This window comes from Scyliorhinus canicula, chromosome 16 (assembly GCF_902713615.1).
Source record: "Scyliorhinus canicula chromosome 16, sScyCan1.1, whole genome shotgun sequence".
Classification (NCBI taxonomy): Eukaryota; Metazoa; Chordata; class Chondrichthyes; order Carcharhiniformes; family Scyliorhinidae; genus Scyliorhinus; species Scyliorhinus canicula.
The window spans coordinates 16,378,284-16,907,122 of NC_052161.1; the positions used below are offsets into that span (position 1 = coordinate 16,378,284).

The window sequence follows — 528,839 nt, forward strand, 5'->3', positions numbered from 1 at the left end:
CAACAACACCTCCTCAATACCGGGGCCCTGCAAGGCTGCATACTTAGCCCCCTACTCTACTCCCTGTACACACACGACTGCGTGGCAAAACTTCATCTACAAGTTTGCTGACGATACGACCATAGTGGGCCGGATCTTGAATAACGACGAGTCAGAATACAGGAGGGAGATAGAGAACCTAGTGGAGTGGTGTCGCGACAACAATCTCTCCCTCAATGCCAGCAAAACTAAAGAGCTGGTCATTGACTTCAGGAAGCAAAGTACTGTGCACACCCCTGTCAGCAGCAATGGGCTGAGGTGGAGATGGTTAGCAGTTTCAAATTCCTAGGGGTGCACATCTCCAAAAATCTGTCCTGGTCCACCCACGTCGATGCTACTACCAAGAAAGCACAACAGCGCCTATACGTCCTCAGGAAACTAAGGAAATTCGGCCACATTAACCCTTACCAACTTTTACAGATGCACCATAGAAAGCATCCTATCGGGCTGCATCACAGCCTGGTATGGCAACTGCTCAGCCCAAGACCGCAAGAAACTTCAGAGAGTCGTGAACACCGACCGCCCAGTCCATCACACGAACGTGCCTCCCATCCATTGACTCCATCTACACCTCCCACTGCCTGGGGAAAGCGGGCAGCATAATCAAAGATCCGTCCCACCCGGCTTACTCACTCTTTCAACTTCTTCCATCAGGCAGGAGATACAGAAATCTGCGAACACGCACAAACAGACTCAAAAACAGCTTCTTCCCCGCTGTCACCAGACTCCTAAATGACCCTCTTATTGACTGACCTCATTAACACTACACTCCTGTATACTTCATCCTGCCAGTGCTTATGTAGTTATATTGGAAATGTTGTGTTGCCCTATTATGTATTTTCTCTTATTCCCTTTTCTTCCCATGTATTTAATGATCTGCTGAGCTGCTCGCAGAAAAATACTTTTCACTGTACCTCGGTACACGTGACAATTAGCAAATCCAATCCAATTCCAGGAGAATCCCTTGCAGAGTTTCTATCCAGGCTACGCAGGATTGTGGAGTACTGTGACTATGATGAGACATTGTCAGAAATGTTACAAGACCGTTTGGTTTGCGGTATTAACAACGCGGCCACCCAGAGAAAGTTGTTAGCCGAGTCAACATTGACTTTTCAACAGGCCATTCAAATAGTATTGCCCCGAAAGAGCACAGAACGGGGAGTGCAGGAACTACAGGGAATGGAGGTGCACACCTTGGGGCGCAACCCCTTCTGTCCAAAAGTGTGCCCCCACTCCCCTGCCGCACCTTGGGCGGGGCAGCATCCGGATCGACGCCAGTGGCCGCCGGACGTTCCTCCCCAAAGGGAGTCTTCTCCAGAACCGATGGATGAGGAGCCATGTCAGTGTCGGACTTGTGGGCGCCGACCCCATCGCGGACGGCGGTCCTGGGGCGCCAAAGGCGCCGTCGTTCCGACAGAAACTGGGGCCAGCCCAGGGGCCGTACCTTCCATTTGGATGAACCAGCGCCGACTACTCCAGAGGATGTGGAGCCGGAGGATGACTGCTTGCAGCTGCATTGTGTGGCAGCTCCTCATGTGGCCCCCATTAAAGTGACAGTACGGGTCAATGGTCACCCACTTGAGATGGAGTTGGACACTGGTGCAGCGGCACATGATTGCCGAGAGGACAGTCCACCACATCAATCAGGGTATACAGACCCTTACATTAACCGATACACAGGTCAGGTTGCCCACCTACCCGGGGGAACCATTGGATATTGCTGGAACTACGATGACCCCTGTTGTTTATGGACGCCAGGAGGGGCATTTTCCGCTTATCGTGGTGCGCGGCCACAGGCCCAGTCTGTTGGGTCGGCACTGGTTGCGCCATTTGCAGCTGCAGTGCCGGCACATCCTCCACCCAGGTTCTGGAGGGTTGACGCAGGTACTAGGACGGTACCCAGATGTATTCCAGCCCGGTTTGGGGAAGATAAAAGGGGCCGTAGCCCATATCCAGGTCGAACCAGGAGCCACGCCGCGCTATTTCCAGGCGCGCCCGGTGCCTTACACCTTACTCAAGAAGGTTGATGGGGAGCTCACTCAGTTGGAGTCCGCCTGTCCGCTTTGCCGATAATGCACTATCAATTACTACGAGACGAGAATAGAGAATAATCGAGGCTTTATTAAGCAGGGATGTGTGGCCTCCTGCAGCTGCTACCAGAATGTGAGCAGCTCTGGTGTGCACACACATTTATACTACGCCTCCTGGGTGGAGCCAGCAGGCATGGACCTACCCCCGTTCCTCTAGTACAGGAGCCTTACCGTATTACATCTACTACATCTACTATACATCTATTATACAGTCAGTGGTGACTACCACAGCTGACTGGGCAGCACCAATTGTACCTGTAATGAAGTCAGATGCCACAGTTCGCTTATGCGGCGACTATAAACTTACAGTGAATACAGCTTCCCGGCTCAATGCCCCACATAGAAGATCTCTAAGCAAAGCTTGCAGGCGGACTCTCGTTCACGAAATTAGATATGTCACGCCTACCTAGAGTTGGAGCTGGACCCAGCTTCACACAGGGGCCTGTATGAATATACACGGTTGCCCTTTGGGGTATCCTCTGCCTGCGCTATCTTTCAACTTGTCATGGAGGGCATCTTGAGAGGTTTACCGCATGTCGCTGCCTACTTAGACGACGTTTTGATTACAGGGATGTCGGAGCAAGAACATTTGGAAAATTTGGAGGTTGTCCTTCGACGCTTCTCAGAGGCTGGAGTCCATTTACGTTGTACAAAGTGCGCCTTTCAGCTGAAGAAAGTGGTCTACCTGGGTTATCGGGAGAGAAGGTGCGCGCAATTCAACAGGCGCCCGCCCGACTGACACTTAGTATCTTCATTCTTCTCTCGGCCTCGTAAACTATTACGGGATGATTCACCCCGATCTGGCAACTACGCTGGCCCCATTGCACCTTCTGCTAAAGAAGAATCACACCTGGGTTTGGGGTCAGCCGCAAGAAACCGCTTTCCAGTGGGTAAAACAGCAATTATCGTTGTCTGGGTTACTAACCCACTATGATCCTCAAAAGCATTTGCTCATCACATGTGATGCATCCCCATATGGTATTGAGGCCGTCCAGTCCCATATGATGGAGAACGGTGCCGAGCGGCCGATAGCTTTCGCCTCCCGCACAATGACTGCAGCGGAAAAGAAATACGCGCAGATCAAGAAGGATGGCCTGGCGGTGGTCTTTGCGGTGAAATGCTTCCACCAGTATGTGTACGGCCGCCACTTCACTATTGTGACTGATCATAAGCCTCTGCTGGGACTTTTCAGAGAGGATAAGCCAATACTACCCATTGCTTCCGCACGGATCCAGCGCTGGGCTTTGTTGCTCGATGCCTCTGAGTATTCTCTGGAATATAAACCAGGGACCCAGATAGTGAATGCCGACACACTGAGCCGATTGCCTTTGTCGACCGGCCCCATGTCGACCCCCATGACCGGTGAGGTGGTTGCAACCCTAAATTCTATGGACTGCTTGCCTGTCACGGCATCACAGATCCGTGACTGGACCCGGACGGAGCCAGTCCTGTCAAAGGTTCGGCACATGGTCCTATATGGTGGGCAACATAGACAGCTCCCAGGCAGGTTGCGGGCATTTTCCTCCAAGCTGTCAGAATTTAGCGTGGAAGACGGTATCCTCTTGTGTGGGACGTGTGTGGTCCCGGAAAAAGGACAGGAGCTGATACTACAGACTTGCACAATGGGCATCCAGGTGTGACCATAATGAAAATGTTGGCCCGGAGTTATGTCTGGTGGCCAGGCCTCGACGCCGACATTGAGAAGGTGGCCCAAAACTGCTCCATTTGACAGCAGCATCAGAAGCTTCCGCTGGCCGCGCCCTTACATCACCGGGAATGGTCAGGGTGGCCTTGGGCGTGCATGCATGCGGATTTCACCGGCCCTTTTCAGGATCCATGTTCCTTCTATTAATCGATGCCCAGTCTAGATGGTTAGAGGTGCATAAGGTGGTAGGCACAACGGCCTGCGCAATGATCATGAAGATGCGTTTGTCTTTCAGTACTCATAGTCTCCCTGAGGTGCTCGTCACGGACAACGGCACTCCATTCACAAGTGAGGAGTTTGTGAGGTTCATGAAGATGAACGGCATACGCCATATCTGCATTGCTCTATACCACCCGGCTTCCAATGGGTTGGCGGAGAGTACAGTACAGACGTTCAAACGGGGCCTAAAGAAACAGTCTTCTGCCTCTATGGACACTAGACTGGCTCGTGTTTTGTTTTCGTATAGGACCACTCCATATGCGGTGACTGGGATAGCTCCCGCGGAACATCTAATGGGCTGGAGACTTCGCACCCACCTTAGCATGGGTTTCCTGGACATTAGCGCAAACGTACGCAGCAATCAAGTACTCGGCATCAGGCGATTCGGCAGTTTGCGCCCGGTGACCCAATGTTCGTTTGAAATTTTGCTGGTGGTCGTTACCATTATCCTTTACTGAACGGGCCCAATCTCTTACCAGGTGCAAGCCCAGGGTTGTCTCCAGCGCAAGCATGTAGACCACATTCGGTTCAGAAGGCCGCCTCTTCCAAAAATTCATTGCCCCCGGAACTCACTTCTACAGCCGCAGAGACCAGACACAGTGAAGAGTATTCCTCACGTTCTTCCTCTGGCGCCGCACTCAAAGCCTGCGCAGGTCGTTGCGGAACCGCTGGAGGTAGGGATACCGAGATCATGGAGGCAGTGACTCCGACTCCGAAATGGAGACACAGGACGCCTCAGGGGGGAGTCCTCAGTCCCACGGCCCGTGGATGTACAACGCCGTTCATCATGGAAACACCGTTCTCCGTCTCATTACATTGTGGTGAATGTATTATGCCAATAATCCACCATTGTATTTGTATCTGTGCTGTTGCCCTTGTATTTGTATCTGTGCTATGCTGTTGCCCTTGTGGGCTTCTCCTATGGGCCATTGTATGGCATTATCCATAGGGGAACATGTTGGGGCATGTATGGGCTCCGCCCATGGCTCCTCCCCTTGAAGGGAGGTATAAAGAGCAGTCGACCTGTCGGCGGTTCTCAGTATTGGATCAGTCGCAGGCATGCACTGTTCTAAATTGATTAAAGCCACGGTTTACTTCTACTCTTATCTCGAGTGAATTGATGGTCGCATCATACATACCGCCCGATCCAGCGCCTCATGCATATGGTGTCCAGCCTGCGGCAAAATGAGTCCGATGCCCTCCTTCGCCAGGGTCTTCGGTGGATTCCTTGGACTTTGGTGGGGGGAGGGATGTTATAACCTGCCTGCTTACCACTGGCTGGGGAACTAATGGCAATCCCACAATCCTTAGGGAGTATGAGCTTCACCAATGAGAGGGGCGGAGAATCATTAGCAGAGACCCTGCATAAATAGAGCTAGTCGGTATGGAACCAGCTAGAGAGGAGTGAGCAGCAAGGGAGTACTGCTGCTGTTGTGTATATATGTAATTGTAAATAAAGTTATTTCTTTCTGTTGTACAAACTCGTGCTGGATTCTTTGTGGCTCTCACAAAAAGTACCAAATCACAGTGACAATTACCCAATTATTACCCAATAGCCAGATAAAGTTATTTGACCTTTATATTAAGTGGATTACATTTAATCACCAATTTGACATAATGCTGTTGACAATTCTAATCTCTCATATCAGCATCAGATTGGCTGACTTGGTACATTCTAAATCAGAAGATTATGGGTTCAAGTCCCACTCCAAAGTAACACTTAATGTGTACCAAAACTTAAATGCTGTGCTGAGTAAGTGCTGCATTGTCAACAGTGCCATCCTTCACAGGAGACATTAAACTGAGAACCCCATCTGTGTCCTGATGGTTCAGACTAGTTGTAAAAAATCCTGCGGCAAAATTTGAAGAAAAGCTGAGAGGCCAAGTATCTGGCTAGCCTTCCTCCCTCAACCAACAGCACCCAAAAACTAAGCTGCCAAGCAGTTCCAAGCATTGCCATTTGTGGAACTGTTTACCTACGGCAACAGTAGCTGCAGTTCATTGTAAGGGACTTTTGGATATTTCTATCTGCCATAACCATTATCGATCTCCCTGTGGGGCATGTGGAGTACAAGCTTCAACAAGCATTGAAAGGGGTGGAGGCCACCCAGCTGAACATAAAAGCCGGCCCAAGCAGAGACCGGCATGTTGGTTATACCAGCAGGGGCTGTGATCATGGATATTTACTGCCGTGGGCAGATTATTATTAATAGCAAAATAAAACCAGGGTAGATGGATTGGTCACGCTAAATTGCCCATTAATTGGAAAAAAATGAATTGGGTTCTCTAAATTTATTTTTTAAAATAGTAAAATAAATCTTTTGCTTCCTACCACTAGTTTCCTTGGTTATTAAACTGGCAACAAAAACAAAAGAGACTCCAGACTCTCACCCCCCCCCCCCCCCCCCCCCACTGGATGACTACCGTGAAGGAACATAGGAACATGAGGATGTAATGATTGAATGTGCCGCTATATTATAAGCTAGAGGCCTTCAACATGGGCCTGGAAGATTGGGGCTAAATCACAGAACATATGAGGTGTTTCTTTCAGGCCAAAGGTATCTTGGGGTAAGATCATCAAAAAGTGATCCTCTTAACCTGTGGAGTCACGACTTTTGGAATCAGAAAGAATCTTACTTATCCAGCTGCACCGGACTCCAAATCATTTGATGAGTTGGTTGAACTAGTGGCTGAACATTATGATCAGAAACGTTTCGTTATAACGCAACGTTATAGGTTCGACACGGTTGTGTGGTCTCCGGGTCGGTCACAGACTTTTTGACCCGTTTAGTCGGCTGGCGGAGCACTGCAAGTTTCGGCTATCCCTCTCGAAGATTTTGAGGGATAGGCTTGTTTGTGGAATAAACAACATTGCCACACAGAGGAAGCTATTGGCGGAGCCCAGGTTAGACTTGAAAAGGGCCATCGAGTTGTCACTATCCTTGAAAATGCAGAGAAGGGAGTGCAGGAGCAATAGGGGTCCATGGACTACAGCATCCACACTTAGGTCCACCCTCCATTTTGGGCTCCCGCTGCATCATGGGACAGTGCCGCACTGGCCAGATCACCTTCCAAGAGGCAACCCAAGGCGCAATTCAGCAGTCGGGCTCAATACTCGGGAGCCACTGCAGACCTGCGGGATACCTCGGCCAAGAATGAAGGGGAGGGCTGGCCACTTTGCCAGATGTGTGGTCGGAGAGCATGTGGTGGTCAGAGCCGCCATCGAGGGCAGCCAGCAAGATCATCATGAGCCAGGTCACATGGCAAGTGAAGGAGCATCCTTTGGTGATGGAGAAGGACACGGGAGCTGCTGTCCCTATAGTAGATCGACAGACCTTTCGCTGGCTTCGTACAGAGATCTTACTGCTGGCATTGCGAGACACCAAGGTAAAGTTGGCAATCTATACTGGCAAACCGTTGAGCATCATGAGGGCCACTGTGACTCCAGTGACACATGGACAGCAATCAATCAGGGTTCCCTTGGTTGTGAGACAGGCACCAGGACCCAATCTGCTTGTGTGTGACTAGTTGTGAGTCTTCCATTTTGACTGGCAGTAAATTTTCCAGATGGGTATCAGAAATCTATATGACACTCTGGAGAAATACCCTGAAGTGTCCCAGGAGGGTCTGGGGAGGATAAAGCCGGTATTTATGTGAACCCAGAGGCTTAACCCAGATACTTTAGGGCAAGGCCTGTTTCCTGCACCTTGCTCACCAAAGTTGAAAAAGAAATACAGCGCCTAAAGGATCAGGGAATCATAGATACATAGAATTTACAGTGCAGAAGGAGGCCATTCGGCCCATCAAATCTGCACCAGCTCTTGGAAAGAGCACCCTACCCAAGGTCAACACCTCCACCTTATCTCCATAACCCAGTAACCCCACCCAACACTAAGGGCAATTTTGGACACTAAGGCAATTTATCATGGCCAATCCACCTAAACTGCACATCTTTGGACTGTGGGAGGAAACCGGAGCACCCAGAGGAAACCCACGCACACACGGGGAGGATGTGCAGACTCCACACAGACAGTGACCCAAGCCGGAATCGAACCTGGGACCCTGGAGCTGTGAAACAATTGTGCTAGCCACAAGGCTGCCGTGCTGCCCCAGTCATACGCCCAGTACAGTTTGCGGAGTGGGGGGTACCCATGGTGTCGGTAATTAAGCCCGACAAGTCTGTCCAGCTCTGCGAGGACTACAAGCTCTTGCTGAACAGAGTTCTGCGCCTGGACCATTACCCAATTCCCAGGGTGGAAGATTTATATGCAAAGTGGCTGGGGGGGTGTTCCTTTACGAAGCTCGATATAAACCATTGCTATTTATAGGTGGAATTGGACCCCGCATCCAGAAAATACGCAACTATAAATATCCATAGAGGGTTATTTGAGTACACCTGCCTCTCATTCAAGGTCTTGTCTGTTCTGGCAATCTTCCAACGAATGATGGAGGGTATTCTTCAGGGTCTGCCGAATGTAGCTGTATACTTAGATGACATGCTCCTCACGGGTGCCACTGATTAGGAGCACATGGACAAGCTGCAAGAAGTGCTCAGCTGGTTCTCCTAAGTATACGCCCAGCTGAAGAGGAGCAAGTGCGTGTTTAGAGCAAAGGCGGTAACATACTTGGGTACATGGTGATCAGGGATTGTCTGCACCCTGTGGAGGAGAAAGTTCAGGCCATAAAAGGGGCCTCAACTCCAAGGAATGCCTTTGAGTTCCGGTCACTTTTAGGCCTAATGAATTATTATGGGAAGTTCAATTCCAACTTGGCCACCCTAATGGCGCCCCTCCACATACTGCTAAAGAAGGACGAGAAGTGGCTAGGGGTGCCTTACAGGTGGTAATATCTGGGGTCAAAGTTCCATCAGTACAACACAGGTGGCACTTCTCCATTGTGACTGATTACAAGCCTCTGCTGGGCCTCTTTAGAGAGGATAAGGAAATTCCCCCATTCAGCCCGGATTCAGCATTGGCCGCTTCTGCTCGATGCATATGAGTACTCGTTCCAACACTATCCGGGTGCACAGATAGCACACGCTGACGCCCTTAGTCGAACCCGTCCCCACCAATGGCGGGAAAAGTGGTAGCAACCCCCAAATTTATGGATACTCTGCCAGTGATGGCTGTTCAGGTCCGAACATGGACTCAGCGGGATCCTAAACTGGCAAAACTCCGCCATGTGCTTTTAAATGGTGGATTGCAGGGACCCTTCCTACCCCAGAAGCTATACAGCCTTATGCCCAGAAACTAAACATAGAGGACGGTATCATACTGGGGGGGAGGGGGGGGCTCGCATGGTCATCCCATCGCAGAGTCAGGAGTCCCTCCTGAATGATCTACACGGTGGTCACCTGGGCGTCTCAAAGATGAAGATGCTGGCTCAGAGCTACGTCTGGTGACCTGACTGTCATAATACACATCCAGGTATATAATGGAGTGCAGACAGGCAGTGATTGACACACAGGATGACCAGTGAACACACAGAACACAGCAGCCAATCACCAGACAGGACACGACCACTATAAAGCCAGAGGGCACTAGTTTTCCCGCTCCCTCAGGATCCAACCTCTGAGACAGTCAGAGCTCATGAGCAGCAACTATAACAAACACCATGTGGTAGTAAGATAGTCTGGTCAGGCTCGCCTCAGGTCTCCAGTCAAGTCAGCATAGTGTCAACCCACAGTTAAAGCATGTATTATAGTTAAGTGTTCAATAAAATCAAGTTGCATTTCTTCAAGTGTTGGAAGCCTGTCTCTCTCACCACTGCAGTAAACGCAGTCCTCGTAGACCCAGCTTACCCAACACATCACTGACATCGCTGGAGACACAGAGCGGGTCATAACAATTGTCCGGCATGTCAGGAGCACCAAAAGCTCCCCCGCTGGCAGCCTCCCTTCATCCCTGGGAATGATCAGGACCTTCATGGGTGAGACTGCACGCAGATTTTGAAGGCCTTTCAGGGGGTCCATGTTTCTCATTATCATGGACGCCCACTCAAAATGGCTAGACGTTTATAAAATGGCCTTGATGATGTCATGGGCCACCGTCGGGAAGCTGAGGTATTCGTTCAGAACCCATGGAATTCCGAAGTTTTGGTGACAGACAACAAGATGCCATTCACAAGTGAGGAGTTTGCCACATTCGCTTAACGGAACGCCACTCGGCACATCAGACCCAACCATATCATCCCTCATCTGACCACCTGATAGAAAAGGCAGTCCAGATGTTCAAAAGAGGCATAAAGAAGCAGACTACATGCTCCATAGACACGTGACTGGCACAATACCTTTTTAACTACCGGATGATGCCGCACGCAACGACAGGGCTAGGCTTAGGGCCTGGTTAAGCCTGGCTTTTCCGAAGCTGGGTTGGAAAGTGGAGGTGCAGCAAGAAGCACAGAAGTGGCGCCATGACCGTCCAGGACGGAAGTTTCAAGTGGGGGACGCTGTCTCTGCCACAACTTTGAGATGGGGCACTCTGGCTCCTATAAAGTTCAGATCCAAGGGAAAGTCCAATGAAAACATATGGACCACCTCGAAGCGGCAGCCCGTGCCACACGATGCCCAACCAATGGCGTTGATGCCTCCACTGTGCCAAGAACCGCCCCTCAACTAAGAGACCCAACCGGCCATGGCCCATCAACTAGACCAGCAAGAGGATATGGTTTAGATATGGGCACCGAAACATCCAGTCAGACAGACAATGTCATGTCCGGGGCCAAGGTTCCAGCAATAGTCTTCTGGAGGTTGGCCAGAAAAAGGCAGTTGACAAACTGGTATAAATCACCCGACCCAGAAGTACCGTAGGCAGAAGCTTAGCCACAGAAAAAGCGGCACAGAAGACCCCCACTGATGATGGCAGAGGGGAAATTTTCAGACTTTTTGGAAAGGGGCATAACCCCCATGAGGCCCACAGGGAAACCATTATCGATCTCTCAACTCACCCTCCCATTTCACACTCACCTCACTCAACGGAACTCCGCTGAGAGGGTATGGCCGTATAATTCCCCGACCAAAGACAAAATCCTCTTCAGCAGGGAAGAGGACGGTGCCAAGAGAAAGTTTTTGCCAAGACATGTTTTGTGCGAAAAATCACAAATCTGAGAGTATCTGAAAAGACTGGAACCGGGCAGTTGGAATTTCTCCTTCAGCTCCTTTAAACTGGCAAACCTCCCCTCCAGAAATAGGTCTCCAAACCCTTCCCCTCCCATGATTTAAACGTCGAGTCCAGACCCGCAGGCAGAAAAATGTGGTTATTGCAGATGGGGCTAATGAAGACATGGAACAGAGATTCTCAGGGTGGATACCACCACTGCATTCAGGGAAAACCTTACTGGAGAGAAAGGCAACGATGCAATCATTATTGTACCAAAGCTGGAAACCGTGCAGGAGCTCGCTTCCATTTGTCCTCGTATGGAACCAGGATCACTGAACAACAACAATATGTTCGCAATATTGGCTGCTAAATAGTATAACAATAAATTGAGTAGAGCCAAGCCCCTGACTGCCTATCTCTTTGGAGCAAAGCCCCATGGATCCTTGGAGTCTTACCCACCCAAATAAATGAGGACATTAATTTATTAACTTTGACAAAAAAAGGACAGGGGGAGAAAGATGGTGAGACATTGAAAAATAATGAAAAATTTCGGGAGCACGTTCATTTTAATAGTCTGAACCCTGCCTGCTAAGGACAGGGAAGGTTATCCCACCTCTGTAAGTCGGGCTTGACACCATCAACCAGACTGGTATAATGTAATTTATGAAGCGAGGCCCAATTGTGGGCCAGCCGGACCCCCAGATAATGAAAGCTAGTCTTGGCAAGGCGAAGAAGTAGTGTCCCCAGTTGGGCACCCCTCCCAGAGGGGTTGGCCGGGAAGCCAAAAATATTTAGTCAAAATCAGGACTATTTCAATATTTTGAACAGGCCTAAAGCGATATCCATTTATTTCTTACCTAGCTCATTTTTGTAAGCTTAGGCCAAAGAAATTCTCTCAACCCACAAATATCAGTTCCAAACAGCTGAAAGAAAATCGACATCCTGTTCATGTAACTGAAGTCATGGATAAAGTAAATAAATGATTGTGCCCTTGGAGAGATGACTCACCCGCCATAAACTGTAGCTTCATTCTATGTCTTACACATTAGGTAGGCTGCCTTTACACTGCCCTACTGTTCTAAGACCAGTGGTTGGCAAACAGCAGCACCACATTATCCTATTGGCACTTCATTCCAATTCTACGTGAGGTAACGTCACACACAGAAACATTAAAAAATAATTACATTTATATAACTCCTTTCCCAACCACTGGATGTCTGAAAGCACTTTACAACCAATGACTTTTCAAGTGTAGTTGTTGGTGTGATGAATGCAGGAATTTCAGATGTATTGTATTATATGTATTTGGTGCAGAAAGGGTTAAAATCCTGGGTTAGTGTGTGTGACTGCTGCAGTATTGTTTTTAAAAATTCTGGTTTGCAAGACAGCTAACATTTTTGGAACCAAAGATGCAATCAGAGCATTGTAAAAGTTTGGGCTAATGGACTTTTATTTATATCAAGAGGGTTCCCTGCGGGGTATTTTGGGACATTGGGCTGGATTCTCCAGCTCACAATGCTGGAAATGTGACTCGCGATCAGGTCTCTGGCAGAAATCGAGGTTCAGGCCCGCTGCCGAATCCGGCATGATGCTCCAGGCCCTCCCTGGTGGCAAAAACAAGGTTTGTGCCCCTGGATGCGTTTAAATCTACTTAGTGAGTTGGAGGCAGTATACTCCGCCATTCAACGATGCTTCGCCCCTCTCAGGAGGACATCATGTGGCACACTTTACTGCAAGTATTTACAAATGGACTGAGCTCCACGGATGTTGAGGGGGAGTGAGAAGGTAAGGAAACTTTTAAAAAGTTCAAAATTGTAGCGTTTGCTGGGGGTTGCTGCCTGGGCCAGGGGGAGAAGTGAAAAGTGACTTAGTCACAGGTCCATGGTTTTGGGGTGTCCGCCATTGCTGCAGTATTTGTTTTAAATGTACCCATTTAGTGCAAGTTACAGGCCCCTGGCTGTTTACTATTCTGACTTCACTCTGTCCTGCAAGTGTTTAGGGAGCCTCTGGTCAATTTGGAGCCTACTCAGGCCACCCCTCTGGAAACACTCAGATCCCAGCGACCCAACAATGGGATGGGCTTGGCCAACTCAATCAGTGGCACACCAGGAGCTGCCACTCCACAGTGCACTCATCCGAAGTGCTGCCCACTGCAGGGGAAGCAGGGGCATAGCAGAACTCACCCCAAACAAAGGGCACATGCACCATGGCCTTTGGCACCCTCCCTGGCACACTGCCTCTCTCAGAGCAGAGGTCTCACCAGTGACATTTTAACTAGCATCCATGCCCCCATCAGTGTTTGACATGGGGGGGGCCTGAGATGTGGGGACCCTCTATCCTCACCATCCACCTCTGTCAACAGCCACCTGTATCCGCGATAGGCTCTGTGGCCCCTGTCCTGTTTCAACTAGTCTACCCCTCAGAACCACCAGCTGCCGCCAAGCACTATCTGCCCACCGCGCCCCTGCTCCCATTCATCCTGACCCCGGACAGGTTGACACAACTTCTGTGTTCCATCCAGGACCTACCACACTGCAGCTAAGCTCCCAGCAGATGCACACTTCCCTTGCTCACCCCCATCTGTAAGACCTACCCACACTCAAGCCTGTAAGCATGGAGATGATTGGTGGCACACCGTGACCCTCTCCACCGCACAACCAGCTCCCACACTGCTGGCGGTATAACACATGGCCCACCCAATGAGGACACCCACAGCAGACCCCAGGAGGAAACAGGACAGGGGCCACAGAGGGCCACAGAGCGACGGGATGGAGTGGAGCGCATCGGAGAGGACCTTCTGCCAGCAGGAGACTGGGAGACCTCTAGACCGTAGAGCCAGGAGGACAGCCTTCCAGACCGTCGCGTTCTCCCTCTCCACCTGTCCGTTGCCCCGGGGGTTGTAGCTGATCGTCCTGCTGGAGACAATGCCTTTGCTAAGCAGGAACTGATGCAACTCGTCGCTCATGAATGCGGAACCCCAATCGCTATGGATGTAGGTGAGGAACCCGAACCTGATCAAGGAAAACCCCAAGGCTTTTTACTCTTATGTGAGAAATAAAAGAATGACCAGGATGAGGGTAGGACCGGTCAGGAACAGTAGTGGGAACTTGTGCATGGAGTCAGAAGAAATAGGAGAGGCGTTGAATGAATACTTTTCTTCAGTGTTCAACAAGGAGAGGGGCCATGTTTTTGAGGATGAGAGTGTGATACAGGCAGGTAGGCTTGAGGAGGTAGATGTTCTGAGGAAGGATGTATTAGCAATTTTGAAAAACCTGAGGGTCGACAAGTCCCCTGGACCAGATGGGATATATCTAAGGATTCTTTGGGAGGCAAGGGAGCCATTGGCTTTGATCTTTGGGTCCTCACTGTCCACGGGGATAGTGCCAGAGGACTGGAGAGTGGCGAATGTTGTTCCTCTGTTCAAGAAAGGGAATAGGAATGACCCTGGTAATTATAGGCCAGTTAGTCTTACTTCGGTGGTCGGTAAGTTAATGGAAAAGGTCATGAAGGATAGGATTCACCCACAAGTAGGGGGGACAGCACTAACGGGACTGCCGTTTAAACAAGCCCGACACAAATTCCGCTACCTGGGGATCCAAATAGCCCATGGCTGGAAAGGGATCCACAAATGGAACCTCATCAGTCTGATGGAGGAAATAAAAAAGGACCTGCAAAGATGGAACACACTCCCACTTTCCCTCACGGGGAGAATCCAGACGATCAAAATGAATGCACTGCCCAGGTATCTTTTCCTACTTAGATCCATTCCGATCTACATCCCCAAGGCCTTTTTCAAAGCGCTGGACAAACTCATCGTAGCGTTCGTATGGGGGGTGGGGGGGGGGGGGGGTGGAAAATGCTAGGATCCCAAAGAAGGTCCTACAAAAAACAAAATCCAGGGGGGGGCTAGCCCTCCCAAACCTACAATTCTACCACTGGGCGGCGACGGCCGAGCGAGTAAGGAGATGGATCAAGGAGCCAGAAGCCGAGTGGGTGCGTGCGGAGAAGGCCTCCTGCATGGGGACCTCCCTCCGGGCCCTTGCCATGGCAGCACTCACATCCCCACCTAAAAAACACTCCAGTAGCCCGGTGGTGATAGCCACCCTCCAATCCTGGAACCAACTACAGAAGCAATTTGGCCTGACCAAAATGTTGGACAAAGCTCCCATCTGCAACAACCATAGGTTCACACCAGCACTGACTTGACGCCACCTTCAAAAGGTGGGGGCAGGACGGAGGGACACTGACAGTCAGGGACCTATACACGGACGACAGGATCGCAACACTGGACGAACTGACAGAGAAATTCCAGCTAGCCGGGGGAACGAGCTAAGGTATCTACAGCTTAAAAACCTCCTACGAAAGGAGACAAGGACGTACCCACATCCGCCAAAACAGACACTACTGGAAGAACTACTGGATGTAAGCATACTAGACAAAGGGAACTGTAGTGACATCTATGGCCGACTGATAGAAAGGGCCAACACCATACTGAACGCAACAAGAAAGAAATGGGAGGAAGACCTGGGGATTGAGATAGGGTGGGGACTCTGGAGCGAAGCACTGCATAGGGTCAACTCCACCGCCATGTGCGCAAGGCTCAGCCTGACACAGCTAAAAGTGGTACATAGAGCCCACTTAACAAGAACCCGTATGAGTAGGTTCTTCCCGGAGGTGGAGGATAGATGTGAACGGTGCCAAGTAGGCCCGGCCAACCACGCCCACATGTTCTGGTCTTGCCCCAGACGTGTGGAGTATTGGACAGCCTTCTTTGAGGCAATGTCCAAAGTGGTGGGGGTCAGGGTGGAGCCATGCCCGAAAGTGGCGGTCTTCGGGGTTTCGGACCAGCCAGATCTATTCCTGGGGAGGAGGGCGGACGCCCTTGCCTTTGCCTCCCTGATCGCCCGCCATGGAATCCTGTTCGGCTGGCGGTCAGCAGCACCACCCAAAGCTGCAGACTGGCTGTCCGACCTCTCGGAATCTCTCCAAATGGAGAAAATCAAATTCGCCATCCGAGGGTCAGACGATGGCTTCCACAGAATGTGGGAGCCATTCACGCGACTGTTCCGGGACCTGTTTGTGGCCAACGAACAAGAGGAAGAATAGCCGGGTGGCCAAGAATCAGGGGAAAGTAGCCAAAGCATGAAAGGGAGAGATAGACCGGGAGGGGGGGGGGGGGGGGGGGGGGGGAGAGATAGGGAACAAGAGAGGAGAACCAGGGAGGTGGGGGGAGGCAGGGAAATGAGAGCTGGAAGGAAGTTCAAAAACGAGCATGGCATCTGCATGAGCAAGGAACGAGGAGAATAAAGACGGAAGCCGGGAGGAACGGCAGAAGCGGAGGTGAGCGCGAGAAGGCAGCGAGATCCGTCCGGGAGAAGCAAGCGACAACACCAAACACATCCGAGTATTGCCCACCGTAATTATTTCTCCGGCACCCGAATGTATATTTACCACCCCAATCCACCCCCCCCCCCGCCGCAAACAGTCACCTACTTATGTGTTGTAAATAATTTTGCCAGGTGTACAGAGTTGCTGCTGTTGAGCTGGTGCACAATACCCTACCAGTTATTCTATTTTATTTTTTATTGTATTTTTTTTTACTATGTTCTATTTTATTTTCTTTGGTATGTTTGGGTGTGCCCTTCTCTTCTATATATGTGTATATATAAATATATATATATATGTTTCTTATCCTGTGTACATAACGGTAAATATACCTTGTTCAAAAAACCCAATAAAAAAACATTTATTTTAAAAAATGAAGGATAGGATTTATTTTTATTTTATTTTTTTTAAATTTAGATTACCCAATTATTTTTTCCAATTAAGGGGCAATTTAGTGTGACCAATCCACCTACTCTGCACATTTTTGGGTTGTGGGGGCAAAACCCACGCAGACACGGGGAGAATGTGCAAAGTCCACATGGACAGTGACCCAGAGCCGGGATCGAACCTGGGACCTCAGCGCTGTGAGGCAGCTGTGCTAACCACTAGGCTACCGTACTGCCCGAAGGATAGGATTTATGACTATCTGGATAGATGCAGCTTAATCCGGGATAGTCAACACGGATTCGTGAAGGGTAAGTCTTGCTTCACAAATTTGATTGAATTCTTTGAGGGGGTAACTAACTGTGTAGATGAAGGTAGAGCAGTTGATGTTGTATACATGGATTTTAGTAAGGCATTTGATAAGGTTCCCCATGGTCGGCTCATGAAGAAAGTAAGGAGGTATGAGATAGAGGGAAATTTGGCCAATTGGATAAGTAACTGGCTATCACATAGAAGACAGAGGGTGGTGGTGGATGGAAAAATTTCAGACTGGAGACCAGTTACCAGCGGTGTACCACAGGGATCAGTGCTGGGTCCTCTGCTATTTGTGATTTTTATCAATGACTTGGAGGAGGGGGCTGAAGGATGGGTCAGTAAATTTGCTGATGACACCAAGATTGGTGGAGTAGTGGATGAGGTGGAGGGCTGTTGTAGGCTGCAAAGAGACATTGATAGGATGCAGAGCTGGGCCGAAAAATGGCAGATGGAGTTTAACCCTGATAAGTGTGAGGTGATTCATTTTGGTAGAAAAAATTTGAATGCGGATTACAGGGTCAATGGCAGGGTTCTGAGGAATGTGGAGGAACAGAGAGATCTTGGGGTTCATGTCCACAGATCTCTGAAGGTTGCCACTTAAGTGGATAGAGCCGTGAAGAAGGCTTATAGTGTGTTAGCATTTATTAACAGGGGGCTTGAGTTTAAGAGCCGCGGGGTTATGCTGCAACTATACATGACCCTGGCGAGACCACATTTGAAGTATTGTCTGCAGTTCTGGTCACCTCATTATAGGAAGGATGTGGAAGCATTGGAAAGGGTGCAAAGGAGATTCACCAGGATGCTGTCTGGTTTGCAGGATAGATCTTATGAGCAAAGGTTGATGGAGCTAGGGCTTTTAACTTTGGAGCAGAGGAGGATGAGAGGTGACTTATTAGAGGTTTATAAGATGATGAGGGGGATAGATAGAGTGGCTGTTCAGAGACTATTTCCTCGGGTGGTTGTAGCTGTTACAAGGGGCCATAACTATAAGATTCAGGGTGGGAGATATAGGAGAGATGTCCGAGGTAGGTTCTTTACTCAGAGAGTGGTTAGGGTGTGGAATGGACTGCCTGCTGTGATTGTGGAATCGGACACTTTAGGAACTTTCAAGCGGTTATTGGATAGGCACATGGAGCACACCAGAATGACAGGGAGGGGGATAGCTTGATCTTGGTTTCGGACAATGCTCGGCACAACATCGAAGGCCGAAGGGCCTGTTCTGTGCTGTACTGTTCAATGTTCTATGACTGTGCAGGGCCTTGATGACAGTTGGCAGAGATCATGTCAGGGCATGGGATGGCAAAGGGGAATCTTGAGTATTCGTCAACAATGTTGAGGAAGTACACGTTACGGTCAGTGGAGGGGAGAGGCCCTTTGAAGTCGATGCTGAGGCGCTCAAAGGGGCGAGAGGCATTTACCAGGTGCGCCCTGTCTGGCCAATAGAAGTGCGATTTGGACTCCGCGCAGACCTGGCAGTCCCTGGTCACGGCCCTGACCTCCTCGATGGAGTAAGGCAGGTTGCAAGCCTTGATAAAGTGAAAGAAAACGGGTGACCATCGGGTGACAGAGGTCATTGTGGAGGGCCCGAAGTCAGTCTACTTGTGCGCTGGCACATGGACTGCGGAATAGGGCATCTGGGGGCTTATTGAGCGTCCCAGGTTGATACAAGATATCGTGGTTGTAGGTGGAGAGCTCGATCCTCCACCTCAGAATCTTGTCGTTCTTGATTTTGCCCCGCTGTGTATTGTTACACATGAAGGCAACTGACCGTTGGTCAGTGAGGAGAGTGAATCACCTGCCGGCCAGGTAATGCCTCCAATGTCGCACAGCTTCTACAATGGCTTGGGCTTCCTTTTTGATGGAGGAGTGCCGGATCTCGAAGGCATGGAGGGTACGGGAGAAGAAAGCCACGGGCCTGCCCGCCTAGTTGAGGGTAGCGGCCAGAGCAAAATCCGACGCATTGCTCTCCACCTGAAACGGAATGGACTCGTCCACAGCGTGCATCGCGGCTTTGGCAATATCTGCCTTAATGCGGTTGAAGGCCAGGCGGGCCTCAGCCGTCAGGGGAAAAATGGTGGCTTTAATAAGTGGACGGGCCTTGTCCGTATAATTGTCCTACGAGAGGGGATCATTGAGCATAGTAACAGAAGAACCCCAGGCATCTCTTCAGGGCCTTGGGGCAGTGGGGGAGGGGGAGTTCCAGGAGGGGGCGCATGCAGTCGGGGTCGTGCCCGAGGATTCTGTTTTCCATAACGTAGCCAAGGATGGTTAGGCGGGTTGTGACGAAAATGCATTTTTCCTTATTGTAAGTGAGGTTCAGGGGTTTAGCGGTGTGGAGGAAACGCTGGAGGTTAGCATCATGGTCCTGCTGGTCATGGCCACAGATGGTGACATTATCTAAGTATAGGAATGTGGCCCGCAGCCCGTACTGGTCAACCATTCGGTCCATTTCTCATTGGAAGACCGAGACCCCATTGGTGATGCCGAAGGGAACCTTGAGGAAGTGGTACAGGTGGCCATCTGCCTCGAATGCAGTGTATTGGTGGTCCTCCGGGCGGATAGGGAGCTGGTGATACGCGGACTTCAAGTCAACTGTGGAGAAGACTCGAAACTGGGCAACCTGGCTGACCATGTCAGATATGCGGGGGAACGTGTACGCATCGAGCTGCGTGTACCAGTTGATGGTCTGACTGTAGTCGATGACAATCCGGTGCTTCTCCCCAGTCTTGATGGCCACCACTTGGGCTCTCCAGGGGCTGGTACTCGCCTCAATGATCCCCTCTCGTAGGAGTCGCTGGACCTCCGACCTGATAAAGGCCCTGTCCCGGGCACTGTATCGTCTGCTCCTAGTAGCGACGGGCTTACAGTCCGGGGTGAGGTTAGCGAAGAGCGAGGGTGGGGCGACCTTAAGGGTCACGAGGCTACAGACGATGAGTGGGAGCAGGGGTCCACCGAACTTTAAAGTAAGGCTTTGGAGGTGGCACTGGAAGTCGAGCCCCAGTAATAGGGCAGCACAGAGATGGGGAAGGATGTAGAGCTTAAAGTTAGTGTACTCTCCGCCTTGTACGGTAAGGGTTGCGACACAATACCCCCGGATTTCTACTGAATGTGATCCAGAAGCCAGGGAGATTTTCTGGGTCGCGGGTAAAATTGGGAGGGAGCAGCGTCTTACCGTATCTGGATGTATGAAGCAGTCTGTGCTCCCGGAGTCGAAAAGCCAAGCCGTCTCGTGCCCGTTGATCCGGACGGTCATCGTAGATTTTGCGAGGTGATGAGGAAGGACTGGTCGAGCATGATGGAGGCGAGCTTCGGAAGGTGATGGGTAGGCCGGTCGGAGGTGGCGGCGGCCAGTGTATGACCGGGTGAGCAGGGCTCCCAGGAGGCTGCGGAGTGGTCCCAAGATGGTGGCCCCCATGGGTCGCGCGTGGCAGGTGGCATCGGAGATGGCGTCAAAGATGGCGGCCCCCATGGGTCGTGCATGGCGGGTGGAGTACAAGATGGCGGCGAAGATGGCGTTGCCCACGGGTTGCACATGGCAGGTGGTGTGACAGCTGGGGGCGGCCCCAACAGGCGCTGCTGGGCCTAGGAGTTTTAGGGCGAGATCGGGCCTGGCAGGCTTTCGCAAAGTGGCCCTTCCTCCCACACCCATTGCAAGTCGCGTTCCGTGCAGGGCAGCGTTGTCTGGGATGCTTATCCTGGCCGCAAAAGTAGCACTTCGGGCTTCCGGCATTGGCGGGCTGCTGCGCGGCACAGGCTCGGGCCGCACTTCAGTCGGATGATGGCGGCGCCCACGAGGTCCACGAGGATGCCGCGTGGTCAGAGGTGTAGGCCTCCATGTTCTGGAAGGCCACCTCCAGTGAGTTTGAGAGCTGCACTGTCTCTGGGAGGCCGAGTGTACCACCTTCTAACAATCGCTGGTGGATGTAGGTCGATTTCATGCCTGCAACATAGGTGCCCCTAATCAACAGCTCCGCATGTTGGGTAGCCGATACCGCCAGGCAATCACAGTTCCGGCCGAGTACCTGCAAGGCATGCAGGAATTCTGCTAGTGATTCCCCAGGGCGTTGTCGCCTCGTGGCAAGAAGGTGCCGAGCATACACCTCGTTTACAGACTTTACATATTGTTCCTTCAGCAGCATTATCACCTCCGTATACGAGGGAGCATCCCTGATGAGAAGGAAAACTTGCAGGCTCACCCGTGCGTTGAGGATCTGCTTCTTTTGGAGGTCGGTGAAGTCTTCGGTGGAGGATCCGAGGTACGCTTCAGAGTAGCTTAGCCAGTGCTCGAATGTTGCAGTGGCGTCGGCTGCCTGTGGGTCCAACTCCAGGCGATCAGGCTTGAGCGATGCATTCATCTTAAAAGTTTAGTTTATTAAATTGATATGCCATCAAGGAACACGAAACGAGTAGTGAACATAACTGAGGCTTTAATAAAGTAAACAGAAAGACTCCTGGCCTTGGATACCGAACGGGGTCAGAGGAGGAGACCAGCCACCTTTATACCGGGCCTGAGGGGAGGCGGAGCCATCAGGTAGTGGTTTACCACATTACATGTAACACAGTAGCCGTTTACCACAATACACATAATATATACTAGTGGTTTACCACACCCTCCACCTTTCCTGTACCTCCTCCCATCACCTTCCCTATCCCTCCCCCTTCACTCCACCATCCCTCTCCATCCTCCCTTCACTGCACCTTCCCTGTCCCTCCTCCACTGCACCTTCCCTGTCCCAGTGCCCTTCACTCTATCCCCCATCCCAGCTCCCCCTCCTCTCTCCGAGGGTCCTACCAGCATCACCACAGTGTGTTGGCCCTGGACAGGCATTATCAGTGGGTCTTGTCCATGGGACAGAGATGACCCGCTGTGATATGTGCTCTGGTGCTCCTCATCATTTGATAAAGTTTGTCTTCTGCCTTCAGGATCACATTCCACTTGTTGACCTAGGTGATTCCTGCATGTGTGCTGGCCATTTCATCTCACAGTGGGGTTTGGGGTGGTGGCAGTTATGGAGATGGTGAGCAGTGACGGGTCACTCACTGGGTAGGCTGTCACATAAGATGGCCTCATACCTCTGATCCTGTTCCCTGCAACCTCTGAGGGTGACCCCAGGCGGAACGTTCAAGTGTCCTGGGAGCTCTGCCCCCGTACCACCCTCCACCACCATCCTCCCAAATCCCCCATACTGCACACCCACTCCAGCCCATCCTTAACACCCTTCAGATAGAGGATTGAGACAGGTCAGAATGTTCATAAAAAGGTGTTTATTGGTGACTGTGTATGTTGATGTGCCCTGAACCTTAACTCTAACCTAGATGCTGGTCCCCTGCCAAGTTAACTGGTGTCTTTCTAATTTCCTGTGCTTTAGCACTTCTTCTAGGTGTGACCCCAGACAGAACATCAGACGTGGAGGCGGCCTGCTGCGTTTCTCTCCCTCTGGCCTTTGGCGACCGTCCTCTGGAGGGCCTGGGCCTGGATGGGTCCAACTTTCAGGTGTCACAGATGATGAAGTGCCACCTGTTGTGCCTGCTGCCTATCAGATGGGCCAGTGTCAGGTGGGGGGAATTAGAAGCAGTGAGGTGTTTCCGCATCTCCCCTGCAGGAGACACCGGCATGGGCCCCTTCATCTCCTCCTCCACAGGGGAGCTCGATGGCCACTGGGCTACTCCATGGGGTGGAGGTGAGGCTGGCGTGAGCTCTACAGACTCCACCGTCACTTAGCTTTGCCAGTCCTGGAGGCACAACCTTGTCTGAATCAGGGTCTCGGTGCCCTTAATCATGGAGCTCTGAGACTGCGACATGTCTTTCTGTGAGTGAGTCATATCCCTCACTGCCATGGTCATGTCCCTCTGGGACTGTACCATGTGACTGGCTAAGGTCAGCCACCACCCGGCCAAAGTTCTCGATGCCCTCAGCCATGACCCTTTGCGAATGGGCCAAGCTCTGGATAGCGACAGCAATGTCCATGTGTACCCAGTACATAGCTGCGTATGATTGGGTTTCCCTGTTCTGAGCCTCATCCATTGACCGTACAATGTGCCCCAAGCCTTGGACATCTTGATGGAGATACTCAAAGGCATACTCATACCCTATTAACAATAGGGCCCATTGCTGGATCCTGGCCGACACTATCAGCAGTATCACCTTGTCTTCATTGAAGAGGCCGAGTAACAGTTTGTGATCCATAATGATTGTGAAATGCCACCAATAAATGTATTGATGGAACCTTTTGACTGCGAAGATGACGGTAATCCTTCCTTTTCAATCTGAGTGTACCTGCGCTCTGCGTCAGCCAAAGTTCTCGATGCATAGACTGTCTGCATTTCTGTCCCATCATCCATCAAATAGGACAACACCACCCCGATGCAATATGGGGATGCTCCGCACGTGATTAATGGCAGCCTAGAAGAGTCGTAATGTGTTAACAGCTTAGATGATGACAGTTGTCTTTTACATTGGTAAATGCCTCCTCTCGTGGCACCCTCCATGCCCATTTCTGATGTTTCTTTTTGAGTGCATGTAATGGTGCCAGCATGGTTTTCAGATTCGGAATGAACGTTCCATAATATTTTATGAGCCCTAGAAATTACCGTAGCCCTGTCGCATTCTCCTGCATGGGGGCCTGCTTGATAGCTCGAACCTTCACCTCACCGGGTGTAAACCGTCCTGGTCTACCCAGTACCCCAGTTATACAACCTCTTTCACCTAGAAGACGCACTTGCCCTTTTCAGCTGGACACCTGCCTCCGAGAAACGGCAGAGGATTTCCTCTAAATTATCTAGGTGATCCCTCTCGGTGGCTCCTGTAATCATTGATACATTGTGTCATGTGAAAGTACCTTTAAGAAATGGGTGTTTATAAATGGGTGTGTATATAAATATCTGTAGTGAGATTACCTTTAAGAAATGGTGTTTACTACTGCAGTGATGTCAGAGAGTGGGTGAGCTGGGCTGTCTGTCAGCTTTTTACTTTTGTTTTAGGCTGTTTACTGCAGGGTATGTTTTATTTTCATTTTCAGTGTTGGAGCTGAAGCCAGACCAAACAGATGTACTGCTGTTCTCTCTGCCATCAAAACACTATCTCTTGATCATTTGGTGAATTCAGAATTATAAATGTTTTCAGTAGTGACTTTAACCTGATATGCTTCTGTCAAAGGTTTTGTTTTAAGTCGTATGGATGTTAAAAGCAATCCTTAAAGGATTACTTAGTGTGAAAGTCTTTGGGGGTTGTATTTGAATTGATGTTCACTGTATGTTTTAAAAAGGTTAACTTGAGTTCATAGAATAAACATTGTTTTGCTTTAAAAGTTACTTTTCCATTTCTGATGTACCACATCTGTAGAGTGGGCCGTGTGCTCCCCATACCACAATCTATTAAAAGTTGCGGGTCAGGTGAACTCCATGATACATTTTGGGGCTCTCTAAACCCTGGCCTATAACAATTGTCTCAGTAGAGTGTCACCATTAGGTGCCCTTGAAGGATGCTCTCCATAACCCGCTGGAAGATTGCACAGGCAGATGATACTCCAAATGGGAGCCTGGTATATTCATATAGCCTCCTGTCGGTATTGATAGTCACATTTTTCCTGGATGCCGCCTCCAACTCCAACTGGCTTGGCTCATGTAGCACGGTAGCACAGTGGTTAATACTGTTGCTTCACAGCTCCAGGATGACAGGTTCGATTCCCGATTGGTTCAATGTGCGGAGTCTGCACATTCTCCCCGTATCTGCGTGGGTTTCCTCCGAGTGCTCCAGTTTTCTCCCACAGTCCAAAGATGTGCAGGTGAGGTGGACTGGCCATGCTAAATTGCCCTTAGTGTCCAAAAAAGGTTGGGTGGGGTTACTGGGTTATGGGGATAGGATGGAGGTGTGGGCTTGGATGGGGTGCTCTTTCCAAGGTCCAGTGCAGACTCGATGGGCTGAATGGCCTCCTTCTGCACAGTAAATTCTATGATTCTATATCTAACTTGGAGAAAGAATGACCCCCCCCCTCCCCCAGCCAACTTCGCATAAAGATTGGATTGGATTTGTTTATTGTCACGTGTACCGAGGTGCAGTGAAAAGTATTTTTCTGCAAGCAGCTCAACAGATCATTCAGTACATGGAAGAAAAGGGAATTAAACAAAATTCAAGAAAATACATGAGAATACATAATAGGGCAACACAAGATCCTTAACACGTGGAATTGGGTGCCCGACTAACCGGAAGGACTTGTTCATTGTCATTTTATAATCGCCACAGAGGGGGACGGTCTTGTCTGGCTTCAGTACCAGGACCACTAGTGCTGCTCAGTACATGAACTGAACTGGGCGAATAAGCCACAAGCTTTCCAGACGGCTGAGTTCACCTTCCCATTTCGACTTCAGGGCATATGGAACTGGGTGGGCCTGAAAATACTTAGGTTGGGCTTCTGGGTCCACATAAACATTGGCTCTGGCTCACTTTATTGTCTCCAAACCATCTTCGAAAACCTCTTGGTATTTTCCCAGGACCTCGTACAACCCGCCTGTGCCCATTTAAAAAATGTTCTGCCAGTCCAGGCAAAGCCTCTGTAAACAGCCATGGCAACAGATTAGGTCCGGGCCCATGATGATGGGGTTCAGATGCCTGGACCACTCTGGATGGGCCCTCCTTATGGCGCTGGAAGGGTCACCTGTATCATGGTGGTTTGCTGTGTCCTCACAACATTGAGCAGCAGATGGGTGCTAGAGGAGGACGATGAACGCCCGTCCTTGTCCAACAAGGACGTTGCGGGGAAGGACGAGGGTGGGAAGGACATGGGGCCCAGGCAGGCATGGGAGGTTGCACAACGTGTGCGCCAGGGCTTTAATGCCTAGGACGCTCTGATCGTTCACCGACTAGGGGGGGGACTCGCCAGGTGCACAGACACCGCATCCCACTCCCACCCCCAGCCATGCAGTACAGGGAGTGGACCACCTCCATCTGGTACTGCACCACATCATGCTGAGACTGTTCTCTCACCTTCTGGGTTTGTTCCACTTCAGCCAGCGACTGTGCCATCTTTCTCTGGGACTGGGCCACCTCCCTCTGTGTCAGTGCCATGTTGGCCAGCACCAGGGCATTGCCGCCGATGCTCTCAGTCATGGCCTGCTGTGACAGGGCCACGCTCAGGAGCACCGCTGCAATGTCCAGGTGGCTCTGGAACATGGGAGCATCGGTGTGGTGAGCACCAGAGAGTGTGCCAGGCACTTTTCACTAAAATGGCCAACCAAGGTGAGTGTCTCTGGGATGGTGGAGGGTGTTGGAGACAGCTGTGACAGGAAATCCGTGTCATCCTTGGACTCGAGCTTCAGGATTTCCTGGGTCTCAGGCATATGGGCCCTTCCATGTCGGTGTCTTCATCGCTGCTCGGCACACAGGAGGGGGTGGAGGACACCAGAAGGACCCGCCCCATCACCAGCAGCTCCTGCAAGACACAAGACAAGATGCATATTAGACTGCCAGCATGGGGGTGTGGGGGGAGTGTGGAGTAGAGGGTGGTGTGGAGTCAAGGTGGTTTGGAAGGAAGGGGGGGGAAACATGTCACGGGGAACTGCCACTAAGCGCAGTCTCACTTCCTCACTTGGTTATGGGTAGCCTTGTCCTGAGTGTGGGGCAACAAAAAATCCAGTGTTAGACAGTCCGACGCATGGAGCTCAGGGGGTTGGAAGCTGATGCCTTCAGTGGCCAGGGCACTTGGATATGGAGGCTGGTATAGGTGCTGGCATGTGGTGCAGGGTGGGGAATACGACCACCCTCCTGGTGGGGGCGGAGGAGTAAAGGGTGTCTGGGATGAGGGTTGGTGCCAGGGGCACAGTGCTGCCTACTCATCCTGGCCACCCCGAGTAGGTTGTGCAGTTTGTTACGTCTCAGTAGGCTGATCTGAACGGTGTTGCTGATGGCGCTGACTGCCTCTGCCACCTGCACTCAGTCACAGCGAACAGCGGTGGGTGGTAGCCTCCTTCCCGGACCAGGGAATATACACACTTCATTCCCCACATACACCATCCCAGCCAACAAGATGGCAGCGAAGAGAGCAGCCTGAGATTTTCGCACGCCGAGCTCGAGGCCCTCCTGGATGGCGTGGAGAAGAGGCAGACCACCCTGTGTATTGTTTGTCATCCCAAATGCATTGGCTCACATTTCTCTGGATCGAATTCCATTTGCCACCTTTCTGCCCACCTGACAACTCCTTTGATATCATACAACAGTCCACACCTTTCTTCCTCACTACCAATTACATGCCAGTTTTTGTATCATCTATGAACATTTTAATCATGTCCTGATAATTAAGTGTAAACCCCTGATACATACCAAGAAAATCAAGGGACTTTGTACTTGTAATATCCCACATGGGACTTACGGGGTGGGAATGATTATCTTTCCTGTAGTTCTCGTGGAGTGAGAGCCCCCCCCCGCTGAGGGACGGGGCACTCCGTTTAGCACTGTTAGAAAAGGTCGGCCAGTAAGGCAGAAAGAGACCCAGTAGGGATCTACCAGGAAGTGTATATATCGTAATTATAAATAAAACTAAGTTCTTTATTTTATTCGATGTGGATTCCCCATGTCCTTATTAAAATACTGAGGCCTCGAGAACCCCACTGGAGTCCCCACCCCTCCGCATCACAAAAACATCCATTCCTTCTTGCCACCAAGTCGATTTTAGATCCAAATCTTACCACTTTCCCTTGGATCCTGTGGAATTTTACTTTTCTGAGCTGTCTGACATGTGGGAGCTTATCAAAAGTCTTAATATATTCTGTGTAGATTACATCAAATGTGCTATCTCATCAACTCCCCTTGATACAGCCTCAAAAAAATCAAGTTAATCAACATGACCTTCCCTTAATGAATCCATGCTGATTGTCTTTGATTAATCTGTGCCTTTCTAAATGCCAATTTTGTCTCTCACAATATTTTCCAATAATTAATTCACCACTGAGATTAGGCTAACTGATCTGTAATTATTTGGTATATGCTTTCCTCCCTTTTCAAACACTGTACGTTATTCTCCAGTACTCCAGAACCACAACCGTAGCCAGCGAGGATTTGAAAATGATGGTCAGCGCCTCCATTATTTCCTCCCTTGCTTCTCTAAGTAGCATGCGATGCATTTCTTCTGGCCTTGCCGATTTATCTACTTTCAAAGATGCTAATCCCTCGATATTTCCTCTCACAAAACATTTATACCTTCCAATATTGCACACTCCTCCTCCTTACCTTTACTTTTTAAAACTTGCCCCTATTCTGTGAAAACAGACGTAAAGTATTCATTAAGATCAATGTCCATATTTTCTGCGCCCACTCAGTTGTTCACTTTTTGGTTTAACCAGCCCTACTCTTTCTTTACTTACCCTCTTGTTCACAGCATGCTTATGTGCATCCGTAGAACTTTTGTTCCAGGCATCAGTTAGGAATCCCATAGAGACCAATAACTTATTTTTGAAGAGAGAAGAATGTCCCAGTGACCAGCAGAAATTATTGAAGGGCAAGATTTTATATTTTAAGATTTTACTGTAACAAACAATCTAAAGTCAACCCTGATCAAAAAGTACTCAACAGGCAATTAATACCACAAACTTTAATGGTACTCACATTAACTAATTAGCCTAATCAAGATCCTTCTCTCAACTTTATTTGTTGTGCACAGCATGTCTGGCAGGCGGTTATCAACACAAGATCAAGTCCCAAGGCGACTCCAGCAGACTCACTTCTCCATGCCACACCAGACCAAATCTTTCATTGTCTTTTGAAAATGATGCCACTCAGCTGCAATATTCCAGCACTAACCTTTATCAGCAAGGCTCACGTCAGCAACTGCTTGCTTCGCTAATCCCTACACGTTTCATCAGTTCTGTCCCCATACTTTCAAAAGGAAAACCAACTTTTACTAGTATTCTGCTTAGTTGTTAAGACGAAAACAGTTCATCCAGCTCTTCACAGCAGTAATTCCTTTGTCTCACCTGTTGTCTTTTTCTGTACCTCTCTGTTCAAAAAATGACTGTCGCCTTTTTCTATTTCAGGGTATGAAAATTTCCCGTTGATTTTCAGGTTTCAGTTGGATTTCTTTCCCCATGACATTCAAATCGCATGGTCTGAGTCTAGGCAGAATTAGTACGATCACTATCCACACATTCAGAGCATTTGCTTTCGTCTCAAATTAAAGGAACCATTTTATAATGATCGGCTTGTTAAGTTCAATGTTCGTGACACAATAAATTACCAAGCTATGGAATTGGGCTCCATAGCGTCTCCATTGCCACCATTACAGAAGTTCGGAAGTGAAAAAATGGAGCACAAAACATATCCAACCACTTCACTGCCCCACCTGAGAGGAAGCTAGTACCGATGCATCATGCATATGCTCGAAGCTTTCACAGCTGGCAGATCATGACATCAAACAGCCATTCTACCTTCTTTTGGCGCATGTTCTACAAAACTTAGACTTCATAGGTCCAGTGATTAAATGCCTGTGCCAACCACTCACACTGATCAAGCCTTCAGCTACACAAAGGGCTGCCGAATTACATTGCTTAAAAGGCCAGCGATCCAAGGTGAGTTGCTTTTGATTTATTTTTACTCTTCCAATGTTTATGAAAGTACTGTCGTGTCCTTTTGTGGTGATTTGTTGCCATTGGAATGGAGTGTTACTTCATCCTAACAGGACTGTGGAGGAGTTTTGTGATCAGTCTTTACAAACGCTGTATGGGCTACAGTTGCACTGCTTCCGGGTCTGCTACATGATAGGTAAATGGAACATAGGCTACAGAAAAAAGAAGCTCCGGTGGAATCACTGAACATGTGGGGGGTCAGGTGGAGCATGTGAATGTCAGGCCTTGGTCCTGACTGCTCAGGACTGCTGAAGGGAATGTAGTGCTTTGAGCAGCATGAGTATTGCTGTTGTGGTGCATAGGGTATGTCATCCACTGACTTTGACACACCCACTGAACGTCTGATGGCACCACTGCCAAGTCCATTGGTTGAGAGCTTTGAGCTAACCTCCTTGGTTACCTCTTCCTATTCCCTTCTGAGGTTGCTCCTAACAACCCTGTGGAAATATAGGATCAAATCTTCCAGTCTCCGGATCATCGGTGAGTGGATGTATGACCCAAGATGCGCATCAGAACCCCCTTGAACTCCTGACATGCTGACCTCCATGGGAATTGCCTGGGAAGTTCTAACGCCTGTTCCCATTCAAGTGTGTTCATCTAGTGTATTTGCTGCTTCCCCCTCTACAGTGGGGAGATTAAACGCAAATTGGGTCACCACTTTGCAGAACACCTTTGGTCCGTCTGCAAGCATTTGAACTCCGCATCTTGCTCTCATGCCCATATATCCATTCTTGGTCTGCGGCAATGCTCCTGTGATGCCCAACGCAAACTATTTAAAAAAAATTTAAAGTACCCAATTATTATTTTTTTCCAATGAAGGGGCAATTTAGCAATTCCAATCCATCTAACCTGCACATCTTTGGGTTATGGTGAAACCTACGCAAACACGGGGAGAATGTGCAAAGTCCACATGGACAGTGACCCAGGACCGGGATTCGAACCCCGGTCCTCAGCGCCGTAGTCCCAGTGCTATCCATTGCGCAACCGTGCTGCCCTGCCCAACGCAAACTAGAGGAAAAACATCTCTCTTCCGATTAGGCACGTCACAGCATTCTGGACTAACATTGAATTCAACAACTTTAGACTGCAAATTTTCCCCGCCATCTTCACCCTCCTTTTTGTTTTTATGTCCTTGGTTTGTCCCAATGCAAACACCCGCCTGCACTGCGACAGAGCCATCTGTCACTTGTTTTTCAGTTTTACATTCACTGAGTACTCTGTTTGGGAGACTATGGGCAGGATTCTCCAGTAATGGGGCCATGTCCCCACGCTGGCGTGAAATCCGGCGCCAACCACTCCAGCATCAACAGCCCCCGAAAGAAAGGAATTCTGCCCTTTCTAGGGGGCTAGGTTGCCGCCAGAGTGGATCTCACAGCTCCAGCCGGCGCCGAACGGCCCGCGCGAGTTCGCACGTGTGCGGAATGGCCGGCGTATTTCCGCGCAGGCACGGAACGGCCGGCATATTTCCGCGCATGCGTGGGGGTTCCCTTCTCCGCGCCGGCCCCCAGGCAATATGGCGGAGCCCTACAGGGGCCCGGTGAAGAGTAAAGTAGGCCCCCACAGAACCAGCCCACCCGCCGATCGGTAGGCCCCGATCATAGGCCAGGGCACCGTGGGGGCCACCCCACGGTGGGTCGGACCCCCCCCCGCCCCTCCCTCAGAACGGCCCCCGCACACTTACCTTCCAGGTCCCGCCGTGTGTGCGGTGAGTAATCCATGCCGCCGGAATTGGCCCAAACTAGTCGGCCACTTGACCCATCAGGGCCCGGAGAATTGCCGGGGGGGCCGCAGTCAATGGCCCCCGACCAGCGCGGCAGGAATGCTGCCAGCACCCGAAAAACAGCGCCGGAGAATAGGGAAGCCGGTGTCGGGGCGGTGGGGTGGGTTCGTGCCTCCCCCCGGGGGTTCTCCCACCCGACGCTGGGTCGGAGAATCCCGGCCTATGTTCTCCCGCTGGCGGTGAATTGCAATCCATTTACGATTCCCCTGGGAGTGCAAACCAGCAAGCAATTCAGTGTTCCTGGCCATGCAAATTTATACATGGAGTAGAATACGAGGGGTTCTCGAGGAAATTCCACTATCAGGCCACAAATCAACCCCTCCCCCGCACCGCACAGCAGCCCCCCCCCCCCCACCCCCCACCCTGGAGTGCATGGATTCCCCTCCACCCCCAAGTATGGGGATGACCTGACCTCCACTCCAGGGACCACTGTAATAGGGTGACACCCCACAGGGACTCCTGTAATAGGAAGATCCCCCCCCAGGACCACCCAGGGACCACTGTAATAGGGGGAGGCCCCACAGGGACCCCCTACCTAAACAGCCCACCCCCTACAGAGCAACCCCCACACAGAGCCCCCTCTCCCCAGAACAGAGACCCCTGTCTGGAAGCTAGAGAGCAGTCCAAACATGGGCAGTGAGATGAATTACAACTGTAATACTTACCTTGAAGCTCCACCTGTCCATTCCTGGAAGGAGAGCAGCCATGATCTGCATCTGGTTCCCAAAGATCCATTAGCTGCATGCCATTTAAAGCTTTCTAGTAGTAGTCTCTGATCGGCATCTTCTACAAACCATGCGCAGTTTTGATTCATTCATCCACCTTCATTCATCTTATTTCATGGTTCAGTAGCCTAAGTGATGAAACCCCAATGTTTTCAAACATTGACCACATCAAAGAGAAGTAACTGCATTCCAAGCACTAAGTGCATTCCAATCACTCAAGCATGTGATTGCACTGTATTTACTCTCTTTGGAATGGATTTCTTGGGGGTTATCCCCTTGGCTCATCGCAAGGTCCAGCACGTCAGGGCCATGCTCGTAGAGACCCTCGAGGAAGAGCACCCTTGTGATTCCCAGCCACGGGGACCGGAGAATCATGGAGGGCCAGAGTATAGAGTGCTTGGCCCACTAAGTGGATTCAAATGGGACCTCAATCCCACCACCAGCAGGAGGCCCAGCGTCAATCTCAATTGTGCCCTGACATTGATTCTCTGTCATATCGGGGAACGCGATCAGGGAATCCCGGGATGGAGAATCCCTCCCTGATCTTTGTTCTCCCATGATCATATTCTGCCATATGCCACTTTTAGCACTTCTTTAGTCCTAATTGCTAACATTAACACTCTCTTTGTCTTTGTCAATCTCTCCTTAGCTCTGACCTATCACTGACCTTCTATCCTGCCCCACCTCCTCCAGCCCCTTTCCAACAAATATACATTTCTATCCCTCTTTGGTTGTGTACAAGGGTCATATGGACTCTTGTTTATTTGTGGAATAAACCTTGTTTATTCCACAAATGCTGCCAGACCTGCTCAGTTTATGCAGCAATTTGTCTTTTTATGTCAGCTATACTGCATTTGTGTGTTTTTTTAATTATTAACGAGTAGCTTTGCCCTGGCCAACTTAATTTTGCCATGTCAGCTGGAAACTCACTGTTTCCCACAGTCACTCCTATCTATTATTTGGAGAGCTTTTTTTCATGTGGACTTGGGAGTTTTCAATGGGACTCTTCTTTCTCTCAATTACAACTCTCTGTCAGTGTCCATGCATCAGCTTGACCTTATTGAAAGAGTTAACAGTTTAGAGAAACTTGAGTGACATGGGAACTTGCTCTCGCCCCATATGAGTGAGTGCACAATGAGGTGGTCTCTTCAAATGATTTATTTTTGAGAATTTTCAGAAGTTTTTAGGACGATGTGGTTGAGATTTCAGCTGGTGCTTCAGTGTTCTACTTGGCATATGTGGATTTTCCTGACACCCAGGTATATGAATGTTTTTCGGTTAGTGAAGCTTCTAGCAGTGTTGCATGATGTGGATTCGCAAGCAGTGTCTGCCATCCATTGGCTATCCATGAGAGAGGTACTTAAATCTCCATTCGGAAGCGATTCTCGAGGGGGTGGAAGGTAAATTGACTCCTTCTGTAACTTTCCCCTTACCACCCGAATCGACCTCTTTAGTTCCTGCTCTCAGTGCCAATAGGTAATTCTTTTCACCCTGACTTCAGCCAGCAACAACTCGATGGGTGAACCTGTAATCCTACAAACTCTTCCTGTTGCTGATCTCCTATTCCCTAAGGATACTGCTCTAACAACAATCCGATAGTTGTATTTATGTTACTGAAAAGGTAATGTCCCTTTGTAACTAACTGCAGGCTGGGCTGCACTACAATTGCCACTCCCCACTGCTGGTAATCCAATCTAGCAGAATTGACCCTGAATAACTGCCTCAAGGGAAAATGTCAGAAGATTAGTGGCAGTAATACAGTGGTATTTGGAAGTTTTGACTAACAGCTATCCAGTCAATAGGAGAAGAATTCAAACAAAAAAATTGAAATTTAACTGGCCAAAGCAATTAAAAAACACATTTTATAATGTAAGTAGAGCTGCCTATCAAACATTTATTTTAACAAACATAATTCACAGAACATTTGTATATATATTGAATGCTTTGGACCCACTTGAATACTTGATACATGTTCAGGTAGAATTTAACCACAAATCTGGAGACATCAAATGGATTCTCTACTGCAGCTTCCTATTTACAGAGGGTGAAAACCCAAGCGGGTTCTAGACAGAGGTGAATTGGAAATCAGATCTGTTTGGGTGTGGAGTAGGGGAACTGATCCTTGGCAGGATGAGAGTGAGCTGCTGTAGATTTGTGGGGTCCAGAGGAGCTATAATTGGAAAGATATTTTCAAACATCCTCCAGCATGTGCCTTGATGGACTGTTGGTTAGGCCCCTCTCTCCATCTGTAGATGAAATTGGTGACTGGATGTAAGGTTTAACAATTTACATATTTAATCAGCTTCCCACTTGATTAGGGCAAGAACGTTAGGCACCCAAATTAAAGGTCTGCCTAAAAGTTGATTCAGGCTGACCTTGGGCAACAGAGGAGTTCCCACGGTCCATCCATTTTCCCTCTGCCAGTCACACATTTTAAACTCAAGAAAGAGACAAACCAAATTTTAAAATTGTCTCCAAACTCTTAAATATCTAATGCCATTTCTATTTTATTTGTTTGTTCAGATTATGGCCAGATTGTCTTATTATAGTACATTGTTTTGCTTTTGAATGGTCAATGACGCCAACATCTGTGTAAACGTTTCCTCTTTTGGCACACACATAAGTAGATTATAGTTATATGCTTCCTCTTTTGAGCTCATTAAAATTATTTCCGCAAACTCGAGCTTGCTGACTTCTGCACCTCCCACTGCTTATCGACAAGATCTTTTCTTGTGATTCTTAGGAAGTTTAATCTTACTTTGACGGAATTGTAGGCCATCTCTGCTGTACAATCCTTCAAGCTTTGTCACTTTGTTGAATTCTTCCGGTTTTTGTGTATTCTGTTTATCACTAATTCAAAAATTAGTTGGTTCACTGATACAATTTTCTGTCCAATCTGGCTGCACTTGTAAAATGATGTAGTAGAATGATGTGGGTGGCACAGCGGTTCGCACTTCTGACTCACAGCGCCAGGGACCCAGGTTCGATTCATACCTTGGGTGACTCTGTGTGGAGTTCTCACATTCTCCCCATATGGTTTCCTCCCACAGTCCAAAGAAGTGCAGATTAGGTGGATTGGCTGTGCTAAAATGCCCCTTAGTGTCCAAAGATGTGCAGGTTAGGTGGGTTATGGTGATAGACTCAATGGGTAAAATGGCCTCCGTCTGTATGGATTCTAATCTAAGGCAATGTTCTCTGTATCTGAATGTGACTTGATGCAGGATACAACCTTGGTACTCTGATGCTGCTAGATGAGCTATGGTGTTTTTATCAAATCAGAACTTCTCGTACTGTATAAATACCACTTAAATTCTAAAATGTAAAGCCAAACACTTGTGCAGAGTCAATCATTAGGTGTAAAAGTACTAGTACATGACATACCTGAATAATTACAGGAATACCTGGATTTTTGAAGACGCCAGAGTGTTAAATTGTGCCTCTATTTTCATAGGCCATCTTTTTCACCCAGCAACATACATTCAAATCTATTTACTAACACAGAGGCCTGGTTAGGGATCGGGCAGGGAATGGTCAGAATCATACACATGGGTAGATTGATCCACAACTATATTAGGACCATAGAACCATAGAATTACTACAGTGGGGCAATGTCCAAAGTGCTTAACACACGGGTGGTGCCAAGTCCAGAGATAGCGATCTTTGGAGTGTCAGAAAACCCGGGAGTTCAAGGGGCGAAAGAGGCCGACGTTTTGGCCTTTGCCTCCCTAGTAGCCCGGAGACGGATTTTATTAATGTGGAGGGACTAGGAGCCCCCGAGTGTAGAGACTTGGGTTAGCGACATGGCTGGGTTTCTCAGCCTCGAGAAAATAAAGTTTGCCTTAAGAGGGTCTACGCTAGGGTTCTCTCAGGGGTGGCAGCCGTTCGTCGACTTTCTCGGCAAAATTTAAAATGTCAGCAACAATCCGTAGTGGGGGGGGGGGGGGGGGGGGGGGGGGGGGGTGAGTGCTTCATTGGGATGGTGTGGGAAGACTGAGTCGCGTGGGGTAATGTCTATTTAATTGTTATTGTATATTCTCTTTTTGCACTATGTTAATGTCCACCCTAGTTTGTTTTGTTATTACTGTTACAACTGTTTTATTATGAAAAATTCTGCAAAACCTTAATAAAAATACTTTAAAAAAAAGAATTACTACAGTGTAGAAGGAAGCTAATCGGCCAATCAAGTCTGCACTGACCCTCTGAAAGATCATCTTACCCCCTCCCCTGCCCTATCGTGTAACACTAAGAGGCAATTTAACATGACCAATCCACCTAACCTGCACATCTTTGGATGGTGGGAGGGAGCCAATACAGACATAGGAAGAAAGTGCAAACTCCACAAACAATAACCCAAGGTCGGAATTGAACCCGGGTCCCTGGCGCTGAGAGGCAGCAGTGCTAAACACTGTGACACCCTTGTCACACCATTCAATATTGTATTTGTTTATTGCAAGGGAAATGGAGCATAAAAGTATGGAAGTTTAGCTGCAGCTGTAGGGCATTGGCAAGACCACATCTGGGCCAGAATTCTCTGGCCGTTAACTGGTGGCGGGGTTTGCTGGTCCCAGCAGCAGCGCACCCCGTCCCTGGGTTTCCAGGCAGCATGGGGAGACTTTGGTGGGAATTTCCACTGACAGCGGTGGGAGTAGAGAATCCCACTGCCAGCGAATGGCGTGTCATCTCTGGCCACCAAAAAACATGTGGCTGGGAGTCCGGAGAATCCCGCCCCTAGAATACTGTGTACAGTTTTGGTCTCCTTATTTGAAAAAAGGATATAATTGTGTTCGAAGCAGTTCCAAGGAGGTTCACTCGACTCATTCCTGGGGTGAAGGACTCAACATATAAAGAAAGGTTGAACAAGTTGGGCCTTTCCCACTGGAGTTTAGAAGAATGTGAGATGATCTTGCTGAAATGTACAGTATAAGATCCTGAGGGGACTTGTTGGGAGGATACCAGGAAGATGGGGGAGACTAAGGCACACCATTTATAAAAATACATCTCCCTTTTAAGATGGAGATAAGGAGAATTACTTTCTCTCGGAAGGTTGTCAGGCTGTGGCATTCTCTTCCCCAGAAAGCAGTGAAGACTGGGTCATTGAATTTATTCAAGGCTGAGTTAGAAAGCTTTTGGATGGATAAGGGAGTCGAGGATATGAGGGACAGACAGGAAAGTGGAATTGAGGCCACAATCAGATCAGTCATGGTCTATTGAATGGCAGAACAGGCTCGAAAGGTCAAATGGTCTACTCATGCTCCCAAATTCTATTAATTGTGTGTTAGGTCCAACTGTTATATTGGAATCAGCAAAATGCTACTCCAATGTTGGATCACTAGCCAGTGGTGTTTTCACTGAAGGCAGTCCAGTTATGCTAGCTTTTCAGCACTGAGTTCAGTAAAACGTTCATAGCAGAACACAGCATTCAGGTTCCAAATTGTATGATGTTTCCTGAAGCTGGGTGGATTTCACATTAGTAATTATACCTTTTTGGGGCAGTAAGATCGCAGTGGATGTGCTGCCAGTTCAGAAGATCAACCTAACAAATGAAATTAGAATGATTAAGCAGTAATTAAGCTAAAAATGAAGACGAATGGAAGGAACCACGTTGGACTGCAATAAGCAATAACAAATCCCACCATTAATAGGAAGTACCATTTTTCCCAGGACTCCCTCGATAAGGAGTGTACTTTGCACTTAAGCCTTGCATGCAGCAGGAACTGTTCACCACCAAAAAGATGCTCAAAAGAATGAATCCAAAAAGGGGTGGAAATACCAATTTAAATTGCACCAGTTCAGTGTGACTCTGAATAGTGCCAAAGGCTTGGCAAATAATTCTTGGCTAAATCACGTTAGAAATTACAAAGTGAATGAAAATACCATGGTCAAATTTTCCTGCACTGTCAGTCACACTTAAAACATCAGGGGCTAGATTCTCCATTTCAGGGACAATGTCCCCACGCCGACGTGAAAACTGTGGTCTTTTACACCAGAAAACCTGGCGTCAAAAGGCCACAGATTCACAACCCTGCAGGGGGCTAGCAGGCAGCTGTCGTGGAGCTCGCAACTCTAGCTGCCGATACGGCCCCCCGCACTTCCAGGTCAGAGGCTGCGCATACGCACAGCAGTGGCCTCCAGCGGCCATGCCATGCTCCATGACAAACTCAGACCGCGCAAATAGTGCCCCTGATCGGCCACTTGCCCGGCCTAGACCGCGCGCACAATAAAGGCCCAGTCCTGTATGAGGCCCCCCCCTGCCCTCCGATTGGCCTGCCCCCGACTATGGCGGCCGTGGACTCAGTCCACAGCCGCCATGCGGGTATCACGGACGGTGGGACCACATTAGAAATACACCGTCAGGACTTCGGCCGGGTGGAGGCGGGGAATAGTGGGGCGGTGGCCGCTGGTGGTGGATACGTTCCCCGAGTACACTGCTTCATGGGAGGCGGAGAATCGTGGAACCAGCGCCGGTCCAGATTACATGCGTGAAACTGGATTCTCCGTTCTGGCGGCGAACGCAATTTTGGCGTGGGGGTGCAGAGAATCCACCCCCAGCAGTCAGAAACCTTCTTGTTGCTAGCTTCAGGCAGATGTTCACTAGGTTCTCCGGATGGCTCCATGAGCAAATGAGCCGTGAGTGATCTAGGACTCAGTTAAAAATCCTTGTTTTTTTCCAAATGTTACATCATTCCTTTCAAAAGACATGTCATTATGTTAAGGTGCAGTCGTGTAAATTTTAGTAACCTCATGTAGATGGCTACTCTTCAGGCACTTCACAGTGAATGAAAACAGGTTATTTTGTCACGCAAATACCGTGTTTTCCAGTGTATAAGTCGATGTGGCCTACAAGTCAACTTGTTTAGATTTCCAACTTTTCTGAACTCCATTTATATACAAGGTGAAACTGTGCAGAAGGCCATAACAGACCAGAAAAATTGTCAATTCAAATCTCTTTTATTAGTACTTTTTTCAATGAAAAGGAAAAATCATACAACACTAACACCAATAAACTTGTAACATTTGTGACGTCCCAGTCTTGCTGTCTTCCTCTGGCTGAGTCTCAGGTCTCTCCGGTCTACTAATAATCCCAGTTTTGATTAAACTATTGTGCATTGCTTGGATTTATTTATTCTCACAATTCAAAATGGGTGGGCATCTAAACTCCACTTAGATCCAAGTCAGGTCTGATTAATCAATTACTAATTGATAGATAAGTCGAAGCGGTATTTAAGAAGAGGCCTGATCTTCTGGCGAAAATATCTTGGGACGGTATCATGCCTGCGGGATCTTCTGGTCCCACTGATGGTACAGTGGTACGGCGGCGTGGAAGGGATTCAATGGGAAATCCCATTGACTGTGGCAGAACCAGAAGATCTCGCCGCCGGCAAACGGTGAGCCATCTCCCATTGCCGAGAAACAAGTAGCAGGGAGGCCAGAGACTGTCGTCCATGATCTCTGGTCTCATACACCAGAAAATATGGTAACTGAAATCAAGCCCAGTACAGTTCTTATCTTAATGCACATGAGCTTTCAAGCACAAATCACTGAACACTGATCAGGACCACAATTATTTTGCCTTCATTTCAACCGTAGAACCTTGCTGCCACCATCGCTGACATCAGCTAATCTAGGATTCAGAAATAATCAAACTTGACAACATTCAAGGTCCACATAGTGCTGTACAACATTATACATACATTTATCCAAGAGATAGTCAGGGGAACTCATGAAGATCCTCGATATATTTCTACTGCCAGAATGCATGTATGGGTATTGGGTGACATGGAATTGACTTTTTTCTGATATTCCTATGGTTAAATAGCAACAATCATGATGTAGACTAATATGTCAGAAAAGGAGACTGGCACAAAGTATTGGAAGTTGCATGCCTCTGTGAAGCCATGTCCCATCATGGATAACTGCCCTCAGTGCCGAGTTAACTTAACAATGTTTCATACCTTCAACTATATAGTCTGTACAATTATAAGTCATCCAGTCAGGATGAGAAGAAATTTCTTCCAATTAAATATTGATAAGACTAAAACAATTGCCTTCGGTCCTCGCCACACACGTAGGTTTAAGTGATCTCTACAATGCACTATCAATTATGATGAGACGAGAGTAGAGAGTAATCAAGGCTTTATTACACAGAGATGTAATGGGCAGCATGGTAGCATGGTGGTTAGCATAAATGCTTCACAGCTCCAGGGTCCCAGGTTCGATTCCCGGCTGGGTCACTGTCTGTGTGGAGTCTGCACGTCCTCCCCGTGTGTGTGTGGGTTTCCTCCGGGTGCTCTGGTTTCCTCCCACAGTCCAAAGATGTGCGGGTTAGGTGGATTGGCCATGCTAAATTGCCCGTAGTGTCCTAAAAAGTAAGGTTAAGGGGGGGGGTTGTTGGGTTACGGGTATAGGGTGGATACGTGGGTTTGAGTAGGGTGATCATTGCTCGGCACAACATCGAGGGCCGAAGGGCCTGTTCTGTGCTGTACTGTTCTATGTTCTATGTTCTAGATGTGTGGCCTCCTACAGCTGCTGCCGAAATGGCTGCAGTTCGGAGAGCACACACATTTATACTCCACCTACTGGGCGGAGCCAGCAGGCAGGGATCTACCCCCGTACCTGTAGTACAGGGGCTTTACCATAATACCCTCGTATGCAGTACAGTATATACAATATAATACAACAGTGGTGACTACCACACTCTATTTGTACTGTTAACTATTACAGTAAGAAGTCTTACAACACCAGGTTAAAGTCCAACATGTTTGTTTCAAACACTAGCTTTCGGAGCACTGCTCCTTCCTCAGGTGAATGAAGAGGTATGTTCCAGAAACATATATATAGACAAATTCAAAGATGCCAGACAATGCTTAGAATGCGAGCATTAGCAGGTAATTAAGTCTTTACAGATTCAGAGATAGGGGTAACCCCAGGTTAAAGAGGTGTGAATTGTCTCAAGCCAGGACCTAACCAACTGTAAGAAAGGGTACAACTCTAGTTAGATTCATGATAAACTAATGTGTATGAATTCATGAGGGATTTTGGTTTCAGTTCTAATTGTGTTTCCATTGTGCTGAGAGAGTTTACTACCGGAGAGTAAACACAAACTTCGGGAAGTAAGGAAATGTTGCTTAGCAACCAGAAAACACTTTTAAAGATAAATAGCTTTTTGAGTTTAGTTTTTAACTGGAAGCCAGAGTAAGGAGTTTAGCAGTGAGAGCGAGGGATAATCTCTCACAACTTTTCCAGAAGAAAAGTCATACAATGGATTAAGGGGCTAGGAAGCAAGTGCCAGAAATCTAAAGAACAGCTAGTTAAGGAAACTAAAGAATTTAGAGAGGGTTTCAGGAAGTCAGAAGTTAAAAGATCAGAGGAAACTGGAACAGAGTACTGTTCACTCAAGCCATAGACAGAGCTGAGAAGAAGTTGGCTAGTGAGAACCAGAAAGATATCTGAAGTGATTCTTAAGATTTGGGACATCTTTCTACAGTGTGTGAACTGAAAGATGAAGTAATTGTGGTGCAATCAGTAGCTGGATCTTAGAGTTTATTGTAGCCACCTGGGGTGGCTACGTCCCGATTCCAAAATGGACACTCGCAAAGAGTGCAGGGAAAAATGGACAGCACTAGAGAAAACAAGCAGGTGCAAGGTTTCCTGTGTACTAAGACTTGCAGAACCCAGACAGAACTGAAACCAATAGCCATTAGCATATTAATGAGCTATCTCCGGGGACAAAAAGGAAACATTGAAACAATCGAGACCAGGACAGACTCCCCGGCGCCAGTGGGAGCTAAAACAAAGACAGGCCAACGGTCACATAGGGCCCGCCCAACAATCAGGGAACAACTCCGGTATTGGAGAAAATCAATACGAACAATTGGGACCTGGTCCAATTAATTGGGACCAAGTCCGGGGACTGCCCAGAAGGGCGCGAAACCCCTGGGGGCTATAAAACAGAGTCCCCAAGGTCAGTGCACTCTATTCTCTTACCCTGACTCCTCTCCATCTTCAACTTGGCATTTGGCTCTCAGCGACGAGAGGCCGCCAAGCACCAACCAAGTAAGTCTAATGTCAACGCACGCTACGAGATAGGTGCTCCTAGCTACTATTCCGTATTAGTTCGAAGCCAGCAGTATCAGAACTGGACAACGGCCATTGTTCCTCTGACTGAGTGGGCCACTCGAAGCTAAGTATAGGCTTTTAGTAGTAGTTGTAGTTTAGCGAGTAGAGTTTATGCATGAGTAATAATTGACTGTGTGTGTAAATAAATGTGTATTGATTTCAAACTTAATAACTGGTGTATCGAGTCATAGATCAGTACTCGGCTTTGAACCCTGTGGTGGTATCAGAAAGATACCTGGAGACTCTTGAGCAAAGGTGATTAAAACAGAGCAAATTAAGGGAAAGCATAACGAGCAACATTATGTAAAAAAAAGGAAGGCAAATAGACCAAAGATGTGCAGGTTAAGTGGATTGGTCATGCTAAATTGCCCCTTAGTGTCCAAGGATGTGTGGATTAGGGATGGATGGGCCTGGATGGGATGCTCTTTCGGGGGGTTGGTGCAGACTTTATGGGCCGAATTGCCTGCTTCTGCACCGTACTGTGGGGATTCTGTGTGTTGGCCTTCATTGCAGGAGTAAAAATGGCTTGCTGCGATTGCATAGAGCTTTGGCAAGACAGCATCTGGAGTATTGTGTATAGTTTGGATCTCCTTATCTGTGGAAGGATGTAATTGCCATAGAGACGGTGCAACAAAGGCTCACCAGAAATATCCCTGGGATGGCAGAATTCTTTCCTGAGGAGAGACTGAGGAAGTTGGGGCAAGATTCTCTGGAGTTTTAAAGAATGAGAGGTGATCTCATTGAAACTTACCAAATGCTTACAGGGCATGACGGAGTGGATATGTTTTCTCTGAGAGGTGAGTCCAGAACCAGGGGACATGGGCTCAGAATAAAGGCAGGTTATTTCGTACTGAGATCAGGAGGAATTGCTCCTCAAAAAGGATGGTGAATCTTTGGAATCCTCCACCCCAGAGTGCTGTGGAAGCTCAGTCATTGAGCATGTTCAAGACAGAAATCGAAAGATTTCTGGATACAAATTACGTCAAGAGATATGGGGACAGTGTAGCCATCTGGGATGGCCACTTCCAGATCACAAAATGGATGTTTGCAAAGACTATAGGGAAACACGGACAATGCTAAGAAAGCAGGCAGGCAGAGACTGGATGCGTATTGAGAAGGCAACTCCCAGACGAGACTGAAACTGTAGGTCAATTAGCATACTGATGGCCCATCTCCGGGAACGAAGGAATAACATTCAAGTAACTGATACTAAGGCAGACACCCCGGCGCCAGAAAAGACACAAACAAAGCAAGGCCAACGGCCACCTAAGACACGCCCAGCCGTCAAGGCACCAACCCCTTTATTGGTCGAGATCGATACCGATGATCAAGATGCGGTCCAATTAATTGGGGCCAAGTTCAAGGCCCACCCAAAAGCGCGCAAAGCCCCTTTGAGTATAAGAAGAAGCCCCCGAGAGAGAATTGCTCTCTTGGAATTGGCTCTCGAAGCGGCGTTCACCAGCTGTACCAGAAGCCAGTAAGTCCAAGGTCAACGCTCGCCATCAGACAGATGACCTTAGCTGTTCTCCTGTTACACCTTCGCATCCAACAGCCTCAGATCCGAACAACGGCCATTGTTACTCTGACTGAGTGGGCACCCGAAGTTAAGTATAGGCGTTAGTGTGAGAGATAGTTTAGTTTATGGTATTTGTGCATGAGAAGAGATTATTGTGTGTAAATAAATAGTATTGACTTTGAACTAACTATCTGGTGCATTGGTTCTTTGATCAGTATTCGGGTTTGAACCTTGTGGCGGTATCGAAAGATACCTGGCGACTCTAGAGCAAAACATAATTAGGATTAAGGAAGGTGACCATATTTAGAGCCAGATAAACAGAGCAACAATAGTGAGGAAAATGGCATAAGAGGTAGATAATCAGCCATGATCTTTTAGGCTCGATGGGTCGATTGGCCTCCTCCTGCTGCTATTTCCCATGTTCCTAGATCATATGGTTTTAGTAGAGTGGAGAATGTTTCTATTGTAAAACACGATATATCACAACTGTTTGGAAGAGACTGCATGATTAGGGTTCGAGGGACTTTACCGGTTTGTCAAGGTTTGTATGTTTCTCCAAAGCCTTTCCAAGATCTATAATAAGTCCCGTATGATGCAATACTCTGCAGGTGCTGCAAGCCGGCCGTCACCTCCTTCACTTGTCCCAGGGTCCCTGACTTCATCAGGTCTATGGGTGGGTGTGGGAACGCCAGGAAAATGGGACTTGTCTGGGTAGCAGCTGATTGCTGGGGCCAGGCTGCCCTCGGCCGCTCCTACCTCCACCTGCTGTACCGGGATGGCTGTGTGGTGCGCACCAGTGAATGTAGTAGAAGCCTCATCGCTAAAGTGACCAACCGAGAGGAGTGTCTCTGCGATGGTGGAGGGTGTAGGAGATAGCAGTGGCGTTATGTCGAGGTCCTCATCGGACCCGAAGACGGGCTCCCCTGGGGTGGTGTGTCCTGTCCGTCTGTGCCCTGTCTTTGGGTGCTGTCCGACCCCTGTCCTTAGATGTCCTGTCCGTCCGTCCCCTGTGTCTGGGTGTCCTGTCGGTCCGTCCCCTGTGTCTCGGTGTCCTGGGTGGATCTGTCCTTTGTCTCGGTGACCTGGGTTTGTATGTCCTGTGTGTTGTTGTCATCGGTGTGGGTCCCCTGTGGCGTGGTGTCCTGGATCGACTGGGACGGGGGCCTGTTAGTGTGGCTGCCCTCCTCGTCGCTGGATGTGGCCCTACAGCGTCGCTGCACTGGCACTAGATGGGGGCATCGTACGCCTGATGGCCCAGGTCTATCCCTGGCTCATGCTCACCTCGGAACTGGTTGGGGGTGGCGTACACCTGAGGTCCCGGGTCTGTCCCTGGTGTGTGGTCGCCCTGGCACATCCTGGGGGCGGTCTGCATCTGCAGGGACGGGTGGATCGCCGTGTGGTCCTGCAATACACAATACAGCATGCATGGTTCAACATGCAGAAGGGGGGGCAGGGATGGGGGAGGTGGAAGTTGGGATGGGGGGAGATGGGTGAGGGGAGATGGGGAGGGGGGGGTGGGGAGATGCGCAATGTGGGATGGAGAAGGGGGGATGGGGAGGGGGGATATGGGGGAAGATGGGGATGGGGAAGGGGGGATCAGAGGAGGGGGGAAGGGTGCTGGAAGGAGGGGGGAGGGTGAATCAGGGGAGAGGGGAGGGGGCAGGAGGTGAGGGTTCTCACTTGATGCTGTGCCCCCGATCTCTGTGTCCGCAACCTCCAGCAATACTCCAGGTGTGGCCTCACTAACACCTTATACAATTGCAGCATAACCTCCCTAGTCTTAAACTCCATCCCTCTAGCAATGAAGGACAAAATTCCATTTGCCTTCTTAATCACCTGTTGCACCTGTAAACCAACTTTTTGCGACTCATGCACTAGCACACCCAGGTCTCTCTGCACAACAGCATGTTTTCATATGTTGCCATTTAAATAATAATCCCTTTTGCTGTTATTCCTACCAAAATGGATAACCTCACATTTGCCAACATTGTATTCCATCTGCCAGACCCTAGCCCATTCACGTAACCTCTCCAAATTCCTCTGCAGACTTCCAGTATCCTCTGCACTTTTTGCTTTACCACTCATCTTAGTGTTGTCTGCAAACTTGGACATACTGCCCTTTGTCCCCAACTCCAAATCATCTATGTAAATTGTGAACAATTGTGGGGCCAACACTGATCCCTGAGGGACACCACTAGCTACTGATTGCCAACCAGAGAAACACCCATTAATCCCCAGTCTTTGCTTTCTATTAATTAACCAATCCTCTATCCATGCTACTACTTTACCCTTAATGCAATGCATCTTTATCTTATGCAGCAACCTTTTGTGTGCCACCTTGTCAAAGGCTTTCTGGAAATCCAGACATACCACATCCATTGGCTCCCCGTTATCTACTGCACTGGTAATGTCCTCAAAAAATTCCACTAAATTAGTTGGACTCGACCTGCCCTTTATGAACCCATGCTGCGTCTGCCCAATGGGACAATTTCCATCCAGATGCCTCGCTATTTCTTCCTTTTTTTTTAATAAATGTTTTTTATTCAGTTTTCATGTTTTATATTGAACAAATTACAAATTGTTAGAGAGAGAGAGAAAAAAAAAGGAAAAAAACAACACGCAAAAATTAACATATATATTTTCAGGTAAGCATCTTCGTAATAATAACTGTGGCCTCCCCCCTTTAGCCGGCATACATACTTTACATTCCCCAATATGGCCGAGGCACATGTTTATTGGCATTTATTTACAGTTTGGTTTTGGGCCTTAGCTAGCCATCAAACCCCCATAACCCCCCCCCCCCCCCCCTCCCCGGCAACCTTCCCCCGATTCCCATCCATTTTCCGCTGATTCTTGGCCGCCCGACTATTCTTCCTCTTGTTCGTTGGCCACAAACAGGTCCCGGAACAATTGCATGAATGGCTCCCACGTTCTGTGGAAGCCGTCATCCGACCCTCGGATGGCGAATTTGATTTTCTCCATTTGGAGAGATTCTGAGAGGTCGGACAGCCAGTCTGCAGCTCTGGGCGGTGCTGCTGACCGCCAGCCAAACAGGATTCTACGGCGGGCGATCAGGGAGGCAAAGGCAAGGGCGTCCGCCCTCCTCCCCAGGAATAGATCTGGCTGGTCTGAAACCCCGAAGACCGCCACAATTGGGCATGGCTCCACCCTCACCCCCACCACTTTGGACATAGCCTCGAAGAAGGCTGTCCAGTACTCCACAAGTCTGGGGCAAGACCAGAACATGTGGGCGTGGTTGGCCGGGCCTCTTTGGCACCGTTCACATCTGTCCTCCACCTCCGGGAAGGACCTACTCATACGGTTTCTCGTTAAGTGGGCTCTATGTACCACTTTTAGTTACGTCAGGCTGAGCCTTGCGCACGTGGAGGTGGAGTTGACCCTATGCAGTGCTTCGCTCCAGAGTCCCCACCCTATCTCCATCCCCAGGTCGTCCTCCCATTTCCTTCTTGTTGCGTCCAGTACGGTGTCGTCCCTTTCTACCAGTCGGTCATACATGTCGCTACAGTTCCCTTTCTCTAGGATACTTGTGTCCAGTAGGTCTTCCAGTAGCGTCTGTCGTGGCGGTTGTGGGTACGTCCTTGTCTCCTTTCGTAGGAAGTTTTTGAGCTGCAGGTACCGTAGCTCGTTCCCCCCAGCTAGCTGAAATTTCTCTGTCAGTTCGTCCAGTGTTGCGATCCTGTCGTCCGTGTATAGGTCCCTGACTGTCAGTGTCCCCCCGTCCTGCCTCCACCTTTTGAAGGTGGCGTCAGTCAGTGCTGGTGTGAATCTATGGTTGTTGCAGATGGGAGCCTTGTCCGACATTTTGGTCAGGCCAAATTGCTGCCGCAGTTGGTTCAATGATTAGAGGGTGGCTGTCACCACTGGGCTGCTGCTATTTCTTCCTTGATGATAGATTCCAACATCTTCCCTACGACCGAAGTTAAGCTCACTGGCCTATAATTACCCGCTTTCTGCCTACCTCCTTTTTTAAACAGTGGTGTCACATTTGCTAATTTCCAATCCGCCGGGACCACCCTAGAGTCCAGTGAATTTTGGTAAATTATCACTAGTGCATTTGCAATTTTCCTAGCCATCTCTTTTAGCACTCTGGGATGCATTCCATCAGGGCCAGGAGACTTGTCTACCTTTAGCCCCATTAGCTTGCCCATCACTACCTCCTTAGTGATAACAATCATCTCAAGGTCCTCACCTGTCAAAGCCTCATTTCTATCAGTCACTGGTATGTTATTTGTGTCTTTTCAGTTCCTCAGCCATTTCCTCATCTCCCATTATTAAGTCTCCTTTCTCGCCCTCTAAAGGACCAATATTTACTTTAGCCACTCTTTTTTGTTTTATATATTTGTAGAAACTTTTACTATCTGTTTATATATTCTGAGCAAGTTTACTCTCATAATTGTTAACATGTACTAGATGCTGTGGTATGAAGAGACAAGAGTTCAGCTCCTTTTTCACCAACACACCTTTAATGGTTCAAACTCACTCTGCACAGAACTCTACAGATCATCACAAGCTCCAGAGTCCACCTGAAGCCCCTTTACACATCAGTGTCAATCATTGAACACTTAACATAAATGAGACAACTAATTGCAATGTCTCTTAACCCATTACTTAACAGTCTCCCCTTCCTTGGAGAAAAAAAACAATTAGGTAAAAAATAAAATTTCAAAAACTAAAATTTCAAGAAACTGAAACACACACCTGATTCCCCCTTTTTTTAAGTAGAAGAAAAAAAACATTCACAGAAACAGGCGCCCTTCATTCACGATATCTAAAAGTTTCTGTGAACTAGCCCCTCTTTTCGTGAAACAATCTGACAGTTGATAGCTACTGTAAACCCATTTAATTTTTGTTATTTCCCCTCTGTCCAACATCTGCTTTAAACTTGGGATGTCTATCCGTAACCTCTTTTCATTGACACTTTTTGTAGAGTGCACATTTTCCCACAGAGATTTATTGTCAATGTGACAGTCAATAGGTATATTACTTAAATCCTCTAATCCCCAAATTTCTGTCAATATCTGACTTATATAAAAGGCCATATCCACCGCTTCCACTAAGCTTAATGTCTCAGCAGCCAAAGTGCTTTTGACCACTCTCCTTATTTTCTTTGTTTTCCACACAAGAGGGCAACATTTACCATTGTTCCCCAAAAGAAAAATTATAAAACCTCCTGCGCTTGAAACTCCATCACATAAATTTGCATAGGACGCATCACTATAAACTATGAGTTTCAAATGCCTAGGATCACCTAAAACAGGGAACTTCAAAACACACTCCTGCATTTTTAGTTTGGCCAACACTTTATTTGCTCTTATTATGTCTTCCACTTTGGGATCATTCATCTTTGTACTCAACTCTAAAACATCAAAACTCACGTCCGGTCTAGTCTGTCTTCCTAACCAGTTCAGTTGCCCAATTAAACTTCGCAGTTGCTCTTTTTCTATCTTCGAAACCATTGCGAATTTTTGTGAAACCCGGCCACGACTAATTGCTATTGGACTGATGCTTTCCAAGTAAGATTGCTGACATAAAGTTGCCCCTAACTGAGTCTGTCCGATTTCCAAATCAATATATTTAAATGCACCGGAAGCCTGACTTCCAACCCTGAATTCTTTCCTCAAACCAGAGATTACAATAGCTTCAAAATCACTAGTCCCACCCCACAAAAAATCATCGACATGCATCATGAAGATGCCAGAAAGATTTCCTTTATAGAGCCAGTAAAACATTGCAGGATCTGCTTTCAACTGGCAACAGCCTAACTATAACAAAACTGACCTTACCGAAAAGTACCACACTCTAGATGCATTATTTAATCCATATACACATTTGTTCAACTTCCACAGTACTGTGTTAGCTGCTTCTTTAGGAGGACGGAGAAAAATGTCTCTCTGGAGCTGATGCCCCTGCAAAAAGGCAGCTTTTATATCTATAGATTTGCAGTCCCATACCTTTGTGGCTAATAGAGCCAAGAAGATCTTTAAAATAACCTTTCCTGCTGTAGGTGAATCTACCCTTAAGTCCTGATCGTCTACGTTTTCTTCAAATCCCCTTGCCACAAACCTGGCCTTTGCCTTATAAGTTCAGTCTGGAAGAACCTTTTCTGTACAAATCCATCTGTGGGATAGAGCTTTTTGTCCCCTATCCGGTACTTCCGTGTATACCCCAAATTCACTCCAACTATGCAATTCTTGCTGTTTAGCATCTTTGATAACTTTTTCATCTAATTTATTTGAAGCCACCAAAATCTCACGTGCATGTGGGCTTCTACTTCTATTAGTATTCGTAGTCTTACTCCTGTTCCGAGATCTTGATAAACTACGTCCCCTTTCCTGCCTGGTATCTCGTTCTGTACTGCTACTGCTTGGTCTTTCTTTTCTGTAGCGGGATGTCCTTTCAATAGTTCGCGACCTTTTCCTGCGAACCTGTTCACTATCTGATGTACTATCTGAACTAACACTGCGTTTCTGTGCCCTCCATTTTTGAACTTCGTTTTCCCAATCCATTGTCTTAACTTCCTGCCCTGAATGCTGTACATTCAACCAAAGTTTATACTTTCCAGTGGCCTTCCCTGCTCTACTAATAACAGTTGCATCCTTCCATTGACTAGACCCTTCAGGCAAGTATGTCACTTTTGTACCAACCTTTGGCAGTTGCCCTTTCAGAAAAATGGCCTGATCTAATTTATCAGAAGTGTCGTGTTCCTCTACAGAAACCCTGTCTATATCAGTTAACTGGTCCTCATAGTTCTGTAACACATGCATACCAGATGACTCTGGTTCCTCGCCTTGTCTGTCTGCTCTGTCTAAATTTGAAAATGTGATTACCATGTTGCAAAATAAATGTTTTGCCATCTATGCCTATGATCTTCCCTAGGCCTTTCTATTCATTAGAATTGTCTCTCTTATAGTATACCATTTCTCCTTGTTGAAAAACGGCATCTGATGACCGTACATTATGTCTTAAAGCTCTGCAAATTCTTTCAGAGACTTCTGCTTCCAAAAAAGCTTTTCTACTGCTATGTAACGCGTTTAAATGTTCAGCAAAACCTGAGCTAATTGTAGTCCCTTCCCAAGCTGGAGGCTGATCATCCAAAATGGAGGGAATTTTAGGATTTCTACCAAACACTAATTGATAAGGACTATAGCCCCCAACCATCTGCAATGAATTCTTTGCATACCGCCCATGCTAAAGCTGAATTTAGCGTGCAGTTTGGTCGATCTCCCAAAATTTTCCAAAGCATGTCATCGATAACAGCATGATTTCTTTCGCAGACAGCATTACTAAACAGGCTTTTGGCAGCCGTGTTCATAACTCTGATATTCATGTTTTCACACATATCCCTAAACTCATCATTAGGAAATTCTCCCCCATTGTCCGTAAAGAATTTTGCTGGTGGACCCATTCCTGTCCCGATCCATTTTTCCACAATTTTGTCCAAAATTACTCTCTTTTCTTTACTTCGTACAATTGTTGATTGACTAAATCTGGTAGCTAAATCTACAAAATGCAAAATAAATATATTATTTGCTTTATCCCAGATCTTAAGGTCCATGGCCACAATGTCATTAAAATCCCTGGCCAAAGGTAGGATTACTATCGATCGTGCTGGTGTCCTTCTGTACTTCCTGCAAACTTCACAGCGATCACTAACCTGTTCTATCAGCTTAGAATAGTCATCATCCCTTACCCCTGCATCCTTTAATAACTTTTTCAGCCTCCGAGGAGACGGATGTGCAAATTGCCTATGCAGTTTTACTACAATAAGCTTTTTACCAGCTAAAGTCGCATTATCAACTGTCATTAATACATCCTTAACCACTCTACTTGAAACATTATTTGTCAATAATGGAATACAATAATGTCCCGACTGTGTAAATTGTAAGTCCACCGTCTTTCCAAAAACTGTTGCCTTATCCTGTTCCAGATCCAGCTTCATGTGTGCTTTCTTCATCGACGGTCTGCTCAGAAGCAAAGGTATCTCACTTGATACAACATCCGTGCTAATAAAATGATTCACTCCAGCAATATTGCAAGGGATCACCACTCTTTTCAGCGACTTCAGAGTATTATCATCGCCAAACCTGAAACTTGTGGAACTTTTAAATTCCTTAACCTTGTTACGATTTTCAGCATCCAATGAGTCCAGATAACATTTTAACCAGTCAATCCCACACACAGTAGATGTGCAGCCACTGTCCAATACAGTACAGTTAAAAGATTCTGCAACCAACACCCTCATTACTGGCGTAAAACTACTTGTTAATAGGACAATGCCTTCTTTCTGGTCACTATCTTTTTCCTCTTCTGACTCTTCCGTGTCATGTGTCGCTTCAAATACTCTATCATAACGAGTTGGACAGTTGAAAGCATAATGGTATTGAGAGTCACATCGAAAACATCAATTTATCATGCCCGATGTATTTCTGGGGTTCATCCTCCTATTGTAGGTTCTAACTGGGTTTCTGTCTTCATAATTTCCTTGTCTCGGTCTTCTTTTATAGTTTTGAGGCCTGTTCGTAGCCATACGATTTCGCCATCCTGTTAGTAGTGTATCTTCCATACTCTGCCTTGTAGCAGGCTGACCTATTTGGGTCATCAGAGCCATTGGAATCGAATGTTTCCCCAAAATTTGTTTTAAAGCTGCTGTCATCTGTTCGAATAAAGTATCGTTATCCGCAAACTGAACTCCTGTCAAAACCAGGAGCCTATCCATGTTGCTCACGCTAGCACAGTCAAGTAATTTAAAGGCCAACACAGACTGTGGAAATTCCAGCCTGTGTTTCTGCAGCTTTTTATATAGTCTGTCAAATTCCATTATATAGTCTTCCATAGATAAATCCTCCATTTTCCGTAACTTATCAAAATCCAACCATGCTTCATACGCACTTAACAAGTCATCTTTCTTATAAATCTTGTCCATATAAAGTAATAAAGTCGCCAGACCTTCTTCTGAGTCTAACTCTTCCAACTCCAGCTCAGAAAGCACTTTGTTTCAGATTTTACTGCCATATGGTAAAGAAAGAGCCTATGCCATACTTTGTTTTCTCTTTCCTAAAGCAGTCACCTTAGTCCACATAACTACTGCACTTCTCCATTGGTCGTATGATTCCCTTTCAGAAAATAGGGGAGGATAATCATAACCAGCCATCTTTGTCCTGGGTTCAGCCATGTTTCCCTTTTTTTTTTCACTCCTTGGTTTGATCTGGAAAAATTGTATCTTTCAAGCCTTCACATTTACACAGCACCCATCCTCTGCTACCATTGTTAACATGTACTAGATGCTGTGGTATGAAGAGACAAGAGTTCAGCTCCTTTTTCACCAACACACCTTTAATGGTTCAATCTCACTCTGCACAGAACTCTACAGATCATCACAAGCGCCAGAGTCCACCTGAAGCCCCTTTACATATCAGTGTCAATCATTGAACACTTAACATAAATGAGACAATCATTGAACACTTAACGTAAATGAGACAACTAACTGCAATGTCTCTTAACCCATTACTTAACAATAATCTATCTTACATTTCTTTATAACATTTTTAGTAGCTTTCTGTTGCCCCCTAAAGATTTACCAGCCTCTAGTCTCCCACTAATCTTTGCCACTTTGCATGCTTTTTCCTTCAATTTGATACTCTCCATTATTTCCTTAGATATCCACGGTCGATTTTCCCTCTTTCTACCGTCCTTCCTTTTTGTTGGTATAAACCTTTGCTGAGCACTGTGAAGAATCGCTTGGAAGGTTCTCCACTGTTCCTCAACTGTTTGACCAGAAAATCTTTGCTCCAGTCTACCTTAGCTAGTTCTTCTCTCATCCCGTTGTAATCTCCTTTGTTTAAGCACAAAACACTAGTGTTTGATTTTACCTTCTCACCCTTCATCTGTATATTAAATTCCACCATATTGTGATCGCTCCTTCTGAGAGGATCCCTAACTATGAGATTATTAATCAATCCTGTCTCATTACACAGGACCAGATCTAGGACCGCTTGTTCCCTAGTAGGTTCCATTACATACTGTTCGAGGAATCTATCGCGGATACATTCTATAAACTCCTCCTCAAGGCTGTCTTGATTGACCTGGTTAAACCAATCAACATGTAGATTAAAATCCCTCATGATAACTGCTTTACCATTTCTACATGCATCAGTTATTTCTTTGTTTATTGTCGGCCCCACCATAATGTTACTATTTGGTGGCCTATAGACTACTCCTATCAGTGACTTTTTCACCTTACTATTCCGGATTTCCACCCAAATGGATTCAACCTTATCCTTCATAGCACTGATGTCATCCCTTACTATTGCCCAGATGTCATCCTTAAATAACAGAGCTACACCACCTCTCTTACCATCCACTCTGTCCTTCCAAATAGTTTGATACCCTCGGATATTTAACTCCCAGTCGTCACCATCCTTTAACCATGTTTCAGTAATGGCCACTAAATCATAGTAATTCACAATGATTTGCGCCATCAACTCATTTACCTTATTCCGAATACTACGAGCAGTCAGGTAAAGTACACTTATGATGGCTTTTATACCTCTGTTTTTAATCTTAACACCTTGATCAATAACCTTTCCTAAGTTATATTTCCTCTTAACTTTTCTCCTAATTTTCCTTGTCGTTGAACCCATATCTTCATGTAACAACCTGCCGCGTCGTTTACAATTTATGTTTTTACTTCCCGTTTTATTCCTTTTAGTATTACTGGGCCTATTCACTGAGCGCCCCTCAGTCACTGTACCTTATACTGTCGCTCTTTTTGATTTTTGACTATGTCTTCTCTGCTTTACACTTTCCCCCTTACTACCTTTCTTTTCTGTTCCTGTTTTACTATCTTCCTACTTCCAGCATTGTTTCCCATCCCCCTGCCACATTAGTTTAAACCCTCCCCAACAGCTCTAGCAAACACCACCCCCCCCAGAACATCGGTTCCAGTCCTGCCCAGGTGCAGACCGTCCGGTTTGTACTGGTCCCACTTCCCCCAGAACCGGTTCCAATGCCCCAGGAATTTGAATCCCTCCCTCTTGCACCATCTCTCGAGACACGGATTCATCCTATCTATCCTGACATTCCTACTCTGACTAGCTCGTGGCACTGGTAGCAATCCTGAGATTACTACCTTTGAGGTCCTACTTTTTAGTTTAAATCCTAACTTCCTGAATTCAGCTTGTAGGACCTCGTCCCATTTTTTACCTATATTGTTGGTGCCTATGTGCACCACGACAGCTAGCTGTTCACCTCCCCCACCCCCCACCCCAGAATGTCCTGCAGCCGCTCCAAGACATCCTTGACCCTTGCACCAGGGAGGCAACATACCATCCTGGAGTCACGATTGCGTCCACAGAACCGCCTGTCTATTCCCCTTATGATTGAGTCCCCTATCACTATAGCCCTGCCATTCTACTTCCTGCCCTGCTGCGCAGCAGAGCCAGCCACGGTGCCATGAACCTGGCTGCTGCTGCCTTCCCCTGGTGAGCCATCTCCCTCAACAGTATCCAAAGCGGTACATGCGTTTTGCAGGGAGATGACCACAGGGGCCACCTGCACTGTCTTCCTACCCCCTCCAGTCCTGTCACGCTCCCAGTTGTTATGGCCGTGCTTCTCCTGGGGTGGGGTGGAGGGAGAGGGGAGACAGAGATAAAGGTCAATAGTGTTAGGCAGACATATACTTGCAGACCAGCGGTTGGGTGTATGTTGGCATAGGTTCGCAGCCCATCCTGCCAATGAAGTCTGCATGGGTGGGTGCAGCCATTTTCAGTCTCAGCTTGGGCTGTGCCACCCATCCTGGGTGGGGGGAAGGGGCGGTGTCATATGTGTGGGGGGGGGGGGGGTTGGTGCAATAGGACAGTGGGGGAGTACTCACCCTGGCTGCCTGGCTAGGTCATTGACCTTCTTGTGGCAGTGGCTGCCTGTCCTGGGTGTTACGGCCACGGCGCTGACAGCCTTTGCCACCTCCCTCCACAGGCGCCAGCTGGTGTTCGCTGCGATCCTGCAACCATGTCCGGGGCACAGGGACTCTCTCCTGTTCTCCACAGCATCCAGGAGCGCCTTGATGTCCCGCTCCTGGACCCTCGGCGCTGTGCGGAGGGCGGCCATCTTCCCGCGTTCGCTGTCTCTCCGCTGATGGCGTCTTACAAGAGCAACACCGCATGGCATCAATTACGCTGAGCGCGTCTGTGACTCCGTTCCGGGTCGTATGGTCGCGCTTGGCGTCACGCCGCTGCTAGTCCTTCCAGGGTGGAGAAAATTGGATCTTTTGGTCGGCCCGACGCCGGAGTGGTTCACGCCGCTGTTGACGTTGACATCGGGTCATTTCCTCGAAGATCTGAGAATCCTGGCCATGGATTCCCAATGCCCTCTTCCTTTTCTATCATCCCCTCACTTTCCACTACAACTAACACCTTTTCTGTATTAAACAACTCTTTCAATCCCTGTATCCTTCCCTCGCTGTCACTGTTTTCATTAATATGACACTTGACCTTCCATATACTCACCCCTCACTGCCAATGCATTTTCAAAGTGTGGTTGGTAACATGTCAGATATTTCCTCCCTATTATTGTTTTTTTTCCTACTTTCCTCTCTTGTTTCACATTGGCTTGCTTTCAAAGTTCAATATATTTGTTAGAATTCAGATTAAGATGAGGAAAATCTATCAACATGTTTTTCTATTTAGGACTTCGGATGGTGGTCATGGTATGAGTGGTCGCACATTTGGCAGCTCCTGCTCGAGGTGGTTTTTTTGCTCCTTTTCCCTGGTTGCCGGGTGGATGTTTTGAATGAAAAGGGTGCAGGAGTGATGGAGGAAGACCAAACACCACCGGTGAAGGGATTTGTGGACCAGAAAGTGAGTTCAGAAGAAAGGAACTGCAAGAGCAGTTTCTTTGTGCGACACAGGGAAAGATGGCGGAGAGCAAGGGGCCGACCCTACCAGCCCAATGATCGACGGAGTAGTTGGTGGACATTTTGAATGAAAAGTTCAGTCAACAAAGGAGGGAGGTTCTAGAGGACCTGGCGAAAGTGGTGGACCCACTGAAAGCGGGGATCGAACATGTGAAGCTGAGGCTGGAGACCCAGAGCCAGGTGATCCAGAAGGTGGTGGAAGCAATGGGGGAGCACGAGGAGCAGCTTACCTCGTTGGCGGCCAAAATTTGGGATGTTGAGGAATACCCAGAAGCGGCTCAAGGAGAAAGTGGAGGACCTGGAGAACAGGTCCCGGAGGCAGAATTTGAAAATTGTGGGGATGCCAGAGGGCATCAAAGGAACAGACGCCAAAATGCTGGCGAAGATGTCGGGGAGAGGGCCATTCACTGCCCTTGGAGGTTGATCGGGTGTATAGGTCGCTGATAAGGAGCCACAGGCAAATGAGCCACTGAGGGCGATGGTGGTGAGGTTACATCGATTCCTGGACAAAGAGGTGGGACAGGCAGACGAGGAGATGCATCGGAAGGGTAATGAGCTCTGGGTATACCAGGACCTAGGTGCGGAATTGGCCAAGAGGAGAGCGGGTTTCAACCAAGTGAAGACTGCCCTCTTTAAGAAGTGGGGGAAAGTTTGTGATGTTGAGTGGGAAACTGGAGTGGATGCCAATGGTCCTGGTGAATACCTGTGCCCCAAATTGGGATGACGCGAATTAATGAGGCGGATGATGCAGAAGATTCCGGACCTGGACTTGCACCAGCAGATAATGGGGTGTATTTTAATACGGTTATTGAGCCGAACTTGGACCGGTGAAATCAGCGGTTGGGGAGGGTATCAGCAGTGGCGAGGGAGTTCAAAGGGTTCATGGAGCATGTGGGGGGCCGAGGGCAAAGGTATTTTCGTACTTTTCCCATGTGCATAGGTGTACTCCCAGATTGACTACTTGGTGATGGATAAGACTCTGCTGGCTGGTGGTGGTTGGCTCGGAGTATTCAGCGATTGTGGTCTCGGACCACGCTGGTTAAAAAAAGGAGGCAGGGTTGATGGAGGTTAATGGCGGGGAGGGTGGAGCGATGGAGTGTTAGCTATTTATTTGCTATCTGAATTCCTGTTTGTCTCTTTTTGTTTGTGGTTGTGTTTGATGCATACATAAACATGCTTTAATAAAAACATTTAAAAAAAAACATATTTTTCTATTTATGTCTCTCATTCATGTTGGTAAGAAAGTTTCCAATTTAGACTTGTCAATTTCTCTTACGAGTATCAGTCATTAGAATATTAACATTTTGTAATTTGCAACAAACACATCTGTGATAACAGAATTTTGTTTGATTCAAAATTCAACATGTAATTCTTTAAAACAATGACCTTAGCAAGTAAGGCATGAAACTCTGTAGTTTCCTCTGTTTTATAAACTTTCTGAAGTCTGTAGTATACAAAACAAAAGCTACAGCAGATGTGTAATAATTCTGTCAGTTTTATCATTTTTAATCTTGAAAGTCCTGTTAAACTAGAGGAACCAGTAACAGTTAATTATAGGCAATGTCACATGGAATTTCCATAGGAAATATTTGCACAGCACTTTCCAGTGCAGAACAATTTTTTGTTTATTATTCTTTCACGGAATGTGGGCGTCACTGGCAAGACCAGCATTTTTTTATTGCCCATCCCTAATTGCCCTTGAGAAGGTGATGGTGAGCTGCCTTCTTGAACCACAGCCGGTCATGTGGTGTAGGTACATCCAGAGTGCTGTTTGAAAGAAAGTTCCAGGATTTTGACCCAGCAATAGTGAACAAACGACAATATAGTTCAAAGTCACGTTGATAAGTGGCTTGGAGGGGAACTTGCAGGTTTTGATATTCCCATGCAGCTGCTGCCCTTCCCCTTCTATGATGTGGAGATGCCGGCGTTGGACTGGGGTGAGCACAGTAAGAAGTTTTACAGCACCAGGTTAAAGTCCAACAGGTTCATTTCAAACACTAGCTTTCAGAGCACTGCTTCTTTGGTTCAAATGGGAAAAGTGCTGCTGGAATTCTGGATTCCCATTTTGGGGACACACACATTCTCAACTCTCTGACACACATACACACACACTTACACAGATAAATATACTCACTCCCAACCTCCCTCTCCCACGCACTCGCAATCACCTCTCCTCATTTCTCTTTCACACAATCACCTCTCCTCATTTCTTTCACACACATTCTCATCTCTCTCACACATACACACTCATCTCTCGTACACAGACACCTTCTTCACACACTTACCTCTCACACACTCACTCCTCTCACACACATCTCACATTTCTCACACTCGTATCTCTCACACTCGCATCTCTCACACATACTCATCTCATACTCATCTCACACACAAATACAGCTATCACACAAACAGTCCTATCTCTCTCACACACACTCACCTTTCTCACTCACGCTCACTTTTCACACACACTCACCTCACAGGCGTATCTTTCTTTCAGGCACAAATATGCATGATGCCCCATCAATTACAACGAGACGAGAGTAGAGAGTAATCGAGGCATTATTAAGCAGAGATGTGTAGCCTCCTGCAGCTGCTGCCGAAATGGTTGCAGCTCGGTGAGCACACACATTTATACTCCGCCTACTGGGCGGAGCCAGCAGGCAGGGATCTACCCCGTACCTGTAGTATAGGAGCCTTACCGTATTACATATCATGTACATGATATATTCAAACAATGGTGACTACCACATTCACCCCGTTAAAAGAGTCCAGCAGGGGTGGTGGAAAAACTAGTTACATGTATGTGAGCATTTTTAAAGTATACATTTTTGGAGGATGATCACAAATTCAGCCAGTCGGGTGCCTTGATCCTCCGCTGTGAGCGCCACAGTCCCGGTGGCGATGGAGGCGCCGGCTCAGGCGCCGGTGACTCCGGGAGCATGTAGGCCTCATCTTCATCCCCGGGTGGGACCAAGGGGAGGACGGATCATCCTGGAGCGGGTGCTGTGGTGAGGTGCGCTGGGGAGAGGATGGGTGGCGCCATGGCAGTTGGGGGGGGGGGGGGGGAACCAGCTGGTGCCAGGTCCCTGAGGGAGACTGTGTCTTGTTTGCCGTCGGGGAACAGCACGTACTGCGGGTTTGCATGGAGTAGCTGTACCCTCTCGACCAACGGATCTGCCTTGTGGAGCCGCACATGCTTGCGGAGGAGAACGGGTCCTGGAGCTGCCAGCCACGTTGGGAGTGAAACCCCAGAGGTGGACTTCCTGGGGAAGGCTAGGAAACGTTCATGGGGGGTTTCGTTAGTTGCCGTGCAAGGTAGCGATCGGATGGAGTGGAGCCCGTCGGTGAGGACCTCCTGCCAGTGGGAGACCGGGAGATGTTTACACCGTAGGGCCAGCAGGGCGGCCTTCCAGACCGTCCCGTTCCCCCTCTCCACTTGCCCGTTTCCCCGGGGGTTGTAGCTGGTCGCCCTGCTCGAGGCAATGCCCTTGCTGAGCAGGAATTGCCGCAGCTCATCACTCGTAAAAGGAGGATCCCCGGTCGCTGTGGATGTAAGCAGGGAAGCCGAACAGAATGAAGATGCTAGTGAGGGCTTTGATGACTGTGGCAGACGTCATATCGGGGCATGGGATGGCGAAGGGGAATCTGGACTATTTGTCGACCACGTTAAGGAAGTACGTGTTTCGGTTGGTGGAGGGGCCCTTTGAAATCCATGCTGAGGCATTTAAAGGGACGGGAGGCGTTCACCAGGTGTGCTCTATCTGGCCGGGAGAAGTGCGGTTTGCACTCCGCACAGACCTGGCAGTCTTTGGTGACAGCCCTGACTTCCGCAATGGAGTAAGGTAGGTTGCGGGCCTTTACGAAGTGGAAGAACCGGGTTACCCCTGGGTGACAGAGACCATTGTGTAAGGCCCGGAGCCGGTCCACTTGTGCGCTGGCACATGTACCTCGGGATAGGGCATCGGGGGGCTCGTTGAGCTTACCGGGGCAATACAAAATCTCGTAATTGTAGGTGGAGAGCTCAATCCTCCACCTCAAGATCTTGCCCCACTGTGTGTTATTGAACATGAAGGCAACCAACCCTTTGTCAGTGAGGAGAGTGAATCTCCTGCCGGCCAGGTAATGCCTCCAATGCCACACAGCTTCTATGATGGCTTGGGCCTCCTTCTCGAAGGAGGAGTGCTAAATTTCAGTGGCATGGAGGGTGCGTGAAAAGAATGCCATGGGTCTGTCGGCCTGGTTTGAGGGTGGCGGCTAGAGCGACGTCTGATGCATCGCTCTTGACTTGAAAGGGGAACGTCTCGTCGACCGCGTGCATTGTGGCCTTGGCGATGTCGGCCTTGATACGGTTGAAGGCCTGGTGAGCCTCGACCATCAGGGGGAAAGCGGTGGAGTGAATGAGTGGGCGATCCTTGTCCACATAGATAGGGACCCACTGGGCGTAGTATGAGAAGAGCCCCAGGCATCGGTTGAGGGCCTTGAGGCAGTGGGGGAGGGGGAGTTCCATGAGGGGGCGCATGCGATCGGGGTCAGGCCCTAGAACTCCATTTTGCACCACATAGCCAAGGATGGTTAAGCGGTTGGTGCTGAACACGCACTTCTCCTTGTTATACGTAAGATTCAGGAGTTTGGCGGTGTGGACGAATTTGGAAAGGTTAGCATCGTGGTCCTGCTGGTCATGGCCGCAGATGGTGACGTTATCCCTACGGGAAGGTGGCCCGCAGTCCGTACCAGTCAACAATTTCCATCTCCCGTTGGAAGATCGAGACCCCATTAGTGTCGCCGAAGGGAACCCTAAGGAAGTGGTAAAGGCAGCCGTCTGCTTCGAAAACAGTGTATGGGCTGTCCGCTTTGTGAATGGGGAGCTGGTGGTAGGCAGATTTCAGGTCCACTGTAGAAAAGACCCAGTACTGTGCAATCTGTTTGACCATATCAGATATGCATGGGAGGGGGTATGCTTCGAGCTGCGTGTATCGATTGATGGTCTGACTGTAGTCAACGATCATCCTGTGTTTCTCCCCAGTGGGAGGGCAGCACGGTAGCACAAGTGGATAGCACCATGGCTTCACAGTGCCAGGGTCCCAGGTTCGATTCCCTGCTGGGTCACTGTCTGTGCAGAGTCTGCACGTTCTCTCCATGTCTGCGTGGGTTTCCTCCAGGTGCTCCGTTTCCTCCCACAGTCCAAAGACGTGCAGGTTAGGTGGATTGGCCATGATAAATTGCCCGCAGTGGCCAAAAAGGTTAGGAGGGGTTATTGGGTTAGGGTGGAAGGGAGGGCTTCAGTGGGTCGGTGCAGATTCGATGGGCTGAATGGCCTCCTTCTGCACTGTATGTTCTATGTTCTATGTTCTTCATAACTACCACTTGGGCTCTCCAGGCGCTGTTGCTGGCCTCGTGATGCCTTCCCGCAGTAGCCGCTGGACCTCAGACCTGATGATGGTCCTGTCCTGGACACTGTACCGTCTGCTCCTGGTGGCGACGGGTTTGCAATCCGGGGTGAGGTTTGCAAACAGGGAAGGTGGGTCGACCTTAAGGGTCGTGAGGCCGCATACAGTAAGGGGTGGTAGGGGCCTGCCAAATTTCAGAGTTAGACTTTGGAGGTTGCACTGGAAGTCCAGGCCGAGTAGCAAGGCAGCGCAGAGGTTGGGGAGGACGTAGAGCCGAAAGTTGCTGAACTCTACGCCCTGGATGATGAGGGTGGCCGTGCAGTGCCTCGGATCTCCACGGAGTGGGTTCCGGAGGCCAGGGAGATTCGTTGGGTAATGGGGTGTACCGCGAGGGAGCAGCGCCTTACCGTATCGGGATGGATGAAGCTCTCCGTGCTTCCGGAGTCGAGAAGGCAGGATGTCTTGTGCCCATTGACCTTTACCGTCGTCGACGCGGTTGCGAGGTTGTGCGGCTGGGACTGGTTGAGCGTGATGGAGGCAAGCTGCGGCTGGTGCTGGTAGGCCCTGGGCTGGTCGGCGGCGGTTGAGAGTGATGAGCGGCCTGATGAGGTGCTCAATGAGCAGGGGCCCTGAGGCGAGGAAGATGGCGGCGCCTACAGGGTGCATGTGGCGGGTGGAGTTAAAGATGGCAGCGCCCACGGGCCGCATAAGGTCTGATGGGGGAAGATGGCGGTGCCCACGAGCTGCACGTGTTCTGAAGTGAGGAAGATGGCGGTGCCCATGGGCCGCACGTGTGCTGCTGCAAGGAAGATGGCGGCGCCCACGGGCCGCACGTGTTCTGATGCGAGAAAGATGGCGGCGCCCACGGGCCGCACGTGGGATTCGAGCCGAAAATGACGCCGCCCACGGGTCGCACGTGGGGGGTGCAGGAACAATGGGCCTGGTTACAGCAGCGATCGACCGGGCCTGGCACACCGCTGCAAAATGTCCTTTCTTCCTGCAGGCTTTGCAGATTGTGCTCCGTGCCGGACAGCACTGCCAGAGGGGGGGCTTTGTCTGCCTGCAGAAATAGCACTTGGGCCCCCTGGGGTTGGTTGGCTGGGGGCGGTCGCTTTTGGGGTCCATGATGGGGCGGTCGCTGGTGGGGTCCACGGTGTCCAGGAGCCTTGCGGTCGGGGGCGTATACTTGTACATTGCGGAACGCAACCGTTAGTGAGGTTGCAAGTTTCTTGGCCACCGTGAGGTCGAGGGTAGCCCCTTCTAAGAGGCGCTGGCGGATGTACGCCGACCCTATGCTCGTAACGAAAGCGTCCCTGATTAGGAGTTTGGAATGTTCAACAGCCGAAACTGCCTGGCAATCGCAGTCCCTCGTCAGGGCGTGCAGAGTACGCCAGAAATCTTCCATGACTCACCGGGGAGTTGATGCCGTGTGGACAGGAGGTGCCTGGCGTAGAGTTTGTTGGTCTGCCGGGTGTAGTTCTCTTTCAGAAGAGCCATGGTCTCAGCATAGGTGGGTGTGTCCCGGATAAGGGGAAAGATAGCGGAGCTCAGCCATGTATACAGGATCTGGAGTTTCTGTGCTTCTGAGGGTTGTTCCGTCGCAGATCCGATGTAGGCTTCAAAGCAAGCTAGCCAGTGGGCGAAGGCCGACGCGGCGTTGTCTGCTTGAAGGTTCAGTTGCAGGCGATCTGGATTGATGCAGAGGTCCATTGTTGTAAAATATCTGCTTAATAAATTGATGCACCATCAATTACGACGAGATGAGAGTAGAGAGTAATCAAGGCTTAATTAAGCAGAGATGTGTAGCCTTCTGCAGCTGCTGCTGAAATGGCTGCAGCTCAGTGAGCGCACACATTTATACTCCACCTACTGGGCGGAGCCAGTAGTCAGAGATCTACCCCCATACCTGTAGTACAGGAGCCTTACCGTATTGCATCTCATGTACGTGATATATACAAACAGTGGTGACTACCACACACACTCACCTCTCATCTCTCTCACACACATTCATACGCACTCACCTCCCTCTCTCACACACTCACATCTCTCAAACACACTCACCTCTCTTATACACACACTCATTCGCCTCTCATCTCTCTCACACTCACCTCTTATACACACACTCACTCGCCTCTCATCTCTCTCACACTCACCTCTCTTGTACACACACTCACTCGCCTCTCATCTCTCTCACACACTCACCTCTCATCTCTCTCACACACTCACCTCTCTTATACACACTCACTCGCCTCTCATCTCTCTCACACACACTCACCTCTCTTATACACACTCACTCAGCTCTCATCTCTCACTCACTTCTCTTGTACACACACTCACTCGCCTCTCATCTCTCACACACACTCACCTCTCTTATACACTCACTCGTCTCTCATCTCTCAGACACTCACCTCTCTTGTACACACACTCACTCGCCTCTCATCTCTCTCAGACTCACCTCTCTTGTACACACTCACTCGCCTCTCATCTCTCTCTCACACACTCACCTCTCTTATACACACACTCTCTCACCTCTCATTTCTCTCACACACTCACCTCTCTTATACACGCACTCATGCGCGTCTCATCTCTCTCACACAGTCACTCATGTATCTCACATAAACATTCACTCATCTCTCACACGCAAACTCAGCTCTCTCTCTTACTCACGCAAACCCTCAACTCGCTCTCTTCCACACATGCACACAAACATACATGAACAAACCCAGCCCTCTCTTGCACACACACATGTATACACAGACAATCCCTCAGCCCTCTCTCACACAAATCACTGATCCCTACTCACTCTGCACCCCAAACCTCACCCCATTTTCCCCTTTGCCACCCTCTCCTAGGTTCAATGACCCTCTCACTCAGTGTCCGATGCCCTCTCGCTCCCACTCCAAGGCCAACTCACCCTCTCACTTCCTATCCGAGGCCCACTTTCTGTCTCACTCCCAGTCCGAGGCTTCATTTGTGCTAGGTATGACATCAACCAGTGGAGAGTTTCCCCCGACTCCCATTGATTCCAGTTTTGCTCGGGCTCTTTGATGCCACACTTGGTCAAATACGATTTTGATATCAAATGCAGGCACTCTCACCTCACGTCTGGAGTTCATTCTTTTGTCCACTTTTGAATGAAAGCTGTAGTGCAGTCAGGAGCTGAACGGCCTGGCAGAACACAAACTGAGTGTCATTGAGCTGGCTATTACTGAGTAAGTGCCGCTTGGTAACACTGTCATCGGCCCCTTCCACCACTTCACTGATGATCAAGATAGGTTGATATGGTGGTTATTGGCTGCTTTGGATTTGTCCTGCTTTTCGTGACAGAACATATCTGGGCAATTTTCCACAATGCACTGTAGACACCAGTATTGTAGCTGGACTGGAACAACTTGCTTAATGCTGGAGCACAAGTCTTCATACTATTGCTGGAACATTGTCAGGGCCTTTGCAGTATCCAGTGCCGTTAGCCATTTCTTGATATCAGGTTGAGTGAATTGAATTGGCTTAATGCTGGAACCTGTGATTCTGCCTTGTCTTATGCACTGATGTACTGGCTTCCCCCAACATTGAGGGTGGGGATATTTGTGGAGCCTCGTCCTCCAGTTAGTTGTTTAATCGTGTACCACCATTCACGAGTGGATGTGGCAGGACTGCAGAACTTAGATCTGATCCACTGGTTGTGTGATCACATAACCCTGTCTATTGTATGCTACTTCTGCTATTTGGCACAGAAGTAGTCCTTTGCTGTAGCTTCACCAAATTGATACCTCATCTTTAGGTATGTCTGGTGATGCTGCTGACATGTCCTCCTGCATTCTTGAATGACATGTCTTTTTGCACTCTTCATTGAACCAGGGTTGATCCTGATTTGATGGTATTGGTAAGTGGGGGATATGCCTGGCCATGTGGCTACCAATTGTGACTGTATACAATTTTACTGTTGCTGATGGCTCACAGAGCCTCATGACTGCCCAGTTTTGAGTTCCTAGTTTAGCACTGTTTAGCACTATGCTTGTGCCACACATCACAATGGAGGGTATCCTCAGTGTGAAGATAGGACTTAGTCTTCGCAAAGGGGTGATCATTCATACAATATTATTACAGGTGCATCTGCAACAGGTAGATTTGTGAGGACAAGATCAAGTAGGTTTTTCCCTCTTGTTGGTTCCCTCACCACTTGCCGCAAGCCCAGTCTCGCAGCTATGTCCTTTAGGATTCATCCAACTTGGTCAGTGGTGGTGCTTCCGAGCCACTACTGGCAGTAGTCATTTAACTCTCCTGCCCCAAGTACATTTTGTGCTCTAGCCCCCCTCAGTGCTTACTCCAAGTTTTGTTTAATATAGAGTACTGCTTCACCAGCTGAAGGAGGGCGGAGGGTGGTCATCAGCAGACGGTTTCCGTGCCCATATTTGACCTGGTGCCATGAGACCATGGGGTCCAGAGTTGATATTCACAACTCACAGGCCAACTCCCTCTTTACTGTGCATCACTGTGTCGCCACATCTGGTGGGTATGACCAGTCAGTGAGACAGGACATACCGAGGGATGGCAATGATGGTGTCTGGAACACCATGTCATGACATAATATCAACCCCCATGTCATTTAAATCAAAAGATAAATGCTTACAAGTCCTGGTGAGTATTTCCAACAAATGTTTGTTTTTATGTGTTTTCCAGCATCCACAGTATTTTGTATTTGTAAGATCTATCATTTGACCTACAGTAACCTAAAAGTGACTTGCCAAACCACACCCAACTATAAAACAAACAGTACTAAATCAAAGATGTCTGAATGGATGGTATGACTGGATTGTGTCATGTGAAGTATGATATAATTGGATAAATGATGATTACAGAAGGTAAATAATTGGCAGACAGGCAATCTTACACAATTTAATATACCAATGCTATACCAATTTTGGAAAAGGGAGGTCCTGGCCAGTTTGCTCTTGTTGTCAAAACAGATCAACTCAGTGTATTATAATTGAGATATAATCAATTTAATTACTGTTAATGAAAACCTAAGTGTTATGGATTTGCATTAATTCTTATTGGCCTGAGTGAAGCGCTATTGTATTAATGTGTTCATAAGTCCTAGAGTGGGAAACAGAGAGAGAGAGGAACAGCCATGTAAATAAACCTCTAATGTTTTAAACCTTCGTGCTCCCTGGTGTCACACCTCCAAAACACAACATGAAGAGAAATCATGAAAGTAATACAAAGTAACCCTTGACTGGACCTCAGAAATATAATGGATAAACATGTCAATAAAGAGTGCTATTGTGTTAGCTGTTCATGACCATTTAAGACCAAATTGGGCTGGGTAACATTCTGAAAGAGGGTTAACTGGTGTCCTGATTATAACATCATTAAGTTCCAAGAAATTCCCATGTGGCATGATGTTGCCATGGGGATGAACAGCTCAGAAGAAAATGGTGAAACAAAGCAAATAGCAGTGCAGTTCGGTCAACCAGTTCAGACCACATTGTGAATTTCTGCGAAGAAGAAACAAGCAAGGTTCATTCCGAGTAGAACAGTTTTTTGTTTAGTCGTCTTTGAAAATATCCTGGTGTTGAAGTAGATCTCTGAGAATATAATAGAGAGAACTGTGTTAATGTGTCTGTTACACAGTTCATAGAATCATAGAATTTACAGTGCAGAAGTAGGCCATTCTGCCCATTGAGTCTACACCGGCCCTTGAAAGAGCACCCTACCTTAGGCCACACCTCCACCCTATCCCCATAACCCAGAAACCCCACCTAAAGTTTGGCGCTACAGGACAATTTAGCGTGACCAAACCACCTAAACCAGCACTTCTTTGGACTTTGGCAGGAACCCGGAGGAAACCCGCGAAGACACGGGGAGAACATGCAGACTTCGCACACATAGTGACGCAAGCTGGGAATCAAACCTGGGTCCCTGGCGCTGTGAAGCAACATTACTAATCACTGAAAGGAACAGTGAGCAGAATGCAGGAAGAGCAAATAATTCTGGATTGAAACCATTGCTGTTGTCTCAGTGCTATTTGCACCCACTAGATGGTTTAAACCAGGGGTGGGCAAACTTTTCCGTGCAAGGGCCACATTCAGAAATTCACAATTTTAAAGGGCCGCATAGTATATTAATTAATAGTCCGGGTTGTAACCAATTAGCGTGCGGCATATACCTCAGCGCTTCCCCCGGCGGCATCCTGCCTTTAGCCCTCTTTTTCTCTACTTTTCAAAAACGGCGCTTCAACCGGTTATGATTCTGGGCGCCTCATATAGAACATAGAACACAGAACAGTACAGCATAGAACAGGCCCTTCGGCCCTCGATGTTGTGCCGATCAATGATCACCCTACTCAAGTCAACGTATCCACCCTATACCAGTAACCCAACAGCCCCCCCCCCCCATTAACCTTATTTAAAAAAAAAAAAATTTTTTAATTAAAACATTTTTTTAATTTATTTTTTGACTTGATCTTGGTGGGCCGCATAAAGACCTTTGGCGGGCCGCATGCAGCCCGCGGGCCGTAGTTTGCCCACCCCTGGTTTAAACAAATCAGAGAAGGGAGGCTCTGGGGAAATCTATGCCATCAGGACTCTTGTGTTCCAAGTGAAAGAGGGTTCATAGACATGTGCCCCATCAGTGGTATCCATGTCCGGGGACTTTGGATGGAATACTCGTAAATGCGACTCAAAGGCTAAAACAATTGGACGAGAAGAGAGAAATCCTACAAAACGGAGACTGAGTTGGAAAGACTGTGAAATTTTACATGGGGTCTACAGGGGTTCCAACAAGAGCCAAATCTGTTCTGGAAAGCAAATAGTACTCTGTGCCATTGTAATGTAGGATGATTGAGAGCTGAATGTTATTTTCTTTCTTGTGGTTTAATTGGGAATAGATATAGTAATTAAGGGTATTGTATTTATTGTATAGCTCAGTTGGCTGGACAACTGGTTTCTGATGCAGAACGAGACCAACAACATGGGTTCAATTCCTGTACTGACTGAGATTATTCATGAAGGCCCACCTTCTCAACCTTGCCCACCACCAGAGGTGTGGTGATTCTCAGGTTAAATCACCACCCAGTCAGCTCTCCCCATCAAAGGGGAAAGCAACCTATGGTCATCTGGGACTATGGATACATTACTTTTTTTAAAATTTTGAGTACCCAATTATTTTTGTTTCCAATTAAGGGGCAATTTAGCGTGGGCAATCCACCTAACCTGCACATCTTTGGGTTGTGGGGGTGAGATCTACAGACACGGGGAGAATGTGCAAACTCCACACAGACAGTGACCCGGGGCCAGAATCGAACCCAGGTCCTCAGCGCTACTAACCACTGCACCATCGTGCTGCCCCAACTTTACTTTTTTTTATTCAGTAGTATTGTTTAAGGGGTAATTCTAAACTATTTTTGGGTGTGAGGTTAAAGAATTTAATATTGCATTAATAATAAAGTTTTATTTTAAAATACCAAATCCTTATTTCTTCGTGCAATTACTCCTGGAACTAAGTACTCTTTCCGCACAGTCTTACAAAATAAAATAAAATATTAGGGTTTTGGTCCAGTATCCTAGTCACTGTTGGGGTCTGGTCTGGGATTGCAATACTTTGGGAAGATTCATTTCTTTAAGTTATTGGTCTCTACAGGGGTTGTAACACAGCATGTACAATACAATAACATTCTTACCTTTTTGCATCTGTTTCAGGCAGCTGGTGACACAGCATGTTCATGTTCCAACATGCTATACAGCAGTGCAGCAGTACGTGATGTTTATGCTTACATTTCCCCACACAGTGAGTGTATGATCTCTGGCTAACCATCTGTGAGAGAGGGTGTGTGTTCAAGATGAAAATTACCACAGAGAAAGAAACAAAATGGTAAAGCAGTCAGAAACTATTTTTCACCATGCGCAGTGGCTTGGAGTTTCACAAGGCGTCAATTTTTCTGAAGAGGTTGATGATTTTGGCTGCTGATGCAAGGTCAGGAAATCCCAAAAGAATGGATTTCCTGAACATCCTACAGGATTTAACACCATGGCTCCTTTGAATTTTTTTGTGCAGTTCCTGCCCAAGGACAGCTTGATTGATAGTCTGAATGGGTTTGAGACAGTAAATTAGCTCACAAGCCTGAAATGTACAAGAGCAGATGGATGTATGGACATAAGAAGAGACTCACAAAGAGGACTTAATCATGCTGGGGGCGGGAGGGGGGGGGGGGGGGGGTGTACACCAGAATTTTGATGGTGCTTGAGAGTGTCCTAATTACAGGTGTGGGGATAAAATGTGGCCCTGGTTGTTGGGGATGGGGTTGGGGGGGTAGGTGTTTCAATGGTGGTGTGGGGAGAAACAAATGGCAGAGACTGGGTTTGTTGGGTAGCATTCCTGTTTCTCCTGGCCCCCAAGCAGTGCTGTAAAGACTCAGAAAGCTGAACGGTAAGATGAATGTCGATTTATTTACAGTCACAAAAGTCTGCCTACGGCAACAAATATATTTACAGAGTACAGTCCCTTTGGGACAACCAACATGCCGGTCTCTGTCCAGGCCAGCATTTATACCAAGTTCTTATGAGCCACAGCTGGATGGGCCTCTGCCCACTAGCGGGGAAGCTCATATTCCACAAGTCCCACAGGGAGATCAATCGAGATATCCACATGGGGGTTATTACACCTTCCTTCAGCAATTAAGTTTCCCAAGGTTTGGAAAATATGGCTGCGTGTGGTTGAAAATAATTGACTATTATAATAAAGCTGGTTATAATATTTAAAAGACCAACCCACATCCCAAAAGCAAGCTGGTCATTTGTCCCTTGTCCAGCCTTTTCAAACCAAAAGTGGGAAGGTTCACGAGTGAATCAGGTCCTGTTCCAGATTTTTTGCAATCTCATCTCTGTCAACACCTGTTTTCATCAGAGAATTTACAGTGCTGAAGGAAGCCATTCGGCCCATCGAGTCTGCACCGACCCTTGGAAAGAGCACCCTACCCAAGCCCACACTTCCACCCTATCCCCGTAACCCCACTTAACCTTTATGGACACTAAGGGAAATTTAGAATGGTCAATCCGCCTAACCCGCACATCTTTGGACTGTTTTGGAGTTACTATTCAGCCCATTACTTCACAGAAAATGTGCACATTTCTGAAGTCTGAAAGGATAACAAATGTTTCACTTTTGCACCCCAAAATTTGAGTCCCTTTACAGTTCCCAATGTGGTAAACTCTGTAGTGAGCAATTGAAGATATTTATCGGGAACAGCTTATATCTTAGTCTTAGTGAGACAATGGTGTTTGCGTGAAACATGATGGCTTAATAGACAGTGATGGACAACAGAAAGAATGGGTGAATGAAAAATAGGAAATGAGTAAGATTGCGTTGGATAATGTGCGCTAACAATGGTAGGTAGGATGTCATGTGCGTTCGGGATCCTAATATTAGCTTAAATACCCAAAACAAAGCAAAATAGAGGGATTGCACTTGTTCCTTATGCTATTTCCAAAATATTGTCAGTACTGCTGCCAGATCAATCAAGATGGGACAAGATCTGATGGTTTGTAAAGGATGTCTGGGTGATGAAGAATGTTTTCATTCTGGTGTAATATGTAAATCACTTACTCAGACATGTGTACACTAGCCCTATGTATTTTTTTAAATTACCTTTCTTTCAGTTGGCATCTTGTAAGAAGTAAGAATCCTAATGCACATCAGAATACGAATGGATGCAGTCATAATTGTATAACTATTGGTGCGGTTGAAAGGATGGATTTTTAGGATTTTCAAAGTGGAGAAGGTTCAAAGTGGAGGAGTTTATAGAGAGAGTCCCAATATTTTGAGTCAAGTTGCTGAAAATACTGCAAACAAAGTGAGGGGTATATTTGGGTTAGAAAAGCAAATACATGTACTAGCATGTAGGGTAGCAGTTTGCAAGAGTAGGGGAAGGCATTTACAGACCAAGACTTGGAATTTTCTGAGCCAATATTTCCACTACCAGCCAGTGGGCCGACTTGGCATGTTTTCCCTCCTGGTCCTTTTGGATCTAGCCAATTTGGCTAAAATAAAGTACCTATTAAGGCTACTCCGCCTCTGCTAACTGGAATTTTCAAGCCAGCATGTGGGCCCTCTGCTGAGGTTAAAATATGGTCATGGGATGGTGGCGGCCTCCCAGTGGCAGTGGGTTAGGGGCAAGCCAAACATTCTTCCCTCACAGAAAATACATTGCAGAAGAGGCCCTTCGGCCCATCGAGTCTGAACCAACTGTCCTGCATGGAAAACCACCATCCCACCCCCTAAATAACCACAGGGTTACCGCCTCGTGGAGGGCTTACTTCATCTTGAGGCATCCTCTTTCTCCTGCCTGGATTTGGATTTGCTTATTGTCACGTGTACCTAGGTACAGTGAAATGTATTTTTCTGCGAGCAGCTCAACAGATCATTAAGTACATGGAAAGAAAAGGGAATAAAAGAACATACATAATAGGGCAACACAAGGTATACAATGTAACTACATAAGCTCTGGCATCGGATGAAGCATACAGGAGTGTAGTGTTCATGAGGTCAGTACATAAGAGGGTCAATTAGGAGTCTGGTAACAGTGGGGAAGAAGCTGTTTTTGAGTCCGTTTGTGCATGTTCTCAGACGTCTGTAGGACTGATGTAGCCTACATCAGCAGCTCTCACTTCTGATGGTAGGGAGGCTGATCTTTCAGTACTGGAGGGAATCCTAATCACCATGCATCCTCTGGAGCTCACATCATTCTGAATTAGATGAGGGTCCTGTCCTGGAGGTGGCTAAATAAATCACACTCATATGTAGTTCCTGACTCTAATTTCTTCTCGATGGCAGGATCAGGACCCACAAGTAAGAGTCCATCCCCATGTTAAGAGAGTATCTAATGTAGATTTGATGAGGCAGAGGTGATAGATGAGCAAGAGATGGATCTGGGTGTCATTTTTGACAATTTTAGCTTTTGCATACCCCTTCTCACTGCTCCCTCCCAGACACTGCTATTGGACATTTCATAAAGATTTTCATAGAATTTACAGTGCAGAAGGAGGCCATTTGGCCCATCAAGTCTGCACCGGCTCTTGGAAAGAGCACCCTACCCAAGCCCACACCTCTACCCTATCCCCATAACCTAGTAACCCCACCCAACACCAAGGGCAATTTTGGACACTATGGGCAATTTAGTATGGCCAATCCCCCTAACCGGCACATCTTTGGACTGTGGGAGGAAACCGGAGCACCCGGAGGAAACGCACGCACAACAGGGGGAGAATGTGCACACTCCGCACAGACAGTGACCCAAGCCGGGAATCAAACCTGGGACCCTGGAGCTGTGAAGCAATTGTGCTAACCACTGTGCTACCATGCTGCCCTTACCTCCCCACCAGCATCATGTAAATGATAATAGAATGGACAGGATCGATGTTCCTGGTAGGTTTCCTTTTCATCTACTCCAGCTCCTACTCCTTCTCAAGAGTTTCTAAATCTGATTGACTCTGTGGATGAATTTACAAACCCATTTTTTGCAAAGCTCACCACATGTTATGAAAGGGCTGCAAAAGAACTTCATAAAGAGAGAACTTTACAACATAAAGAACATGCAGTCCATCGTGCCTTTATAATAATAATAATCTTTATTAGTATCACAAGTAAGCTTACATTAACACTGCAATGAAGTTACTGTGAAAATCCCCCAGTCTGTTCAGGTAGAGAGGGAGAATTCAGAATGTCTAAATCATCTAACAAGCACATCTTTCGTGACATGTGGAAGGAAACCGGAGCACCCGGAGGAAACCCACGCAGACATAGGGAGAACGTGCAGACTCCGTACAGACAGTGACCCAAGCTGGGAATCGAACCTGGGATCCTGGGGCTGTGAAGCAACAGTGCTAACCACTGAGCTACCGTGCCGACCAACTAAGGGGGCAGGAAAGGAAAGGAAAGGGTGACTCTAACAAAACAGATAAGGAACATTTATTGCATTTTAAATTTATATGTGAAGTAACTGTAACCCTCAAATCCTTCAAATAGATTTTGAAAGTGTGTACTAAATTGCCTGAAGGGGGTGCTCAAATCTCATTTTAAAATTAATTTCTAAATTTCAAAAACTCTTATGACACCAACAACAGCTTGTATTTAAGCACTGTCAATATTGTTAAACCATTGCAAGCTGCTTCAAAGGAGCATTATTGAACATGTTATTGCCAGATTAGGGCAATTTTCAAAAAAACAGTTTTAAGGAGGAAGGAGAGGTAAAGAGGTTTAGGAAGGCAATTCAGAGTTTTAGGGTTTAGTACCTTAAGGCCAATAGGAGAATGATTGAAATTGGGGATTCTCAAGAGGACAGGAGTGCAGCTATTTTGGACTGTGGCAGCATGATGAAGATGGCACGCCAGCAGCACAGTTCAATTCCCGTACCAGCCTCCCCGAACAGGTGCCGGAATGTGGCGACTGGGGGTTTTCACAGTAACTTCATTTGAAGCCTACTTGTGACAATAAGTGATTTTCATTTCATATCATTTTAGATATAGGTATAGGGAACGGTGAGGCCACGGTGGGTTTTGAAAACAGGGATGAGACTTTTGTTGTGAGGATGTGATTTTACAAGCTTGGATTTTGCACTCCCATTCATTCGAGTGTGAATGGCAGAATGGCAACAGGAGTGCAAAACCTCATGAGAGACCCAAATCGCGTTATGCGTTGGCAGGAAATCCCATTGTGATTTCCCTGCCTCCCCGCCCCGTGACATAACGGGAATCCGGACATTCAATGGTGGCCATGCCATTGGATTAAATTTAAAGTCTAATTGTCAGGCCTCGACGCCTAAAACATCCCCCTTCCCTTGAGGGAAAGCCAATGTGAATTACAACTGGTCTCCCACGGCACGCACCTGGCAGGCAGGCCCATTAGAGGAGATAAGGTGAGCGCATTGCTCAGGGTAGGGTGGAAGAGGGTCATGCCTGAATAGTGCCTGGGTACTGTCCCAGGGCAGTGCCGTGAGGTGGGAGATGGGGGGAGTGGGGTCTCTCCCTTTACTTTTGTGTACTAGGGCTGCCTTTAAAATTTGTGCCCTGATGCACCATCAATTACACGCGAGTCAAGTTGTACAGAACAAAGTAATGGTTTTAATACTCTAAGATGTAGCCTGTCTGCTGCTGAACCCAGACTAGAGGCAGGGCTACAGATCAGCCAACTATATACAACACCCAGTGGGCAGAGCCACGGAAGAACAACAATATATAACACAGTGAGTAAAAATGGAACAAACAGTAACAGAGAATATATACAGCGCTGTAACTAAAAGTGGAACAACAGTGGAACTACAATAACAGTGCTTCACCACATTCACCCCCTGTTAAAAAAAAGGTCCAGTGGGGATGAAGCAAACGTATAGATTAAGGGTGGTATTCTCACCCCCCACCCACGCCGAGTGGGAGAATCGCCGGGGCGCCGCCATGGCAACACCCGCACACGATTCTCCCACCCCCCCCCCCCGAAACCAGTGGCCGCAAGAATCGCGCCGGGCCGCTCGGAGAATCGCCGCAAACGGCGAGCGGCGATTCTCCGGCCCAGATGGGCCGAGCGGCCACTCCGACACGACAGGCTCCCGCTGGCGCCGTCCACCCCGCTGCCGGCGGGAACTGTGCGGGTACGCTGGGGAGGGCGGCTTGTGGGGGGTGGGGGGAAGGAGGCTCCTTCACCGGGGGGGGCCTCCAATGGGGTCTGGCACGCGATCGAGGCCCACCGATTGGCGGGCCGGCCTCTCCCCTCCACGGGCCTATCTCCTTCCGCAGCCGGCCCCAGAACACCGGCGCCATGTTGGTGAGGGGCCGGCGCACGTAAGAAGTTCCCTGCGCATGCGCAGGATGGCCCAACTGCGCATGCGCAGGAATGAGCTGCCCCAACTGCGCATGCGCGGGTTGGCGTGGCACCCATTTGGTGCTGCGTAAGGACGATGGAGTGGCGTGACCTGCCCAGTGCCGTGCTGGCCCCCACCATGCCCAGGCCCAGTTCGCGCCGTCGTGAAACGTGACAGCGTTCACGACGGCGCGGGCACTTAGTCCCGGGAGCAGAGAATCCCGGCCAAAATCTATCAGGAGCTTTAACCTTCCACTGTGACTTCCTCAGTCCCGGCTGTAGTGTGGGCACTGGTGTTGAGACCTGCGACTCCAGAAGCGTGTTGTCCTCTTCTTCTTCTTCCGGAAGCACCGACAGAGAGGGAGACGGTGTCGTTGCGGGGGCGATGGTAATAGAGGTAGACAGTGGAGGGTCGGGTGGGGAACCAGCTGGTGCCAGGTCTCGGAGGGAGACTGTGTCCTGCTGCCCGTCCTGATGTGCCACGTAGGCATATTGTGGATTAGCGTGGAGAAGCATAACCCGCGCGACCAGGAGATCGGATTTGTGGTTCCTCACATGCTTCCGGAGGAGGACAAGCCCTGTGGCTGTCAGCCAGGACGGGAGCGAGACCCCTGAGGTGGACTTCCTGGGGAAGGCAAGCATACGCTCGTGAGGAGTCTCGTTGGTGGCAGTGCACAGAAGCGACCGGATAGAGTGGAGTGCATCGGGAAGGACCTCCTGCCAGTGGGAGACTGGGAGATTTCTAGACCGTAGAGCCAGGAGGACAGCCTTCCAGACCGTCGCGTTCTCCCTCTCCACCTGTCCGTTTCCCCGGGGGTTGTAGCTGGTAGTCCTGCTTGAGGCGATGCTGAGCAGGAACTGACGCAGCTCATCACTCATGAACGAGGAGCCCCGATCACTGTGGATGTAGGTGGGAAAACCGAACAAGGTGAAGGGGCTGTGCAGGACCTTGATGACAGTGGCCGAGGTCATGTCAGGGCATGGGATGGAGAAGGGAAAACATGAGTATTCATCAACGATGTTGAGGAAGTCCACGTTACGGTTGGTGGAGGGGAGGGGCCCTTTTAAGTCGATGCTAAGGCACTCAAAGGGGCGGGAAGCCTTCACCAGGTGCACTCTGGCCGATAGAAGTGCGGTTTGCACTCCACGCAGACCTGGCACTCCCTGGACATGGTCCTGACCTCCTCGATGTAATAAGGCAGATTGCGGGCCTTGACAAAATGAAAAAAATGGGTGACCCCTGGGTGATAGAGGTCATTGTGGAGGGCCCGAAGTCGGTCTACTTGTGCGCTGGCACATGTACTGCAGGATAGGGCATCTGGGGGCTCATTGAGCTTCCCAGGACGATACAAGAAGTCATAATTGTAGGTGGAGAGTTCGATCCTCCACCTCAGAATCTTGTCGTTCTTGATCTTGCCCTGCTGTGTATTATTGAACATGAAGGCTACCGCCATTGGTCAGTGAGGAAAGTGAATCGCCTGCCAGCCAGGTAATGCCTCCAATGTTGCACAGCTTCCACAGTGGCTTGGGCTTCTTTCTCGACGGAGGACTGTCGAATTTCAGAGCCCTGGAGGGTACGGGAAAAGAAGGCCACGGGTCTGCCTGCCTGATTGAGAGTAGCGGCCAGGGCAAAATCAGACGCATCGCTCCCCACCTGGAACTAGATGGACTTGTCCACAGCGTGCATCGTGGCCTTGGCAATGTCTGCCTTGATGCGGTTGAAGTCTAGGCGGGCCTCAGCTGACAGGGGAAAATGGGTGGATTTTATGAGTGGGCGGGCCTTGTTCGCATAGTTGGGGACCCACTGGGCATAGGACGAGAAGAACCCCAGGCATCTCTTCAGGGCCTTGGGGCACTGGGGAAGGGGAAGTTGTAGGAGGCGGCGCATGCGGTCGGGATCAGGCCCTAGGACTCCATTTTCCACAACGTAGTCGAGGATGGCTAGGCGGGTCGTGCGGAAAACGCACTTCTCCTTATTAAACATAAGATTAAGGAGCTTGGTGGTGTGAAGGAAACGCTGGAGGTTAGCGTCATGGTCCTGCTGGTCATGGCCGCAGATGGTGACAATATCTAGATCCGGGAACGTGGCCCGTAGCCCATACTGGTCAACCATTCAGTCCATCTCCCGTTGGAAGACCAAGACCCCATTGGTGACTCCGAAGGGTTCCCTAATGAAGTGGTAGAGGCGCCCATCTGCCTCCAAGGCAGTGTAATGGCGGTCCTCCGGGCGGATAGGGAGCTGGTGGTATGCGGACTTCAAGTCTACCATGGAGAAGGCTCGGTACTACGCAATCTGGTTGACCATGTTAGATATGCGGGGAAGGAGGTACGCATCGAGCTGCATGTACCGGTTGATCATCTGACTGTAGTCGACCACCATCCGGAGCTTCTCCCCAGTCTTGACGACCACCACTTGGGCTCTCCAGGGGCTGGTACTGGCCTCTATGATCCCTTCCTGCAGGATTCGCTGGACCTCTGACCTGATAAAGGCCTTGTCGTGAGCACTGTATCGTCTGCTCCTGGTGGCAATGGGCTTACAGTCCAGGGTGAGGTTAGCGAAGAGCGGGGGTGGGGCGACGTTAAGGGTCGTGAGGCTACAGACGGTGAGAGGGGGCAGGGGTACACCGAACATTAAGGTCAGGCTTCGGATATGGCATTGGAAGTCTAGGCCTAATAAAAGGGGAGCGCAGAGATAGGGGAGAACGTAGAGTTTAAAGTTAACGTACTCTACGCCACGTATTGCAAGAGTTGCAACACAGTACCCCCAGACCTCAACAGAGTGTGATCCGGAAGCCAGGGAGATTGTCTGCGACGCAGGAAAAATTTGGAGGGTGCAGCGCCCTACTGTATCTGGATGTACGAAGCTGTCTGTGCTCCCGGAGTCGAATAAGCAGGTCATGCCCGTTGATCCGGACGGACGGACGGTCATCATGGAGTTTTTGAGATGACTGGGCCGGGACTGGTCAAGGGTAACTGAGGCGAGCTGCGGAAGGTGTCTGGTCTGGTCGGTGGTAGCGGCTTGCGTCGAAGATGGCGGCCCCCACGAGTCGCACGTGGCGGGTCGCATGGAAGATGGCGGCCACCATGAGTCGCACATGGCGGGTCACGTCGGGAGATGGCAAACAAGATGGCAGACTCCACGGGTCACACGAGGCAGATGACGCGTTAGAAGGGGGAAGAAGTCCCGACAGGCAAGATACCACGCAGCGGGATTTGGATGTTTTAGGCCGGGCCTGGCAGACTTTTGCAAAGTGTCCCTTCTTACCGCACTCGCTGCAGGTCGCGTTCCGAGCTGGGCAGCGTTATCTGGAGTGCTGACACTGGCCGCAGAAGTACCAGGACGGTCCCCCGGAGTTGGCGGGCTGCCGCGCGGCACAGGCTTGTGACACCCCCGGATCGGGTGATGGCTGCGCCCAGGACACCCACGAGGATGCCGCGTGGTTGGGCGGGAAGGCATCCATATTCCGGAAGGCCACTTCCAGGTAGTTTGTGAGCCGCACCATGTCGTTTAGGTCAAGGGTACACCCTTCGAACAGGCGCTGATGGATGTAGTCAGACCTAACGCCGGCCACATAGGCGTCCCGGATCGGGAGCTCGGTATGTTGAACTGCCATTGCTGCCTGGCAGTTACAATTCCGGGCAAGTACCCACAGGTCACGCAGGAACTCGGCCAAAGATTCTCCTGGGCGCTGACGCCTCATGGCAAGGAGATGCCGGGTGTACACCTTGTTTACCGCCCTCGCGTACTGCCCTTTGAGGACTGTAATCCCCTCATCATACGTGGCCACGTCTCTGATGAGGGTAAATATTCGGTGGCTCACCCACCCAAGGACCCGAAGCTTGTGCTCCCCTGAGACGGCGTCAGTGGAAGAGTCGTGGTAGGCCTCGAAACAGCTTAGTCAATGCTGGAAGATCGCGGTGGCATCGGCTGCCTCTGGGTCTAGGTCCAATCGCTCAGGCTTGAGTGACTTATCCATCGTACTTTCTTAGAGTATTAAATTGATGCACCATCAATTAAACACGAGGCAAGTTGTAGAGAATGAAGTGATGGTTTTAATACTCTAAGATGTAGCCTGTCTGCTGCTGAACCGAGACTGGAGGAAGGGCTACAGATCAGTCAACTATATACAACACCGAGTGGGGCTGAACCACAGAAGAACAACAATATATAACACAGTGAGTAACAATGGTACAAACAGTAACAGAGAATATATACAGCGCTGTAAATAACAGTGGAACAACAGTGGAACTACAATAACAGTGGTTCACCACATGCCCCGATCTCTAAAAAAACTAAGTTGCTGGCAGGGTCGACGTGGCATTTCGATGTGCAAAGAATATGGAGAATACTGGGTCTGGTGACTTTTATGCCACTTTTCCCACCTGCTGCAACACTCTGCAGAAAAATCAAAACATTTTGCCCACAATTTCTAATGCCTCTTTTTCTCCTCGCTGGATTTGTAATAAACGACAATGCCATCAGGCCACATGTACAACTTGCATTCCACTATGAAGTTGGATGAAAAGTAACAGACTCTCAAACGACCTCCCCACACATTCATCCCCCCCCCCCCCCCCCCCCCCCCCAACAACCGCCAGACTACATCTCTTGTTGACCTTTACACTTACTCATTAAACGTTTCTAAGATGAAATATCAAAGATTAATACATTCTACAACACAATGACCACAGCAGACATAATTAATTCTTCTGAAATATACATGCAGCAAAGCTTAAGAACTGCTATACCAAGTCCGAAGGATATACTGAAAGGTTGCAAGAGTGGTGTGTGTCTCTTCCCTCGTTTAGAAATCTGCTTCATACAGCTAACCCTTGGAAGACAACTGAACAAAACGACTGCAGGGTGGAATCACCGCATTCCCATCAGCCAGAGGACAATGATTGTTTTCTTCACAGATGGGAAAATATCTTTATTGAAAGGCAGCTCGGTGACACAGTGGTTAGCACTGCTGCCTCAAGGCATTGAGGACCCGGATCGATCCCAACCCCAGGTTACTGTTCGTGTGGAGTTTGCAGATTCTCCCCATGTCTGTGTGGGTCTCACGCCCACAGCCCAAAAATGTGCAGGGTAGGTGGATTGGCCACGCTAAATTATCCCTTTAAAAAATATCTTTATTGAACCAGAGTGTGTTTGGCCCAGGATTTGTGTATGAATGAGACTTAGATTTACCCTTTTAAAAAATTTGTTCCAATTAAGGGACAATTTAGCGCAGCCAATCCACCTACCCTGCACATAGAATCATAGAATTTACAGTGCGGAAGGGGCCATTTGGGCCATCAAGTCTGCACCAGCTCTTGGAAAGAGCACCCAACCTAATGCCATGCCTCCACCCGATCCCCGTAACCCCCACCTAACCTTTTTTGGAAACTAAGGACAATTTATCATAGCCAATCCACCTAACCTGCACATATTTGGACTGTGGGAGGAAATTGGAGCATCCGGAGGAAACCCACGCAAACATGGGGAGAACATGCAGACTCCGCACGGACAGTGATCCAAGCCGGGAATCGAACCTGGTACCCTGGAACTGTGAAGCTACTGTGCTAACCACTGTGCTACCCACAATCTTTGGATTGTGGGGGTGAAACCCACGCAGGCATGGAGAGAATGGCAAACTCCATACGGATAGTGATCTGGGGCCGTGATGATCTTGGTCCTCGGCGCCATGAGGCAGCAGTTCGAACCACTGCGCCACCATGCCACCCTACCTTTATATCTAATTCTGAAATGAGGGCCAATAAACTTGCCTCATTCTTTGACTTAAACTCAAAAAATCTGTTTTATTAATTCTTTATAATCTGAAAGTATACACAATGGGACTCCTGCAGTACTGGCAAAGCACATCCTCCCTAAAATCACACAAAACCTTGTTACAACCAGACTTGGTAAACTAGGGGAGTCAATTTTTACCCCTTTGCACGTGGTCATAACAATTTGAAAATTAAGGCACTGCTTAACTGGGAGCCAGTGCAGCTCAGGGCACAGGGCTAATAAGTGCACAGGACTTTGTGTGAGTAAAACCACATACAGTAATTTTTGATGGCCTCAAGTTCACAGAGGGTAGAATATGTGAGGCCAGCCAGGAATGTCAAGTCTGGAGGTAACAAAACATGGATGTCAGCAGAAGATGAGCTTAGACGGGGCAGTGTTGAGCAATGTTACAGAGCTGGAAACAGGCAAGTCTTCATGATATCTGGCCATAAGATCATTTCAGAGTCAAATATGACATGGTGATTGCGAACAGTCTGGTTCAGTCGAAAACAGTTACTAGAGAGAGACCTGGAATTGGTGGCTAGTGCATGGATGGAGTATGTGGTGGAGACAGAAAATAAATGCCTTTGGTCTTCCTAATAATTATTTGGAGGAAATTTATGCTGATCCATAACTGGATGTTAGACAAGCAGTCTGACAATTCAGAGAGTGTAAAGTCGAAAAAGATGATGGTGCAGTAGATCTGGGTGTCATATGCAAAAATATGAGGTGCAGCATGTCAACAAGAAATATGAAGGAGTAAGGATAGATTCCTTGGGGAAAAGCAGAGGTAACAGCATGAGAGCAGGAAAATAAACCATTTCAGGCAATTTCCTGGCTATGACTGGATAGCTAAGAATGGAACCAGCTCACAACTCACAAGAGCAGCATTTAAGAATATACAAAAATTGGTGATTGAATAAACATTTCAAATTCAATTTTGATCTCTGAAATAACATTTTATTTAGGAATTAGGGTGGGTAAGCAGTGGACTTCAGAGGTCAGGGACAATGCAGGACAGCACAATGTTACTTTGCAAAACTGTTTTGCTGAAGAGGTACTGTTAAGCAAGGATGCAACAGCAAGTTCAATAGGATCATTATAACACTTTGAGGTAGTGCTCATAGCTCAATGAAATAAAACAGTAATGTCAAGCATTAGCGGAGTACATTTGGCAGAGGAAATACTGAGCCCCGAAAACATCTCAGGTGAAGTGCTTGAAGACATGTGGTCCAGAGATAGCTGTCTCCTAGCTAAGCTCCTCCAGTATAACTACCCAACAATGTGGAAAATGGCCAAGCTGTCCAATGGTCCAACCAGAGCAAATCATCAATAAAGTTATGCAAAGAGTCATCAAATAATTATTAAACAATAAACTACTTACTAATGCTTAGTTTGGCATTTGTCAGAAATACTCAGCTCCAGACCTCATTACAGGCTTTGTCAAAATATGGGCACAAGAGCTGAATTCAAGAGGTCAGATGAGAACGACTACTTGAATATGCCCAAGTTGTAAGTGACTCCATTGTCTTCTGTGGTCCTCTCATGACTGAAAGTTTGAGGCAAGATCGCCATAGATGTCCGCAGAACTGGCAGCTCATATTTTTGTTGTTGCTACTCGGGGGAACGTCTGCAGCTGCACAAACTTGGCCTTTGTCTGGGCACAATGAATGTTGAGAGTTTGGTATATATAGATAGTGCACAACGCATGTTGAACTGAATTTCAGTGTTTGCCTCCACATTGTCGTTTGCAGTATATTGCAAAAAAAGGTGGTCTGCAATGCAGGTATTTGCAAAGCCTCATTTTTAGAATGTCCTTGCACCTTTTGGACTGACCACCTAAATGTAATTTTACCCTGAAACAGTTCCCCATAGAAGATTTGGTTGAGGATTCTGTAGTCATTTATCCAGGAGATATGGCTGCTCATCGAGGTTGAAGTTTCTGGAGGATGATCTGTATGCTGTGAACCCAAACATGATGAATTACCTCGTTATTTTCATGTTGGGCCTCGGGTGTCTTTGATTCCAAAGGTTTGATGTGACGCCTGTAACAGACAGTGGATTCTGCACCATACTGCAAGATGGTAAGGACAATGGCCAGGTATGATTTTATTTTAGCTTTAAGCTTAATGTCATGCTACATCCAGACATGATCATGAAGGGGCAGCACGGTAGCATAATGGTTAGCATAGAGGTGAGCACCATGGCTTCACTGCGCCAGGGTCCCAGGTTCGATTCCTGCTTGGGTCACTGTCTGTACAGAGTCGGCACATTCTCCCCGTGTCTGCGTGGGTTTCCTCCAGGTGCTCCAGTTTCCTCCCACAGTCTAAAGATGTGCAGGTTAGGTGGATTGGCCATGCTAAATTGCCCTTTAGGTTAGATGGGGTTGCAGGGTTACAAGGATAGGGTGGAGGTGTGAGCTTAACTAGTGTGCTCTTTCCAAGAGCCGGTGCAGACTCGATGGGCCAAGTGGCCTCCTTCTGCACTGTAAATTCTATGAGATGAGATATTCTATGAGAAGTCGGCCACAGGCAGACCTGCATTCTGGATGCATGCAAATTAAAAAGGAACTTAATTCATACTGGACTGTCCTATCATTGTAAGCAGTATATAAAAGAAATTAAAACTTGTATATATGGTGCTTTTCATGACCTCTGCACATCTTAAAGCACTTTATACCCAATTAAGTATTTTGATACATAGCTGCTGTTGTAGTGCAGGATATTTGTATTGCAACATTTTGGTGATTTACTTACAACTTTTAATGATAAAAGCAAAATACTGCAGAGCTGGAAATCTAAAATAAGAACAGAAAATAATGGAAAAACTCAGCAGGTCTGGCAGCATCTGTGTAGAGAGAAGCACATTTTAAACATTTTGTATTTGTTTGCATTTCTCACCATCTTAGAGAGAAACAGTTAACATTTCAAGTCTGTATGAAGAAGATTCCAAGGACTTGAAACAGCGGGCGGAATTTTCCCAAGACATGAGTGTTATTTTCAGTGAGAAAATCAGTGTAATTCCCGCCAGCGCAATCCAGATCACAACCTATTGGCACTTTATATTCCCCCATGTGATAAATGCCACGCTTGAAGCACGCTTGACTCACCTTCACCTAGGATCATCAAAGCACTTCAATGAAGGGGGATTGCATTTAAACGGTTCGGCAGTACTTCCCGCATGAGAACCCCTCCATGCTTAGGTGCAGTGGCACACATGCCAGTTGCCATTGACCTCTGCCCCACCAGATGTCCAGCTCATATTATCCCCATTTGCCTTCCTGCAGGAGATCATCACCCACAACTGCAGAGAGAGAGAGAGAGAGAGAGAGAGAATGGACGGTGGGATGTCCAAGCTGCAGATCCTGACTCCATACTAGGAGAGAGAGAGCCAAGGAGCACACAAGAGAAGAGTAGGAGCAGGCCTGCACTAAGCTTGCGAGAGAAAAGTAAGGAGCCACTGCACCTTCATCCAGTCTCAAGTGAGGTCTGTGTAGTCAAAACCCTTGATCAGGCCATGTACCATAACCATGTCCCTTGCCTTGCAGGAACATCAACCAAAGAGCCTGGACCATCTACCAGCAGTGCCCTACTGCCCACCCATGACAGTGATGAGGGGATCTCAAAGGAGGAAACAGATTAAGTATCACAGCTATTACCCGCACCATCGTCCAGCACAGAGATATAGACCTCAATGGGCAAACGTAGTAGGCAGGCTTCTGGGCCACTATCTGGTAAGCACCGCACTGTTTCTGAAGCACATCAGGTGCGTCGCAGGGATCAGACAGTCAAGGGTGCCATGCCTCTGGACACATTCATCCCTCAGATGCTTGATGCAAAGGCAGAGTTGGGAATATCAGGAGGGGTTGTCAGCGACATTTTTGCAACTACAAGGCTGAATGGAGGACTCCCAAAGCCTTCAGTCGCAGGAGATGGTGCCGGCGATGCATGCCGCCCAGGCCAACACTGCAAGGGTGGCATCTGCAGTGGAAAGCCTGAAACACGATGTCCGATCTATAACTCGAGAACGCCGAAGCCTGGCTGGCTTAGTCCCTGAGAACCATAATTGAGGGGTTCCACACCATAATGCAGACAATACCGGGCCTCCAGGACTGGCAATTCCAGATGATGTTGTGGCTTCTGAAGTTCACTCCAGCTGCCCCTCCAACCCATGGAGGAGCCCAGGGCCCACGAGCACCTGGAGGGATGAGGACCATTGGAGCACCCCCCAGGGCCTTCCACCAGGAGAGTGACCAGCCTATCTGAATCTCCCCTTCCGGATACAGGTGCAACACAACTCGGGGCTCATAGATAACTCATAGAATTTACAGTGCAGGAGAAGGCCATTCGGCCCATTGAAACTGCACCAGCCTTTGGAAAGAGCATGCTAACTAAGCCCATACCTCCATCCTATCTCCACACCTTCACCCTATCCCCGTAATCCCGTAAACCCACCTAACCTTTTTTGGACACTAAGGGCAATTTATCATAGCCAATCCACCTAAACTGCACATCTTTGGACTGTGGGAGGAAACCGGAGCACCAGGAGGAAACCCATGCAAACACGGGGAGAACGTACAGGCTCCGCTCAGACAGTGAGCCACGCCGGGAATCGAATCTGGGAGCATGGAGCTGTGAAGCAACTGTGCTAACCACTGTGTTATCATGGGCAGTGGACAGAACAGGGTCATGCGCAACACGAATGCCTCCTAGTCCGTCCTCCAGAGGATGTCTGCCAAGGGAATCTCATTCAATAGGGCATGGAAGGCAGCAGACTGCCTCCACTTCTGATGTGCATCCTAGGGATATGCCTAGATGTAGTGGGAGGGTTTGCAAGCTGAAGGAATTGTAGAGGCACAGAATGGGCATGGGTGAAGTTCGGCACAGATAGTTAGGGATCTTTATCAAATGTTACAAATGCACATGTTACTATATTAAGAACGCTTGTTCTTCGCAACTTTAAGGCCTCACTCGCGTTAACCCTCCTCCCAGTGGGATAGGGCTTCTCCCCATCCAGACACTCCTCTTCTCACAGGTCCTCAATGTCAAGCAAATGGTTAGGCCCACTCAAAGTAAAAGTTCCATAAATTCTGAAAGGACTCGGGCATCATAAGTGAGCCCTAAATACTCGCTCAGTCCCCCTCTAGTGCTAAGGGACAAAGAGATATTGGAGTGAACCTCACTCACACATGAGCTAGGGAGTCAGTATGCTGGTAATTGACAGGAGTTAGACATAAGCAATAGCTGAGGAGCATCACAGAGGTTTCCTCACTGTGAGTCAACATCACCTTCCTGCATTTAGCAGGCACGATAATAATAATACTCGCTTATTGTCACAAGTAGGCTTCAATGAAGTTACTGTGAGAAGCCCCTAGTCGCCACATTCCGGCGCCTGTTCGGGGAGTCCGGTACGGGGATTGAACCCGCATTGCTGCCTTGTTCTGCGTTACAAATCAGCTGTTTAGCCCACTGTGCTAAACCAGTGCCTGTGTTAAACTAGCCCAGGGACTCCCCAGGTCCAGCACTCTGATGTTAAGGTTTCATATGACTCACCTCCATGGTCCCAGAGGGTTCATGACGGTCTGGGATGGGGCGGTGGTGGGGGGGATGAAATGATTTTAATCTCTCTAAATAGTGCACTGCAAAGCAGGTTTGCACCCTTCCTCAGTATGATCGCATCACCGGGAAGGGCCCGGGAAGATCGCGTTCTGAAATCTCGCAAGTGCAAATCCCTTTAGCCTCTCGCGATATTTTGTGGCCATTATGGAATTTGTGCCCATGGCTAATGGGCCGACTAAATCCCGCCCCAACTCTGTTTCTCTCTCCACAGATGTTGCCCGTTATTTCAGCATTTTCTACTTTTATTTTACTTATATTTTGTGTTTGTTGCCTTAGGTTACTACAGTGGCACCTAACTTCATAACTTCCCATTATAATAATTACACAGGAGAAATAAACAATTGTCCACAGGGACATAAAAAGTTCACAATATGGCTTCCTAAAAAAGTCACGCTGAACAAATTTGATATAGAGTTTTGTCAGCAATTCACTGTGGCAATGGAGGAGGGAAATCCTGCAAATATTGTTGACACGGACTCTCCAAATGTCTTTGATAAGGTACCTCGCACTAGATCACACTTCACAAGATGGAACCTTGTGATATTAGTAGAAACTTGAAATGCAGCTATAGAATTTGTAACAATCCTGCAGCTAAAAGGTTGTGGTTAACAGACGCGGGTGAACTTAATAATTTGTTACTAGTGGTGTCTCACAGGATTTGGTCCCAAGCTTACTATTCTCATCACATTACTTATTATATAATTATACAATTATTATCACATTACTTATTATATAATTATTATTATATTCTTATTAATAAAACTATTATTAATTACCTGGACAGTGATGTTGAGAGTATGGTAAGTTTACAAATGACACCCACTCTATACAAAGGTTAAGATAGGAGAGGAATGCAATCAATTCCAAAATGTTTAAGTTGTGTTTGAGGAGTAAGCACACATTTGAAAATGGCATTTAATTTAGATAAACATAATATGGTATATACAGAATACACATATCATTTTACAGGGAATAAATTAAAAGAGGTCAAGAGAAAAAAAGACCTTGATGTTATGCAGATCGATCACTGAAGGTTCATGACCAAAGCGGTGAGCCTGCACCTAGTTAATGAAAATGAAAAAATGAAATGAAAATCGCTATTGTCACGAGTAGGCTTCAATGAAGTTACTGTGAAAAGCCCCTAGTCGCCACATTCCGGCGCCTGTTCGGGGAGGCTGGCATGGGAATCGAACTGCTGGCTTGCTTGGTCTGCTTTAAAAGCCAGCAATTTAGCTCAGTGAGCTAAACCAGCCCCATAAAAGCCAATGTCAGGAGTGGGATAAGACTGTGTTTTTTTTTTTTAAATTTAGAGTACCCAATTATTTTTTTTTTTTCCAATTTAAGGGGCAATTTAGCGTGGCCAATCCACCTAGCCTGCACATCTTTGGGTTGTGGGGGTGAAACCCACGCAGACATGGGGAGAATGTGCAAACTCCACACGGACAGTGACCCAGGGCCGGGATTCGAACCCGGGTCCTCAGTGCCGCAGTCCCAGTGCTAACCACTGCGCCACATGCCGCCCGATAAGACTGTGTTAACATAACCATTGAATACAAATCAAAGAATACTATTTTGACACTGCACAGTGGTTAAACTATATCTGGAGCATTGTGCCTAGTTTTCGCAGATATCGAGGTCTTGCAATAGGTCCAGAGTGAAGGTAGAAAAATGATTCCACCTAAAGAATCTCAGCTGCTTAGACAGGCTCAAGGACCATTATTTGTTTACTTAGGACTTAGAGATGTCTTAATAAAGGTTGTTGAATTAAAAGGCTGTAAAGCATCCCTATCGATTAATTGAAGGGGGCATGATTTTAAATAAAGTAAAAGCAAACTGGACATCATCAGATAAAAGCAAATTACTGCAGATGCTGGAACCTGAAACAAAAACAGAAAATATTGGACAATCTCAGCAGCACTGACAGCATCTTTGGAGAGAAAAGGGAGCTAGCGTTTTGAGTCTGGATGACTCTTTGTCAAAGCTAGAGAGCTGTAACTGGGGTCAAATTTATACTGTAGTGAAGGGCAGCACGGTGGCGCAGTGGTTAGCACTGCTGCCTCACATCGCCGAGGACCGGGATTCGATCCCGGCTACGGGTCACTATCCGGGGACATTCGCCCCGTGTCTGCATGGGTCTCATCTGCACAACCCAAAGCTGTGCAGTGTAGGTGAATTGGCCACGCTAAATTGCCCCCACGCCTGTCAGTTGGTGTGGATCCTGACTCTCTGCATGCATTCATGAGAGAGCTGGAGTGTTTTTTTGCTGCGCAGAGATTGTATCACATAAAACCTAAGTGGATGAACAGTTAACAAATGCATGGTTAATGCAAACTGCTTTTCAATGCCTGAGGAGCCAGAGGGAAGGTTTCCAGAGATTTTGTTTCTCCTCTTATTGGCCTTGGGGTGTTTTCTTTTGTAATTTTGCAACTAGGAAATTACATGGCTGCAGTAATCAGAGATAAAGAAGACTCTGGTTGTCTTGATGACCATCATTTCATGTTTGTAAATTGGAGGGGAGTGGGCAGCAAGAAGCCGGAAGGAATTTATTGATTAGTAGGAGGCTCTCACAGTTTGCAGTGGAAGCCACAGACCTGAGTTTATAGTAGGAGCAGGGCTGTAAAAAGCTGAGGCAAAAGATAATTATGTAAAAAAGTTTAGAATCCAAAACTCAAACAGAGAAGACTATTTCTTTGCTGAAACTGAAGACGGCTTTCCCAAATAACCCGTGGGTGGTAACCATCTGCTGGATTTAGTTCATAGGTATATAATATTGGATGTTGCTTGGGAAAAGTGGCATTTCTCCGAGTTCAGGAAACATGGGCAGTTGGGAACAAGGGGTAACTTCATGAGATACTGTGTGTGTACAACCATCAGTGTAGTTAAGTGCATTATAGTCCTTCTTGTTATGTGTTTTCTTTTAAGTTAATAAATATTCTTTATTAATTGATCACAAAACGATTGCACTTTTCCTCTCTGGTTTGCATACCTTTTCTCGCATTATACCAAATTGAAAATATACACACTAAGAAACGGTGTTTCAAGATACCCCTCTGGGTTTTGCGATACCCTTGTATGTAACACCAGTGGGGTTCTTAACAGGTGATTATGTTTGGCAGGAAGAATATGGAGAGACAGTATAAATGGAAAAACTTTAAAGGAGGTGCAGGAACAGAGGGATCTCAGTGTATGTGACACATAAGTCATTAAAGATGGCAGGGCAAAAAGAGCAGTTTATAAAGCAAATAGTATTGTCGGCTTTATTAATAGGGGCATTGAAGCCATGTTGAAGTTGTACAAGTTACTAGTTATATCTCATTTAGAGTACTGCATCCAGTTCTGGGTACCATAGGCATGGAAGAACGTGAAGGAATTGGACAGAGTACAGAGAAAATTCACAAGAATCATTCCAGGGATAAGAACTGTAGCTATAAGGTTAGATTGGTGAGGTTGGGACTGTTTTCCTTGGAGAAAAGAAGGCAGAGAGGAGTCTTGATAGCGATATTAAAGATCGTGAGGGATATGGACAGGGTAAATAATGAGAAACTGTTCCCACTCAAAGCATCAGTAACTACAGGGCACAGATTCAAAAGGAGAAAAAGTGATGTGAGGATAATTCTTTTTCACCCAGAGGGGGGTTGGAGTCTGGAACAAACCTCTTGAGAGGGTCGTGAAGGCAAGCTTGATCAAGGCATTCAAAAGGAAACTGAATTGCTATCTCAAACGAAAGAATGTGCAAGGTTAAGGGATAAGGCAGCGAGTGGGATGAGGTGGAACACTCTTTCAGACAGTCATTTAAGACTTAAAGGGCAGAATGGCCTCCTGCAGTGTAACGATTCTGTGATGTTTCTCTAAACCACCACTGCCATGTGGGGCAGTGATTGGGGCCAACTATTACATTTTAAAGTGCTGTTATACAGTATTAACACATAAACGTAGAAAATAGGAACGGGAGTAGGCCATGTGGCCCTTTGAGCCTGTTCCGCCATTCATTATGATCATGGTTGATCATCCAATCTAACTCCTTCTTGAAATCATACAGGCCGGGATTTCCCAGTATCTGGTGGGCAGGCCTACCGGCACAGAGAGTGGCGTGAACCACTCCGGCGTCGGGCCACCCGGAAGGTGCGGAATCCTCCGCACCTTCAGGGGCTAGGCCGGCGCCGGTGGGGTTGGCGCCGCGCCAACTGGTGCCGAAGGGCCTCCGCCAGCCGGTGTGAGTTGGTGCATGCGTGGGAGCGCCAGGAGGATCCAGCATGATCCCAGCGCATGCGCAGGGGGTTTCTTCTCCGCGGCGGCCATGGCGGAGCTTTACAACGGCCGGCGGGAGGGAAAGAGTGCCCCCACAGCACAGGCCAACCCACAGATCGGTGGGCCCCGATCGCGAGCCAGGCCACCATGGCGCTGCCAACGGCCCCCGACCAGTGCGACGCGATTCCCGTCCCCGCCAAAAAAATGCCACTGGAAAATACGGCAGCCGGCGTTGGGGCGGCAGGGTGGGATTCACGCTGCCTCCCTGGCGATTCTCTGGCCCGAGGGGAGGGTCGGAGTATCACGCCCACAATGTTGTGGCCTCAACTGCTTTTTGCAGCAGTGAATTCCACAGGCTCACCATGCTCCAGGTGAAGACATTTCATAGAATCATAGAATTAGGGCAGCCCGGTAGCGCAGTGGTTAGCATTGCTGCCTCACAAAGCCGAGGTCCCAGGTTCGATCCCGGCTCTGGGTCACTGTGCATGTGTAGTTTGCACATTCTCTCTGTGTTTGCATGGGTTATGCTCCCACAACCCAAAGATGTGCAGGGCAGGTGGATTGGCCACGCTAAATTGCCCCTTAATTGGAAAAAATGAATTGGGTACTCTAAAGTTTAGAAAAAAGTATCTAGAATTTACAGTGCAGAAGGATGCCATTCGGCCCATCGAGTCTGCACTGGCCCTTGGAAAGAGCAGCCCACACCTCCACCCTATCCCTGTAACCCAGTAACCCCACCTAACCTTTTTGGCAATTTAGCATGGCTAATCCACCTAACCTGCACATGCTTCGGACTGTGGGAGGAAACCGGAGAACCCGGAGGAAACCCATGCTGACACGGGGAGAAGGTGCAGACTCCGCACAGATAGTGATCCAACCCAGGAATCGAACCTGGCACCTTGCAGATGTGAAGCAACTGTGCTAACCACTGAGCTACCGTGTCATCCAAATTTCTCCTCATCTTAGTTCTAAATGGTTCAGCCCATATCCTTGCACTGTGACTTCTGGTCCAGGACTCCTCCATCATCAGGGACATTCTTCCTGCATCTACCCTAGCTAGTTTTTTTTAGGTATCTATGAAATCCCCCTAATTCTTCTAACCTCCAGTGAATATAATCCATTTTAAAAATAAATTTAGAGTACCAATTTTTTTTTCTAATTAAGGGACAATTTAGCGTGGCCAATCCATCTAACCTGCACATCTTTGGGCTATGGTGGTGAAACCCACACAGACACGGGGAGAATGTGCAAACTCCATACAGACAGTGACCCAGGGCGGAGATCGAACCCAGGTTCTCAGCATGGTAGACAGCAGTGCTAACCACTGCGCCACTGTACAACCCCTGGTGAATATAATCCTAACCATCTCGACCATCCCAGGAATCAGTCTGGTAGCCCTCTACTGCACTCACTCTACAACAAGAACATCCTTCCTCAGATAAGGGAACCAAAACTGCACAAAATATTCCAGATATGGTCTCACCAAGGCCCTGTATAATTGCAGTAGGCCTTCCCTGCTCCTGTGCTCGAATCCTCTTGCCAACATACCATTTGGCTTATTTCCTGCCTGCTGCACCTAATGCTTATTTTCAGTGACTGGTGTACAAGAACACCCAGGTCTTGTTGCACACTTCCCTCTCTATTTTACTTTTGTTTGCTAGATTTTAAAATTTATTTGTTAACTGTTATAACCCGCACGGAGGTCACAGGGTATGGAAAACAGGTTTTAGGTTACCCGTTACCTCAGCAGAATGTGAACTTCCTCGGTAATGGGGAAGGGCTTTCCCTTAGCAAGGGAAGTCTCACCAGTATAAAAACCCCAGACCAGATGTGGGCCAAGGCGGGTTTACCCATTGGGGAATGGAGAGTGTAGTTAATTAATTGATTAAACCTTATATTTCCTCCAAACATGTGTTGTTCCTTGTAGTTACTCTGCTTGGATCCAACATAGCCATTATGGATTTATGTATTAATAATAAACTCTTCAGTGACAGCAAGCTAAAATATTCAGATATATATTTATAGAGCTCCTAAAGTTCCTTCATTGCAGGTCACAATTGATTTAATTTAGTCCAAGGTTTTTGCTTTCAATGGGTTGAGAGACGATTCTATTTCACGTTTCTAAAGAATATCATATCAATTTGTACATAAAATTTAATCATTGGTGGTTGTATCTTCAGTCACTCATGTGCTAAATAGAATTCCTTTCCAAACCTTTGCCTCCCTCTCCTTTAGCTATTCCTTAAAACCTACCTCTTTGACCAAGGTTTGGATTGCTCGTGGTAAAGTATTTTTGGCTCAGTGTCAAACTTTGTCTGATTACATTTCTGTGATCCACCTTGACATATTTTACTACATTAAAGGAAAAGGAACAATACTGCACAGGAACAGGCTCTTTGGCCCGCCAAGCCTGTACCGGTCACGATACCACTCTTGGCCAAAACCTTCAGCACTTCCTGGTGCTGTATCCCTCTATACCCATCCTATCCATGTATTTGTCGAGATTGCTTTGAAAGCCGTTAATGTTTCCACAACTTCCTCTGGCAATGCGTTCCAGGAACTCACCACCCTCTGTGTAAAAAACCTGCCTCCCACATCTCGTCTACACTTTGCCCCCTGGACCTCAAGCCTATGCCCCCTGGTGACTGACTCCTCCACCCTGAGAAAGAGTACCTGCTCATCCATTCTACGCATGCCCCTCATAATCCTGTAGACCTCTAAGGTCACCCCTTAACCTTTGTTTTACTAATGAAAATAGTGTGAGTCTATTCAGCCTCTCCAGATAGCTAAAACCCTCCAAACCAGGCAACATCCTGGTAAACCTCCTCTGCACCCTCTCTAAAGCCTCCACATCCTTCTGGTAGTGTGGCCACCAGAATTGTGTGCAATATTCCAAGTGCAGCTGTACCAAGGTCCGATACAACTGTAGCATGACTTGCCAGTTTTTATATTCGATGCCCCATCCAATTAACCTGTGATTATCCCTCTCTCCAGTCGCCCCGTCTGGACCTGTAAAGACTTAATTAGCTGCAAAGACTCGCATTCAAAGTCCCGTTTTGCATCATTGACTTTGTCTATATATGTTTCTGGAACCCACCTCTTCATTCATCTAAGGAGCTGCGCTCCGAAAGCTAGTGAATCAAAACAAATCTGTTGGTCTTTAACCTGGTGTCATAAGACTTCTTACTGTACCCACCCCAGTCCAATGCCGGCATCTCCACATCATGGCTGTTCAATGAAGGCAAGCATTCCATATGCTTTCTTGACTACCGTGTCCACTTGTGTTGCCACTTTCAAAAATCTGTGGACCTGCACGCCAGATCTCTCTGACTTTCTATATTCCTAAGTGTTTTGCCATTTACAGTATATGGCCCCTCGATGTTAGACCTACCAAAATGCATTACCTCACATTTGTCTGGATTAAACTCCATTTTCCATTTCTCTGCCCAAGTCTCCAACCTATCTATGTCCCGCTGTATCCTCTGACTCTCCTCAACACTATCTGCCACACCAACCTTGGCGTCATCCGTGAACTTACTAATCAGACCAGCTACATTTTCCTCCAAATCGTTTCTGTATACCAGCACAAATCTCTGAGTAACACCTAGTCACAACCTAGGTAATATAAAAATACTTGTAGTTGTTGTACATATTTATAAGCTCACAGAACGCATGTTACCCTTGCATTTCCTCATAACTAAGACCAGGGTCAGCCTCTTGGTTTTCTCTGCATGATGTTTAACAATCTTTGTGTCACTGGCATCTCAGCACCTAGAAGTGGCAGAGAGACACGAGATCCCCATCAGAATGGTTCTTTTGACATATCACAAATACTAAATTCTGCAAAAAAGCAGTAAAAAACCCACTACGTCTGTGACGTTTTCATACATACACAATAATGGAATTGTTTAAAGCCCCGAGTTAATAAAACAAAATAGAGTTTATTAAAAATGCATTGAAAGAACATAAAATGTTTTTAAAATAATAATTTATGTTATAGATATTTTGTGAGGGCAACGAAGAATCCAGCAGGAGTTTGTAGAATCAAAAGAAATAACTTTATTTACAATTATACACACACAACAGCAGCAGTACTCCCTTGCTGCTCACTCCTCTCTAGCTGGTTCCATACTGGCCAGCTCTATTTATGCAGGTGACTCTGCTAACGATTTCTCAGCCCCCACCCACTCCTCATTGGGGAAGCTCATGCTGACTAAGGATTATGGGATTGCAATTAGTCCCCAGCCAGTAGTAATCAGGCAGGTTATAACATCCCTCCCTCACAAAGTCCAAGGAATCCATCGTTTTGCCGCAGGCCTGACACCATTTGCACGAGGCACTGGATCGGGCAGCGTGTAACAAGGAGAACGGCGCTTCGGTGATGAACGGCATAACGGTTGTACATCCACGGGCCGTGAGACCGAGGATTCCCCCTCGGAGGCGTCCTGTGTCTCCATCTCGGAATTCAGTCCACTGCCTCCATCATCTTGGCGTCCCTATCTCCACGTGGTTCTGCAACGACCTGCCCAGGCTTTGAGTGCAGCACCAGAGGAAGATCATGAGGAAGATCCATGTGGCTGTAGAAGTGAGCTCCTGGGGCGGGGAATCTTTGGAAGAGGCGGCCTTCTGGACCGAACGTGGTCTACATGCTTGAGCTGGAGACGACCCTCGGCTTGCACCTTGTAAGAGATTGGGTCCGTTCGTCGAAAGATAACTCCAGGGACCTACTGGGCACCAGCAGCAAAATTTTGAACGAACACCGGGCCACCAGGTGCAAACAGCCGAATTGGCTGATGCCGAGAAAGGACATGCCCCGACCGTTCTTGAGTGCGGCGTACTTTTGCGCCAATGTCCATGAAAACCATGCTAAGGTGGGTGCAAAGTCTTCGGCCCATGGGAGCTACCCCAGTCACATGTGGAGTGGTCCGAAATGAAAAAAAAAAGTGGCCAGTCTAGTGTCCATAGACCCTAGACTGTTTCTTTAGGCCCCGTTTGAAAGTCGGCACTGCGCGCTCCGCTAACCAAATGGAAGCTGGGTAGTATGGAGTGGTGCAGATATGACGAATGCCGTTCATCTTCATGAACCTCACAAACTCCTCACTTGTGAAAGGAGTGCCGTTGTCCGTGACAAGCACCTCGGGGAGGCCATGCGGACTGAAAGATAAACGCATCTTCTCAATCGTTGCGCAGGACGTGTGCCCACCATTTTATGCACTTCTAGCCATTTAGATTGGGCATCGATTAATAAAAGGAACATGGATCCTTGAAAAGGGCCGGTGAAATCCGCATGCAAGCGCACCCAAGGATGTGCTGCCACTGCAGCCACAAATAGTGCAACCAATCCCAACTCAACAGGCTAGGCCCGTAGCCGCACACCACGATAAATGGAAAACACCCCTCTTGGCATCCATAAACAACAGGGGTCATCGTAGTTCCAGCAATGTTCAATGGTTCCCCTGTGCAGGTGGCCAACCTGGCCTGTGTATCGGTTAATGGTGAGGGTCTGTATACCCTGCTTGATGTGGTCAAATGACCTCTCGGCAATCACGGAGACCGCTGCACCAGTGTCCAACTCCATTTCAAGTGGCTGACCATTGACCCATACCATAAATTTAATGGAGGCCACAAGAGGAGCTGCCACACAATGCAGCTGCAAGCAGTCATCCTCCGGCTCCACATCCTCGGGAGTAGTCAGCGCAGGTTCATCCAAATGGAAGGTACGGCCCCTGGACTGGCCCCAGTTTCTGTCGGAACGATGGCGCCTCGGGACCGGCGTCTGCGACGGAATCGGTGCCCACAAGTCCGACATTGACATGGCTCCTCATCCATCGGTTCTGGAGAAGACTCCCTTCGGGGAGGAACATCCGGTGGCCACTGGCGTCGATCCGGATGCTGCCCCACCCAAGGCAGAGCAGGGGTGCGGGGAGATTCTTTTGGACGGAAGGGGTTGCACCCCAAGGCATGCACCTCCATTTCCTGTAGCTCCTACACTCCCCGTTCTGTGTTCTTTCGGGACAGCGCTATCTGAATGGCCTGTTGAAAAGTCAATGTCGGCTCAGCTAACAACTTTCTCTGGGTGACTGCGTTGTTAATACCGCAAACCAAACGGTCTCATAACATTTCTGACAATGTCTCATCATAGTCACAGTACTCCGTAATCCTGCGTATTCTGGATAGAAACTCAGCAATGGATTATCCTGGGGTCCTCTCTGTGGTATTAAACCGGTATCGCTGGACTATTGTGGACGGAGTTGGGTTAAAATGTTCCCCCACCAAGGTCACAAGTTAATCAAACATCTTGGTGTCCGGCGCAGCTGGGTACGTAAGGCTCCTAATCACCCCCAAACGTATTCGGGCCGCAGGCGGTGAGCAAAATAACCACTTGCCGCTCGTTTTCGGTGATGTTGTTTGCCCGGAAATAGTAAGGCATCCGTTGTGCGTACTGGTTCCAACTTTCCAGCGCTGCATCAAAGACATCCAAACGTCCATAAAGTGGCATGGTGTAACAGAAAAAAAACTCCCAACCTGTATCCAACAAAAATCCAGGAAGGTGGTTTCAGCAGCGTACACGTTAGACTACAGCAGCTATCCACTTTAACCCTCGTCGCCAGTTTTGTGAGGGCCACGAAGAATCCAGCACGAGTTTGTAGAATCAAAAGAAATAACTTTATTTACAATTACATATATACATATATATATATATATATATACACACACACAACAGCAGTACTCCACTACTCTCTCTCCTCTCTGGCTGGTTCGATACTGTCCAGCTCTATTAATGCAGGTGACTGCTAATGATTTCTCTGCCCCCCTCATTGGGGAAGCTCATACTCACGAAGGATTTTGAAGTGGGTGCAGCCACTCTCCCTGTCTCTGTTGCTGCTACTGTTTCCAGTGTTGAGCTGCATGGAGGAAGGAGAGAGGAGAGGAAAGTGGGGAGCTGGAGCGGATTTATTGCTGGAAATGGCAGACCCGGTTAAAGCTCAGGCCAAGGATGGAAGGCTTACTTGGTGCTGCATTGGTAAAGATCGTGCCGCGCCACCTGCAACTCGAGGTGCATTGATGGTGGCCTGCTGCTGCTCCTGCTCCTGGAGGTGCCGGGGGTTGGCCCTTTGGACTGTTGAAGTAGACTTCGGGATTTTGGTACCTTTCTACTGATTTTTGTCTGTTTGGAGAGACTATCTGGTATTCCCTAGATGTTGCCATGTCACCGGCTGGCCACTTTCTGGATTATTGGTGAACTTTTCAAGCTGCGACGGGTGTCAGCGAGTTTTCTGTCGGACACTGTTTTGTTGCATTTGGACTAACTTTTTGGACATTTGTTTTTGATCTGTTACTGTTTTTTCTGTTGTTAAATTGCACTTCTTACTAATGGTCCCTTGCCAGTTGGGCAGGTTACCACGGTTCTGTGGAGGAAGGTCCCTCTCTCCTCTGGCTCGCCCTGGATCGGTTCTCTACTGGTGTGGGGGCAGGGCTTCGGTGTGTTCCTTTTCGGTGGTTTGTGCAGCTCGCTTGGGCGCCTTTCTTCCAAGGTGAGGTTACTGGGCTGGGCCAGGGGTGTTGGGGGGTGTGAGCGAAGCGCCCGTTTGCTGGCTTTATGGCTAGCGGCCTGGAACTGTTGTTTTCAATTGAACTGGGAACCCCTTCATGGAAGGGGAGGGTTTTTTCCTCTCACCCTCCTCCCTAATGCTGTGCCCTGAGGCGGTGTGTCTCTTTCCGGGGGTTTGTGCTCCTCGTTTGGGCACCTTTTCTCCGATGTGAAGCTACCGTTGAGGGGGAGCATTGGTGCCCCTTTTCCTGTGGTCTGTGTTGCACCTTTCCGCCATTGTATTCTGCTGTTGGGGGACAGGGGGGTGATTGTGTATGTATGCTGGTGGCTCTCTGTATTTAGTGGATGTTTTTGGCATGTAACTGTTTTCTATTCTCTTTGACATTAGTTTCTATATGTTGATGAATTGTTTAGGTGTTGCTAGACTATATATGTGTCGTAAGGGGAGATCCCCCTCTCTTCGGCCCCCCACCGGGGGGGGCGGGAGAGAATAAATTGGCTATATACCGGCTTGCAGCCGGTGGTTTGTTTCATGACTCATTGTTTTAAGTTGTGTGGTGAACCACTGTGTGCACCTGTATTATGGGATGTAAGGTAGGACCTGCACTACAGGTTCGCCGGTAGCCCCTGCCGGCTAGCTCCGCCCACAAGGAGCCGTATAAATATGCGTGTACTCCTTTTGATCAGCCATTTCACCAGCTGCAGTAGGAGGCCATGCATCTGACTGTAATAAAGCCACAGTTGTACCAATCTGAGTCTTTCGTGCAATTGATCATGCATCAATTTATTACAGTCAGATTTACTAAGAGATGGATATCAGAATCAAACCAGATCGCCTGCAGCTGGATCCGCACTCGCCCGACACCAGAATTACATAGAATTACATAGAATTTACAGTGCAGAAGGAGGCCATTCGGCCCATCGAGTCTGCACCGGCTCTTGGAAAGAGCACCCTACCCCTACCAAGGTCAACACCTCCACCCTATCCCCATAACTCAGTAACCCCACCCAACACTAAGGGAAATTTTGGACACCAAGGGCAATTTATCATGGCCAATCCACCTAACCTGCACATCTTTGGACTGTGGGAGGAAACCGGAGCACCCGGAGGAAACCCACGCACACACGGGGAGGATGTGCAGACTCCGCACAGACAGTGACCCAAGCCGGAATCGAACCTGGGACCCTGGAGCTGTGAAGCGATTGTGCTATCCACAATGCTACCGTGCTGCCCTAAAGGACTTTAGGACTGGCTAGCTTGTTTTGAGGCTTACTTCAACGCTGCGAACCCCACGCCGATGGAAGCTTAGAAGATTCAGGTCTTATACTCCAGGTTGAGCTCCAATATGTTCCCGTTGATCCAGGACGCCCAAGTTACGCGGAAGCGATGGCACTCCTAAAAGAGAACTACGCACAGAAAGCAAACACGCTCTTCGCCAGGCACGTACTCGCCACTCGCGCTCAACTCCCCGGTGAGTCTATCGAAGACTTCTGGCGGGCTCTAATCCCACTCATACGGGACCGAGACTGTCAGGCCGTTACGGCCACTGAACATTCCAATCTCCTCATGCGCGACGCGTTCGTAACGGGGATTGCGTCGACCCCATCTGACGACTGCTGGGAAGGGCCACACTCGACCTAACGGAGACGAAAACTTTAGCGCTCTCCATGATGGTCGCATCTCGTAACGTCCAGGCCCACCCCGCTCACTGCGCGGCCCACCCGTCCTTCCCCTCCTGGACTCCGCAAACGACCCCCCCTGCCTACTCAATATGCCTGCGCCACCCGGGTGTTCCCGCTGCTACTTCTGCGGTCAGCAGAAGCACCCCTGTTAACGCTGCACGGCCCGCGCCGACACTTGCAAGTCCTGCGGTAAAATGGGCCACTTTGCAGCTGTGTGCCAGGCCCGCACAGTCGCTGCTATCGCGCCCGCAATCGCCCCCTCCCCCCTGCCGAACGCACAATGGGCGCGGCTACCTTCTCCTCCCGGGGCCATGTGCGACCAGTGGGCGCCGCCATCTTCTCCTCCCAGGGCCATGTGTGGCCAGTGGGCACCACCATCTTCTCCTCCCAGGGCCAGGTGCTGCCAGTGGGCACCGCCATTCCCCACCCAGTCCACATGCAGCCCATGGGCTCCGCCATCTTGCCCCGCCACCGCAACGTTGGCTCCATGGGAGCCGCCATTTTGTTCCCTACAGGACCCCCGGACGCCGCATCTTGTCTCCCCCACAGGGCTGGAACGCCAGATCTGGGTTGCCAACGCTCTACATCTGAAACCTCGGGCGACCACCCGCAGCTCGCCTCTATGACACTGGACCAGTCTTGTCCTCACAACCTGGCCACCACTTCGACAACAGTGAAAATCAACGGCTACGTGACCTCTTGCCTGCTGGACTCAGAGAGCACCGAAAGCTTCATACACCCAGACACGGTAAGGCGCTGCTCCCTCGCGCTCCACCCCGCCAATCCACGGATCTCCCTGGCCTCCGGATCCCACTCTGTCCCGATCCGAGGGATCTGTGTGGTCAATCTCACTGTCCAGGGTGTAGAATTCAGCGGTTTCCACCTCTACGTCCTCCCCAACCTCTGCGCTGCACTATTGCTGGGTCTGGATTTTTAGTGCAATCTCCAGAGCCTCACCCTCAAATTCGGCAGGTCCCTATCTCCACTCACTGTTTGCGGCCTCGCGACCCTCAAGGTTGACCCCCCTCACTCTTTGCCAATCTAACTGCGGATTGCAAGCCCGTCACCACCAGGAGCAGACGGTACAGCACCCAGGACAAGACCTTCATCAGGTCTGAAGTCCAGCGGCTGCTTCGGGAGGGTATCATCGAGGCCAGCAATAGCCCCTGGAGAGCTCAAGTGGTAGCAGTAAAAACGGGGGAGAAACACAGAATGGTCGTGGACTACAGCCAGACCATCAATCGGTACACGCAGCTCGACGCGTACCCCCTGCCACACATATCTGAGATGGTCAACCAAATTGCGCAGTACCGGGTCTTCTCAACAATTGACCTGAAATCCGCCTACCACCAGCTCCCCATTCGTAAATCGGACCGTCCATACACTGCCTTCGAGGCGGGCGGTCAGCTCTATCAATTCCTTAGGGTTCCCTTCGGCGTCACTAACAGGGTCTCGGTCTTCCAAAGGGAGATGGACCGAATGGTCGACCGGAACGGTTTGCAGGCCACGTTTCTGTACCTAGACAATGTCACCATCTGCAGCCATGACAGCAGGACCACGACGCCAACCTCGCTAAATTCCCCCGCACCGCCACTCTCCTCAACCTTACGTACAAGGAGAAGTGTGTGTTCCGCACGACTCGCCTAGGCATCCTCGGCTATGTAGTCCAGAACGGACTTTTGGGGCCCGATCCCGACCGCATGCGCCCTCTCATGGAGCTTCCCCTCCCCCACTGCCCCAAGGCTCTCAAACGTGCCTGGGGTTCTTCTCCTACTACGCCCAGTGGGTCCCAAACTATGCGGACAAGGCCCGCCCACTCATACAGTCCACTCAATTGCCCCTTGCGGCCGAGGCACAACACGCCTTCGCCCAGATCAGAGCAGACATAGCCAAGGCCGGGATGCATGCAGTAGACGAGGCACTCACTTTTCAGGTTGAAAGCGACGTTTCAGATGTCGCCCTCGCCGCCACTCCAAACTAGGCAGGCAGACCTGTGCCATTATTTTCCCACAGCCTTCATGCCTCTGAAATTCGGCACTCGTCCGTCGAAAAAGAGGCCCAAGCTATCGTTGAAGCTGTGCGGCATTGGAGGCATTACCTGGCCGGCAGGAGATTCACTCTCCTCACTGACCAACGGTCGGTAGCCTTCATGTTCAACAACACGCAGCGGGGCAAGATCAAAAATGATAAAAATCGTGCGGTGGAGAACAAGCTGTACACCTATAATTACAAGATTTTGTATCACCCCGGCAAACTCAATGAGCCCCCCCGACGCCCTTTCCCGAGGTATATGTGCCAGCGCACAAGTAGACCGATTCCGGGCCCTGTATGACAGCCTGTCACCCGGGGATCACACGACTGTACCACCTCGTCAAAGCTCGCAATCTGCCCTATTCCGTCGAGGAAGTACGGGCAGTCACCAGAGACTGCCAGGTCTGTGCGGAGTGCAAGCCGCACTTCTACCGGCCAGACCGTGCGCGCCTGGTGAAAGCCTCCCGCCCCTTTGAACGCCTCAGCGTGGATTTCAAAGGGCCCCTCCCCTCCACCGACCGCAACACATATATCCTCAGTGTGGTCGATGAATACTCCAGATTCCACTTCGCCAAAATGGACATTTTTTTTTCCCCTCCCCACTGTAAATTATTTGCAAAACTGTATATAGTTCCACACCACCCCCGCCGGACTCATTTTTAACAGGGGGTGAATGTGGTGAACCACTGTGTGCACCTGTATTAGGGGATGTAAGGTAGGACCTGTACTACAGGTTCGCCGGTAGCCCCTGCGGCCTAGCTCCGCCCACAAGGAGCCTTATAAATATGCGTCATCCTTCTGATCAGCCATTTTGCCAGCTGCAGTAGAAGGCCATGCATCTGACTGTAATAAAGCCACAGTTGTACCAATCTGAGTCTTTCGTGCAATTGATCGTGCATCAAGTTGCATTGTAGCTCCTTTGTGAGAGAGTGGGGGGTTCTCTTACTCTCTCTCTCTCTCACACCGTGCCCTATGTTGGCGTGCCCCTTTTCGGTGGTCTGCCACCGTCATCGAGGCCCTCAACACAATCTTCGCTCTGTTCGGATTCCCCGCTTACATCCACAATGACAGGAGATCCTCATTCATTTTTTTAAAAATTTAGATTACCCAATTATTTTTTTTCCAATTAAGGGGCAATTTAGCGTGGCCAATCCACCTACACTGCACATTTTTGGGTTTTGGTGGGGGAACCACACACAGACACGGGGAGAATGTGCAAACTCCACACGGACAGTGACCCAGAGGCGGGATCGAACCTGGGACCTCAGCGCTGTGAGGCGGTTGTGCTAACCACTAGGCCACCGTGCTGCCCGAGATCCTCATTCATGAGTGATGAGCTGCGTCAGTTCCTGCTCAGCAGAGGTATCGCCTCCAGCAGAACGACCAGCTTCAACCCTCGGGGAAACGGGCAGGTAGAGAGGGAGAACGGGACGGTTTGGAGGGCCGTCCAGCTGGCCCTACGGTCCAGGAACCTCCCAGCCTCTCGCTGGCAGGAAGTCCTCCCTGATGCACTACACTCCATACGGTCACTGCTGTGCACCGCCACAAATATCACACCCCATGAACGTGTTTTTACCTTCCCTAGGAAGTCCACATCCAGGGTGTCGTTCCGACTTGGCTCGCAGCTCCAGGACCGGTCCTTCTACGTAGGCACGTCCGACTCCACAAGGCGGACCCCTTGGTGGACAGGGTACACTTGCTCCACGCCAACCCCCAGTATGCCTACGTGGAGTTCCCCGCCGGCTACCAAGATACTGTCTCCCTCAGGGACCTGGCTCCCTCAGGTTCCATTCCAACACACTCCCCCACCCACGTGCCATGCTCCCCTCCCCCAGCACTCCCAACATTAACCCCACCAGGTCCATCCCTCCTTCTGCTGTCCACGCAAGAGGACGAGGAAGGTTTTGGCACGCTCTCAGAGTCATCCGACTACTGGCCAGCACCAACACCGACGTCGGCGACACCAGCACCGACATCGCCGTCACCGTTACGTCACTCCCAGCGAACCGTCAAAGCACCAGATCGACTTAACCTCAGACGGGCACCGGACTATCAAAATGGACATTTTTTTTTCCCCTCCCCACTGTAAATTATTTGCAAAACTGTATATAGTTCCACACCACCCCCGCCGGACTCATTTTTAACAGGGGGTGAATGTGGTGAACCACTGTGTGCACCTGTATTAGGGGATGTAAGGTAGGACCTGTACTACAGGTTCGCCGGTAGCCCCTGCGGCCTAGCTCCGCCCACAAGGAGCCTTATAAATATGCGTCATCCTTCTGATCAGCCATTTTGCCAGCTGCAGTAGAAGGCCATGCATCTGACTGTAATAAAGCCACAGTTGTACCAATCTGAGTCTTTCGTGCAATTGATCGTGCATCAAGTTGCATTGTAGCTCCTTTGTGAGAGAGTGGGGGGTTCTCTTACTCTCTCTCTCTCTCACACCGTGCCCTATGTTGGCGTGCCCCTTTTCGGTGGTCTGCGTTTCTCGCTGGAGCTCCTTTCTGCCACTGTGGGGCTGCTACTATTAGGGGCGGGGGTGGTAGTATGTGTGTGTACTGAAGATTTTGTATCTTGTGACTGTTTTTGATATGTAACTGTTGAAGTGTGTTGTGGCTTTGTGCCTTGTGACTGTTTTTGATATGTAACTGTCGAGTTGTTAATAAACCAAAATATTACTCTCTTTGTCTCTGGCTGCTACTGTTTCCAACGTTGAGCTGCATGGAGGAAGGAGAGTGGAGAGGAAGGGGGTGAGTTGGAACGGATTTGCTGCTGGAAATGGCTCCGGGGTTTGGCCCCTCGGAATGTTGATGTGGGACTTCAGGATTCTGACACCCTTTATTAATTTTTTTTCCGGAGAGAATATAATAATAATCTTTTATTGTAACAAGCATGAAGTTACTGTGAAAAGCCACTAGTCGCCACATTCCAGCGTCTGTTCGGGTAAGCTGGTACGGGAATTGAACCCCCGCTGCCGTCCATGTCCTGTATCAGCTGCCCCTTTCCGGTGGTCTGCGCTGCGCATTTGAGTGCCTTTCCACCGATGTGGGGCTGACGGGGGGGGGGGGGGGGGGGGGGGGTTTGAGATAAGTGGCATTTGCTGGCTTTGTAGCTAGAGGCCTGGAACTGTTGCTTTGGATTGAACTGGGGCCCCTTCGTGGGAGAGATGGGATTTTCCCTCTCACGCTGTGCCCTATGGCAATGTGTCCTTTTCCAGTGGTCCGTGCTGCTCGTTAGGCACCTTTCCACCGATGTGGGGCTGCCGTTGGGGTAGGGCATTGGTGTGCCCTGTTCCGGTGGTCTGTGCAGCTCATTGGGCCTCGTCGGGCACCTTTTTGCCGATGTGGGGCTTCCTTTGGGGACAGGGGGTGGTTGTGTATGTGTGCTGGTGGATTTTGTATTCAGTAAATGTTTTTGGCATGTTATTGTTTTTATTTTTCTTTAACTATGCCGTTTCTGTACGTTGCTGTGTTAATGCTATGTTGAGTTGTTAATAAACCAAAATACTACTCTCTCTGTCTGTTAATTTGTTAAGAGACAAAAATATGTTGTCAGGGGAGATCCCTCTCTCTTTTCTGGTAGTTTCCACCGATGTGGGGCTGCCGTTGGGGCAGGGCGTCGGTGTGTCCTTTTCCGGTGGTCTGTGCTCCTGGAGTGTTGTTTTGAATTGAACTGGGGCGTCCTATTGTGGGAGAGGAGGGGTTTTCCCACTCTCTCTCTCACACTGTGCCCTACATTGGTGTGTCCTTTCCCAATTGTCTGTGCTGCTCATTGGAGCACCTTTCCTCCGATGTGGGGCTGCCATTGGGGACAGGGGGTGGTTGTGCATGTGTGTACTGAAGATTTTTGTATCTTGGGAATGCTTTTGATACGTCACTGTTGAGATGTTAATAAACCAAAATACTACTCACTAAGGATTGTGGGATTGTCATTAGTCCCCAGCCAGTAGTAATCAGGCAGGTTATAACAAGATAGATGTTCTTTCCACCACCTCTTTGCAAAGTAATTATTGTATTCAATACAACCATCCTCTAAAAATTCACCACAGTTCCAAAACAGTCCTCTCCAAATTTATCGCTATTCCAATACCACAAAAAATTGTTGGCACAAGCTAGAACTCTATGTTCATGCCAAGAACTTGAGCCTCAATCCAATAAGTTGAAATGAAATACCAGGGCAAACTATATATAACATTTCTATGTGCAATAGAATCCTCTTCGTAAATAGATCTGGAAACCGCTCTTGTTTGCACAATTGCAAGTGCAGGATAAATTATCACTTAACTAACCATAGCTGCAGCACAAAAATGTCTGAGAATAAATGAACCACTTATTAAAGTTACATTTAGCATAAACTGAACTGTATATTGATATTTATATGATAAATGGCACATATTGGTTTTTGCCCTTAATTGTTTGTGCCACCATTCTGCAGGCGGAATAAAGGTCAGCAACCTACTCCCAAAACCATCGCCAACACCACACAGATTCAGTTGATTACTGCAAAAATGCATGAGAACGTCCCACCTAACATCATTGTGTGAATATCGTCACCATGTAGAGTGCAGCAGTTCAAAAAGAAAGTTCACAACACTTTACTCAGGACAACTTGGGAAAGGCAATAAATTAAGGTTTTGTTAGCATTGCTTACATCGTGAAACTAAATATTTAAAATATACTGAATTTACGTAGCAAATTATTTTAAAGGGAGGGGTATGGTGCATACCAATCCAGAAGCTGTTGATGAATACGGAAAGTTTGGAAAAGTGGAGTGTCTGATTCTATACAATTTATGGCCCACAAGGAAACTTATCATTAAACTTAATTGCTTAACTACCTGTGCCTCTTCTGCTCCATCTTCCAACAGATTTAGCCTGACAGAATCCCATCAATTTTCTCCTGTTCAGGTCTCCAACTAAAATTGCAGATCTGGTCCTGATGACATTATTGGGCCCTTATCTGGATATTTAAAGAGAATCCTGCCTCATCCTTCTGAATGTCTTGCTTGTTGAGCAGGTTGAAATGAGGATACAACGGGAAGACAGAAGAATCTCGGTGGGTAAGTGCCTTCATTTAAAATGCTCTTCCACTTGGCTTCCACCAGATGAGGAGAGCCAAAATTGGGCCCATTGTGTCCTCAGCATGTCCCAAAGTGTTTCATAATCCATTCATTGCTTCTGAACTGCAGGCGAATGGAGCAGCTGAATTATACAACAGCTGAATTCCCTGTGTATTTGGCCTATTTTGCTTGATGATAGAATGATGGCCACAATATGGGAGAACCCTTTACTCTTCGTCATATTGGCATTAGATCTTTTACTTTCCTGATTGGGGTCTTTGCTTACGCCAGCAAAGATGGCACCTCAGATCATGCATCATGGGTGGCACGGTGGTTAGCAGGGACCATGGTTCAAATCCGACCTTGGGTGACTGTCTCTGTGGAGTTCTCCCAGTATCTGCGTGGGTTTCCTCTGGGTGCTTCGGTTTCCTCCCACAGTCCAAAGATGTACAGGTTAAGTGGATTGGCTATGCTAAATTGCCCCTTAGTGTCCAAAGGTTAGGTGGTGTTATGGGGTTAGAGCGAGGGAACAGGCCTAGGTAGGGGTTCTTTCAGAGGATCAGTGCAAACCCGATGGGCCGAGTGGCCTCCTTCTGCATTGTAGGGATTCTATTATCATTGTTAGCGACATCATACACTGGAATAACAGTCTGGTGTGACGGCAATAATCTCTCCCTCAATGTCAACAAAACGAAGGAGATTGTCATCGACTTCAGGAAGCGTTGTGGAGAACATGCCCCTGTCTACATCAATGGGAACGAAGTAGAAAGGGTCGAGAGTTTCAAGTTTTTAGGTGTCCAGATCACCAACAACCTGTCCTGGTGCCCCCATGCTGACACTATAGTTAAGAAAGCCCACTAACTACTCTACTTTCTCAGAAGACTAAGGAAATTTGGCATGTCAGCTACGACTATCACCAACTTCTACAGATGCACCATAGAACATAGAACAGTACAGCACAGAACAGGCCCTTCGGCCCTCGATGTTGTGCTGAGCAATGATCACCCTACTCAAACCCACGTATCCACCCTATACCCGTAACCCAACACCCCCCCCCCCCCCCCCTTAACCTTACTTTTTAGGACACTACGGGCAATTTAGCATGGCCAATCCACCTAACCCGCACATCTTTGGACTGTGGGAGAAAACCGGAGCACCCGGAGGAAACCCACGCACACACGGGGAGGACGTGCAGACTCCACACAGACAGTGACCCAGCCGGGAATCGAACCTGGGACCCTGGAGCTGTGAAGCATTTATGCTAACCACCATGCTACCGTGCTGCCCTCTTTCTGGTTGTATCACAGCTTGGTATGGATCCTGCTCTGCCCAAGACCGCAGGAAACTACAAAAGGTCGTGAATGTAGCCCAGTCCATCACACAAACCAGCCTCCCAACCATTGACTCTATCTATAATTCCCGCTGCCTCGGAAAGGCAGCCAGCATAATTAAGGACCCCACGCACCCCAGACATACTTTCTTCCACCTTCTTCCATCAGGAAAAAGATACCAAAGTTTGAGGTCATGTACCAACCGACTCAAGAACAGCTTCTTCCCTACTGTCATCAGACCTTTGAATGGACCTATCTCGTATTAAGTTAATCTTTTCTCGACACCTTGCTATAACTGTAACATTATATTCTGTAGTCTCTCCTTCCTTCCCTACGTACGGTATGCGTTGTTTGTCCAGCACGCAAGAAACAATACTTCTCACTGTATACTAATACATGTGACAATAATAAATCAAATCAAATCAATGAACTAAATGTTTAAATTCTGGAGTCGGTTTTGAACCCACAAGTCTCCGATTTAGATCAATTGAGCCGAGCTCACATTTTGAAAAGCGGTTTTGAATGTGATTTTTATAAGGCGGTCAGTAATGAAATTTCAAAACCATGTTATTATAGTTTTAACTGGGTAACTTCTCAGAAACAAATCTATGAACCATAACCCACTTTTTTTGAAGAGTCATCAGATTATTTTGCTCTTGCAAATGTACATGTGCGTTTTACATATTTTCTCTAAGGGCATTCATAGCCCTGACTATTATCCTATTTATATCGTACCACTGATTTAACCATCACTGTTATTTTCAAGTTCAATGTTTCCAGACTTTATATATCTCATTTATACTGAGAGAATAACAAGGATATTAACAATTTATATGATGAATAGTATATACTGGGCACTATTCTCCGGAAAGATTTCTAAGTGTGGTAGCGAGCAGGAACTGCTGCGAGATTCCCGGCGTTTGGCCAGCAGCGTAATGCAACTTCAATTGGTCCACTTAACGATGCCCCATGGGCTTCACGCCACAAATGAACACGCACCAGCCGATTCGCCAGGATCGCACTCGCCAGTCCCACGCTAACAAGGTCAAGCAGCACTTAAACAGCTCTTCACATGCAGCCCCACTCAGCTCGCAGCCATGGCGCCAAGACGACCAGCCCTAAGTTTTGGAGACCCGGTCCTGGGGAGGCTCCGAGATTTGGTCGAGGCCAGAAGGGATGTCCTGTTCCCCTGAGGGTTCTAGAAGGTGAGCCACATGGCAGCCAGTGCCACCTGGGTATCACTGGCAGCAGCCGTCAGCTTGGGCAGCATGTCCAGGAGGACTGGCCTCCAGTGCTGCAAGAAGGTCAATGACCTACATTGGCCCACATGTGTGGGTTGCCACACACCTCCGCCCCCCCGGACACCTTCCCGACCCCACGCGAACAGCCGTCCAACTGTGGTAGTATGACTAGAGGTACTACGGTAACTGGGAGTGTGAGCTACCATTGGTGGAGAAGGCTCGCTGCTCATTGGCGCAAGTGTTTGCATTTCATTGGTCGGAACGTAAGGTAGCTCCGCCCAGTCAGGGGGGGTATAAGAACCCGTGTTTCCCAGCAGCCGGCCTTCTTTCTGTACTCGAGCTGCTGGGGAAAAATCTTGTTGATTAAAGCCTTCAATTCGGACTACATCCTCGTTTCAGTAGTTATTGATCGCACATCACCAACCCTCCCTTCATTCCCCCCCCCCGCCCAATTGTCCCTTCAGCCCCCAACCACCCCCCCGCCCAATTGTCCCTTCAGCCCCCAACCCTCCCTTCACCCCTCTAGCCCTCCCTTCAACCCTTCCTCCCCGGTGAACATACATGCAGCTAACAATGTCCTCTGTGTCCCCGCAGGAGAAGCTGTCCCACAACCATTGGGAGGGGGCCCAGCTCGGGGTGCCGGACATAAGAATCCACACCACCTTCGAGGAACGGGCCCTGGAGGTGATGTGGGTAGCCGAGGACAGAGCGGTCATCAACGCAGAAATCACAACATGGCACAGAGGTGAGGATCCACTGAGCCCCACCCAGAGGACCTGTCAAATGTAAGTTGTTAATGCCATTCAGACTGACCCATCAACCGTCCAACTAACCACATAGTCATTACCCTGCAGGACCTCCAGCCATCAGCGCCGGCCCATCTGGGGTTTTCCCCTACCCTGCTTCCCACCACTTAGGAGGAAAGCTACGAAGATGAAACCATCAATACGTCACAGCTGTCCTTCCCACCCTCCACCAGCACAGAGACTCATACCTTGGTGGGCAACATTAGTGGTCAGCTTCTGTGGCATATTCTGGTGAGCACCACAGAGTTGCAGATGCACATCGGTGAGACACCAGTTGGAGTTCCCCTGGATCCCAGGACCCAGATGGGTCTCAATCAGATACTGAACCTCTGGAACAGGTTTACTTGGAGCTGATGCAGATGTTAGGGTGCAGCCAGGACATTCAGAGGGCGATGTTAGCGACACTCCAGCAGGACCATAGACAATTGGAGGAGTCCCAGAGGCTACAGGCGCAGAGAGATGTTGCCAGCATTGCGTGGCACCGAGACCAACACTGCTAGGGTGGCAACCGCAGTGGAGAGTCTGTTGCACAACGTCAGCAGCATTAGTGGAGATGACAAAGGCATGGCGCAGTCGGTGACAGCCATGGCTGAGGGCCTCGATAGACTGTCCAACTCACTGGAGGAGATGACCCAGTACCAGGCGGACCTTGATGAGTTGCTGTGGGACATGTCCCATCTCAGATGGGAATGGCCGAGGCACTGCGGAGCTTGCCCAGTCGCAGGTGGGAATTGCGGAGGTACCACAGAGCATGTCATCACTAAGGAGCATTGCCAAGTGCATCAACACCATGGTGCAGACATTGGGGAGCCGCCAGGGCAGGCAGAGCCAGGTGATGCAGGGGCAGCAGGGGCTCAGTCCGTTGGATATGAGGTGGCTCCTGTTAATTGTATGGGAATAGCGCTTAAGTGGTGATTATTGGTTTCTCGCTACATTATGACAGAATCATGATTTCTTCAATGGGAGCGGGCCTGTTACATCGCAAACGGTTTGGCATCTGGCGCGGTTCTCGTTTTTGGCCTCTCCCGCTATTCACCAGCCTCGCCTCGCTTGAGCGAAACGAGGAAACTGAATTCGCGCCCACTAATTTTCTACTTATACTTTGATGGCTGTGATAAAAGACTGACAAAGTCCAGTTAAAATCCACTGAATGATAGATATAATGCACCACTTAGTCCTCTTCTACAATTCAAAAATTGTTCCTGCAATGATGCGTAAAGAATGCGTTAAAATTCAGTGAAAATCATGCGTTACAAATCATGAACAATTTATACATCTTGGATTTAAGGACAAAGGGATTATTTACAAAAAGACATTTTATCAGAGTAAATTTTGAACACACTAATATTCAGGTATACTCTTCCAGTGAAAAACACGGATTTTTTATTAAATTGAACATATGTACACCTAATTTAAGCAAGTATTATAAATTATGCAAAGCAAAATTCCTTGGTGGCTAGGAGGGTAAATTCAGTGAAGACAACTGAATAGGCCATGTTCAGGAGAGCTTTATTTGATCTCAGCTAGGAAGTAAGCAGAGTTCCTGCAAAGTAAGCAGAGTCACCAAGCTGGGGGGGACAAAAAGCATCAGATAGTAATCTAATTCTGGAAAGTACATGTGTGTGGACGGGATTAGGGCACGGCTGTGAAGCTACCCAAAATTGAATACCAGAGATATTGCATCGGAGTACTTGAAATGAAAATTGTTTATTATCACAAGAAGGCTTCAAATGAAGTTACTGTGAAAAGTCCCCAGTCGCCACATTCCGGCGCTTGTTCGGGAGGCTGGTACGGGAATTGAACCCACGCTGCTGGCCTTGTTCTGCTTTACAAATTAGCTGTTTAGCCCACAGTGCTAAACCAACCCCAGTCAGCCTTCATATGGGCAAGAAAATTAATTAAACACTAACCATGGAGAAACTTAGGACCATTTTAGTCTTCATGGCTGTATGTCATATTAGGCAGTCTATTTACATACATATTCAAACAGAAATCAATAAATCTATGCTTTTAGTGGAGAGTTAAAATGGGATAGGGGATCACGTTGGATGAAGATAAAACTCAATGAATGTTGATGGAGAAAACAGTTCTTTGTAGTAATGGTAGCTTCTAAATGAAAGAAAATATAAAAGGAAGATTAGATTTCCTTTAGCAAGCCAAGTATACTTCTGGTTACAACTATTTCTGTGTTCACTTTCTCAATTACGCTCAGGCTACATTCAAGGGAATGAAGTTTAATTCAACATTTTTGCTCCACCTCTCCTCAGTGCACTGACTATTGATGAGATATGGTCCCAAATGCTGAATAATGGCAGATTGTTGGTACATCTCAAACATGAAAAAGACAAATTACCTTGACCTGAACTTCAATGGCACAAGCATCGTCAGGACCCCACCAACATCTTGAGAGTCACTACTGACGAGAAGCTGAACTGGGTCAGTTATAGCAACACGACCGCAGCATGAGCAGGACTGGTGCTGAGTACCCTGTGATTATGGGTTCACCCCTCAGAATATTTTTGTTGAATACATGGGTCAAATCAGAAGTCCAATAGAACACAACATTCTCCTTGATGGCTGTGACTTCAACAGTACTCAATATCATCCAGGTCAGAGTTGCCCATTGCATTGCCATCCTTTCTAATAGATTGAATATTCATGGCCTCCACCAGTGGCATGCTGCATCTACAGCATTTACTATGCAAAGCAACCTTAAACCAAGCTTACTTGAATAGCACTTGAGAGCCTTATAAACTCTAGCATTAAGCAAGATCGTAGGAACACATTAAAGTTATTCAGTCATTCCCCATGTTTGTGTGGGTTTTGCCCCCACAACCCAAAGATGTGCAGGGTAGGTGGATTAGCCGTGCTAAATTGCCCCTTAATTGGAAAAATGAATTGGATACTCTAAATTTATTTTTAAAAAGTTGCTCAGTCATACACCATTTTAACTTGGACAAATATCATCATTCCTTTCTCACCACTTGGTCAATATCTCAAAATTCGCTACCTAACACCATTATAAGAAATAAAAACAGAAAAATACTGAAAAACTCAGCAGATCTGGCAGCATCTATGGAGAGAGAAACAGAGTTAACATTTTGAGTCTGTACAACTCTTCTTCAGAGCTAAAGAGATAGACAGATAGAGGTAGAGCAGCTGGAGCAGAGTAGGTCACTGATAGGCGGGAGCTAAGAGAGATTGCAACTAAGATTTGTTGTCAGAGTCAGAGGGAATGTTGATGGCAGTGTGGAGGGACATAGAAGGTTCTCCTAGTGGCATAAAAGTAAGATAACAGAATGTGTTAATAGGCAAACAAAGTTCAGTGCTTAACGAATGCAAATGGTCCAGCGGGGGAGGGCGGGGTTTCTGTCGGGACAAAATATTTTTGGGATAAGAATAGGAGTAAAGAAGGAGGAGCAAGGGCTGTAACTTGCCTAATCGGAAGGAGGTGCTCCTCCTCCAATTTGCATTGGGCTTCACTGGAGCATTGCAGCAAGCCAAGGACAGACAAGTGGGCATTAGAGTAAGATGCCGAGTTGAAATGACAAGCAACAGAAAGGTTGAGGGTCAAGCATATGGACTGAGCAGAAGTGTCCTGAAAAGCGGTCACCCAATCTACAATTAGTCTCCCCAATGTAGAGGAGACCGCACTGGGAGCAGCAAATACAGTAGATCAAATTGAAAGAAGTGCAAGTGAAATACTGCTTAATCTGAAAGGAGAGTTTTGGGGTCTTGAACAATGAGGAGAGAGGAGAGAAAGGGGCAGGTGTTAAACCTTCTTTGTTTGCAAGGGAAGGTGCCTTGGAAAGGGGATGAGGAGTTGAGGGTGATGGACCAGGGTGACATGGAGGGAGCGGTCCCTGCAGAATGCTAATGAGTGAATGAGGTGAAGATACGTTTTGTAGTGGCATTTTGCTGGAGCTGTAAGAAATCGTGTACAATGACCCTGTGAACCTGGCGGCTGTTGGGGTGTCGAGGGATCCCTATCATGGTTTTGAGAGGGAGATGAAGGGGGCAGAAAAGCGGAAAATGGGTCGAACCTGGTTGAGTGCTCTGTCAACCAAGGTGGGGGAACCTCATGGTGGGCGAACCTCATTTAAGGGAAAAGGAAGACATGTCAGAAATGCCATTTTCAAAGGTGGCATCATTGCAACAGAGGCAGAGTAACTGGGAGAATGGAATGGAGTCCTTAAGGAAGTGGGGTGTGAGGAGCTGTCACTGAGATATTGTAAGAGCACCATGTGCACAAGTAGTGACATATTTTCAAGACAATCAAGGTTCAGCCTTGCCAACAACAACCATAGTTCAAGATTTATTTTTAATTCTTAGTCATTGAAGGACATTTTTATTGTGGCTCTTATTTCATTCCATTGTTGGAGACTGACATTTGTGCACGTGATTGAGAAAATTACAATCTAAAAAACCAACAGCCTTATATTGGTGACAAAATCTTAAAAGTAATTTTGCATTCGTATGATGAAGCTGATTTTAGCCGTGTAATTGCAGGAAGCTGTTGCGCAGATAGTCAGTACTTTAGTTCTCTGAAGTAAACAAAAAGCATAGTGTGAAAATATTCAGCTGTGCAGATGTCTTAAATAATCAGCTGGAATTTCTGATCAAATTGTTATGAAAAACTCTGGAAAGGAAAGAAAAGGAGTAGTGCTAATGTTAGAGAGCACTTAATATTTTTTCTACTTTGGGTGTGTGCTTCAGAATTGAGCACAACACAAATGCTAATAATACTGCAGGTTTTAAATTAGTAGGTTAATAGGCATACTTAGGTTAATAGTCATGTTTCAAAGCAAAATAAAACTACCGGTAAGCTGTAATTTGAGGATGCAGTGAATATCTGTTGCTTTTTCTTCTGAGGGGCGGGTGGGGATAGAACATAGAACATAGAACAGTACAGCACAGAACAGGCCCTTCGGCCCTCGATGTTGTGCCGAGCAATGATCACCCTACTTTAACCCGTATACCCAACAATCCCCCCATTAACCTTACACTACGGGCAATTTAGCATGGCCAATCCACCTAATTGATGTAGTCAATTTTTGGGGTACAGGCTATATCCACACCAAAATGCACTTCCTAACTGGCAACATTTTTTTCCACAACTCCCAATTTTATCCCAGCCAGTTATCCTGCCTTTCTGTTTTAATGAATTGTGATTTTTTTTTCCTTGGCGTTCAACACATGGCTTGAAGTTTTTTGGTCTCCTTTGTGTTTTGCAGCTGTAGCAGATACTCCACCCCCCACCCACCCACCCAATTCACTGCAGAGCTCACTAAAATTCTTCCATTGTGCGGTCCCCACCCAGTCCACATTTGGGGTCAACTGTGCTGGCAAGCACGTTCGTAACCACACAGGGAGAGAGAGTTGCAGCAGTTTTGACGAAGAGCACATTGTTAACTGTTCGTGGTTCTGCTTATTGCGCTGTCCTCACCGCTTTCTGGGAAGAGCTGAAAATGGTACATGCACATTTAATCTCCCCACTCCTCGCCCCAGGGCAGCATGGTAGCACAGTGGTTAGCACTGTTGCTTCACAGCACCAGAATCCCAGGTTCGATTCCCGCTTGGGTCACTGTCTGTGCGGAGTCTGCACGTTCTGCCTGTGTCTGCGTGGGTTTCCTCCCACAAGTCCCGGAAGACGTGCTGTTCGGTGAACGGGACATTCTGAATTCTCCCCGTGTACCCGAACAGGCGCCGGAACGTGGCGGCTAGGGGATTTTCACAGTAACTGCATTACAGTGTTAATGTCAGACTACTTGTGACAATAAAGATTATTATGAGTGTCGCCAGACAAACTTTCATTTTTTTTTGTTGTTGCCAAAAACAGACCCTCGCATTAGCCCCTCACGCCGAGGTGTACTGTTTCTCATCATTATTTCACGCCTTGTAATACTGCAGTCTTCCAGCTATTGACCACATGATAAGTGCTGCTAACATAGTAAAATCTCTGCACCAATTGAAGCTGGTCAAAGCTGGAGAGGAGGGGAGGCTTTATCAGCTACTGCACGTAGGACAGTTAAGAAAAACCGATCACACAGAGCCCCCCCCCCCCAACCAAAAAAAACACACCAGAGGCTCAGGAGGATAAAGGTAAGGGACCGATTGGGGTTTAAACTCATCCGAGCTCCAATTTGGTTTTCTTGCAAACATGCGCCTGATTTCTGGTTAATGTGTCGAAGGACTGAGGATTTATGAGGGAGGAGGGGGCTTTGCTGTTAACCACAGCTGGGTGGTCACCCTCCCTTGGGGGGGATTTAACTGGCAATCGGGTGTCGGTTAAAGACCCGTTTGAAAAATAAATTAAATAACGCTCGATTCTTTTTAAGTTTGTTCCGTAAGTCGCCCCCGCCCCTTTCTTTAAAAAAACCAGATGCTATTCGCCGCGAGGGGCTTTTGAATGAAGCAATTCCTCGGGAGGTTGATTTTTTAAAAAAGCAACCAAAACGCTCGATGGTCGTGTGTTTACTTCACACTTTTGTTTTGCGGGCGAGGGGGATGTGGGGGGAAGCGGACATTAGTTTTTTTTTGGAAATACAGGACCTAAATTGTCGCACGTCCCTTTTTAAAACGTGTACTTAAATAAAAGCGAGTCGGAATTGACTACGGCGGGAATTTCCCACTCCCCCTATGCAATGGGAGGGGAGGGGGTAAAGGCTCACCGTGCATGCAGCTTGTCCGAAGTATTTACGGAGATGCGGTGGGCCGGAGCTGAGGAGAGACGTTAACCGTTTGTTTTTAAACCGCCCCCCCCCCCCCCCCCCCCCCGGCCGGAGTGTTCGATCTCGCGCGACGGAAGCCCTGGATCCCCAGGCGCGAGGGCGGTGCGCAGGCGCAGTGGCTCGGCCTGGGCCGGGCGTCGTGTCTGTGTGTCGGCCGCGTCCTTTTCCCCCAGTCAACTTGTTGGAGCCCACCCTGAGGGGGGAGCGTCTGGCCGAGGTGATTTAAAGCCAGCGGAATGCTTCTCAGGGCGCGTTGCGGGTGGAAGAAGGACTTATCAAGAGGTACAGATCCCCCTCTTTCTTTTTCTCCTCCCCATTTCTTCCCCTCTCTCTCACAGGATTCATTTGGTCTTCCAACTACGGACAAAAAAAAAATCAGTCCCTTGCTTTTTACAAACTGGGAAGGTTTGGTTTTCGCAGCTCCAGAGGCACCCGATGCGATTCTCTTTTCCTCCTGATTAAATGTTTGTGTGTTTTATCGCAGTTCCTTCGGTCGCGCCACACTTTTGCGATGCGGCTGTTTGATTCTCCCCACCCGCCCGGGGGCGGCTTTGGCCGCACTCCCGCTGATTGATGCGGCGCCCAGTCTGAACCCAGCCCTAACGAGCCCTATCCTGAAGATATTTGTTGCCCTAACGAGCCCTATCCTGAAGATATTTGTTACTCTAACGAGCCCTATCCTGAAGATATTTGTTACCCTAACGAGCCCTATCCTGAAGATATTTGTTACCCGCGCTCGGCCAGAGGATTTCACGGGGGTGGGGAGGGGGGCGTGTTGCCTGGTTCTAGCTGCTTGTGGCTGTTGTGAGCTTTTCCCCCCACTTGGTGCCTTTTGAGGGTGGACGGAATTCAAATGACCGAAATGTGTTCGTTGAGATTCGTCTTTTTAAAAAAAAATCACAAACCTTTTTAATCGGTAATCGGAGAGGATCTTGGACTGACTTCAGGTCTGCCCTGTAAATGGATTTTCCAAGAGGGATTAATTAATTCATTAATACGGCTGATGGAACCTGGTAAACTGTAACATTTTGTATTCCAACTTCTGTTATGATGGGTTAAGTGATCCGGTTGGGAAAACTTTATGGACTTGAGGTGTTTTGGCTTAGATAGTAGACTTAGCAGCAAATGGACTGTGGGAGGAGACTGGAGCACCCGGAGGGAACCCACGCTAACCCAGGGAGAAGGTGCAGACTCCGCACAGACAGTGACCCAAGTCGGGGATTGAACCTGGGACCCTGGAGCTGTGAAGCAACTGTGCTAACCACTGTTATACTGTCATTGTTCGTGGGGTTTATTGAGCTTCATGTGATCACCTCTCCCTTGGAGAAATCTCCCAGTTAACCCCTGGGCTTGTTTTGTGGAGTATGTTCAAATTTAAGTCACATTTTAAAAAGAACTAGGCACACGGTGACATTTGCCTTCCATACCTCAATTTATTTCACCTTTTTCTCCTGCACTGTGCGGTAGCGAGAGCTGCAGTTATGTTATTAATTACGAGAGCTTCTAGTTCTGTTTGCAGCTTATTTGAGCTTCTCTCAAAGTGCATTGGGATTGAACGAGCACATCTGCCCTCATAAAGGAAGAGAATGGTACCTATAATGTAATACTTTGACATTGAACATCTGGTTTTGTGACCTGGCTGATTGCCTTGTTTATGCTTCGGTATGCTATGTGCCTAATGTAGAAAAGTTGTTAAAATTCTGAAGCTGTTATCTGGTGATTATTCTCAGTGCACGTGATGCAACAAAATTTACCATTTTGGCATGTGACAATTTAGCCACCTGCTATGATGTGTTTGGAAGAAGTCATATGTTTCATTGTGATCTGGCCTATGGGAGGTACATAGCTAGTCTTTGGGACTGGGGTATCTTGTGTTCCAAGTGGTGGTTTAATTGTTTCTTATAGAATCCTAGAATCCCTACAGTGCAGAAGGAGGCCATTCGACCTATTGAGTCTGTAGCCATCCTCTGAAAGAGCACTCCACCCAAAACCACTTCCCCACCCTATTCCTATAACCCCTTAACCTAACGTACACATCCCTGGACAGTAATGGGCAATTTAGCATGGCCAATCCACCTAACCTGCACATCTTTGGACTGTGGGAGGAAGCAAGAGCGCCCAGAGGAAACTCATGCAGTCACGGGGAGAATGTGCAAACTCCACACAGTCACCTGAGGCCGGAATTGACCCTGGGTTCCTGGCCTGTGAGGCAGCGGTGCTAACCACTGTGCTGCCAATACTTCCAACACTGAGGGTGAGGACAAGCATTTGTTTTGCTCTCCTGTGATGCGCCAACTATAACATATTGGCAATGTACAACCCTTATGCAGCTGCCTTTGACACTGTCAACCATGAGGGATTATGGAGCCGTCCTCCATTTTGGCTGCCCTAAAGGTTTGTCACCATCCTCTGCCTGCTCCATAATGGCATGCAAAGCCGTGATCCATGGACCCGATCCACAGACTCTATTCACGTTTAGACTAAAGGCTACGTCATTGCACCGATGCTTTTTATCTTCATAGCTGCAATGCTTAATCTTATCCTCAGCAAGTTGCTGCTGGAGTGGTGTCAAACTAGGAACAAAACTGCAGAACAAACAGGAATCTGTTTAACCTCCCACCACCTGCAAGCCAGATCCAAGGTCTTCCCATCCTCCGTCATTGAACAAGACGGCATGGTAGCACAGTGGTTAGCACTGTTGCTTCACAGCACAGGGTCCCAGGTTCGATTCCTGGCTTTGGTCACTGTTTGAGCGGAGTCTGCCCGTTCTCCCTGTGTCTGCGTGGTTTTCCTCCGGGTGCTCCGGTTTCCTCCCACAAATCCCATAAGACTTGCTGCTAGGTAATTTACCACGGAAAGCATCCTATCTGGCTGCATCACAGCATGGTATGGCAGTTGCTCGGCCCAAGATGACAAGACCAGAGAGTCATGAACACTGCTCAGTCCATCACGCGAATCTGCCTCCCATCCATTGACACCATCTACACCTCCCGGGCAACATAATCAAAGACCCCTCCCACCTGGCTTACTCACTCTTCAACTTCTTCCATCGGGCAGTTATGTAGTTACATTGTGTACCTTGTGTTGCCTTATTATGTATTTTCTTTTTTATTTTATTTTCATGTACTTATTGATGTGTTGAGTGCTCGTAGAAAAATACTTTTTACTGTACCTCTGTACACGTGCCAATAAACCAATCCAATTTGGACATTCTGAATTCTTCCTCCGTGTACCCGAGCAGGCAGCGGAATGTGGCGCATCGGGGCTTTTCACAGTAACTTCATTGCAGTGTTAATGTAACCCTACTTGAGACGCTAATAAAGCTCCAAACCACTGTCAACACCTTCCCTGAGACGAATGAGAGCATGGGCCTTACAGTAAACATCCTTAAGAAAAAGATCGTTTACCAACTTGCACTACCCACAGCACTACCCACCACCAGTTATCAAGGCCTTGGACAACATGGGCCACTTTCTATACTTTGGGATTCTAAGGGCAGAAATTGAGGGCAAGTTTCAGCACCGCTTTCTGTTATCTGAAGATGAGTGTTTGAAGACCCGGCACCAAACGCATATCTACAAAGTAAATACCGGCCCTCCTATGTGGCTCGTGGTCTATGTACAGCAGGCATGTTAAAATCCTGGAAAATTACCACCAGTGTCTCCTCCAAGATCTTGACAATCCATTGACAGGATGGGTGCAGTGTCAAAGCATTGACCAAGCTCAAATCAGCTCCACTGGGCAGGATGGGCCACATCTGCAGGCCTGACATGAGACACCCAAAACAAGTGCTCTACTCCGACATGGCAAGCGACTCCCTGGGAATGCAGAGAAACATTTCAAGAGGACACAGCCTTTCTTGGAAAATGTATAGCATCCCAAACGGCACCTGAGAATCCCTAGCACAAGACCACCCAAAGTGCAGAAAAAACCTCCAGGGAGGAACTGGACACCTGGTTTGATCGCTGAAGGCAGGCTGAAGCCAAGTGTCAATAGTGAAAGAAACACGTGGCGCCCCGGGTACCAGACACCGGTTCAATCCCGGCTCTGGGTCACTGTCCGTGTGAAGTTTGGATATTCTCCGCATGTTTGCGTGGCCATTCCCTTCACGCCCTGCAGCCCTGTTTGATGCGGTGGGTAGCGTTCATGGGCTATATTTTGAGCAAGCCTGATCTAGAAGATCATGGGAACAGCACCTGGCAGTCCCCCTTCCAAGCCACTTATGATCCTAACTTGGAAATATATTACCGTTGCTTCACTGTCGCTGGGTCAAATCCTTGCTTGTTTTAAATATTGATTCCATTTCCCTGGAATTGATTTTGTCCTGATCAACATCTTTTTAAAATTATAATATTCATCATGTAGACCTAGGGAGCCAAACTTGATCTTCACCATTCAAGTTCAGACATCTCGGGGAAAACAATGGATTGTTAGTTGTCAGGTCAAACCATTTTTTTTACAAAATACAAAGTTGCCTAGATGCAAGTAATGAAATTGCTCGTTATTTCTACCCTTTGGTGATCAAAGCTTAGCCAGAACTCGCACACTGTTTGGTAGCCAAATAGACAATCCATTGATCTTCTGCAGAGCTTAATATGCAAGTACTGAATTACATCATACAGCTTGGGTGTGGATATTTCCATGGACTAGTTATAAATTGTCGTCTTCAAACACATTTGCACAGAACATTAGATTGGTGACAGTATTTGTGTTGGCGCATTCACTATCACCTTCATGCTGCTCTTCATCCATCATGAGCTTCCTCAAATGCTTTGAACAATCCTTGCTGCTGAAGTACAAGAACAAAGCAGACCACACTTTGAAAATATGATCCACAGCTTTTCCAAAAGAGCTGGTGTGTATCTACACCCACTCTATATTAACAAATTCTACAGACTGAGGTTTTCGCATTGCACTGCTGATAAAGCGACCATAGATTATCACCACTGCCTCTAAATCAATATTTAATTCTCGTAAACCAGCTTTGAATATATTAATCACTGCATGAGCCAAACAGCTAACCTGCTTTGGGGTTTTTTTCTCCAGAAAGTGTTTTATTACCATCTGAAAAGCTTGATGGAAGTCCAATCCTTCCTTTTCTACAGCTATCAGAAATTGATCCACAATACCTCAGCAGCTTCTAATGGATATTCAGAAATGTCCAGCAGTTTGGGCACACCTATCTTTTTGACACAAATAGGGTACTTCTTATTTCCTTTTATTAGAGGTGTCTATTGCGACCAGAAAGGGAAGAGCACGATGGTAAGACTCAGTGCCTCTTCTTCAGATACCAAGTCTGATAACACTTAACTTGCTAAGTTTGTGACAATTTGCTCTGCTTTTGCCCGCCCACTAGATATTTTTGGCACGGGTAGAATCTGAGTAAAGCTGGGGTCTGATTTTAAAGCAGCAGCCTATTGAGCAATCTGAGCCACCGTGTCTTACTGTATGATATATTGAAGATTACCTTTCTGCTTCTGAAGAATATTTGGAGGGGAAGAAGCATGGTTTCCTTGCCCTTGACAAGCAGTTGCCCATGGGATATGCCTTGTGTTTTTCTCCCATGGTGTGCTATTTCCTATTGCTCAACTCACCATATGCTAAAAACTTTTGTGCAGCATGCTTCATACTCCTTTTCAGTGTAGGATTTCAACTAGCAGTCCCAATTCTAAAGCCATTTCTCCCTTATTTTCTTTTAGGTGGGGTGGATGGCCCTGGGAAGACTGAGATAAGTTGGCTGAGAGAGTCTTGTATGTCACCAATGTTCGATATCCGTTGTTCTCTGAGCACACCCCCCCCCCCCCTCCCTCTCACACACACAGCCGCTCCTGTCCTGGTTTTGTTGTTGTTACCTGGCTGGGCTGGATCGTGCCTTCACTCTGCTGCAGAGCCTCCCCTCTTGCTGTCCCTGCTCCTCGTGGCAGGAGTGATCCAGTGACAAAGAGCTGAAGGCAGCAGCAAAAAGTGACTCGCACCCCATTGCCCTGGAGATCAGACATTTTCAGTCTTGTCAACAGCACCAGGCTCAGATGGAAATACGGGACACATGGTGTTCTGGGGAGATTTCCCTTGGGTTCAGGACAATACATTAAAAAAATATGGAAGGGTTGGCCACTCTGTCCTCGGGCAGAACATTGTTCGCAGTTTCTCCATCCAATTTGACCCTGATCTTAAATTGTGCAAGGCTGAAGCATAATATGAAGGTGCCTTTCCTTCCAAGTTCTCCCATAGTTGGTATTTTGTTACTGATCTCACCCCCACCCCCCCCCAGAAGATTGGAGTTATGTTCAAACAGCACAAGCTTTAAAAAAAAATTACTGCCATCTACATCATTCATCATAAGACAAACACAAGGTGTCCCAAAATCTTTACAGCAATGGCTACATTTCAGAAGCATTTGCAATGTAGGAAATGCAGTGTCCAATTTGTGCATAGCCAGCTCCTGAAACAGCAATGTGACAATGACCAGAATGTTTTTGTAATGTTGCTTTTGAGTGCTAAATATTGGCCATAACACCCCTGCTCTTCTTTTGAATAGTGCCATGGGATATTTTAGATCTACCTGAGAGGGAAAACAGGACCTCCATTTAATGTCTCATCTGAAAGGCAGCACCTCTGAGAATGCAGCACTCCTCTACTGCACTGAACTTTCAACTTTTTTTTCACTCTGGACCTGGAGCGAGACCCATAACTTTCTGAGTTTTGAGTTTAGCGTGCTACCAACTGAGCAAGTGAAGTTACTAATTTAACAAGTGATTACTAGTAACCTGCAAATCCAAATAAATAAAACGGGACAAAGGGAGAAAGTAAATATGACTTTAAATTTGATCTCTCTCCGGCCAATTTCCTAACCACAATGACTATGCACATAGGTCTCCTTCCACAGCATGGTCATCACATATATATTATTTCCCATGGCAACCAAATGCAGACTGGATTTCACAATTCCAAAGGCTGTACAATTTGTTGCTTTTGATTCAACCCTGTAATCCAGTTTAATTTCTTGCGCACAAATATGAATAAAGAGTATAGGACAGGTGCACTCATTGCAGCATTAATGAAACCTGAATGTCAAATTTTGATAATTCGCAAAAGCTTTAATTTTCCTTTTAATAATGGAGCACATTGATCTTTTTGTCTCCTGCCAGTGAAGAACAGGTTGTCACCTGCCTTTTAAGGCACAAGACAACCCACCTTGCAATCCTGCAGCCGGACATCATCCAGAAGCACTTCTACTTCAAAATCAACTTGTATCAATAATAGTTCACATAGTTCTGACAGAGGTTTGTTGCTTCAAGCCCCATGTTGGGATCTAGGTTGATACTTCAATATCATACTCAAGGTGGTCTGCATTGTTGATGGTGCTGGCTTTTCAACCAGCTGTTAAACTGGAATTTGCCTGTTAATTCCAATCAGTTTTTGTCAGGAAGTTGAATGTGAACATTGTCTAAGTATTTACTTGCTGAACAAGGTGACTACACTTAAATACATTAATTGGTTGTCTTCCACTTTGGGACCTCAGGAGGACATAAAATGCACCTTTCTCAGACTTTCAAGGATGCCAAAGGGGAACATTTATACCAGAGGATCAGAAGAATCCTTATTGTCAATTTTTCTGATACCATCAGTGGGAACTGCATAACCACTAAAAGTGAACTCTGTTTTTGTGCATCCTCCAATTAATGCTTTTTTAAATGTTCGGTGTTTCTTAACTTGCCGTTTTTTTGGTGCAGCCAATGAAGAGGCCATCTGAACACGATGTGGACCAGAATGGAAATACATTCTACTCCGAGCATTTCTTTCATTATGTTAATATTACGGTCAGCAGACATGGCTGAACTTAACTCACTTTGAGATGGAACAGAGCACTCCCAGTACTGATTGCATATCAGGAGACACTGGGGAAAAAAAAACACTTTCTCTGCTGTCAAAACCAAGAGTGAAAGACTGGAAGAAGTAGATTCTGACCAGATTTTAATAAATTATTTACATTGGGAACATACGAACTAGGAACAGGAGTAGGCCACTCAGACCTTCAATCCTGCTCTTCCACTCCACATTTAATTTTTTGAATGTATTTTTATTGGAAAATATCAGTTTTATCAATTTTTACAAATAATGCAACAAATTTTCAAAAACAAAGTGGTACAGTACAAACGATTTCTTCAGTATAAAAAGACAGAATGCCAGACAAGGAAGTACCACTGAACTTGTCTCACAGCCAACATATGCTTCTATCTCCCTAGATATGGATTCCTGTGTCCATACGACCTGGTGGGAAATCCGGGTTACTTTGAATGGGAGAGGTTAATTTTAAATGTCCTTTCTAAGTGACAGACCATTCCTCACGCTTAAGGTTGTAGATAATTCTAGGATTTTCACACTTAGCAGACCCCGTCTTGAAATCTCAAGAACAACAGGACCTGTACAGGATACACTGACTGGTCTGCTTCACTATCTAGCCAAATTGAGGAGGGGTCCTCTCTGACCCAGGAGCATGGGCGCTGCAATTTAGCCAACTTCGAGCAAGGTTTCTTTTTGTTCCATATGAACAAACTAATACATAGAGCATACAGTGCAGAAGGAGGCCATTCGCCCCATCGAGTCTGCACCGACCCACTTAAGCCCTCACATCCACCCTATCCCCATAACCCAATAACCCATCCTAACTTTTTTGGTCACTAAGGGCAATTTAGCATAGCCAATCCACCTAACCTGCACGTCGTTGGACTGTGGGAGGAAACCGGAGCACCCGGAGGAAACCCACGCAGACACGGGGAGAACATGCAAACTCCACACAGACAGTGACCCAGCGGAGAATCGAACTGGGACCCTGGCGCTGTGAAGCCACCGTGCTATCCACTTGTGCTGCCCCAAAATCATAATGGGGGGCTTCCGGTGTTGACCATGGAGTGAGTGGTCACAAACAGACAGCTCCTGCTTAAAGTCACAAAAAAAGAGCTCTTTTTACCAATACAGGGTGGAATTTTGATGAAAAGACATAGGTGAATGTTGGAGGAGTATTTTTCCCCCAGGGGTGGTATGTCTGCTGGTTATCAGACCCAGCAGAAAACGGTGAGAGATTTTGCTGAAAAGTTGGAGCAGACTTGTGCTTCAGAAACTAATCATAATGGGACCCCAGCAGCCGACAAGGTTGGCATCATGTGCAAGGGATAAAGTAACCTAGCCCACTGTTTTTCAAACTTATTTTCCCTGGACCACTTTTGTCAACCACTGACCCTTCAAGACCCACACTGGCCAACCTTCGTGACACATGCCACATTATCTTACCTTTAATGCAAAAGGGTTTAATGCTTTGTCCTCCATCGGGGATCCGTGTACTGACTGCTTCCTCCTTGCCCCTCTCACCATCACCCATCTATCTTCATTCTTAGGAGTAACTACATCTCTGAAGCTTCTATCTATGACCACCTCTGGCTGCCGAATGATCCGAAGTTCATCCAACTACAGTTCCTTAACACGGTTTCTGAGGAGCTGGAGATGGGTGCACTTCCCACAGGTGAAATCAGCAGGGACACTGACGGCGTCCCTCACCTCAAACATTCTGCAGGAGGAGCATTGTACTGCCTTCCCTGCCATCCCCTCTAGATAAAACAAGAAAAAGAAAGAAAGAGCTTACCTGATATTCACTCAACCTCTTAGGTTAGAGGAGATGGAAACGTGGGGGACACTAAAAGTGTAGTGTCTCGGGTTTAGCAACCGCCCAATTTATGTACAGGTACTACACACCTTCCCAGAAATCCCCACGGCTGACTTCCAGTTTCCTGCTGCTCTGAAACAAAAAAAATAACTCCCAAAAAAAAAGTTAGTTAAAAAACAAAGGCCGCTTCTCCTGTAAGGTAAGTTTTTAAAGTGGGAAACTTACCTTCCCGACAGCTCCCTGGTTACTGCTCTTGCTGAAAAACTGAAGCCAATAACCATTCAACAAAGAACAATACAGAACAGGAACAGGCCCTTCGCCCTCCAAGCCTACGCCGATCACGTGTCCTATCAGGCCTGTATCCTTCTTTACCCCGTCTGTTCATGTACCGATCCAGATAAGTCATAAAGGTCGCTAATGTATCTGCCTCAACTACCTCACTTGGCAGTGTATTCCAGGTAACTTCCTCACTTGGCAGTGTATTCCAGGTCACCACCACCATCTGTAAAAATACTTCCTCGCACATCTCTACTTTACCTTTTCCCCCCTCACCTTGAACTTTGCCTCCTTGTAATTGTCGTTTCCACCCTGGGAAAAAGCCTCCAACTGTTCACCCTGTCTATACCTCGAATAATTTTATATACTTCTATCAGGTCCCCCTCAGTCTCTGTCTCTCTCGGGAGAACAATCCCAGTTAATTCAATCTCTCCCCTTGTAGGCAACAACCTGGTAAACCTTTTCTGTACTGTCTCTAAAGCCTCCACGTCCTTCTGGTAGTGCAGTGACCAGAATTGGACACAATATTCCAAATGTGGCCTAACCAACGTTCTATATAATTGTAACAATTTGAGCGTTTATACTCCATACCCTGACCTATGCAGGCAGGCATGCCATATACTTTCTTTACCACCATTTCCAACTGTGCTGCCACTTTTGAGGATCTGTAGATCTGCACGCCCAGATCTCTGTATCTTGATTCTCCTGATGGTTCTGCCATTTATTTTATAGCTCCCACCTGAATTGGATCTACCAAAATGCATCACCTCGCATTTGTCCAGGTTAAATTCCATCTGCCATTTCTCTGCCCAATTTTGCAGCCTAGCTGTATCCAGTTGTATTCTCTGACAATCTTCATCACTATCCGCAACTCCTGCAATTTTAGTATCATCCGCAAACTTGCTAATCAGACCCGCTACGTTTTCTTCCAAGTATGTCATTTATATATATTACAAGAGTAGAGGTCCCAGTACTGATCCCTGCGGAACACTTACTAGTTACAGACCTCCATTCGGAAAAACACCCTTCCACTGCTACCCTCTGTCTTCTATGGCCAAGCCATTTCTGGATCCATCATATCATTCGTAAGCACTGTTGTCAAAGGATTTTGATACAGAGCCTGTATCCACTTAAGATGTTCCCCATACAACCCAAATCTCTGCAGCATATAAAACAATTCCATTCCACCCGGTCAAAACTTGAAAGACCTGAATAACACTTACTAGTCTCCTAACATTGTTGCAAGAATTCTGGCCTTTTATGAACCCAGTCTGAACACCCCTGCTGATCAGTGGGAGTGTTCTCTGCAAGGGCAGCGCCAATATTTTGAACAACAATTTCACATCTGTATTCAGAAGCGATATTACCCTATAGGATGCACACACTTGTAGTCTGCCCTCAAAATCGAGCGTCTATGGCAGCACACCTGCTTTGAATGAATGACTACACATGCAAATTAATGGATCTATTAGTAAGTCCTTAACTTCCTTGTAACGTTTACAACCAAAACTATCAGGCCCTGGGGGCTCAAATGGCCAAAGTCACTTCTCCTTTAGAGATGGAAGCAGTTAGGACTAACCTTTGCTGTCGGAGATTGTCAGAAGGTTAAGGGAAGAGAAGAATCGCTCCACCAAGTGTCAATGAATCCCCAGGTTGCCCCATCTTGTATAACTCCAGTGTTTAAAAAAAAAAAACCATAATTTTGTTGTCCTCTGGTTTAATCATTTATAGAATCCTTACAGTGCAGAGGGGAGCCATTCGGCCCATCAAGTCTGCACCGGCCCTCTGAAAGTAGGCCCTATCCCCATAACTTGGTGTATTGATAATGGCCAATCCACCTACGGTTTTGCCCCTGGGAGCGAAGAATGGAAGAATGTCTTCACCCAAGGCCAGAACTGAACACGGATCCCTGTCGTTATGAGGCAGCTAAGCCCTGTACCTCCATAATGCCACATTCTATTATCTTTAGAATCTAGCACTGAGGGGATACTTCTCGAGTCTGTCCCCCTCCGTAGTCAAAAAGGCCAAGTATCTACTTTGCTTGTTCCCGAACATATACAATTTTTGTTTCGCAAACTTTAAACTCCTGTCAACCCGTTCCCACTGAGTTGGATTGGATTTGTTTATTGTCATGTGTACCGAGGTACAGTGAAAAGTATTTTTCTGCGAGCAGCTCAAGAGATCATTAAGTACATGGGAAGAAAAGGGAAAAAAAGAAAATCCATAATAGGGCGGCAACACAAGGTAAAGGATTAGAACAAGTATAAGTTAAGTAAAAAGTGGATCTGTTGGGGAGAGCTCGCAGCAAGAATCAAGCGCTGAACTGCGTCAATCTCCCTTGACAACAAGTGGTTAGGGTTCCAGCATACTTGCTCTCTGCCTCAGCCGATTCAATTTTCAATTGGTGCTGTCGCTCCCATCATTTATGTCTTTATCTGGCTGTATATGATATAACTAGCTGCTGAGCATAGACTTTGCTCGTTTCCTGCAAAATGGCTACTTCAGAGAGAGAATTCACTGAGTAAAAGAGGTCAAATTCCTTCTTAAAAGTATGTAGTAAAGGATTTATCCCTGAGCAAAAGAGTGTCAAATCGGCATGACTTGGATCGGCCGGGGTGGGGAGGGGACCCATAGTAAAAACACAAGGAAAACAGGAGCATGGACTGAGATCACAATACTACCCATAGAGCAGGAGGCAACCACGTGCAGAATTGCCCTTGGCACGAAGCAGTAGTCAGCTCTAGTATGACATTGACGAGGAGCAGAGGAAAAAGTAAATTCTTTATCTTTGGGATGCAGTATTCTTCAAACGTCAAAATACTCCACCTCAGGAACCAATGCTGGTACCCTTGCCCATTGGGTGGGAGGATTTCTGGTTACTGGGAATTTATCCACCCAGGGGTTAAGGTGGCAATTGAAGTCCCCACCCAACAAAGGAATTAGCCGACACCAGCTCTGAAAAATCCATGAAGACTTTAGCAACAAACTCCTGGGAATGATTTGGTGGACCAAACAGATTCTTCATATAACAGTCTCTTAATCCTTGCCCTTCACGCAATTCTCTACCTTCGAAGGAACATTTTTATCGATTAAAATTGCTGCACTCCTGGTCAAGAATGAGGCAAAAAAAAAAACCTGGCCCACCTAGTCCCGCTTCAACTTTAAGTGTCCCTTGTTATCTAAATGAGTCTCCTACAACAAAGCTATGTCCACTTTTTTTAAAGGAAAGACAGTATCTTGTTTCTTTTAATGGGATGATGTCTCCCCATACATTCCAGAAGCATAGTTTTAAAATTGCCTACCACCATTGCTGAATTAACCAGCTGACATATAGGATAGGATTTTCGCGCTACGTTCAGGTGTGCAGCAACTTCAGTCGTACCAGAGACACCATATAATATATTTTTCTCTAATAAGAGACCTGTCTGTATCATTGCAGGTTACAGTTAACAATTCTGTAACCCCATAATGAAAAAAAAATACAAAATCATTGCAACAACAATAGTTCTAAGGGGACATTCCTCATTGAGGACCTGTAAGGCTAATTCTACTGCCATACTGTCATTACAATTGAGATATGCTCTTCAGCAAAGACAAGCCAGAAAGAGAATGGGAGCCAAATTCCCCTCCTGCATCTTGATCCCGTCCATGAAGCCCTAAGCCCACTCCCCGGCATTGGTGTCACTCACATCTATCATGATTAAAGTAGGCAAATGCATGGATAAAAAGAATCGATGGATCTCTACCCCGCGGCCTAACTACCATACCACTTACACAGCACACCTCTTAGCTAGAAGGAGCATACTGAAGGGTGTTTTCCATTCCGATAAATGGAAATCCCTGATATTCAAAGGATAAAACATTCAGTATTGTGTTCAATTGTTGACACCTCCCTACAAACATAATAAATAGCCCCATAAGATTAGGCAAGAAGTATTATGACGGGGGGAGAGCCTGAATATTTCAACGAGTTGCAGATTGTTATTCCAAATGATAGCCTTCTATGAACCTCAGAAAAGCCTAGGCACTAGCCAGATTATCGGATGTTTTTATGTCGAATATTACTCTGTGTCGCAGGATAAAGCAAGCATAATTCACTCCAGCAGCCTAGAGCTGTTTTTAACTTCATCAAGGCCTCTTAAGCTTCTGCCTGCCCAATAACAAATATTTGGAGACCGAGACCCTCGCTTCCTCGCGAAGCCTCACTGGCTTCAGGATGTTCTGGCAATCCATGAAGTTCCGAAAAAACTTAGAATCATAGAATCTCTGCAGTGCAGAAAGAGGCCATTTGGCCCCTCGAGTCTGCATCGACTCTCCGAAAGAGGACCCTATGGAGGCCCTCTCCCTGTAACACCACCTAACCTTTTACACTTAGGGCAATGTCATCATGTCTAATCTACCTAACCTGCACATCTTTGGACTGTGGAAGGAAACCAGAGCATCCAGAGGAAACCCACGCAGACATGGGGGGAGAGAACAAGCAAACTCCACACAGTCAGCCAAGACCGTAATTGAACCCGGGTACCTGGCGTTCTGAGGCAGCAGTGCTAACCACTGCGCCTATAGAAATCTTACCCTCCACTCCTGGCACTGCCGACCCAGAATATTTCTTCCAGCTTCGGTTCTCCATATCCTACAGGATTTATGATAAATCACAAAGCTGGTTTTCTGAGGATTGAATGCAGGCTCAGCTGAGGAAGCAACATTTTTGATGTTCAGGATCTTTTTCCTCCGTTTCATCAAGCCTTTTATTAGTATTTTGCAGCTCAGTCTCATGAACACTAACATTCTGTGTCAGCAAGCCAAGTTTGTCGTCTATAACACTTGATGATGTTTACAGTCATCTACAGTGTCTTTGAGAGTGCCGGGTCATGAGCCTGCTTGTGGATCAAGTCGCCATATTAAGGAGTTAGTTCCACCCCAGTTTCATTTGACTGCTCCCTTTTATTGACAACTTTTTTAGAATTCCATGGCATTTTATCTCCAACGCTCAGCCAAAAAATCATCCAGGAACATACAATGGAGTATTAACTCTGGTTTCAATAATATGTTCCACATAAACAGGATAAATGAAGGATTAAAAGATGGGTAGCACCAGAAATCTAAGCCACGGAAATTGATGAGAATGTTAAAATTGGGGTGTCGCTGAACCAGGAGTTATGTTAGGTTGGTGAGTGGCAGGATGATGGGTAAACCTGACCTGATTGTGAGTTTGAATGGGAGCAGCAGACCTTTAGGTGAGCTGTTTATGGAGGTTGCAAGACTGACCAGGTGTGCATTATAATAGTTTAGTTGTAATGAAACAATTTTTGCTCTACAAACTGGATATTGTGTTCTGAGCACTAGAGCTCGCATTCCCAAGCTGAACATTCTGGTGCAATGATATATCTGTAAATCAAAAGCTACTGTACTGTGACTGAATCTCCCTGTAGCACATAAAAGAATAAATTGCAATGCTATCCTGGTTAGTAGACTTGGTACTTTTTTTTTGGAATTTATTCCTGGCTAGAACTTAACCAACTTTGTTTATTTCCCACCTTCCCCTAAGTCGAGCAATCATCTGTTGACCTTGAATTTGCATTTCCTCTTTTGTGAGAACTCAAGGACAGGAAATGTTGTCATTTTATACATAACTCTTTCCGTCATGAAGGGCTGATCAGTTAAGTTGCCAAGTAATCCCACTATATTTGGTCCCGGTATAACAATAGTACTTGGTTATGGGTGCAAGTTTATGGATTTCCTGAGGTCTTAAAAGTACTCTCTGTTCCGTTTGTAACTATTATTCCAGATAGCCAGCTCATCAAGGATATAAGTACACATTTTTTTTTACAAGCTTTTATTTACAGAGCTATAGATTTCAAATTTACAGAGCTATAGATTTCAAACATGCAGCTTCCAATCCAGCTACCACAGTTGCCTTTTTCTATTTATAAGAACACAAATAAATTCCCAGTTAATATCCACTACCGACAAACAAAAATGGTTTCAGCAGGTGAGAGATGTTACTGATGTTCCATATTCAGTGTTTCACTAGTAGTCCTCAAAAAACTCCAACACCAGTTGGAGTGTGGATCTCAGGAAGCTATGGGTGTGCATGAAGAGAGACACCTGGAGGCCTTCAAAAAGCAATCCAGCTCGTTCCACACCCCACTCTTTTTTTTCTTTCCTTCTTCTACCCTTCTAATTGATTTTTCAAGTGATTTATCTAATTCTCTTGTGAAGGTTTCTGTCGTCTGTATCCACTACCTTCTCCAGAGGTACGTTCCAAATCCTAGCTACTCTTTATGCAGAAAAGCTTTTCATGTCGCATCTAGTTATTGGCTGTTCAGCTATTGAAGCAGTTTCTCTTTTTACTGTAACGTACTCTTTATAATTTTAAATATGTTGACTCGAGCCAATCAAATTATCATTTTCTAAGTATCTAATTATCCTTTATAATAGATTCAAACACTTTCCTACTACTGCATCAAACTAATAGGTCTGAAGTTCTCAGTTTTCTCTCTCTTTCCCTTCTTAAATATTGGTATTAAATCTGATATTTTCCAGTCTACAGGAACATTTTGAGAATCTACAACAAATTTTGAAAGATAACTACCAATAACGGCAGCACGGTAGCATTGTGGACAGCACAATCGCTTCACAGCTCCAGGGTCCCAGGTTCGATTCCGGCTTGGGTCACTGTCTGTGCGGAGTCTGCACATCCTCCCCGTGTGTGCGTGGGTTTCCTCCGGGTGCTCCGGTTTCCTCCCACAGTCCAAAGATGTGCAGGTTAGGTGGATTGGCCATGATAAATTGCCCTTAGTGTCCAAAATTGCCCTTAGTGTTGGGTGGAGTTACTGGGTTATGGGGATAGGGTGGAGATGTTGGACTTGGGTAGGGTACTCTTTCCAAGAGCCGGTGCAGACTTGATGGGCCGAATGGCCTCCTGCACTATAAATTTTATCTAATGCATCCAGTAATCTCTATAACCACTTCCACATTTGGGTGTGGCTCATCAGGTCCAAAGATCAGCCTGCAATCCGATTCATTTTTCCAAGTACTTCCTCTTTATTAATACTGGTTTCTTTCAGTTCCACATTTTCACAAGTCCCTTGATTCCCCAGTATTTCTGGCAGATTTTCTGCATCTTCCTCCATGAGGACAAACACACTTTGTTTAGTTTCTCTGCCATTTCCCTGTTCTCCAGTATAAATTCTCTAGTCTGTAATTGACCCACATTTGTCCTTTGTAATCATTTCTTTTCACATGCCTAAAGAAGTCTAAAGAACCAGGGCCTGGTTTAGCTCACCAGGCTAAATCGCTGGCTTTTAAAGCAGACCAAGCAGGCCAGTAGCACGGTTCAATTCCCGTACCAGCCTCCCCGGACAGGTGCCGGAATGTGGCGACTAGGGGCTTTTCACAGTAACTTCATTGAAGCCTACTCGTGACAATAAGCGATTTTCATCTCATTTCATTTCATTTCAAGTCTTTACAGCCTGCTTTTATTTGTATTCATATTCTCTTTTCCTTTATCAATTTCTTGATCTTCCTTTGCTGAATTCTAAATTTCTCCCAATCCTAAAGCTTGTCAGTTTTTCTGACCAACTTATAAGCCACTTTCTTTAATTTAATGCAGACTTTAATTTTTGTTAACAGCAATTGATTCACCTTTCCTATTGGGATATTGTGTCTTCAAGGAATATATATTTGTTATAGACCACGTAATACCCCTTTTTAAATGCTAACCATTGTCTGTCTACTGTTAAATTATTTTGTGTATTTTTCCAATTTACCGTGGTAAACTCGCACCTCATGTCTTCAATATTTCCTTTGTTCAGATTTAAGACCTTAGTTTCAGATTGAACACTATCACTGTTAACTTAATGTTAAATCACATTATGGTCACTATTTCCGAAAGTTTTTTTTAAGGTATTTTATTCCAAACACATGTAACAGCGAAATGCAAAATACACACTCCATACGATCACAGTCCACGGTTTGTACAAATTTTCCCTTTTATTCCCCCCCCACCACCTGAGAAACAATTCCTCAAATAGCATCATGAACAACCCCCACAGCAACTCTAAACCATCCACTGACCCCCTCAACTCGAACTTAATCTTCTCCAAATGGAGAAAGTTGTACAAATCCCCCAACCCCCTCCCCCCGACGACATATCCGTCCTCCAATTTAACAGGATCCGTCAGTGGGCAATTAGAGAGACGATGGTCATGATATCGGCCCCCTTTCCCTGCAGTAGCTCTGACACTTCCGAGGGCCCAAAAATGAGGTCTGGCTTGACCTCCATCCCCACTTTCTTGGATAGCGTTCCAAACACTGCTTCCCAATAGCTCTCCAGCTTGTTGCAACCCCAGAACAATGCACATGATTTGCCGTTCCCCGCCCACACTTCACACACACTCAGCAGCTTGGGAAACACCCTATATTCTTTCCGCACAAAGTCCCGCATCTGCATATATCTAAAATCACTGCGCCTTTGTAACCTTTCCCGCAGCTCGTCCAGATCCGTAATCTTTCCTTTCGAGAATGTCCTTAACCCTTTCTAGCCCCGCCTCCCTCCAGTTTCCATTCATCCCATCCATTTCCTCCAGTTTGAACTTGTGGTTCCCACACAGTGGCGTCAGCACTGACATCCCCACCAACTTAAAATGCCTTCTGAGCTGGTTCCACACCCTGAACATCGATTACACCACCGGCTCCCCGTGTACGTCCCCGGAGCTAGCAGCAGTGGACTCCTCTTCCACCCTGACCCACTCCGACCCCCAACCACCTCCACATTCGCCGTCCAATAATAGAGCCGCATGTTCGGGAGTGTCAACCCCTCTTTCTATCTCTGCCTCTGCAACAGAGCGCTCTTTACCCTCTGCACCTTCCCCACCTAAATGAACTCCGAGATCAATGTCTCCAGCCTTGGGGAGAGAGATCGGAAAGGTATGAAAAACAAACAGTAACCGTGGCAAGTACAAAGCGTCCCACCTCTTAAAATCCCCCTTAACTTCCTCCACTAACACTGTCAAATTCCACCTGTGCATCATAGCCCATTCTTGCATCATCTGTATCCCCAAATATCTAAACCTTTCTCTAGCCACCTTAAATGACAATGTTCCCAAATTGGCCTCCTGCCCCGCCACATTCACCAGAAAAATCCAGCTCTTCCCAACATTCAATTTATAGCTGGAGAAAGTCCCAAACTTCTCAAACAGTCCCATGATCCTGCCCATACTCTCCAGGGGGTCAGACACAAACACCAATAGGTTGCCTGCGTAAAATGATACCTGGTGCTTCCTGCTCCCCCTCACAACCCCTTGCCACTCTGCAGACTCCCAAAGGGTCATTGCCAAGGGTTCAATTGCCAGTGCGAATAACACCGGCAACGGCGGACACCCCTGCCTCGTTCCCCTGTGCAATCCAAAACCTGGTGAACTCATCTCGTTCGTGCACACACTTGCCATTGTGGGCACATACAGCAGACGCATCGGGCGCATTCGGCCCAAACCTTCCCAGAATTTCAAATAAGTACCGTCACTCCACCCGATCAAAGACCCTCTCCACATCTATAGAAACAATAACTTCTGGCACCTGTCCCTCTGACGGAGTCATAACCACATTTAACAACCTCCTGATATTGCTCGAGAGCTGCCGGCCCCCTTACAAACCTGTTAAATCCTCAGAAACCACCCCTAGCACACAAAAGAAAAGCCATACTATAACGTAATGGTTAAGAAAATAGATACTGGAAATCTAAAGTCCAGCTAGTTAAGGAAACTAGACAAATGAAGTTTCATAGGAGTCTGGAGTTAACAGAACAGAGGAAACTGAACTAGAACAGATTACAGTACAGTAAAGTCACAAAGTTGAAAATGCATTGGATCATGAGGGGTCAGTAAGATATGTGTAGAAGTGCAAAGGTTTGTGAGAAATTACTACAGTTTAGGAGACATTATGTGACATAATTGTAGAAATCGGTGGCTGGACTGTGGGAGTTTGTTTAAAACCTTTTAAGTCAAATGAAACCTGAAAGGAAAGGTATCAAACCTGACAGCGAAACCTTGAGGGAAGCAGCAGAGGGAAAGCGTAATTTAAAAGAAGATTTGAAAGTGTGACTTCTGAAAGCGGAAATTGAAATCACTGGTGTGGAAGCCATAGTTCAGTGAGACACAGTGGTTCATGGTATCGGAATAATCTGGGAGGAATGTGTCTTGCCACAGTCACCTTGTGTGCTTAAGTGTTAATGAGACCATTGTAATTTAAGATGTACTCTAATCTGTGTTAATCCTAAAACCTGTGTGTATTTGTTAAATTAAGGGGGGAGTGAAGCAGTATTGTATTATAATCCAATTTTTTCATGTTTAATAAATTTGTCTTGTTAAAACTAATTGGTCCTGTGACTTTGTATGATTTTTTAAAAAGCACAAGTTCCAGACTTTTGAGCCAGGGTTCCATTTTGGGGCCTTCCCACCCAGTTATAACATCAACTGGGATTGTAACAATACTAAATCTAAAATAGTCTGATACCCATTTGATTCTTCAACATGCTGCTCCAAAATCCATCTTGTGTACACTCCAGGAATTCATCTTGCGCAGCATTATTGGGAATTAGGTTTACCCTAAATGTAAATTGAAGTCAACCATCATTACTGCATGTTCCATGTAGCTCTAAGTTCCTAAATTATTTTGTGCCCAATGTTACTACTACAGTTTGGTGGCCTATAAATAATTCCCACATGTTTGCTACCCCTTGCAGTTTCTTCACTCCGCTCAAACTCATTCTACGTCTTGATCCGCAGTCTAAGATCGTCTCTTGCTAATGTACTTATCTTGTCACTTATTAACAGTGCTACCCCACCTCCCTTTTTCTTTTTGCCTATCTTTCCTCAATATTTTTGAATATTCAGTTTCCAATCTTGGTCTGTTGCTCACAATGGGTCGCGTCACATATCGCTCAGAATTTTGAGATGTCTTACCCTTTCAAGTTAATTTAAGGTAAACTTTAGGGACAAAGTGGGCTTTCAGCCTATTAATGAGTTTGTGGAATATATAGTGAACAGTGATCTGATTGGGGTAGCCATTCTCCCATAAGATAGCTTTGATGCGCCCTGTTTTGGCATCAGGCTTGCATGGTGAGCAAATGGCTTGGGCTCTATTTACAAGGTTATGGATAAGGTCAGTCTTAAAAATACATTGAATTGAGGAATCCCAATGTATATATCGATCAGTGAAGTTGGACGTGCGGTAGACAGTAGTAGAGAGCCCTTTGGCAGACTTCTCGACCAGCATGTCAAGGAAAGGGAGCTTGTTTGACTGCTCCATTTCAAAGGTGACTTTGAGTACAGGATGGAGTCCATTAAGATGTGTAAAGAAATTCTTACATGCAACTACATATTGAAATATATCAAATGCATCAGCTACCTATTGAAAATAAGTTGGGAGTCATTCCATAAAAGGTGTATTTCCCATGGCAACTGACAAAGGTGTTAGTGAGAGCTGGGCCTAAGAGGGGATCCCATGGCAAAACCATGTTTTTGGGCACACATGGTGCCATTAAAACTGCATTCAGCCGCATAGGTTGCTGAGTTCTGTCTCACACTACTTATCTTTACCCATATGGTTCAACCGCTTTCTGATTGTGTTGCATCCCAGGGTGGGAACGGATGGATATATTATTTACATCATTTTAATGTTTCAACTAGACCACTCCTCAATCTCTATACGAACCAAGTGGGTGACCCTCATTCAATGTCGGTATATTCTTCCTGGGGTACTGTTTAAAAATTGAGCACAGCACTGCAGATGATGTTTAATTAAAATTCTGTTCAGTAGAACAATCCTACACATTACATTGTGCCACCTTTCTTTTCAGAACTATAATTTGTAGTTCACCTGAGAAGCTCCAGTGAAGACCTAAAGCAGTCATCACACTCCTGTTGTATATTATTTGATAAAACAACAATAAACCGTAGATTGTTAAACTCTCAAAACTAAATTCTTTAAAGACCGTTCACATACCCTGGTCCACAATACCAGAATGTTTCCGTATTTTGTAACTATCTGCAGCATTCTGCAATGTAAAGTTGAGATACTCTGCATGATTTTCACGGATCAACATGAGCAGAAGCACTTTGAGGCAATGCGAGTCTCTCAGTCATCCATCTCCCTATTCTCGACCCCAAGTATAGAAACATAGAAAATAGGTGCAGGAGGAGACCATTCGGCCCTTCTAGCCTGCACTACCATTCAAAATGATTGTGGCTGATCATACAAATTAGTATCCCATTCCCCCTTTCTCTCCATACCCCTTGATCCCTTTAGCCACAAGGGCCATGTCCAGCTCCCTCTTGAATATATCCAACAAACTGACCCCAACAGCTTTCTGTAATAGAGAATTCCACAAGTTCATAACTCTCCTGAGAGATGAAGTTCTTCCTCATCTCAGCCCTGAATCGCTTACCCCTTATTCTGAACGTGGAGATGCCGGCGTTTGAATATAACCAGTTAAAATAGTGTTAAGGGGTAACTATTAAAATAATGATCAATGTATTAAAAATTAAGTAAAAGGGTTATTATCCAGAATGCCTCATTTTATACTCCTGATAGCCAATTAGTGAAAGAAGAAACCAGGGCCCATTTTTATTTATTCTGTATAGATGTATTCATGGAATGAACTATTGCAGATATATACCTCCTTGCTTAGCTCGCACCCTTGCATCAGTGCCCCTTTATTTGTTCTCAAGTAACTCCAATCGATGCCCTCCCCATATCTAAATGATTTTAATTTTTTTTAAATTTAGAGTACTCAGTTCATTTTTTCCAATTAAGGGGCAATTGCGTGGCCTATACACCTATCCTGCACATCTTTGGATTGTGGGGGAGAAACCCACGCAAACACGGGGAAAATGTGCGAACTCCACACGGATAGTGATGCAGAGCCAGGATCGAACCTGAGACCTCGGCGCCATGAGGCAGCAGTGCTAACCACTTCGCCACCATGCTGCCCTAAATGACCTGAATTGATACTATTAAAGCATCAAAGCCTGTTCTATTACAGATTGGCAAATGGCAAAGTATGTTGCAAAATAGTACTATACCGTTACATTTTCAATGAATTTAAAGTAAGAACTCTTGCCGTTAATGACATTGACTAAGCATTTATGAAAATATTTTTTATTCAGTGTAGCCTTGGAGTTTGATGGCCTGAGTCAAACTTGGCACTCATCAAATTCCCAAGACCATCTTTGACCAGGTTACTATAGTGACTGCCCCCATATCCAAGCAAACAGTACTACCATCTTCCAAGAACGTAGCTTAAACAGTAAAGTTAGCTATCAAATGCCAAATATATTGCCAATATGCATTACTTGGCCTCCCATTGCAGACTTACATCTATACTGAGTGCCTCACCAACTGTGTTACATGGGGATGGTATTTCTCTTAAAGAGGCATTTAATTACCATGATATTACTACCACTGATGAATATTATAAGGAAACTAACCGTCCACTAAAACCAATTGAAATTTTTAATTTAGGAAAACTTGTCAACTTAATAGTGGATGTGCAGTCATTTCCCTGTAATAAGATTTTAAAAATGGTGTTCATGAGGAAAACTGACACTTCTAGTTGACAGTACCCAAAATGTTGAGAACCGCATACTCCTCATTTATTCTGCTCCATCATCCAAAATTTGTACAATACCAATGCAACTGTTGGGTTACATGGATTTAGTAATCTTTCAGGAAGTTGTAGTTCTTGGTGCTCAGCTAAAATCAGTTTAATATGGATAATAAAGATATCTGGCACAGAAGGTAATCATTCAGCTCATCGTGTTTGGAAATGAGATATTTATTAATTTTCTTATAACTTCAGGCATGTCATTGGCAGCCAAATTTAAGGTTCTACAAGAGAATTTGTACTTTTTATAATTGCAGGCGATTAGTGTTTGTGATACAAGATGAGTTATATGCCTCATGTAGAATGAAACGTTGCCAACAAAGGGCTGTTGCATGCTGACAAACCTGCAACCAGAATCATGCAATCATGCACATTGAAAGTGTACTTAAGCGAGTTAATTAATTCATAGATTTGATTTAATTTTTTTGTGATTGGACTGCTTTCTAAGAAACTGCCAAATCATTTGTATATCACATTCAGCTATCTTGTAATTTACAGCTTGATTACAGATTTGTTTTATAGTTGGATGTAGAAGTTTATCTACTGAATTGCAACATTTGCATTTGCTTCTGAAATCTGCACTGTCACTTCCAGACTTGACTATTCCAACAGTGCCCTATCTCTCTCCTTGAATTCTATCATCTACAGCTCAGTGGCCTATATTATGTCCTGCTGAAATAATAACGAAATACTGTGGATGCTGGAATTTGAAACAAGAACTGTGAATGCTGGAAAAATTCAGCAGCTCTGGCAGCATCTGTAGGGGGAGAAAAAAAGTTCACCGTTTTGGGTGCAGAAGACTCTTCAGAGCTGAAGAGAGTGATAAAACACTGTATTCTAAATGCGGTCTCCTCTACATTGGGGACACTAAATGCAGACTGGGTGACTGTTTTGTGGAACACCTTTTGCTCAGCTCACAAGCATGACCCCAACCTTCCGGCTTGCCGTTTCATCTCTGCATTTTTTTTCTCCTGCTAACATGTCCGGCCTTAGCCTGCTGCAATGCTCCAGTGAAGCGCAATGCAAACTGGAGGGGCAGCCCCTCACTTTCCGATTAGGCATATTGCAGTACTTCGGACTCGACGTTCAGTTTTTAATAAATATATTTTTATTGAAGATTTTTTCCATTTTAACAATGTAGCCATATAAAAACGGATGTTGCAAGTTACAATATAAAAGAATCATAACCAACAGTACAGATCACATCCAAAAACCGCCCCCTGTCAACCCACACCCCAACGGTGACTAACTCTTTAAAAAAGAAAATGAATGGCTACCATCTTGGGTAGAACCCCTTAACCAATCCCTGATTGTATATTTGACCTTCTCCAAATGCAAAAATTCCATGAGGTCACCCAACCAGGCTGAGGGTAGAGTAGAATACCTCCACCCAAGCAGAACTCGCCTCCAGGCTATTAACGAGGCAAAGATGAGAACATCCGCCTCCAGCCCCACCTGCAGCAGCTGCGAGTCCGAAACCCCGAAAATGGCCACCAAAAGACAAGGCTCCAGTTTGACGTTAAGAATGATTGACATGGTATTAAAGAAGGAGACCCAAAAGCTTAGCTACTTGGGACACGGCCACGACATACAAGTATGATTACCTGGCCTTCGGGAACACCACTCACACTTGTCCTCCAGTCCCGAAAACAAACCGCTCATCCTCACCTTGGTCAGGTGAGCCCCATGCACCACCTTAAACTGGATATGGTGTTTAGGGCGAAAGGCCTCATTCCACAACACCGTCCAAAATAGTTCTCACTTTGGGAGGGACGGTGGTCACGAGGCAAATCAGGGAAAAGTCCTTTGTAACAAAAACTGGAATTATCAGATCAAGTTTGGCCTAGAGAGTTGAAATTTACTGACAGCTTCTCAAAACTGGCAAACTGCCCCTCCACGAAACTCTCGACCATTCCCCTCCCATAACCTAAATGTCGAGTCTAAATTTTTTTAAAATATAAATTTAGAGTACCCAATTTTTTTTCCAATTAAGGGACAATTTAGTGTGGCCAATCCACCTCTACTGCACATCTTTGGTTGTGGGGGTGAGACCCACTCAGACACGGGGAGAATGTGCAAACTCCACATAGACAGTAACCCGGGGCCGGGATCGAACTGCGCTCCTCGGTGCTGTGAGGCAGCCATGGTGCCCACTGCGCCATCGTGCTGCCCTGATGTTGAGTCTAAACTTGACGGCACAAAAAGATGATTGCCACAGATAGGGCTCAACAACGACATGAAGCTAAGCTTAAAATAGTGCCTAAATTGCTTCCATCTCCTCAAATGGGCACCATCACCGGGTTCCCCTCTTCTCAGGAGAGAACGGAGGAAAGCAGTTACCAAGGCACCAAAACAAGAGCCCCTGCAAGAACTCTCCTCCATCTGTCCTCATCTGAACCTATGATCGCTAACCCGCTCCAAAACCATCTCAATGTTGGCCGCCCAATAATAAAATAGCAAATTGGGTAATGCTAAAGCCCACCAACCGTCTATCCCTCTGGATGAACATCTACGGATTCTTGGGTTCTTGCCTGCCCAAATAATGGAGGCAACTACTTGCTAAGTGGCCAGATATTAAAAAATAAATAAAAACCTCGGGGGTACATTCATTTTATTAGACTAGACCCTGCCCGCCAGGCTCGGGGCCCATGAGAGGGAGAAAGAACCATATTCAACAGCCATGTATATGGGCCAACAATTGCCAACCCTTGGCAAAGACTGCTTGGTCTTCCGCAATCACCTCTTGGAGACAGGGCTCTAATCGCATCGCCAATACCTTGGCTAGCAGTTTGGCATCGGTGTTCAAAAGCGATATGGGTCTATGTGACCCACATTCTGTGGGGTCCTTGTCCTTCTTCAGAGTTGAGAGTGCCCAAGACAAATGGGTTTGAACTTTTTTGTGACAAGGAATTGTGTAAAGTGTAGCACTTTTAAGATCTGCGGTGAAATGCATGTTCTTCTCAGCCAGTTCAAAGGGTGTCTTCAAGTGGGTAGAAAACTTTTATTTACCTTCTATTACACTCAAGACTATGTATAAAATCACCTTTTCACTCCCTCCACCACCAACACTCTGGCAACAATGTGTACTATCTACAAGATTCCCTGCAGCTACTCACCAAGACTACTTCAGTCCTGCGAGCTCTACCACCTAGAAGACAAAGGCAGTAGATGTATGGAAACACTACCACCTATAGGTTTCCCTCTAAGCACACACCATTCAGACTTGGTGCTGTATTATATTACTGTTCCTTCACTGTTGCTGGATCAAAATCTGAGAACTCTGTTCCTAACAGCACTGTGGACTGCTTTCCTAACAACACTGTGGGTGTACCTGCAGCAGCTCAAGAATCATAGAATTTATAGTGCAGAAGGAGGCCATTCGGCCCATCGAGTCTGCACCAGCCCTTACAAAGAGCACCCTACTGAAGCCCGCGCATCTACCCTATCCCCGTAACCCATACTTACATTTTTTGGAAAGTAAGGGCAATTTAGCATGGCTAATCCACCTAACCTGTACATCTTTGGACAGTGGGAGGAAATCGAAGCACCTGGAGGAAACCCACGCAGACACAGGGAGAGCGTGCAGACTCCGCACAGACAGTGACCCAGCCGGGAATCGAACCAGGTACCCTGGAGCTGTGAAGCAACTGCTAACCAGTATGCTACCGTGCTGCCCTGAAGGCGGTAGTTTACCACTACATTGGGGATGGACAATAAATGCTGACCTAGTCTGCGACACCCACAACTGTGATATTTCTCAGACATAATACAGGATTAAGTCCATACTAATAGTACATGACTGGTCTAGATTATGTACATGCAAAGGACAAATGGCAGTGCTTTGTAAACTATTTTCCAATGTAACCCCATTTTAACTCGCCATCACCTTCTCCAGGGTGAAAGAGAGAGTGGCTGTGTGAGAGCTCCTGAGTGAGAATGTAGATGGGCTTTAGATTAGTTTCACTTCATGCGTTACAGTTAGTTCAGGTCGGTGCAACATTGAGGGCCGATGGGCCTGTACTGCGCTGTAATGTTCTATGTTCAGGGCCAGGTGGAGGGTAGGAAAAAAATTAAAAGGGTGGAATTCAGTGATCCAAAAGTCAGAATTCCACCAAAAGGTGACATTTCTCACCCCTGTCAATTAATTCTCATCTATGTATTTAAATATCATCATTGTCTTTCTTCGTCAGCCCCAAAATTCTTCTTACTCTTGGTGTCCATTATCCACTTTCCTTTGCCATACCATAAGGAGGTTGTGCCTTCAGCTGCCTAGACCCTTTGCACTGGACTTATTGAAGAGATTTGAAAACATTTAAAGAATACATATTCTTGGGGGCAGCACGGTAGCATGGTGGTTAGCATAAATGCTTCACAGCTCCAGGGTCCCAGGTTCGATTCCCGGCTGGGTCACTGTCTGTGCGGAGTCTGCACGTCCTTCCCGTGCGTGCGTGGGTTTCCTCCGGGTTCTCCGGTTTCCTCCCACAGTCCAAAGGTATGCGGGTTAGGTGGATTGGCCATGCTAAATTGCCCGTAGTGTCCTAAAAAGTAAGGTTAAGGGGGGGTTGTTGGGTTACGGATATAGGGTGGATACATGGGTTTGAGTAGGGTGATCATTGCTCGGCACAACATCGAGGGCTGAAGGGCCTGTTCTGTGCTGTACTGTTCTATGTCTATGTCTATATAGTTTTGCAGTACTGAACCATCTAGACTCACAGAGAAGGCCTGCTTGGGTGAGATTTCAGAAACTTCAATAATGGCTGATCCATCGACCTCTGTCTGCTAGCCTGTGCATGGGGGTGTGATCAACTTTCCCTCTGATTCCATTTTTTGGCCTGTTAAAACTCACTGTCCTGGCCTAGGCTTGACAAATGGACATTTTGGAAAGCTCTGAAAGAGAACACCTGCAAAAAAACTGCATCGCTGCAGGAGCGAGGAAGGGGAAGGTGGGGTTCGGGGCTGGAAAAACTTGGAGATTTAAATCCTGATTTAAAAACCTTGTTATTAAAAATTAAGTGATGGTAGTTTTTGATCTGTTAAATAATTATTAAGCATGACTGGAGAATTAAATGAAATGGTTTCCAAATTAGAGTCATCTTTTTCATGTATGAATGAATCTATTGTCCATCATTATTATTAAAAATGCTCAAATTGGGAAATAAATGATAACCAATATCAGATCTGTTGCCTTTAATTTAAATGGGTGTGTCGGTCCACAAATCTCGGCACATTTATTTGAGCATGCCATTCTGTACATAATTCTGTAAGTATACTGTGGTTGTGGGCATTCATTATTACATCAATACATTTTCCTATTAATCATAAGTTGCTTGCTCCTCCTAACCCAACTGCAAACATACACTTCTCATGGGAAAATATTCTTGCCTATTGACTCCACAATGCTCTCTGGCTGTGACAAACTATTTCTTTTTTAGCCTGATAAAGTTTATGTCTCAAGTCCATTATTAAAAAAACAATATTAAGTCGCTATATTTTCATTGCACATGTATTTGATCATAAAGACCAAGGAATAAATTTTTGTGTTGGGATGTTTTCTAAAAACGGCCATATAAATCAAAATGCTTTATGCATGAAGAGTCAACGTTGTCAAGAATTAAAGCAGCAATTTGTGCAAAATTACAGGATGTCTGATCGTGTGAAAGTAATGGTCCAGGCTAATCTTCCTGGTTGTAGATAAAAGCCATTGGCTTTTTTTAGTTGGTCATGGGATGTAGGCTGTGCCAGTATTTATTGTTCATGCTCAATTGCCCTTGAGGGGGCAGTTAAGAGTCAACCACATTGCTGTGGGACTGGAGTCACATGTAGGCCAGATCGGGTAAGGATGGCAGATTTTCTTCCCTAAAGGACATTAGTGACCCAGATGGGTTTTTACGGCAATTGACAATGGTTTCATGGTCATCATTAGACATTAAATTCCAGATTTTTATTTGAATTCAAATTTCAACATCTGCAGTGGTGGGTCTCCAGAGCGTTACTCTGTGTCTCTGGTTTACTAGTCCAGTGACAGTACCGCTACGCCACTGCCTCCCCTCATGGAAGTAATGTGCACACTAAACAAGGGGCAGAATTGGAATTAGAATCAGCTGTGTTGTTTTTTTCTCTCCTCCTTTTATAATTCAATTAGCTGGCATGTTCTGCCCAAGCTTAGATCTGAAGAATGACCAGTTAGGTGCTACACCTGAACAGATGCCATTGCTTTGGAATTAGAATCAGCTGTGTTGTTTTTTTCTCTCCTCCTTTTATAATTCAATTAGCTGGCATGTTCTGCCCAAGCTTAGATCTGAAGAATGACCATTTAGGTGCTACACCTGAACAGATGCCATTGCTTGCAACAGAGAGATGGGGTGGAAAACGGAGTATGGAACACAACCTCAATTGTTCGATTTCAAGATAAATTTTATCAATAATGGGAAAACCAGTGTTTCTTGCGGTGTGCTTGCTTGCCCCTTCTTCCATTCTCTGGAAGCTCAGTTTACACTGGAACAGCAAATTTGCTAACTGCAACTCCCTAGTGGATTTGCCTGCAACTCCAGCCACTAAAACTGATCAGGATATCTCAGAATGGATGAAGATACAGCCTTGATGGCTAAACATGACACCTATGACAAAGCATCATCAAACCTTGTTTTCTGCAAAAAGGTTTTGAAGTCGAGAGAGAGAATATAAAAGGAACAGTCCTTTTGTAAAGACAGTGTCCACTTTCCTCCAACGATTTGAGCTGCTGAGTTCCAGAATCTATCTGTTTTAAACTTTCTCCTGCGTCATGTTTGTCAATGTCTTATCAATTACATTAACAAACCTTGATGTTGGGAAACGGGTGATGGATGTATCTGAACACGTAAACGGGATAGCTGAGACACTGGGTATGGGTGAGGAGTGATAACACTGGACAAAGTTGGTCAGTAAACTCAACAAGGAAAGGTACTGAATAATGATTTTGACCACCAACCGGCTTCAATCCTGTTAAACATTGTTTGAGTGGTTTCTGTTGCACTCGGTTTGTTCAGTTGAACAGAACACATTTAAATTGCTGTGTGCTCTCTCGATTTTAAAGCCCACTGCTTGGTAATGCTGACATCAAGAAAATGCCAGTAGGAATATTAAAAGTGAGCTCGCTTTTTACTTTTAGTGCTTGTCTCTAGATGAGAATCTGTGACTGGCATGGTGCACAATTTTGGCTGTATTAAATGCTTTGGCCATGTGTGAAAAGTTTAAGTAGATTGTGCAGCGGATAGTTAAGTTCCAATGAGCAACAGAGGGGAGTGCTTTTGGAGATATTTTTAATTCCTGGGATGTGACCGTACCTTGCAAGGCCAATGTTTGTTGCTCATCCCTAATTGCCCTTGAGAAGGTGGTGAAACGTCGTCTTTTAAGCACTGAGGTCCATGTGGTGCAGGTATACTCCGAGCTATTAGCAAGGGAATTCCTGTTTTTTGATCCTGTGACGATGAAGGACTGGTGATGTAGTTCAAGTCAGGAAAGTGTTTGACTTAAAGGGGAACTTATAGGTGGTGCCATTCCCATGTGTGTGCTTTGCCTTTATTTTTCTAGATGTTAAGAGGTTTGGAAAGTGGAACACACACTCACTGGAAAGTGGAACACACACTCACAAAAAGTAATAGCTGTTGGCTCAGTTAATAATCCTAAAGCGATTGATGGACTTTTGGCTAGCTATTGCGAGTTATTGAGTTTGGTATAGATCAGTCCTGTTCTCATTGAATCATGGAGGCTTCAGGATTGAATGTCTTCTACTTTTGATCTGTTCTGAAAACTGCAAATGCTGGAAATTTGAAATAAAAGCAGACTATCGCAAAACTACTCGGCCATTGGAAGATAACCCTTTCTTTATCAAAACATTCATGTCAAACCTATATAGCAGTTAACAAAACACACAAATGAACAGTTTAAGATTATCAATAAAATAATACTAGTACAACAATAACTTTGACGCTAAAGTAAACCCCACTGATTCTAGTGTTTGGATGGCCTATAGAAGTGGGTTAGTTGTTGTTTGACTATGGAAAATGCAATTTTGTGCATTGCCAACAATGTGTTGTCTAACCACATATGTAAATTATGACCTCTTGGGATGAGATATGGATGATGAACACTAAATTAAAGCAGGAGCAAATTGAGGCGGTAACAGCTTGAAAGTTAGTTTTCAGAACTATAGAATCACAGAACTCCTACAGTGCGGAAGGAGATCATTTGGCCTATTGAATCTACACGAACTCTCTGAAAGACCACCCCACCCAGGCCCATTCCCCGCCCTATCCCTGTAACCCCACCTAACCTGCATATCGTTAGAATGTGGGAGGAAACCGGAGCACCTGGAGGAAACCCACGCAGACACTGGGATAATGTGCAAACTCCACACGGACAGTCACCCAAGGCCTGCAATTGAACCCAGGTCTCTGCCGTTGTGAGGCATGAGTGCTAACCATTATGCCGCCCCATTTTTTTGAGGAAAAAATGGTTAAGAATTAAAAACTGGAAAATAGATAGACATAGAAGATGGAATGAGAGGATGTGATTCATTTTTGTTAAAATTGTATGGAATAGTATGCAAGCATGATGAGCCTCGACCACAAGAGATGGGATGCGCTGAGATAATTTATTCAAAGTAAATATCTTCCATAATTCAAAAATAAGCAAACTGTTTACTTTTTTCTCCCTCCATTTTAGCCCAATAGGGAACTTGGTAGTTTTGAATCTCACGTTTTGTTTCGTATAGTTTAGTGCTTTACATTAATTGAATTTAATTTTCTTTTGGATTGAAGGTGAACTATTTCCATAGTGAACGTGGAATTAAAGATCTGTCTGCAGCAGAGCTCGTACGCCTGAAGCAAAGACTCAACATCAGAAAGAAACACATATTTGAGATTGCATAGTGCGTACAGTAAGTTCAACTGCTGATCAATTTTCAATTAATTAGAAGTGATCCCTTTTGTATACCAATTTTTTCCAGAAACATTGAGTCATTTGGGTGAGGATTCTACTATTGCTCTTTGTGTGACTTTACTTCACTGTCAAACTGATTGAGAGTTCAGGAGTATCCTATGACTGGTTTTCCAACAAATATTCAGGATGGAATTTTTTGTTGTGTGTGGACTATAGTAATTGAAATGCATCAAATGTAACTTGAATACGAGATTTGCATGCTCTTACACATTGATGCCAGTATGGCTTAAAATATTTTTAATCGGATTTGTCGACAGATATTTGGATTGTTAATGATTATCAGTTGTTCATCGTCTTTATCACAAAATTCACAGTTTCCAAAGCATAATATTGAATTTTAGTATTAGATTTCATAGATTTCATAGAATTTACAGTGCAGAAGGAGGCCATTCAGCCCATTGAGTCTACACCGACTCTTGGAAAGATTCTGGCTTTCCATCGGATAAAACTTTGCTTTCATGGTTTGAGACACTGAACACCTTGATTGGATCACTGTCTTGTAATTCTTGGACCCGCCAGCATTCCTTTTTGTAGTTGCCTGTAGCTCTAGTTAAGTGAACAACAGAGATTCAAATAAATGTGATTATAACGTGTGTTCATTCATTGTAGATATTCAGCTCAAGTTTTCTCAGATCAGCAACACCATGGTATAAATCTCAACAGTTTCAACGAGTACAAATAATTTCATACAGTTTAATAGGTTAAGTTAACAAAAAGACACGCACTCTTGTCTGAATTCACACAGCATTTGCAAAAGGATAGATGAATTGACGACACATGATGATAAATAGGTATGATTCAATTGTCATTAAGGAGACATGGCCGCAGGATGATTTTTTTATTCGTTCAGGGGGTATGGGTGCTGTTAGCTGAGCCAGCATTTATTATCCATGAACTGATTGGTTTGCTGGACCAAACCAGAGAGTCTCTCACATTGCTGTGGGTCTGGAGTCACATAGGCCAGAGCAGGTAAAGATAGCAGATTTCCTTCCCTAATGGACAGTAGATGGTATTTTATGACAATGGTTTCATGGTCAACATTATTTCAGATTTTTTTACTGAATTCAAATTCCACCATAGTGGGATTTGAACCCAAGTCCCCAGAGCATTATCTTGGGTCTCTGGGTTACTAGTTGAGTGACAAAAGCACACCACACCGCATAATGTTCAAAGATTCAACGTTTAGGAAAGAGAGGTGAAAGGGAAAGGAGGTGGAGTAGTGCTGAATAAAGGATGGGTTGAGTACATTAGTGAGAGAGAATCTTCGATTGGAAGATCAAGATATCCGTTTGGGTGGAACTGAGAAAAAGTAAGGGGCAGCAAACTGGTAGCAATTGTTTATAGGCAACCAAACAGTAGTGGTAATGTCGGGCATGGTATAATTTGGGAAATCAGGTGTGTGTAAAAAGAATAATGCAGCAAACATGAGGGGGTTCAATCTACATAAACTGGATTAAACTCGCTAATGCTGTGGAGGGCAGATTCCTAGGATGTATGCGAGAGCGTATTAGAGAACAGTTTGTTGAGGAACCAGCTAGAGTACTATGCAAGAAGAAAGGTCTAATAAATGTTTTTTGTTTTAAAAAAAAAATATATATATATATATATATATATAATTAAAGTTAGCATTTTTTCGCTTTACAAGAAATGGATGAAGAGGTTATAATTTACAATTTACACGTTGCACCTTTTTGCTCCCCCCCCCCCCCCCCCCCCCCCCCCCCCACTCCCCTTTTCTGCTGACCCTGGGTCCTATCCTAAGCCCTTCCCTTCACCGTAGGTGGTTTGGTTTGGTGTTTGTTTTACTCTTTTATAGCTTTGTGCGGGGGCCCCTTGTCCCCGTGTTGGTCTCTCTCTGGGTCCCCTTTGGGGTTTTCTTGGGTTTCTCTCCCCTGTTGTCCGCGTCCGTCCCCCCATTCCTTTTTTAAAATAAATTTAGTGTACCGAATCATTTTTCCAATTAAGGGGCAATTTAGAGTGGCCAATCCACCTAGCTTGCACATTTTTGGGTTGTGGGGGCGAAACCCACGCAAACACGGGGAGAATGTGCAAACTCCACATGGACAGTGACCCAGAGCCGGGATCGAACCTGGGACCTCAGCGCCGTGAGGCTGCAGTGCTAACCCACTGCGCCACCGTGCCCCCCCCCCCCCCCCCCCCAATTCCTGTCTGCTTTCTGTGGCCCTGGTAGTCCACATGAGTCCACCAGCCCCTCCCCACCCTTCCCCATTCTATCCGTTGTTGGCTTCGAGCAGCTCTTGGAACAGGCTGATGAATGGCCCCCCACGCTTTGTGAAGGCATTGTCCAACAGTCAGATGGGTGTTGTCACCCCCACAATCTTGGACATTGCCTTGAAGAAGGCTGTCCAAAACCTGACCAGTTTGAGGCAGGCCCAGAACATGTGGGTGTGGTTGGCCGGGCCTCCCTGGCACAGTTTACATTTGTCTTCCACCTCCAGGAAGAACCTGCTCATTCGGATTTTCATCAGGCGTGCTCTCTGCTTCACTTTAAACTGCATGAGGCTTAGCCTTGCGCAGGAGGAGGTGGAGTTGATCCTGTTCAGATATTCGCTCCAGTGTCCCCACCCTACTTCCGTCCCTAATTCGTCCTCCCATTTCTCTCTTGTTCCGTCCAATGGGAAGCATGTCCTTTCTAAAAGTCGTCCGTAAATGTCCCCATGGTTCTCTTTTTCCATGCTGCCCAGGTCCAGTAGCTCCTCCAACATTCTGCCTCTCGGTCCCTAGGGTACCTTGTCGCCTCCTTGTGAAAAATATTTTTGATTTGAAAATGTTTGAGTTCCTGTCCGTTGGGTAGTTCCAAAGTCTCTGACTGCTCTTCTAAGGTTGCAGTCTGTCCCCTGTGTAGAAGTCCCTAACCGCTAGCATCCTTCCGTCCTGTCTCCCCCCTCTTAAAGGTAATCATTTTGTCAATTTTCTGGACAAAGGCCTTGGGGATGATGATCGGTATGGATCTAAACAAGAACATAGAACATACAGTGCAGAAGGAGTTCATACGGCCCATCGAGTCTGCACCAACCCACTTAAGCCCCACTTCCACCCTATAACCCCGTAACCCAATAACCATTTGTAACCTTTTATGGTCACTAAGGGCAATTTATCATGGCCAATCCACCTAACTTGCACGTCTTTGGACTGTGGGAGGAAACCGGAGCACCCGGAGGAAACCCACGGAGACACTGGGAGAGCCTGCAGACTCCACACACAGTGACCCAGCTGGGAATCGAACCTGGAGCTGTGAAGCAACTGTGCTAACCAGTATGCTACCGTGCTGCCCTGAAGGCGGCAGTTTTCCACTACATTGGGGATGGACAATAAATGCTGACCTAGTCGGCGACACCCACAACCCTGATATTTCTCAGACATAATACAGGATGAAGTCCATACTAATAGTACATGACTGGTCTAGATTATGTACATTTTTACCTTTTTTACATCCTCTGCCAAACTGGTCAAATTCCAATTGTGGATCCGTGTCCAATCGGGAGCCACCTGGATCCCTAGGGTAGCTGGCTATTTTAAATGGCCGACCTTCCAGCTCTGCTCCTTCGCCACTCGGATTCACCGGAAAAACCTCACTTTTGCCCAGATTGAATTTGTAGCCCGAGAAGGCCTCAAACTCTTCCAGAAGCTTCATAATTTTGTTCATGCCGTTTTGCGGATCTGAGAAACAGTGGAGCAGATCATCCGTATAGAGTGAGACTCTTGTGCACGCTCCTCCTCTTCAGATGTGGTGCCAACTTGCCCAGTTTCCAGAATGTGGAAGCTGAGAATTCCCCGCTCCAATTGTTCATAACGTACTCGCCTATGGCCTATGATGTTTTCTAACAGAAGACCTTGTCAGTTGAGGGCTGTGTCCAACCTTCATGGGGGGCGTTGGCCACGGCCTGTCTTCAACCTCACATCCACTTAATGTGGAGCGTGGTTGGAGATTACAATCGCGGAGTATTTCGCCCTAACTATTTCTGGAAGCACCAATTTTCCACCCTACAAAGAAGTTGATGCCAGTGTCGACCTTATGTACTGTGAGTTCCTTCTAACCTGGGCGCAGGAACTGCCATGTGTCCATTACCCCCATCTGCTCCATGAACTTTCTGAGTTTCCTAGCCAGGCCTGTCGTTTTCCCTGGGGGTTTGACCTGTCTGTCAGTGGGTCCTGTAGACAGTTAAAGTCTCTCTCTCTCTCTCTCTCTCTCTGTCGCTCTCTGTCTCCCTCCCCCAGGTGCTCCTCCCAGCTGTGAGATGCCCCGCGGGCCCCCCCTCTCTTTCATATCTCCTGGTACTAGCTTTCCCCGCTAGACCTGTGCCCTCATTATGCCCAATCAATTGCCGTCCACTCTGTCTCCTCTTCACCCTTTCCTACGATCTGCTGCCCTTGTCCCTTCCTCCTCGTGAGTTAGTGCTCTTGCTCAAAGCGAGGCAGTACCATCCTGTGGAAAAATTGTTCATGTCCATAACTTTTCTTTTTCTTTTCTACCCCTGCATCTTCCTCATCGCTGCTTTGTCTACCTTTTGTCAAGGCTATTCGCCAGGGACCCCTCGCCTAGTGGGTCCGCCAACTTGCTTGCTCGCTGCACCTATTCTTTTCCACCGCTTCTGGCTTCCATGTGGCGTCTTGAGCTACTGCTTGCTGGTATATTGCTCTTTTTCTCTTTCTTTTCTGTTTAAGATAGAATAAGTCTGAATGTTCAGGCTAAATTCAGCCAAAAGTGCCTGTTATACTGTATTCTGGCGGAGAGCCACCTGATGTGCGATTGCTCAGCACATCCCCGTCACCGGAAGTCGAAAGGACTAATTAATAATCTCATTGTAAAGGCACCTCTAGGGAAAAGTATCCATAACATGACAGAATTTTACATTGTTAGAAAGTGATGTAGTTCAATTCAAAACTATGATCTTAAATCTAAACAAAAGAGCTACGAAGGTATGAGGTGCAAATTCGCTATGGTAGATTGGGAAACTGGGCAAGTTGGCACCATATGCTTTTCCTAATGTTGGAGCTGCCATCACTGTCACCAGAGGCCAAAACTCTGAAAAGATAGCGAGGCCTGAAATCTGAGGGCAGGAGGACAGGCAGGGATGAGTCGCTGCTGACTGCCGATTTCGTGGTGGGGGAGGAGGATTTTCGACGCTCTCTACATGTTTCATGGTGGCAGAAGCGACTGGTGCGATATTTTAGTTCCGTTGTTGCCAATGGGATTTCTGTCATCACTGTCTGTGCGGAGTTTGCACTCTCTCCCCGTCTCTGCTTGGGTTTCCTCCGGGGGCTCCGGTTTCCTCCCACAGTCCAAAGATGTGCAGGTTAGGTGAATTGGCCATGCTAAATTGCATTTCGTGTCCAAAAAGGTTGGGTGGGGTTGCGGGGATGGGGTGGAGGTGTGTGCTCTTTCCAAGGGTTGGTGCAGACACGATGGGCCGAATGGCCTCCTGCCCTGTAAATTCTATGATTCCATGATTCTAAATGCACCCCTCATCGCCAGGAAGCCCAAGGTGGGCGGGACTGGAACATCCTGCCACCGTGAACAGCCATAAATGAGTTCTGTTATATTCAAAGATTTATTTTATTCTGGCTAGGAATGCATAGTGCTGCAAACGTACTGTACAGTATTTCAGCTTGTACATTGGTTTTTTGTACAAGAATTGTCTGAAGGAACCGAGCTCTGGCTTTAACATTTCCTATGGGAACCCATGATTCACTCCTATTGTGATTTTCAGGAACGTAACAGCACTTTTAAGTGGGGACTTACTGTAATGTTTTAGACACAGTTCAGTTGTTCTCTCTTTCTCTCTCTCTCTCTCTCTCTCTCTCTCTCTCTCTCTCTCTCTCTCTTCTCTCTCTTCTCTCTCTTCTCTCTCTTCTCTCCTCCTCCTCCTCCCCCCCCCCCCCCCCCCCCCCCCCCCCCCCCCCCCCCCCCTCACATACACACACACACCTCGCTCTTCAATGTTAATGATTCTAGAGTATTGGAACACTAAATAAGTTACAGACTTCTTGTAAGTGAACACATTTCGATCCTTTTTACAATTTCTTCTTGTCACTTTTTGCTTGGTTGAATATGGATGACATTTATTCTTTATGTAGTTGTTCCTGTTAGCTATCTAATCTGTAAACAGTGTAAGAGTAATGGCTCAAGTCCATAAGAAATATGATGCATCTTCTAAAAAAAGTAGTTGGCACTTTTAAGTTAATCTTGGAGTAATCATTGTATACTTTGGCCTGAAGCATACTTGAAAGTGTATACCTCCTATCTAATGTTCTCTGGCAAGAAATCCCTTTCAGTTGGTTTTGAACCGACATTGACAACAGTACTTATACAGAGTGTTTATGTTCAAGTTGACATTCAAAGTAGGTAGTTAATCACTGACAAATGGGTCATATCTGCTTTTTTTCAGTTTTGTGGAGGTTCTTTGATTTAAATCGCGTGGAATAATGCGCCAGATTTTGGGGGAAAGATGCATCTCATGGTGTAACCTTCAGCTCAATATTTTTGCCTTGAAAGTTGCTGGGAAAGTAATATATTCGCAAGGGCCTAAAGGCAATTGGACTAATAGGGCAGGATTGACTGCACAACATGGCTGCCATTGGCCAGTGGCAGGATCTTCTCATCCCACTATTGTCAACAGGGCTTCCTGTTAAATGCCCCATACCACTTAAATCCACGGTGAGGCGGCACTGTCAACAGGACGAGAAGATCCGTGAATGGCTGGAAAAAAATTATCATGTTAGTCAATTAAATTTAAAGGTCAAGAAAGAAATGGAGGAATGACAGAGATGGAAATAGGATGACTTAAAATCAAATCAGTAGCTGAAGGAAATGAAATGAGGGGAAGAAAAGTTGGATGAAAAGAGACAAAGGAAAAGTAAGAACATTAAAAATATTAAATTAAAAAATCTTTAACAATTTGCTACCTGTAGGAATGATACTTCATAGGTTAAATTGTTTGCTTTCTGGACTGGAGTGGTATTATCATTATTTATTTTTGAAACATTGAACAAGCTGGGAGGCTGTACTCCTTATTGAAGACAGGAACGTGGACCTGTGGATAATGCCAGTGGCTAAAACAATTAACACATTGTTCTAGTTTACCATTTGGAGTGCGTTAATAGAAGTTGTGATCTCTCATCATTACCCACTTTGCACTAACCACCTCCATCTCCACTCTCTTGGCTCAGTAGATTGATTTTACAGCCAACCTGCCTTCCCGAATCTCCCTACATCCATATTCACTGCCACCTCCTCGTCCTTGCCATTTGTGTGGCCTTTCTAATCTCCGATAAGACAATCAATTGGCAGTGGGCAGGAAGGCCATCCAAGAGCCTTAATCAGGGCAGTGGCGGGAAGGCGGTGGGGTCCCCAACTCTCCCGCCTGATTAAGTGCCCTCTGCCACGAAACGTGCCATGGGAGAAGGCTGTAAGTTCCACCAGATATCTCTAGGTCTTTTGCAAAACTTCATCTTGACATAAAAGCGAAGCATAACATGGTTGTTAACTTGTAGATGTTATTGCCCACTGTTTTTGTAATCAGTGATTGGTGAAATCATCCTGTTGGTCACCAACAGCCGTCTGAATTTAATTTAAACTATGGATTGCCTCCTGGGTTAAATAGCTTCTGCAAATATCAACCACAAATTTGGGAGAAAGGTTTTGAAAACAATTACAGTCTCTTGCACTTCAACAGGATAACATCACAGTTACTGTAATGTAACATTTTTCTCTTCCTAAATCAGCTGTTCTCTAGAAGTGTTTGGTGCCATAGAACCACACCCATTGGGAATTGGATTTCAGCTCTTATGCATGCCATTCAGCAACTCACGCCTACTTTGCTATTTCATTAGATCATGTTTTGATCTACACCTGCACTCCCTTTGCTCACCGTTGCTTCATAAACCTTGGTAGCATTGCCTAACAAAAATCTACATCTGCTCTCATCTGCATCACCTGCTATCTCCTCAAGGTATCGTATGCAAGCTTGGATATCAAACTCTCATTCAAGTCATGGATAAATATGGTGAATGTTGAGGTTGCAGAACAGGTTGCTAAAAATACTACTTGCTTTTTTTAAAATTTAGAGTACCCAATTATTTTTTTTTTTACAATCAACCTACTTGGCACATCTTTTTTTGGGGGTTGTGGGGGTGAGATCCACTCTGACACGGGGAGAATGTGCAAATTCCACATGGACAGTGGGCTGGGATCGAACCCGGGTCCTCGGCAGCAGTTCTAATCACTATGTCATTGTGCCTCCCGAAAATATTGCATGTTAAATCAAAGTGCATGTCTTTTACCGCCACTCAATCTTCACCAATTCCACATTCTGGTCAAAACGTTATGTCAACTATTGTGTGACTGCAATAATATTGTTAATCTCCTGTGTGGTACATCACCAAATGCCTTCTGGAAGTCCATTCAAATAATTCTGAGTAGTACTACACTCCTGTATGCTTCACCTGATGCCTGTGGCTATGTATTTACATTGTGTATTTTATGTTTGCTATATATGTTTTCTTTTCATGTACGGAATGATTTGTCTGAACTATACACAGAACAATGCTTTTCGCTGTACCCAGTACAATAAACCAAACCAATCCAATATTTATAGACGCTCTCCCAGCTACTTTTATTGGGGACCTCAAAAGTTTAACAAGATTAGAGTCCCTCTGTCCTAAAGTACTGCCCTGCCTTATCACCTCCGTTTCTTTGAACTCGCACTTTCATAATTGTCCTACATTATGCATAATTCATTATTTCAGACATACTGTGCATCAAAAATGTTGGTAATCGTGAACTGCATTCAAATGTTTCTTTAATGAACTTCTGTGATGACCCCAAAGCCAGCAATCTCATTTTATTTGCCTCCAAATTGCCAACCATGCTAGGTTGTTTACATTTCTTGGTGGTTTAAATTTCTAGCTGAAGGTTAAACTTGCAGAAATAAGTAAATCTCGTAGCCAAGTTTAAAATAGTTAATTTTTTACCAATACACATTTTCCATTTACAAGATCTCCATGTTTATGTACTTGGCTCTTTATTTTCTTTACTTACTTCAGCTATTCCTAAAACCTTACATTAACTTCTTCACAACCATGTTCAGCCTTTCACTGATCCTTGTTTTTATAAAATTGCTTTTGCTGGATAATTTAAAGTATCTAATAATGAAAATAGCCTGTTTATTAGTTCATTGGTAATTATATAGATCATTGCACTTGAATTCTTCGTCACAGTGGAGGCGGTAGTGTCGTGGTACTGTCACGGAACTGGTCGTCCAGAGACCCAGGATAATGCTCCGGGGAGTTGATTTGAATTCCATAATACAGAAAATCTGCTCAATTAAAAGCTCAATGATTACCATGAAACCGTTGTCGATTGTTGTATGAGTACATATGGTAATGTTCTTCAGGGAAGGAAATCGGCCATCCTTACCCTGTCTGGCCTACATGTGACTCCAGATTCGCAATAAGAATAATAATCTTTGTCACAAGTAGGCTTACATTAACACTGCAATGAAAAGCCCCTAGTCGCCACATTCGGGTACACAAAGGGAGAATTCAGAATGTCCAAATTACGTAACATTACCTAACACCCTAACATCCGAGCACCCGGAGGAAACCCACGCAGACAGGGTGAGAATGTGCAGACTCCACACAGTGACCCAAGCCAGAAATTGAACCTGGGACCCTGGAGCTGTGAAGCAACAGTGCTACCCACTGTGCTACCGTGCTGCCCCAGTAATGTGGCTGATTCTTAAATGCCCTCTGAAATGGCCTAACAAGCCATTCAATTCAAAGGAAATTAGGATTGATAATAAATGTTGGCGCAGCCAACAATGCCCACATCCTGTAAATTAATTATTTTTTTATTTCAATTTTTAACTTGATTTTAGAAGATAATACAAATTATCCATCAGTTTTAATTGAGTTCTTAATCAATTTATCCACTCACTTATCTCTGAAAATTATATATCCAGGCTAATAATTGCTTGAACAGGAAATCAATATTGCAATAACAGAGAGGTTGGATGGATAATCATCTAAATGACTACTGTTAAATTGTTGAAAAATTATGCCCTGTTCTGTCCTTTAATTTATAGTAACAAAATAGTGTTGACATCTTGAGTTCTTCCTTTAGAAAGCGATGATAGATGCAAGGAGGGTTAGCACAAATACTGATATTTTAAGGCTTTATTTGAGTTGAAGTTTAAAGCAGCATTCTGGAAATGTGAATTGTATGAACTGTTTTAGTTCTGGTGCTTGCTTTAATATTGGTTTCCCCAACCAGATATGTTTTTCTGAACTGCTTGTTCAAGGTTAAAATAATTATAAGTCAATTTTTCTTGGTCACACTCTGTTTCAACTGTAATTTTATTCTATTCAAATACAGCATGGGATTAGATGCAGCTTAAAGCTGCTTTCAAACTACTTTGTTCTGTGTCCCCACACTCCAGCCAAAAGACCACCACTAACTGCTGTCTATCACTGATGAGTCCATTTGTTTCCAAATGGGTATAAATCCTGTCTCTGAGAATTCTCTCCAATAATTTATCTACTACTGATGTGAGGCTCACCGGCCTATAGTTTCCTGGATTATTCTCGATACCTTTCTTAAACAGGGAACCACATTAGCTATTCTCCAGTCCTCTGGGATCTCATCTGTAGCCAATGAGGATACAAAGATGTCCGTCAAGGCCCCAGCAATTTCCCCCCTTGCTTCCCTCAGTATTCTGGCCCAGGAGACCTATCTACCTTAATATCTTTTAAAACACCCAATACCACCACCTTTTTGATGTCAACTCTGTCCATCATTTTGAACAAATCTCCTCTTAATCTCCTCTTAATCTTCTCCAAGGAGAACAGTCTCCGCTATTCCAATCTATCCTCGCAACTGAAGTTCCTCATCCTTGGAACCATTCTGATTAATCATTTCTGCATCTTTTCTAATGCCTTCACATCCTTTCTAAAGTGTGGTGTCTGGAACTGGACACAATTTTCCAATTGAGGCCAATCCAGTATTTTAGAAAGGTTCATCAAAGCTTTCTTGCCTTGTACTGTAATTATAATTATCCCATTAATTTTGTTGACTGCTTTCTCAAGCTGACCTGCCACCTTCAATGATTTGTGCATATATACCCCCGATCTGTCTGTCCCTGCACTCTGTTTACAATTGTACATGATGTATCCCTTCTCCTACCTCTTATCAAAATTAATCACTTCATACTTCTGTGAATAAATTTAATCTGCCAAATATCCCCCCATTTCACCAGCCAGTCTATGTCCTCTTGTGTTCTCTTAAAGCTATCACCATCCTCCTCAAAGTTCACTATACTACCAAGTTTTGAGTCATTTCCATTGTAATCCAACACTCTTCTAGGTCATTGATTTTACATAGGATTTGGGTGTCACTGGCTGGGCCAGCATTTTTCTGCCCTTGAGGAGCTGGTGGCAAGTCACCTTCCTGAATCGCTACGGTCCATGTGCTGCAGGTGCACCCACAGTGCTATTAGGAAGGGAGTTCCATGATTTGGGCCAAGTGACCGTGAAGGAACTGGCAATATAGTTCCAGGTCATGATGTTATGTGGCTTGGAGAGGAAATTGCAGGTGGTGGTCTGCCCATGCATCTGCTGCTCTTGTCCTTCAAAGTGGCAGAGGTCAGGGTTTGGGAAGGTGCTGTCAAAGAAGCCTTGGTGAGTTGCTGCAGTGCATCTTGTCGATGGTGTACTCTGCTGCCCCTGTGTGTTGGTGGTGGCGGGAGTGGATGTTACAGGTGTTGGATGTGGTGCCATTCAAGTGGGCTGCTTGTACTGTATGGCGTTGAGCTTCCTGAATGTTGTTGGAGCTGCACTATCCCGGCAAGTGGAGATTATTCCAGCACACTCTTGCCTTGTGGAGGGCAAAAAGCTTTGGGGAGTCAGGGGTGAGTTACCCTCCGCAGAGTTCCCAGCCTCTGACCTGCTCTTGTAACCACAGTAATTACATGGCTGGTCCAGTTCAGTTTCTGGTCAATGATAACCCCCAGGATGTTGCTGGTGGGGATTCAGCGATGGTAATGTTGTTAAATGCCAAGTGAAGATGTTTTGGTTCTCTTGTTAGAGGTGGTCATTGTCTTGCGCTTGTGTGGTGTGAATGTTATTTGGCCCTTATTAGCCCAAGCCTGAATGTTGTCCATGGGCACAGACTGCTTCAGTATCTGAGGAGTTGCAAATGGTGCTGAACATTGTGCAGTCATCAGCGAACCACCCCCATTTCTAACCTTGTGATGGAGGGAAGGTCATTGATGAAGTATCTGAAGTTGGGTGGACCTTAGACACTACCCTGAGGAGCTCCTGCAGTGATGTCCTGAATCTGACAATCACAACCATCTTCCGTTGTGCTAGGTATGGCTTCAATAAGAGAGTTTTCCCTTTGATTCCCATTGACTCCAGTTTTGCTGGAGCTCCTTGATGCCGCACTCGGTCAGATGCTTCCTTGATGTCAAGGGCAGTCACACTCACCTCACCTCTGGAGTTCAGCTCTTTTGTCCATGTTTGAACCAAGACCGTAATGTGGCCAGGAGCTTAATGGCCCAATGGAATCCAAACTGATTATCAATGGGCAAGTTATTGCTGAGCAAGTGCTATCACTTTGGTGATGCTTGAGAGTGGGTTGATAGAGCGGTATTTGGCTGGGTTAGGTTAGACTTGTCCTGCTTTCTGTGGATAGGACATACCTTGGCAAATTTCCACATTGCTGGGTAGATGCCAGTGTTGCAACTGAACTGGAACAGCTTAGTTAGGGGCACAACTAGTCCTGCAGCACAAGTCTGCTGTATTGCTGAAATGTTGTCAAAGCCCATATAGCCGTTGCAGAATCCAGTGCCTTCAAAAGTTATTTTGATATCACGAGGAGCAAATTGAATTGATTGAAGACTGGCATCTGTAATGTGGGGGCCCTCTAGAGAAGACCGAGATGGATTATCTACTTGATATTTCGAGCTGAAGATTGCTGCAAATGCTTCATCCTTGCCTTTTGCGTTGATGTGTTGGGCTCCTCCATCATGGAGAACAGGGATATTTGTGGAGCCTCCTACAGCGAGTTGTTGAATTGTCCACTACTATTCATGACTGGATGTGACGGGACTGCAGAGCTTGGATCTGATCCATTGGTTGTGGGACCATCTCAATTTATCGCATGCTGTTTGGTGTATTGTAGTTTCATCTGGTTGACCCTTCATTTTTAGGCATCACCGACAGCCCTCAATAATGCACTGGATTTGTGTGCTCAAATCTCTGGAGTTGGACTTGAACCCACAACCGTCTGACTCGAGGTGCGAGTGCCAGCAACTGAGACACAACTGACATTTCATATGGGACTGCAGTAAAGGAATAATGGAAATCATGGGTAGCCAAAATAATTGTTTTATTTCTATTTATATACTATTGCAGGCATGGCCAAAGCACAGCTTGGGAGCTACATGGTGCTCTTTGACACTTTCGTCACCTTTTTGTGTTTCAACTCAATATAAATGATTACAAAACCCAAATTTACCTGGCCTTCAAGAACAGGGGTCAGAAACCCGTCTCAATAGTCTTTGGACTTTCCGCTCATGTGCAAACTGGGAATGGGTTTCACATGCACACTTGGGCAACGTTTTGTTCTTCAGATGCGCAGTACATCTGCACATAGTGGAAAAAGGAAACAAAGGCCAAGGTCGAGTGACTGGGTGCGAGTGCCATAGTCAGGATTTGTCCCAGAGAGGGACGAGGGAGAGAGCCCAAGGGTTTCACAAAGGTAGGGACAAGGGAAAGCAACAGGTCCCTATTAAGTTAAGAAAAGGTGGAACAGACTCAATTTAAGGAAAGCACTGCGGACAGCAGATTTCAAATAATGTGGGCTCATGAGAAGCCCTGAAGATCCAACACAGCAGCCGAAGGTTGGAGGCTCCGTTCCGCGGGCCATTGAGGCAACAATACCCCTTTGGAGCAGTAGAGTTTTGCTTGCAATGGCCGAAGAGCTGAAATTGTAATTTGATGCTCGAGTGTGCCTTGGAAATCCAGGGAACGGAATCTCAGAAGAAGAGATTGTAAATCTGCGAAGTGGGCCATTGTTGAAGCCGTTTGTGTTGGAACAGCATTTGGAGAAAATTCCAAGGCAGGATCTTCGCAGGTGAAGATTGGAAACTCTCATGGCACACAAGATACAAGTTGTGTTTATGGTTATAAGTTGCATTTAAATAGCTTTCAATTTAAGTGGTAACCCTGTGTAAACTTTGAATGAAAATTACATTGTCAGAATATTAAGAAACAAAAGTACGAAGATGAAAACAAATTGGGAAAGGCTGGAAACATATATGCTTTATCTGCTATGCATCACTCACTCACTACAAAGCCAGTAATTTGAAACACTAGTATAAAACAAATCACTAACCATTCGTTGGCATATCCTCCTAAATATGAATTACAGAAAAACAAGTTAACAGTGTTCAAAACGGGTTAGGTACGTTGTGGCGCAGCCATTTGGGCGCGGCCGTTGTGGCGCGGCCATTTTGGCGCCGGCTGTTTTGGCGCCGGACGTTTTGGCGCCAAAATAACATTTCTTTATTTGTGAATTAGCCTCAGGTGAGTTGGCTGCTGGTGCGGGTGCGTTGAGTTGGGTGCTGGTGCGTTCTATCACCATCTTTTTATACATTTTTTAACTAAACCAATTCGCATACCCATATGATGGCTGAGGCAGTATCAACGAAAAGTGGTAAAGAAAAATTTGTTCATAACGGATTCCTTTACGTCTTTGACAAAACAAGCAAAGGTGACAGCGAAGTGAAATTTTGGCGTTGTGAGCAAAAAAACCGGTGCAAAGCACGTCTCCATACTAAAGCTGCAAACCTGGTGAGGCAGCTGACAGCCATTCGCATGACGCTTCTGCTGCACAAGTAGAGGTTGCACTCGTGAAAACTAAAATAAAAAAGAGAGCACAGGAAACCCTTGAGGCACCGACTGTAGTTAATGAATGTTTGACAGACATATCCCAAGCTAGTCTACCAGCCATTCCTAATATATCTGCTTTGAGGAGAATGATAAGCAGAAAGCGTAATTATGTATTGAACGCCCCCACCAATCCAAGTGATTTACAACAATTGATTGTGCCAGAATGCTACAGGATATACGTCCCTCAACCAGGAGCGGAAGAAAATTTTTTACTTTGTGATAGCGGACCAGGTCACGACCGGATATTAATCTTCGGAAAACAGAGCTGGCTACAGCACTTATTGACATCTGATATGTGGTTTTCAGATGGCACATTCAGTATTGCTCCCAGCCTCTTTTCTCAGATATATGTAATTATGGTAAAAAAACACGGAGGAGTTACTCCTACGGTTTATGCTCTTTTGCCCAACAAGCAACGCACCACATATGCGAGAATGTTCGCATTATTGAAAGAAATCGGACCCAACTTGAAACCCAGTTCAATCGTATGTGATTATGAACAAGCTGCGCACCGTGCTATGAAAGACATATTCCCTGATGTTCAAATAAAAGGATGTTTTTTTCATTTAGCTCAAAATATGCAAAAACATCTAGCTAGTATGGGGTTCCGTAGTTTGTATAACACTGATCCAGATTTTGCGTTAAAAGCTAAAATGATTATTGCCATTGCCTTTGTACCTTTGAACAAAATCGATGAATATCTGGATGCTTTAGCGACCCAACTGCCGCAAGAACTTCAAGATTTACTCAACTGGTTTGAAGATACATATGTTGGTCGTCTGAACAGACGAGGAAATGGTAGACGAACACCTTTATTTCGCCCTGAGATTTGGAACCTTTATCAGAGAACATTAAACGGGGAAGACCGCACAAACAATAATGCGGAGGCAGCCCACCGTCGATTGAAATATGAACTTGGGCATGCATCATCCCACCATATGGAAACTAATTGATGGCCTGCGTAAAGTACAGAAAGGTAGAGATGCATATTATGAAAGGTTACTAGCCGGCCATGAACCGCCACAAAAACTAAAAAAGTATAGAGATGCAGATAAAAGAATACATGAAACTGTTCTTAAATTTGAAAACATGGATGCTATCGAGTACTTGAGGAGCCTTGCTCATAATTACCAAATGAACTAAACTAAAGGTTTTTTAACTTTAGTTTTTAACTAAATGAACTAATTTAAGGTTTTTAATTTACAATAAAGATAAAAGAATACATGAAACTGTTCTTAAATTTGAAAACATGGATGCTATCGAGTACTTGAGGAGCCTTGCTCATAATCACCAAATGAACTAAACTAAATGAACTAATTTAAGGTTTTTAAATTTACTTGCAACAATTTGCAACAAGTTACTAGCCACAAAAACTAAAAGAATTTCTGTCGTCTGCGCCCAAACGGCCGCGCCAAATTGGCTGCGCCCAATTGTCCCATGGCGCCCAAACGGCTGCGCCAAAACTGCCGCGCCCAATTGTCCCATCCCCTTCAAAACATCCCTAAATAGCCAAAAGACACTACTTTCAAGTAAGGAAGCTAATAAAATGACCAATGCTAATTTTGTTATGTCCTGGAATCTTGCTCTTGCGAAATGTGCATATTCTGGAGAATTTGTTTAGAAAAATATTGCTGAAATTATGCCAGTTTTAGATCCAAATAACAAAAAAGTTCAGCAACTAATAGCAAAAATTCCAATTTCGCGCCACAACTCTCATATCAGTGCTAATGTTGCAAGCAAGATGAAAAATTCTCTAGCATTCAGCTTAATTCTTGATGAATCCCCAGAAGTACAAGCCAACTCACAACAGGCCGCATTTGTTTGTTCCCTTGCTTGCAATTATGAAGGAAGGAATGTTGGACTTAGTGGCGCTAAAAGAAATAACATGAAAAACACACTTGACAGAGTTTTGATAAATGCTGCTGTACCCTGGATTAACCTGTCAGTGTTACAATGGATGGAGCACCTGCAATAGTGGGGGAAATTGTTAACTTAATTGCTCTCTTGAAGTTATCTCAAATTTCCAGAGTTTCTTCCAATTCACTGCATCATTCATTCTGAACATCGAGCAGCCAGATATTTCAAATACAGAAATGTTATGTAAATTCTCCTTGAAATTGTCTATTTTATCCGCTCAAATGGGAAGGCTTTGCTAACTGTTCAAAAAAAAATTTTTCAAGAACTGGACCTGGAAGATGAGCCTGCATTGAGGTATTTGTCAATCAGCAATGACTTGAATAAGTTTGTGAAACTGTTGAAGCTGATCATTGCTTTTCTTAACGAAAATAAAAATCCGTCCACACCTGGAAGGTGGTGAATAGATGCAAGATCTGATCTTTCTACCTGATATCATGAAACATCTGCAAACTCTCAACTTCGCATTCCTGGGGGAGGATAAGGCATTCCTCGGGGGTCGATAAGTTTATTTATGACCTTACTCAAAACAACTTTCAGCTTCCAGAATAATCATAGAATTTACAGTGCAGAAGGAGGCCATTTGGCCCATCGAGTCTGCACTAGCTCTTGGAAAGAGCACCCTACCCAAGGTCAACACCTCCACCCTATCCCCATAACCCAGTAACCCCACCCAACACTAAGGGCAATTTTGGACACTAAGGGCAATTTATCATGGCCAATCCACCTAACCTGCACATCTTTGGACTGTGGGAGGAAACCGGAGCACCCGGAGGAAACCCACGCACACACGGGGAGGATGCGCAGACTCCGCACAGACAGTGACCCAAGCCGGAATCGAACCTGGGACCCTGGAGCTGTGAAGCAATTGTGCTATCCACAATGCTACCGTGCTGCCCTCTAAAAGGCTTTAGTAAAGAAACATACAGTCAAAAGGACCACTTCCTCCATCTCAAAAGGAAGGTCACCACATTCCCTGATATTGAAGTAAAAGTTTACAAACTCAAAGAATACAAAGAAAATTACAAGGACTGCTTGATCAGTTTCGAACCAGGTCGGATGACTTGCATGAGTTGAGATCCTGCTTTGTCTTTCTTGTGAACCCATTCATAGTTGGTGTGGCCAACGATGGTTGTCCAATTCTTATTAACTCTGGTTATGGAAACATCTGCTGTAGAAATGGAACCATTGGACTTCCAGGAGGACCAGAGTTTAGAGATGATGCATAAATTGCAATCTACAATTGAGCTCTGGAAGCAAGTGCCAGGAACAAAATATATTTGACTCAAGAAATCTAGTGTGAAACGTATTTCAATTTTTGGCAAAACATACTGTTGTGAATCTCTGTACTCCAAAACATTGTGCAGTCCTTACAAATCAACACCTGATGGAGCTCCTTCATACAACCTTAACAGTTCAACCAGGTTTTCAAAAACTTGCAGCCAGGGTGGAGATCCACGAGACCTCTACTAGTAGTAATTTGTGTAAAGTTTGTTAATGTTTACCGGCTCTCAGATTATTTTATGCATGCTCTTAGGTTCATATGTTTGGTCAACCAGATTGGTCTTTTTTTACTTTGCAATTCAAAAATTACACTTTGCAAGTAATCTCCAGGTTCTATATGTAATCTTGGGTTGTGTCTATTGCTGAGAAAAACTTGCTTGGGAGAGTACAGTAAATAAAAATCCTTAACAAAAGCAGAAAATGCTGTATAAACTGAGATCTGGCAGCATTTGTAATGAAATAGAGTTAACGTTTCAAGTCCGTATGACTTCAGAGCTAAAGAGAGCAAGAAATATAATAGATTGTATACTGTATAAGAGGGGGTGGAGCAGAGTACAAGGTCACTGGTGGGAGTTATGAGTGATTGCAACAAAGACGTGTAGGTCAAAAACAGAAGTGTTAATGGCAATGTGAAGGTCTTTAACTTGTCTCAGTTCCTGTAAATAAAAGGTTTGGCCATGGATACCTGCCTGGGGCCCAGTTATGCCTGTCTTTTTGTGGGTTATGTGGAATATTCCTTGTTTCAGGTCTCTTCAGGCCAGCTGCCACACTCTTTTTGATGACTGTATTGGTGCCAGTTCATGCTCTCGCCTGGACATGGAAAAATTGATGATTTTTTTTTGTTTGCTTTGAATTTCTACCTCTCTCTCTCACCTTCAAATGGGTCATATCCCACCACTTCTCTTCTTTGATCTGTCTCCATTTCCGTGATAGACTGACCATCAATTTTCATTAAACAAATTCAATCCAATCCATTACAAGCCCACCAACTCCCACAACTACCTTGACTACAGCTCCTCGCATCCTGTTCCTTGTTAGAACTCCATCCCATTCTCCCAGTTTCTCCACCTCTGCTGCACCTAATGATGCCACCTTGAAAATAGCACTTCTGACATGTCTTCCTTTTTACTTTAGTAAGGCCAGGGTACTCAACTGGGTTCAACGCATTTCCCGCACCCTGCCTTCACCCTTCTCCTTCCAAGAAACCATGTTAGGATCCTCCTTGCCACCTTTTCTTCCTCTTCAGACTCCACATTCAAAGGATCATCCTTTGCCGTTTTCGCCAACCACAGCAAGATGCCACCACAAAACACCTTTGCTTAGTCCTCAAGCATTACCCCAACCTTCCTGTTGCTTGCCATTTCAACTCTGCATCTTGCCTACATGTCTGCCCCTTGCTTCTTGGAATGCTTTGCTTCAGTGCAGCCCAACCCAAACTGGGGGAGCAGCACTTCATTTTCCGATTTGGCACATTACAGCTCTCTGGACTTATGAGTGCAACGACTTTAGACTGTGACCTTTCTCCTTAATCTTGATCCTGTTTTTCGATATCCAAAAGATCTGCAAACCCCTGAGTTGTCAGCCACTTGTTCTTCAGTTTTGCTTTTACTGAGCACTGACCTTGTTCTCCAATGAACACGTTATGATATCTCACCTTTATGCTATTACTAGCACCTTCTATATCCCTTCACATTGCTATTAATGCACACTCTGTCTTGTGCCCTACACATCTTGGTTGCAGTCTCTTGACTGCCACCTATCACTGACCTGCTCTGCTCTGGCTGCTCCCCCTCCCGTTTACGGTAAATAATCCATCACATTTCTCCCTCTCTAGCTCTGAAGAAGAGTCATATGGATTTGAAACATTATCTCCATTTCTCTCTTCACAGGTGCTGCCAGATCTGCTGATTTTTTTCTGTTATTGTTTCAGATTTCCAGCATCCGCAGTATGTTGCTTTCTTAAAAATAAATTTACGTACCCAATTATTTTTTCCCCAATTAACGGCAATTTTAGCGTGGCCAGTCCACCTACTTGCAAATCTTTGGGAGTGAGACCCACAGAAACACTGAGAGAATGTGCAAACTCCACACGGACAGTGACCCAGGGCCGGGATTGAATAGGGTCCATGGCACTGTGAGGCAGCACTGTGCCACTGTGCTTTCCAAGTATTCTGCTTTTAAGAAAATATCCATATTTTATATTTGTCAGCGGTTCTCATAATGTACTTTGAAGTCTGAAGTGAACAACATCAACATAATTTTTTAGTTTGTCACAATGTCCATTTCTGTGTGCATACAAGACTTGAGCGTACTCTGGTTTACGTAGTTTTGTGCTCTAACAGCAAGTTAGGGTGGGCCGTGGCATATTGGTATTGTCACTGGACTAGTAAACCAGAAACCCCAGAGTAATGCTCTGGGGACCTGGGTCGAATCCTGCCACTGCAGATGGTGACATTTGAATTCAATAAAAATCTAGAATTAAAAGTCTAATGATGACCGTGAAACCATTGTCGTAAAAACCCATCTGGTTCACTAATGTCCTTTAGGGAAGGAAATCTGCCATCCTTAACTTGGTCTGGCCTGTACGTGAGTCCAGACCCACAACAATGTACTTGACCCTTAACTGCCCTTCAGGGACAATTAGGGATGGGCAATAAATGCTGGCACAGCCTACGAAGCCCATGTCCCATGACGAATACAAAAAAGTCAATTAAACCTTTGTGCTGTAAAATCATATAATTTTCCTGTTTTTTTAAAGTTTGATTTTGATCTATATTGAACTCTTTCACATGACAGTGTGTACTAATATTTTGTTGCATTGTGTGCTCTCTGAGAGAGATTAGGCAACACATGTTAGAAACTAGACCCTTTTTTTGATTCTAGTCCAATACAAGGAAGGGAAGCGGGTGGAAATAAATATGTAAACAGGATAAGGAAAAATAACGGCATAGGGTCTGTGTTCATTTTAGATTACTTTGGATGACAGCAAATGAAATCCAGATGGTCTGGGGAGCTGATAAGATCTTGGCAAAAGCCTTGGAAAAGAAAACATATTTCGGACAGTGAAAGTTTACAATTTGATTAAGACTAACATTTGATCCACTGTCAGAATGGAAAGTATTATCATAAATGTATTGTAAAGGCGTATTCTTAGTAATTTCACAACTTTTCAATAAACAGTTATAAATATTAAGTTTAAAAGTTATTTTCATGTATTTTACTTTGAGCATACTCTAAAACTACAGCAACAAATAACATGAATTAATAAAAAGCTTTTAACATAGAAAACTGCTCCCAACTCAGATCAGAGGTGCAATCTGAAAACAATGGGCTGGATTCTCCGCACCCCGACGCCAGAATCGCAGCCAGCGCCGTGGCAGAGAATCCATTTCCCCGCAAAGGAATTGGGACCGGCGCGTGTTCCCCAAGTCTCCTGGCCCCAAAAAGCGCGTACCGCACATCATCTACCTGCGCCATTGCTGGAGGCCCGCCATTCTCTTTTTTTTTTAAATAATTTTTATTAAGGTTTTCACAAAATATAAACAGCAAAACAATATTAACAGAATAACCATGGTAAAAACCCAAGAACAACATCCACCCCCCTACAAAAGCACCCCACTACTAAATCGAAAACAAAAAAAAACAAACAACAGAAAGGAAAGAGATAACACCCGCCACATCCAACAAACCCATGTACCCCCCCGGTTGCTGCTGCTGCTGGCCTATTTCCCTACCGTTCCGCCAGGAAGGGCTGCCACTGCCTAAAGAACCCCTGTACTGATCCCCTCAGGGCAAATTTCACCTTCTCCAATTTGATGAACCCCGCCATATCATTGATCCAGGCCTCCACGCTTGGGGGCCTTGCATCCTTCCATTGAAGCAAGATCCTCTGCCGTGCTACTAGGGACGCAAAGGCCAGGACACCGGCCTCTTTCGCCTCCTGCACTCCCGGCTCCACTGCAACCCCAAAAATTGCGAGTCCCCAGCCTGGCTTGACCCTGGATCCTACCACCCTCGACACCGTCCTTGCAACCCTCTTCCAAAACTCCACCAGCGCTGGGCTTGCCCAAAACATATGGGCATGGTTCGCTGGGCTCACCGAGCACCTAACACACCTGTCTTTGCCCCCGAAAAACCTACTCATCCTCGCCCCAGTCATGTGGGCCCTATGCAGCACCTTGAACTGTATGAGGCTAAGCCTCGCACAGGAAGAGGAGGAATTCACCCTTTCCAGGGCATCCGCCCACGTCTCCTCCTCCAATCTCCTCACCCAGCTCCTCTTCTCATTTACCCTTCAGCTCCTCCACCGAGGCCTCGTCTACCTCCTGCATTACGCGGTATATGTCCAAAATCCTCCCTCCTCCAACCCACACCCCCGAGAGCACCCTGTCCCGTACCCCACGTGGGGGAAGCAAGGGGAACCCCTCAACCTGCCACCTGGCAAACGCCCTAACCTGCATGTACCTGAACATGTTCCCCGGGGGGAGGCCCAAACTTCCCCTCTAACTCCCCCAGGCTCGCGAACCTCCCATCCACAAACAGGTCCTTCAACCTCCTAATACCTACCCTATGCCAGCCCAGAAATCCACCATCAATGCTCCCTGGAACAAACTGGTGGTTCCCCCGTATCGGGGACTCCATCGAGTCCCCTACCTCCCCCCTGTGGCGTCTCCATTGCCCCCAAATTTTGAGGGTAGCCGCCACCACCGGACTCGTGGTATACCTCACTGGCGGGAGCGGCAACGGCGCCGTTACCAGCGCCTCCAGGCTCGTGTCCACACAGGACGCCATCTCCATCCTCTTCCATGCTGCCCCTTCCCCGTCCATTACCCACTTACGCACCATCGCTGCGTTGACAGCCCAATAGTACCCACAGAGGTTGGGCAGCGCCAGCACCCCCCTATCCCTGCCCCGTTCCAAGAACACCCTACTCACCCTCGGAGTCTCATGCGCCCACACAAATCCCGTAATACTCCTGTTAACTCTCCTAAAAAAGGCCTTTGGGATAAGGATTGGAAGGCACTGGGACAGGAACAAAAACCTCGGAAGCACTGTCATCTTGACGGACTGCACCCTACCCGCCAGTGACAGCGGTAACATATCCCACCTTTTGAACTCCTCCTCCATTTGCTCCACCAACCTTGTGAGGTTGACCTTGTGCAGGGCCCCGCAGCTCCCAGCCACCTGGACTCATAGGTACCTGAAGCGAGGCCCGCCATTCTCTGCCCCCGACCAGCCGAAGTCTCGTCGGCGTGAATCTAACACGGTCCTGCCGGTCGAGATACTAGCGTAGTTGCTGCGGACTCGGTCCGTGGCCGCCCTAGTCGGGGGCTAGCCGATCGGAGAGCGGGGCCTTGTATGCAGCCGGGCAATTTTTGGGCGGGCAGTCAGGGTCCTGGGCACTATGTTCAGGATCCAGCTCCGCGGTCTGAGTCTGTCATGGAGCACGGCGCGGCCCCTGGAGGTCACCGCTGTGTGCATGAGTGGCCTCCGACCCGGAAGTGCAGCGGCCCATATCTGCAGCAAAAGCTGCTAGTTTTACGCTGGTTGATTGCTAGCGTCCTGTGGGGTTACGAATATGTGGCCCTTTCACGCCAGTTTTTCTGGCGCGAAAGTCCACAGTTTTTATGACAGCGTGGGGACGTAGTCCCAAAAGCAGAGAATCCAGCCCAATGAATTCTGAGCCAAAAAAAGTGATTTTAGGGTGAAGTGAGTATTAAGGCCTTGAAGGAGGAGAGTTGAAGAAATGGTGGAGGAATTTAGCAAGGGAATTCCTGAGAGGGAAAGGAATTTGGATGGGGAATTCCAGTGAATGTGGCCCAAGTGCTGAAAGTACAGTACCGGTGGTGGTGCTCTATGATTCTATGTAGGGAGCATTGCAAAAGTGGCCAGAGTTCTCTGTGTGATGGGTTGCAGTTCTGAAGGAAGCTGGATATATAGGAGGGGGGGGGCCATGTGGAATTTTAACAACATTTTAAATTGTTACCCACCCTGCAGTGCTACCAATGTAGGACAAAAAGCAATGTGATGATAGATGTGTGGGACTCACTGCGCAGTAGAATAGACTTTGTGGAAGTTGGAAGGCTGGCCAACAAAGTATTGGTACAGTCAAGAGAGCGATGACCAAACAAATGGATTTGAGTTTCATTGGGTGGGCTCAGGCAGGGGTGAATGTGGATGGGTTGCATCCCAGGATATTAAAAGAAGTACTGCAGCGACAGTGGATGTACTGGTAGTAATCTTCCAAGAATTCTTAAATTCTAGAAAGGTCCCAAAGTATTCAAAAACTGCCAATGTAACACCTTTATTCAAAAATGGAGGGAGACAAAAAGCTGTAGGCCAGTTAGCTTCTGTCATTGGGGAAATGTTAAGAATCTGTTATAAAGGTTGTAATAGCAGAGATTTAGAAATACATAATATAATCAAGTCGAGTCAGCATGGCTTCATGAAGGGAAAATCATGTCTGTGAAAGTTATTGGGATTCTTTTGAGGTCTAACGAGCAGGATATATGGGGAACCAGTAGATATAATATACTTGGATTTGCAAAAAGCATTTAATAAGGTACTGCCCAAAAGGCTTCTTAATAAGTGCCCTTGATGTTGGAAGTAGTATGTTAGCATCGTGAGAGGATTGGCTAACTGATAAGAGGAGTTTAGATAAGAGGGGCTTTTTCAGGATGGCATCTGTAACCAGTGGAGTACCACAGGAATCCATATTGGGGCCACAATTATTCACAATATGTATTAAAGACTGGACAAGGCAAGTGAATGCACTATTGGCAAGTTTACAGATGATACAAAAATAGGTGGGAAGGCAAATGATGAGAGTGGCAGAGTCTATAGAGGGATGTAGACAGGTTAGGTGAGTGGGCAAAAACCTGGCAGCTGTAATGCAGGAAAAAGTAAAGTAATGCACTTGATAGGAAAAATAAAGGAGCTAAGTATTATTTAAATGGAAATTAGCAGTATATTTAAATGGAGAAAGGTTGCAGAAAACTGCACAAGAGGGATTTGGGGGTCTTTGTGCATACATTTAAAAAAGCTAGCATGCAGGTTCAGCAGGTAATTGGGAAGGCAGATGGAATGTAGTGCCTTTATTGTAAAGTGATAGAGTATAAAAATAGGGAAGTCTTGCTAAAATTATCCCGTAATACTCCTGTTAACTCTCCTAAAAAAGGCCTTTGGGATAAGGATTGGAAGGCACTGGGACAGGAACAAAAACCTCGGAAGCACTGTCATCTTGACGGACTGCACCCTACCCGCCAGTGACAGCGGTAACATATCCCACCTTTTGAACTCCTCCTCCATTTGCTCCACCAACCTTGTGAGGTTGACCTTGTGCAGGGCCCCGCAGCTCCCAGCCACCTGGACTCATAGGTACCTGAAGCGAGGCCCGCCATTCTCTGCCCCCGACCAGCCGAAGTCTCATCGGCGTGAATCTAACACGGTCCTGTTGGACTTTAACCTGGTGTTGTAAGACTTCTTACTGTGCTCACCCCAGTTCAACGCCGGCCGGCATCTCCACATCAAAACTATGCAAGGCACTGTTTAGACAACACCTAGAATACTGTGAACAAAAAGTAAAAAAAGGCATTGGAGACAGTCCAGAAAAGGTTAATGAGGTTGATCCCAGGTATGGAGGGATTTTCATATGGGGAAGAGAAGTTGAGTGATTGGGCCTGTGCTCATTGTCATTTAGAAGAATGAGAGGTGACCTTATTGAGACATATAGGAGTTGCAGGGGGCTTGATGGTAGATGCTGAGAGGATGTTTGCTCTTGTGAGCGAGGCATGATTTGGGGTCATCCATTTAAGACCGATGAGGAAGAATTTCTTCTTTCAAATCTGTGGAATTCCTTACGGCAGAGCGCTGTCGAGGCTGGGTAATTATGTGTGGTCAAAGCTGAGATAGGCAGATTTTTGATCAGCAAGGAATCGAGGGTTATGGGGATAAGGCAGGCAAGTGGGGTTGAGAATTATCATGATTGAGATTAGTCATGATCTCATTGAATGGCGGAACAGACTCAATGTGTCGAGTGGCCTACGTCTGCTCTTGTGCTGTATAGTCGTATGTTATGTTATAAAAAGCAGCTTGTGTGAAAAATAATATGTAGGATCTGAAGCTTGGCTTGTGTTAACTCTGATGTCAAAGTTGTAAATTCTATTTAGCCTGAGACAATGGACAAAGAGGACAGTAGTATTGATGGTAAGTGCGAATGTTGAGGCGGGGACCGAGACTATGGTTTCACTCATTCCCAGCTGAAGGAAAACTAGGTTCATCAAGACTAGAGATTGGATAAGCAGCATAGCACAAAGTGGATCCCAGAAAGATCAGGGTTGAGTATTGCAGCATAGATATGGAAACTGGCCTCATGTTTGTGGATGATTTTGCCAAGGAATAATAATAATCACTTATTGTCACAAGTAGGCTTCAATGAAGTTACTGTGAAGAGCCCCGAGTCGCAAAATTTCGGAGCCTATTCGGGGAGGCTGGAATGGGAATTGAACCCGCACTGCTGGTCTTGTTCTACATTACAAGCCAGCTGTCTTAGCCCACTGTGCTAAACCAGCCCCTTGAATAGCTTAAGGGACCAAAGATAGCACTTTGGATGTATCCAGAGATGATGGTTTGGGATGAAAATCTATTGGTAGCATCGCACAGATAACACAGATAAGTTGAAGTGGAACCTAGTAAGAAACTGGAAGAAGGGCGGCACAGTGGTTAGTACTGCTGCCTCACAGCACCAGGAACGCAGGGTTCAATTCTGGCCTTGGGTCACTGTCTGTGTGGAGTTGCACTTTCTCCACGTGCTCCGGTTTCCTTCCACGGTCCAAAGATGTACAGGTTAGGTGGTTTGCCTCTTAGTGTCCAGGGATGTACAAGTTAGGTTATGGGGAAAGGGCACAGGAGTGGGTCTGTGTTGGGTGCACTTTCAGAGTGTCGGTACAGACCCAATGGGCTGAGTGGCCTTCTGCACTATAAGAATTCTATGGTTCTACTGCTGGTCCCCGAAGAATCATACTGTTGGAGATCCATAAGAATAATAAAGCCAGCAGTGCTTCAGTGCAGAATGAGGTCATTCGGTCCATCGAGTCTGCGACGAGCCTTTGAAAGAGCACCCACCGAGGCCCACTCCTCATAACCCCACCTAATCTGCACATCCTTGGACACCAAGGGGCAATTTTGTTTTTGGAAAAGTCAATCCACCTAACCTGCACATCTTTGGACTGAGAGGAGTAACCAGAGCATCCACAGGAAACTCCCACAGACAAGGGGAGAACGCACAAACTCCACATACAGTCACCCAAGGCTGGAATTGAGTCAGGGTTCCTGGGGCTGAGGCAGCAGTGCTAACCACTGTGCCGCCGTGCCAAATGTTAACCAAAATGATTTTCCACCACTTTACGATGATACTTGTCTGGTCTATTCGAGGGTAATTTAATAGTCCACAATAATGAATGTAGGTCCTTTACCTGTGTACTTTTTTAAAAACTGAGAACTTACCAAAACCATTTGCAAACTTCCTTTTCTTTATGAAGTAATCTGAAGAAAGTTTGCTATAATGCCTTGCTTCCTGGGGTAAAAGTTTTTTTTTTGTCAATAATCAATGAGCAGATGCCAACTTTTGAAGGCCATTTTTAGATTAACTCGTCCACAAATAGTGGTAATCACTAAATATCTGTCTGTCAGTTAAATGCACACGAACCTACACTCCATCTTTCCTGCAGGATTGCCCCTGTTCAAGGGCTAGTGGCGTCTAGAGCACTTAAAGGTTACTCCACAAATCAAATCCTCTCCAACATAAAGGGGGGATTTTCAATCAGAAACTGAGTTCTTGGTTATTTAGCGTGTTGTGTGAGGCCAGCGGCTGGACCAAAGTCCTAAGTTGCCTTTAAACTAGTGACAATTTTGAACCTTTGAAAAGACCATGGGAATGGGTTTTATTGCAGTTACATGTTAGAAGCAAACTACTAAACAAGTTGTCAATTGTCTGAAATGGGCACCATATTAAATAACTTTGTGAGAAGGGTTTGTTTGATCTTCAAATGAGCCTATTTCAATAGAAAAATGGGCTTGTACTGTGGTAGCCAGCCTGCTGTCCTCCGATTCCTGCTTCACATTGTTTCCTGAGAAGAACTCTGTACTGTCATCAGTTGCATAATCCTTAATTAAAGACTTATCACAAGCTGTTACAGGTTGCTATGATTTGGACATTGTGTTTTGCTGAGCAGTTAATGTATATGTCTTTTATTAGATTGGTATTCAGTTGCTCGATTTTCCATAAATAAATTTACTGTATTAGTTTTAGCCTGAATGTAACTTTCTGCATATGGAAACTGTCTCTGTTGCACGAGCACAAGCTAGAATTATTGCAATAAATCCAAATAGTTTGTTTCCTATCGTATCCTTTTAAATTCGGCATTAAACCGCAGTGATGATCAGTTTCCCAGTTTGTGCAGCAGGAATCAGTGCACCAAATACACAATCCAGGGCCATAAAGGTTACCGTAGTACCCATATCTTTTATATATTCTGAATGTTCCTTTTGGCAATAAGAAAACCTATAGACAGCCTGGAAGTTAGCTATTTTTCCCTAGCTTCATAAAAGATGAATGGTCTCCACTTGTTCTTGTACATGTGTGAATGCACTTAAATCTCCCAGATGATGAAGCGATATTCTACAGTAGGATTTAGAAAATATTGCAGTGTACACTGATGTTCACAGATAATGTTCTGACTGAAAAGTTCCACTTGCTGCCAGTACGTAAGTCTAAACATGAGATTTGAATCACACCTTGCTACAGAATGCATCGTTAGGCATTTTGTCAAGTAATAAGCCAACGTTTTTATGAAATTTTGAGTACCCAATTCTTTTTTTCCAATCTAGGCGTGGCCAATTCACCTACATCTTTTTGTGTTGTGGGGATGAGAACCACGCAGACACAGGGAGAGTGTGCAAACTCCACAGGGTCAGTGACACCGGGGTCGGGATCGAACCCGGGTCCTCAGCACCATGAGGCAGCAGTGCTAACCACTGTGTCACCATGCTGCCTGTAATAAGTCAATGTTAAGCTACCTCCACACTACAAGGTTGGAAATGCTTCCGTGGGAACGGGTCCGTATTTCTGTATTTTCAGTCTTAATGTAAAAATGTATCAGGAAATATACTATTATTTGAGTTAGGCATTTCTCAGCAAGAGATTTTGCGGGAGCAGTAGAATGCAAAGGCCACCAAATTGTGAGAAGTGTTCTTCTCCCACTTAGCTTTGGGTTTATGGTTGGGTTTATGGTTAGTAAGTCACAAGTGGGAGGCTAGAGGGTTCCATGATTATATATGCCTGGAAGTGGTCACCCCAGATGTGATGTGAGTTCATGAGGAATGCAAGTGGTTGACTGTTCATCCATTAGGTTAGGAAGAGGAGCTGGACTCTGCAGGAATCTGCCGAGAGTATTGAATTAACAAACTGGTGTAAAGCATTAATTATCCGTAACAAAGTTAGCAATTTGATGGAGAATAACTACAAGCAAATTCCTGTTGAAAATAGTTGGCAAAGGGAGGAACAATGAAATGTAGCAATGCAGTGGAAAAAGTAGATTTTAATGTCAAAACGTCACTTTCCAGGTGCCAAGTACAAGAGATTTTGGAGAGGGCATGAGATCAGCCAAAAGTGCGGCTTTTTTTGGAACTCATGGTAGGGGAAAGAGGAATGGGGTACTGCAAAGGCAGGTTCAGGAACTACAAGATAAATTTAAAGGTAATAAATTCAGGAGTACTTGTGGTGATTCGGCAGTAAGCATTACATGCATAATAGTATAAGATGAAAAGTATTTGGCTACAGAGAAGGAAAAGGTTCACATTCATGGAAAATTGGGACCTGTTCTGGGATGAGTCTGGCCTGTGCAGGATGCATGGGATTTAGGAAATGAAAAAGACAAAAACAGGAAAATCATAAAGAACTGATTAACTGAGGAAAGAGAACAATGTTGCCAAAAACATGACTCTGATCATGTATCTTTTTGGACCTGACTGTTAGTGTCAGTGGACAATTCAGTTGCCACAATTTCAGCTGAGCCTGGTACTAACCTCAACCAAATTTATAGTGAATTTATTATCAAATATTAAATTGAAGTGAGAATGTTGTTGGTCTTTCCATCATCCGCTCCTCCCAGTCTGGTGCAGGGATGTAGAGCTGAATTACATCTTCTATCATAACGCTATCTGAGATTATAATAATAATCTTCATTGTAACAAGGAAGCTTACATTAACACTGCAATGAAGTTACTGTGAAAAACCCCTAGTCGCCACATTCCAGCACCTGTTCGGGTACATTGAGGGAGAATTCAGAATGTCCAATTCACCTAACAGCATGTCATTCGGAACTTGTAGGAGAAAATCGGAGCACCCAGAGAAAACCCACGCAGACATAGGGAGAACATACGGACTCCGCACAGACAGTGACCCAAGCCAGGAATCTAACCTGGGACCCTGATGCTGTGAAGAAACAGTGCTAACCAGTGTGCTACCGTGGCACCCATAGCTTCCTCAGATTTATTGAATCTAGTATTTTTAGAATTTGCTTGGCTGTGTTGTGTCTTCATGAACTGAGCATCAGAAGCTCGTTTGCTCCAAGCAGAATTTCTCAGTGAATGAAGGAACTGTGAATGAATGTGGTGACTTAGCTTACAGTAGAATTATCAATAATTTTTAATGAACAAAACGTTTCTTTTTTTTTCTCCACTCTCTTTCACACCCTAATGCCCTCTGTCACCTGGTGCTCACATTTTCTCCTTTGCATCTCCCAAACCAGGGAGTGGGACAGAAAGGGCCCCAGAATACAGTCCAATTGAGGGATCAGGACTGGATCTGAAACCGATCCTGTTAAGTAAAATTAAAATAAGCAGGAGAAAAGGTTCAGAAAAGTAAAGAAAGGTGTGGGGGGCAGAATTGAAACAAAGCAGGCTTGAGAAAATCCAGAAGATTCAAATGCAGACCTTTGGAGCGCTGGTGTTCTGAATGGCAAGGCCAGATATCTGAGTGTGTCTGTAAGGTGAAGCTTGAGTGTAAGCGGAGATCCAGGGGAAACTAACATTGGAAGGAGTAATTGAAACCCTGGAAGTGGATCTTTGTTGCAGACATCAAAGAGTGGAAATTTCACCTGGGATTCAATTCTAATGTGAGTTCTACAAACAAACAGGGAGATTGGCAACCTTGTGAGAAAGACAAAAGCATCTGGGGAAAGGGAGGTTGATGAGGAATCCATAGAATATGCTTTGATTGCACCTGTCATTTACTTGTAGTCTGGTGTGTCTGACCACAGTTCACCTGTTAATTCAGATGTGCCACATACTTACCCTGAAAATGAGAATATAAGATATTGTAAAGTTATAGTTGAGGTGACGGAGTAGTGTAAATTGACTCGTTTGCATTGGAATCTTTCCAATCTTTTTGTCTAGGATAATATTTTTCTTGTTCAATTAACATTCTATTATTTGTGTTAAAAGTACCCTCAGCAGATTTATGTGACTTTGTTCTGTAACTGCCCTCCAAAGTTTCTTTTTAAAAAGAAAACAAAAGTTAGGATCTAAAACCGTCTGCTTCATTCCCAGTTTTCACCTGATCTATCCTTCTGGTGTGTTTTACTGCTCTATGTGCATGTCCTTTGCTCGTTTTTGGGACGATATACATATTCAAACTACATGTTCTTTCATGTGACTTGCACGTTCACTTTCAAAGTAAGTGAGATTGGAAGGATGGAGGTGGGGAAAGACATTAAACAATACAATGAAGGGGCAGCACAGGCCTCACGGTGCCAAGGTCCCAGGTTCAACCCCGGCTCTAGGTCACTGTCCGTGTGGAGTTTGCACATTCTCCCTGTGTTTGCGTGTGTTTCGCCCCCACAACCCAAAGATGTGCAGAGTAGGTGGATTGGCTAAATTGCCCTTTAATTGGACAAAATGAATTGGGTACTCTAAATTTATTTAAAAGACAATAAAATGACTGGATAGACAGAAAAGAATATGAAGGCGCTAATACGCGGTTATGAAGGTCAAAAAATGAGGGGGAAATTAGATGAGACAAAGAAAGCAACTCAATAGGTGTAAAGTAATGATATCTGGTTCACTAATGTCCTTCAGAGAAAGAAATCTGCCATCCTTACCTGGTCTGGCCACATATGACTCCAGCAATGTGGTTGATTCTCAAATGCCCTTTGAAATGAAGTGCAGGTAGGGATGGATAATAAATGCTGATCCAGCCAGTGATGCCCACATCCCCGAGTGAATAAAAAATAAGTTAAAAAGAACGATTTATGAGTGGGAAAGATGTTATCGGTAGACATCAACAGTCAAAAATAACACCATGACAAACAACTTTCAAACTTTACAGTAGCTGTCCCTATGCTATGGAATCTGTTACACACCACCAGAACCTCAGGCTGTATTTTCAGAACTGTTGCAAGGGCATACAAAATGTTGTTAACAATTTTATATTCTCTTGTATATAAATTTGGGGTGTAAAGCGTCTTGTGATAATTTTAAAGGGGCGCAGGACAGGAGGACCTTAGTATATTTATACACAAATTCTAGAAGGTGGCAGGACAGGTTGAGACCACAGTTAATAAAGCATAGAACATCCTAGGCTTTATTAATTGAGGTACAGAGTGTAAAAGCACAGGATTAGGATCTTGAATATATTCCTTGAGAGTGTGATGGAGGCAGGTTCAGTCCAGGCATTCAAGAAGAGTTTGGATTGTTACCTTAAAAATATTGTTTAAAAACATTGAATGACAAAGCATGCGAGATTGTGAGGACCAAACAGGTTCACCTTGCGCATTAAAGGTAAGCAAAAATAGCGTGGGTCGGGAAGGTTGGTAAAAGTGGGTCCCGGGAAGAAAAGTTTCAAAAACACTGGTTTAATGCGCTCCTTCTGAGAAATTTAGAGTTGTTAGGTGATTTGGACATTCTGAATTCTCCCTCAGTGTAGCCGAACAGGCGCCGGAGTCTGGCGACTAGAGGATTTTCACAATAACTTCATTGCAGTGTTAATGTATGCCTACTTGTGACACTAATAAAGATTATTATGAATTATAATTTATCTGTTCTTAATTTATCTGTCGAACTATGTTGTTGATGATCCAAATTTAGTCTTTATTCTACCACTGTGTCATGTGTACAAATAATGGATTGATTACCTAAATCACCCTAATTCCCCTTGCATCCCCTGTTCTCCCACACTGTGAAGCCCAGGGACCTTGAGGCCAATTTTAGCACACCAATTGTGCTACGGTGCCCGAGATCAACATATTTAACATAAGTCCTAGTTTTAATTTGAAGTAGATTTGCTACTTTACTGTTCAATGTTGTTTCCATTTGAGCCAGCAAAAGAACCTCATCTCATAGTTCCTTGTGCAAAAAATGAAAATCTACGACTGTTTATATGCTGAAAATAATTTACTTGCAGGTAAATTAATTCGTTCCTGCTTGCTTCTCCCCTTTTTTCCCTCTCATGTACATAGTTGTACATTGATACACAAAATCCACGGTGTTTCTTTTTACAGAATCAAATGACAACTTTCAGTGGATTAAGATGTTGCTTACATTTTTGTATTTTTAGTGCCTTGCAGTATTTTCTATAACATTGGAACCTGGAAATAAATCAAAACTAGCTGTAACTTTTATGTGCCCAGATTATTTTCCAGTGATAGCTCCTCTTCTGACTACTTGAATCAAACAATTGGAATCCAACAGCTGAAATAGATGAACATGACCTAGAATTGAGATGATAGAGTTACTCCCAACTGAAATGGTCTCCGCAATTTTCAGTTAGACAAAATTGTTGTAGAAACACACTTAATATTCTCCTTTTTAGATACAGCCAAACCCTGCAGTTTGAAATATTGCAATATTTTGGATAGTTTAATACAAAGATAATCCTATTTCTGAATTTTTACGGTTAGTAATTTAACAGTTCACTTTTGAATTCCTACTTTTGTTCATATTTGTATATGACATAAATCATGGGCTGCATTCTATGTTTGGGATGCCAGCGGAGCATGTGTGTGGTCTTTCACGACCGAAAAATCGTCATGAAACCCTCACCGATGCCGGTACCGGTGAGAGGCTAGCACTGGGGTCAACTGAAACTCCCGCCGCCCCCACCAAAAAATGGCAGTGAATGCCCGGGTCCCAGGCCGCACATGCTCACGGCTGACTACCTGCACCGGTCGCGCCATTCAACATGGGACCGGCTGTGCGCGACCCCAACCTGCCAACTGCGCTCCACAGCCCACCCCCCACCAGTTTCCCCAGGCCAGCGGCATGCATCCTGGCTGAGTGTGAAGACGCTGAACACCGTCCGTAGCCGTCACGCCCATACATGGCCTGCGCTGTCAGGAACTTGGCCCATCGGGGGCGGAGCATCACTGGTGGGAAGGCTGATGGCACGCCAACTTCGCTGAAATGACATACGTCACAACGCCAATTTGGAGGGGGTGGAGCATGGCGACCGGGCATCAAACCGGCACCAGCCCCGATTTCGACACGGCAACCCATTCTCCGCCGATTGGTGAACACTATTTCGCTGTCGGGCTATGGAAAATCCTGCTCCATAACTCTACGTTTCAGTCATACAATCATAGAATTTGCAGTGCGGCTGGGGGCCATTCGGCCCATCGGGTCTGCACTGGCTCTTGGAAAGCGCAACCTACTTAAGCCCACACCTCCACCCTATCCCGTAACCCAGCAACCGCACCTAACATAAAGGCAATTTAGCAATCCACCTAACCTGCACATCTTTGGACTGTGGGAGGAAACCGGAGCACCCGGAGGAAACCCATGCAGACTCCACACAAACAGTGACCCAAGCCGGGAATCGAACCTGGGACCCTGGAGCTATGAAGCAACTGTACTAACCACTGTGCTACAATGCTGCCCACGGTGTAAGAGGATATAAGAGGAATACACAGTTCTATAGTTTGTTGGTAACGCAGTATGGAAACATTCTTGTCAGTTAATGGACATTTTAAAAATAATATGTTTATAATAGATTGCAGAGCTGAGGAATGCATGCCATCATGAGTTTTCCAAAATTACGGAGTTATTCATTGACCAATAAATAACGTTTTCATTTACTATCTTGGTTGTTGCACAAACAACAGGACTATTGATCTCTTAAATCTCTATTTAAATCAAGTATGGGCATTTTGTGTAAAAATAAGTGAAACTTAACTTCTTACATAACAAAGATGTTGACCAAATTACACAATCTCAACTGTGGAAAGAATTTGATTTTTTTGAATATTAGTCTTCTGATTGCAATCCTCAAAAAAATAGCTGCTTGAATTACACACACATGATATCTTGTTTCTGGATTCCATTCTACTATTAGTCTACTGATTACAATCCTCAAAAAATAGCTGCCTGAACTATACGCACATGATATCTTGTTCTGGATTCCATTCTACTTTCTTCTGGTAGGTACTACAACAGTTTAAAATTACATGTTCAGAATAATTTAGCCATATGACCAAGGAGCAGGAGGAGTAGACTCCTTGAGCCTGTTCTGTCATTTAATGAGATTGTGGCTGAGCTGATCGTCTCAAATCTGCATCCTGCCTACCCCCAATAAGCTATCACTCTCTTGCTTACCACTAAGCTATACCTTCTTCCTTTAAAATATTCAAAGACTCTGTTTCCACCACCTTTTCAGGAATTGAATTCCAAAGACTTTCAACGCTCTGAATTTTTTTTTTTCATTGTTGAATAGGTGACCCCTTAAAACAGTGACCTAGTTCTAGATTCTTCCACATCGACCCGTCAGGATCTTGTATATTTCAATCAAGTCACCTCTTTTAAACTCCAGCTACAAGCCGAGCCTGTCCAACCTTTCCTCATAAGACTACCCGTTCATTCCAGGTATTAGTCTGGTAAACCACCTCTGAACTGCTTCCAATGCATTTGCATCCTTCCTTAAATAAGTGACCAATGCTACATTACTTCAGATATGGTCTCACTAGTGCCCTGTATCACTGAAGCACTAGTGCCCTGTATCACTGAAGCATAAGCTTCCTACATTTTATATTTAATTCCCCTCACAATAAATTATAACGTTCCATTAGCTTTCCTAATTACTTGCTGAACCTGCACACAAGCCTTTTGTGATTCATGCACTTTTGTGATCCCTCTGCATCTTAGAGTTCTGGAATCTCTCACCATTTCGATATGCTTCTCTTTTATTCTTCCTGCTAAAATGGACAATTTGACATTTTCCTACATTATACTCCATTTTCCAGATCTTTGCCCACTTACTTAACCTATCTATAGCGTACGTCCTCTTCACAGCTTACTTTGCTCCCTATCTTTGTGTCATTTTTTTCAAGTCATGTTTTCTTGTGTGCTCTTTTCTCAGATTAGACCTGTTTGCATTCATGTCAAGTTGAGCCCATTAGAATTGTGCCACATTACTGATGGTGTTTCCATCTTACGATGCTGACTTTTCTGTAGCTCCCTAAGAAGAAGAGCTTGCCTTATAGTCCTTGAAAATGCTGAGGTCTTGAGGAATAGATGATTCTTTCCTCCGTATCCTGTCAGGCAATATCTGCAGACTATTTAAATGGATACATTTCCCATTTCCGTATTATCATAAAGACATTGTTGGGATCCTTTTATCTAAATAAGATCATGGATGTGCAGTCGATCCATTGGGGATGAGACGGCTACATACAGTGCATTTTCGTTGATGAGTGAAGAGACCAATCCACGGAGGCAGGTTTTGCCACAAGTGCTGCATAAAAATGGTTATCAGGTTGTGGGTTGTTTTTGGTGTTGGAGCCTGTTGCCAAGCCAGTGTAGCCATTGATTAACAGATTGACATAGTTACAGATGCTGGCCTACATGTGAGGTCACTATTTCCCTCTGTTGTCAGCTGGTATCTCCCAGCTGTGAAATCTAGACAAAATGTATTCATAGAATAAAGGCATGGTCGGCTAGGCTCGCATTTATTGTCCATCCCTAATTGCCCTGGAAAAGGTGGTAGTGAGCTACCTTTTTGAATAGCTGTAGGTACACTCATATTTTATGTAGGGAGAAGTTCCAGGGTTTTGACTCAATGACAGTGAAGGAATGGCAATGTCGGATTGGAGGGGAATTTGCAGGTGGTGGTTCCTTCTAGGTGGCAAGTCCAAAAATGTGCAGGCTAGGTGGATTGGCCATGCTAAATTCCCCTTAGTGTCCAAAATTGCCCTTAGTGTTGAGTGGGGTACTGGGTTATGGGGATAGGGTGGAGGTGTGGGCTTGGGTAGGGTGCTCTTTCCAAGAGTCGGTGCAGACCCGGTGGGCCAAATGGCCTCCTTCTGCACTGTAAATTCTATGATCTAAAGGTCCAGAGTTTGGAAGATGCTGCCTTGGTAAGTTCCTGCAGTACATCTTGTAAATGGTACGCACTGCTGCTACTATTCGTTGGTGGTGAATATTCAGCACCGTGGTCAGCCCAAGCCTGGATATTGTCGAGTCTTGCTTCAGTATCTGAGGAGTTGCAAATGGTGCTGAACATGAATGATCAACAAACATTTCCACATCTGAGCTCATAATATAAGAAAGGTAATTTATGAATCAGCTGAAGATGGTGGGACTGTCCTGCCGGTGGGACAGATGGTGGGTCTGGGATATTATTTGTAAGCTATGAATCTGTGAGTATGACAAAGTCAGGCGGTTCCTTGAATAGTCCTGGCGAGAGCTTTCCCAATTTTGGCACAAATCCCCAGACGTTAGTAAGGATGACTTTGCAGTGTCAACGAGGCTCAGTTTGCCACTGGCGTTTGTGCCTCGACCGATGCCGGGTGGCCCATCAGGTTTCATTCCTTATTTTTTCTGGAGGTTTTACAACTGAGTGGTTTGCTAGACCATTTCAGACTGCTTTTAGTAAACCATATTGAAAATCAATGTTTCAGGCCTTCACATCACCCTTTCAAGATTCCTTGAAGCAAAGCTTTGGGCACCCTACTGGTCTTGTGCCTCTGGCTACCTTGGGTATGCATCCATCTTCCATCCTGTAAACATGCATGAGCCAGAGAAGTTGCCTTTGCTTAATGAGTATCAACACACTTTGGAGATCTGCTGATTGAGAGGACTGTTGCATTTGTGATTTTGTCCTTACATGAGATGCTAGAATGTGCTGCAAACAGCGAAGCTGAAAGTTGTTGAGCTTCCTTTCTTGATGGTGTTACGACCACCTGGGATAGTGCGCGGTCAATTCCAGCCCCACTTGACCTGGAGTCTCAACACAATTGAAATGAACAAATAATTATTCAAAAAACATTTGGAGTCTTCGATCTTGGCTGCCCAATCCAAGACCCCTCCCACCCGGCTTACCCACTCTTTCAACATCTTCCATCGGGCAGGAGATACAAAAGGCTGAGAACACGCACGAACAGACTCAAAACCAGCTTCTTCCCCACTATCACCAGACTCCTAATCGACCCTCTTATGGACTGACCTGATTAACACTACAACCCTGTATGCTTCACCCGATGCTGGTGTTATGTAGTTACATTGTGTACCTTATGTTGTCCTTTTATGTATTTTATTTTCTTTTCTTTTCATGTACTTAATGATCTGTTGAGCTGCTCACAGAAAAATACTTTTCACTGTACCTCGGTACACATGACAATAAAACAAAATCCAATCCAATAACTACAGTCATCAGATTTTTAAATTTAAACACAATTTGTATTAATAACAATAATTATAGAACAAAGAACAAAGAAAAGTACAACACGGGAACAGGCCCTTCGGCCATCCAAGCCTGTGCCGACCATGCTGCCCGTCTAAACTAAAATCTTCTACACTTCCTGGGTCCGTATCCCTCTATTCCCATCCTATTCATGTTTTTGTCAAGACGCCCCTTAATTGTCACTATCGTCCCTGCTTCCACCACCTCCTCCGGCAGCGAGTTCCAGGCACCCACTACCCTCTGTGTAAAAAAAACTTGCCTCGTACATCTCCTCTAAACCTTGCCCTACACACCTTAAACCTATAATTAAATACAGTAAGAAGTCTTACAACACCAGGTTAAAAGTTCAACATGTTTGTTTCAAACACTAGCTTTTGGAGCACTGCTCCTTCCTTGGGTGAATTAAGAGGTTTGTTCCAGAAACATATATGTGGACAAATTCAAAGATGCCAGACAATGCTTAGAATGCGAGCATTTGCAGGTAATTGAATCTTTACAGATCCAGAGATAGGGTTTACCCCAGGTTAAACAGGTGTGAATTGTCTCAAGCCAGGACAGTTGGTAGGATTTCGCAAGCCCAGGCTAGATGGTGGGGGATGAATGTAGTGCAACATGAATCCCAGGTCCCGGTTGAGGCCGTACTCGTGTGCGCGAACTTGGCTATAAGTTTCTGCTCAGCGATTCTGCGTTGTCGCACGTCCTGAAGGCTGCCTGGAGAACGCTTACCCGGAGATCAGAGGCTGAATGCCCTTGACTGCTGAAGTATTCCCCGACTGGAAGGGAACATTCCTGCCTGGTGATTGTCGCACAATGTGCGTTCATTTGTTGTCGCAGCGTCTCCATGGTCTCGCCAATGTGCCACGCTTCGGGACATCCTTTCCTGCAGCGTATGAGGTAGACAACATTGGCCGAGTCGCACGAGTATGTACCGCGCACCTGGTGGGTGGTGGTCTCACGTGTAATGGTGGTATCCGTGTCAATGATCTGGCACGTCTTGCAGAGATTTCCGTGGCAGGGTTGTGTGGTGTCGTGGTCGCTGTTCTGAAGGCTGGGTAGTTTGCTGCAAACAATGGTTTGAGGTTGCGCGGTTGTTTGAAGGCAAGTAGTGGGGGTGTGGGGCTGACCTTGGCAAGATGTTCATCTTCATCGATGATGTGCTGGAGGCTGCGAAGAAGATGTCATAGTTTCTCCGCTTCGGGAAAGTACTGGACGACAAAGGGTACTCTGTCGGTTGTGTCCTGTGTTTGTCTTCTGAGGAGGTCAGTGCGGTTTTTTTGCTGTGGCACATTGGAACTGTCGATCGATGCGTCATGCGCCATATCCCGTTTGTACGAGGGCATCCCTAGATCAGACATAGAGTGCCTTTGAATAAAGGACAGTCCTGGAAACCCTGAGGTTTCTTTCTGGCATCCCTCTATGGCATTTTCCTTGCCTGTCATTGGTGGAATGCCAATGCCAGATGAGGCCCTTAATTGGGCATTAAATAGTGTCCAGGCAGGAAGTCCACCCATGAGCCTTCCTGCTCTGGACTTAATCTGGTGGAGGTGGAAAGTTGGCAGTGGCTTCACTCTTCATCCACCTGATTGATTAAATGCCGGCACCTCCAGTGGGATATTGATTCCACCCATGACTGTGATTTTGAGTTGGTGTGTTTGAAACTTGTATCAGATTCATGTGAAAGCAGTGACAATGGTTTTAAATAGAATGGGCTTTGACAAAGTGTCATCTGGACTCAAAATGTTAGCTCTTTTCTCTCCCTACAGATGCTGCCAGACCTGCTGAGATTTTCCTTTGGTTTCAAATTCCAGCATCGGCAGTAATTTGCTTTTATTAAATAGAACTTGTTTGGAACCTTTGTTTCCTTTAGGAAAGTTCGGCAAGGGTAATTGTATAACAATGGATCTTGTAATTCCTGTTAAAGAAATATTTTATGTAGTTATTTTGACTTTAATTGCTCTAAGAAAATTCTTAACATGGCTGTTTATTTATTTTGGTTATCTGTGCTTAGTTTCTATTGCGCAGCAAGGCGAACACCTGTCATAAACCTATGCCCTTTATCACAATTTCAGGCATATCCTGTGGGACATATGTGAAGCGGTCTGCTATTTGCCATCAGTGGCTCTTGAAAGATTTCTAATGCAATAACACTAAACTATTCTCTCTTGTATGCAAGGATACAGCATGGAGAGCCTGGGTATTTGCCTAAATTACCATAAACAAGCAAGACTTAGTTCTGAGATGTTAGCAGCAATATGCAGATAATGGTCTGTTGACTTCTAGTATAACTCAGTACTGAAGATTTGATTTGAGTTACATTAAAGTGATTATTTCAGCATGTGTTTGGATGTTGGTACCTTCCATACCATCAAGAGGGAGCTGGACCACTTCTCTAATCAAATAGCACATGAGGAAAGAAAACCAGATCTCATGTTCTGATGAAAGAGCGGTTACAAGAAACTGGCCACTGGCTGAAGGGTGCAATTAAAAGTCCAATAAAGTTTGGACTAAATTGGCAGGTTCCAATATACATGTGAATATAGGAAAAGTTAACACAAGAACTCCCAAGGTTTGTAATAAATTCTTGATTTTATGATCCTGGTCAAAATATCTCTCACCATTATCTCCCTTTATGTCTTGAGCTTACTGTTTATATCTACTTTTGTTTTCATATCTCCCTCTGTATCTATTCTTCTGTGTCTAAATCTGCATTCTTTTCTCCTCCCCAAATCCATCCAACTCTTTCTGCCTCTCACAGATATTCTTCCGTCTGTGTGCAAGACTATCAAAGAGCAAATAGGTGATTCACGTTTTAAACAGCTAACTTAGTATTTTGCATCTGTATCTTGCGGCTCAGGAATGTCTTGGTAGTGAAACATTGCAACCTAATATTGCTGAAAAGAGACATGCTGCTGAATCTTTACCTCATCAGGCCAAGTTGAAGCCAAATTTCAAAGGATCGCACCAATCATACTACAGGAGAAAAGAACACAATAAATAGAAGCAAAGTAGGCCACCAGGACTTTCAAGCCTTCCCCGCCATTCAATACGATCATGGCTGATCTATGCCAACCTCAACTCCTTTTCTGTGCCATCTGCTGAAAGGAATATGGTCAAGCCTTGTGCTTTTTTGTGAATGACCCAAGAGCTTGGGGAATCTATTGTTCCCAGTTTCTTCCTCCATGCCAACGCCTTGGCCAAATTAGTGTTGATTTGCTTACCAATCAGAACCCTTTTCTCCTGTCAGCATAAATGGTTGATGAAAGCTTCTGCAACATGTTCTGTTTCTCGGTGTTTTTCAGGCAGGGCCTACGCTGATTTGAGAAAAGGATGCAGAATGTAGGAGATAGGACTGCACTACACCAGGAATTGGGATTGGAACAAATTGGTTTCAAGCAGTCTGAGCAATAACTGTCATGGCAGCTGACTTGAATAATAGATTTAGATTTATTGTCACGCACTGAGGTAGAATGAAAAGTATTGTCCAAGCAAATTGTTCCATACATGAAAAACGTACAATAAAAGCACAATGTAAATACATAGACATAATATTTTTGCCGGCTAACATTAGGCTAGTCATAGCCCCAGATAAGATCAATGAGGCCTTGCAACCTTTTACCAGGAGCTGTACACCTGAGTCCCTCGAGGGGGACTCGAAGATTACACAGTTTCTCGACAGGCTGGATGTACCAGCTGTGGGGGAGGAAAAGAAGCAGGGACTGCCACTGGAACTGGGGAAAGTTATGGAGAGGATTAACTCCATGCAATCGGGGAAAGCGCCAGATCCAGATGGATTCCCGGTGGACTTCTATAAAACAAATTTGTGGCAGCACAGCCCCGCACCTGTGGGAGATGTTCAATGAGAGGGACTCTGCTGCTGCACACCGTGGCAGAGGCCTCGATATTGCTGATCCCTAAAAACGGCAAACACCCGACGGAGTGCGGTTCACACAGACCAGTGTCAATGCAGAGGTAGTCGCAGAAGATCAGACCGGCTTTGTCAAGGGCAGCCAACTAACGGCAAACATCAAGTGCCTGCTGAACATAATTATGACCTCACCCAGGGAGGAGATGCAAGAAGTGATCATCTTCCTCGACACAAAGAAGACCTTCAACAGAGTCGAATGGAGGTACCTCATGGAGATACTGGAATGGTTTGGCTTTGGGCCAGGGTTCACCTCGTGGGTGAAATTACTGTGCAGTGCTCAGGGCAAGCGTACGGATGAAAACCACCAGCTCTGAATACTTCTGGCTGCACAGAGACACGAGACAGGGATGCCCATTGTCCCCGCTGCTATTTGTTCTTGCAATTGAGTAACTGGCCATTGCTGGCAGATCAGCAAAAGGGTGGAGAGGCAACCAGAAGGGAGACAAAGAGCACAGAGTCTCACTATGCGGATGACCTTCTGTATGTCTCAACACCCCTAGCTAGATCATGGGAGGAATGATGGAACTCCTAAGGGAGTTCTGGGTCTTCTCAGATTACAACTGAGCAAAAGTGAAATCTTCCCCATGAACCAAATTCTGATACCTGGAGATCGAAATCTGAACCTCCTATTCTACCACTGGGCAGGTACCGTAGAAAGAGTACAGGGATGGGTCAAAGAGGCGGGAGCAGAATGGGTAAGAATGGAGGAGAACTCCTGTACGGGGACATCCCTCTGAGCACCAGCCACGGCACCACTCCCATTCCCTCCAGCAAAGCACTCCCAAGAAGCCCAGTGGCATTGGCCACACTGCGAATGTGGAATCCACTCCGACACCACTTGGGTCTGCTCGCAATATTCACCATGGTCCCCACCTGCAAGAACCATAGATTTACCACAGCACTAATAAATGCCTCCTTTAAAAGGTGGAGATAGAACAAAAGAGTACTGACCATAGGGGACCCATATATGGAAAGCAGAGTAGCGAACCTGGGGAACTGACGGACAAGCTCCAGCTCCTGAAAGGCAACGAGCTCTGATAATATGCAATTAAGGAACTTCCTCCGCAAGGAGACAGCAACATTACCCCAGCTACCAGAACACTCCCTACTGGACAGACGTCTAACTGCAGGCGAACTAGGGGACGGTAACTGCGCTGACATGTACGGATGACGACTGAAAGAGGTACGGTCACCACCAGACAAGACACAGGAGAAGTGGGAGGAAGAGCTAAGCATAGAGATAGGGGGAGGACTCTGGATTGAAGCATTGCATAGGGTGAACTCCACCGCCCCTCATGTGCATGGCTGAGCCGAACACAGCTAAAGGTAGTGCGCAGGGCGCACCTGACCAGAACATGCATGAGTGGGCTCTTCCCGGAGGTGGAGGATATATGTGAACTATGCCAGAGAGACCACCATATATTCTGGTCCTGTCCCAGACTTTTCGGGTACTGGACTGCCTTTTTTAAGGTCACGTCCATGGTTGTGGGGTGAGGGTGGAGCTAAATCCACTAGTGACTGCCTTTAGAGTATCAAAACAGCCAGTGCTCTTTACAGAGAGAGAGGTGCGGACATCATAGCCTGCTCGGATGTAGATCAGCAGCACCATCCAAAGCCTTGCTCTCTGACTTAATGGAATTCCTTAAAGTGGAAAAAATAAAATTCTCCATTCAAGGATCGGAGGAAGGCTTCCACAACATGTGGAGGCAATTCACCAGCCTTTTCTAAGCATCCAGGTGGTGCCAAACAGGCCCCTGGCATGTTTTAATATCAGGAGGCAGCATGTAGAAAATTAACGGAGCCAGTTGTGGGAACTGACCGGGCCCCCAAAGTTAGAGGATCTGTACACCTGTTACCCTTGTCTGCATACCTGTTTATGTTATTTGTTTTCTTCTCGTATACCCTTTCTGTGGATATCTCTTTCTTACTGTGTAATGTTTCTAGCAATGTTATAAAAACAAAACCTAAAGATATTTATTTTGCTGGCAATGATTGTTGAATGGTTGACTCAGTAATGATACTCGTTCATGTGTGAGCCTAAACCATGTGTCAGCAGTTATGAAGGACATTGTAGGCAAGTCTGATTTTCTTTCTAATGTACATCTTCCAGGAGGGTTCATTGGAACACAATCCGGGTAGGGAATATGACTGACTTTACATTCCACAGCTTAGAGGTTGCAAGGCCGATGGCAATTTTCCAACTCCTGACCTAGCTCTCGTTTGCCAACTTACATTTCAAAAAACAATGCTTGAACAATCATTCCCTGGGTGTCTCCTTTACCAGTCGAAACGCCTCAGTTTCTGCAGTTTTTCCTAATGACTCAATCTGGATACTAAGCTTTTTCCCACTGTGACCCTATATTTAATGCATTTAATTTGCTTTGACTCCAGAGAGCAGGAGTCTCGGGTGGGGGGGGGATCATGTTGATCATGTCATGCTGTAATAATCTTCACCGTCAACTACAAAAACAATGACACAAACCCTGGCATCCACATGGATTAATCAAACCAGTGACATTCGCTCAAAAAATTATAAGGGGAATTTGGAAAATTTTTATCAGGCTGACGAGTAGAATTTTAAAAAATGTTAATAAATTAATTTGTGATTTATTTCTTCAAAAATCAATCTTAGTACGTAAAACACAAAATGATGGAAAAACGTAAACTCGTTTATTGTGCACAGTGACCAAGTATGATAACTGAGCTTTGATGTATCTTGAGCATAACTTCTCTATTTTAGCTGTCCCATGTTTAGCATTCCTAATATGTGCCTTTAAAAAAGGAACGGAAAAATTGCTTTCTCAGAAGAAAATCTATAATAAGGTTGGGTTACTATGTTCCTTCCCTGTAACTTATATGTAAAAACATATTGGCTGCCTTGAACCTAATTGGCCCCAAAATCCTGTTACTAACTCCTAATAACTTCCAAATGCTTTTCAGTGTACTTATCTCCCTGCCACTCGCCCACTCACGAACGCTTGCCCCCTCCCGGACGCCCACCTCCCTGACACTCTCCTTCAGACCTTGCGCTGAGCACCCTCCCGAGGTGGTGTGCCATGACGATGTATTTCTTCCACCAGGTGCATGGCCTCAATTATTACGTGCAGCTCCCGTTCATAGATCTGACAAGTTTTGGTCACTCCTTGCAGGTGTTGCCCATCTTTCACCACTGCGGTTTGTGGCAACTCACGGGGTGTCATCCAGCCCACTCCGCCACCCAGCACATCCCGATCCTGGTCACCCCAGCAGCCACAGCCCGTCCCTCCACCAGTCATCGTAAGTGGAGATGCGGATTCCTGAGTATTGGCTCCTGACAACAGACGCGGCTCCTGACAACAGACGCGGCTCCAGACTGATGAGAGCTGCGACGCAAGACTATGTTCCAGACTTTGAATAGGACCCGGAGGAGGAATGCCGCTCAGTGGTGGGTGGGGAGGGGGCGATTGGGTCCATCTGCAGCGAGGCAATGGACTCGCCTGTTTGCCCCACTGAGTCCCCCTGGGGAACTCCAGGACTCCGTGTTCCTCAGCCGTGGTCGACAGAACAGAGTTGAGCTGGGCCTTGACTGCTGATCTGATCTGGTGCTGCTGATCCGGTCCACTTATACGTATAGGGCATGAGGCATGGACTCCGGAACAAGCAGCTTCCTTGCTGAGCTTCTGAGGGAGTGGAGGGGCAGACCTGCCTCCCCCCCACTCTGAGCACTAAAATGGTGATGGGAGCACAATACTTTTGACATGAAAGTGACCATTGCCAGCCCCAACATCAACGGCAGGAGGAAGGCACAGCACAGGTTCCAGAACATCTTGGTCCTTCGAGAAAGGAAGTATGCAATGTACTTCCTGCAATCTGGGAGATTAAACTACATGGTAGCACAGTGCTTAGCAATGCTGCCTCACAGCGCCAGAGACCCAAGTTCAATTCTGGCCTTGGGTGACTGTGCAGAGTTTGCATTTTCTCCCTGTGTCTGCGTGCATTTCCTCCCACAGTCCAAAGATATGCAGGTTAGGTGGATTGCCCATGATAAAATCCCCCCCCCCCCTCAGTGTCCAGGGATGTGCAGGTTGGTAGGGTTACGGGATTGGGCGGAGGAGAGTACTCAGTGGGCCGAATGTTTCCTTCTGCACTGTAGCTGTTCTATGGTTCTACGGTTCTGTCTCCTGGAGTGACAAGAGGGTTTCTGCATGAGTCACCTGGCCTCTATTTCTGGCCTCTTGGGCGTCAGAGCCCTACAGCCTGAGCCGCCTTGTGCCCTTTCACACTGTATGTAGGGGTTTCCTGTATGCACACCCTTCACTTGTCCTCCTTGTTGCCATCCGGGGCGGAGGTCCTCAGTGGATATCCCTCTACGGAGAAGTCCTCCCCCTTAACATTGCGTACTGGAGGGGGTGGAAAGTGTTGCATGCAGCAGTTCAACACAACCGTTGGACGCATCAGTTCATGGACTCACAAGATGCCTGCCCTTTTTGTGACCTTGTGGAGTCCATGGACAATGCCTGTATAGGTTGTTTTTAGACTGCACCCTCTTCAGTTATTTTTTATAAAAATATATATTTTGTTACAGTTTTGGTTGCACTTCAGTCCCATGTTCCTGATCTGTGGGGAAATAGGAGGAATTCCTTGTGAATGTGCTCCTAACCTGGACATCGCCAACTTGCAATCAGCAGGTCCAGGCGATTGGGGGGGGGGGGGGGGGTTGTCTGACCTGACTGTCTGCCAACCTACAGGGCTGCATTCATGTCTGGGTGTCCCTGGAGAGGGAGCATGCGGTGCCAGTGGTACTCTCGAGACTTCCGTGCCCAATGGGCTTCGCAGCGGCTGGGGTAGCTTATTGGCCGCTCTAATGACCTTTTGGTTTTATATTTAAGTCTCATTTGTGATTCACTCTTTTGTTTAAGGCAGTTTCCCTTTAAGAGACTGTCCCTTTAATTTGTCCCTCAGTTTATTTGATTTAGTTGATTTGGTTATTTATGTTGATCAAAATAGTTGCAACTCATGGTTTGGCAACCCCTGCACAAGAGGTCAGTTAGCCTTGTGGTTTTTCTCTGCATTACCTCTAGTGCTTCCTTGTGTCTCAGCAACCAGAACTGCATATTGCACAAGTTGCAATCTGACTGGAGGGTACGCTTTTGTCACAACTTTTTTTGATTTGTGTTTTACTGTTCTGGATGATTTGATTATGCATCCTGTTATGATCTTGGTTACATTCCAGTAACCCTTTTCTAAAACAAAAATTTGAATTCTCATTTATCTACTGAAAGAACGAAGCCATATGATTCGACAGATTAAAGCAGAATAATTAGCAAAGACTAAATAAAATCTCCTGTACCCTGCTATAATCTAAAACCCAGAACTAACGCCAGTTAAACATTAATTAACAGAAAAATTGCAGTCGACTATAAACAGCATGCCAAGTACAACTAAGACAGACCTTGCGAATTGGCTAAACTGTTCTATTCAGCATATAGATAATCAAACTCCCATCACAAAGTTTTTCAAAAAACTAGCCTGATCCCCAGCTGACAGTTTCATGGACACACTTTTCTGCAGACCCTCCCAACCCGATCTGGATGGCGTAGATCCACTTGTGTTATCTTCAAGTAACAGTAAGAAATCTTACAACACCAGGTTAAAGTCCAACATGTTTGTTTCAAACACTAGCTTACGGAGTACTGCTCCTTCCTCGGGCTCTTTCCTCCTGAGAAAGGAGCAGTGCTCCGAAAGCTAGTGAAAAGCCTCTGCCACATTCCGGCACCTGTTAGGGGAGGCTGGTACAGGAATCGAACCGTGCTGCTGGCCTGCCTTGGTCTGCTTTCAAAGCCAGCGATTTAGCCCTGTGCTAAACAGCCCCTGTACTGTACTCACCCCAGTCCAACGTGGGCATCTCCACGTCAAGTAACAGAAACAGCTGCAGTAACTGTGTAATTTTAAAATTTCTCAGCTTCTGGAACTAGCCTCTGTCTTCTTCAGCTTTCCTGTATTGCACCACTGGACACTTTGACAACTGAGCTCTGATTGCTTTGTCTCCTCTTATATAGCTTCAACCAGTAGTTTTTGGTTTCAAATTCTCAGTTTCTGTTGAGCAACAGGGAGGATAGATTTGCCTTCTCCATTTGAGTTCTAGGTTGATTATATCCTAAAAAGTACAAGCTAGACCCAAAAATTCCATCACAATTGAATCCGTGCATTTTTTGAATGGAGATTTCAACATTGAGTCTGCGGAGACTCTTTAAGTCTCTTCAGAATTATTACGTGCCTATAATCAACACCATTGCTTGCTTTTCTTCTTACAATATTTTGATATAATTTTGCACTTCTGTATTTTAGTCAACCTATTTTGCTATTTCTTAACCCAATTACTTCAGCATTTGTTATCTCAAATTTGACTGCTTTGCATTGACCTTCTGCATAAGATAAAGATGCACTGCATAAGATAAAGATGCATGGCATTAAGGGTAAAGTGGTAGCATGGATAGAGGATTGGTTAATTAATAGAAAGCAAAGAGTTGGGATAAATGGGTGTTTCTCTGGTTGGCAATCAGTAGCTAGTGGTGTCCCTCAGGGATCCGTGTTGGGCCCACAATTGTTCACTATTTACATAGATGATTTGGAGTTGGGGACCAAGGGCAATGTGTCCAACTTTGCAGATGACACTAAGATGAGTGGTAAAGCGAAAAGTGCAGAGGATACTGGAAGTCTGCAGAGGGATTTGGATAGGTTAAGTGAATGGGCTAGGGTCTGGCAGATGGAATACAATGTTGACAAATGTGAGGTTATCCATTTTGGTAGGAATAACAGCAAACGGGATTATTATTTAAACGATAAAATATTAAAGCATGCCGCTGTTCAGAGAGACTTGGGTGTGCTAGTGCATGAGTCACAGAAGGTTGGTTTACAAGTGCAACAGGTGATTAAGAAGGCAAATGGAATTTTGTCCTTCATTGCTAGAGGGATGGAGTTTAAGACTAGGGAGGTTATGTTGCAATTGTATAAGGTGTTAGTGCGGCCACACCTGGAGTATTGTGTTCAGTTTTGGTCTCCTTACTTGAGAAAGGACGTACTGGCGCTGGAGGGTGTGCAGAGGAGATTCACTAGGTTAATCCCAGAGCTGAAGGGGTTGGATTATGAGGAGAGGTTGAGTAGACTGGGACTGTACTCGTTGGAATTTCGAAGGATGAGGGGGGATCTTATAGAAACATTTAAAATTATGAAGGGAATAGATAGGATAGATGCGGGCAGGTTGTTTCCACTGGCGGGTGACAGCAGAACTAGGGGGCATAGCCTCAAAATAAGGGGAAGTAGATTTAGGACTGAGTTTAGGAGGAACTTCTTCAACCAAAGAGGTGTGAATCTATGGAATTCCTTGCCCAGTGAAGCAGTTGAGGCTCCTTCATTACGTGTTTTTAAGGTAAAGATAGATAGTTTTTTGAAGAATAATGGGATTAAGGGTTATGGTGTTCGGGCCGGAAAGTGGAGCTGAGTCCACAAAAGATCAGCCATGATCTAATTGAATGGCGGAGCAGGCTTGAGGGGCCAGATGGCCTACTCCTAGTTCTTATGTTCTTATGTTCTGAGCCCATGTCATTTATGTAAATTGGGGACAATAGTTCTCCTCCTCCTCCTCCTCTTTCCCCCCCCCACCCCCCCGCCCCCCCCCCCACCACAGTTCAGAGAAAATGTACTAGACTAATACCTGGAATGGGCGGGTTCTTTTATGGGGGAAGGTTGGACAGGCGAGGCTTGTATCCACCAGAGTTTAGATTAAGGTTAAGCGGCAGTTTTTAAAAATAATTTGGAGACCCAATTCTTTTTTTCCAATTAAGGGGCAGTTTAGCGTGGCCAGTTGACCTACCCTGCACATCTTTAGGTTGTGGGGGTGCGACCCAATTAGACACGGGGAGAATGTGCAAACTCCACATGGACTGTGACCCAGGGCCGGGATTGAACCTGGGTCCTTGAAGCTGTGAGGCAGCAGTGCTAACCACTGTGCCATCGTGCTGCACCCAGAGGCAACTTGATTGAAACATACAAGATCCTGAGGTGTCTTATAATAATAATCTTTATAGTCACAAGTAGGCTTACATTAACACTGCAATGAAGTTACTGTGAGAAGCCCCAGTCATATATTCCTGTGCCTGTTCGGGTACATGGAGGGAGAATTCAGAAAGTCCAATCTACCTAACAGCAAGACTTTCGGGACTTATGGGAGGAAACTGGAGCACCCGGAGGAAACCCATGCAGACACTGGGCGACCGTGCAGACTCCGAATAGACAGTGACCCAAGCCGGAAATCGATCCTGGTGCCCTGGCACTGTGAAGCAACAGTGTTAAACATTGTGTAGGGTGGATGTGGAGACAATGTTCCTCTTGTGGGAGAATCTGGAACTGGGGGGTTACTTTAAAAATGAGGGGTTTCCCGTTTAAGACCGATGAAGAGAAATATTTTTTCTCAGACGGTCGAGAGTCTTTGGAACTTTCTTCCTCATAAGGCAGTGGAAGAGGAATATTTTTAAAGTGGGGGATAAATGGTCACCAGGAGTAGGTGAGCGGTTACATTCAGATGAGCATGGTCTCAGTCATTTTCAAAGCCAGGATTGCAACCCGCAGGGGCCTCTGGTGAACAAGCCATCAGGAAGAAGGTATAAACAGAACAAAGCAGTATAAAGATGATTTCTTGAGGTATGGTTTTATTAATTGTGCCACAGCAAATCAGGATACAAAGTTCATGCAGGGAAGCAAAATAGTGCAGTGGTTTGCACTGTTGCTTCACAGCGCCTGGGTTTGATTCCCGCTTGGGTCACTAACTGCAGAGTCTGCACGCTCTCCCTGTGTCTGTATGGTTTCCTCCGGGTTCTCCAGTTTCCTGGACATGGGGCTGGATTCTCCATCCTGCCTTGCCAGATTTCTGGTTCAGCATGCCAGCGGGAACTCCGTTTCACCGGCTTGTCAATGGGGTTTGCCATTGTGGGGCAGCCCCAATACGTTGGGAAACCCCCGGGCTGCTGGCAAAACGGAGCATCCCGCTGGCGGATAATCTAGCCCGTGCTGTTAGGTGAATTGGACATTCTGAATTTTCCCTCTGTGTACCCGAACAGGCGCTGGAATGTGGCAACTAGGGGCTTTTCACAGTAACTTCATTGAAGCCTACTCGTGACAAGCGGTTATTATTATTGTTAATTTAAGTCTACTTGTGACAATAAAAAAGATTATAATTATTATTATACTTGCAAATGAAAGATTAAAATCCTCAAAAACTTCAAAGGCATTGAGTTCTTAAATCATCAGCTGAAGTCCTTACCAGAAATGTAACATTGAATGGCAAAGCAAGTGAGAGCATGAGATCCAAGCAGCCTTAGCTGTCATATTAACGGTAAGCAAAAGCGAAGGCCAGCCGGCGTGGGTCGCGAAGGCCAGCCGGCGTGGGTCGCGAAGGCCAGCTGGCGTGGGTCGCGAAGGTTGTCCAGCGTGGGTCATGAAGGATGGCCATTTGGGAAAAACGGGTCCCGGGCAAAAAATGTTGAAAAATACTGGTCTTATTGAATAGTGGAGCAGGTTTGAAGTGATAACTGGCCTACTTCTCCTAATTCATATGTTTGTATGTAAATAATTGTCATTGTAGCTGTGCAGAGTGGATATGATGTGGTTAAACTTTTGATGACTGGATCTAATGAATTAATTCCATGTATTGATTCAAAATCAAAATGTTCATTACTATTCCAGTACATGATTTTTATGTCTCAATCCTAGCTGCATGAGGAAATTCAGTGGGTTTGCTAACATTCTGGCTTTAATAAATTTTACTGCATTGCGAATCTCCTGGGTTGATGTATGCCAATGAACCCAATAATACACTTCAGTGCCATTATTTTTGAATGACAGTAAGGACTGGCTAGCTGCAGCTAAATTTCATTGCAGCTTCCTCTGATATTCACATGAGCTCCTACCAGCTTGTGTTGCTGGCTGACAATGTGAACAGGAAGCCAAGGCTGCTTTTTTTATTCAGGATCCCTCTTGTTTTCAAACATTCCATAGCCAATAATAAGGACTCAAGTGCTTTCATTTAAATTAGCGTAAACGAAGCAATGAATGTCTCATTATTACAAAGTCTATATTTGCCAATTGAAACATTGGGCGCACTAAACATCAGATTTGCAATTTTAAATGTTATCTCATAAAGACTAGTAGAACAATTTGGGTCACATCGCATCTTAGATTTTACTTTCCCTTGCCTCGCCTCTGCTCAGCACCTCTGCATAATAGTGTGGTGAAGTTGGGGAGCTCCGAAAAATGGGACATTAATATGACTTGCTGCACTGCATTGGAGCAGCAAATCTTTGAACTCAAATGTTTTATATGCACAAAAGACAAAACCCTCAGTAACATTTCTGTTAAATTTCAGATGTTGATTACAGTGTTGTACGTTTTGGCTGTACTTCAATTACTGCTTTGTGAAATTAAACTAAGGTTAGTTTAAAACCGCCTTTAAAGCATATAAAGAAAATATTTCAGATATTTTGCTTTAAATGAAATAGTAATTTATTCTGCATTCTTTACTGAGTAACTTCTACACTCTGGAAACATAAGATGAATCACTATTATATTGACCGTAATAAATCATGAACTATTTAACATGCAGCTTGGAGAAACCAAATGAACTTTGCTCTACTCCGCCCTTAACACTCCAGTCTGCTATTCGTACGGATATGTCATGTGTGTTACATCCCCTTAATATTCTTCTGTTGTGAGATGAAGTATTTTGCACCAGGCGAAAAGCAGGCCGTAAATTAATGACACCGTGATTCTAATCAGTCTGGAACCTGGGAATTTTACTTTACAATCACAGTGTGAAGTCAAAACTATTTTAAGATGCAACTTAAAGTGGACGCTTTTGGATCCTTTCCATCTTGACGAACAAGAATTTGGAGCAGTGCTTAAAAAAAGGTCAGACTCGCTATTTTACAAAGAAATTGCAGGTGAATACAGTCCTCAGTATGCTATCATCTTAAACTTATTGCAATTAATTTGATAATGATATGTGTTCTGTTACTGTTCAGATATTTTTGACATTTAAAATAACTTTTGTTACTATTTATCTTCAATTGAAGGAAAATGTCTTTTGTATGTGTTCCATATACTGTGCTACAAAATATTATTGCAAGTGTGTTACTGTGAAAGGTAAGCATGTAACTACTTAACAAATCAAAGTGATATCCAGGTGTAGTAGATTTAAGCTTAAGCAAAAAAAAGTAACAAGCAGTTTGGAATGAATTTTCTCCCAAATTCTTTGACCAGTGTTTATGGCCTCATCTGTAAATTGTTGGCTGGAACATGTGTGCAAGTATTTTTCCAACAATTGCATTGTACCGTCATTCCTGATTATCATAAATTAGCCCAATTTTCTTTCAAGGATTTTCCAGAAATATACAATTACATAATTTGATTTGGATACAAGACCAAACTAAACAAAAATATTCAGATTTTATCAAATAAAATATTTAAATGACAATGATTTATTTTGATAAAATTATTAATTGGTTCCCACTTCTCCAATTGTTAAATGCTTTCACAAAGTGGTGTGTTCATTTTTTTCCTGAACGTCATTTGGCATGTTTACCGAAGGTGATCTCATTTAGTAGTAGAAGTTCAACATCTGAAGTTAGTTACCAGTCTCGAACTTCTAATCTCTTTAAAAACAACTCTGAACTTTATTTTTCTGCAGCTAACATAATAAAAAGCATTAGCCTTTTTAACACAGCAGGTGAATGTATATTGGTTTATTTAGTTGAAGCTTTTTAAAGTACCTACTTGATTTGGACATTTTTTTAGCATACAGCGCATATTCTCTCATTAGTTTATCCTTTTATGTGCTTGCAAAGAAGAATTATGCACCCAGACCTCCAAAGGAATAATAGCTTTTGAAGCCTGACTTAGTATTTTATCTTTTAATACCGCTTGTATTGATCACCATTCTGTAAAAAGGTTTAAAGAAGCATTGCACAACAGAACTCTGATTTGTGCTATTAACTGATAACCAGAATTGCCATTAGGGGTTGATAACTACAGTTACAATTTGTGTCATCTTGCTGTTAATGTAAGCCTACTTATGACAAAGATTATTATTATAAGACACCTCAGGATCTTGTATGTTTCAATCAAGTTGCCTCTGGGTGCAGCACGATGGCCTCACGGCATCAAGGACCCAGGTTCAATTAAAGTTTTTACATTTTATAAACTATATTCAACAAGGGTGTCTGTGTGGTGTGTGCATCGGTTATAATATACAAGCCATTTTCCTTGGCTCCCCGCCCCCTCATTTGTTGTTTCAAGATCTTTTCTTGGGTCGCCTATTATACAGTGGGCAGTTATCTTCTATTTACATGTGTGTGGTGTTTTCCCTCTCCCCTCCCCCTACTGTCGATTGGCCCCAGCCTCCTCCATTCTTTCTCCTTCCCCTTCAACCTCAGTTTTGATGTTTTGGTTGGTGATGGGGGGGGGGTCCGTTTCTAGCGGCCTTGCTCTGGGCTGTCCGATATCTGTTTTGGCTGTTTTTCGGCCTCCCCCTCTTCTCTTTCCCTAGTCTCTCCCCACCCCATCCCCTCCCTTCACTGTGCCCCCTCCCTTTGCTCTGTTGGCCTTGAACAGGTCCTGAAACATGTTTGTGAGTGGCCTCAACGTCATTCACCAACTGTGGAAACCATCCTCTGACCCTCGGATAACGAACCTGATCTTCTCCAGGTGGAGAAATTCTGGCAGGTCTGCAAGCCAGTCTACAGCTGTGGGCAGTGCTGCTAATCGCCAGCCGAGCAGGATTCTCTGGCAGGCAATTAGGTTGGTAAGGGCTTTGTCCCTCTTCCCCATTAATAGTTCTGGCTGGTCCGATACCCGGAAGATTGCCGCCCTTGGGCACGGCTCCACTGTTATGCCCGCAACCTTGGACATTGCTTCGAAGAAGGCTATCCAGAACCCAACAAGTCTGGGGCATGCCCAGAACATGTGGATGTGGTTGGCCGGGCCTCCCTGGCATAGTTCACATTTGTCCTCCACCTCCGGGAAGAACCTGCTCATTGGATTCTTGTCAGGTGCACTCTGTGCACCACTTTCAGCTGCATGAGGCTTAGCCTTGCGCATGAGGAGTTGGAGTTGGCCCTGCTCAATGCTTCACTTCAGAGTCCCCACCCTATTTCCGTCCCTAACTCTTCCTCCCATTATTTCCGTGTTTCGTCCAGTGGTGAGCGCAACCTTTCTAATAGTCAACAGAAACCCGCAATTTCCCCTCCCCAGATTACTTACATCCAGTAGCTCCTCTAACATTGTGTATCTCTGGATCAGTGGGTATGCTGTCATCTTGTTGTGGAGAAAATTCTTAACCTGTAGATGTTGGGAGTTTGTTTCCACTCGGTAGCTCCAATCTCTCCGTCGGTTCCTCTGGAGTAGCTAGTCTGTCTTCTGGGTAAAAATCTCTAACCGTCAGTGTCCCCCTGTCCTGTCTCCACCTCTTAAAGATGGCGCCAAGCATGACTGGTATGAACATATGGTTGCTGCAGATGGGGGCCATGGTGGCCATTTCGGTCAGTATTGGCTGAATGGCCTACTTCTGCTCCTGCACCTTATGGACAACAGTGACACTAGATGATGGTTGTTGATGCAGCAGTCATTGTTTTTACACAAGCCCCCACAGTTGGTACTTAGACAAATAAAAATTAACCATGATAGAAACAATTGATGTGTCATTGCACTCTGGGAGTATTCTGTAGGCCAGTAGATAGTGGTAGTTGGACAGATACAGAGGAGCAAGTGTTCAGGGAAGTTACAAAGATTCTTGATTAATAAGGAGGCCCAGTTATAGGGAGGGGGAAGGGGAATGGGGATGAGAAAAATATCAACCATTATTGAACGGCGGAGCAGACTTGATGGGCCGAGTGGCCTAATTCTGCTCCTGTGTCTTATGGTCTTATAATGGGGAACTTGAATTATTTTAATATAGACTGGGATAATAATAGTGTAAAAGGCAGAGAGGGGGAAGAGTTTATGAAGTCTGCACAAGAAAATTTGAACAGTATGTTTCCAGCCCAACACGGGAAGGGAAGGAGACAATGGTGGATCTGGTTCTAGGGAATAAGGTGGGTCAAATGGGCCAAATGTCGTTGGAAGAACATTTATGGGAGGGTGATCACCAGGTTTAAATTAGTTATGGAAAAACCTAGTGTAAAACAAATGTTGATTTCATGGGGTGAGGACAAACCTGGTCCATGCAAATTGAAATCAAACATTGGTAGGCACAATTGTAACTGAGCAATAGGTTGTTCATAAAGAGGAGATTGTTTCAATACAGACAAGGTACATTGCTGCGAGGGGGAAAGGTCAGGCAGTCAGAGCCTGCTGGAAAGAAACAATTAAAATGAAGCAAGAAAAGGGTTCATACGACAGATGTCAGTCAGGCTGATATTAAAGGTGAGAACCGGGCTGAATAAAGAAAGTTCAGAGGGGAAGCAAAAAAGCAAATAGACAAAGAGGATTCCAAAAGTGTTCTATTATAAGTTCCTAAGATATAGGAGCAGAATTAGGCCATTTGGCTCATCCCAGGGGAGGCAGTCGCTTAGTGGTATTGTCACTAGACTAATAATCCAGAGACCCAGGGTAATGCTCTGGGAACATGGGCTTAGAACCCACCATGGCAGATGGTGGAATTTGAATTCCATTTAAAAACAAAAAATCTGGAATTAAAAGTCTAATGATGACCATGAAACCATTGATTATTGAACAGGTGCCGGAGTGTGGCGACTGGGGGATTTTCACAGTAACTTAATTGCAGTGTTAATGTAAGCCTATTTGTGACACTAATAAAGATTATTATTAGTTTCTCCTCTTGATTTCAATTTGCTACCTCTTATCCTCTCATTCTAGAAAGCCCCACAAGAGGAAGCATCCGCTCCACGTATATTTTATCCATACCTTTTATCATCTTGTGTACCTCCATTTCATCTCCCCTCATTCTTCTAAACTGTAGAGAGTATAGGCCTAAACTGTTCAATCTCTCTTCATACGACAAACCCCTCATCTCTGGAATCAACCTAATGAACCTCCTCTGAACTGCCTTGAATGCCACTACATCTTTCCTTGAATAAGGGGACCAAAACTCTGCACAATACTCTAGTTGTGATTTCACCAATGCCTTGTACAGTTGCAACACCATTTTCTTTCCTTTGTACACTATTCCTTTAGCTATAAATGCCAACATTCCATTCGCTTTCTCTCTCGTTCTTTGACTCATGAACAAGGATCGTCAGATCGCACTGCATCAGAGCACCCCAAAGTCTCTCCCAATTTAGATAATAAGTTGCCTTCCCATTTTTCCGACCAAAATGCATGATCTCACAGCTTTGACAAAGGGTCATCTGGACTCGAAACATTAGCTCTTTTTCTCTCCCTACAGATGCTGCCAGACTGCTGAGATTTTCCAGCATTTTCTCTTTGGGTGCATGATCTTACACTTAATCCATGTTTCCATGTTTAACTGCATCTGCCACGTTTTGGCTCACTATCCTTTAACCTAATATTGATTTGTACGGTTCTTATTTCCTCATTATAACTTTTACTATTGGAATATAAATACTAAAAAGATGGTAAGAGAGGCTTTGGGGTGGATTAAGGACCAATCAAAAAGGACATGTATGCATGAAGGCAGAGGATATGGCTGAGGTATTGAGCGAGTACTTTGCATCTGCCTTTACCGAGGAAGAAGATGCTTCTAATTATAGTGAAGGAGACGGTAATTGAGATACTGGATGGGCCAATAATTGATAAAGAGAAGGTATCAAAGAAGGCTGACTGTACTTTATTGATAAGTCACTAAAAGCAGAAGGGATGCACCTGAGAATACTGAAGAAAATAAGGACAAAAACTGTGGACTGAGTGACCATCTTCCAATCCACAGCGGGAAATTAGGGGTTAGTTTAGCACAGGGCTAAATTGTTGGCTTTTAAAGCAGACCAAGGCAGGCCAGCAGCACGGTTCAATTCCCGTACCAGCCTGCCTGAACAGGCGCCGGAATGTGGCGACTAGGGGCTTTTCACAGTAACTTCATTTGAAGCCTACTCGTGACAAGCGATTTTCATTTCATTTCAATATAGGTAGTTTTAAATAATCTATGTTTGTATTATTCAATATTAGAAATAAGGAAGAGATTTAAGAGAGTTTAATTTAGTGTTTCTGTATAAGAATGGATTAAGACTTTAGTTAGATTCATGTTAAACAAGCGTGTTCGTATGTATGTCAGTATTGTGCTTGGAGAGTTGTCAGAACCCTGCACTGAACCAGGATGATTTATTGTCCAAATTAAAGATTGAGATTAAATCTCTCCCAGTCCAAAAGCATCTGATTAGAATTGTCAATCAATTAAAGTCCTGTACAGGTAATATGACTAACATATGTTCACACTGTCCATGTGTCACATATCTATTATAATAAAAACAGAAAATGCCAGAAATATTCAGCAAAGCAGGCAGCATCAGAGAAACAGAAGTGTTTCAGGGAGGTAATCTTTCGTCAGAACTGGGAGAAGTTGGAAATGTAATATGTTTCAAGCAAGTGAAAGGTAAGAGGGTGGGTAAGGTCAGAAGTAAAAGTCTGATTTTTAATGGAAGACGAGAGAGATTGTATGACAAAAGAATTGGTAGTGCAGGGCAAATATAGTGATAATGGTACAACACAAAGTAGGTGTGAATAACAGAATGATGAACAGCTGCCATCTGAAAGCTAAAACATGAGAGAGTAAAACCAAAACCACAACTCATTGATCTGGAAGACTAAAGTGCCTAATCAAACTTGCAATAATCTAAAAAATCTGCTACTTTAAAAAAAACTATTTATTGTTTTATTATTGTCCAAGACAAAGCATTTAACAACAACAATTTATAGAGCACCTTTAATGAAACACCTCAAACCACTTTGCAGCATTGGTACAACACAGAAGATGAGGCCGATCGTGACCATGTGCCGCTCTGAATGAGCAATGCACCTAGTGCCGTTTCTCTGACTTGTAACCTTGCATAATGATCCTAGAATAAAGTGCCTTAGTCCCAGATGACCATACATAGAAAATAGAAGCAGGAGGAGGCCATCTGGCCCTTCGAACCTGCTCTGCCATTCATTTATATCATAGCTGATCATCAAGTTAAATACCCTCATTCTGCCTTCCCTTCATTTCCGTTGGTTCCTTTAGCCCCTAGAGGTATATCTTAATTCTTTCTTGAAATTACACAACATGTTGGCCTCAACTACTTTCTGTGGTAGTGAGTTCCACAGATTCACCACTCTCTAGGTGAAGAAATTTCCCCTCACCTCGGTCCTAAAAGGTTACCCGTTGTCCTCAAACTATGACTCCTAATTCTGGTACTGATTTAACCTGAGGGTCACCACACCTCAGAAGAGGGGCACAGTTGAGAAGCTGGTACTGCAATTGAACCCGTTCTGTTGGCCTCGCTCACAAACAGCCTTCCAGCCAACTAAGCTAATCCGGCCCCCAATTCCGTCATGAATGGTTCTATTGAATCTGCCTCCACCACAGGCTTCCTCCATTCTAGATCCTAACCACTTGACCCATGAACAAGTTTATCCACATGTCACCGTTGCTTCTTTTGCCAATCCCCTTAAATTTGTGCCCTCTTCCCCCTTAATCCTTCCACTGGTCGGAACAATTTTCCCCGACCTACACTGTCCAGACCCCTCATGATCTTGAGTGCCTCTATCAAATCTCGTCTCAACCTTCTCCAGGAAAAACAATTCCAGCTTTGCCACTATATCTACATAACTGAAGTTCCCATTCTCATGAATCTTTTCTGCACTCTCTCTCACGCTTTCATACCTTTCCTGAAGTGTGATGCCCACAACCAAAAAAAAATCATGTAAATGAAGCTGAGCAAATGTTTTGTGAAAGTTTTAAATTATTTTGCAGAATGTTGGAATTGTTGACCAGATTAGCATTTATTGCCATCCCTAATTGCCCTTGAGAGTTTGTTGCTGTGCCGTAACCTTGAACTTCTGCAATCCAGGTGTAGATAAACCCATAGTGCTGTTAAGAAGGAAGTTCCAGGATTTTGACTCTGAAATAGTGAAGGAATGGCAATCTAGTTTCAAGTCAGAATTGTGTGTGTGTTGTGTGTGTGTGTGTGTGTGTGTGTGTGTGTGTGTGTGTGTGTGTGTGTGTGTGTGTGTGTGTGTGTGTGTGTGGGGGGGGGGGGGGCATGAACGTAATGGTGTTCTCGTGCATCTGCTACCCTTGTCTAGCTAGGTGGCATAGGTCACGGTAGCACGTGGGCAGCATGGTAGCGCAAGTGGATAGCACTGTGGCTTTGCAGCACCAGGGTCCCTGCTGGGTCACTGTCTGTGAGGAGTCTGCACTTTCTCCCCGTGTCTGGTGGGGTTTCCTCTGGTTTCCTCCCACAGTCCAAAGACGTGCAGGTTAGGTGGATTGGCCATGATAAATTGCCCTTCGTGTCCAAAACGGTTAGGAAGGGTTATTGGGTTACAGGGATAGTGTGGAAGTGAGGGCTTAAGTGGGTCGTTGCAGACTCGATGGGCCGAATGGCCTCCTTCTGCACTGTATGTTCTATGTCACGGGTTTGGAAGGCTGTCAAAGGAGCCGCAGTGCACATTGCTGCCACTGTGCATTGGTCATGAATGGACTAAATGTTGAAGTTGGCGAATAGGATGCCAATCAAATGGGCTGCTTTGTTGTGGATGACGTCAAGCTTCTTAACTGTTGTTGGAGCTGCACTCATCCAGGCAAGTGGAAAATATTCCATCACATTCCTAGGTTGTGTCTTGTAGAGTGCAGATAAGACAGGATTTGGGGAGTCAAGAAGTGAATTACTCATTACAGAATTCTGAGCCTCTGAACTGCTCTTGTAGCCACAGTAATAACATGTATTTATCAGTTTCTTCTCAATGTTAACCTCCAGGATGTTGTTAGTCCTTGAATATTCTTTTAAAAATTATTTAAGGGACGTGGGTGTCACTGGCTGGTGCAGCATTTATTGCTCATCCCTAATTGTCCTTGAACTCTTGAGTGCCTGCTCGGTCATTACAGAGTTAACCACATTGCTGTGGATGTGGAGTCACATGTTGGCCAGACCGGCTAAGGACAGCAGATTTCCTTTCCTACTGGGTATCAGTGAACCAGGTGGATTTTTATGACAATCGACAATTATTTTGTGGTCATCATTCGACTTTTAATTCCATATTTTTAAAATTGAATTTAAATTTCACCATCTGCCCGTGGTGAAATTTGAACCCAGGACTAAGAGCATTATCCTAGGTCTCTGGATTACTAGTCCAGTGATAATGCCACCACCACCGTCCCTAGGTGTTGCTCACTTTGGTGCCATGAACAACACAGCACTTGAGGGAAGCCTACCACTTCGTGGAAGATCTTCTATCTGTCCAGCTGGTTCTTACTTGCCATGAGAAAATTGATTAAACTGTTGCTCCTTTCTATCACTAACTACCACTTCCTTTTTACCCATATGCATGGCAGAATACATGTTTCTGGGTGATGTGGAAACTTTGCAATACGACAGGAGGAATCATTCCATCACCACATAGTATAACTGCAATTTGGAGACAGTTTAGATAGGTTGCTGACAAGTTCAGGTACTTGAGGTGTATAAGGGGGAATTTGTATTTCGCTGTGTGGACAATGTGACTTGGATATTGCATCTGCATTTGCTGGCCTTTCACGAACTTCTGCTCTGATGCAGTCCAATGTATTTGTAACTGTTGGGAAATGCCTATACTCAAAACTTTGTGTGGAGCTATTTAAATATTTGCAGAAACACACGATTCTGCAACTTAAACCACCCCCCCCCCCCCCCAAATAAGTTCCTAGAAAATACAACTCCTATTTGAGACAAGATGCAGAAATGTTGACCAGAAAATGCCACCAAGAGATCGTATGACTTGATTGAGCAAGACAAGCCCCAGAACTTCAATTGCACACATTAAGATGGGTTAGTGGTATACCATGGAAGGTCCTTAGCTGTCTCTTTTGAATTCCGTGATTGGCATAATGTAAATTGTAAAAACCCTACAAATGAGCCCTTTTACAAACTACTATTGCAATTTAATTGTAACCTCTCAAATATTTGGCTAGTAAATTGAACATACCCCGAATCTGGGATGTTAAGGGCGGCATGGTGGTTCAGTCATTAGCAATGCTGCCTCACGGCGCAGAGGACCCCGTTTTAATCCCGCCCGAGTCACTGTCCATGTGGAGATTGCACATTTTCTCTGTGTCTGCATGGGTCTCACTCGCACAACCCAAAGATTTGCAGGGTAGGTGGATTGGCCACCTCGATTGGTTAAATTGCCGCTTAATTGTGAAAGAAAAACATTGGGTACTCTAAATTTATTTTTTTTAAATCTGGGATATGTGCAACTATACGGCTGCCCTAATCTCAAAGTATCACACTGTTATCAGCAGTGTGAAACTAGCTGAATGTTCATGTAATAACTATAAATGTAGCTTCAGTTGTCTTTGTCAGTGGTAGCAAAATGGTACCAACAAAACAACAAAGTTCAGAACTTTGTATATTTTTGATATTGGGGGAGTCTAGAAATAAAACCTTAATATGAAAATTTGAAATTTGTTTGTCGACGATCACCAGAAGCTTTGGCATATGTATGTGAAATTAATTGACAGTAATTGCATATTAGGCCTCCATGGATTATTTTAATGCAAAACTAAGTCACTTGAAATGGCCCCTCTAAGGGAAAATGCTCGTTGAATTCGTCCGTTTATTTCAAAAGAAAGTCTGGCACGCTGTCTGTGGGAAAGTAGTCATTTTTCCCCTGGCTGTAGCAGAGCTCATTAATACTAATAGCTTTTGTTTTTGTGCTCAACACTTGCAGAATTTTAGGTGCTGGGTTGAAACTGCCCCAATTTATTAAACTGAGACTCTTGCTTCTGCGGGTATTTTAATCCCATCACCAAAACTTTAGCCCAAGCCACTAAGATGACTGGACGGTGTTCCAAACCTATTATGCCACTAATTTCCGAAGGAGAATCATATTGGACTTGAAACGTTAACTCTGTTTCTCCACAGATGTTGCCAGACAGGCTGATCTTTTCCATTATGCTACTATGTTCTTTTTGTGGTGTCTCTCCACACTGTTCTAAAATTGGGTACATCATGACACTTGGGTGCTTTTGCCTCCCATTTTGCCTCAATGTTAGACAACCAGCCTGACAACTTTGATACGGTGGATATATCAAATGCTGAGGTATAGCTGGATGTTGTCAGTGTATTCGTGAAACCTAGCGAAGATTGAAAGTTCAAATCTGTATCCTTTCATTCCATGTTCCAACAGACTGCGTCTCCAATGCTATCTTACTGTACTTTACTTTATCCCTCATTAACCATTTTTAAAATACATGGCATTGTGCAATCCAGTTCATGCCAGGATCGACATCAGGACCACACTGGTAAACATACCTGGAAACATGATTAAACAATGTTATTAAAGATAGAGCTTTTACAAGGAAAGGAAAAGTCTTGCCCTACCCCATTCCCAGCTGAGTGGATAGCCTACTCCAAGATTTCATTCCTTGGTACAGGATGAGATGGGTTATAATGAGATATTTTGTTCACTTAATTCTTTGAAACTTGATTATGATTAGGAGCTTGATCATCTGAAAAAGATTTCAGTGATATTTGGGCAGCATGGTAGCATAGTGGTTAGCGCAATTGCTTCACAGGTCCAGGGTCCCAGGTTTGATTCCCGGCTTGGGTCACTGTTTGTGCGGAGTTTGGACGTTCTCCCCGTGTGTGTGTGGTTTCCTCAGGGTGCTCCGGTTTCCTCCCACAGTCCAAAGATGTGCAGGTTAGGTGGATCGGCCATGCTAAATTCCCCTTTGTGTCCAAAATTGCCCTTGGTGTTGAATGGGGTTACTGGGTTATGGGGATTGGGTGGAGGTGTGGGCTTGGGTAGGGTGCTCTTTCCAAGAGCCGTGCAGACTCGATGGACTGAATGGCCTCCTTCTGCACTGTAAATTCTAAATTTGCTGTTTGTGACAACTGGTGCATTCCTTCTGGTGGCATCCCATTTGTCCTTTCATTGTGTAGCCATCTCAGACGGCCACCTGCAAAGGACCATGGGAACTATGGCCAACCCAGGACTCGGACAGCCTCAGAGTTTGTGTGTGTATTTGCAACCTAGATAGCTAGACGCGAACGGAACCCCCCCCCCCCCCCCTCCCGCTCGTTTGCATTCTAATGGCCCATTTCCCCAGAACAAAAGAACTGTACTCAGGTAACCGATACAGACTAATCGGTGCCACTCCTTTTACTCAGGGAGCCCAAACAGCCAAGGTCAATGACCGCTAAGTACACGCCAAGCGATCAAGGCACCCGCCTCTTTATTGGCCAAAATCGAAGGCAGTGATCGAAGCATGTCGAATTATTGGGTCCAAGTTAAGGACCGCCCCAAAGAGCGCAAAATTCTAGAGAGATAAGTAGAGCCACAGCCATGTGCTCGGTCTCTCTTGAATCCGGCCTATGCCAACCCAAGTGTAGCATAACGACCAGACAGACGAGTTCAAGCCCAACGATCGCTCCCAGATGGATGAGCCCAGCAGAAACAGAGCTACTTCTTCCACCCAGCCACGCAAGATCCAGACAAAGGCCGTGTCCATCTGCATAAAGCCGGTTGCCCTGAAGTTAAGTATAGGTTATTGTAGTTGTTAGGTGTAGTTTAACTTGTAGTGTTTTATGTTGCATGTCGAAGTCATCCTTTTGTGTAAATAACTCATCTTTGAACTTGAACTGACTAACTGGTGTGTGGGCCTTTGATCGATATCCGGTAAAGCCTTGTGGTGGTATAATTTGATACCTGGCGACTCTAAAGAGCATCATTATTAATTGGCAACATTATTGGTGCTGATTGGCAACAATTGGTTACAGCAAAGAATGGCATTTTCATATAAACATAGTTATTCATCAGAAGGAAGGATAGGTGCAGGAATTGGTGTGTAGGTGGGCAGTTATGTTGCTTAATATTGTGGTTATTATGTCAAAAGGGGCGGTACAATATTTTCCATCTGCTTCTGTGGATTCGCCACACCTTATTATTGAAAGTGTTCAATTATGATTCCTACCTCCTGATGAGGTTTAAATCTATAAAGTAGTGGATATAACCTCTGGGGAGGATTGGGGACCACACTGTTTTGCATTTTTGGCGATAAATTTGTCTTGCAACATTAGACGGGTTCCTTCATACAATTAATCACATTCTGTTTAGCTTTTCATTGTGGTCAGCTTTGTTTAATATCTTTTAGATGGGATTCATTGTTGATTACTGGCATGAAATGAAAATTGCTTATTGTCACAAGTAGGCTTCAAATGAAGTTACTGTGAAAAGCCCCTAGTCGCCACATTCGGGGAGGTTGGTACGGGAATTGAACCGTGCTGCTGGCCTGCCTTGGTCTCCTTTCAAAGCCAGTGATTTAGCCCTGTGCTAAACCAGCATGGCAGGCTATACGTACAAATTCATACCTTCCAATTCCCAAGGCCCACTTAACTGAAGTGATGGCATGGCAAGAGGTTTAGTGGCCGTTGAGGTGCAACTATAATATTAGTGGCAAATGAAGAAATGCAGTTTGCAACAGCAGTACAGTGTTTACTTTGGTTTAGAAATGTTGATGCTAGTTTACGGAAGTCTTGAAAGTATGCTTAAAGTATCGCAACAAAGTGATGTATCTTTCAATCTGTCCTAAAATATCTGCATGAGAATTTTGTTTGGGGGTGAAGGTGGTGGATTCTGGATCATTGTTTGTCATAGAATGTCTGTTGCTATGGTGCTGAGCAGCCATCAATTTGTGCGCTGAAAGGAGCTGCTGTTTTCAAAGCAATTCAGTGTGCCTTTTGTTGTCCTTTTTAGAAGTCAATATATATTTTAATGAGCAGTTTAAGTTATGGTGTCCTACTTGATCCAAAATTAAATATTTTAGAAAATAAGTATATCTTGGACAAAACAAAATTACCGTCTCAATTCTGCTTCCAGTTCAGTGCTTCAACTGCAGTTTAGAGCAGTCAGCTAATGGTGGCACAGTGGTAAGCACTATTGCCTCACAGCGCCAGGGACCCTGGTTCAACTTTTAAAAATAAATTTAGAGTACCCAATTATTTTTTTCCAATTAAGGGGCAATTTAGCCTGGCCAATCCACCTAATCTGCACATCTTTGGGTTGTGAGGGTAAAACCCACGCGGACACGGGACAATGTGCAAACTCCACATGGCCAGTGGCCCTCGGCCTTGATAGAACCTGGCTCCTCAGCGTGGTAGGCAGCAGTGCTAGCCACTGTGCCACCATGCCGCCCGGTTCAATTTCAACCTTGGGTGACTGTGTGGAGTTTGCATGTTCTCCCTGTATCTGCGTTGGTTTCCTTAGGGGGCTCCGGTTTCCTCCCACAGTCCAAAACTGTACAGGTTAGGTGGATTGGCCATGCTAAATTGTCCCTTAGTGCCCAACAGTTAGGAGGAGTTACATGGATAGAATGGGGTATGGGCCCAGGTCTGGTGCTCTTTCGGAGGGGTTGTGTGACTGCTTGGGCCAAATGGCCTCCTTCTGCACTGTAGAGATTCTATGATTTTATGATATGGGTGAGTTAGATTTTGGGGTTACAGAATTTGTAGACCTAATATTCCTTAAATGGCAGACAGATATAATTCCAACAAATGAGTAAAACATCAATAACAGATCTCCAATTGTGCAAGTGAAAATGAACTTTGATTCTAAATGAGAGTGTTTAACTTAAAATGGTTACCAAGTTAAATTTTAGGTTCTCATGGCCAAAACATCTTCTAATTAAAAATAAAAAGTACAACTTTTAATAAACATTTTTGTGAACAAGCATGCAGTGGAACATAATAGGAATTTCAGAAAAGATATTACGCCAAAGAGACAACAGAAGATGCAGCTTAAAGAATTCAGAACCTGGAAAGCCTTCATTTATAATGTGCACCATGTTTATTTGTACTTAAATTGTCATAAACTGAGGCAACGTGTGTTTTCTACTGCCTGATGGGTGTTCAATTTTGTTTTACTGTTGCTTTACTATTGCTGTTGAGGTTTATAAGCACATTTTTATACTTGCATTGGGCTTAGTAAAGGTCCGTCTTGACAGCCATGCTTTGGTGATTAACCTTTTGAGGTAAGTTTGTTGAGATATTTTTCTATGTTAAATGCATTATGCAAGTTGTTATTGTTATTATTGAGTTGGTTTCCTGCAATCTGTGTGCTGGGAGCCAGCAATAGGAGCCCATATCTTGTACAGTCCATGTCTTATTCAATATGAGCTCAACAACAACTTTGTATTTTTTTAAATAATGCATTTTATATTAATATGTAAGTCAGAGACAATATTACATACCTTAAAGAATAAGATCCTCAGTAAGCTGACTATAAGCTGACTGAAAGACAGATGGGAAGTTGGAAAAAGGATACGGGAAGGAAGTGCATATCTTGTGCTGGATAACAGGATGATATTTCTGAAGAGGTTTGTGGGAAATGAAGAAAATTGAACAATAGATGGCATTTAAAAGCAATGCGGATTAGTGAGTGTTAAGAATTTTACTATCAGGAGCAATTTATGCTTGTATGAGTAAACATCTGATTTTGCTTAGACTGTACTCCGTTATACAAAGTGCCAGCACAAATCAAAACACTTCCCAATGGGTTTTGTTTTTTGTTCTGCTGAACTCAAATATTAGGAAATTTGTTTCTAGCAAATTAATCTGGCTGTTCTCTAGTAACTTCTGTGAATGTTCATATTTGAGCTTTGCTAGTGACTTTTGACAAACCATTTTGATTGTGTAGACATTACAATCAATTTTGTTCATACTATATGAACATCAGAACTTTTGAATAATTCTGAAAGTTAACCTGGGGACTCGAAGATCTCAAGGTTTCGCCATAAAATATTTTTCATCTGGCTTTGGGGAAAGGAAGACAGAGTAGCAAGGTTCACCACCTTGCAAAGGTGGATCAGCTTGGGGTGGATGCTGCTGATGTACCCTTGTGGATACTAGTAGTCCACTGAAGATATTCAAATGATCTTATCACAAGGATTTGAGCCGAGTTGGAAATAATGTTAACACTTCTGCCTTGAACCAGGTGAATTTGTTTTGCAAGAAACGATTATTTAGAAAAGTAACAAAAAAGTTTAAAAACTAAATAAATAAGAATTAATTCCAACCTGTCTCTAATCTGTCTGCTTCCAGTTTTAACAGAGGCAGAATGAATGGACACAGGCAATCCACCCAGACCCTTGGAAGCCGGCCAGTAAAAGGGAGCTACAAGGGCTATATCCATAATATAAATGTCTTTACCACATTTCATGTTGGACCAGGAGGGGGTGGATTGGTTCTTAATGGTCCAAAAAGCTTAGGCCTGCAAAACCACTATAATTTTCCCCACCCCTTCATCTGCAGTTATATGATACCCACCAGCATTGTCTGTTTATCCCTGGCGCATGTCCCCCTTTACAACCCTGACCACCATCTTGTTCTACTGCCGTTGCGATTTATCATTAATTCTGATTCCCCCCCCCCCCCCCCCAAAATAACCTCCTCTCTGGCAAAGGGGGTGCTAGGTGGGTTCTACTGTGCTGCACTTCGGCTGGTGGAGTGGCCCTCTCCTCAACAAGAATTTCAGTGCTTAAGATAGACTAAAAATTCAGTGTTGCACTGAGGAGGTGCTGTCTTTTAGGTAACGCTTTAAACCGAGGTTGCTGTCGACTTTTTAAAAAATGTTCCCGAATCATTGTTCAAAGAAGAGAATGGAACTTTCCCAATGCCCTGACCAACACTTATTCCTCAATCAGCAAAACAGATAATCAGGTTATTTATTTTGTTGCTGTTGTGGAACCTTGCTGGGTTCTGGAAAGTTTCCCACACTATCAGTGTCTGTGATTCAAAAGTATTTCATGAGTCATAAAGTCATTTGGGAGGTTCTGAGGCTTGGAAAGGCTCTGGGTAAATGGAAGCCATTCTTTCAGTAAGTGAACTGCAGGAAACACCAATCACATTGTAAAACCATGCTTCATATCAAAAAATTATCTTTGGATTTACTGGCTGGAAACACCTAATGGATTTTTAAAAAAGACAACCACAATCAGGTGACTTTGGATCAGTCCAAGATAACTGCATATTTGCATCACTATACCTTCTATGTTCCAAAATTGTCTGCAAACTACCCAGCCAATCACTTGGGTACTCAACTGGTTGGAGACAACCCATTAGATATAATCACTTGGACAATGGAACCCTGGCTGAAAGAGGAATTCTTACCCATGATCTAATCAAGGTAACAGGAATACACTAGCCACAGCCACATATTTTGGGGTGCAGAGAAGTTATGTGACAAGCCAACCCTTTTTGTGTTTGAAATCTGTTTTCTCTGCAGAACAGGATAAACCACTGAGACACTGAAGGAACATGATCCTGGTGGATTTCTTCTCTTCCTCATCCTCTCTCACGTTCGCACTCTTGACATTGTGGATAGCACAATCGCTTCACAGCTCCGGGGTCCCAGGTACGATTCCCGGCTTGGGTCACTGTCTCTGCAGAGTCTGTACGTTCTCCCCGTGTGTGCGTGGGTTTCCTCCGGGTGCTCCGGTTTCCTCCCACGGTCCAAAGATGTGCAGGTTAGGTGGATTGGCTATTCTAAATTGCCCTGAGTGTCCAAAATTGCCCTTAGTGTTGGGTGGGGTTACTGGGTTATGGGGATAGGGTGGTGGTGTTGACCTTGGGTAGGGTGCTCTTTCCAAGAGCCAGTGCAGACTCGATGGGCTGAATGGCCTCCTTCTGCACTGTAAATTCTATGAAATTCTATGAAATACTGCTTTAAACTGCCTTGACAGTGAAAGAAACAGGGCCAGCTCCTGAAGCTAGCCAAGTCATCGACTGTGAGCATCCGTATAACTCTAATTGGACTGGATTCTACATTACTTAATCTATTCTCCCTACTCTATAATTCGTTTGTGTGTGTGCGTGTGAAACTTTTTTAAAAAACTCAAATCCTGTCTGACCTTGGCTTTTATGGTCACAGCATATAAGTAGTTAAACACTTTTGATATGTAAATTCATTTAACAAAAAACCTCTTGTGGCCAAACGGGAAGGAAAATAGGGGAGCCATTCATTCCCTCTTCTGATCATAACAACATTGTGTGATTGCCAGCATTATTTGTAACCTGTTCTAGAATAGTTACCCTATTTAGTAATTCTTTCCTCTGGCACAAGTGAAGAATGCGAGCGAGAGAAGGAATCCACTCAGTGAAAATTAACCCTCTTTTTTTTAAGAAAGGGGATGTTGAAAACACCAATTTTTCAATGTTATTACGGAAAAATATGAACGTAAGCATGCTGTAGTTGCATGGGCGGAGGAAACAAGAAACCCATGATTAAAATTAACTAAAATTTGGAATTGAGGCATATCACATCTGATTGAGGAAGTTAATTTTTCAACACTTGTATCTTTCATGTTGGTCATGACTGAGGTCAGGAAGTGTGCTTCCCCTTGCCTGCCATATGTCCTGTCACAGTGTCCCTTCCTGTTCAATCAACATCATTGCAAGTCTCTTTTGTCACCAGTTGCATTCACAGTGCAGGAATTCAGGACAAATAATATTAGTTCCCGTGTCCGTTTGCTTCTGGGTGATGTAAATTTCCTATACTTTGTTGAAATGTTTGTATTGGCTACAGACACCTGCCTTGTTGATCATCCTTGATTTGTGCAAGCAGTGAGTGCCTTTTCAGCATTTGACTGATACTATTAAGCATATTTGGTGATGATGCTCCAGGGCTGAATGCATGCTTTCTTAAATCACAATTGTGACTTTGGTTTGTAATTCCCTGAGGTATTGGATTTGTAGAGGTCTGTCTACTTAGCTATACTGTGAATGATAACAGTTAATATATATGTCCAGCTGGAAGCAAAAGGAAAATTAATTCTAATTCAATGCTTTTGAAGAAAATATGCCGGTTATACTTGGTCAGGACTGTCGGCAATATCTTAGGACAGTCAGCGGCGCTGAACACCCGGGTTCGAATCCCGGCCCTGGGTCACTGTCCGTGTGGAGTTTGCACATTCTCCCCGTGTCTGCGTGGGTTTCACCCCCACAACCCAAAGGTGTGCAGGTTTGGTGGATTGGCCATGCTAAATTGCCCCTTAATTGGATAAAAAAATAATTGCGTACTCTAAATTTTTTTTTAAAAATCTTATGAAGGTCTTGGTAATTGTGCTAAGGAAGTCCTTGCCTCATTTACCTAGGGTGATTACTGGCAGCTGCACAAAGAGCGGCGCAAACCACTCCGGCATCGGGCTGCCCGGAAGTTGCGGGATCCTCCGCACTTCCAGGGGCAAGGCTGGTGCCGCATGGTTTGGCGCCCCGAGTTGGCGCATGTGCAGAACCGCCGTGTGTTCTGGCGCATGTGCAGGGGTTTCTTCTCCATGCCAGACATGGCGGAGCTCTACAGAGGCTGGCACAGAGGGAAAGAGTGCTCCTACGGCACAGGCCCGCCCGTAGATCAGTGGGCCCCAATCGCGGGCCAGCTCACCGTGGATCCTCCTGCACCCCACCGAGGACTCCTTAGTCATGCTCCAAGCCAGGTGCCGCCGGGATGGACCATGTCCATTTTACGCCGGTGGAACTGGCCAAAAATGGGTGGCTGCTCGACCCATCAGGGCCCAGAGAATTGCTGGCGGGGGTGCCCGCTGGCAACGGCCCCTGACTGGCATGGTGTGATCCCTGTCCCTGCCTGAAAACCGGCGCCGGAGAACTCGGCAGCCGGCGTTGGAGCGGCGGGGCGGGATTCTCCAACCCGGAGGGGGATTGGAGAATCCCGCCCCATATTCTTGACAATGCCCATCTCGCTACTTGTTTGATTAATGATGGTCGTCAAATGGACTACATCAACATTTGTTGAATTCTCCTCTGCATTAAGGATAGCCTGATTAGGTTGCAGAGAGCTTTGCTGCTCAATCAATAGTGTCAAATTTCAATTACACCAGCAAGCTATGGGGGCTGACCAACACAGTTTCAGGGTGTGCAGGAAATTTGGATCTGTGGGTAAACTAGCTGCTCCCAGGTGGAAAAAGATCTGAGCAGCTAGGTGCGAGATGAATACTAAGATGGTTTCACTGAGGTAAAATAACAGGATAAATCATGGATGTCTTGTTCTCTGTCAATATCAGAATGGAATGCTGTAAAATATATTCTCTGCCTTCATAACCCCTTCAAGCTTTTGTTGTGGAATGTCAGTTACCTCAAAAGAAATATGACTGCGTGGGCAGCATATTGGTTTAATTTTGATTTGCCTGAAGAAGAATTTCTAGTATATGCTGACGATGTTGATTGTGTTCCATGTATTTTTAGTCATTCAGGAAACCTTCATCTATTTGCTAGATTATAAGAGACCATATAAACAATTCACGTTTTGACTACAGAGGAGTGTATTAGAAGTATATTCGGCCACATGATTACCATGTGGAATTATCACCTCAGGATAATCCTATAATAGAGAATTTTATTTGCAAAATGTTGGACCGAGATTGAGTGCGGCACAGTAGTAGGACCATTCATTGATTAAAGTTTCCAACCTTTTCACAGTTCTGATTGTGTTCATTTTCATGGGTTTGTTAAAAAAACTTTTACTATATCACAAACAATTTAATTTAGACTTGTGTTTTTCCAGCGAATGGAAAAAAAAAAAGGGAAAGCGCTGGTTCCCCCACAAATGCTCTGTGTAACTGTGGATGAAACCATTCATTCTTAATTCTATTGCTGTTTTGTTGTGATGTCATTTCCTTTGCAGCTATGTTGGACATGATCCTATTGCAGCAATAATAGATGAGTTCTTTTGTTTTTTTTAGTAAAAATAAATACTTACTCAGCAACACAGATTCAGTATTAAAGTTTAAGTTGATGTGTAATAATCTTTATAACTTCTGTTCCTGAATTTTAAATAAAATAAACATGGTTAGGAAACTACCAGCCGGAAACAAACAAGTAACCCACAAAACCAATCGATCAAATTTGATATTTTTCCAAACTTGTTAGTCGAAAAGAGTAACCGACACACTTTATCTAATTGGGTCCCTGGTGTATATTTCCAACTTGCTGGCAATTTTTTAATCACTGGTTATAGAATATTCTATACATATATTAAGCAAAGTTGTCGAGGAGGAAGAAAAATAATTTGTGGGGCAGAGGAAAATAAACAGTTACAAAAATCTAGCTTTTTTTTGTTTTAAAAACACAGCAACAGGTCAACAATATAAAACCAATTACATTCCGTATGCTCCAATCATTTTAAAACAATATATTCTCTGACTTACTGTGAACCACAGGACAATCTGGTGTTATCCTAAAAATCAGTCTCTCTTTTCAAGTTTCTCCTCACTTGAAGATTAGGTGCCATAAAGTTTTTGTTAAATCTGCGGAGTCGGATTGAATGGAACTTTGTATTTATACTGCTGAGCCGCTCCTTTACTCTGTTTGTTTTTGTTTTGTTTTTCAGGCCAATTGTTCCATAAAGGCTCTGCTGTTAAAAAATGTAAAACAGAATTACTTTAACCATTTAATATCCGTTTTGTTGCCAAGGAGGGAAACAAGTGGTATCATGTGATTAATGGCAATGTGATAAATGTCTGAATAGCAACTGCAGTCGTATGATATAGCTATGACCAAAATCACATGAATCTTTACATCCAATTAGTTAGTGCTTAGTTAATATGGATTAAAGCAGACTAATAGTCACTGGAGTTAATATTCCACATTCAGTAAACATTAGTCTGGTTAATGTTAGTGAGAAATCAATTCAAATTCAAGACCATTAAAATATTTTTTTACTTCGTCTCCAAATCAAATGGTTCATACGTATCCCACTTTAGTTGAAAATATTGGTGGGAATTAACAACCAACCCGTGCATGTTTTTTAGGGGTGAAGGCAGCCCACCAGTGGGATTTACCGACCCCACTGTTGTCAACGGGATTTCCCTGTGACTGCACCCCTCATCGCCAGGAAACCCGTGCGCCGGCTTGGGACCGGAATATCCCGCCGGCGTGAACAGCCGGCAGATCATGCCCTATATATCAAATAATTGGTCCAATCCACCAATATTACAGTTAGTTGGGGTACTGAATAATACAGGTGTAGAAGACCCTGCTTGTAAAGAGTATATCGTCGAATTTTTGGGGAGTCGATGATCTATTATTTGCATGGTCCCTTTAATTTTTTGTTGTTGCATGCTATGCATGTCAACTTGTGCATGACCGGCATGGGGTTCGGGGGGGGTTCTGGTTGCTTCATGGCCATGCAGTTTAAAGGAAACATTGGCGACAACCACTTCACTCTTAGTTATCAGTGATTTGGGCAGTACCTTTTGTCTATGTCCTCCGGGGCAAAAGTCATCCAGACGTCCCACCCTTCAAGTTACCCTTTTAAATCTGTAAATAAACATGTTTTAGACAAGGTTGGAATTTGGGTTCCATGATCAATTTTTACAAACAAATTAATTTATGGGATGTGGGCGCTGTTGGCTGGACCAGCATTTATTGCCCATCCTTAGTTGCCCTTCAAAAGATGCTGGTGAGCAGCCTTCTTGAACTGCTGCAGTCCTTGAGGTGTAGGTTACACAGTGCTGTTAAGGAGTTCCAGGATTTTGACCCAATGACAGTGAAGGACCGACGTTATATATTTCCAAGTTGGAGTGGTGAGTGACTTGGAGGGAACCTCCAGGTGGTGGGGGTCCCAGGTATCTGCTGTTCTTGTCCTTCTAGATGATAGTGGTCATGGGTTTGGAATGTTGCCGAGTTCCTGCATTGCATTTTGTAGATGGTACACAAGGCTGCCACTGTTCATCGGTGGTGGGGGGTTTGAATGTTTGTGGAAGGGGGAGCAATCAAATGGGCTGCTTTGTCCTGGATGGTGTTGAGTTTCTTGAGTGTTATTGGAGCTGCTCTCATTCAGGCAAGTGGAGAGTATGCCATTGCACTCCTGACTTGTGCCTTATAGATGGTGGACAGGATCGATTGGGGGGGGGGGGGGGGGGGGGGGGGGGGGGGTCAGGAGGTGAGTTACTTGCCGTTGGATTCCTAGCCTTTGACCTGCTCTAGTAGCCACAGTATGAATGTGGCTGGTCCAGTTCAGTTTCTGATCAATGGTAACCCCCAAGATGTTGATTGTGTGGGATTAAGCAATGCGAATGCCATTGAATGTCAAGGGGTGATGGTTCGATTCTCTCTTGTAGGAGATGGGCATTGCTCTGGTTCAATGAAGAGTGCAGGAGGGCATAAGCTGCACTTGTGTGACACAAATGTAACTTGCACTTGTCAGCCCAAGCCTGTATATTGTCCAAGTCTTGCTGTATTTAGACATGGACTGCTTCAATATCTGAGGAGTCGTGAATAATGCTGAACATTATGCAATGATTTGCAAACAACCCCACTTCTGACCTTATGATGGAAGGCAGGTCATTGGTGAAGCAGCTGAAGATGGGTGGGCCTAGGACACTACCCTGAGGAACTCCTGCAGTGATGTCCTTGAGCTGAGATGATTGACCACCAACCACTACAGCCATCATTCTTTGTGCCAGGTATGGCTCCAACCAGCAGAGAGTTCCTCCCTGATTCCCATTGACTCCAGTTTTTCTAGGGCTCCTTAATGCTATACCTGGCCAAATGCTGGCTTGATGTTGAGGGCAGTCACTCTCCCCTCACCCCACCTCTTGCAGTCAGCTCTTTTGTCCATGAACGAAGGCTGTAATGAGGTCAGGAGCTGAGTGACCCTGGCGGAACCCAAACGCAGCGTTCCTGAGCAGGTTATTGCTGAATAAGTGCTGTTTGATACCACGGTTGATGACTCCTTCCATCACTTGGCTGATGATGGAAAGTAGACTGAAAGGGCAGTAATTGGCTGGGTTGGATTTGTCCTGTTTCTTGCGCATAGGACACACCTGAGCATTTTTCCACATTGCCAGGTAGATGCCAGTGTTGTAGCTGTATTGGAACAGCTTGGTTAGGGGTGCGGCCAGTTCTGGAGCACAAGTCTTCAATATTATTGCCAGCATATTCTCAGGACCGATGGCCTTTGCTGTATGCAGTGCCTTCAGCTGTTTCTTGATATCATATGGAGTGAATCGTATTGGCTGATGACTGGTGTCTGGAGGTGACCGAGATGGATCATCCATTCAGCATTTCTGGCTGAAGGTTGTTGTAAATGTTGCGATTACCAGCCTTGTCTTTTGCACATGTGCTGGGCTCCTCCTTCATGGAGCACGGGGATATTTGCAGAGCCTCCTCCTTCAGCGAGTTGTTTAATTGTCCACCACAATTTGCAGCTGGCTGTGGCAGGACTGCAGAGCTTAGATCAGATGCGTTCATTGTGGAATCGTTTAGCTCTGTCTATGTTGTTTTGCACACAAGTAGTCCTGTGCTATAGCTTCACCAGGTTGACACCTCATTTTTAGGTGTGCCTGGTGTCGCTTCTGCCATGCCCTCTTGTACTCTTCATTGAACCAGGGCTGATTCCCTGGCTGGGTGGTAATGGTAGAGTGGGGGATATGCTTGGTTGTATGCAATTCTACTGCTGTTGGCCCACAGCGCCTCATGGATGCCCAGTCTTGAGTTACTAGATCTGTTCAAAGTCAATCCCATTTAGCACAGTGGTAGTGCCACACAACACAATGGAGGGTATCCTCAATGTGTGAAGGTGGGACTTTATCTCCACAAGGTGGTCACTTCTACCGATACTGTCATGGACAGATGCATCTGCAACAGGCAGGTTGGTGAGGCTGAAGTCAAGTACGGTTTTCCCTCTTATTGGTTCCCTCACCACCTGCTGCAGTCCCAGTCTAACATCTACGTCATTTAGGACCTGCCAGCTCAGTCTGTGGTGGTACTACAGAATCACATTTGGTGATGGACATTGAAGTCCCCCACCCAGAATATGTTCTGCTCTCAGCGCTTCCTCCAAGTGGAGAGGCTTCAAGGAACCCAGAATCTATATTGAGGACTCTCAGGGCAACTCTCCCAACTATATATCACTGTGCCGTTGTCTCTGCAGGGTCATTCTTGCCGGTGAGATATACCCAGGAATGGTGATAGTGGTATCTGTAAGGTATGGTTCTGTGAGTATGACTACCTCAGGCTGTTGCTTGACTAGTCTGTGAGACAGCTCTCCCAACTTTGGCACAAGCCCCCAGATGTTAGTAAGGAGGACTTTGCAGGGTCGACAGGGCTACGTTTAGCATTGTCGTTTCCAATGCCTGGGTCAATGCCTCTGGATTACTAGACACCGCCTCTCTATCAGACATTAGTTGTGGTAGTCATACATAAAGATTAACTACATCGGCAACGTATGACTAATTCACCTGCTCTTGCAGATTACAATTTAAGTCGTTATCAGTAATGAAAAGGTGAATTTAAGCATCCCTTTTTTGGTATTGTGGTTTGAAATTTTATTTTAAAATATCTATTTTTTTTTAATACTGTTTATATTAAACTTGCTGATGTACTCCTGTACATTGATTCCTCTCATGAAATAGAAAAGCATTCAGAACACAAGCAATGAGATCACATAATTTGGCAAAAATATTCTGAAATCAACTTTGATTTTCAACTGAATAGAAATGATTTTGAAAATAAAATATATTTTTCGGTCATCTTACTATCTGTGGCCAAATAGGACACTAGATCAAAGTCTGAGAAAGGCTAAGCATCTAAAGAATGCGTGCAGAGACAAACTGCAGAATCCTTCAAGAACTCCAAGTTGTCCACATGTATCCATTTATTAAAATGCTAACAGGCAAAACTATGGATCATGAATCCACTGCTAGTTTGAAGCAGAGTAGCAATGACATGTATTCTTAAACTGGGTATGATTCATGCTCGTGCTAATCTGAACCATATGGTTTTAAAAATGATAAACGAAAGTCAGAATCGCTAACAATTCCTACTTCTGTGTTAAACAGGGCAAAAACTAACGGCAGAAAACCTTCAGGTTATGGTCATTTCTGTTTTCTATTTCTATGTCCAGTACATATCTAAACAAAACTTCAGCCAAATAAACTAAGAGTTCTGCATTTATTTTTTTCAAAACCTATTTACTAGTGTCCACCGACTACCTTTGTGTGAAACTTCCACCGAACCTTTTCCTGTTAGCTTGCAAATTTGACGTGATGTAAATTATGCCAGAACACCATGAAAATTGAACGCAACTCTTTTTTCAACAAAAAGTTACACAAACACTTTATCAACACCGTGCAATTTAAATACATACCTAAATTATTTTCGAAGACAAGCCAAATCAACCGTAGCAGTAGTGTTCTCCGACTGTAAATTATTACTTTGTCACTTTTTACTTTTATAGCCCTGTCTCTGCTTTTTCTCTTTCCGTACACTTGTTCATTGTTGTTGCAGCACAAATTTGTACTACAAACATACAAGGAGCTAGTTTAGCACAGGGCTAAAGAGCTGGCTTTTAAAGCAGACCAGCGCAGGCCACCAGCACAGTTCAATTCCTGTACCAGCTTCCCCGAACAGGCGCCGAAATGTGGCGACTAGGGGCTTTTCACAGTAACTTCATTTGAACCCCACTTGCAGGTGCTTGTAGGGCGACATGCATCCAGTTGATCACCACCTGGACCCGGGGCATGGTGGCGAATTCTGCTGCCCGGGCATCCTGGCGGGCTCGGTTCACATTGAAATGGATGCACTGTGCCGACTGGGCATATAGGGCTCCCGTGTCAGCGCGGATGCACCTGTATACCGAGCTCTGTGAGATCCCAACAGGTTCCCACTTGGCGTCTGGAAGGACCCGTGGTGTAAAGGTTCAGGGTGACCATCACGTTGACAGCCACCAGGAGTGGGTGTCTCCTCCAATCCACCGCAGTGCCAGGCGTGCCAAGATCTGGCAGATATGTCACACTGTTCCCCTGCTCAGTGAGAGTCTTTGACAGCACGCCAGGTTCGGCAGATCCTTGAATGACGGGAGTTGCCGGTAGACACAAGGCCTCGTGCGGCACCTCCTTTGCACCTCCCCTTCTTCCACATCCTCGGCCTGTTGGGCGGCTTCATCTTCACCAGCTGCCTCCTGTTCGACTGCTGCACGCTCCTCTGCTGCAGCTTCCTCCTCCTCCTCATGCAGCTCCAGCTCGTACAGCTGCAGGGCATTTCCCAGGGCAGCGGCAACTAGGAAGAATGCCACCATTGCTGGTTGTATTCCAATATCCATTTTCTGCAGGCGATGAAAGACCGACATGTTAGCACGGTGCATACTCCCGCACCAATTAGGTCTAACGGGGTACACCGTGGCCCCGGTTGACACTGTTCTTTGCCCTCACATGACCCCCTCCACCCTCCTCTCCACACCCCTGGCCGCTGGTGCCTGGCACCGTGAGGGCCCCTGGCGCCCATACCTGCTGCCAGGGGTACCATCAGCTGCCGCTGCCCTTGCCAGCGATATGCTTCACGGCCCCCTTCCGTAGCTATCCTACCATTCCTCTACAAGTTTTTGAAAGTTAAGATTTCTTTTACAATTGAAGAGAATGTGCGGAGGAATCCGCACCTTTGGAGCGGCCCGACGCAGGAGTGGTTCCCGCCACTCCACTGCGCCATTTCTGCCCGCCCTGCCCCATATCTTTATAATGACTTTCTCTGCATCCTTCCCCATGGCAACGTGAATCACATGGTCTTGCACTAATTAGGTATCCTTGAGTGCCCACCTTCTTTTCACCTCTTTTCACTAAATGAGCAGTTTAAGATGCAACTATTTACGCTCGGACACTATCAATACTTTACTGGGACTGAGAGAACTCTGTCTCCACTGATAACCCACATGCTGCTGCCATTATCCCCAAGCGTAAATACCTTACACCTAAGTCTTCCCAGTAAAACACTCCTAAGCCTTTGATTTCTAACGATCAACCTCAGGCTTAACGTCAGGCAGACTTCAGAACAGGCCACTTGATTTTATCTTAAATTTGAAGACACATTAAAAAAAAAATTTTTAAAATAAACTTCAGTTGTAAAACAGCGATTGAAGTTCAGACTCCAGCTTCAACTTTGAGCTGATGTTCCTCAATTATACGATAAAAATAACAATAACTTTTTTTTCCCCCAGAATGTACTCAAGAATGGGGCATTGAAGATGATTAAATTTGATGTTATGATGATTTGGATTATCAGAAATTGGGTAAAAATGATAAATATGTGAATAATAAACATTGGCTGGTCTCCAGCCATTGGGATTCTCTTTTCCTGCTGCCAGCGCACCCCCGTCCGCGGGTTTCCTGGTAGCTTGGGGTGGCTTCAATGGGAAATCCTATTGATAAGTGACAGGAAGCGAGAATCCTGCCACCAGCAAGTGATTTGCCGCTGAGAAACTTGCAACTCTGGACGGGAGCATCCCGCCCATTAGGGGGAGGGAGGGAGATCAACCTTTTTCTTTTACATTTTTACCTGCTTGCTATTACAGTCTTTTTCATTCTGTCAAAAAAAAACCCTGGTGATATGCTGTTAATAACTGTATCAACAAAAGAGGAATGTTACAAGCTTTCGGATTTATTACTTTTCATTCACTTACAGGCATCTTGAGAGCAGCAGCTAATAATTCCTTCATACAAGTCAGATTGGTATGAAGGAGACTGCTTCAGGACAGGACTTTAATCTTAAATTCTGGTACTAATGTACATGGCAACAGGAGCAGAAATTTTACTGTAACTCTTCCTAAGTCACCAGACTGCTTACCTGACATGCAGAACTTTTCTCAAATTAAATATTGGCAAGACTGAAGTTATTGTTTCCGGCCCCACTTCAAACTCCATTCCCTTGCTATTGATTTCATCCCTCTATTTGGCAACAGCCTGTTTGAAACCTTCGTGTCATATTTGATCCAAGAAGAGCACCATCATTTACCCTCATTCGTGCCTTTGTTATTCCAAAGCACTCCTGGTTGGTCTCCTGCATTCTACCCTCCATAAGCTGGAGGCCATCCAAAACTCTGCTGCTGATGTCTTAACTTGTACCAAGACCTGTTCACCTATCACTCTTGAGCTAGCTGACCTGCATTGGCTCAAAGTCAAGTAGCATCTTGATTTTAAAATTATCATCCTTGTTTTTAAATCTCTCTATGGTTTCACCCATCCTTAAGACCATAAGACATTGGAGCAGGGTTAGGCCACTCGGGCCATCAAGTCTGCTCTGCCATTCAATCATGGCTGATATTTTTCTCATCCCCATTCTCCTGCCTTCTCTCCATAGCCCCTGATCACCTTATTAATCAGGAACCTATCTTATCTCTGTCTTAAAGACACTCAGTGATTTTGCCTTCTGTGATGGTTTTAAAGGATCGTCCCTTTAGTCTGAGATTATGTCCTCTGCCTCTAGTTTTTCCTACAAGTGGAAACATCCTCTCCACGGCAAAGAGTTCCACAGATTCACCATCCTCTGGCTGCAGAAATTTTGGCCTCTTTAGCACCCTTCTTGTTCCATCATTGATGGCTGTACATTCATTGCCTGTACCTTGAAGACCTTTCTACCTCTCTCTCCTGCTGTAAAACACTCCTTAAAATCTACCTAATTGAACAAGCTTTTGGTCATCCAAACCAATATCATTATAAGGCTTGGCATCAAATTTTGTTTTACTATGTTCCTGTGAAGCATGTTGGGGTGTTTTATTACGTTAAAGTTACTATATAAGTATAAGTTTTTGTTCCATTAAGACAATGGGTGCGATCTACCGGCCACATTGCACCCGACCGGGGATGCGACCTGGTCGGTAGAAGCAAGGTGAGGCCTTCCGTCTCACAGGATTTACCCAAGTCCCGAGAGGTGGCGTGACTAGAAATACCACCTACGTTGGGCAGAACCAAGCTACACGTACTTGAGGGTACACCCGGGATCTAACGGCCTCCCCTGGAAGTCCACAGTCAGGCGCTTTCAGTACTGACCAAACGTGGACCAGGCGGAATAGCACCCTGATGGTCTCCTGGGCCAGCAGAGGCCCCTGGGTGACCTGGGCTTGGGCAGGGTGGGCCCCTTGACACTTCCCTGCTGCCACCTTGAAAATGCCACCTTGGCAGTACCAAGGTGCTGGGTGGTGCCAGAAAGCCAGTAGGAGCCGATCCAGGGTGCCAAGGTGGCATTGCAAGTTTTCCCACGTACCAGGGTGGCACTGTCAAGGGTCAAGGCCTGAGGGTGGCCATGCCCATGAAAGGAGAGGATTATGAAAGGTGGAAGGGGTGCAGGATGGGTATGAAGGGGCCTCTGGAAGGCTGGGGGCAGCTCATAAGGGGTGTGGAAAGATCCAAAACAAGGGTCACTCAGTGATCCCAATGTGGGGTGTGCTCACTTGGGGGGGTGGAGGGGTATTGCCCAGACATATGAGGGGTGACATTGCCCATATGGGGAACCCTCAAGCTCACTGACAGACAGGGGCAGCATGGTGCCGCAGTGGATAGCACTGCTGTCTCATGGTGCCGAGGTCCCAGGTTCAATCCTGGCTATGGATTGGCCACGCTAAGTTGCCCTTTAATTGGAAAAAATTGAGTACTCTAAAAAAAATTTTTAAAAGCCCACTGAGAGATCAGGGCACCCTTTCAAAATGGTGGCCCGATCTCATAAGGAGCTGTTCTGGTCAGTGAGTTCAGCTCCCAGTAATGAAAATAATTCTAAATGTGGGCTAAATCGGTGAGAAACTTAGGGCCCCAAAAAGTGACTAAGTTTGGTTGGATTGCAGTGGGGAATCCACCGACTGAGCCGGCGGGAAATTACCTGCAAAACCTTCCACAAAGGACACTTGGAAACTTGTCTGTTAAATCATGCCCAATGTATGCAGTTCACTGAATCAATGTTTTTTTTTTTAAATAATTTTTATTGAAGAAATTTTTCAAAATTTTTCAAAATACAAACATTTTAACCCCCCCTACATTTACATTTAAATTATAACAAAACAAAGTCAAACCCCCCTACTTAACAAAAAAGTCCCCCCCCACCCCCTACTCGCGCGTCTCTCCCCCCCCCCCCCCCCCCCCCCCCCCCCCCCCCCCCCGCCGGCGAACCGACAGTCAGACCAACTTATCATTTCTGGCAGTGTCCTCGGGCAGGCCTTGCCCGTGCCACCACCGCTACCGTACTTCCTTCGTCATTGTCCCCCCTCCCGCCCTCCCCTCCCCTACCGGGTTGCTGCTGTCACGGCCTCAGTTTCTATCTCTGATCTAAGAGGTCTAGGAAGGGTTGCCATCGCCTGAAAAACCCCTGCACCGACCCTCTCAGGGCGAATTTGATCCTTTCCAATTGGATGAAGTTTGCCATGTCGTTTAACCAGGTGTTAACACTCGGAGGCCTTTCGTCCCTCCACTGAATCAAGATCCTCCTCCGATCCACCAAGGACGCGAAGGCTAATATTCCAGCCTCCCTCGCCTCCTGTACCCCCGGTTCCACCCCAACCCCGAAGATCGCAAGTCCCCATCCTGGCTTGACCCTGGACCCCACCACTCTCGACACCGTCCCTGCCACCCCCTTCCAGAACTCCTCCAGTGCCGGACATGCCCAAAACATATGTGCATGATTCGCTGGGCTTCCCGAACATCTAATACACCTGTCTTCACCCCCGAAAAACCGACTCATCCTTGTCCCCGTCATGTGGGCTCTATGCAGTACCTTAAATTGAATGAGACTTAATCTCGCACATGACGACGACGAGTTGACCCTCTCCAGGGCGTCTGCCCATGTCCCGTCCTCTATCTGTTCCCCCAGCTCTAACTCCCACTTATCTTTCAGCTCCACTACTGGTACCTCCTCCCCCTCCTGCATAATCTTATAGATGTCCGAGATCTTCCCCTCCCCGACCCAGACCCCTGATAGCACCCTATCACTCACCCCCCTGTCGGGGAGCGCGGGGAACCCCTCTACCTGTCGTCTGGCAAATGCCTTCACTTGGAGGTACCTGAACGTGTTCCCCGGGGGGAGCCCAAATTTCTCCTCCAGCTCTCCCAAGCTCGCAAACCTCCCCTCTATAAACAAGTCCCTCAGTTGTCTAATACCCGCCCTCTGCCAGCTCTGGAATCCCCCTCCTGTATTTCCCGGCGCAAATCTGTGGTTCCCTCTTAGTGGTGCCCCTATCAGACCTCCCACTTCCCCCCTGTGTCGCCTCCACTGCCCCCAGATCTTGAGGGTGGCCGCCACCACCGGGCTCGTGGTATACCTCGTGGGAGGGAGCGGCCATGGTGCCGTTACCAGTGCCCCTAAGCTTATGTTGCCGCAGGACGCCCTCTCCATGCGCTTCCAGGCTGCCCCCTCCCCTTCCATCATCCACTTTCGTACCATCGATGTATTTGCCGCCCAGTAATATCCTGAAAGGTTGGGTAACGCCAGCCCTCCACTATCCCTACTCCGCTCCAAAAAGACCCTTCTAACTCTCGGGGTGCCATGTGCCCACACATACCCCATAATACTACTCGTTACCTTCTTGAAAAAGGCCCTGGGGAGGAAGATGGGCAGACACTGGAACAAAAACAAGAACCTCGGGAGGACCGTCATTTTAACTGACTGCACCCTCCCTGCCAGCGACAGCGGCACCATGTCCCACCTCTTAAACTCCTCCTCCATCTGTTCCACCAGTCTGGAAAAGTTCAACTTGTGGAGGGTCCCCCAGTTCTTTGCCACCTGCACCCCCAAGTACCTAAAACTTTTAACTGCTCTTTTGAAGGGGAGCCTCCCAATTCCCTCCCCTTGGTCTCACGGGTGTATTACAAAGACCTCACTTTTCCCCAGATTTAATTTATACCCCGAAAAGTCCCCGAACTCCGCTAGTATCCCCATTACCTCCGGCATTCCCCCCTCCGGGTCTGCCACATACAACAACAAATCATCCGCATAGAGCGAGACCCGATGTTCCTCCCCTCCCCTTGTCAGTCCTCTCCACCCCCCTGAACCCCTCAGTGCCATCGCCAACGGCTCAATCGCTAATGCAAAGCGTAAGGGGGATAGGGGACATCCCTGCCTAGTACCTCGATGGAGCCCAAAATATTCTGACCTCCTCCCGTTTGTCACCACACTTGCCATCGGAGCTGAATAGAGCAGTTTTACCCACTTGATAAATCCCTCCCCAAACCCAAACCTTTCCAACGTCTCCCACAAGTATTCCCACTCCACCCTGTCAAATGCCTTCTCCGCGTCCAGCGCTACCACTATCTCCGCCTCCCCTTCCACTGCTGGCATCATAATCACATTTAACAATCTCCGGACATTTGTGTTAAGTTGGCGTCCCTTCACGAACCCCGTCTGGTCTTCATGGACTACCCCTGGGACACAGTCCTCTATCCTGGTTGCCAGGACCTTTGCTAACAGCTTGGCGTCAACATTTAGGAGGGAGATGGGCCTGTAGGACCCGCACTGGACCGGGTCCTTGTCCCGCTTCAAAATCAAGGAGATCAGGGCCTGCGACATCGTTGGGGGCAGAACCCCCCCCCTCGCGCGCCTCATTAAAGGCTCTCACCAGCACTGGACCCACCAAGTCCACAAATTTCCTGTAAAACTCCACCGGGAACCCATCCGGCCCCGGCGCCTTCCCCGCCTGCATCTGGCCTATCCCTTTAATTAGCTCCTGCAGCTCTATCGGCGCCCCCAACCCTTCTACCAGCTCCTCCTGTACCTTGGGGAACCCCAATTTGTCGAGAAAGTTCTTCATTCCCCCTCTCCTCCTCGGCGGTTCAGACCTATACAATTCCCTATAGAAGTCCCTAAAGACCCTATTCACCTCTTGCCCCTTCTGCACTACGTCCCCACCCCTCTCTCTCACTCCCCCAATCTCTCTGGCTGCATCTCGCTTACGAAGCTGGTGTGCCAGCATCCTGCTCGCCTTTTCCCCGTACTCATACGCCGCACCCTGCGCCCTTCTCCACTGCATTTCCGCCTTCCTAGTGGTCAGTAGGTCGAACCTGGCCTGCGAGCTACGCCGCTCCCTTAATAGCCCCTCCTCTGGTGCCGCCGCATATTTCCTATCTACTTCTAGGAGCTCTCCCACCAGCCTCTCCCTTTCCTGCCTCTCCTTCCTCTCTCTGTGTGCCCTTATGGAGATCAGCTCTCCTCTAATCACTGCTTTCAAGGCCTCCCAGACCGTCCCCACCTGCACCTCACCCGTGTCATTCGTACCCAGATAGTTCTCAATGCCCGTTCTCACCCTTCTGCACACCTCTTCGTCCGCCAACAGCCCTACATCCAGGCGCCACAACGGGCGTTGATCCCGCGCCTCCCCCATGTCCACGTCCACCCAATGTGGTGCATGGTCCGATATCGCAATGGCCGAGTACTCCGTGTCCTGCACTCTCGGTATCAGCCCCCTGTTCAATACGAAAAAATCGATCCTAGAGTACACTCTGTGGACGTGGGAGAAAAAAGAATACTCCCTCGCCCTAGGCCTACCAAATCTCCATGGGTCTACCCCTCCCATCTGCTCCATGAACCCCCTTAACACCTCTGCCGCTGCCGGCCTCCTATTCGTCCTGGAACTCGATCTATCCAGCCCAGGGTCTAACACCGTATTAAAGTCCCCTCCCATGATCAGGCCCCCTGCCTCCAGTCCCGGGATGAGGCCCAACAGGCGCCTCATAAAACCCGCGTCGTCCCAGTTCGGGGCATACACATTTACCAGTACCACATTCTCTCCCTGCAACCTACCCCTCACCATCACATACCTGCCCTCCTTATCTGCCACCACCTCTGCCGCCACAAACGACACCCTCTTTCCCACCAAAATCGCCACCCCCCGGTTCTTGATATCCAAGCCTGAGTGGAACACCTGTCCCACCCACCCCCTTCTCAGGCGGACCTGATCTGCTACCCTCAAATGAGTCTCCTGCAGCATTGCTACATCAGCCTTCAGTCCCTTCAGGTGTGAGAAGACCCTTGATCTTTTAACCGGCCCATTCAGCCCCCTTACGTTCCACGTGATCAATCGGATCGCTGAGCGACCCGTCCCTACTCCCTGTCGATTAGCCATGTCTTGTCCCTTGCTCGCCCCGGGTCATCCCTCCTTTTCTGACCCGCTTCCCATAGCGATGCCCCCCCCCGGCTCTCCCCTTCTCGTCCCTGGTCTTTCCAGCAGCAACCCGGTGTCCCCCCCCCCCCTACTGAATCAATGTTAATGGAACACATAAAGTTGACTGTTTGAGATTTGTTTGAAAAATTATGATTCAAATTTGTTATTTGTAAGTGAATAAGTTTGTCAGGACATACTTTACATCTCTTAATGGTGGTGTACAATGTAATACAAGTCTTCAGGGCAGATGTAATTATTGTACAGCATTTTCACATGCTTAGCTTATCTTGCTTTATCTGTGCAGGGAGAGAAAATTAACAAACATTTGACAATTACTGCATATAATTTGCCTTAAAAAAAAAATAAAGTCCCTAAATTATTGTGCTGCAGTGTTTGAGGCATCCAGGTATGTTAATTGAAGAAAACATTATTGTCAGTCTGTAGGAATGGAAATTGCTTTTAACTCGTACTGATTATACTGGAAGTAAAAGATTAAGTACTAATTCTTTGAATGAGCTGCAAGCCACAATCGGAAAGCATGGCATTGGACAGCTGTTTATCCTAGAAAATTGATGTAGAATTAACAGTATTACGGAAAGCCCATTTTATAGATCAGAAGGCACACAATTTAAAGAGTCGTAGCTACAAGTAGTTTGTGTGCTTTGGGATAACTTAAGGATTTAAATTATGCTATATATATATATATAAAGGTAAGCTCAGAAGAACCTGTTATACCAAGCATGGGAAGAGGTAGTTAAAGCTGGCAACACAAGCCTGGTACATAGTCACAGGTGTGGGAACCCACATGGAGGTCCATCATCACACCTAACTCAGGCTAAACTGCAGGTCAGGCAGGTCACTTTCCATATTCCCAAAGGGAATCACTTAAATGTAGTGGTAAGTTAGAGATCCTTGCATTGCACACCTATGCAACACAAAAAGCACCAGTGGAAAATTACAGTAGCTCAAGTTGTCATTGTTTACACATTAAATAATAGAAGGACTAAATATTTTGCACTTTACTATTTATTTGTTATTAGTTCAAAATATAGGAGCCCACTCTAGATGGTATTTGAAGAACGGAATATGAAACTCCAGACCAAATCATTGGACAAAGTGGCTTGTCACAGTTCCTTAAAGGAGCAAATTACATCAGTTAACTGTTACTTATGGTTTGTTGAATTAAGAAACTGTAACTGTGGCATTCATTGAAAAGTGAAGATTCTTCTGCTTAAGTGAAAGTTCTCACCTCACCATTCCTCTGCTTGCTAATACACGATGAATATTAGCCTTTTACCCTGTCATGACTTTTATCTTGATCATTGATATTTTCTTCACTGCAAAGTCATGGATTATGCAGCATGTGATCTAGGAACTTTGGGGGAGGAATGGTTGTATTGTAAAGCTGCCCCTGATTGACCCAGATGTGAAACATTCCTTTATGATAATAAATTATTGCCTTGATTCTGGGTGTTGTATAGCACCTATTTTGCTTTCTTTCCGTGGTTGGTACATGAACGTCATGGACCATTTAACTGCATAAGTAGCCTTGTTTACCCGGTATTATCTTCCTTACAAGGCATCATTATCTTTTCATACCTGGCATTGTTTTCCATTATTCATTCTCATTCCAATAAAGTATTTAAATGCATTTAATCTTGAATCTGGTATTCTGAGTATCTTGGGAAGCCTGTGATTCTGTACTGGTCCTTGTATTGACTGGATGAAAGCAAATTACTGCAGATGCTGGAATCTGAAACGAAAGAGAAAATGCTGGGAAATCTTAGCAGGTCTGGCAGCATCTGTAGGGAGAGAAAAGAGCTAACCTTTCGAGTCCGATGACTCTTTGTCAAAGCTAACAGACAGAGAAAGTGGGAAAAAATTATACTGTGGAGTGAGAATGAAAGATGAGTCATAGCCACAGAAACCTAAGGAAACCGGGTGCTAATGGCCACAGGAACCAAGGGGAAAGAGTGCTAATGGCAGTCCCCAGAGAGAACAAAAGACGTGAAAGGCCAAACAGCAGAGAAACTAACATCAGAGTGTGAACTGTAGATGTGGGGGGAGGGGACAGGGAAGCAAAGAGCAGAAAGGGTAAGGAAAGGTGGTTAAGATGGGGGGGGGGGGTTAAATTTTCTTTCCCCTTGGTGTATACGTTGTGTACTGGGGAGAAGAAGGAAAACTCCTTCTCCCCTGGGTGGGTGAACCTCCAGGGGTCCACCGCTCCCATCTGTTCCATAAAGTGACCGAGTTCCATTGCCATGTTTGAGGTTTTCCCTGTCTTGGGGTTTGATCTGTCAATCGTTGGGTCCTGTACACAATTGAAGTCTCTCTCTCTCTCTCTCTCTCTCTCTCTCTCTCTCTCTCTCTCTCTCTCTCTCTCTCTCTTCCCCCCCCCCCCCCCCATGATTAACCGGTGCGTCACTATGTAAGGGTTTCTGCCATGGAGGAAGATTATGTCTGCCTTCATGTTTCTTAGGTGGTTGAAGACTCTGGATCTTTTCACTGGGCCGTTGAGTCCCCTTACGTTCCAGGTGACTATACTGGTGGGGGGCTTCAGTCCCCTCGCTCCTGTGGGATTAACCATATTTACCTGGTGGGGGGCTTCTGCCCTCCGGGGTTCCCCCTTGTTAGGGGGCGGTCTAGGATGGCCGCTGTCACTGCTCTCTCCATGCGGTTGGGCCCCTGCGCTCCGGGGTTTCCCTTTGTCCCGGGGGCACCCGACATGGCCGGCCACTGTGCCTTCGCCACGCGGATAGTCCCCTACACTCTGGAGTCTCCCTTCACCCAGAGACTGTACTGGGTGGATGTTGCAGCGATTCCTTGTTCTGAGCCCTTGGTTGTGGCACTTTGTAGCCCTATTGCTGTTCCTTTTCTAGCCTTGTTTGTCCCTCTAGCCCTGTTTTCGGTGAGGTGCTGCCAGTGTGGCGGTCCCCCTCTAATCTCTTCTCGCTCCACTTCTCCGGGGGTGGTGGTGGGGTGCAAAGCAGCCCAGAGGTGGGTAGCTGGTGGTCGTATGGGAACCAACATGTGCAGGGTGGGGATTCGGACGGCCTCAGGGTTTATGGGTGTGTGGGATGGGGTTGGTGCCGGGGCATAGTGTTGCCTACTCGCCCTGGACGCCCTGAGGAGATTGTGCAGATGTTTCCGGCACTGAAGGCTGGCCCCGATGGTGTTAACCATGGCGCTCACCGCCTCTGCCACCTGCACCCAGGCATGGTGAACAGCGGCGGCTGGCAGCTTCTTTCCCGGGCCGGGGTGCAGGGTCATCCATCCACCTTCCTGCACCGCATTCATGGGGGGTCTCCAGCTCGGCGTCAATGAAACTTGGAGCTGCTCTCCTTGCTGTCATCATTTTGGCTGGGATGGTATGTGTGGGGAGTGCAGTGTGTATATGCGGCTGCAACTTGTCAGCCTCCTGAGTGTCAATCGTGAACCCGGCGAATCCTGCACCATTTCTCATTGGAATCGATTGTGTTCCAGATGGCGCTGGTGCTAGCCCCTTAACAGTAGCAGAATCGGTCCAGCTGCGGCCCCAGTTTTACTGTCGTGGCACTCCATGAATTCTGCGCTGGCGTCAACTTGGTCTCAGAAATGGAGAATCCAGCCCAATGTTTCTGCAGAATGTTACAGTCAGACTTTTTTGCTGCATGCTGCTATTTATGCATCCCTCTTCATCACAACTTCCATTCGGTACAATTATTAGACTTTACGCGCAACTTAAATGCAAGATGTGATAAGATGAAGAGAAAGAAAAAAAGGAATCTGAGCAAATCCTCTCCAAATTTATTTTTAATATGTATGTGCTTTCAATTGTCATGGTCGGCAATTACAGTTGAATACTTTGTAGAAGCAGGCAATGCCAAAAAACGTTCCAAGGAATTATACTGTGTGAAGATTTTAATAATGATCCTGTATTCCATTTGCTGATGATGTGTAACTTAATTTCACTTGTATTCAAAGTGAAAAAATATTACTTTTGGATAATGAAGCGATTCTGTGCCTGAGAGTCTTGGATACTTTTGACCTCAATGTAAGTAATGAATTCCTCTAGTAGTGAATTGAAAATTCTGGTTTTTGAATGCGATTATATATGCAATACTGTTCCAAGGGGAGAGTTTGTGTTCTTTGCACGTTGGACCTGCATGACTGTGATAGACACAGTGGGAATTCATTTCCTGTCAGGAAATTAAACTATTTATATTTGCTGAGTCAGTAAGCCATGAACAATAGTTGTTTAAAGGCTCCATCATGATTTTATGCCAATATTTACTTTGTTCTCAGTTGTATCAGAAATGGGCGATTTGACAATGCATCAAAACAATAATATGGTCTTGATTGTTGAGACGGTAAGCTGCACACCATGTGCTGATGTGTGCCATTGTAAAATGCAATAGAATTTGAAAAATCCAGTCATTTCAATTCCAAAAATCCCAGTTAGGAGAAATATCATGCATATAATTGTGTGTTTATGTATTTAAAAGATACTGCTCTAAAAATAGATGAAAGCCAACCCAGGAAAAGATCACGTAAGGTTAACGTAGTAAGGAATTCTAGCTTGAAAGGTTGAAATCTATTACTATTTTGCCACTAAGATGTTAGAATTGTGAATTTGCATGTACAAGAACAAGTTCAGTTTTATGCCTGTTTCAGTACATTAGCATATCGAATTTTGTGTATTGGGAATACCATTCAACATTACAGGTTGAATACTACATCCAAGGCTGGTAGGAAACTCCAAATTCCTTTAGTTTACGACTGAACCCTTAAAAGCACCTAAGTAGAAGGCTTTTTATCTGATCATGGACAAATTGACAGCAGGTGAAAAATGATGCTCTTTCTATCATCTTGAAGCCATAATGGAATTAACTATCTGGAAAGCATTGGACGACTATTCTTTCATTCCATGAGGAGCAAGACCAGTTGCTTTTGTCATAGACTCTAGTTCCTCCTTTGGCAGACTGGAAGGTTGAGCCTTGCCACCAATACCCACTTCCTGTGAATGAGTTTTAAAAAAATTATACCCTCCCATATGTGTTGTGGTTTCATGTATTCTATTTGCTAACTTTTTCAAGCATCATGCATTTCCAAGAAACTAATTCTTCCAGATCTACCAAAAAAACTGAGCGGGAGATCAAGAAAGTCCTGATCAAGTTTTAATGTAACATTCTTACAAGATTAATCTGCTTTGGCAGTCTTTTAAATGTGCAATGAGGCTTTGCCAAAGATTTGATGAATAATGAGTGTTTAAATATCAATCTAGCCCTGTTGACACAATGTAATTTCCTGGAATTATTTTGATAGGCTGTAGTTCATTGAACATGAGGCTAATGCTGAAGACCATTGTATCATACTGGATATGTTTCCTGAGAAGGATATCTTTGTACTGCATGAATAGATCTCATGCCCAAGCCCTGCTGATTCATGTGCAGTGTTTGCTGATCTTTGTAGTTTGGTTGTGCTGAAAAATTCACTGAGATTATTTAAGTAGTATGGTTTCCTTGGGGCGGCACAGTGATTAGCACTCCAGCTTCACAGCTTTAGTTCAATTCCGGCCTCGGGCGACTGTCTGTGGAGTTTGTACTTTCTCCCCGTGGCTGTATGGGTTTCCTCCGGGTGCTCCAGTTTCCTCCCAAAGTCCAAAGAAGTGCAGGTTAGGTGGATTGGCCATACTAAATTGCTCCTTAGTGTCCAAAAGATTAGGTGGGCTGTGTTACAGGATCAGGGTGGAGGTGTGGACTCGGGTAGGGTGCTCTTTCCAAGGGCGCAGACTCGATGGGCCGAATGACACTGTAAATTCTCTGAAGAGCCAGGAATGCTGCGAAATTTTACCTATTCTATCTTTACTCTGCTGCAAGTTTCTTTTCAATTGAATCGAAACGTCTCAATAAACTGACCAAAAAGTGCTTTGAAAAAATTTAAAATTTGAAATATCTGTACTAGTTATGGTCATAAATTAAAACAAGTTGTTTTTGATGCCCATATATATGTTGAAGAACTGTAACACTACATGTAGATTTGTCCACTAGTTTGGCAGTTGTAAGTTTCTAAGCTTGGTCTCTTATCAACCTGCGCTGAAACCTTTTGGACAAAAGTCCATGTTTTTGCTATCTTAATTGCAAATTAGCATTTGCTGTATATTAGTCATATTTAATGTGTAACAGATGCCCTGTTGATATGTCTTGAGTAGTTTCTCATACCACTGTACTACATCTGATGTGACGGTGACATATTGAAATTTCATGCTGAATGGCCAAGAACCTGCATGCAAATTTTTGTTTATGGATATTAACCAAGGTTTGGCATTACTACTGAAGAAACAAAGTTTTCAGATCAAAAACAAAGGATCAGATGTCAAAAGATGAGTACAAATACTGCATGCTCCTGTTATTCTTAATCTACTACTTTTATCAGATACTGCTGCTACTACTTCGGTATGACTGGAAAAGCTTATAATAAGATGCCTATTTTATCTATCCATTCAATAGCTTCCTCAGGTGCCATGTGAAGAAATGTGATGCCTCCTGAAATAGATCTTAACAGGCAGGCTGATGCTATGTGTTCTATGCTCTGGAATTTGATGTATACAATTACACTTCGGGTCACCTCTAACTAACCCTCTACTGATTGTATGTCCACATTCTGTTTGATGGTTGAGAGCTTTCTACTGTCCTTGAGGGAGGTCAAAGCCAGGGCCTGTGCTGTTGAGTCAGTGATGACGTGTGGTTCTTTATCCTGTGTGCATGCCACAATTGTCTGTCATTATAGTGAGTTAATATCAGCTACATGGCATTGATTGCTGTTTCTCAGAATGACCGATGTAATTTTAAGTGCTTTTGTCGTGGATTTTTCAAGTCTATGTGATTGGGATTATTACTGAAGATCATGACCACTGTTGCTCATGACTTTACATAAAAGTATCAAATATTCGTAGGTTACAGCCTAAACAACAATTTGATTCAAATGTTTATTCTTCTGCTTTCAGAAGAAATCACGAGGCATTGTTATATCCATTCAGCCAAACACAGTGCCAGGATAAAAGCAAAACACTGCGGGTTGATGTGTTGGGTATGCTGGGTCTGCGAAGACTGCGTTTACCATAGCAGTGAGAGAGACAGGCTTCCAACACTTGTAGAAATACAACTCTATTTTATTGAACTATGAACTGTTAAACATACTTGAACTGTGGGTTGACACTATGCTGAGTTGACTGGAGACCTGAGGCTAACCTGACCAGACTATCCTGCTACCACATGGTGGACATTCGTGTCGCTGCTCACGGGCTCTGGCTGTCTCAGAGGCTGCATCCCAAGAGAGTGGGAAAACTAGCGCCCTCTGGCTTTATTATGGTCGTGTCCTGTCTGGTGATTGGCTGCTGTGTTCTGTGTGTCAATTGGTCATTCAGTGTGTCAGTCAGTGTCTGTCTGTGCACCATCATATACTTGTGTGTATATTATGACACGGATGCTAGAAATCTGAAATAACAACAGAAAATGCTGGACAAGCTCAGCAAGTCTGGCAGCATTAGTGGAGCAAGAAACGGAGTCAGCGCCTCTAATATGTATGATTCCGAAGAGGTCTAGGGGACCTTGGCTTTCTTTTTAATGTAACAGAATATCATGGCTTAGCATGGCTTCCTTCATATTCCCAGTGGCTATTTTCACACTGAGTGCGTTTATTTTTTTCAATGTCTGACACTGGGGCTATTAAATACCAGTCTTTGGGGTCACCCTCTACGTATCTTAAAAAATAATAATAATGTGCCTGAATAAACATAAACTGGCGTCCCAAAAATTTATTTGAAATATAAGCGGCTAGTCTCCTGCATTGTGCAGTTTCCATGTCGCAATAGTAGGCTGGGACTTGAGTTACATTTATCAAAATCGCAGATAAAAAATTCTAAAAGGACCTGATCTCAGACACTTATTTTGTAGACTGTTTAAAGTGTTGTCATCTAGCTGTATACTTGGTCTTCTATGTAATTGTAAAGCTTGTAAGTACATTTAATTACTAGTTTTATACTGAATGATAATGTTTCACAACATGAGTTGTCTGTTTTTTTGAAGTGAGCAACCATATGCAAGCCATTACTGTAGAAAATTTATTGTTAAATCTGTGGGATACTATTCCAAATCATGGAATGTTTGAATGTGTAGGTTTCAAAGTATGAGACATTGGTCTTCCGAGGAAACTGCATTTTGCTGTGGCACCAATGAAGGCAATTGGGAGCACTGCGAAGGCGGCTTACAAAAGTTGACAAAGGTAGACACTGATTGAATGATTGTTAAATGTGCCATAAAAAGTAAAACCGTTTTTTTATATGTCAGACTGGATGTCGCTAACCCAAGACGTTAACTTGCAAGGCAGTGGCTGGGACACTGATGGCCCATGCACATGCAGAATTTGAGAAATGGCAGCAAATAAGATAGGTGAAAACTGCACACTTGAGAATTGAAAAAAATTCAAGCCCAGATGTGCGTGGACCTGTGCAGCAAAAGATGGATACGGTTTCTGTAAATATTTTAATCTACGTTAATTATGTTGCAAGTGTGATTGCCAGCAATATAAAAGGTGGCAGATTGGAAAGCAACAGCCATGGAAACCACTGGTGAAAATTTTTTAAAGGCTGGTTTTATGGTAATTGCTGATGAAGAACAAAGTTGGGTTTTTGATTAAATTGCATCGAGTTAATGGGATATTTGAGCGAATCAGCTTTGTATTTTAACAGTTGTTATCCTTTTTTGCATTTTAGCTGCATAGCACGAAAGAGTGACTTTGGGGAGAAGGCTGAGATATATAGATTGGTAACAATTTGTTTTGGCAGAGGTGAGGTGAGAGTGACCGCCTTTGACATTCAGGCATTTGACCAAGTATGGCATCAAGCAGTCTAGCAAAAATGGAGTCAGTGGGAATCCGGGAGAAAACCCTCCTTTGGTTGGAATCATACCTGGCACAAAGAAAGATGATTGTGGAGGTTGGAGGTCAATCATTTCCACTCCAGGGCATCACTGCAGGAGTTCCTCGGTAGTGTCCGAAGCCCACTCATCTTAATCAATGACCTTGCTCCCATCATTAGGTCAGAAATAGGGATGTTTACTGATGACTGCACAATGTTCAGTACCATTCTCAACTCTTCAGATTCTGAAGCAATTCATGTCCAAACTCAACAAGACATAGAAAATATCTGACTTGGGGTGACAAGTATCATTCGTTCCTCACAAGTGCCAGGCAATGACCATTTCCAATAAAAGAGGATCTAACCATCAACACTTGACATTCAATGGCATTACAATCGCTGAATCCCCCCCCCCCCCCCCCATGATATTCAGTGGCAATACATTCGCTGAATCCTCCAAGATTCAACATTCTGGGGAATATCAACTAGAAACTGAACTGGGCTGACCATATAAGTACTGTGATACCAGAGCAGATCAAAAGCTCAGACTCCTGCAGCGAGTAACTCCCCTCCTCACTCCCCAAAGCCAAGTCAGGAATGTAATGGAATACTCTCCACTTGGCTGGATAACTGTAGCTCCAACAACACTCTAGAAGCTCAACACCATCCAGGATAAAGCAGCCCACTTGATTGCTCCACCTTCTACAATCACTGACTAGCAGTGGGAGCTATGTGTACCATCTACAAGATGCACTGCAGGAGCTCATCACGGTTCCTTTGGCAGAACCGTCCAACACACGACCACTACCATCTAGAAGGATAAGAGCAGCATGTAAGTGGGAGAGCCACCACCTGGAAGTTTGCCTCAAGCTCATGAACATCCTGACTTTGAAATATATTGCTATTCCTTCACTGTCGCTGGGTTAAAATCCTGGAACACCATCCCTAACAGCACCGTGGGTGTACCTACACATCGTAAACTGGAGTAGTTCAATAAGGTAACTCACCACCACCTTCTCAAGGGTAACTATGGATGGGCAATAAGAATGTTAGTCCAGCCAATGACACCCACATCCCCTAAAATTAATTTTTTTAAAGTATTTTGCAGAGACAGAAGTATTTCACAATTTTAAATAGTGAAAATGTATTGGTTTAAAAAAGCATGGCTTTAGGCTTGAAAAAGCACTTGGGAAAAGATTAAATGAAAAGCATTATTTGAAATTCACTTATCTAGTTACGATCCTAGCTGCCGTTAATACCGGACAAGTCAAATCCTAAAGTGTATCCTGGCTTGATAGATCCTAACTCTTTTTCAGAAACCATGGAGGGAAGTTACTAAACAAATTCACAGAAAGTTACTGGTAAACGTTTTATACCAAAAAGTTTTTTAAAAGATAAGTGAATTATATTACATTGGAGAAAAAGGTTGGGGATAAAAATCACAATTCAAATATTCACTGTTCCTTTACCTAGCAATATCTCTACAAATGTGTACAAATTCAGAAAATAAAACAATTCATAATATCTATCTTATGCTCCAGTATTCAAGATAAGCATCAGGTACAGGTGACTTAACACTACTGTTCCTAAAAGCGTGCAGTAAGGTATCGCCAACCTTCCGCTGCCTCCTCAGATCTGCAGTGTTTCTCTCAAGTCTAGTTTGCTTCAGATCTGTTCCTCGCAGCTCTCCAACTCCAAGCCTACTTTTCTGCTCATTACATTTAACTTTACTTCTGTGACTTCTTTCTGATCCCTGTCTTTGTTCCTGTCTGGAACTTTGCCTGCATCTTTCCCCATGTCCTGCTCTTTAAGACACATTCTCTGGTGCTCCAGTTCAGGTCACCTGAACTGCAGCTTCTCAATGTTTTGCTTTTGCCTTCTGTGCAGGTGCCCAGGCTAGTTCCCAACCTGAAGAACAAAATAAGCACTACTGTGCATGTGTGGCCACCTCCTGGCTGGCCTGTGTGCAGGAGACCTGATTTATCAACCTGAAGATAGTGAAAGATACCAACTACACATGAGTGACCACTTCCTGGTTGCACGATTTAGGTTGAACAATGCACGTTCAATTAATGTTGTGAAAACAAGTAGAATGTCATCGTATTTCCTGTGTTGATTGGTGAATTTAAAATCTAATGAAAACTTTTCAAGTCACAGACTTCACAGCTGTTATTGTGCATGTGTTTCTGTTCTCATTGAATACAGTGCCTTGTATTTTTGAATACGTGCAAGTGGTTATTTTGCACTTATGCCTCCCAAAACGTCATGTCCCACTACAGGAAATATAATTTCTCTGATACCTTGTGTAATCTTAAAAAAGTACTCTCAATTTTTTAAAAAAAATTGAAAATCCTTCAGTGGCTGCCCCATATTATTTGTATGTTTGTAATTGTTAGGAAAATAAAGATTGTTTTATGGGATTATGTATTTGTATTGGTAAAAATTAACAATAAAGTCTAGTTTTAAGTCGGTTTAATTTAATGTTTCTGTGCCTGGAAGGATAGATTCATGCTGGACAAAGGTATTTGAATATGTGGGGGTTGGTTAAGTTCCAATTGTATTTCTGTGATGTTTAGATGGCTATGGCAAAAGAATAAATAAGCCAGCTGTGGTTGCCTAGAAATTGGGGCGTTATACGGATGAAAAGCTTTTTAAGGTTTAGTTCAGCTGATTTGATTGCAGTTGAAGAAAAGTAGTGAGTAGAAGGCAGCTCTGATAAAAGTTGTTGCATTAGAAGGCTAAAGAGGGAACATATCTCTTAGCTTTGTTAGAAGGAAAGCCATACTGTGGAGTAACTGTTAAGAAAACAAGAGCAAAGATCTGAAAAACAGATAGTTAAGGAAATTAGAGAAATCCACAGACTCTTAACATGGGTTCAGAGCGGAGTGTGTATTTGACCATAATCATCTGGTGTGCTTTACAGGGACTTTGTGTGTTGAGACCATTGTAACTTAACTTTACTTTGTATTTCGTGTTTTGAGCCAGGGTCCCATTTCGGGATCTTAACGTCCAGTTATAACATCAACTGGGATCATACATAATCCTGTCCCTACATTCTGAACATTAATATTGATCAATGCAGATGGCAATAACTGGTGTCAAGTGAAAAGCAGATCAAAGATTTGCTAACCATTTGAGAATTTAGAATGTTAACGGTACCGACCAAACCCATAATGTCTCTTGGGAAACAGAACTAGAAACCCCAACAATTTTTCAATTTGTAAACTGTGAGGATATTTCACCCCCCAGGAATGATTCCCCTGACAAATGGGGTGTTTTTTGTATTAAAACAAATATTATTAACGCAGGATTAACCCCATTAACATCCATGGAAAAAATAGCTTTTCAATTAACAGTTAAACAATTCTTTAAAAAATAAAGGACTTTGAACTTACTTTCCCATCTACTTCCAAAATTTCAATTAGAAAAATCCACACACAGGTCAAATGCTTCTTATTAATAAAGTTAACACTTAGTGGCTTACAGATTTATTCACAAAGTCCTTGGAGAGGAGCTTTCAGAAGTCAGTCTGCGAATCACAACTTCTTTGTGAAACTAAAAACAGACACAGGGCAGGGTTGAAGGGGTCCCTAGGGGAGGCAATGGCGTAGTGATATTGTCGCTGGACTAATAATCCAGACACCCAGGGTAATGCACTGGAGACCCACGTATGAATCCTGCCACGGCAGATGGAGAAATTTGAATTTGATAAAGTTCTGGAATGATGAGTCTAATGATGATCATGAAAGCATTGTTGAGTTGCAAAAACCCACCATTTCACTAATGTTCTTTAGGGAAGAAAATCTTGTTGTTCCTACCTGGTCTGGCCTACATGTGACTCCAGAGCCACAGAAATGTGGTTGACTGTAAATGCCCTAAGAGATGGGCAATGCTGGCACAGCCAGTGACGCCCACATCCAATGAACAGATAAATAAAAGCTGAAAACCGACCTGGCCCCTCTCATGAGTGACATCACAATATGCTGAGCTGTTAACCCCTTAAGCACCGTTTTAGTAGCCATATAGGGCTGGATTCTCCGCCCTGCCACGCCACCTTTCTGCCTCAATCCGCCGGCGGGATTCTCCGTTACGCTGGCCGGTCAATGGGGTTTCCCATTGTGGGGCAGCCCCATGCAATCTGGAAATCCCCGGGCGCCGACAAATCGGAGAATACCGCCAATAATCTGGATATTTTAGCCCACATTTTTAAAATAACATTATTGCAACAGACACATAATACAATATGTATAAAAAATGCCTACATTTGTCACAAGTTGAAGCCATTTTTGATCTTTTCGGGGTATAAGAGATAAGCATCTTTTTTAACCAGAATGTTGAAATTTATTGCTTTCTAATTTGGGGGAAATGCCTTTGCCATTTTGCACATTTCTTGCCGCCCTTTCCTTCTCGAATTGTGTAACTCCTTCCTAGGTGTCTTCCAGTACTTTGTCTTAATTAGTCATTGACTCAAGAAACCTCACTTGATGTTTGCATAGGTTACTGGATAACATCCAGGGGAAAAACAGCAACTGTTGTTTATGTTGCACCTTTAACATAGTAAACTGTGCCACAGGAGAACAATCAATCAAAAAAAGATTTTTAAGTGTTTATTGACACTGCCATCAGCCATTGAGTTGCACTGTGCCTGCTAATGAGAGTTAGTGGTGGGTCTAGATTTACAGAAGGACTCGTAACAAACAGTGAATTTTACAGCAATCAGTCAATTTACTCAGCAAAGTCTGTTAATACAGTACACTACAGCAAATAGTCCATTTGAAGAATGTCTCTAAGAAATACCTAAATAAAATGGTTGTTTCTTCAGCAAAATGGAGTGAGCGGCAGGCAGATAGTTACATATGAATTATACATACAAGATTGAACCTGGTCACTTGCAGAGGTCTCCAGCTGTGATTGACAAGGGAGTTATCCAATCATGTCCATTCTGCCCAGAAGCAGTGTGTTACTATATACACCAATGTTTTTTCTTCTGTAATTTTTGGGTTTCTAAGGGCAGCACGGTGGCGCAGTGGTCTGCACTGCTGCCTCACGGCGTCGAAGACGCAGGTTCAATCCCAGCCTCGGGTCACTGTCCGTGTGGAGTTTGCACATTCCCGGATAGGTCTCACCCCCATATCCCAAAGATGTGCAGGATAGGTGGATTGTCCGCATTAAATTGGCCCTTAATTGGAAAAAAAATGAATTGGGTATTCTAACTTTTAAAAACCCTTTTAGGTTTAATGGTACTGTGCCTGACTACTCAACAAAGACCAGAAATCAAACTGAGACTTTTGTGATTTGCATTGCTTGTATGGATAAATCTTATTGCACTGTCAGGGAAATGTGAATATCCCCTTTAAAATATAACTTCTAATTCACAGGGACATTTCATGCTGAATGTTATGTGTACAAGTTGATATTGTAAGGCAGTTCCTGTCCCTTTGATTCTAGTAGTTTTAATGAGATTCAGAATCTCAGGACTTCAAACGAAATGCGATTTATCAATTTCCACTGTTCTCGGTTTCACAATATATAATGAACTCGATTTTATGTTGCGCCTTTCAGACTATTGAGGCAGTGCTTCTCAGGCAAATACTTGTTTTTAAAAGTATAATCTTATTTTGTTTCTAAACTTGGCAGTCCCTTTGCACCCATTTCATAGATGACCAGTGAATGTGTTATATTGAAGATACTGATTGAAGGATAAACTGCTTGCAGGACTTCAGGAGAACTTCCACCTCCACCCCACCCCACCCCTACTCCTTGCAAATCTCTCTTTGAGTTGTGCCATGGGATCTTTTGCGTCCAGCTGAACAAACAAGACCTTAGTTTAACATCTCTTTCGAACAAAATAGTTTTGTCATTGCCACATTCCTTCAGCACTGCACTAAAGTGTTTGCCTAGACTATGTGCTGAGTGGGGCTTGACTGTATGACCTGATTCGGATGGAATACTGCCAGTGGGCTGAACTGATGAGAACACCTTGCTTTCATGCAGTGCTTTTAACATGTTAATTTTAACATGGATATTTTATTAAATTAAATTCACTAAATTTGGTAATTTTTAGCATCAGAACAATAACCATGAAAAGTCTGGATTTTCAGAAAATCCCAACTGGTTTACTAATACGCTTCATTGTAGGAAGTACCCAATAAGTCACTTTGAAGTTCAATAATGTGACAATTTGGCCCATCAACAATGACAAGTGATTCCCTGCCCAGTTGTCCTTGCACAGTCATTAACATCTGGGTGCTGTTCCAAAACATGATCATTTTCTTTTTAAACTACTAGTGCATTTGTGTTCACCTTTTCACATTTTGAGCTGTTGGAAATATCAGTTGTCTTCACCCAGAAAAAGAAAACAGGACAAAATCTTTGCATACTATCCTAGTGATGGACAGACACTAACGTTAGTAAGGGCAAGAACTGTCTGTATGTCATTTAATTAGAGAGCAGTAGGTGGGAGAAAAAATGAAGACTGATTGATGTTTAATATCACAATGACATGGACATAAAAATATTCTGTTTTCTTTTGACTTTCAAACTTTCTCCCCTCTTCTATTAGTACTTGTCTAGAAATTAGGTTGCACCCATGAATTCAATATGGCAATTGGTATGTACGTATTATTCAACACCAGAAATATGTTAATCATTTTACTGGTAAAGGTTCTTGCATTGGCACCCGGGACATGCACCTCTTTCCAGATTGAAAGTGCCTCATGTCGATTTATTTCCTGACCATTCTTGTGTGAATGAACGTGAAGGACAGCACAATCAAACCTGATGATCTTCCTTATCTGATATCCATAATCAGGCCCACGTGCGCTTTGAGACTGGCTTCGCTGGATAGCAATTGTAACATGAAAATGAAAATCGCTTATTGTCACGAGGAGGCTTCAATTAAGTTACTGTGAAAAGCCCCTAGTCGCCACATTCCGGCGCCTGTCCGGGGAGGCTGGTACGGGAATTGAACCGTGCTTGGTCTGCTTTAAAAGCCAGCAATTTAGCCGAGTGAACTAAACCAGCACCTAGTGAGCTAAACCAGCCCCTAGTGAGCTAAACCAGCCCCTGAGCTAAACCAGCCCCATGAGAACTAGGAGCAGGATTAGGCAATTCGGCCCCGCGCGCCCACTCCGCCATTCAGTACGATTATGGATGATCTCCTCAGCCTCAACTCCACTTTCCTACCCGTTCGCCATAACCCTTCCACCCATTACTAATTAAAAATCTGGCTGTTTCTTCAAATGTACTCAAAGTCCCGGCATCCACTGCACTCTGAAGTCGTGAATTTCACAGATTCACAACCCTTTGAGAGAAGCAATATCTCCTCATCTCGGTTTTAAATCTGCTGCCCCTTATCCTAAAACTATGACCTCTCGTTCTAGAATGCCCCACAAGCGGAAGCATCCACTCTACATCTACTTTGTCAATACCTTTTATCATCTTCTATTCCTCAATTAGATTTCCCCTCATTCTTCTAAACTCAAGAAACTATGGGCCTAAACTGCGCAATCTCTCTTCATAAGACAAATACCTCATCTCTGGAATCAATCTAATGAACCTCCTCTGAATTGCCTCTAATGCAACTAGATCCCTTCTGATAAGGGAACCAAAACTGTACCTTGTACTCCAGGTGCGGTCTCATCAATGCCTTCTACTGTTGCAAAAACACTTCCCTATTTTTATACTCTATCCCTTTAGCTATAAAGGCCGAAATTCCATTTGCCTTCCTTATTACATGATGTACCTGCATTAGTTTTGAGATACATGTGCAAGGACACCCAGATCCCTCTGTACCAAAGCACTGACGTTTCCCTCCATTTAGATAATAAGTTACCTTTCCATTTTTCCAACCAAATGGATAACCTCACACTTAACCACGTTAAACTCCATCTGCCAAATTTTGGCCCACTCATCGAACCTATCTATATCAATTTACAAATGTCTTATTTTATTGCAACTTACTATCTCACCTATTTTAGTGTTGTCTGCAAAATTGGCTATTGTACCTTCTATCCATACATGTGCCATTGACGATTATTGTAAATAGTTCGGGCCTGAGGACCGAACCCTGTGGCAACCCACTAATCTATAGGATGCCTATTATTTACCTGGCTTAGATCATAGGATTTACAGTGCAGATAGAGGCCATTCAGCCCATCGAGTGCACCAGCCCTTGGAAAGAGCACCCTACTTAAGCCCACGCCTCCACCCTATCCTCGTAACCCAGTAACTCCACCAATCCTTTTGGGCACTAAGGGGCAATTTAGGCTAATCCACCTGCACATCTTGTTACATCTTCAGAGAATTCTAGCAAGTTAGTCAAACATGATTTACCCTTCATAAAACCATGCTGACTCTGATGGATTGCGTTTTGAATTTCTAAATGTTGTATTATTACTTCCTCAATAATGAATTCTAACAATGACAGATGCTAAACTAGCTGGTCTATAGTTTCCAACTTCCTGCTTCCTTTTCCGAATAAGAGCATTACATTAGCATTTTTTCAATCCACTGGAACCTTTCCCGCATTCAGGGAATTTTGGAATATTATAATCAATAGATCCACTCTCTTCGTTGCCACTTCCTTTTAGACCCTAGGATGTAGGCCCTCGAGCCCTGGGGACTTATCTGCCTTCAATCCCGATAGTTTGTTTAGTACTTTTTCTCTATCGATGATTTTTCTTTTTTTATATATAAATTTAGAGTATCCAATATTTTTTTCCAATTAAGAGGCAATTTAGTATGGTCAATCCACCTACCCTGCACATCTTTGGGTCGTGGGGTGAGACCCATGCAGTTATGGGAGAATGTGCAAACTCCACACAGACAGTGATGATGATTTTTCTAAATTCTTTCATTTCTATTAGCTCTGCATTACCTGTTACTTTTGGGATTGTACTTGTATCCTCCACTGTGAAAACTGAAGCAAAATATTGATTTAGCGTCTCCGCTATTTCTGTGTTCCTCACTATTAACTTCCTGGTCCCATCCGCCAAGGGACTAATATTCATTTTAGCTACTCTCTTCCCTTTTATATACTTATGGGAGCTTTTGCCAGCCTTTTTTATATTTTGCGTTAGTTTTCTTCCATAATTTACCTTTGTTCTTTTTATTTTTTAGTAACCTTTTGATGATCTTGAGAAGTTTCCCAATCTTCCAGCCTGCCACTGGTCTTTGCAATATGGTATGCCTTCGTTTTTGGCTTTGTTATCTTTAACTTCCCTGCTCAGCCATGGATATTTTTTCCCTTCTTACAATCTTTCTTCCTCTCTGGAATATATGGTAGATGGGATATATTGAATATCTCCTTAAAAACTGTCACTGCTCATCAACTGTCCTACCTTTTAGTCATGATGTGGAGATGCCGGCGTTGGACTGGGGTGAGCACAGTAAGAAGTCTTACAACACCAGGTTAAAGTCCAACAGGTTTGTTTCAAACACGAGCTTTCGGAGCACGGCTCCTTCTTCAGGTGAATGGAAAGGCTTGTTCCAGAAATGTTTATATAGACACAGTCAGAGATGCCCCGGAATGCGAGCACCTGCAGGCAATCAAATCATCAAAGATGCAGAGAGAGAGGTAACTCCAGGTTAAAGAGGTGTGAATTGTCCCAAGCCAGTTCAGTCGGTAGGCCTCTGCAAGTCCAGGCTTGTTGGTGGGGGCCGAATGTAATGCGACATGAATCCCAGATCCCGGTTGAGTCCGCATTCATGCGTGCGGAACTAGCTATAAGTTTTTGCTGAGCAAAAACGTATAGCTAAGTTCCGCATGCATGAATGCGGACTCAACCGGGATCTGGGATTCATGTCGCATTACATTCGGCCCCCACCAACAAGCCTGGACTTGCAGAGGCCTACCGACTGAACTGGCTTGGGACAATTCACACCTCTTTAACCTGGAGTTACCTCTCTCTCTGCATCTTTGATGATTTGATTGCCTGCAGGTGCTCGCATTCCGGGGCATCTCTGACTGTGTCTATATAAACATTTCTGGAACAAGCCTTTCCATTCACCTGAAGAAGGAGCCGTGCTCCGAAAGCTCGTGTTTGAAACAAACCTGTTGGACTTTAACCTGGTGTTGTAAGACTTCTTACTGTGCCTACCTTTTAGTCACCTTGTCTAATCCTATGGGGCTAAATCTGCCCTCATGCCAACGTAGTTACCTTTCTTTGACACCAGAAAGCAATTATGGGACTCCAGTTTCTCGCCCTCAAACTGAATTTGAAATTCTATCATACTATGATAATTCTTCCCTAGAGGATCCTAACTGTGAGGTCATTAATGAATTCATCCTCATTGCATAATACCAAATCCAGAATTGCCTGCTCCCTGGTTAGTTCCCCGACATATTGCACAAGAAACAATCTTTCACACATTCAGTGAACTTTGCCTTGAGGCTACCCTTGCTAATTTGATTAATACAACCTATATGCATATTAAAATCGTCCATGATTATTGTTGCACCTTTCTTACAAACCTCCAGTATTTCTTGGATTATAAGGTGCCCACTGTGCAACTACTATTTGGGGATCTATAGATTACTCCCACCAGAGACTTCTTTCCTTTGCTATTTCTTATTTCTAATTTCTACCCATACTGATTCAACGCCTTGATCTCTGGTGCCTATATCATTTCTCACTACAGCACCGATCCCTTCCTTTACTATCAAAACTACACCACCTCTTTTACCTTTCTGTCTATTCTTCCAAAATACTGATTACCTTTGAATATGCAATTCCCAAACCTGGTCTCCTTGTAACCATGTCTCAGCAATTGCTACCAAATCATATCCGCTTGTCTCTATTTGCGCTCATTAATTTTGTTCCGAATTAAGTGTGCATTCAGACACAACGCTGTATAATTACTTTTAGTATAATTTTGAAAACTCTTGTTAGATTTCATTTAACCTTCTCTGTTCCAGTAGAGAAAAAGTCCCAAATTTCTTGAGCCGAATTTTATAATCCGACATTTCTTGCCTAATGTTTCACATGATGAAGAATCATCAGCCGTTTTGACTGTGTTGATTTCAGTCGGCCCGGATACATAGAACTGTCTTTCACTTGCTCTCATTTTTTGACCCTCATGCTTACTGAGGTTATTAAGATGATTGGTGTGGGAAATTGAAATCTCACCAGGTCAAAGTATTTGGTGCCCCCTTAAGGTTAGACCTAAATCATGTTGCTCGAGCTGAAATGGGGCTTTGCTGTACCTCAGGCTACACCTCAGCTGTAAACAATACTTGATACTAAAGGACAAAAAAGTATAATAACTTTACTGTTGGCTGTCAATTTTGATCTCTCACCCACTTTTATGCTTGCATTCTTTCTAACACATACAATGGTTAATTGTTTCTTTCCATACTTTTACACGGTATAATATATCATGGGTACCTTCTATGTCAGAGGCCAGGATAGTTCTGTCCCAGGGCTCGGACAAGGTTATTTGGTTGATCTCCCAGCTGTTAGTCGTCTTGAACATTACACTGATAATGTCAACTGAGCAGCAACCTCTGAATGTGTGCATTCAATTCCTAATTCAATCCTGAACTATTTTCTTGGCCTATATCTTTGTGTGTGGAAGTGTTGTGCCATTTGAGAGCTTAGTAATACTGGTTTAATGCTTTCCGTCCGTTTGGAAAGCATTGCCACTGAATAAGGATAATGGTAAATTTTATCTGAGTGACTTTTATTTTGAAGCTGTCTAAATATAACAAAAGGGAAATCTTGTTTTTGACATTAGGACAAAAAAGAAGATGACAGAAGTTCCATGAAGGAACTTTTTCCAATTGTCGAGGGACCCATATCAGGATATAAAATCTTAGTTGATATTGCAGTATCATAGCAATGAAGTAGCAAGCATTGTCCACACCCCTTTATTATGCAAAATTACTTGTTCCATTCACTAACTTAAAGCATCAGTTGCATCAAGAGATATATCAAAAGTTAAGCCTAAGATGTGATGACATCTAAAAAGAGGGAAAAACAAAGTCATCCTTGCCAGAAAAATACATGAATTTATATATAATTTTTCATGACCTCGATGTCCAAAGCACTTTTTTAAAAAAATACATAATTGGCTGCTCTATAATTGAACTGTTGTAGGGAAACACAGCAGACAATATACACATAGGAAGATCCCACAAACAGCAATGAGATGTGACCTTTGTTGAGGGATAAAAAATTTCCAGGACACTTGGGAAAACTTAACCTTTTTAATAATTTTGCAGATTAGAATATATTCATTTGAGACGGCAGGCAAGGCCTTAGATTAAATTCTCATCTGAAAGACATTCTCCATGCTGCACTGAAGTGAGACTGGAACCAGCAACCATATTACAACATAGTACATGGAGGTATACTTGTGCTGTATGATTTGTAAAATGGATACCCAAGACTGGGCTAGATTAATTATTTTAATCATGCCACATAGCTCCATGGATAAATGTACTTTCACAACATTATTCTTACTTGGCAATGACAGTAACTTGGGTTCATCGAATCTCTCCGATCAACTTCTCCTAACCAGACTATGATTTTCTCTTGTTTGTTCCTCCTTTTTGATACTGTTACAGGTCCAGACCAGACCCTCAATCTGTTGTGGAATTCCTGACGAGAACCCAACTGTGAGGAAATGTTACTGTGCTACAGCAGTGAGAACACTGACCAGCAGACAGCTTTTATGGGAAACAAACTTTAATTGAAACTCAGAATTAAACACAGCAACAAAGAAATAACTTACATTTAACAGTTATAACATATTTCTTAGTTTCTAACCCTCTCTCTCTCTCTCTCTCTATATATAATATATATAATTTATATTTTCCAATTAAGCTTACTAACATATCTTGGACTATCACTCATGGATAAAGTTAATCAACCAAGGTTTTTCTTGCTTATATTGGTATAGGGCCTTTTAGAGAGAAATCTTTTTTAGAACCAAATTGAACTATGTCTGTCCAGCTTGGTGTTCCAGAAGCAACTAACAAACCTGGCCTCTCCCATTAACTATGCCACCTGCAATCCAAAAGCACACCACATTCTTGTGTCTTGTTACAAAAGGTTACTTTGCCCTTGCAAAATCAATGATTTTCTTTGTTATCACAACAAAAATACTAAATACAAACTTTAAAATATGAAAATTTGTCACGTTCATCATAGATGCCAGCAGGCAATTTTATATATGCCATCGATTGGCCTATGTACATTTCCTAAAAGCTGAACATTGCAATTCCTGAACAGTGCCAAAGTAACACGCCACTGAACAATTGGCCTTCTGCTTGTATTTTTCATGTTTGTAAGAGTGATCCATTCATAGCTAATGAAACGGTGTACACCAAAGTATGAAATGAATAAATCTCAGCAAAGACCAGTTTCAAGGGGAGTAACAAAGTATATGTACAAATTTTTCAAAAACTGATTTTAAAATTATTTAAATTTTAAAGAAATAATTACGGTGAGGTGCAAAAATGGTTAAATATAGCCTGAGACAATAAAATGAAAACAATTCTGGGTATGGACAAGCCAGAAATAACCAGGAAAAACGCAGAATTAAGTACAACAGAATTGAATACTGAAACAGAATTGCATTTAAAGCAGCACAATTTTTAGTGAGGTTTAAAGAACGTTTTTTTAATTTAATGTTGCTGGTTTTGTATGTGAATAAAGAGCTCCTTAGTTCAGTGCCAGCTGGCGATAGTACAGGAATATGCAGAGCTGCAACAGTTGCTGAAGCGTAATTTCTGTAATTGGCACGTTAGTTGTCATGGCAACATGGATGGTTATGTACATCGTAATTGTGTTTGCTGCAAGATAGTGACTAAACTAAGTGGACTGGTTGCTAAACTGAAAGCAGTTTATATTCCATTCTTAAACAGTTATCTGTTTACCAGAAGATTTTGGTCATGCATCTTGCATTTAGTTCCTTTTGCTTAGAATACTTCATGCAAGAGATAGTGGGAGAAATGTTACACCACTTTTGGTACAGGCTGAAAATGCAATGACTGACAATTTATAAAATTCTATGAAAGCCTCTCCCTGTGGAGTTTGCACATTCTACTCGTGTCTGCATGGGTTTTAGCCCCACAACCCAAAGATGTGTAGGTTAGGTGGATTGGCCACGCTAAATTGACCCTTAATTGGAAAAAAATAATTGGGTACTCTAAATTTAAAAAATTTTTTTTTAAAGAAATTCTATGAAAGCCAAATCATTATAATACATTTTTAATCTGTGAAAATATTGAATTCTCAGTGGTGGAGTGTGCAGTTGACCTATTTTGTGTGTCAGCAAGTAATGATTGATTCTCAAATACATCCCTTTAAGTTATAAAGAAATGAGCCTACAAGGAGCTCAGTACCAGAAGCTTTAGGAGCTGAAACTGACAGTGTGATAATGTAGGGGTTTACTCGGCACATTATGGATGAAAACAAAAGTCATAATGAAACTATAGCAGTCTTTGACAGTTCAGTGTTCAATGTTAAATTCTCCTGAAATTTAGTGGATGAAAAATCTCTTTCTGCTGGACGAAAACTGATAATAGTATTTAAATACTCAGATTTGTATTTTGTTTATCTTTTAGATGAACTAATATACTGGTACACAATTCACATGTCACCATCAGAGTGAAAAGAATTGAGGGGGTGATGTCAATCAAAGACCTTGGTTTTTAATGTAGGAGAAAAAACTGGGCTGTAAAGGACTTCCAAAGTTTAGATGCCCTTGGAAAAAGAACACAATAGACTGTGAAATGAGTCTAGTTTTAAACATAGTGCTGATGTGAGAAAGACGGTGAGTGCTATTCAGCGATTGTGTTTGCGCCGGGTGAATCCTGGGAGAGCTTCAAATTGGGCTCCGTGCTGGCACTGGGCTGATTGTGCATCACCGACTTGCTCCGCCCGCGCAATCTCGATCTCTCCCTCGCTGGGCAAGATCCAGACCATGGCTCATTTAAATGCCCAGACAGCGGATTCACCTGGCGCCCAGGAGTCAACATTCGCATCTGCGAGACACAAAAGTGGACCAGGTGTAACGCACCTCAGGGGTTTCACAGGGCATTAAATACTCCCAGGTGGTTGGGAACGGGGAAGGGTAGATTCCTGGCACTCCCACTGGCACCTTGGCACTGCCAACTGACACCTGGTAGTGCCGCGCTGGCACTTCCCCGGTGCCTGGGGCAATGTCAGGGATCGGGCCCGGGGAGTGGCTTGCTAATTGGACAGAGTGGGGGTTCCCAGGGGTCTCGGCAAGGTGTGGAGGGTGAGGCGGGGGTCCTGAAAGATGGTGGGAGGGGGTGGAAGGGTGGGGAAGAGAGAGATCGGTGCTGTCGCTCAGAATTGGGCCCCGATCTGCAAACAACCATTCCTGCTGGCGAGATCAGCTCACCAGCAGGAAATCTCTTAAGTGTGGCCTTATCGGGGAGAAAATGCTCGAGGCCCAAAAAACAGCAAAATGCAATTGAATGGAGGGGTGATTCTCGGCGCTGCAGGTACCAAGAAACACCCCACCAAACGTGACCAAATGTGGACTGAAACTTTTGCCTGCTGAATCACGCCCTATATTTTGGATAGTATTTTTGACCTTGGGAAACTAAAGCCAAAAGTTACTTGGTACATTAGTCATCATAATATTAAGATAAAGATTAAAAAGATTTCGATGAAGTTATAAGTGGTTCTGAGTTTTCTCTCTTTTAATTCTTAGGTTTTGATAAAATGGTTTATGAACCTCCATTTGGCCTGTTAAATTTGATCCGCCATTCAATAAGAATGATCTGTTTCTGTTTCAAGTTCCACGTTCTCATCTACCCTCGATAACCTTTTGATTCCCTTGCCTATTAAGAATTTTATCTATCTTTGCCTTAAGAATATTGAATGACCCTGCTTCCACTCTCTTCTAAGGCAGAGAGTTCCAAAGTCACATAACCCTCAGAGAAAATATTTTTCCTCATCTCTGTCCTGTACTTTTAAAATGGTGCCCTCTATTTCTGGCCTCACTCCAAAGAAGAAACATCCTTTCCACATCCGTCTTTTCAAACCATTCAGGATTTTATATACTTCATCAAGCCACACTTCACTCTTCTAAACTCCAGTATAAACAAGTCCAGCCGGTCCAACTCTATTCTCGTAAAACAATCTGCTTATTCCAGGTAAAGCTCCTCTGAACTGCCTCCAACGCATTTACACCCTTCCTGAAATAAGGAGACGAAAATTGCACACAGTTCTGGAGATGTGGTCTCACCAATACCCTGTATAACTGAAGAATACATTGTTTTGTGTTCCTCTCGTAATATATAGAACATACAGTGCAGAAGGAGGCAATTTTGCCCATTGAGTCTGCACCGACCCACTTAAGCCCTCACTTCCACCCTATCCCCGTATCCCAATAACGTCCCTAACCTTTTTGGTCACTAAGGGCAATTTACCATGACCAATCAACCTAACCTGCATGACTTTGGACTGTGGGAGGAAACAGGAGCACCCGGAGGAAACCCACGGAGACACGGGGAGAACGTGCAAACTGTGTACAGACAGTGACCCAGCCTGAGACCCTGGTGCTGTGAAGCCACAGTGTTAACCACTATGCTACCGTGCTGCCCATTATGAAAGGATAGCATTCCATTCACTTGTTTATATGTTCTTTGCATATTGCAAAATCTCAGCTTCAAGAATATTGTTGTTTGCTGAAAAATACTTGCATAGAGTATTATTGCTACTCAGAAACATCTTAAAGTATTTAATATGCAACTGATTATTTCTATGTAGGCAAATAAGGACAATCATAGATTTATTGAGAAATAACAATGTGATGACACATTGATTATTGATTCACTCACTCACTGCCGCCTTTTTTTTCTAACAGTAACAATTAAGCTTTCAATGCCTACCTGGACAGGTAAACAAGACCTTCGTAGGGTGGCGTTCCAACAGTCCATCATTTCAGTGATACTTTGAATGTCATCTTAAGTCAGGGTTATGCATACATACAACAGATTCTGAGTCTCATATAGTCCATCTAACTGGCAATATAGCTGATAAAGCTCAGGCATCCATTTTTGCCTTGTGCTAATGTATTTTAGTGGTTGATTTGTTCTGTGTGAATTTTGTAGAAATTTTCCATGGGCTAATTAAAGAGTGGCGAGGATGCAAGTTTAGGACATGCCTCTGAATTTTCTGGTGCTTTTCTGATATTGTAAAAGCAGAGACTTGGAACAAATATGTGACCAGTCTATCCATCCCGCTGAAGAGAGTTAAGTATGTTGCCTTGAGAACCTGAAATAATTATTACAATGCAATCTTTAGCATGTAGCATGCGTGAAGATTGGGTAGTGCTGGTTAATAAAAAATATATTGGTTAACTAAGAGTTCCATTTACCAATGGAATACAGTGCAATTCTTGTAGCATGAACGAATATGCAAGTGTTCAGGAAGAAAAGAACAGTATTCTTTTCATTTTTAATCTTCAGTACATAAAACATAAATCAAAATATAAAATGATGCATTTTACATGTACGAGATCCGGATAACTTTGTAATTGTTTCTGATGATTTGTATTGGGGGAACATTCCGGTTAGTAGAGAATTCTGGTTGATAGTGTGCTGGATAACACAACGTTTATTTTACTCGGTTTCACCAAGCAAGCTTGATTGAGACATTTTCATATACAAAATAGTGGGGCAGAGTAAAGATTCGTTGAATTTGATATGATTATGGAGTTAGGATTTCCAATTTGGATCTGCAATAGCCATTTGTTTGAATTGTGAGGTGCACATTTTATTCCAAATTGTTGACAAAGTAATTGAAAATTATGGGATACATTCTCTGGAAAGGTTTACACACCTGAAGCTGCACTTTTCAATGTACAGATTGCCTGACGTTTCTTTCTGTAAGCTTTGTTTTGTTCATGTCGTAACCCCCAAGGAGGACCACGGAGAAACTATTGTCGACCATCCCGTGGGGCTCATGGAGTATAAGCTTCCCATGTAGGAGGAGCTCATTAAAGACTACACAAAAGGTAGCATAGTGGTTAGCACAATTGCTTCACAGCTCCAGGGTCCCAGTTTCGATTCCCGGCTTGGGTCACTGTCTGTGCGAAGTCTGCACGTTCTCCCCGTGTGTGCGTGGGTTTCCTCCGGGTGCTCCGGTTTCCTCCCACAGTCCAAAGATGTGCAGGTTAGGTGGATTGGCCATGCTAAATTGTCCTTAGTGTCCATAATTGCACTTAGTGTTGAGTGGGGTTACTGGGTTATGGGGATAGGGTGGAGGTGTGGGCTTGGGTATGATGCTCTATCCAAGAGCCGGTCCAGACTGGATGGGCTGAATGGCCTCCTTCTGCACTGTAAATTCTATGATTCTATGAAAAGCCGGCCCAAACAGGACCCGCAGTAGTTATTTGTCCCAACAAGGATTGGATTGGGAGAGAGTTACTGACGTGGGCAGAGTATTAATCCTTGTTCCACTACTGCTGGCTTCTTCCAGTTACTAAAGTTCAAAGTAAGGGTGTGGAGTAGCACCAACACCAAGCAGACCTGTTGCTCCAGTAAGCAATTTAATGCATGAATGGGATAGCAGCATTCTGTTGTGGTTGATGCCCCAAATTGTTCAGAGTCCTGGTAATGCTGCAGAAATCCTTTAAAAATGAGCAAACAAACATGATTAACATTCGATCACTTGAGGCTCAAGTGATAAGTGAGCTGTGTACTATGCTGACATTTACAAAGCCTTGTTACAGCGTACAGGAAACTAATTGAAGCATATCGTTTGCCGTACTAATGCATTGTAATGTTTTATTATTGTATTAAGCTATTGACAACAGACCTGTGGAATGGAGGAATAAGTCTAATTTTTTTAAAATTCATGAATGGGATGTGGGCGTTGCTAATGCAAAATTTTCCTGACTCTAGAACTTCAGCTTTCGCTTTGATGCAGCTTTCTGGGATTTAAATCTGAGCTAATTGGAAAAAAATCTGTTTCTTAAAACGTCTCGTGTAAGTGAGAAATTGTATTTTTTTTTACTTGATTGGCATAGCTCATAAATGATGTCATGCTTCATTTCCAATGAGCCTATCTGCATGAACAAGCAAAAGCACAGACAAGTAGGACGGATTAATGGGTCATAACGAACTAGGAAGAGGGAAGAATTTCACTGTCACTGTTGTCTTTCCGTGAAAAACTTTATCTTCCTGCCTGTGACAAGAGAGACTGATTTCAACAATTAAAAAATACGTTCTTGGAAACTAACCATGTCAATAATGAGCTTTTCATTTGTATTCTTGTGTCAGGATTGGCATCCAGGGGTGAAATGGATGCCAAATGCTGTTGTCCTGAATGGTTTGCCTGAAGGAAGTCACCGCCAGTCATTTGAGTAGGTTTTTCCTGTCAGGGAGAATTACCATGGCAAGATTGCAGCAAGGTTTATTTGAGTGTGCAACTGAAATGAATGGGAAATAATGCAAATATGGTACTGTTCCTTGCGCAAACATTTCCTGTAATAGGATTCATTTTAAATTGTCTTTATCATTCCTCAACCCTGGAATATTTCAATGATTTAAATTACTGTTATGTGAAAATTTTCTGCAAATATATGGCATTTTAAAGCACAAGATAATTTTGAACAGATGTTTGTTGCACTTCATACCAGCCTCCCCAAACAGGCGCCGGAATGTGGCGACTAGGAGCTTTTCACAGTAACTTAATTGAAGCCTACTTGTGACAATAAGCAATTATTAGTATTATTATTATTATTAAATCCTATTTTTGCGGCAGCATGGTAGCACAAGTGGATTGGGCAGCATGGTAGCACAAGTGGATAGCACTGTGGCTTCACAATCCCAGGGTCGATTCCCCGCTGGGTCATTGTCTGTGCGGAGTCTGCACGTTCTCCCCGTGTCTGCGTGGGTTTCCTCCGGGTGCTCCGGTTTCCTCCCACAGTACAAAGACGTGCAGGATAGATGGATTGGCCATGATAAATTGCCCTTCGTGAACAAAAAGGTTAGGAGGGGTTATTGGGTTACGGGGATAGGGTGGAAATGAGAGCTTAAGTGGGTCGGTGCAGACTCGATGGGCCGAATGGCCTCCTTCTGCACTGTATGTTCTATGTTATGTAAAAATAAGTTTATTTAAATCAAAATGTTCACAATATAATCATTATATGTCAATTAATACACAATTCAATATTGCCATTACTTTGTCTTTCAGGTTAATAGTCTTAAGGTATAGCTTTAAATGGTCTTTGTATCTTACATGTTTAATTTTTGTAACCTACTTTGATTGAATTTTTCAAGGAGGTTAGCGTTTATAACCATGGTTCTTCTTTTATCTCACTTTCTCTTCACCCTGAATAAAATTGCACACTTAAATGATAAGCTGTTCATTACATTTTAACCTTAAAAGTACCAGTTTTTAATTTTGCACAGTTAAAAATTTATGACTCGAAAAATGTTTACAAGCATCGTCCAATATGTTTCTATTAAATTTGTATTTTTGGCTAATGCAAATTAACTTTCCGTAGTGGCTGTAAGAGTTCAACATGGAATCATTTTGGGTGATGCTTGTGAACAGATGCCCCTACACTGGGCTATACATTATTTGCTGTCAAAAGCCAATCCTGCGTAAATTATAAGAAATGGCTGGTGTGGGAAACCAACAAAATAGAAATATTCACTTGGGTCATGTGTACACGAAGCATCAGCTTTTAACACTGATGGTCAGCAATTTGTAAACCTGATCTGAGTATTCATATTGCAATCAAGTCTCTTTCACCACATCTTTGACACCCCTGCAGCTGGAGCCTAAGGGTGAATGCTCCCTTGCAGCACTAATGTTTCAGATTGTTACTTTTTTGCTTACTATAGACAGGAACTTTTATGAGTGGCACTTTGCAGCTTCAAAACATAGATTGCGATTCTAGCTATTACTGTTGAGAGCAGTGCAAACAAGAGCAGAAATTGCAAAGTAGTTAAACAGGTATCTTGTGTTTGCCTTCACAATGGAAGACACACAAAGCAGACCAGAAATTTTGAAGAACCCAAGACTCCAATGAAAGTGACAAACATAATGAATATTAGTAATGAAAATGTTTTGGAGAAATTAATGGAACTAAATGCTGATAGATCCCTGAATCTGAATGCCTACACCCTTGGTTTTCAGAGGTGGCTGCAGAGAGAATAAATGTATTGGTTTTGATCTTCCAGAATTCCTTTATTCTGGAATAGTCCCCATGGATTGGAAGACAATAACGGTAATATTCAAGAAAAGAGTGTGACGGAGAGTGGGGAATTGCATGCCTGTTACTAGTATATTATAATCTTTATTAGTGTCACAAGTAGGCTTACATTAATACTGCACTGAAGTCACTGTGAAAGCCACTAGTCGCCACGCTACGCCGCCCGTTTGGGTGCGTTGAGGGAGAATTCAGAATGTCCAATTTACCTAACAAGTACGTCTTTCGGGCCTTGTGGAAGGAAACCGGAGCACCCAGAGGAACCCCATGCAGACACGGGGAGAACGTGCAGACTCCACGCAGACAGTGACCCAAGCCAGGTATCGAATCCGGGTCCCTTGCGCTGTGAAGTGCTAACCACTGTGCTACCGTGCAGCTGGTGGTGGAAAAAAATGCTGGAATAAAAGGATGTGATATCAGAGCATTCCGAAAATCACAACCTGATATGGCAGAGTCAGCATGGCTTTCTGAAAGAATGCAACAAGCAGGGTAGAAAGGGGTGAACCAACGGATTGGTATATTTTCAGAAACTTAAATGTATATAGTGCCTCTAAAAATGAAATGTTTTAAGACAATTCATAGGAGTATTATAAAACAGATTATGACACAGACACGCAAGGAGATAGTCGGTCAAAAGACCAAAAGCATGGTGAAAGAGAGATTTTAATGAGTGTCTTAAAGGAGGAAAGTGGGGTAGAGAAGCAGAGTGGTGAAGGGATGGTATTCTAGAACCTAGGGTCTCGATAACTGAAGATGTGTCGATTAAAACTGGGGATGCACAGGAGGCCAGAATTAATATCTTAAAGGGTTGGAAAGCTGGAGGAGATTACGGATACTTGGAAGATTGAGGCCATAGAGGGATTTAAAAAACAGGAGTGAGCATTTTAATATCAAGACGATGCTTGATTGAGTGGTATGGTGGCGCTGTGGCTAGCACTGCTGCCTCATGGCGTCAAGGACCGGATTCGATCCGAGCCCCAGGTCACTGTCCGTGTACATTCTCCTCGTGTCTGCGTGGGTCTCACCCCAAAATCCAAAGATGTGCAGGGTTGATGGATTGGCCATGCTAAATTGCCCCTTAACTGAAAGACTTTTTTTTCGAAGACATTGCTTGATAGGCCAGCGAGAACCAGATGATAGGGGAATGTGTGGCAGAGCTGACCGCAGGAGTGTACCTAGAGTGCCTCTACACCAACAGAAGTCAGTTCTAGAGGTAATGAAGGCATAAATGAGAATTTTAACAGATTCAAAGTTAGAAGATTTTATAAACGTACATATATTTAGTCTATGGTATATCTTATCTTTAAAAAAAATCAAAATACATCCAGAAGTTAATGATACTATGTGACTGTATTACCCAGGGGTGGGCAAACTACGGCCCGCGGGCCGCATGCGGCCCGCCAAAGGTCTTTATGCGGCCCACCAAGATCAAGTCATAAAAAAAATAAAAAATAAAATTTTTTTTAAAATTTTTTTAAATTATTTTTATTTTTATTTATAAGGTTAATGGGGGGGGGCTGTTGGGCTACTGGTATAGGGTGGATACATTGACTTGAGTAGGGTGATCATTGCTTGGCACAACATCGAGGGCCGAAGGGCCTGTTCTGTGCTGTACTGTTCTATGTTCTATATGAGGCGCCCAGAATCATAACCGGGTGAAGCGCCATTTTTGAAAAGTAGAGAAAAAGAGGGCTAAAGGCAGAATGCCGCCGGGGGAAGTGCTGAGGTATATGCCGCACGCTAATTGGTTACAACCGGGACTATTAATTAATATACTATGCGGCCCTTTAAAATTGTGAATTTCTGAATGTGGCCCTTGCACGGAAAAGTTTGCCCACCCCTGGTATTACCTATTAAGGAATGCAGGAGAATGAAAATGGAGTCCCTGAAGAGGGAGGGGGTGGTATTTTGATCCCCAGATACAAGCACTGTTGTATGAGGATTTGTTTTGAGTAGAATGGTCCTAAACTCACTGGAGTTTGGAAGATTGAGAGGTGATATCATTGAATGTATAAGATTTTGAGAAAGCTTTCCAGACTGGAGGCTGAGAGGCTGTTTCTCCAGGCTTGAAAGTTTAGACCTAAGGCTCTTGGTCTCAGGATTGTGTGTCAGCCAAGGGCAGAGATGAGAAATTCCTTCATGGTTTATGAGCATTCTACTTGAGAGACAGTGGATGCACAGTTCAAGACTGTGAATAATAAATGTTTGAGTACTGAAGGAATCAAGGTATATGTGGGCAAGGCAGGTCAGTGGATTTGATGTAGCAGATGTGATCTTATTGGCATAGAAAGCTTGATGAGTCCCAAGATTCACTCCTCTTATTTTGTTATGTTCTTATGGATTCTCGTACCCATGAATGAGGAGAATGAATTAGGGGAGAAAACATGGCACGGACAAAAATAGGTGAGGGTAATGGGAGAAGGGAGTGACTGTCAGATAGGAGGTTAGATGTCCGTGAAGGGGAAAGATGAAAAGCTAGGAGCAATGGAAGTAATTGATGGGAATGTAGAGTGAGTTAAATGCTTGGTAATTGAAAGGCAGGGAAGTACTAAATAGTAAAAGAATAGAAACAGGAGTAATACATTGGAAAAGGAAGGAAGCAGTGAACAGCACTTTGGAAAGATAAAGAGGGAAGAAGCTGTGAATAGAACATGGGCAGAACGGAAGAAAATTGAGCCCAGGGGAAAGTACCATTTTGATCAGAAGACTGGACGTTATGTACCAACCAGTTTAAATAGGTTAGAATGTGGATGCGCCAGTTAAAATTGACCTGATCAAAAATTAAAATCTTACTTTCAAATATCTGTCCTCTGGAGGACATGGAGCTAGCATGTTGCGCCCATTTACTTCTAGGTGCTGTCTAGCTTCTACACATGCATGCAAAAAAAGGGAGGCACCTATTTCCAAGCCTATGCCAATATTCTTGTCACTAGTTTGGGGAGACATGGGATTCTATTCTATTATGCAGATGATACCATCTAATCTCCTCTGTTCATGTACAGTGAGATGCTACAGCCTACAACTTTCACCTGGAATGGTTTAAATCAAGGAACTGAGTGGAGGGGATTAAGCAATCATTCCTTTACTCTATTGTGTTGTACAATAAAGTGGACTATTTCGTTCTCTCCACAGTGCTGCAATTTATACAGAGATTATATGAATGCAACTACTGTAGCTATTCTGTAACTATTCTGTTTTTAAAAAAGTGTTTTCCTTATTTTGCTGTCAGTAAATAAGTATTCTGTAGATTTTTCATGCAACAAAAATGCGGGTTAAAGTTTTTTAAGATGTTGTCATGCAATGGTCTTCAAAATGTCATCAGCAGTTGTACTTTTTTGATTGAATTATATTACTTTCTGGCAATGTTTTTTTTTCTTCTGATGGTCTTTAATACAACTTAAGGAAGATGTATCTGCATGACATTCTTTTTGGAAACTTAAACTGGAGAGTTTATTTTCAAGTGTCATATCTTGATTCCATTTGTGATTGCTGTGCAAAAGTGTTAACCTACTTGTTTCTTTGTAGGTTAACAGATAAAAGACAACAGTCAGCATGAGTGGTGATGCCAACCAAGGGGTGATAACCTCCCCTCCTCCACCCAGTGGGATTCATAAAGGAGGCTATTTTGACCGCATCAATGAAAATGACCCTGAATATATTCGTGAACGGAACATGTCACCAGATTTGCGACAGGATTTCAACCTGATGGAACAGAGAAAGCGCGTTTCTCAAATACTACAAAGTCCTGTGAGTACTATTCAAATAACTGGTACTGCCTCTCTGGAAATTAATTTTGGAGTTTCCTTGTAAAAGTAATTTCCCAAAGGAAAATTGATTTATAATGCTGTAGTATGTTTTTGGAAAAGGTTAAGATTGTAGTCCTTTAGCTTTGAATTTACAGCACAAAAAACAGGCCTCCTTATTCCTTCTTGCCCTATTGGTGTATTCTTCCATTCCTTTCTCCCTCATATACTTACTTAATATTGATATTATCATTCAAGGGGTAGCTATTTACCCCAACTACTTCAGTGTAAGAGCAGATTCCATTTTCTACCCATTTGAGTGGGGCTTTTTCTCCAGATTGATGACTATATATTTATGCCACCGAGTTTCAGAATTCCCCACAAGTGAAATGATTTTCATTTAGCTTAACGAGCCCCTTTGTTATCTTTGATCAGCTGATCTTTCAATATTCTTTTTTCTCGAAGAGAGCCCCAGCCAGTTCAATCTTTCTTGAAGGTTATAACCTCCCAGTTCTGGAATCATTTTTGTACGTCGTTCCTGCACCTTCTCCAATACCTCTACATTGTTCTGTAATATGGAGACCAGAAGCGAGCACAGTACTCTGGTGTGGTCCAACCAACTTTATAGAAATGTAACAATTTCCTTTTCTTTTGAATTTTATTCCTCCAAAAATAAAACCTTGGGAGAAAGTTAATACCTTTCCCGAGTATGGAGGCAGGTGGGCATTCCTACTTATGTCCCAATTAATTCTGCAGAAAGTGGCCTTCTCACTGCACCAACAGTTGAGGCCCTTGAATGGGCAATGAATGCCCACTTGTGGCTTCAACCTCCACCCTCCTGTCTGGTATTCAACTACTGTTGGGCGGGAAGTGCAAAAAGCGAACCTTATCGGGGCTGCTTGTGGGCTCCCAGGTAGCAGGAGTGTCCCTTGTTCAAAGACATTGTGCGTGATTGAGGAACCTGACTTTAGGAAAGGGGGGGGCTAGTATCAATCACATCGCTGCCCTTGCTGATGGCCCCATCTCTCTCACTGGACAGCATCGACTAGAGGGTTTCTGCCCACCGGGCCCTTGATCCAGACAAGGTCCATCGCTGCCCATGTGCCTAAAAGAGGCTCTCTCCGGCTCTAGTTGGTGGCTGAAACTCGTTGCCTGGATTAAATATTGCTTCTGGTATTTTCTTCCAATTTGTTTATGTATTTTTTGTTTCCCCACCCTATTCACACACTTATTTTCCAAGAGTAGATAGTCCCTTTATTTCTCCTGCCAAAATGCCCCACCTCACAGTTGGCTACATTGAAAGCCATTTCCTTTTCCTCACCCACTCTGAAAGTTTGTTAACATTGATCTCTCATTGCCTTCCTCAACAGTAAGTATACCCACTTATTTTGTGTCGTCTGAAAACATTGATATGGTACATCCAATCCCTCAGTCCAAATAATTAGGAAAATGCTGAACAATGTTTCCAATATTGACCCCTGTAGAATATCACTTCCCAACTCCTACCATTATGAACAGCTTTTTTAAAAAATGTTTTTATTAAAGTTTTAACATTTTATCCAAAATTACAGAAAATTCAAACAATAATCCTTGACTAGACACAAATAACCAGAACCCCTAAAAGGACCCTTCAACCCAAGGAACAAGGACCCGCTCACCATCGCGAGGTGCATAAATTGCATCAAGTCCCCGAACCATGCCGAAGCACTTGGCGGCGTTGCTAGCCTCCAGCCCAGCAGGATCCACCTCCGTGCCACCAATGAGGCAAAGGCAAGGATATCTGCCCCCGCAACTCTGGCACATCTGAAACTACAAAAATAGCCACCAAAGGACAGGGCTCCAGCTCAATACTTAAGATCGTCAACATGGTGTTGAATAACAACCGCCAAAAATCCACCAATTTAGAACAGGATTATTTTAAGTGAAGACTCCCTGTGTCTGAGAATAGAAGAAAGGGGAAAACAAGGAATAAGCATGAAGGAACAGGAAGGACCCTTAAACTTTTTGTCTTTCTTTCTTTACAGCTGTAAGGAGTAGGCAGAGTGGCTGTTGTAATGGTGAAATTAGGGGCCCAATGCTGATTTTCTAAGGCAGATTAATCAATTTATGTTAGGAAAGTGGCTACAAAGAAGTCATTACATTTACAAAACAACTCAACTTTGTAACTAATACAATCTTATTCTGGTAATATTTTACAATGTAGCATAAATAACATCTGTCCCATTTATTTTTTTAAAATTTAATTTAGAGTACCCAATTCATTTTTTACATTTCAGGGGCAATTTAGCGTGTTCAATCCACCTACCTTGCACATCTTTGGGTTGTGGGGGCGAAACCCACGCAAACATGGGAGACTGTGCAAACTCCACACGGACAGTGACCCAGAGCCGGGATCGAACCAGGGACCTCGGCACCATGAGACTGCAGTGCTACCACTGCACCACCGTGTTGCCCTGTCTGTCCCATTTACACTATCCCCAGGATTAGTTGACAATCAGATATAATAAGAATCTTTATTGGTGTCACAAGTAGGCTTACATTAACACTGCAATGAAGTTACTGTGAAAATCCCCTAGCCGCCACATTCCGGAGCCAGTTCGGGTACACCGAGGGAAAATTTAGAATGTCTTATTCACCTTACAAGCACGTCTTTAGGGATTTGTGGAAGAAAACTGGAGCGCCCGGAGGAAACCCACGCAAATGTGGGGAGAATGTGCAGACTCTCCACAGACAATGACATATACCTTCCGTTCAGGAAAAATGTTGGTTGGATTGTTGATCTGAATTTTTCAGAGAAGAATCATACATCGTCCCAAAATTCAGTTCAGTCTCAACTTCAGAACTGGATTTTTTTACTCTTGAAAGATGTCACACAAGTTTTCTTGTACACTGAATTTACAGCTTATCCACAGGTGTACTAAAATGTACAAATAGTATATATTTTTTTATTATTGTTTGAGGTGTGAGAGAAACTGGCAAATTAAGTAGAAACATAAATGGGAAATGCCAACAGGAGAAAATGTATGACAGCAGTATCCCAAGAGAAATCGGTTCCAGAAGCACACGAGTTATAGAATTGGGTTCCTCTTAAGGCTCTTTATGGTAAAAGTCCTTTCTGCTCTTTCTCAAGCATTTCAGTGGATTTTTTTGCCAATTTACAATAGATTATCGGGAATCTTCACACTCCCGCCCACCCCAGAAAAATTTTAGTCACATCTTTGGTTCGATTTTAAACAGGATGGTGCAGGGTGGGGTGACTGTGAACCTGGGTGAAGTCGAGATTTGTAATACCTTCTTTAAACAATATCCCAGGAATAAATAGAGATTTCATTCCCAGATTTTGCAAGAGTAATAAAACAAGCCAATCCTGTGCTTTGCATCACTCTTGGTTTTTAGTTTCTTACATTTATTTTGATAAGGCCCAAGATTCACAAGCCTTTGGTACATAAACACAAATGTCATCAGAATGGTGTCTACTTTAAGGCATGATGAAAATTTAGACTGGTATTTATATGCTGATTTAAATTCAAAGGAAAATTTTAAGAAGTATACCATTTTTAATTTGGTGCTACTAAACCAGGCTTGTCCAACTTTTTCCGCTCGTACATATTTTTCTCATTCAAGGGGCCGATGAGCAAATTTCAGAAAGATCCGTTTGGCACAACAATAAACTGAATTCCCAATAAAGTTCACATTTAAAGGAAAAAAAACAATTGCTGAACAAATGTAAAGCAATGTCACAGCAATAAATTGTTGAGTTAGAAAAGAGAGCAAGCAATGAAAAGTACTAGAATATTGGGAGATCAGTGTATAGGCGGGAGTATGTGGATGCATGCATGTGTATGGGTTGGTATGTGACAGTGAATAAGAAATCTGAGCCTGGGCGTAAGGCAGACTCGCACTCAACCCACACCCATTCACTCAATCCCATACTGCCTACTCAGTCACACGTACGCTCACACACACAGTCACTCACTCACTGCTCCACACACGCAACCCCATTCAATCACTCACTGCTCCACACACACTCACTCAGTCACTCACTCACTGTTCCACATACATACTCAAGTCGCTCTCTCCTTCACGGTCCTGCCAAAATGAGATAAATTCAACCTCCCTGGGCCCAATGCGTCTCAGCACTGGCTGCTCAAACTGAACAACGACAAGAAACCCCAGCTACAACACCGAGCATGGATACTGGCTGCAACTGGACTCACTGAAGTGATGTCAGAAAGATGAGTGGCTGCTGCAAACATGCTGTGTTTCTGCTCCTTGTGCTTTGTATCCAATCAAATGTATTCAATGTTGGAATTTCTCTCGGAATCTTTACATTCTTGCAACCGCGTGGCTGTACTGTGTCACTGTTTCCACATCTTTATGCATTTCCCTCCCACCCTCCATCCATCCCTTCCCAAGTCTGGGCTATTTGATGTTCGTGTTATTTGCATTTTATTGTGAGCTGGTGATAACTCTCTCACACTCTCTCTGCCTCCTTCCTACTAGTTTGTTGCTGAGGCTTTATAGGTTACATGAAGTTAACATCAGCCGCCAGTCAAAATGCGATTTTTCCTCCCATGATGACGAGAGTGGAGAGAGGAAACATTCTTGTGCTGGGTTTCTTCATCTTTCTAGGATTGCTGGGAAAGTGCATCACATGCAAAGATGTTTGATCAGTTTGTCTGTTAGCTGTTGGAGCTGTGATTTTTTTTTTTTTAAAAGAGGTACATCAAAAATAGAGAATGAAACTGAAAAGAAAGGACATGTCTGGCAAGAGAGTTGCAGTTGACAGGATAGGGTCAGCACACCCCAAATCCTGACTTATTTACAATCGGTATTTTCCTGGAACTCTTGGTTAAAAAGGGAGAAAGCACCCGGCCCACAGACGCATGTATTTTTAAAATAGCAAAGAGTGTGTACTCTCTTCTCTTGTATTGGGGGGGGGGGGGGGGGAGCAGCTTATGTAACCTACAAGGCCCTCCCAACAAACCAAAGTAAGAGCCATCAGCAGTTAACTATGAAATAAAAATAAATGAAATGAAAATCGCTTATTGTCACAAGTTGGCTTCAAATGAAGTTACTGTGAAAAGCCCCTAGTCGCCACATTCCGGCGCCTTTTCGGGGAGGCTGGTACAGGAATTGAACCCGCGCTGCTGGCCTTGTTTTGCTTTATAAGCCAGCTGTTTAGCCCACTGTGCTAAATCAGCCCCAAGAACATGAGCAACAAACAGCCCGGATTTGGAAAGGTGAGCAAGGCATTAAGATGTGTACGTGGGAGAGAGAGTGCCTGATTATTTGGTGCATCTGTGTGTTAAAATGGGGTTACATCAGTTAATGAGGAAAAAGGAGCCAAATCCAAAAAACAAAATATAACCCCTGCAACTCAATAAGTAGCGCTTAACTAAATTAAGTTAGGTCGTTTTTTTCTCTTTAAAAAAAAACGTTTTCGGGGAGGGGGGGGGGGGGGGGGGGGGAAGTTGGGTGACAGTGTGGTGAATCTTGTCTCCTACGTTGCACCCTTGTTCAAAAACAGGTGTTGGGATAAACCCAGTAACTACATCCCAGTTAATTTAAGTTTAGTGGTGGGAAAGATTTTAGAAATCGCTTGCATTCCATTCTGTTGTACCACTATTAGTATTATTACGATCCCAGACCCGACCCCAAATGTAGGATATTGGACAGAAACGTCAATATTTTTAATTTTGCAAGACTCGCTCCAGGAATGATTTCACGCTAAGTAGGCATATGTATATTAAAACAAACCTTATTACGACCACAGTAGAAAGTGGAAGGCTTGTCAGGAATATGTTAGAATAGTCAAGATTAGAAAGTAACAGACATAGATTTGGGTTTCTGTAACAGATCAGGCAGGCAGGCAGTCGGAGGTGGAATTAGGCAATCTGAGTGATCGTGTAGATATATGTTCGACAGCTCATCTCCGCATTCAGGTGTAACACCAAGATTGCAAACAGTCTGCTTCAGTCTCACTATTGCCCAGGGGAGGCTGAGGTAAGGAGCAGAGTTTCTGGTGGAGACCAAAGGCAAAGGCTTCGGTCTTTCCGATGTTTAGTATTTTTTTTTAATATAATTTTTATTGGAATTTTTTACAGAAAATATAAAACATAACGACAAACAATGAAATGCAACAAAATAACCCATAATGACTGTAACACCCCCAGACCGTATCGACGCATGTATCACATCCCCCACTCCCCCAACCCCAATGAACAACAAAAGAACTTTAAAATAAATTTAAATTAAATAAACAAACATAGTCATCGTCCCCCCCCCCCCCCCCCACCTTTTCCCTCCCCCTCCCCCCTGGGTTGCTGCTGCTACTGTCCCGTACCCTATCGTTGAGCCAGAAAGTCGAGAAAAGGTTGCCACCGCCTAAAGAACCCTTGTACCGATCCCCTCAGGGCGAATTTGACCTTCTCTAGCTTAATGAAACCCGCCATGTCATTGATCCAGGTCTCCACGCTTGGGGGCCTCACATCCTTCCATTGTAGCAAGATCCTTCACCGGGCTACTAGGGACACAAAGGCCAGCACACCGGCCTCTTTCGCCTCCTGCACTCCCGGCTCCACCCCAACCCCAAAAATCGCGAGTCCCCATTTCTGATGTTTAGTAGAGGAAGCTTCTACATTCTGTACTGATGTCTGACAATTTATAGACATTGGAGTTGTCAAGAGAGGTGGTGCTGAGGTAGAACTGGCTGTTGTCAGCATACACGTGGAACCTGGTACTGTTTCCAGATGATGTTGCCAAAGGATAGCATGTAGATAAGAAATAAGGCCCAAGGATAGATCCTTCACAAACACCAGAGGTAATAGCGCAGGGGGAGGAGGATATGTCATTTCAGATGATTATCTGGCTACAGTTAGATAGATTAATTGTAGATAAAAACAAATTACTGTGGATGCTGGCCAACCTCAGCAGATCTGACAGCATCTATGCGGAGAGAATGGAGCTAATGTTTCGAGTCTGGATGACTCGTTGTCAGAGTGGAACCAGTTTAGACCAGTCTGACCCAGCTGAACAATGGTGAAGAGCAGTTGGAGGGGATGTGGTCAGCTGTGTCAGACAGAGGCTGTTGGCTGGTGAAGAAGGGCATTGGGGGATAATTTATTGTTGTCGCAGTCACATAGGATGTCATTTGTGACCTTGAGAGCTCTTTCAGTACTGAGAGGGCATGGAGCTCCACAAAAGATGAGTATGGATTTGAGGTGACATCAAGTTTGAGGACTTTGGAAGGAACTGAAGATTGGAGATGGTGCAGTAGTTTGCAAAGGCAAAAGGCCTAGAGTTAATTTTTTACAATTAATTTACAGGATGTGGTGACTGATTAGGCCAGCATTTATTGCAAGAATATATAAGCAGAATGCATTTTAAAAGGTGTGAAACTTGTAAGTGTTGATGTTCAAAGAGACTTGATGTGCTTGCACAAGGGATGCAGAAAGTTTCCCCCGAGATGCAGCAAGCAATTAGGAAGGTGAATGGCATGTTGGCCTTCATTGCAAGAGGATTGGAGTACAAGAATAAAGAAGTGTTGCTGCAGTTGTACATGGTTTTTGTGAGACCACATCTGGAATACTGTATGCAGTTTTAGTCTCCATATTAAAGAAAGAATATATGTCATTGGAGGTGGTATAGCAAAGGTTCACTAACTTGATCTCTGGAATGAGTTTTTTTAAATTTACATTAGGATAAGAACACTGGGCTTGCGTTTTCTGGAGTTTAGAAGAATGATAAGCAACCTTATTAAAAGCTACAAGACTCCAAAGGGGCTTGATAGGGTTGATACTGAGAAATTGTTCTGCCACCTGGGGAGCCTAAAATGCGCAGGCTCAGTGTCAAGATAAGGGGCCAATCATTTGGGACTGAGCTGAAATGAAATTTCTTCACGCAAAGAATTGTGAATCCCAAAAGCTTGTGAATGCTCTATTATTGAATATGGGCAGCAGGCAGGAAGCCCAAGATCAGTCATGCTCCTTCTGAATGGTCGGGCAGACTCATTGAGTCATATCTACTCCTAATCCTATTTTTTGTGCATAGTCGGGAAAGGGAACTTAATTTAAAAGGAAGGGGCTGTTTAGCACAGGGCTAAATCGCTGGCTTTGAAAGCAGAGCAAGGCAGGCCAGCAGCACGGTTCGATTCCCGTATCAGCCTCCCTGAACAGGCGCCGGAATGTGGCGACTTGGGGTTTTTCACAGTAACTTCATTTGAAGCCGACTTGTGACAATAAGCGATTTTCATTTCATTTTCATTTCATTTCTTCATCCCTCAGCCAGGTTTTGTCAAGACCATGTCATTGATGTAGTCATCTACAATAAACTCAATGGCAAAGACCTTACTTACGAGTAAACAAGCATTCTGGAGTGATATGCAATGAGGGATGATGATAATTGATCGGCTGGCAGAGTTCACGGTCAACAGTTGGGAAAGAAGTAGAATCTGTATTCTATTATAGTCGGAAGAGGTCTCCGACTGGGCCATAGAGAGTATCAATAATGAATTTGATTATGCAATTATTTGAGTAATGACTGTGATCCTTCCTATACAAATACTTTATTTAAATTTATTGAGATCAGTGAAGTCATATAGTCAGCGTAAGATAGCTGAATCATACCAAGGAAATTTATTTTCTTTGCAATGTAGCATTGTTTTAAGGGGATTTGTGAGTTCACACATTAGTTCACAATAGGTGTGTTCGCAAATAGGAAATTCTAGAAATGTATCAAGTAAAAGTACAAATGTCAATTTTAATTTGCATGGTAGGAAATAATTAATTTCAAAGATTATCAATTTTTAAAAATATTTCCCTGGAAGGGACATGGTGGTAAAATAAATCTTGCAATTTAATTCCCCCTACAGCAACCAAATATATATTTAGGGGCCCATCAAAATAGAAGTCAACAGGAATCATGGGGAAAACTCGCCACAGGTTGGAGTCAAACCTAGCATAAAAAGATGGTTGTGGTTGTTGGAGGTCAATCATCTCAGCCCACTCATTGCTATAGAAGTTCCTCACGGTAGTGTCCGAGACACAAATATCTGTATCTGCTTAGTCAAAAACCTTCACTCCAAGATCATAAGTGAGGATGTTTGCAGATGATTGCACAGTGTTCAGTAAAATTCACAACTCCTCGGATACTTTACAATGTGTGCCTTTTCACTGATGTGTGGCTACCGGGTTTTTGCGGGGGGGGGGAAGAGGTGTTTTTATAGTATTGATGATTATTTTGCATATGACTGTTTTTTTGTACTATGGAGTTGTTATTAAACTCAAAATATTATTGATATATTGGCAATAAATACTGTAGCTGCTCACAAAAGCAGGTCTGAGGCTGGGAACTCTGTAGTGAGTAACCCATATCCTGACACCCTAAAACCTTTCCACCATGTACAAGGCACAGGTCAAGGGTGGAATGGAATACTCCCCACTTGCATTTTCTTCCTCAATTCTTTTCTTTATATTCTGCTTAATAAGGTGAAATGACATCCTTCTAACAGATCAGACTTTAAAAGGAACATTTATTAATATTTTGACATGCTTCCTAATTTGACTTCAGAGCATTGTCCAGAAATAGTGTGACGCTTCTGTGAAGTATGGAGTTAGAAGTTTCACTCCACTTTCCTAGCTGCTTCTGTGGCACTCAGGATCTCTGTTTTAGTGGCTTCTTTCGCCACACTTGATGATTTACCAGAGTACGCAATTTACTTTACAATTCATTATAAAAGCTGTCAATCTTAAATCAGGAAGAGGTTTACACATACCCCAGCTTCATTGTACTGATTTTGGCTGGAAAAGAAGTACACATAATGTTGGGAACAAAAGAACTATTGTCAGTTAGATGGTGTGCAATGCTGTTCATTCCCTGAAACCACTTGAATTGCATTTTTAAAAATCATAACGCATATAGAAATCCACCCCTCTGTTTTTAAACCATGTTATAATAGATGAATAGATTATACACAATGTTGCAAGCGTTAAATGTTGTTAGTAAAATTGATAGAAATATAAAATATTTTTCTTCTTGTGTATGTGTGCTCTCTCTCATTCTTTTTTAAATAATCTCCTTCCACTTCTTCACCAAGGGATGGTGAGGTTAATTACAGCATCCCAAGCTAAGATGAACTAACTTGGAACAGAGATTCAAGCTGAAACCTTTTTTGTCAAAGTTTTGTACCCACTAGTGAATAGGTTGAAAATTCGCAGCTGGCAATAAAAGCTGAAAATCCTGACTTCTGCATCAATGGTTTAACACTGTACCAAACAGAACCTTCTCCCCAGAGGCATTTGATATTAATGTGTTTGTACTTGTGGTTGACAGCCAGATGTATTTCACTCGAATCATTTATCATGTTCTCAGCCATCACTCTTTGGCTAGATTTCACTCTTTCCCATCGCAATTTACTTTACAATTCATTATAAAAGCTGTCAATCTTAAATCAGGAAGAGGTTTACACATACCCCAGCTTCATTGTACTGATTTTGGCTGGAAAAGAAGTACACATAATGTTGGGAACAAAAGAACTATTGTCAGTTAGATGGTGTGCAATGCTGTTCATTCCCTGAAACCACTTGAATTGCATTTTTAAAAATCATAACGCATATAGAAATCCACCCCTCTGTTTTTAAACCATGTTATAATAGATGAATAGATTATACACAATGTTGCAAGCGTTAAATGTTGTTAGTAAAATTGATAGAAATATAAAATATTTTTCTTCTTGTGTATGTGTGCTCTCTCTCATTCTTTTTTAAATAATCTCCTTCCACTTCTTCACCAAGGGATGGTGAGGTTAATTACAGCATCCCAAGCTAAGATGAACTAACTTGGAACAGAGATTCAAGCTGAAACCTTTTTTGTCAAAGTTTTGTACCCACTAGTGAATAGGTTGAAAATTCGCAGCTGGCAATAAAAGCTGAAAATCCTGACTTCTGCATCAATGGTTTAACACTGTACCAAACAGAACCTTCTCCCCAGAGGCATTTGATATTAATGTGTTTGTACTTGTGGTTGACAGCCAGATGTATTTCACTCGAATCATTTATCATGTTCTCAGCCATCACTCTTTGGCTAGATTTCACTCTTTCCCATCGGCTGTATTGAAATCAGAGGGGGGGTGGGGAGAGGGATGTAAAATCCAGCAGGATTTCCATTCTCTATCCACCTGCCCCTGACCTATCTGATATTTTACATGGGGTGAGGAAGAACTGCCCATGGCACCTGCCCAGGCTTGGGCCTTTATGTGGCCAATTAATTTTTTTTTACTGTTTAATGGGATAAAGGTGTCACTGACAAGGTCAGCTTTTATTACCCATTGCTAATTGCCCGTTAGCTGAGTGGCTTGTCATGCCATTTCAGAGAACAATTGAGGGTCACTGAGAATGCTGTGGATCTTGAGTCACATATAGGCCAGACCAAGTTAGCATGGCAGATTTCCTCCCCTAAAGAATATTAGTATTAGTGAACCAGGTGGGTTTTTATGACAGTCAATGATAGTGTCATGGTCAGCATTATCGAGATCAGCTTTGAATTCCATATTTTTTTTCTATAAATTGAATTAGAATTCCACCAGCTGCCCTGGTAGGATTTGAACTTCCCGGAGCATTAGCCCGGATGACGCGATTACTAATTCATTGACATTGCCACTTCACCGCTATCTCCTAATGGCCATATAAAGGCCTCATCCTTGTGCCGCTAGTATTTAACCGACAGCAGGAGGAGAGCCGGTAGCTTTAACCGTGCAGGGTGGTGTCGGGTAAGGGTGGAGATTTGGGGAACTTCCTTTGCAGTCCTGTAGGCCCATCGAGGCACTTTCCCCTCCCCCCTTCCCATAACTCTTGCCATCCCTCAGCCACACTCCCACAGTCTCTTGATTCCAGTCCCCTACTCCTCACCCCCTTGGCTGAGACTTCCAGCTATGCACTTAATGGGCTCCTCAGCATGGTGGAACTGCCTGTAGTCCCAGCAGTGGCCACCACTCTTCACTGCCGCTGCCGGGACCTGTAAGATGGGACTTCCTCCTGGGAAAGGGATAGAAACCTCGCCCTAAAGCAATTGACCCTGCTCCCAGCATTAAATTGCTGTGGGGCAGCCAACAGGATCGTGGGTGGTCTTCACCTCCTGACTATTTAGCCAGGGGGTCACCGAAACCAACACCCCATAAACTCCAGCCCCATAATTTAACACAGTCTGTTCTGGATTTTTATTCCAAGCTAGTTGTTTAGGTATACATTTAGGAAGCCTTAACTATACTCTGGAATAAAAATAGGAATGCTGGAAAGGGCGTTGCCAAATGCATTAACTTATCTTCCTCTTAAATGTAACTTTTAAAGTAATAAAGATTACAACCTAAAGAAGGGTTTTGAATGACTTGGTGCAGTTGTAAAACCACGCCTTATGATCTAACCAATATAACTATACTGTGACTTTCCCTATCTCCCATAAACAAAATATTGCGAAACCTTGCTGGCTTTGTGTTTGATAAAACTCCCTTGGAACAATGTGGTTATTGAAGTTATTGACTTTTATGGTTCCAGTTCTGTTTTGTAGATCAGCAGTAAACAGTGTGCATTTACAGATGTCTGGTTTGCAGATGGCTGGTCTAGCCATGTGTGGGTTGAACATAAAACTCAAGGTCTTTATGTAACTGTGTTCTTTGGCAGCTTTCAGGCTAACAATTGCTCACTCACATGTAGTCTTCTAAAGGATTAGACGTGCCAGTAACCCAGAATTGTTTTGCAATATGCTGTATGGGTACAAACATTAAATTGTTGTTGGAAAAGCTTGACCATTATTAACCATTTAAAATGACTAGAGCAGCAGTTGGAGGTTTTGCAAAGATGTCATGGCAATGATCAGTTACTGAAATAGAATTGAAGTTAGGACAATAAACAGTTAATAGTGGTTGTAATTCTGATTCTTACTTAGTGTGACATTTAATCATATAAACCTGGGAAGTTAGGGGCAGCAGGGTAGCATGGTGGTTAGCATAAATGCTTCACAGCTCCAGGGTCCCAGGTTCGATTCCCGGCTGGGTCACTGTCTGTGTGGAGTCTGCACGTCCTCCCCGTGTGTGCGTGGGTTTCCTCCGGGTGCTCCGGTTTCCTCCCACAGTCTAAAGATGTGCGGGTTAGGTGGATTGGCCATGCTAAATTGCCCGTAGTGTCCTAATAAAAGTAAGGTTAAGGGGGGGGTTGTTGGGTTACGGGTATAGGGTGGATACGTGGGTTTGAGTAGGGTGATCATGGCTCGGCACAACATTGAGGGCCGAAGGGCCTGTTCTGTGCTGTACTGTTCTATGTTCTAAGTTGCAGCACAGCCCCAGCCTCCGTGTTGGCAGCTGTTGGGACCCAAAGACCTGAGTTTTGCATTGGGAATGATGGTGAGAATGTCAGCATTGGCTGTCATTACTTCACTGAAACTGACAGCAATTTTGGGAGTACAGAACAACGTAGAAATCAAAACATTGCTGTCATTGAGTCTTCGCTTCTCCAGAGGGAATGCTATAGAGGTCCCACTACACCGCGGTTTACATTGATGTCCCAATTTAATGAAAGCCTCAAAGTCTATGCTATTATTCTCGTTGTGAAAACGCTTGAAAAAGTTCAACCTTGTTGATTCAGTTGTGTCTATGTTTTTAGCAGCATATTAACTCATGCCAAATTCAGTACCTCTGCCTGTCACGATTCCTGCTGCTGGCAGGAGCAGATTTTTCTGCCCCATGCCTTGGGTAGCACTTTACCTTTCTGGGCAGCTTTCTTTGAGGTGAGTGTCTTTCCTTCACAACTGACTGCAAAATCAAGCCCAACAGTTTCCAGTATTTCCCTAGACTGGAGAGAGGAGATCATCCAGCATTCCAGCACTTCATTTGCTATCCACTGACCACTGGGTCCACTCATCCTCATGGTCAACAAGGAACCATTCTCTTGTTCTCTCACACGCATTGCTTCTTCCCCCATACATTGCTTGTATTGACAGCTCGCTTGCTCAAATGCCATCCCTTCCTGAACCCACCCCTATATTTAAATAGTGCAAAGCTATGGATTATTGATGAGGGATAGCAATACCCTAGAGCAGTGTTTTTCAAACTTATTTTCCCAGGGCCCACTTTTACCAACCGGCTGACCTTCACGACCCACGCCGGCTGATCTTTGTGACAAATGCAACGTTTGTTTACCATTAATGCAAAAGAGGAGCCTACTTGGTCCTCACAATCTCGGTTGAATTAGTGCAAAGGAGAAGAGGTCAATGTGCATATCAGGTGCCGACTTCAGCCAGTTCCTTTGTACGATCTTCATCTTCGTGAAAATTAAAGGTCCTCTTGAAGGACAAAACCATACCTCAAGAAATCATCTTTGTCCTGCTTTGTTCCCGATTTTTCTTTGTAGGCTGTGAACCAGAGGCCCTGGAGTTATGTGCAGTCCGAACAGTAGCACTGCTCTGTCCTGCCCTGGACTCTGCTGAGCAGCTCTATCAAGTAAATTCTGTTGTGAGAACCAGTCCAGGAGATAAACTGCCTATTTGAGTCTCTGGCCATCGCTTACTTTTAAGAAAACCATTCAGCTTCACCGTTCACTTGCCTTTCTTGCCAACAGCTGGAAAATGGAAGCAATACTGCTCTGATTTGGTGCCAAAAGCATATACCTGGAGGGCACTTAACGTCAATTGTGCATGCAGGGCATGTGACATGCTCTCTGCTGCCACTTCTTTCTGGTAACCTTCACACGGCCTAATTTATTTCATTTAAAAGGTGGCAGCAGCCGCCATTTTGCAATAAGTATTTTAATTTGGACAGGTAGGCACCAGAGATCACAACATGGCCAAGAGTATTATTTTAGCTGGTATCGCAATCTAGCTTTAGAAATTCATAATTTTTCCAGAATGCAATTTCATTATAATTCACTTCAAAATGCAAAAATGGTAAATTTCTTCAAGATAGCAATTTCGAGTCATGACACAGAAGTTTAATGCTTGAGGAGGTACAGCACTGAAGTCTGCAGTCTCCAAACATTATGCTCTCCTGCCGAATACCAAAATAAGCTATACACTTTTCAGGGTCCATGTCATTTTGCACCAAAGTTCGGTTTATATCACGAGGGGAGTCCTTCTTAGTAGAGACAGGGAATTATTTTCAAAGTACGACCTTGGATACTAAAATAAAATGTAAAAATCTGACAACCACATTGACTGTCATTTCGGAACCCGGCACTCGGTGTGGCCCAGGGCTTTATCAAATACAGCCCCCCACCCAGCCCTCAAGAAAAGAAACCTGGTGCCCCCAAAACCAAACCACAAACCAGGGGCTACACACACCGAGCCTCAAGCGCAGGTGCACCGGGAATCGGATCAAACACTCGAGGTGGGGACCTTCCCACCGTGGGGATGAAGCAGCTTCATCTCCCCCTCAATCGCCAGGTCTCACTCACAGTACGGCCCTGGTGCCCCACACAAAACCTCTCGGACACCAACCGACATTCGACCGTCTCCCTCTCTGCCGGAGCCGTGGACATTTTCAAACTTGGCCCCCATTCTCAAAGTAAAAGACGGTTGCTTCTCCTGCGATCTGGAGCACCGCAGGAATGGCGCACCCAATTGTTCCGCACCCCCCCCTTCCTGTGACCCACCCGGGGATTGCGAGCCTGACGTTGAAAAACTCTGTCCTAGAGATTGGAATTCTGCTGGCATTATGCAGGGGGAAGACGTGCACGAGGAAGCTCGCTAGAGTACTGCTCTTTTATAGATGAAATGCCTAGAAAACCCAGGGGAGAAAAGCCTGAAAGTAGAAGTTCGTTGACTGAACCAGAGGCCTCTTGGGGTTTATCAGTGTAAAAAAACTGGCAGCGGCAGCCTCTGGGATTAGAGACCCCAGGTGCTTGTCCGCTGGGCAGGGTGGCACCCTGGGACTCCTGTTGCCTGCCTGATAGTACATACCTGGTACCTGCCACTGTCAGCCTGGCACCCTAACAGTGCCATTTGGGTGCCAGTCTGGCACTGCCAAGGCACCCAGGTGGCACTGCCTGCTGGCAGGGGCACTGCCAGGCTTACAGTGCCAAGATGCCAGGCTGAGATTTCTCCTGTGTTGGGGATCAAGCCTGGGGGCACCCTGCGCAGGTGGGGTGGGGTACAGGAGGGCCCCAAGGACGTACATCTCAGTTTGGGCTTTTGGGAGGGTTCCAGGTGTTGAGATGGGGAGGTTGAGAGATCGGGATACTGTTTTCAAATGGCGTCCTGAACTCCTCAGTGCAGGAAACAAGACTAAGTGTGGCCTCATCATGGAATACCCCGCTGAGGCCCCGAATTAAACCAGAGTCCCGGTGTGTGTCGGCGCTGCAAGCTCGGCAAAACACGCTTTTCCTGGGACTCTGTTCCGATTCAGTTAGGTTGGGCTTCAAGTTTATTCTGAGAAGATTAGCAGAATGGTGCTACTCGAGATGTCAAGTCTCATAACATTGGGTCAAACATGGGCACGGAAACCTCCTGCTGATTACCACATTCCATCCCCCTCATCTCTCCTCCATGTTGAACATTTCTTGGAGGAAGCACTGAGGGTGGCAAGGGCGTAGAATGTACTCTGAGTGGCGAACTTCAATGTCCCATCACCAAGAGTGGCTCAGTAGTACTACCAGAGACTAACCTGGCCGGGTCCAAAAGGACATAGCTGCTAGACTGGGACTGTGGCAGGTTGTGAGGGAACGAACAAGAAGGAAAAACACACTTGATCTCATCCTCACCAAGCTGCCTGCCGTGGATGATAGTATCAGTAGGAGTGACCACTGCACAGTCCTTGTGGAGACAAAGTCCCTTCTTCACATTGAGGATACCCTCCACAGTGTTGCACGGCACTACTACCGTGCAAAATAGAATAGACTTCCAACAGATTCAACAGCTCCAACTGGGCATCCATGAGGCACTATGGGCCATCAGCAGCAGAATTGTACTCGACCAGCATCTGTAACCTCATGCCCCACTCCACCATTACCACCAAGCCAGGTGATCAACCATGGATCAATGAAGAGTTCAGGAGGAGCACCAGGTTTACCAAAAATGAGGTGTCAACCTGATGAAGCTACAACACAGGACTACTTGTGTGACAAACAGCAAATGCAGCAAGTAATTGACAGAACTAGGCAATCCTACAACAAATGGATCAAACCTAAGCTCTGCAGTCCTGCCATATTGAGCCATGAATGGTGGTGAACAATTGAAACAACTAACTGGAGGAGGAGACTCCACAAATCTCCCCATCTTCAATGATGGATGAGCCCAGTACATCTGTACAAAAGGTAAGGCTGAAGCATTCGCAACAATCTTCAGAAGTGTCAAGTGGATGATCCATCTTTGCCTCCCCCCAGATGTCAGTGTTCAACCAATTCGGTTCACTCCACATGAAATCCAGAAACCGCTGAAGGCACTGGAAATTGCACTGGCTAAGGGCCCTGACAGTAAACCAGCAATAATACTAAAGACTTTCGCTTCGGAGCTTGCTGCGTCCCTAGCCAAGCTGTTCCAGTATAGTTGCAAGACTGCAATATACACAACAATGTAGAAATTGCCCAGTTATGTCCTGTACACAAGAAAAAGGACAAATCCAACATGGTCAATTACCACCCCATCAGTCTACTCCCGATCATCACCGGTACTATCAAGCGGCAGTTACTCAGCAATATACTGCTTGCTGATGCTCAGTTTGGGTTCCACCAGGGTCACTTCACTCCTGACCTCATTACAGCATTGGATCAAACATGGACAAAAGAGTTGAATGTTAGAGGTGAGGTAAAAGTAGCTGCCCTTGACATCAAGGCAGCATTTGACCGAGTATGGCATGAAGGAGCCCAAGCAAAACTGGAGTCAATGGGAATCTGTGGAAAACCCTCCAGTGGTTGGAGTCATACCTGGCGCAAAGGAAGATGGTTATCGTGATTGGAGGTCAATCATCTCAACTGCAGGAATTCCCCAGATTTGTTTCCGAGGCGCAACCATCTTTAGTTGCATCCTTTCTCCCTTCCTTCTATCATTAGGTCAGAAATGGGGATCTTCGCTGATGCCTGCACAATGTTCAGTATCATTCGTGGCTTCTCAAAAACTGAAGCAGAGTATGTCCAAATGTAGCAAAATCTGGACAATATACAGGTTTAATAATAATACTCGCTTATTGTCACAAGTAGGCTTCAATGAAGTTACTGTGAAAAGCCCTTAGTCGCCACATTCGGGCGCCTATTCGGGGAGGCCGGTGCATGAATTGAACCCGCACTGCTGTCTTGTTCTGTATTACAAGCCAGCTGTTTAGCCCTCTGTGGGCTGACAAGTAGCAAGTAATATTTGCACCACACAAGTGCCAGGCAATGACCATCTCCAACAAGAGAGGATCTAACAGTCGCCCGTTGACGTTCAATGGCATTACCATCACTGAATCCCGCACTATTAATAGCCTGAGAATTACCATTGACTAGAAATTGAACTGGATTAGCCATATAAATACTGACTACCAGAGCAGGTCCAAGGCTAAGAATCCCGCCGTGAGTAATTCCCCTCCTGACCCCCTAAAGCCTGTCCACCATCAGGCATAAGCCAGGAATGTAATGGAATACTCTCCGCTTGCCTGGATGAGTACAGCTCCAACAACACTCAAGAAGCTCGACACCATCCAGGCCCGCTTGATTACTACCCTTTCCACACATTCAATCGTTCGACCACTGGCGAACAGTGGCAGCCACGATACACTGCAGGAACTTGCTAACGTTCTTTAGGCACCTTCCAAACTCACGACCACTACCATCTAGAAGGACAAGAGCAGCAGACACCTGGGAACCCCACCACCTGGAGGTTCCCCTCCAAGCCACTCACCATCCTGACTTGGAAATATATCGCTGGTCCTTCACTGTTTCTGGATCAAAATCCCAGAATTCTCTCCCTAACAGCACTGTGGGTGAACCTGCACCTCGGGGCAACTACGAATGGGCAATAAATGCTGGCCTAGCCAGCGACGCCCACATCCCGTAAATGATTTTAAAATTTTTTTAAAAATAATTCTACCTTTATGCCTGCTTAAGCTGATGTCTTCATTTTAAATAATTATCCAGAAATGATTAGCCTCCTGTGTAAAATGATTCAAACCCGATAACACTGAAGTGATTGATGTTTGTACTATATGGATATATATTATCACTTTGGCCATGTCATTCTATTTGTAATCGATTTTAACTGAAATAATTGGGGCAAATGAAGCTTTGTTTTGCGAAATTATTGCTACTTTGTTATTTCAATTGATATAGGGAAATATTTGCAGAAATTAAAATGTGTTGTAAAAACAATAGTGTAGAATAGGAATAAGATTTTTTGTGCATTTGCTCCTTTCCAAGCTTTATCTGGTGCATGTAAATTGCCTTTTCTGACTTTTCACGTGAAATATTAATCCTGTGGAGTGTAAAATTACTGCATAGGCCAGTAGATCTATATGATTCATATTCATGTTTTAATACAAATACATTTGATTCTAGGCCTTCAAAGATGAGCTTGAGGTCCTTATTCAAGAACAGATGAAAAAGGGCAATAACCCTGCTGGATTGCTTGCCCTACGACAAATAGCAGATTTTGTAATGGCAAGTTCTGTCACAGCTTTACCCACAGCACAACTTAGTAAGTGCCTGAAAAGACTTTAAATACTACTTGAAGAAATATATGCATTGGTGAACTCAAATGTATTGAGCTTTATTTTTTCTTTAGATCTAGGAATAACCACACCCATCAATGATCTACGTGGCGTTGAATCTGCTACTTTTGTGAAAGGAGAGAAGTTGACCCGCTGTAAAGTCGCAAGCCTTTACAGAATGGTAGATCTCTTTGGATGGGCACATTTGACAAATACCTGCATAACAGTAAGCATGCATTACAGCATATATTTAGTTTTTACAATGCTCTTGCTCATAATTTCTAATTTTAGACCTGAGGAATCTAAATAATGAGGATATTGCAACTATAAAATATATAACAAAAACATAAAATACTGTGCAATTGTAGCAGGTCTGAAAGTATCTGTGGAAAGAGAAGGGGGCTAACGTTTCCGATCTGGATGACTCTTTGTCAAAGCTGTCAAAATGTCTCCAGCTTTGACAGAGACCCTTCTTTCTCCACAGACGCTATCAGACGTGCTTTGATATTGTCCAGGGTTTTCTGTTTTTGTTTTAGATTCCAGAATCCGCAGTAATTTGCTTTTATCTTTGTATAAAATATAGAATCCTCTCGCTATGTAGTACTGCTAAATACGTGTCTTAAAATTTAGAAAATGCCTTGTAATCCATTTGCAAAATAACGGTTGATCTCTTTATTCCTCTTTACTGAATAGTGTTTCCTAAATTCTTTCTTGATTTTATGATCATGGGAACTAATCCACACCTTGAGAAAATATTAAAACATAGTAATTGACAAGGAAAAATATATGTCCAAAATGTAACTATCAGAATTGATGTTTAAGTTAATTTTATATTGTACTGGTCATCAGCTCACCAAAGGAACAACCCATATTAAGTCTCTTTGGGTGTCATTACTGTAAGATGCATTAAAAAAAAGTAGGTCATTCTGCCTTCTGAATCTTCCACCATTCTATTAGATTATGACTGATCTGTACCTCAACTACATTTTCTTTCTTTGCTCCATATTCCTTGATAGTCTTCGCTAACAAAAATCCATTGACCACGATCTTAAAAATTTCAGTTGTCCCAGCATTCACAGATTTTTGAGGGGGAGGGGAAGAGTTACAGAATTCCTCTATGCCAAGCAAGAATTTTAAGATTATGCTCCCTTGTTTTGGATTCCTAAAGCAGAGGAAATAGTTTCTCTGTATCAACACCATTGAATCCCTTCATCATTAAAAAAAAAAATGATTTAGCTCCCTCTCAACTGTCTAAACTCAAGGGAATGCAGACCAGGTTAATGCATCCCTGCATAATAATAATCTTTATTAGTGTCACAGGTAGGCTTACATTAACACTGCAGTCAAGTTACTGTGAAAAAATATTAACTCTTCCAATCCTCAAAACTCTGGTAACTATTGGGGCGGCTGGGTGGAGCAACGGTTAACACTGCTGTCTCAAGGCGCTGAAACCCAGGTTCGATCCTGGCTCTGGGTCACTGTCCGTGTGGAGTATGCACATTCTCCCCATGTTTACATGGGACTCACCCCCACAACCTAAATGGTGTGCATGAGTAGCCACACTAAATTGCCCCTAAATTGGGGAGTAAAAATAATTGGGTACTTGAAATTTTGTTTTAAAAAAACAAACTTTAAAAATATTTTTGTTAAGGCATTTATAAATAAACATCAAACACAACTACAACCAAGATTAAAAAGATAATAAAAGGATAACAAACAGGAGATCACATCGTAACTTCGTAACTAAGAAAGTAACCAATAACCACAACCTGCCCTCTCTACCATACTCCACACTCTCTGCCTCCATCTTTTCTTATTGACCCCAACCCCAATCCCTGCTGATTTAGCCATCCTGGAAGAAGTCAATGAACAGCTTCTATCTCTGGGCAAACCCTTCCATCGACCCCCTTAAGCCAAACTTAATTTTCTTCAGATTAAGGAAATCTGCGAGGTCGCTCACCCAAACCCCCAGTTTGTGGCTCCGAGTCCCTCCACCTCAACAGGATCCGTCTCCGGGCTACCAGTGAGGCAAAGGCCAGAACATCGGCCTCTCTCGCCCCCAGGGCTCCCAGGTCTTCCGACACTCCAAACACTGCCAATTCTGGATCCGGAACCATCTTCACCCTCAGTACCTCCGGCATCACGTCAGTGAACCCCTGCCAAAATCCCTGCAACTTCTGGCAGGCCCGAAACATGTGAACATGATTTGCGTGCCCCCAGCCCGCACATCGCCCACACCTATCCTCGACCCCCTCAAAAAACCTGCTCATTCCAGCCACCGTCATATGCGTCCTGTGGACTACTTTAAATTGAATGATGCTAAGCCTAGAGCACGAAGAGGATTAATTCAACCTCCTCAGAGCCTCCTCCCATAACCCAGCCCCCAGATCCAACTCCTCCCATTTTCTCTTAACTACTCCTATCGAGGCATCCTCCCAGTCCATCAATTCCTCATATATCTTTGACACCGTGTCCTCTCCAACCTTTGTTTTCGACAGCACCTTATCCTGCAATCCCGGGGTGGCAGATCAGGAAAGAACGGCGCCTTTCTTTTCACATAATTCCACATCTGTAAGTACCGGAACCCGTTTCCGCTGTCGCCACTGTCCCCACACCCTCAGGGCTGCCATTACTATCGGACTTGTGGAGTACCTGGCCAGTAAGAACGGCAGAGGCGCCGTCAGCAGTGCCCCTGAACTAGTACATTCATATCTAAATTGTTTATATAAACCACAAACAGCAAGGGCCCCAGCACTGATCCCTGCGGGACCCCACTGGACACAGACTTCCAGTCAAAAAAAGCACCCCTGGACCACCACCCTCTTGTTCCTGCCACTTGACCACTTTTGGATCCAATTTGCAAATTTCCTTCGATCCCATGGGCTCTCAGCTTCGCTATCAGTCTCCCATGTGGGACCTTATCAAAAACCTTGTTGAAGTCCAAGTAGACTACGTCAAATGCATTTCCCCCATCTATATACCTGGTCACTTCTTTGAAAAGTTCAATCAAGTTGGTCCGACATGACCTCCCCTTAACAAAACCATGCTGACTGTTCTTGATTTATCCCTGCCTCTCCAAATGCAGATTAATTCTGTCTCTCAGAATTGATTACAATAGTTTCCCCACCACTGAGGTTAGACTGGCTGGCCTGTAGTTTCCTGGTTTATCCCTTCCTTCTTCTTGGATACTGGTACCACATTGGCTGTCCTCTAGTCCTATGGCACCACTCCTGTAGCCAGAGAGAAATTGAAAATTATTGCCAGTACCCTTACTATTTCCTCCCTTGCCTCACTCTGCAACCTGGGTTACATTTCATCTAGCCCTGGAGATTTGTCTAATTTTAAACCTGCCAGGCCACTCAGAACCTTCTCGATGTTAATCTCTAATTTTATTACAGCCCTTCTCCCTGATTTCTGTACCCACACTGTCCCTCTGACGAGTGAATACTGACGCAAAGTACTCATTTAGAACCCTACCTACATCCTCCAGCTCCACACGCAAAGGACTACTGTAGACCTTAATGGGCCTAGTTATCCTTTTACCCTTAATGTACTTAAAACAACTTCGGATTTTCCTTTATTTTACCTGCCAGTATCCTTTCATGTCCCTTTTTGCTCTCCTAATTTCCTTTTTAAGTTTCCTCTTGCACATTCCATATAGCATCTAGGATTTCTACTGCTTTGACCCTCTGTATCTGCCATAAACCTCCCTTTTTGTCCTTATCCAATGCTGTATGTCCCTCAATATCCAGGGTTCACTGGATTTGTTGGTCCCACCCTTTTTCTTGATTGGAACATTTTAGCACTGTGCTTTTCCTAATTTCTTCTTGAATGCGTCCCTCTGTTACGTCACAGATTTGCCTAAAAGTGTCTGCTCCCAGTCACTCTGGCCAAATCATATCTGATCTTATCAAAATTGGCCTTCCCCTAGTTTAGAACCTTGGCCTCATGCCCACCATTGTCCTTTTCCATAACAAACTTGAATCTAATGGAGTCATGATCACTGTCTGAAAAATGCTCCCTCACTGATACTTCAACACTTGCCCAGCTTTGTGCCTGAAAATTAAGTCCAAGACCGCCTCCTCTTGTAGGTCCTTCTATGTACTGTCTTAAAAAGGTCTCCTGGATGCATTTTCTGCATTAAAAGATATCAGACGAGACATACTGGTTGTAAACACTTATGGTCCAGATCGTCAGAGTAGCAGCAATGAAGAAGAATTGCCGCTGCACTCAAAGATTCCCCTGACTCTGGAATGGGTGGAAATCAGTTGGCTGGGAGGGTTGCCTTTATTCTTTCATGGATGTGGGTGTCAATGGCGAGGCCAACATTTGTTGCCCATCTCTAACTACTTTTGAACTGAGTTGTTTGCTGGACCATTTCAGAGGGCAGTTAAGAGTCAATAATGCTGTTGTTCTGGGTCTGGGGTTGTATTTCAACCAGATTAGATAAGGATGGCAGATTTCTACAGAAAATGCCTGCTTCCATCTAACAATTCTAAAACATCGTAACAAGGCATTTTAGATATGGATGAGTAATTTAAAATTTCTCTCAATATTTTATGATATGGTGTTGGTTGTGAACAAAGAACAAAGAAAATTACAGCACAGGAACAGGCCCTTCGGCCCTCCCAGCCTGTGCCGATCCAGATCCTTTATCTAAACCTGTTGCCTATTTTCCAAGGATCTACTTCTCTCAGTTCCCCGCCCGTTCATATATCTGTCCAGATGCATATTAAATGATGCTATTGTGCCCGCCTCTACCACCTCCGCTGGCGAAGCGTTCTAGGCACCCACCACCCTCTGCGTAAAAAACTTCCCACGCACATCTCCCTTAAACTTTCCCCCTCTCACCTTGAAATCGTGACCCCTTGTAATTGACACCCCCACTCTTGGAAAAAGCTTGTTGCTATCCACCCTGTCCATACCTCTCATAATGTTGTAGACCTTAATCAGGTCCCCCCTCAACCTCTGTCTTTCCAATGAAAACAATCCCAATCTACTCAACCTTTCCTCATAGCTAGCACTCTCCATACCAGGCAACATCCTGGTGAACCTCCTCTGCACCCTCTCTAAAGCATCCACAGTGGCGTCCAGAACTGCACGCAGTATTCCAAATGTGGCCTAACCAAAGTTCTATTCAACTGTAAGATGACCTACCGACTCTTGTACTCAATACCCCGTCCGATGAAGGCAAGCATGCTGTATGCCTTCTTGACCACTCTATCGACCTGCGTTGCCACCTTCAGGGTACAATGGACCTGAACTCCCAGATCTCTCTGTACATCAATTTTCCCCAGGACTCTTCCATTGACCATATAGTCTGCTCTTGAGTTAGATCTTCCAAAATGCATCACCTCGCATTTGCCTGGATTGAACTCCATCTGCCATTTCTCAGCCCAACTCTCCAATCTATCTATATTTTGCTGTATTCTCTGACAGTCCGCCTCGCTATCTGCAACTCCACCAATCTTGGTATCATCTGCAAACTTGTTCATCAGACCACTTATACCTTCGTCCAGATCATTTATGTATATCACAAACAACAGTGGTCCGAGCACGGATCCCTGTGGAACACCACTAGTCACCTTTCTCCATTTTGAGACACTCCCTTCCACCACTACTTTCTGTCTCCTGTTGCCCAGCCAGTTCTTTATCCATCTAGCTAGTACACCCTGAACTCCATACGACTTCACTTTTTCCATCAACCTGCCATGGGAAACTTTATCAAATGCTTTACTGAAGTGCATGTATATGACATCTACAGCCCTTCCTTCATCAATTAACTTTGTCACTTCCTCAAAGAATTGTGGGACGAAATTTAGTCAGGACAATGGGAGAACTCTCAGTGCTTTAGGATCTTGAGAAGTTACTTGAATAGATCTGGTTTAATGTTGGATCCTGCACTAATGTCTTATGTAATTATGTGTTCAAGTCTTGGAATGTAGTTTAAACACAAGACTTTCCGACCTGGAAGGGAGACTAAACTGGATTAAACCATGTGTCTAATAGAAATTACTACAATGTGACATGTATACTAGGGATGTGGGCCAAATACGGGCAATTGGGACTAGCTTAGTGGTACAAACTGGGTGCATGGACAAGTTGGGCTGAACGATCTGTTTTCATGCTGTAAATTTCTATGACTCTATATAAAGTCATATTTAATTTATATTATGGTATCAAGCCATACAAATGTAATGTTGTCAGTTGGATTCACAGTCTTTGTGAGTTAGCTCATGATAGCAAGGCAGGGATAGGAGGGAAATTTTAGCTAGAATCTCATGTTCCTGATTACCCTTACCCCAAATTATTTGCTTGGATATCAGGGATAGTGGTATTATCACTGGACTGTTAATCCAGAGACCCAGAGTACTACTCTGGGGTCCCAGGTTCGGACTCCCGCCATGGCAGATGGTGAAACATAAATTCAATAAAAATCTGGAAGTAAAAGTCTAATGATGACGACAAAACCATTATCGATTATCGATAAAACTCTTCTGGTTCACTAATGCCCTTTGGGAAAGGAAATTTGCCATCCTTACTTGGTCTGGCCTATAGAATAGAACAGTACAGCACAGAACAGGCCCTTCGGCCCTCGATGTTGTGCCGAGCAATGATCACCCTACCCAAACCCACGTATCCACCCTATACCCGTAACCCAACAACCCCCCCCTTAACCTTACTTTTTAGGACACTACGGGCAATTTAGCATGGCCAATCCACCTAACCCGCACATCTTTGGACTGTGGGAGGAAACCGGAACACCCGGAGGAAACCTACGCACACACGGGGAGGACGTGCAGACTCCGCACAGACAGTGACCCAGCCAGGAATCGAACCTGGGACCCTGGAGCTGTAAAGCATTTATGCTAACCACCATGCTACCGTGCCTACATGCTACCCTACATGTGACTCCAGGCCCATAGCAATGTGGTTGACTCTTAAATGCCCCCTCATGGGCAATTAGGGATGGGCAATAAATGCTGGCACAGCTTGCGATGCCTAGGTCCCATGAACAAATAAAAAAAAGTGAGGATAACATCTAGTTAGGCTGTGATGCCATCTAAGATGAAATACATTTGCCAGCTATGTGCATGACACTGTTAACAAAAGAGAAAATTATGAGAAGGAATGGAACGCGATTAGACTGGTGTAACATGTAGTGTTTTTCTGGGATGCATCCTTGCACAATGGAGTGATATTTAATCGACAGTAACGTGTTTTGCTTGACTTGTAAGTGTTCAGCAGCATTGGTATTCTATTCCCCAGTGTAAGGGGAATAGAATGTGGGCATAAAGTTTATATCTCTGTTTTTTGCAAAGATCCTTTTTATTTGAATCTTATTGTAACTTTCATAATTCTTCTATAAATTAATGGTTTCTCAAGTTCATATATTCTGGACAGTCTTACTTTGTACAATGTTAGAAACTTTGAGAATTATCTATGCACTTATACCTTGAGGCATTTATTATTGAACGTGAAATTTAGTGACATTTTTTCATTTTCATTCTCTTAGGTTAGGGTGAGCAAAGAACAGGAACATTTTCTGATTATTCCCAAGGGCCTGTCATATGCTGAGGCCACAGCTTCAAATCTTGTAAGTTTGCAAACATCATCTATTTAACTGTTCCTTTATCAGAGGTTCTGTTGTAACATATTGATGGAAACATTCAATTATGGGACATTTTGCTGTCTGAACTATTGCTGAAAACAAAAATCAGGACTTCAGGTGGCGGGGCTCTGCTGAGCAGTCGCATGAAAGGTGGCTCTCCCCCTAGAGACTCCAACCTAGGTACTTTTGACCCAAAGATCAGTCAGTAAGCTACCCCTACCCTCAGCCTGAAACATAAAGCACATGAAGAAATGCCCAGCAACCAGCAAAAAGGCTGAAAGGACAACAAAAGCTGTAAGACCAGGAGAGGAAGGCCGAGGCCACAGACATGAGGAGCGAGGCAGAGCCAGGACATAGCAGATCAAGCGGAGTCACTGACACAACCGCCGGCCCTCCTGCCGACAGGGGTAATGGATGGAGCTCCTGACATGAGAACTCCTAAAAGTTAGGGACTCCACTAAGGAGGACCTCATGTCAGCGGTGAAATCGGCAGTAACCGTCACCTTGGCTCTCTTTAAGGCGGTGCTGGGGAGGATGGAACGGCGACTGTAGACGCAGGAGGCAACAGTGCGGGAACTAGAGAAGGTGGCCACAGACCAGAGGGATCAGATCATCTCACTCGAAGCAGAGGTGGTGAGGTTGGTAGCAGCCCAGGAAGTGTCAAAGAGAAGGTGGAAGACCAGGAAAAGTTTTCGCCCCCCAAACCTTAGGTTTGGGCTGGAGGGTGGGAACCCAACGGACTAAATGGTGCAGATGCTAGGAAAGATGGTCAGGGAAGAAAACTTCCCCAAGCCCCCGAAGGTGGAGAGGGCCCACAGGTCACTCCGGCAGAGGCCCAAGGCACGGGAACCACCGCGGGCGATTATTGGCAAACTCCACCGATTCCAGGACAAGGAATGGATCTTGAGCAGGACAAGGAAAATGAGAAGGGCAAACAATCCAAATTTATCAAGACATTGGGGCTGACCTGGCCAAGCACCAGACTGAGTTCAATGAATCAAAGGCAGCTCTATTCAGGAGCAAAGTACGGTTTGTGATGCTGTACTCAGCAAAACTTCGGGTGACCTATAAAAATAGGGAAGACTATTTCACCATGCTGGGAGAAGCAGCGGTATCTATCTGCAAAAGTGGGCTGGGAAAACAGCAACAGTAATGGGCACACACGGACCATTGACAATGATAATGTTCCTTTATTTACTAAGAACGGGTGAGGGAGTCGCTCCCAGGGAGGGAGCCAACACACTGATACAGGGAAGGGGTGGGGAGGGGGGGGTGTCGCAGCGCAGCTCAGCTCCCTATAGGGAGGGAGCGCCTGCAGAAGGGAGGCACAACACTGAGCCTGGGGGGCGTGGAGAGAAGGTGAGGGGCAGGAACCTGCAGGGGCACAGGGAAGTGTCAAGGCAGAGGGGCTCGGGAGGGATCGGATACTGATTTGGGGGGCTGGTGGGGGGTCAAACACACACACAAGGTTCACACACCCAAGGGAGAGGGAGTTCTCCTCCTCCCAGGTCCGCAAAGTTGACACCCAAATTGATATCTTTGTAGTGGTAAAATCGGTGCTTCCAGGGGTGGTAGGGGCGGGAAACTCCGCAATAGTCATCTCAGATCACACTGCACACATAGATGTGAGGTTGGTGAAGAGTCGGGCTCACGCCCCCCATGGAGGCTGAACACAGCCCTCCTTGCCGAAAAGACATTCTGTGAACAAATGTCACAAGCTATCGGCAGGTATGAATCCTGCAATCAGAAGGCGGTGACAAGATGAGAAATAATTGAGTATAAGGAACTTAGGGACAGGAAGGAGAGGGTGGCGAGGCAGCAGCTGCTTGACTCCGTATTGGTGGTAGATCGGCAATGCTCCACCGCCTTGGCCGTGGGACTACTGGTGGAGAGGAAAAGATTACAACTGGAATTTGACCTGCTCTCCACCGGGAAAGCAGTGAACCAGTCCGCCAGTCACAGGAGACCTTTTTTGAGCATGGGGACAAGATTGACACACCAGCTGAGAAAGCAGGCTGCCACGAGTGAAATAGCACAGATAAAGGGCAGGCGAGGCAACTAGCCACAGTGACACACAAGATCAATGAGGCCTTTGTGACTTACTACCGAGAACCGTACACCCAGATGGGCTGGACACAACAGTCTTGGGACAGGAAAAGAAGCAGGGACTGGAAGCACCACTAGAACTGGGTAATTTTATGGAGAATATCAACTCAATGCAGTCAGGAAAGGCATCAGGATGAATGGATTCCTGGTGCACTTCTATAAAAAAATCACAGTAACACTGCCCTGCACCTGCGGGAGATATTCAAATACTCACTATCAAGGGGGACCCTGCCAACCACACTGGCACAGGCCTCGATATCACTGATCCCTAAAAAGGACAAAGACACGACTGAGTGCGGGCCATACAAACCCTTCTCACTCCTAAACACTGACACCAAGGTTCTGGCAAAGGCCCTAGCGAGGCGACTGGAGAGTTGCATGCCAGTGATGGTCGTTGTGGACCAGATTGGCTTTGTCAAGGGCAGCCAGCTAATGGTGAACATCAGCCGTCTATTGAACGTGATCATGGCCTCACCCGGGAATGAGACGCCAGAAGTGATAATTTCCCTGGATGCAGAGAAGGCCTTCAACAGAGTTGAATGGAGGTACCGGAACAGTTTGGGTTTGGGCCAGGGTACACCTCATGGGTGAAACTATATGGTACAGTGCTCCCATGGCGAGCATATAGAAAAATGCTCTGAATATTTCTAGCTGCACAGAGACACGAAGCAGGGATGCCCTTCATCCCCGCTGCTATTTGCCATGGCAATTGAGCCACTGGCTGTTGCTCTCAGATCAGCGAAGGAGTGAAGAGGTATCCAGAGGGGAGACGGGGAGCGCAGACTCATTCTATACGGATGACCTGCTTCTCTACATCTCGAACCCCTTAACCATAATGGAACTTCTAAGGGCGATCAGGGCCTTCTCAGGTTACAAATCTTACCTGAACAAGAGCCAAATTTTCCCATGAACCCGCGTGGGGGGAGGATCAGGTTTGGGGGAGCTGTCGTTTAGGTAGCCCAAGCCAAATTCCGATACCTGGGGATTCAAATATCCCACTACTGGACACAGATCCACAAGTGGAATCTGTAGAGTCTCGTGGAAGAGCTAAAGAGAGACCTGTGGAGGAGGGACTTGCTCCCGCATTCCCTGGCAGAGAGAGTACAGATGATCAAAATGAACGTACTGCCGAGGTTCCTCTTCCTGTTCCGATCCCCCTGACCTTCATCCCCAAGGCCTTCTTTGCTAAGGTAGACAAACTAATCATCCATTTGTGTGTGTGTGTGTGTGTGTGAGAGAGAGAGATGGGATGGTTGGGGGGGGGGGGGGGGGGGGGTGCACAGTGAGCAGGGCTGTGCCTTATGCAGCTAAAGGTGGTGTTTAGGGTGTACTTAACCAGAACACAAATGAGTGGGTTCTTCCCTGAGATGGAGGACAAATGTGAACGATGCCAGGGAGGCCCAGCCAACAACACCCACATGTTCTAGTCTTTCCCCAGACTTGTTGGATACTGGGCATCCTTTGAGATGATGCCCAAAGTTGGGGGGGGGGGGGAGAGGATGGAGCCATGCCCGCTAATGGGGGGTTTCGGAGCAGCCAAGGCTCTTCATGGAGAGAGGGGCAGGCATCCTACCTTTGCCTCCCTTATCCCCCTGCCGAAGCCTCCTACTCGGGAGGTGATGAACAGCCACCGAAAGCCACAGACTGGCACTCCGACTTGCCAGAGTTTCTCAAATTTGAAAAAATTAAATATGGCATTCGGAGATCGGAGGAATGTTTCCACAGCACATGGAGGCTATTCACTAGCCTGTTCCAAGATCTGTTTGTGACCAGCAACCAATAAGCAAAGGAGGATCGAACTGGACAATGGAGGGATAGATGGGGAGGTTGGGGGGGGGGGGGGGAGAAGGCAGTGAAAGTGCCATGGCGAACACAGATCAAGCAGGACAGGGGAGCCAGGAGGGACAATGGGTGAAGGTACACATGGTAGTGAACACAGAGGCCACAGCAGCAACCCAATGCACCCACATTGTTGAATAACCTTCAGCACTTATTCTGACTGGCCTTTATTTATTCCAGGTTTGACAGCGATTTCAGGCAGTTTTTTGTACATTATAACTAGTTAGTCCCACTGTCACCTGACATCCACATGCATTAACATGTCACTGAGTAATAATGTAGAACATGAACGTGAGTGTAAACCTCATTCTCCCTAAATCCAAGATGATGTAACTAATTCCGGAGTATGCTGGCAGTGCAAACTGGGTTCAAATTTGGGACTCGAGGTCAGTGTAGCTAAAGTACTGGATTAACTCAGTTGAGCCAATTGGAGACTCCTGTAACACAAGTTTTCTTTAGTTTAGGAATACCTCTTACAATTGTTATACAAGCAGTGCTGAAAAAAATGCTTTCTGTTCCTGTCACATGATGCTACATCACCATAGTTACCTAATTACATGTTTGTTTCCTCCTTAACTGAGCACAAAATCACATAATCAGAACCAGGACAGTAAAGTAAAACATACAGATTTGAGGAAGGAGCCATTCTTTGGATTCTGGAGACCACATAAATTATTAAACTTAATGCACATGTTGCAGCTTTGTCACAGCTTCTTGATTTTGTTTCTGCCCTACAATGTTGGCCCAGTCAGCTACTGTTCAATATCTAAAATAGCCTACAGATTAATTATTGTCTTTGACCTTGTCCGGGCACTTACTGTTGATTCCCTTATTTCCCCTTTATTTTTGCTGTTATCATTTGATCCATGGATGCTTAATGGACATGTAGCTTTAAGTCGAGCAGGGGAAGTGAGGATTTCAAAAGTTACAAAACCTATGGACAGCAGGATTCAGACATTTTGGCACCCGAGAGATAGGGTGGGACTCTGTTCGATTGGTTGGCTGGTGGCCAATAATTTGGCCACAAGGATGTATTCTGCCTGGTGACAGGTGGTGATTGAGATCTGCCTGAGTGAGATAATTCTCTCTCGCTCTCGCTCTCTCCCACTGAAAAGCACCTAGACTGAAGGAGGTGTGTTAGGAACAACTACCAGAAACAAAAGGTGAAATCTAAGACCGCCCCTGACCCGGGATGTGACCCGCTGGTATCCTCTTGTGAGATTTATCCGGCTCGTTACTCCGTGCTAGATCAGACGGGATCTCGCAAGACATCACGATCTGGATCCCGCCCACAATGGGTGGGTCCAAAATCAACATATTAAAGTGAGCAGTTAGGCCACGGTGGGGGGGGGGGTCATGAGTTCAGGTCGCTGATCTCTCCCCACACTAGCGAGCAGAGCTTGTTAGTGGAGGAAATAAGACTGAGTGCGGCCTCGGAGGGACGTTCCTCACCTAGGCCCAAAAATGATCCAGAGTCCCATTCAGTAGCGGAGTAATTCTAGGCACTGCTGGTGCCGGGAAACACCCAGCTAAACGCACCCAACGTAGGACTCTGTTTCATTTCCGTCCCACGACTTTTATCTTTTACTAATTATTTTACCCCCCCCCCCTCTGTATTTGTCTGTCTTGTATGTAGGTGTAGAGGGTGGGATGAGTTTAAATGGGGAGGGGGGTTAAGAATTGGATTAAAGTTACAATCCTGGTGACTGCAGTTACTGAACAAAAAAGACTTCAGGTGTTTTTCTAAGAATGATTTATTAATTTTAATTGAGTTGCGACTCCAGGTCAAGTGGGGTTGGATAAAAGCAAATTACTGTGGATGCTGGAATCTGAATCAAAAGAGAAAATGCTGGAAAATTTCAGCAAGTCCAGTAGCATCTGTAGGGAGAGAAAAGAGCTAATGTTTCGAGTTCGATGACTCTTTCTCAAAGCTAACAGACAGAGAAAGTGGGAAATATTTAGACTGTGGAGTGAGAATGAAAGATGAGTCATAGCCAAAGAAACCCAGGGAAACCGGGTGCTAATGGCCACAGAAACCAAGGGGAAAGAGTGCTAATGGCAGTCTCCAGAGAGGACAAGAGATGTGAAAGGTCAAACAACTGGGAAACTAACATCAGAGGATGAACTGTAGATGTAGGGGAAGGGGAAGCCAAGAGAGGAAAGGTGGACAAGATGGGGGGGAAATTAAATGTATGTTAAGAAAGAAAGAAATGGTAAAAGACAGTTAAACTGAAATGAAAACAAATGGGTCGATGGCGCACTGACCCAGTCGTAACAACCTAATCACTAATTAGGCATGCATAAAACAGCACTTAATATAGAGTGCTGGTCAAGAATTGGCCTTAATATTCTTTATAATTTTTGAATTGGCTAGTTTCAAGTTCTTTAATCTTTGGGTCCAGGGGATGATATCCAGCCCAGATAAAATTTAATTATTTCTCTATTAAAGGGTCTTCCATTAAATTATATAGGATAGTTTAACCCAGTTACGAACTTAAAGAATGCAATTGCACTCAACTATTTACAGTGTGTCACCAAAGGGCATTTAGTGAATTTGTTGCTATTGCAAGACTTGCTGTCTGGGCCGAATAAAACACTCTCAGGCCCTGCTGTGATCTGCCAAACATGTTTACTACTCCAAAATCATTGCAAAAAGCAAAGAATACCAAGTTTTCTCTGTACTGCAACCTTTTTGCGTCCGAGGCATCTATGTTATAAAAATTCAATCAGACCAGTCCACCTACACCAGCGGCACCCCGCAAGGTCATTGCTATCTTTCATTTTATGGACTCTTTAAAGGTCACAGTGTCTCGCATCCGCAGGTGGACCCAGACTGACCCTCAGCTATCTGGCCTTTGCCACATGAGGCAGTATGTGGCTCAGAACACGGCTTTACCGCAGGATTTGAAGGCGTACACCACAAGGTTGCAGGAGCTTAGCATGGGGGGAAATCGCGTGGTAGTTCCCGAATGTGGATGCGGCCAGCTTCTGATGGACCTCCACAATGGACACCCAGGCATGTGCAAGATGAAAATGTTAGCTTGCAGCTTCGTTTGGTGGCCCGGTATCGATGCAGACATTGAGCGCTGCATCCAGTGTCAGGCACACCAGAGGTTGCCTCCTGCAGCTCCGGTCCATGGGAATGACCAGGTCGTCTGTAGTCTCTCCTCCTTTCTGGGTGCATTGTTCCTCATCCTCATCAATGCACACTCCATCTGGATGGAGGTCCTCAAGATACAGATGAAGATGACCCGGACCACCATAGAGAAACTACGACACATTTTCAGCACGCATGGCATAACCAAGGTGCTGGTATCAGACAATGGTACAGATTTACAAGTGTGGCATTTGTCTCCGCTAACGGGATCTGTCAACGTGAGGCCCCACCCCACACCACCTGGCATCAAATAGGTTGGCCGAGCGGGTGGTGCAAACTTTTAAGCTCAATGAAAAATCAGACATTGGGTTCCTGGGAGACCTGCTCAGCCAGGTTCTTGTTCTGCTACCGGACAAAACCGCCTAGCTCCGACTCAGAAACCGAGATGGACGTTCTGCCATTGCTGAAGGTGCCCGTTCCGGCTCTCGTGGCCACACCAGCAATGCCTCTGCCGCCCAAACACTCGGCACGCAAATGCCGTTCTCTCCGGTCTGATGTACGCCTCCTTACGCTGCACGGTCTGTGCCTGATCGCCATTTACAAGCGAAACGGATGAAAGGCCTGGATGTGGACGTTGCTGTGGACCTAGGCGTGGCGGACTATTATAACACCAATGGAGGCCTTGGGGTCAGGATCAGATGGTTCCCCATGACTTCCATGAAATATAAACTTCCCGTTTAAGGGAAGGGCTTCCCCTTAACAAGGAGAGTCCAGCTTGTATAAAAGACTCTTGGGGGATTGGAGGAGTTTTGGAATTGTATTGTAATAAACCTTGTTTGTTAATTTCTACTGATGTATATGCGTTCTGCTTACCACGGATTCAACAGTACTGAAACATGCCACATGTTTGTTGCTGCTTATTTGGTTCATGGACTCTCCCACCGGCCATTAGCCCAAAGGCTTATGTCATTTTTCTATAGTGAGCCTCAGGAATGCAATGAAAGCTGGAGGCCAGCCTCCTTGTGATCAATTTTATTTTTAAACTGATTTTACTGCAAAACCATATAATTAGTGGTCCTTTACTATGTAATTACTAACCATTAGAATCCTAGGTTAGCCATGGGACAATATCTGCTCCGGAGATAATAGGTACGTAGCTTATGTAACTTACTTTAATTATTGATTGAGTTGCTTAATTACTAACCTGCTGAATTGAGTATTGCAACTCATTATATTGTTCTTGCAGTTTTTTTTCTAGACTAGCTCCATAAAACATGCATTAATCAACATTAATTAGCATGCATATAAAGAGGAAAGCCATTTTGATTAAGTTTGAAACTTTCGGCATAATCTAATATTTATATGTTAACATAGTAAACAGAAAGGGGAGAAACAACATAGAGAGCCCTTACAATGTTAGAGAAAAACACCTGCTTTAGTTACTCAATGAATGAGCTACATTTTCTCTGTAGATCAGTGTAACGGGTAGTGCTACAGCTTCGACAGTATTTATTTGAGTAATGATTAAAGATCAGTTTGCATACAATGAAATCTAAAGTAAAATTATTGAAATAAACCAGCATGTATATAATGTACTTCACAACTTCAGGATGCCCCAAAATATTTTACACACAATGAAGAACCTATGAAGTTACCATTGTGATATGGACCCAGCCTCGCACAGGATGACCCCCCCCCCCCCCCACCCCATCCCCCAACCACAGTTACCTGAACCACTTACCTTCTTTCTCCCTTTAAATTATCCCTTAAGGCACCTCCTTTACAGCAGCTAGTGTCGTAAAATGGGGGTTCCTTTGCAATCTGTGGAATGAACTTATGAAAGGTAATATGTGAAATGTTAACATTTGAGTTCTGTCCACAGAAACTTGCTGACCTCAAAAGTCCCTGATCAGTCTTCATGGACTATTGATGCTATTTTCCCATATGGGGAATAAAAGATTGACATTTGTTGGAGTACAAGGAATATAGTCCTCATGGCAGTGCTTCAATGTGATCCAAATCAGTGTTTTTTTTAAACTCCATATTGCAAAAAGTTAACCCTTTTCCTTGAGGAACTTTCTTATTCCAGTAAGTTTTATTTCAGCATCACAGTGTGAGAGTTGAAAAAAAGCCAAATCACGCTATATAGGTTACTGATTTTAGGAGCCTGCAAGGAAGTTTAAGCCTTAGATTTGAAAGTATTCTTGAGTTTTTGTTTTAATATTTGAGGTGTTGTTGTCATGTGGACAATTGGGATTGCATCTGCCACATCAAAGGAAATGGAGACCTATTATCCAAAGCACGTTATTTTCTTTAATAAATAACTGAAAACACACAACACATAAAATGGCAAGAGTACAAAACATCAAACAAAAAGGAATGCTTCCTGGAATTTTGGTCTCTGTGCCAAGCTCGATTTACAGTGGTGCTTCTCAAACCTTTTCCCACTGTCGCCTTGTTCTGATGTTAATACTTGATTGGAGCTTCACAGCAGCCATTACTGCCTCAGATCTTGCAAGCCCAAAATGTTATCCTAAGACTCTCAGTTTTGTGAGTCCTGACTTACAATATTAACACCCTGGGATTTCGCGCTCTTTGGGGTGGTCCTTAACCTTGGACCCAATCATTCGACAGGGCTCTGATCACTCTCTTCGATTTCGGCCAATAAAGGGGTAGCTGGGCGGGTCCTTAGCAGTCACTGACTTTGGCAGTTGTGCTTTCTGAGTAAGGGGAGTGGTGCCGATCAGTCTATGGCTGTACCGGTTGCTTGATTGAAGTTCTATTGTCCTGGGAAAATGGGCCATTAAAATATAAAAGAGCGGGTTTCGGTCAGGTCTGGTTACCTGTGTTTTAGATACACATAGGCTGTGTATCTGTCTCAGTCCTGGGTTGGCCATAATTCCCATGGTCCTTTGCCGGTGGGATGGCTACACTCTGTGCCGAGTATCTCATGTCCTGACTCCCCAAAGCCTTTCCAGTATCTACAAGGCACAAGTCAGAAGTACTAATTGAAGATTTATCAGACTGATTACTGGGATTTTGGGGTTGATGTATGAGGAGATTGAGTTGGTTTGGATTATGTTTGCTGGAGTTTAGAAGTATGACGGGGAATCTCATAGAAACCTATGAAATTCTAACAGGACTAGACAGGGTAGATACAGAAAGGATGTTCCTGATGGTGGGGGAGTCCAGAATCAGGGGTCACAGTATTAACTTATGGGGTAGGCCGAGATGTTTCTTCACTGAGTTGTGAGTGTTGGGAAATCAAAGGTAGTTTTAAGAGTTTTATATTTGTATTGGTAAACATTAGAAATGAGGTATCTTCTTCAGCGATTGCTCGCTGATTAGTATGATTGTCCACCTAAGAAACTCTGTGTCACTGGTCATGGGTTATGTGGGTCCTTACGTGACTGATGAGCCCGATTTTAGAGCCACACCTCCAGCTGTACACTTGGAAGGTGCTTCTTGGACTCAAGATCACTGGTATTCCTTTCTCAGGCTGTTTTTCCGGGCCTCCTTTTGACGTCAGGTCTTCTTGAAGAATTGTGTCCCTTCAATCAGGAGGTTCCCCCAAGTAGATCCCTTTTGAGCAAAGGTCTCCCAAGCATTGACACCCATGTTGCGTTTCTTAAGGTAAGCCTTCAGGGTGTCTTTGAAGTGCTTCCTTTGTCCTCCTCTTGTTCAGGAGCCTTCCTTGAGCTGGGCGAAGAAGATTTGGTTTGGCAGTTGGGACTTGGGCACCTTAAGCACATGGCCGACTCAGCGGAGTTGGTTTCGGATGATCATGGCCTCGATAATGGTGCTCTTGGCTCCTTCAATGGCTACTGTTAATACGCCTATCCTGCAGACTGATTTAATTTGATGTTTCTGCGGAAGGAGGGATAAAACCTATAGTTAGATTCATGCTGGACAATTGTATTTGTATGTGTGGGGGTTGGTTCAGTGTCAACTGTGTTCCCATTGTGCTTAGAGAGGGCTACGGTGTGAAGAATGAATAAGCCAGCGGTGGTATGCGGGTGTTCCTTAGCAACTGGAGGGGGGAAAAGTGTTTTTGTTCTTAGTTTGGCAGTTGAAGAAAGACACCAGAGAGTAAACATCTCTCTAAGGAGAAAGACTGGACAGGGCTGGAGCTGCAAAGAGGCAGGCTTCCCAAAGAACCAATTACAGTCCAGATAACCATGGAATTGGGACACAAAGAACATATTCAGACGACTGAAGTTAAGAGAAAAGAGACCAAGGTATTAGTCATAAGAATTCAAGGAAGAGTAAAAAAGTGTTCTGAGTTAAAGAAACAATTGCAGTAACCAGATTTAAAGTGAGAAAACAAACCTCAGAGGTAAACCAAAAGTTTGATGCCAGTCGTGGAATTGAGAGTGAAAGCAAGCGAGTGAACAGTTTGTACAGCAGTCAAAACAAATACATTTTAATGGGTAGAAAGTTGGTGTAAACCTTTCTACCCTTTGTAAACGCTGGATACTGGAGCCGTTGTTAAAAGTGGAGTGGAAGCTTTGTTTAAAAAAAGTCATTTGGATAACATGGGCTGGATTTTGAATTGCAAACCACTAATGGAAAGCATTATTGTGAAAGAAGAATTTAAAGTGTGTTTTAGGAGTTAAGTTTGGAAACTCTCATGTGATAATTATCTAGGGAATTCTGAGAAGAAATTAACGGACACTAACTTAGGTTCAGAGCAGAGTGTGTGTATTTGACCAAAACCAATCTATGTGTTAATGAGACCATTGCAGTTTAAGATGTACTTTGTGATCCATGTTAATCAAATCTGTGTGTATTTGTTAATCTAAGGGGGGAGTAAAGGAGGATTGTATGATCCAATTTTTTAATGTTTAGTAATTTTTTGTTCATTTAAAACTAATTAGCGGTCCTGTGACTCTGTTTCTCCAGGTTTTACATGAAAGGAAAAGTTATGATCCTTCAAGCCAGGGTTCCATCTGGAATCTTTCTGTCCAGTTATAACATTACCTGGCATCGTAACATGAGCCTGTGGAATGTTTTTTTTTAAGTGTATTTATTTGTTTTCACATTTAATGTTCCACATTTCAATTCATTGGTTAAGTTACAAGTTGCAAAACCGCTCAAAACAAAGCAAAAACAACCAAGGAAAAATTAAAATTACAAAAGCGATAAACCAAGGAGCAAAAAAAAAACAAAGATCACTTTATATATTTACACGTACTTGTCTTAAGCTCCCTCTATGCCATGGTCCCCATTTGGCCGATCTTCCTCAGCTGTACTCCCCAATGTTGGTCTGAGCGTGTATTAACCGGCATGTTTTTTTTTTGTTGTTCACTCTAGTTTTCCACTTGCCCTTGGGCCTGTCCCCTGCGGGTCTGTCCCTTGCACCTCGCGGTCTTTTTGTGGACTTTTACCCTCACCCTCCTTCCCTTACCTCCCTTTCTTTATGCTTTATGTTCCCTTGCTCCTCTGTGCCTCCCCTCACCCCACGTTCCCCCTCCTATCTCTATTGGTTGCTGGCTACGAACAGGTCTTGGAACAAGTTGTTGAATGGCATCCACATCCTGTGGAAACCACCTTCCAACCCTTGGATGGCAAATGTTATCTTCTCCAGTTGGAGGAATTCCGATAGGCCGGACAGACAGTCTTCTGCTCTGAGTGGCGCTGTCGATCACCAGCTGTGTAGGAATCTTTGGCGGGCGATTAGGGAGGCAAAGGCTAGGGCGTTGGCCCCCTCCCCATAAAGAGTTCCGGCTGCTCTTGAAATCCGAAAGACCACAACTTTTGGGCATGTTTCTATCCTCATTGCCACAGCCTTGGACATTGCCTCAAAGAAGGTCAGCAGGGCAGCACGGTAGCATGGTGGTTAGCATAAATGCTTCACAGCTCCAGGGTCCCAGGTTCGATTCCCGGCTGGGTCACTGTCTGTGCGGAGTCTGCACGTCCTCCCCGTGTGTGCGTGGGTTTCCTCCGGGTGCTCCGGTTTCCTCCCACAGTCCAAAGATGTGCGGGTTAGGTGGATTGGCCATGCTAAATTGCCCGTGGTGTCCTAAAAAGTAAGGTTAAGTGGGGGGTTGTTGGGTTACGAATATAGGGTGGATACGTGGGTTTGAGTAGGGTGATCATGGCTCGGCACAACATCGAGGGCCGAAGAGCCTGTTCTGTGCTGTACTGTTCTATGTTCTAAGGTCATCCAGAACCCTACAAGCCTGATGCAGGCCCAGTACATGTGAGTATAATTGGTTGGGCCTCCCTGGCACTGTTCGAATTTGTCCTCCACCTCCGTAAAGAACCTGCTCATTGGATTCTGGTTAGGTGCGCTTTGTGCACCACCTTTAGCTGCATTAGGCTTACTCAGCCCTGTACATTTGGAGTTTGCCCTGAATAATGCTTCGGTCCACCATCTCTTGCACCCCCCCCCCCCCCCCTTTACTTCTATGCCTCCTGCCTCCCATTTTCCCCTTATCTCATCTGGGGGGGGGGGGGGGCGTACCTCCTCCATTAGTTGTCCATAAAGGTCCCCACAGTACCCCTTCCCTAGGTTGCCTGCGTCTAACAGTTGGGGATTTAGAGGAGCAGGTCATCCACATAGAGGGAAACCCTTATGATCCCTGTCTCCCGCTGGATACCTCTCCAGCCTTTCGTCGTATTGAGGGCATCACAGGTATGCCAGCATTTACTGCCCATTCCTAATTGTCTTTGAGGGGGCAACCTGTGAGTCTGGAGTCACATGTAGGCCAGACCAGGTAAGGGTGGCAGATTTCATTCCCTAAAGGACATTAGTAAACCAGATTTTTTTTACGACGATTGACAATAGTTTCCCGCTTGGGTCACTGTCTGTGCGGAGTCTGCATGTTCTCCCTGTGTCTGCGTGGGTTTTCTCCGGGTGCTCCAGTTTCTTCCCACGAGTCCCGAAAGATGTGCTGTTAGGTGAATTTGATATTCTGAATTCTCCCTCTGTGTACCCGACCAGAGGATTTTCACAGTAACTTCTTGGCAGGCAGCGTTGATGTAAGCCTACTTGTGACAATAATAAAGGTTATTATGAGATTTGATTCCAGGTTTTTTATTGAATTCAAATTTCACCATCTGCAGTGGCAGGATTTGAACCTTGGATCCCCAGAGCATTACTCTGGGACTCTGGTTTACTAGTCCAGTGACAATACCACTTCGCCACAGCCTCCCCATGCACATCAAAAAATCACCAAGGCTTTTTTCGACAGCAGCGTCTAAACCTACAAGATACAACACCTAAAAGGACAAGGGCAGCCGGTGCATGGGAACATCAGCTTTTACAAGTTCCTTTTCCAAGTCGCACAAAATCCTGACTTAGAAAAATATAATCTTCATAGTTATTAGGTCAAATTCCTTGACTTCCTTACTTTTACATCACTGTGGTTATACTTACATGGCACTGATTGTACCTGTGCAAGAAACAGAATCATCATCACCTTCTTGAGGGCATTTAGAATTTATCAGTATATGTATTCTCAACATTCCGTATAATTCTTTCTACCTCGAGTGAGATAGTAACAGTATCCCCCTGAGTCGTGTCTATGTTTTGGTGAGTGTGGATGCTTCCTTCTAAAAGGATAATTGCTCTTGCTGTATGTGGTAGATGTTAAGTGTGCTGGGGAAGGTCAAAAGTTTGAAAACGTCAATAAAACTTATATTCCTCTTCTCTGAAAGATGTGCATCGTTCTGTTGAATAGGTAAATGAAAAACTGTTGGTGGCCCGTTAACTGCCCCCGTTGCCAACCATTCTTCATCTATATTGAGTTTCATCATACAAAGTAGGAGCACGCCATTTGGCCCTTCCAACCTGCTCCGCCATTCAATAAGATTATAGCTGATCGGATTGTGGCCTCATTGCCACATTCCGCCGACCCCGATAGATTCTTGACTAATAAGGGTGTCGAATGCTATTTCTTCTGCCTTAAAATTAATTATTGACCCAACTTCACCATGGTTTGGGGAAGCGAGTTCTAAAAATTCATGGCCCTCAGAAAATATTTAAATCAAATCTAAGTTCAATGCTACAATGTGCACTTTCGTAGGAATGGCAAGAATGTAATCAAGATTGGTTAGTTTATTCTTTTCCTCTTCCTATCTTCCAGGAGCTTTGCATTTAAGATCAGTAAACACAGCACAGCATGAAGTCTGGAACCTTTTGGTCTAATGACTGAATGTTGTTAATACTGCATGTACGATTTTAGCTATTCATAACTCGTGTGAAACACAGGCTCCCTAATAAAAAGACAATGGCTGCGATTCTCCAGAATCAATTTGAAGTGCTACTGACAGCGGGGAAACCGGTATATTTCCTGCTGCTGGCAGCGCTGCTGAGGTGGGATTCAACGGCACTTTCTCGGAGAGGGGCAGCATGAACCCACGGGTCTCGCTCCTCAGAGATCGGGGCCTCCTTTTTAAGGGCAGTCCTGATCTCAGAATAACACAACAGCCCCCCCCCCCCCCACTTCTGAATAACTTGCAAAGCCCCGCCAAAGTGAGCGATACCCTATTATGGGCTCACCAAATCCCCACCCCTTCCTCAGATCCCTCCTCCATTCGGCCCTCACACTCGGCAGTGTAAACCTGGCGCCATAGACTCCAATGAGATGAGCATCCTCTGTACAGGGAGTCCTTCAGGGGAAGTGTAGTTTGGGGGGGGGGGGGCAAGATTCTGGCTGGGCTGTAGGGGCTCAGCTCGGGGTTCTTTCCCAGGATGGGGGCAGCAGCACTCAGACAGAACATCTGGTCTTTCTACGAAGCTATTCAGATCAAAGAAACAGCCTCTTTAAAAAGAACTGTGCTTAGAGAAAACTCCTGCTCAAAAGAGGAAACAATCTGAGTTAATAGACTGAGAAGAGCTATAAAAAGAAACAAAACTAATCCTCCTTTTAAATAGCCTGGACATGTCAATCAATAGGCTTGTAAAATGTAAACATGAAATTGAATGAAAGCAATGCAGTTCAAAGCTTTAAGGTGACTCAGCATGCCAAAAGGCTTGAAAAAGTTGAAAGAGAATTAAATTGACTGAAAAAGCACTTCAAAGGATTCCATCAAAGGGAAACCTTTCACCTTCATCTGACAGTTCATTGATATTGACATCCTGGGAGAGACATCAAAGGGTTCCAACACAGGGGGAAGATTTTTGACTGCAACTTGAAATGCTGAAAGACTGTTTAATGATTTTCAAAGCTGCAGTGGGAAGGCTTGCCACACAACCCCCAGCACGAGCCCACCTCTCCTGAAGGTCCACCCTCGGCACCCTGGAGGTAGGTGTAGAAGTCTCTGAGGAACAGGACCGGTCAGCAGGTTTAGGCCGCCCCTCTCCAGGCCAGTGCTAAACCAGCATCCTCCTTGGGAATTCACGACACATGGTCCCCGCATGTCAGGTCCAGGAGAGATTGGCGCCTGCAGGACTTCCATCTCGTGGGAGTGGGAGCATACCGGGAGGCCAGAGCATCTGGTCTAAAACCCAGTAATGATATTTAAATTTATGTTGATCAGCTGTAACCGCTCTGGGCGAGAACCTGATCAGGCCAGGCACAGCGGATGGGGAGACTCGCAACGGGTTTGACGCCTGGCTAGAATCCTGTTTTGGCACTCGGACCTGATCCAACAGGCCAATGAGAATCCCGCCTGGGGCAAGCAACCCTGGAGAATCACGGCCAATGTATGCAAGAAACATTGATATTCTGGAAGGGTAAAAATGGTCTGAAAAGGCTTTTGTTATCAACAGTGCCTTGTGATTTATTTTAATGAATAGCATTGCTGTTTGAGAATCAATTGAAAGTAAATGATATAAGTAGACAATGAAGGCTAGCTTGTTATTTACTTGGTCTCGCTAAAAAGAAATGGCCTTGATCATAAAAGTTCATCACATGTGCTTTTTTATAAATAGGTGAAAGTTAACATACTAGGTGAAGTAGTGGACCAGGGAAGCACAAATCTGAGAATTGACCAGGCATCATTCAGCCCCCATGCAGCCATCTATGCTATACGCCCTGATGTCCGTTGTGCTATACATATACACACACCAGCAGCTGCTGCTGTAAGTGATTTTTAACATTTATATTTTAAGTTTTACATTTTACAATATTTTTCATATTCAATTCTTGAAAGTTATTTGCTTTCCCCCTCAACACCCACCACCAGGTTTCAACCATGAAGTGTGGTATCTTGCCAATATCCCAAGAAGCCTTGATTGTGGGCAGTGTTGCATATTATGATTATAATGGTTCACTTGATGAAGAGAGCGACAGAATTCAGCTCCAGAAGTGTTTAGGCACAGCTTGCAAGGTAAGATCACAGTAGTTGTTGCTATGTTCAAAGTGAACAATCGATGTTGCTGATTTTATCCCAAAGTCGATCCGAGAGTATTTAAGAATTCAAAGATTACCACCAGTGTAAAGTATGTTTCAAAAGCAAAACACTGCAGATAATGGAAATCTGAAATAAAAATAAAAAATGCTGCAAATGCTCAAGCAGGCCAGACAGCACCTGTGGAGAGAGAAACTGTTAACTTTTGAGGTCAAAAATTGATTGAATGTATACTTGGAGAGGACTAATTTGCGGGGTTATGAAGTGAAAGCTGTGTTTTGAGAGTCAGTTTGGAACTCTCGCAAGGAGCTGGCACAGGCACAGCTGCCGAATTGCCTCCTTCCACTGCTGCAAGATTCAGTTTTATGACACAATTCGGCTTAGCTGTGATGCCACTCCAATGTTCACTATATAGGCGTGGACAATCACGCTACCTAGGCCTATGCATGCAGAAAGGTTGCTTGGATGGCATAGATGAGGAAAATTGGCATATTTGGAACCAAGATTCAGTGCCTTCAGGAGAAGAGAAAGGGAAGAGCAAGGAAAGAGAAATAAGAAGCATAGGTAATAAAAGTAAATCAGAAAAAATGCTGTTTTAAATTGACTGTTGAGTTACACTAACATAAATTTTCCTTTGCTTTCTGCATTCTCTAATCATGATTTTATTTTCAGGTATTGGTTCTTAGAAACCATGGTGTAATAGCACTTGGTGAGACCATTGAGGAAGCTTTTCACTACATCTACACTGTTCAATTAGCCTGTGAGATCCAGGTAATGCAGAAAATAATGTACAACTGGTGCCAATTCATTTAATGATACCGTAGAGCAATAAATACATTCAAACCCATTTCATTAGTTAAGTGCCTGGTTCCTATTTTTATGTGTATTCAACAGACTTTAGGGACATAGTTTTCACATCCAAGTTGCTCTCTTCTGACGAACTAACAATGTGTAATGTCTTCATTAACCCATTTTCTGTAATATTTTCAGATGTAGTGGGTATATGCACTGTGATATATAATCGAAGAAGCAATACATTTCTCTGCATAATACTTGGTGTGTGCATGTTGACATGATTTCAGCCAAGGTAGAAGGAGGATTGTCTTGGCTGTTCTCAAGCTTTAGGGGGTCAACCACAATTTACATTGATTCCAACCAGTGAGCTATGCTAACCTCAATGCCCTAATTCTGTCCCCTCCAGTGACTGCTTGGCCAGGCTGAAGCCAATGACGTTTCAACAGCTAACACGTTAATTGCCAAGACCAATTCTCTCATCCACTCGCGTCATCTCGAAGCTCAGCTGCTTGAACGGTCCCTTTGCCAGCTACCACTCAGCACAAATTTTAATAATTGAAATCTCCAACCACATTTATGCCACTCCTGGGGCGGCACGGCGTAGTGGTTAGCACTGCTGCCTACGGCGCTGAGGACCCAGGTTCGATCCCAACCCCGGGTCACTGTTTCACCCCCACGGCCCAAAGATGTGCAGGTTGGTGGATTGGCCACGCTAAATTGGCCCTTAATTGGGAGGAAAAAAAGTTGGGTACTCTAAATTTTTTAAAAAACAATTCTGTCACTCCTGTAACTCCTTATTCCAAACTCATTCGGATTTACAAATATTCATAGGGGCCAACCTCACTTTTAAAATTTACTCCAGCACTGTATTGTAGCTCGCATGCTCCAGTATCAAAGGCAACGTGTTTGGTGTTCACATTCCTAAACTTTGAAATTCTTTTATCAGTTTATACACTCTTTGGAAGCAAGTAAAGATAAAAACCAAAGTTTTAAACTGTGTTTTTGAAACAGTGCTGTTCCAACTATTACATCTTCAGGTGTTTCACTACATTGCAAAGTGAAAATTGTTGCTGATTATGGTCAGTTTTAGTTATCATCCCCCCTGCCCATGGTCAGAGAGATACCTTTCACATTTGTGGCATTGCCTTAGTTACTGTGTCAGACTGGAACGTATGAAACATACGTATAGGAACAGGTGTAGGCCATATAGCCTGTTGGGCCGGCTTCGCCATTCAATACGATCGTGGTTGATCGGCCACTCCAATGCCTTTTATCCACACTATCTCCATAACCCTTTAAGTTATTGCTAATCAGAAATCTATGAATCACCACCTTAAACTTACTCAATGCGTGAGTATTCACACCCCTCTGAGGTAGAGAATTCCAAAGGTTCATAACATGCTGTGTAAAGAAATCTATCCTCATTTCAGTCTTAAGTGGCATCCACCTTATTTTGAAATTGTGGCCCCTGGTTCTAGACTCCCAACCAAAGGAAACATCTTACCTGCATCTACCCCGTCTATTCTTTTGTAGGTTTCAATTAGATCACTTCTCATTCTTCGAAACTTAAAAGAATACAGGCCCAATTTGTCCAATCTCTCGTCATAAGACAGTCCTGCCAACCCCAGGAAAAGCCTGTTGAACGTTCATTGCACTCCCTCTGTAGCAATAATATCCTTTCTGAAGTAAGGGGACCAAAATTGCACACTACTCCAGGTGCAGTCCAACCAAGCTTCTTTACAATTGAAGAAAAATCTCACTACTGTACTCAAATCCTCTTGGATTTTTTACTATTTAGGAAATACTCTGCACTTTAGGAAATACTCGACACATCTATTCCATCTACCAAAGTGGATTACCCCACAATTTTCCACATTATATTCCATCTGCCATGCTCTTGCCCACTTACCAAGCCTGTTGAAATCCTCCTGTAGCTACTTTACATCTTCCTCACAACACACATTCCTGCCTGGCATTGTGTCATCCACAAACTTGGAAAATTATATTTGGCCCTCCCATCCAAATCATTGATATATATTGTGAACAACTGCGGCCCCAGTACTGATCATTGCAGTACCCCACTGGCCACAGTCTGCCAACATGAGAATGATCCGTTTATTCATACTCTCTGTTTTCTGCCTGTTAGCCAATCCTTAATCCATGCCAGTATATTGCCTCCTGTCCCATGTACTTTTATTTTACTCATCAACGTCTTGTGGGGGGGCTTTATCAAAAGCCTTATGAAAATCCAAATATACTGCGGCCATCGACTCCATCAATTCGTTTGTAACATATTTAAAAACTTCCCAAATTCATCAAATGTGCTTCCTCATTCGTAAATCCATGCTGACTAGGCCCAATCAGATCCAAGTGTCCATTTATCATATCCTTTATGATAGATTCTAGCATTTTTCCTATTACTGATGTACGGCCACAGGTCTGTAGGTTCCTTGTTTTCTCTCTCCCTTCTTGAATAGTGGGGTGACATTTGCTACCTTCCAATCTTCAGGAGCCATTCTAAAATCTAGAAGTTTTGAAGATGATCACCAATGTATCTACGATCTCTATAGCAACCTCTTTCAACATACTGGGATGCATAATATTGCCTTCAACTCCACATTCTCCCAAATCTTTTGGACCTCTACATTTCCTGTATCTTCCTCAGTGCAAACAGACACAAAGTAATCATTTAGCTTCTCTCTCATTTCTCTATTCCCCATTATGAATTCTCCTGACTCTGTCTGTCTTAGGCAAACATTTCCTTTTTCCAAATCTATAGAAACTTTTACATCTCACTTTAATATTTTTTTTTTTTTGCTGAATTGCATTCATATTCTGTTCTCCCTTTTATCAGTTTCTTGTCCTTTGCTGTATTCTAAAAAACACACTCTCAGGTTTACTACTACTTCTGGCAACTTTATGAGCCTTTACCAAGCATGAAACAGTCAAAAACCTTTGGAAAGGTAGACCATCAGTTTGGGGAACATGCATTCAAATCACCTGCACAATTTAAAGGAAAACATATTAAATCATTAAGTCAACAATTATAGCACTTGTGAATCTCTGTCAGAAGAAAGTTCCCTTTATATTCAACCCACTCCTAGTAATTAATCATAATTGGCCCAGATACAATGCAACCTATTGAAGTGCTTTGATGAATAGAATTAGTTTCGAAGTTTTTAGAAAAAGAGGAGATTCTTTGTGTGAAATTATCTGAATAGATGTAAAATCATCAGTGCTTATTACAGTAATGAACCATTTTGCAGTTTTATACTTCTATTGGCCCACTAATTACAAATATTTCACTGTTTTCAGCAAACAATGCTTCTTACTGTATTAAACTGTAAACTGAACAGAATTTCAGTAAATTTCTAATCTGTGTGTGAAGTGATGTCTTGAGTGATCTGAAAATGTTTATAAATATTTATAAAGATCTTGCAGTGTGTTACAAAATGTCTGGGTACTTTCGGTTTATGATTTAGACAGTGAGGAGTGGCACCATGGTTAGCACTGCTGCCTCATGGCGCCGAGGTCCCAGGTTCAATCCCGGCCCGGGTCACTGTCCGTGTGGAGTTTGCACATTCTCACCGTGTCTGCGTGGGTTTCACCCCCGCAACCCAAAGATGTGCAGGTTAGTTGGATTGGCTACACTAAATTGCCCCTTAATTGGAAAAAATAATTGGGTACTCTAAATTTATATATTTTTCTAAATGATTTAGTCAGTGAAAATATTTTGAAGAATGGTTCTCAAAGTATTGTTTCTGTCTAAAAATGTGCAGGATAGATGGATTGGCCATGCTAATTTGTCCCTTAGTGTCTAAAGATGTGCAGCTATGGTGGGGTTCTGGGGATGGGACAGGGGTGTGGGCCTAAGCAGGGTGCTCTTTCAGAGGGTCAATGCAGATTTGATTGTTTTAAAACCGGGGAGTGATCTGTGCGCTTTTAACTAAATGGTTTATTTGCAGGTCCGAGCCTTGTCAAGTGCAGGTGGTGTGGATAACTTACTGCTACTGGATCTGGAAAAATTCAAACCTTACACGCAAAAAGTAGCTATTGATGGAATTAATATGGGAGTTGCACAGAAGTGGAGAGTTGGAGAACAAGAATTTGAAGCTATGATGAGAATGTTGGACAATCTGGTGTGTATATTTTCAAGATATTTATCCTTGCTTTCAAATCTCTCCAAGGCCTCACCCGACTATCTCCATGATCTCCTTCAGCCACATACCCAACAGTAACTCTTGGTTCATTTCAGTCCTGGAATCCTCCATGTTCTTTGCTTCATTGCTTGCAGCAATTCTTGCAGCCACTGCCATGCCAACCCGCTCTACCTTTCCACGTAACTAAATTTTTCTTTTTCCTTTCTACTTGATGTTCACTATTTTCTTCCAAGCCATGAGACGTCTTTCATGACATATAAAGTGTGAAAAAAAAGTTTTTATAGGAGTGACGCATGTTTTTAAAAATTGCAAGTTTTTGTTGTGCCTAAACCTGAGTAAAATCTTGGTTTTGAGTTGTCCCTAGAGCATTTATATTTGGCAGGATTAGAACTGGATTTATATTACAATGAAAGGAGCCAGCCTTGATTTAGTGATAGCACACCTCCACTGAGTTGGAAGGCTTAGGATTTAAGCCCCACTCCAGGACTCAAGTACATTATTTCGTCAGACATGACTTCCAGTGGCGGGGATGTGCTCAGCAGTCGCATGAAAGGTGGCTCTCCCCTGGGAGACATCAACTTGGGTGCTGTTTACCCAAATATTGACCATTAAGTCGATCAAAACCTCTCTCCCTACTCTCACCCGAAACCCAAGGAAATGCCCCCCGAACCAGCAAAGGAGCACAAAAGAGAAAAAGATGCTGCAAAAGCCAGGAAAGGAAGGCTGCAGCGGCGGACACAAGGAGCGAGTCTGAGCAAGATATGGCAGAGTCACCGACACAAATGCTGGCCCACCCGCAAATAGGGCAATTGGTAAAGCTCCTGAAATACGGGGGTGCCATCAAGGAGGGCCTGATGACGACGGTGAAGTCGGTGGTGGCAGCTGCCCTGGCCACTTTCAAGGAATCATTGGAGAAGTCAGAAAGGCAGCTGGAGGCGCAGAAGGCGATGGTGCGAGATCTGGAGAAGGCCAGCACCTACCAGAGCGACCGGACCACCTCATTGGAGGTGGCATGGTTGGTGGCAGCCAGGGAGCGCTCAAAGAGATGTTGGTGTACCAGGAAAACAGATCCCGCCTCCAGAACCTGAGGATCGTGGTCCTGCCAGAGGGCACAGAGGACAGGAATCCAGGGTATGTAGCGCTGATGCTGGGTAAGCTCTTCGGGGCAAAAGCTTCCCCAAGCCCCCAGAGTGACAGGTCACTCCGGCAGAAGCCCAAGGCAGGGGAACCACCACTGGCCATCATCGTCAAACTCTACCAATTCCAGGACAAGGAGCTGATCCTAAACTGGGCACGAAACATGTCATCCTGCAAGTGGGAAGGGCAAGTACCAGGGCATTGGGGCCGACTGCTGGAGCAAGTTTAATGGGGCCAAGGCGGCAATATTTAAGAGCGAGGTGCTGATTACAGTAGTTCGCACATGGTGAAGGCTGGAACAAAGGAATAAATGGTGACCATTTTGGATGGCCCCCCAATGGAAGAGAAACACCGCAGTGCAGGGGCACATCCGCACGGTAAGTATGGCTGAAATGTTTTCGTAACATGTCCTTCTTTTCAACTATTAGTTTTATTATTACAGACTCATGTTGGTTATATAAATTAACTATATTTTGAACTTTCAATTTTTCTATACATAATATAAGGGAGAAATCTGAGTAACCCAGGGTGACATAACTATATTAATACAACTTTTAAAACATGCCCATTCACCTATGAGAAAATGTAAAATATACAGACACAATTATGCATTGTTTTGCAAATACAATTTTCATTTGTTTGGTTAATTGAATAATCCTGAAACATTGTTATTGGTTCAAGAAATATGCCATTGTATTTTTCGGCAGTACACTCACTTTTAATATCATCATCATCATCCTACTAACAGATAGCAAATATGTATGTTACATCTGAATGGGACTCAAACTTTCAATGCTGTTTGCATGAAATTAAGCCTTAATTGCCATGTTTTTCCATGACCTCTTCTGGATTTTGTATTTTTGTCTGCATCGTGGCTGGTTTGTCTGCTTTTTCTTGGTAATTTTGTACCGGTAGGAAGAAAATGTCCATTCAGTTGTTATCTCCTTTCATTTCCACAGGGCTACAGAACAGGCTACACTTACAGGCACCCTATTCTGAGAGAAAAACTCCGACACAAGAGTGAGGTGGAAATCCCTGCAACTGTCACGGCATTTTCCTTTGAAGATGAAGCTATGCCATGCTCTCCCCTCAAATTCCTGGCACAGAAACAGCAGCGTGAAAAGACAAGATGGCTGAACACGCCAAACACTTACATGAAGGTCAATGTCCCAGAGGAATCTCCAACTGGTGACTGCAGCCCACGATCAAAAACCACAGTAAGTATTAGTTTAAAAATCTTCTGTCATTCTTAAAAAAAAATTTGATATAACTCAGTTTATGTTTAAACCACATTTCCTTTTGAATTAATGAGTTGAACAAGCCTTCAGTAGTTCACAATCCGGAAAATGTCATTGATTTATCGTAGAACGCAAACTAATTGAAGCCACAAACAATTGTCTTACTACTATTCAGATGTCAATCAATGAAACAAACTGAATGCAAGCAAGTATGAAATTAAAGCTGGAGAATATTTTACAATGGGAAATCATATTTGAGGAGCAGTTTTGAATATGAACATTAGCATGGAAAAGATTATAAAAGATTAATACTGAGGAAAAGCATTCTCTACAAACATCAGAACCGCAGTGTAGAACCTTTGTTTCTAAACTACTCACCTAATTGTGAGAGAGAGGGAAGGGAATGCAAGGGGGAGAGGAATGTGTGTGTGAGTCTGAGATAGAGGAGAGCGTCTGTGAGTGTGAGGGGAAGGCGTCTGCTTGTGTGAGGGGGAGGAGAGTGCGTGTCTGAAGAGTGGTGGAGGTGTGCATGTGTGAGAGGGGGAGTGAGTGTGACAGAAGGGAGGGGAGTGCATGTGTGAGAGGGGAGAGAGAGAGGTGAGTGTGAAGGAGGGGAGTGCGTGTGTGAGTGCAGGACAGGGAGAGGGGAGTGCGTGAGTCTGAGATGGGGAGGGTTCTGGATATGAGGGGAAGGCGGGTGCATGTGTGAGGGGAATGCATGTGTTGAGTGTGAGAGTGGTAGGGGTGAGTGAGTGTAAGAGAGGGGGAGGGATGTGCGAGTGTAAGAGACTGGGAAGTGTGGGGGGCGGGAGTACATGTGAGAGAGAGGGGAGTGCATGTGTGAGAGGGGAAGGGGACTGTGTGAATGAGTGCGAGAGAGGAGAGGGAATGCGTGCATGAATTCAGGGGTGGGGAGTGAGTGTGTGAGTGCGAGGAGAGAGGGGAGTACATGTGCAAAAGGGGGAAGGAGGTGCATGTGTGAGAGAGGGGGTGGGGCGTGCATCTGTTCGAGAAGGGGAGTGGAGTATGTATGTATGAGAGGGGAGGGGATGCGTGTGAGTGCGAGTGGAGAGGGGTGTGTGTCTGTGAGAAAGGAAAGGGGAGTGCAGGTGTACAGAGGGGAGAGGTTGCGTGTGTGAGAGGATGAGGGGTGTGTGTGTAAGTGTAAAAAGTGACAAACGGTAATACTTCAATTTTTTTAAATAAGAGAACTTTTGAGTACTAAAATCGAAAGTACTGCTTCCAGCGGTTAATGTTATGTCATGTATTAATTATCAATCGGTTACTTTGGAGTCTTGCACCTCCTGCCAGGTGAATAGATCAGAGCAGATTTTTAATTGCTGTGCGGAAAGCTGTCACTTGGAACCCTATCTATTATGGTTTCAGTCAGTAAAGAACTCCATACAGTTGGCTACCAGCTAGGAGACTTGTAGGATTTTATTTCTAAACTATTACAATGTGAGAGACCTGGAATTAAAACATTTTCACTCTACGCAATTCCATTATTATCAGTCTTTTTAAAAATAAATTCAGAGTACCCAATTATATTTTTTTCCAACTAAGGGGCAATTTAGCGTGGCCAATCCTCCTACCCTGCACATCTTTGGGTTGTGGGGGTGAGACCCACGCAGACACGGAAAATGTGCAAACTCCACACGGACAGTGACCCGGGGCCGGGATCGAACCTGGGTCCTCAGCGGCGTAGGCAGTAGTGCTAACCACTAAGCCACTGTGCACCTTTATTATCAGTCGTATTAGATAAATCCTAAAATCTGTTTATGAAGGCTTTAGCTATATTTGTATTTATATAATGCCTTTACTGTAAAATGTCCTGAGACACTAATATGCCTTTCAGACTCTTTATCACAACAGGTTGTAGTAAATAGATTTGAAGCTATTGACCTTGAATTAGATAAAGCATACCAGTACTCTCCAGGAGTACGCCGTGGTTGGACTGGACCCAATGGATATTTAGCAGCAATTGGTGAGCTTTTGACTCGATTATAAAAGGGATGAACAAAAAACCCTAAATATTTATCTTCTGTGCCAGAGAGACTGCATGGAGTGATTTCGTAATGCTACTTTTCTCAGATGCCTCAAAGGCGCCCAAGATATAACTATAGGGGGGGCAACGTGGCACTGTGGGTAGCACTGCTGCCTCACAGCGCCAGGGACCCAGGTTCCATTCTGGCCTTGGGAGGGCTGACTGAGTTTGCATGTTCTCCCCGTGGCTTCGTGGGCTTCCTCCAGGTGCTCCAGTTTCCTCCCCCAGTCTAAAGGTGAGCAGGATAGGTGATTGGCCATGCTAAATTTCCCCTTAATGTCCGATTATTGGGATAGGACAGGGGAGTGGGCTTGGGTGGGTACTCTTTCAGAGGGTCAGTGCAGACTCAATGGGCTGAATGGCCTCCTTCTGCACTGTAGGGATTCTACGATCTGTTCATTTCATTGTGTTTTGTACACTCGGCGCTAAAACAGTGAACTTTGTGAACATTCTCCCAGTGTCTGCATAGGACCCACCCCCACAACCCAAAGATGCGTAGGGTAGATGTATTGGTCACACTAAATTGTCCCTTAATTGGAAAAAATAAAAAAAGCAATAAACTTCTTGTAAACTGTGGCAGAATAGAGGTGAAGGTTCCTGCAGCCACATCAGAGCACTGATGCCAGAATTGCAAGCCTCCACATTTTCCAAACCTCCAGTTAAAAACCATGACGAGAAACCATAACTATTTAAATGAAATTCTTGTATAAATTAGATATATAAAACTTTAAATAGTTTTTTCAGTCTTGAAGCTGTGATTATGTGTGTGCTTTTGACTTAACGTTCCCGAATCCATCTGTTTAAAGATATAAATTTACGTGGGTTAGTGTGTTTTTTGTTTATAAAAATGGTTAAGTATCTGATTTTATTGTGAGAAATTGGAATTGAATTGTGCAATCTCAGTGTCAGATGCATAAAAGCGCTACAGCGATTTAATAGCATTACAGAGGAAGAAATATTTTTCTCATATTTACTTTGCTTCATACTTTTAACTTGTCAAAATAGTCCAGGCATCAGTCTCCCATGTAAGAACACCATCTGTATTTGCTATCCACAATCAGTCATGTGTCTTATTATCCATGCTCTGGTGGGAGGTCCCTGCTGTGACTTCTCTTGCATAGGTGTGATATTTTAGGTTAAACAAATGGGTCAGATGTCGGAAGCAGTAAATGTAATATAAACTAGTCAGTTCTGGTTAGAATTTAGAAGTTTACACACAAAATAGAGTCTAGTTTAATATCCCAATGCTGTATTAAAAATGTTAAGCATGTGTCTCCATCTGATAAATGCTGTAATTCAACTTCATATTTTAGCTGTTGTCAGACTCTAATGAATCTAAATTGACACAATATTGTAATCGGTGCCAACGGCATGGATTTTGCAGGAAAAAGTCATAATTGATGTTTTAAAAATCTTAACATTATTTGTCCTTGATGTACTTATTCATAGTTAGGTTTTAAATCCTTTTCATGTTTTAGGTCAGTGGGGATTTTAACAATGTTAATAGAATTTTCAGCTAATCAATTACATATTTACCTGTTAACTTTCTCAGTAAGGTTTTTGAACTTCCACCAGCAGCTTTCTCTGGCATTTTGAAATCCATTGTACATCCCTTCAACCAAGCATAAAATAAAAAATACGTACATGACACCAGAAAGTGATTTCAAAACTGTTCTAATTACTGCTGAAAAGAGAGACATGTTGCTGATGCTATTCACCTTGCAGTCATCAGGACAAACTTGGGAAGGAGGTGATGTAGTGGTATTGTTACTGGACTAGAATCCAGTGACCCAGGACAATGCTCTGGGAACCCAGATTCAAATCCCACTATGGCAGATGGTGAAATTTGAATTCAATAAAAATCTAGACTGAAAAGTCCAAAGATGGCTATCAAACTATTGTCAATTGTCGTTAAAAACCCATCTGGTTTTCTTTAGAGAAGGAAACCTGCCATCCTTACCTGGTTTGGCCCACATGTGACTCCAGACCCACAGCAACGTGGTTAACTCTAAAATGGGATGGGAAATAAATGTCCCCTGAAATGGCCTAGCAAACCACTCCGTTCAAGAGAAATTAGGGATGGGGCAATAAATGCTGGCCCAGCCTGCGATGCCTGCATCCCCTGAACGAAGAACAAAGACATAAGAATGGCAAATTTCAAACAATCACATTTTATGCCACAAAAGAGATGTGCAAATTGGATGGCAATTGGACTCTGATTGGTCACGGTGTTGCTATGGAGAAAGGCACGGGAACTTTAGGCTCCCCAAGCTCCTGTGTACTTCAAAAAAAGGACACGGCTTGAACATATTCCTTTTCTTTGCAAAGATGATATCCCGACATGTGAATTTCGCTTCTGGCAAGCATAAATGAACCATTCTACGTCCTTGACTTATTATCTTAAATTGGTGACAAAAACTGAGAATACTGGAAAATCTCAGCAGGTCTAGCAACATGTTTAAGAAGAGAAAACCAGAATTAACATTTCGGGTCTGTTTGACTCTTCATTGGAACCAAAAAAGAGGAAAAATGTGTTGGGTATTATACTGTAGCTGGGAGAGATTGCAACAGAGATATGAAAATAACTTAGGAACAAGAAGTAGATGGGCCGGTGTGGGAGGGAAGGCAATGGGGGAAATTCTCCGAGCCCCGTGGTGGGCCGGAGAATCGGAGCAACCGTGCCCGACGCCGGCGCATGATTCTCCGAGGTGCAGAGAATCGGCGCCATTTGCGCCGGCGCGTTTGGCACGGCTGGAATCGGGCCCGCAAATTCTCCGGCCCGGATGGGCTGAGCGGCCGCTCTGACGCAACAGAGTCCCGCCGCACCGTTCACCCCTGGTCGCTGCTGGCGGGAACTCTGCGGGAACGCTGGGGGGTGGCCTGTGGGGGGGGGCTCCGATGGGGTCTGGCCCGTGATCGGAGCCCACCAACCGGAGGGCTGGCCTCTCTTTCCCCCCCCCCCCCCCCCCCCCCCGGGACTACTTACCGGTGCGGCCGGCGACTGAACACCGACCCCATGTTGGGCCGGCACGCGTAAGAAGTTCCCCGCACATGCGCAGGATTGAGCTGGCCCAACTGCGCATGCGCGGGACCCAAGTCTCGCTCTCTGCAGACGACCTACTTCTGTATGTATCGGATCCATTAGAGGGGTTGGAAGAAATCCTGAGGATTCTCGGAGAATTTGGCCGGTTTTCGGCGTATAAGCTAAATATGGGGAAAAGTGGGATGTTTGTGATCCATGATCAGGAAGTGGGTGGCGGTGGGAGGGGGTGCCGGCATGGGAGCATATGGAGGCGGCTTCATGCAAGGGCACCAGTTTGAGGGCGTTGTTAACTGCGCCTCTGCCGTTCCCTCCGCACGGTACTCCACCTCTGCCGTTCCCTCCGGCACGGTACTCCACCTCTGCTGGTGGCCCTGAGAGTCTGGGGGCAATGGAAGAGGCATGTGGGAGCAGAGGGAGCATCAGTATGGTCCCCAATCTGTAATAATCACCAGTGTGCCCCGGGAAGTATGGATGGGGGGTTCCATATATGGCAGAGAGCAGGGATTGAGAGGATGGGGGATATGTTTATATAGGGGAGCTTTCTGAATATGAGGGCGCTGGAGGAGAAGTTTGGGTTGGCGAGGAGAAACAAATTCAGGTATCTGCAGGTTCGGGACTTCCTACGTAAACAGGTATCAACCTTCCCGCTCCTACCACTAAGGGAGATTCAATAGGGTAGTTTCCAGAGGGTGGGCAGGAGAAGGGAGCGTCTCAGACACTTACAAGGAACTTATGGGGTCAGAGGAGACGCAGACCGAGGAGCTGAAGCACAAGTGGGTGGAGGAGCTGGGAGGAGAGATAGAGGATGATCAATGGGCGGACGCGTTGAGTAGAGTCAATGCGTCCGCAACATGTGCCAGACTCGGCCCAATACAATTTAAGGTCGTTCACCGGGCTCACAGACAGTGGCCCGGATGAGCAGATTCTTTGGGGTGGAAGACAGGTGTGAAAAATGTGCGGGATGACCAGCGAACCATGTCCACATGTTCTGGACATGTCTGAAGCTTAGGGGATTTTGGCAGGGGTTTGCAGATGTCATGTCCACGGTGTTAAAAACAAGGGTGGCGCTGAGTCCAGAGGTGGCGATTTTCGGGGTGTCGGAAGACCCGGGAATCCAGGAGGAGAAAGAGGCAGATGTTCTGGCCTTTGCTTCCCTGGTAGCCCGGAGGTGGATACTATTAGCTTGAAGGGACTCAAAGGCCCCGAAGTCGGAGACCTGGCTATCGGACATGGCTAGCTTTCTCTACTTGGAGAAAATCAAGTTTGCCTTGAGAGGGTCAATGTTAGGGTTTGCCCGGAGGTGGCAACCGTTCATCGACTTCTTCGCAGAAAATTAATCATCAGCAGAAGGGGGGGGGGGGGGGGGGGGTTAGTTTAGCTTAAGAGTGGGGGGTTAGTAAAGGTGGGACCTGTAAGGGAGGGAGATGGCTTTTGCACCATGTTTATAGTTTCTTGTACATTGTTTATTGTTACCAAAAATACCTCAATAAAATGTTTATTAAAAAAAAAGATTCATTTTCGAGCAATGCATACATTGACTGCAAATTCCACTTATGTAAATAATAAATATTTTTACATATTTAATACTTAAGTGAGTCATTCATAATGACTGAAAATACAGCTACAGAGTTTGTCTTACACATCTGTTATTCAGAAATATAAGTCTGTGTTTTCCTATGATACCTAGATCTTGTGCAAGTACTTTAGGCTGAAATCTGATCATAATGCACTACTTAAATGTAACTTATTACAAAGGAGTTCCCTTTGGCACCAATAGTTAGGAATTTACTGTTTAGAAAATTCCTACAGTAAAGGATGGACTGCAAAAAGGCTGGTTACTCAGTCTACCAACTTTTCAACTTTGTAATTTTTACAGAGTTGTAAAATATTGTTCACAATAGCTTTTTTTAATTTTATAAACGTGAAGTTAGTTTACAGAATATGCTGGTTGACGTACGTGAACAATCAAAACACAAAACTGTTAAATTCTAAGCCTTCTCTTGAAATGGGTGGGGGACAGTTTTATACACTACTTACATTTTTCTTCACAGATTTTTGCCAGATTGCTCCTCTTGTTAAAGCTATTTGTTTTCACTCAGCTCGCCATCTGGAGGGTGGGTCAACACATTATGTAATCCCCAAAGCTTCAACCAGAAATGCTTTCCAGTATCTCGAGAGCCAGAATACGTCATTCCATGGGCAGAATGGACAGAGTAGGTTGTCTGAGTGCTAACAAAACTCCTATTGGCTCAGCTGAATTTTGGCTAAGACGTGGACACTGATGTTTAAACTTTTCTCAATAACATTCTAATGGTTCCCTGCTGCAGCTATCCTCGCCTTGTGTATTTTACATAGGAATTTAAATCAAACTCAAGTTGGCCAAGTAGATGTATTTTCTCTTATCAACACAGGAAGCTTATATCCACCCTTTTAACCAAGTTTCAATCCTGTGCACCTCCCTAACTGCCATGTATTTGCAATGGATTACACTACAAAAAAAACAAAATATTAATTCAGAGAAAAATAGTGATTTTGATTTGGTTTTGTTCCTTCTTACTATCTTGGAAATCTTTAACCTTCCCCTTCCCAAGAACCTGCATCTTGACACTATGGGCGCAATTTTCCAGAAAATTTTCTAACTGTGAGAATCCTCACCTCCTTCGAGGAGGAGGCCCTGGAGGTGATCAGGATGGCCACGGACAGATTGGTCACCCATGCAGAGGCTGGTGGACCCTGCAGAAATCAGGAACCACCGGGCTCCACCAGGGGGACCTGTCAAACGTGAGTAGTGATTGTCCTGCTCACTGACCAATACCTCCCACTCACCACATGTCCATTCTCCTGCAGGTCCTCCAACCGATGGCGACGGCCTATCCCGGCTGCAACCTCTCATGACTCCGAGGAGAACACCACGGAGAAGAGCTCTGAGGGTGCAACTGTTATAATCGCAGCACAGCTGTCATCCCCACCCTCCACCAGCGCAGATACATACGGCTTGATGGGACATGTTTGTGGACAGGCTTCTGGGGCACAACCTGGTGGGGGCATAAACCCCAAGGCGAAACAGCAGTCAGAGGCCTGCTGGATCCCTGGACCCAGCTGGGTCCCAGCATGATGCTGAGCCTCTGGAAAAGGGTTACCCGGAGCTGATGGAGATGATAGGGAGCAGCTGGATCATTCAGAGGGAGATGTCAGCTTCACTCCAGCAAATCCATAGCAGTTTGGAGGAGTCCCAGAGGCTACGGGTGCAGGAGATGTCTCCGGCAAGATTGACATCGAGGCCAGCACTGCTAGGTGATGACGGCAGTGGAGAGCCTAGTGCACAACATCAGCACCATTAGTAGTAATAATAATAATAATAATTGCTTATTGTCACAAGTGGGCTTCAATTAAGTTGCTGTGAAAAGCCCCTAGTCGCCACATTCCGGCGCCTGTTCGGGGAGACTGGAACGGGAATTGAACCTGCGCTGCTGGCTTATCTTGGTCTGCTTTAAAAGCCAGCAATTTAGCCCATTGTGCTAAACCAGCCCCTAAAGGTGCCCATTGCGTCGCGCAGTCGGTGATGGCCATGGCTGAGTGTCTCGGCAGACGGCCTCGCTGGGGGGACATCACTCAGTACCAGGTTGACCTTGATGAGGTTCTGCGGGACATGTCCCACTCTCAGATGAGCATGGCTGAGACGCTGCGGAGCTTGCCCCAGTCGCAGGTGGGCATTGCCAAGGCGCTGCAGAGCATGTCCCAGTCACTGAGGAGCATCGCCGAAGGCGTCAACACGATGGTGCAGACATTGGGGAACCAGCAGAGCCAAATGATGCAGGGGCAGCCAGGGCTCGAACCAGCTGCCCCTCTGTCCCAAGGTGGACCCTAGGGCCCTACAGGCACCATTGGATCTATATTGAACAATAAATACCCTTGTGCACAATCAATAGGAAGCCTCTGTCACTTTCGTCCACGTGCATCATGGTGGTGATGGGTGTGAGCGAGCACTCAACAGACAGGCAGGGGCCAGACTAGATTAAGGAGCACCAGCGTCCAGCTCTCTGCGGTTATCATCACCCCGCTGCTCGCAATAGTGACCCGCTGACAATGCCGACACAGTCCCAGCACCGTGGAGTGATGTGACACATACCCTGGGAGGGTGGGAAATGGGGGTGATGGGTGGGTAAGGTTGCGATGACTGACCAGGCCACGTCCCAGATGAAGCAGGAGAGTATGAGGGCCTCTCTGGCCCTCTGGGCTTACCGGTCCCTCACTACTGCCGCCTGTCCTGCAGCCTCCGGCTGGGCCTCTGGTCCCTCCCCGGCCTCGGCCTCCAGCTACTGCTGGTCCAGCGCCACCTCATCATCCTCGTGCCCTTCCTCCTCTTCCTCTTCAGAGGTGGCCACATGTTCCTCGACACCAACCTCCAGCTCATCGCCCCGCTTCTGTGACAGGCTGTTGAGGACACAGCAGACATAACAAAGCAGGTGATCCTCCAGGCGGTGTACTGCAGGGCACCACCGGAACGGTTGAGGCATCGGAACTGCATCTTGAGGAGTCCGATGCGCCGCTCAATAACACCTCTGGACCTGGGGCATCCCTGCACCGGTGGAGAAACCTGCTGTCTAGGCATCTTGCAGAGCCTGGTCCATGTCAAAGATGATGTAGTCTTCTGCCCGGGCATACAGGGCACCTGTGGGCTTTGGCCTGTGAGATACCACACAGGCCGCCGCTCAAGCCCTGGAATGGAGTAAAAGTTCAGGGCTGCAGTGACCTTGATGGCCACTGGGAACAGGTGTCCTCCTCCTCCACGTGGTGCCAAGTCCGTGAGGTTATGGCACAGGTGGCGCACCATCTCCTTGTTGAGGCGGAGCTTCCTGCAGCATACGCTGTCCGTCATTTGTTCAAAGGACCAATGATGCCTGTACACCCTGGGATGTTGCGTGACTCCCTCTCTGGGTCCTTCCCTGGCCTTATAGATGGCCGGGTCCTCAGTGTTGGGTGGGGTCCAGCACATGAGACGCTGTCTCGAGCATCTGAAGGCACTCCTGCTGCCGCCTTCTCCAACATCTGGCCTCATCACGTAGCATCAGCCCCACCAGGGCAAGTTATGCATCCAACATTCCTACCATAGCATTCAATATCTGTTACTCATTGGGAGCGGGTGTTTGACTGACAAACAGTGGTGGCTCCCACCAGGGAACCCTCCATTCGCTCACTGATCCCCCTCACACCACCCTACTCGGAACGCCGTGCCCACGTACTCCTGGCCGATTGCCAATTCCCGAGAGGCTATCGCCTTCAGCTGCATGGCCAGAGGCCTCAGCAGTTGGTGGGGATTATGGATAGACAATGGGGCAGATCAGCAGGGACAAGGGTTGCTCCCGGAACGGGTACATATGGCCCAGGTCTTGGCATGGTGGTGCCGCGTGTGGTTGCCCCCCCCGGTTACCCATCCCCCAGCACCCCCCGACCCATGGCAACTCACCCCTGCGGAGGATACTCCCGCCAAACGCAGGGGCAGCAAGCCCACCGCCCCCAGGCTCTTTGCCTGTGAACAAAGATGGCTACTCGCCTCCTCAGCTCATCACAGAAGCCCTTCCACCAGGTTCACGTTTTTCAAAAGGAGTACTAATCGGTGTCATTGTGAGTACTTGCTGGGGAGGCCGCTGAATGACAGGAGGTCGTTGGATAAGGGGTGGACCTCATTAATTGTATGGAAATGGGGCTTAAGTGGTGATAAGTGGTTTCTTACCATGCTACGGCAAGATCCCGATTTTACCTACGGAACGGGCCGGTTGCATCGCAAACTGGGTGGCGCCTGGCACGGATCTTGTTTTTGGCCTTTCCTGCTATTCACCGGCCTCATTTCACTTGAGTGCAGGTGCAACAAGGCCAGAAGATCATGCCCTATATATCCCTTTCCTGAACTTGCTTCAAATTCTGTGTTCCTATGTTCCCCACCCCCATCAAAATATCGTCCTGTGGCACTGGCCTCTTGCTCTCCTAGGTGTCCAGCAACCTCCTAATGCCATCCTGTCTCATCAGTGTACCTCCGATTATCTCCATTAACTACCCCATCACCACCCTCCCACCCCCAAACTTTGCTGAATGTTATTGCAAGGAATAATTAATGTTAAGCACCCTATTACTGATACTGTGGTGGATGGGATAGTGCATTATAACATGTAGGATTGACAGCAACACAGGGACCCTGCCTTATTACTCAAAAATCAATGGCCAAAAATAGTTTTTTTAATCATCAAGGCTTCCACATACACATGAAGATCATTTGGGTGCACCAGGGTAAGTTGTCCACTGACTCATACATTGGGTTAGATTTTTGTTTGTTGCAATTGCCCACTGACTATTTGGGGTTTTGTACTGGAACGTACTGTAAATTAGGAACCAGAAAATGTAGACTTGTGTTAGTAAGGCAAGCATCTAAGTATTTTGCAGAGTCTGAACAAGGAAGTACCACAATTTTGAATTTGATGTCAAATCAGATACTGAAAGAGGAATAAAGAAAGAATGGGGGATTAAATTCGGAGAGAGTTAAGATTTTGTTTACTTTTTTAAAACCGCACCAATAATTACAGCTGAAATAATGAGACTCGGCACTTATAAAAGTGCCACTCAGTTTGTGTTGTAGTAATCAAGGTTTGCCACACCATTAAAAGGACACTTGAACAAAAATGGACAAGTCATTTTTCTTGTTAATTTAGTTTGTGTGCATATATGTATACATATATATGGTAGGTGTAGTATGTTCAGGCCATTCAATATATTTGAATAAAAGCAAATTACTGCGGATGCTGGAATCTGAAACCAAAAAGAAAATGCTGGAAAATCTCAGCAGGTCTGGCAGCATCTGTAGGGAGAAAAGAGCTAACGTTTAGAGTCCAGATGACCCTTTTTCAACATACTTGAATGGTGAGTTTTTTGGTGAAAAATTTTAATCATGCAGATTTTGGAAGAGCAGAGCATGTTGGATAGCAACGTTCTGATTTCGGCATTCAATTGCGGTCATTAGAAGTTATCATATTTACATGTCAGCGACCGCTGTTAACCTTGTCATTATTTCTACCAATGTTAGCCTTGTCATTATTTCTCCAAAAATTATGTAGAGATTTTTGTCTTTTATCAGTGGAAAAAGGCAGACAGCACTTCAAAAAACAGTAGTGGAACACCAATCAAGATCGAAGATCCTAATCAGTTTGTTCCATTAAACACAGATCCACGTGAAGTCCATGATAGGAGAAACAAGGTAAACCTTGTGGCTATTTAATTGTTGCATTTGGTTCCACATCAGAATATTTTCGTAAATATAACCACAATATCATTTAAGGGAAGATACTTCTAGTTAAAGTAGTCCTACTGCTTCCAAAGTTACCGGGTACAGAAACCAAGTTTTTGGATTGTGTCACGTGCATCTGGCTAGTAGGACAACAGAAAGCCAAATTGCCTATAAACTTTTAACTTCAGTGACTTAGTTACATGCAAGGCACAGTCTGAGGATAGGGAATATATTAAAAGTGTTCATTTTGTGATTTTATTAAGTGATAGTTATTGTTTTTATGGATTCCATTTGTGTAGAATTTAGAATTGGGTCATAATTGTACAATTAATGTGCGCTGTTTGTGCAGCTTTATGTATTTGTGATGAAAAGTTCTTCCAAACCCTTTGAACTTTTCAGAATAACATCTTTTCACCAATCTGCTCAAGGCCAGATGGTTTTAATTGAAGGTAAAATAATCACATGAAACACTTTGATGAGGTCAAAGATGTTTAATATTTACAGTGTCATGTTTCCTGACATATACAGCATGGCTGAACCAAGGACTGACTAATTGTTTTTGTTCCAGATTCGTGAGCAGAATCGATATGATATGAAGACTGCGGGGCCACAGTCACAATTGCTGGCTGGTATTGTTATAGAGAAGAAAAGCACTCCGGTATAGTTGTATCATATATCTCAATTTGGAATTTTTCCTTCAATTTGTGGTGTTTCTGTTAGTACAGATAGTTATAGTTCTCACCATTAAAATGTCCACATTTAAAATGGACAGCTGCTTGTACCTGCTACACAGTGGTAACTATTATCTATTTGCATTAAAGCCAATGTCAAAATTGCTAGTTTTGGCATCTTAAATGCTCCATTTTATTTTATGCAGACTGACTAAAGCAAAGAGAGAACTTGAGTAGTGTTGGAAAATGAGACTTGCTGTCAAAGCGTTTCATCTTGGACTCATCAGGGCTGATATCAAAATGCCAAATATCAAAGGGTACAACAATTTATACGGCATAAGGAAACGTGTGATGATTGGTTGGCAAGTCGTCTGATGGATTTGTTGCCATGGCATATGCATCAGGGAGCTATTGTCCTTCCGTGTTTTTGCTCATTCAAAAGAGGTGAAATGTCTGGACATATTCCTTTTGCCTGCAGAGGACAGGTCCATGCATATGAGTATATGTAGCTAATAACTAGCAAGCATATATGCGAGCATGACTGATTATCTTAAATTGGTTGTTAGTGTGACATACTCTAGATTGTTCAGCAAATGCTGCCAAATCACAGAATCATGTCTAACATTTGATGTATGTTCTGCATTTTGCAAGCACAGGTTCATTGAGTATGATAAATACTCCTAATGCGAGTGGGGCAATAATGGCTCCCATTTCCACAGCAACACCTTAACCAATCACGCTTCCTTTTCTCATGCAGTATAAATTGTTCTCTTTGAAATTTGGCATTCTTGCCTCTGTCCTGATGGGCGCAAGATGAACAGTTTCAACAGCATGTCTTATTTTTCAGCAGCTCTGTACTACCAAGTGATTAAAGAGTGAATTAGCAGTGAATTGTACCTACAATTTATATGAACCAATCAATTTTGGTAACAGTGTTAGTGATGCCAAATGCATAGTCGTCTGAAACCTAAGACCAATTGTTTTCATTCAGGTACCTCCTGTGTGTTTTCAGCATTTTTATTATTTCAGCTACCTTTATTACATGCACAGCATGAATGTTAATTGGTCCTTTCTGCAATCTGTAAATGAAATTAATTTTAATCTTTCAACACTACTCCTCCTTCCCAGCCATGTGTTGCAGCAAAACACATTCACAAGAATGCAACCGTTGTACGTCGTGGAGACTGTAATAGTAAATTTATGAAGCCCCACCCTGCCACATAGTCCCCCCTCAGTGAATATTCATACCGCGCCGATGTTTACAACAGATTCTGAAAAATATGAATCTGTCGAGGGGATCCCCACAGGGCACAAATGAAGGGCCACGGCACTGTCAGGTTGGTGGCTGGGGGAGAAAAGAGGAAACACCAGTGCTAATGGTGATTTGGGGGGGGGGGGGGGGGAGGCGTTGTAGAGAATGGTGATGAGAGCCTCCGATGTTTGGGGGGGAGGGGAGAATGGTGATGAGAGCTCCAATGTTTGTGGGGATGGGGGGGGGGGGGAGAGAAGCCCCATGTTCATGGGAGGGTAACCTGAGAGGTTTTCTTTGTGCTGATAAGGGCGCCATTTTTTTAAAATATATTTTTTTCAATTGAGGGGCAATTTAGCATGGCCTAGCCCTGTTCTCTGAGGACCTGTTGGCGAAATTAGGTCCCACCCCCTCAGTTCCAGCAAGAACCTTGGAGTGGCACTGAAAAGCTGATTGAGGATCAATCATTTCCTAAATGCCATAGAATGGCATGTTGGTGTCGCTCTTAGAGCCAGCAGGAATCACTCTGGTTAGGGCAGCATGATGGCGCAGTGGTTAGCACTGCTGCCTCACAGCGCCGAGGTCCCAGGTTCGATCCCGGCTCTGGGTCACTGTCCATGTGGAGTTTGCACATTCTCCCCGTGTTTGTGTGTGTTTTGTCCCCACAACCCAATGATGTGCAGGGTCGGTGGATTGGCCACGCTAAATTGCCCCTTAATTGGAAAAAATGAATTGAGTACTCTAAATTTATTTTTTTTAAAGGAATCACTCATCACTCTGGTTTTCCCACTGGCAGGGGAGCACTTAGTTGCTGATCAAGAGAATTGTGCCAAGGACTATTTCCATGGGAACCGAGAAAGTGAAGAGAATATTTAATGAATGATTATGGAATTATGAAGGGTTTTGATGGTGACTAATAAAAGACAATTTCTTATGGAGAGTCGTGACACCTCTTCAAGTTAAAATTCAGTGAGGAATGAGGTTGAGAAAATTCTCTACGTACAAAGCTATTAAAATAGAAAGAAATTGAGGCAGTAGTCATTGCATTATTAAGGAAAATTATATCAACATATCAATCTTTGAAGCAGAACAAGATATTGTATGGGAGATGGTTGGTGATGCCCGAGGAACAACAGTAGGATTTGTTTTGAATTGTTCAATTCCATTATGCCAATGGATGGCATAGCCCCTGTGCCAAATAGACTCCTGTGCTTTAACATCTATGGTTCTGTGAATTTCTAATGAAGCACTGAACCAAAAGCAGAATGAATGCTAACAGAAAAGGATTTAATTAGCATGCTGTTAGGATGGTTTACAGCTCAAATAAAAAACATTTTAATCCCTAAATTTAATTCTTTGATCTTCCCATACTTGCGTTAGCCCCCTGCATGCATACTGGTGATACTGTCTAATTGCCAGACATTTCCACAGAAACTATAAAAAATGTTTATTTGTCAATCAAGTGACCTATACTTGTGTGATAGGGGAAGGGTTTGTCCTAGAACCTAGCCGAGGAAGCCAGAATACCATATGTATGATTTGAGCACTGGAATTTGAACTTGGTTTCGCACTTCAGTGTTATTGCTATTAGGATGCCCCTAGGTTATTTTGAGTGGTAATAGTTAGCTTAGTTAAAGTCGTACTTCTATGTTTTATTGACTGAGAAAGGAAGTGATAGTAAATCATCTCCTGCACAAAGATACAATCATTGGTTATATATTAGAAAGCTTGCATCAAACTGTAAGATGATGGTCTGAATTTTCTGAGAATTGTGTGATAGTTAAAATCCTCCACCACTACCAAAACCTAAAATTAATTAAGTAAATTTACTTCTCAGCACGTGCAGTTGGAAATCGAAGACCAGTTGCCACCAGGTCCACCTAACCCATTCAGTTACTTAAATGAGTGCGAATTGGAGGAATACAAAAAAATAATTGAACGGAAGCAACAAGGATTGGACGGTAAAATCTTTTTTTTTGATAATGAAGGCCTTGATTACATGCAGAATTTCTGTGTTCAGTATGGGAAAAGAACAAAGTTGTTGCCTTTGGATAACTTGGAAACAGTGACCTCTTGTGGTTAACAAATCTAAATGTCCCATGTAGACTCGTGTTAATATTTGTTTTCCTGGTTTATTTAGGACGTCGATTGGATCCTAACCTACGCAATTCTGGAGTATTGAAACTCCAGATGTACGAAAGGATATTTATGTCCACAATGGCAGCCTTCGCTCCCTCCATCCTGAGTTCTATTGCTCACAATGTGTCCCCTCACTTGTATTCCAGCTTCAATTAAGATTGTGTTTGAGATCACTGCCCCTCTGTCCACCTAATGATATTGGAAGGTGCCGTGTAGAGTACTGGGGAGGATAGTTGTGGTGGGAAGAGGGGGAAGGAACGGTGGTGAAATACGCAAAGGCAGCATGTGCATGAAGGAAAGGAGAGGGGATGAGAGAGGGCAAGAAAGTGAGTGTACAATAAGAGAGAGGCTTGCCTAGTTCGGGGAGGAGATCCGGATCCATATTCAACAGTAGTCTGTATCTGCCCGGTTATCGATTGACCTGCAGTCTGGCAAGTTAACTTTGAGAAGCAAGTGGAGAAGCTTAGTTGGGTAAGAAAATCTGAACACATGGTTGAAATGACTATTTTTCTGGAGAACCCCCACCCAACACACACACGCGCTCTCAAATCAATTCGCAACATGTGCTACTAGAATCCCTCCAGGTTCCTGTTAAATGGGGGACCACTTCATCTCTGCCCAATTTCTCACAGCAATGAACTTCCATTCTTGTCAGGAGCATTTGATCTCAAGGCAGAGCTCATCCCTATGCCCCTCTCACATTGAATAGTCATGAACAGAATGATGCTCGACTTGCCACTTATCCCAACTTGGAGCAAACATGACCTTTAATATCTTCCATAGCATGATACTCTTTTCACTTAACTTTTGAGCTGTGGATGAGAATGAGCAATAAACTGTGCTTTCCTTGGGACTTCCGGTGGCGGAATGTGAAAGAGAGGTCGCTCAATAGGTAGCTCCAACCAGGATCCACATGTTTTAGGCCTTTTTGCCAGATTCTTTGGGAGATTTTTTGTAGGAAAGCATTCTGAATCGGTACTGCAGGGTTCCCACACCAAATACATGCCAAAAAGAAAAGGGAAAGGTAGCAAAAAGCAACCAGTGGACAATTCTTTGGCGGACTCGGAGGCTTTGCACAGTTCCTCAGCGGACAAAATGGCAACAGCTGCACTGCAAGCAAAAGCCGCCCCGATAACAGCGGACATGCTCTAATATGTGCTCGCAAAGTAGTTTGTAAAACATTTTGACAAGAAGTGGAAGTTGGTGACGAAGAGTCTGCGTAAATCAATTAAGGAAGCACTGGGCACTGTCACAGTGAAACTTGATAGGACCACCGAGGCAGTAACGAAGAATAGCGAGGTGCTGGAGGGTGTGGAGAAGGCGCTGACGAAGCACAGTGAGCAGCTTGTGGCGTTAGAGGCCCAGATGGTGGTGGTGGCCAATGAGAATAAGAGTGAAGGCTAAGGTCGATGATCTCAAAAATCAGCGAAGAAGGCAGTACCTCAGAATCGTGGGGTTGCCAGAGGGGTAAAGGGGTCGAATCCCACTAAATATCTATTGCAGATGTTTGGGAAGATGACGGGCGATGGTGGACATTGGAAGTTACATGTGGTGTCATTGGCTTGAATAGCAGTCCCCTTGTATAAAATCGGGTTCTGAATTAAAGAGCTATGATTGGAAGATTGTGCAGTATTTCCTTAATTTTCAGGTATACCTTCATCGGAGTTGAGATCTAAGCTCCCAGAGGCTTGTTCTAGAACTGAAAAGTGGAGAGTACGGTGACATAGAGTAACCTTCTTCCCTTCCTTTCTCTTATGAAAGGAATGACTGACATTACCCGCCTGGCAGTAAAATATTTTTGGGAAGTGGAAACTTCTTGTATTTGACTCCATGTATTCGTGCATTAAGAATAGACTTAAATCATCCCATGGCAATATTGAACAAGAATGGAGGTTTTCTGTTATCTTCTGGCCATTATTTGTCTCCAAATCAATATCACAAAAATAGATTAGCATTTTTAAAATTTGTAGGAACATTCTGTGTACAATTTGGTTGTATTGGTTCCTGACATACTTGCCTGACTATAAGTAATTAATTGATCACCTTTCCGAGTGTGTGTAAGGCACTATAATAAAGAGTTTCCCCCCCTTGACTTCCGGTGACGGCGAGCGGGAGGCAGCCGAATACTGGAGGGCTCACGCTCGGGAATAGGAATTTTGGAGTTTTAACGCCCGCTCCCGGGGGCAATGGAGGCTGAAAAGGCTGTAAGAAGGCACAGGGAGGAAAAATGTCCAAGCTTGGGAGAAAAAAGGCCGTGAAAAGGGAGGTTAACGGAAGTCCGCCGGGGAGTGAAAAAGTCAGCGCAGGAACTGTACGGAAAGCGGAGGCTGGAGCACCAGGGGAGGCCGCATCACTCACAGCAGAAGAAATGACCAAGGTGATGGCTGTGGAACTTGAAAAACAGTTCACAAAGCACATGGAAGCGATGAAGAAGGAGGTGGGGGCGGTATTGAAAGTGCTGGTGGAAGAGGCGATTGCCCCGGCGAGGGCGGCGGTATCAAGCGCAGCGCCGGAGGTGCGGGAGCAAGGTGAGACACTGAAGGAAGTGGAAGCGGCATTATCGCAGCATGGTGATCAACTGCCCTCGATGGGGAAGGAGGTGCGGGGGGTGATAGAGACCAACAAGGGTCTGCGAGCCAAAATGGAAGACCTGGAAAACAGATCCAGGCTACAGAATCTGAGGATTGTGGGTCTGCCCGAAGGGGTGGAAGGCCCGAGGCCGACGGAGTATTTTGCCACGATGTTAGCGAAGCTATTGGGGGAGGGGGACGATCCTTCCCGATATGAACTGGATCAGGCACATCGGTCGTGGAGGCCTATACCAAAGGCGAGTGAGCCGCCAAGAGTAGTAACTCCGTGTTATTTTTTTTAAAATAAAGATTCCCCTAATCTTTATCTCCTTCTCCTCAACTGCCCATAATTTTAAACAATGTTGCATCAAAGCTTTAACATTATGGATGAAATTGTTTAGATAGAAAGAAGTTAGAGTTAAAGTCCTGGAAGATCATTTTTATGACAGTCTCATAATATAACCCAAGTGCTTAATACTAAACTTCTAAACGCAGAATGTTGAGCTATTCTTTAATTGTGCCAATGCACACCAGTTGTTTGCCCCTCATTTGATAGGTCAAATCTTTAGTTTAGTTGTTTACCATATTTTGGGGGCTTTTCACAGTAACTTCATTGCAGTGTTAATGTAAGCCTACTTGTGACAATAAAGATGAGTATTATTATCATCCCACATTACACTCTCAGCAGCACACACACTCCCAGCAGCGCACACACTACCAGCAGCACACACACTACCAGCAGCGCACACACTACCAGCAGCGCACACACTCCCAGCAGCGCACACACTCCCAGCAGCGCACACACTCCCAGCAGCGCGCACACTCCCAGCAGCGCACACACTCCCAGCAGCGCACACACTCCCAGCAGCGCACACACTCCCAGCAGCGCGCACACTCCCAGCAGCACGCACACTCCCAGCAGCGCGCACACTCCCAGCAGCGCACACACTCCCAGCAGTATACACACACACTCCCCAGCAGCGCACACACTCCCAGCAGCGCACACACTCCCAGCAGCGCGCACACTCCCAGCAGCGCGCACACTCCCAGCAGCGCGCACACTCCCAGCAGCGCGCACACTCCCAGCAGCGCGCACACTCCCAGCAGCGCGCACACTCCCAGCAGCGCGCACACTCCCAGCAGCGCGCACACTCCCAGCAGCGCACACACTCCCCAGCAGCATACACACACACTCCCCAGCAGTATGCACAACCAGTGTTAACTAGCAATCAACTGGCAAGAGTCCTGTAACATTTTTTTTTTTAATTAAAAATCAGGATAATTGGCAGCAGTGACTTAAATGGTGGCTGGTAAAATTGAATGGGAACTCCCTGAGCCAGTTGAAGACGGTCGCTAATTTAATTAGCGTTAACTAATTTTAATGGTTACATTTGAAGATTGCTGCAAGTATAGTTACTTTTGAACCAAAAGGTGATCTTGATGACAAAAAGCTATTCAAAGTTGTCCATATCTTTACAAGATCATTATGTGGGAAAAATAGTTTAATGAGCCTTGTAAATTTTATTTATCTAACTAACTTTCATTACATTTGGGAGGAAATTTATTTATATTTTTTGCAAGCGTTAGTAATGGATGACATTGGCAGTCATAGATTAGTAGGCCTCAGATTTATGACTGATGTCCCAATCCAAGAGAAAAGCATGAATTCCGTTCAAAACCTTGTACAGTCTGAAATGTATGATTGTATGTCCAGTTACCTCTACTTGTGATTCAGCGGAAAAAAGTTTAGGTCTGCTTTCCCCACATTTGTTGGGGGGTTTCTCGGCAGCCGTGTTGGTGAGATCATGGCCTGTATTTAATGGCACATAGTGCCAAAAATGAGCCCCCATGTCAAACTTGCCATTCCTAGCACCTCCGCCATCTAATTCGCCTCGCACCTCAGCTTCTTGCCGCTAAAAGGAGGGGAGCTACTTTTAAGCGCTCCCTCACTATTCACACCCAGTCAAAACATGAGCATGGCTGCGTGCAGACCTGCTCCTCCCTTTAGTGATGCCGACCTGACCAGGCTTCTTAGCGTCGTGGATGAGGGGTGGTGGTCACCCTGTTTCCCCGAGTTGGTTGGAGAACCAGCAACAGAGTTAGCAATGCCACCAGGGAAGCAGTGGCAGCTGCAGTGAGTGCAGGCAGCATGACCAGGAGGACCGCCGTCTAATGTCGGAAGAAGACAAACTGCATCCAACGAGCTGCAAGGGTAAGTTACCACCTCTCTCCTGGCATCCGTTCCACTTGCCACCCCTCAAATTTCCAAACCCCCTCCGAGTTGACTGGCTGACACCTCGAACCTCCCCATAGCCAATCTTCAAACTTGTTCCTCAGAAACCCCTGGCACCCAACAGCACAACTCCTTCATGCCTAGAGGGAAAAGGGCAACGGTAGGGGGAGGAATCCCAGAGATCTGAGTCCTCACCCACTATGAGGAAAGGGCCCTGGAGATAGTGGGATTGCCCAAGGAGAGAGCTGTGACTGACAGGTTGGCCTGTGCCAATGAGGTGAAGATCACCTGCCCCTTCACCCACATGACCTGTCTCAAGTGAGTTGTTGATGTCCCACAAAATTAACCTTTCCCTTTCACTTACCACATGTCCATTGTCTTGCAGGATCATCATCTGAAGGGCCATTCAGAGGTCACCCAGGTCCTTACGGGTACTTTCAGGGAGGAGAAAGCGGTGGAGGCCAACCTGAGGTCTGCCACCAAGGAGATTTTGGCGGTCTCCAGTCCTTCTGAATTCCAGCCTTCCCTCCTTCCCCCTCCTGACACTGGCGTAACTCAAGGGCAGAGGCAGAACTGGGTGTCCTGCGAAGTCTGTGACACTGGTAAATCAGCTGGGGCCCTCCAGTCCAGGCACTGCAGAGGACAGCCACCAAAGGCATCAAATGCCACAGGGTGTGGAAAACAGCAGGTTGCCTCCACCCCTGATGTGCATCCTGGTGACATACCTACATGTAGCACTAGACCACCCCGTGTGTGGGTCGGCGGGTATCGGGAGGATCATGGAGCGATTGGTTGCCCCGAGCGCGGGAGGAAATGACCAATGGCCATGACTGGCTTTTAAATATGTCGGTATTGACAGGCTTTCAAGAATGCCGACCCTGCACATGTGTGCCTGGCCCCCTCAGCCGGATCTAGCAGTGCGCAGGCCCGGAGTCCAGTGGGGCAGACCGCCTCCTCCTGACGTCATGCTGTCCCAGGACCAGATTAATTTTTAAATCGATGGTGCCTTCCAGCCAGAAGCAACGGCAGAGAGCAGGTCACACATCCAGTGCGGACAGACTTCAGAGGAACTATCTGGTGACCGCTGCACGGCTGCTGATGCATAGAAGGTGGAGGAAGGAACATCCAAGAGAGACAGCAGTTGTCTTCACGTTCTCTGGACACAAAATCATAGAGGAGAGATTCTCCATTTTTTAGCTCCAGCAAGTAAGCAACAGGTCTGTGTGAAGAACTGAAGATGGATCATTTTGGAATAAGGAAGAGAGGGCCAGAGACATAAACAGGCCGGATCTCGTAACTGAATCTGTTGAAAAGAACTCTGGAGAATCCACGCAGGACAAAGCAGTGCTGGTGTGAGCTCCAGGGCCTCTGATGAGCAACCCATTAAGAAGCTGAAATCAGGGCAGCACAGTGGCGCAGTGGTTAGCACTGGGACTAAGGCGCTGAGGACCCGGGTTCGAATCCCGGCCCTGGGTCACTTTCCGTATGGAGTTTGCACATTCTCCCCTTGTCTACATGGGTTTCACCCCCACAACCCAAAGATGTGCTGGTTAGGTGGATTGGCCACGCTAAATTGCCCCTTAATTGGAAAAAAATAATTGGGTACTCTAAAAATTTTTTTTTTAAAGGAGCTGAAATCGAGAACAAAGGAGTATAAAGATGATTTCTTGAAATATGCCTTTATTAATTGTGCCAATACAAATCAGGGTGCAAAAAGCTCGTGTGTGTTATTTGCAGGGAAGTACTGGCAACTGAAAGTTTAAAACCATCAAAGTGTAAAAGGCATTTGAAGACTAAGGATGGCAAGTTTGAGAACAAACCTCTTGATTTTTTTCAAAGGATGCAGCGAGAACTTAAATTATTAGCTGAAGTCCTTAGCACAAATGTAACATTGAATGACAAAGTAAGTGAGATTCTGAGGACCAAACAAGCTCACCTGTTGCATTAAGGGTGAGAACAAATAGTGTGTTGCGAAGGTTGGCTAGCGTGGGTCGCGAAGATTGGCCGGCTTGGTTTGTGAAGGTCAGCTGGCTTGGGCCGTGTAGGTCGGCCGGCGTGGGTCGCGAAGCACAGCCGGCTTGGGTCGCAAAGGTCGGCCAGTTAGTAAAAATGAGCACCGAGTGAACACTTGTGAGGTCACTCTCTGCAGCTAGAGGGAATGGAATTCTGCCACATTAAAATGTTCACTATTAAAACATGTCACACCTGATGCATATGAAGCCTCTCGCGTTAATCTTCACAGTGGGCGAGGGCAGCATGGTGGCGCAGTGGTAGCACTGCCGAGGTCCCAGGTTTGATCCCGGCTCTATGCCACTGTCCGTGTGGAGTTTGCACATTCTCCCCGTGTTTGCGTGGGTTTTGCCCCACAATCCAAAGATGTGCAGGGTAGGTGGATTGGCCATGCTAAATTGCCCTTAATTGGAAAAGAAAGAATTGGATACTCTAAATTTATATATTTTTTTCAATCTTCACAGTGGGCCTGCCCGCACCATTCCCCCCCCCCCCCCCCCAAAAAAATCCGGCACAGCTGTCCAAGATCAAAAGCCCCTGATGCAGATTCCGTTTAGAGGATGGGTATGAGTGCACTGTCAGCAGAAAGACAGGAGCCAGACTTTATCAGATTCTGAGAAGGAGGGATAATCACTCTCCTGTATAGTGACCCGCTGACGGTGACCATCCTGGATTGATGTTATACAGATCCTTGGAGATTGAAACAGGATGGTCGGGGAGGGGCAGTGTGATGGGGAGCAGGGGGAAGGGATGGGTTGGTGATCATAGAATTTGCAGTGCAGAAGGAGACCATTCAGCCTATTGACTCTGTACTGGCCCTTGAAAAGACCACCCCACTTAAGCCCCCCGCTTTCACCCTATTCCCATAATCCAGTAACCCCACCTAATATTTCTGGGCACTAAAGGCAATTTTGCGTGGCCAATCCACCGAACCTGCACATCTTTGGACTGAGGGAGGAAACCCACGCAGACACGGGGAGAATGTGCAGACTCCGCACAGACAGTGACCCAAGCCGGGAATCGAACCTGGGACCCTGGAGCTGTGAAGCAATTGTGTTAACCATTGTGCTACCGTGCTGGCCCAAAGGAAAGGGGTGGGGGAGTGAAGGAGGCGAGAAAAGAGAGAGGGGGGGGTGAGGTTGTAGAGCTGACACACAGCCTCATCCTAGGAAAATCTGGAGGCGATGAGGGGCTTCCTTGATCCTCCTGGCATGTCAGTGTCAGACCTTTGCTGCAGCCTGTCCTCCATCCGGTTCCTTCTCGAGGTCTTCCTCCAGCCCCTCCTGGTCCGCTGCCTTCCACTCAGGTGAGGCTGCATATCTCTCTGCCTCCAGCTTCTCCTCCTCCAGCATGTCACTGCACTGCTCTGCCAGATTGTGGAGGGCACAGCAGACCACCACAAAGCAGAGGTCCCTCTGGAGGATGTACTGCAGAGCACCACCACAGCAGTCAAGGCATCGGAACTGCATTTTGAGCAGCCGGATGCACGGCTCAATGACCGCACTGGTGGCAGCTTGGGCCTCACTGTATCAGGTCTCTGCCTCAGCCTCAGGCCTCCGCACCAGGGTCGTCAGCTATGTCCCCAGCCGGTATCCCTTGTCCCCCACAAACCAACCTGTCATCCTGGTGTGATCCTCAAAGACACCCAGGATGTAGGTGTCATCCAAGCTCCCAGGATAGTGTTTTACACATGCATCATTCAATGGGGAAGGTCGCACACTATCTGAACATTCAGGCTGTGGAACACCTTCCTGTCAATAAAGGGAAGTCCTCGATGTCCTGGTGCTTCCAGGGTGACATGCGTACGATCGATGGCCCTCTGGGGCATCTCGCCGATGGCAGCAAATCCTGCAGCCCGGCATCTTGGGCATCCAGATCAAAAGTGATAAGCAATATAGTCTGATGCCTGGGCATCCAGATGCACCTGTGTCATAATGACTACGATATGCCATACAGGTCCCTGCTCGAGCCCTGGAATGACCCGGTAGCATAGAAGTTTAGGGCTTCAGTGACCTTCACAGCCACTGGGAACAGGGGTCCTCCTCCTCCAAGGGGTGTCATGCCACAAGGATGTTGGCACAGATACCACACTGTCTCCCTCTTGAGATGCTGTCCGTCAGTTCATGGAAGGACAAACGACACCTTGGGCCATCTCTATCTTTTCCTTTTGGCTCCCTCCTCGGATTGATGGGTGGCCTGATCTTCAGGATGTGCTATGGCCCCCTGCACATGTGGTGCCACCTCCACCCTACTTTGGTGTTGCTGCCACTTTCAGCGCCTACCTGTCTTGGCTACCACAAGCACAGCGAGAGCAGCCACTGTGGATCTACAACCGCAAACATTTTTTTATCCCAAAGAAATTGGAGAAGGAGAGAAACTGACAATCTTCTGTTCAGGCTTCCATCCCGGGACCTTCAAATCAAATCAAGCCTCCCTCACCCTTACCATGACTGTCCTGCCTTACGAGTGAAATCCAGCAAGCCAGTTGTACTGACAAACCTTGCTGTGCACACTTAGCCCTGGCCACATCAGGAGCCCCTAGATCCCAGACCTCTGCCAGGCACATTCGGGACGCTGTGCTCATCCAGACACTTAACCTTTGGCCGCGAGAGGATCCTCAGTAATGAAGTCCTGCTCTTTAGTGATTGTTGGAGCTGCATCTATGATGTTGACTCTCCTATAGTTCAGGTGCATTGTTCAGGCAGCAAAGGTTGCTGAACATATAGTCCACTAATCATCCTCTCAGACATGGCACCTGTGCCTTTGAGTTCAGTAACATGAAGTGCTCTTGCAACTAACGAGGCTAAACCGTTATTTGATATAGCCTTCAGCCATAAAACCTCTGTTCAATGCAGTGTTGCTTCCCAGCTGTCCTAATGAATGTTACTTAAGGGCAGCACGGTGGCCCTGTACTGTCACAGCGCCGAGGTCCCAAGTTCGATCCCAACTCTGGGTCACTGTCCGTGTGGAGTTTGCACATTCTCCCCATGTGCAGGCAAGGTGGATTGGCCTCGATAAATTGCCCCTTAATTGGAAAACATGAATTGGGTACACTAAATTTATTTTAAAAGATGAATGTTACTTAACAATTTTAAAACTTAATGGGTTTGCCTGATAGCTGAGAAGCTAGAGGCTGCTCACAGCCAAAGGGAGTGAAGTTGAATTTTAAGATAGAACCATACTGCAGTTTCTGTCTTGGGAGAGTTTGGTAGGACAGGCTGCAGCTATGATTGCCTCCGTTACAGGTCTCTGGGACAGCAGCTCTGTGCCCTTGAGCTGCATGCTGGTAAAAGGAAAGGGCTACTTGCCTCCTCAGTTCCACTCAGCAGCCATCGCGCCAGCTTTGTTTTTGAAAAGGAGTACTAAACGACGCCATGCATGTCTTCTCACTGGGGAGTCGGGTAACTCCCTGGAGACCACTGAATTTGACTTCAAGCTAATTGATGAGATTGAAATGAATGCAAATTAGGCTTGATGATATTCCTGCCATTTTGGGGCAAAATCCACAACACTCCATCGGGAGCGAGCCAGGGGAATCACAAAATGGCATGAATCTCAATTTATGCCCTTCTGCTAGTCACCTGGCATGCCCGGATCCACACCAGGCGCAACGTGGCTACTGACTCACGCCCATTGTCATAGTTGCAAATTCTTCCCCCACTCACCACCACCAATCCTCCAGCACCAACAATCAAGTTATTAAACTTTCCCATTTGTTATACCATTGGCAGCCATATTGTTATAATTGTCATTATTGTGCTCAAAATTTTCCATGGGGTTTCTCTGTTGTTTGACAGGAAACTAAAACCAAGGCTGCAATACCTTTTATTAGGTAGAATATTCCTGGAGGCTATTATGATTGTGTGGTATATGAATTGGTGTAAATAGTTCCAGCAATTTTCATTATTGCAAAAATAAAATGGATGCTTGTTTCATACAAGAAATCCGCTCACTAAGCAGTCTGAGCCTATGTTCGCTTGACTTTTTAATATATTTTATTACCAACATGTATTAAAACAGATTACAACACATAAACACTCTGGAAAACATACTTCCCAGCAATCAACTATACAGTCTGTACCAATGTTTTCCCCTGTCTATGTTCTCATGATATTCCAGTACTGTGAATATTTGTTTTTCCTTAAACTGTTATTTTTTTGTAACTTCCATCTTAGCCATAAAACTTCTGTTCAATGCAGTGTTGCATACCAACTGACCTAATGAATGTAACTGCCATACTTAAGTTTAAAAAAATATATCAAAACAATGCAAAAAATGAATGGTTTTGCCTGATGGCACAGATCCTTGATGTTTACTGAATTGCCTATTTTAAGCTGGAGCAGCAATAGAAATACACCAATTGTCTCGGCCAGAGAAATGAAAAAAGTAGCCAGACTAAAGTATGCTTAATTGCCGTCCATATCTCTGTTGGACACTGCATCTGGAGATTGTGAGAGGACAAATTACAGTTTGATTGTTGTTCACATTCCCCGCATCATTGTCCAAAACCTGTTTCCACTCCCAGCTCAGGCTGACACATGGAAGAATGAACGCTTGGGCATAGATACACAAGGCTGTCAGCTTTTCTGGAACCATGTCTGGCATAAGTCACCATCATCAGGCTGAAGAAAATTTTAATTAATTTTGTATTAAATATTTAGGGTGAGATGTATGAATGAAGAAACAGGATGTTGTTTATTCAAAAATAGTTTTTTCGGAAAATGTAACCCACTTCCTTTTAGGTTAACTTGCTATCCTATTCAAATGAAACTAATACTGCTTTTAGTTGCATTATCCCATTGCCCCCTACATTTACTATTCCATGAAACAAAAAAGCAAAATTAACGTTGCCATACTTAATGACTGTTGCTGGCTGTACATTTTACATTTATTTTGTAACAAAGTATATTTTAGTTTGTACTAAAATAGCATGAATCCTTTGCATTGCATGTAGTATTTTAACACCATTAAAACAAAAAAAACTAACTCTTTTCCTACAGATACTGAACAAGAACTAACATCAGATGATGGTTCTGCGTTATCACCACCTCAATCCCCACAAGCCATACCAGCAAAATTAGAAGGTGGGACACTTCAAGTGTAGTTCATTAATCATTTGCACTCCTGCTGGCATTCATGTGTCTTCACCATTTACAACCTTGTGTTTCTCTTATTATTGCATCTTTCTCAAATTATTGGACTATAATATGTACAGTTCATAGAACCCTACAGTGCAGAAGGAGGCCATTCGACTTATCGAGTCTGACTGACCGTCTGAAAGAGTAATCCATCCAAGCTCACTTCCCCTCCCTATCCCAACAACCCCCCGAACCTAACCTACACTTTTTTTTAATATTAAGGGACAATTTAGCATAGCCAATCCACCTAACTTGCACATCTTTGGACTGTGGGAGGAAACCGGAGCACCCGGAGGAACCCCACACAGACACGAGGAGAACTTGCAAACTCCGCACAGGCAGTGACCCAAGGCTGGAATTGAACCTGGGGTCCCTGGCATTGAGGCAGCAGTGCTAACCACTGTGCCGCCATGCTGACCAGTTATTCCTGTACTACATTGAAGATTAGTTTAATTGATATGAATATAACACTGGCATCATTGGTACTGTGCCATATCGCCGTGCAGTGCAATATATTAGTGCATTGACTTCAATAAGCAATAGGAGGCAAACATTTATAACTGGTGTTGCAGTAGAGAAAATTCAAAACAAGCTACAGAGAGAATGGAACTCAGTTATTCATTATAAAGAGTAAATTCAGGCAGCACGGTGGCACAGTGGTAGCACTGCAGTCTCACGGCGCTGAGGTCCCAGGTTCGATCCCGGCTCTGGGTTACTGTCCTTGTGGAGTTTGCACCTTCTCCCTGTGTTTGCGTGGGTTTCGCCCCCACAACCCAAAGATGTGCAAAGTAGGTGGATTGAACACAAATTGCCCCTTAATTGGAAAAAATGAATTGGGTACTCTAAATTTATTAAAAATAAATAAATAAATAAAGAGCACATTCCTCTTCCCCTACACTCATAGTTCAGGCATGCTATTTTGTTTCCATTTTATCAATAAATTGTCTTCCTTGTACTCTTTAATTTATCATTTAGACCATTTCCAATAGGGAAATTAAACTAATTTACTCAAGGCTAAACAACCTGGATAAATAAATTGGAATTTCTGTTTTGTTTTCTTTCGTATGCCTTCTAGCACAATCTTCATGCCAACGACATACCAAATAATTTCCACTTCTTGCAGTCACACAATTTTGATCATTCTGGTTAAACCATGGACAGTATTCTAATACCACTTTAAATATATAAAAGTGAATGAAAGGTAAAAGGTAGCCTAATGGTTATGTTATGTGTTTAGTGATCTCATATCTAGTAATAATCTGTAGACATGAATTCAAACCTCACAGTGGCAGCGGTCAGATGTTAATTTGTTAAATAAATCTGGAAGGGAAGAAAAGGCTAGTATCAGTAATAATCATGTTCATTCCAGATTGTTGGGAGGCAAATCTTATTCAATAATGTACCTTAGGAAAGGAATGTGGTCTCATCTATATGTGACTCCAGACCCAGAGTGAATCGTAGACCGGCTGGTGGAATGGACAGGTGGCAGATACAATTTAACGCAGAGAAGTGCAAAGTGATACAGTTTTGATAGGAATAATGAGAGGCAATATAAAAAATGCAGGTTCAAGGAAACCTTGGGATATATGTGCACAAATCATTGAAGGTGTAAGGGAGGTTCAAAAGGTTTATGGTATCCTGAACGTTATAAGCAGAGGCATAGAATACAAAAGCAATGAAGTTAAAGGTTCGGTTTTAACTGGAGTCCATGGCTGGGCATCGCACTTTAGGGTGTGAAAGTTTTAGTGAGGTTGCAGAAAATATTTAGAAGAATAGTTTCAGGGTTGAGGGACTTCAGTTATGTGGAGATATTGAAGCAGGTTGGATGTTCTTGAGGCAGAGACAGTTATGAAATGTCATGGAGATATTTAAAATCATAAAGGGTCTGGTCAGAGTACATAAGGGAGAAACTATTCTCATTGATGGAATAGTGGAGAATCAGAGGATACAGATTTAGAGATTACCAAAAAGGCTACATAAAGAGGGGCAATAAATGTTGGCTCTGCTAGAACCACTCATTTCACATTTCACTGTGGGCAGCACGGTAGCATAGTGATTAGCACAATTGCTTCACAGCTCCAGGGTCCCAGGTTCGATTCCCGGCTTGGGCCACTGTCTGTGCGGAGTCTGCACGTTCTCCCCGTGTGTGCATGGGTTTCCTCCGGGTACTCCGGTTTCCTCCCACAGTTCAAAAATGTGCAGGTTAGGTGGATTGGCCATGCTAAATTGCCCCTCGTGTCCAAAATTGCCCTTGGTGTTGGATGGGATTACTGGGTTATGGGGATAGGGTGGAGGTGTGCGGTTGGGAAGGGTGCTCTTTCCAAGAGCTGGTGCAGACTCGATGGGCCGAATGGCCTCCTGCACTGTAAATTCTATGAATCTATGATTGAATGGATAATGTTTAAAATAAAAACTCTTTATTGATATTTTAACTTTCAAATTCATAATCATTCTGCCTCAGAAAGCACCATACCAACAGTAGTGGTGAATGGAGGAAAGGAAGATGGACAAGCTTTAGCAGAAGATGTAACAAAACGAATCAGCCAGTTAACAACCAGCACTGTGGAGAGTGTGGAAATAACCATCAAGACAACAGAAAAGATTGATCTGAATGCCAGTGATACCCTTTCACCTGAAGGGTCTCCGTCAAAATCCCCCTCAAAGAAGAAAAAGAAATTCCGCACGCCATCATTCTTGAAAAAGAACAAAAAGAAGGAAAAAGTAGAAGCATAATGATGGGTCTGCAGGAGTGTTGCACAACTCAAACGTTGGTCAGATATGTCAATTTTAAATGCTTGATACTGACATGTTCCTCGGCTAAATGTGCTAAACGTCAGTTAACTGTGCACTGACCTAGAATAGAAGAAAAGGCCAAATCTATATAGGGGTTATTAATCTGGCATCAAAACATTTTATTGCAAGTTTGTTTAGTAATTAACCTTTTGCCAAAATTAAATCACGTTCTAGTGAATCCTAGACTTGGAACGGTTATACTGTGGAATTTATTTTAATCTTTTTAAAATAAACTCATCTCACTGCATCTATCCACTGAAATGTGGAAATTTTATACATTAAACACAGATGATTTAATCCATTAATGACAACTTTCTATCTTAAAATTTTAATACTACAAGATGTTACTAGCATGCAATATATGAGTCTAATGACAGAATAAAGACTTCCTGACTCTAGTATACCTGAGTTATACCAGGCATGTCATAGTTCTAATATTAATGGACTCAATTATACAAAACTGGAGTCATGTTGATAGTGTTTTTGTTCTTTTTTAAAAAGCTATACTGCACTTTTTGGTGATACAAAACTTACTAGTGATTTAATCCTAAATGAATACTACATGAGGCAACCAAATGAAGGAGAAATAATGCTACCAAAAAGGGAAAGGCAGGGTGTGCAATGAGATTGTGTTGGGGAAAGGATTGAGATTATAACGAATAAGTGGTATTACAGCAGTTGATTTTTTTTTTGGAACTGTCACAGCTTGCATAAAGTTGTTAAAAGGAAAAAAAGGCATGAAAATAACATTTTAGATGCATGATCTAGAAAATTAAGCTAGAACACAATACCAAAACCAGTGCCCACATCTTCTGAGTCACCCAACTATTTTGATTGACCCATTTTTCCTCCTCTACACCTCTATCTTTAACCCCAGAGACACCTGGTGATTTACAAACAGCCTCTGTATTGTCGGCATGCCATATCTTGTGGCATTTGATTTTGCAAGCTACTAGATGGAATATGCTCACTTGGCTTGTCCACTGATGAGTTTATGGAGTTTGATCTGTTGATTTAAGCTGGTTTACACTTTGTTCCATTAAGTATCCCCAATTTAAAACTGGTATCTAATATGGCCATTTTTTTGTCCCATTTACAGCAAGTTTACTTGAGATATGTTAGTTCCTACACTAATACTTGAATCAATATTTGGCAAACAAACTCATTTTTTACAAAACATCAATCAGGAGCAAAATGTTGATTAGCAAGGGAACCTCTTTGAAAATATATCATTTATATTGTGATGTTCTTTTATTGTTACTTGTAATCCATTTGATACAAAGTGGTTTCTCGTACTGTGAAACGTGCAGTTAAGATTTTTAATTTGTTGAAAGATGGAGAAATTATTAATTATGGGTGCATTTGAACAGTTTCTTTAAGTTGTGATCAGAAATTTGCTGTGTATTCTCCATTTCCTACTTCTGTGGTGTGAACCCCATGTGCTTCTGCTGAACAAAACGATAATGTTGAGAGGGGGAAAATGTATTTTTAAATTTGATTTTTTGTTTTGGAATGACTGAAGGATGGTATTTTTGTAAGCATAAAAACTTTTTAAAAGATTTAAATATTGTAATCTCAAAATAGTTTCTCCATATATACACCCCTACCTGTTTGCTGAAGGAGATAGGTTTACCTGATTAATAGCTTCTGTTACTAATATTTTTACAACTAATATTTTCATGGCAAGTGTCAGAAAAAGACCTGTAAAAGTAAATTTTGTGGAATGTTTAAATTCACGAGCGAAGCTTCGACCTGAGAAAGCCACTACATGAGTTATTAAAAATAGATAAATTAAACCACTAGCATTGGGGTCCGTGATCTGAATCCCAAATAGCAATGTGAATGGTAGTTTGATTCTGAATACTGTATGTTGATAAATGGAATTGGAGTCGTTGGAAGGTTTGAGGATATAGGATTGGGCTACAGCAATGCATCTCTGAAAGGGAACAACACAACATCAACACTAATATGTACTGGAAAGATTAAACAAGTAGTTAAACTTTAGTTTAAAAAAATAAACTTTTTGTATTACCTGTTTAAGGAGTAGTTTTCCAAGCTTTGTGCTTCTGGTAACTTTTTTTGGTGGGAGGGGGCGAACTCCTGTCTGCATAATTTAAGCAGCTATGCGTTGCTTTAAAATGAGTTAATTGACCCTGTTGCACCTTGTTAGCACTATACACACACATACATGCACATGTGCAGCAACCCATTGTCCTGTGGAAAATGCTTAACAAAATTGCTTTTAAATGTGTTGCAAATCATTGTAAAATCCACAAATAAACTATTTTTTGATGTGGAAGTACAATATCCCATTTTAGAAATCTTATGATTTGTATCTTATGGGACAATTTTCCAATAACCTTACTCTCCAATTTAAGCCCTAATTATGTGATATAATGTCCTTTTTAAATTATATTCTGACAAATTCCATTGCTTTCTTATATTTTTGAAATTCTGTAAAGCATCTAAATCTTTGGAGCATTTCAAAACCTGGAATCTGCTTATGGAAGAATGTAAAAGAAATGGCACTCTGTATAGCAGCTTACTTGCTCTATGAAAAATTAAATACCTACATATATAAAAACACCAAAAACTGTCTTATCTTTGCCTATGTATGAAAAGATAACTTTGAACCTTGTCTCTGAGCAATGAGATAAAAATGAAAGCCTTTTCTACCTTGCATGAAATTTTAAGTTTGTTCAAAATGCAGATAAAATGTGTTCACAATACAAGAAGAAACTTAACTGGTAAACCCAACAATTGTTTAACCCCATGGATTGTTTAGGTTGCCAGGATATATAGCTATGATGCTATCAGTTCTTGCATGTTTCTGGCAAGTTAATTGTTAGTACTATCTGAAAAACAAAGCACATGACATCAATCAGTATATTAATGTTAAGTTGGTGTACTCTTGCAATTTCCTAAATCTGTCATCTATCTCCATTCAGTATACTCTACATACAGCAAGTAGTAAAAGTCAGATTTGTGGAACAATGGGAAACCCCGGAGTGTAGGGGTGCGTCCACCAGGTAAGTATGGCTGATCCCACAGGATGTGGGGGGGGGGGAGGAAAGAGAGAGACAACCCCCCCCCTTCAGAAAGACACCATGGCGGAAATCCCCGACTGATTATGGGGGGGACTTAAACTGTGTACCGGACATATTGGTGGACCGATCAAACCCTAGAACGGGGAGAAAGACGGGCATGGCTCGGGAATTGGGAGCATTCATGGAACAGATGGGGATTGTGGACCCATGGCGGTTCCTACACCTCGGTGAAAAATAATTTTTGTTCTTTTCACCTGTGCACCCAAATCAATTTCTTTGCAGTGGGGAAATCAAGTGCTTCCGGAAATAGTCAGAGCGGAATATTCCACAATGGTCATCTCCAACCACATAACATGGATGTGAGGTTGGAGACAGTGTTATGGGCCAGTGTTTAGAAACTTCAAAGTATATTATGGACCTGACCTATAACTTTTTGTTTAATTTGGCTAGGATGAGCACAAGAGCCTTCATGTGAGGTGTGATTCATTTCCCCTTAACTGTTTCAATTCAAAAACAAAATCCCATAACCCAAAAACCCCTTTTCAAGTGTATGGCCCAGCACTCTGCATTCTGCATTCTCACTTGAATAAGACTGGCTTTTCCTGAGATTCTGACTAGGTTTAATCGCTTCCGGAAAGTAAACTATACCTTTTTAAGTTACCAAACCAGCAATCAATGGGTTCTTTACTGGAACAACGCTTTAAAACAAAAATAGAAAGACAGGAACAAAACACTTCTTTCTCTCTGAGTCCCACAGCGATCAAATCTGAAAGCGAAAGTAAAAACAGCTCACGGAGCCACTGCCCAGCTCCACCCACAAAATGGCATCACCCAGGCCATGACAAATGCCCCGCATGGAGGTTGGACACTGACCTCTTGGCCGACAAGGTCTTCTGCCAGAAAATATCATAGGTCATAGGCGAGAACATGACTAACAACCAGAACGGGGAAGTCTCACCTTCCATGTTTCTGGGAGACACTGAAGGCAGTGATTATAGCCTACAAGGCACGGGGAGATAGGGAAGAGAGGGCGGCCAGGCAGCAACTGATCCACTCCATCTTGGAGGTCAACAGAAAATACTCCGAGGCCGCAACGAGGCGAAGAGGAGAAAGCTACAAATGGATTTTAACCTGCTATCCACCAGGAAGGCAGTGCACCATCTCTGCCAGACACAGGGATCTTTTATGAACCTGGAGAGAATGCTAGCCACCTGCTGGCTCACCAGCTGAGAAAGGCAGCCACGAGAGAGATAACCCAGGTGAAAGATAGCAGAGGCGGACTGGTAGCCGAATTTTAAAAAAGGTCAACCAAGTATTTGAGGCCTACCGGGGACTGTATATCTCTGAGCCCCCCCCCCCCCCCCCCCCCGCGCCGCGCCCTGATGTGCACTCGTGGATGAAACGGTTCCTCCAAGGACTGGACATCGTGGGGAATGATAGAGGAGCTGGAAGCACCAGTAGAACTGGGAGAGGTCGTGGAGAGCATCAGCTCCATGCAGGCAGGGAAGGTGCCAGGACCTGATGGGTTCCCGGAGGTCTTCTATAAAAATTTAGCATCAGCCCTGCTCCGCACCTACAGGAGATGATTGCAAATTCGCTAGCAAGGGGCACCCTGCTTGTAACGCTAACACAATCCACTATATTGCTGATACGCAAGAAAGACAAGGACCCGATGGCATGCGGATCATACAGACCCACTTCACCACTCGACGTAGATGCAAAAATACTTGTGAAGTCCTGGCCAAGAGACCGGAGAACTGCGTACCAGAGGTGGTCGCAGAGGACCATACAAACTTGTCACGGATAGACAGCTAACTGCGAACATCAGACAGCTGATGAATGTGATACTGACCCCATCCAGGGAGAGAACAGCAGAAATGATCATCTCCCTGGATGCAGAAAAGACCTACGACAAAGTCAAATGGAAGTACTGAAGCGGTTTGGGCTAGGGACAGAATTCACCTCATGGGTGTAAGTCCTGTACAATGGCCTCAAGGTGAACATTCAGACCAACACCACCAACTCTGAATATTTCCACCTGCACAGAGGCACCAGGCAGGGATGCCCACTGTCCCTGCTCCTGTTCACCCTGGCAATCGCTCTGAGGAATGCGAGAGGATGGAAGGGCATCCGAAGAGGAGTCGGGGAGCAGAGTCTCACTATGTGGATGACCTGTTCCTTTACATCTTGGATCCACAGAACAAACAATGTAATCTTGAAGCTCCAGGAATAATTTGGGGCCTTCTCAGGCTACGAACTCAACCTGGGCAAGAGCGAGGCATTCCCGGTGAACCTCAACGGGGGAGAGACGGAGCTGGAGGGTCTACCTTTCAAACTAGCCCAAAGCAAATTCCGCTACCTAGGGATCCAGATAGTCCACAAGTGGAATCTGACCAGTCAGGTGAAAGAAGTCAAAAAGAACCCACAGAAGGGGCATCATGGTGGTGCAGTGGTTAGCACTGGGACCACAGTGCTGAGGACCCGGGTTTGAATCCCGGTCCTGGGCCACTGTCCACGTGAAGTTTGCAAATTCTTCCCGTGTTTGCATGGGTTTTACACCCACAACCCAAAGATGTGCAGGGTAGGTAGATTGGCCATGCTAAATTACCCAATTATTTTTTTCCAATTAAGGGGCATTCTAAATTGAAATAAAAAAGATGGGATGCACTCACCCAGCGTGCAGACGATCAAGATGAACGTACAACCAAGGTTCATCTTCCTGTTTAGATCCATACCGATCTTCTTTTCCAAGGTATAAATAAAATGATGATGGTATTTGCGGTAACCAGAAATTTCCACCAGCCATGCAAGACGCCACTTTTAAGAAGTGGAGACAGGAAGGGGGAGGTAGCAGTCAGGGTCTTTTACATGGGGAACAGACTCTCAACCCCAGACACAATAATGGAAGAACTAGAACTATGGAATGGACACTTGCAAATCAAAAACTTTCTCCGCAAGGAGACAGAGAGGTACCCTGGGGCTCCAAGAGACACATTGCTGGAGGAATTGCTGGATGCGGACAGTAGGGAGAAGGGGAACTTTGGGGACATGTATGGACGACTTTTAGAAAGTCTAGAACACCATTACACGGAGCAAGACAGAAATGGGAGGATGAACTTGGGACGGATGTAGGGTGGGGATTCTGGAGCGAAGCACTAAGTAGGGCCAACTCCACCTCCTCCTGTGCAAGGCTAAGCCTCATGCAGTTTTAAACTGGTGCACAGAGCGCACCTAACCAGAACCCGAAGAACAGGTTTGTCCCACAGATGGAGGATAAATGTGAACGGGGCCACAGAGACGCAACCACGCCCACATGTTCTGGGCTTGACCCAGACTTGTCGGGTTCTGGACAGCCTTATTTGAGGTGCTGTCCAAGGTTGTGGGGGTGAGGGTGGAGCAGTGCCCGAAAGTGACAGTCTTCGGGATGTCAGACCAGCCAGAATTACATATGGGGATGAGGGCCATTGCCCATGTTTTTACTTCCTTAATTGCACGCCAGAGAATCCTGCTTGATTGGCGATCAGCAGCACTATCCACAGCTACAGACTGGTTGGAAGACCTGTCGGAATTTCTCCACCTGGAGAAGATCAAATATACCATCCAAGGATCAGACGAGGACTTCCACAAAGCAAGGGGGCTGCTATTCATCAACCTGTTCGAAGCCAATAGTGATTAGTAAGAAAGGGGGGAAACCAATGAGGGCAGACAAGATCGCTCAGAGCAGAGATGAACGGGGGGGAGGCAAGAAAGAAACCCAGCGTAGAATCAGGAAGGGACATGGGAAGCGTGATGGGGTGAGGGGGCAGAGAGCCCCACCCCAGTGAAGCAACAGGGGTAACAGCAAAAATCACAAAATGAAGAAAAGAATATAACTACTACAGCCAGGGTGAAAGATGGAGCCCAACTATCAACGGGAGAGGCGGGGGAGCAAGGATAGGGGAATGGGTGCTAAAAGGGGTACATGTAAAATTGCATATTAGAAACGTCTTACTCTAAATATTATGGACCGGATTCTCCATCGAACCAACGCTGTAATCAGCGATTAGGTGAAAAATCCCTTCCGACGCCCAAATTGGGGGCGACGCCGATTTGATGCTGGTTTTCGAGTCTCCGCCCTCTCCACAATAGTGTCGCGCACCGCAAGCCATTGGCACGTCATCACAAGGCCCGCCCCCGATGGGCCGAGTTCCCAACCGTGTGATTGGCATGTGGTCTGAGCTGTCGGGAACCCGACGTGGCGAGCGCGGACTGTGTCCAGCGGCGCTACAGTTGGCCGGGAGCGTGCCGCTGACTGGGGGGCTTCTGTGGGGATTGGGCGGGGGGCCTGTGGGGCCGTATGTGGCAGGTCGGGTCCGCGCACACACCGGCACCATGTTGTACGGCGCAACCGCTGCAGGTCCCCGTGCGCATGCGCACCATGGACCCGGCCATTCTCTGGCAGTTATTGGCACAGAAGCCAGGAATTTTACCCAGCGCCGCTACTAACCCCTCACTGGTCCAGGAATCAGTATGGGTTCGCCTCCGATTTTGGAGTCGTTAAATGTCTGGGAATTCTCCATTTCAGCTGGCACTTAGCCCAATGTGTTTTATATGTCTAATTGTTAAAATTGGAAAATGCCAATGAAAATATTTTTTTTAAAAGAAAGGATGGTGGCATAGCTTTGTTAGTACAAGATGGAATATGTATGATAGCAAGAAATGATCTTGGATCGGAACATGTTGAATTCATAGGAATGGAGATAAGAAATAACAAGAGGAAAAAAACATTGGTGGGAGTAGTCTATAGACCCCCAACAGTAGCTATACTGTAGGACAGATAATAAACTATATGATAATGGGAGCATGCAAAAAAGGCAATACATTAATCATGGGTGACTTCAATCTTTATGTGGATTGGGAAAATAAAATTTGCAGAGGTAACATAGAACATACAGTGCAGAAGGAGGCCATTCGGCCCATCAAGTCTGCACTGACCCATTTAAGCCCTCACTTCTACCCTATCCCTGTAACCCAATAAACCTTCCCAACCTTTTCTTTGATCACGAAGGGCAATTTATCATGGCCAATCCACCTAACTTGAACGTCTTTGGACTGTGGGAGGAAACCAGAGCACCCGGAGGAAACCCACGCAGACATGGGGAGAACGTGCAGACTCTGCACAGACAGTGACCCAGCGGGGAATCGAACCCGAGACCCTGGCACTGTGAAGCCACAGTGCTATCCACTTGTGCTTCCCCAAACCATGAGGAAGAATTCAGAAGGGTATATTTGGGATAGTGTCCGATAACAATATGTTGTTGATCCAACCAGGATCAACCAGAGCAAAACTGAACAAGGGACAGGTGGCCATATGGGGGAGGGATAGTGGTTGTGTTGGGACAAGCCAAGGGAACCAAAAAAACAAAATGGGAGGGTGGGGGATGGTGTCAAGGTGGAGGAGAAAGTTTACAGCCAAAACTTGTTGAACTTAAATGTTTGCCAAATCGTAAAATGAGGTTTGACCTTCCAGTCTGTGTGGAACAGGTTAGGATTGAGAGAGTGATAAGAGACTGCACAGCAAACAATTAAAATCTCAAACTGCCAACTATATCGATGTCATGTGAGAGTACCTTTAAGAAATGATGTTTAAGCAATGTACCTTTAAGAAATGAAGCAGCTCATATTACTGAAGTGATGTCAGAGGGTGGGGGGAGCTGAGTTGAGCTCACTTCTGCTTTTTGGGAGCTTTAGTTTCAGTTTGAGAGAGCAGCTGAAAAGTGCCTGGCTGGTTTGCTGAGAGCTGCATGAAGAAAAAGTGCTTGGGTGTGTCTGTGTTTGCAGTGAGCTGGATCTGCAGTGATCTCTGCCAGGAAAAGCTATCTCTGAATCATTTGGGTGATTTAAACTCATAATAGTAATGTCTTTAACCTGATGTGTTTCTGTTTAAAGGAGGTTTAAAGGAACATTTTTAGGGATTATTTAGTGTTGTATTATTTTCGGGGTCATCTTTGAAGTAAGCGGTGGTAAATGATCCAATGTTTATTTAAAAAGGTTAAGTTGAATTCATGGAATGAACATTGTTTTGTGTTTAAAAACCCACGTGTCCATAATTGTAATACCACACCTGGAAACCAAGCCGTGTGCTTCAAAAGCAACAATACATTAAAGGGAGAGGTTGGTTGAACTCCATGATACATTCTGGGGTTCTGAAAAAGCCGCTCCCATAACATCAGCAAGGACTGCACTAGCCCGTCCTGTGCATAAGCAGGCTAATGTGTAATGACCAAAACTTCTGGATGTGTTTAACCGCACACGTGCACATTCCAGAAGTTGCTATTGGATTAATGTTGAACATTAATGGCCTTGCCATTATCGCCAATTCTGGGCCAGTATCTCTATGTGGCTTGGTGTCAAAATTTGTTTGATAACTACTGTGAAGGGTCTTTGGGTATGCGCTATATTAACTGATGTATATTGCAACTCTCTGGTCGTTGGGATTCTCTATTCCCACTGGCAGCGCATCCCCCCCGTCGATTTCCCTACAGCGTGGGGGGACAAGCGTGGGAAGATAGAATCCCCCTCCCAGCAAACAGCACGCTGACGAGCGACCAGAGGGAGAATCCAGCCCAGTGTGCCTGACTCAGTGGCATCACTACGTTAAATCAGGCAATGTGGACCATAGATGGCAGCACAGAGCTGATGTAGTGCAAGTCATTTTTGTTCCACTAAAAGGGGAAAAAAGGCAGATTAATAAAGTAAAAGATTGTTTTAAAGTAACTAATTGGCTCAGTTAGCAGTCTTCTGAATGGCTAGGTTGTGAGTCATCACAGATGAACACTGAACTTTAAATTGACATTTCAGTGCAGAATTGGCAAATGTGCCTTTATTTTTGGGATGGGATAATAAATTGGAGGTCGCAGCAAGATCAGGTGAACAGAAAGCCACCCCTGCATCTTCTTAAGAAAAGGAGCAGGGGAGTTGTGTACCCTGCTCAATATTCTAACCAACATCACCAAAAAGATCAATGATTTTGTCATCTCAATACTGTTTGTGGGATTTTGCTATACGGAAATTGACTGTCGAGTTTGCCTAGTCAAAAAATACCCTGCAAAAATACATTCATCTTTAAAAAGTAATTAATTTGGTGTGAACCATTTTGAGACATCCTGAAATAAATGCACATTCATTAAAAATAAACACATTGCCTCCAGTTGTTTCTTAGTTGTGTAGATTTATGATGCAAATTACTTTCCGTGTAACTTGAGTTTCTGTAATCTTCTTTGCCAATTTTAAAATGTACTGTGCTAGAAGCAGGCCTCGCCCAAACACACCAGGGTACGTGGATCACCATTGTCAGTTTCTAATTGTACTCGTTTCTTGGAGAGACTGAAAATTAAGCTGAATCTTCTGAGCACCAAAATGCTAACAGGAACTTTAAAATGTGAACATTTTTACTATAAAATGACAACTGTTCTCCAATATAATCAGGAAATAGTTCAGCACATTCTCATTTTCAGGAAGTAGTTTTGTGCACAGGTGGTGGATTGGCACTGTTTTAAAAATGCATATGTTTTGTGAAACGCACTTACCTGTATTAATCAAATTCCAAAGCTACCATTGTTAAGCATATCCTTTTAAAATACATTTTGTCCCTGAATGTGCTGTGTTATGACATATTGTTTCATTATGTAAATGAGCTTGGGTAGAAGCTCAAAAAACACTTCACAAAATGGATGCACCGTGTGTCCTTTTTGCCGATTGCACCTGATGCAAAAACTCGACTCCTCCATGTACCATTTAACTTTCCAGCAGAGGTACTGTCAGAATCACGAGGGGCCTAGAAAGAGTATATAGCAGAGAGAGGCTTTCCCCCCAGCTGGAGGTCAAAAAACCAGAGGCCAACAACTTAAGCCAATTAGTCAAAGAACTGGCAGCAGATGAAGAAATTTCTGAGTGATTAAGATCTGGAATCGACTGCCCGGGTGTGCTGGAGACAGAGTAAAACATAGCTTTCAAAAGGGAATGGATTAAGCGCCTGGAGAGATAAGGGGCGAGATCTATCGGCCGGATTGCGCTCGAACAGGAACTACTACGCTTCGCAGGATCCACCGAAATCTCGCGAGCAGCAAGATCAGGAACCCACCCACAATGGGTGTCACCAAGCGTGCTCGTGTATTTTTTTTCTTAAATTTTAGAGTACCCAATATTTTTCCTACTTGAGGGGCAACTTTAGCGTGGCCAATCCACCCACCCTGCACACATCTTTGTGTTGTGGAGGTGAGACCCACACACATATGGGGAGAATGTGCAAACTCTACACGGACAGTGACCCAGGGCCGGGATCGAACCCAGGTCCTTGGCGCCGTGAGGCAGCAGTGCTAACCACTGCCCCACCGAGTCGCCCGTGAATCTGGTGCATGCTGACTTAGCCATTCATTGTTAAATTTGACTACCACATTAGTCACTGTCCAGTCCTGCTCTCCTCTGCCAAAATCGTTCAATACACCAGACGCATACAGGAAAGCAGAAATCCTACAGCACCTTCAGAGACAGTTCACCCATTTCAGCAGGATGGAATCTGGGTCACCCGCATCCCCAAGCAGAGCCCTCAAGTAAGTTCCAGATCAAAGACTTTGATGGAGGGGTGGCAATTGTGGGCTAACAGCAGCCTTTAGTTGTACGGTATAGCAAGAACTCTCCTCCCCAGGTCTCCACATCATTCTTAAACAAATGTTTTTTTCTTTCAAGTGTTCAATGTGGCAGAGGGGTCCTGAAACAGGCATTCAACTGCTCATAGTCAAATCAAACCTGTTGCAAGCAGACATCAGGGCTGCATACCAATTTCTATCACAAATATGTACTGAACATTCCCAACCAATACAGAGCAGCAATCACTAGTATGTTGAACTGCGTAGCCAGTACAAGTCTGGGCAAGTCGCTAAATTATACCGTGCTCTGGTCAGATCACGTGGTGTAATAAATGCAATAATTGTCGACCACCAATTAGCTAACTAACATCGACGGGTTTATTATAAATTCAAACTATATACAGAACACTTTTATCAGTGTTTCCATTCTCAGCACTAGGATCACAATTGGCTGCAACTGGGGTGGGTTTTGGTCTCTGTAAATGAGTTATTGTGTTTCTTCAAAAACCTTTCCTGCACTTTTCACAGGACAGTGACACAGGACAGTCTTGGCCATCACAACCCCCCGGGTCAATTTCTGAAATCCTTTGCAAAAACTGGATCGTCCATCTCAAATGCTCTTTCCACTTTCCGAATCTGGTTCTTTTTCTGGCTACGGGGATAAGGTGGAGGTGTAGGGTGCTCTACCTGGGTCACTGTCCGTGTGGAGTTTGCACATTCTCCCCGTGTCTGCGTGGGTTTCGCCCCCACATCCCAAAAGATGTGCCGGCTAGGTGGATTGGCCACACTGAAATTGCCCCTTAATTGGAAAAAATAATTGGGTACGCTAAATTTTTTTTTAAAGTAGGGTGCTCTTTCCAAGGGCTGGTGCAGATCTGATAGACCGAATGGCCTCTTTTTGCACTGTAAATTCTATTATTCTATACTCTGCCTTGACTCCACCTACCCCACCAAACTTGGAACTACTACCAGGCTCAACTGGTTCTAAATTGTCAATCCATCAGCAGCTCAGCTGGAGCCGTGCCGGTCGTGGTATGCAGGTGGCTATGTAGGCTAACAGAATCACCCTATCTTGGTTCTGACTGACGCAGGTGATTGCTTCTTATAGACTTCATAGAATTTACCGTGCAAAAGGAGGCCATTCAGCCCATCGAGTCGGCAACGGTCCTTGAAAAGGGCACCCTTCCTAAGCCCACACTTCCACCCTATCCCCATAACCCAGTAACCTCACTTAGCCCTTTAGGGACACTCAGGGCAATTTAACATGGTCAATCCACCTAACATTTTTTTAATGTATATTTTTTTTAAATTTAGAGTACCCAATTCATTTTTCCAATTAAGGGGCAATTTAGCGTGACCAATCCACCTACCCTGCACCTCTTTGGGTTGTGGGGGCAAAACCCACGCAAACACAAGGAAAATGTGCAAACTTCACACGGACCCAGAGCCGGGATCGAACCTGGGACCTCAGCGCCGTGAGGCTGCAGTGCTAACCACTGTGCCACCATGCTGCCCAGGAATCCACCTAACATGTACATCCTTGGACTCTGGGAGGAAACCAGAGCACGTGGAATAAACCCACACAGAAACGGGGAGAACGTGCAGACTCCACACAGACAGTGATCCAAGCGGGAACCGAACCTGGGACCCTAGCGCTGTGAATCAACAGTGCTAACACTGTGCTACCATGCTGCCCCCATAAAAGCCTTGTATATCTGAACTGCTCGATCAGCCAGTGCATTTGACTTTGGTGGGACCATAAGTCCATAAGACCATAAAAACACAACATGCCAGCACAGAAACAATCAGCCATTCAAGCTGTACCAATGCTTTTTCCACACAAACTATTTGGTTTTGAGCATGTGACCAGGTGTGTAGATGAGGGTAGTGCAGTTGATGTAGTCTGCATGAATTTCAGCAAAGCCTTTGACAAGGTCCCACATGGGTGACTTCTAAAGAAGGCAACATGGGATACAGAGTGATTTAATGAGGTGGATTCAAAATTGGTTTAGCTGTAGGAGACAGAGGGTGATGACAGATGACTGCTTTAGTGACTGGAAGCCAGTGACGTACCACAGGGATCTGTGCTGGGCCCCCTATTGTTTGTCATTTATATAAATGACGTGGGGTAGGATCAGTAAGTTTGTGGATGACACAAAGATTGGCCAGGTGGTTAACAGGTTGAGTGTCTTGGGTTACAAGAAGATATAGATGGGCAGCAAAGTGGCTGATGAAATTTAACCCTGAAATATGTGAGGTGGTGCACTTTGGAAGGAGTAATTTAACAAGGGGGTAATCAGTGAATGGCCTGACACCGCGAAGTTCCGAGATACAAAGGGATCTTGGCATGTTTGTCCATAGATCTTTGGAGGCAGAAGGAGAGGTTAATAGAGTGGTGAAAAAGGCACGGGGCACTCGCTTTTATCAATCGGGGCATAGATTACAAAAGCAGAGTTCATGTTCACGTTGCATTGACTTTTGGTGAGGCCACAGCTGAAATTGTGTGTGTGCGCGTGCGTGCACGTGCGCACGCGCCACCAGGTGTTGCCTGGGGCAGAGCATTGACGTCATGCCGTTGGTCGGCTATTGCTGGAGCAGGGAAGGTTGAGCTGATCGAGGTGTGCAAGAGTATGGACAGGGTGGATAGGGAGCAGCTGTTCCCCGAAAAGTGGGCAGCATAGTGGTTAGCATAAATGCTTCACAGCTCCAGGGTCCCAGGTTCGGTTCCCGGCTGAGTCACTGTCTGTGCGGAGTCTGCACGTCCTCCCCGTGTGTGCGTGGGTTTCCTCCGGGTGCTCCGGTTTCCTCCCACAGTCCAAAGATATGCGGGTTAGGTGGATTGGCCATGCTAAATTGCCCGTAGTGTCCTAAAAAGTAAGGTTAAGGGGGGGTTGTTGGGTTACGGGTATAGGGTGGATACGTGGGTTTGAGTAGGGTGATCATGGCTCGGCACAACAGAGGGCCGAAGGGCCTGTTCTGTGCTGTACTGTTCTATGTTCTATAAAATTCCCCGAGTGTCAAGTTCCATCCCGAGTCGTTGTTTAGGTTCTCTACAATTTTGCTAAGTAAGCCGAAGCTGTCCTTTTGCTTTATTCCATTAAAAGTCATGAACTTAAGAAATCCTGTTCCATTGCCCAAAACAAGCACTTCCGGTATACCGTGGGTGGTGAAGCATTGCCGCAGTTTTTCAACTGTGGCATATAAAATTGTGGACTTAATTTCAAATATCTTCATCCATTTTGAATGGGTGTCCACTAGCAATAGGAACGTCTTGCCCATAAATGGGCTATAATACTCCACATGAACTCTCACCCATGGTCAACCTGGCCATTTCCAAGGGTGCAAGCCGCAACTTCTGATATAACTATAATTATCTTGCAATTGTGTCTCCTATAGATGCTGTGATTGTGAACCTGCCTCCACTTCACCTGATGAAGGGGCAACGCTCCGAAAGCTTGTGATTTCAAATATACCTGTTGGACTTTAACCTGGTGTTGTGAGACTTCTTACTGTGCTAAACCCAGTCCCGCACGGGCATCTCCACATCATCTGATATAACAAGCATTGGTCACATTGTTTCACAACCCTTTTTACAGAGCTTCCCACAAACGTTTTCATCTGTGACACGCCCAAATGGGCACTATGCAGTTCTGCAAGCAGCAATTCTCTTCCTCATATGGGGGCGACCACTCTTGTTCCCCGGGGATGACACCATCGGCGCAACTAAGCTCATCTTTCCTGAATTGATATGGCTGCAAAAAAAAAAAAAATGTTTTAAAATCTGGAATTAAAAGTCTAATGATGGCCATAAAACCATTGCGATTATGATAAAGACCCTAGTTAGATGATCAGAAAAAAGGAGAAAATAGAAGAGGGGAAGAAAGACCACCCCACCCCCCGTCCTGTTATATTTCCTAAATCTTGTGTGTTTTGCTTTGCGAGGTATATACCTGTATTTATAACTTGCACAAAAACCCAAACATTTTTTTTAAAAACAATCTCTACTTAATTTGCTGTGCCGTCACGGTACAGAGTCCAGGAAGTTTAAGGCCATTACAATCTCTTGCGGTACTAGCAGGGCTGCCGTGCTTTTTGGCAATGGAAGGTGACTGAAGACATCTGCATTGGCTATGTAAGCTCCTGACTAATGCTCGAAGGATTATTCATAGGCTAATATGAGTAGTGTCCCAACGTTGTATTTTAGCAGATGCAATTTGTGGAATCGCTTTGTCCTTCTTGAAGAGCCCCAAAAGTGTCTTGCGGTTGTGATGATAGTAAAATGCTTCCCCTATATATATTGATTAAACTTCTTAATGCCGTAGATAATGGTCAGGCCTTCTTTTACGATTTGGGAGTATTCTCTTTCCACACCTGTTACGGTTTTTGATAGGTACCCAATGGGTTGCTTGGACCCGTCCTCCATTGTATGAGTAAGCACGGCCCCTACCCCACAAAATGATGCATCGCATGTAAAAACTATCTTCTTAGAGGGGTTGAAATGTGCCAATAAGCATGAAGACCGAAGTACCTGTGGTGCTTTTCAAACCCATCTCTGGCACTTCTTTATCAGCACATGCAACGGTACTAACAATGTTGATAGATTTGGGAGGAATTGTCCATAATAGTTGACCATCCCGAGGAAAGATCGGAGTTCAGAGGTGTTCCTAGTGGCCAGTTCCCAATTTATTGCTCTCACTTTGTCCTCTATGGGCTGTGATCCCTGAACATCCACCTGATAACCAAAATAAACCACCTCGTGCTTAGAAGGTGCGCTTTTCTCTTTTTAAGCACACTCCTGCTTCCTGACATCTCTTCAAAACTTCATACACAGCTGAATTTGATTATCCCGGGCATTGGCGCAAATGTGCTTCGTAACCAAGATTTGCGAGGGCGTTGCCCAGTTCGACGTTGTCTGTCAAACAGGACCAGCCTCACACCAAGTTTGGGTCCGGGGACAACAAATGAAACAATACTTGGATCACATTCGCTCACAGTGGTTGCTCGTGAAGTGCCTCAAAAGTTGCTCTGGTTCTATTGCCGAACCAGCCTGCAGAGATGCTCCCGTATCGCCCGACGCCGATATGCCTGATATTGTTTTATCAGACTCTGAAATGGAGACGCAGACCTCTGAGGTCTCAGACACTGGCTCCATAGTTCAGCTGCCTCCTGACCATCATCTGCCATGTCATTCTTGCCGCTGATGGCGTTCACCTTATCTGCTGGTATGGGCAGTCCCTGCTTGTTTTTACTCTTATGCCTCAAATGTCCTTTTCTTCCACACACAAAGCACTCTGCTTCTCTAAATCTATAGGTTTCTGGGGACTGACTTCTCACGCACCGATAGCACTCTATTATTCCCAGGTCATTGATTAAATCTTTTGTGGCTCTTCCGGCTTCAGCATTATTCTCGCTACTTAAACCAGCGCCTTCAACTCCTGGCACCCCTGCCGCTCACAACTTCTTGCCGTAACGTGGACCTCATCGATCTGCCTGCGTTGCAGCTCCTGGACGCCCTTCTCGCTGCTCTCTATTGTTGATGTCATTTCCAGTGCCTTTTTAAAAGTTAACTCTTGATTCAGCTAACAATTTTCTCTGTATAGCTGCATTGTTTACACCACATTAATCGGTCCCCAAATATGGCATCAATGCTTTTTTACACCGCATACCAATTGTTCCCTTAATACATCATTCAATGCTGATCCAAAATCACAACACTCCAACTTGCACCAAAAGCTGCAAGGGTCTCCCCTGGGCTTCTCCCAGTGGAGTTAACTTTGTACCTTTGTAATATTATTGAGGGGTTAGGGTGGTAATGCCCATTTGCTAGCTCAACGTGCTCTGCAAATGCCTTTGTGTTGGGATCATCTGGGGACATTAAACTTTGGATCAAGTTAGAAGTCTGGGTCCCACGTGCAGTCAGCAATATAACTTTCTTCCTAACCTCCCCCTCTATTTCATTTTCCAAAGAGAGGCATGACTACGTTTTGCTCTTTTGCAGGTTGGGCTCGATTGGACTTGTTCTGCCACTCTTTCAACCGAACTTTCCATCAAAATTCTTTCCTTGTTGCAGATGTTGTTTTCCTTACCGACAATGTAGTAAATACAATTGTGGACCACCAGTGAGCTAACTAACAATGATGGATTTTAAAAAAAATTTAGAATACCCAATTATCAAGGATGCCCACTGTCCCCGCTGCTGTTCGCACTAGCAATCGAACCGCTAGCAATCGCGCTCAGGGCAGCAAGAAATTGGAGGGGGATCCGAAGGGGAGGCAGAGAGCACAGACTCTCACTCTATGCAGATTACCTGCTCCTCTACATCTCGGACCCACAGAGCAGCATGGACTGAATCATTGTGCTCCTGAAAGAGTTTGGAGCCTTCTTGGGCTACAAACTCAACATGAGCAAAAGCGAGATCTTCCCAGTACACCCGCAAGGGGGTGGGGGGGCAGCACTAAAGGGGCTGCCGTTCAAACATGCCCGACACAAATTCCGCTACCTGGGGATCCAAATAGCCCATGACTGGAAAGGGATCCACAAATGGAACCTCACCAGTCTGGCGGAGGAAGTAAAAAAGGACCTGCAAAGATGGAACACACTCCCACTCTCCCTCGCGGGGAGAGTCCAGACGATCAAAATGAACGTACTGCCCAGGTTCCTCTTCCTGTTTAGATCTATTCCGATCTACATCCCCAAGGCCTTTTTCAAAGCGCTGGACAAATAATCATGGCGTTCGTATGGGGGGGGGGGGGGGGGTAAAAATGCTAGGATCCCGAAGAAGGTCCTACAAAAAACAAAATCCAGGGGAGGGCGAGCCCACCCAAACCTACAATTCTACCACTGGGCGTCAACAGCCGAGCGAGTAAGGGGATAGATCCAGGAGCCAGAGGCCGAGTGGGTGCGTGCGGAGGAGGCCTCCTGCATGGGGACCTCCCTCCGGGCCCTCGCCACGGCAGCACTCCCATCCCCACCCAAAAAACACTCCAGCAGCCCAGTGGTGACAGCCACCCTCCAATCCTGGAACCAACTGCGGCAGCAATTTGGCCTGACCAAAATGTCGGACAAGGCTCCCATCTGCAACAACCATTGGTTCACACCAGCACTGACTGACGCCACCTTCAAAAGGTGGAGGCAGGACAGAGGGACACTGACAGTCAGGGACCTATACACGGACGACAGGATCGCAACACTGGACGAACTGACAGAGAAATTTCAGCTAGCTGGGGGGAACGAGCTACGGTATCTGCAGCTCAAAACCTTCTTACGAAAGGAGACAAGGACGTACCAACAACCACCATGACAGACATTACTGGAAGACCTACTGGACGCAAGTATCCTAGAGAAAGGGAACTGTAGTGACATGTATGACCGACTGATAGAAAGGGCCAACACCGTACTGGACGCAACAAGAAAGAAATTGGAGGATGACCTGGAGATTGAGATAGGGTGGGGACTCTGGAACGAAGCACTGCATAGGGTCAACTCCACCTCCACGTGCGCTAGGCTCAGCCTGACGCAACTAAAAGTGGTACATAGAGCCCACTTAACAAGAAACCGTATGAGTAGGTTCTTCCCGGAGGTGGAGGACAGATGTGAACGGTGCCAAAGAGGCCCGGCCAACCACGCCCACATGTTCTGGTCTTGCCCCAGACTTGTGGAGTATTGGACAGCCTTCTTTGAGGCAATGTCCAAAGTGGTGGGGGTCAGGGTGGAGCCATGCCCGATAGTGGCGGTCTTCGGGGTTTCAGACCAGCCAGATCTATTCCTGGGGAGGAGGGCGGACGCCCTTGCCTTTTCCTCCCTGATCGCCCGCCGTAGAACCCTGTTTGGCTGGCGGTCAGCAGCACCACCCAGAGCTGCAGACTGGCTGTCCAACCTCTCGGAATCTCTCCAAATGGAGAAAATCAAATTCGCCATCCGAGGGTCGGACGATGGCTTCCACAGAACGTGGGAGCCATTCATGTAATTGTTCCGGGACCTGTTTGTGGCCAACGAACAAGAGGAAGAATAGTCAGGTGGCCAAGAATCAGGGGAAAATGGACGGGAATCGGGGGGGGGGGGGGGGGGAGAGGGGGGCTACGGGTTCGTTATGGGGGTTTGTTCTCATGGTTTTATGCTTATTTCTTTTTCTTGTTAATTTATTGTTTTTGTATTGGAGGGGAGGAGTTACTGTTTTTCTCTGTTGTGATAAAATTTGTTGTTGAAAACTTGAATAAAAATTATTCCAAAAAAAAAGGAAGGACAAAGCCGCAAGCGACAGTCTGATGGCAAGCTAAGGCCCAAAACCAAATTGTAAATAAATGCCTATCAACATGTGCCTCGGCCATATTGGGGAATGTAAAATATGTATGCCGGTTAAAGGGGGCGGCCACAGTTGTTATTATGAAGATGCTTGCCTGTAAATATACATGTTAATTTTTGCGTCTTTTTTTTCTAATAATTTGTAATTTGTTGGATATAAAATATGAAAACTCAATAAAAAACATTTCCAAAAGAATACCCAATTTTTTTTTTTTCCAAATTAAGGGGCAATTTAGCGTGGCCAATCCACCTAACCTGCACATATTTCGGTTGTGGGGGTGAAACCCACGCATAAAAGGGGAGAATGTGCAAACTCCACGGCGATCCAGGGCCGGGGTTCGAACCCGAGTCCTCAGCACCGCAGTCCTAGTTTTAACCACTGCGCCACGGGCCCACAATGCTACCATGCTACCGAATTCTTTAAGAAACATTTTGGGTGCTGAAATTGCAGAGCTTTAGAAATCTTTCCCATCTTTAATTATCTTTTGGTCTTTAATGTCCGGGATTAAGCTGGTTGCTTATTTTTTGCACATCACCAAAGATGTGCTGGCAGCACGGTAGTATCGTGGGCAGCACGGTAGCATTGTGGGCAGCACGGTAGCATTGTGGGCAGCACAATTGCTTCACAGTTCCAGGGTCCCAGGTTCGATTCCGGCTTGGGTCACTGTCTGTGCGGAGTCTGCACATCCTCCCCGTGTGTGCGTGGGTTTCCTCCGGGTGCTCCGGTTTCCTCCCACAGCCCAAAGATGTGCAGGTTAGGTGGATTGGACATTCTAAATTGCCCTTAGTGTCCAAAATTGCCCTTAGTGTTGGGTGGGGTTACTGGGTTATGGGGATAGGGTGGAGGTGTTGACCTTGGGTAGGGTGCTCTTTCCAAGAGCCGGTGCAGACTCGATGGGCCGAATGGCCTCCTTCTGCACTGTAAATTCTATGATAAACTATGACATGCCGTCCTACAATGATGGATTTATTACGAATTCTAAACTATATACAGAGCACTATATCAATGTCTGTATTCTCAGCATTAGGATCACAACTGACTGCAAAAGCCCCTATTCTGTGTAGATCCCCGCACTTATTCCCCATTGTGAGATCGGGTCTGATGCACATCCCCTTAAAGGAGCGAGCTACTACACGCGCAATGCTGCATTCAATCCTGGTCATTAGGACATGCATGCCTTGTGCCTCAAAGGCGATGCAGAGAAGAGTTGAGAGGTTGATCTTTCCTGTCAAAAAATAGTTACGGTGAAGACCGGACTTGGACTTTTCAGTTTGGAAGGAAGTTTGAGAGGTGATGATGCAAACTATGAAATACAATAGAATGTGTAGATGCAGAATAATATCCTAAAATGTATAAGTAGGATAATATGAATTAAAATTAGCAAACAATAAGTTTTGAATTGAAGTCTGGAAAGTCTTCATAGTGTGTGATCAATGAATGTAAATGACTCCCCGGGTTACAAGTAATGGAAGTGACTGCCCAGGAATTCTTTGAGAAACATTTTGGGTGCTGAAATTGCAGAACTTTAGAAGTCTTTCCCATCTTTAATTATCTTTTGGTCTTTAAGTAGCTGGTTGCTTATTTTTTGCATATCACCAAAGATGTGCTGGCAGTGTACTGGAATGAGATTTGAATCACTGTGAATTTGTAAACAGGTCGAAAACTCATGTTTGTGTCAGGATATCTACTGGGCGGAAGAGAGGTTCACCCCAACACATCGGACAAAGATATTTGACTTCCAGCAGTCACCAAAATTCCAGAAGTAAAGCTACTTGCAATTCTCAGAAATCTGGTGCTAATGAAAATAAATAGAAGCAATTCTATAATTGTAGATTCTCTCCCATCCAAGGAGGCCTTTTATTTGAGAGGTTTTATTAAATTAGACATTGGAGTGGGAAACGTACTGAGCAATACAGACCAAAAATGTGCCAGGTCATGACTACGTCAAGTTGGCTGATCAGAACCAGTGTGGGAATTGAGTCACTACAGTTGGACAGTTCTACTAGACTAATGAAGAGGAAAATTAGTTTAAATGTTCCTCGCCCGCTTACATTCCAGTAACTGACACCCCCCCTCCCCCCGCCTCTCAGCTGGAAAATAATGTCTGGGTATAGAGTGAGAACCAGGCTATGCACACAGCCAAATAGTCACATGTCCAGTCTCGCATGTGTAGAATGGCTACTTGAGAGAGGCACTATAGAACTTGCTGCCACCATGGGAGGTTACTCACAGTAAAGGGAGGGGGAAAATTAGTAAGCAAAATGGGCACAGTATCACCTGATAGCTAAAAATAAAAGTTTGGGTAGCCCTAATCACAGTGTACAAAGATAACCAGTCAGTCCACCAGAGGGTTATCCGTCATTGCTCGCTTATCTCGAGAGACATTGGTTTTCTTCCTGAAAGGAGATTTTGCTGGAGGTATTGGTCTTTCCTTCAAAACTCTCATTTACATTGCTAATTACAGTTAAGGTTACTGAACATCAGAAGAGAGATGCAGCTCCTCACTTCGGTGCACCTGTCGGAGTGGTGTTCTTATGACATTATTCCTTACGCACGTGTTCAGAGGGACAGCACAGTAGCACTGTTGTTTCACAGCTCTAGGGTTCCAGGTTCGATTCCCAGCTTGGGTCACTGTCTGTGTAGAGTCTGCACGTTCTCCCCGTGTCTGCGTGGGTTCCCTCCGGGTGCTCTGGTTTCCTCCCATAAGTCTCGAAAGACTTCGGTAATTAAGTTAGGTAATTTGGACATTTTGAATTCTCCATCTGTGTACCCGAACAGGCGCCGGAGTGTGATGACTAGGGGCTTTTCACAGTAACTTCATTGTGTGCCTACTTGTGACAATAAAGATTATTATTACAGTTAACCCTTTACAGGTTACAGAGCTGGCGATCAGGCAGGTAGCCACTTAACCTACAGTAGCTGTTACTGTGCAGAGAGATGCAACCATTCCAGAAGCAGCTCCTGCAGATAGGGTTGGTTGAAATTTGAGAGTAAGCATTAGAATAATGGCATTGCTCTTGATAAAAGCAGCCTTATTGCATGTCTTATGTTTGCACACTTCCGCCCTCGTCACGTTTTCCTCAGGTTATATTTTCAGGCAGCTTTCTTTTTACACAAGCTGATTGGGTGGAACTAGCATGTGGACAAAATAGACACTATTATACCGAGCCTTAGCAACAGTGGGAGTATTTGTAGGTGATAGGATATTGGTGAACAGCCCTCAATATGAACTGGGTCAGTGTTACAGCACGTGATACAATCATTGGTGGTTGCTAGAGTGCTAGAATCAGCTAGAGCAGAAACCATGGAGATTGCAGATACTGCATTTACAGAGGCTTTCAAGCAGTAAAACCATCATCCAGTTCCACAAATAACTTTTATCCGTCACCGCTCAGATAAGTAAATACAAAACTGTCTCAAAGGATAGACAGGAATGTGAAATGTATGTGGGTAGATATTATGCAGTTTCTCGCACACATCCTGCACCAAATTCAATAGGAACCAGTGTTCTATTAACAAGGAGGCTGAACTTTCATCTCACCAAGTGGTGCACCAGCCAGAGTTGTACAAGATTGGGAAGATTCTGATTCAATTCCATATTTGTAGCAACATAGGAAACATTTAGTTTTTACCCTAATATACACCCTTTCCCAAAACTCCGCCACCACACCCCTCCCCTAGCTCTGCACTTGTTCAAAACATGTTATATCGAATTTCTTCCAGCTCTGGTGAAAGGTCATTGGTCTGAAACGATAACAGTTCCTTCGCAGATGCTGACTGACCAGTTGAGTTTTTCAGCAATTTTTCAAATTTCACATTTCTAGCATCTGCTTTGTTTGCTTTTGCTGTGCCTTTGATGCCCCAGGAATGTCTCAAAGTGGGTCACAGCCAATGAATTGTTTTCAAAATGTGGTCACTGTTGTTATGTAGGCAAATGCAGCAGCCAATTAACACAACCAGATACCACAAACAGCAAATTAAAGAAATGATCCATCACCTTCTAATGGTATTAGCAAAAGGAGGAATGTTGCCAGGACATCTCCGTTGCTCTTCTTTATGTATAGAGTCACCCTGCTGCCTGCCTGAGGGAAGATCGTTGCATGGATCCTCCAAATTGCCTCTTCCCAGGGACTGAAGAACCTCTTCCAGAATCACAATGTGGCTTTTGCCCTTTACTGCAGTACAAATCCAAGAAAAATGCAAGGAATGGCATCAACTTGAGTGGGGTGCCCTTTCCAGGGGCTGGTGCGGACTCAATGGGCCGAATGGCCTCCTTCTGCACTGTAAATTCTATGATTCTAACTGCTCACATGGCCTTTGTGACCTCTTGAAAGCCTTTGACTATGTCAACTGTGAAGGCTTATGATGGAGTAGCCTCAAATCTGGCTGCCTTCAAGTTTGCCACCATCCTCCGTCCATGTCACGATGACATACAAGCTGTGATCCTCACCAACAGAACCAATATTGACCAGGTCTCAGTGAAAACAGGTCAAACAAGTTTGTGCCATTTCACCAACCCTCTTCTTTGCTGCACTACTGCATCTCACCTCCAGCAATGGAGGTAATTTACTGAACAGAAAGGGAATTATTTAACCCAAGCTGCCTTCAGTCTAAATCACTCCAATTTCATAGCCTCAATATGCAAATAACGCATGTTTGCGCTCACTCAGAAACTGAGCTCCAGGTCTCCATCAACTCTTTCTCCAAAACACATAGAAAATGGGCCTCTCACCAAACACCGGAAAACTCAGGTTGCCTATCAATCAGTGCCCACAGCACGGCACCACCTCACATCGTTTCAGCAAACGGTGTGATCCAGGAAAATGAGAACCATTTACCATATCTTGGACGCATCCACTCGACGGAGGCAGACAGAGCACAAAATTCTGCATCTCCAATTTGCCTTCTGAGAAACAAAGTATTTAACGTCCAGGATCTCAAACCTGAGATTACAGTCGTGGTTTACCAGACAGCAGTGACGTCTGCGCCCGGATCTGCTTCACCGATTGGACAACAAGCAAGCATCTCAAAGCACTGAAGAAATACAACCAGCAGTTCCTTCACAGGATCCTCAAAATCCAGTGGCAACAACAACATCCTCGCCCATGTCAACACACACACACAGTACTGAGGTGCTAACCACTCCAAACCAGCTCTGCTGGGCAGGATATGTCCCTCATATGCCTGACACCAGACTATGGAAGCAGCTGCTCTATTCAGAACTCAGCCGTGAAGGATTAGGCCTTGGAGGAACAGAAATGCTTTTGGGGGGGGGGTCCTCAAAGCATCCCCACCAAGTCATGGGGGTTCCTGGCTCGTGACTGATGAAAATAGAGAAGGTTCATTGGGGAAGGCAACAAATACATTGAGAATCTTTCCGGGAAACACAGAGAGATGAAGTCCGGATTATGCAGAGAACGCACAAATCTCCCAACAACTCATCTACCCAACCTTCCAAACCCCACCTGCCCTGCATGTGGCAGAGTGTGCAGAATGCACTTCGGGCTTGTCAGTCATCTCAGCACCCACTGAATCACAATGGAAGCCAGTCATCCTAGATCTTGAAGGAGTGCTTAAAAACAAATGGTGCTGTGGGATTTGTTTTCTTTTTCAAAGCAGAACAAGGAGACAAGAACTTTCTCATCCAAAAGACCGTGACGTGCTCTCTCAGTACTGCACTGAAATATAGACGAGATTACATTCCCAGATCTTTCGAGTGGAACTTGAGCCCATGATTTTGCAATTTAGAGGTGAGCATGTTCATCAATGAAACCAGCTTAACATAAGTCATCTACCACTTGGCAGGGTGAGGTCATAGAGCACATCCAATATACATGCATTATTTGCCCAACACTATTCACCTAAATACCATTTTTCATATGTGATGGACAATGAGTCCATACATTTGGGCTCGACATCCGAGAGTATGTAGCTGGAGAGGGAATAGAAAGGCTTTTCAGTCTTGGAATAAATTGTCAAATACTGAATTTGGACCCGGAGATCGGGCGACCCTGCATTGTGATCGGAGCAGTCAGCCAGCACTGATTTTCCCTCAATTGGTCAATTTGTAGCTGGAGACCACCCTCACCAGCCAATTAAGGATGGTGAGTGGGCTCTCAAAGCTAGCGGGCCTAGGGCGGCTTGTGGAGCAGTGGTTAGCCCTGGGACTGCGGCGCCGAGGTCCCAGGTTCGAATCCCGGCCCTGGGTCACTGTCAGTGTGGAACATAGAACATAGAACAGTACAGCACAGAACAGGCCCTTCGGCCCTCGATGTTGTGCCGAGCAATGATCACCCTACTTAAACCCACGTAACCCGTATACCCGTAACCCAACAATCCCCCCATTAACCTTACACTACGGGCAATTTAGCATGGCCAATCCACCTAACCTGCACATCTTTGGACTGTGGGAGGAAACCGGAGCACCCGGAGGAAACCCACGCACACACGGGGAGGACATGCAGACTCCACACAGACAGTGACCCAGCCGGGAATCGAACCTGGGACCCTGGAGCTGTGAAGCATTGATGCTAACCACCATGCTACCGCGAGTTTGCACATTCTCCCCATGTCTGTGTAGGTTTCACCCCCACAACCCAAAGATGGTCTTATGATAATGAATGGCTTGGATAGGATGGACGTAGGGAAGTTGTTTCCATTAGCAGGGGAGACTAGGACGCGGGGGCACAGCCTTAGAATAAAAGGGAGTCACTTTAGAACAGAGATGAGGAGAAATTTCTTCAGCCAGAGTGGTAGGTCTGTGGAATTCATTGCCACAGAGGGCGGTGGAGGCCGGGACGTTGAGTGTCTTTAAGACAGAAATTGATAAATTCTTGATTTCTCGAGGAATTAAGGGCTATGGGGAGAGAGCGGGTAAATGGAGTTGAAATCAACCATGATTGAATGGTGGAGTGGACTCGATGGGCCGAATGGCCTTACTTCCACTCCTATGTCTTATGGTCTTATGTGCAGGGTAGGTGGACTGGCCACGCTAAATTGCCCCTTAATTGGAAAAAATTAATTGGGTACTCTAAATTTATTTCTAAAAAAGACAAAAGGGCCTTTGGGGGCCCTGCAGCATTGAGGGAACTGCAGACTGGCCATGAAGTTAGAGAGAGAGGGATTCTCCATCAAGAGGCACCTGCTCAGCTTGTATTTAAAAAAGGCAATTGTTACCAGGCCATCGGATGGATGGATTTAAAAACAAACGGTGCTGTGGGATTTGTTTTCTTTTTCAAACCAGAAGAAGGAGACAAGAACTTTCTCATCCAAAAGACTGTGAAGTGCTCTCTCAGTACCGCACTGAAATGTAGACGAGATTACATTCCCAGATCTTTTGAATGGAACTTGAGCTCATGATTTTGCCAGGAAAGGATACTTCCCCAGCCACAGAAGAGGACAGGAATAGGCTCGAGGCCTGCCCCCCCCCCACCCCCCCCCCCCAAATCCACCTCCCAGCCTATTGCTGACAGGCTGCCTCCAGGAAGCTGTCTGTTCATAACGGTGTGGGGGGCCTGCAGAGCAATTGGAAAATTCCAGTTAGCATCTGATAATTGGCCTGTTACTCACATTAATTGGCTACCCACTGTTTGTGGGCAGATAGCCCTTCTGCCATCTTACACCACCCCGGAGACTGGTTGAAAATACTCTCCCGCCTGCCTCCATTCTCGTCCCTATCAGGGAGCCTAAATTCTGCCCTCAATGAGGGGCAGCAGGGTAGCATGGTGGTTAGCATAAATGCTTCACAGCTCCAGGGTCCCAGGTTCGATTCCCGGCTGGGTCACTGTCTGTGTGGAGTCTGCACGTCCTCCCCCTGTGTGCGTGGGTTTCCTCCGGGTGCTCCGGTTTCCTCCCACAGTCCAAAGATGTGCGGGTTAGGTGGATTGGCCATGCTAAATTGCCCGTAGTGTCCTAATAAAAGTAAGGTTGGGTGGGGGGGTGGGGTGGGGTGGGGGGTTGTTGGGTTATGGGTATAGGGTGGATACGTGGGTTTGAGTAGGGTGATCATGGCTCGGCACTTTGGTTTTTCAGGGTTTTCCATAGCTCATACGCAGAAACATAGAAATAGAAGCAGGAGGAAGCCTTTCGAGCCTGCTCTGCCATTCATTATGATCATGGCTGATCATCAAATTCAATACCCTGATCCCGCCTTCCCCCATATCCCTTGGTCCCTTTAGCCCCACAAGCTATATCTAATTCCTTCTTGAAATCACAACGTTTTGGCCTCAACTACTTTCTGTGGTAGTGAATTCCACAGATTCACCACTCTCTGGGTGAAGATGTTTCTCCTCACCTCAGTCCTAACCCACTTATCCTCAAACTATGATCCTTAGTTCCGGACTCCCCACCATCTGGAACATTCTTTCTGAATCTACCCTGTCTCATCCTGTTAGAATTTCATAAGTTTCTATGAGATCCCCTCTCACTCTTCTAAACTCCAATGAATATAACCCTAACCGACTTAGTCCCACCATCCCAGGAATCAGCCTGGTAAACCTTCGCTGCACTCCCTCCATAGCAAGAACATCCTTCCTCAGATAAGGACACCATAACTGCACACAATACTCCAGCTGTAGTCTCACCAACACCCTGTACAATTGCAGTAAAACATCTCTATTCTTATACTCAAATCCTCTCGCTATGAAGGCCAACATACCATTTGCCTTCTTTACTGCCTGCTGTACCTGTGCGTTTACTTTCAGCGACTGATGCACAAGGACACCAAGGTCTCGCTGAGTATTCGGCTCTCTCAATTTACACCCATTCAAATAATAAGCTGCCTTCCTATTTTTGCTACCAAAGTGGATAACCTTGCATTTATCCACATTATACTGCATCTGACATGCATGTGTCCACTCACTCAGCCTGTTCAAATCACGTTGAAGCATCTCTGCATCCTCCTCACAGCTCACCCTCCCACCAAACATTGTATCATCTGCAAATTTGGAGATAATAAATTTAGTTCCCTCATCCAAATCATGAAAATAAATGTGAACAGTTGGGATCCTGGCACAAATCCTTGCGGTACCTCACTAGTCACTGGCTGCCAATCGGAAAAAGACTCATTTATTCCAACTCTTTGCCTCCTGTCTGCTAACTATCTTTCTATCCGTCTCAAGACACTACCCTCAATCCCATGCGTGTAAATTTTACATAGTAAACTCAATGTGGAGTTTGCACATTCTTTCCATGTCAGGTGAGTGCCCCCCACCCCTCCCAAACAAACCAATGATGTGCAGGGTAGATGGATCGGCCTCGCTAAAATTGCCTCTTAATTGGAAAAAAAAATTGGGTACTCTAAATTTATTTTTAAAACTTACACAGTAATCTGCGATGTTAAACCTTGTCGAAAGCCTGCTGAAAGTTTAGATAAACCACATCCACCATTCTTCCTGGCCAACTCTACTAGTTACATCCTCAAGAATTCCAGTAGATTTGTCAAGCATGATTTTCCTTTTGTAAATCTTTGCTGACTTTGTCTGATTACACCACTGTTTTCCAAATGGTGCACTACCTAACTTCCCTACAGCTCACTGGTCTATAGTTCCTGATTTCTCCCTCCCTTTTTGAATAGCGAGCCTACATTAGCTACCCTCCAATCTGTCGGAACCATTCCAAAGTCCAAAGAATTTAGGAAAATGATCACCAATTAATCTACTATCTCTAGGGCCACTTCCTTAAGTACTCTGGGATGAAGATTATCAGGCCCTGGAGATTTTCCCACTTTCAATCCCATTATCCCCACAAAACATTTCTCTACTAATACTGATTTCCTTCAGCTCCCCGCTAAAATTTGCGTTTCTCAGAAATTCCGGTACATTATTCATGTCTTCCTTTGCGAAGACAGAAGCAACGTACGAATTTAGTTCCTCAGCCATTTCTTATGAATTCCCCCGTTTCTGACTGTAAGGGGCCTACATTCACCTTTGTCCATCTTTTTATCTTTACATATCAGCAGCCAATGTGCAGAGAACCCAAGTTAATCTTCCAGGGCTGCATAAGACAGTATGCAAACAATGTGGGCACCTTAATGCATGTGTAAAGGGAAAGACAACAAAGGACCAGATGGCAGTCTGTCTGAATGCCTGTGTGGCATGTATACTTTGACCTGACTGTGGGCTAACAAATCAATTGTATTTGAAGAGAAATGTGTGTGTCAAAAGACTGCTTCTGGTATCCTGCTGGTTAAACTAAAGGCAGGTGAGCGCAGAGTTGGATTTTCGGCTGATTCCGAGTCGCCCAAGGAGGTTCCTGGATGTGTGTCATTTATTCTAAATCTGCATGACAATGGTCTCTGATGAGAGCGTTCTGCCCACTGACCTGCTCTCATGCTGTGTGATGCATTTGAGTAACGCGTGTGCAATCTGCATGACTTTCCGTTTGCACACCCTGCTACATCTGCAGAACTGCCACCATCTGCACTCATTGTTTCCCTGACAGCTAATGCAAGTACGCTTGGTTGAACTTGAACTTTTCACACAGTGCATGTCCCTCCAAAGACTCGGGAGTCTCCTTCTGCTTTAAAGTACTTTCAAATGTAGCATCGCTTTCAAAAGAGATATTGATGACATTTTTAGATTGCTCGAATGCAGTGCTTTGTGTCCTTTGACAAATTTAGATAGTAAATTTATAAACTCAAAGCTTATTGAAGTGACCATCTTTTATTTGTTCCTTGCCATTAATTTTGGCCTGCATTATTTTCATAATAATGCCTGGCTGTTAAAATGGGCAAGATTTTTAAACAAACCATCCCTTTTATATTAAAAGGTGTTAAAATAAAAATACCCGGTCAGACATCCTCAGATTTTCATTTCTTTTAATGTTCTTCCCTCTGCCAAATGGGTGAATATTTGCTGGGAGTCAGGAGTCAAATCCAAAGTATAGTCAAATCTGACCCAACACTTTCACAGGCTTTGCTCCATAGCAAAAGGAGCTAAACCCTGGCTCAATGTTCGGACTTATTTCCTCACCCAGTGGTGCTGAAGTCCTGTGTGGAGTATTGCTTCAGTTTCAATAGGGGAGCAGGTTGATTTCCTGATATCTCGGGCTGGAATCTCCTCCCTTATCCCGCCCTTGGAGTGAGAGGAACAATTAGTCACTTCATCTCCTTCTCTTACGGCCCCCACTTACTCTGCACTCGATCTAGACCTGGGGCCTGCAAAAGGCGAGCAATGTGCCAATCTTTGGGTGCTTCGGCCCCAGCCACCTTTCCTGCTGCTGCAATGCTTCTCCTGCTGCAGGGCTGCCGGGATTCTGCGGGGTGAAGGAGACAATGGTGGGCTCCAACTTGACGGTGACGAATCTCGTCAGGATCTCACTCAGCACGCGGGATGAACCCTGACCCAGGAAATGTGGGTGGGTGCTGTGACAGGGCCAGAGAACAGCAGCTGGAAAACCTGCAGAAACATCGTAGCCGGACGGCAGAGTGGCGCAATGGTTAGCGCTGCCTTCTACGGCCCTGAGGAGCCGGGTTCGATCCCGGCCCCAGGTCACTGTCTGTGTGGAGTTTGCACATTTTCCCCGTGCCTGTGTGGGTCTCATCCCCACAATCAAAGATGTGCAGGCTAGGTGGATTGGCCACGCTAAATTACCCTTAGTTGGAAAAAAAATGAATTGGGCACTCTAAATTTATTTTAAGAGAAACACCATTACTAAGTGTACCTTCCAGGTGGTATACAGGACCAAAGTCACTTGCCTTTCATAGTGAATGAAAGTCCCTTGGATCTTTGTGGTTCGGGTAGAAATTTACCAGAGGTTCCTAAGCCCCCCACCCCTCTCCGGATTGACAGGATAAACCAATCGGTCTTTAACTGTCCTTTTTTTATTTGTATGTCCCATATTCCAACCCGCTTGGTCATTAGAAGTTTCATAAAGCTGTCGTGACACAGTATCAAAGATTAAACATTTGTACGCAAGCCACTGCTCACCCAATATAATCTGATTCATGCACACTGAATTGTCAACACTACATGTATGTACACCAATGTATATATACACCAATGTACATTGGAATGTAAGGCTGTACATTGTAACCGACAAACAATTGTAAGGCCTAGAGAAAAGTACCAGTACTACAAATATTGCAGAAAGCAGTTTGAAGCTCATAGAAAGGTGGGACATTTTTCCAAAGCCAAACAATGAAACAAAATACGATGTTATATTTGTGATGCTGTACTAACGATTGAAAAACCCCAATCTGGCTAATGGTGGGCATGCCAGACTTGTAAAAGGGGCTGAAGGCTGGGCAGGTGATTGATCTACTGGTTTTCAGCTGTAGAATGTCCTATTTAATTCCACGTTGTTCATGTTTATTTTAACAGCTGTAATACAAGCTGTTTCTCCTAACAGTCAAGAACACAGAAATGAAAGGATGAAACATATCTTCCAAAACATTATGCAGCTGGCTAGCAACTTAAAAGCTGCACAGCTGAAATCAGGTCAAACAATTCAAGCTGTGAGCATTTTGTTCAAATAAATTTAACTTTTGCAATATTTATTTTCGAATATGAACAGAGTAGGTGATGGAAATATTGTAATCACCTCCAGGTAAAACTTCAGACGGTCATGTGACCACAAGTTCCGGTCAGTGCCTGATCACACCATCATATATAGATTCTTTACACAGGATCTACAGTGCCGAAGGAGGCCATTCGGCCCATCGAGTCTGCACCGGCCCTTGGAAAGAGCACCCTACTTAAGCCCACACCTCCACCCTAACCCTGTAACACAGTAACCCAACCTAACCTTTTGGACACTAAGGGGCAATTTAGCATGGTCAACCCACCTAACCTGCACGTCTTTGGACTGTGGGAGGAAACCGGAGCACCCGGAGGAAACCCACACAGACACAGGCAGAACGTGCAGACTCCACACAGTCAGCCACGGCCAGAATTGAAGCCGAGACCCCAGAGCCGTGAGGCAGCAGTGCTGACCCCAGAGCCGTGAGGCAGCAGTGCTGACCCCAGAGCCGTGAGGTAGCAGTGCTGACCCCAGAGCCGTGAGGCAGCAGTGCTGACCACCATGTCGCCCGTGAGGCAGCAGTGCTGACCCCAGAGCCGTGAGGCAGCAGTGCTGACCACCATGTCGCCCGTGAGGCAGCAGTGCTGACCCCAGAGCCGTGAGGCAGCAGTGCTGACCCCAGAGCCGTGAGGCAGCAGTGCTGACCCCAGAGCCGTGAGGCAGCAGTGCTGACCCCAGAGCCGTGAGGCAGCAGTGCTGACCCCAGAGCCGTGAGGCAGCAGTGCTGACCCCAGAGCCGTGAGGCAGCAGTGCTGACCCCAGAGCCGTGAGGCAGCAGTGCTGACCCCAGAGCCGTGAGGCAGCAGTGCTGACCCCAGAGCCGTGAGGCAGCAGTGCTGACCCCAGAGCCGTGAGGCAGCAGTGCTGACCACCATGTCGCCCGTGAGGCAGCAGTGCTGACCCCAGAGCCGTGAGGCAGCAGTGCTGACCCCAGAGCCGTGAGGCAGCAGTGCTGACCCCAGAGCCGTGAGGTAGCAGTGCTGACCACCATGTCGCCCGTGAGTTCATGCATAAAGGGCACTTTTTGAATTCAAAAAATTAATATATACTAGCAAGTGCAGACAAGTTCAGTGCTGTAATTCCATCTCTGGGGCCTGCTCTTGTTCATAAGGATGCCCTTGTGGTTTTCTGACATCATCCAAACCCCCAGCTGAATTGCGGCAGTGTTGCTTTCCGCCAGCTGCCAACCTGGGCAGCGTAGGTGATCCCTCACTCCAGGAGAATAACATTGCATGTGTGAGTAATATCTCTTAAAGTTGCAGTACGTGGCCCTACATCCTCTTAGGTTTCATATTTATCAATAAAACAGCAATATACACTTGTACGAGATACCAGGCCCTAATCTCTGCAATTCCGTCTCTAAACCTTCAACCCTCTACTTCTCTCCTCTCTTCCAAGCTGATCCTTAAAAATGCACCAAGAGTATGGTTACCAGCCTAACATTTCCTGGACTCGGTTTCAAATTTTGTCAGATACGTTTGAGATATAAACGACTAGAGGCACTGGATACTGCAAAGGCAGTAGGCCCTGACAACATTCCGGCAATAGTACTGAAGACCTGTGCTCCAGAATTAGCCACAAGCCTAGCCAAGTTGTTCCAGTCCAGCAACAACACCGGCATCTACCCGGCAATGCGGAAAATTGACCACAAAAGCAGTAGAAATCCAACTTGGTCAATTAGCACAAAGCAGAATCGACATCAAGGAGCCCTAGTGAAATTGAAGTCAATGGGAATCGGGGAGTGGGGGGGGTAAATTTCCCATTGGTTGGAGTCATACCTAGCAGAAACGTTGTGGTTGTTGGAAGCCATTGACCTCAGCCCCAGGACATCACTGCAGGATTTCCTCAGGTAAGTATCCAAAGCTCAACCCTCTCCAGCTGTTTTACCAAAGACGTTCCCCCCCATCATAAGATCAGATGTGCAATGTTTGCGATGATTGAGCAATGTTCAGCAGCATTCACAATTCCTCAGAGAATGAAAGACTCGGTGTACACACAGCCAGACCAAAATAACATTTAGGCTTAGGCTGATAAAGGCAAGTAACATTCATGTCATACAAATGTCAGGCAATGACCATCTCCAAGAGTGAATGGAACTACCATCCCATGACATCAATGACATCACCATCACTGTAGCACAGTGGTTAGCACAGTTGCTTCACAGCTCTAGGGTCCCAGGTTCGATTCTCGGCTTGGGTCGTTGCCTGTGCGGGGTCTGCACGTTCTCCCTGTGTCTGTGTGGGTTTCCTCCGGATGCTCCGGTTTCCTCCCACAGTCTAAAGAGGTGCAGGTTAGGTGGATTGGCCATGATAAATTACCCTTAGTGTTCAGAAAAGGTTAGCTGGGGTTACTGGGTTATGAAATGAAAATCGCTTATTGTCACGAGTAGGCTTCAAATGAAGTCACTGTGAAAAGCCCCTAGTCGCCACATTCCGGCGCCTGTTCGGGGAGGCTGTTACGGGAATCGAACCGTGCTGCTGGCCTGCTTTCAAAGCCAGCTATTTAGCTGTGTGCTAAACAGCTATGGGGGATAGGGTGGAGATGTGGGCTTAAGTAGGGTGCTCTTTCCAAGAGCCAGTGAAGACTCAATGGGCTGAAAGGCCTCCTTCTGCACTGTAAATTCTATGAAACTCTTAACAACATCTTGGGATTACTATTGACCAGAACTGACCAACCATATAAAGACTGTGGCTATGAGAGTAGGTCAGAGGCTGGGAATCTTGACTCCTCAAATCCTGTCCACCAGTTAGAAGGCACAAGGCGGGCATGTGATTAAATATTCTTCACTTGCCTGGGTGAGTGCAGCTTCAACAACACTCAGAGGCTTATCCAGGAGAAAGCACACCCTATTGATCGCCACTCTGCCCCATTGCCTCTACTCCTGGCGCAGAGTGGCAGCAGTGCACACCATCTACCACATGTACTGCACCAAAGCTTCTTCGGCCGCACTTTCCAAATGACCTCAACCATCTAGAAGGACAACTCCAGCAGGCGCAAGAGAAGACCACCACATGCAAGTCCCTCCTCAAGTTACACACCATCCTGACTTGGAAATATATCACCGTTCCTTCACTCTCACTGAGTTGAAATCCTGGCACTCCCTCCCTAACAGCACTATGGGTGTGCCTACACCACATGGACTGTAGTAGTTCAGAAAGGCAGCACACTACCACCTTCTCAAGGGGCAATAAATGCTGGTATTGCCAGTGATGCTCTTATTCCACAAACAAATATAAACATTATTCAATCCACCACCACTCCCTCCCCGCCTCATATCTCATTTCCCCACCAGATTATTCATTGTTTCCAACAAGAACAAGTAGACCATTTGTTATATATTGCTGTACCATCTTTAAATAGGAAATATTTTGCGCCCGTGTTGCGGGGGGCCTATTTTACAACTACACCAGAGGTTGAAGTGATATGTACATGGTGAGTTCAATCTGTACTTTTGAACCAGACAGCACCATAAACGGAAGTCTTCAATGAACCGAGCAGTATAATATCTGACCAAACAAAAGTAAGAGATGACAGCAAGTTCCCAGGAGGGAATAAAAACCCACAATTCCACAGTTGTCAACTCAAAGCAGGAGTTGAGAAAACTCAACCAGATGTACAGCCGGGCAAAATGGCAGGCAGAAAGGGCACACAAAGAAGTTGTAACCCTGAAAGATTCCTTGACAAATCAATATGCAGCCATGAACCCTCAATGCTCTGAAGCGGAATCAGCCCACATGCAAACTTGGAACATGTGGAGAAATTGTCACACAGGATCATGCGTACAAACGTGTGGATAGATTGGAGAGGTTGGGACTGTTCTCCTTGGAGAGAACAGGGCGAAGGGGAGGTTTGATAGAGGTGTTGAATGGATAGGGAGAAACTGTTCCCGGACGTAAAAGGATCGAGAACGAGAGGGCACAGATTTAAAGCAATGTGATGCGAGAAAATACATTTTCACAGCGAGAGGTTGGGACCTGTACGGCGCTGCCTGGAAGTGTGGTGGAGGCAGGTTCAGTCCAGACATTCAAGAGGGCATTAGATGAATATTAGAATTGAAACTGTGCAACGGTGCAGGGGAAATTCAGGATAATTATATTAAGTCATAATGTTCACTTGCTGATGCAGACGTGATGGGCTGAATGGCATCCTTCTCTGCAATTCTGTGATTCTCTGTTTTGTTCGCTCGGAAAAGGGGGTTGTTGGAATTGTGAAGTGTAATCACTCTGATGTGACATCTGACTTGCTGTAATCATGTGACTCTTCCATCAGGCAAACATTGTGAGCTGCCATTTCTGATCAGTTCAATAAAGCCTCTCATGAAGAGGGTAAAGAAATTATGCTGTCCTTTAACTTGAAATTGTATGAGTTTGTAGGCTGCAGAAGGGTTTAAACATTCCATCGCCGTAAATCTATGTCAACAGCAATTTTTAAATTGTAACTGATTAATCTACAATGTAGTGTTCACACTCTCGCTTGATATCACAGAATAATAAGACGGTGCTGAGAGAGTTTTCATCTGAGATCAGTAACTGGAGTATGTGCTCCAACCAAGCCTCAGTTCTGCTGCTGGCTCCAATCACAATGCTCACAGTTACAGGCGTGTACAGATTTCCCCTCCTTCCTGATGACATTTTCAATGTTTCAAGAGTGCTGCTGGGTTCATGTGCACTCTCCAATTATTATAATCAATCCTGGATCAGAGCCCTCAGCCAGGTCTGACTCAAAGAACCAAACGCCAAGTCTGTGACTGGCTCCTCCAATTGTTCTTCAGTCAAGTAACAACCTTGCAGTTATTCTGCAACTTTAGCATTGCTGATACGGAAACTGTTACAATATAAATGTGTCCTTATGATACATACACATACAGCAGATCCATTTTAAGAGAGCCATTCCAGCATCTTTTATCCCATTACCACACTCTCCTATCTTTAAAGGTGCCGCAGGGTTGCATGGGCATCCATTGCTCCCTGGGGTTGGTTGTTATTCCTCCTCCACAGATGTGGCCAGGCCGGAGTATGTCCTGTTTTTATTTCAAATTCCCAGTATCTGCAGTATTTTACTTTTTGCACGGTGCCAGTTGGAGCAGTCCCTACCTATCAAACATCAGCTGAGACGCTCAGCGGGAAGTACTGTACAGAACATTTGGGCAACTTTTTTGAAATAGGTGGAATGATGACCTGGAACTTTTGAAGGTTGATTCGTATTTTATCTGATTCTTTTTAATGGAGGTGTTTATCAAAGGATGCAACACAATAAACCAAATGGAAATTAATAAGTGCCAAGAGGTAAATAAACAAAGTTATGTACATAAAAACATAATTAATAAACAGTTTGCATTTATATGCAGTCTATAAAGGCATCCTTAATGCATTTTACAAGCAGTGAGTTTTGAGGTCCTGCTATTAATGGCTAAATGAGGCAGAAAATGTACACACAGCAAGGTCTCCAAACAACAAAGTGAATGACAAAATATTTTAGGGAGCAGCATTAGCTCCTCTTACTGCGGTGAGATCATTTGAATCCCAGCTGAGCAAGTCGCTGTAGCTTAACATTTCATTCAAACAGCACCTGTTGAATGTACAGTCTTTGCTGTATGAAATGTCAACCCAGATTTCACTCATTTCACAGTAAAGTAGTGCAAAACATCCAGAAGGTTTAGACCCTGTTAATATTTAAAATTAGGCAACAATGGTGAGACTGAATAGGGGGCGTGATTCTCCCATGCCGCGCCGAATGGGAGAATCGCTGTTTGCGCCATTTTTTCCCGCGGCGCCGGTCCGCTGCCGGCAGGCAATTCTCCGAGGAGCGGAGAATCGGCGCCATTTGTGCCGGCGCATTTGGCGAGGCCGGGCCGCCAATTCTCCAGCCTTGATGGGCCGAGCGGCCGCGCAGAAATGGCAGAGTCCCGCCGATGCCATCCACACCTGCTCGCAGCCGGCGGGAACTTTGCGCGTATGGTCGGGGGGCAGCCTGTGTGTCCGGGGGGGGGGGAAGAAGAGGTGCTCCTTCACCGGGGGGGGGGGGGGGGGGGGGGGGGGGGTGGGCTCCAATGGGGTCTGGCCCGCGATCGGGGCTTGCCGATCGGCAGGCCGGCCTCTCCAACCACGGCCCTATTACGTGGCCGACCCCTGAACCCCCACGCCATGTTGCGTCAGGGCCGGCGCGTTGAAGAAGTCCCCCGCGCATTCACGGGTTTGCACGGCGCCACTGCGCATGTGCGGGTTATTGCCGCCCCCAGTGCGCACCAGGAAGTGAGGCTGGAGCGGCATGAACCGCTCCAGCACCGTGCTGGCCTCCTGTGGGGGCCAGAATCGCTAGTGCCTGTACCCGGGTTCAATCCCGGCCCTGGGTCACTGTCCGCGTGGAGTTTGCACCTTCTCCCCGTGTTTGTGTGAGTTTCACCCCCACAACCCAAAGATGTGCAGGATAGGTGGATTGGCCACTCTAAAATTGCCCCTTAATTGGAAAAAAATAATTGGGTACACTAAATTTATTTTAAAATATTAAATATATATATTTTTTTATATATATTATATATATTATATCTAAATATATATTATATATATATATATATTATTGAACAATGCACAAATGGATAGACCGATTTGCTGAACAATATTATCTGAAAGTAAATCATAGATATCTTCCTGTAAGGTGAAAATTGACGGGCTGCCGGAACAGGAGCGTGACATGGCCGGTAGATGCCGGCAGAAGCCTCCCAAGGGCTTCCTGGCAGCCAGCTCGCCTTATGAGATCTACCAGGACCTCATCAGGCGTTGCAATCAGGATCCTGCCCACAATGAGCGTAACCACAATGAGCGTAACCAAGACTTGCGCACCCAAGTAGGTTTTAAACCTGTTTAGGCCAGCTCAGCCAGGAAATACCAGGCTCCTGGCATCTACCAGCCTCCCCAGGGAGTCCCCAGCTGGGTGCCATTCATCACTGGTCCACACATGTCTCCTGGGCCATCTTATGCCCCTGGGTGGTCAGGGACAGGGCAGGGTGGCCCCCTGGAATGTGTGCACCTTGGCACTGCCAAGGTGCCCAGGTGGCACTGCAAAGTCAGCAGGAGCATTGCCAAGGTGCCACTGCCAAGCATCGGGGTCTGGGGGTACCATGCCCATGAAAGGAGGGTGAGGGGCAGATGAATTGAGTGCGGGTATGAAGGGGCCTCTGGAAGGTTGGGATGCCAAAATGGGACGTGGGAAGTCCTGAAAAGGAGGGGCCCACAGTGAACCCATAGCAGAGTGTCATCTCTTGGGGTAATGTTCATGTGACATTGCCCATGGGTGGGGGTGTCGGGGGGGGGGGGGACGACAAGCTTTCTTAGAGATCGGGGCACCCTTTCAAAATGGTGGCCCAAACTCCGACACACAGGCTGCCCCCCGACCATACGCGCAAGGTTCGTTGTGGCCAGCGAGTTCAGGTCCCCAGTGATGAAAATAATTCTAAGTGTGGGCTGGACTGGGCAGAAACTCCCCAGGGCCCGAAAAAGTGACTAAGTGCAGTTAGATAGCGGTGGGAAACTTGCTGACAGAGCCGGCGGGGAACTCCCAGAAAAACCTGCCACAAATGACGTTTCCGTTAGATGGTGCCCGGCATGTTTAATATAACATTTTAGGATTTTTTGAGAATTTTAAATCAAAGTCTTTTCAACAAGATAGTTCAAAAATTCAATGCATCTCTTAGAAGCATACAGCAGAGCAGAGGAGGGAGGCCATTCAGCCTGACATACCTATGATGACTCTTTGCAAGACCAGTTGTGCTTCGTCCCACATCTCTGCTTTTGATTTGTGACTCTGCACGTCTCTCATCCTCAAGAACCTGTGTAGGTCCTTTTTTAAAAAAACTATTTATGTAATCAATGTCTACACCCATTCAGGTAGAGCATTCCAGCTCCCCACAACTCTCGATTGAAAACATTTCTCCTCAGTTTCCCTCTCGATCTTTTCCCAGTGACATTGACCAACTCACCAGAGGGAATCGTTTCTGTCTCCCCACTATATATTGGATTTCCTCTTAACCTGCGTCTGTTCCGAGGAGACCAGGCCTAATTTTTACAGCCTCTCATCCCTGTTATCCTCTTGTAAAACCACCTCTGCACGTCTTTAAGGCCTTTCCATCTTTCCTGAAGTGTGATGCCCAGATTGGTCCACAATGCTCCGGCTAAGATCTAACCAATGATTAGTTCTAGCATGATCTTGATATTTTATTCCTCTATTCTAAACCCTAGGTTTTATTAAACACATTAATCGACTTACCCTGCCACCTTTAAGGATTTATGTATACAGACTCCCAAGGCCTCAAAGCATCAACACTTTTCACAATAATGCCATTTATCATGCCACATTAAGGGAGGGATTTCGGGTCCTGTGGAAGGTGACCCCCCCCCCCCCCCCCCCCCCACCCACGGCAGGTTTCCTGGCGGAGGATGAGCCAGACAAAAGGCCATAGACATCAGCAGGACCGGAGGGTTTTCTGCCAGCGGCCAACGGTGAGCACCTCAACTACCATAAAATGCTGCCGGTGGGGGGGGGGGGGGGGGGGGGGGGGGACAGGGTAGGTATAAAGGGGTCTCCGGAAGGTTGGGGGAGCCAAAAGCATGTTAGTGATTAAAAAATTGACCGAACCAATAATTTTTCAAAATGCTTTTATTGGATTTTTGGCATATATAACAAAATATAAATACACACACAACGATAAGACTTTTGCAAGGCTGGAGCACAACGTTATTTACATCACGGTCAGTGCGGGCGAGTGGGCCTAGATAGAGTGCTCCTTCTGAGGGTCAAGGTAGATTCGATGGCCGAATAGCCTCCTTCTGTACTGTAAAGATTCTGTAGATATTCGTTGTTCTGATCATTGTGGTCAGGAAGGTCCCAACAAGTTTCACTTGAGATTCATGAGCCATTTACAATGAAGAATAGTTGAGGCAATTTCCTGTTGCCTTCCTCAAATTATAGTGTGAAAGGATACACTCGAGAATAAGTTAAGTTAAATCTTTAGATGCAGCCTTAATACATGCTGCTTTAGGACAAAGTAATGAGAAAGAAATGATAAAAAATTGAAGAGAGAAAACTTTTAATAATTTAACAATTTTAAATTTAAAAAAAATAAGAGAGACTACCTAACTTTAAAAGGCAATTGAACAAAGGGACATAAATTTTCTTTCAAAATAAATAAAAAGTATGAACAAAACAGTTCTGGCCACCAGAATTCAGCCTGTGAAAGATCACTTTATGCGAGGCCAGCATTTATTGGCCAGCCCTAATAGCCCTCGAAAAGGTCTGCCTTGAAACAACTTATTGGCTTGCTGGACCATGTCACAGGGCAGCTAAACTGAACTACATTGCTGTGATCCTGGAGGCACATATAGGACAGACTAGGTAATGATGGCAGATTACTACCCTGAACAACAATTAGTAAACCCAATGTTTCATTTAAAAAAAAATAGCATTTCAGTAGTTTCATTGGCACCATTAATATTCAAAATTTAGTTGATTGAATTTAAATTCCCTAGCTGTGGTGGAATTTAGAGTGATAAAATGCTATTGGTTCCAGCCACCTATGCTAATGCTGTATCTCAACATTAAACCTCCATATCCACCTCTGCCCACTTCAGATGCACCAACTCTATTCAAATTGTGAAAGCCACATCACTTCCTGTCGAGTTGAACATGTGGCCACATACGGCAATTGCTAGTTTGCAGATGTTGCTGCAAACAATGTCTGCATACTTGTGCATGTTTTAGCAGAACTGGAACAAAATAGCAATTGAATAATCATCACATTCTACTTGTGCGGTATCAGATGACCGTTACAAGGCAATAAGGTTTATTCTACCACTGCTTTTGAGAAATCAAGTCCATTCGTGGAAAAAAAATCAATTTGTCTTGTCAAATAAATGTCAGCAGTTAACACGGGGGATTCAGGAAAATCCTGTGGAAGAAGTGATGGACACATCCGGGCCGTTTAACTCATGTGCAAGTCTAGTTAATAAAGTAAAGTTCTTGCAAAATAATTCTCATTTATCAAATTTAGTTAAATATCGACTTACTTTAGTTATTTAGGACAATAAGGAAGGAGGATCAGTGGATTATTTTTACCTCTGGTTATGAATGAAGATGTAGTTACAAAAATGTGTCTTGCGGTAAATTTTGAATTGATCCTCTGAAATACCCAAGAGAGCATCAGGCTCCATCCTCTGCATATCAGTGCATGCAAGTGTGAAATGTGCTAGTTTCAATATGTAGTTTTAGTCTGTAATCAACAAAATGGATGCAGCTACTTTAGATTAAAAACTATGTTGTGGCTGCTGATACACAAATCTATATACATTCTATAGTTGCATTTAATAGTTTAATTATCAAGGGAAATGCAAGATTATAAGAGCATGGCATTCTTAGATTGACATCAAGCCAAACCTTTAGCACCTGCTAGGAGAAATTCGCCATCTTTCAATGATCACCAAATCATAGAGACAGAAGGGGAGCACGGTGGCGCAGTGGTGAGCACTGCTGCCTCACAGCACCGAGGTCCCAGGTTCGATCCCGACCCTGGGTCTATGTCCGTGTGGAGTTTGCACATTCTCCCCGTGTTTGTGTGGGTTTCTCCCCCACAACCCAAAGATGTGCAGGGTAGGTAGATTGAACAGGCTAAATTGCCCCTTAATTGGAAAAAATTAATTGGGTACTCTAAATTTTTTTTTTAAATCATAGGGACAGAAGCTATTAAAATATATTTTATATATTTATAGATGTTTTATAAAGTTAAAGTACCCTATTCTCTTTTTCCAATTAAGGAACAATTTAGCGTGGCCAATCCACCTACCCTGCACACCTTTGGGTTGTGGGGGTGAGACCCACGCAGACATGGGGTGAATGTGCAAACTCCACACAGATTAAATATATTTTTTAATGTTCTCAATTTCCCCTTCACCAATCTCATTCCGCCCACCCCCTGTTCCTGGCAATGTAATTTTATAGGTGCTGACTGCATCCTACCCCCAAATACTTAATTTTGAATATAAATTTAGAGTACCCAATTCTTTTTTTTCCAATTAACGGGCAATTTTAGCATGGCCAATCCACCTATCCTGCACATCTTTGGGTTGTGGGGATGAGACCCATGCAGGGTAGAATATGCAAACTCCACACAGACAGTGACCCGGGGCAGGGATCGAGCCTGGGTCCTCAGCACCTAGGCAGCAGTGCTAACCACTGCACCACCATACCGCCCACCCCCAAATACTTCTTCCAAATAGCCATTTAAAAAAATTTTTAAAAACATTTGGATTACCCAATTATTTTTCCAATTAAGGGGCAATTTAGTGTGGCCAATCCACCTACTCTGCACATTTTTTGGGTTGTGGGGGCGAAACCCATGCAGACACGGGGAGAATGCCAAATAGCCATTTTGAATGTCTAAGACAAAAGTGTAAATGAGCACATTCTAGCTGAGCCCAATTCAAACAAATATCCTGATGTATAAGTTTCCAGCATGAATGAATAACAGAATAATGATAATAATGATCCCATACCAGCCTCCCCGGACAGGCGCCGGAATGTGGTGACTAGGGGCTTTTCAAAGTAACTTCATTAAAGCCTACTTGTGACAATAAGCGATTTTCATTTCATTTCAAAAGCAGGAATCGTGAATAAAGAATCTTTACAATACAGAAGGAGGCCATTCGGCCCAAGTCTGTACTGACCCTCTGAAAGAGAACCCCAAGCTAGGCCCACACACCTATCCGATCCCCCGGAACCCCACCTAACGTTTGGACACTAAGGGACAATGTAGCATGGCCAATCCACCTAACCTGCACATCTTTGGACTGTGGAGGAATGAGGAGAACCCAGAGGTAACCTATGCAGACACGGGGAGAACACGCAAACTCCACACAGTCACCCAAGGTCGGAATCAAACCGGGTCCCTGGCACTGTGAGGCAGTAGTGATAACCACTGTGCCATTGTGCCACCCTCCCTAGATTAATTTCCTTCCTACCAGCCCATGGACGCTGACCAATTACCCGCTGACTGCCTAGACTCATACATGAAGACTGACCCATGAGAACCCATAAGAAATGAGTCAGTAATTTGGCCGCTTTAGTCTGCTCCATCATCTAATCAAATCTTGGCAATCTGATCGCTGGATCCACTTGGACAAGGATTGCTGGCATCGGAGGGCTGCCTAGGATCCTTCAGAAGTGTAAAGAAGGAAGTTAGTGACAAATTGACAAAAATATGTTTGGGACTGAGCCCTTTCTGTAATGTCACCTTTTGACTATTTTATATTACATAGATACATAGAATTTACAGTGCAGAAGGACGCCATTCGGCCCATCGAGTCTGCACCGGCTCCTGGAAAGAGCACCCTACATAAGGTTAACACCTCCACCCTATCCCCATAACCCAGTAACCCCACCCAACACTAAGGGCAATTTTGGACACTAAGGGCAATTTTGGACACTAAGGGCAATTTATCATGGCCAATCCACCTAACCTGCACATCTGTGGACTGTGGGAGGAAACCGGAGCACCCGGAGGAAACCCACGCACACACGGGGAGGATGTGCAGACTCCGCACAGACAGTGACCCAAGCCGGAATCGAACCTGGGACCCTGGAGCTGTGAAGCAATTGTGCTATCCGCAATGCTACCGTGCTGCCTCTTCTATGTGTTGCCTGGGCTGGAGGATTTCAGCTGAGGAGAAGGTTGAGATATACTAAATTATGAAGGACATTGATTGGGTAGATAGGAAGAAACTTGTCCCCTTAGTAGAGGGTTCAATAACCAGGGGGCACAGAGTCACGATAGAAGGGATTTGAGGAAAAAATTTTTCACTCAGAGGGTGGTGGGAATCTGGGACTCGCTGCCTGAAAGGGTGGCAGAAGCAGGAACCCTCACAACATTTTAGAAGCATTTAGATTAACAACTTTACAGATCAAGTGCTGGAAAATGGGATCCGAATATTAGGTGCTTGATGGCCTGCACAGACATGATGAGCCATAGGGCCTCTCCCTGTGCTGTAAAACTCTATGGCTTCATAGCCTGAACATAATGAGGAAGTGCTACACTCTCAGAGATGTCATCTTTCAGAGGAAAGGTTAAAATCAAGACCAGCTCTGCTCCCTAACGTGGATATAGAAGATTCCATGGAACTATTTTGAAGAGCAGGGGAGTTATCACGGGCCTTCTGGCCATTGTTTAGTCCTGAATGAGCATCACAAGAACAGAGTTTGTGGGTATTATCATATTGCTATTTGCGGGGAGTTTGCTGTGTGCAAATTGGCTGCTTTCCTACATTACAACAGAGACTACACTTAAAAAGTAGTTAATTGACTGTAAAGAGCTTCAAGATAGTCCGAGGTCGTGAACTGTACTGCATAAATGTAAATTATTTCTTTCTGACTAGTTAGTTGAGCTACCAAATACCCAGGTACCTTCGCGTGAATTAGGAATATCTCAATTTATTTTCAGTAGAGTGGGGCTTTCATTACTTGTTGAAGGCAAACTCAGTTGACGATCCCCTGGGTCTGTCTCGAGTTCCTTACATATGGTGGAAGTATTATATTCAAAAAAGGGTTGGAAACAGGCTACTCCCATTCCCTCTCCAGACCACATGGTTTTAAATAACGCGATGCAAAGATGACAAATGTAGAAAACGTGGCGTGTTAAAAACGCGGGGGGGGGGGGGGGGGGGAATCTTACAAAGGTTGGCTCTTCAAATATGTCTTTAGAAAGTGCGATACAAAAGAACTCAGTGAAGTGGCGAGCTTGCTACAACATGCAAAACGTGTATATTGACACCTTTTACAAGGTGCTGAAGTGAGATTAACGGTCGGTGAGGGAGGGAGTTGGGGGATAAATCAGTTCTCAAACTCTGAAATTAAAGCAGAGGCACGTTGGAATGGCTTCTTGGAGAAAAAAAATCAGATTCTTTTCACTTTAGTCGAAAATAGATTTTATAGATTGACCTTATGAAACATTGAACTTGATACTTTTGTGCGTGAGCACGAGGGTTGGAGTTTCAGTCAGAGGTGCAATGATTTGACGCTTCATGCCCTGAATGGGGTTGGTTTAATGTTCTCTCGATGGTTCTGTTTAACATTCTGGGTTGGGTTGAGACATGGGCGCTGAAATAAGGCAGAGTGGCGCGCTGGGCTGGGCTGGCTCATTCAAACCAGCGCGTCCTGGGAGCATTTTCTGTTGGGAGTGGATCAGGCGCTGAGAGCCGCGGGAATCGCTCTATTCATCCTGGGCAGCAGACGGAGTGTCACATCTGTGTGTGTGAGAGAGAGAGAATGGGAAAAAGCGGAAGGCCCAGGAAAGACGTGCACTTGTCTGCCATCGATCCACAGCCCTCCGATCAGCAGCAGGTCGTCGCTTCTGTAACTCGGCCGGACCTTGTAACAATGTCGCGGTCCCCTCTCAATAACATCCTGAACACAGAGGAGTCTGTGCATCAGATCAACACTTTCCTGCAAAGTGTCCAAATGTTGCTGGAAGCGGCCAGTCACATAGAGAGGATCGAGACAGAAAACGAGAGTAAGTGTGTGGGGCATTCCTGCCCCGTCTGAAATGTGCATGGATATTTACACATGTTAGTTTAAACGCACCCCGACTTTCCCACTGCCTGTACTTTTTAAGATGTGGCTGGACTGCGTGGAACAGCAAAACATGAAATTAACCATTTAGTCATCGACTGAAACCCTAAAGGTTTCTACAGGAATAATGTTTGTTTTAAACCTCCCACAGCGCAGGTGTTTCACAAAGCAACTAAAGTTAGGGAAACATTGCATTACGTTTCTAAACATTTTTGAAGGAATTGGAAGCGAGAGGCTGTGGATGATATAAATAATCTTTATATTTTGTTCTGCATTGTGAAAGAACGGAAGCTGGAGTAAAATAGAGACGCTATTGTGCAGACAGACGAATTTTAGGCAGTGTGCATCTGGTTGCCAGTTTCAGCTTTGAACAGATCAAATGTGGACAATGTTTTTTGTTAACATCCTCGATTAGTGCAATGATTATATTCACAGGAATGATTTCGCTTTGGACTTATAGGGGCGAATGAAAATAACATACGGTACAGTAAAAAGCCCAGTTATTTTTGTAACAGAGAGAAAAAAAATCACAATCAGTCTCTTGTTAACGTGTTTCATCTCTGAAACGTACCGGAGGCGATGGGACAAACGTTCTCGACTATTAAACTCCCTTTCTTATTGTACACATGTCTCTGTGGTTGTAGACAAAGTACAGCTCAACTACACGAAGTGTTTCCCCTTCGAATTATCAGGATCCTTTAATGCTTTTTTAAAAAAAGTTCAGTATCTTTGTCTGGCGGCTCAATTCGGAGTATGTGATGACAGGTCATTTTTTTTCAGTGCAGCAGTCGATACAATTTTCCGCCACGTGTTTTGAAAACCACGGGCAAGGGATACATAGCTAACCAGGCATGTGCTCGCGTTGTAACATGTACCAGATGTCTGGGACTCTCTCTCTCTCTCCCCACCCAGCCCGGCAAAAATACACCCGCAAACACACTCACATGTATCTGCAATCTATAAGAGTTTATTTTTATTTGTTTTAAAATAAATTAATTAGATGTATTTCCTCAATAGGACGTTACACGTTGACAATGACGCCAGCTAGAATAAACGTGAACGCTATTGTACATCACTGTAGAGACGGTGCAATGGGGGAACGTCTTTGTAAATAAATGCTACTGCTCTGGTTACCGATGAACAGCAGATTAACTAAACGGACCAAGCCAGTTATTAACTCTGGGAGAACCAGTGCTTTCTCTTGAATAGAATACACAATGTATCAATACACAGGTCGTTCTTGTGTAATGAATGCATTGCTGGAGATTCAATAGCAAAGAAAAATACGACCAAATGTAAAATAACAACAGAAAATACTCAGGCAGCATTGCATGAAAATAGAAACAAGGAGGTTTCAGGTCGATTACCTTTATTTTATTTTATAAATTTAGTGTAGCCAATTTATTTTTTTCCCAATTAAGGGGCAATTTAGTGCGGCCTATACACCTATCCTGCACATTTTTGGGTTGTGAGGGCGAAACACACACGAACACGGGTAGAATGTGCAAACTCCACACGAACAGTGACCCAGAGCCAGGATCGAACCTGGGACCTCGGCCCTGTGAGGCTGCAGGGCTAACCCACTGCGCCACCGTGCTGCACGACCTTTATTTTAAACATTTAGAGTTCAGTCGCTTCAGTCAAGTTTACCTATACTAGTACTCCACCCAACCAACGAGTTGTTGTTAAACTTGGTTTCAAAATGACTACAACCTAGTCGGCATGATTTTTCAACAGTTTGGAGTTAAAATCACAATCGTACTCGTCTGAGAAGATTGCTTCATTTACATTGCGGCAACCATCCTAACAATGTGTCTTGGTTAATAAAGAAAGACTATTACAATTGATTTGATAGAATTCAGTTGCGGGCAACAACATATTTTTAACATTTGAGTTTGTTCTTGCAAATTTTGCTTCCCCACACATCAGATACTACTACATAGTCATCTCAACAGTGCACAGTCATCTCACCAGGTCGCCCTTTGAAGTGTCTAGTGGTTTGCTTCCTTGCTGCATTGCTTTGTGATATTCTGTAGATTAAATAGGCAGGCCAGAGGGAAATGGTTTTCAGGTCACTTGTTGCTATTCAGCAGCTTGGATGAGAGATTATCAAAGCCAGAACAGGCACTATTGGAATTCTGGTAAATCCAGGGTCTGTAGCCAGCTGCTCCTGAATGTCAATGATATTTGGCACAGTGGTTAGCACTGCTGCCTCACAGCACCAGAGACCCAGGTTCAATTCTGGCCTTGGGTGACTGTGTGGAGTTTGCACGTTCTCCGTGTCTGCGTGGGTTTTCTCCAGGTACTCCGGTTTCCTCCCACAGTCCAAAGATGATGTGGAGATGCCGGCGTTGGACTGGGGTGAGCACAGTAAGAAGTCTTACAACACCAGGTTGGACTTTAACCTGGTGTTGTAAGACTTCTTACAGTCCAAAGATGTGCAGGTTTTAGGTGTATTGGTCATGCTAAATTGCTCCTTAGGTTCCAAAGATGTGTAGGTTAGGTGAAGTTCTGGGGTTAAGGGGATGGGGGGTAGGCCTAGATAGGGTGCTCTTTCAGTGGGTCAGAGCAGACACGATAGGCCAAATTGTCTTCTGCACTGTGGGGATTCTATGATATGCAACTCAGATCATGCATTGCTTATTTTTCCTTTACAACCTCTTGATTCATCTCTTCTCTCCTACTCTCCCCAACTTGGTGGGGTGTCCTAAGCTCTCACTCACGGGTACATTTACACTAGAAGTTTAGCATTGGTAGGAGGTGATTTTTGTTTTAAATGGTAAATCTGCCTTACAACTCCAAAGGGAAACCAAGTGTAAGTCCCTCTTCCAGGATTTAAGCTGTATTTAAATTATAGCTGCAATGATAGTAATGCAATACATTTGTAATGTTAGTACATCTTCGGTTTCTGAATTATGAAAAAAATTGTGCATGGATACCAGTCTAATAATGCTGGTTCCTGCTTCCACTGTAATATTAACACAAATAAGAATCAATAGAGATCAGTGTGTAGAGGATTTGATATCACCCAAAGTAAAAAAAAAGTGTCTCCCTACGGGGTAACAAAAACAAAAAAAAATCAATCTAGGCCATGCTTAAATGACCTCCTTGTAGTTACTATTCAAATTCATGGACTGAGGCCTGTATAAAGGTGTCCACTGTTTGCATAGCCTGACTCTGCAATGACAATGTTTTGAATGGGAGTCATAGTGTAATTACTTAAACCACAGGTTGAACTGGGTATTAATGTATCAGAATATTACTTCCGTATTTCTCCTTTTTGAGAACGGAGAGTCATAGTAGGACAATGGTTGTTCATTACATTCACTCATAGCCACATGTAGTTAATAGGGAATTCAAATGTGGATATTTGCATTTTTGAGGAGTGGAAAAGAGAAATAGAAGCTGTCAGTTGGCATGCGATCTTAACACTCATTGACACCATTTATGCACATGAGGTTTAATCGTTTTGTGCATTTTTTTTTTGCAAGTGGTGAGATCAAGAATAACTTGCAAGTTAAGAGTGCTTTATTTCCATGTGTAACTACACAAGAATATTTACCTGTACTAGGAAAGCAGCTTTCTACTAAAATTAGTGATTATGACTAAAACAGTGTGGCCATGGTTACGGTCTCTGGCTAGTCATCAACTTCGTTGGGCAACACTGTCCCAGAGAATATTCCCACACGTGCTAGTAGTTATTCATTACTCTTTCCAATTAACCATTCCTCATGAGTCAGGTTAGAAAAGTGAATGTTGGCAATCTATTTAACTGGGACACATCATAACAGCCTACTCTAAGCCATTCTGCACAATTTTTGAGGTCACTGGGTCTGTTTTTACTCCTACACAAGGACAGTGAGGCTAATTTTAAAACCCCGAATGTCTGCTAAGCTATAATGTTAAACAATGACGGCACATAGAAATTGCTTCTTTCCCATTTCTCCTTATTTTCTCATCCTTCAAAAAGGTCAAAATTAGTATCCACTCAACTGGAGGCCCCGTGTACCAGTGGTAGCACCATTATCTCTGGGCCAGAAAGCTTTGGGGCCCCTGTGAATCCTTCCAATACACCCGATGACAGGTGGTAAGAGCAGGAAGTTCCCTGGTCAGCCACACTGCAGAAGGCAATGGTAAACCACTGTAGTACTTTGCCAAGCATAAATCATGGACCTATCCAATTGAAATCCATCATCTCCAACACCCTCTTAGAGCATGGTACTCAGGGGAGGCATGTCCTTTCCAACTTCCAGCAGTGCTGCTCATAAAACCCAGTGGAGAATTGCAATTTGGTCTAATCTTGCAAAAATAGGTTTAAATAGGAGTATCACATAGCCAATTTGAGACTAATTGCTGAGCTAAGTTTTTACATTGCTACTTAACACCAACTCCCAGTCAGACAAGAAAGATACGTCTAGCTTTCTATCCTATTTATAATTTTTTTCACCTTAACATCGTTTGGGAGCTGTGACATTCATGACACTTAGAAGTGAAATGTGATATATATGTTGCTATATAAACTGATGATTTATACAATGTACCCTGACAACAACACTGAGGATGGAATTGCAACAAAATTAAGGAGCTATCCAAATGTCAGTTAAACGAGTCTTCAAAAACAGAGGTTGAAAAATTACATATCAGAGAGCCAAGGAACACTTGCAAAGTTGTCGTGAAAATCACTTCCATCTTCAACTGCCCGTCCCTTAGTAGGAACAGTAAGGAAATATGAAGAAAAGGTGAAACTTGCTATTGAAAACACTTTCGGCACTTCAAACAACATTTCTCTCAACACGCAAGTTAAAATCAGTTTTGTTATGTTCTTTTTGGTTGTGGGTAGTCATGGGTCACTTAGGACAGTAATGCCTCAGAAGTTGTTCTGCATTAGGCTTGTTGACAAGACACTTCTAAAAGTAGAATGAAAAAAAAATTGTTTAAAAGTAACATTTCAGCTTTGAAAATATTCACAGCTTCATCTTTGTAACTGATTACAGGTTATTTCTGAACCGAAACAGTCATTGGTATCTTTAGAGATTACTGACTGGAGACTTTTGTAGATATACACATCTTTCGTACATCGCATATCAGGCCCGCAAACAGCACACCAATGTGCACACCAACACACAACCGGTTAATCAGTTTCTGCACTGTTTGAAGTTGAAACCTTGGCTAGCATCCAGAAAATGTCACAGGACCTTTAACATCTACCTGCATCACCGCAGACAAGAAACTTTGTCTCGGAAACACAAAAAAAGTGCAATTCAGCCAATCTAGTGTGTGCCAGCAAATGAGTGGTATTTCTCCTCCTATTTCCAGTTATCTCCAGCTCTGGGCCAGAGTCGTCCGTCCTCTGCACAGATGCTGCCAGACCCGCTGGGATTTTCCAGCATTTTGTCTTACCGTGTCTGGTGTTATTTCCAGTATTCTCTATTTTCCGTTTTACATAAAAGGTAATGACAGAAGCAGCTCCATTTCAGAGTGGCGGTGTATCTCTTTTTGCGATTTGACTATTAGCCCGAAAATACTCCTTGACGGGTCTGAAACTCGAACCGTCCAACTTGCAAAGCCTTCAGCGTCCATGCATTAATTCCCTTCAGTCACACTTTACAGTGGAGGCAGGGGTGCGCCTTGTATCAATACCTTGTATCATTGTGAACGGGAACCACCCGTGCTTCCCACGCTCGATGGCGTGGAACGTTCGGAGTTTGAAAAATGTTACCTTTCCCGCTACACGAGGGCGTGCACGGCGACGCACGCGCGCCCTCCCGCGAGCACCCGGATACGTTCCCGACATGTGCTTTTCGCATGAGACACGGCGACTGTATGTGTGTGTGAGAGGTGGTTTGGGGGGAGGGGAAAACAGCAGCTAGGCCGCCGATTGGTCAGCCGAGCGCCCGGACCCCGCCCTCCCTCGAGCTGCTCCGCCAACGAGGAGCGAGAGCGTCTCTATGACGTCCCGTGTTGCCGGGTCGCTCGCTTCGGCTTGAGAGGGGGGAGGGCCCGGTCGCTGGGCAGGAGATGGAGGGGGGGGGAGGCGAGCGGGCGCCCGGGGCATGGCGGGAATTGGAGTCCGCTCACCTCCCTCCAGTCCAGCCGAGTGGCGGTGGCGGGCCGGGGGAAAGGAACTCCAGTTCCCGTGGTGCCGCGGGCTGGGCGCAGGCGCGCTGGAAGCAGCTCAGTGGGAGCCGTCCTCCTCGCTCGATATATCCTGAGGTAAACAAACTTGGACTGAGAGAGAGTGAGAGGAGGGAGGAGGGTCGGCTGCTTGCAGATCGCTCGCTTTCCCCCCCTTTTTTTTTACCCTTTCATTTTTTAAAAAATTTGTGTTTTTTTAAAATATAAATTCTACCCCATTACTTTAAAAAAATCCCTCATGTATATATAATAATTATATATACACGACCAAATATAAACAAAATAATGAACTCAGTACAGCTAATCAACATCCAGAGACTGTTAGAAGCGGCGGAGTATTTAGAGAGGAGAGATCGAGGTAAAACGGGACGGCGAATAAAAGATAAAATTATTATTTATTTATAAAAATTCAAATCGCCCAAGAGTTCCAACTGCCATTAACCGCAGTGGAAGGAGCCGCAAACAAAACCCCCTTCGACGCCTCTCCATCCACATCCCCAGTGTGCAGAGAGGGGGAGAGAAAATAAAGCCGCGATCGTCGACAACGCCGCGTTTTTTTTTTCCAAAACAAAACAAACAAACAACAACAACCAAAAAATCGCCGAAGGTGAACTTTTCGTGTGTTTTGTTTTCCCCCCTTCTCTCCCTTTTTCAGAGGCCGAGCACGGATATGCATCGACGTTGCCCTGCAATGCCGAAGGGGCCAGGAAGAAAATGAAAACCAAAAAGAATTCGAGCAATAGGTAAAAACACAATAATAACCCTTCTCTGCATGGTTTGCGAAACAGTTAAATTGCAAATGAAAGCGAAACGGAATGGGAGAGCGCTGTTTATGTGGTTGCCACTGGGACTGTACCCGCCATTTTATATGTATTTTAATTTGCCCCCCCCCCCCCCCCCCCCCCACGACCGACTGCATTGGAACTGCAAAGTACGACAACTTTTAAAAAATATATATATTTATATATACAGGTTGAGGTATTCCCCCGGCCATTTGTGCGTTGGAGGGAAAAGACAATGCAAAAGCTGGTCATTTGTTTTATTGGGGAGAGAGGTTCGAGCGCCATCTGTAATCAGCTGATTGTCAGATTTACAGTTTAAAAACACACACACGGGAGGGATGTGAAATTAAAAGGGGCATTGAAGTACCAATGTGTTTTTTTTTCTTCTGAATTTGTCATTTTACATGTGGATTCATCAGTTTACCCCATCTCCCATCCCAATCAAAGACCTGCAATGTACATTTTTTTTAAAAACGAAAAGGTTTTTTTCCCCTTTTAAAAACAAAACACACCCCACAAGCGCTAATTGTTTCAGTTGTATGTTCTTGCCTATCAGAAAATGATGGCTGAAGGAACCGTGCACGACCTCCAAGGCCTTTCGTTCAGTGTTTTTGTATGTCTGAGCTTGCGTGGTCTTGATGAGAAAAAAAATAGGCATTTTATGGTTGAGGTGATGGAAATTTGTGAGCAAAGTTTAATGAACTTTCATCATGATACACAAATGGTTTCGCTCCCGCTAACTAATAGTTTCTGATTCATTTAAGTAAGCACCATTTAAAGAGTAGCTTTTAAGTAAACATTCAAGCTGCTCATCGCTTCAGCTTATATTTGTTTATCTTTTGGAATCAAATGTTTCTTGATGATATAACTTTTTTTTAAAGTAAGTTTATAACTGGTTAATCATTACCCTGTGGGGTCTAGATTATAGAAATGTTTTGACTACATGTTCAAGATGACAGGCAGTATCGCAACTTAAAATAATCTGGATTTTAATAAGAGGTTTTGGTTTTTTAAATTGCAGTATAATGAACACTCAGTGCTTGATGGTGCATGTCAAGACATGTATGGCTAAAATAGGTTATAATGTGTCTATGCCCTGAACTCGCCCCCCCCCCCCCCCCACACACAACACCCAGCTACTTTCAGTAGAAAGGTGGGGGGAGTAATTTTTCTTGCTGTAAAGTTGATACCAAAACTTGGCGAAGCCAAAATAAACAGAGTGCATAAGGAATCTCACCAGTCGGTGGCATCAAATTGCACACCTTCTCTTGGGGAAGGCACTAATTTCTGGTATGGTGCAATTCATTAGGGTCTGACAGACTCTCAGACACACAGTGGTTAGCATTGCGCTGAGGACCCGGGTTCGAATCCTGGCCCTGGGTCACTGTCCGTGTGGAGTTTGCACATTCTCCCAGTGTCTGCATGGGTTTCACCCCCAGAACCCAAAGATGTGCAGGGTAGGTAGATTGGCCACGCTAAATTGCCCCTTAATTGGAAAAAAATAATTGGGTACTCTAAATTTAAAAAAATAATAATCATAGTTTAATCATAATCAGGTTGATCCTGCCCCACTAGATGTCCACACCCAAACCTTTTACGCAAAACCTGACAAATAGTCAAAAGCAGGAGCCATAGCTGAATATATTCCCTGTCTGGACACTTATCAGCCGCACTGCTACAATCTCTTAAATCAACAACAGAAACTGGACCTGGGATTATCTTATCTTCTGTATGCCATACTGTGCATCTAATCATAAGGTTGTACGTGAAGTCTCATTATTTTTAGGTGACAAGTCATTGCCAGTCATTAAGATGGCAAAACTGGTGCCTGATTATTAAATAATGGAGTTTTGTTGTTTTGGATCCCTTTAGATCTTATTTGCCCGAATTCAGGTTTACAGTAAATTAACTCCTGCTGTTACTGGTATTGGAATATTTTGGTTGTTTCACTGAATGCTTTGAAGCTTTTGGTGAGGCATATGCTCCATGCTCTATGACATGGCCTTTAAAGTAATTGGCCAGAATTCTCCAAAGCCCCACCAGCAGGTTCGATGGTGGGGAGAGAGGGAGGGGGGGGGGCGGAGAGAGGGAGGGGGGGGCGGAGGGAGGGAGAGGGGGGGCGGCGGAGAGAGGGAGGGGGGGGCGGAGGGAGGGAGAGAGGGGGGGCGGAGGGAGGGAGAGGGGGCGGGCGGAGGGAGGGAGAGGGGGCGGGCGGAGGGAGGGAGGGGGGGCGGAGGGAGGGAGGGGGGGGCAGAGGGAGGGGGGAGGGAGGGGGGGGAGGGAGAGGGAGAGAGAGGGAGGGGTGGGGGCAGGGGGGGAGGGAGGAGGGAGGGAGGGGGGGGAAGAGAGGGCGGGCTGGGGGGAAGAGAGGGGGGGGGGTGGCGGGCAGAGAGGGAGGGGGGGTGGGGGGCAGAGAGGGAGGGGGGGGAGAGAGAGGGAGAGGGGGGATGGGGTCACCACCATCAGATTATCTGCAATGACAGCGGACGTCGGCACGAAACAGGAACAACGTAGCGTGCAGATGTTGGGACTCACTTGAACAATACCTGGAGTTGTCTCCAGAATTCGGGATGGAGGCTGCTTGCAATCCTGGAAAACCACATCTGTATTTGGGGGGGTGCATGTACAAGTGCTGTTTCCAGATTTGATATCTGTCTTCCAACCTCAGAATCTTCTGTCTCTGGTGCTCTATCTTTTGGCATTAATTGTGCTCCCAGAGTTCCATATTCATTTTCAGGAAGTCCACCTTATTTCTTCTACAATGGATCAGTGATCATTGAACTTATATACAGAAAAAGGCCATTTGGCTCATTGAGTCACCGGCCCTTGAAACAAGCAACCTACTTAAGCCCACACCACCACCCTGTCCCAGGAACCCCACCTAACCTTTTTCTGGACACAATTTAGCATGGTCAATCCACCTAACCTGAACATCTTTGGACTGTGGAGGAAACCGGAGCACCCTGAGGAAATCCACGCAGACACGGTGGGGGGGGGGGGACTTAGCACAGACAGTGACCCAAGCTCGCTCGCGCTCTCTCTCCCCCTCCTGACAAACTTTTATTAAATCCCAAAGACTAGGGTTTTAGCTGCACATCTTCATATCTCTCTCTTTGGCTTATTTGGCCTGCTGTGAAGCACCGTGGGACATTTTCCTGCATTAAAGGTGCTGTATAAATGAAAGTTATTTTTCTTGATATTAACAAATGACACTACATTTTAAAATGAATTGCAGATGCTATATTGTTGAACTAAATTTAAAAAAGAATAAAGATTTAAGATTGATTGGCTAATTTACTGTACATAAATGATCTGTAGATTAGGTATAGATTAGATCGCTGTTAAGATGTTTGTTACCAATAATAAAGTAAAGATGAATAAAATCAACAGTATTGCACCATCTTAATGTCCAGAAACCAAATTAGCAATGCAGAAACCTGTGCTGAGCTGCACCTTGAAGCCAGTGCTAAGTTGATTGATCTAGGCCAGGGGTGGGCAAACCTTTCCGTGCAAGGGCCACATTCAGAAATTCACAATTTTAAAGGGCCGCATAGTATATTAAGTAAAATAATTAATATTTTAAATAGCCAAAATAAAAGGTCTTTAAAGAAAAAAAAGCACATTTATTTGAAAAAAAGTAACTCAGTAAGTAACAGAACAATGTCAATGAGAATGATGCATCTGACTGCAGTCATTTACCAGTTTGTTGAAATCAGGTGTCAAGTTGCTTGTGCTGATCCTTAACACTGACAGAAGCACAGCCTAGCCGAGTCAACGATAAAAACGCGCGTAGTGGGGTGGATGAGTGGGGCTGCCTTATTGGTCGGTTTAGTTGGGTGTGCGACCAATAGGAGTCCAGGTTACAAACAATAATGAGGCTTATTGTATGTAACCTGGACTCCTATTGGTCGCACACCCAACTAAACTGACCAATGAGACAGCCCCACTCATCCACCCCACCACGCGCGTTTTTATGCGGCCCGCCAATGAGGTGCCCGGAATCATAACCGGCATTTTTGAAAAGCCGCCGGGGAAAAGCCGCTGAAGTAAATGCGCTTATTCAATAAGCGCATTTACTTCAGCGGCTTTTCAAAAATGCCGGTTATGATTCCGGGCACCTCATTGGTGGGCCGCATAAAAACCTTTGTCGGGCCGTAGTTTGCCCACCCCTGATCTAGGCCAACCAGAAATAAGTCTCAATATTGAACTGAAGCTCCAACTGGTAATTTCTTTACCTTGTGTGACCTTAAACGGAGCACAGTAGACCACTCAGAAATTCTTCAGAAATGTTTTTTGTGGAGTTGAAAGGAGTTGGAGCGCTCCTCCTGGCTCCACAAACAACTTCAGGCTTTTGCTAGTCAATTGCCTTCCCTCTTTGAACTAAGCTGATGGTCTCGGTACTTGGTTAAAACCCCAAAACACGGGGAGAATGTGCAAACTCCTCATGGCCAATGACCCAGGCGTGATCGAACCCAGATCTTCTGTGCCACGAGGCAGCAGAGCTAGCCATTGTGCCACCCACTAGTTAGGACAGTCCTGTTTATTTTGAAATGCCATTGATGCATTTTGGGTGACAATTTAATTCCATTAATTTGTATATTTAATTTTCAGTCATTTGAATTTAAATGGGCTCCTCCTAGTGACTCAACAGAGATATTTACTATTTTGTGTAATAGTGAGCAGTCCAGAGCAGGAAAATTCCATGTTCCCATAACCAATAACCCTTTCGAGTGAGAAATTCCTGACAAAACACGTATTGCCTATATGGAAATAGTGGTGAATTTCTACTTTGGTGTAATCCTTTCAATTGGTGATAAGTATTATTGTGATGTTCAAATATTAGCAGCTTGAATTGTTGCTGAAATGATAGATTCATGAACTATCCCTTATAAATGAATGTTTCATTGGAGTTTTTTAATGTGAAGACATCTATATATTGTCTTGTGCATAACTCCTGCCTTTCAATTGCAGATTATGATAGTGGTCTATTGAGAGGGTGTACAGTGGACCTGGTGATTATGTTGAGAGGCTAGTTAGTAATCCTGTGGCCTGCTTGAATAATTTGCAGACATAGGTTCAAATCTCACCATGGCAGTGGGAGATGTAAAATTCAGTTAGTTAAATCAACCAGGAATAAAAAGCTAGTGGCAGTAATAATGACCATGAAACTACTGGAATGGTATTCATAGTCCATCTGGTTCACAAATGTCCTTTAAGGAAATAAATCGGCCATCCTTACTTTGTCTGGTTTATATGTGACTCTCAAGTCCACAGTGATGGGGTTGACTGTCCCCTGAAGTGAGCTACCCATTCTATTGTATAGGGATGGGCAATTATTGCTGGCCTTACTAGCAAACCCCACATCCTGTGAACAAATTAAAAAGGAACAGTGGTGGCACACAGCAATGTGTCTCCCTGTTGCTTTTGTTCTTGCAAGCATTAATTGATGCTGGTATGCCCATTCAAATGCAAGAATGTTTTTGATTGCTATCTTTCTCCTGTGATTCACAGCAGGCTATTGGAATTCACTGATTTTTTTTTGGCTTTTTGTTTCTATGAATGTTTTGTGTTTTTATGAAAAGGAATAACATCTTTGTACAGATAAATGTATGCAAATCAACTTCAGAACAGGAAGGGTATGGTAATGCCGTGATTGGCACTGCTGCCTCACAGCGCTGAGGACCCAGGTTCGATCCCAGCCCCGGGTCACTGTCCGTGTGGAGTTTGCACATTCTCCCAGTGTTTGCGTGGGTCTAACTCCCACAACCCATAAATGTGCAGGAGGTGGATTGGCCTCACTAAATTGCCCATTAATTGAAAAAAAAATGGGTACTCTAAATGTATTAAAAAAAAGACCACAAAGGGCTCAAATTCAGTCATAAGTCCATGATGAGTTGGTTGATTCTATTTGTGGCAGTCCTCTTGGCCTCAGCATCCTTGGTTTAGTGACAGAAAAAAAACAATCAGCATTCTCGCATAGGATTGCTGTCCAGCAGTGGTTTCTGCTGGAAATTCTGTGTAGATGTTAGATGAAGAGAAGCCCTAGCTCAGCAGTGATGTCTCCCATAATCCAATAGCCCACTGGCGCCCCTGGATATAAGAATGGCCATTTGGATAAGATGGTGAGTGCTGTACAGAAGTCAACAACTTCAATAGAGGAAGAAGTGTATTGGAGGAACAAAAAAAAAATACAGTTAATTGAATTTAAATGTGATCAAGTTATTTCTCAGTTCTGATGGAGATATTAAAAAGCTTTCAAAATAATTGCTAATTTTCTGTCTTGCAGATCTACACACAATGAATTAGAAAAGAACCGGTAAGTCGCAAGGACTGTCACTCATTGATGTAAACTGATCAAAACTGGAAAAACATTATTTTCATAAATACATTAAATTGTACGTGATACTTTAATTACAAAATTTGAGTCTTAAGACAAACTTTTACAACAAAATAAGTAAGACAGTTGGCAGTTTTGCTATAGGTTTAAGTTGGGAGAGGCTTTTAGCTTCCCTAACAGAAGAAGAAATGTGTTTGCAAAATGCAAGTAGATGTCTGACCTACTTTGTGCAGAAAATCGGTATGCAGAATATTGGTTGCTTTTCTGTTCCTGACATACTGAACTCTGATTGGGTTACATGGTGGTGTTGTTGCTAAGGTGTCAGGTTACTGAGGCACTATGAGTGAGCTCTTATAAAGTAGAAAAAAACCTGAATGGTCACATCATTCCAGAACTGTTATTTACTCAACAAAAACAATTCATCATGTCTAGTGTTCTAACTCTTCATTGAATTCATGTAAGTAGAATGGCACAGAACATTGTAGTGTTCTGGGGGCCATGTTGACATCAGAAAAAGTTGCCATTTTCCAGCATTTTTTAAATTGTTGATTTACAGTGCGCTGATTTCAGCAAGGTAATGGTAACTTTTTATTGTCCCAAGTTGATGGTTTTATGTTGAAAGTGGGGTTAGTTTTAGCATCAAGTTGAAATTGAAGAATGCCTTCATTCTACTACAACATGTGCCATTTAGTAGAACACATAAATTATGATTATTCCATTGCCTCTGAATGCGATTTTCACAGGTAGTAGATGCATTGGTTTTATTTTGCTAAAACTCACTAGATTCTGGGAAGGTTCCATCAGATTGGAAAATAGCGAATGTGACTTCGCTATTCACGAAAGGCAGGAGGGAGTGAGTCAGAAAGAAGGCGAACTCAAGGCTGGTTAACTTAACGTCTGTTGCAGGAAAGTTGCTAGTATTAAAACAAAATTTATGTCATGGCACGTGGATGTCGCTGGCTAGGCCAGCATTTTTATTGCCCATGAGAAGATGGTAGTGGGAGGGCAGCATGGTGGTGCAGTGGTTATCACTGCTACCTCATGGCACCGAGGACCCAGGTTCGTTCCTGGCCCTGGGTCACTGTCCATGTGGAGTTTGCACATTCTTACAGTGTCTGCTTGGGTCTCACTCCCGCAATCCAAAGATGTGCAAGGGTAGGTGGATTGACCATGTTAAATTGCCCCTTAATTGGGGTAAAAAAAGAATTGGGTACTCTAAATTTTAAAAAAAGCGAAGATGGTAGTGTGGGCTGCACTTGTACTGCTGTCCAGGCGGTGTAGGTACGCCCACAGTGCTGTTAGGAAGAGCGGTCCAAGACTTTAACCCAGCAGTAGTGAAGGAATGGCCATATAATTCCAGGTCAGGATTGGGTGTGGCTTGTAGGGGGACTTGTAGCGTTTCCATGCATCTGCTGTCCTTGTCCTAGGTGGTAGAGCTCACTGGTTTAGATGGTACACATTGCTGTCCTCTGCGTCGGGAATGCAGTGAGTCGACGTTGAAGGTGGTGGATGGGGTGCCAGTCAAACAGGCGTCTTGAGTGTTGTTGGAGCTGCACTCATTCAGGCAAGTGGCGAGTATTTCATCACACTCCTGATTTGTGCTTTGTAGATGATGGCAGGAAGTCGGGAGGTGGTGGCATAGTGGTAATGTCACTGGACTAGTAATCCCTGGAAGAATTTAAATTCAATTAATAAATCTGAAATTAAAAACCTTGTCTTGGTGATAATGACCATGAAACCATTGTCAACTGGTTCACTAAAGTCCTTTTCGAGCAGGGAGTGGCGAGGACAGTGTCGAGGGTGGTAGGGTCCAGGGTCAAGCCAGGCTCGGGACTCGCGATATTTGGGGTTGGGGTGGAACTGGGAGTCCAGGAGGCAAAAGAGGCCAGTGTTTTGGCCTTTGCGTCCCTAGTAGCCCGGCAGAAGATCTTGTTGCTAAGGAGGTTACAACGGGGCATTGAGAATGCAATGCAATCAGGCAGAGTCCGTATGGTTTTGTGAAATGGAAATCATGTTTGAATAATTTATTGGAGCTCTTTGTAGAAGTAGCAAGCAACTTGGATAAGCGTAGATGTGCCATACTTTATTTTCAAGAAGGTGCTACATCAAATATTACTATGTAAAATGAGAGCTGATGGCTTAGGGGGTAACATTTTTGCATAGAAGGTAGTTAGAAGGTTGGTTATCTAACAGAAAGTAGAGAGTAGGCATAATTGGGTCATGTTCAGGTTGGTAGATGTGAGTGCAGTGCCACATAGATCAGTACTGGGGCCTCAATTATTTACAATTTATATGAAATGAAATGAAAATCGCATATTGTCACAAGTAGGCTTCAAATGAACATAGAGAAATACAGCACAGAACAGGCCCTTCGGCCCACGATGTTGTGCCAAACTTTTGTCCTAGGTTAATCATGAAAAGCCCCTAGTCGCCACATTCCAGAGCCTATTCGGGGAGGCTGGTACGGGAGTTGAACCGTGCTGCTGGCCTGCCTTGGTCTGCTTTAAAAACCAGCTCTTTAGCCCTGTGCTAAACCAGCCCCTTATTAACAACTTAGATGAAGGGACCAAATGTAAGTTTGCTGAATTTGCTGATGACACTAAGTTAGATGAGAAAGTAAGTTGTGAAGTGGACATGAGAGTCTGCAAAGGGGCATAGAGGTTAAGTGAGTGGACAAAAATTTGGTAGATGGAGTATAATGTGCAAAAGTGTAAGCTTGTCCAAAAATGTGAACTTGTCCGTTTTGGCAAGATAATTAGAAAACAGCTTGTTATTTAAACGAAGATTGCAGAACTCTTGAGGTACGAAGGTCTCCTGGTATATGAATCACAAAAAGTTAATATACCGACAAAGCAAGTGATGAGGAAAGCAAATAGAATATTGTCATTTATTTCAAGGGGAATGGAATATAAAGTAGGAATGTTTTGCTACAGTTGAATGGGGTAACAGTGAGACCACAACTGGAGTTGTGTGCTTATTTTTGTACCCTTATTTATTAATAATCTTTATTAGTCTCACAAATAGGCTTAGGTTAACACTATAATGATGTCACTGTGAAAATCCCCTAGTTGCCACACTCCGGCGCCTGTTCGGGTATATTGGGAGAATTTAGAATGTCCAATTTACCTAACAAGCACGTCTTTCGAGACTTGTGGGAGGAATCCGGAGGAAACCCACGCAGACACAGGAAGAACGTGCAGACTCCGCACAGACAATGACCTAAGCGCTGATTAGTGCCCGAGTGCAGCCTCCCTGGGGAGACCAGAGAATCGAGGGAGGCCTGTCTATCCCGGGTGAGTAAAGCTTAATTAGATCCTAGTTCCGGGAGCGCCGTTTGGTCCTACCCTTTTTGGGCAGAGTTTCGACTCCAACGTCTTGCAGGATTTGGACGAATCACACGAAGCACGGAGACTGCTGGGAGGCCCGCTGGAGGGCTCCCCTGAGATTCTCCAGCTGTGTTGTACTCTCGCTTGAGCGCAACGTGGCAAGCACAGTAGCACTGGTTAGTACAGTTGCTTCACAGCTCCAGAGCCCCAGGTTCGACTCCCGGCTTGGGTCACTGTCTGTGTGGAGTTTGCACGTTCTCCCCGCGTCTGCGTGGGTTTCCTTCGGATGCTCCGGTATCCTCCCACAGTCCGAAGATTTGCAGGTTAGGTGGATTGGCCATGATAAATTGCCCTTAGTGTCCAAAAATGTTGGGTGGGGTTACGGGGTGGAAACGTGGTCTTGGGTAGGGTGCTCTTTCCAAGGGTTGGTGCAGACTCGATGGGCCAAATGGCCCCCTTCTTCACTGTAAATGTCATGATCTAAGAGAATGGCGCAGCGAGTTACATTGCTTATGGAAAACCCTTAGGTGCGAGTCAGACATTACAGAACATAAGAACTAGGAGCAGGAGTAGGCCATCTGGCCCCTCGAGCCTGCTCCGCCATTCAATTAGATCATGGCTGATCTTTTGTGGACTCAGCTCCACTTTCCGGCCCGCACACCATAACCCTTAATCCCTTTATTCTTCAAAAAACTATCTATCTTTACCTTAAAAACATGTAATGAAGGAGCCTCAATTGCTTCACTGGGCAAGGAATTCCATAGATTCACAACCCTTTGGGTGAAGAAGTTCCTCCTAAACTCAGTCCTAAATCTACTTCCCCTTATTTTGAGGCTATGTCCCCTAGTTCTGCTGTCACCCGCCAGTGGAAACAACCTGCCCGCATCTATCCTATCTATTCCCTTCATAATTTTAAATGTTTCTATAAGATCCCCCCTCATCCTTCTAAATTCCAACGAGTACAGTCCCAGTCTACTCAACCTCTCCTCATAATCCAGCCCCTTCAGGTCTGGGATTAACCTAGTGAATCTCCTCTGCACACCCTCCAGCGCCAGTACGTCCTTTCTCAAGTACGGAGACCAAAACTGAACACAATACTCCAGGTGTGGCCGCACTAACACCTTATACAATTGCAACATAACCTCCCTAGTCTTAAACTCCATCCCTCTAGCAATGAAGGACAAAATTCCATTTGCCTTCTTAATCACCTGTTGCACTTGTAAACCAACCTTCTGTGACTCATGCACTAGCACACCCAAGTCTCTCTGAACAGCGGCATGCTTTAATATTTTATTGTTTAAATAATAATCCCGTTTGCTGTTATTCCTACCAAAATGGATAACCTCACATTTGTCAACATTGTATTCCATCTGCCAGACCCGAGCCCATTCACTTAACCTATCCAAATCCCTCTGCAGACTTCCAGTATCCTCTGCACTTTTCGCTTTAACACTCATCTTAGTGTCATCTGCAAACTTGGACACATTGCCCTTGGTCCCCAACTCCAAATCATCTATGTAAATTGTGAACAATTGTGGGCCCAACACGGGATCCCTGAGGGACACCACTAGCTACTGATTGCCAACCAGAGAAACACCCATTTATCCCAACTCTTTGCTTTCTATTAATTAACCAATCCTCTATCCATGCTACTACTTTACCCTTAATGCCATGCATCTTTATCTTATGCAGCAACCTTTTGTGTGGCACCTTGTCAAAGGCTTTCTGGAAATCCAGATATACCACATCCATCGGCTCCCCGTTATCTACTGCACTGGTAATGTCCTCAAAAAATTCCACTAAATTAGTTAGGCATGACCTGCCTTTTACGAACCCATGCTGCGTCTGCCCAATGGGACAATTTCTATCCAGATGCCTCGCAATTTCTTCCTTGATGATAGATTCCAGCATCTTCCCTATTACCGAAGTTAAGCTCACTGGCCTATAATTTCCTGCTTTCTGCCTACCTCCTTTTTTAAACAGTGGCGTCACGTTTGCTAATTTCCAATCCACCGGGACCACCCCAGAGTCTAGTGAATTTCGGTAAATTATGACTAGCGCATCTGCAATTTCCCTAGCCATCTCTTTTAGCACTCTGGGATGCATTCCATCAGGGCCAGGAGACTTGTCTACCTTTAGCCCCATTAGCTTGTCCATCACTCCCTCCTTAGTGATAACAATCCTCTCAAGGTCCTCACCTGTCATAGCCTCATTTCTATCAGTCGCTGGCATGTTATTTGTGTCTTCCACTGTGAAGACCGACCCAAAAAACCTGTTCAGTTCCTCAGCCATTTCCTCATTTCCCATTATTAAAACTCCCTTCTCATCCTCTAAAGGACCAATATTTACCTTAGCCACTCTTTTTTGTCTTATATATTTGTAAAAACATTTACTGTCTGTTTTTATATTCTGAGCAAGTTTACTCTCATACTCTATCTTACTCTTCTTTATAGCTTTTTTAGTAGCTTTCTGTTGCCCCCTAAAGATTTCCCAGTCCTCTAATCTCCCAACAATCTTTGCCACTTTATATGCTTTTTCCTTCAATTTGATACTTTCCCTTATTTCCTTAGATATCCACGGTCGATTTTCCCTCTTTCTTCCGTCCTTCCTTTTTGTTGGTATAAACCTTTGCTGAGCACTGTGAAAAATCGCTTGGAAGGTTCTCCACTGTTCCTCAACTGTTCCACCATAAAGTCTTAGCTCCCAGTCTACCTTAGCTAGTTCTTCTCTCATCCCCTTGTAATCTCCTTTGTTTAAACACAAAACACTAGTATTTGATTTTACTTTCTCACCCTCCATCTGTATTTTAAATTCCACCATATTGTGATCGCTCCTTCCGAGAGGATCCCTAACTATGAGATCATTAATCAATCCTGTCTCATTACACAGGACAAGATCTAGGACCGCTTGTTCCCTCGTAGGTTCCATTACATACTGTTCTAGGAAACTATCGCGGATACATTCTATAAACTCCTCCTCACGGTTGCCTTGACCAACCTGGTTAAACCAATCGACATGTAGATTAAAATCCCCCATGATAACTGCTGTACCATTTCTACATGCATCAGTTATTTCTTTGTTTATTGCCTGCCCCACCATCTCGTTACTATTTGGTGGCCGATAGACTACTCCTATCAGTGACTTTTTTGCCTTACTATTCCTGATTTCCACCCAAATGGATTCAACCTTATCCTCCATAGCACCGATGTCATCCCTTACTTTTGCCCGGATGTCATCCTTAAATAACAGAGCAACACCACCTCCCTTGCCATCCACTCTGTCCTTCCGAATAGTTTGATACCCTCGGATATTTAACATCCTTTAACCATGTTTCAGTAATGGCCACTAAATCATAGTCATTTACGATGATTTGTGCCACCAACTCATTTACTTTATTCCGAATACTACGAGCATTCAGGTAAAGTACACTTATGTTGGTTTTTTTACCTCTGTTTTGAATCTTAACATCTCCAGTTTTATTCCTTTTGTTATTACTGGGCCTATTCACTGCTCCCCTCAGTCACTGTACCTTGTACTGTCGCCCTTATGGATTTCTGACTATGTCTTCTCTGCCTTGCACTTTTCCCCTTACTTCCTTTTGTTTCTGTCCCTGTTTTACTACCTTCCAACTTCCTGCATCGGTTCCCATCCCCCTGCCACATTAGTTTAAACCCTCCCCAACAGCTCTAGAAAACACCCCCCCTAGGACATCTGTTCCAGTCCTGCCCAAGTGTAGACCGTCCGGTTTGTACTGGTCCCACCTCCCCCAGAACCGGTCCCAATGCCCCAGGAATTTGAATCCCTCCCTCTTGCACCATCTCTCGAGCCACGCATTCATCCTATCTATCCTGACATTCCTACTCTGACTAGCTCGTGGCACTGGTAGCAATCCTGAGATTACTACCTTTGAGGTCCTACTTTTTAGTTTAACTCCTAACTCCCTGAATTCCGCTTGTAGGACCTCATCCCGTTTTTTACCTATATCGTTGGTGCCTATGTGCACCACGACAGCTGGCTGTTCACCCTCCCCCCCCCCCAGAATGTCCTGCAGCCGCTCCGAGACATCCTTGACCCTTGCACCAGGGAGGCAACATACCATCCTGGAGTCTCGATTGCGTTCACAGAACCGCCTATCTATTCCCCTTACGATCGAGTCCCCTATCACTATAGCCATGCCATTTTTCTTCCTGCCCTGCTGTGCAGCAGAGCCAGCCACGGTGCCATGAACCTGGCTGTTGCTGCCTTCCCTTGGTGAGCCATCTCCCTCAACAGTATCCAAAGCGGTATATCTGTTTTGCAGGGAGATGACCGCAGGGGACACCTGCACTGCCTTCCTACTCTTGCTCTTTCTTTTGGTCACCCATTTTCTATCTCCCTCAGTAACCTTCACCTGCGGTGTGACCAACTCGCTAAACGTGCTATCCACGACCTCCTCAGCATCGCGGATGCTCCAAAGTGAGTCCATCTGCAGCTCCAGAGCCGTCAAGCGGTCTAACAAGAGCTGCAACTGAACACACTTCTTGCACGTGAAGGAGCCAGGGACAGTAGACGTGTCCCTGAGCTCCCACATCGCACACGAGGAGCATGACACGGGTCTGGGATCTCCTGCCATGTCTTAAACCCGTGGTAAACTTAACTAGAATTTCAAAATAAAAATAAATAAATTAGACAATGAAAAGAAAAAGAGAGACTACTTACCAGTCACTTACCAGGGTTAAAAAGCACCTCCTCACACTCTGCACCGAATTACCTCACTGCACCAAATTACCAAGTTTCAATCTCCCACTCTATATGAGTCTCACTCCAGATGTGTCTCCTGGAAAAGTGCTAGCTTTTGAGATGGGGTGCCATAACTTTCAGAATGCATCCAATATGGATCTGAGTATACAGGTTAAGAATTCCATTGGGATGCATTCTGTGGTAATTTTACGGCGATTCTGAACTGAGGAGATTTATCAGTAATCCAGGAAAAGAGATTATTCATCTGTACTGCAAATGTTAGGATATTATACAGCCTTTTTTCATTACCAATTATCTTTCTACCTCTGAGCCCGAGAACTAATTTAAATATATATATTTTTATTCAACTTTTTTCAATTTTATACATAAAAACAATAACAGTTAACGACACACTCCCCCGGCCCCCCAACAGCTGATGGTGACCAGCTCTTTTAAAGTACAAAATAAACGGCTGCCATCTTCTGTAAAATCCTTTAATTGCGCCCCCCATTGAGTTGCAGAAATTTCATAAGAGCCCCAGCCATACCGAGGCGCTGGGTGGAGAAGTTGACTTTCAACCCATTAGCACCCGCCTTTGAGCAATCAGCGAGTTGAAGGCCAAAACATCAGCCCCCACACCAGTCTGCAGCTCCGGCATGTCTGATACTTCGAATGTTGCCGCAAGGGGACATGGCTTCAGTTCAATTTGTAAGATCGCCGACATGGTGCCAAAAAAGGAGACCCCAGGATACCACAAGCTTAGGACACGACCATAACATGTGTACGTTGTTAGCCAGGCCCCTCCCTTAATGCTCACACTCATCCTCCACCCCCACAAACAGCCTGCTCATCCAGGATTTGGGCAATTGGTCCCTATGCACTACCTTCAACTGCATCAGCCCTAACCTTGCACATGCAAGATACACCCTGTTCAGAATCTCACACCACAACCCCTCCTCCAGCTCAGCCCCCAACTCCTCCCACTTGGCTGCAACCCACTCCAAGGATACTGCCTCCTCCGCAATAAGCCTTCCCTAAACCCCCGAGGTACTCCCCTCTTCTGCCCATGCCAGTGACAAAACACTCTTCCAACAATGAGGAAGGGGACACCACCGGGAACATTGGAAAGTCACGCGATGTCACAAACCTGTAAATATCTATCTGTAAATGTATCCACCTGCGAAAGTCCAAATTTCTCCACCAACTCATCAGAAGCTTGGAAATCGGCCCTCCAAAAACAAATCCTTCATCACAGCACCTCTTCTCCTTCCATACCCTGAGCCTAGCGTTCAACCTTGCCGGCTCGAACATGGCACAAACTGGCACAACCTGGATACCACCCCCAGTTTGACGCGCTGCTGAAATTGTCTCCATATTTCCAGTGTGGAGGCTACCACTGGATTCCGTAAGGACCTTCCAGGAAAAAAAGGGAGAGAAGTTGTCACCAATAGCCTTAGCCCCGACAGGCTATACGAGCCCGACTCCATCCCCACCTGTAAAGCCTCCGATCCACAACACCAACCCAGCATCTTCCTAGCGTTCGCCGCTTAATAATAATACATCAGACTTGGCAGTGCCAAGCCCCCCACTGCCGATCTCTCTGAAGCACTGTCTTTATAATCCTGGCTCCAACCTGCAAAGAGTCCTATAGAACACCACAAATGCCCCATTAACCTCGTCTGTTGTCAACACTAACCTACCACCTGAGTCCCAAATCTGTACAATCTCCCTGGAGGCTGCCTGTCACCTCAGCTAACCAGCCAAAAGCCTACTGGCCTTCTCCCCATACTCGTACACGACACCCTTGAGCGCCGCAACTGATGCACCGTCTTCTCAGTAAATAGCAGATCAAATTGCATCTGCAACCTCTGGTTTCCTCCTACAAGTCCCGAAAGACGTGCTTGTTAGGTGAATTGGACATTCTGAATTCTCCCTCTGTACCCGAACAGGCGCCAGAGTGTGACAACTAGGGGATTTTCACAGTAGCTTCATTGCAGTGTTAATGTAAGCCTACTTGTTACAATAATAAAGATTATTATTATTTCTACTAGCCAGAAGCTCTGGTGTTGGTCACTTGAACCTGCCATCTACCTCCAGGATCTCATCCACCAACCAATGGCACTCCTTTCTCGTCCCTCTCCTTCTATGCCTTGTGTGAAATTATCTCCCCATATACCATCGCCTTCAGGGCCTCCCACAGTACTGAGAGCAACACTTCCCCATTCTTGTTGAACACCACATACTCATCAATCACCCGAGCCATCTTCACACACAGTCCCAAATCCACTTGCAGTCCCACATCCAAACTCCATGCCAGCTGCTGTGTCGGCCCCATCTCCAAAACCACATCACCAGGTGCAGAGCATGGTCTGATATTACTATCGTGGAATATCCCGCATTTGTCACCCATGGCAGCTGGGCTCTCCCCATCGCAAAGAAGTCTATGCGCAAATACTCATTATGCACCGGAGAGAAAAAGGAGAACTCCCTGCTGCTAGGGTGCAAAAAGTGCTATGGATCCGCCCCACCCATCTACTTCATGAACGCTGCCAGTACCTTTGCTGCCTCTGAAGGGACCAGTGACTTTGGCTTAGACAGATCCGACTTGGGGATCAAAACACAGTTCAAACCTTCCCCCAATATCAACTGGTGCGTATTTATATCAAATATTGCAGTCAGCATCCTCTTCATGAGCTCCACATAATACCAATTTGGGGCATATACACTCACTAAAACCACCGACTTGCCCTCCATTGTCTCCGTAACTATGACTTATCTGCCGCCATGGTCCGCTACCATCTTCTCCATCTGGAACCAAACTCTTTTATTAATAAGTATTACCACCCCCAGCCCCTGCTATCAAAGCCCGGGGTGACCCAACTCTTACAGAGCCTGACATGGTCCCTCACCCACAGGTGAGTCTTCTGCAAAAGCAGCACATCAGCCCTCAAACATTTCTCTTTATGAAATTTTAAAAAAATTTTTGGAGTACCCAATTCATTTTTTTCCAATTGAGGGCCAATTTAGTATGGCCAATCCACCTACCCTGCACATCTTTGGGTTGTGGGGTTGAGATCCACGCAGACATTGGGGGAATGTGCAAACTCCACACAGACAGTGACCGGGATTGAACCCGGGTCCTCGCCGCTGTGAGGCAGCAGTGCTAACCACTGCGTCACCATGCCACCCGGCACTCAAACTTTTCAAATGAGAGAAAACTCTTGCATATTTCACTGGGCCTCCCAAACCCTGCACATTCCACATAACCAATCGAATCAGGGGGAGGGTCTCTGCCACCCCCCCCCCCCCCTTTAAATCAGCCATTTCCACCGTGAGGGCTCACACCCTCCATCCACCATACCCCTGAAACCAGAGCCCACCCAAGATGGCCACCTGCCCCACCCCACAAATGGGCCAACTTCCTACCAGTCAATGTCAGCACTCTATACCTCCCCCTATCCCAGAACTCCCCCAGCCACATCCTCTCCAATTGCTACCTCTGTTCTCCACTCCCCCTCCCTTACCATTCACATCTTCTAGGCTCAACAGTACATGCTAAACAGGTCCCACAAGCTGTAGCCCCTTCCCTCACCCCACTCCTGTTCACGAGCCAATCTCACTTAACCAACAAGGTAGCCCCCAACCAGAGCCCATCGTAGCTAAATAAACCATCCAAGACCAAAGCCTCCCCCCACCCTCGCCTTCAACCATCCAAAGCAGCCAAACACCCCCCCCCCCCCCTCACTCCCCCCATCCAAACATCCAGCACACCTTAATACAAACAAATAAAACAAAAGTAAAGAACCCTCCATACAAACCTGCAATAAGTTCAACTGTCACCAACTCTACAAACAAAGGCAAAGCGAGGGGGAGAGGGCCTCCTTGCCAATTCCGCTGCAATATCCCTCCCGTGGTTTCACCTGAAGCGACCAATGGGCCCGATGAAGCTCGATTTGGGGTGGGGGATCCTGATCCTTCGCCCCCATCAACTTCCTAAACATCGACTCAAAGTATTCAGTCAGCCTCAAACCCTCGACCCACCCCCTCAAGCAGGTCATCGACCTTCGCTCTCAGGCCCTTATTTCATTCCTCCACCCTCTGTGGCTCAGCAGCTAGTGAGGCAAATTGATTACTGTCCCGCGACGGTACCTAATAAACCCCTTTTAACCTCGTCATCTCCGACGTTTTGGAAAATCTCAGCAGGTCCGGCAGCATCTGTAGGGAGAGATACGAGCTAACATTTCGAGTCCAGATGACCCTATAGGGAGAGAAACGAGCTAACATTTCGAGTTCAGATGACCCTGTAGGGAGAGAAACGAGCTAACATTTCAAGTCCAGATGACCCTTTGTTAAAGCTAGCTTTGACAAAGGGTCATCTGGACTCGAAACGTGAGCTCTTTTCTCTCCCTACAGATGCTGCTGGACCTGCTGAGGTTTGCAAGCATTTTCTCTTTGGTTTCAGATTCCAGCATCCGCAGCAATTTGCTTTTATCTCCGACATCGTTTTCACCACCTTGTTTATCAATACCAGGGCCTCATCCACTGACTTCCTGCCGGTCTCTATCATTTTCCTCCCATGCCCCTCTCAATGCTTGCAGAACGGTTTCTCAAATTTGACATCCATTACCTCTGCTAGCTTGTCTACCATGATAGGTGTGGCTCCACCCGATGAACTTGCCTCCGCCATCTTAGATCCCCCTGGGTTTCGCACCTTGCTCGACTCCCCTGACAGACTACTGCTTCCACTTTTCTTCTTCATATTATTTCTTGCGCCTTTTGATATTCTCACACCCGATACACTCAAATGGAACATGTTTGACCACCAATTACCCCCTGAAACCGTGTAAAAAGAACCAAAAACCAATGACTCTGGCGGTAGCTACCTTACGAGCAACCTCCTACATGTCCACACCGGAAGTCTGGAGCCCCTGAATTATGAAAAAAGGATCAAATTCTAAGGCCATATCAAATATCACCAGAACAGTGCGATTTAATTTTGATACAGGACCAAACACAGCGTGTATAGTCTCCCTCGACTACTTTGCACTTTTGGCACAGTGAGGATATAATAGGGTGAAACCTGTGTCTTGAGCTTAGTGTAATTTGCAGAGTGTGTAATAATTTAAACTGATTCTCCTCATTCTATTACAGACTGAGATTCTGTTGGTATTTCCCCCATATATTGCCCCAAGTCTCCTCATCGATATTCATTACAAAGTCTTTTTCCAAGACTACAGAGTCTCTCGTATATTCACACAGGATCTAAAACATAGTGTCATAAAACTTGCTGATTAACTGCTTAGGTTCTGTGGGTATCGGGATTTTTTTTTCCACAAAGGGGACAACGGCATCGAGATGTCTTATTAAGGACAAAATCTCTGAAATGTGGATATCTGAAAAAGCATGTTGGGTGAGAATATTCATGAATAGACCTTTCTGGTAAGCAAGAGAAGCAATTTATTGTTACAGAGCTCTGGGAGAAGAGTCCTAGAACATGCGGTCTGTGGAAATACCTTCTCGTTTGAGCCAGGGCTTGCGTTGGCTTAATATACAGTTTCAAAGAGCGGAATTATTAACACATTTAGATCACATTTCTCCAATCAGTTCCTCCCACATAAGGTCACGTTGTTCCAATCAGCTCTTTACACTCGTGATTACGTATTGGTCATGGTGTCTCAGATAGTGACGCTCAAGGTCGAGGGCCTCTTCCTCTTTTGGTTGCTATTTTGACAGTTTGGTCACTCGCTCCGTTGGTTGTGGAGCAAGGGTCAGTTACTTTAACAGAATGCACCCGGTCAGGGGCCACTTGTTTTCCCCAAAGTTTGTGTTCAGCAGAATTCAGTGTTTGTACAATAGTCAAGTATCCTGACGTGCACTGCCAAGTCAAAAAATTCACTCCAACAATTCCTCCTTTTGGTCCTGGAGGATGTTCACGGAATCCAGATGACCACATTTGAAGGTGACAGAGTGCGTATTATACAGCCTTTAGGGCATGCGGATTCCCAGATGTTCCATATGTACACCTTGGCTGTAGCTCACTGACTACCTTTCACATGAAGTCCTCTGCATATCGCTCGACAATTCCGTCGTCTTTGTCGTTGCCAGGTGCATGTATCAAAGCGTTCAATGTTCTGGTCTCGTCTTCTGTAGCTGCGCTATCAATATGCATCATCTGAGCCACCATGACTTTACAGCAAGTGTTAAAACATCCAATAACTAAACAACATATTACAAGGATTATGACTAGCCCATGTGCCATGTATGATCCCCAGGATCCTCCCAGTACCAAATCTATCCATCCACTCTCCGATGTGATTCTTGTAACTTCTTAACCTCCTGGCGGATATGATCCACAAGGTTAGTGATATTCTCCGAGCTGTCAAGGATATAGGTACAACACTCAGAGCCTATCATGGTACAAGTCCCACCCTCACTCGCCAGGAGGTAATCTAGGGCCATTTGGTTTTGCAGGGCCACCATCTTTATTGCTACCATTTCGGCACTTCTCTCGAACAGTGCCTCCGTAGTATCATTTGCCACTTCTTCCAGAATTCTAGCTACCGTTTATACTTCTTTAAGGCGAAGGCAACTCCCAAGGGGGAAAGTAAAATTCCAAAGTATCGCTGTGTCTGTTATCTCTCTTTTTGTAAGGCCTGGGTGCTCTCCCAGGATCCATATGTGGTGTATATAAGGGACGACTAATCCTAAGTAGCAGGATCCTGTCCACTTACTGGGGAGCCATGGGTACGCTTTGTGCCCACAAATAAAGTAAGTACCATTATATTCTGTGTATCACATCGGAGTAGTTGCCATTGTCACTACCCAGGTCCACTCTCTTTCCCCTGGGTATATGTTATTGGGCAACACTTTCAGCCATGCATATCCCTTGGAGATATCATATGTCCATCGGCATGTGCTGTGTCCCATATTAAACTCCCCGAGCTGTCCTGTTGGGGTTCTCTGCAGACATAACGTCTCATTAGTCCACCTCATTCGCCTCACATCTGTGAGTGCAAACCATGGTGGAGCTTGGGTGAAATTGTACCGTGGTTGGTAAAACCTGGTAAAACACTCCTGAGAGATGGTACCCCGCCTTCTTCCATTGTTCTAGATGTATGGCGTACATTTCTATCCCCGAGATATCTTCCATTGATTTCCCCTGCGTCTTATTCTGCTTAATTAACCATGCTGCCGCCTCTGTTATATTAAAGGCACTGATCTCGGGGGTATTCCCCCTTTTGCATGTATTGGCACATGGGCACACACCCGACAGCTGGAGACATCTAAGCCTTTTGCATATGCATATTTCATTTTCATATCATTTTTCATATTACATGTACAAGTAGGTATTTACATTCAAGTCCCTTTCATTCCGCGTTGGGAGTCTACTCCCGGTTATTACCATCACACGTGTTATTATTACAGCAAACATCATGGGTCTTCTGCAGTTCTTTGGAATTTTGGTTGTTTGGAGTTACCTGGTTTGAACATAAATACTTATTTTTTACTCTCGGTATATTTTAATTGTGTCCAGGTTTCCATTGGCCCATACCCTTTATGTCCACACATGCACAGGTATCCCCACTGATCAGGACTTGGTGCGGCCCCATCCATCTGGGGGCGAACCCAGGCTTTTCAGGTCGCACCTTTACCATTACCTTTGTCCCTGCTATAGGGACGTCAGGTAATGTGGTCAGTTCCAAATTTTTATCCTTCGTCTCCTGCCCAGTCTGCACTTAATTCATAGATTTTACAGTGCAGAAGGAGGCCATTCAGCCCATCGAGTCTGCACCGGCTCTTGGAAAGAGCACCCTACCCAAGGTCAACGCCTCCACCCTATCCCTATAACCCAGTAACCCCACCCAACACTATGGGCAGTTTTGGACACTAAGGGCAATTTATCATGGCCAATCCACCTAACCCGCACATCTTTGGACTGTGGGAGAAAACCGGAGCACCCGGAGGAAACCCACGCACACACGGGGAGGATGTGCAGACTCCGCACAGACAGTGACCCAAGCCGGAATCGAACCAGGGACCCTGGAGCTGTGAAGCGATTGTCCTATCCACAATGCTACCGTGCTGCCCTTTTCTTACTGCCGCATTTCCTTTAACTTTTTTAAAATATAAATTTAGAGTACCCAATTCATTTTTTCAAATTAAGGGGCAATTTAGCGTGACCAATCTACCTATCCTGCACATCTTTAGGTTGTGGGGGCGAAACCCACACAAACATGGGGAGAATGTGCAAACACCACATGGACAGTGGCCCAGAGCCGGGATCGAACCTGGGACCTCAGTGCTGTGAGGCAACAGTGCTAACCACTGTGTCACCGTGCTGCCCTAACTGATTACTGAATTGTCGTGTCCCTTATCGGACCTATTTCCTCTCCCCCTTTTATTATCCCCTGTGACAGCTGCATGGCTCGTCCCGTCATCAACCCATAGGGTGATTATCCAGTTGTTCGGTTTGTGCTCGCTCTTAACATAATTAGGACATGGGCAGCACATCTACCCATTGCTGCCATTACTCCCCTAGAGCATTTGCCAGGGAGGTTTTTACGGTCCTACCGCTCTATCATTCCTGAGCTTTGGGATGGTAAGGGATGTGGAATCTTTGTTTGATCCCCATCCGTTCACATGTTTTCTTCATTACTGTTCCAGAAAACTGTGTTCCCTGGTCCGAATCTAGTTGCAAGGGCACCCCCCAGCGAGGAATCGCATCCTCAGCTAATATTCGTGCCACAGTTGTGTCCGTGCAGTCGTGGGTTGGGAATGCCTCCACCCATCTGGTAAATTGGTCAATTATTACTAGGTAGTATAGTTTTCCCTGACTTGGGGGTAGTGGTCCGGTAAAGTCAATTTGGAGATTCTCCTAGGGTCCCTTTGGTCTCGGCTGGTGTGCCACCCGGATCTTTACGGGGCGTCCCGGGTTGTACTGCGCACATGGGATGCATCTCTGACAGTGCTTAGCTATATCCCTCCCCATTCCTGACCACCACCATTCCTTTCCGATTAAGTGTGTCATGGCCTCTCTTCCTGCGTGGTCCATTCCAGGGGGAATCACCCTTCCTCCAGATCCTTTTCTTATTTGGCTTCCCCCCTTTTTTTTTATCCCAATCCTCGTTTTCTTCCCTTGACATATTTTTGTATAATTGTTCAATACTGATGTCTTTTACCTGGGCGCTCATGACGTGAATGAAATGAATGAAAATCCCTTATTGTCACGAGTAGGCTTCAATGAAGTTACTGTGAAAAGCCCCTAGTCGCCACATTCCAGCGCCTGTTCGGGGAGGATGGTACGGGAATTGAACCGTGCTGCTGGCCTGCCTTGGTCTGCTTTAAAAGCGAGCAATTTAGCCCAGTGTGCCACCTTGTCTGCTGCTTCGTTACCTTTTTGTTGAGGTGTCTCTACCTTCTGGTGGGCCTTAACTTTTATCACTGCTGCCTGTCTCAGTAACCCTGTGGCCTCCAATAAGGCTTCTATATGCTATTGGTGTTTTATCCTATCTCCTCCAGAAGTGACAAAACACCTCCTTCCCATGCCATCATTTTGTGATGCACTACCCTGAAGGCATACCTACTATCTGTGTATATGTTCACCGTCTTCCCCTTGGCCATGATCAGGGCCTGAGTTAAAGCCACCAATTCAGCCACCTGTTCTGACAGTGCTCTGTCCAGCCATCCTGAGAGGACTGTTCTTAATTTGGCATCTACCACTGCCATCCAGTTTGTGGGGACCCGTTGACGTATTTCCTAGATCCATCTACATATAGGGTGAGTTCTGGAGTTTACAGAGGGCCTTCTTCCACTATCGTTTCGCCTACCTCCTCATCTATCTTGGAGCATACATGGGGCTCTCCTGTGTATATAATTCCTTCCGCAGGGTTTTCCCCGGTGTCCTTTATGATGGCTACTGATCTATCTTTAGAAATTAAGACTGTTTTGCAGCGGGCCCATCGTAGGTTTGAGACTGATCTGAGCTAACTGTTGTTCAACATTTCTACAATTGTGATGTCTAGTGTGTAAGATGATATCTCCGGATTTTCATTTCATTTCATTACTGTAGGTTCGCTGACCCTGACCACCCATGCTGCGCAGTCTAGAGCTGCCACGCAGCGAGACAAGCCCGCCACTGCGGGTGACTGATTTGTTGAGTAATATGCCACTGGTCTTCGCCTGTCCATGTGGACTTGGGTCACTACTGCAGCATAGAACACATCCTTGTTCCAACAATGTACGTGGAACGGCTTTCTTGGTCTGGTAGACCGAGGCAGGGAGCTGAAGTCAATGCTTGTTTTAATTTCCCGTATGCTTCTTCCTGTTCCGGTCCCCAGTCTATGGACTGGAGGTGCCAGGATTTCCCCCTTTGGATAGGCTCCGTTTATGGCCTCAAAGTTAGGTATAAACTTCCGACCACAATTAAACAGCTCTAAAAATTTATGTACTCAGCGGACAGAGACTGAGCGAGGCATCTCCTGGATTGCAGCTCGTCGGTGGTGGGGCATGGTTTGGGTTCCCTGGGGTATCTGTTGCCCCAGATAAATGACAGTCTTGCGTTCTATCTGAGCCTTTTTGGGGTTTACCTTGTGTCCTCCTGTTTCTAATGCCTGTAGTACCTCCGTCAATGCTGTAGCGTGTCCGGGTTCGTCCTCTGAGGCGATCAACAGATTATCTACATGCTGCTGAATTGTGCTGCGATACAGGCTTAAGTCCATACTTTCCAGGAGGGAGTTCATAACATGGTGCAATATGGCTGGGCTGTTGTGGAATCCCTGCAGCAGCATCGTCCATGTGTATTGTTTATCCGCTACTGTAAGGCAATTTTATTCTGGGACTCTTGTTCCAGTGGTGCAGACCAGAATCCATTAGCTATATCTTAAACTGTGAATATCTTGTGTTCTGGGTTCAAATTGTTCAAAATGGTAGCCGGGCTTGCTACTATGGGGTGTAATTTAGGAGTGACCTTGTTCAATTCTGTGTAATCGATAGTCAGAAGGAATGTTTTATCGGGTTTAATTACGGGACATACTGGTGAATTCGTAGTACTCTCGGTCAGCCTAATTATTCCCTTAGCTTCTAAATCCCGAACAATTTCTTGTACTGCTTGTCGTGCCTCGGGTTTAATGGGATATTGCTTATGTGGTTTATGTTCAGGTCCTTGGACGACAATGGGTTCCATAGGGACCTCCCCCCGTCTCCTGTTTTGGCCCATACCTCATCCATCAATCAATATAAGGTGCCGAAAAGCCCCGGCTCCTTGTCCCAATCTCATTTTCGGATACTTGCACTCCCCACATTGGCCAAGTGGTGGTAATGATGGTTGAACCGGACCTTGGTCCCGTCATTTCGTGGCCAGTGAACCTTGTGGTTCGCTGCGTCTATTAGTATATTCAGTTCTTTTAGTAGGTCCATTCCCAGGACACGGACCTCATTATTAGGGCATACAAAAATCTGGACCGGTATAAGTCAATCGGCTATGTCTATTATAACTGTCTTGCTCTTATAGGCTCAGGTCCTTGAACTCCCCCAATCCAATTATGTATAATATATATATATTTTTGTAAGTGGCAAGGGTACGTTAGTAAAGGAGACTGCTGCTCCCATGTCGATTAACATTTGGCAGGGCTGACCCCCGAGCAAGGCAGGTACGTAAACACGATTATCTAGTCCTGCTTCAGCGGGGGCTGCCTTATTTCAGGAGATCTGACCCTTTCCTTTTTCCTTTAGCCATTCCAAGAAGGCTGTTTTATCCCCCTCACTGATCAAATCACCTCCCTGGTTTTCTATCTTGTGCCAGCAACTATGACTCTGGTGTCCAGTTTTTCCACAACAATCACAAGTTCTCTTCTTCTCCCTACAATCCTTCGCCATATGTCCCATTTTTCCACAGTTGTAGCAATTTTCCTGGATTCTTTCACTGGACTGTGTGACCCTTACTGCAGCTATCTTTTCTCGTTTTATCTGAGTACCATTCCTGTTTCCCATGACTCACCGGCCTTCAGGTTTCTTTGATCTACCTGACTGGACCGCGGCATCATAAGTGGGGGGACTACTAAGTCCATTCTTCGGATCGACTGGTGAGTGGATGAGAGCCCATCCTTAAACATTTGGATAAATGGTTCATCGTTGGGATTTGCCAGCCCTGATGGTTCACAGTATGCATCGAATAGCCGTTCCCCGTAGTCACTACTAGATTCCACTTTGGTTTGTTTTGTTGCCTGGATTTTTCCCCAATTTGTAGTGGGATTCCCAAGAGTTTCGCGGGTCGCCTGTTTGAATGGGTTGTAGGCAGCCTGTTGGACAGCCCGGGTCGAGATGGCGGCGACTCCCTCGGCCCAACTTCCGTCCTAGATTGTCAAAGGTGGGTCCAGGTGTTCTCCACTTGTCCGCAGGGCATTTGGCCCTTACCAATTGGTGGATATCTCATGGGTGTAAGTCATGAACATCCCACATTCCCTCAATATTCCTCCAAAGTCTGCATTCTTACTACGTGGGGCAAAGGTCCCTAAATCCTTCATAATAGCCTGCTTCTCAAGCGGAGTGAAGACTTTGTATTTATCACTTGAGGCGTTGGCACACCGCTGAACAGGTGCACACTTGATTCTTGTTACTACTTCCCCGTCCCATTTTGGTGGGGCGGAGGCATAGAGTGGCGGGTTTCCTCTGCGGGATGAGTTTATGTGTTCTACTAGTTGATGTACTAAGATGACCCTGCCTTTTTCGTTGTGTCCCGTTTTTGTCTATCCCACCACTTTCTCTGCGCTGCGAGAGACGCTGTGTGATTCCCATCCTTCTTTACACCTTTTCTTCACTAACTCTTTCCGTACATTTCCGAAAGCTAGACTCGGGGACGGACCCCAGTTCGGTGGTCCTTTACCACTCGCTTCCATGACTTGTTAACTAATATCACCTCACTGCGAATCCGGTTCGTTCTCAGGGGTCTTACCACTCGTCCACCTCGAGAAGTGGGGGTCTTGACTTGTAAATATGTTGTTATGGTGATTACACCGCAACCGTTAACACATGGCACTCTATGCGTCTCGGATTCCCAACTCACTCTGGCTGTCACGTGGGGCTCAATCGCCCTTTTAATTCAGGCTCAGTATGGGTCCTCGAGCAGCTTCCGATCACCAAGCGTTTAATAGCAAGAAGGACAAATTTTAAATTGTGTCTCTTACTCACTCGGTCTGACTGCCTGATTCATTGAATACCACTTCGCCGTCCGGCCGCCTTGCTGGGTGACGGCCAGAGTGAGTTGGGAATCCGAGATGCATAGAGTGCCATGTGTTAACGGTTGCGGTGTAATCACCATAACAACATATTTACAAGTCAAGACCCCCACTTCTCGAGGTGGACGCGTGGTAAGACCTCTGAGAACGAACTGGATTTGCAGTGAACTTCTGACGGCCAGAACTTGACTACTTGCCCAGTTCACCGGCTCGGGCAGCTGTCCAGCTCCACGTTATCCTGCCAACTACGCCATTTGTGGGTGAAAATATTCCCGAATAGACCTTCCTTGTAAGCAAGAGAAGCAATTTATTGTTACAGAGCTCTGGGAGAAGAGTCCTAGACCCTTCATTTCTCGTTCAAGCCAGAGCGTACTCTGGCTTAATATACAGTTTCAAAAGGCGGAATTAGTTTGTGAACTCATTTACATGTAGCCAATCAATTCCCTTATTAACACATTTAGATCATATTTCTCCAATCAATTCCTTGCGCATTAGGTTACATTGTTCCAATCAGCTCTTTACACTCGTGCTTACATATTGGTTATGGTGTCTCCGATAGTGACGCACAAGGTCGAGGGTCTCTTCCTCGTTTGTTTGCAGTTTTTTTTGGGAAATATTTTTATTGGCATTTCTCATATTTATACATAGCTGTTGTGTATATGGTTGCTATTTTGATAGTTTGGTCACTCGCTCCTGTGGTTGTGGAGCAAGGGTCAGTTACAGGATGCACCTGGTCAGGGGCCACTTGTTTTCCCCAAAGCTCGTGTTCAGCAGAATTCAGTGTTCGTACAATAGTCAAGTATACCGGCATGCGCCGCCAAGTCTAAAAATTCACTCCAACAAACGTATCTTGGGATATCAAATTGTTGACATAGTTGCTCAAAAGATAACAAGGAAACAAACACCACTAAACAGAACACCAGCCTACAAATACCTCTATCCCTCCAGATAGCAAATCTATGGTCCATAAGACCTGGTGGGACATCCTGATTACCCTGAGTGGGAAAGAGAGCGGAATTTAAATTAGATCTCCCTGCCAGTCCACACTCTGAGTGACATTTTCACACTTGACATGCAAAGCCTTAAAATCCCTGAGAAATAACCAGGCCGATAAGGAATACACAAACTGGCAAGCTTCAATATCAAGCAAAATGGAGGAAGAGTCCTAGAACAAAGAACCAAGAAACTTACAGCACAGGAACATGCCCTTTGGCCCTCCCAGCCTGTGCCGATCCAGATCCTTTATTTAAACCTGTTGCCTATTTTCCAAGGTCTACTTCTCTCTGTTCCCCACCCGTTCATATATCTGTCCAGATGCATCTTAAATGATGCTATCGTACCCGCCTCTACCACCTCCGCTGGCAAAGCATTCCAGGCACCCACCACCCTCTGCGTAAAAATACTTTCCACGCACATCTCCCTTAAACTTTTCCCCTCTCACCTTGAAATCGTGACCCGTTGTAATTGACACCCCCACTCTTGGAAAAAGCTTGTTGCTATCCACCCTGTCCATACCTCTCATAATTTTGTAGACCTCAATCAGGTCTCCCCTCAACCTCCGTCTTTCCAATGAAAACAATCCTAATCTACTCGACCTTTCTTCACAGCTAGCACCCTCCATACCAGGCAACATCCTGGTGAACCTCCTCTGCACCCTCTAAAGCATCCACATCCTTCTGGTAATGTGACGACCAGAACTGCACGCAGTATTCCAAATGTGGCCTAACCAAAGTCCGATACAACTGTAACATGACCTGCCGACTCTTGTACTCAATACCCCGTCCGATGAAGGCAAGCATGCTGTATGCCTTCTTGACCACTCTATCGACCTGCGTTGCCACCTTCAGGGTACAATGGACCTGAACTCTCAGATCTCTGTACATCAATTTTCCCCAGGACTCTTCCATTGACCATATAGTCTGCTCTTGAGTTAGATCTTCCAAAATGCATCACCTCGCATTTGCCTGGATTGAATTCCATCTGCCATTTCTCTGCCCAACTCTCCAATCTATCTATATTTTGCTGTATTCTCTGACAGTCCGCCTCGCTATCTGCAACTCCACCAATCTTAGTATCATCTGCAAACTTGCTCATCAGACCACTTATACCTTCGTCCAGATCATTTATGTATATCACAAACAACAGTGGTCCGAGCACGGATCCCTGTGGAACACCACTAGTCACCTTTCTCCATTTTGAGACACTCCCTTCCACCACTACTCTCTGTCTCCTGTTGCTCAGCCAGTTCTTTATCCATCTAGCTAGTACACCCTGAACCCCATACAACTTCTTTTTCCATCAACCTGCCATGGGAAACTTTATCTGCTTTACTGAAGTCCATGTATATGACATCTACAGCCCTTCCTTCATCAATTAACTTTGTTACTTCCTCAAAGAATTCTATTAAGTTTGTAAGACATGACCTTCCCTGCACAAAACCATGCTGCGTATCACTGATAAGTCTATTTTCTTCCAAATGTGAATAGATCCTATCCCTCAGTATCTTCTCCAACAGTTTGCCTACCACTGACGTCAAGCTCACAGGTCTATAATTCCCTGGATTATCCCTGCTACCCTTCTAAAACAAAGAGATAACATTAGCAATTCTCCAGTCCTCCGGGACCTCACCCGTGCTCAAGGATGCTGCAAAGATATCTGTTAAGGCCCCAGCTATTTCGTCCCTCGCCTCCCTCAGTAACCTGGGATAGATCCCATCCGGTCCTGGGGACTTGTCCACCTTAATGCCTTTTAGAATACCCAAAACCTCCCCCTTCCTTATGCCAACATGACCTAGAGTATTTAAACATCCATCCCTAGCCTCAACATCCATCATGTCCCTCTCCTTGGTGAATACCGATGCAAAGTACTCATTAAGACGCTCATTCATTTCCTCTGACTCCACCATAAATTCCCTCTTTTGTCTTTGAGTGGGCCAATCCTTTCTCTAGTTACCCTCTTGCTCCTTATGTACGAATAAAAGGCTTTGGGATTTTCCTTAACCCTGTTAGCCAAAGATATTTCATGACCCCTTTTAGCCCTCTTTATTGCGCGTTTGAGATATGTCCTACTTTCCCGATATTCCTCCAAACCTTCTTCAGTTTTGAGTCGCCTCGATCTTATGTATGCTTCCTTTTTCATCTTAGCTAGTCTCACAATTCCACCTGTCATCCATGGTTCCCTAATCTTGCCATTTCTATCTCTCATTTTCACAGGAACATGTCTGTCCTGCACTCTAATCAACCTTTCCTTAAAAGACTCCCACATTTCAAATGTGGATTTACCCTTAAACAGCTGCTCCCAATCCACACTCCCGAGCTCCTGCCGAATTTTGTTATAGTTGGCCGTTCCCCAATTTAGCACTCTTCCTTTAGGACCACTCTCGTCTTTGTCCATGAGTATTCTAAAACTTATGGAATTGTGATCGCTATTCCCAAAGTAATCACCGACTGAAACGTCAACCACCTGGCCGGGATCATTCCCCAATACCAGGTCCAGTATGGCCCCTTCCCGAGTTGGACTATTTACATACTGCTCTAAAAAACTCTCCTGGATGCTCCTTACAAATTCTGCTCCATGTACGCCTCCAACACTACATGAGTCCCATTCAGTGTTGGGGAAGTTAAAATCTCCCATCACAACCACCCTATTGCTCCTACATTGTTCTATAATCTGTCTACATATTTGTACCTCTACTTCACGCTTGCTTTTGGGAGGCCTGTAGTACAGTCTTAACAATGTTACTGATCTCTCTGATCTATTCTTGTATTAATCTTAAGATAAGTAGCTAACTGATGCTTTTTAATATTTGGCACCCCAACCCCTCCGTATGAACTGGAAGCTGCAGTTTGGCTAGTTTTAACGAGGTTTCTTTTTGTTCCATATAAAAGAACTGAGCATCCCATTAATTTTCCTTTTGGATGTTAGCAAAAAGCATGATAGGCAGCACCTGTAAAGGATATAATAACCGAGGCAACACATTCATCTTAATCAGTGTTGCCCTGCAAAGCCACCATATCGGTAAGGAGGACCAATGATGTAGGTCCCACTTGATATGCAAATGTCTGAAAGAGGGGATAAGAAAAATACCCAAATAAGTAAACCCTGAGGGGGACCATCTAACTGGGAAATTAGAAAAGATGGGACGTGGCGGCAAGGTGGCACAGTGGTTATCACCGCTGCCTACGGTACTGAGGACCCGGGTTCCACGTGACCCTTGGCCACTGTCTGTGTGGTGTTTGCACATTCTCCTCGTGTCTGCATGGAAAAAAAAATAATTGGGTACTCTAAATATATTAAAAAAAGAAAAGATGGAAGGTCTCCCTCTAAGTCTACTCAGAGACGCAGCCTCGGACTTTGTTGCTCTCCTCCACTGAATAGCCCAAATATCGAAGGATCCTGTCTAATTTGCCTCCACTAGGGACTCAATAGCCATTGCGAACAATAACTGGGATGATGGGCAGCCCTGCCTAGTCCCTTGCTGGACGCAGAAATTACCATATCTATAATTGCCAGTAAGAACTGCTGCTAGTAGACTTTTGTAAAGTTATGCACTTAACAAACTCCCCACTCACCTCCCAAACCAATCTTCTACAGCATATAAAATAAATAATTCCATTTAGCTCGTCAAAAACTTCTCTGCACCAAACAGATCACTAAACCATCTAATGCCTGCTTTTGAAAGACCTGAATTATAATAGTAACCTAACATTGTTATATGAATTCTGACCCTTTATGAACCCAGTCTGATCGTCCTGAATAACCATAGGGAGGATTCTTTCTAAGTGCTATACCAGCACCTGAGACAACAATTTCAAATGTACATTCAGGAGCGGGATTGGCCTGTAGGATGCATACCCTTCGAGATTATTGCTTGCCTTCAAAATTAAGAAAATATTTGCTTCACGAAGTGTCTGTCGGCAGTAGCAGGCCTGCTTCAAATGATTGGTTATGCATACCAATCAAAGGATCAATTAGCAAGTCTTTAAATTCACATCCAAGGCAGCACGGTTGCAGAGTGGTTAGCAATGCTCTCTTACGGCGCCGAGATCCCAGGTTCGATCCTGGCCCTGGGTCACTATCCATGTGAAATTGCACATTCTCCCCATCTTTGCAGTTTCACTCCCACAACCCAAAGCTGTGCAGGGTAGGTAGATTGGATGTGCTAAAATTGCCCCTTATTTGGAAAAAATGAATTGGGTGCTGTAACTTTATTTTTTTTTTAAATCACATCCAAAACCGTACCAGATTGAAGTTCTCTCTGGGCATGAGCCACCTCCATCCTAGAAATGGCAGCATTCAGGATTGACCGTTGGTCATCAGAAATTGTTGGGAGTATAAGGAGGAGAAAAAATGTTCCATATGTGTCAACGCATCCCCAGAATTGGTCTATTTATATAATTTGGCACAAAAATCTTTGAATGCGTGATTAATGTTCTCCATTTTAATCACCCTATTACCCTTGGAGTGTAGCACAGAGGGAATAACCCTAGAATCTGCCCTCTTCCTGTAAAAGCCAGGTATCTTCTTGCTTTGGTTTCAAACTCGTAGAACTTTTGTAGAGTAGTCCCAAGCTGCATTAATTTCTTTCAACACCTGCCATATTTCCTCTGTTTCAGCCAATTTTACTTCAAACCAGTGCTGTCGCTCCAGCATTTAAAAAAAAATTTAGAGTACCCAATTCATTTTTTCCAATTAAGGGGCAATTTAGCGTGGCCAATCCACCTAGCTTGCACATTTTTGGGTTGTGAGGGCGGAACCCACGCAAACACGGGGAGAATGTGCAAACTCCACACGGACAGTGACCCAGAGCCGGGATCGAACCTGGGACCTCGGCGCCGTGAGACTGCAGTGCTAACCACTGCGCCACCGTGCTGCCCGTCGCTCCAGCATTTTACGCCTTTTGTTGCCTATGTATGAGAGGACCAAACCACTATCATAAGCCTTGCGGATGGCTTGCATCACAGAGAATTGACTGAGTAGAAGAGATCAAATTCTGCCTTGAAGTACTAGATACAGTTATGATCCCTGAGCAAAGATGCATCAAATCTCCAAGATTTAAATCTGGGACAGGTCCCCTTGAATAAAAATTCAGGAGGATGGGTGCATGATCAGAAATCACAACACTACCTATAAAGCAGGAAGTCACTGAGTGTAGGATTGTTTTTGGCATGAAAAAACAGTCAATTCTAGCATTCGTGGGGAGCAGAGAAGAAAGTGAACTCTTTATCCTTAAGATGCAGTGTTCTCCACAAATCTAAATAACCTACTTCCTCGAAAACCTATGCTAAAGCTTTTGCCTGTCGGATGGGGACATTCCTTGTTGTGGGGAGTTTGTCCATGAAAGGGTTACGGTTACAGTTGTAATTCCCACCTTTAAAGGAATTCGTCAAAGTTAATTCAGCAAAGTTCATGAAGACGTTTTTTAAAATACATTTAGAGTATCCATATATATATTTTGTCCAATTAAGAAGCGATTTACGTGGCCAATCTACCTACACTTTGCATTTTTTAGGTTGTGGGGGTGAGACCCATGCAGACACGGGGAGAATGTACAAACTCCATAAGGACAGTGACTTTGGCTCATAAATCTGGATGTTGAGCAGCACGGTGCCGCAGTGGTTAGCACTGCTGCCTCATGGCGCCAAGGTGCCCAGGTTTGATCCCGGCCCTGGGTCACTATCCGTGTGGACTTTGCACATTCTCCCTGTGTTTGCGTGGGTTTCACCCCCACAACCCAAACGATGTGTAGGGTCGGTGGATTGGCCACTCTAAAATGAATTGGGTACTCTAAATTTAAAAATTTATAAATAAATACTGGATGTGATTTTTCTCCTTTGCCAAGGGCTGTTTACCCCACCGCCCCAAAACTACAAGATCCCTAACCACCGAACTCTCAAATATTGTTCTTGAACTTGCGTAGAATTCATTAATTTATTTATTTGGTAATTTTTAAATTACATATATGTTAACAATTCACACGTTGGATTGATAATTTTCATGAATGCTGTCAAGTGATGTTCAAGCTATCTGCTTTTGGTTCAAGTTGTAGCTGCATCACAGACCTTCATTAAAAATTCTTAGTATGAAGGGCAGCACAGTGGCGCAGTGGATAGCACAGCTGCCTCACGGCTCCGAGATCCCAGGTTCGATTCCGGCTCTGGGTCACTGTTTGCACATTCTCACCGTGTTTGAGTGGGTTTTGCCCACACAACCCAAAGATGTGCAGGTTAGGTAGATTGACCACGCTAAATTGCCCCTTAATTGGAATAAATGAACTGGGTACTCTTAATTTAAAGAAAAAAATTCTTAGTATGATTTATTGAAACAAATAAAGGTTTTTTTTTAGCAGTACGCAATCAAATAATGGGATGATTAGTTTTAAAAAACAATATTCCCTCAGCACTGTGATAATTGTCTATTGTCAAAGAACAAGAGGTAGAAAATTGGACGCCTGGGTATATTTTTTTAAAACTGCTACATCTAGGTGATGAATAGCTTATTCATGAAGGCCCGCCTCTCAAAGATGTGCAGGGTAGGTGGACTCCGGTACATTGCCCCTTCATTGGAAAAAATGAATTGGGTTCTCCAAATTTAAAAAAAAATGCTGGAGCGACAGCGCTGGTTTGAAGTAAAATTGGCTGAAACAGATGAAATATGGCAGGTGTTGAAAGAAATGAATGCAGCTTGGGACTACTCTAGTAGCGAGGATGGAGAAGTTTTTTTTTAAATTTGGAGAACCCAATTCATTTTTTCCAATGAAGGGGCAATGTACCGGACAGTCCACCTACCCTGCACATCTTTGGGTTGTGGGGGGCGAAACCCATGCAAACATGGGAAGAATGTGCAAACTCCACATGGACAGTGATCCAGAGCCAGGATCGAACCTGGGACCTCGGCGCCGTGAGGCCGCAGTGCTGACCACTGCACCACCGTGCTACCCTAAGGACGGAGATGTTGGCGCTCAGCCAAATGTCCCCATTCACTGCAGTAGTACTGGAGCATCCTGCTGCCGTGAACAGATTGAGAATCCCAGACTATAATTGTGAGTTTCTCTCTGCATCCATGAAAATGTATATGTGGTTGTAAATCTTGATTTGTGATTTTCAAAAGTTTTGTTTTACAAATTTAGATTACCCAATTAATTTTTTTCCAATTAAGGTGCAATTTAAAGTGGCCAATCCACCTACCCTGCACATCTTTGGGTTATGTGGGTGAAACCCATGCAGACCCGGGGAGAATGTGCAAACTCCACACGGACAGTGGCCCAGAGCTGGGATCGAATCTGGGACCTCTGCGCCGTGAGGCAGCAATGCTAACCACTGCGCCACCGTGCTTCCCCGTGATTTCCAAAAGCTGATGGTGTCACCATTTGATTAGTACAGTAGAAAAATATTGAGCACATGCAGCGACTTTATCTTGTACTTCTGCCTATGTTACACTTACGATTGTAAGAAAGTAGCCCTGTGCATTAATGATGTGGAGGATTACCTGCTTTCTGTTTTAACTCTGCTTAAGGAAGTATCTTCTACTTAGCATATTGCTACGTCTTGCACCCTTGCCAAGAAGAGAAATTTGCCACATGGGCTACCCTGAGTGTGCACATATGTCTGTCATTGTATAATATGGGAGTGATTTTCAACTTTTCCTTATTAACTCCATTTCTTGATCACTTCCTACCAATTATGATTTTAATGCTCTGGGATTCTCAGTAATAAATGCAGATTGGGGTCTTATAACACACATGATACTCCAATTTTAACTGCCTGCTGAGTGGGTCTGGGGTCATATGTAGACCAGAGTGGATCAGGACAGCAAATTTTCTCCTTTGAAGGACCTTGGTGAACTTGGTGGGTTTTTATGATTATCTGTTTAGTTTCATTGGCATCATTACTGAGACTACAGGGTTACAATGATCATTTCTCATGCCATGGGAGCCTCCTCTCAGCACGGGCAGACATCGATGAGGCAATGCAACATCACCTCCAGTGTGTCAATGCAGCCTTCAGCTGTCTGAGGAAAAAAATTTTGATTTTGTTTTTTTAAAAAGGCTCCAAGCTCATGGCAATTACATTCTAAAAATGTCCATTGCATCAAAAATAGAACTTGTAACAGATGGTGAAAAAATTGCTTTTGAGGTTGGAATGAAGACACCATGTTAGTGAAGAATGGAGGAAAGCTCACCGTAGAATCATATAATTCTACAGTGCAGAAGGAGGCCATTAGGACCATTGAGTCTGCACCTGCCCTCTGAAAGAGCATCCTACCTAGGTCCACTCCATCTTGGGATTGTGGGAACAAAACCCACGCAGGCACAGGGAGAATGTGTGGCAAACTCCACACTGACAGTAACCCAGAGCTGGGATCGAACCTGGGACCATGGTGCCGTGAGGCAGCAGTGCTAACCACTGCGCCACCCTGCTTCCCTTTCCATAACCCTATCTAACCTGCACATCTTTGGACACTATGGGTCAATTTAGCATGGCCTATTCACCTAGCCTGCACATCTTTGGACTGTGTGAGGAAAGCAGAGCACCCGGAGGAAACCCACGCAGACACTGGGAAGAAGCTACAAACTCCACACAGGCAGCCACCCAAGGCCGGAATTGAACCCGGGTACCCAGCTTGTGAGGCAGAAGTACTAACCACTGTGCCACCGTGCCGTCCCATGTCATATTGCGCTTAACTTTTACTTTGGTGTGCAAAATTGATGACTGAAAAAAATAATTTTAATATGAGCCATCTGCTGGAAAGCTATTGTAAAAAATGAAATACAAAATAGACCAAAATTTATTTGATTCACAAGTGTGCTAAAGAAGAATTACATATGTATAATTCTTTTTACATCCTCAAATATACTATCACAGCAGATGAATATGGTCTTTTTAACGCTGTTGTTGTGTAGGCATACACTGCAACAGTTTGTCCATGGCAATACACTACAACTAACATTAAAGTAATTAAATTGATTCGTCAATTATTTTTGGAGGATGAGTGGAGAAGACATGGAAGGCAATACTTAGTTGAAAAACTTATTTGTTTTGTGACAGCCTTTTGCTGATCATCCTGTTTCTTTTGACTGAAAGTATTCATACAGTACAAAATGGCTTGGGATTCAAATCTGCATGTATACGTTTATGGATTAATTTAAACACTTTTTTTAGCATTACTTATTGTCAGTTTCTGTTTAAAAATGCGGAGATGACATTGCTTCTTCCCTTTATCTTTAGCTCCAGGTGAGAGATTAGACTGAGTATTGCTTCTTGGTGTGGTAGGTAAAACTGATCTAACTTCAGTGCATTCAATTTTAATCAAGTTAGAAAGCCTTCTTAAATTTACATTTTTGAAGCCAATTGGCTTCCCTAATTTTCCCTCCTACTTGACATTGAACTGCAAAATGTCTTGGGATGTTTGCTGTGGTAAGCAACACAATGGCTGTGGCCTGGATTATTCACCGCCAGTAGCAGGGTACACAATGTGGTGGAGAATAGGGCATCCGGGGTAAAAACTGGTGTGATGCTCTGGCTCCTGCTGGGGGCGGGATCAGGGGCTGTTTAGCACAGAGCTAAACCGCTGGCTTTGAAAGCAGACCAAGCAGGCCAGCAGCACGGTTCGATTCCCGTAACAGCCTCCCCGAACAGGTGCCGGAATGTGGCGACTAGGGGCTTTTCACAGTAGCTTCATTGAAGCCTACTCGTGACAATAAGCAATTTTCATTTCATAATAAAGCATTTGCATCCACTTAACGGGCCTAACACAACAGGCTCCAGGCCCTCGTTATTCTGAGGTCCTCTGGGCTGGGAATCACGGGCGGGGATCACTGCTGGTGTTTAAGAGTGTGACCCTGACTTAATGGACCCTGCCTTGGGCCCTGAGGGTAACCCCTTACACACGAGGGCCCAGAGACTCACCCAGAGACCCCTTGAATAAAGAGAACGCCTAAATAAAGTGACCCCCCTCCAAGTCCCACTGACAGGGATACCCTAAATAGTGGGAAACCCTGGCTGAGATGCCCTAAATAGGGGGAAACCCCGGCTGAGGTGCCGTAAATAGGGGCGCACCCCCCCCCATCCCTAAATAGGGGGACCCCCCCCCACAGAGATCCCCATACTAGGGAGAACCCCCCACAGAGGCCCCCTAAATAGGGAGACCATGCGGAAGCCCTCTAAATAGGGAGAGCTCCCTGCAGAGGCCCCCTAAATAGGGAGACCTCCCCACGGAGGCACCCCACCGACAGAAAAGTGACCCGTCTGGAAAGAGTACCCAGTGACCTGTGTTTAAACCACTCCATATCTTGAGCTGCAAGACATTCATTAATTTCCCTTGGGCTGTGATTGACAGCTTCCACAGACACAGCTGTGAGCCGTGCTTCATTCATCTTTTCATTATTCGGTAACTTTGAACTCTGCACTTAACTCTCTCTTTGAAGTGGTTGATGTTTGTAAAGATTGTGTTCCAAGTTGAGTGCTGTCAATTGTCAGCTGAGCGCTTCAAAATCACTAGAGAGAAAAGATGGGGTAATTGGAATATACTTAACTCTCTTGGAAGTTATAAGCAATACTACTGCAAAACTCTGAAGCCTGTCCCTCAGGCTGTCCTTTTTGTATACTCAAAGAAGACCATAAAACATAGGAGCAGAATTAAGCCACTCGGCCCATCGCGTCTGTTCAGCCATTCAATCATGGCTGATATTTTCTCATCCCCATTCTCCTGCCTTCTCCCCAAAACACCTAATCCCCAAGAATGGCCAAATCTACAAGGTACTGAAGGATTGTTGGTACCAATATCTGAGAGTCCATACCATGAGCCGCTACCTTCCAGATCAGGCAGCATGAGTGGGAAATTGGAGGAAAAACATTACTTGGCCTTTGGTATAATTGTGCAAGTATTTTAAAGTTTTACATTGGTTTTTCAAAGTGCTGGCTTAAGTCTTCATTCGAATTTTGCATGTCTAGGTGAGGCATTGAGAAAAAAATAACTAAGCAGCTCCCACTGCATATAGTTATTTCCAGGATGTGGTAACTGTGGTATAAACATAACAAGCAACTTGGCCCATATCACTTCCTCTTTTAAATCTTAAAGTGGGTATTTTGGTAGACCAGAACAACACAATTTTTTTTTTTAAATGCTGTCAATTTCATGCCTAGTTGGCAGGTTGAATTACTGTTCTCTAGAGGCCTTGCATCAATTATATTATCAGTCAAGATGCTGTCCAGATTGAGGAAAAACCAGGAAGCTGAGAGGACGTGTTATTTGTCATGGCCATAATGGCAAATAAGGGGAGCATCCTGGTGGTTATTAAGCTTCATCACAGAATCAACTTTGATAAATATCACCCATATTACTTTGGAAAGTTAGTATGAAACATTACCGTCTAAAGAAGGATCAGTTGTTTTGTTTGACAATAAATCTTGATACGCTGTGGACTGCTCAGTGAACACATGAGACTAAACTATGCCAAGAAATCTGAAGACCAAGCACCTTTTATTGACATTGGGCATGCGGTTACTACAAAGTCCTAGGGAAAAGAGGACTGCCTAAATATTCTGTCATTGTCAAGGTAAAGTTCTTCAGGAGGAAGACTAGAGAGAAAATCAATGGAGTTGGTGAGGTTTGTGTATTGAAGAATTATATAATTTGATGGATGAAGAAAATACTGCCAGAGACTGCGGACCGGGTTCGACCCTGGCCCCGGGTCACTGTCCGTGTGGAGCTTGCACAGTCTCCTCGTGTTTGCGTGGGTCCCCCCCCCCCCCCCCCCCCCCACACACACACACACACACACACACACACAACCCAAAGATGTGTAGGGTAGGTGGATTGGCCATCTACCCTGCTGTTGTTTTTTTTTTAATGAGGACTTTCTATAATTCAATTTTCGAGCTTTGTTAATAAATGTGATAGCCATGACTTTTTGCAGGAATATGACCTAGTAGCTAACTGTGGCTTAATGGCTGGCACTCTTGCCTTTGAAGTTCTCCATTCAAGTCCCACTCCAGGACTTGAGCATGAAGATCTATACTGAAACTCCAGAGCTGCACTCTTGGAAGTGCATCTTTCATATTAGACATTCTCCTTTTAAAATGTATGTTTTGGGCAGCACGGTGGAGCAGTGGTTAGCACTGCTACCTCATGGCGCCGAGGTCCCAGGTTTGATCCTGGCTCTAGGTTACTGTCCATGTGGAGTTTGCACATTCTCCCGTGTTTGTGTGGGTTTCGCCCCACAACCCAAAGATGTGCAGGGTAGGTGGATTGGCTACGCTAAATTGCCCCTTAATTGGAATAACTAAACTGGGTACTCTAAATTTAAAAATCTGTTTTGAGTTTTTATTTCCCGCTGATCTTGCATAATTTCTTTGTCCTGTACTACTGCAGAACATGTCCTTAAATAGCATTTGTGACATTTGATTTACATTTAAGTTAACTGTGCAATTTTAGAAACTGTTGGAAATTGTTAATTGCCTCCGACGCCGGAGTGAATTTGAAGCGCATTTGAAAGTCTGGCAAATAATTAACAGTTATTTTAGCCATGGATTTTGAAATGACTACTAGGCTCAGCTAAGTTGAGGACATACTGAGTGGAAGTCTTATGTTTCCCCAAAGGAATGAAGTAGTCACTACTGGCGACTTTCACGCAAAGTCTAGTGGGCAGTTTCAGCAGAACAGCAATTTGCATTGTAATTCATAAAGAGATATCTCAGGGCTTTGCAATGTTTGACAAAGAGTGAATGTGGATCAGCTAGGAAAAATTAAGGGGAGAAGGTTAGAATGGCCCAGAATCATAGTTATAAGTCAGGCTGTTGAAACAGGGAGGCATTTGATCAGGCAGACATGCTGAAAAATAATTCCAAAGAACTGAACTTAGTGGTTGGAAGGGCTACTGATGTTGATGATTGAGCAGCACATGTAAATGATCTTATCTGGAGAGAAATGGGAACATGCATAACATGGCTGGATGTGATCACTATAGCAGGAAGTGATGAGGCTTTGCATGGATTTGAGGATAAGAATCTTTTGAGGCACAGGAGTCATTTGAGCTTGGGAAGTAAAGTGTGATGGGATGTGGCATGTATGCAGACTATGGGCGCGATTCTCCGACGCCAACGCCGGGTGAGAGAATCGCGGAAGTGCCGGGCGATTCACGCCACGCCGCCCCACGCGATTCTCTCCCCCCCCCCCCCCCCCCCCCCCCCCCCCAAAACGGCGTGTCGCTTTTGCGACAGGCCGTTCGGAGAATTGCCACTCATGTCGAGCAGCCTGCCTAATACGCCCGGTTCACGCCGGCGCCAACCACACCTGGTCGCTGCCAGCATGCGACCGCTGCGTGTGGGGCCTGTGGGGGGCAGAGGGAGGATCGAGCACCAGGGGGGTGCTCAGGAGGGGTCTGGCCCGCGATCGGTGCCCACCGATCGTCGGGCCAGCGTCTCTAAAAGACGCACTCTTTTCCCTCCGCCGCCCCGCAAGATCACTCCTCCATGTCTTGCGGGGCAGTGGAGGGGAAGACGGCAACCGCGCATGCGTGGGTTGGCGCCGGCCAACCTGCGCATGCGCGGGTGCCGTCATTCAGGCGGCGCGCTTTGACGCGGGTGGCAAGGCCCGGTGCGCGAGATTGAAGCGCCGCCGCTCCTAGCCCCCTGTGGGTGGGAGAATAGGGGGCGAGGAGCAGCCTCCGACGCCGGAGTGAAACACTCCGGTTTTCACTCCGGCGCCGGCACTTGTCTCCCTTTGGGAGAATCGCGGCCTTAATTTATGGGGAGCAGCAAAGGAAGCACTCAAGATGTCCAGTGCCAAGGGAATAACAACATGGATTAGGCTTTTGCTTGCAGAGGGTAGGAAAATGGGGCCGAAATTGTTAATGTTTCAAGATGAAAGAATATTTTCTGGATGGCTGATCAAATTTGAGGGAGGAAGCAGAGGTCAAATAGAATAGGACAACATGCCAGTGTTCGAAACCCAGTGTTTGGCTGAGATGGTGTCTCGGAAGGCATTGAACATAGAACAGTACAGCACAGAATAAAGTTGGAGATGAAAGAACAACGTTTTTCTGCACTTGGCTAGAGAAGGTTTTGGTTCATCTTGGTCTTAGTTTTGGATGGCTGTTGGCAAGGGTTATATTGGTGCTGGGTTTATTGGCTAAGGTGGGAAAGTGAAGCTAAATACTGTTAGTGTGTATGTAGAATCTGATCCAGTATTTCTGTTGCCAAGGAAGAGCATGTCAAAGATAAAGAGGAGGGATACAGCAGAGCTGACTGCAGGAATGGGAAGCGACGACATTGGAGGGATTCTAGTATCTTTGATACAACTAGTAGGAGGGAACTATGACAGAGCAGTATCACAGAATTGGGCATGTGAAAAAGCATGGCCACCAGTGGGCACAAAACACTGATATTGCTGAGGGTTGTGGGCTAGAGGAGATTACAGCGATGATTATTGATATTTGGGGGAGGCAACGCCATTGAGAGGGTGATCAATAGATCCTTGGGTGACACCTGAGCTAGAGCTAACCGTGTAGGAGTATGAAGAGAAACTTTTGCATATGATTCTCTGACAATGATTATATTGATGCGATGAGTGCAGTTCCACCAGCTGGATCACTGTGAAGGAGGAGGGTGTTGTCTACCATGTCAGTTGCTGCAGACAGATCTAGAGGAGTATTTTAGCTTTGTCAGACATATAGATAGAATTGTTTACTTTAGTAAGAGTGCGTTTGCTGTGGCGGGCATGGAAACCTGATTGGAGGGATTTAAATGTGGGAGTTCCAGGTTTTGGGAGGTGATAACACGTTCAACTCTTTGGAGAAGAAAGTGATATTGAAGGTGGGTCACAGTTTTCAAGGATTCGGGGGTCAGGTGTTTTCATTGAGCGAAGGGTTGAATGTAGCAGATTTGAAAGAGGAGGCCCGTTCCTGAAGAGGAAGAACTATCAACTATACCAGTTACCTTGGGGATCAAAAAAGGAAGTTGGACCACTTCAACTGCAGTATAAGCGGAACCCATGGGCGAGATTCTCCGCAAATGCGGAGAATCGTAAAGACTGCCGTGGGACAGGCCGTGACCCACGGCAGCCTTCACGCCTACTTCCGAGGACGATTCTCTCTCTCTTCCCCCCCCCCCCCCCCCCCCCCCCCCCCGCCCCCGGGCGGGGCTAGGGGCGCGGCTCCGTGCGTCATGGCGGCGCGGCCTTGACGACGGTCGTCAAGGCCGCACGTCAAGCATCACACCGGCTGACACGGCCGATGACGTCGTCCGCGCATGCGCAGGTTGGACAACACCAACCCGCGCATGCGCAGTTGCCGTCTTTTCCCTCAGCCGCCCCGCAAGACGTGGCGGCTTGATCTTGCGGGGCGGCGAAGGGAAAAGAGTGCGACCATTACGGACGCACGGTCCGCGATCGGTGCCCAGCCTATGCCCCCCTTGGCATGGCTGTGGTACTGCCGTGCCAATCGAGCCCCCAGATGCCCAAACGGGCATCTGGCGCCCGTTTCACGACGGCAGCGAGCAGGTGTGTTTGCTGCCGTGTTGAAACGGGCATGGAGGCTCGGCCCATCGGCCTCGGAGAATCGTCGCTCTCCATAAGAAACGGCGAGCGGCGATTTGTGGCGTGGGGGGGGGGGGGCGGGAGAGAATAGCGGGAGGGTGTGAAAAATGTCGGGAGGCCCTCCCACTATTCTCCCACCCGGCGTGGGGGGCGGAGAATCGCGCCCCATGTTTTCCAGGTCAAAGATCCTTGTAGTCTGAAACCAGTTATTCAGCAATCACTTCTGTAGTTGAAATAATTATAACTTCTATTGAACCAAGGTTTTAAAAAAAACTTCTGTGTAGGGTTTCTGGATTTTATGATTTTTGTTTCTGTGCAATATTAATATTTGAGAATTCTGACAATGACCCCGATACAAAAAATGTAAAAAGCTTTCAATATATTGTAGAATGCACTTTTTCCTGTTTCCATAAAGTTAGATTTTCAGTATTGTACTTTTCACTAAAGTACTTTTCACTAAAAGGTATCGGAGCATTTAAATAATAATGTAATTGAAGAGTTAACCACAATGTGATTCTTGTTAGGCAAGGAGTAGTTTGTCCAGTGCAACTGCATGCTGTTAAGCTTTTATAGGCCTAGTTTTACAAGCAGAATCTGATCTTTACCAGCTGAAACATATTTGACCACACCTTTATGAATCCACGTTCTCGACTCCTAATTGTGTATCAGTATAGTGATAAATTGCTAGGAAAGGAGTAATGGCGATGTATATTTTCCAAGATGGAGCCCAGCTGTTCTGTTTCTGTATCAAATACATTTTGCCAAAATCTAGAAAGAGTGAACAAAAAATAACCTAAAATGATCTAAGCAGTGGGATGTGTTGTTTGAGACTTGTAGTTTATTTTCTTGCTCCCACCTTCTTATGACCATAGAGAGGACTGTATTTGTGAAAGTGCACCAAAGCCATAGTCCGTAATTTTCGGGGACTGGGGTATTTAGTTTGAAATTTCACCTGTTTGGAACAACAAAGCTTAAGTAGTTGGTGGTGGAGATGGATTTGTGCTGCAGCTGCTGTTTCGAAGGCCAGTATTTTTTGCAAATTCTCGAACACAGAATGGTGAGGCTTAAAACACCATTACACCATTAATAAATTCAAATACCCTTGGAGCTGGAGAGCGCACACAGGGTGCTGGCCAGGAGGCCTAAGGAAAATGAACCCCCGTGTGCGGTGCTGGTGAGGTTCCACCGGTTCAGTGATCGGGAGTGTGTGCTGCGCTGGGCCAAGAAGGTGAAGAGCAGCAAGTGGGAGAATGGGGTAGTATGGATCTACCAGGATTGGAGTGCGGAGGTGGCTAAGCGGCGGTCCGGATTTAATCGGACGAAAGAGGTGCTTTACAGGCAAAAGATGAAGTTTGGAATGTTGCAGCCTGCGCGCCTGTGGGTAACTTATTCGGACCGGCATTATTATTTCGATTCCCTGGAGGAGGCGTGGGCCTTTGTGCGGACGGAGAAACTGGACTTGAACTGGGGGTTGCGGGGTCCGTTGTAATATTTTAGTGCTGGATTCTGCTGTTGCTGTGTTCTCTTTTTTTTTTGTACTTTTGCAATTTTGATGTGGTTATTTACAGGGGTGTTGTTCTGCTATGTTTTTTTTTTGCTGTGGGGCATTGTTTGAGTTGTGTATCTTGCGGGGAGGGTCGGGGGGCTTTGTTGTATTCTATGTCGGGTTGGGGGTATGGAGTGGGGCTGGTATTTGGGAGCTGCGTCAGAAGGGTGTGGTGGGGCAGTGTGAAAGCGCGGGCTTTCCTCTGGTTTCCCGCGCTGGGGGGCGGAGACGGTGACGGGGGGAGGCGGGGCCTTAACTGGTTCTTCCCTGCACTGGCGCGGTGCCTGGAGGAGGGATAGATTGGGGGATGATCCCACTTTGGGAGGGGTCGGGTTATTGGCGGGAGTTTCCGGGGTCAGCAGAAGTTAGCTGACGCACGGAAGTACAATGGAGGACGGTTCGCGGCTGGGAGGGTTCCTAGCCTGGGGGGGAAGGGAGGGAGGGAAAGGGGAATACCGGGTTGCTGCTGGTAGGGTCAGGAAGGAGCTGGTGGGGGCTGGGGGGACAGAGGTGAGGTGTTGTCACTGTGGGGACTGGGTCGGGCAGGGGGTGCTGGCGGGCAGTCGACGGGCTATGGCTAGTCGACGGGGGAGGGGGGCGGGACGCCCTCTGATCCGGTTGGTCACCTGTAATGCGAGAGGGTTGAATGGGCCGGTGAAGCGGTCGAGGGTACTGGCTCATCTGAAGGGGCTAAAGGCAGATGTGGCAATGCTTCAGGAGACTCACCTGAAGGTGGCGGACCAGGTCCGCCTGAGGAAGGGATGGGTGGGGCAGGTTTTCCACTCTGGGTTGGATGTGAAGAACCGGGGAGTGGCGATTCTGGTGGGGAAAAATGTGTTGTTTGAGGCATCGGAGGTGGTGGCGGATAAGGGGGGTAGGTATGTTATGGTTAGGGGCAGGCTACAAGGAGAGAAGGTGGTACTGGCTAGTGTGTATGCCCCAATTTGGGACGATGCGGGCTTTATGAGGCGTATGTTGGGACGGGTCCCGGATCTGGAGGCGGGAGGTCTGATCATGGGGGGGACTTTAATACGGTGTTGGATCCTTCACTGGATCGGTCCAGCTCTAGGACGGGTAGGAGGCCGGCGGCGGCCAAGGTACTGAGAGGGTTTATGGACCAGATGGGTGGGGTGGATCCATGGAGGTTTGTGAGGCCGAGGGCACGCGAGTACTCTTTCTTCTCCCACGTACATAGGGTCTACTCTCAGATAGATTTCTTCATGGTGAGTAGGGGACTGATTCCGAGAGTGGAGGAGGCCGAGTATTCGGCCATTGCAATCTCCGACCACGCTCCGCATTGGATAGAGTTGGAGATGGGTGAGGTGCGGGACCAGCACCCGTTGTGGCGGTTGGATGTGGGGTTGTTGGCGGAGGAGGAGGTGTGTAGGAGGGTCCGGGCAAGTATTGAGGGGTACCTTGAGGTGAATGATACGGGGGAGGTTCAGGTGGGGATGGTCTGGGAAGCCCTGAAGGCAGTGATTCGTGGGGAGCTGATATCCATCCGGGCACACAGGGAGAGGAGTGAGAGGGATAGACTGGTGGGAAAGATGCTGGAGGTGGACAGGAGGTATGCAGAGGCACCAGAGGAGGGACTGTTGGGGGAGAGGCGCAGCCTGCAGGCTAAATTTGATTTGCTGACCACTAGAAAGGCGGAGGCACAGTGGAGGAAGGCACAAGGGGCAGTGTACGAACATGGTGAAAAGGCGAGTAGGATGCTGGCTCATCAGCTCCGCAAGCGGGATGCGGCTAAGGAAATTGCTGGAGTGAGAGATAAGAGTGGGAATGTGGTGCGGAAGGAGGTAGTGGTGAATGAGGTCTTCAAGGACCTTTACGGGGAACTGTACCGGTCGGAGCCAACGGGGGAGAGGAGGGGAATGGAGAGGTTCCTGGACGGGCTTTCTTTCCCGAAGGTGCAGGAGGAGAAGGTGGAGGGGTTGGGTGCGCCGATTGAGCTGGAGGAGCTAGTTAAGGGGATCGGGCAGATGCAGTCAGGGAAAGCTCCGGGGCCGGATGGGTTCCCGGTGGAATTTTATAAAAAGTTTGTGGACCTAGTGGGCCCCTTGCTGGTGCGGACACTCAACGAAGCGTGGGAAGGGGGGACTTTGCCCCCGATGATGTCGCGGGCGCTGATCTCGTTAATTTTAAAGAGGGACAAGGACCCCCAGCAGTGTGGTTCATACAGGCCCATATCTCTCCTCAACGTGGATGCTAAGGTGCTGGCAAAAATCCTGGCCACCAGGATAGAGGACTGTGTGCCAGGGGTTGTGCACGAGGACCAGACAGGTTTTGTGAAGGGAAGGCAGCTGAACACGAATGTGCGGAGATTGTTGAATGTCATCATGATGCCGGCGATTGAGGGGGAGGCAGAGATAGTGGTGGCGCTGGATGCGGAGAAGGCCTTCGATAGAGTGGAGTGGGGGTACCTATGGGAGGTGTTGGGGAGGTTTGGATTTGGTGAAGGGTTCATTAGATGGGTACGGCTGCTATATGAGGCCCCGATGGCGTGCGTGGCCATGAATAGGAGGAGGTCGGAGTACTTCCGGCTTTACCGAGGGACCAGGCAGGGTTGCCCCCTGTCCCCCTTGTTGTTTGCACTGGCAATCGAGCCGCTGGCGATGGCGTTGAGGGATTCAGAGAGGTGGAGAGGCTTGGTGCGAGGTGGAGAGGAACATAGGGTGTCGTTGTACGCCGATGACCTGTTACTGTATGTGGCGGACCCGGTGGGAAGGATGCCGGGGGTGATGGAGTTGCTAGCTGAGTTTGGGACCTTTTCAGGTTCTAAATTAACTTTAGGCAAGAGTGAGGTGTTTGTGGTGCACCCTGGAGACCAGGAGGAAGGAATTGGTAGGCTCCCGCTTAGGCACCTGGGGGTACAGGTGGCCAGGGACTGGGGGACTCTTCACAAGCATAATTTCACCAGACTTGTAGATCAGATGGAGGAGGAGTTCAAGAGGTGGGACATGCTGCCATTATCGTTGGCGGGGAGGGTACAGTCCGTCAAAATGACGTTGCTTCCGAGGTTCTTGTTCCTCTTTCAGTGCCTGCCCATCTTTATCCCCAGGGCCTTCTTTAGGAGAGTGACTAGCAGTATTTTGAGCTTTGTGTGGGCACATGGGATTCCGAGAGTGAAGAGGGTGTTCCTGGAGCGAGGGAGGGATAGAGGCGGGCTGGCGCTGCCCAACCTTCTGGGGTACTATTGGGCGGCCAATGTGTCAATGATGCGTAAATGGGTGATGGAGGGGGGAGGTGCGGCGTGGAAAAGAATGGAGATGGCGTCATGTAGAGGTACGAGCCTGGGTGCCATGGTAACAGCGCCGTTGCCGCTCTCCCCTAAGAGGTTTACCACGAGCCCGGTGGTGGCGGCGACCCTAAGAATCTGGGGACAGTGGAGACGGCATCGGGGGGAAACGGGGGGCTCGATGGAGGCTCCACTGGGTGGCAACCATCGGTTCATCCCGGGGAACAAGGATGGTGGATTTAGGGGGTGGCAAAGGGCGAGCATCAGCAAATTGAGGGACCTGTTTATTGGCGGGAGGTTTGCGAGCCTGGGGGAACTGGAAGATAAATTTGGCTTTCCCCAAGGGAACATGTTCAGATACTTGCAGGTAAAGGCGTTTGCTAGGCGACAGGTAGAGGGATTCCCTCTGCTGCCCTCGCGGGGGACGATGGACAGAGTGCTTTCGGGGGTGTGGATCGGAGAGGGGAAGGTGTCTGACATCTATAAGGTAATGCAGGAGGTGGAGGAGGCGTCAGTGTCGGAGCTGACGGCTAAATGGGAGGAGGAACTCGGGGAGCAGATAGAGGACGGGACTTCCTCCTCATGTGCGAGGCTTAGCCTCATCCAATTTAAGGTGCTGCACCGGGCCCACATGTCCGGGACTAGGATGAGTAGGTTCTTTGGGGGTGAGGATAGGTGCACCAGATGTTTGGGGAGTCCAGCGAACCACGCCCATATGTTCTGGGCATGCCCAGCACTGGAAGAATTCTGGAAGGGTGTGGCGGGGACGGTGTCAAGGGTGGTTGGATCCAGGGTCAAACCAGGGTGGGGACTCGCGATTTTTGGAGTTGCGGTAGAGCCGGGAGTGCAGGAGGCGAAAGAGGCTGGTGTCCTGGCCTTTGCGTCCCTAGTAGCCCAACTCTCTCCACTCCCTCCACATCCAGACCCTCCCGGATTCCCATTGGCCCCAGTTTTGCTAGGACTCCTTGACGCATACTTGGCCAATGCCTCGATCTTGATGTCAAGAGCAGTAACTCTCACCTTACCTCTGGCATTCAGCTCTTTTGTCCATATCTGAATCAAGGCTGTAATGAGGTCATGAACTGAGTGACCCTGGCAGAACCCAACCTAAGTGTCTGGGAGCAGGTTATAAAAAAAGTAAACTGCTATTGCCACTTGACAGCACTCTTGATGACTCCTATCTGGAGACTAATAGGGCAGTAATTGGCTGGGTTGGATTTGTTCTGTTTCTTGTGCACTCACCTGGGACACTCAGGACACCACCTGCGCAATTTTACACATTCATAGAATCATAGAATTTACAGTGCAGAAGGAGGCCATTCGGCCCATTGAGTCTGCACCATTGCCAGTGTTGTAGCTGTACTGGAACAGCTTAGCTAGCGATGCAGCAACTTCTGGAGCACAAATCTATTTTTTTTTTTAAAAATATTTTTTATTAAAGTTTTCACAAAATATCAACAACAAAATATAAAGTACAAAATGCAAAAAAATGTAACGGAAAAACAAAACCTCCAATATATCCCCCCCCCCCCCCAACCCGGTTGCTGCTGCCACTGATTGTTGTCTACCGTTCTGCTAGGAACGGTTGCCACCGCTTGAAAAACCCCTCAAAGCAAATTTCACCCTTTCCAAAATTCCTCTAGCGCTGGGCTAGCCCAGAACATATGGGTGTGGTTTGCTGGGTTCCCTGAGCACCTAACACACCTGTCCTCACCCCCAAAAAACCAGCTCATCCATGTCCCGATCATGTGTGCCCTATGCAACATCTTGAACTGTATGAGGCTGAGCCTCGCACATGAAGAGGAAGAGTTGACTCTCCCTAGGGCATCTGCCCAAGTCCCCTGCTCGATCACCTCCCCTAGCTCCTGCTCCCACTTACCTTTCAGCTTCTCCACCGAGGCCTCCTCCTCCTCCTGCATCACCTGGTATATTGCCGAAATCTTCCCCTCTCCAACCCACACCCCCGAGAGCACCCTATCCTGTACCACACGTGGCGTCAGCAGCGGAAATCCCACCACTTGCCGCCTAACAAATGCCCTTGCCTGTAGGTACCTAAAGGCGTTTCTCGGGGGGAGCCCGTACCTCTCCTCCAGCTCCCCAGGAGTGCAAATTCACCATCCACGAATAGGTCCCCCAGCCTGCCCTGTGCCACCCCGCAAACCCTCCATCCTCCCCGGGACAAACCGATGGTTTCCCCGTATCGGGGTCCACACCGAGGCCCCCAACTCCCCCCTGTGCCCCCAGATTTTTAGGGTAGCCGCCACCACCGGGCTATTGGTATACCTCGTTGGAGAGGCAGCAGCGGCGCTGTTGCCAGTGCCTCCAGACTCCTACCCTCACAAGACGCCGTTTCCAGCCTCTTCCATGCCGCCCCCTCCCCCTCCAGCACCCACTTGCGCACCATCGCCACATTAGCGGCCCAGTAGTATCCACAGAGATTGGGCAGCACCAGCCCCCCCCCCATCCTTGCTCTGCTCCAGGAGTACTCTTCTCACCCTCGGAGTCCCACGTGCCCATACAAACCCCGTTATGCTCCTATTGACCCGTCTAAAAAAGGCCTTCGGGATAAGAATGGGGAGGCACTGGAACAGAAACAAAAACCTTGGGAGCTCCGTCATCTTCACTGACCGCCAAAGACAGCGGTAGCGCATCCCACCTCTTGAACTCTTCCTCCATCTGCTCCACCAGCCTCGTGAAATTAAGTCTATGCAGGGCCCCCCCAGCTCCTGGCCACCTCGACCCCCAAATATCTAAAGCTCCTCTCCGCCCTTTTTAGTGGGAGCTCACCAATCCCCCTCTCCTGGGTGAACCACGAACAGCTCGCTCTTCCCCATGTTGAGCTTATACCCTGAAAATTCCCCGAACTCCCTGAGGATCCTCATTACCTCCGGCATCCCCCCCACCGGGTCTGCGACATAAAGTAGCAGGTTGTCCGCATAGAGCGGTACCCTATGCTCCTTCCCGCCCCGCACCAGCCCCCTCCAGTTCCTCAACTCCCTCAGTGCCATAGCCAGGGGTTCAATCGCCAGGGGGACAGGGGACACCCCTGCCTCATCCCTCGATACAGCCGAAAGTACTCAGACCTCCTCTTGTTCGTGGCCACACGCTCCACCTGGGCCTCGTACAACAACCTGATCCACCTGATGAACCCCTCCCCAAACCCGAACCTCTTCAACACCTCCCACTCTTCCCGATCAAAGGCCTTCTCGGCGTCCATCGCCGCCACTATCTCCGCCTCCCCCTCATTTGCCGGGATCATAATGATGTTCAGGAGCCTCCGCACATTCGCATTCAATTGCCTGCCCTTCATGAACCCGGTCTGGTCTTCGTGAATGACCTGCGGTACACAATTCTCAAGACCAAGACCTTCGCCAGCACCGTAGCATCCATATTTAACAGTGAAATTGGCCTGTAAGACTCACACTGCAGGGGGTCCTTGTCCTGCTTCAGGATCAAGGAAATAAGTGCCCTGGACATCGTCGGGGGGCAGAGCCCCACCCTCCCTTGCCTCATTGAAGGTCCTAACCAACAACGGGCCCAGCAAATCCACATAAATTTTGTAAAATTCGGCCGGGAAACCATCTGGCTTCTCCCCCTGCATGCTCCCTATCCCTTTCGTCAGCTCCTCCAGCCCAATCGGAGCCCCCAAACCCACCACCAGTCCCTCCTCCACCTTCGGGAACTTCAGTTGGTCCAGAAAGCGGCCCATTCCTCCCTCCTCCAGTGGGGGCTCGGACTGATACAGTTCCTCATAAAAGTCCCTGAAGATCCCATTGATATCAACCCCACTTCGCGCCACACTCCCCCTCCTGTCCTTAACTCCCCCAATCTCCCTAGCTGCGTCCCGCTTCCGAAGCTGATGCGCCAGCATCTGGCTTGCCTTTTCCCCGTACTCATAGATCGCCCCCTGGGCCTTCCTCCACTGCGCCTCCGCCGTCCTGGTGGTCAACCGGTCGAATTCGGCCTGGAGGCTACGCCTCTCCCTCAACAGTCTCTCCTCCGGCCCCTCCGTGTACCTCCTGTCCACCCTCACCATCTCCCCCACCAGCCTCTCCCTCTGATCTTTCCTCTCCTTATGGGCCCTAATGGAGATTAGCTCTCCCCTGACCAGCGCCTCCCAGACCATCTCCACTTGAACCTCCCTTTGTCGTTAGCCTCCAGGTATTTCTCTATGCTGCCGCGGACCCGCTCGCTCACCTCCTCATCTGCCAACAGTCCCACATCCAAGCACCACAGCGGGCGCTGGTCTCTCTCCTCCCCAGTTCCAAGTCTACCCAATGCGGGGCATGATCTGAGATGGCTATTGCCGAGTACTCGGTATCCCCTACCCTCGTGATCAGCGCCCGACTCATAACGAAGAAATAGATCCAGGAATAGGCCTTATGAACATGTGAGAAGAATGAGAATTCCCTAGCCCTCGGCCTTGCAAATCTCCAAGGATCTACCCCTCCCATCTGGTCCATAAACCCCCTCAGTACTCTAGCCGCCGCCGGCCTCCTGCCCGTCCTGGATCTGGAACGATCCAGTGTCGGATCCAACACCATGTTGAAGTCTCCCCCCATTATTAGGCCCCCCCACTTCCAGGTCCGGGATTTGGCCTAGCATGCACCGCATAAAACCCGCAACGTCCCAGTTCGGGGCGTAAACATTAACCAGTACCACCCTCTCCCCTTACAAATTACCACTTACCATTACGTACCTACCGCCATTATCTGCCACAATGCTCGACGCCTCAAACAAAACCCTCTTTCCCACCAGAATCGCCACCCCCCGGTGTTTTGCATCTAGTCCTGAATGGAACACCTGGTCTACCCACCCCTTCCTCAATCTTACCTGGTCCGCCACCTTCAGTTGTGTCTCCTGGAGCATGACGACATCCGCCTTCAGCCCCTTCAGGTGCGCAAACACCCGGGCCCGCTTAATCGGCCCGTTCAGTCCCCTTATGTTCCAGGTTATCAGCCGGATCAGGGGGCTGCTCGCCCACCCCTCCCCCACCGACTAGCAATAACCCCTCCGCGGCCAGCCACGCGCCCACACCCCACGCTCGGCCTGTTCCCCACGGCGGCAGACCCCTGTCCCGACCCCCTCTACTCGCTCCATCTCCCCCTTGACCATACCAGCAGCAACCTGGTTTCCCCCCCCCCCCCCCCCCCCCCCCCCAAGCTGGGACCCCTCCTAGCTGTGTTGCTCCCCCTATTGCCACAAATCTATTATTAAGGAGGTTATAGAAGGGCATTTAGAAAATCTTAGTGCAATCGGATCCAACATGATTTTGTAAAAGGGAAATCATGTTTAACCAATTTATTAGTGGAGTTGAGGCCACAGTCGGATCAGCCATAATCTTATCAAATGACAGAGTAGGCTTGGGGGACAGACCACTGTTCATTATTTGTATATTTGACCTCCCTGGCTATCTGCTCCAGCTGCTGTGTGTCTCTGGAGGTCCATTCGGCCTTCTTATTAATAGGTAAGGTAGCCAGATGTCCAGTTTTGCACCATACAGTCCAAATTTCAACACCTCTCTGCCTATTCTGGTAGGGACGGCCTTGAGTCCAGTATCAAAAGCTCTCTGCCAGCTGTTCTTTCTATGCCTTTAGTGAGCAATTACAGAACACCCACTGTTTGGACTTTCCTAAAATATACTCCATTTTCATGGTAACATGCCATAGCCATAGAATTTACAGTGCAGAAGGAGGGCATTCGGCCCATCGAGTCTGCACCGGCTCTTGGAAAGAGCACCCTACCCAAGGTCAACACCTCCACCCTATCCCCATAACCCAATATCCCCACCCAACACTAAGGGCAATTTTGGACACTAAGGGCAATTTTGGACACTAAGGGCAATTTTGGACACTAAGGGCAATTTTGGACACTAAGGGCAATTTTGGACACTAAGGGCAATTTTGGACACTAAGGGCAATTTATCATGGCCAATCCACCTAACCTGCACATCTTTGGACTGTGGGAGGAAACCGGAGGACCCGGAGGAAACCCATGCACACACGGGGAGGATGTGCAGACTCCACACAGACAGTGACCCAAGCCGGAATTGAACCTAGGACCCTGGAGCGGTGAAGCAATTATGCTATCCACAATGCTACCGTGCTGCCCTTAAAGATTGTTTTCACTAGAGAAAGGACTAAGAACATAGAGAAAGGAGTAAGAATATACTCCACTGCTGTCCAACTAATCTTTAAAAATAGAGTGCTCTCATTTAAAAAAAGTAAACTGCTATTGCCATTTCATGGGTTGTTGATTGAACTGGAACTAAAGGCAAGTGAGTTTAGTTTCTTTGATTTTACAATCCTGGAGGCCTGTTTGATATTGAGACTAAGCCTGTGAACCCATATCCTCTGCATAGCCAAAATTAACTACTTCCATATCCATAACATCAATTAACTATCCTTGCCTCAGCTCATTTGCTTTTTTCATGCCTCATTCACAGATACACTTGAAGAATCCTATGCTGTCCTGGCCTATCTCCTAATTTGCACCTGAATTCAAAACTCTGCTGGCTGTTCACCCTGCTGTGTTGCATTGAATTTCAAATTCTCATCTTCATTCTCAAATCCGTCTTGTGACCCTGACCCGTCCTAATCTTTTCTAGCCTTCTCTATCTGGATAACTTTAAAAAAACATTTAGAGTACCCAATTCATTTTTTCCAATTAAGGGGCAATTTAGCTTGGCCAATCCACCTACCCTGCCCATCTTTTGGTTGTGGGAGTGAAACCCATGCAGACCTGGGGCGAATGTGCAAACTCCACATGGACAGTGACCCAGAGCCGGGATCGAACCTGGGACCTCGACTGTGAGGCAGCAGTGCTAACCATTGTGCCACCGTGCTGCCCTACTATCCTGATAACTTTGATATTTCTGCAGTCCTCCAGTTCTGACTGCGCGCACATTTCTGATTTTCAACCATTGGGGCTGTGCCTTCTTCAGCTGCCCAAGCTCTGAACTTCCTTCACTCTACTTACTCTCCTTTTAAGATTTTTTAAAAATCTATATTTTTGAGCAGGCTTTTGGTCATCTACCTGTGTATCTTATTGTGATTTAATGTCAGATTATCTTTGATAACAATTATTTGACATTTTACCCTATTAATTGTGTTATACAAGTGTGCAAAGTACAAATTGAATTGTTAGCATGCGCATTTAAGACAACAGTGCAATTTCTATATTGATACCCTGAAATTAAAGAAAAGGTGGTAAATTTGACCTCACTATTTAAAAACGGAGGGAGGGAGAAAACGGGAAATTCCAGACCAATTAGCATAATATCAGTAGGGAACATTTCAAGAGTCTATTATAAAGGATGTGATAACAGGACACTTAGAAAAATATCAGCGAAATTAGATAAAGCCTACATGAATTTATGAAAGGATAATCATATTTGATAAAGCTACTGAGATTCTTTCAGGACGCAACTGGTAGAATAGACGAGGGAGAACCAGTTGATGTGGTGTATTTGAATTTTCAGAAAGCTTTTGATAAAATTCCACATAAGAGGTTAGTGTACAAAATTGAAGCGGCATGAGATTGGAGGTAATATGTTGGCATGGATTGAGAACTGGTTTGTAGACAGGAAACAGAATAGGACTAAATGGGTCTTTTTTGGAGTGGAAGACAGTGGGGCAAAACAGGTTCAGTGCTCGAGCCCCAGCTATTCACAATATATATCAACCATTTGATGAGGGCATCAAATATAATATTTCCAAGCTTGCTGATGACACAAAATGGGGTGGAAATGGGAGTGGTGAGGAGGAAGTAAAGAGGTTTCAAGGCGATTTAGCCAAGTTGTGATTGGGACAAATGAATGGCAGCTGCAGTATAGTGTGGCTAATTGTGAAATCCACTTTTCGTAGGAAAAGCAGAGTATTATTTAAATTGTGATAGATTGGGAAATATTGATGTAGAAAGGGACCTAATATGCAGGTACAACAAGCAGTTAGGAAGGCAAATGTTGGCTTTTATTGCAAGATTTTAAAAATAAATTTAGAGTACCCAACATTTTTTCTCCAATTAAGGGGCAATTTAGCATGGCCAATCCACCTAACCTGCACATCTTTGGGTTGTGGGGGTGAAACATGCAAACTCCACACGGACAGTGACCCAGGGCCGGAATTCGAACCCGGGTCCTCAACAGTCCCAGTGCTAACCACTGTGCCACATGCCCCCACTTAGTGCAAGAGGATTTGCGTACAAGAGCAAGGATCTTACTACATCACCTTGCTGAGACCACATCTGGAGTATTGTGGAAAAACCAAGTTAACGTTTCTGGTCTAAATGACTCTTCTACAGTTCTGAGTTTATCCAGCATTTTCTGTTTTTATTTCTGATTTCCAACCTCTGCAGCATTTTGCTTTTATTCTGGAGTATTATGTTCATGTTTTTATTTCCTTCCCTAAGAAAGGACATACTTGCCGTATAGGGAGTGTACCAGGCTGATTCCTGGGACGGCAGGATTAATGAATGAGGAAGGTTTGGGTCGACTGGGCCTTCAGTCAGGTGAGAAAGGGGAATTAAGGTGCTCCCAGATTGGGTGCCCCCCTCCCCTCTGTCCTATCTCCAATACTCTCCTCCTAAGTGGTTCTTTGGGCTTCTGCACTTAGACTGGTGGAACTGCAGTAGTGCTCCCAGTGGTGCAGCTAGATCGGCTGGCAGCTTTCTGAAGCAGAACATCCTCCAAAGCAAGGAGTGGAGATTGTGTTCCCAGCCATTTAACACTTTATAGAGCTAAAAATGACTGTGAGGCAACTGTTATCCCTTTTGATGTTTTTGATGGTGGGGCAAGACATTTTCCCCGTGATCCTAAAGGGGGAAATTGTCCCATTTTATATTTGAAGGTTCTGAATGGTCTTTGCAAATTCATTAGTTATCCAAAAAGGATGAATAAGAAACAAAGGGTTCAATTTGTTTATTTTCCCTTTCTTTTTAATAATATTGGTGCAGTACTTGCTGTTGTGAGTGGAAGATCTGGTAAAATGATCGTTAAAATATATTAAACATATAGCAAAGGATTTGGATTTCCTTGATCTTTCTGCCAAAATGGTGATGTATGTAATAAGATTAAAATGAAAGCTGCTGTTCCTTCACCTGACCAGTAGCTATCCAAAATCACTGATTGACAATGAATAAATGTAGTCCTGGCAAATTTCCCAAGATTACAAATTGTCTTTAAAGCCTGCTAGAAACAGTTGTTTGGATCCCCGTAGAAACCAATTACTTTTAAAAGAAATTTGAACTTGCAGTTAATAACTGAATGGATGACACAACAAGTTTTAAGATGTTTATTGTAACACGCTATTGACTATTTTCATTGGTACCTTGTACTTTAAACTACAAAGCAGAACTTTTAACACAGAAAAAAACACGGACCGTTAAGCGGTCATTCAATTTTCCCAGAATTAGTCCAAAATGATTCTTAGAACCTGAGGGTTTACTTCTGATCTTTCCCTCTTCCAGCCTGAAACTGTCTTTCATGGTACAAATTTTCCTGGATACTTGGAGAAATGTTCCAGCCTTGTTTAAACACCCCACAAGTTTGGTCTTTGAAATCTGAGCGTGAGGACAGGCCTTTAGCTGTTCTCTCGGAATGTGGGCATTGCTAGTTGGGCCAGCATTTATTGTCCTGAACTGATTGACTTAATCAGAGAGCATTTAAGAGTCAACCACATTGCTGTGAATCTGGGGTCATATATAAGCCAGACCAGGTAAATTACAGATTTCCTTCCCTAAAGGACAGTTGTGAACCAGATGGGTTTTTACAACAATCAGCAATGATTTTATGGTCATCATTAGACTTCTGTATTTTTATTGAATTCAAACTTATCATCTGCTGTGATGGGATTCAAACCTGGGCTCCTAGAGCATTACCCTGAGTCTCTGGTTTACTAGTCCAATGACATACCACTATGCTATTGCTTCCCCTTGAATCCAGAAGAAGGAAAGTAACCTGATATTATAATGGCCTCCTCTGTACCCTTCCCTTCTCGAAGCTCAACACCATGGTGATGTGAATCATAAGGGCCTTGTAATCCAGATAGAGTTGCTTATTAGCTTTACTTAGGAGTCCACGTCTTTAATGTTGAACAGTTGAAAGCACAACTGTCTGTGACCCAACATTATGAACATCTTCTGTGACTTGCTGTCTAGCCATGGTAAGCACACATGCTGCTGCCATTGTTTCCCAAGTGTAAACACCTTGCACTTTCTTCCCAGTAAAACAATTTGTGTCCCCTTTAATCTGTAACAATTAATAGACTCAGGTTTTCTGTCAGGCACACTTCCGAACAAGTTATATGACCCCCTTAATTTAACACTAAATTTAAAAGTACAGTCCCAAAATCTAACAATCTTTAAACCTCATAATTGTGACACCATTTCTTAAGAAACCTTGGTTCTGCTGCAGAGGGGAGGAGTAATAAGTGTGACAGTGCAATAGTTATAGGAGATTCAATTGTAAGGGGAATAGGCAGGTGTTTCTGTGGCCGCAAACGAGACTCCAGGATGTATGTTGCCTCCCTGGTGCTAGGGTCAAGGCTGTCTCGGAGCCTTGAGGGGAGGGTGAACAGCCAGTGGTCGTGGTACACTTAGGTACAAACGACATGGGTAAAAAAAGGGATGAGGTCCGAAAAGCAGAATACAGGGAGCTAGGAAGGAAGTTAAGTATTTGGACCTCAAAGGTAGTGATCTTAGGATTACTACCAGTGCCACGTGCTAGTCAGAGTAGAAATGACAGTATATATAGGATGAATACATTGGTGAAGAGATGGTGTCAGGGGGAGGGTTTCAGACTCCTGGGGAAGGTGGGACCTGTACAAACTGGACGGGTTACACCTGGGCACAACTGGAACTGATGTCCCAGGGGGGGCTATTTGCTAGAGTGGTTGGGAATGGTTTAAACTAATATGCCAGGGGGGGTGAGAATCTACTCAAGGGGTCAGAGAAAGAGGTAGCAAGGACAAAAGCAAACGGTAGAAAAGTGAATATGAAAAGTGACAGGTGTAGAAACCAAGGACAAAATTCAAACAGGGCAGTAGAGAAAAATATTGGGAGCAAGACAAGCATTGTGAAAAAAACAAACTTAAAGGCTCTGTGCCTTATGCACGAAGCATTTGCAATAAAGTGGATGAACTAATCGCACAGATAGATATAAATGGGTATGATATAATTGGGATTACGGAGACATGGCTGCAGGGTGAACAGGGATGGGAACTGAAGGACAGGCATAGAAGAAAAGGTGGTGGCGTAGCACTGCTGGTTAAAGAGGAAATTAAAACAATAGTGAGAAAGGATATTAGCTCTGACAATGTGGAATCTGTATGGGTAGAGTTGAGAAATACCAAGGGACAAAAAACATTAGTGGGTGTCATATATAAACCCCCAAACTTCACTAGTGAAGTTGGGAATGGCATTAAATAAGAACTTAGAGATGCATGTAATACGGGAATACCTGTGATCATGGGTGATTTTAATCTTCACGTTGATTGGAACAATCAAATTAGCCACAGTGCCGTAGAGGAGGAATTCCTGGAGTGTATACGGGCTTTCTTGACCAATATGTGAGGAACCAACTAGAGATTAGGCCATCTTAGACTGGGTACTGTGTAATGAGAAGGGAATCATTGCCAATCTGGCTGTACGAGACCCCTTGGGGATGAGCGACCATAACATAATAGAATTTTTCATCAAGATGGAGAGTGCAGTAGTTGATTCGGAGACTAGGGTGCTGAATCTTAATAAAGGGAAGAATGAGGATATGAGGCGTGAGTTGGCCTTGATAGATTGGGGAGAGTTACTTAAAGGGATGACAGTGGATAGACAATGGCAAAAATTCAAGGAACGCATGGAAGAATTGCAACTGTTCATTCCTTTTTAAAAAAAAATAAAAAATTTAGTGTACCCAATTAATTTTTTCCAATTAAGGGGCAATTTAGCGTGGCCAATCCACCTACCCTGCACATCTTTGGGTTGTGGGGGAGAAACCCACACAGACACGGGGAGAATGTGCAAACTCCACACGGACAGTGACCCAAGGCCGGGATCGAACCTGGGACCTCGGCGCCGTGAAGCTGCAGTGCTAACCACTGCGCCACCGTGCTGCCCCTCAACTGTTCATTCCTGTCTGGCACAAAAGCAAAGGGGGTAAGAGGGCCAATCCATGGCTTACAAAGTAAATTAGAAATAGTATCCGATACAAGGGAGAAGCATACAGATTGGCCAAGAAAAATAATAGGATTGGGAGAAGTTTAGAATTCAGCAAAGAAGGATGGGGGGATTGATTAAGGGGAAAGTACAATACGAAAGGAAGTTTGCAGGGAACATAAAGACCAACACTAAGAGTTTCTACAGATATGTGAAGAGAAAGAGATTGGTAATGAGAAATGTAGGCTCACTACAGACAGAAACGGGGAAAAATGAATACATAATAAGTGACAAAGAAATGGCTGAGCAATTGAATTCATACTTTAGTTCTGCCTTCACAAATGAGGACACAAATCAGATCCTAGAAATGTTGGAGAATGAAAATTTTAGTGAGAGGGAAGAACTGAGGGAGTTCAACATATAGTAGAGAAATGGTGCTGGGAAAACTGATGGGATTGAAGGTGGATAAATTCCCAGGGCCTGAGAATCTGCATCCCAGAGTGCTTAAGGAGGTGGCTCTGGAAATAGTGGATGCATTGGTGGTCATCTTCCGGGATTCTATAGACTCTGGAACCTTCCCTGCAGATTGGAGGATAGCTCACGTCACTCTGATATTCAAAAAGGGAGGTAGAGAGAAAGCAGGGAATTATAGACCAGTAAGCCTAACATCAGTGGTGGGGAAAATGCTTGAATCCATTATCAAGGACTTTATAGCGAAACATTTAGAAAGCAGTGGCAGGATGAGTCAGAGTCAGCATGGATTTATGAAGGGAAAATCATGCTTGACAAATCTGTTGGAATTCCTTGAAGAGGTAATCAGTACAGTTGACAAGGGGGAGCCAGTTGATGTGGTATATTTGGACTTTCAGAAGGTATTTGACAAAGTCTTGCATAAGAGATTATTGTGCAAAATTAAAGCTCATAGGATTGGGGGAAATGTATTGTGGATAGAAAACTGGTTGGCAGAGAGGAAACAAAGAGTAGGGATTGATGGGTCCTTTTCAGATTGGCAGGCAGTAACCAGTGGGGTACCACAGAGATCGGTGCTGGGACCCCAGCTATTCACAATATATATTAATGATTTGGATGAGGGAGCAAAATGCAACATCTCAAAGTTTGCAGATGATACCAAATTCGGTGGAAGGGTGAATTGTGACGAGGATGCAAGGATCCTACAGCAAGATCTAGACAGGTTGGATGAGTGGGCAAACCAATGGCAGATGCAGTATAATTTGGATAAGTGTGAGGTTATTCATTTTGGAAGCAAAAACAGGAAGGCAGATTACTATCTGAATAGTTGTAAAATGGGAGAAGAGAGTGTGCAGGGGAACCTGGGTGTCCTTGTACACCATTTACTGAAGGTAAGCATGCAGATGCAGCAGGCGGTAAAGAAGGCTAATGGTATGTTGCATCATTGCAAGAGGTTTTGAGTACAGAAGCAGGAATGTGTTGCTGCAATTGTACAGGGCCTTGGTGAGGCCACACTTGGAGTATTGTGTGCAGTTATGGTCTCCTTCTCGGAGGAAGGATGTACTTGTTTCGAGGGAGTGGAGCAAAGGTTTACCAGACTGATTCGAGGGATGGCGGGACTGTCATATGAGGAGAGATTGACTAGGTTGGGATTGTTCTTACTGGAGTTCAGAAGAATGAGACTTATAAAATTCCAACAGAACTAGACAGTGTAGGGGTCACAGCCTGAGGATTCAGGGTAAACCATTTCGGACAGAGATAAGGAGACATTTCTTCACACAGAGTGGTAAGCCTCTGGAATTCATTACCACAGGAAGTAGTTGATGCTAAAACTTTGAATATATTCAAGAGGCGGCTGGATATAGCACTTGGGGAGAATGGGATCAAAGGCTATGGGGAGAAAGCAGGATTAGGCTATTGACTTGGATGATCAGCCATGATCATGATGAATGGCGGAGCAGGCTCGAATGGCCAAAAGGCCTCCTGCTGCTCCTATCTTCTGTGTATCTATGTACCTTTAGGGCTCACTGAATTTATCCAGTGACTTGTTTAGATGTGCAGGCTAGGACACTAAACTTAATCTCCCCCCACCCCAGACTGTTGAATTCACTGATTGTAGTTGTGCTAGTGGTCAGTTCTCCTGGGTTAGTGGCGGGTGGGAACAATTGGCTGGATTTGCAATCTTGCGACACCTGGAAGCAAGTGCTCCTATTCTTTTTTTCATAAATTTAGAGTACCCAAATCATTTTTTCCCAAAGAAGGGGCAATTTAGCGTGGCCACTCCCAACTATCGGACACATCTTTGGGTCCACGCAGACACGGGAAGAATGTGCAAACTACATGGACAGTAACCCGGGGCCGGGATCGAAACCGGGTCCTCAGCTATAATTTAATGTTAACCACTGCGCCACCGTGCAGCCCAAGTGTTTCTATTGAACCAAACAAAAACAAGGTTGCATTATTTTTTGCTGCCCCTTGCAATTTAGTAGCTTGCCAACACTCATTGTCAAGATTCATAGATGGTAATGGCCTTTCCTTTATCCTGTTGCTGACGAGATGAGGTGTGAACAAATTTGGCAGAATTTTATTTTTTCATCTCAACTGATGCACTGGAGCATTCCACATTCCTTGTAAAATACTCATTGACTGATTTAATCAAATCACACATCTAGGAGTACAGTTTTCATATGCTTCAAACTAGATTAACCAGTAATTCTAAAACTACTAAGTAATGGATTACGGGCAGCACGGTGGCGTAGTGGTTAGCATTGCTGTCTCACAGCACTGAGGTCCCAGGTTCGATCCCAGATCTAGGTCACTGACCGTGTGGAGTTTGCACATCTCCCCATTGTCTGCGTGGGTTTTGCCCCCACAACCCAGTCATTATTATTTTTCACTTCTAAAGCACTTGAGAATGTTTTTTCTACACTAAAGTTACTATCTAACTACAAATTGTTCTACTGGATATGATTAAAAGCTATAATTTAATGGAGAGATTTAGCCATTATTCTAAACCCTAACAGTAATCTGAACCCTGATGTTATATCCCAGCCTTGAAGTCACCCATTTCCAACAGTATTTGTGTGGAATCTATGTTTGTTCAGTCTAAGTCAGATTTGTTTGATGGCAGTGGCTGACATTATGTTCATAACATACTCTTATTTCCAGAATGTTTCTACAACCAATTAATAGTTGTCAAGAAAACAGAAAATGCCTGGAGATATTCAGCAAATCAGATAGCATATCTGGAGAAAGAAACAGTTTCAGAACTGGATTAAGATGTAATAGATTTTAAAGAAGAGTAGAGGCAAGAAAAGGTCTTGGAGGAAACAAGGGTATCTTTGTGGTCGGAAAGCAGAAGTGATTAAATAACAAAAGGGGTAAAAGTATTACAGCACAAGGAGTAGGAATGTGGCAATAAAAGAAACAACATCAGTCTCGAGCTGAAAATGTCAAAAGCAGGATCATTATCGGCAACTTCAGTACAAAAACATGCAGCAGAGATTATGATCTGGAATTTAACTCTGTTGAGTCTGAATGCTATGAAGTCTGACAGTGATAGGTTGAGCACCCTTATCTGAAATGCTTGGGGCTGAGTGTGTCGGATTTTGGAATATAATTTGAGGGGGCAAAACGGCCTGTCCCTGGGACCTGCGCATGTGTGGCGTGTTGGGACCTGCGCATCGCCCGGGAACCTTCCCAGAGTCTTGTGGGATTTCCCACTCGTGATGTCATGTCGGCGCTCAAAGAAAAAGTGTGGATTTTGGAAGTTCTTGAAAGTTCAGATAAGGGATGCTCGACCTGTAATAGTTTGTAACATCGTTCCTACATGTTTATCGGGGAGTAATCTGAATTTATTTCTGGGAATTTCATATATTTGAAACTATAACAAAAGTCAATTCTTAAGTAATTTGTCATTGAATCATTAAATTAGATATCTGATGTTCACTTTATACTTGGCACAGGGAATGTTCTACAGCAAATGAAAGCTAATGATCTATCAGCGTAGAAACACTGGCATTTATTTTTATGCTGATAAGTTCATAACATATTAGGAGCAGAATTAGGCCATTTGGCTCATCGAGTTTGATCCCGTCCTGCCTGTTCTCCATAACCCTTCAATCCATTACCAATTAAAAATCTGTCAAACTCCTCCTTCAATTTACTCACTGGCCCAGCATCCACCGCACTCTGGGGTAGCGAATTCCACAGATTCACAACCCTTTGAGAGAAGTAGTTTCTACTCAACTCTGTTTTAAATTTGCGACCTCTTATCCTGAGACTATGACCTTTCATTCTAGAATGCCCCACAAGAGGAAGCATCCACTCCACGTCCACTTTATACATACCTTTTATCATCTTGTATACCTCAGTTTGATCTCCCCTCATTCTTCTTGACGCAATAAGATATGGGCTTAAACTGTTCAATCTCTCTTCATACGATAAACCTCTCGTCTCTGGAATCAACCTAGTGAATCTCCTCTGAACTGCCTCCAATGCCGCCACATCTTTCCTCAAATAAGGGGACCAAAGCTGTGTACAGTATTCCAGGTATGGTCTCACCAATACCTTGTATAGTTGCAACAACATTCCCGTACCTTTATACTCTATTCCTTTAGCTATAATTACCAACATTAGAGTAATAGATGTTTACAGCATGAAAACAGGCCCTGCGGCCCAGCTTGGCCATGCCGCCCAGTTCCTATCACTAAGCTAGTCCCACTTGCGTACATTTGGCCCATATCCCTCCTTACCCGCCCTGCCCATGTAACTGTCTTAACTGTTTTTTAAAAGACAAAATTGTACCCGCCTCTACCACTGCCTCTGGCAACCCTTCCAGATGCTCACCACCCTCTGTGTGAAGAAATTCCCCCCCTGTTTTCTTGTATCTCTCACCTTAAACCTATGCCCTCTAGTTCTAGACTCCTCTACCTTTGGGAAAAGATGTTGACGATCTACCTTATCTGTATTCCTCATTATTTTATGGACCTCTACAAGGTCACACCTAAGACTCCTACGCTCCAGGGGAAAAGTTCCCAGCCTATCCAGCCTCTCCTTATAACTCAGACCATCAAGTACTGGTACCATCCTCGTAAATCTCTTCTGCACTCTTTCTAGTTTAACAATATCCTTCCTATAATAAGGTGACCCGAACTGAACGCAGTATTCCATGAATGGTCTTACCAATGTCTTGTACAACTTCAATTCCATTCACTTTCTTTATTATCTGACTTTTATTAGGTGGACAATTGACAATTAGGTGTTGCCTGAAATAAAATATTGGTATTTGGTTAATCTAATGCCGATGAATATTCCATGAATTGCTATTTAATATTGGCTTATTGTTAGATTGAGTTTGAAGCAAGATGATGTACTGTATTTTTGTTTATAGGCGAGCACACCTTCGTCTCTGTTTGGAGCGATTAAAGGAACTTATACCACTGGGATCAGAGTGTACCAGGCACACCACACTTGGTTTACTCAACAAAGCCAAAGCACATATTAAGGTAAAGCAAAATGCTCAGCTACAGTTTCTATGTCAGATGCTAATAAATTCATGTAATTTCACTTACAGTAAGTTTACTTTGGAAGTTTAAAACAAAGTTTATAAATTACATTATCAATTTTAATTATGCTACAAATCAATTATGGAATGATTCTCCAGCGGACCTATTAAGAAATTCATAAGAAAATTATTAACTATGATAAAGCCCCAATTTCTAAAGTATTTGATTAAAGTTCTGTTGATGCAAGTTAGCTCCTAATCATAGTAATGGTATTCTGCTATATTTAATGTCCACGTACAATATGCTAAGTTCATGACCTGCCTTGAGTCACTGCTGCCAACTCCTCTAGTGTTTATCTTGGTAAATCAATTCTTTGATTAACTTACTCAATAGAAACAAGTTCATCATCATCATTTATGTTTTACTCCATTGCAGAAACTTGAAGATCTGGATAGAAAGTCACTGTACCAGATTGAACATCTGGAAAGGGAACATCGTTTTTTAAAAAGGAGACTGGAACAGCTACAGGGTCTGCCAGAGAATGAGCGAATACGAATGGACAGCATAGGGTCCACTGCCTTCTCTGATCGTTCAGATTCAGAACGAGGTAGTATTTCATAGAGTTTCTGTTGCCCACAATAACTTTCTATTTTGCAGTGATGTTATGCACTGATGCATTTCATCACATCTAAAACCCACAATAACCTTGTCTGCTCATGATAATCATAATCCATTGCGTGACAAGATCATCTTGAGTCAGCTGAAGCTCATAATGAGGCTTTTTGGGACTAAGAAGGATATATTTCCAGCAATATTAAGAAACTATTGTACTTTTTGTCATGCATTTGTATTATTATGCCTATTGGCTCTTTTGTGGATGAAATGATAACGCCAAAGTGGCATGTATGTTTTGGATTTTAGATATAATTCAGCTATGTGACTTGCAATATACTGTGTTAGGAAGAGCACTAGCCTCAAGAATCTATTTTTCTTCCTGTGTATGTATGCCCAGCAGGAATTGGGATCCATTTAAAAGGGGTAGTTTTATGAAGCAATTTGGTATTGAGCATAGCTGGATTGGAAATGGGAGGACACAGGACAGGTTGGCACTGCAGTGTTTTTAGGCTTACTTTTCGCATGTTTCTGTCTAGCCAGACTCTATGCCTTGAGCACAGCCTCTAAAATTATTCCATAATGCAAAGTATAAGCTTGTTAACAACAAACCTATAAAATTATTTTACTATAACTTAAATCTCAAAAACAATTCAATGTATCTGACAGTATTACCTGATATATTGCTAATGACTTTGCCTTTGCTTGCTTCCAGAAGAGATTGAGGTGGATGTTGAGAGCACAGAGTTCTCCCATGGAGACATGGACGATATTAGCACTTCCAGCATCAGCGACCTTGACGACCACAGCAGCCTCCAAAGTGTTGGCAGCGATGAAGGCTACTCCAGCTGCAGCATAAAGCTGTCCTCATCGATATAGTCAGGATGTTTCTGAAGCTACCTGCAGATATATCTGAGGGATCACAATATGACAAGCTACTTCAGCTTTGGACTTTCGTGGAAAAATAATAGGTTAAGGACATGCACTTGTACTACAATACTAATGCACAAGGCAATTGCATTGTTTTGAGGAAAGAAATAGGACAAAGTGCATAGCATTGTGGCTACAAAGCATGACCACTATTCAGATTGTTTCTTTGTGTATTCGCAGATAATCCATTAGTGTCAATTTAGTTGGAAAATACAAGCCTTTTTTAAATATTGCACTTTTAAGCTGAAGAGCATCTTATTGTGTAGCCCAGAGTTCTGATGTGATTTGAACAATGCCAGAAAGTTTGACTTCCTGACAGATTGTTTCTAACCTGCACTTGATGGTCTTCATTTCCTTTATAAAACCTGAAGAGATTTTCTCTTTGTGGGGACCTCACCAATCAGATTGTTTAAAAATCTGTTTACTGTAAAAAAAAAATTAACTACCCGAAATAGAGATCGATGAAGAACATTTTACCAAATTGGTAAACTATGGCTGATTTTATTTGGTGTGAAAGAAACAAAAAGTGTATCTCAGTCCCTTTTGATGCTCCCAGTTTTATGAAGTTAAATCTTAGGGACTGTTTTCTCCTTTTGTTTTTATTTTTGTTTGTGCTGATGTTGTGCCTTCTAAGTTGTACATTGTGTTGTCACGAGTTAGCGTCTCTTATCTATTTGTCCCTGCATGTATTCAGAGCAGCTTAAAAGTAGTTCAATCTTAATCTTTTTTTCTTTGCCTCACTCCAACCTTGGTTCTACAGTAGATTGACCTGATTACTGTAAGCATAACCCTGACCTTTCTATCCCCTTCAGAAGCACTTGAAGCCCTCAAACCAATAAAGTTATTAAATTAGCTTTGCAGGAATAGAAACCTATAAGCTTTATATCTGTTTTAGCTGTTGACATGTGTGCACAATGTAGCATGCTGTTAATGGTATACATATAGAGAGAAGTGAAAGGTTCTATTGTTGCTATGGCAAAATCATATGTTGGTGTCAGCAATAAAAGTATTAGAAATAGATTCAGGTCTACAGCCTGCATATTTAAAGGTACATCTTGTTAAACTGAAATTTTAAAACCACTAGGTTTGATTAGGCGCAGGTTCTCTTGTGTTTGAATTTAACATTTGCCATAGCTGAAGCTCTAGACCAGCTAATTTTAAATCAGAAATATTCCAATTTTTGTTTAAAGAAGAAAAATTAGGCCACTTTTGCATTTAAAAATCTTGCTCGTTCTACTTTCTACAAGATGTGACTTGGATCTTTTGTGATCACTGCTTCAAGGCTCCTAGAGTTGAAGTGCATATCAGGAAATTGCAGGTGAATTGCACAGTGTTTCACCCATTAAAAATTTTTGACCAAAAATCGTGGGGCATACACCCATGATTTGCCAATATCTGCACTTGATGGGTGAGGGTTCTGTGCTAGAAGCCTGCACTTTTAAAATCAGTTAGTAAACAATTTGGGAAATCATCATTTCTCAAAAATAAGTACTTTTCAGTTGAACAAAACGCACTTCTATATAATCAAACAACCTTCAATTTTATGCTATTATTACAAAGTTGTTCCGTCAGGAACCAAGCACAGATCTTTCTGATGGGTGTAGCGTAGATCATTGGAAGTGATCATTTCAACATTTATTTAGATGGTTTCCAACTCCAAATGTAACTCCAAGCTATTATTGCTTTGACAACTTCAGATTAATCTTAGAGTTTTGAAATTTGGATTTAGAATATCTGAATTAGATCTAATTTTGGGCTAGTATAAGTAATTACAAAAACAATGTTGCCGAAATACATCAAATTGCACTAAAGGCAAGGCATATTATGTACTGCATGTGTTTTCTGTAGCGTTCCAAATTAAAGCCATGAAAGGAAGCCAAAAGAATTTCGGGCGGGATTTTCCTCCAGCGTGATTCTCTGTTTTGCCGGCGCCTGGGGGTTTCCCGACGGCGTGGGGCTGCCCCACAGTGGGAGCCTCATTGACCGGCCAGTGTAGCGGAGAATTACGTTGGGGCAGAAATGTGGTGGGGCGGAAAATCCAGCCCTTCACATTTGGGGAAACAGAAAAATTTTAATGGTATTTTCAGAACTAAAAATATCTAAAACAGGCAAGAATTTAATTCTGGTGCTACTCAATAACTTATTTGGGACACAATAATAGCAAAATTTGAAATTGCTACTTGGTAGTGTATATTTACTATTCTTATCAACCCTATTTGATTTAGTTAGTTATCAAGCTCTTGTGGCCAATATGCACATCTGGCAGCTTTGATGTATTTTATAGCATGCAGTTTTTTTTGTTGACTTCTTTTGCCACTTTTTTTTAAGAAGTGAGCAGAACCTGAATGTAAAACGAAAGGCAGCTTTTTACCAGAACACTCAGCTACAGAATCCTGTGACTGACTAGTGTGTTTGTGCTGATAGACCAACAGATTTCTTGTGTATGTCTGAGGTTACATTTAATGTACAGCAACTTCCACACGTCTACAACATGAGACATATCCTATAGATATTGCCTGTATCTGATTGCATTGACCAAAATCCTACAAGTCGTAGGCTTCTTTCTCTCACTTGTCAAGGTTATTTAGAAATAAACCTGGTTATCATCCAAGCTCTTTGCAGTTGAAGTTGTACAGTACCATAATCTTCTTAAAGGGTAAATTAGCCAAGACTGTCAGATTCAGTTCCTATTACTAGAGTTCTTGTTGGAAGTTTGACTTTAGTAATATGACTTAACAACTTTGAATGTTGAGCATTCAGTAATGCTGGAGCAGTTCTTTGAATTTTGTCAAAAGTCACTTTCAGTGCAGCAGTTACATGTTTTAATATGTATATTCAAATCTCTCAATAGGCCACTTAACCAGATCCAGTTACTGTGTACTCTCATAAACAACTGTTGCAACAAAATCATGGGTAACAGGAATTTTGTCTATAAAGATTTTTTTTAAATAATTCTTTTTTCCAATTAAGGGGCAATTTTAGCGTGGCCAACCCACCTACCCTACACAGTGAGACCCAAGCTGACACGAGGATAATGTGCAAACTCCACACCAACAGTCACCTGGGGCTGGGATCGAACCCGGATCCCTGGTGTCCTGATGCAGCAGTGCTAACCACTGTGTTGCTCCTTTTCTACAGTTTAGGATTTAGGCAGAAATGAACTGAAAAAAAATTATCATAGTTATAGGCGAGAACACAAAATCCAATGAATGGCATAATAGTACCAAAAAGGCCTTAAATTTAATCATTACTGTAATATGGCAAAAAGCTATTTCAGCACAGTATTATGATGCTGTAAAAGTTTGACAATATAGGAACATGTGATATCTTTCAGCAGTAACAGCCAGCAATAGTTACTTGGAAACAATTAGTATTTCCAAGTGTTTTTTTTGTGGGTTTAGTTGTACATTAGTTTTATGATGGATTAAATTGATTAGCTCAAACAAAAGTAAAAAATAAACTACTAATTGGTTAATGGTGCTAACCAGAATTTAATATTCAGTAAGTCAGCAGAGCTTTGTACTGCTATTGATCATCACCTTCTTACAAAGAAGAATCAGTTTTAGTTCAGATGATTATTTTTGACCTCCCTCTCCCCATTCTTACTGCAAGTATCTGTATTTTAAAATACAGGAACTGCCGTTGGTTTTACAGCAGCTCATTGCAACAGTTGGCCTGTGCGATTATACACTGAATTGATTACTATATCTGGTTACATTCATCCAACATACGCATTCCTGCTTGTGGAGATTGGATATCTAGTTCCGAGTGTGGGTGCAGTATTGAGTATTTTTCATTTATCGTGCCCGTCATGCTCGATAAGTTAAACTTTCAACAGGTAAAATTACATGTATATACATTTTACACCTTGACTTTTAGGACAGATCCACATGATCTTACCATTTCTGTTTATGTAATGACATCCCATGCTTTCCACTCCAATGTTATACATTGCATCTGGGAATTTATGCCAGCAGGAAACTTGCATATTATCTTAGAATCCGCAGTGATGCTTAAAAACATCTTCCAGGTTTAAGAGTGAAAATAAACACATCTTTCATTTTTGCAGAAGGGTAGCAAAAAAACTATTGAAAAATTCTAGTAACTTGATTGGTTCCCTTCCTGCATGTCTGGAAGTAAGCACAAATGCGTATACTCAGGATTGCTCTCAAATTAAACTCGGGAAGTAAACAGCACTGACACAATTCCTGAAAACTGTACCAGTCATCCAGTAGTGGAGGCTGGGTCAAATACAGTAGATATATGCTTCATGTTAACAAAATAGTCATGCATTCTCCCTTTTCATGCAAGTCCATAGTGAGGTACAGACCTTGACATTCATGTTTGGCTCCCTGCCTGGATGTGTTACATTTAATCATCTAATGTTATAGACGAGGTCACTAGTGCTCAGTGATTTCCTGCAACATTAACTATCCCATTTACAAATTCAGTAAATTGCAAGTATCAGCAATTGCTAGCCTATGATCACCTAACTAGCTTGTCATCTAACCGTTGGAAAGTCCAGAAATTACAAAACACACAATATAAATGTAAATTCTATTATTCAGAATAAAAATTAATTTTTCACACCCTCACTACAGAGCACCAAAGACAGCAGAAAAGCCCACCCAAAATGCTATCATAGAAGCCATTTTAAAATTGGTATGTTAATTCTTAATGTAAAACGGGACAGGTCCTCGAATATATCACAGTTGGCCACCAGAATACAAACTGATCAAAGCAGTATTACACTTGTGCATTTCACTGACTTGCAGGTGAAGTTTGCAAAATGAAATGAAGTACCTGGCAATTATTTAACCTCATTAATCTCAGCTCCTTAAAACTTGAGTCCATATTAGCAGCTCAAATTTTCATTGTTTATTATTCAATAACTAATTACCTAAAGTTCAGCTATATATTAAATCGTATTTGAATTCCCATTTGTTGCCTAACTTCTATGCACCGTCAACAGTTCAAATACCCAATGCTGCAGTTTCAATATTGTTTTGCCTCAGTTTGGTTGCCTTACCATTGAAATTGATCTTGAGATGCCACAGAATTCAGTGGCCCTTGGTTAAACATGATTCTTGCTACAACGTGCCAAGTTGCTTTTGACAATTTCTCCCAAAATATTATTAAGTTGAGTTTTCCTGCAGATCACTCGTTTATTTCAATCAAAACATCTAGAGACTGCCACTCACTTGCATGCTTTATTGGTGTTGGAAGAACCATTGCATGATGCTGTCCTAAATTATCCCAAACATGTCCACATGATTCTGTTCCCATCTCTCGAGATACTTAACCTACCTTCAATGGTTAGAATGTACTTTCAGTTGAGGAATAATGCATAAAGATAATTTTTATTAGGATTTACAGTAATTTCTTTCTCTACACTGATCATTGAAAATGTATTGTGACAGAAGCTATAAGGCACCTGTTTCCCCATTCCTAGTTCCTCCGTAAGTACTTTGAAATTGACAGTTCAATACTGAATAACCTGACACTTAAAATGTTGATATACACCCGACTGCAGGCTGCATTTTCTCCACCTATTAAGTTTCTAGCCATTCATTATTATTTGTATCTAACCTATACCCACTGTATATAAATTGCATTTGGAACCTATGAGACGGTGCTGTCATCAGAGTTTACACTACGCTAACGCTCTTGGTTCAAATTACCATGAACATGATTTTCAAACAAATTATTTTCATCCTGCCATTCAAAATCAAGAAATATCGCCATGTAGCACCTACAGAATTTGTCTCAAACTTGCAATATTTGCCACTGGATTTAAAACAATGAGGTAGCACTACTAGCTCTGTCTCTTGGCTTGTTGGAGCATGCACAGTTGTCAGTCATAACTTTAAAGCTTCACGGCTACAACATTCTAGAAAGTGGTACTTATTCATAAGTGACTTAAATATATATCTATGCAGAAAGAGATTTTAAGAGTGTTTGTAAACTCACTTTTAACTATAAATGGTTCCATTTCAGAAAAAGTCAGTGAAATTAAAAAGTTTAAAAATTAATCTTAAGACTAGGTGTGTACTTTAAGGTCAATGGTCTTTCCCCTACCCTAACTACATTACTGTGCCTATCCACACTAACCTGCCAACTTATTATTAAACCGATTTCACTTACCAAATCTCACGTAGCGTTTTCAAATTATATTAGCTTAACAAAATATACTTTTGGCTTTTATCTCAAGCAGTGGGTACTTATAAAGCAAGTATTGTAGTTTATACGCAGCACAGCAAAAACAGCAGCACTTGTGCATTCTAATCTACTAAAAGCATCTGGGTAGAGCTTCACCATGCTCTTCCTCTTCCTCTGCCCCACCACCTCTCTCCCAGTTAGCAACTGGGCATATTTGATTCCAAAAGCCAGCATTATTTGGCCATAAATAGAAGTACTGATCAAGTCTCACACAAGGCTGTTGTAGAATGCAGGAAGTAGTGCTCAATTCTAGATTTTAACATATTTGAGAGCAGCTCTATTCTATACAGATTTTTTAAAAATCACTTGAAATGAGTAATGGCATAACTATAATATTCATTGATGATTGAAATCAAAATGGCACTGTTGTCAGTGTGGGTGCTATTTATAATTTCAACATTTGTTTGTTCATTATTGATTACCATTTATAGCCTGAATCACATGCTGCAAGGTGTACAAAAATGAGGCTTGTAGCAAGTCTCAAGTAGAATGCATTGCAAGGGAAAAGAAGACAAATTGTCTGAGGTAGATTGTCTATTCCCAGTGTGAACACCCAACGTGCTTGTGTGTAAAGACTGAATTCATGCTGGTTTAAAAAAAATAGCACACTTGTTTCCTAAGCTACCCTGATTTTAAAAGTTGCTTTAACTGTGTAGATAAACTTCTATTATTTACCTCTTGTACAAAGCATAAAATAAAATTTCATTTTGTGAAATACTGGATTCGTTGTACCACCTGCATTGCTAAGATCTAACTGGAACAGTGACAACATGCAAGTTAACCTGCAAAGTATGTACCGTACTGTGTAAGTACGAAAAAGGAAGAGCTATCTGCATTTCAGACAAATCTTAACACTTCCTCTCCAGATCTTGGGCGGATTCTCCAACCCCCCGCCAGGTCGGAGAATCGCCGGGGGGGGGCGGCTGCCGAATTCTCCGGCGGCGGTTTTTTGTCCGGGGTGGGGATTGCGCCATGCCGGTCGGGGGTCGTTAGCAGTGAACCCCCCCCCCCCCCCCCAGCGATTCTCCGGTCCCCGATGGGCTGAGTGGCTGCTCGTTTTCGGCCACTCCCGCCGGCGTGAATTACACAAGGTCTGTACCAGCAGGACCTGGCTCTGAGAGCGGCCTGCAGAGTCCTGGGGCGGGGGATCCAGCCACAGGGAAGGGGCCCCACGGTGGCCTGGCCCGCGATCGGGGCCCACCGATCTGCAGGTGGGCCTATGGGGGCACTCTCCCTCCGCGCCGGCCTGTGTAAAGCCCCGGTGTGGAGGAGAAAACCCATGCGCACGAAGCACGGCAGCGGTTCTGGGAACATGCTGGCACTCCTGCGCATGCACCGCGGGGCCCTTCGGCGCCGGCCTAGCCCCCAAAGGTGCGGAGAATTCCGCACATTCCGGGCGGCCCGACGCCAGAGTGGTTCACACCACTCTTTGGCGCCGGTACGGCCCGCCCGCCGGATACCGGAGAATCCCGGCCCTTGTCTCTCCAATCTTCAGAATTTTTTTGTGAAAATATTTTTATTCAAGGCATTTCCACATATACAAAAAAATCAGAATAAAACTATTCAATAAACAACCACACCCCACTACTCCCTTAACGCACCCCCCCTCCCCCCCCCAGCTGACCCTTTAAACCTACTTAAAACAGATCAATAATCGGCTTCCATCGCCAGATGATCCCCTCCCCCTGCTGACCCCCCTCAACGCGAACCTGACCCTCTCCAGTCCCAGGAATTCTGCCAATCCGCTCACCCACATTCCTGCCCTTGGCGGCTCCAAGTCCCACCACCCCAGGAAAATACATCTCCGGGCTACCAGGGAAGCAAAGGCCAAAACATCGGCCTCTCTCACCCCCTGGAATCCTGGATCCCCAAAACCCCAAATATCGCCACCTCTCGACTCGGAACCACCTCCACACCCAGCACCTTAAACCTCACACCAGAGAACCCCAACCAGAAACCCCCAATCTCGGGCATAGCCAGAACCTGTGGACGTGATTCGCAGGGCCCTCCCACCGTACACCCCACACCTATCCTCTAACCTCACACATGACGAGGCTGCGTTCACCCTCCACAAAGCCTCTGCCCACGTCTCAGCCCCCACCTCCCCTGCCAGCTCCTCCCATTTACACTTAACATCCCCACCAAGGCTTGCTCCCACACCATCAGCTCCTTATAGACGTCTGACATCTTCCCTTCCCCTATTTTGCCCTTTGACAACACCACCTGCAACCCCAGGAAAGGACGGCACCTCCTTACAAAGCTCCACACCCGCAGGTCCCTGAAGCCATTCCCCCGGGCATGTCATACGCTTCCTCCAGGTCCTCCCACCCCGTGAATTTGCCCAATATAAACAAGTCGCCAAAGTGCGCAATCCCTGCCTGTCGCCACTCCTAAACCTTGCATCCAGCCCAACCGGTGCAAACTTATGGGTATTAAAGATTGGCGCCCACACTGAGGCACCTCCAGTCTGAGATGTTGCCTCGATTGTCCCCACACCCTTAGGGTTGACACCACCACTGGGCTCACGGAGTATCTGGCCGGCGGGAAATGTGCCAATAGCAATGCCCTCAAACACGTACTCCTGCACGATGCTGCCGCCATGCACCCCCACACTGACCCAATTCCTAACCATAGCAAAATTCGCCACCAATAACCGTCCATCGTATTCGACAGTGCCAGAACCCCCCCCCCCCCCCCCCACTTCAAGAAAGCCTGCAGGACCTGCGTGGTCTTCCCCCCTCACGAACCCAGAGATCTGCGTATTCCTAATAAAACGACTTGGGAACAAAGATTGGGAGTTTCTGATACAGAAACCTCGGCAGCACCGTCAGTTTCACTGCCTGCAACCGCCCCCCCCCCCCCCCCACCCACCCCCCCCACCCCCCCCCCCCCCCCCCCCCCCCCCCCCCCGCCCCGAATAGTGGCAGCAAATACCACCTCTTCCAACTTCATCTGCTCCACCAGCCGAGGCCAAATTCAGTTTATGCAGCTGCGCCCAACTCTGCACCACCTGAATACCCAAATAACAAACTTACCCCCATCACCCTAAACGGCAACTCCCCTAGTCTCATTCCTGCCCTCTGGCCTCAATCGGGACTACCCCATCTTTCCCATATTCAATTTGTATCCTGAAAACTGGCCAAATTGCTCATAGGATCTCATTGATACCTCCTCTGCTGTCCACCAGGACCGACATATATAATAACAGTGAGATGCTGTGCTGGACTCCTTCCCACCCCCCCTCCATCCACTCAGTCCCTCGATACCCTAAGCGCCATTGCCAGTGGCTCTATCTCCAACGTGAAAAGCAATGGGAAGAGCGGGCACCGCAGCCTTGTCCCACAATGCAGCCCAAAGTACCCCGGACTCACTCAATTCGTCCACACGCTTGGCACCTTATATAGCAGTTGGGCCCAATCCACAAACTCCAGCAAATACGGCCACTCCATCCAATCAAACTTCTTATCCACGTCCATCGCCACCACCACCTCCACCTCCTGCCCCTCCGAAGGCATCATGATTACATTGCGTAACCTCCTCCCATTCACCGACAACTGCCTCCCTTTTGCAAAACCCGTCTGATCCTCACCTGTCACCCCAGCACACAGTCCTCAATTCACAATGCCAACACCTTCGACAATAACTTGGCGCCCACATTCAATAGTGATATCAGGCGGTACGACCCACACTGCTCCGGATCCTTATCCTTCTTTAAAATCAGGGAGATGGAAGCCTGGGACAATGTTGGGGGGTGTTTCTCACCTTCCCCTGCCCCCCATTCTCTTACTTTATTAAACACCTTCACCAGCCCCAGGTCCGCCTCAAACCTTTTATAAAAGTCTAGTGGGAACCCTTCCATTCCCGGAGCTCTCCGTGCCTGCATCGTCCCCATACTACCCATCACTTCCCTCAGCCCAATTGGGACCCCCAGTCCCTCCTCCACTTTGGTAAACTCAAACCCATTAAGGGACCACCGTATCCCCTCCTCACTGGTTAGAATCCCAACTCATAGAGCCTCTGATAGAACGCCTCGAACACCCCATTCAGCCGCTCCAGGTTCATCACCACCTTGCCTTATCATCCCTCACTCTGTCGATCTCTCACCAACTCCTGCTTTCTCAACTGATGCCCCAACATTCTGCTCACCTTTTCCCAGTACGCATACACTGCCCCTCCGCATCTGCCTCATCGCGCCTTCCCTGCCGAAACTTGCCTAAACTTTGGGCAGCGCGGTGGCATTGTGGATAGCACAATTGCTTCACAGCTCCAGAGTCCCAGGTTCGATTCCCCGCTGGGTCACTGTCTGTGCGGAGTCTGCACATCCTCCCCGTGTGTGCGTGGGTTTCCTCGGGGTGCTCCGGTTTCCTCCCACAGTCCAAAGATGTGCAGGTTAGGTGGATTGGCCATGATAAATTGCCCTTAGTGTCCAAAATTGCCCTTAGTGTTGGGTGGGGTTACTGGGTTATGGGGATAGGGTGGAGGTGTTGACCTTGGGTAGGGTGCTCTTTCCTGGAGCCGGTGCAGACTCGATGGGCCGAATGGCCTCCTTCTGCACTGTAAATTCTATGAAACTCCATCTGGAGCCTCTGCCTCTCCTTCAAAAACCCTGCGCCTCCGAATATCTCCTGTCCACCCTCAAAATCTCACCCACCAGACCTGCCCTCTCCTCCCGCTCCATTTTCTCCCGAGGTGCCTGAATTGATATGAACTCTCCCATGACTACAGCGCTGAGTGCCTCCCACAGCGTGGTGGCTGGGACCTCCCCTGTGTCGTTCAGCTCCATGCAGCCCCAAATGACAGCCCCACCCGCTCACATACCTCCTAATCCGCCAGCACCCACACCTCCAGTCCCCATTGCAGGTGCTAACCCCCCCCCCCCCCCCCCCCCCCCCCCCCCCCCCCCCACCCCCTCTCCCTCGGGGCACCCACAAATCCACCCAGTGCGGCGTATTGTCGGAAAAAGACAATCGACAAACACTCTGGCTCAGCCACCCCTGCCAGCAACGTCTTGTCCAACACAAAAAAAAATCAATCCGGGAGCCCATCCAGTGCATATGGGAGAACAATGAACAAAGAAAAGTACAGCACAGGAACAGGCCCTTCGGCCCTCCAAGCCTGCGCCGACCATGCTACCTGTCTAAACTAAAATCTTCTACACTTCCGGGGTCCATATCCCTCTCTTCCCATCCTATTCATGTATTTAAAGTATGGAAACTCCTTCGCCTCGGCCTCACAAACCTCCATTAAACCCCTCAGCTCTTTCACCACCGACACACTACACGACTTGGGACTCAGCCGGCCGAAGCTCGGATCTATGACCGTGTTAAAATCCCACCCCATAATCAACTGAAGTCTGGAATCTTCCCTAACACCCTCCTCATAAAATCCACGTCATCCCAATTCGGGCATAAACGTTCACCAGAACCCACCAGCATCCCCTCCAACTTCACACTAGCCATCGCATATCTCTTCCCCCGCCCTCTCCCCCGGATCGGCCACACTACTCCCCATTTCAAACACAACCCGCTTATTAACCAACACCGCAACCCCCCCCCCCCCCCTTCCCCTGTCTTCCTATCCAGCCCAGAGTGAAACACCTGGCCCACACATCCCTTTCTCAACCTCACCTGATCCTCCAGCTTCAGGTGCATCTCCTGCAAAAAAAAGCCACCTCCGCCTTCAAACTCCTCAGGTGTGTGAACACACGCGACTGCTTAACCGGCCCATTCAACCCCCTCACGTTCCACGTGACTAACCTGGTCAGGGGGGCTCCCCTCCCTCTTCCCTTGCCGATCAGCCCCATCCCTTTATGGGCCAGCCCCCGGCAAGTGACCCTCGGCTTTCCTTTACTTTTTGTTCTCAAATACTATGGGCGGGATTCTAATGTTTCTGAGACTAAGTGTTGACGCCAACACAGAATCTGTGGACTTTCAAACAGAAAAACTAGTACCACAACTGGACCGCTTCTGCGATGGTTGCGGGGATAGCACTGGTGCCGTGTGGAATGCAATCGATTCCAATGAAAAACGGTGTAGGATTGGCCGGGTCTGTGATTGACACTCGGGAGACTGACAGCTGCAATATGCATTACACTCCCCACATACATTTATGCCAGCTAAAAGGATGGCACCAATCGTGCTGGAGCGCGCCCTTACAGTTGATGGGTTGGCTGGGGCCAGAGGGCACCCAGGGGAGTGTCCTGGGGGGGAACACCTATACAACCCATGACACTAGGTTCAGTGGGCTGTTAGCGGTGTGCACAATTGTGTGGCTGCAATGCCAGCTGCGGCAGTGGTGCTCCATGCCCGTACACCCCACCCCCCCCACGGCCCGGGGCAGTAGCGGGAGGTGGGCTATGGCAACACCCCCCCACCCCCGGGAAGCAGCACAACTATCAGCAAACATGGCGATGTTGGACCCCTTCTCTCTCCCTCAGCAGCCATCATGCCAGTTTCATGATTTTTAAAAGCGAGTGAACCCAGGGAATACCTGGTCGGTCCCGCTAATGATATATAAACGGTGTCTACCGTATGTGCGTTCCGGAACGTATTAATGCCGCTGTCGAAGTGCTAATGTATTGTGATTTAGTATCTAATCGGCACCTGCCACGATATCTGCATCGTAACCGATTCGCCGCCCAATCGCCTGTCCCGAGTGCAACGTCGGCCAACAGCGATTCCACCGTATGTCCTTCGGGCAGGGAAATTTCAAAATGGTGCCAGAGCATGGCGACTCTCTGCGAGCTCTCAGCCATACACCCTTTTCTTTTATCACCGTTCCGACTTACTAAAACTCTTTCCCACTTCATATGTAATCAATAATAATACTCTTTCGTGTTTATTTACCAGTTTGGGGATCCTCCGAACCACAAGAGCTAGACCAGATTATCCGACCCGACGCGACCCGGTCCGACCCCACCGACACTGCCCCGAATCCCTTGCCTCACCTGGGACAAGGCTCGAGGCTCAAGACACTGCCCCTGACTGCCACCGCTTAAACCTCCACATTCTGCCCCTGGACCGCCTCCTCACCCACCCAAGGACCGAGGCCCACCTACCCAGCGCCTGCCCGAGGACCGAGGCCCACCCACCCAGCGACCGCCCAAGGACCAGGGCCCACCCGCCAGCGACTACCCAAGGACCAATGCCCATCCACCCAGCAACTACCCGAGGACCGGGGCTGACCCACACAGCGACCACCTGAGCACTGAGGCCAACCTGCCCAGCAACTGTCTAAGGGCCCATCAAAACCTTTGTGATCTACCTGCTCCAGGTGAATTGCTGAATCCTTTCCCCGATGTAGGCCGGACTGGGCCTACACCGGAGTCTAACCACGTGATCGTTTCCTCCAGTCACTGTCCACATGACCCGGCCTAACCACGTGTTCAGCCGGACCAGCATCCTGAAGAACCTGTGGGTGTAAAGGTAAAAGATGGGGCCTTTCCAGGCCCACACGAAGGCCAATCTCTAGGCCACGGGAGCATGAGCCCTCGCCAGCGAAGCAGAAATGCCCGATTCACCCCCGGAGCCCCAACACACCGGGAAGTGAACCCCATCATGCACCCCTCCCCAGGCCAAGCCCAGGGCAGATGGTGGGGGATGAATGTAATGCAACATGAATCCAAGGCCCTGGTTGAGGCCGCACTCATGTGTGCGGAACTTGGCTATAAATTTGTGCTCGGCGATTCTGCGTTGTCGCGCATCCTGAAGGCCGCCTTGGAGAACGCTTACCCGGAGATCAGAGGCTGAATGCCGTTGACTGCTGAAGTGTTCCCCGACTGGAAGGGAACATTCCTGCCTGGTGATTGTCGCGCGATGTCCATTCATCCGTTGTCGCAGCATCTACATGGTCTCGCCAATGTACCACGCTTCAGGACATCCTTTCCTGCAGCGTATGAGGTAAACGTTGGCCGAGTCGCACGAGTATGTACAACACCTGGTGGGTGGTGTTCTCACGTGTAATGGCGGTACACATTTCGATGATCTGCACGCCTTGCAGAGGTTGCCATGGCAGGGTGGTGTGGTGTCTTGGTCGCTCTTCTGAAGGCTGGGTAGTTTGCTGCAAACAATGATTTTTTGAGGTTACACGGTTGTTTGAAGGCAAGTAGTGGGGGTGTGGGGATGATCTTGGCAAGATGTTCATCTTCATCGATGACGTGTTGAAGACTGCGAAGATGATGTTGTAGTTTCTCCGCTCCGGGGAAGTACTGGACGACAAAGGGTACTCTGTCGGTTGTGTCCCGCGTTTGTCTTCAGAGGTCGGTCGGTGTGGTTTTTTGCTGTGGCATGTTGGAGCTGTCGATCGATGGGTTGAGTGCCATATCCCATTCGTACAAGGGCATCTTTCAGCGTCTGTAGATGCCCGTTATGCTCCTCCGCGCCTGAGCAGATCCTGTGTATACGGAGGGCTCATCCATTGGGGATGGCTTCTTTAATGTGTTTAGGGTGGAGGCTGGAAAAGTGGAACATCGTGAGGTTATCTGTGGGCTTGCGGTAAAGCAAAGTGCTGAGGTGACCGTCCTTGATGGAGAGGAGTGTGCTTAAGGATGCAACCAATTTTGAGTAGTCCATGGTGAGTCTGACGGTGGGATGGAACTTATTGATGTCATTGTGTAGTCGTTTCAGTGATTCTTCGCCGTAGGGCCAAAGGAAAAAAAATGTCATTGATGTATCTGTTGTGTAACGTCGGTTGAAGGTCCTGTGCGGTGAGGAGGTCTTGTTCAAATGTGTGCATGACGATGTTGGCATATCGAGGTGCGAATTTGGTCCCCATGGCTGTTCCATGCATCTGGATGAAGAACTCGTTATCGAAGGTGAAGACGTGATTCAGAACGAAGCAGATGAGTTGCAGTCTACAATCATTGAAATAGGATCCCAGTTTTGGAACTCTTTGCAACAGATTTTCTTACACTAATGCAAATTTTCAACTTGGGAGTTCTGGTCAAATATTTCTCCCAATTTACTGATTTAAGAGTTGGGTTTTGTGTGGAATGGAATATTGTACAACCCACAATTTCCTCTGAATTCTAAGCATACACCAGCATTCTGCAATAGCAGAAGCAACCACAAAGTTAAACATGGCTAATTATTATATTTACAATTATGGTATAGCAATTGATTAGATTCATTTCCTACTAACTTCAAAATGACACTAAACAGGATTTAAAGCCCCCTAAATTTGCCACATTTCAATGATTTAGTTGTTTTTACTTCAAAGTCGCAGTATTTGTAATGTCATCATTGTTGATTTGATCAGTAAATAAAATCTGATCAACAGGATCTCATTCTGTATCACTGAGGTTTGAAATGCATTTTTATTTTTGGCAATGGAAAAGTGATCAAGAATCAAAATTTTGTAACAGTTGAAAATTACTTGAACCAGTAAATGGGTTAATTACAAAGTGACTAACCATTCTTCTTCTTTAGATCCTCAAATCAAAATTAAGTTTCATCAAATTATTTCCCTAAACAGAGTTAAAATTGGCAGTACTCCCAAAAGTAATGCGGAAAGTTTAAACTCAATTGGCGGAGTCGTAAAATGGTAGAAATTTATCTTCCTCAATCTTTCTCCCGTCTACAATCATTAGGCTTTTTTTTCAAAAGCTGGCATCATCAAACTACGACTTACTTTCTTCCCTACTCTTCTTCCCCCCCTCAATTATGGATCATACTCTTTCACCACACTTTCCCAATGAGTAAAATAGTTTCAATTTGACTGTTACATTAATGGAACATAGAACATTACAGCGCAGTACGGGCCCTTCGGCCCTCGATGTTGCGCCGACCCGTGAAACCATCTGAAGCCTATTTGACCTACACTATTCCATTTTCATCCATATGTCTATCCAGTGACCACTTAAATGCCCTTAAATTTGGCGAGTCTACTACTGTTGCAGGCAGGGCGTTCCACACCCCTACTACTCTCTGAGTAAAGAAACTGCCTCTGACGTCTGTCCTATATCTACCACCCCTCAATTTAAAGCTATGTCCCCTCGTGTTGGTCATCACCATCCGAGGAAAAAGACTCACTGTCCACCCTATCTAACCCTCTATCTTATATGTCTCTATTAAGTCACCTCTCAGCCTTCTCCTCTCTAACGAAAACAACCTCAAGTCCCTGAGCCTTTCCTCGTAAGACCTTCCCTCCATACCAGGCAACATCCTAGTAAATCTCCTCTGAACCCTTTCCAAACCTTCCACATCCTTCCTATAATGTGGTGACCAGAACTGCATGCAGTACTCCAGGTGCGGCCGCACCAGAGTTTTGTACAGCTGCAGCATGACCTCGTGGCTCCGAAACTCAATCCCCCTAGTTATAGAATTGGGACGAAACATCAATTTCATCCAGGCAGCTGCTGCAGTCACCCATCTGTAGAACTTCAGTGGGGAGGACTCTTCCTCGAGATGGTCCATGTCCAAATCTGCTTTTCAATTTAGAGTAAAATTCAGCATAGGACACTGCAAGCAAAAAACTAACCTTTCATACTCAACATCTCACTTAATTCATTACTTTGACATTTATTTTAAGCCAGCAAATACACAGGAGTTATTTTACTTTTTTTATTTGTTAAAATTGCCCAATTATACATAAAAAACAAAAAAAACTTCAATTTGTAAAAATTACACTTCCTCAAATGGGAAGATCGATTTATCAAATCCTCCAACTGCCTCAGTAATGGATGGTAACTATACACAATCTACTTTCTCACATATCTGGTATCACAGCTACAATTTTGTGCTGATACACCAAGTGAACTTGGCAAAAGAAAACTATTAAAAGTGCACTAATGTAATAGGACATCCACAAAAAAAAAGAAATACATTGTCTTGGAAACACTTTGTACAGGTGCCAATTATTGTGGCATAAGATGCCGCACATTGTATTTGGACGTGTCTTGGTACTGAGTCATCGGTCTGTCTGCTATCCCGCATGTGCCAACTCCAACTTTTCCAGTCACACTCTCTGGTGAGGCAAAAATACTTTTCTTTACCTTTAAAAAAAAAACAACAACATGAGCTCCAACAGCTTGAAAAAAAATTATTTTCTTGGCATTTAGAATGATAAAATGTTTCTGGTGGAAGATATGTTTTTGATCATTTCCATTTTACATTTGATTACTTTGCCTGTTAACACAATTCTCGACCAAATCAGAATACATCAGACTGCAACTTACATGTAAATTCCTATACACACACACAGCTGCACTCTCACACAAATCTGATGTAATAAAAAACTGTTATGATAGTTTAAAATCACATTGCAAAATAAAGGTCTCAATGCAGAATAAAGCCAACTTGCAACTCCTTGGAGTCAGGGTGTGTGGACACTTGAGCGAAGGCGGGAAACAACTAAAGAGCAACTCCACTGTAAGAAGTGTTTGAAACCAAAAACAAGAGATGCAACAATTTTTTTACGTGTGGTTGTTGGTTATGATAGCATGACTTAGCAGCAACTTAACCACATCACAAAGTGATGAAAGACATCCTACGCACAATTTTGATGTGGCGAATATCAAGCAGACCCACCATCTAGGGACATAGTGCTTCTCCAGAGAATGAGATACATTTTTAAATCAATTCTGCATTCGAGTACAATGACATTTGTTTCCACTGGTTGGAGATTCTAGAATTAGGGGGCAGTGTTGAAAAATTAGGGCCAGACCATTGAGGTGAGATGTTAGGAACTCTCTTCCACAAATGGCAATGTTAGATCCTTTGTTAATTTTAAATCTGAGACAGATAAAGGTTTGTTAAGCAAAGTTATCAAGAGATATGGGCCAAAGGCAAGTATAGCCACAGATGAGTAATTGAATGGCAGAGCAGGCTCGAGGGGCTACATACGTTCCTATGAAATCCTAATCAGCAGCTGGAAAATAAACTGGAGGAGTGACAGAATCTGACATGTGCACAGCCTGCAACCAAAAATAATGAGACGCTACTAAGGAAGAGGAATGAAAAACATTTCAAAGGCTCATCAACACTGGGACTAATGTAGAGGTTCTTTCACTTCACATTCCGCATCTTCCAATATTAATATTTTATCTAAACCAAAATGACAGCCAAAGTGCTATCAAGATGGGGACAGGTACATGTAGGTGCACTCCCAATGTTTCTCTACAGCTATTTGAGGAACATAAAAATAAATGTCCCATATTTCACTGCCAGTCTTTTTGAAGTTCACACGGACCTATTACAACTAACTTTTGTTTATTCTTTCACAGGATGTGGCTATCACTGGCATGGCCGGTATTTGTTATCCGATCCTTGTACTTGCCATTGAGGGGGCAGCGGTGAGTTACCTTCTTGAATTACTGCAGTCCATGTAGCGTAGATACAGGTACACACAAAGTGCTGTTAGGGAGTGAGTTCCAAGACTTTGACACAGCAAAATGCAGGGAAATAAATATAGTTCCACACGTCAAAACGATGTGTGGCTTGGAACGGAACTTGCAGGTGGTGGTTTTCCCGTGCTTCTGCCTTCCTAGGTAGAGGGCACAGGTTTGGAAGGTGCTGTCATAGGTGTCTTGGCAAGTTGCTACGGTGCATCTTGTAGATGGCCACTGTGCAGTGGTAGAGGGAGTGAATGTTTAAGGTAATGGGTGGGGTGCCAATTAAGCAAGCTGTTTTGCCCCAGATGGTGTCCAGTTTGTTTTACACTGGGAGGGCATTCCAAAACACTTGTGACCTGTGCTGTAAGAAGTCAGGACATGGGTTACTGTAGAATTCTCGGCCTCTGACCAGTTCTTGCAGCCACAATGTTTATGTGGCTGGTCCAGTTCAGTTTCTGGTCAATGGTAACCCTAAAGATGTAGATAGTGGGGGTTCAGCGATGATGAAACCAGTGGTTTCATTGTTGGAGAGACTAGAACCAGAACTTAGATTGAAGAGGCGGAAATGAGGAGAAATGTTTTCTCTCAGAATGTGGTAAGTCTGGAACTTTCTTGTGACACTGGGGACCTCAGGAGGTGGGAGAGATGGATCAGTTGCTCAGCACTTTGGCTAAGGAGAGAATGGAGCCAGGCAGGAGGAGGTTGGAAATGTTTCAGCCTTCTCTTTTGCACTATTGTGCAGGGCCCTCAGGGTGAGGATATTTATAGAGCCCCCTCCACCGGCAGTTTAATTGTCCACCATCATTCAGGGCTGGATGTGGCAGAACTGAGCTAGGTGATCGCATGCTGCTTTTGTCTGGCATGCAAGCAGTCCTGTGTTGCAGTTTCATCAGGTTGGCATCTACACCATGTGCTGATCCTGGCATGCCCTCCTGCGCTCTTCATTGAACTAGGGTTGATTCCCTGGCTTTGTGGCAATAGTCGAGTGGTGATGTGCAAGGCCAAGAGGCACCCTGGGCTAGTCAATTCCAACCCCACTTGACCTGGAGTTTCAACACAGGTGAAATTCCATTTTATATTAATACCTGTGGCTTTGGTGGAGTTAAATTTGACCACAGCGACTAGATTTGTATATTTAAACATATGTAACCTTTTATTAACAGTAATTATAATTAAATAGGCAAAAAAACCAACAACTGGCTATCCACTATGATTCCCAACTCTTCCTCAGATCATTCAATATAACAAAGCTGTAGGGTATTTTTTTTTAACTACACTGAACAATACAGACCTGTCCTTTTTTGTTCTTGGAATAGGCTCTGTTATTAAACTGCTGCCATTTTACTTTTTGCTCCTCTCGCTCCTGTTCAAGCTCCTTCATTCGCTGGGCCTTTTTTAATGCTTTTTTCTTCTTGTACTCCCTCTGCTGGGCGACCATTTCCTTCCTGTAAGCAGCCCAAACCAAAAACCACTAAGAAAATGGTATAACTTAGGATGTTGTTTCCCACGCATTAGAAACAAGTATCTTGGTTACACAAACACTTAACTGCCTTGCCAACACTCACTTCGATTTGGGTTTGTCGCCACCCTGTTCTTCAGAATCGTTTCCTTCTTCAACTGGTTTCAGGTTGACCAAGGGGAGCACATCAGCATTACCGTATCCAGCAAAGGTGATGGCAGCCGTGCCATTTTCCTGGTCAATCTCTTCAATCTCCGCTTCATACAATCTGAAAGGAAGTTAGGGCTGTAAGCATGTGAGTAGAGGTTTGACAATCAGTCCCTACAAATTTCTAACAATAAAAATTTTAAAATGTTATGTTTCTCAAATTACTTTTAATAATTTATTGAAGACTAAAGCTGCAACATTAATCCATAAACAGATGTTTGGAACAGATTTTTGGGTTTTCACAATATTTCTGGCAGTTTAACAAGATCTATTTAAAAGTTCTATCTGTTGATTTTAACCACATATTAAATATTAATATATAACTCTGCCACTGAAACTTTTTAAATCAAAATGAATAAAACAAAGGCTCAGATTTTCCAGTAGTAATGACAGTGAAATTGACAGCCTTCATTGCCATGAATCCTCTGAAACTGACAGCAATTGCTGGAGTCTGCACATGCAGTGAAACATGGAAAAGCAAAAGCTGTGGTCATTGATCTGAAGCCTCCCCATAGGGTGCATTATTGAAGTCCCCCCAGGCTGTAATCAAATAGAAATTAATTGGCGAGCGCTTCCATTATTAGTCTACTGTAAAAGTCCTCGAAAACGTTATACATTTTAAGGTACTAAGTAATCATCATTGAACAGCCTGACTGGCCCTGAAAACTACCTTTTTATTTGTGGAATGTCAAATTTCTCCATTAATTTTATTTTATGAAGTGTATAAAATATTTCAGCTTCTGTCATAATTCCAAAACTTAGTCCCAATTATTTAAAATTTGAGAAAGCAAAATAAAAAAAATAATTCAGTGCATTTTACTTCCTGGTTTGCGGTCTGCCTGCAAGGATACTTCAACGTGATTGACTGCTTACACAGCTTGATGACATCCTCTTGACTTGGCACCACGGTCATTGTTGGGAAAGGGGCAATCCCACTTGGTTTTCTAGATCTCTGTGGGGCTACTTTGCTTGAGGCCAGCAACAAGCACTGTCGCTTCGCCACTGACCATGAAATCTGGACCAATGAAGCCACAATGACCATTTTAGATGAGCATATATAAAGCACCAGAAAGTGAAATGTTAATGTTGCTTGTCTGACAGAACAGGTTAGAATGAGAATTTGCATATGCTCAGTGGCCTGAAATGAAACTCTCTTTCCTAAGTTTCCACCACAGGTAATTTGAAAGATTTGCACCAGCAGCTTCTGTTTCAAGTGTATTTGGGCTATCAGGCATCTCCAAGGAGGGCAATGTTTCATGATCATTAATAAAACAGTATTCTATAGGAAACATAAACTGGGATGATTCTAACTGGGTGGTTGCTTTTTATGGTGAAATCTGTGAGCTGACCCGCCAATGCTGTACCCACTGAAATCATGAGCAATCAGTAAAGTCACAAGAACTTTAAAAAATATTTTGTCATGGGACGAGGGCGTTGCAGGCTGGGCCAGCACTTATTGCCCATTCCTAATTGCCCTTGAGGGGGCAGTTATAGCATCATGTCAGCATCATAGCGTCACAACTGTGCCACCATGCCGCCCTGTCTTCTCAGGACCCAGGTTTGATCTTGACCCCGGGTGACTGTGTGGAGTTTGCACATTCTCCCAGTGTCTATGTGGGTGTCACCCCCCACAAACCAAAGATGTGCCGTTTGGGTGGATAGACCACGCTAAGTTTCCCCTTAATTGGAAGGAAAAAAATATATATATATATATGTGGAATGATCATTCTGCACTGTACTAGATTTTGGGGATTTGTCGCACCTTGTGGTTACATGCAGAATATCCCCTTAAAACTAATGTCTAGTGAATTTCTTTCCTATTCTGGGCCCAGGGAATTGTTAACTGGCTCCTACAAAGGTACAGGTAGGTCTCATATCCAAGAAAAAGATATAATGTGTCACTGGTGCCTCTGGTATAATTGGAGTTGGGAGAGGTATATTTTGGTGCATGCCCGAACGGGACGCAAAAATCTTGTCTTATATTTTCTTTGGCTGTATGAACAATCTCTACAAGAGAAAAATTGTGTACTCTCAGCCCTCCCAACAGAGGTTCCTTTAAAATGTTTTCTTTCATCGTGACCATCGATGTCCTGAATATACAATGGAAAGGTCTGCACCATTTTACCACATTTTCATAGCTTAACCGTTCATCGTTTTTCCCTTGTATAAGCCGAGGCACCAAGTTTAATGATTAAGTTGAACCAACCATGCTGGTGTTATGTCTTTTTATGTAATCATGTACACAGAATTTATGCGGTGCCAGTTTTGAAGGTTTGTGGTGTTATTTGTAAATATTGAAAAACTTTAATAAAAAATTGTTTAAAAACTAACTCTCCTTCCATAAATTATATATTAGATATTGTGTAATTGATCCAAGTGACAAATTCCAGAATAAGTCTCAAAGAATCTCTTACCATTTCCTACTGTTCTATTGATGTACTGTTAGAGAGTTCTACACTTACTGTCCATCCTCATTCCAAATGGCCAGGCACTTGTCACCAGTCTTCCATTTATGACTGGGAACGGAATTTGTCGAGCTATCAGCATTGGCTGCAGCAACAGAAGGCTGGTTTGACAGCAGGTCTCTGGTCAGCTCTATTACTTCCTGCAAGACATGCAAGTAAATATAGAATTTAGTTCTGCTCTTTTTAAAAAAAAAATAATCAAACCATATCTTGTGCACTTTTGGATCTAGTTTCAACACCAAGCTAGTTTAGTCAGCATCTTATTCAAACTGGGAACGGTAAAGAAACCATTACGCTGCAAACAAATGAAACCTTATTTCTTCCCCATAATCAAAATTATCTGATCACTTGATACCAGGAGGTTAGACCTGTATGCCAACAATACTGACCTGTGCCTGTTTGTGGCTTCTCAAAATGATGAGAGCAAATAAAAAGTGAAACAAGCAAAGAAAAGCAGTGTTTGAGCATTGAATTCAGTTTCCGAATCACCACTCCACAGAATTTTTGTTAAATATTCTAATACAGAATTTAGTCATAAACTAAGATTCCTTATTTAGGACTTTTAACAAAAGAAAGACACAATTTCTGCAATTAGACAAGAGGTCAAAACTCCGATCGATACTGATCTCCGTTCTAAACCCCATTGTATTTTGCAGTAAATGTAGATGGCATTGATGTGATTGGTCCGTTTGTATTACTTTATAGAGGTCTCCAAATTGATGCACATGCACGCACATACAGTCTTCATGAAGCCGAGTGAAAGCTACGTGGAAAACCATTCTACACCCTTTTTTACACAAATTGGCCACTTCAACTCAGGTACACAATCAGAAATCAGAACATTTCTGACTAGTTTCTGTTAATGTTTCATTTGATCAGTCCTCATACGTGTCTTTCCTATCTCTGGACCCAACTATTTCAATGCTCTCCAGGCTGGCGCCCAACTTAAACTCGAGCTTTCGCAAAATTCTGCTGAAGTTCATTCACCCAACATCACTGTGCTCGCTGACCTGCAGTGGCTCCCAGGCTGGCAATAATTTGATCTTACATACATAGAGTACATAGAACATACAGTGCAGAAGGAGGCCATTCGGCCCATCGAGTCTGCACCAACCCACTTAAGCCCTCACTTCCATCCTATCCCCATAACCCAATAGCCCCTCCTAAACGTTTTGGATACTAAGGGCAATTTAGCATGGCCAAACCACCTAACCTCCACGTCTTTGGACTGTGGGAGGAAACCAGAGCACCCGGAGGAAACCCAGACACGGGGAGAACGTGCAGACTCCGCACAGACAGTGACCCAACGGGGAATCGAACCTGGGACCCTGGCGCTGTGAAGCCACAGTGCTATCCACTATCTTGAAAGATCTCATCTTTTTGTTCAAAGCCCTCCATCACTTCGGCCACCCCAACCATGCTACCTTTCACCTCCTTCAGCCTCGTAATCCTCTATGATCTCTGCACTCCCACAATTCCCCAATTACCATTGCCTTCAATTGCCGGAGCTCTCAACCCCCCCTCTCTAAAACTCTCCTTCAAGACATGCTTTAAAACCCAACCCTTTAACCAAACCTTTGGTTACTAGTCCCATATCTGCTTATGTGGCTGAATACCAAATTCTGACTGAATGCTCTTGTGAAGCACTATTTAAGAGTGCGACACAAAGTTGTTGGTAGTAGTAAAGACTACAAATCCATGATCTCAAACACCAAGATACAGCCACCACCAGCCAACTGCAATAATTTTGGATTAAATTTCACAACATATATTCAATCAATATCAGTGACTAAAGCTTTCTGGATTCTTCTCGGTTGCATTTACACCATCCAGCAAGGCTGCTTTGTCCCACTGGTAGTTGAACAGATGCAAAGACCACAGTGCAACTCCAAAGGCAGGGATAACCTGGCATTGGAGCAAAGCCAAGTGATAACACACTGGAGGAGAAAAACTTGCTCTACTTCCAAATAATGCCAGGGACAGGCTCTGGACTTTACAAGTGAGTAGCAGAACAAACATTGTTAATGCTATCTATTAGGGTCTTTAATCTCATTCATGTTGTCAACAATATTTGAGAGCCAGCTCACAGGTCGAGGTTGATAAACCCCTCCATGACCAATAATTTAGACTTTTATAATAAACTGAAATAGAATCACTTGAGTGGTTTTTTAAAAAGTGAAACACCAACTGACTGTGGTAGGGGGCACGGTTAAAGTTAGGAACCATAGGCAAGATCAAAGATGTGGATTTTACAAGATGTTTTTCCACAGAGTAGGATTGTGGAGCAAGGTGGGGGAGGGGGCACCAATTCAGTTACTTTCAAATACACAGAGCTAGGAGGGTCACTTGAAAAGAAAAACTGGGAGACACAATATGACCTCAAGCTACACATATTCTCATCCATCCTGTTATGTAGTCTGCAATGCCCGAGACCACGGTCATATAATCATGGTAATTCAGGAACAGAAGGAAGCCATTCAGCCCATGTCTCCATACAAAACAAGAGAGCATCCAGACTAGTCCTAGTCTCCAGCTCTTAATCTGTGACCTGCAGGTTATGGCATTTTAAGAGCTTATCGAAGTACTTGAAAATGAGGATTTCTGCCTCCACTCTCCTGTCAGGCAGTGTTCCAGATGCCTACAATCTGGGTGAAGATATTGCTTTTCAACTTCCTTAGAATTCTGGAGTCGGACACTTTAGGAACTTTCAAGCGGTTATTGGATAGGCACATGGAGCACACCAGAATGACAGGGATTGGGATAGCTTGATCTTAGTTTCGGACAAAGCTTGGCACAACATCGAGGCCCGAAGGGCCTGTTCTATGCTGTACTGTTCTATGTTCTAATTAATTAAAATCTATTGCCCCTGGTTATTGACCCCTCTGCTCAGGATAGGTTATTACTATCCACTCTATGGTGGTTTAACTAGTGTTCAATCCACTTCTAGCATAACATTCCTGCTCTTATATTCTACGCCGCAACTAATAAAGGAAAATATCTGCTTTATTTCAACTACCTGCGCTGACACCTTCAGGGATATGTGGACATGCACTCAGTTCCTCTACACCTCTCAGCATCCAACCATTGATTCTGCATTCCTTGCTTTATTAAACCTCCCCAAATGCATTACTTCGCACATCTTCAGACTGAATTCCATTTACCACTTTCTGCTCACCTGATCTCCCCCACACTCTTCAGGAACTATGTCCTGAAAGGGATTTAGTGCCCATGGACTTCTGTGTTAGTCCATGGTTAAGCTTGGCACGGTGTTGCAGTGGTTTGCCATTGCCTTCTGCAGCTGGCTGGCCAGGAATCTCTCTAATTCTTACTACCTGCAATTGGCATATATTGGAAAGATATACAAGTTGATACACAATCCATTTGGCCACGTCATGAACTCACCTTTCTTGGCCATTGAGTCCTGAAGTGGGACTTGAACCCGCAGCTACTGGCTCAGAGGCACAGGTGCTATCCATTGCCCCACAAGACCACCCCTGCCCACCTGATCAGCCCATTGATATCTTCCTGAAGCTTTCTTCCTCAATATTGACCACATGACCAATTATCATTTGCAAATTTTGTAATCATGCCCCCTACATTTAAATCTAAATCACTGATATATGTACCGCATGGAGCAAGACAAAAACACCTGCTACAATTTGCTTCCTGGCATTGAACCAATTTTAGATCCAACTTTCCACAAGATTTAACTTTTCTGATTGGCCTGTCATGTGGGATTGTTCAGAATTTCACTATATGAAAAGTGCCACCCTTCTCAAAAATTGCAATCAAGTTAGTCAGACACAAACTTCTCTTATCAAGTCCATGCTGACTGTCTTCGAGCAACCATGCATTTCTAAATGACGATTAATACTGTTGCTCTGAGTTTTTTCTTTCAATAATTTACCAACCACAAGGTTAGACAATTGGCCTGTAATTACTCAGGACTAATCCTTTCTCCCTTTATAAACAAGGACACATTAGCAGTCCTCCAGAAACAGGCCCATAGCCAAAGGGGGCTGGAAAATAATAGCCTCTGCTATTTCCTCTCTTGCTTCTCTTAACAGCTAGGCCATGATATCACCAAGACCCCTTTGATCCTCCGTACTTCCTAGGGTCCAATCATTCATTGCATATTTCCATGCCTTGCTAGTCCTCCCACTTTTTATGGTTAAATTCCACTCTTCCACCCATCTAACCAGCCCGTCAATATTGTCCTGCAATCTAAGGCCTTGCTCCTCACTATTTACACTACCAATTTGTGGCATCTGTAAACGTACTTATCATACCTAAATTCACACCCAGATAATTAATGTACACTACAAACAAGAGACCCAGCACCGATCCCTGCTGGACACAAGCTTTCCAGTCACAAAACAACCTTCAACCACCATTCTGTGCCTCCTACCACTAAGCCAGTTTTGGATCAAATCTGGCAAATTGTCCTGGATCCCATGGGTTCATTCCATCTTCATGAGCCTCCCACTTCCTCTTTTAATGCCAGAATATGAAATTCTCATCAAGTGTTGCGGTGTGTTACCTACGATTGAAAAATCGCTCATTATCGAAAATATCTACTTCTGCTGCAATCACTCAGTTGTACTCTGTGGATTTGAGTATGAACTAAGTGCACAGTTCAAGTGATCCGTACTAGTTTATTTCTTTGTGAACCATAAAGCTAGGGTGGGGAGGGTTGGTGGTCATGAATTGCCCTTTCTGCTGAAGCTGTGGGGTACCTCCTGGTCCTAATTTATCCATTTTCTGGCATTCTGCTAGCAGCAGTTTGCAAAGTAACACTGAAAGACAAATCGCACCTCAGGTTGGTCAAAGGGGGAAAACAATTTAAAGAAAAGCGTCACCTTAAAGAGGGCAAAATGAATGCACATCCCAACAATACTTTAAAATATTTATGTCCTTAAATTAAAATAAAGAGATATCTTGCTCCTCTGCCACAAGCTCCAGCAGCCAGCCATTTCAGGATTCAAGCTTACCAAGAAACCAGGTGGTACTGAGTTTGAATACTGCTGACTTCCAATTGTCAATCTCTTCAGTCCTGCATTCCAATCTCTGCTGGAGTCACTTGCTGGCTAACCTCATGGCGAATATTAGCTCTCTGGTGAGCTGGAGACCTGGAATAGCAAGTTTCCAAAGGGAAATGGAAGTGGAGTTGTGGAGGAATACAGGATACTTTCAAAATAAATTCTCAAAATGTGACAGGAAAGTGTAGTAATATTTGCCCTTAAACACTCACTTTCTCCTTTAAGACCAGTATTCGACAGTAAAAGTTTAGAGTTTGGACGGTAACAACATATTGACAGGCCTGGGGAATGATAGAGACAACTGTTCAGCAAGTCACTTCACTCCCTCTCAAACCTTCCCACTTGACCCACTGCCCCATAGTAAACAGAATGATAGCAAGAGAATCTTTATTCATTCACAGCCTGTGGGTGTTGCTGGCAAGGCCAGCATTTACTACCCATCCCTAATTGCCCGTTAGAAGATGGAAGTGAGCCGCCTTCTTGAAATGTTGCAGTCCAGATGCTGTCAGCACCGTATTAGGAAGGGAACTAACTGCTGGATTTTGATCCAGCGACAATGGAAGAATGATGAATAGTTTCAATGGTATGTGACTAAGAATGGCAATTACAGGTGGTGGTGTTCCCATAGTGACCGAGTCGGTAAAGCTCATGGGTTTGGGAGTTTCTGTCATTGAAGACTTGACAAGTTGCTGCAGTACAACTTGGTGCACGCTGCTGCCATTATGCACCAGTGGTGGAGGGAATAAATGTTTAAGATGACTAATGGGTGCTGATTAGATGTTTTCATAGAATTTAAAGTGCAGAGGAGGCCATTCGGCCCATCGAGTCTGCACCGACTCCTGGAAAGAGCACCCTACCCAAGCCCACACCTCCTCCCTATCCCCGTAACCCAGTAACACCACCTAACCTTTTGGATACTGAGGGGCAATTTATCATGACCAATCCATCTAACCTGCTCATCATTGGACTGTGGAAGGAAACCGGAGCACCCGGAGGAAACCCACGCAGACACGGGAGAATGTGCAAACTTCACAGACAGCCACCCAAGGACGAAATTGAATCTGGGACCCTGGAGCTGTGCTAACCACTGTGGCGCCCCTATCCTGGCTGATGCCAGGCTTCTCAAGTGGAGCTGCCCTCATCCAGTTAACAGATTATTCCACCAGACTCCTTAAACGTCTTAAACCTTATAAATGGTGGAAAGGCTTTGAGGAGTCAGGAGGGCAGTCTTCACTGCAGAACTGCCAGCCAGCCACACTATTTATATGGCTGGCCTAAAGTTTCTGATCAATGGTTGTCACTAGGATATTAGTGTGCAGTACAATAATGGTAATGCCAGTAAATGTCGGGGGGGGGGGGGGTGGACATTCTCTTGTTGAAGATGGTATTTACCTTGCATAAATTCTATTTACCACTCATCAGCCCAAGCTTACAAATTAGCCAGGTCATGCTGCATTCAGCTGAAGATGGTTACACCAAGGTTACTGTCCCTGAGGAACTCCCGCAGTGGTGGCCAAGGCCCAAAATGATAGCCGTACAACATAACCTGTCAGCAAGTTATGGATAATTGTGACTCGAGTACTGTCAATAACACCTTCGTTCACTTTGCTGATGATTAAGGTGGATGGGGCTGTGACTTGTCAAATTGGATTTCTCCCAATATTGTAACAAGACTTACATGAGCGATTTTCCACTTTAATGTGTAGATGACAGTGCTGTAGTTCTACTGGAACATGTCTACATACTGCAGCTAGGATCATGTTGGGCCCATAGCCTTTGTCTCCAGTGGCTCAGCTAAGTCTTGATATCACGGAGTGGACTGTACTGGGGACAACTGACTTATGTGATGATAGGGACCTCAGGAGGAGGCCAAGGTAGATCATCCACTTAGCACGCCAGACTAAAGGTGATTACAAACAATTCAGCCTTGCTGTCATGAAAATGTCACTTTAAGAAATGTTTGGCTGCTCGTTACTGCAGTGATGTCAGAGTGTGGGTGGAGCTGAGCTCTGGCTCTGCTTTTTAGTTTCACTTTGAGAAAAGGTTGGGTGTGTCTGTGTCTTTTTGGTTTTGTTTTCAGTGCTGGAGCTGAAGCCAGACAAAGCAGCTGTACTGCTGTTCTCTCAGCCATGAAAAGACTGTCTCTTGATCATTTGGTGAATTCAGAATTATAAATATTCTGAATAGTAACTTTAACCTGATGTGCTTCTGTTAAAGGTTATGTTTTTTGCAAGTCTTCTGGATGTTAAAAGGACAGCGTACACATTACTTAATGTTATATTCTTTGGGGGTTGTATTTGAATTAATGGTTGCTAAGATGTTCACGGTTTGTTTTAAAAAGGTTAACTTAAGTTAATAAACATTGTTTTGCTTTAAAAATTACTTTTCCATTTCTGCTGTACCACGACTTTAGAGTGGCCCATGTGCTCCCGAAACCACAATCTTTAAAACGTCGTGGGTCAGGTGAACTCCATGATACACTTTGGGGTTCTCTACACCCTGGCCCATTACACTTGCCTTTTGCACACATGCTGGACTCAGTCACCCTTAAGGATGGAGATGTTCATGGAGACGCCGCTTCCCACTATTCTTCAACTGTCTACAACCATTCATGACCAGATGTGGCAGAACTGTTAAAACTTAGATCTGATCTATTAGCAGTGGGACTGCATGGTGCTGTCCTCAATAAATTAAGGTTCTTTCTCTGACTTAATGCTAATGGCAGAGAGAGGCATATGCCAGGCCACGATATACTGACTGCGGTTGAATACAATTCTGCTGATGACCCAAGTTCCTATTGTTGCCCAGCTTTGAGCTGCTAGATCAGCTTTGAACCGGTTCTGAACCTGTCCTATCCTATCCAGCAGAGTGGAAGTGCCACACAACATTATGAAGGGGTCCTCACTGCGAAGCCAGAACTTTGGCTTTACATGAACTATGAAATGGTCATTCCTACCAAAACTGTCATGGACAGATGCATCTGCGACAGGTAGATTGGTGAGGAACAGTCAAGTTGTTTTTTCCCCTCCTGTTGGATATCCTGTCCTGTCCCAGTCTTCCAACTATGTTCTACTGGAGGCAGGATACCCTAGGCAGCCATGTTTCTCAAATGGGGAAATTAGCACAGTCGCAGCAGAGCATGAATGTAAACTAAAGGTTGGCTAAGAAAAATCAGAGACACAGGATAAGAATTAGTTGATCTGATTAATAGTAAATTCAAGGATGAAAAGGTGGCTGGCTCTTGATTACTGGTGCATCTGTGCAGCAATGCCCAGATGATGATAACATTGAAGGATTGGGTTTTAATTAATAAAAATACACAGTCAATGTATGATTTTGTAAATCTTGTCAGGTACTTCCCTCAGAAGCCTCTTGTTAAATATAGGACAAGTTTAGCAGGAATGCCACTCGAACCGGCAGCTATATTTAGCCTGTGCTGTTCCTACACAAGGATTTCCTATTTACTGCCCCAGCTTCTGGAAGAGCTGCCTGGTGTTGCTCAACCGTTGCACAGCACCATCTTGTGGCAGGAAAGATACTCTAAGAAACACACAACATGAAATTGGGGCTTCAGAAGTTGGAGAAAAAGAGCAAAGAAAAATTGCAGATACTGTGAAACTGAAACCCCCCTCCCCCACAAAAAAAAGATTAGACAGCATCCACATAGAGAACAGACAAGTTAATACGTGGATCTTCCACACCAAATGTTAACATGCCTGTTATCTCCGCCTAAAGTTGGATACTGGTTGAAACACACTTGTCACAACACAACATGACTACTATATTTTCTTACATTAGATAACCACAAATCCTTAACAGTACTTGTGTGTGACAAATCTTTTCATTTGTAGCCGTACCAAATCTTCTGCTACTAAGAACTGCAAAAAATAAAAAGGCAACAACGAAGTACAACACCCGATAATAGAAGCAGCACCTTCAGCAGTTTAGTACCAGACTGCTCAACACTGGCGCTATTTAGAAAATGCGTGCCATGTGTGTGGCTGGAAAGTGGGTTCTAATCAACTGAAGTCTGGCAAGGATTTCTCACTCGGCTAAGGCAAGCCAGGTTTTTCTAACCTCAATCCAGGCTATCGCTGTATGCAAAATTTCTCATTTCAAAGCACTGTGCTAATGGCCACCTCTCCACACAACCCAAGGAAAATGAAACCAAATTTTACTGGAAACAGATGCAAATAACACAGGTACACTTGACAATGAATAGACATTCCAATTACATGCAACCATACGTTTTCTGTAGTAGTCCCAAGAAATGAATCTTAATTCATTTAGATTGGAGATGAAATTAAATGAAAATCGCTTATTGTCACGAGTAGGCTTCAATGAAGTTACTGTGAAAAGCCCCTAGTCGCCACATTCCGGCGCCTGTCCGGGGAGGCTGGTACGGGAATTGAACTGTGCTGCTGGCCTGCTTTAAAAGCCAGCGATTTAGCCCAGTGAACTAAACCAGCCCCTATGGAAATCAGAGTAGAAATCTGTGGGGGGTGGGCGGGGGGACACAACTTTTTTAAGTGAATAAAATCCTACTAACTACTTTAGCCAATCAGATCTATTTAAATCCATGTGCAACTGGTGACAAGGATTAATACTTACTCAGAACAAGATGCAGAGTCCATTTCCACCTGAAATCAAACATGGCGTGTATCAACTGTGAAAAAAAGATGTAAAATATAGAAGTACTACAGTCTGAGATTCCCCTGAATGTGTTATCATGGTAGCTCGGGTTATGACGGATTGCAACAGGCCTGATGTTTCGATTATACAATAATATCTAGAGGATGTTACTTTAAAATAACATAAAAAGATAACAAGGGGATAAGAAATTAACACAGCCTTGCAGCAATTTTAGACACAGTCCCTCAACGGCATATACATACATAAATCCCAAGAGTTTATCCACCTAACGGGTGGTCAAGCACATTAATCATCTAATTTATTGAGTTGCAGGTCTGTAGGACGTGGGCTCACATTTGAGGTATCCGACAATGCAAGGCCCTAATCTTGCATAAAGCAGCAAGAAATGTCGAACCAACGTTAAAACACTTAAGCTCTGAAGAGTCAAACGGACTTGAAACGGTAACTCTGTTTCTCTCCGCAAATGCTGCCAGACCTGAGCTTTTCCCACATTTGTTTTTTCTTTGTTTTTGTTTAAAACACTTCCTCACAGGGCAACAAAAAAAAATAGGCAAGCACGGCACTGTAGATGACTTGTGCCTATCTCATTATGTACATCAGTAGCTTTGTAAAATGGTCCCCAAGATATGGCAACCCAGGAAACATAAATGAGTTGCTCTTTTCAAACACAGCAATTGAACTGTTGTGCATGCCTCCCTTTGTGCAGTCTGATATCCATTTGCTGTATACAGTCAGATGGGAGCAACACAGAACAAGTTGATTCACTTCCAGTACACTAGTGCCATCTGTTCTCTCCTCACCCTCCAATCTCTGTTGTGAATTTACAAATTTCATCTACTTCCTATATAGGAAATAGTCGTGTAGTGCTTACATTACTAGATTAGTATTCCAGATCTTGGACTAATAGTCCAGAAAATGAGAGTTCAAATCCTACTGAGACTTTTAATTCAGTTTAAAATCTAGAAATAAAAAAGATGGGATCAGTAAAACTGTAGCTGCCAAATTGCTCTAAAGTCCAATTGGGTCACACTAATGTTCTTTAGAAAAGATCATCTATTCACTTTTCCAGACCTATCTGTTGCCCCTATACTGATATAATTAATTTTTATCTGCCCCCTGAAGCGCATTTGAATCAAATAGTAGTTCAATAAGGCAGCCCAACACTATCCTTTCAAAACAACTAGACATGAGCTTTAAAAATGATGGATGATTTTAAAAAAATGGAAGAAATCAACATCGGACTCTAGAAAGTTAATTTTAAGAATTAAGTAATGGTGGGACCATTACAGTAAGTGTACTATATTCACACATGTAAAAAGAAGTCCTAAACAGGCTTTATAGCTAGGTTGTATAAGTTTTGCAATAGTAAAGTTCGGAGCTCTGCTTCATACTGTCATCTTTAAAGCACTGCGCACAAGGAAGAATTTTCTATTAAAAAGTGGGCTAACAGGATGCAAGATGGCGCAGTGGTTAGCACTGCCGCCTCTCGGCACTAAGGCCTGGCTGCGGGTCACTATCTGCGTGGAGTTTGCACATTCTCCCTGTGTCTGCGTGGGTCTCACCAAAGATGTGCAGGGTAGGTGGAGTGGCCGCGCCAAATTGCCTCTTAACTGGAATTTTTAAAAAAAACAAAAGTGGGCTGACTACAGTATATATGACAGTTGACAGAATAGGAAGGAGGAAAAGAATGCAATACGTTTCAGTCACACACAGTCAAATGTAACAATATGACAACGGGCCTTAAAAACATGGACAGATTTTGTGCATAAAAATACATACGGTGACCATACCAATTAGGAGCACAGAAAGAGATTCAGGCAGATTCCAAACAACTTTTCTGGTTTCAAAACACTTGCCACATTTTATCTTCAATAGTTTATTTCCGCTAGATAGTCACCATGCATTTGCAGAACACTACAGTGCACTGTTTGAGCTTAGGTGAAGAATCCTAGTAGCTTCTGCACTTGAACTGTTTGAGTTCCTATTTCAGGATCCTCGCATTTGTGAGCCAGACCCCAACTTTTACACTAAATCTGCCCCTCTTATTCCAATGGCAGACTTGTAAATCGAGCTTTTCATCAGCCAATGAGTTGGCCATTCTGATAAAGGAACTTTCTCTTGGAATCCAAACTAACACAGATGCAATGCAAAACCAGTTTGAAAAGTTCAAGAAGTCTGATGAAATGGATGACCTGGAGTAAGACAATTCTCATCAAGATGAATGGATCAATTCAAACTCTCACAGCATACATTCCCAAGTTATACAATCTAAACTATTTGCTTGAAATCAGTAATGTGTAGTATTCAACCCAAGAAGAACAAAATCAAGATCATAGAGCCCCAAGGATCCTAATGGTTTTCATTACAGCCAAAGTGCTAACACAAGACTTGATAATTTTGTTTAGTATCTCATTGGGTGCTTTGAGAGTTTTGTTCAATTTTACTCATCAGTTGCAGAGGCAATCTCTGAGCTGCTTATTCTATTGTTGAAAGCAATAAATGTGAACAACTTCGGGCAAGTGAGTTTGTGATATGGATTTTTCTTTTGCATGGCCAAATTATCTAAATATATTATTCTCCTAAATGTCAGATCATCTACATTAACTGTGTGCTTCCAACTAGGAAACTCTGGACAGTAGTACATCATTTTCATATTTTTGATGTAAAACGAGTGAAACACTGACTTAAGGCACCGTCAGGAACAGCTACCCACAGTGCATAGTATGTACAACATTGGAAGAGCAAGACAGTCACTGTAGTTTCCACAGGCAGAATCACCCTTTACTTGCAGCATGAAGTTGTTGTAAAACAGAATACTTCCTGTATTGTGATTAGATTTTTGTTTTGTTTAGTTCTGGCTTCCAGAGTGATACATTGGAAACACATTGTTCCGAATGTGCCCACAATCATCCTGTTCAATAGATATTATTCAGCAGTTTGTTTTTATTAATAAAGACAGCTTTAATCATCGCTTTGTTGTATCCTATCATTCCACTAAAAATAAAATGCGTTCATTAATAAATTGGGGGAGGTGGACTCTTATCCAAGTTCAAAACGCGTGTTTAATAAAATAGAACACCAACCTGCAAATCTTTTTGTAATTTAAGGAGATCTTCATTGTCTGCGTCAGAAGACAGTGCAGCTTCTACTTGCTGAAGTTGTGCCTTATAACTGGCCAGCTGCTTTGCCAGCTCATCTGACATCTACAAGAAACAACAATTCATTTAAGCACAAATACTAACCTCCCAAGCCTAATAAAAGATTAACACAGGTCCACAGTAAATGTCACTGCAAAGGTTTCTGTGACATTTAGCCCTGATAAATAGGAGAGAACCACATAGAATTCACAGCATAGAAACAGGTCCTTCAACCAACCAGGTGAGTGCTTATGCCCCTCACAAGCATCCTCCCATTCTACCTTATCCAACTCCATCAGCATTTCCTTCTAGTCTTTTCTACTTATCCAGCCACCCCTATTCAGCCTCAAATATTCCACATGGTAGCAAGTTCCACATTCCCACCAATATTCTAATAATCAGAATGAGCTTGAAGTTTGAGTTAAAACCAACAGGAAAACTTGAAGACTTTTTTTTAAACAAAAAGCATAGTTATGGTTATAATTTAAAAATATTCCTCCAGAACATTTTAGATTATATTTGCCATGTTTTCCAAGTTAAAAAGATAGTTATTTCCCTTCTCCCCATTAAACAAAAATAGTGCTTCTTTTTAAACACTATTGTTGCACATCTTGAGAAATGTCTCAATGTACTTCACAAGTCACATTTTCACTTATGTAGACTAACCAAAACAAAATATTTACACGAACCAATGTGGGCATATCACAGGGTAAAGTTATATTTACCACAAACGTTGTCTTTTTAAAATAAGATTTTTTTCCCTCCTCTGTAAAGATTGGAAAAGGTTTAAACAGATTGTTTCTTTTGCTTCCTTTCCAGAGTAAATCTTTCATACTTCACAATTATATAGTAGCCAGAGAACTGCTCCTACTGGCTTCACTCCCTGCTCCAACACCATTACCTCTGTTGTCCCTGAAGGATCTATCCTGGGCTCCCATCTATTTCGGAAACCTTGCTGCTTCATCATCCAAAAGACAGGGTCACTTTTCACGCAAACTGATGACCATCTACCTTTACCAGCACTTCTCTCAGCTCGTGCATTCTCTCTGAATTATCAGACTGCTTGTCCAATATCCTGTCCTGAATAATTTTTAAAAATATTTTTATTCTCCATTTTCTTCAGAATTACACCCCACCAACAAACAGTAAACGGTAACGAATACCATGTCAATCCCCTGATCAACAACGATCCCATCCTCCCACCAACCCCCACCTGAAATAAAACAAACCCTCCCAAGATGGAAAAAAAAGAGAAAAAGGAATCAGGAATCGCCTATGGTCACCATTGACATACAGCCCCCCCCCCCCCCAAATATTCTATGCCATCCAATCCCCAAAAGAGTACCGCGAATGACACCCATGAGTTGTAGACACCCCCCCCCCCTCCCAGACTCCACCCCCTCTTTCAAACTCATCCCCCCCAATCTCGGCTCCCCCCCTGCCACTTTTCATCCCGACTACTCACCAAACCCTGTTCCACCAGGCTCCGATGGCCGCAACCACTCCCCCCACCGGCTTAAACCAGCCAGCGTGGAGGCCCCCTCCCTTGTATCCTTCCCCTTTGTCCGGTCCCAGGAAAACAAAGAAATCCCCTTTAGCACACAACCCCCGCATACACACCAAGCCCAAAGAACCATCATTGCAAATGAAAACCCCATCTCTTCCCTTGTCCAAATATATAGTGTTGACTCATTTAGTGCATACACCAACACGCAGAGAAAAATTACAGTTACATGAAGCTACGTCGGTACACGACCGTTTCTCAATTCTACCACAGTCCTTCTGCCTTCGCAAACTCCTCCGTTGCTTCCGCCATCCCAAAATAAAAATCCTTGGATTTGGAGGTCACCCTCAACTTAGCTGGATATACTATGCCACACTGCACCTTGCTGATGTACAGTGCCTTCTTCACCCGGCTGAAGGCAGCCCGCCTCCTCCCCAGCTCCACCATAAAGTCCTGATATATGCGTATACCAGCTTCAGCCCACTGCACCACCCACTTCTGTTTTGCCGAGCACAGGACTTTCTCCTTCACACTATACCTACGGAAACACAGTTACTACTCTTGGTGGCTCACTCGCCTTTGGTATAGGCCTCCACGACCGATGTGCCAGTTCCAGTTCATATCGGGAGGGATCATTCCTCCCTCTCCTAATAGCTTCGCCAACATCATGACAAAATACTCCGTCGGCCTCCACCCTTTCGGGCAGACCCACAATCCTCAGATTTTGTTGCCTGGATCTGTTTTCCAGGTCTTCCATTTTGGCTCGCAGACCCTTGTTGGTCTCTATCACCCGCCGCAACTCCTTCCCCATCGAGGTGAGTTGATCACTGTGCTGCGATAATGCCTCTTCCACTTTCTTCAGTGTCTCACCTTGCTCCTGCACCTCCGCCGCTGCGCTTGATGCCGCTGCCCTCGCCGGAGCAATCACCTCCGCCACCAGCACTTTCAATACCGCCCCCACCTCCTTCTTCATCGCTTCCATGTGTTTTGTGAACTGTTTTTCAAGTTCCACAGCCATCACCGTAGTCATTTCTTCTGCTGTGAGTGATGCGGCCTCCCCTGGTGCTCCAGCCTCTGCTTTCCTTACCAGTTCCTGCGCTGACTTTTTCACTCACCCGCAGACTTTCGTTAACCCCCTTTTTCACAGCCTTTTCAACCTCTGTTGCCCCCGGGACCGGGCGTTAAAACGCCAAATTTTTTATTCCTGAGCGGGAGCCCTCCAGTGTGCGGCTGCCTCCTGTCCGTCGTCACCGTAAGTCTCCTGTACCGAATAATGAGCAGACATTTTCTCTAACTAAATATTGCAGAGACAAAAAGCAATCCAAACTCCGCCCTTTTGTCACTAAATCCATCCCTTTCCTTGACAATCGAGGGTACAAAGTGTTCTGTTCACAACATGAAATGAAAATTACTTAGTATCACAAGTAGGCTTCAAATGAAGTTACGGTGAAAAGCCCCTAGTCACCACATTCCGGTGCCTGTTCGAGGAGGCTGGTATGGGAATTGAACCCACGCTGCTGGACTTGTTCTGCTTTACAAGCCAGCTCTTTAGCCCACTGTGCTAAACCAGCCCCTGATCTGCACCATCATGTAGACTACACAATTTACTTCCAGAGCATTGTTTGTCATTGTCCTGGCCCCAGCCCATGTGCTGCTGAAACCCTCATCCAAGCCTTTGTTACTTCCAAACTTGACCATTCTGACACACTTCTCCCATGGTCAGCCTCCTTAAAAACCTGAGGCCAACCAAACGTCTGCCGCCTTTGTCCAAACTCGCAGCAAAACCCCACTCTCCTGGCTGCCGGCCAAGTAATGCCTTGGCTTTCAAACCTCCAGCCCTACGTTCAGATTCCGCCATGGCCTCTCTCCCCCCTCCCCCTCCCTGATATGTCCGCCATCCACACAAAGCCCTCTCAGAAAGATATCTGCGTGCCTCTAATCCCGGCCTCTCGAGCATCTCTCGGGTTTTAAACCCCGGCCCCGAGTTCCGGATCCCTCTCCGCCTCACAAACTCCTTCAGGTGGATCCCATTCTTCCTGTCGCCCGGTACAGTCCCCCACCCGGGGCCAGGCTCGGGGTTTCCCAGGGTGAGGGGCCGGGGGCTCATTGTCATTCAGGCCATACATAAATGTGAGTTGTTGTCCAGACCCCGAACCCGGGACCCAGGCCCCGAATGTAAACCGGGCCCGACCCCCAGGCCCCGGCTCCTAGGCCCCGACCCTCCGAGGCCGCGGCTCCGAGGCCTCCCACATCCCAGCTGCGTTATGTTTGGCAGCCTCGGGCCTAGCTACGCACTTGAAACGCCGAGTGGCCCCCACCAGCGGGCGGCCCGGGCTGCCTCTTGCCCTCTTCGCTACTCACATTTCCACCCACTCGGTTGAGATGGCGGCGCCGCTGGGTCGGGATGGAGTCGCTGAAGCGGCGGAACTTACCCCCGCGTCCGCCCGGCGCCCGTTTCCGCTGCCGCCCGGCCGGTCTCGCGAGAACCGCCTGACGTCACAGCCGCCAGGGGCGGGGCCGGGAGGCGCTGGAGCTGTCAATCATCCTGAGTGACAGCCCGAAACTCAATCATCCTGTGTGACAGCCCGGAGCTGTCAATCATCCTGAGTGACAGCCCGAAACTCAATCATCCTGTGTGACAGCCCGGAGCTGTCAATCATCCTGAGTGACAGCACATAGCTGTCAATCATCCTGAGTGACAGCCCGAAACTGTCAATCATCCTGAGTGACAGCCCGGAGCTGTCAATCATCCTGAGTGACAGCCTGGAGTTGTCAATCATCCTGAGTGACAGCCCGGAGTGTCAATCATCCTGACATCCCGGAGCTGTCAATCATCCGGACAGCCCAGAGTGTCAACCATCCTGAGTGACAGCCCAGAGCTGTCAATCATCTGGACACCCGGAGTTGTCAATCATCCAGACAGCCCAGAGTGTCAATCATCGAGTGACAGCCCGGAACTGTCAATCATCCGGACAGCCCGGAGTGTCAATCATCCTGAGTGACAGCCCATAGCTGTCAATCATCCTGTGTGATAGCCCGGAGCTGTCGACCTTCCGGACATCCCAGAGCTGTCAATCGTCCGGAATGACTGTCTTGAGCTGCCGATCATAGAACATAGAACAGTACAGCACGGAACAGGCCCTTCGGCCCTCAATGTTGTGCCGAGCCATGATCACCCTACTCAAACCCACGTATCCACCCTATATCCGTAACCCAACAACCCCCCCTTAACCTTACTTTTATTAGGACACTACGGGCAATTTAGCATGGCCAATCCACCTAACCCGCACATCTTTGGACTGTGGGAGGAAACCGGAGCACCCGGAGGAAACCCACGCACACAGGGGGAGGACGTGCAGACTCCAGACAGACAGTGACCCAGCCGGGACTCGAACCGACATTGGGCGATGCTCACAGCAGTGCCCAGGTGGGAGTCCGCTCGATCGCAACTGTGCTACTGAAAACATCCCCAGCCCACTCCAGCCGCCACAAACAAACGAGGATTCAAGCATTTTATCTCCACTCTTATGGGAAGCGACACCGGCCAAACACCTCTCGGGATGTAGCACAAACTACATACGACAAGGAAGGACAAATACAAAACGGGCAGTAGGTTAAAAAAGGTGGCTTAAATGATGAGCAGAGCTGGAGTTAGTGAAAATGCAGCCACTCCCGTGCTCACATCACGTGACCCCCCCCCCCCCCCTCCCCAGTTTTTAAATTTGTTGCTGCAGGACTACTCGGGATGCTCCCGGTGCTGTTACAGGTCATTCCAGGCAGAGCACGTGGCAAACTTCTTTCCAAAGTTGTTTTCTTCGGTGATGAGACCATCAATTCACGCGACACATGTTTAGAAGCGAACAGTGGTTTTAATCGTCTTACAACAGAGCCTGCCTGTGACGAGATGAACTCTAGATGAACTGGCAGGCAGGCTCCAACTCCCAAGCTTTATACAACCAGTAGGGGGGGGGGGAGGAGTCATGGGCGGAGCCAAGGGTGGAGCCTCCAGGAGCGTCTGAAGATCAGTCCCATTAACGGCTTGTGCTGGGCCTCTCTTGTCTCATTTGAGTTGCCTTTTCATTTCTTTGGGTCCCACTTTTGCTTCTCTTAATTTCAGATACACCCTGGTCACCCCCCACCAGTCTAGGGGCCCTCGTCGAAGCCACCCCGGCCAGCAGTACAGCTCCCTCCCGACTGTGGTGGCGTTAGATACAGTCCGTAGCGGTCTGACCTGGTTCCCGACTTCTGAGACCCACGTTTCAGAAACGGTGGGCAGGATACTTCAAACCTCCACGTCAAAATCTTGATCGGCGCGGGGGCAGAGAATGGGTGGTGATGGCGAAATCCGGCGTGACTGATTTGGTTCTGGTCCCCTCATTTTAGGAAGGATGTGGAAGCTTTGGAAAAGGTGCAAAGGAGATTTGCCTGGAATGGAGAGTAGGTCTTACGAGGAAAGGTTGAGGGGGCTAGGCCGTTTCTCATTAGAACAGAGAAGGATGAGGGGTGACTTGATGAGAGGTTTATAAGATGATCAGGGGAATAGATAGAGTAGACAGTCAGAGACTTTTTCCCTGGGTGGAACAAACCATTACAAGGGGACATAAATTTAAGATAAATGGTGGAAGATATAGGGGGGATGTCAGAGGTAGGTTCTTTACCCAGAGAGTAGTGGGGGCATGGAATGCACTGCCTGAGGAAGTAGTTCAGTCGGAAACATTAGGGACCTTCAAGCGGCTATTGGATAGGTACATGGATTACGGTAGAATGATGGGGTGTAGATTAATTTGTTCTTAATCTGGGACAAAAGTTCGGCACAACATTGTGGGCTGAAGGGCCTGTTCTGTGCTGTATTTTCTATGTTCTATATTCTTTGAAAGACTGTAAAATTGCAGATGAATCATTGACTGACATTACATTCTCTACTTACTGCACCTGAAATGTTCAAATCGTTCCTGTATTGAATGACTGCACATTAAGTTTCCACCCACCACCTACACCTCCCAACCCAGAGGGTTACGTGTGTGACACACTAGATAAGCATTCAACCAGTGCCTGTAAGTTTTGAAGTCCTGACCTAGAAGTGTATCACCAGGGCAACTAAACTTTGCATTTAACTATTTGTTTGCACCTGAGCCCCAGCGAGAATGTGTCCATATTTTACCCATGACATGTTTGAGGATGGGTAAAAATATTCCGTATTGTTAAAAATATGATTCACAACATTAATGAACTGACACGGTGACAAAACCCAACTACCAAGGATGCTTGTGGTTTTATTTTCTAGTACATATGGGCGACGCGGTAGCACAATGGTTAGATTCCCGGCTTGGGACACTGTGCGGAGTCTGCTTGTTCTCCTCGTGTGTTTCCTCCGGGTGCTCCGTTTTCCTCCCACAAGCCCCGAAAAACGTGCTTGTTAGGTGAATTCGACATTCTGAATTCTCCCTCTGTGATCCGATCTGGCGCCGGAGTGTGGTGACTAAGAGATTGGGCGGCACAATGGCAGAATGGTTAGCACTGCTACCTCATAGCTCCAGGGACTTGGGTTCAATCCCAGCCTCGGGTGACTGTCTGTGTGGAGTCTGCACGTTCTCCCCGTGTCTTTGTGGGTTTCTTCCAGTGCTCTGGTTTGTACAGTCCAAAGAGGTGCAGGTTAGGTGGATTGGCCGTACTAAATTGTCCTTAGTGTCCAAAAAGGATAGGTGGGGTTACTGGGTTAGGGTGGAGGTGTGGGCTTCAGTAGGGTGCTCTTTCCAAGGACCGGTGCAGACTCGATGGGCTTGATGAGATCATCAATTCACAAGACACGTGATTGGAAGTGAACAGTGGTTTTAATAGTCTTACAACTGAACATGCCTGTGACGAGATGAACTGGCAGCAGGCTCACGACTGCAGAGCTTTATACTTCCGGTTAGTGGGAGGAGCCATGGGCGGAGCCAAGGGTGGAGCCCAGTACAAACTCCTCATTTCTCCCTATGGGCAGAGCCGCTCAATGGCTCGTATACAGAGCCCACAAGGACACAATACATGTAATACAACACAGTGTGAATTACTAGGTATATAATTCACCACTGTGCTGAATAGTCTCCTTCCGCACTGTAACTTCTATGATCCAGTAGTCTGACATCAAAAATATTTAGAATTGAACGCTGCAATTTCCAGAAACTTCCTAGGTTCTTTTTCTCAAATGGGATAATCCTAACCTCTGAGTATCAATTGTGGACAAGAACACCGGCTCATTATTGTGGTTTTCACATTTTCACTTCCTCTGTGCTAACCAGGCATGAGATATTTGAGGAAGAATGACTCAACTTCAAACTACACAGTGCCCCAAACCTTTCCCAGTGGGTGACTTTCTGATGTCTATCTTGCTAACAGAGAACAGGCATGTCACCGCAGAAGAAGAGGAAACTGCAGAGCGATTCGGCCTTTGGTTCTGTCAACCCAACCAGTAGCACTAACATCGCGCAAGTAAATGCTCGCTTTCTAGGTGGTTTTCCCTCTACTCCTCCTCATTCATCTCCAACTTCCTCTGTGCTCTCTTTTCCTAGAATGGATGTTGTCGATGAGAGGACAGGCGTTCTATTCATTGTGGCCCGTCTTCTTGAAAAGGAATTATAATTACCTTCGGTAACCACATAATCCTGTAACATGCAAGCAAAGCGGCCAGGAATGAGGTCCCACCCAGGTGAAGCTGCAGCACAGGGCTACGCGTTAAACCGCCTGTTCCCCATAAAGTTAGACAATCCCAGTACTGACGGGTTAAAACTCTGCAGTCCGGCAACTTCTAGTTGTGGTGGACAGTTGAACAACTAACAGGAGGTGGAGATGAAACTCCATGAAAATCCCCATCCTTAATAACAAAGGTGCCCAGAACAGGGGCTGGATTCCCCGACCCTCCGCCGGGTAGGGGAGAATCCAGCCCCAGGAGTGTACAAACACAAGGCCGAGGGCTTGCCACCACCTTCAGCCAGAAGTGGCGAGCGGATGAAGCATCTCGGCCTCCTCCTCAGGTCCCCAGCATCACAGTCGTCAGACAATTTGATTCACTCCACGTGCTATCAAACAACAACTGGTTGCCACAGGCTATGAGCCTCCAAAGCAACCCAGCTATAATACTGAAGATTTAGCACTAGCTGCACTTCCAGCCAAGGGGCGGGATTCTCCCATGCCGCGCCGTTTGGGAGAAATGCCATTCGCGCTGGATTTTTGTGCGACGCCGATCCGACGCCGTTCCGCCATTCTCCCAACCAGCGAGAACGGCGTCATCGAGTTTGGCGCCACACCTCCCGGAGAATCGGCGGAGGTGCGAAGTCTCGTGATTCTCCGGGTCCCCCGCTATTCTGCGGCCTGGATGGGCCGAAGTCCCGACGACGTGACCCCACGCCGTTCACCCCTGCAAAATAAATTTGTCAGCCAGTCGTTAGGGGTTTTGGGGAAGGGTGCCGCCATATTCTGGGGGGGGGGGGGGCAGAGGGGGTAGAGAAGGGGAGAGGAGGGGGGAGGGGGAACGAGGGGGAGGAGGAGGTGGGGGGGAAGGAGGAGGAGGGGAAGGGTGCCGCCATATTCTGGGGGGGGGGGGGGGGTAGAGGAGGGGAGAGGAAGGCGGGGGGGAAGGAAGAGGAGGGGAAGGGTGTAGACATGTTCGGGGCGGGGGGTTTCCACGGGAACGACATGCCAGCCGGCCTGCCATGGCAGGAAGGTGGCGAAGCCACATCTGCACGTTGAAGTCATGCTGATGGGCAAAGGCCACTGGCGCCACCTTCCCACGCGGCCACACGCCTTGACCTTGTGAGCGCCCAGCCCCCCCACACACAGCTGCCGCAACACCCAGCTGACGGAGACCATCTCTAGGAAGGGTCAAGGCGACACACATGTCAGCCCCCCTGAGGGCAGGGCCAGCCCATGGTGGCGCAATGAGGAGGGATGGGCAAAACTGGGCAGTGGACAGATACTGTGGGCAGGGGGTCAGGGTGCCTGCGTGGCTGCAGCGACACCAGCCAACCGGGGCACACATGTATCCCACGGCACCAATGGCACCTGGCTGTCGAGGTGTCAATGCGCCATCCTTTAACATGTTGTATCCCCCCCCCCCCCAGCAGATGTTTGGGCACCAGCCAGCGATGTTTGCCACCGTGGCAGGAGCCGCTACCCTGCAGGTGGCCCTTTGGCAGCGTCGACGCAGGCGGCTCAGAGCAGGGAGACCGTCACACATATCTGCCATCTCATGGCACACCTGGCACCACGTGGAACGGGGGGATGACATGCTATCCCAATGGCCATCAAACTTCTATGCGACGGGGTTATTCCAGGCACCGAGCGGGGACCTGTCCGGTATCTCCCAGGCATCGGTGCACCGGTGCATCCGAGCATTCACCAACGCCCTGTATGCCATCGCCGACCGGTACATCCAGTTTCCAGAGGACCGCGCACACCAGGATGCCCGGGCAGCGGGATTCGTCTCCATGGCCAGGATACCAATGGTCCAGGGGGTGATTGATGCGGTGCACGCGCCATGCCTCCACCAGCGGAGAACCGGAGAAAGGGGATCTATTCCATGAACTTTCAGGTGGTCTGTGACCACCGCGTGAAGATCATGCACGTGTGCGCCCAGTACCCCGGCAGTGTGAATGATGCCTTTACACTGGCGCAATCTTTGATCCCCGCCATGTTCGAGGGACAACCCATCCCCCCTGGCTGAGGAGCTGGTTGCTGGGCGACAGTGGTTACCCGTTGCAGTCGTGGTTGATGTCGCCTATACGGAGGCCACAGCCCAACGAGGAGACCCTCGACAATGAGGCCCATGCAGCAACGAGGGGTGTTGTCGAGAGGTGCTTTGGCCTCTTGAAGATGTGCTTCAGGTGCCTGGACCGCTCTGGAGGGGCCCTCTAGTACCATTCAGAGAGGGTCAGCCGCATAGTTGTTGTCAGCTGCGTCCTGCACAACATAGCCCAGCAGAGGGGTGATGTCCTCGAAGAGGAGGAGGCACAGGGGGAACCCAATGAGGGCGATGCATCTGTACATGAGGAGGAGGAGGAGGATGGGGAGGGTTGGGGCACAGACACGACATGGGGGCTGGATATGGCCGGGAGGCTGCACCACGCCACCGGCTTGGCGAGCGAGCACGCGAGGCGTTGATCACCGCACGTTTCACCAACTTGGGGGAGGGCATCGCCGAGCACGGGCACTTGCACCACCGTTCCGCCCAAATGCACCACCCTGCACCCCCCCCCCCCGCACCATCCGACAACCCTAGCTCCCACACCACCACTTTCACAGCACCTTACACCTGCGGCACAACGGGATGGTCTCACACAATTGCTTGTGTAAGCGCGTGTGATCAGTGCCATGTTGAATGATGACAACCCGCTCTGTGAGGGGGGGGGGGGAACAGACACCCGGCCTCACCATTGTACCGACCTTCGACCCCAGCGCCACTTGATCCCCTTCACAACCCCTCAGTCACCGGACATAGCACAGAGGCATCTAGGTTTGGTGTTACAGTGAGTTTAATCCTGACATTCACATACAAGTGCCTTAGCCCCTATAACTAAGCTGTGCCCTGCACCCGTGCCAACTTACTACGTGTCGAACTTCTTTGCCTTACGGGCCATACCGCTTCGCCTTGGTGTTTCCCCAGATGGTACAGCAGGAGTGGAGGCAGACTGCTGAGACTCCTGCCCTGCGACTTTGCTCTGCGTGGGCGCGCGTTTCCTGGGGCGGCCCGGCTTGGATGGGCCAGGCTGCTTGGCGGGTGTGCTGGATGGCGTGGTGCCACCCTGTTCTGCCTGTTGCCCACCAGGTGCACCAGGAACGGAACGGGGGGGGGGGGAGTCCGAGTGTTCCGAGACCTCCCTTGCTGGAGTCACCGGGACGGGCCCTACAACCACCTTCTCCCTCAGGGAGCCTGGTGGCTCCTGGGCCTCTCTAAGGGATGGTGGTGCGAGCGGAGACAATCCCCAGGGCACCACCAACACCTGGCGCTGCCAGTCCTGGAGGCCCGCTGTGGAATCAACCAGGGTCTGAACGTTCCCGGCGATGGAGCTACCTCCCCCTGGGCCTGTGCGACGCCATCCAGCACATGCGCAAGGCCGCCGGTGCTCTCAGCGATGGCCTTCTGGGACTGGGCCATGGCCTGCTGAGACTGGCAGACCATGGCGGCAATGTCCAGCTGGCTCTGGGAGAGGGCAGCCCTGTCCTGCGCCACAGATGACACGTGCACATGAAGCCCCACGCCTTGCAGAACCTGACCCATGGCTAAAACCATTGCCCCCATTGCCTCTACCGCGGACGCCACCCGTGCGGTGTCGGCCTGGGTGGCAGCCATGACTGGCACCACTCCCTGCTCGTGGTCGCGGATGGACTCCTCCAACTGTGTCTGCAGATACTGGAAGGTGGCCGTCATCCCGTTGTCCACTCCCTGGGTTTCCAAAAGCATCGGGTCTGTGGGTGGGTCTGGTAAGTCCAGGAACCCGGAACCATCTGGGCTGCAGCTGGGTGCTGGGCCTGGGCTGCCCTCCGACCGTCCAGCCCCTCGGCTGCTCCTACCTCCACCTGCTGTATCGGTTCGGCTGTGTGGTGCGCACCAGTCAGTGTCCCAGAAGTCTCATCACTAACATGCCCAACCGAGGTGAGGGTATCTGCGGTGGTGGAGGGTGTGGATGACAGCAGTGACGCAAGGTCCATGTCCTCATCGGACCCCAGATCTGGGGTCTCCTGGGTCGAGCCTTGGACTGATAGATCTTGTCTCCGGGCCATGTGCGGTGCCATGTCCGGTCTGTCCAACATCTGTCTGGCCGTCCTCTGTCCATCACTGTCCTGTCTCTCCATCCTCTGTCCATCACTGTCCTGTCTCTCCATCCTCTGTCCATCACTGTCCTGTCTCTCCATCCTCTGTGTGTCACTGTCCTGTCTCTCTGTCCGTCACTGTCCTGGCTCTCCGTCCTCTGTCCATCACTGTCCTGGCTCTCCATCCTCTGTCCATCACTGTCCTGCCTCTCCGTCCTCTGTCCATCACTGTCCTGCCTCTCCGTCCTCTGTCCATCACTGTCCTGGCTCTCCGTCCGCTGTCCATCACTGTCCTGTCTCTCCATCCTCTGTCCATCACTGTCCTGGCTCTCCGTCCTCTGTCCATCACTGTCCTGCCTCTCCGTCCTCTGTCCATCACTGTCCTGGCTCTCCGTCCTCTGTCCATCACTGTCCTGTCTCTCCATCCTCTGTGTGTCACTGTCCTGTCTCTCCGTCCTCTGTCCATCACTGTCCTGTCTCTCATCCTCTGTGTGTCACTGTCCTGCCTCTCCGTCCTCTGTCCATCACTGTCCTGGCTCTCCGTCCTCTGTCCATCACTGTCCTGTCTCTCCATCCTCTGTCCATCACTGTCCGGTCTCTCCATCCTCTGTGTGTCACTGTCCTGTCTCTCCGTCCTCTGTCCGTCACTGTCCTGCCTCTCCATCCTCTGTCCATCACTGTCCGGTCTCTCCATCCTCTGTGTGTCACTGTCCTGTCTCTCCGTCCTCTGTCCGTCACTGTCCTGCCTCTCCGTCCTCTGTCCGTCACCGTCCTGTCTCTCCGTCCTCTGTCCATCACTGTCCTGCCTCTCCGTCCTCTGTGCGTCACTGTCCTGTCTCTCCATCCTCTGTGTGTCACTGTCCTGCCTCTCCGTCCTAAGTGTGTCACTGTCCTGCCTCTCCGTCCTCTGTCCATCACTGTCCTGCCTCTCCGTCCTCTGTATGTCACTGTCCTGCCTCTTCGTCCTCTGTCCATCACTGTCCTGCCTCTCCACCCTCTGTCCGTCACTGTCCTGCCTCTCCGTCCTCTGTCCGTCACTGTCCTGGCTCTCCATCCTCTGTCCATCACTGTCCTGTCTCTCCATCCTCTGTGTGTCACTGTCCTGTCTCTCCGTCCTCTGTCCGTCACTGTCCTGATTCTCCGTCCTCTGTCCATCACTGTCCTGCCTCTCCGTCCTCTGTGCGTCACTGTCCTGCCTCTCCGTCCTCTGTCCATCACTGTCCTGTCTCTCCATCCTCTGTGTGTCACTGTCCTGTCTCTCTGTCCTCTGTCTGTCACTGTCCTGTCTCTCCATCCTCTGTGTGTCACTGTCCTGCCTCTCCGTCCTCTGTCCGTCATTGTCCTGCCTCTCCGTCCTCTGTCCGTCACTGTCCTGTCTCTCCATCCTCTGTGTGTCACTGTCCTGCATCTCCGTCCTCTGTCCGTCACTGTCCTGTCTCTCCATCCTCTGTGTGTCACTGTCCTGCCTCTCCGTCCTCTGTCCATCACTGTCCTGTCTCTCCGTCCTCTGTCCATCACTGTCCTGTCTCTCCATCCTCTGTGTGTCACTGTCCTGCCTCTCCGTCCTCTGTCCATCACTGTCCTGCCTCTCCATCCTCTGTGTGTCACTGTCCTGCCTCTCCGTCCTCTGTGTGTCACTGTCCTGCCTCTCCGTCCTCTGTCCATCACTGTCCTGCCTCTCCGTCCTCTGTATGTCATTGTCCTGCCTCTTCGTCCTCTGTCCATCACTGTCCTGCCTCTCCACCCTCTGTCCGTCACTGTCCTGCCTCTCCGTCCTCTGTCCGTCACTGTCCTGGCTCTCCATCCTCTGTCCATCACTGTCCTGTCTCTCCATCCTCTGTGTGTCACTGTCCTGTCTCTCCGTCCTCTGTCCGTCACTGTCCTGATTCTCCGTCCTCTGTCCATCACTGTCCTGCCTCTCCGTCCTCTGTGCGTCACTGTCCTGCCTCTCCGTCCTCTGTCCATCACTGTCCTGTCTCTCCATCCTCTGTGTGTCACTGTCCTGTCTCTCTGTCCTCTGTCTGTCACTGTCCTGTCTCTCCATCCTCTGTGTGTCACTGTCCTGCCTCTCCGTCCTCTGTCCGTCATTGTCCTGCCTCTCCGTCCTCTGTCCGTCACTGTCCTGTCTCTCCATCCTCTGTGTGTCACTGTCCTGCATCTCCGTCCTCTGTCCGTCACTGTCCTGTCTCTCCATCCTCTGTGTGTCACTGTCCTGCCTCTCCGTCCTCTGTCCATCACTGTCCTGTCTCTCCGTCCTCTGTCCATCACTGTCCTGTCTCTCCATCCTCTGTGTGTCACTGTCCTGCCTCTCCGTCCTCTGTCCATCACTGTCCTGCCTCTCCATCCTCTGTGTGTCACTGTCCTGCCTCTCTGTCCTCTGTCCATCACTATCCTGCCTCACCGTCCTCTGTGTGTCACTGTCCTGTCTCTCTGTCCTCTGTCTGTCACTGTCCTGTCTCTCCATCCTCTGTGCGTCACTATCCTGCCTCACCGTCCTCTGTGTGTCACTGTCCTGTCTCTCTGTCCTCTGTGTGTCACTGTCCTGCCTCTCCGTCCTCTGTGTGTCACTGTCCTGCCTCTCCGTCCTCTGTCCGTCACTGTCCTGCCTCTCCGTCCTCTGTGCGTCACTGTCCTGCCTCACCGTCCTCTGTGTCACTGTCCTGTCTCTCTGTCCTCTGTGTGTCACTGCCCTGCCTCTCCGTCCTCTGTGTGTCACTGTCCTGCCTCTCCGTCCTCTCTACGTCCGTTTCATGGACGTCAGTGTCCTGCCTCTCCGACCTCTCTACGTCCGTTTCATGGCCGTCACTGTCCTGCCTCTCCGTCCTCTGTCCGTCACTGTCCTGCCTCTCCGTCCTCTGTCCGTCATTGTCCTGTCTCTCCGTCGTCTGTGTGTCACTGTCCTGTCTCTCCATCCTCTGTGTGTCACTGTCCTGTCTCTCCGTCCTCTGTCCGTCACTGTCCTGCCTCTCCATCCTCTGTCCATCACTGTGCTGCCTCTCCGTCCTCTGTCCATCACTGTCCTGTCTCTCCGTCCTCTGTGCGTCACTGTCCTGTCTCTCCATCCTCTGTCCGTCACTGTCCTGCCTCTCCGTCCTCTGTCCATCACTGTCCTGTCTCTCCATCCTCTGTCTGTCACTATCCTGCCTCTCCGTCCTCTGTGTGTCACTGTCCTGCCTCTCCGTCCTCTGTCCATCACTGTCCTGCCTCTCCGTCCTCTGTCCGTCATTGTCCTGCCTCTCCGTCCTC

General features: G+C 45.5%; 3 protein-coding genes, 2 long non-coding RNA genes and 1 pseudogene across 12 annotated transcripts; 3 read left to right on the top strand and 3 right to left on the bottom strand.

The window, feature by feature from the left end:
• The first annotated feature begins 117,472 nt into the window (after positions 1 to 117,472).
• LOC119979493 (gamma-adducin-like) lies at positions 117,473 to 358,271 on the top strand. 7 transcript variants are annotated; one of them, XM_038821792.1, is made up of 17 exons: positions 118,304 to 118,503; positions 150,623 to 150,741; positions 204,027 to 204,091; positions 272,352 to 272,573; positions 292,078 to 292,216; positions 292,304 to 292,455; positions 299,746 to 299,826; positions 316,764 to 316,913; positions 317,018 to 317,161; positions 317,855 to 317,953; positions 321,943 to 322,116; positions 324,234 to 324,491; positions 336,726 to 336,845; positions 337,444 to 337,533; positions 340,633 to 340,756; positions 352,748 to 352,831; positions 355,347 to 358,271. In XM_038821792.1, exons 4-17 carry the CDS (start codon positions 272,379 to 272,381, stop codon positions 355,616 to 355,618), a joined length of 2,082 nt encoding a protein of 693 aa, XP_038677720.1. In that variant the 5' UTR covers positions 118,304 to 118,503; positions 150,623 to 150,741; positions 204,027 to 204,091; positions 272,352 to 272,378; the 3' UTR covers positions 355,619 to 358,271. The 7 variants fall into 7 exon arrangements, with proteins under 7 accessions (XP_038677716.1, XP_038677720.1, XP_038677717.1 ...); XM_038821789.1 differs by lacking the exon at positions 204,027 to 204,091 and adding an exon at positions 256,740 to 256,803; XM_038821788.1 differs by lacking the exons at positions 118,304 to 118,503; positions 204,027 to 204,091 and adding an exon at positions 117,473 to 117,592.
• On the bottom strand, positions 184,483 to 225,221 carry LOC119979495. The gene is made up of 4 exons (XR_005463742.1): positions 225,021 to 225,221; positions 224,573 to 224,636; positions 219,054 to 219,171; positions 184,483 to 184,741 (listed from the first exon to the last, which is right to left on the bottom strand). It is a non-coding gene; the product is annotated as an uncharacterized LOC119979495 (long non-coding RNA).
• A 44,200-nt stretch (positions 358,272 to 402,471) lies between the features above and the next one.
• On the top strand, positions 402,472 to 484,730 carry mxi1 (max interactor 1, dimerization protein). Of its 2 annotated transcripts, none has more exons than XM_038822229.1 (6): positions 402,472 to 402,721; positions 409,571 to 409,658; positions 415,984 to 416,013; positions 476,138 to 476,252; positions 476,688 to 476,859; positions 477,580 to 484,730. In XM_038822229.1, the coding sequence occupies exons 1-6, from the start codon at positions 402,478 to 402,480 to the stop codon at positions 477,741 to 477,743; spliced, it is 813 nt and encodes a 270-aa protein (XP_038678157.1). In that variant the 5' UTR covers positions 402,472 to 402,477; the 3' UTR covers positions 477,744 to 484,730. The 2 variants fall into 2 exon arrangements, with proteins under 2 accessions (XP_038678157.1, XP_038678158.1); XM_038822230.1 differs by lacking the exon at positions 402,472 to 402,721 and adding an exon at positions 409,014 to 409,273.
• Positions 406,225 to 408,590, bottom strand: LOC119979687. Its single transcript, XR_005463768.1, has 2 exons — positions 408,181 to 408,590; positions 406,225 to 407,687 (listed from the first exon to the last, which is right to left on the bottom strand). It is a non-coding gene; the product is annotated as an uncharacterized LOC119979687 (long non-coding RNA).
• Positions 441,244 to 449,962, top strand: LOC119979374 (annotated as a pseudogene).
• A 9,828-nt stretch (positions 484,731 to 494,558) lies between the features above and the next one.
• On the bottom strand, positions 494,559 to 517,295 carry smndc1 (survival motor neuron domain containing 1). The gene is made up of 6 exons (XM_038821581.1): positions 517,167 to 517,295; positions 513,248 to 513,367; positions 500,470 to 500,612; positions 497,907 to 498,068; positions 497,633 to 497,786; positions 494,559 to 495,003 (listed from the first exon to the last, which is right to left on the bottom strand). The coding sequence occupies exons 2-6, from the start codon at positions 513,365 to 513,367 to the stop codon at positions 494,866 to 494,868; spliced, it is 717 nt and encodes a 238-aa protein (XP_038677509.1). The 5' UTR covers positions 517,167 to 517,295; the 3' UTR covers positions 494,559 to 494,865.
• Between the last annotated feature and the right edge of the window lie 11,544 nt (positions 517,296 to 528,839).

Bases quoted from the DNA above. Each gene is read 5' to 3' on its own strand.
- LOC119979493 (XM_038821788.1), top strand. From the start codon at position 272,379: ATGAGTGGTGATGCCAACCAAGGGGTGATAACCTCCCCTCCTCCACCC. The intron at 299,827-316,763 runs GTAAGTTTGCAA...TTTTATAAATAG, and splicing joins AGGCCACAGCTTCAAATCTT to GTGAAAGTTAACATACTAGG. The intron at 340,757-352,747 runs GTAAAATCTTTT...CTTTTCCTACAG, and splicing joins GAAGCAACAAGGATTGGACG to ATACTGAACAAGAACTAACA.
- mxi1 (XM_038822229.1), top strand. From the start codon at position 402,478: ATGGGAAAAAGCGGAAGGCCCAGGAAAGACGTGCACTTGTCTGCCATC. The intron at 409,659-415,983 runs GTAAAAACACAA...TCTGTCTTGCAG, and splicing joins AAAAAGAATTCGAGCAATAG to ATCTACACACAATGAATTAG. The intron at 476,860-477,579 runs GTAGTATTTCAT...GCTTGCTTCCAG, and splicing joins TCGTTCAGATTCAGAACGAG to AAGAGATTGAGGTGGATGTT.
- smndc1 (XM_038821581.1), bottom strand. From the start codon at position 513,367: ATGTCAGATGAGCTGGCAAAGCAGCTGGCCAGTTATAAGGCACAACTT. The intron at 498,069-500,469 runs GTAAGTGTAGAA...ACTTCCTTTCAG, and splicing joins ATTTGGAATGAGGATGGACA to ATTGTATGAAGCGGAGATTG. The intron at 495,004-497,632 runs GTCTGTATTGTT...TTTTTTTTAAAG, and splicing joins CCAAGAACAAAAAAGGACAG to GTAAAGAAAAGTATTTTTGC.